General features: G+C 38.6%; 3 protein-coding genes, 3 long non-coding RNA genes, 1 other non-coding gene and 2 pseudogenes across 13 annotated transcripts; 3 read left to right on the forward strand and 6 right to left on the reverse strand.

Moving 5' to 3' along the window:
- Positions 1–40,725: 40,725 nt before the first annotated feature.
- Positions 40,726–40,829, reverse strand: LOC118530804 (U6 spliceosomal RNA). The gene has a single exon (XR_004914813.1). It is a non-coding gene; the product is annotated as a U6 spliceosomal RNA (small nuclear RNA).
- A 5,641-nt stretch (positions 40,830–46,470) lies between these two features.
- On the reverse strand, positions 46,471–46,579 carry LOC118530805 (U6 spliceosomal RNA; annotated as a pseudogene).
- A 45,304-nt stretch (positions 46,580–91,883) lies between these two features.
- LOC118530791 (uncharacterized) lies at positions 91,884–101,631 on the reverse strand. The gene is made up of 3 exons (XR_004914804.2): positions 101,283–101,631; positions 92,094–92,138; positions 91,884–91,994 (listed from the first exon to the last, which is right to left on the reverse strand). It is a non-coding gene; the product is annotated as an uncharacterized LOC118530791 (long non-coding RNA).
- A 30,517-nt stretch (positions 101,632–132,148) lies between these two features.
- LOC118530792 (uncharacterized) lies at positions 132,149–362,975 on the reverse strand. 3 transcript variants are annotated; one of them, XR_013445689.1, is made up of 7 exons: positions 362,403–362,975; positions 312,866–312,979; positions 286,673–286,829; positions 285,541–285,663; positions 238,410–238,505; positions 232,561–232,723; positions 132,149–132,813 (listed from the first exon to the last, which is right to left on the reverse strand). It is a non-coding gene; the product is annotated as an uncharacterized LOC118530792 (long non-coding RNA). The 3 variants fall into 3 exon arrangements; XR_013445690.1 differs by lacking the exons at positions 132,149–132,813; positions 238,410–238,505 and adding an exon at positions 178,499–178,710; XR_013445688.1 differs by lacking the exons at positions 238,410–238,505; positions 286,673–286,829 and having other exon boundaries at positions 362,403–362,969.
- On the forward strand, positions 362,107–433,760 carry ELL2 (elongation factor for RNA polymerase II 2). 3 transcript variants are annotated; one of them, XM_036084469.2, is made up of 12 exons: positions 362,107–362,414; positions 379,030–379,077; positions 404,198–404,319; positions 408,756–408,919; positions 416,018–416,277; positions 418,518–418,642; positions 418,778–418,865; positions 420,591–421,161; positions 423,739–423,805; positions 427,247–427,418; positions 429,657–429,701; positions 429,793–433,760. In XM_036084469.2, exons 1-12 carry the CDS (start codon positions 362,268–362,270, stop codon positions 429,907–429,909), a joined length of 1,926 nt encoding a protein of 641 aa, XP_035940362.2. In that variant the 5' UTR covers positions 362,107–362,267; the 3' UTR covers positions 429,910–433,760. The 3 variants fall into 3 exon arrangements, with proteins under 3 accessions (XP_035940362.2, XP_077923167.1, XP_077923166.1); XM_078067041.1 differs by lacking the exon at positions 362,107–362,414 and adding an exon at positions 381,966–382,065; XM_078067040.1 differs by lacking the exons at positions 362,107–362,414; positions 379,030–379,077 and adding an exon at positions 386,267–386,871.
- A 52,222-nt stretch (positions 433,761–485,982) lies between these two features.
- On the forward strand, positions 485,983–494,878 carry GLRX (glutaredoxin). Of its 2 annotated transcripts, none has more exons than XM_036084454.2 (3): positions 485,983–486,308; positions 491,954–492,073; positions 493,669–494,878. In XM_036084454.2, exons 1-2 carry the CDS (start codon positions 486,102–486,104, stop codon positions 492,065–492,067), a joined length of 321 nt encoding a protein of 106 aa, XP_035940347.1. In that variant the 5' UTR covers positions 485,983–486,101; the 3' UTR covers positions 492,068–492,073; positions 493,669–494,878. The 2 variants fall into 2 exon arrangements, with proteins under 2 accessions (XP_035940347.1, XP_035940346.1); XM_036084453.2 differs by having other exon boundaries at positions 485,984–486,308; positions 493,664–494,878.
- Positions 486,315–491,571, forward strand: LOC144381110 (uncharacterized). Its single transcript, XR_013445686.1, has 2 exons — positions 486,315–486,571; positions 488,542–491,571. It is a non-coding gene; the product is annotated as an uncharacterized LOC144381110 (long non-coding RNA).
- A 21,182-nt stretch (positions 494,879–516,060) lies between the features above and the next one.
- On the reverse strand, positions 516,061–571,440 carry RHOBTB3 (Rho related BTB domain containing 3). 2 transcript variants are annotated; one of them, XM_078067042.1, is made up of 12 exons: positions 570,708–571,440; positions 570,303–570,528; positions 565,543–565,729; positions 555,437–555,588; positions 551,795–551,906; positions 548,970–549,335; positions 540,495–540,607; positions 537,202–537,322; positions 532,157–532,330; positions 529,655–529,821; positions 524,264–524,360; positions 516,061–518,979 (listed from the first exon to the last, which is right to left on the reverse strand). In XM_078067042.1, coding segments are annotated over exons 1-12 (1,833 nt in total). In that variant the 5' UTR covers positions 570,710–571,440; the 3' UTR covers positions 516,061–518,863. The 2 variants fall into 2 exon arrangements, with proteins under 2 accessions (XP_077923168.1, XP_035940351.1); XM_036084458.2 differs by having other exon boundaries at positions 555,437–555,591; positions 570,708–571,111.
- LOC118530806 (small nucleolar RNA SNORA62/SNORA6 family) lies at positions 528,162–528,300 on the reverse strand (annotated as a pseudogene).
- Positions 571,441–576,716: the final 5,276 nt, after the last annotated feature.

A 576,716-nucleotide genomic window follows, 5' to 3' on the forward strand; every position in this document is an offset into this window, starting at 1 on the left:
TCTTTTTTTTTTTTTTTAAAGATTTTATTCATTTATTTTGACAGAGAGAGAGAGAGACAGGGAGAGAGGGAACACAAGCAGGGGGAGTGGGAGAGGGAGAAGCAGGCTTCCCGCTGAGGAGAGCCCAACGTGGGACTCGATCCCAGGACCCTGGGATCATGACCTGAGCCGAAGGCAGACACTTAACGACTGAGCCACCCAGGCGCCCCAGCTAATACCTAATTAAACGATCGTCATAGCAGATATTTCACAGAGTTTGAAGCAAGTCTTACATGCTTACTGGTTTGGAGATGTGACAGTTCTCATAAAGCCAGGTAAGTAATAATAGAAGGGGGTAGTAACATCCTCCTTGGAAGGGTGATGCTTCAGTGAGGGCAGAGGTTATGCCACTAGGGCTCTCCGGGCAACCAGAGAGGCTTTGACTGGATTCGTCTCTTCAGCTCTTTCTCCTACTGGGATCCAATAACCACCCAAGTAAATAAACACACCATGAATGTTACTGGATTTCAGAGCCTATTACGAGCCAACAAGCTGATTCAATCCTTACTAACAATCCACGCTTCCAGAGATTCAGAGCCAGGATCATTGAGTTACTAACTCATTAAAAATTAACAGAAATAAAAATTGAACCAGACTAGTGCAACCTCAGGACAACGATGAAAAACGTGTTCACCACCAGAGGGGGTGGAGGGCAGGAGCCCCCTGCTTTTAGCGTTAAGCTCCTTCTACAAAAAAGCCCTGAGCTGAAATGGAACTGTTTGCCAGAGGCTCCTAGAGATAAAGGCGGGCTCCTGCAGAAAACGTTCCACATTCTGGGAAGTAAAGAGCACAGATTAGATAATATTGTGTCCTCATTTAATTGTTGCCATTATGTGTTGCAAAATGCAACCCTGAGGCAAATAGCAAAGACTACCTTGCCTGAATTTCCTTCTTTCTCTTCACACTGCTTACAAGGCGCGATTATTGCTAATTGAAACAAAGTCTTGTCCAGTCATCTTTTAGTTCCATAACTGATGGCCATAAAGTCTTTCTGTGATGCTTTCCCAGTTAAAGGCCATGAGTTTGGGCAACACTGTTAGTGGTTGGGGGTTGAAGATCCCACCGCACAGAACCAGAAGTGTTTTGTCCCTTTCTACCTATGGCCTCCTTACCTGTCTTCATCAGGAACCTGGGGAGACTTCCCAGAGGGTCACCTGCTCACTGCACCTGCAAGTCAATCACAGGACCCACCTCAGCTCTCCTCCAAAGACAGAGTAGTGTGACTGCACCTGCACCGTTTACCAAGTGCAGCTGTATAATTTGTCTATGTGCCTGTGACTTCTGGTTCTATTTCAAGTGCTCTCATTACTTAAACTCTGGGGCTTTGCCCAAATATGGCTATGTTTCTTGAAATCTGGATTTCTCTCTACTTTGGGATTTTCCCCAGGTCACTGTGTGATTTTATCTTGTCATTCCACTCTTCCCTTTCCCATCTGTAGTATGCAATGTTACGACCAATAATTAGGAGCCATAAAATACTTCATGTGGACTAGCTGGTATCCTTCACAAAACCCCAGTGAGGAAGGTTTTGTTATACTGTTTTTACATTTTGGTTCCATTTTATAGATACAGACACCAAGGCACCAAGATGTTTGAAGGATTTCCCTAGGATAATGTGTTACCATATTCACTTGGCACTCTGTGTTCAAAAGCTTCTGATTGTGCTCTTCTCATATATACTATTCCATCCAAGATGTATAGCTAAAAGTACTTAGCAGTGGCATCTGGCAGTAGTCAAAAACTTTAATAACCACCATGAAAGCCAGAGACCTGGCCCTCATTGTTTTGGCAAGAATTGGGAAAGATGTTTTGTAATTCTTGCACAAGTCATAGTTTTCATTTCCAAGTTAAGTGCATATTCCGTTGCTGCTTATGACATTTAGTAGAGTGTCCATGGGCAAGTGCATGGCCAGGCAGCCCGAGCAGCCTGCACTGCCACACACACACAAAAGGAAACCTCTGAAAGAACCAGAACAGCCCATGGATGAAGACAGAAACAAAGAACTGGCCTTGCCGAAGTCCAAAGGTCTGGGCGAGGATACCAGGAGCCAAATCTCTAGGGCACAAACAACCAGGCAGAAGGTCTCCCAGGAACAGGATGTTCTGTTGCATTTCCAATTACCCTGGCCTCTGAGCAGGGCATCTGCTGCTCGTAATGCACCCTCCTCCCCAGGGCTCACCTCTAGGAAGAGCAACATATACCTCAGAAAGAGAAGCGAGACAATCCACCAAATCACATTTCTACATATTGAGAATTCAGTCTCTTTTGACTGAATCTCAGAGCAGTTTTCTTTGAGGGAGAAGTGATACGAACAACTTTGTCCCTTCCAGACTCAGTGTTCAATACTTTTCATTATCTAAGTATACTGTTAAGTCTCGTGAGTTACTTACATTGTGACCACACACAGTGGAATTTAAAGTTCTATTAATATATAGTATACCAAGATTATAAAGGAAAGGGGAAAGGGGATAAAGAATAATAAGTGAAGCAAACCCTAGAGAGGGCAAAGTAGCATGAGGTGGCATATGGCATTAAGTCAAAAATCAGAGAATCCCGTAGCAGTAAGCAAAGAGTCTTACCTTACCAATATTTGAAACCAAAATTTGAAATGCATTTGAGATATGAGAGCAGGATAAAACCAGGTCCTTGTTTTTTATTGATATTTATTTATTTATTTATTTTTTTTTTTACTTTTTTGATATTTTCAGCCTAACACTTGAAAGATGATACTGAGAATTTCTTTTTTTTTTTAAAGATTTATTTATTTATTTTGGGGGGTTGGGTAAAGGGAGAGGCAGAGAGAGAGAATCTTCAAGCAGACACCCTGCTGAGTACAGAGTCCAACTTGGGGCTCGATCCCTAAGGACCCTGAGATCATGACCTGAGCTGAAATCAAGAGTTGGTCACTCAATCGAATGAACTACCCAGATGCCCTGATGAGAATTTCTTAATGATTGTGGTCTAACACCTGTTGGGCCACAATTCGCAGGAATAAAAATATGGACACTGTTAGTAAAGTCTGTTCACTTCCTTCATTCCTCATTTTAAGACTGTGCCTCCAGCAAGGAATTATGAGAAGACTAGGCTGAGACCAACCCCCCCACACACATTTTTAAAGGGTTCCTTAGCTATGAAATCATAAGAAATAATGAGATGCCCTTCAACAGATGAATGGATAAAGAAGATATGGTCCATATATACAATGGAATATTACTTAGCCATCAGAAAGGATGCATACCCACCATTTGCATCAACATGGGTGGAACTGGAGAGGATTATGCTAAGTGAAGTAAGTCAAGCAGAAAAAGACAATTATCATATGGTTTCACTCACATGTGGGACATAAGGAATAGTGCAGAGGACCACAGGGAAGGGAGGGAAATCTGAAGGGGGCGATATCAGAGAGGGAGACAAACCATGAGAGACTCTGGACTCCGGGAAACAAACTGAGGGTTTCAGAGGGGAGAGGATAACAGGGTGGTGGGTATTGAGGAGGGCACGTGTTGTGATGAGCACTGGGTGTTATATGTAACTAATGAATCATTGAACACTACATCAGAAACTAATGACTTATTATACAGTGGCTAACTGAACATAATAAAAAAATAAATAAAGTGATTTTAATCCTTAAAAAAAAAAGAAAGAATTTCAGGTAATAATGTCTTGTCTGTGTTCAAAATGTTTGGGATAGTCTCTTAGGTACATCCCTCTGATAATGCCCACAGGACTTTGTAAAGTTATGGACAGTAACCTGATGAAGAGAGAGGTAAAGTGATTGGCTTGATGTCAGAAATCAGGTCCAAGACACTTAGATCTGTAACTGAAAAAGATTCTGTCTATTCAGGTTGCTGGTCTCCTAACACAGCAGGACAGCTCTGAACTTGGCAGTATCTTTCATCTAAGGAGATGGATGCCAAAGAAGGCATTAACATTCCACTGCATGGAAGCAGCACTATAAGCGTAGGATACAGATGTGGTTCCCCGCATGACAGGAGATTTGCCTGATGTCCCCAGATTCCTCCAAGTACAGATGGAGTCACAGGAATGTAGACCTCTTGTCTCCCAACTAGTGTGTTTCAGGCTTTGTGGCATCTTCCTCCCAGTGTTACTATGAACATAAACCATGTCCTAATTTCCTAATTATTCTTCCCCTTCTCTAACGTACTAAGAAATTCTAAGGAACCAACTGCCATTGTAAGATAATAAATATAATTTTACTTATCATCAATCATTATTATATAGATATATAGAGATCATAGTTGGCTGTTATCATTAAATGAAAGACTCTTTTTCTTCTCTTTGTTGAAAATAAGGGAAGGGAAATCAAGATAAAGGGGGTTTATACCAGAGCGTTATGGAAAATTAAAGTGTATCTGTGTGTGTGTGTGTGTGTGTGTGTGTGTGTGTGTGTGTGTATGATTCATTTCTGCTTTTATACTGGAATAGACTCTTAGAAACCCCAGAGTAAGTTTTACTTTTAGCTCAGTTTCATTTTCAGGTTTTCATGGTATCAGTGTTAATTTCTTCCATTTAAATTGAAACCCCAAATGTTTTCCAAATTTCTTTTCAAATACTTTTCATTTAACTTTCTAAAGATCAAATGTAAACGTAGAACTTCCGCAAAACAGCTCTGAGCCTAGTGCCTTGCATAGACTTAGTGTATGGTTAATACTTCCTGATACTTCTGTTCCAATATATTCCTAAAATATACTTTCTGATAATTCAGTTTTGTGGATGGGATCTTGCACAGCTTGATTAACAGATGAGAGATCTAAGTTTGCACATGTTAATGGGAGAAGCAGGACTAGAACTTGAGTCCCTTAACTCCAAATCAAGTGCTCTTTAAGGGGCATCGTGTATTTTCTCCCCAAACACTATTATTGAAGTTGACTGAAAATGTGTGAATCAGAATTAGTCATCTGGAAAAGCACATTTTTGACAAATGGCAGTAATAGTAAAGGTCTTATCATAAAATTTGCTTTACATGAGAAACTGCAGAATGGCTTTCATATTTTGGATTTGTTATGTTCCTTCCCTGGAAGCCACCTCTAGAGGGCAGTGCACTCTTCATAACAGATAGATTCTCTGGGGTTTAGAAGAACTCCCGGGAGTGAAAACCTAAAATGTTTGACATACTTATTAAGAGCTTTAAATCAAAGAGGGCACACAAATATCTCAGGTCCGGTACCCTTTTTGGCCTTGTAGGAGAGAAAGACATTGAAATAGGTATGTAGCTTTGGCCTTTTCTCTTCTTTCCTCCTTCCCCAAGTTCAAAGGCTCTAATATTTAATATAAAATAAACTTGAAGCTTCCTTTGTAAGACCAACCTAACACTCTGAAGTAAAACATTTAATTTTAAAAGCAGAAGCAAAAAAAAAAAAAAAGAGGGAGAACGGGATGTGTGCAGAGAACTACTGCTAGTTGAGTATTGCTGGAGTCTGAATGGTAGGAGCCAAGGCCTGAGAAGTAGGCAAGAGAAGGCCACAGAGGGCCGTGCATGCCAGGAAAGGAAGTTGTACTTCCTCATATAGAATCCAGAAAGCCATGGCATGGCTTATCCGGGAGGGACAGGGTCAGATTCGTGTTTTAAATGGATCATTTGGGTAGCTCTGGAAAGAGCAGAATGGAGGGGAACAAGGCTAGAAACCAGGAGACCAGTTAGGAGGCTACGGTATTGTCCACGCAAGAGAAAGTACATTTGACATAGGATAGCAGTGTTAATAAGGTGGCATGTAGAGGATGGATGTGAGAAACCCAAAGGGGAAGAAACCATGAGCTTGTAATGCTTAGTTGGATGAAAAGGGTGAGGAAGAGAGAAGTCAAGGCTCACATTTTTAAAAAAAATACTTACTTGAGAGAGCACGCACACAAGCAGGGAGCGGGTTGCAGAGGGACTAGCAGATTCCTTGCTGAATGGGGAGCCTGACATGAGGCTTGACCCCAGGACCCTGAGATCATGACCTGAGCCGAAGTCAGATGCTTAACTGACTGAGTCACCCAGGCACCCCAAGGCTCACATTTTAAAGGGGGTAAAGAGAGGTGAAACAGTAAATAAAGACTGAGGTTAGAGGGAAGTGCTACTTAGTTTTTGTGAGATGAAATCTGAAATATCTAAGGAGTACCCAAGTGAAGGTGCCTGAAAGGTAATGGAGTTGGTGAGTCTGAAGCTTCGGGGAAGAAATCTGAGTTGGAGATTAAATTAGAGAGTCATTAGCATACAGGTGGTAGTTGGACTCCTGAATACAGGTGGTAGTGGATAAATTCACCCAACAAGAGAGTCAATAGTGAGAAGAGCCGTGAGCTGAAAACAGACACCTGGGAACGCTAGCGTGGAAGGTGTGGATAGAAGAGCGCATGGTTGAGAAGGAACAGAAACAAATGAGACAAACTGGGAAAGTATATTACTTTCGGGGACAGTAGTGCCCATAATCAACATTGCCAAATGCCCCCCAAATGTATAGAAACACAAAGAAAAAAATGGCCATTGGATTTTGTAATTACAAAAATACTGGTGGCCTTAACAGGAAAAGAAGCAGGAGGTGCAGAGTGAATGCGTGGCCCATAAAGTGGTCACACTGAGTACAGGTTACTCCTTTAAGAAGTTTGGATAACAGGAAATAAGATAGGGGACATTTGCCGGGGACATGAGGCCAGAGGTAGATTTCTTTTCCAATGAACAGGAGGGAGCCAAATAAGTTTATATTCTGAAGGGAACACACTCCTACAAGGGGAAAGAATGAAGTTTTAAGAGGGAGGATGGCTGCAGAGCCTGATCTTGGCAAGTAAAACTGGGTGGGCCCAGAACCAAAGGGGGGGCACCACATCTTCTCAAACTGGAGAAAGATAATGAGGGGTGTGGGTGCAGTTCAATTTGTAGGTGTGGAGGAGGCAAGGAATTGAAGGAGCTCATGTTCAATTACCCCTGTAGCAGGATAATTTATTGAGTTTTTTTTTTATATTACTCCTATTACTTTAGTAGTCTCCAATGAATGAACAAGTCAGCCTTTGTGTTGTGTTTTCCTGGTCTTGCCTGGAAGGGCTAGGATGACTTGTCCTTCTGGGGCAGAAAGAAAGTTTCTGGGATACCAGGATGGCAGCTCCTATATAGGCTTTCCTTTGAAGCTGTTATTTAATTGGGATTCTACAAAGGGCCATTAAACTTCCATGTGACTATGTCCATCCCTAAAGAAGTGGAGGTAGAGCTGGTATTGAGGTTGAAGAGGGTGAGTGACAAGACCGTGGAGATGACTTTTTTGGAATAGAAAAAGGGGCCAGGGGCAGCAAGTTGTGCAAGTGGCTGAAGGCCCTTCCTTGAAGCATGGCAGGATCTCTGAAGAGGTGGCATATGGTTGTAAGGGCTCCTGAGTTCCCCAGTCATGAGACCCAGGCCACCAGAGCTGAGTTGGGCCACGGGTGGGGTGGGGTGGGTGAGCTTGGGGATTAGAGACTCCCACCATAGAATGGCCCATTCTGGTCCAGATAATAAACAACTCAGCAGTGACCATTATAGGCTGGAGAAGGAATGTCTATTCTCAAATTTTTTGGACTGAGCAACCCTCCTGGGATGCCTGACAGCCCCTGGAGAGAATAGGCTCCAATAATGAATGCTACTGAGCACTGCCACGCTTGAGAGAGAATTTTGAACTTAACTTTTTTATTTTTTTTTTAAGTGCGGTATGACATTTCTTGCACCAGAGGATTATGGAGAAACTTCATTCCAATATATGTCTATTTTCTTGATAAAACAGAGAGTTTGCTAATAGTAGGGAGACTATGGAATGAAGGTTGAATTGAGGGTTTGAGACACATAAAATCATTTTTTAAATGCAGAGTCTTTAGACTCACAGAAGCAAAGAATGTTGATATTGGAAGAGACCTACTGAACTCTCTAGTCTAGACTTTGCTGTGTCTCTTCCACACATAGATTTTGTAGAGAGAAAGCTCAGAGAAGCTAAGGGTTGTATCTAAGGCCACCCAGCATAGCAGAACTTCAGCCTGTTTCCCCTCATTCTATCCTCAGTTAAAGCAGTTGCCCTTCCCAGCACACATGTGGGGTGACCCCTGATACACACCCCCTTACCCACGCCTTGCACTCCAGGGGCTGCCCTGACTTCAGGTCTCACCACAAGAGGTAAGACCAGCTCTGGGGCAGTCCAGCTTCCTTCTCACAGCTGACCTCTGGCAGCAGCACAAAAGCTTTGGACCTGGTCCAGGCCCCACCTGACACCCTTGCCAGAACCAGGCAGATGCAGGTCCCAGCTGTGTACCAGGCAGAGAGGAAGGAGGGGACTGAAGAATCAGAGAGCAGAGAAGGCCTCTGGGTTTCCCATTCTTCTCCCGCAGTTCACTTACAGGAAGGTAACTGAGGCTTATGAGAAGCCCAGAAACTTGCACACAGACCTAGGGAGTCTGAATCCATAGGAAAAGCCTGATCATTCTGGGTTTTCTTTTTCAAGCTCCTTTTCCAAACATACAGTTCCTCATCTGACTGTGCAGAAAACAGCAAATGCCTCTCGGTATTAGAATCCCCACCAAGAATGCCCTGTACAGGTCAGTCTAACTCGGGCCCACACTGAGTCCTGGAAGTGCTGACAGGCAAAGGAACCCTGCATTCCTGCCTCCTGTGAACTGGCCTCGCCCTGCTTCGTGCTGAGGAAGGGGGAGGGAAAAGGAGCGCTCTGCACTTAGCCCATGGGACGTTAATGGAGTCAAGGCATGGCAAGGCGAGAAGCTGTAAAAAGACAAAGGATTCCCCTATAAAATGGGCAACCCAAGCCCCTGGTCTTTCAGGAGAGGAAGGGCAAACAACAGGGACCAAAGCAGAAATCCACACTGTGAGTGCTGGTGGCCAAAAGGAAACCACGTGACTGAGGCCGAAGGCACAGATGGGGTCCAAGCCAGGAGACCAAGTGAGGTGGGGAAGGAGAGAACAGGCTGGGTGGAGCCAGAGAAGGCCCTCATCAGTTTGCTGTGTGAGCTGGCTAAGTTTTTGATCATCCTCTCCCTGATTTGCACCTGGAAATAAAACCACTCCATCGCTTCGAATTCTTAGAGTTTCGTGTCCTTACTCCATCCTCAAGTCAGGACCTATAAGCTGGAATTCAGTTTCTAAGATCTCCAAGAGCAGGGCATCACAAAGAAGGGTAAACATATTCTGAATGCAAAACGATTTTAAAGGCACACAATAATTTTTATTTTCATAGTTATGTGTTTATTTTTACAGTCACTTAAGAGTTATAATAAAAGAGTTATAATAAGCAATACTAGTTTTCCCTTTACTTTTTTTTTTTTTTTAAAGATTTTATTTATTTATTTGACAGAGAGAGACACAGTGAGAGAGGGAACACAAGCAGGGGGAGTGGGAGAGGGAGAAGCAGGCTTCCCACCGAGCAGGGAGCCCGATGTGGGGCTTGATCCCAGGACCCTGAGATCACGACCTGAGCCGAAGGCAGACGCTTAACGGCTGAGCCACCCAGGCACCCCTTCCCTTTACTTTTTTAAAAGATTTTATTTATTTATTTGAGAGAGAGAGAAAGCATGGGGGGGGCGGTGGAGGGGGAAAGAGGCAGAGGGAGAAGCAGACTCCTCGCTGAGCAGAGAGCCCAACTTGGGTGATCCCAGGACCCTGAGATCATGACCTAAACCAAAGGCACACACTTAACTGATTGAGCCACCCAGGCGCCCCCTAATTTTCCCTTTATGACAAAAAAAATTTACTCAAGTAAAAAAAAAAAGTCTGAGTCAATTTAGAGAGAATTATTCTGACAAAAATAATGAAGGTGATATATAACAGCCTGGAATCTGGGAAATGCTGCCCAGGATCTTCCCAAATAAAGAGCAATGTCAGCTGCACTCAGCTGCATCTCACCGTAACCATGAAGCAAAAAGGCAAGGTTTGAAGCATCATGTTATCATAAACAGTGTGAATCTGCCTACCCTAGGTGGGTATCCCAGAAGTTTGTTTTTCTTTTGTTTTGTTTGTCTTTGGGGGGCTCTTTGGTGATCTCAAACTCCTCAGACAAGAGTACTTTTTTCCCCCCATTTTACAGGTGGGGGACTCTGAGGCCTCCTTTATCCCAGGTCACTTAGATAGAAAGTGATTAGGAGAGCCATGAAGGTCTTCTGGTTCCTAACAAAGGACTCCTACAAAAAAAATGGCAAAGTATAAGAAGGGGCTGTTGCACCTTCTTCCAAGGACATGTTGAATGCCAAAGAGGAAGGCCACATTAATTTGCATGTGTGATATAAGATAAACTTTGACCCACAAATGGTTATACCTGCATCTTTCCTCTTCATTTCTCTTTCATTTATGACTGGAAAAGCAAAACCAGTTAGAGGAGGATTTAATGCATAGTGATCTGTGCATTGAAAAGCATTCCAAATCTGTGACATTTCTGTCTATAAACCTAATCAGGCAGAGCTGGCAACTTGGTTCAGTGCTGGGATAAAGTTGACATTCAGAAAATGACATTGTCAATGCAATAATTTCCTTAAAGTACAGCCTTTGTTTTAGGTTGTTTCTTTCAGAAGAAAATTAATAAAAGAAGAATTAGACTATTTCAGGGCTGGTGAATATGCAGAAATAAAGAGAATAAGCTACAGTAGGGCATGAGCTGATCTAACAGAAAAGTAAAAACATGAATGATTTGGTATTTTGTCTAAAAAAATTGAATTTTTTTTCAACAAATTGACCAAGTTTAATAATGCTTTTGGTATAGTCTCTGCCCACCTTCCCTGGTTGCATGGTTTGGAAGTGGGGATCCCACAAAACTCCCCTCTGTCAATTTCTCCTACCCCCTCCTACAGTCTGGTTTTATGGGGTTCCACATGTAAGGAAGTGAATGACAATGAGGCAAATAACCTCAAAGAAAGAGAAGAGAACTAGAAGTGGAGCTACTAGAACTGAGTTTTAGTCACTCTCCAATTTGTGACTGAAAGTTTTATATTCTGGGGCAAGTCACTATATCATCCTGGTCCTCAGTTTCCCTATGTATAAAAAAGATGGTAGGATTCCCAAGTCATGGAATCTTCAGCAGACTCCCCAGGTTCTATGTAAGAGCTGCCTAAAACTTACTAAGATACAACTCAAAATATAATGATTCTATAATTTCAGTTTTCTGGGTAGACAATCCATTATTTTCATGTGATTTGCAAGAGTCAACAACCATGGTCTTAGGTGACTTTTAAGGTCCCTTCCTGATCTCGTATTTTATTACTGCAAGAGGCAGAGAATCACAGGAAGCAATAAGCAGGCATGGATCAGAGTGACAGAAGACAGGCATAGAGGTTATTTCTGTCCGTATTCCTCTACCAATGCTGAGCACCTCTGGGTTTTTCACCTATCCGCAAAGTCCCTCCAGAGTCCACACACCCATAAATAGTGGGCTACTTCCCCAGGAGAAGCGAACCCTATGCGCAGAATACAAGGTGTACCACATTTGTTGTTATTAAATAATAAAATAATTTTTGGACATTCACAAACCAGATTTGCACAACTCCTGCCACATATTATTTCCATTAACTTTGTCTGAAAGGACAATCCTTCATGACTATCAAGTGGAGCTTTGGAATGACTGAAGCCACATGCTGATTGTTAGAAGCTTCTTTTTTTTTTAAAGATTTTATTTATTTATTCATGAGAGAGAGCGAGAGAGAGAGAGAGAGAGAGGCAGAGGGAGAAGCAGGCTTCCCAAGGAGCAGGGAGCCCGATGCAGGACTCGATCCCAGGACCCGGGGATCATGACCTGAGCCGAAGGCAGATGCTTAGCCATCTGAGCCAGCCAGGCACCCTGTCAGAAGCTTCTTAAAAGCATGGTTTTGATTGCCTTCTCAAAGTACAGAGGCCAATAAACTGAAAGGGAACTAACTGGCGAGGAAAGGGGTGAGAAGGAACAATAATAAAATGATGAGCTATTGAAAAGATATGACAATTAAAAATCCCAAATTGGCACACTTGCCCATAAACTAAAGCCCCCTGGAGACACTACCACATTCACTCTGTATATACTAAGCTAAGTGAGAGAGACAAGCTGTCACTAACCCTCTCCACTTCCTTGTTGGCACAGAAATGGGGAGAAGCCAGAAGAGCTGCTCTTCTGTCCACATCTGAAAGCCCAGATAATGCTCACCGGACATGGGGAGAAAAGATGTCTTAGTGTGAATCATATAAAACTACCATCTTTTTTATTGTTATGTTAATCACCATACACTACATCATTAGTTTTTGATGTAGTGTTCCATGATTCATTGTTTGTGCATAACACCCAGTGCTCCATGCAGAACGTGACCTCTTTAATACCCATCACCAGGCTAACCCATCCTCCCACCCCCTCCCCTCTAGAACCCTCAGTTTGTTTTTCAGAGTCCATCGTCTCTCATGGTTCGTCTACCCCTCCAATTTTCCCCCCTTCATTCTTCCCCTCCTGCTATCATCTTTTTTTTTTTTCTTAACATATATTGCATTATTTTTTTCAGAGGTACAGATCTGTGATTCAACAGTCTTGCACAATTCACAGCGCTCACCATAGCACATACCCTCCCCAGTGTCTATCACCCAGCCACCCCATCCCTCCCACCCCCCACCACTCCAGCAACCCTCAGTTTGTTTCCTGAGATTAAGAATTCCTCATATCAGTGAGGTCATATGATACATGTCTTTCTCTGATTGACTTATTTCGCTCAGCATAACACCCTCCAGTTCCATCCACGTCGTTGCAAATGGCAAGATTTCATCCCTTTTGATGGCTGCATAATATTCCATTGTATATATATACCACTTCTTCTTTATCCATTCATCTGTCGATGGACATCTTGGCTCTTTCCACAGTTTGGCTATTGTGGACATTGCTGCTATAAACATTGGGGTGCACATACCCCTTCGGATCCCTACATTTGTATCTTTGGGGTAAATATCCAGTAGTGCAATTGCTGGATCATAGGGTAGCTCTATTTTCAACTTTTTGAGGAACCTCCATACTGTTTTCCAGAGTGGCTGCACCAGCTTGCATTCCCACCAATAGTGTAGGAGGGTTCCCCTTTCTCCACATCCCCGCCAGCATCTGTCGTTTCCTGACTTGTTAATTTTAGCCATTCTGACTGGTGTGAGGTGGTATCTCATTGAGGTTTTGATTTGGATTTCCCTGATGCCGAGCGACGTTGAGCACTTTTTCATGTGTCTGTTGGCCATTTGGATGTCTTCTTTGGAAAAATGTCTGTTCATGTCTTCTGCCCATTTCTTGATTGGATCATTTGTTCTTTGGGTGTTGAGTTTGATAAGTTCTTTACAGATTTTGGATACTAGCCCTTTATCTGATATGTCATTTGCAAATATCTTCTCCCATTCTGTGAGTTGTCTTTTGGTTTTGTTGACTGTAAAACTACCATCTTTGAAAGTAAAAAATATTGGCAATGTCATATGGTGCAGCCTACTATAGGGAATACCTCCAAAGCCAGGACATTCTAGCCATTTTGGCATTAACAAGGTGTTCCTGGCTCATCTCTTTGACAGAAATGATTAAGACTCTGGAGAAAAAGACAAGAGATGGGTAATTCACTATGAAATCAAGTTGGCTCATTCTTAATGATTATAATAATGTTTTAAAAAGAAAGAAATGTTAAAATTCCAAGATACATCTTAAACTAACTCAGGAAATAGAGTTATGCTTTTTACAGAATTTGATTTAACAAATCTGTCTAGAGCCTGTTTTGCACAAAGCACAGGTTGCTGACTATAGGGACATTTGCAAGGTTTCTTGGGATTCATCTGAAAGGAAAAGAGAAATTCTTCAATAAATAGGGAATAGCTAATGCCTCTGAATCATTTGTTAACAAAGAAAGGTTTCTGGATCATCAGCGTCATCTCTGAAATTGTTAGATCTTTTTAAATCTGGATATACCATAACTAATTCCCAATTTTCCCAATTGTTGGGTATGTAGGTTATTTCTAATCCTCTTATATTATCAATTTTTCTATAATTAATAATGTTCAATACTAAAAACAGTAGGGTTTTCCATAAGATTATTCTATGCAAAGGAAGTTTGACACCTATTAAAGTTTAAAAGTTAGTTTAAAATTTCCTGTAAGTTTAGGAATGGATGAAAGAAGCATTTGGCCAGGATGCTCAGCCTCTCCCAAGCATGGAGTTTCTTGGTTCCTCTCTAATAAGTATCATCCAAGAGGTGAGACCAGGGAAGGTCTTCATCTCCTACAAACCCATGGGAAAATGTGAATCAATTAGCTTTATCAACTTTTTATTCAAATTATTTTTTTAAATTTAAATTATTTTGTAACTCAAAGTTCCTAGGTTTTCCTTAGAGAATGTATCAATTAAAAAGATCATTTTTCAAATAGCAAAATTTAAAGCATTGGGTAGCTTCCCCTGCCCCAGTTTTATGCAGATATAACTAACATAGAACATTGTACTAGTCCAATGATCTGATATGTATATATACTATAAAATGACTACCACGGTAAGTTCAGTTAACATCCATCACCTTATGGAGCTTCGATGCTTTTCTTTTGTGATGAGAACTTTTAAGATTTACTCTCTTAACAACTTGCAAACATACAATGCAATATTCTTAACTATGGTCAGTGTGCTGTATATTACATCCCCAGGACTTATTTATCTTATAACTAGAAGTTTGTACCTTTTGACCTCCTTCACCCATTCTTCCCCCATCCCCTGCTGCCTCTGGCAACAACCAATCTTTTCTATCTATGAGTTTGGTTTTTTTAGATTCCACATATAAATGAGAGCATACAGTATTTGTCTTTTCCTGACTTATTTCACTTAGCATAATGCCCTCAAAATCCATCCTTGTTTTTGCAAATGGCAGGATTCCCTTTTTTTAATAACTGAATAATATACCATTATATATATATATGTGTGTGTGTGTGTATGTATGTATATGTATATGTATACATATATATCTTATTTGTACATTTATCTGTTGATGGACATTTAGGTTATTTCCATGTCTTAGCTATTATAAATAATGCTGCAACAAACATTGGGGTACATATATCTCCTTGAGACAGTGATTTCATTTCCTTTGGGTAAATACCCAGAAGTGGGGTTGCTGGATCTTATAGTAGTTCTATTTTTAATTTTTTGAGGAACCTCCATCCTGTTTTCCAGAGTGGTTATACCAATGTATATTCCCAGCAACAGTGCACAAGTTCCCTTTGCTCCATATCCTTCCTGGCAGTTGTTATCTCTTGTCTTTTTGATGATAGCCACTCTAACAGGTGTGAGGTGATATTTCATTTTGGTTTTGATTTGCATTTTCTGGATGATTAGTGACGTTGAGCACCTTATCATAACACATGTTGGTCACTTACATGTCTTCTTTGAAAGAATGTCTATTCAGTTCTTCTGCCCAGTTTTTAGCTGTTTGTTTGTTTGGTATTGAGTCATATGAGTTCTATGAGTTCTTTATATATTTATATATTAGGGATGTGAGTCCCTTCTCAGATACATGATTTGCAAATATTTTCTCCCATTCTGGAGGTTGCCTTTTCATTTTGTGATAGTTTCCTTTGCTGTGCAGAAGCTTTTTAGTTTGATGTAGTTGAAATTGTTAAAGCTTGACAGTAACCACTGCAGCTGTGTTGGGAGCAGAAAATTTTAGGGGCATGAAGAATAGACCTCAACTTCTAGTGTTAGCCTTGCTAGTTATTGGGCCTCTTAAAGAAAGGTACCAGTGCAATAAAGATAGGCTCTGGCTTTGTTATTTTTAGCTGCAGCTCCCCAGGGGAACTGGGCAGTGGAGCCTATGTTCTAGTGGGGTCACCGGTAAAATTTACAACCTCTGTCAGCAGAAGCAGGGCTCTTGTTGGTTGACATTCCAAGGAAGGCCCATCTGTTTGTTCAGCTTTTTCCTGAGGGAGCCAGAAAGGGACTGCTTCAGTTTCATAAGTTGAAGTCCCTAATAAGAGAAAGCTTTGTGGTTGAGTCAAAATATTAAGACATAATATGCTGACATGCATACAATTTTAAAATTCAGCTTTCACCAATTTAAACACACCCATGCTATCACATGGTTTTCTGAGCATTTCTCCATTAAGTGTAATGGTGAGGACAGTTGTACCCCCACATGTATAAGTGAGTTCAGGGACAACCCACAGTCTCCACTGGACCCTCCATTATTACCAGTGAATCCACAGGTATTAATAATAATAATATTAATAATATCTAGTAAATGGTAATAATAAACTTGTATAATAACTACAAGTCAGGTAAAATTCTGTACCAATAAAGAAAATTTAAGATGTTGTCCTTGCAATTTGGGTTGGAGAAAAAGAACTCATGAAGCTATTTTAAAAGTTACCAAATAAAATACAGATAGACTTTTATCAATAATTCCTAAAATGTATAATATGAATGAAGAAAGCATCAGGGGAAAGAGAAAAAGATCTCAAATGGGAACAGGAGGGGACAAGGAAGCATTAAGGAGGCAGAGTTTTAATTGATGGCTTCTTGTTTTGTTTCATCTTCCCACAGTGAGAGAGAAAAGATAGAGGGTATCAAGAGGAGAGCCACGATAACCAAAAATGAAGGAGCAGAACATGGCATGTTTGACAATTATTGAGTATAGAACAGTTTGACTGGAAATGAAGAACCAGATTATTTCTGGGTATAGGTTAACATCTAACTCTAGTCTTAAGTCAGAGGGTTTGAAATGCTATTGGAGGTAATGTAAATTTTTTTCCAGCAGTGGGTTAATGAGAAAGATTGATGATTTGTTAACTTGCTCTCCATTAAGATAGCTAGCCTGGAACCTACCTTGGTTTCTGATGCTCTGAATAGAGGGAGTACCCAAGTGTCCAGAAGGGAAATCTAGTAGAAAATACAGGCTCAATTTTTTAAAGTAGCTAGCTCACATCCAAAAAAGGAAATAATAGCTAAATTCACTCATGCTTCCAACCTGCAAAGACAAATCAAAAGATAACTCCATTCAGCACATTAAAAGACTCATCCGGGCTTTCTGGGCTATTTCCCATGGTCCTAGAGCTTGGTTAAGTGGCCTGACAGAGAGGACAGATGCTTTGAGTTTTTAACAATTTTCAGAAAAGCAGTTAGAAATAGCAACTGGTATCACATGAATACATCTTTCATAGTCAATGAAAAGGCCAAGGGAAGCCCAGCAGCACAAGAATGAAAGACAGGAAAAGAACAGATAAAAGTTGGGCAATTTTAACTAAAGCCACTCATTTCCTCATTTCTGAAACAGTCGAGTTGCTCTTAGACATCTAGGCTGATTAGTGTCATCTGGTAAAGGAAGCAGGAGGGCAGTCAAGCAGAATAATCATCTTCATAATAACTCAGAACTGTATAGCACTTTATAAATTGTGTAACACTTTCAAATATATGATGTGACTTAAAACACTCAAGAAAAAAAATAAAATAAATAAAAATAAAAATAAAACACTCAACAATTGGTACTGTCAACAGGATGGGTCTTACCCTCATTATAGGGGTGTTAGAAGCTCTCAACACCTATGTGAGTAGCCATCCTTAGTTTTTCCCAGAGTAAGCTGTTCAGTCAGTCTTCTAACTTCTAGTCCAGCAGTCTTTTGACCACAAAATTTTTCCCTATATCTTACAGGCACAAAACAGTTAAAAGGGTCTATATAAAGAAACCTTTCTTTTATTTTATATGTCCCTAAGTGTCATAAACTTCATTACTGATTCTAAAAATACATTTCCAGCGCACTAGCCCAATGAGTTTAGGCCAGAATGTGGGGGTCACTGTGCCATTCTCAAAGGGAGAGAATTAATGCCCTAGGGCATACTTTGCATAATGAATTAACATCTCTCCTAGGCAAAGAATGGCACCAGTTAGCGCCCATCCTTGGACAATTGCGAAAACAGTTACTGAAATAATTGCCTGTGTTCTATGGTTTGGATAAGCACCCTGGTAGTACACTTACCTTTGGAAAAGGAGTCCCTTGATGACAGGAAAGCAGTACCACACTTCTCCCTGCCTATCCTCTACAGAGGATTGTATAATAAAGGTGCTGATAATGATAACAACTGTCATTTACTGAGAATTTACTACACAACAAGGACTGTGGTTAAGTGCTTTACACATTTTAACTGATTTAATCTTCACAATGACTTTGGAAGGCAGCTGTTATTATTATTGCCATTTATAGATGACAACTTTGAGGCTCAGGAAAGTCAGTGAAACTTGTTCAAAGTCACACATGGAGTAAGGGGCAAACTGGAATTTAAACTGAAGTCAGTTTCACTCCAAAGCCATTCCCTACCCCACGACACTTAACCGAGGCGGGTGGCACACTCTTGTTGCACGGAGTGACTGCGTCTCCTCTACCTCACTCTTAGTCGTTTTAGACAAAGGGCAGGCTTGTAGGCAGGCTGACAAAAAACACTGGTTGGGCAACAAACTGGCCCTTGACATTTGGATCAAACCAAACATAAGTGATGGGGTTTTGGAATCTAGGTGAGGTTCAATGGGGTGGAGTCCAGGGCTGACGACCAAGAAAGAATTCTTGAGATGTCTTTGGTGCAAAATGGTGGTTTATTAAAGCAGGGGGCCAGGACCCGTGGGCAGAAAGAGCTGCTGCCCTGGGGTTGTGTGGGTGGCTGATTATATACTTGGGAGTTGGGGGAGGTAAAGAAAAGGGAGGTTTCGAGAGAACTTTCATATGCTAAGGAGGACCTACAAGATACCGGAGGCCTTGCCATTGTCAAGTTAAGGTTGTTTTTCCCCCTCCAGCAAGGCATTAACATTAAGATAGTTAGGAGATTACTGGAAGAATGTCACGTACGTCCCACCCAGGAGTTGGGGGGGGGGGGAGGTTGTGGGGTGTCAGCTTGTGCTTTGTCTTCAGTCAGCCTTCTGCTCCCTCATCATAAGAATGTAACTTGGAGGAATTTCAACAGATCCTAGATTCCTTCATTCATTTGAATAATACTCACTGGGAATCTATGGTGTGTGACATAATGAGCCAGATCCTGAAAGTGAAAAAAATTAAATACCATACTCCCTGCCTTTGAGGAAGTTACATTCTAAAAGGAAACATAGGCACACAAATGATTGCAGTACAATTAATAAATATATAATGGTGAGATCTGTACAAATTAAAAAAGATGCACAAAGAGAATGCTCAACTCTATCGGAATGCCACCATAGCTTTCCAGGAAAAAATGTTTGACCTGAATCTTAGAGTTTGATAGATAAAATTAGGTGGGAATGACATTCCAAGAAAAAAAGAGAACATGCAGAGGGATGGGATACAAAATCACATGGGAGGTTTGGGACCTGTGGATATGGCTAAACCTGGCAAAAGTATAGAATGAGAGGAAGGGCAGTAGAGGTATAAGACTAGTGAGGCTGGTCAAGGAGGGCCTTAAGTCATTCTGTGGAAGAGGGGATGCCTTTGAAATCAGATGCAATAGATTGAGAAAGAAAGGCTGAGGAGTGGAGCTGAAGCAGCAGCACCGCAAGAAATATGTTGAAGAGAATAAGAAGGCCAAATCAATGGAAGTGAACTTTACTGATTAGATGAAGCATCTTGGCAGGTGAGAAGGAGAGAGGAAGAGTCTAGAGGATGACATCCAGGTTGTTGGAATGGGTGGGATGAGTGAATGGGCAAGGCAGTGAAAAGATGAGTTCGGCTGGAAGTAGTTCAAGATGGTAGTATCTATAGAACCCCAGTGAATGTTCCGCAGGCGTGGAGATAACATGAAGAGACTCGGTCATGTAGATGATCAAACTGGGTGCTTGTACTCCCAGCAAAAACAAAATCTGCCCATTGGTGGCACCTGGGTGACCACTTTTCTCATTATGAACAACACTGGCATTTTTAATTTATCTTACTCTTTTTTTTCTGAGAGATGGGAGCTGACTTGCTGCCAACCACAAATAAACATGCATAGGAATTCTCTTTTTAAGATCTATTTTTTTTTCATAGGGATTCTAGTCTTCAGCTCTAATTTCCTACAGGTCAACCATTTCTAATGCAAATATAGAAAGGATTGTATGGAACAATGGCCAACTTATATATAAGAACCTGTTTACTCTTGTCACTTCATAAAAGTTGGGGTTAACAGAAGCATACCTTGTCATGAAAGGGAAAAAAGAGTTCTTAAATAGCACACATTAAGAAATTATCTTTGTATGTAAAAACTTGATTTAAAAAGTTGGTTTTAAATGCTTAATTGGGCATCAGGCCCTTAGGGTTCAGTGTTACAGTAAAAACTGTAAAACTAAAATACATTCATGTTTACTCACCATAATTGTCTTGAATTGCAAATAGAAGATTACTGCAAGATAATATGAGGGAGGAAATTCCTTCTATGTTAAAGATTAAAGAGCGCAGGTAGGGTAGAAATGAACTGATAAGTATCATGTATGTCTGAGTAAGCAAGAAAGGTGAGCAAGAAAGAATTGTTAAAGGACATTGTAATTATGATTAGGATAAAGGCCCATTCAGCTAAGCAGTCACATCTGGCTTCTAGTGATATCAGTCTGCCTAATGGAAATAATAAGGTAGTGAGACTGTTGAAGTCTCTTGTGAATATTAGACTTATTTCCTCAGTGACTCAGACTTAGAATGTCAGAGAGATCAATTTATGTGAATACAATTAATAAGGTAATTAAGAAATAGAGACAGCTCAAGAGGATATTGCCTGATAATTAATAACCAGCGGGAAAGGATGAGGATCCCGAGAAACAGTGAATTAAATAAAGATCAGCATGAAGAATTTCTATCAATAAGATATGGGCTGTTCTCTAAGTCAGCTAAAGGTTAGTATCCGAAGGCCATCTGCTAACAAATAAAACTTAAACAGGGTTTCTTGGAATTGTATATCCTATAATCTAATGCCCTAGAGAGCCTAGAGAAAGGGGGCTATCAATAAGCAGGGTCAAGGGAAAGGGGAACAACATCATGCACAGAAAAGAGCACCTGGTCTGGAGTGAGGGTCCTGGTTCTGTTCTCAACTCTACAAGAGATGAGTTGCCTAGAGTGCCTGGGTGGCTCACTTGGTTAAGTGTCTGCCTTTGGCTCAGGTCATGATCTCCGGTCCTGGGATGGAGCCCAGAATCAGGCTCTCCGCTCAGCAGGGAGCCTGCTTCTCCCTCTCCTTCTGCCCTTCACCTGTTCCTTCTCTCTCTCAAATAAATAAAATCTTTAAAAAAAAGAGAGATGAGCTGTATAAACTGGAAGGAAACACTTTACTGCTGAACCTCAATTTCTTCATTAGTCAAATGGGATGATTGAACTCTATGACCTCTATGGTTCTTTGCAACTCTAAAATTTGAATTATAAACACAGTTCCATTAACAAGGACAACCAAAAAAAGCTAAAACAATAAGTCTTTGAGCCAGAAAAAAGAGTGGTAATTGTTGGCTGTTGGTGTTGAATAGGTACCAACAGGCAATGAAGGCCCGGATTTTAAAGGAAAAAATTAAAAAGAAAAATATAAAAGAAATCATCTCATTCTCTCCAGTCCTGCATCTGAAAAACAAAAATGAAAAATGAAGTGTGAGACTGTGGTTTATTTCTCTTTGCAGCTCCTGGTACCTGTACCCAGATAATTTACTGGTTTTTTAAAGAAGATTTTTTTTATTTATTTGAGAGAGAGAGGAGAGAGAGCCAGCATGAGCAGGGGAGCGGTAGAGGGAGAGGGAGAAGCAGACTCCCCACTGAGCAGGGAGCTAGGCAGGGCTTGATCCCAGGGTCCTGGGATCATGACCTGAGCTGAAGGCTCATGCTTAACTGACTGAGCCACCCAGGTGCCCTGATCATTTACTGTTATAACCTACAACTATCAACAAAATACCCCTTGGTATAATAAACCACATAAAGCATTCACCACAAAGTTCAATCCCCTCAGTGACATTGCACTCTGGGAGCCAAAGTTTTAAAAATTGCTGGAACTTGTTCAACTAGAAAATGTCTTTGCTAACCCAACACTCTGTGATTGGGTGAACATTTCTTTGAAGATGGGCATCAAATATCTTATGTATGCAGAGGCAAGTGAGAAAACAAACAGCTGCCTGTCCCAACCTCAGTTTACCTCCCAATTCTCCAAAATGCTCCAAACCCTGAAAATCCATGGAAGTTTCTAGACTGAAGCTTGGTTACTCAACTTGGACTGAAGGGTGAGTGGAGGGACTGGGAGAAGCAGACCAACTATAAGTCAGTTTTCTTCAAACCAGGAAGTGAGGCTTCAGTGGGGGAGGGTGTCAAGCAGGAAGCGGATTAAAGCCCTCACACAAAATGATATATGAGAAGAATAGCAGAAGTAAACTGATGGTCTCTTTCTCCTTGTAAACCCACCCTTAGCCATTGAAGGGAGTCAACTCTGGGGCCTGATGTCATATATTTAGTAGTGGAGCTGGAGAAAGCTATACATTCTGCCCAATTTGGTGATTTTTTTTAAAGATTTTTTTTTTTTAATTTATTTATTTGACAGAGAGATAGCACAAGTAGGCAGAGCGAGAGGCAGAGGGAAAGGGAGAAGCAGGCTCTCTGCTGAGCAGGGAGCCCGCAATTTGGTGATTTTTGGGGCTCTGTTTGGGGCTGAGAGGGGTGAAGGGCAAGCTGTGAGGAGGGAAGGCTGCTTGTTGGTACCTCTGCAAATGACCACAGCAGCTTGGAGTAGTACCATCTGGCAAGAACACCTCCTCTCCCTTGACTCCCTGCATAGCCCAGCAGCCTCTGTAGCACCCTCAGGGCCAATCAGGGACCTCCCAAACTGCCACTGAAAAATCATAATTCCCAGCCCTGAGGTCCCACTTGCAACCTTCTTTCCCAAGCAGGGCACTGGGGCATGCTTGGAGTGGTGATGTAAATTCTAAGAGTAGAATTAAATGAGTTAACATATATAGAAAGCACTTAGGAAATGGCCTCACACAAAGTAAGCACTATAGAGTTAGCCATCAATACCATCATTTTCCACATAGGGAAACCAAACACAGAGAACCCAGACTGTCTGCCTACAGGGTGCAGGCTTGTAACCATTTCACTCTTGCTAAATGAAGAAACCGAGAAACCAAGCGCTGAGGAATATGTCAGACATCCGTCAAGCAAGGTGGAGACTAATTTCAAATCTGGGTCTCTTGACTCCAGATCTGGTATCTTTCCACCTCAGCCTGTGGCCCTTGCGTATCATAACAGGTGTGAGAGAACAAGTGACAAAGGTGAAGAAGTGTCCACAACACAGCAATCGGTCCCGTCTTCGACCAGAACCATGAATGTCACTATGAGCAGATTATGGCCCTCTGGAGCCAAGACAGGTAGGAGGAAGAATAGAGTCCATCAGTCCAGAAACACCGTTCCTAAAAATTCACTGAGCTATTACCACTAAGTTATCTCGGACAGGTGTGTTCTGACACATTAGCAAAGAAGCGCTCATTCCCCACGGGGAGTTCTTTGCGTTTAGCCAAACATACTAAGTTGTGCTTGAAGTCAAAATAATCGCCCACTCCTGCCCTGGAGAGTTTCAAATACACAGTGACTTGCTAGGTGTCCAGAAATTGATCACTTCATCATCAAACGAGCCAGCCAGGGGAGCAATTGCTCCAACAGGAAGGTTAACAGGCGAGAAAATGAATCGTCTCATGGTTACAAATGTTTCTGCTGCCATGACTAAAAATTGCTGTGATTTTTTTTTTTTTAAAGTTCAGATGCCTAGATATTTTACTGCTGAAAATGTCAAGCCACTGAGTTATTGTTATAATTACTGACCACTCCACGATAGCATTTCATGACTGTTTTTTTTTCTGTTGTCATGCAGTCAGCATTATAGATTCTGAATAAATTTGAGCCACTGCTGATCTGCTTTCCAGCACGCAGCATTATTGGCTCTGAAGGAAGCATTAGCTTTGTAGACTGTGAACATATATTATGAGTAATACCAGGGTACAAATATTACCAAACCTTTAAACGTGCTCTTTGTTTCCTAATAAAACTCTCGTAAGGTCCTCCAAGGGCCTTGTCTCAGCTAACCTCGGAATTCACTCAGCTTATTAAGTTAATACAGTAACGTGCCAACTCAGGGCTTCTCTGATTGTTGCTGCATGCAGTAGGATGTGATGGTTTTTAGAAGTGGCTTATTTAAAAGCTTTGCACTTCCTTGGAAGAAGGGTTCATGTAATGTGACTAAATTATTATAATCATCATACATATTCATTAAATCAAGTTATTTTTCAAGTATATACAGAATAAAATATGCTAGAGTTTAATTCTGAAACAGGACAACACCTTTCTAATGCAGGTATGCCTCACTTTAAATAAACCAGTGGTTTTCTGATCAGTTGAATGTGTGTGAAAGGGTTTTTGTTTTTGTTTTTCGGGTTTTTTTGGCAGTGTCCAAGCTGGGTGAGTCCCTCTTTGGGCATCTGTTCTCTTACTAGCATCTGTTATTCAGAGGCCTTGCTGATTCATTTCTGGTCCCTCCTTAGGCACCAAGAAGATAACTAGATGATCTTTTGAGACCACCCAGGTATGGGCACCTTTTACCCAGCAATATCTAAAAAGTGATCTTATGGGTAATATTTCAGAAAGCAAATGACCTTATTTGAGAAGAACCAAAGTAAAACTGGAAACAGATTTACTTGACAATTAAGTTAGATAAATATCACTTACAGCATATATAACCTAGGTGTGGTCTTATTTAAATCTTTCCTCACAGAGAAATTAGTAATTAGAAATTAGAAATTAGAAATTTGGCCCTGGGTGGCTTGGGTCGGAGTGTCAGTCCCTTTCTTGCATCATCCACTTTTGGGATTCCCAGTGACATTCCCCTATGGGGCTTCTCAGATTCTGTCTGCATTCTCTCAGCCTTCTTCTCTACCTGCAGAAAGTTTCCTTATTACAGTGAATGCTGCTGTGGGTAATTTCAGCCCAGATTTCTTGCTACCCCCTGCACATTTATACATGGCTTCATCTCATACTGATAGTGTTGCTCCCCTGTGGTGCTCTTCTCTGCAGCTAGTCCCAGATCTGCACATTTTCTCATTGTTAACCTGCCTCCTAGGTTAGGCCTCAGCTATATCTCACAATTCTTCTCAGCTGCACTGCAGAGCATCTCCTGGCTTCTGGGGAGTTGGGGACAAGAGATGGGCAGAGAAGCTATTACTCTAGACTCCTATCTATGCTTCAGCTAAGGCTGCTCGGCTTTGAGTTCTAATTACTTGTAGTGTTCTGTTGAGATTTCATTCCAAACAAGATCTCCTTGCAAACAAACAAACAGAGGCTTCCCACATTCAAAGGAAAAAATAGATCTCTCATGAGAAAAGTAGTATACAATATGAAGCCTTCTTTAATCTAGCATTGCTACAAACCTCTACATGACCCAAATGGCCACAAGTGTCAATGACTTTACTGCTTCTCCTTCTCTTTCTGGCGTCAGTTCTCTTCCTGGTCTTGCACCCTAGACTGGCCAAGATGATGATCCAGCTGAATTGACCCATACTGGCCAGTCTGGGGGAATGATAGCCTCACATTGTCCATTACATATTTCTGAAATGACTTCCAAGAGCACTGACTATTCCCTATCAGCCATTCTAGTATACAAGATGAAGAGGTTTTGCTTCGGCTAGGGTTGCCAGATAAAATATAGGACACCTAGTTAAATTTGAATTTTAGATAAACAAAAAACTTTTTTTAGTATAAGTATTTCCCAAATATTGCATGGGATATACTCATACCAAACAACTGTTTGTATAGTCTCACAGACTTAATATTTTGGTGACATGGTTAAAGCAATTACTTATATGCATATCAAAGTGCAATAGTGAAGATGAAAGTCACAGAATTCTTTTAATTCTTTGACTTTTCTTTCCCATTATAAGAGATTTATAATCTCATTGGGAGGATGAGGATGAGAGGAATCTAGTTCTATCTGAGACCAAACAAAGCTAACAACCACCACTTTGCAAACTATGTATGAATGGTTTTTACTAAACAAAAATTTCTGTCTAGCAGATGCTTTAATCATTCCTTTTCTAAGCTGAAGAAAATGTCTGCATTTAAATATAGTTACATGGCAAATGTACAGTCAGTCAAAAATGTTTATTGTGTACTAGGTGTTAACCATGATTAACATATGGTTCTTGCCTGGCAAGAGTTCAGAATCCAGGAGAGATACAGAGATATGAACAGATAATCACAAGGCAATGTGATAGGTTCTCAAACAAAACAAAAGCACAGTTCAGTGGGTGTGACTAACAGGACTCAAGGAGTTGGGGATCTTAGAGGAGGTTACATTTAATCTGGTGTTGAAGGACCAGTAAGAACTTCCCAGGCAGAGAAGGAGAGCAAAGGGATTCCCAGCAGGGATTAAAAAAAAAAAAAAAAAGAAAGAAAGTCATGAAGTCATGAAGGAGCTGCCATGCTTGTGAGGCAGAGAAGGTTCTGGTCTAGTCAAAACTCAGAGGAGGGACAAGAGCCCCACTCACTCAGTCTCACTCACACTACTACTACATAGGAAAGATGAGGATGGCCTCAGTCCAAGTCAAAACTCAGTAACAGCAAGAGGAAGTGTAATAAGAGCAAGTGATCACAGGGCCCAACAAATAATCAAAGGTAAAAGGAGAGATGCCTAACTTCTGTAAAGGTAAAAGTAAATTGCTGCTGTAGCTCTAACAACTTTTATTCCCATTTCACTGTGGCAAAAGCCAATTTTTCATGTGAGGCTGGTTTGGAGGGTTCCAGAAAGTAATTGGCTACTTTTCAATTTTGGAGATGATGAGCAGAAACATTTCCCAGGTAGGTATTACCCTGCCATATTGTGTGAAAAAAAAGGAGCAAAAAGCTTCTAATGATTCTGTTACAAATCCTGTGTTAGCAAGATTTCAATCTGGCTGGAAAGCAAAGATTCTGTGCCTGCTAGAGCTATGTATGCTCGAATACTGCATAGTCATACTTTATGATCAATGAGAGCCCAGTGGTGCAACATCAGTAGGAGAACATGGCGAAGAGCCAATGTCTAAGTTTAACAGAACAACAGAAACTGTCTTTCTGATGTCTGACATGCCTTCAATCATTTGATGTGTCTTTCATAACTGATCTTATAACCTTAACTATTAAAACTTGAAAGACAATGGGATACCACTACACACCTACTAGAATGGCTCTAATTAAATATATATAATACACATATTATATATATTTAAATGACAATAGCATGCTGATGAGGATACAAAGTGGCTAGAACACATATATTCTGGTGGGAATTCTACTTTGGAAAAAAGTTTGACCGTTTCTGGTAAAGGTAAACTTACATGTAGGTTACCCTAGAGACATGGAAACCTATATCCACACAAAGATATTTATATGAATGTTTACAACAACTTAATTCACAAATGCTAAAAGCCAAAAACGAACCAAAATGTTCATCAACCGGTGAATAGATAAATTATGTTATATCCACATGGCAACAAAAAAGAAAAAAACTACAGATACATGCACCAACATGGACACATCTCAAAAGCATTATGCTAAGAGAAAAAAGACTCAAGAGATTACATACTGAATGACTCAATTAATTTGTTACTAGAAAAGAGGAAAAAAAAACTATGGAAACAGAGATCAGATCAGTGGCTTTTAGTAGCTGGTCAGGGGAAGGGATTTAATAAAAAGGCTCATGAGAAATTATTCCATATCTTGATTTTGGTGGTAGTTACAAGACTACATAGATTTGTCAAAATTCATTGAGCTGTATTCCTAAAAAGTAGGAATTTTACTACGTGTAAATTATATCTCAAGAAAAAGCAAAATTAACTTGTATATTTAAGATAGAAAAAAGAAACGAGTTATGAGTGGGCATTATCTTGAATTTTCATTTGAGTATTGGTTTGACCATTTCCAGCTCTGAAGGCTTTTGACCATTAGTTAGACTTTTATTGACCATAACATATATCCTAAAGATCATATTTAATGGTAGATTTGAAAGTCTATCAGCCATTTGTAGCCAATTTTGAAAGAATTTATTCCTACTAACTATGGCATCCATTGTATGCAATAAACAAACTTCTCTCCTATGTGGCTAGGGAGGTCCTAGTTATGTACCATCTTTGAAGAGATTGAGGATATAGTCACTTAAATCATTTTCTGTGTTTTATGGTCTAGATGAGTAATTCCAATTTGATTGTATAGCTTATATAGATTAAAATAGCAAAAAAGAGACCACTTGGGAATATTAACACAGTGGTAGCCAAATAGGTTGTGTATCTTGAGCATTGCATTTTATGAAGAAGTCCTGAGTACTACAGAGGGAAATACGGAGGGGTTTCTTTAACTACTTTCTTTCGGCAACAGTTCTTTTGCTTTGTTAGAACATTGACAGAGACAGTCTCAAAATACAAAGCCAAGACTAATTCACCAGGGCAGCCAGCGTTTCCCTTTGAAAATAGGTTTCTTATCTTTCCTGTTTTGATAGTCCTGGTGTTGGGACGTAATATTCCTGAGGAGTTCCTTCAATAGATGAGGCAGTGCTTCTTTTATGAAAAGCTAATCTAAGTTAATTAATTGCTCATCAAGGGGACAGAAAATAAAATCAGTGGGTCTTGAGAAACACAACAAAGGAGTAACCAACCCTTGGACCAATTCTCTATGGTGACATCTGAGGCATGTCAGGAGACATCTGGCACTAGGTTTCCAAGCAAGTACTCATCAAGCGAGAGGCAGGGAGAAAATTAACCTTAAAATCCATGTCGCATTGGAATTATAAAGCACAGTCTTATGTAGGCAAGTTTTCCATTAAATTATGTGCTGTGAATGTACATGTGAACTGCTGGTTATAATAGGACTTCGTATCAGAGTCTTTCACCCAGTGTTCCTGGCAGTGGTGTTTTATGAAATGTGCGTGTGCCAACAAAGCAGTAACTAGCGGGCAGTGGAGCAGGGAGGATGCCCCAGGCCAACAGGCGCACGGGGACTGGGCAGGCATGAAGTACAACTTTACCACAGAGCAGAAAATTTTGATGTTTCCCAACATTGTGATTTGTTCTCCCAAGCATTTCAATATGCTACTGGGAGCCACGGCCAACCACTTTCAAGTGACTTTATTAGAATATTTGTCTTTTTACCCTGCCTTCCTTTTAAGTGCCTTGTTAATTTGATCCCAGATACTGAATCAGTTGGCAAATTAGTAGGCCTTACTATAAAAATGAGAATTCTCTATTCTGCCTTTCATTTTTGACACATACACACACATACACACACACATGCACATCCTTACCTTAGGGTCCCAAGAACTTTGCATTTTTCACAAAAATCTTCTCCCTGACTGAAATTATTTAAAGGAGCTAATACCTGGACACTTTGTTCAAGTATTTGGCATTAAAACTGTTATTTGTTTAAATTTCAATTTTAGAAGTCTTGCAAGTCTACTTCCAAAGTTTCTTATCATTCAACCCATAGCCAGTGGTTGCCAGAAGTCTGTATATTTGTCAGGTACAGTTTGGATTTGTCCTCAGACACCAGAAAATGATGTTAATATCCCTAAATGACATAATTAATAATAATAGCTAATCTTTACCGTGTGCCAGGCCCTGTCACTTCACTTGTATTAATTTATTTGAACTTCACAAAAAATCCACAGAAGTAGGTATAATTACTTTAACAATGAGAAATGAAGTCAAACATCCTTCCTGCATTCACAACCCTGTCTCCACCATTTGGCTGAGCAATCACACTTATCCTGTGTTAGACGATGAGAAACAAAGACTGCCAAATAGCAATTTGAGACATAGATGAATTTATAGGATTTCCTGGCAAGGAAGGTCTGCATTACTCAGGTACAAGCAGTTCTCTCACCAAGCAGCAAGTGAAAGGACCAGACTTAGAGCCAAAAAAGGAGGAAGGCAATATTCTGAGCCCAGGCTTCTGCATTGTGGATTGTTTCCATCCCTTCTCTGCAAATGGTCATTCGCTGGTTTTATCTCACTGATTCAGAGAAGCCAGGTTTCCGAACAAGTCTGAGATGAGTTGCGAAAGATGCCAGTGGGCCTAGGATCATCCAGCAAACATGCTGGATGCACGTGCTTAAGCTGTGGCTAGATTTCTATTTCACACCCAGCAGATAATATGCGACAACACAACATCTATATATTGGGGTAGGACTAGAGTCTAGGTGGAGTGAAATGGATGTGAACCAGATGCTTCTTCGTTTCTCTGTTCTCTGAGGACACAGGCACACTCACCACAGAAACGACCGTACAAGATCAACTCCGGTAATTTCTAACTTGCTTACAAGCTTTATATTTGGAAACTCTTATGCAAACAGTGCTCCCAAGACTTCTATGGGAGGCACAATAAACTGAGGAGAAATGTTTCCTTGTGCCTACTAGGATTTTAACAACTTGGAAGCCTGGCATGGCCATACCACAGCTCAAGAAAAAGGGGAAAAAGCACAAAACGAAACAAAAACAAGAGAGCTTATCTCGGACTACCTCAGCCTGGTCCATCCTTGGCTCTTCTGTCACTGGCACAGAACACCTTTCGAATTCCCACTGTTCTAGGTTATCTTCCTGCTCAGTTAACAGCAGGAGAGAGAGTGTAAGGATAGGCCAGCAGCTAGTGTAGCTCCTGTAAAATGTCATCCCAAGAACGATGTTGCACATCAAACATGAAGCTGGATGAGATAAACGTAGGCATTATTCCAGTCCTCTTCCTCGCTGCCAGCAGAATGCCGCAACAGCAGCAAATCCACGAGACACAAGCACAAGTCCATCTGGTTGGATGTGGAGAAAAACCTTACTCACAGAAGAGGTAAGAAATTGTCTATTAGGTAGCTTTCTACCTTACTCCCCCAATTTTTCCCTCAGATCGTTCTTTTGTATGGAGCAGTTGCTCCCCGAATCTCCCTTTCAAAAACAAATATTCCTGGAAAGAATAAGCATCTGGCCATATTAACTCCCTACCCTAAACTTTCTAATACTGACCCTTTGTCAAATGACACATTTCATAAAGGACTTACTGAAAAAGAAAGCTGCCTAAATATGTACAAACAGCAACAATAAGGACAAAACTAACTTTCAACCTGTGCATTTATAAAGACTTTCTAAGATTGTAAATAATTCTCTGGTTGCTATGACTTGTGTGATTTTAGAACCAACCCTGGAAGACATAAAAATAATTCAAAATTACACAACACCCAATTACCAAACACTATCCAATGTAAGGGAACAATAAAAAATTATCAGTTAGGTCTAAGAGAGTGGTCAGCAAGCTGCTAGGGAATCTGAAGTTGGGTCAACATCCTAGGGTTCCTGTCTCTGAAAACCAGTCAATAATGCAAAATGAGGAACAGATAGCAAAGACACATTTTCATCCACACCCACATTATTGAAATAGTTTGGATATAACCAGCATACCTGATCAGACACCATCAAGAGAGATTTGATTCAACCAGCAGCCAAGGGTTCAGAATTTTACCTAATTATCTCTGTTCATAATTTTTCTCGTAGGATTCTTGGTTCACTGTATATTTTCAGCTGCTTGATTAGTATAGATTCACTATTCCAGTTGTTCTGCAGGAAACAAACATAGCAAAGCTCTAGCCTCTGTATCCTGAGAATTTATCCTCTAGACACAGAAGAATGCTTCAACAGAAAGTAAATTACAAAGAATTTTATATAAAGCTACGTGACAACAACCATAAACTACTATCTTAAAAACAAATGCACATTAGCTGAAGATTTACATTAAAAAGCAATCAACCTAGGACATGTTTAATAAGAAAAGATTTCCTGAAGGGAGACAGTTTATGACACATTTTAAAAAGGACTTTATAGACATGGATTCTAAGAGAGAAGAGAAGGTACCAGCAAAGGCAGAGATACTGTACTGTTTCAAGTGGAAAAATTTTGTTATGGAGAAATAAAAGTGGATCTAACCAAACCAGAAAATGTAGCAAGCCCTGTAGAAGGAAATGCTATAATGTAGGCTCTGCAATTCAGTTAGAGTTTTTATGTTGGGTAGTTTTTACACTTAAAACAACATGGCTTCTCTTCAATAGGAAATACTATTCTAAAATTTCATGTAAAAAAATTAAAAAATTAAAAAAATTAACTTTTGTATAAAGCTTTAGACATTTTATAGCATTTATTTTCTCTCTAATTAAAAAGTAACAACTGGGGGCTCCTGGGTGGCTCAGTCGTTAAGCGTCTGCCTTCAGCTCAGGGTCCTGGGATCGTGCCCCACATTGGGCTCCCGGCTCCACAGGAAGCCTGCTTCTCCCTCTCCCACTCCCCCTGCTTGTGTTCCCTCTCTCGCTGTGTCTCTAATAAATAAATAAAATCTTTAAAAAAAAATAAAAAATAGAAAGTAACAACTGTTCTTGGTAGAAAATGTGAAAAATATAGTAAAATACAAAGAGGAGTTTTAAAATCTTCTATAATACCACTATTTAGACATAACCATTGTTAACACTTACAACCCTTCAATTGTTTTACTCTGTGTGTGTGTGGTTTATATGATATGCTTTATTATGCGCAAACTTTGGGTATATTACTGCAAATATAGTTTTATATTTTTTTTCCACTTTTAATATTTTAAAACTAGAATCTGCCTTATGTGACATTACTTCTGGGACTTTTTCTATTGCTCTGATTTCATTAATTTTTTTTCCCAGTTTCCATTATTTTTGACAAGTAGGAGCAATTGCAAATAAAGCCTCCAGTTACGTTGTCTGAAAGAAATAATCCTAAACTGAATGAATCTCTTAGCTTGATAGTATCATGCTTTGGTTTCCTAGACTAAAATATTCAGAGATGACTACATTAGTAAAGATTTCATACACCCTGATTCTGTGGAATGATAAGGGACTAACCCTTACTATTTGTTCCAAATTTCTTCTGGGCTTTTAGAGTATGTTCGTTCCTATTTCACTTTGGGAACCAGAAATCTTTTCTTCAAATTAATGACAAAATATTTTTCTTTACCATTGTCAATGTCATTATTAAATCATATTTATGAATGAATTGAGTGACACCAAAGGCATAACGTCCTCAGTGGGCCCACTGGTTCAGAATGTTATATTGTACTACTCTTCCATCACTCCCAAAGTCCAGCATGCCTCCCCTTCCAAAATCAGCTTATCCTACTCAGGCACAAAAGCAGTAGTTCATTATTACTACATCTCCATGGTGGTTGTTAAATTCAAAAGAGAGATATAAAAAGCACTATTATATTAAATATGGCTATTCAAGATGACAATTCTTTTTCTTCCTAAAAATAAAATTATCTATCATCTATCTATCTATCATCTATCTATCTATCATGTATCATCATCTATCTCTCCATTATGCATTTGAGTCTATTATTGGAAATTTCTATCTATAGTTTGCTTGCTTCAGTATTCATCATAGTAACAGACATCAGGAAGTATCTTTTCACTTAGTAGTGAATGTTCCACAAATAGAGAAACATAACATTGGGGAATGTTTCCCTATTAACTGATGAAGCTTTCTTCTGGGGATGCTCATGTGCCCAGCAGCTGTGGCCAGGTGTCATAAACAGATAAATATTTTATGCCTTGCTCTCCCTCTATTTCTGAAATCTTAAGGAAAATTATGGAAATGAAAAATTTCAACAGTTATGAAAATAAGTCCAGGCAAGAAGGTATCTATGCTGGCTGCTACCTAGAACTGTTTACCTTCCTCTGTCATACAGAGTAGGGTGACCCTTCCAAAGCCTGGTGGCTAGAAATGTTCAATGTAAAACTGACAATCTTGACTGATGACTTAATTTTTTTAAATGAGGAAGTGTATAAAACATATTACTTAGGTTTGGCCACTTGCAAAAATATTACAAGACAAAATATTTTCAACAAAAATGCTTGCACATTATTCTATTAGACACTGCAAAGGGAAATTTTCAGAGACTGGCCATTTCCTTTTGTACATAGCAACATGTGTTCCTTCTCTGCAGATAGGGAAAAACAAATCAGATTTTTCTCAACTTCCTGGGCATTGAGAACTGGTTCAGCTGGACCTATGCCAGTTGAACAAAAGGAGCCACTTAAATGCAAGAGAGCCACAGAATTTCAGGAGAAAACTAAAATAATCCCTGAGGTGAGACCTATTAAGGAAGCATACTGCTAAATTTTTAAAATGGGAAGAAGAGATCAGTTTTCTTCTCCATGCTATCTTCGTTGTATTTCTTCAAACCAGTAAGTGAGTGAGTGTACAAAGGACCTAGCTATACAAATGAAAAAAAAAAAAGGAAGAAAGATTCAATTCAAGTCAATGCATGGATATAGAACAAGAATTCCCCCAGTTTTTTTTTTTTAAGTTGTAACTACTTGAACATTTTATAGACCAATACATTATAAAGCCTGAGTCACCATAAGTTGATTCAGTAAAATGAGTACTTCAATAGAATAAAAGTTTTAATAAAAATAATAATTATTTATAAGTACATGATATTGAGGCCTAAGCTTAAGGACTACACATATTCTAAATACTATTTAGCACAGCCAAATTAAATGCTTCTGGCTTTCTCCTAATAGAAAAAAACTGGATGGAACTCCTGAAGAGTAATGGATCCGTAACACAAGGGAACATAGAGAACGTGGTCTGCCCACTTTTGGGAAATGGGACTCCAGGATATCAATGATGCAGCACTAAGAACCACAGATTCCCTCTCACTCCACAATCATCTTCCCTCAGGGCTGCCTTGTTGCCCACATCCTGGAGAGCACCATTAATATTATACTCCACGTAAATGGTGGCCACTGGAACTGTGCTACACAACAGAGATGTTTCTTACCCAAAGAAAAATGTCAGGAGGGGTTGGCTACTGTATACTTCTATCTTTCTCTCAAGCATATACTTAACAACCATTTGTGGGGAATTATTATCAGTGGAGATTCTTTTAGTTAATATGTCAGAAAACCCAGTTAAACCTAGCTTAATAAAAAAAAAGGGATTTATTGTTTCATGTAAATGAATAGTCCAGGGGTATACTGGCTTTAGGCAAATAGATGGTATCATCGTAATCCTATGTGTCTCTCTCCACTCCTTGGCTCCACTTCTTCTGTGTTGACTGTCCTTTGACAGTACTTTGTAAATTGTTTAGAGCTCTACAAGCTACTTAAAAAATTTTTTTCTGTTAATAATCATTTTCTCCTGCCTTTATTAATTCCAAAGGCAACAGAATTATCTTCTGAGAAAAATTAGCCTATTAGTCAATAAATGAATACATAACTTGAAGAATAAAAGTGACCACACCCTTAAATGAAATAGACAATTTGATCTGAATAAGAATTGCTGGTGCGGAGCTTGAGCGCCTGCATTTTTAACAGCTCTCTATGTAATATGTTGCATAAGACCACTGGTCTGCCCATTCAACAGATAACACCAAGAACTAGTTTGCCTACATTTGTAAAATGTCTAAAGGAATTCAATAGTTATTGTAATATTAAAATGTATCTAAATTATACTAATACTTTTTATTTGTGGCAGTCTTAAGAATGAATGTTTCAAGTTTTCTAAAACAGGCAGGACCCATAGAAGTATCTCAGCTTTTCTTAAACTTCATTCCCTCTGTTTACTCCCACCTTCAGATAACTTTTATTCACATATAATTTTAGGGCAAAATTCGGGTAAAACTTGAAACCCCAGTATGAATTGCTGTGTGTTAGCATATCTTTTTTTCAAGATTTATTTATTTATTTTAGAGAGAGAGAGAGAGAGTGTGTGCACATGCACGTGAGGGTGCACAAGTAGGGGGAGGGGCAGAGAGAGAGGGAGAGAAGCAGACTCCCCGCTGAGCATGGAGCGCCCCTCGGGACACGATCTCAAGACCCTGAGATCACGACCTGAGCTGAAACCAAGACTTGGACACTTAACCGACTGAGCCACCCAGGTGCCCCAATTGAAAGATATTCCTGAAAAGTAACTGGATAGTACTCTTCAAGTGCCAGGGTCATGAAAGACAAAGGAAATTGAGGAAACATGGAAACTAAATGAAATGTGGGATCCTAGGTTGGAGCCTGGACCAGAAAAAGAACATCAGTGGGATAAGTGGAGAAATTACAGCAAAGTGTGTAGTGTGGTGAATAGTATTATATCAATATTCATTTCCTGGTTTAGACCATTGTATTGTGGCTATGGTTATGTAGGATGTTAATATTAGGGAAAGCTGGGTGAAGGGTATATGGGAATTCTCTGGACGAATTTTTTTTTTTTAAAGATTTTGTTTATTTATTTGACAGAGAGAGACAGCGAGAGAGAGAACACAAGCAGGGGGAGTGGGAGAGGGAGAAGCAGGCTTCCCACGGAGCAGGGAGCCCGATGTGGGGCTCGATCCCAGGACCCTGGGACCATGACCTGAGCCGAAGGCAGACGCTTAACGACTGAGCCACCACCCAGGCACCCCTCTCTGGACGAATTTTTGAAACTAAAAGTCTAAAATTATTTCAGAATGGGCTTAGAAAAAGTAAAATAAAACAAGTTCTCTCCAATGACTGGTGTTGTTTTCTGTCTCCTGACTGGGCCCTGACTGACTGAGGAATAGATGGTACAGCTGAGGCTACTGTGCCCTAAATGCCACATCATCCAAACAGAGTCTCACCCAAACCTAAAGAGTCAAATTCATCTATACATGCTGTGCCTGCAGTTTCTTTTTTTTCTTTTTGCTTTTTTGAAATTTAAATTCAATTAATTAACATATAATATATTATTAGTTTCAGAGGTAGAGGTCAGTAATTCATCAGCCTTATATAATACCCAGTGCTCATTACATTCCGTGCCCTCCTTAATGTCCATCACCCAGTTACCCCAACCCCCAACCCCCTCCCCTCGAACAACCCTCAGTTTGTTTCCTATGATTAAGATTCTCCTATAGTTTGTCTCCCTCTCTGATTTCAACTTATTTTTTCCTCTCTTCCCCTATGATCCTCTATTTTGTTTCCTAAATCTCACATATGAGTGAGATCATATGATAATTGTCTTTCTCTGATTGACTTATTTCACTTAGCATAACACCCTCTAGTTCCATCCATGTCATTGCAAATGGCAAGATTTCATTTTTTTTTTTTTTTGATGGCTGAGTAGTATTCCTTTGTATATATATACCACATCTTCATCCATTCATCTGTCACTAGACATCTGCACTCTTTCCATAGTTTGGCTATTGTGTACATTGATGCTGTAAACACTGGGATGCAAGTGCCCCTTCGAATCACTACATTTGTGTCTTTGCAGTAAATCCCTAGTAGTGCAATTGCTGGGTCATAGGGTAGCTCTATTTTCAACTTTTTGAGGAACCTCCATATTGTTTTCCAGAGTGGCTCACCAGCTTGCATTCCCACCAACAGTGTAGGAGGGTTCCCCTTTCTCCGCATCCTCACCAACATCTGTCATTTCCTGACTTGTTAATTTTAGCCATTCTGACTGGTATGAGGGGGTATCTCATTGTGGTTTTGATTTGGATCACTGATGCCGAGTGATGTGGAACATTTTTTCATGTGTCTGTTGGCCATTTGGATGTCTTCTTTGCAGAAATGTCTGTTCATGTCTTCTGCCCATTTCTTGATTGAATTTTTTGTTCTTTGGGTGTTGACTTTGAGACGTTCTTTATAGATTTTGGATACTAGTACTTTATCTGATTTGTCATTTGCAAATATCTTTTCCCATTCTGTTGGTTGTCTTTTGGTTTTGTCGAACGTTTCCTTTGCTGTGCAGCAGCTTTTTATTTTGGTGAAGTCCCAATAGTTCATTTTTGCCTTTGTTTCCCTTGCCTTTGGAGACATGTCTAGCAAGAGATGCTGCAGTTGAGGACAAAGAGGATGCTACCTGTGTTCTCTTCTAGGATTCTGATGGGTTCCTGTCCCACATTTAGGTCGTTCACCCCTTTTGAGTCTATTTTTGTGTATGGTGTAAGGAAATGGTCCAGTTTCATTCTTCTGTCCAATTTTCCCAACACCATTTGTTGACGAGACTGTCTTTTTTCCATTGGATATTCTTTCCTGCTTTGCTGAAGATTAGTAGACCATAGAGTTGAGGGTCCATTTCTGGGTTCCATTGATCTGTTCCAATGATCTATGTGTCTGTTTTGTGCCAGTACCATACTGTCTTGATGACAGTATGTACAGCTTTGTAATAGAGATTGCAGTCTGAAGTCTGAAATTGTGATGCCACCAGCTTTGGTTTTCTTTTTCAACATTCCTTTGGCTATTCGGGGTCTTTTCTGGTTCCACACAAATTTAGGATTATTTGTTCTAGCTCTGTGAAAAAAGTTGATGGTATTTTGATAGGGACTGCATTGAATGTGTAGATTGCTCTAGGTAGCATAGACATTTTAACAATATTGGTTCTTCCAACCCATGAACATGGAACATTTTCCCATTTCTTTGTGTCTTCCACAATTCCTTTCATGAGTGTTCTAGAGTTTTCTGAGTACAGATCCTTTGCCTCTTTGGTTAGGTTTATTCCTAGGTATCTTATGGTTTTGGGTGTAATTGTAAATGGGATTGACTCCTTAATTTCTCTTTCTTCTGTCTCATTGTTGTTGTATAGAAATGCAACTGATTTCTGTGCATTGATTTTATATCCTGCCACTTTGCTGAATTCCTGTTTGAGTTCTAGCAATTTTGGGGTGGTCTTTTGAGTTTTCCACATAGAGTCTCATGTCATCTGTGAAGAGTGAGAGTCTGACTTTTCTTTGCTGATTTGGATGCCTTTTATTTCTTTTTGTTGTCTGACTGTTGAGGCTAGGACTTCTGGTATTATGTTGAACAACAGTGGTGAGAGTGGACATTCCTGCTGTGTTCCTGACCTTAGGGGAAGAGCTCTGTTTTTCACCATTGAGAATGATATTCACAGTGGGCTTTTGATAGATGGCTTTTATGATATTGAGGTATGTTCCCTCTATCCCTATAGTATGAAGAGTTTTAATCAAGAAAGGATAGTGTAGGGGCGCCTGGGTGGCTCAGATGGTTAAGCATCTGCCTTTGGCTCAGGTCATGATCTCCAGGTCCTGGGATCGAGCCCCACATTGGGCTCCCAGCTCAGTGGGGAGTCTGCTTCTCCGTCTCCCTCTGCCTCTCCCCCTGCTTGTGCTTTCTCTGTCTCTTTCAAATGAATAAATAAAATCTTTTTTTTCTTTTAAAGGATGGTGTACTTTGTCAAATGCTTTTTCTGCATCTATTGAGAGGATCATATGGTTCTTCTCCTTTCTTTAATGTAGTGTATCACATTGATTGATTTGCAGATGTTGAACCACACTTGCAGCCCAGGAATAAATCCCACTTGGTCATGGTGGGAATAATCCTTTTAATGTACTGTTGGATCCTATTGGCTAGTATCTTGGTAAGAATTTTTGCATCCATGTTCATCAGGGATATTGGTCTGTAATTCTTCTTTGTGGTGTGTTCTTTGTCTGATTTTGGGATCAAGGTAATTCTGGCCTCATAGAAAGAGTTTGGAAGTTTTCCTTCCATTTCTATTTTTTGAAAGAGCTTCTGAAGAATAGGTATTCATTCTTTATTAAGTGTTTGGTAGAATTCCCCTGGGAAGCCATCCAGCCCTGGGCTCTTGTTCATTGGGAGATTTCTGATTACTGCTTCAATTTCCTTGCTGGCTATGGGTCTGTTCAGGTTTTCTATTTCTTCCTGGTTCAGTTTTGGTAGTTTATACATCTCTAGGAATGCATCCATTTCTTCCAGGTTGCCTAATTTATTGGCATATAGTTGCTCAAAACATGTTCTTATAATTGTATTTCTTCAGTGTTGGTTGTGATCTCTCCTCTTTCATTCATGATTTTATTTATTTGGGTCATTTCTTTTTTTTTTTTTTTTTAAGATTTTATTTATTTATTTGACAGAGAGAGAGTTAGCAAGAGCAGGAACACAAGCAGGGGGAGTGGGAGAGGGAGAAGCAGGCTCCCTGCCGAGCAGGGAGCCCGATGTGGGGCTCGATCCCAGGACCCTGGGATCATGACCTGAGCCGAAGGCAGACGCTTAACGGCTGAGCCACCCAGGCGCCCCTATTTGGGTCATTTCTCTTTTCTTTTTGGTAAGTCTGGCCAGAGGTTTATCAAGTTCTATTAATTCTTTCAAAGAACCATCTCCTAGTTTCATTTTGTTTCTATTTCATTGATTTCTGCTCTAATCTTTATTAATTCTCTTCTCCTGCTGGGTTTAGGCTTTATTTGCTGTTCTTTCTCCAGCTCCTTTAGATGTAAGGTTAGGTTGTTTCTTCAGAAAGGCTTGTATTGCTATGTACTTCCCTTTGGGACTGCCTTTGCTGCATCCCAAAGACTTTGAACAGTTGTGTTTTCATTTTTCATTTGTTTCCATGAATTTTTTTTTAATTCTTCTTTAATTTCCTGGTTGACCCATTCATTCTTTAGCAGGATGCTCTTTAGCCTGTATTTGAGTTCTTTCCAAATTTCCTCTTGTGATTGAGTTCAAGTTTCAAAGCACTGTGGTCTGAAAATATGCAACGAATAATCCCAGTCCTTTGGTACTGGTTGAGACCTGATTTGTGACCCAGTATGTGATCTATTCTGGAAAGTGTATCATGTGCACTTGAGAAGAATGTGTAGACTGTTGCTTTAGGATTGAGTGCTCTGAATATATCTGTGAAGTCCATCTGGTCCAGTGTGTCATCAAAGCCCTTCTTTCCTTGTTGATTTTCTGCTTAGATGATCTGTCCATTGCAGTGAGGGGGGTGTTAAAGTCCCTTACTATTATAAAAATATGGAACACTTCATGAATTTGCATGTCATCCTTGCACAGGGGCCATGCTAATCTCTGTATCATTCCAATTTTAGTATATATGCTGCCAAAGCAAGCACAGCATCATATCTTTGAGATATTAACATATGTTCTTTTTTTCCCCTAGCATTTCCTCAATCCCTTCCCCTCATTCAAACAAAGAAGATGCCTGAGAGGAGGGGTAAAACAAGGCAAAAGCCAGAAAAGTCTAATAGTATTTCTGGCTATGGTTTTCAAGTGCCTAAGAACTTAAATGGACAATATCTGGGGTAGAGACAAAATACTCAGACAAATTAAGAAAGAAAGATTCCATATCTATCACCTTCACCTACCACCTCTACCACACACACATACAGACTAGAAATAGGTTCCTTAATTGGTGATAATAGAGATTTTTGGAAGGTCCTATACAGAAGACCTGATGGGGCCAGGACCCATAGAGAGAAGGTATAATTGTGGTGAATTTAAGCAGATGAGAATACAGAAAACCCAGAGTCTCTCATGCTTCCTTACTCCCAAAGTTTGACACAGAAACAGCAAAAATTTTCCTGTATCCCACCCACTCAACTCCACCAAGATTGGCACAGAAGTAAGAGAAAGAGATGGAGAAGCTAAGAGAGCCAGGTAGATACAAATAGGAGAATTTTAGACTATCTTGACTCAGCTGACTAAAACTCTTGGTCATTTGACATGCACTAAATCTTTCTTCTGGAGAAAAAAAATGAACTTGGCTAAGATGGACTGTCATTTGCAGAGTGCAGGACCACAAAACTTGAGCCATTTTATTCACAAAAGATAATCTGTATATATTACAAAAGGAGTAAAAAAAGCAAGGGATTATTGACAAAGCCTTTACATCTATTCATAAGAATTCTTGTACGCCTGTGTATCAGTTATCTATTGCTGCAATAACAAATTATTCCCAAACTTAATGGCTTAAAATTATAATAATTATTTATTATCTCACACAGTTTCTGTAGGTCAAGAATTTCAGAGTGGCTTAGCTATGTCATTTTGGCTCAGACTCTCTCATGAGTTAAAATGTCAACTAAGAATACACTCATCTGACACCTTGTAAGTCTGGAATATCTAACTTCCAAGGTGGCTCACTCACATGACTAGCAAGTTCACCTTGGCTATTGGCGATTGTCTTCAGTTCCTCTCCTCCACAGAGCTGCTTGAGAATTCTCAAAACATGGTGGCTGGCTTCCCTGGGGAGAGAGATTGAAGAGAAGACAAGGCAGAAGCCACAATATCTTTTATGACCAAGCTTCAGAAATTGTACATTGTTATTTCCCCCAAGATCCTATTGGTTACACAGGTCAAATCTACTGATTATGGGAGAAGATCATGTAAGATCAAGAATGCCAGAAGGAATAGCTCATGAGGCACCACACCTTGCTACTTCGTAATATTTCCACTACGGAATAGAGGAAGGTTGCCCCAAACAAAAAAGGGGCATTCTAACAAATGTCATCCTTGCCAATCAACTCAGATATAAAAGAGAAAGGCAGTACACCTCACTGTCAAAAGGAAGCAGTGTTTTTTGAACTTAACTCTGAATGAAATTTTTGTCCATTTCCTAAAGACAAGGCATAATAGGGATATGGAAAGATTCATCTTTGTTGCTTAGACCAAATAAATAAAACATGAAACCTCATTAGTAAAGCACTGGGAAACCAGTGTGTGGATATATCTGATTTTTATTTAATTTTATTTTCAACGGAAAATAAAAGAGGCATAGCTATAAAAACTCTTCCAATTAATGTCTGTTTCCTAAAATCCTAACCTACTCATTGCTTTATGAAAATAACCAACTAAATTAGAATCTGGCAAGGAGAATGGAGTTTTTCCTGATCTCTGTCCAAAGAATTATAAGCAGCAACTGGTGTGTACCAATTACTAAGGGAGAGTTTGTCCAGTCCCACCTCTGTCATTATGTAAGCCCCCAAAACCTGTGTATAACCCTGGAAAGGTAGGTAAAACCCAAATAGCACAATGAAGGCTTAAGCTAAATTAAGACACAGAAAGACAATGTAGGTTATATTTCTTTCACACATATCCAAAATACCCACTACCCACGGATTCTGATAAAAATCGAACCAATGCTTGAAGTAGAAGACAAAAATATCACTAATTTTATCTACATGAAACAAAACAATTTGGAAACTTAATCCATTTAGTCACTCCACTTAGTCAACTCAATTTATTTTTTTTTTAAAGATTTTACTTTATTTTATTTTATTTGAGAGAGAGAGAGAGAGAGTGCATGAACAGGGTGAAGGGCAGAGACAGAGGGAGAAGGACAAGTAGACTCCCCGTGGAGCAGGGAGCCTGATCCCAGGACCCTGAGATCATGACCTGAGCCAAAGTCAGATGCTTAACTGACTCAGCCACCCAGGTGCCCCTAGTCAACTCAAATAAAAAAAAATCTTCAAAGAAGGTTTTAAACAAAATTATATTGTATGGTCTTACTTCTATTAAGAATAATAACAATAATAAAATAAATCACTTGTATGTTAAACACTATACTAGGCATATTTTTTCATTTGTCTTGAAAAAAACTGAGAATTGTGCATTATTATTTATAATTTTCACATGTGAAATCTGAGAGTCAGAAAGGTTAAATAACTTACCCAAGAATATTTAGTAAAGCCAGGGTTGAAATTCCTGACTCCAAAACCTGTGTTCACTACACTCAGCTTATGATCACCAATAAAGTAGTCTCCCTTTTTAACACAAGGCAAATATAAAATATTTTGAGAAAAATATTGACTACAGAAATATCTTATATATAACACAGAAAGAGAAAAAAATTGACCATCATTATCAAGTCTAACAAGTACCCACTATGCCCAAAATACTCTAAGAATTTAAAAATAATAATAAAAACATATTTCCAAAATTGAGCAGTGTGGCATGATAATAGCAGTGAGATGGAACATGACACCTAAAATGAAAAATTTCTTACCACACAGTGGGCTCTGTAGTCCAGGGTATTGACTGCAAAACTGCTCAGACCAGACATAAGGGAAAAGGTCTACTAATTAGCTCTAAGAGAAAACCTTAGATGCCTTCATTTTATAAAATATTCTTCATCTACCATATTTCCTCATTCTCATCTATCAGAAGGAAAATTTAACTTTGAGACTTTTGAACACTTGTGATTGTTAGCCAAGGGTCTCTTTATCCATGTTTTTAGAGAAACCAAGTCACAAGAAGTCAACTCTGCCCAAGCCATTCAAATGGAGTAAGCCAAAGAATTTTGCCTCATGTCTTCAAGTATAGTATTTTACTTGTCCTTGTAACATAGTCATATACCCAAAGTTTCCTAGTCCTTTGGAAAAGGAGATAGTATATATATATATATATATATATATATATGAAGATTATAAAACAATGCAGAGGTTTATTATTTTAGTAGTACATAGAATTTGGAGTTAATATTAATCTACTCATGATTATATAGAATTACTATTTTATCACTTCATTCTGTGTAGCTATATCACTGCTCAGAATTTTTTTATTCAAGTATAATTAATATACAGTGTTATATTAGTTTCAGGTGTACAATGTAATGATTCAACAATTCTATCCATTGCTCAGTGCTCATCATGATAAATGTACTCTTAATCCCCCTATTTCACCCACACCCCCACTCACCTTCCCTCCCACCGTTTGTTCTGTATAGTAAAGGTCTGGTTTTTTTGTTTGTCTCCTTTTTTCTTTGTTCATTTGCTTTGTTTCTTAAATTCCACACACAGGTGAAATCACATGGTATTTGTCTTTCTCTGATTGACTTATTTCACTTAGCATTATACCCTCTAGGTCCGTCCATGTTTTTGCAAATGACAAGATTTCACTTTTTTATGGCTGAGTAATATTTCATTGTGTATATATACTACATCTTCCTTATCCTTCCATCTACTGATGGACACTTGGGCTGCTTCCATAGTTTGCTATAGTAAATAATGCTGGAATAAACATAGAGGTGCATATATCTTTTCAATTAGTGTTTTCATTTTCTTTGGGTAAATACCCAGTAGTGAAATTACTGGATCATATGGTAATTCTGTTTTTGATTTTTTGAGGAATCTTCATACTGTTTTCCACAGTGACTACACCAGCTAGCATTCCCACCAACAATGCAAAAGGATTCCTTTTTGTCCACATTCTCACCAACACTAATTATTTCTTGTTGGTTTTGATTTTAGCCATTCTGACAGGTGTATGGTAGTATCTCATTGTGGTTTTGATTTGCATTTCCCTGATGATGAGTGATGTTGATCATCTTTTCATGTTTCTGTTGACCATCTGTATGCCTTGTTTGGAAAAATGTCTATTCAGGTCCTCTGCCCCCCCTTTTTTTTTTTTTTTTAAGATTTATTTATTTATTTGAGAGAGAGAGAGCAGGGGGAGGAGCAGAGGGAGAAGGAGAGAGAATCTTCACATAGCTCCCTGCTGAATGCAGAGCCTGACACAGGGCTGGATCCCAGGACCCTGGGCTGAAATCAAGAGTCAGCCACTTAACCAACTAAGCCATCCAGGTGCCTTCTTCTGCCCATTTTTAATTGGATTATTTGGGTTTTTTTGCTGTTGAGTTGTATAAATTCTTTATATATTTTGGATATTAACCCCTTATTAGATACATTATTTGCAAACATCTTCTCCCATTTAGTAGGTTGTCTTTTTGTTTTGTTGATGCTTTCCTTCACTCTGCAAAAGCTTTCTATTTTGGTGTAGTCCCAATAGTTTATTTTTGCTTTTGTTTCCCTTGCTTGAGGAGACGTATCTAGAAAAATGTTGCTGATATCAAAGAGATTGCTGCCTATGTTTTCTTCTAGGAATTTTACATTTCAGGTCTCACATTTAGGTCCTTACACCTTTTTGAGTTTATTTTTATATATGGTATTAGAAAGTGGTCCAGTCTTCCCAACACCATTTGTTGAAGAGACTGTCTTTTCCCCATTGTATCTTCTTGCTTCCTTTGTGATAGATTAATTGACCATATAAGTGTGGGTTTATTTCTGGTCTCTCTATTCTATTCTATTGACTTATGTGTCTATTTTTGTGCCAGTACCATACTGTTTTGATTACTATAGCTTTGTAGTACATCTTAAAACCTGGGACTGTGATACCTCCAGCTTTGTTTTTCTTTTTCAAGATTGCTTTGGCTATTTGGTTGGGTTTTTTTGTTTTGCTTTGTTTTTTGTTTCCACATAAATTTTAGGATTATTTGTTCTAGTTCTGTGAAAAATACTGTTGGTATTTTGATAGGGATTGCATTAAATTTGTAGATTGCTTTGGCTAGAATGGACATTTTAATATATTTGTTTCTCCAACCCATGCACATGGAACATATTTCATTTGTTTATGCCATCTTTAATTTCTTTCATCAGTGTTTTATAGTTTTTAGAGTGCAGGTCTTTCACCTCCTTGGTTAGGTTTATTCCTAAGTATTTTGTTCTTTTTAGTGCAACTGTAAATGAGATTGTTTTATTATTTTCTCTTTCTGCTACTTCATTATTAGTACATAGAAATGCAACTAGTTTTTGTATATTAATTTTATATCTTATGACTTTCCTGAATTCATTTATTAGTACTAGTAGTTTTTTAGTGGAATTTTTAGGATTTTCTATATACGGTATCATATCATCTGCAAATAGTTAAAGTTTTACCTCTTCCTTACCAATTTGGATGCCTTTTATTGATTGATTTTTTTAAAATATGGAACACTTCACGTATTTGTATGTCTTCCATGCACAGGGGCCATGCTAATGTTCCCTGTATCATTCCAATTTTTTAGTATATGGGCTGTAGAAGCAAGCACTGTTTCTTCATCTTGTCTGATTGCTGTGGCTAGGACTTCCAGTACTATGTTGAATAAAAGGGGTAAGAGTAGACATCCTTGTCTTGTTCCTGATCTTAGAGGAAAAGCTCTCAGTTTTTCTGCATTGAGTATGATGTTAGCTGTGGGTTTTTCATCTTTGGCCTTTATTATGTTGAGGTATGTTCCCTCTAAATCTACTTTGTTGACAGTTTTTATCATGAATGGATGTTGTACTTTGTCAAATGCTTTTTCTGCATCCATTGAAATGATCATATGGTTTTTATCCTTTCTCTTCTTAATGTGATGTATGATGTAGCTTGATTTGTAAATATAGAAGCACTCTTGCATCTCTGGGATAAATCCCATTTGATTGAGGAGAATGATTTTTTTTTTTAATGTATTGTTGGATTGAGTTTGCTAGAATTTTGTGGACGATTTTTGCATCTACGTTCATCAGAGATATTGGTCTGTAGTTTACTTTTTTTAATAGTGTCACTGTTCAGAAATTTTTGAAATGGCTTTTTGCAAATTGGAAAGAAGAGGGGTGGCTGCAGGAAATATTTCTTAAGTTGTTAGAATTCCATTCTCAGATGACTTCTTTTTAGACTGCTGTACCTCACCAGCAGCAGGCTGGCTCTGATGAGAAAACAAAAATAATTATGCAATTATTATGAAACTCTATGTTCAAAGGTACTTTTTACTTCACAAATGGCAGGGGAGTAGGTAGGGAACCAGTCGCCTTGTCTCATGTAATTTCCTCCAAAGCATCTGAAGACATATAAGAAAGTTTATAGCATTGGTTCAATGTGCATCCAAGATTTTCTTGCTCTTAACGGTCAGATTCACTGTGCAGTTTAATAGCCAAAATCCTTCCCACAAAATAAGAAAAGGACTGAAATGCCACCAGAAACTCAAAACAGCTTTTGGAAAAGTGAAAAAATTTAAAGTTTAGCACATTTATGTCTTATTTCACTATCTTCAGTGTTTTGAAAAATACTAAAAGCAGAATTAATACTCAAAATCCCACCATGAAAAGGTTTCCTGTTTTTAAGTTTACTGAAAATACTGAAGTTCCTTTTGTAGGATGGCTTTCATCGGTATTAAAGAGACAACAGATATGACTGCATTTTAAATACTCATCATGCAAATTCCTCAATTATTTGAATTTTTTAATCTCTTGGAAGTGCCACTACCTATACAAATGTGATTTTATTTTATTAGATGTCCCTAGACTTTCAATAGAATCTAGAATAGAAGTAGATAGAGTTTCAATTTCCTCATTTAAAGTGCTTTCTCTAATTCTTACATTCAACAGAGGACTAATGCAAATAGAGCTGAGGGTTACAAGGAACCCTTAACAGGCCAGGAAAGAATCCCAGGGTGTGCTTATTGGTTTTTCCCAACCACTTTCTTTACGGGTTCATTTCACATCTGATCTTACACCTTGGAAAAAATACAGGTCTGAAGGGTCACTTGAATGAAAGATTTTCCTCCTTATAACACCAATAGAAATTGAGGGCTTTGATATTGTCATGGAAATGACTCTTTGTAAATAGGGCTCAAAGGCCTATTTCAAACCAGTATGAGCTGGAACAACGTTTTCTTTTTCTTTTCAGGTTATGAGATTGGAGTATGTGTAGAGAGAACCTCTGGTCAAGATAGTGGGAGGAAATGGGGGAAAAAGGTGTGCCTGAGAGAATTCCTCTCACTTAATGTTGGCAAGTTATATAGGACAGCTTTATTCAAAAAAAGATGTTTGTCTTTTCCTTCAGGTGCACAAAGACACAGCCTGTTGAGAACTGGAGAGGAAAGGTAGGAAAAATATGAAAGAAAAAATGGAACAGGTCATTAGTCTCTTATCCTCAGCTTTAAAAAGGCAAGTTTCATCCTGGAAATTATGACACACACAAACGTTAAAAATATTTCTACTTTTCAAAGCAAGTAATTGATTTTTTTTTTAAGTAGGATTTGAGAAAGAAATAATGTTTCAGCAAATATTTAAATACCTAATTAAATCAGTGTTTGCTTTGGTGTTTGTATCATGTAGAACCTTATTTTCTTTTAACAAAATGCAAAAAAATAAAACCTTTACTTCCCTTAAAAAAAAAAAAAAGAATAGACTGAAGACAGGGAAGTGATAATGAACTGTTGCTTTAAAAAATATTCACCCCCTTGGGCGCCTGGGTGGCTCAGTTGGTTAAGCAACTGCCTTCGGCTCAGGTCATGATCCTGGAGTCCCTGGATCAAGTCCCGCATTGGGCTCCCTGTTCGGCGGGGAATCTGCTTCTCCCTCTGACCATAACCCCTCTCATGTGCTCTCTCTCATTCTCTCTCTCTCAAATAAATAAATGAAATCTTTAAAAAAATATTCACCCTCATACCGAGACTATTAAATTGGATTTCAGATTTTAGGATCTCAATGTTATCTTAATTTCTAGCCTTCTTAGCAGTATTTAAAAATAAAAATGCAAGGTCTTCCCCACTTCATACAAATCAAAAATTTTTAGAGAAACAAACATAGAGAAAAGTCCCTGGATTTAAGCTTTGAGGACAATTTAAAGCTAATAATTTGATTACTGGTGCAAAGCATGGTATTTTCAAAGTCACAATATAGTTCGTATCCTGCCCCTCACTTTAAGGGCACATCCTTTTATAAAACACTCTATTGACTCTTTTAATATTTGTTCTTTGAGTCCAGGGAGCAAGTGAAGGAAGACTTCTCTAGTTGTTCACAGCATCGATGCATCCATCAACACCTCCTTGACCTTTGAAAAAAAGTTAATGTCTTGTCACTGCTAAATAAGCTTGGGAAATATTTCTGTTGGTCACCTACCGTGTGGCAACTAGAGACTGTCTAAAAAGCATTTAATAAAGCATCTTAGAATGAGAGATAATGAACAGTTACTACTGAATTTTAACATAGGGGAGTTCCATTTTAAAAGTAGCCCAGCTTAATGGAGTGAGTATCTAAATTAATTCAAATTACATTACCTTATGCCCAAAGGCAACTAACTCAGATCATATGGAAGCAACCCTTCCAGGTGGAGTTGGTAGTACTTGGACATTTAGGTGAGAGTACTCTGTTTCTGCAAGAAAATAAAATCTGCAACTGGCTTCTAGCTTCACTTTTAATTTATTTGCATCCACCCTGGTGAAAGAATAAGAGTGATTTGCTATTCTCTCTATTCAAAGACACGTCTTCTATTTAGAGGCACATTCATAAATGTTTGAGAAGTATGCTTTTAACATTAATCAAGAAATTACATAAAATGAACTGAGTGTAACCTCTATTGAAGATTAATATTCAATACATAGCACCTATAAAGATAATATTCTCTCTTCAACAGACATAAAAACAATATAAAGCACTGAGTAGGGCACCTGGGTGGCTCAGATGGTTAAGCACCCACCTTCCACTCAGGTCATGATCTCATGGTCCCTGCTCAGCGGTCCCTCTCCCTCTACTGTTGCCCCTGCTTGTCCTCTCTCGCTCTGTCAAATAAATAAATAAAATCTTGTGGGTTTTTTTTTTTTTTTAAATCTTTGAGTAGTTCACAAGAAAGAAAGAAAGGTTAAGAAAAGAAAAGAAAGAAAAAGAAAGATTGCTCCTATTTTCCAAAATGGGGATTAGGCAATATAAGAAAAATAACTTTCCAAAGACATAAAGATTAGAATTAAGATTCATGAAACTCTCAAATCCTAGATACTTCTGATGCTGAATTAAATTTCTCTCTCTTTGAAAGAGTATGAGTCATTTCCTAGAAGCCTCATGCCAATATAAGGACTTGGGAAAAGTTGGGAAAATGGGGCCTTTTAAAAAAAGCTGATCTTGTAATGAGCAATAACAGAAATTCCTCTTGTATGAAAGAGTCAAATACAGTCTCCAGTGTCAAAGACCTTGAGCTTAATCCTATTATTCAATCAAATCTAAATAGGGTAAAATCTTAATTTTGTGTAGTTCTTCATAGTTTAGAAAGTTTTCTCAGTAATTCTATCCCTTTAGCTATGTATTTTCTTCATAGCAATTGTCGATACCTGACATATTAGACATTTGCTTATTTCTTTATTATCTTTCTCCTACTGCTAAAATGTAAGCTCCATAAAAGCAGGGATGTTATCCTGCATTGTTGACTTCTATATCCCCCACACCCACAGCAATGCTTGGTGCATCGTAGACAATGGGTATTTGTTGAATGAATAAATGAGATAAATAAAATGGATAAACACTACTGCATTTGAGCCTTGAAACTCCCAGAGAAAAAGACATATATTTCTCACCCTCTTTACAGATGAGAAAACCAAGACTCAAAACAGTAAATTATTTATAATAGTATAAACAGTTAAGTGGGGGGAGTCAGAATCATAATTAGAAAGATCCAGGTCCATTATAGTACTACTTTTTGCTGACTTGTGGAAAGGGACAAGATTATGGGTAGTCAAAGATTACCACTTTTCATGAAGATTGATGCAAGAGAGAAAAAAATGAATAAGTTCACATCCTTCTCTAAAACCACAGCTGTCAACCTTTCTCAGCCTTCTTTCCTCTCTGATCACTTCCTAAATTAAATTCCCCTGCTGATATGTTTGTTGCCTCAGCACCCACTTTGTGCTTATGATTTCCCTCCTGGTATCTTCTCTTCCTACAGATATCATTTAATGAGCCCCTTTTACACAATGTTAGGCATTTTTCACTGCCCCCTCATAACCAGGAAACTGCAGATCTATCAGGCTTCAAAGCCAGACTCTTTCCCCACCAGACTGCCTCCATGGAAGACCCTAATCCTTAGAGGCAGCTCTTGGGAGGCCCACAACAGCACCCACCATCCCCCTTGACAAGGGAACTCAGCAAAAACTTGACCCTATACTGGTTAGCTGCAGGGGTGCTGTGGTATATGAGTACAACACAGGCAACAGGACCCTGATTATTAGCACATGCCCTGACAGGTTAGAGGTATCTGAACCCACCCAGCCCAGGATTTGATTTACAATTGTAACGAGAAAGAAGGTAATAATCCAGCCAGTGGTTATTTTGCAGGACTCAGTCCCTGATGTTAATGGTTGGATCAACTTTATCTTTCTCCTTCACCAGCTACACCAAAACATTTTTGTTAAAATATGCTATCCTTTATTTCCACCCCCTGCTCTTTCTTTCCTTTTCTTCTTAGTGAAACACTAAGTTCATTCCTTTTAGAGCTAGTAGTAAGCAGCTATAGCAGGTGACCCCTTGTGATTCTCATGTCCTTCCTAACAGCCAGTTCTGCCTCTAAACTGGTGCCTCACATTTTCATTAGAGTCAAATATGGTGCCTTCTAAACAATGGCTGAAGGGTGGAGAGACACAGATATTTCAGTAATCAGGTTTCTGTCATTGAAAATGCCTATCAGACCATAAGAATAAATTCTTTCTGAACCTGACTTTTAGTTACTAACATTTTGTGAAGTCATTTGAGAGAAGACCCAAGTTAAATAAACAGGTTCACTGGTGGACTTATGACACTGGGCAAGCACGATATACTTGCTTGGTATAAGGCCAAGTTCTGGGCTCTTGGGAGTTTTAGAAGAGTGTCCTAGGACAGGTCTGATCTCAGGATATTTCTTTCAATTGTTAAACAGTATGTGCTGCATTGAGCTTTAGTCTAGACAAGATGGAAATGATGCTAAGGCTATTCATCAGCAAAGATGAACCACAGGATTCAAACAACAGAATAAGCCCTGCCAGTCAAAGGGTCAGAGAGATGGGAAGGACAGGGAATTGGGATCCTTCTTGAGAATGAGTCCAAATACCCATGGCTAGGAAGATGCCTGGAATTCTTACATCTGCAGATGATGGAGACATTAGAGAACACCTATACCATGTTTGTGCCGGATACAAGGCAAAGAACCACTTTATATTTGAGTCATTGCTTTTTTCTTACTCCATTTTAGACAAATTTTGTTTAGGGAAGACCAATTAGTCCACATAGACTTCAATCAATATTAATTTTAGTTGCTTATGGAGGCCAGTGTGATGAAACCTACATTTATTTTTTTAAAGATTTATTTATTTATTTTAGAGAGAGAGATTGAGAGAGTGGGGTGGTGGATGGGGAAGGGAGGAGGAGAAAGAGTCTTAAGCAGACTCTGAACTAAGCACACAGCCCTATGTGGGGCTCAATCTCAAGACCCTGTGATCATGACCTGTGCCGAAACCAAGTTGGACACTTAACCGACTGCACCATCCAGGTGCCCCAATACCTATATTTAAACAAACAAACAAACAAACCAGGCCCCATTCCCTAGATATTCTGACTTAATTGGTCAACAATGGAATCTTGGAATCCATTTTTTTCTTAAGATCCTTCAGGTGATTCTAACGTGTAGCAGCCAAGGTTGAAAGCACTAACCTGATAAACATAGCAGTTTTCTAAATAGCAGATTTAGTAAATGTCCCTAAGGTTATAATAACCTCATAATGATTTTTAAAAAAAGACAACATGTGGTTAGGTTGTGGTGATGATGAATATTTACCTACAAGAGTCATGGAAAATAAAAACCCTTCCTAGTATTACACCAATAGGTGATTGAGAAATAGCCATTCAGAAAGTTTTAAGAATGGGTACCTGAAGATGTCATGGGACATAGTTGTCTTACCAGCCCTAAATTATTTACATCTAGACACATTAGTGAGAAAGAAATATCTCATTTAAATCATTTTTATTTTATTTTTTGTTACTTGCAGCAGTGATTAACTGCTAATAAATCCTGCTAATAAATTAACTGCTAATAAATCATTCATCAGCATGTCTATCTATCAAAGAGAGACTGCCTATGAGTGAAGACAACACAGAAAAAAGTAAAGCAAAAAGAAAAAGAATTCTGTTGATATAATCTGAATCAATAGATCTTGCCATGCCTGAAGTCATACTACCTTTCCATTTTTCAGTTACGTAAGTGAACCGATTTATTTTTTAAAGATATTTTGAGTTTCTGTCATTTGAAAAAAAAAAAAAAGGACCAGATCAATCTAGCAATCTTCAGGAAACCTGTTCTCAATAATGTATATGACATTATTTTGATCAATTATGGGCTACGGAATTGGGAGTAGGAACCAACTTGTTCAGACCTCCAGATTCTCAAGCGACAGTTAGATCTAAACTGACATCTAGATTACATTAGCATCCACATTATTCCTTTACCATGGCATCTTATTTTTATTATTTTAAAATACCACATGGGATTTGAGTGGCTTCTAAGAGTTAAGACATTTTGCTGGAAAATGGCAATTTAGGGAGATTTCAAATTACAGGAGAGATTGAAAAGATTTTGAAGTATGGGACTGGAGGTAGGAGACCAGTTTTGAGTAGGGATTGAGGGCCTCATGGCACAGGGCATAAATAGGAAGGTTTGACAAAGTTAAGAAAACCAACTTAATCTCTAGCTTTAACATATTTATGTCTTACTGGGATCTTATATTAGTAAAGTGCTTTGTAGTTCATGACATATTTTCACCTGTTATCTCATTTGATACCTAGCAATAATTATTTGGAGTAAGCAAAGTGCGTAACTAGTTTCAGCATTTTACACAAACGGAAACTGAAGCTCAGTGTGATTATGGGTCCTGTCCAAAATTACATGGGTGTCAGAGAGGGGTCAGACTCCAGATTTTCAGATTAGCAGTCCAGTATTGATATAGCAGGTCTCTCTGTACACAGAGATCCACATATAAACAAAGTTTTCTTTTCAGCAACTTCGTTTGTTAATTCTACTTCATTGCTCATTGTTTTCTTCTCACTTATGACCTCTCCTGAGTAGTGATATGGGCTAAAAGATAGAACTTCATCCTGAGATGAATCTTCTTTATAATGTAGTATTAGAACCAAGGTGTGTGTGTGTGTGTGTGTGTGTTTATTGAGGGAGGGAAGACAGGAATTACCAAACGATGACAAAAAAACCCAACCTTGAGTCCCACAGAATGAATTTATGTTAATTTTTCAAAACTTTTCTTCTGCTCAGTGCCTCCTACAAAATGAGATCACCTTTCATTCATTCTCGTACCATCTCAAGGAGCCATGGGAAAAGAAAGGAAGTTGCTTTTAGACAGTGTCTTATTCAAGCAAACGGAAATGGTTTCTGAACCACAGAAAACAAATAAACATGCCTCTCCCTGGAACTTCACTAGTGTTTGCCTGTTGTCTGGCACTAAGAAATGTACTTTAAAATAATGGTGCAGTGTGTGCCTGGAGATTCTGAATGCTAGTGGGGCTATCTGAACTCTAGAAGAAGAGGATGTTGACTATGTCTAGGACCACTGAGCTTGGACCAATTCCCAAGGGCTGGGTGTGAAACCACATGCTAAATGTCTTTCCATACAGCAAAATGAAATGCCAAGTCCTTAATGGTCATCTCAGCTTTCACAATTTCTAAAGAAGCATATTTTATTATTGCTCAAAATATAATGCTTACATACCATGTATATAGCCATGGTATATGACACCTATCATGATATTGATGCTTCACATTCTAGTGACATTGTAAAGCATTCTAAAGATTTATGCATTTTCTATTATCATGTCTGTTGATGTACCTTTCATCCATTGCTTATGAATTAAGAAATGTGTAGTTTGGAATTCTGTGGGATCCTGCTAAATTCCTTAGGACCATGGTCAAACACAGCTAAATGGTTATCCTTTTCCATAATATTATTCTTGGGCATGGAGAGGAGTATCTTTTTAATAAAGGAAAATTGGCAAAGAGACTTCTTGCAGTGCAGTCCTGGTTTGGCATAAAAATGTGAGGCACCAGGGATGCAAACATCTCATCTTCAGATCCTTACCTGGCAAAGATGCAAGAGGACATATTCCATGGTGTTGCTCAGCAATCTGCAGCACCATGGTAGGTCTTAGGTCTTTGGACTGACCTTCTCTCAGATGGTAGGTATCCAAAGTAAAGCAATGTGACCTGGCAAACGTAGGATCCTGGAGCAGAGCGTGTGATTTCTTCCATTCCTATGGAGATCCTCATTTGGCTGAAAGTCTATCCAGGGACAAAGTGTTTCCAGATATTTGGCAGAAAAAGAAGTGCCCTCTTTTCAACTTTCTTTATTTCAAACAAGTAGAATGCTAAAAAGAAAATATGACTATCATCTACAATTTTGCTATAGGAATAACAGCCATTTTGATCTTAATGCTTATATAATACTGATGTTAACAGTAGCTACTTATAAGATCATTATAAGAATATAATACTTTTTTCTAAGCTATAGAATATAAGATGAGACAACAGAGAAAATACCTATGTATACATATGTGTATATATGTGCAAACATGTATGTGTGACATGAAATGTGATGATGTGTATATATGCATAATATGTATATATGCATATACACATGTAGTATATCGAGCATGCAGAATTCATGAGATGTAATCAGAAAAAGCCACTTTAGTTTTGTTTTCTGTCTTGTGCTGTCCTTTTTAGTTGGAGGACATCTTCCTCTGCCTCTGGATAAAAACAAGCAATCTTCCACATGATGTGGAAAATCCTACAATGACTTTAAATTGTAAAATACAATCTTGATCCAGAAACTAGAATTTTCAGTTCAAAATATGAACTGAACTGAATATATGAATATGAACTTCTATGTAGTAGAAGCTAAGTTGTTCCTCTCTACACTGCCCTCATCCCATTTACTGGGCTTGTACACTCTCCTCTCAGCTGCTGTGAAGGTTGTCAATGAATAGCTCCCAGACAATTCTCTCAGGAGAAGTGCTCTCAGCTGACAGGTGCCAACTTTCTTGGGAAGTCATGGCACCACCACCACCACCACCCCCCATCACCACATATATATCAACAACTGATTTCAAATGTACAAGAGGCCAGTCCCTGACTCCAGGAGGGACAGTTCTGTAGTGTAACTTATTGTGGCATGTATCCTGAAATCATATCCTTGCCCCACTTTTCCACTTTTCTTATCCTTAACCTTAATGACTTTTTTTGAAGAATACTCCTCAAAAACATGTTTGCCCTGAATTCTACAGTCTCTGTTTCTAAAGAACCCAGTCTAAGACAAAACAAAACAAAACAAATCTTAATTTTCATTTAAAGTTAAGATTTTCCACCCTTAACTCAAGGTAGAGTTGTCTACAGTAAGTTCACCAGCCTTCAGAGAAGAGGAAGTGGGTCATTTCTTGTTACATTTCCAGCATACCACATCTGTACTCACAATCAGCTGCCTACTATTATCAAATAATTTTCCTGTATCTCTTGAAATGAATATATGATTTTTATTTTTAAGACTGTAAATATATTGTAATCCACTGATATTTTCTGACGTTGAATCATCCTTATACTTCTGGTGGGGAAAAAATCTTACATCATCATGATGTTCTGTAGATTTTGAGGCTGTGTTGTTAGAACACACTCTCATCCCTTTAGTCTTTACTTCTCTCGTCCCCATCCTAATATTATCTAGAATTTTAATTCTGGAATGGTAGAGGTTTTTGTTGGGTTTTGTTTGTTTGTTTTCCCTTTGGACCCTGATAATTTTTTGGACAAAAAAAACCACTTTAGTACATTTATCTAATTATCCTTATTTTCCATATCTTTGGTTGTGTCTCCTAGAATTACTTTTCTTCTTACTGGAATACTTCCTCCAAGAGTGTTTACAAAGTGGTACTTTGTGTGGCAAACTTGGTATGACTGAAAACATCTCCATTGAGCCCTCCATGATGCTGTTGAAATCTGGCTGTGAGTGTCCTCTGGGTGGCAAGCACCCAAATGTAAATTTGAGGGCCCTTTGAGGGCTGACCTCCCACCTTGGAGCCTCCACACTGCAACAGTGCACTTTCTAGTTGACCTCTTGTGCACCCCCAGATCTTGACTCAAAAAGTACACCCATACTCTTACTGCTGGGGTCTCCTAACCTATGAGGAAGCTCCTGGGGGAGATTCTTTGAAGACAACACAAACCTGACTATCTTCACTTGGCCCATAGGAAACTCATGTATCCTTAGGCTTCCAAAATGTTGGCTCCCCCCACTTATTGACTTCTCTCCTCACTGGGGCCTTATGGGTGTCCCCTGCCCACCTCTCCCAGGCAGGAAGACACTGAACACACATTAGTTTCTTTCAAATTCTAGCACTGAAGGACTCATGTTCTGCAGCTCAGGAAGACTTCTTCCTTACTTCCAGTCTTCTCTTACTGAAGATCAGGAATAAAATGGCTCTGACTTTTCAAGAGCATTACAAGAAAGTACGACAATGAAGTAATGTCTTCAAAATTCTGAGGGAAAATGTAATCTAAGGAAAATTTAATCTAAAAATCTATACCTTGCCAAGTTATATAGAGAATACTTTCAGACACAAAAGATCCCCAAAACTTTATCTAACATGTACTCTTTCTTAGGAAGCTACTAATGAATACATTCCACTGAATTAAGGGAATTAAGCCAAGAGAGGAAGAATGGGATCCAGAAAACAAGCAATCTAATCCAAGAGGGAAGCAAAGGGAATTCCCAGAATGATAACAGATCTCAAGACACCAGCCATTTACCTCCTAGAGAATAACTTTTCCAGATTGGAGAAAGTCAGAAGCTTCTGGGACAGACATCTTTAAAAAGATGATACACGCAAATCAAAACCACAATGAGATATTGCCTTATACATGTTAGAATGGCTATTATCAAAAAGACAAAAAAAAGCAAGTGTTGAAGAAGGTGTGGAGAAAAGGGAATGTTTGTGCACTATTGGTGGGAATGTAAATTAGTGTGGCTTCTATGGAAAACAGCATGGGGGTTCCTCAAAAAATTAAAAACAGAACTACTATATGATCCAGCATTTCCACTTCTGGATATTTATCCAAAGGAAATGAAAACACTAATTTGAAAAGATATATGTGCCCCCCCAAAGTTCACTGCAGTATTACTCACAATAGCCAAGATATGGAAACAATCTATATGTCCATCGATGGATAAATGGATAAGGAAAATGTATATATATACAATGGAATATTATTCAGCCATAAAAAAGAATGATATCTTGCCATTCACAGCAACATGGATGAATCTTGGGAGCACTAAGTGAAATAAGTCAGACAGAGAAAGACAAATACTACTTAATCTCATTTATATATAGGAGAATTGGGGGATGGGTGAAATGGGCAAAGGGAGTCAAAAGGTACAAACTTCCAGGTATAAAAAAAAATAAGTCATGAGGATATAATGTATAGCATGGTGACTATAGTGAATAATACCATATTATACATTTGAAAGTCGCTAAGAGAGTAGATGGTAGGTTAAAAATTTTCATCCCAAGGAAAAAAAATTGTAACTTATGTGAGGTGATAGATGTTAACTAGACTTAATGTAGTGATCATTTCTCAATATGTTCGAATATTAAATCATTATGATATACACCGGAAACTTATTTGTTATATGTCAATTATATCTCAATTAAAATAATTTTTAAAAGATGATATTGTCATAAAATGGAAGTGTTTGAATATGAGAGGAGATTTATATAAGAGAAAGTTTGAGGTTAATTATGAAAAGAACATAAAAAATAAATACATGAATAAAATAAGACCCTAACTCCAAGAAAAACAAACCAAAAAATGTGCAGGAAAGGTAATTAAACTATAGTACCTAGCTCATTTGTAAATAGTTTGCATAATGAAAATGATGTAAATCTGGAATATTTATTGAACCAAAATTACAGTAACACTATTTTAGGAGAACAGAAACAAACAAACAAACAAAAAAACACCCTCAACTTCCAGAGTTTAAACTTAAAGAGTAATGTCCCAATATGACAAATTAAGAACTGATATCATAAGCATATTATTAAGAGACAATTTTTTTCTTTTCTTTTCTCTCCTTTTTTTTTTTTTTTTACCTTATAAAGACTAAAAGAATAAAATAATGTTTATATCTGGGGTGCAGAAAATGGTAAGAGGTATAATAGCAGGGAACTTCTATTTTTCATTTCTAAAATAGACTGTAGAATTCTTGAGTATTTGTATTTTGTACATACATTTGATAGAAAATAAAAACTAAATTTAAAAAAATAAAAAGTTAATATGGATTATTCAATAAATGTCACTGGGATAACTGCTTATCCACAAGGGAAAAGTAAAAGTAGACTTCTACCCCTCACCATCCACAAAAATAAGTTCAAAATGATTATAAGATCTATAAAGCTTTAAGCCCTTAAAAAAAAAATAGGTGAGTATCTTTATGATGTCAGTCTAAAGCAGATTTCTTAAAAGGCAGAATACTAAAAATAGAAGGGAAAATATTAGTAAATCATATTACACATTGTAATAAAAATCTTTTGTACCACAAAAAAGTCACCATAAGCAAAGTTGAGACAAGTCACAGATTGGGAGGAGATAGAATTGCTAAAATATTCAGAATATATATGAAATTCCTATATATAATAAGATTACTGCAAAAATTTTAACAGAAGAAAAAGCAAATAGTATAATCAGGCAATTTGCTGAAGAAGAGATCTCAATGACCAATAAGTATAAGGAAAGACAGGTAAACATAAGGATCAAATTAAGACAAGGAGAAATCATTCTACACCAATGGAATTAGGGGAGTGGGGGAGAACAATATGAAAGCTGATAACAGCAACTGTGGGAAAGAATGTGGGGAAAGAGAATTTATATATTGCTCGTACAAACTGGTACAACTACCAATGCTAACACCTAGAAAACCTGAAAATGTGCATGTTAATTAAACTTCTAGGTATATCCTTCAGACCTAGAGAAATTAGTGTACCTTTGGCCAACGGGTAATGATATTCTTTTGCACAAAGGTATTCTTTACTGCACTGTTTGAAATAGGGGGAAATGGACAGTAACCTAAATGTCCATAAATAAAGAATGGAAGAATAAACATGGCTTATTCATACAATGGAATACTATGCACCTGTTGAAATGAATGAACTAGATTTACAGGAATAAATTTTGGGAACATAACTACTTAAGAGATAAGACCAAATTGAAGTTGCAAAATGGTACATATGATTCCACATATGTGAAATTTTAAAGCACAACACAGTATTCTATATGTTCATGGATATATACATATAGAGCCGAAGTCTGAAAATTTTCATGGGAATGCTTTCCAACAAATTCAGGATTATGGTGACCCTTAAGGGAGGACAGGAAGGATGGGAAAGAGATGGGGGAAGGACAGTATTAGATGCTTCACAATGCTTGATTTCAAATGCTCAAATAAAAATGATCTGAAGCAAGAAAATAGAAAGCTAACATTTATTAAATCTAAGGAGGTGGATATGTGGGTATCTGTTATATTTATTCTCTGTATGTTTAAAATCTTTATAGAGGGATATGTGCCAATTATCAGAAGGCCCAGCCTGCTTCTGGCCTCCACTAAATACAGATACATGCTCTTGGCCAAATCCCTTAGCATCTTTAAATGTCAGTTCCATTACTTGTAAATGGAGAGGAACAGCATTTGCCCAGCCAGCTTCAATGCTTGGAATATGACTAAAGGAAATAATATATGTAAAAAGATACCTTGAAAATTATTCAGAGCTAAATAATGAAAGAACTATTACTGTTTGCATGTTGACATCTAAAAAATGAATATCCATAAAAAATAATAATACTAGTTCAGGGGACCGATGTCAAAATCCGGTATTATCTATTCTATGGGTTTTATATCACTATTTTCACAGTGCAAAATTATACTTGTCATCTCATCCTGCTCTAGAGGCTTGACAAGGAGAGGGAGAAAACTGAATCCCATTATTACTCCCAACTTGATTCCCTAAATATTCTAAGGATTTGAAAGAGTTAAAGCATGAAGATCAGTCAGCAACTACTGGGAGAAAAACACCCTGCATGTAAAGACGATATTTTAGGAAATGTCAATTTAGTAGAAAAGACTGCTGGCAAAGGAACACAATACTTGCTTCTATCTAGAGCTTTAAAAAATTCATTTTAAATAATAGCATTGGAAAAAAATGTAAAGTGAAGAGAGAACAAAAGGAACTTTTTGCATATGTACTCTTCTCAGTTGTGTTCTTCTTAATAAATGAACTCTCCTCGAAAACATTTGTTAGATAGAAGCAATTAAGGCTGAGGCTCTAGCCTCTCCACTAATTAATTACAGCAAATGAGCTTGTAATGTGCATCATAACAACTTAATAAGCTGGGCCAAACTATTTTAGATTCTGCTATGCTAGTATTTCATCATTGCTGGGCTATTTAAATTAGGTAAGTAGTATCCGAACATAAATAGCTTTTGAATTACCTGTGTCCTTCAAAATAAAGTCTATGTCTTGAGCAGATGTGGTATTTATGTGGAAGGGGTGACAGCAAAAAATGACCTACAAGTGAGGACAGGGAAAGGAGGAAGAGATAGAGCAAACATGTGAGCTCACACAAACTATCACCACCAATAATCTATTATCCACCCAGCATCTCACATTGGCTGACTGGAAGCCATTCCAAGAGGTCCTATACATTTTTCAATATTTGTTGGACCTGAACAGTGGAGAATTCAATAGCTGCATTAGCCTCTCTTTTTTGACATCATTGGTTACGTTATCAATTCTTGCTTCAAAAGTCTAACTGAACATGGATCAAAGGGGACTAATACAAGGTCTTTAGCAATGTCTCTGCTTCTTTTTTTTTTTTTTTCCAATGTCTCTGCTTCTAATGAAACTTTAAAGGCAATTAATGACTCATTGAGTCAATGAATAGACTTTGTATATCTCGGGATGAGTTAAAATATGGCTTAGTGTCAGTGAAAGAGGCGAGGGCCCCAGACCAGCTGTGAATTATCTCAAACACAATTATCTGAAACTTTAAAGTGCTAGCTTCTTTCAAATCAAAGGTCATTGTATCTTCCAGGTAGTAACATCTGCTACTACCTCAAGGTGTTAATTGACTAACTTCAGCAAAAGTCAAACAGATCCTCTTCTCTCCCTCCTTAAAGCACAAAGAGTTCACTGCCCATTAGGGTATAATTCAGGCATTTCCAGAAACGATGGAGAAAACAGGGTATCACAGAGCACATGTGGAACTCAAGAGAGGTCTATCAGGTGGTCTTTTCTGTGGACCCTTCTTTACTCTTTATTATTCATACCAAGTTTCTCTAGAACGTATAGCCAGAGATTTTCACTATAGGATGGAAAACACAGTGGAACAATTCTCTCAGAATATTTTTGAAACATGAGCCATTTAGAGGCAGAGGGAAACATGCCAGTTTGAAAGGCCAGAAGAAATTTTAAAGGCAAAGACCAGTGACAAGGAGAAATAATTGTCACCCTTCCTCTTTGTTTGTTGTCACACCCATCATCTCGAGGAAGAAATGGGTGAAAATGAAGACACACACACACACACCCTATATTTGATCTAAGGACAAATTTAATAATGCAGAAGCTGTATTTGAACACATTTCTTGATGTCTGCTCCAAAATACATTTTACCCTCAAATTTGTGATACTCCTGGGATAAGAAGTGAATATATATATACCTTTCAGGAGTGATGCTTTCAGTAAATTTTTTGGACAGAATCAAGACTGGACTGTAAAACTGGGGTTCTAACTCATTTCTTCTCTCATAACTTCTCTCCCCTCTCCTCCTCTTCCCTTGAAGGACTTATTTTAGCAAGTCTTTGATAAGATGCCAAATGATAAAAATTTCAAGTATACATGTGTTTTTTAAAGCCCACTCCCAAATCCCAAATCCTCCAAAACATACAGGGGTACAGCAATAATGATAGAACGACAGGCACAGGGATGAGATGGTGGTCGGTCAAGCCACAGGGCCCTCTTAGTCCATCACTGATCCATTTCCTGCTGAGGCCAATCAGGAAGACACATGAGCAAGAACTTACAAGTGAGGAGAGATGTGCATTGTGTTCACTCTTGGTCAAGAAGTAGAACACGCAAAGACACTCAAGCCTTTGAAAAAACTGTTCCTTGAATTAGACACTTTCATAGAACTCTTTTCTGTGTAGAAAAATACCTAAGCAAGTAATTTGGAAAGATTTGGGGTCAGTTGAAATCCTACTGATGCCTCAAGGGGTAAGAAGCTTCCGTCAGCAATATATAACTAACTAAATTTTTTTCTCCAAAAAGGAGAGCCAGTACTTTTTATATACCTTTGTCACTCATTGTCAGGCAATAAATCCACTGTGTATTTGCTTAAAGCAGGAAAATGAGGACACAGCCAGACAACCTAGCTTCTGCATCTCCTACTATACTCTCGCGTTCTTTTCTTAGCTGTCACACTGCCCATGTGGTCTATAGCAAAGCTCAAAATGCTCCAGTCACTCTGTTAGTTTAATGAGTTTATCCAACTCACCTAAGCATGGAAGCCTTCTCTAAAGTTCCATGACTGTACTTCACAGAATAGCTTGGCAGCCTTCAATTCTAATAATATAAAATGGCCTTTTAAACAATAGCTCATTTGATTTAAATCAAATTTATCAATGTCCTATCAACTCTAGAACAGTATTCTCATTTAGAAAGCAAATTCTGTCAGGGTAAGTTCTTCTCTAGGCTTGTTCTCTCTCTCAGTATTAAGACTGACTGCCTTTTGAGAAGATATAGTTGATGTAAAATAATTTATCTCATCCAAAAACTTACATCAGCTATTTAAATTCCAAAATGACTATGCATCATTTTCCTTGAGTCTGTTCATATTTATTATACATCAAATTATTTCATTTTAAGGAAGTCTTCCTCTCTGTTTTAAGAAACAAAAATTGTTCCCTTTACTACTATAGGTAACTGAACAATGTAAGAAAACAACTGTATTAGATTAGCCTAAGAGGAGGGAATTTGATTTCTCTGTGACATTACACTGGTTAAAAGAAAAAAGAAAAAAGCTATGAAAAGTGCTAGAGAAAAAATGGGATAAGAAATTTGGCTATAGGGGCCCCTGGGTGGCTCAGTCGGTTAAGCGGCTGCCTTCGGCTCAGGTCATGATCTCAGGGTCCTGTGATCAAGCCCTGCATCGTTGGGCTCCCTGCTCAGCAGGGAGTCTGCTTCTCCCTTTCTCTCTGTCTGCCCCTCCCCCTGCTTGTGCTCTTGCATGCTCTCTCTCTCTCTCTCAAATAAATAAATAAAATCTTAAAAAAAAAATTTTAGCTATCTGTTATTAGAATAACCATGTTAGAACAAGCAGCAAAAATTATTTGTAGATGGCCAATAAACATGACAGGTGCTCAACTTCAATAGTTACCAAGAAAATGCAAATTAACCCCCGGTGTGATGCTGGACATATACCAGAATGCCTCAAATGAGAAGATGGAAAAGGACAAGCGGAGGCACCAGAACTCTCCTACACTGCTGATGGACAGGAGAATTGGTGCAACTACTTTGGAAATCTGTTTGGCACGTATCTATTTAAGCTGAATACTCACATATCCTATTACCTGATGACTCCACTTTTAGTTATATTCCCAATAGAAATATGTGTTTACATTCACTGGACTGCATGTATCAGATTGTTCATAGCAGCAACTGTAATAACCTCAAACTGAAAACTACCCAAACATCCCTCAACAGTTGAATGGATAAATATATTTGAGTTTACTCACACAGGGGAAAACACTACAGTTATGAAGGTAAACAATCTACCATTACACCCAATGATATGAATCAATCTCCCAAACATTGTGTTAAAGGAAAGAAGCCAGACGTAAAAGCCATGCACACTCTATGATACCAATTATATAAAGCACAAAGATGGATGGAACTAATTTATGCTGTGTTTATATTATTTGTTATGCTGGTGTCAAGAGGAAGTCAAATGCCCAGAGAATAGGAGTGCCTGTCATCCTCCAAGCTTCCACACTCTCCTGGTGAGAAGCCCTACCCCAAACACTACACACATGATAAAATTAAGACAGGTTTTCAAGTGAATGCTGATGCAGAAGCACATGATGAGCAGTCACAAAGCCATAGAGACATACTTGATGCTGCTTCCAGGGGACAGAAGGACTGTGGGCTGCTCCCCACACATAGACGCCCTGTGACCCTTACTACTAGAGAAGTTTTTCCTTAATTCTTCCATTTACATCCCATCAGAGCACAGAAAATACTTTGATTTAGGCTACGGTTAGAAATGGAAAAGTGTAAGATGTGATGTGGTGAAGGGGAAGGGGTGGCAAGGGGTGGACAAAATGACAAGACTTATTTAATGCACTTGCCAAAAACTATTATAGACATTAACTTCACACATACTGCTTATGGGAAGTTGCAGGTGGATTTTGCACTCAGGCTCCTTTCAGTTTGTTTAAACTGTTCACAAACAGACCACACGAAGGCTAAGAAGGTATACACAGAGGATACTGCTGCAAATGAACACAAGTTACAACAGAGATAACCCAACACCTACTTAGTGACATATATGACTTATAACGGCAAATGGTACGTGTTAAGGAGTTAAATAAGGATTACTCTTACTTGGTCAAGTTTTTCTGATTTTTCTCTTCTTTTTGTTAATTTTACACCCTGTAACTTTTTCCATGGCAGGGACCCTTCTTTTCTACCTTTGTGGCCCTATGGCAGGGGCTGGTGCAAAATGTTCTCAACAAATGATGTCAAATGGAAGAAATGTCGATACTGATTATTTATCCTGAAGCTCTTTCTCCCACCAGCGTTTCCTACACTGCACCCATCCACTATGTTTGTGACAAAAGCCTCCTTAGGGTGCTCACCTCAACTCTTTTGTCTTCTCTACCTTCAGGTTCCCTGAGCCACTTGTCCAACTGTTCATTACTTACCATCCACAACACCCGTTTCCACACACAATACTCACCTACCTGGTGCTCTGAGTTCAAAAAGTCTGGAATCAGCAAAACTCTCAGATACATGCAGATGGCAAATCAATAAGGGCTGTGCTTCTCAGCCCTGCCTGCATATTATAGTCCCCTGGGAAACTTTTAAAACATGCTGATAGCCAGACCCCACTCTCAGAAATTCAGAATTGGCTTGCTTGAGTGGATCTCTGGCAGCTGGATTTTTTTAAAGTGCACCGGTTACTTCTGATGCTTTCAGATCTGTACTGTCTAATATGGTAGCCATTAGCTATGCATAGCTATTTCAATTTAAATTCTAATTAATTAAAAGTATTTAAAATGAGAAATTCAATTCCTCAGTTTCCCTAACCATATTTCAAGTGCTCAATAACTACACACAGTTAGGGATATCTATCTATCTATAAAGTGTGTGTACATATACATACATACATATATATGTTATTGGACTGCACATTATACACCATTTCCATCACTGTAGAAGGTTCTAGTGAACAGCACAGCTACACTATCAGAGCCTGCTTAAATGCAGCTACAGTGAAGCTGGGAACCAACCATGGAATCCACTGGCCAGGCAGTGAGGTACAGGGCTAAAGCCTTCTTTCAGAATATTCCCTGAGTAACCTACCTGCCTTTTCTGGGTGTCTACTTTCATAAAGAAAGGGAAAAAAAACCAAAGATGCTGAGAAATTTGAAAATAAGCCTGGCTTACTTAGCAATTTTGTAGAGGCTGAGCAGGTTATGTTGGCCTTTAGGTTTGCAAAAGCAAATAAAGCCATCCAGGGTTGTCAAGCAAAGGCATATTTGCCATGAATTTTATTTATTATTCATGCACAGCTTCTCGACACTGTACTGGTCAATTTTGAATTTATTTCCCTGGCAACTGGGCTAAATTAAGCAACATGACAGAGTCATGAAGCAGGGAGCCTTTTGAGAACATCTTAACCTATCATCTCAGACTTTGAAGTTGCCTTTTATCTTAGATGCCATGCCTAAATCAGCCTGCCAATGTGTGTCATCTGAGGCCTATAGTCTCCAGGTCACTAGTTCAGGTCATGACTTGTTTAAACAAGAAAAACAAGAACATGATGGGTCACAGGGTGTGGTTGTGCAGGCTGGGCACTGCACAACTCCATGGAGTACCATTTACATAGTTATCATAGATTTGAATACTTATTCTGACAATTTGCCAGAAAATAGCAATAGTGTCTTAAACAAAGGGTGGCTTTTTCTAACTTTCATTAAAGTAATATATATATTAGCCACAGGGGTAACTGGGTGGGTTGCCTTACAGCAGAAATCAACTAAAAAGTAAAATTCCTTAATCTAGGTGTAATTCAGCATTGGGGCCCAAGAATGTTCTGGATTCTTTGTCTTTGTTCCAAAGCTGCTGGGAAAATTCTGCCTCATGATTTATGAAACTTGTCCAGCCTCAAAAATCTCTGGATTTAGAGATATTCAATGGTTCTGACCAGGTTTCAAAACTGACACAGTGGATCTCAAGCCTGGTTCTACAATCACACAGGGAATTAAAACAAACAAACGAACCAACAAAACAACAACAACAACAACAAAAGACCCAACACTGATTCTTAGAAACAAAACAAAAAATACAAAATAAAACCACAAACTCAGAGATACAGAGAATAGATTGGTGGTTGCCAGAGGCGAGTAGGGGGTGAGGAAAATTGGTGAAGGTGGTCAAAAGGTACAAATTTCTGGTTATAAAATAAATGTCATGGGGATATAATGCATGGTGAGTACAGTTAGTAATATTGTACTGTATACTTGAAAATTGCTAAGAGGTTACATCCTAAAAGATTTTATCACAAGAAAAAAAATTGTAACTGTGTATGGTGATGGATGTTAACTAGACTTATTGTGGTGGATTATTTCACAATGTATACAAACATCAAATCATTATGTTGTACATCTGATACTAAAATAATGTTACATGTCGATTTGTCTCAGAAAAAAAAAAAAAAAAAACCTGATTCTGAACCCCACCTCAAACCAATAAATCAGAATCTCCATGGGTGGGTTCTGGGCACCAGTATTTTGTTTGTTTGTTTGTTTGTTTTTAAAAGATTTTTTATTTATTTATTTGACAGAGAGACACCGTGAGAGAGGGAACACAAGCAGAGGGAGTGGGAGAGGGAGAAGCAGGATTCCCACAGAGCAGGGAGCCAGACGTGGGGCTCGATCCCAGGACCCTGGGATCATGACCTGAGCCGAAGGCAGATGCTTAACGACTGAGCCACCCAGGCGCCCCGAGCATCAGTATTTTGTAAAAGTATGTAAGGTGCAGCACAGTGGATGGATAACTGCTCCTCTAGCAGATGGAAAGAAAGGAAAGGATGGAAAAAAGAGGAATTGGATATCCCAAGCCTGGGGCAAGTTGTTAAAATAGAAGAAGGTCTCTTAAATGTATTTCACAGAAGTTTCAGTCATTAGAACCAAAGATAAACTGAAAAGAGACACTTTCTAAAAGTAAGCAATATGATCTGGTATTCATGATTGTGGAGTGGGTCTTCATCATTTAATTTTAAACTTTTAGAACCGTACTGCGAATGTAAAGAAGTAACATCACACTTTATGGATAAAGTGTTCTGGAACACTCAAATTGTGCCTTAAAGTGTTAGAAGAAGCAAGGAAGTAAATGACTGAGAAGGAGATGGGGCAGGCCCATTTGAGATTGAAAATGAGCCCTCCACTAAGTCCTACATGTAGCATAGCATCCCACAGCCCACACTTGAGAAGAAGGGGCTCACTGTGACTTGAAACATAAGTGGCATAACCGCCAGGGAAGCCAAGACTATCTTCCAAAACTATGACTTTTATTTAGAAGACCTCATAACTACCTGCTCAACAATCCAAGTATGGCCTAGACTAGCTTGTTTCAGATGAGAATGGGCTAGTCATTTTACCCAGTTCAAGAGTGCTCTCTGAGTCACACATCATACTCCCTTCATGTTCATGTCTAAGGTAGACAGTCCCTTGAAACCTCTCTGGAGTTAAATCTGCCCAGCCAGTCTTGTCTGTGCTGTCTCAAACATGAGCCAGGGCTTTGTGGTCTTCTTTTGCCAACCTAAGCTAGTGAAAAATGTTCAAAGCAGATATATTCCAACTGGTTCTTAGTGAAACAGTCAATCTTATGAATGTAGGCTGTATTTTCAAATGCATGTTTGGAGCCTAAAAATACACTCCACTTTCAATTCATCTATGGCTATGCCTATTGGACACTGATGTTTTAAAAAACAGGGAAGAAAACATATTTTTCCTCCCAGCTCCCAATTCCTCTATTCAAATCTTTTATTGCTTTCAAAAGCCGGTTCACTTCTCATATCTTCCATTAACTTTTCCCCGCCCAAAGTAACCTCTTCCCATTCAGGATTTATATTGATTGTCTGACTCTGTCATTTGGTATTATTCATATATTCTATTATTACACCTCTCATAGTCATTTAGCTTATCATATAACAGTGCCTTTTCTACCTGTTAGAATCTTCTAATATGCCCATGGGCATAGTGCACAGTAGAAGAACATATACTCCATAGCATTTACTGAATGTTAGCTGAATTCATTACAAACAGTCCAAATTCATGGACCAATTTTATCCCATATCTCTCTATGCTGTTGTTCCCTCTTTCACAATGATATGTCAAGATATAAGATAAGATTCTCACAACTCTAGGACCCAAACCCTGAATCCTTTAATGTGCCATTTACCAGAAACATGGGAGGGGGGTTTCTTCTATGCTTCCCCAGCAGAGGCTTGTATCATTAAAAAAGTTTTTTTTTAAGGATGAGGAGGAATGCCACCAACTAAATAACAGCATGCCAATGACTGGAGGACACATCCTGATAACAAAAATGTTAAAATGTGAAAAACGTGTGCCTTAAAATCAATGATAAATGGCAAGTGAATATGATCTTTTAAACACAGGTAATATGTAATAAAAGTTAGAAAGTTCCTTCGTTAAAATATTAAGATATTATCATGAATCAGAGAACAAATTGCCTTAAAGAGAGGCATATCTTAGACTTGCCACTGAAACACTGAGCACCAAACTAGACTCTCGACCACGCTAGAGGCTGGTGATGGCCTAGAATATACCAAGTACCCACTTACGTTCCCAGACGGTGAACTGTCCAAAAGGAACAAAAGCTATAGCGTTATGGCCTTTGCTTCAAGACTACATGGAAGTTGCAAAATGCATTCCTGAAAGAATTCAGTAATGTGAGTTTCAGGTTTATGAAATAGGAGGTTGCCATGATGTTGCCCAGGGCCCTGATGCAGCACATTTACAAACTAGTCCACACCGACCCATGCATGCCAGAATCTGCCTGCTAATGACCATATTCTACAAAGCTGTTACAACTTCCTTGACACCACTTTGTGTGGGATGTACACACACGTATTATGTGTAGTTGTGTACCTGTCAGTGGATGGCAGGGAACATGCCTTGTACACTGCTGTGTTTCTCCAGGTGGCTTGCACCGTGCCTTCCACGTGGTGAGAAACCTCTTAGAGCTTTGTGAAGAACAGATTCGCAAAGAACTGACCAAAGGAAAAGCAGTGTAATCATTTAGTTCTGGAGTCAGCAGTTACCCAACAGCATGAGACTGTTGCTTTGAAGAGTGCGGACAAAAGAAGGATGAGTGGGGGGGATCCTTAGGAGAAGACCTGGGAAGAGTGTCTTCCACCATCCACTATCTCTGTCTGGCTATAAATGGTAAGCAATCCTAAATAACCATTTAAGCAGCTAGGGCCAACGTCAACACTAAATTCAGTCATCTTGCCATGTATCTTTCCTATCAAAAGATATCCCAACTTTCTTTAACTGTGAAGTAGACCTGAACAGATATATTTAAATGGCCCAGATGAGAATCTTGCCCTTTTTTAATCCAAATAGGTGTTTAACTTGCTGACATTTCTGCATGTAATATACAATATATTTAATCAGAAGTCAATAGCTATAGGAATCTCTCTATCCTGGTAGTATCAAACTCGGAGTATAGTAAGCCATGAGCCAGGATCCTCATAAAATCAGAGAAAAGCACAAATTAATTTTTCTCTTGCCCTGGAATTTTCCTCTTCATCAAGCCCTGCACCTCAGCACAGGAAAGAACAGCTCACCAAGGGCAAAGATCCACACAACCGCTACAGGTGTGTTCCTCCTGACAGCGCTGCGCATGCTACCGCCATGTCCCTCTCCTGCCCCACGACCAGCCATCTGGGATGCCCACTCAGAGAAGGCACAATAGAAAAGAAGACAGCATCATACAGACCATGTCTCCCACATGGGAAAGAGGCCATCATCTTGTGACCAATCCAACAACCCACAAGTACATTCCCGGTGCCCCGTGTCTGTGCTAGCACAGGCTGCTGCTGGTTTCTCTGGGGGAACACTGAAGAACATTTAGACCAAATATAAGATCAAACAGGAACAGGAAAACAGCAAGGAGGTCATGGATATATTTCAATCACTCATACTGGCTTTCGAAACAAAGCAGCTCATTTTACATCCGAACGGTATCTCATGAAACAAGCAAGGACAACCAAATTGCTTGAGAACCAAAAAGATCTCTTACTCCTGCTTGTATCCCCATAGCCTAACATGGTGTTCAGTTCAATACATAACAGATTTCTAATACTGCTTGCTGAATAAATGAATGAATGAATGAGTATCTTACATGAAGATGGATGCCACCTAAGCAGAATAGTCCTTAAAACTTAACTACCTATCATAGCCTCCATGTAAGGAAAAACAAAACAGAACTCTGTGGTTTTGGCCATTTCATATTACTACCTTGGCCACAGCTAATTGGTCCAGGAATATGTGCTAAGACCAAAGGATTGTGTATAAAGGCCAAACTGCTCTGGGGCACCTTGGTTTAAGACCTATCAATAGAAGTGCTCCATATTGGAGAGTGGCCAATAGACTCCATTGGATCCTCTCTCTCAGTAAGTACAGACACACATAGCACAGAAAAGTGGGTCACAAAGGCTTGCTCTTGAATAGGGAAGGTATGGTGATGGGCTTCTGGAAGACCAGGGTCCAGAGGGGCTGACTGCCAGTTTATGAGGAACCCTATCACTCCAGGCAGCTTTTCCCTAACTGTGTTCTGAGAAACAGAATTCGGAGAGATGTAAATAGATACTGCTTGATAATAGTTTGGGAAATGCTCAATGCCATGTCCTTTCTTGATTAGTCACAATATCCACTTGCACATTTAAGTCTCTTAGAAATCTTGCTACAAAAAAGGAAGTTTAATCCTATTTAACAGAGGGCCCTGATGTCTCTATTTTGCAGCGCACTTAACTGCCAAAGTGTAGAATAGGATACCTGATTTGAAAAATGGTGCCCTAAAGTGACCCGGATATATCTTTCCTCACAATTTAAATAAGCCTAACTAAAGTATTGCCTTAATTATGGGGCTTTAAAATATTATCCCCAGAAAATGAGCCTCCAACTTGTAAGAATGAATCCACAGCCTCGGTCAAAATGAGACCAAGCACTTTTCTATAAAGCAAAGCAGTTACTCAAATTATAACATGAGTCAAAACTTTGGGTTCCAAAATTCTTAAGACTTCATGACTTCATTCAGGAATCCTAAAAACAACTGTGGTCATCATCTATTAAAAATGCAACTTTCACAGTGTTCCACAGACAGGGAGATAAAAGTCCTTCAGGCTGATTTATTTTCATTAGCGCCTTGCCAGTAAATATGTAAACAGTTTAAACCAGGCAAACACACATGCTGAGCATAATAAAACCCATCTTAATTGCTGCTCTACCATGGAAAAGAACTCTGAGTACCTTGTCCAGTAAAGAAATGATCTATGATTTTTCTTGTCACTTTTCTTCTCTTCAATAAATTTAATAAATAAAATCGATGGTTTTGGAAAGAGTGTTAGGTCAGCCCTTCCAATTGTAACATTCCTTCATTTAAATATCAGTTACCACAACATTCCAAACTTCGAAGCAAAAGCTGTTTCCTGCATTCATTTTAACACATATCATGAAGGAGCACTGATAAAGCTCAGCCCATCAGCCCTGGCTGGAGTTTTTCCTGATACATGTCTGCTTTTCACCTTTTACTTTTCTTCAGCTCCTTCCTTCCCCTCTCCAACCCTTACTCTGCCCCAGATTCTGATGCATTAAGCCCATGGTTAGGAAAATGAATTTTGTTTTTTAATCATTTGATGCCTGCCACATAAGCTATAAGGAAATACATTTTAACTCATCTAAAAATTCTAGTTAGGATCATGAAAAACTGAAAAGGCTTAGCAATGAGCAACATGCCTAATACAGGAGGAAAAAGGTGAGCATGAACTCCAATAGTTGCAGGAATATAAATTTCTTGGTCTGTTAGAGATCAAAAAATAATTGGTATTTTAATGGAGAATTCATAAGGACAGAAGTAAGAAAACCCAAAAAAACAAAAAAACAAGAACCCTCAATTCTCACCAGCTCCCAAAATAAAATAAGATGTTCCCGAAATTAGACACTCTTCTCTCATACATCAATCAATGCCTACTTTTTTAACTAACAGAATAACTCTGGATGAGGTTGTAATCACTGTCTCAGTAGTAAAATTCAAAGCAAATTTTATAAAATTATGTATGTACATATACATGGGTACGTGGGCAGCTTTCACCCTTAACAGCTGTGGAAGCAATGATTCTTGAATTCAGAAACTGTTATTTGAAGTGTAAACATGGAAGGAGGGTTTAAATAAGAGGAGAATATAGTAAAGATGACACAAGTTGTTATAACTTATTAGTATCAGTGAGGAGAGAGAAGTAAAAACTATTTAGAGGGAAGAAAGAAAAGGTAGGGAATTTCTTTTCCATTCCTACTCCGTGTAAATTGTTTTCATCTTTAGATTAAGCCCTTTATTGTTTCTGTTTGTATTTTGTCTCTTAAATGAGTGATAACATAAAGTCACCTAAATAATATTAGTTAAGGCATACTAAAAGAGGAGAAAATATGTACAGACGGTCCCCAACTTACAATGGTTGGACTTACAACTATTTGATTTCATGATGGTGGGAAAGCAATACACCTTCACTAGAAACCGCACTTTGAATTTTTATCTTTTCCCAGGCTACGATATGCTGTCCGATACTCTCATGATGCTGGGTGGGGGCAGCAAGCTGCAGCTCTGGCAGCCTAGCGATCCTGAGGATAAACAACCCAAACCCTTACAATCACTCTGTACCCATACAGCCTTTCTGCTTTGCACTTTCAGTACAGTCGTCAAAAAATTACAGGAGATACGCAACACTTTATTATAAAATAGGCTTTGTGTTACATGATTTCATCTAAGCGTAGGCTAATGTGAGTGTTCTGAGCACTTTAAGGCAGGCAAGGCTAGCTAAGATGTTTAATAGTTTAAGTGCATTCAATGCATTTTTGATTTATGACATTTTCAACTTACAATGGGTTTATTGGGATGTAACCCCATTGTAAGGTGAGGAAGATCCTATAGTAGTTTTGTGCTCTGGAGAAAGGAGACAGGGAGGGTCAGCACATGGACATTTCTGTAAAGTGACTGGAAGATCATAACTATCTGTACACTCTGTTCCCAAGTTTTCATCTCTCACCCTGAATTAGTTCACAGATAAATCTATCTACTAACATTCATATAAGGATTGGAGGCCATGTAAAAAAAAAAAAAAAAGAATTCGAGGGTATAGCAATACTTTCCTGATTCAGTCCCATCCCATCCCACCCCAACCCCACGGATTGCTGGGACTTGCCCGAAACTGCATTTCTCTCCTTCTTTCTAGTGGGTGCATATTTCCTAGCTTCTCCTATAAAGTGTTGGAGGCAGGTAAAATGACTTTGATAATCCATATAACAAAATAGATGAAATTTTATAGCATTTCTTTGAGATAAAATATGCTGTCATAGCTCTTGATTTGAGATTTCAGATAGTCAAATTATTACATTTCAAATACTTGCAAGAGGGACAAATGCAACTTTTTCCATTGAAAAATCCTTAATCTGTAAAGCAATTATTCATTTTCCTTCAACCTTGTTTTTTCTCCAAAGAATTGAATAGCAGTAGAAGCAATAAGGGTAATGATATTTAGTGCACAGCGGCATGGGCTTTACTTACATTGTCTTTTTCAAACTCCACAACAAGCTTAAGACATAGGAACTATTACCATTTCTGTTTCACAGATAAGAAAATTGAGGCTGGGAGAGGTTAATGATTTGCTTAAGATCACACAGCTAGTCAGGAAGTTAACGAAGAATGTGAGTTCTGCTCTTTGACTCCACTGCCCACACATCTTACACTGAAGAATCTGAGAAATGGAATAGGCATTGCCACCTACCCGTAAAAGAGTGTCCAGGCATTCCAATCACAAATGTATCAATGTTGAAGTTAGGACGGAGAAATGTAACAAATAGGAGAATACATTCTAAGTAACTAGAAAATCCAAGAAATATTTAGATAATTTGATACTCAACCCCTTCTATATTAGCCAAAAATACCTGAAAAAGCCAATGAGGCTTCAAATGTTCTAATGTCCCACTAATTGTTTTAGGGTGTCCGTTTTATTTTCCCTGAATAGGCATAGCTCTAATGATAAAGGGACAAAGATAGATGGACAATTAAGGCTCTGGGCAATCAAACATATTTACGTTCCTACCAATTTCAGTTTCAGGAAAAATCTACTCAACTATAGGCATCCGGTAAGTGTTTAACACATTTGACTTTAGGAAGCTGAATTAAATGCCAGGGCCACATAAGCAAAGCAGTTGTTTAAGCGAGGTAGGATAGTCATCTAAGTGGTGAAATTTAAGGAATACTTAGGCCTCTCCTGCTTGAAATATTTTCTGCCCTTACCTGAATGTCTTCATTATACTTTGTCACACTGACCAGACTCTCTGTTAGATACTGATTTTGGAAATTCAAATGACGCTATAAGCCATTCACTCTTTAGTGCCAATTAGCATAATTTGATTATTTTACTTTCCAACAGAAGTGGGAGTTTCTAGCTATTCTTGCACATTAAAATCACCTAGGAATATTTAAAACAATCCAATGTCTGGGCCCCACCCCCAGAGATTCCATGGTTCTGGGTAACGTAGGGACCAGGCTGCAGTATATTTTACCAGCTTTCCAGGTGGCCCCAGGCTTGAGAGTCACTAGTGTAGACACTCTGCCTCCTATAAAGAGAAATAACATTTACTGACCATGCCCATATTTTCTGTGTTTTTAGCACTAGATAGAAGACTTTCTTGCAGTAGGCCATATTAAAAGAGAGAGCAATCACCACAAAATCTACTTTGAAATGAGAAGTAAAAGTTGTGTGGAAAGAAGGTTAAAGGAAAACAAAAGTCTCTATATCCGGAAAATGTTATCTGACTTCTTTAGAATACAGGAGACATGATTTCATTTTCTTAAGTAATCCTTTAAATATGATTTGCTGCTTTGAAATACACATTTCCTATGTCTTTATGAGGTCCATAATAGCTTACATATGAAAGGAGTCAAACCTTAACTGTCAGACTCCAGTCATTTCTGATACTAACAGAAATAGGTTCAACAACAAACAAACTCAATTGCCATTTCTATTAACCCATTTAATCAATAGTTCAGATCTGCAATGCATGAATCAACCTGGATGAAATGCCTATATTTCAGTAATCTAGATCAGAACATTATTAATACTGAAAGATACTAAAAACAGACATCAAACTTCACCTAAGTTTCTATAATAAAATTTCACATACATATGGAATCTAAAAAACAAAATAAGTAAACAAACAAGAAGGAAAAAACAAAAAAGCAGACTCTTAAATACAGAGAATAAACTGATGGTTTTCAGAAGGGAGATGGGTAGGGAAACAGATGAAATAGATAAAGAGGATTAAGAGGTACGAATTTCCAGTTATGAAATAAATGAATAATAGAGATGTAAAGTATGGCATAGAGAATACAGTCAGTAATATTGTAATAATGTTGTTTGGCCACAGAGAGTAACTATATGTAGTGGTGAGCACTAAGTAATGCATAGAACTGGTGAACTAATATGCTGTACACTTAAAACAAATATAACATTGTATATTAATTATAGTTCAATTAAAAAAAGAAAAATTTGTTATAATACTTGTTCACAGGAAGAACTCTACGATACAAAGGCTAAGTTCTCAGTAGTCACTTAATCATAAGTTTTATAAGGACAGAAACAGTTTCTTACAGATTTTCATATTCTCAGAACTTAGCACAATTCCAAGCATATAGTAGGTACTAAGTAAACGAGTAATATTTATTAAGTATATGAATAAATGTAAGGACAGAAACAGTTTCTTACAGATTTTCATATTCTCAGAACTTAGCACAATTCCAAGCATATAGTAGGTACTAAGTAAACGAGTAATATTTATTAAGTATATGAATAAATGTATGAATGGATGATAGTAACTGGAACTCACAGAGAACACAGCCTAATGATTATAAGGCAAAAACAAAAGGCATTCTTGGGCTTTTTTCCTACATCCTGAAAGTTACCATTACCTTTATGAAATTAGTAAACATATTTTTAATTATATTTTTGCCACTTCTTCTTTGGGGCCAATGTAAAAAACTGCTTAAAAAAAGCCATCAGTAACTGTCAGGTAAAATTCTATTAGAGTCAAGTGAGAATATGGGAAGACCAGACACAACTTGCATTCATCTACCTATTCCTGGATTGTACTTTTAAATCTTTCGCCTTTTACATTCCATTCCTATTTCAGAAAGGTGGGTGCTTAGAAACTAGGTAGGTAACAGGCTGTAGGATTTCAACTCTAACCTGAAAATGAAGAAGTTAGCCTTGATGTTAATTGTCAGCATTCTTGGTGCTGAGGCCATTTTCTGTCTAAAGAGCCCAGATTCAACCAATGGAGGCTTTTCTCCAAGTTTTGGGGGATAAAGTCAGTTACTAATCACATTACCTGTACTCATGAAACATAGGCAAGAAGAAAGCCCTTGTTACTACCACCGTCATCTGGCTATGAACCATAGTTGAACTAGCTAAGTATGGGCTTCTCTGCAGCCTGAAAGGACGTATTGGCTGAAGTCTGTGATATACCAATTAATCTTCTTTTCTCAACTCCTTTCGCTTTCAGGGACCAGCTGCATTTTCCAGGACTCCTTATAGAGTAAGCATGTGTTTTCTTTGGTTTTACTTATAGTTTTTCTCAATGAGTACAACTATGCTTTTGTTTCCCCGTCCAGTAAAATCTGGAATCCTTTGGACAGAAAGAGAAGTTAACAGCAAGGTTGTTTAAATAAATTTTCTAGGTGCTATATATCCCAGCAAGACTCTGTACTTTAGAAGAATTTTTTAGAATATCTTGGCACTAATACACGTATCATAAAGAACTTCATTCGCTGACATATACCTTCCTAAAATGACTTTACTACTATGCCACTTACACATAGGCATTTTAGTAAAGCAAAGCCTTAGAGGTTGGTTTTTGGATCTACTACATGAGCATGTTGGTTATAGTGTAGAGCAGAAAACAGTCCAGGAAAGAGCAGGCTTTCAGTTCTCAATGGGTAGGAAGCCTTGGTAAACATTAAGATTACTGGCTCTGAGCTCAAATGAGTTGGATAAACACAATTCTGCCCAAGTTAGGACTGCTTTCTACCTTTTCTCTGATATTTTTAATTGGTACCATTTTCTAGAAGTCAGAATTTCACCGACGTAGTCCCATTCTACCCCATTCTACTCTCATCTCATATCTAGACTGTTGTTGAAGTGCGGAGACCACACTTCAGAAGGAGATTTTTCCAAGGACGTCCTGTTGCAGACTGCCAGTTGTCTACCTTACATGTAGTCTACCCTTTTTTCTTACTGAAAGGATCCTCCTTTTATTCACAGTAGCATTGAAATTGATGAGAATGCTTGCTTGAAAACTACATTTCTTTGCCTCCCTTACATTAGAGTTGAGCATGCGACACAGTTCAGGCCAAGAAGAAGTAGAAGTTGCTGTTCATGTATCCAAGAGAGGCAGATTCAGGAGGTATGCACCGTGTTTGCATTAGGCCATTCTAATTTTTCCTGCCTCTGGAATAGGAACACAACAGCTGTAGCTAAATGGTCACCTCCAAAACCTAAGGATGAGAATCACACCTTGGGGATGGCAGAGAAGAAATCCAGAAGGTCCTGGGACCCTGAAGAATTTGCTGTCACCATGTTGGCTCTGAGCTGTCTAGTGCAGGATTTCATTTATGTGAGAAGAAAATATAGCCCTTTCTGTTTTAAGCCTCTAGTCTGGTAGTCCCTGTTACTTGTGGCTAAATACAGTTTTTTAATGAAATGAGCTCAGTTCCAAAGTTCATAATTAATAACAATAGATAACTCAAAAATCATGTCATTTGAGAAAGGTTGAAGGTCCAGGGATTTATGTCTGCAAAATGAAGGGAATGGAGAATGTAGAAAATATATTCAAATATGGGAGGCACTGACACATGAAGAGTCATAAAGCCAAACTAGGAAGGACGATGGAAGCAAAAGACGCAGACTGTCAGCCCAGCCTAAATGATCTTTCCAATAATCAAAACTGGTTCCTCATGGATAGGTTGCCATCACTGAAGAAGCTCAAGTATTTGGATGAATGTCTACTCCAAGGGAATATGGTAGAGGAGATGAAAACACTGAATGAGGCAAGTAGAAAGGGTGTTATTTACTTAAGTTTCCACACCCAACCCAGAAAATCTACGAATCTATGGGTTCCTAATGCCTAATACCCAGTTTTCTTTAATACAACAAATAATTATTGAATGCCTATGAAATGGATTTTATTGCTTTGCTTTGTTTATTGTATTTAATCAGCCTAACTTTTATGCTTCATTTAGGCGTCTTCCAAAGATTACTGACTTATCAGTTAATTTGGGAGGTGTATCGTTTGTCAGAATTTGTACAGAGATTCATTTGCAGTTAGGACAGTCTAAGCAATAGTTATAGACAGTTGTTGCATTCTTACCACATGTTGGGCACTGAGCTATATGCTTCAAATTGATTACCTATAATTTCATAATAACCCTATGAGAAATGTACTATTATTATTTCCCCTCTAAAAAGGAGAAAAATAAGGCACAGAAAATTTAAAAAATTCTTCAAGATCATATAGCTAAGGGTGATGCCAGAATGTAACTCAGCAATTAGACTTCAGAATCCCTTGATGACATACGATACTCTCTCTGCCTCGTCTATATCTGGCTTCAAAAGGCAAATCCACCTAAGGATCATAATAAAACAAAATGAATTACAGGTACTATAAAATCAAACTGTGAATTATAAGGGCAAATGCCCTATGTATTTTGAATATTTCTCTAGCAATACTTTTTTTCTTTTACATTCAATGTCATTTTATCCTTATCTGTAAATATCACCCTGTGAAAAACAAATCTGGACTAATACACATTAAAATGGCATATGGCAGCTATGTGACAAAAGTCAATATTTAGTCCCTGGATAAAATGGTGAGGAGTTATGAGGCCAGCCTTTCTCTACAAACAGCTGAAATTGCCTTTACAAGGCAGAGAAGACCCAACAGGAATGTGAATCTTCTTCCACCAATAAGTGAATGGAGGTCCACACATTAGAAAATCTCAAAGTATAAGCAGGCAAGAGTTTTTCACAATAAACCAAATAACAAAATCAAAAAGCCACATATCCATTCCATACATGAAAAGCAAACATCGCCTTTGCAAAGGTTTCCAACTTTTATACTGCTAATACAAGAATATAAACATGTACCAGTTGGCACATTATAATTATTTCACTGTAAATAATTGTTAGGATTTACAATTTGTCCTTTAAAGGTAGAATAACTGCTTAATGATTTAAAACAAAAAAGTCACTGACATTACAACTAAACAAACATTAATTATTAAGCATCTTTTTATTCTAACCCATTTCTATCTAGTTTTATTTTTAAGTCTTTTTGGAGCTTTATCCCATTTTGCCACTTTCTCTGAAAAATTCTTATTCTATCTTATTATGATTCTTGTCTTGATCAGTAATGATAAACTCCGGACTGGAACTTTGAAATCGCTGACTGCCAGCATGGCCACATATATGACACATGTTTCATCTCCCCTTTGGCACAAAGGCCTGGTGCATTCTGCACCTCTCACCATGGATACCATTCCATTTAGCTCAGCCTGAACCGTGCTGACTACAGACACTGAAAGCTCAGTGAGCTGTTAAAGCAGTTTTCCCTCTCTGTACACTCAGCCAATGTGATCAAGTAGTTAAAAGAAATATATTTCACTTAGACTAAGTCCAAAAGGATAAGGAGCAAAGGGCGGGGGGGAAGAGAAGTAGATATTGAGAGAGATATTGAGAGAGAGGTAAGATTTGTCAAGAGATAAATAAAATAAAGGAGAACCTAAGAACACATGGTCATGTCTATCATTTTTGGCAGGTAAGTTTATGTTGTTAACGGCAAAGGGCAGAAAACCAGGAGGAAGCCCTTCTCACTGACCTCAAAGATATAAAGATAGATCACTTGCTTTGGTGAATTTGTCCCCCAGAATGAGCGGCCCTGCCTGTCGCCATCAAGGGGCTACTCTGGGCTGAGTCTGTAAGCCAAGAACACTGTTCCTCTTGGACCCAAGCAGTGTGTCTCTACACACAGTTGCTCTGTGGCACCAAACTACCTGCCCAGGAGAATAGCCAGGGAATTGGCGGCTTTCTTTGGAGATTGGGCATTAGCCCTTCTTTGCTCCCATAAGATAAACCAGCAGGTGCTTTTCTTTGCTCTTACTATCAGCAAACAGAAAAGGGTTGCATTTTCCTAAGCTACCAACAAGCCAAGGGTTTGTGTCGCTATGACAGCTGCCAAGTGATTTTCTGGGGGCAAAATAAAAGAACAGGAAGGAGAGAAGTTAAATCCCCTTCCTGGGGCAGCCCAGGATCCAGCATCGCTGATATCCTAAGAGGGAAGGAAAAAAAATCAATATTCTTACTGTGCTCCACATTCCAACCAGGCATTTTCAACTTTTCTCTCAACCACGATCAGGTTAAAAATGAATATGCTGGCATATGTGAACAAACGCTCACTCCAAGTTTTCCGCTATAGACAATAACTCTTCAGTTAGTCAGAACCAACCACTCCAACAACTCAGAGTCCTCTGAAACACAGCCATACACCAGTAAACCAAGTAAACGTGTAAACAAAACCTTCTGGGCAGCCAGAACATATGTCATGACATTCATCTCCCAAAGCTTAGACAGTTACTCCCAGGAGACACCGCCAAAACTCTGCCCAGAATCCAGCTCATTCTAATTAAGACCGAGTTCTAAGAGGTTCGGCCATTTGGTACCGCAGCCTGCAAAGATTAGAAACAAAAACGAAGGGACGTATACTGCCCAGGCAAACATACTGAGAGCAGCGCAGAGGCACCTGATTCTCAGAAAGCCAGAGTCCAGGGTACCACAGAAGCCAACTGAAACTAATGACAACACAAAATAAAAATTTCAGGAGAGACTGATCTATCTACTTCAACAGCTTCCTTAAAATAGTGCACTGCACAGTAAAAGAAATCCTATTTTAATGACAATTCTGAATCATCAAGAAAAATAGAAATGGTGGAATACTTTGTTTCTGAAAGCAGAAGGGTTTTAACACTTTAAAAAGGGGTGTTGGCACTTTGATGAGTAAAGTTCCATTTTCTGGAACCTCCACTAATTACTGACATGACTATATGTCAATATATATCTTTAAGGTACCCGGTCACTTTTCCAGCTGCCTAATATTTGGCCAAGGCAAAGCCAAGCCAGAAAATAGGAAAGTGGATGAAAATGTCAAATTCAGATTACTGCCCAGTAAAGCTGGCAGTTTGGTAGGGGAGAATGGAGTCTTTAAAAAGGTAGATGTACTGAGATCCCTGCCCCAAATATGGGTCTCACTCTTTTAAAACACACTGGTATCCGTTCTCTCACCATGCATGAAAGCAATCATGCTGGTGGAGTGGGGAGGGAGGGTCATTTCTTCTTCACAAAGGACTTGGAATTGTAGGCTTGGAATCCTAGCTGATCTTCAGATTATTTGTTAAGAAGGCAGATTTCCAGAATCCACTCTTGGATGTGCTCATTTGGGAAATTTAGCTAGGACCTTGGAGTCTGCAATTTTTAAAACTCAGCCAGGTTTAAAACCACTGACCTGGGATGCTGTGGTTTGGGGAGGTGCTTTGAGTGCTTGGGCTTCTAGTTCAGCCACCTTCTCCCTGAAGGATCTCTAATCCAAAGAGCAGTTGGTGCTGCTTCTGGGATATGCTCACATTCAGCCTGATTCCCACAGTGGACACAGAGAGCTCATTCTCCCATAGGAGCCTAGTGAGACTCCTAGCTAGCACCCTGAGGAGTTCAAAGAGATTAAGACAGAACAAGGAACATAAAACTAGACATAACCTGTTTTCCTATTCTAAGGCAACTGATCTCCACCCACCAGCACCACCAGAAAGTGTTTGAAAGGAAATAAAAAGGAGAGTGGATAATTTACTATATCTAAACCAGTTATGAGAAAAATAAAGTTTGTTGTTGTTGTTAAGTTTCTTCAGGAAGCTGACATTGATGGTCAGAATGTTCCAACTCTAACCACTTTCGAACCTTCTGCTACTCTGCTTAATAATAGCATCAGCTCACACTTAGGTACTGCTCTGCCTGTTTTGTCCTGAATCATTTATTTTGGTATTCATACTCTCTATCTGGCTTTGTTCTTTTCATCAGTTTAATTTTCCATCAGAAATACACAGTCCCCCTAACTGCACCGATTTTTCAAATATAATCTCACATAGACCAAGTCTTTAAAATAAACTGAATCATTAGTAATGAATTTGAATATACCAAACCCTTCAGCATGGGTAGAACCAAAGCCTGGTTATGCTTCTTGGCATTTTAGCTTCCAGGGTGTCTACTCATTACCTTTATGGTTTTTTTCCATTACATGGAAAGCAAACATTGATATCTCTGAGCACACAGAAAATGTCTTCTGCACAAACTAAGTAAGTTCTACTGTCAATGAGGCAACATGCTTAACCTCTTCCCTTCTGTTACTCAACAGGGATAGTAGTGTGAGAATGAGGGGAGGGAAAATATTTAACTGTACAGTTTTCTGCACAATTCTTATTATGAGTGCTAGAAAAGATAAGGATAATGTGGTTGTCAGATTTGGTCATAGATGCTACAAAAGTTTCTACCACGATCATTAGATTCTAGCCCCTTTGAGGCAGTGATTCTGGCTATTCATCTCTGGCATTATACAGGTATGCCTGAAACATTAATAGCAGCATTGGTATATTTGGGACTTTATCCATTTTCTAGAAGATTTCAGTGATACTCTTTATATTCTTACTGCATAGTAATACCCTAAAATTAAATTAAATGAACTAAAATTCTCTGGAACTTAGAAAGTTTCCCAAACATACCACAGTATGAATGTATGTTAGATGAGTAGGATAGATTGGGATTAGGGGAATAAGAAAAAATAAGAGTTTTCTGGAGTCATTTAAAATAAATTGTGAGTGGATTTTCTGAACAAAAATGAGAAATACTTATTATCCTTTCCCTTGACTGGTAGACATATTTTAGATATATTTGAAATAATCTACAAAAGAAAGAAGACCTTCCACATGCTATTTTGTCATCCTTACTTCTTAAAACATATGCCCCAAGGCTATATTTACATACATACATGGGGATCTTACCCACATAGTCACTCAATAAATATTTGATGAAAGAAGGATAAACATCATGTAAAAATTACAAGTTAATCTCCCAAGCACAGAAAAAAAGAATTTCACACTTAAAGAAACCAAAGTCTGTCATTGTACAGAGAGTGCAGGCTTTGTAGTGAGCAGAACTGAGCTAAAATTGTCATTAGCTGCTAACAAGCCTCAAACATTCAGCTTTCCCATCTATAAAATGGGGTTAACACTATTTGCAAACTTGCTATAAAGACTAGAAATAACATCTGTAACTCTCTAAGCATGGTGTCTGACATATGATTTTGATGGTGATAATAATGAGTTTTCTTTAAGAATACTACCATGAGCGGAGTTACTTATTTCCATCATTTTACATGTTCCAACTTGTTCTGTATCAAATAATCCTTCTATGGTTTTATTATTTTGCCTGACATAATTTCTCAAAACAACAGAGCACCATATTCAGAAGGAGTAAAAAAATATACTCCAAAGTAAAATACAAATAATTTTAAAAATTTTACAATATTACTTAATTCCAATGTTTGGAACTTTACTGAAATCTTGTCTCTCTATCCATCAGGATTTTTGGATCGCAAAGAATAGAAAGTTGAGTCAAAATAAATTTGTTAGAAAGATACAGGACAGTTCATAGACGTGAAGGATATGCTTTATAATCAGGCATTGGAGGACAGAACTATGTCATTCTAGGGATCAAGGTAGAGAAACTAAGGGACTATGTCTTATGGCAATATGGGCAGCATGGATTGAATCATGTTCCCATGCATTCGGTAAGGGGGCACCTCATTTGATAGCCCCACCAAGAGAAGATGGAATAGGAAAAAGTTAGAGTAATTTAATAATTTTAAAAAAAAGGTTTAATCTTTGAGGCTGAGCAGACAAAATCCGCAGATTTCTACATTTGGTAAAGACATATGCCTGGCTCTGAAGGTTGTATGTCTCTATTTCTAGTTGGCAAAATATTTTCTATTTGTGATATGTGCCAACTAGCATTTAGAAAGTTCAAAAATAAAATGCCTCTCCCCCAGAAACTGAAGTTATAGTTTGTCTTCTATTATATATGTGGATAGGAATATAGCAATACTTAAAATAAATATATGATTGTACACTGATTCCAGTTATTAATAAAATGAAAAATCTTATGTACTTAACAAAAAAAAAAATACTTAAAATAAAATGTACATTCAGTCAAGTTTAACTTTTCCTGACTCCACTAAGTCTAGGAACCATAAAAGAGAGGAAATTCTTCCTCCATTACCCCAGGATTAGTGAGATAAACATTCTCCCAATCTCTTGTTAAGCCCCTGGTAAAATAATTCCTTCATTGATTTACTCAAATAAACAAGACTTCCAGTGCCAGAGAGAAAAAGACATTTCATTATCCTGAGTACTTCCATTTTCAAAAAACAATTCTGATGTTTGACCTGGAAAAGAAAAAAAGCAGTTGCTGCCAGTAGATTATCATATTATAATGTGAGGTTCCTGTAGGAGGGTAGGAACCATATTTTATTCGTCCTTCTATCTGATGTGCCTAACACAGAGACAGCATATTGAAAGAATGCAGGCAAAATTTATTTTACAAATGAAGGAATAAATATTTGAACTTACTTCAAGAGCAGTCTGAATTTTCCAATCAGAACCTGATTGTCATTATTGCCATATGAAATATCTAGAAATGTGAAGAAACATAGTTTTCAACATATAGAAAAATAATACAAAAGTCACATAAAGGGGCGCCTGGGTGGCTCAGTCGGTTAAGTGTCTGCCTTCGGCTCAGGTCATTTTCCCAGGGTCCTAGGAAAGAGCCCCATGTCATGCTCCCTACTCAGCAGGGAGTCTGCTTCTCCCTCTCCCTCTGCCTCTCCCCCAGCTCATTGTCTCTCTCTCATATAAATAAATAAAACCTTTTAAAAAAAAGTAACATAAAGACAGTTAGTACCTCTTAAGCTCAAGATGGTATTCATTCTTTGTTCAGTCATTAGCCATTTTCTTGAACGTCTGTTATGTTCTAGTAAACAGGCGATAGTTAAAGAACTGGATATGTAAATCAGAACACGGGTGCTTCACACCCCCATTCTCAGATTTCCAGTCAAATGTTCAAAGGGTGATAAAAGACAAGAGAAAGTCCCCTTCAAATTAGAAACCAGGAAGATAATCACTCACAAAGGAGAAACTTAGAGGGGTTTCAGCTATAGATAAAGTAGTTCAGATAAAAAGCAAATATGACCAGTCACCAAGAAATAACTCAAATTCTCTGGGGCATAGTCACTTAGTTGGAGGGACAAGATCTGATGGCTGGGAGCATCTAAGACAGCAGGGAGTAAACCCCTTAGGCTTCAATTTGCTGAGGTGGAACATTGGCATTTGAATGTTTCTTCATGTCTTAAATTCTGACAGAGGCCATATCAAAGCAGTAAGACTGCAGCTGGGAGGGAACAGGTGCAGCTTATATAAAATAGAAGGCAAGTTGGCTAAGAAACAGAAAGGAAAGGAAAGCTGGGCCCATAAATCTGACACCTGTACAGCACCTTCACTAAATATGGAGGGAAAAGGACACAGTCAGCATCCCTCTGCTGGACTACCCAGTGTCCACCTCATTTCTTCCTCCTCATGGGCTGTGGGAGTTGGATCTGCGAACCAATAATATAACTGATATCAAGCTGTAGTCAAGCTTAAGAGCAGAAAGCTGGGGTCTAACCTACCAGTTCGTGAGCAAACACCAAACATGATAGTCCATTGCTCACACAAAAATGAGAAGCAGGGAGAAAAATTACTGAAATGGGATTATAAAAGTATTCTATGGCATAATAAATGGAAGACAACATTCAAGATGAAAAAAAGCAAAATTTAAAAGTAACCTACTATACAGGAAATAGAAGAAAATACTAGAAAGCATGTGCTTCGTGTCCCCAATAAAATTAAGAAAACATGAACTGTAAAAGGCAAAATGAGGTTAGATTACAAATTACAGAGAAGTTTACTTGGGTAAAAGGCAGCAAAAAGAAAATGAGGAGTGAAGGAGCCCAAAAGATGCAGTATCATAACTCTAATATAGAGAAAGCAATAAAGATTGAATCAACACTGCAGAAAATAAAATTAGTGATGTGAAGAATAAAATTAAAATGTTCTTGCAGAATGCAGGGAAAAAAAGGGCAGATCTAAAAGATGAGAGAAATAATGTTATAAATGAGTGATAAAAAACAAAATCCAATCTTACTAGTATTTCAGACAATATCAGGAAAAAATGAGACAGAAGCAATAATATAAGAAACTGAAACATGTTAAAACAAAAAAGATTCTCTAATATGGCAGATTAATGAAAGAAGGCTAACACCTCTTGAAATCTTAACATTTCAAGGGATAGAATGAATGAATACTACATGTATCCAGGCAGCGAAAAGCAAAGCTAGAAAAGTTAAGATAGAAATTTAATAAATTTCTAATTAATATTATTTATTTAATAAATAGATTTCCATACAGGGGGGAAAAACTCAAATGCCACTCTCTTCATTAACTCCAGGGTCCAAAGGAACTCAAAATTCCTGTTAAAAGACAACTTAAAAATAAATATCAATAGAAAATAAGCAAAAGATAATGACAGGCAATTTATAAAACAAAATTAAAAGTAATAATAAGATAGCAACTTATACAGCACCTGTTCTGTGCCAGGTCTATTTACATGGCTTAAACACATTACATATGTTCACATATATAAATCATATTTACATAGCTAATTGGTCAATAAGTTTATCAGAAATTCAACCTCACCAGTAATTAAAAAAATAGAAATTAAAGCAATAATAGGTTGTTTAAAAAATAAATTATTCTATTGGATTGGCAATGATTATAGCTATTGGTCCCAAAGCAAATATTCTCATTCATTTTTGTTAGTGGAAGAGTAAATGACACAACCAATCTGAAGGAAGTTTGGCAAAATTTATTAAAACATTGTAAACTCATATCCAGTGACTCCTCTCAAATAATTCTATATCTGGAAACCTACACTAAAGAAAGAATGCAGCTGCTCGAAAAGGTATGTACACCATGAGAGACTATGGACTCTGAGAAACAAACTGAAGGTTCTAGAGGGGAGGGGGGTGGGGGGATGGGTTAGTCCAGTGATGGGTATTAAGGAGGGCACGTACTGAATGGAGCACTGGGTGTTATACACAAACAATGAATCATGGATCACTACATCAAAAATTAATGATGTAATGTATGGTGATTAACATAACATAATAAAATAAAATTTAAAAAAATTATTAAAATCAATGGTGACTTACCTTTTGTAGGAGAGGGGAGAGTTTTTAACTCTTTAACTTTTTAATGAGTATCTACTATGTTATAAACACTCATTTGTAACTCATTGAAACACTCATTGAAAGACAGTGGATTTCCTGCTTCACATTAAATGTCAAGTGTAATAAGAGGATTTGAATTACAAATAATGAATCTGAAAAAAAAAAAGAAAAGGTATGTACAGTCATTCCCAATGCAAACTTTTTATAGGTTCCTAGCTTTATTAATTTCTCAGCCTTTATTATAAAAATATAAATGTTGAAAATAGGAAACAACTTTAATATTTATCAATAGTGGATAGCTTAAACAAATTATGGTATAGCCAAATTGTGGGAAGTTATGCAGCTATTACAAATGATGATATAGATTTGAATTTTATGATGTTAAAATATTACCTGAAAAGCAAAGAAATATAAAACTGCATATATAGCATGATACCATTTTTAAAAATACATATGTTCAGAAAGAAAGAGAGCAGAGGAAAAAGAACAATCTAAAAGGATATGCCTCAAAAGGTTAAAATTTGTTAAACCTGGGACGCCTGCGTGGCTCAGTTGGTTAATCATCTGCCTTTGGCTCAGGTCAAGATCCCAGGATCCTGGCTCCTTGCTCAGCGGGGATCCTGCTTCTCCCTCTCCCTCTGCCCCTCCCCCTGCTTGTGTTTTTTCTCTCTCTCTCTCTGACAAACAAATAAATAAAATCTTTAAAAGAGAAATTAAAAAATAAAATAAAATTTGTTAAACCTGCTAGTTGGATTATAGATGGCTTTCATTCTCTTGTTTTTACTTTTCTGAAGATCATTTGAAAAAATAACATTGTATTTAAATTTTTAAAATTATGACAGATGGCTTAAACTGCTTTTGGTAATATTCACATAATTTTACATTATCAAGAAATAGTGAAAACGAAACAAATAAACATATAATTTCAACAAATTAGAAGGTGAAGTAAAACTAAAGAACAAAAAAGAAATAATTAAAGGTAAAAATATAGTTTAATAAATTGGAAAATGAAAAAGGAACAGAATTAAAAAAAAGTCTGTGAGCAAGTTCTTTGGATAAAAACAAGCTTTAGGAAAAATTAAGAATGTGTAAGGATGGCGTACCTGGGTGATGGACATTAAGGAGGACACGTGATATAGTGAACACTGGATATTATATAAGACTGACGAATCACTGACCTTTACCTCTGAAACTAATAATACATTATACGTTAATTAATTGAATTTAAATAAAATTTTTTTCAAAAAAACATTAATATAATTTTTAGCACTTTACTGACAAGATTAGAAAAGATGACTTTAAGTTGTATTCTGAAGGTATATAATGATAAAATGTAAGTTTATCTGCATGTTCTCATTATATTAAGTAACATAAATATGAATGTTACTTTTGTGTTGCCTTGCAAATTATATTGTTATATTTAACATAAAGCTACTTGTCTCTATTAGGAAGTAAACTAAAGTTTTGAATTCCAACACAAATTGTTTTCAGCTATTTACGTATGTTCTTTTTTTTTTTAAGATTTTATTTGTTTATTTGACAGACAGACATAGGGAGAGAGGAAACACAAGCAGGGGGAGTGGGAGAGGGAGAAGCGGGCTTCCCGCTGAGCGGGGAGCCCGATGCGGGGCTCGATCCCAGGACCCTGGGATCATGACCCAAGCCAAAGGCAGACACTTAATGACTGAGCCACCCAGGTGCCCCTACATATGTTCTTTTTTAATTAAAAAAAAAAAAAAACATTAAAAGCTATGATTTTCTTTTTTTAAAAAAAAGAATGTGTAAGGAGACAAATCAACAAATATAGAGGGGATTTTTTTCAATTGTTAGAAATATTACAGGGGTGCCTGCATGCCTCAGTTGGTTAAGCGCCCGACTCTTGATTTTGGCTCAGGTCATGATCTCAGGGTCGTGAGACAGAGCCCTGTGTTGGGCTCCATGCTCAGCACAGAGTCTGCCAGAGATTGTCTTCCTCTCCCTCTCCTACTGTTCCCCCACCACTCTCACTCTTTCTCTCTCTCAAAAAAAAAAAAAAAAAAAGAAATATTATATATACTTTTATAGAAATAAACTTAAAGTGTGAATAAAAATGTTTACGGAAAAATTAAAATTTCTAAAATTGAATCAAGAAGATATAGACAACCCATGTACATCAATGATCATGAGAAGAATTTAAAATGTCGTCAAACCTTATTTTTAGAATATGGCTCTAGGCCCCTTTAGTTTTTATACACAAATTATAGAAAATTACCAAGGAATTGGCGATTTTTAAACTATTAGTAATTGCTTTCACAGGCTAGAAAAGAATGTAAAACTTCAGACACCATTTTAAAAAGCTAATAAATCTTATATTGCACAAAATTAGAACATATCCCTCCCCCACAAAAAGCTCAAACTCACATTTGAAAAAAGGTTCCTATATGTAAAATTCTAGCAGAGACAAACCGAGAATACTAACCCCAACAGGAAGGTTCTGAGGTGATTCACCATTCCAGAAACTCTCCTCTCAGAGCTGTACTTCTCTCTCCCTGCAAAATGAACCTCTTAAGGGCCACCTCAGCACATGATGCAGATAAATGAACTCCCACTGTGGACAGACCTCAAGCAGTTTTAGTTTCTTGTTGATCATCAACAAATTTTAATTTTTCTAAGGCAGACAAATTTCTAGGGTGATAACTTCACTTACCAGAAGCACTGGGTCTCAGTCCCTCTTTGAGAAATGCTTACACAACTAGAATTCAAACACACAAACAGAAAAAGAGATAGACCATAAAATTCAGAGGAAGAAGATACTACTTCTGATAGGAAGAATAGGGAACAGGAAAGACAACATTTGAGTTGGTTCTTTAAATACAGTATTTGGACTTATTTGCATCATCACACAAGGAGAGGAATTTAAAATAGTAAAAGAATAAGAACCCAGGTCCAGTCAGTCATGATCGTAATAAATACATTGTCCAACTTAGGGTAGCCAGATAAGATACAGGCCATCAGATAAATCTGAATTTTAGATTAACAAAAAAATTAAGTTTAATTATGTCTAAAACATGCAGTATTCGGGAGAAACCATCACGGGGCCAGAGGTGGAATATCAGAAAGTTCAGTAGAAATGTCTTTCACACGCTTTTTGGACATTCATGAAATGTTTTGTTTTGACTTTCTTCCATTTCTTACCCCTCAACTCACTTAAAAATTCAGAGGGCACACTGGAAGTGCCCACCCAAGCACATTTCAGATACAACTAACTCTGGGATGAAAAAACGGAAGGACTCTTCTTTAGAGGCAAGCGTATGTAGGGAGGCCAACTATAGTTTCTGACAGGGCAGAGTGCACAGCAAGCTCTCAGAACTGGCAACTGCACACAGGGCCAGGCCAGGGAGTAAACTGCCAGGCTCAAGGTGAAGAATCCAGGAGCTTGGCAAAGACAGCCACATTTCCTTAGACACATGGCTGAATTGTGAGTTTTAAAAGGGAAATAGAATTGACCATTAAGGTATTTGGGATTTCTACCAAACTGTGTCCATGGCTGTGATAAGTATTTCCCAAGAATAGGTAATTCCACAGTGTAGCATAGCAGCTAAAAAAAATGAGGCCTAAAGTCAGACAGAGCTGGGTGTGAATCCCAATTCCATCCACCATGGGTTAAATGACCTTGGGCATAGTGCTTGTCATCTCTGCAGACTTAGTTCCCTTTCTGTAAAATAAGAATAATTACAAGGTTATTAAATGAGATAATATATATAAAGTGCCCAGCTCATAGTAGTTACTCAATAAGAAGTAATTATTATAATATTCCATTATTTTTGATGATACCAAAAGGCAAAACAAATTGCAAGAAGGAGAACTGTTGATCTTTCTAGCATTTCTTCATTCCATTGGGAGAAATCAGGGATCTTGTGTCTAGAATCAAGGTCCCCATAATCTAGGATAAATCCTAGCTTCCCCAGGTGCTCTAATGTCTTTGGAGTGCTAGGATTATTCCCAGCTGGAAAAGGAAACCAGAGTTACCCACAGAGGGGTGAGCAGGGAGGGGTGGGAAAAATAAGCTCTAGTACTTGAATAGCTTCAAAATAGAAGGATTTTCAGAGGCAGGGGATTTCTGACATTCCAAGAAGATATTTGAGAACTATCTTTCCCCAGACGGAAGAAACTAGGTCATGTGCTCTTAACCCAATGAGGTTTAGGGTCACAGTTTAGTTGGCCTTAATTAGCTCCAAAAAAAGCCCAGAACTCCTGGGATTAATCCAAAATCAAGCAGAACTTCTAGTGGAGAGATCTAAGCTCCCAAATGTAAGTACAAGTTTCAGCACAATGAATGCAAATCTAGGACAGCTTCTGAACAATTACCATTTAACTAGCATTTACATGTCATAGGAACTAAATTTATCCTTACCACAACTCCTGTTTATAGAAAAGGCTCAGTTGCCACCAGAAAGTAAGCTTTGTGAAGGCATGGACGGTGCCCTTTACTGCCATATGCCCAAGGAATGACAGAATACCTGGTACATAGTTGGTGCTCAATAAATATTCACTGAACTAAATCACTCAAAGCCACACGATGAGTTAGTAAAGGGAGCTGGGATTTTAACCTTGGTCTGACTCTAAAAATCACATTCACCTCTAAGTCATACTACCAGCCAAGGCAGACTTAGGTCAGAAAATATCCCAAGGCAAGCTCCTGCCTTGGGTTCTCCCTATAAGCTCTCCTGGGGTCCACCAAGCTGAACTAGGAGGACTACTTGAGGGTTACCCTTGGGAGAACTTTTGAATCTAGAAATTCTGGCAGATACTTCTGGTTGCTTCTTGATACCTATTTTTCCATTTTTCTCTTGATAAAAGAATCTTGAGTTATTCAGGTGACAAATTTTCCATTTTAAAATATTCACCTCCTAGATATACTTGGTATCTTAATTATGGTAATGATTTCATAATGAATTGTACAATTTATATACATGTAGTTTATTGTAAATAAATTATACTTAGAAAATACACACACAAACACAAAACATATACAGCCCCAGACTTCTTGTGATCCACTTCTGGCCAATGAAATATAAGCCTAAGTCTATTAGATGGAACTTCCATCAAAGCCATTATATTACTGTTTAGTTAGAATAAACATTTTATCTTTTTAGTTTCCTTTTTCTTTCTGCCTAGAGGGGGAACAGCCATTCTGAGAGAATGAGGACAAAAGTCTCAAGCTAATGCTGGTGAAACAGGAAGCTAGAAGGAATCTGAGTTTTTGATGACTGTCTGGAGATCCTGCACCATTTTGGTCTCTCCACCTCCTGATTTTTCTCATTTTGTAAGCCAAATAATACTTGGTTGACCTGAAATTGTATGGTTTCTTCATATGCTGTTTGCCATTACTGAATGACAATATTCCCAAGCAAAGCATAATGAAGATAACATTGCACCATTCCTCAAAAATCTTCAATTGTTGCTGAGTAAAATCCAAAGCCTCCCCAGTCCCATTTCCTACTATTGCATTCCATAAACATGTCCTTCCAGCACCAGCAGGCTCTTTGCCATGTTCCAAACAAGCAATATATTTTAAGATTAATGCTGTTCTCTCAACCGGATATATCTTTCTTCCATAATCTATTACAGATCCTGGAAGATTTGAAAAATTGATATAGGCCACAGTCAGCCAATGGAAGACTTGAGAAGAAAATTTATGTCTCCTTAATACAATCCAGACGCTCTTTGTCCTAAATACCCATTTCTGGAGTAGGAAAACCAAATGTTCTGCTAAGAGACCTGATTTACTCTTGGCTTTTCTTTGACGTCAAAAGCTCTCACTTTAGAAAATAATAAATAGGGGCATCTGAGTGTTCAGTACATTCAGTGTCCGACTCTTGGTTTCAGCTCAGGTCATGATCTCAGGGCCGTGACATTGAGCCCTGCATTGGGCTCCATGGTCAGTGTGGAGTCTGCTTGAGATTTTCTCTCTCCCTCTGCCTCTGTCCCTTGCCCTGCTCACATGTTCTCTCTCTTTCAAAATAAATAAATTAAAATCTTTAAAAAAATGATAAATAATCATTTATTTGAAATATGTCAGAATGGAAAGGCTTATTTACAACAGCAGTCATGAGAAAAACTAGAATTTTAAGAATATATTTTCTTGTTCTAAAGTGTCTGATTATACCTGAAGGTATAGGGCTTCTGTTTTAGATATGTAATAGAACATATATGTGAATACGTTATTTTGTCTCATAGTAGAAACTCTAAAGGCTAAGCATTGTGTTCTCACATTCTCTGTGATGGCTAAACCCCAAAGTTATTGACCAAAATATTTCGTTTCCAGAGCTACTTATTATGTAACTAGGAGAAAGTAATTAAACCTCCCAGTTCATCCATCTGTCAAATAGAAGGAATATTATATTTGCCATCTGTCCAGCTTTTAGGTATGGCAAATATTGATGAGAGGATCTAAATTAAATATAGGGCATTATGTCAGTTCATTTAAAAGTTGATCAGCACTGAAAATTCTACAAATCAATTTTTGTTTATTGATTGTGTTTTTTGAAGTATTTCAAGTATAACAGAAACTAATTATTTGCTACCCATATCTAACAGATGTTAATATTAGTCCATCTTTGCTTCATATTTATTTATTCTTTATTCTTTTAATAAAGTATTCCAGATACAGCTAAAGTTCTAATTCCACTCACATGCCTTCCATTCCTCTTTCCCCAGAGGTGTGCTGAAGTTTTGAGGAATCAATTATATGCAAGACTGCATAATTTTACTACAAATGTATGCATGAGTTAATATATAGTGTTATTTTGGTTTTTAAGTCCCACATATTTTATATCATATATACATATCTTTTAGTAATTTGCTTTTTGCATTGAATATTTTGTTTTTCAAATCTATTCATATTGACACATGCAGATTGATGCAAGTGCTTCATTTTAACTGACCAATAATAATAACCTACAGTTAATTTATCTATTCAATGACCAGTGAACAATAGGTTGTTTTTCATTTTTTACTATTCTAAGCAATGAATACCCATGTACATACAAAGAAGTATTTCTCTAAAATACGTGACTGTACTTTGAAGTAGAATTGCTGTACACTTTTATAAAATTATTTTAAAAGCCCCCTAGGAATTTTGATTGGAACAGCATTGAATTTTTAGATAAATTGGAGACATTTAATATTTTTAGGAGTCTTTCCATCCATGAATATGGTATGTCTCTCCAAATGCTTATATCATGTCTTTTATGACTTTAAAAAAAGTTTCATAATTTCCTGTATGAAGAAAGGAAAAATTTTTGTGACTTTTTTTTCCTAGGCATCTTATACTTTCTCTTTCTCTCTCTGTACCCTATTCTGCACTCTCCTTTTCTTAGCTTGTTGCTTTTTTGAGTTATACCATTTTCTATATTACATTTATACAAGGTTGTGCTATTACATACAAACTCTACTGAGTTATGTTTTTTTTAAGGTTTTATTTATTTATTTGACAGAGAGACAGAGAGTACGAGCAGGGAGAGGGGCAAAAGGAGAGGGAGAAACACTCTCTGCTGAGCAGGGAGCCCAATGCAGGGTTCAATCCCTGGACCCTGAGATCATGACCTGAGCCAAAGGTGGATGCTTACCCAACTAAGCCACCTAGGCACCCCACTACCAAGGTTTTTTAATGTTGAATTTTTGTTAATTTTCTATTCATAAAATTAGCTGAATGCTATCTAAAAAGCCATTAAACCACAAGGAAAGAGAGCAAGAGAGGAAGAAAGGGAAAAAGAACTACAAAAACAACTGTAAAACAAATAACAAAATGGCAATAAGTATATACCTATCAATAACTACTTCAAATGTAAATGGACTAAATGCTCCAATCAAAAGACACAGGATGACTGAATGGATAAGAAAGCCAGATCCACCTACATGCTGCCTACAAGAGACTTACTTCAGACCTAAATACACATGCAGATTGAAAGTGAAGGGGTGGAAAAATATATACCATGCAAATAGAAGCAAAAAGAAAGCTAGGATAGCAATACTTATGTCAGACAAAACAGACTTTAAAACAAAGACTGTGACAAGAGACAAAAAAGGACACTACATAATGATAAAAGGAATAATCCAACAAGAGGATATAACAATTATAAAAATCTTGCACCTAACACGGGAGCACTTAAGTACACAGAGCACCTATTAACAGAGATAAAGGAAGAAACTGATGGTAATACAATAATAAGTGAACCTTAATACCCCACTTACAGCAATGGACAGATCATCCAGGCAGAAAATCAACAAGGAAACAGTGGATTTGAATGACACATTAGACCAGACGGACCTAACAGGTATATTCAGAACATTTCATCACAAAAACATCAGACTACACATTCTTTTCAGGTGCACATGGAACATGCTCCAGAACAGATCATGTGTTAGGTTACAAAACAAGTATCAATAAATTTAAAAAGATTGAAATCATACCATGCATCTTTTCTGACCACAACAGTATGAAACTAGGAATCAATCACGAGAAAAATTTGGAAAGTACAAAAATGCATGCAGGGTAAATAACATGCTACTAAACAATGAATGGATCAACCAAGAATTCAAAAAGGAAATAAAAAACACATGGAGACAAATGAAAATGAAAACACAATAGTCCAAAGTCTTTGGGATGCAGCAGAAGTGGTTCTAAGACAGAAGTTCATAGCAATATAGGCCTACCTCAAGAAATATAACCTTACACCTAAAGAAGCTAGAAAAAGAACAAAAAATCCCAAGGTCAATAGAAGGAAAGAAAAATAAAGATTAGAGAAGAAATAAGTGAAATAGACAGCAAAACAAAACAAAACAAAACAAAAAACAATAGAACAGTTCAATAAAATCAGGAGCTGATTCTTTGAAAGGATCAACAAAATTGATAAAACTTTAGCCAAACTCATCAAGAAAAAGAGAAGACTCAAATAAATAAAATCAGAAATTGGAGGAGAGGAGAAATAACAATCAACACCACAGAAATATAAAGCATTATAAGAGAATTATAATCTCTTATAAAATTACACGGCAATAAGTTGGACAACTTAGAAGAAATGGATAAATTCCTAGAAATATATAACCTTCAAAAACTGAATCAGGAAAAAATAGAAAATTTGAATAGACAAAGTACCAGCAATGAAATTGAGTCAGTAGTCAAAAAGCTCCCAACAAACTAGAGCCCAGGACCAGATGGTTTCATAGATGAAATCTACCAAAGATTTAAAGAGTTATTACCTATTCTTCTCAAACTATTCCAAAAAATAGAAGAGGAAGGAAAACTTCCGGATTCATTCTACAATGCCAGCATTACCCTGATATCAAAACCAGACAAAGACATTACCAAAAAAGAGAACTACAGGCCAATATCTCTGATGAACACAGATGCAAAAATCCTCAACAAAATAGTAGCCAAACAAATCCAAGGATACAATGAAAAAATCATGCACCACCATCAAGTGGGATTTATTCCTTGGATGCAAGGATGCTCAATCTTGCAAATTGATCAATGTGATATGTGACATCAATAAGAGAAAGAATAAAAACCATATGATCATTTTAATAAATGCAGAAAAAGCATTTGACCAAGTAAAACATCCATTCATGATGACTCTAAAGTAGGTTTAGAGGGAACATATCTCAACATAGTAAAGATAATATATGAAAACCGAAAGCTAACATACTCAATGGTGAAAAACAAAATTTTCCCTAAGATCAGGAAGAAAATAAGGATGTCCACTCTTACCACTTTTATTCAACATAGTAGTGGAAGCCCTAGTCACAGCAATCAGACAAGAAACAGAAATAAAAGGCATCTAAATTGGTAAGGAAGAAGTAAAACTTTCACTATTTGCAGATGACATGATATTCTATATAGAAAACCCTAAAGACTTCACCAAAAAACTACTAAAACTGGTAAATGAATTCAGTAAAGTGACAGGATACAAAATTAATATGTAGAAATCTGTTGCATTTCTATACACTAATAATGAAGTAGCAGAAAGAGAAATTAAGAAAACAAACCCATTTATAATTGCTAAAAAAAAAAACAAAACAAAACAACCTAGGAATAAATTTAACCAAGGAAGTAAAAGACCTATACCCCCAAACCTGTAAAACAGTGATGAAAGAAATTGAAGATGTCACAAATAAATGGAAAGATGGTCCATGCTCAAGGATTGGAAGAACCAATATTATTAAAATGTGCATACCACCTATAGCAATCTGCACATTTAATGCAATCTCCATCAAAATACCAATAGCATTTTCCACAGAACTAGAACAAATAATCCTAAAATTTGTATGGAACCACAAAGACCCTTAATAGCCAAAAACAATCTTGAAAAAGAATAACAAAGCTGGAGGTATCAGAATACCAGATTTCAAGATATACTACAAAGCTATAGTAATCAAAATAGTTTGGTACTAAAACAAAAATAGACACATAGATCACTGGAACAGAATAGAGAGCACAAAAATAAACCCATGCTTATTTGGTCAATTAATCTATGACAAAGGAGACAAGGAGATACAATGAGGAAAAGATGATCTCTTCAACAAATAGTGGTGGGAAAACTAGACAGCTATATGTAAAAGAATGAAACTGGACCACTTTCTTACATCATACACAAAAATAAACTCAAAATGAACTAAAGACCTAAATGGGAGACATGAAACCATAAAACTTCTAGAAGAAAACAGGCAGTAATTTCTTTGGTATCAGCTGTAGTAACATTTTTCTAGATATGTCTCCTCAGGCAAGGGAAACAAAAGCAAAAATAAACTATTGGGACTACACCAACATAAAAAGTTTCTGCATAGTGAAAGAAATCATCAACAAAATGACAAGGCAACCTATTGAATAGGAAAAGATATTTGTAAATGACATATCTGATAAGGGGTTAATATCTAAAATATAAAAGAACTCATACAACTCAACATCAAAAAAACCCCACAAATAATCCTATTTAAAAAATGGGCAGAGAGCCTGAATAGACATTTTTCCAAAGATGACATACAGAGGGCCAATAGACACAGGAAAAGATGATCAATATCACTTATCATCAGGGAAATACAAATCAAAACCAAAATAAAATATCATTTTACACCTGTCAGAATGGCTAGAATCAAAAAGATGAGAAATAACAAGTGTTGGCAAGGATGTGGGAAAAAAAGGTGCCCTTGTACACTGTCAATAGGAATGCAAATTGGTATAGCTACTGTGAAAACAGTATGGAGGTTCCTCAAAAAATTAAAAACAGAAATACCATATGATCCAGTAATTCCACTAGTGGACATTTACTCAAAGAAAATGAAAATACTAATTGGAAAAGATATATGCACTCCTATGTTTATTGCAGCATTATTTACAATAGCTAAGATATGGAAGTAACACAAGTGTCCATCCATAAACGAATGGATAAAGAATATGTGAGATACACACACACACACACACACACACACAGGAACATTACTCAGCCATAAAAAAGAATGAAATGTACCCATTGGTAATGACATGGATGGACCTAGAGGGTATAATGCTAAGCGAAATGAATCAGAGAAAGACAAACACCATGTGATTTCAGTCTATGTGGAATTGAAGAAACAACACAAACATACAAGAGTAAAAAAGAAACAAATGAAAAAACAGACTTTTAAATACAGAGAACATACTGGTAGTTGCTAGAAAGGAGGTCGTGGGAGGATGGGTGAAATAAAGAGGATTAAGAGTACACTTCTCATGAGCACTGAATAAGGTATAGCGTTGTTAAATTATATTATACACCCGAAATTAATATAACACTGTATGTTAATTATACTTCAGTAGAAAAAATAATAAGAAAAAGATAAATTCTAAAGGTTCTCTTACCTACGGATATTTTTGGATTTTCCAAATGTCCTTATCTACAGATTCCCATGGATTTTCTTTCAAGCAAACATATTAATTGTGGAGAAGTAAAAAATCACTTCTTTTTAGACATTTTTCAAACTTTTATTCTATATAATGCTGTAAATCCTAGCTGACAAAATAAAACAAGAAAATAAATAAATCATTAGTTTAAAAAATGAATTTCAACTATTAACAGGAACTTTAAACAATCATCTCCCTTGATGAGGCAGCACATAATGAATACCTACCATCTATTAGTACAATTAGCTGTTTCTGTAAGACCTGAGGCCAATAATCAAAATTAACTGTAAATACTTAAAGCAACTTTTTAAAGATGCAAATTCATGGTCATTTCCTAGTCTGCTGTTATTATTTGTTTATCTAATCCATTTGGGGTCATTTTACTAAAGACAGAGACAACCTCTTAACAGCTCCTTTCCCAAAATATCATCTTTTACTCATGAACAGTGTATATTTAATAAGATTATCATAAACATGAAAAACGTTTTCTAATGGAAACTTCCTTGTAAATGGTAAATTCCCACACTAATCCATAAAAAACTACTTAATCCATAATATACCAAAAGTAAGTACAAAACACTCTTTTAGCTATACAAACCATCCCATATAACCTATTTTTATAATGGTAATTTATAAGGTGACTTTTAAGGTCCTTATTACAAAGACAAAGATTTGTGCATTTGTTGAAAAAGAAAGGGAGATAATCTTGGGCCACAACCATTTGTCTACTGTTTAATTTAGACCTTTTAGATAAATTAAACTATTTTCATTTAAAATTATAATAGAAATGCTTTAAATTAAGTTTTGTTATTTTCTAGGGACTTTGTAGGACAGAAATCATAAATCCAATCAACAGGGGTTTTCTACTCTCAGTGTTCTCAAATTTAGTTACATAAGAATCACCTAGATAACTATAGGAGGTGATGGATATGTTAATTAGCTTGATTGTGGCAATTATTTCACAATGTATGTGTATATCAAAGTGTCAAATCCAAGTCATCATCCTTAAATATATACAATTTTTATTTGTCAATTATACTTCAATAAAATGGGTAGGGGGTAAGAATCAAATAGTGACATTATTAAAATCACAGATTCCTTCAATCTTTTATCACCCTCATCCTCAAAAGACATTGATTCACAGCTATTGTGTGGCACTGATACATTTTCATTTTTAATAAGTACTCTCCCCTCAAAATGCTGATGGGAATTGACCCCAGATCAAACTTTGAAAAGTACTTTTCTTGATAAAGTATGTACCCAAGGCTGTGGCCTATATCAAATCTCTGATTTTTCAATCCTTGTATCACCAAGATGTACCAGATTTTTCTTTAAAGCACAATGGCTTGATTGGTACCCCTTTCATCTCCCCATCCAATCCTGATCAATAAAAATAGCTTTGGCATCCACTTACAATAAAGATTGGCATGCTGCACCAGGTTCTTTTTTTACATAACCTCCTGGTAATCTCCTCTGTTCATACATTCAGTGCCTTAGTGGTCAGCACCTAAATCTGGGTAACTGCCAAAATTCAATATGCATTTTTTTAATGTTTTTATTTAAATCTATTCATTGTTGTTCCACAATGAATACGATAAATCATAAAGTTTTACCCAGTGTCATTGTTTTCATGTTAATATATCATAATTATTTTTAACAGCTTTATTGGGATATAATTTATGCCATAAAGTTTACCCACTTAAATGTGTTCAAGTAGGGGCACCTGGGTGGCTCAGTCATTAAGCATCTGCCTTTGGCTCAGGTCATGGTCCCAGGGTCCTGGGATCGAGCCCCGCATCAGGCTCCCTGCTCGGCAGGAAGCCTGCTTCTCCCTCTCCAACTCCTCCTGCTTGCATTCCCTCTCTCACTGTGTCTCTCTCTGTCAAATAAATAAATAAAATCTTTAAAATAAATAAATAAATAAATAAAATCTTTAAAAAAAATGTGTTCAAGTATACAATTCAATGGTATTTAGAATATTTACAGAATTGTGCAACCAAGACCATAATCTAATTTAAAAACATTTTTATCACCCCAAAAAGAAGTCCCACATCCATTAGCAGTCACTTCTCATCCGATACCCCACCTTTCCCACAAACCCTAGTCAACCATTAATCTATTTTCTGTCTCTAAAAGATTTACTTATTCTGTGTTTTTTATATAGGTGTAAACTTACAACATGTGGTCTCTTGTGACTGACTTCTTTCACTCAGCATAACATCTTTGAAGTTCATGCAAGTTGTAGCACATATCAGTAGTTCATTCTTTTTTATGGCCAAATAATATTCCATTGTATAGGTATGTAATATTGTGTCTATCCATCCATCACTTGAACATTTAGGCAGTTTATTTTTGGCTATTATGAATAATACTACTATAAACATTCATGTACAAGTTTTTCTTTAGACATACATTTTCAATTCTCTTGGGTATATACCTAGGAGTAGAATTGCTGGGTCGTTTGGTAACCTTATGTTTTAATATTTTGAGGAGCTGCCAAACTGGCTATACTATTTTACATTCCTACCAGCAATCAATGAGGGTTCCAATTTCTCCACATCTTTAATAGCACTTGTTACTGCCTTTTTTATTATAGCTATTCTAGTAAATGTGAAGTAGTATCTCATTGTGGTTTTGATTTGAATTTCCCTAATGGCTAATGATGTTGGACATTATTTCATATGCTTGTTGGTAATTTGTATCTTTTTTAAAGAAATGTCTATTTTTATCCTTTGCCCATTTTAAAATTGGATTGCCATTTTGTTTTGGAGTTGTAACAGTTCTTTATATAGTCTGGATTTATTTTCTTTCTTTTTTTTTTTAAAGATTTTATTTATTTATTTGACAGAGAGAGAGACAGTGAGAGAGGGAACACAAGCAGGGGGAGTGTGAGAGGGAGAAGCAGGCTTCCCGCTGAGCAGGGAGCCCGATGCGGGGCTCGATCCCAGGACCCTGGGATCATGACCTGAGCCGAAGGCAGACGCTTAACGACTGACTGAGCCACCCAGGTGCCCTGGATTTATTTTCAAATATATGATTTGCAAATATTTTTTCCCAGTCTACAGACCATCTTTGTACCTTCCTGATGGTGTCCTTTGAAGCAGAAAAGTTTTTAATTTTGATGAAGTTGAAGTTAACAGTCTTTTATTACTTGTGCTTTTCCTGTTGTATCTAAGAAATCATCACCTAACCCAGGATCATGGAGATTTACTTCTGCATTTTCTTCTAAGTTTTATTGCCATGATGATTTTTATAGATGCAACTGAATGGGAATTGAAATCTAAAGTGGTATGATTAGAGAGCTATCAAGAGAAAATATTTCAGTTACTTAACTTTAGAGATAATAATTACTAGGATTATAGGATAGTTCCTGGGTATTAACTCTATAGATATATTGATAAAAAGACAGTAATAATAAAGAGAGAACTGCAAAATCATGGCAGGCCTAAAAGGACTTCAGGAGTAGGTAGCAAACTTGGATTGGTGAGAAGTCATAGGAGGACTTTGTCCCTCTGCCCAGGGCAACTGTGGGGGACACTCCAAGGCAGTTCTTACAGTTGCCAACAATAGGCAAAAAATCAAGAAACCTAACTCCTGCTCTCATACTGCAGGACATTGGCTAGAGAGAATGGAGTCATTCCAGGCTGTACAAGAAGTACAGGCTTGGACCCATGCATACTTGATCATTCTTTGTCACTGTGAGAATGGGAGGTTTATTTTTCTTCAGATGATAGAGAGCTATGTCTGAGCAAAAGAAACTATCTGCTTTGTCACTGTCCCTGGCACTCTATTGATGCTGGCTACCTCTCAGGCCCAGTGGCCAAATACCAAAGATCATTGATCAACTATTCTCCATATACAGGTGGGAAGAAGGATCATAAAAATACTTTTTTTTTTTCATAATAGAAGGAACATAGGTAAGGATAAAAGAAGAATTTACTGATGACCTGTCAAAGTAACTATCAGAGAAATCATTTTGAATCCAGTTTTCCTCCTTCACATTTCCTACACTGTGCAAAGGAGAAATGTCTCTTAATTCAGTGAATGGATCATCTGAGTGAAAAACAGGCCACATTATGTTAAAACATTATTCCTTCCCTTCAAAACACAATACAAAATAATCATGCATAATGTTCACTATGAACTATTTTATACATTGCACTACACATTCAATACAGTTAGAATCCTCAATTATCCTATACTACTACCATGGTTACTGGACTCAGGAAGGTATCATGATTTAACATCTGAATCTCTTTGCTTCCTAAAGCTTCATTATCCTTATTCTGTTGCTACTGCCATGGAAATCACATCTCTTTTTCCAATGGACACTTCAGAAACTAAGTCACTGTACTATGAAGGTACTGTAGAAGGCATCATTCATGGAAATCAAACTCAATCACAATATAATGATGAAGTGTAAAAGGTCATTTGACAGACTAGTAGAAAACAAGATATCTTCTAAAGACCTGATGGAGAAAAGAACAAAGTAGACTTCGTATCTGGCATCCTTCATGTAATAAGCTAGAAGTAGTCTTAACACATGATTTGATATGTATTCATAGCACATGATCATTCTCTATTCTGGACAGAAAGAGAGAACATTTAGAAGAAAAGCCATTCTCACCTAAGTGGAATGGTTTGATAGCTCCTCTCTTAAAGCCAGGCAATGGATACCTTGAATTTTTGAGTATTTCAACTCTAAAATTCTATGGTGACATAAAATGGTTGTTTTAAAGATAGAGAAAACCAATCAGGTATGTTTTTTATTACACAAAAATAATTGGTAGATCCAGGAACAGAGCTAAAATTTCAAATCATTTTGGTCCAGAATTTCATATATTTTGAGATATTGTTACTTATATGTTGTATTCTTCTTTTTTCACTAAATATTTGCCTGTATTTTTCCCATTTTGATATAATTTTATCTACTTCTTCCTTAAAACAATCTCCAGGACAAGAATTTGAGGTTTTGAAATACAATCAGCTTTGCAAACATGTTGCAAATTCTCTTAGTATTAATGTGACTCAAAATAGTTACCTCTTCTTCTCAAATCAAGGCTTTTAATATAAAAACGAATCCTTCCATAATCCTGAACATACTTTGTCATGCTCTTCTGTGCAAAGATGGATTATAAAATTTGTGAAAGTTCCTTTAGCTAAATGGATTGTAAATACAGATACTAATCTAAAGGAAAAATAAAATTTATTGGAGCAACAACTTAAAAACAGATTTAATCAAGACAATAACTCATTTGTTCATGTGAAGACTAACCTGGTGATGGAACAGGGTAAAAGAAGTGAGGAAAGATTAAATAAGAAATTAGAAGACCTGAATTTCAATTAAGATTATGCTACTATATTCTTTTATGAACTTAAGCAGATTAATTAATTTCTCAGGGTGTAATAATTAGGAATGTGTGGAGAACTGAGTAACAGAAAAACTGACCAAAGTGGCTTAAGACATAAAGAATTAATTGTCTCACACAGGAGGAAGAGATATTGATACAGAAATACCAGTTTGGTATAGTGGCTGGCTCTAGGTATCAAAGATCGAAGCTCTTTCCATCCTCCTACTCTATTGTGTCTCCGTCCTTAGTCTTGCCATCTCACAGTCTCAAGATGGCTGCCAAGCTCCAGGCATCACACTCCCATTCAAAAACATGAAGCCAGGGAGGCTAAAAAAGACTTTTATTTATTGGCTTTGTCTTTTAAATACTGAATGGAATTTTTCCCTGAAACAATCCAGCAGATTATCCCTTATATATTGTTGGCTAAAAGTTGACCACATGGCCACCGTTACATACAAGAGAGTCTGGGAAAGTGACTATCTGGCTTATTCAGCCTCTATAGAGGGAGAAAGACAAGGGAGCCTCATGGCTCTGTCTATAAATGTGAGAGTTGGGTAAAATAATCACTCAGGTATAGCTCTACCCTAATGAGTAACTCTCAAAAATAAAAGTCATGAAAAATAAGTGACCTGAGTTCTACTCTATATAATTTTAAGAGGTTTGGTTTTTATCCAACTTTCCTGTGATAGCATTCTCTCCCATCTCTAAAACAAGGCAAAACAAACTTCCCCCATCCATGATTCCAAAGTTCTAAAGTGAACAGTCTCTCCCATTCCCTAACTAGAAAAAAAAAAAAAAAAAAAAAGAAAGAAAAAAAACCTTCTGAGTGGTCCAGACACTGAGTCATTCAATTTAACTTTGACAGGGCTGCATCTATTTTTGAGGTTTTGTCATCGTGGTTTACGAACATTAACTGTCTGCAGACACTTTGAATATTTTTCCTAGCACCTCTCAGAGTTTATGCTGCACTAAATTTAAAATGGAAAATTAACGATGTAAAAGACTAATAATTCTATTGTAAAAAGCATAAATGTTCATCTTCTTAAAAAAAATTCAAAGAATTAAAAATGTATTAGATTTGTCTAAATGAGATTCCATTTGTTGTATCTCACACTCCCATGTAATATTACATGTACCTGTGCTTCATTTTTATAGAGAATTACACAGCTACCCCTTATTCTTAAAAACACCCCATCACTGAATGTGCATTCTGAAATTAAAACAAGACACTACACGAGAAAACCTTGGAAGCCAGAATGTTGCCAGCTGTGAATGCCAGATGTGATTATAGAGTGACAACAAACAATGCTGCAATCAGCCTACTGGTTAGTCAGAAACTGAACACCCAGAAAAGGCTCTGTCTGAATACATACCCAATGGCATGTTTAAAACTATTGTGCAAAAATGCTTGTTTTACCCAGATACTCTATGGGAATATTTAGCTGTTACATTGTAAATGCTGTTATTTTGGTTTCTAAAAATGTCATGACAGGAAATGATTCCAGGGAGGGGTTGCCAAGATGGCTGTTGGGCAGAAGCAAGGGTGGGGGAAATGTTAAACCTAGAGAACAAGGGGCTGGAAAAGTTGAAAACACCACTTACTATTTGCAATAAAATAGATTCTTAAAATCCAAAATAAATTTGATTTTTTTCCCCTCCATCTGTCATGGCCAGAAGGATGATTATGTTTTGAAGAGTCCCTACTGCTTATTGTCACAAAGGTTATGATGTTCCTGCTCCTGGACAGTCAACCAAGTTGGTAAATTGGCCAAGAGAAGACTTCCAGTTAATATAGAGGAAAGAGATGACTCCTACTCTTCCCTATTTCCCAGATGGTACAGCAAATAGGCAGTTGAGGCCTTTTGGTAAGAATTTCTGAAAGTTCAGAAATGCCCATGCTCACGCTATTTTTATTCTCTCCCTCTCTGAGAAGTGCAAGGTGAGAATACCTGAGGACAGGTAAGAATAGAGGTTGGTCAGGAAGTAACTATAGCTAATGCCACATTAGGAGTTTGACCTTCCTCAAAGGACTGCTAAAGTAAGTAGTGTAGTAACTGAGGAGCTATAGAAATTCAAAGAAAAAGAAAGGGGAAAGGGAAGAGGAAGGAGGAGGGAGGGGAAATTAATTTTTTTTTTCTTTTCCCTGAATAGGTTCATGTTATAGAACAGCTCTCTTCAAGTAGAGAGTTCTTAGCTTAGCAAACTTATTTCTCATCAATATCTATCAATTATGTGCCTATCTTTTTCAAAAAAAAATTATTTATGTATTTATTTATTTATTTGAGAGAGAGAGAGAGAGAGGAGGGGCAGGGGCAGAGGGAGAGAGAGAATCCTCAAGCAGACTCCCCGCTGGGTATGGAGCCCCACGTGGGGCTCAATTCCAGGACCCCAAGATCATGACCTGAGCCAAAATCAAGAGTCAGAGGCCTAACTGACTGAGCCTTACAGGTGCCCCTGTGCCTATCTTTAAGTAATAGTTGTTCATTTCATTTTACTACTGTTTCTGTTAGATTTACAAATACTCAGAAATACAACAGAACCCTGAGAAAATCACTTTAGATAAAGAGAAAAAATAGCTATCTACATATACATTAGTAAGATGGTATGCCGTAACTCATCAGTAAAACTTTTTAGAAAAGTGCCAACTTACCTAATTTTACTTCACTGCTTTTCAAGTAAACTCAATGCTCTCCCCTCTTCTACACCAACATAAATGAACTTTTTCCACCTTTTATTTTTAGACTCATATGTAACTTTTTATTATCTAGTGTGTTCCCCATGTGTTGTAAAGTATAAGTGGTATACAATTTTATTACTCAAGTTGTTATCCCTATATCCCCCATATTACACACTGCTTTACACACAATAAGTACTAGTGTATATATATTATTAGAAGCTTCCATAAATCTTTTTTTTTAATCAAACAATATAGACAGAGAACAAGTAAGGAAGGAAGGAAGGAGGGAAGAAGAAAAAAAAGGAAGGAAAGCTAAATCAATAAATATTTATTAAACACCATTGTTGGGAAATAGCAGAAAGGCAATACAACTGCCTCATATATTCATGTTCATAAATAGAGTCATTTTAATTTTACCCCATGTATATAATATGATTTTAACACAAACGAGAGAGGAGAAATAACAGCCAACACCACAGAAATACAGTTATAAGAGAATATTATGAAAAACTATATGCCAACAAATTGGACAACCTGGAAGAAATGAATAAATTCCTAGAAACATATAAACTAACAAAACTGAAACAGGAAGAAATAGAAAACTTGAACAGGCCAATAACCAGAAATGAAATTGAATCAGTAATAAAAAAATCTCCCAATAAACAAAAGTCCAATGCCAGATGGCCTCACAGGCAAATTCTACCAAACATTTAAAGAAGAGTTAATACCTCTTCTTCTCAAGCTATTCCAAAAAATGGAAGGAAAACTTCCAAGTTCATTCTATGAGGCCAGCATTACCCTGATACCAAAACCAGATAAAGATGCCACTAAAAAAGAGAACTATAGGCCAATATCCCTGATGAACATGGATGCAAAAATCCTCAATATAATACTAGCAAATAGAATCCAACAGCACATTAAAGAATCATTTGCCACAATCAACTGGGATTTATTCCTGGATTGCAAGGGTGGTTTAATAATCACAAATCAATCAATGTGATACATCACAGGATACATCACATCAATAAGAGAATTGTAAGAACCACGTGATCATTTCGATGGATGCAGAAAAATCATTTCACAAAATACAACATCCATTCATGATAGAAACCCTCAACAACGTAGGGTTAGAGGGAACATACCTCAACATCATAAAGGCCATATACAAAAGACCCACAGCTAATATCATCCTCAATGGGGAAAAACTGAGGGCTTTTCCTCTATGGTCAAGAACAAGACAGTGATGTTCACTCTCACCACTGTTATTTAACATAGTATTGGAAGTCCTAGCCACAGTAATCAGACAATAAAGAAATAAAAGGGATCCAAATCAGTAAGGAAGAAGTTAAACTTTCACTATTTGCAGATGACATGTTACTCTATATAGAAAACCCAAAAGACTCTACCAAAAAATTGCCAGAACTGATACATGAGTTCAATAAAGTTGCAGGATACAAAATCAACATACAGAAATCTGTTGCATTCTGTATACCAATAATGAAGCAGTAGAAGGAGAAATCAAGGAATCAATCCCATTTACAACTGCACCAAAAACAATAGATACCTAGGAATAAACCTAACCAAAGAGGTGAAAGACCTGTACTCCAAAGACTATAAAACACTGATGAAAGAAATTAAAGATTACATAAACAAATGAAAGATGTTCCATGCTCATGTGTTGGAAGAACAAATATTATTAAAATATCCATTCTACCCAAAGCAGTCTACACATTTAATTCAATCCCTATCAAAATACCACAACCATTTTTCACAGAGCTAGAAGAAACAATCCCAAAATTTGTATGGAACCACAAAAGACCATGAATAGCCAAAGCAATCTTGAAAAAGAAAAGCAAAGCTGGAGGTATTGCAATTCCAGATTTCAAGTCATATTACAAAGCTGTTGTGATCAAGACAGTATGGTACTGGCACAAAAATAGACACACAGATCAATGGAACAGAATAGAAAACCCAGAAATGAACCCATAACTATATGGTCAATTAATCTTCAACACAGCAGGAAAGAATATCCAATGGAAAAAAAGACAATCTCTTCAACAAATGGTGTTGGGAAAACTGGACAGCAACATGCAAAAGAATGAAACTGGACCACTTTTTTACACCATACACAAAAATAAATTCAAAATGGACGGAAGACCTAAATGTGAGACAGGAAACCATTAAAATACTAGAGGAGAACACAGGCAGTAACCTCTTTGACATTGGCCATAGCAACTTCTTACTAGATATGTTTCCTGAGGCAAGGGAAATAAAAGCAAAAATAAACTATTGGGATCACATCAAAATAAAAAGCTTCTGCACAGAGAAGGAAACAATTAACAAAACCAAATGGCAACCTGTGAAATGGGAGAAGATATTTACAAATGACATATCTGATAAAGGGTTAGTGTCCAAAATATATAAAGAACTTAATCAAACTCAACACCCAAAAAACAAATAATCCAGTTAAAAAATGGGCAGAAGACATGAATAGACATTTTTTTTCCAAAGAAGACATACAGATGGCCAACAGACACATGAAAAGATGCTCAACATCACTCATCATCAGGGAAATACAAATCAAAACCACAATGAGATATCACCTCACACCAGTCAAAATAGCTGAAATTAACAACACATTAGGATGTGGAGAAAGGGGAACCCTCTTGCACTGTTGGTGCACAGACTGGTGCAGCCACTTTGGAAAACGGTATGGAGGTTCCTCAAAAAGTTAAAATTGAACTACCCTATGATCCAGGAATTGTGCTAATAGGTATTTACCCAAAGGGTACAAAAATACTAATTTGAAGGGATACGCGCCCCCTGACATTTATAGCAGCATTATCAATAGCCAAATTATGGAAAGAGCCCAAATATCCGCTGACTGATGAACAAATAAAGGCGAGGTAAATATATGTAATGGAATATTATTCAGCCAAAAAAAGAATGAAATATGCCATTTGCAAAAACATGGACGGAGCTAGAGAGTATTATGCTAAGCAAAGTAAGTCAGTCAGAGAAAAACAAATACCACATGATTTCACTCACATGTGGAATTTAAGAAACAAAACATATGAACATAGGAGGGGGAAAAAAAGAAAGGGAAAACCAAGAAAAAGACTCAACTAGAGAGAACAAACTGATGGTTACCAGAGGGGAGGTGGGGGGGATGGGTTAAATAGGGTTAAATAGGTGATAGGGATTAAGGAGTGCACTTGTGATGAGCACCAAGTGCTGTATATAAGTGTTGAATCACTAAATTCTACACCTGAAACTAATATTACACTGTATGTTAACTAACTAGAATTTAAATAAAAACTTGGAAGAAGAAAAAAAGCTGACTGGCTCAGTTAGAGAAAAATAAAGCACTCATGGTTACTAAATTTGGTGGGCACCTCACACTTTCATAACTGTGCCTATCTAATTATTTGTTTATGTATTCATATGTACAAATTAATTATATAAAAATATTTCAACAATTAAATAATCTCAAATATCAGGAAATTATACCAAATTATCCCTCATTATTACTCTGATATGTGATAGTTTTTAAATTTGGTTTTCTTTCTCCTACATATTTCAAAAGCATTACTTCTGGATAAGCAGGTTAACAGACAACTGGATTAAAATTTAAGAGCACAAAATAGCTAAAGGTCAACTAATGTGTTAAAAGAGAGTTTTTCTTATTTTCTTTTAATTAACTATTTAAAAAATTAAACTGTTAATGATATTGATTACTTGACTGTGTGAAAGAAAAGCCACATTTCACATTTTGTTTTACAGTGGATGAGAGAATATAATTCAAATAGATCTGGAACTTGATCTTCCATTTCTCCTCTGAGTTAGTCTTGAGTTTTTATTCTTTTTTAAGTCTATGTGATTCATCTAGTGTTGGTTTATTTTTTACATCTGAGGCATCCCTTATAGAAATGCATTCCCTGTTTTTCAGCCAACAATTTAGATAAATGTCAAGTTCACATATCTAGAGAGAAGAAAGGGGTTTCTAGCAGCCATCCCTTAACAATGAGGACAAGTTTGTTGTCATTTAAATGCTAGATAGCACTGATACAACTGCCTCAGAAGTCTTGAAAGATAAATTTATTTCCTGAGGCATCTATAACACAAACATTAGAGGTCAGAAACAGTAATAGGGACTACAAAGATATATGACCGCTTAGCTGCTATTGTTCAGAAATCAAGAATAACTTGAGGTATGGTAGGTAAATGAAAAGATAATTGGATGGAAGAAGTAGAAGAAAAAAAAATGTGTACTGTGAGTTGAATAGGTTACAGACAAAATATTTATAGAGCTGAGGTTATGTTGCACCAAATGGACCTGAATGTATTCTAGATGTATTCTTGGCTAATTTTGCTATTACAGTGAGATAATTTTCACTATAACACTATAATTTACTCTTTATTAATTTAATATTAAATTCAACAATTCCAACAAGAAAATATTGTGTACAATTGGGGCCACCAACTGAAAACATGCCACTAACCTGTAGGAATTTCTCTTCTTAGAAAAGATACCATATTAAAAAAAAAAAAAAGAACTAACTATAGTGTTGTATTTTGATTAAATGATCTGTAAACCAAGTACTAAGGACTGAAAAGAGGGTGGCATCATAACATGAAGGATCTCTGATGAAGATCTTATGGTGGATACTTGCTGGTTTGGGGCCAGAGCTGGCGAAATTCCTTTGGGGAACTAAGTTGTACCAACTCTCAGTCCATGTGCACCGGTAGGCCTTCACCCTTGAATACAGGGGTCAGAATGCACGACTCAGAATTAGAATACCTAGTTCCCAATTAGAATACCTAGTTCCCAATACCTATCAACTGACTCAGGTGTGGGCCTGTGAGACAACTTGGCCACTTAAGAGTGAATTTGGCTATGTGTATGGAAGCCACAATAATAAATCCTCTCTTCTTCAATCTACTTGAACCTTGAAGAAAGCTCTGGCAACTATCTTGTCATCATGTGTCATCTGAGAAGGTGAATTAGTATCCTGTTGCTGCCATAACAGATCACCACAAATTTGATGGCTTAAAACAACAAAAATTTATTCTCTCATAGTTCTGGAGGCTACAATTCCAAAGTCCAGAATCAAAGTGTCCGCAGACCCACGCCCCCTCTGAAGACTACGGAAAAAGCCTTCCTTGCCTTTTCCTAGCTTTTGGTGTACTTTGGCATGTAGAGATGCATTACTGCAATCTCTGCCTCTGTCTTGGAATTCCTCTTTTATCTTCTGTGTCTCTGTCCTTGTGTTCAAATCTATGTTTCCTTATAAGGACTTCAGTCATTGCATTTAGGGCCCACCCTAATCAAGAATGATCTCATCTTAACTTGATTACATCTGCAATGACGCTGTTTCCAAATAAGGTTAGGTTCGCAGGTACTGGAGGTTAGGATTTTGACATATTTTCTTGGGAATACAAATCAAATCACAAGAGGCTGGAGAGGACATGGTGCCCTTCATGTCATCCATAATGAGCCAATACCACCTAATTTAGCCCTGAAAATATATGCTATGAATGAAACTAATTGTAATTTCCTTTAGTGAAGCATGTGATTATAAACAATGGTACTAAGAAGTGACACACCTCTTCTTTCTCTAATAAATGATACTGAACAAGGGCATCAGACAAAGCATGTTGGGTTTCTCTGCTGCAGAGTAACTGAAATTGTAGTACTTTTATTTGAAATAATTTATTAAATTCAAGGAAGAATCTCAGAAAAAAAGAATGTCAGATGTTCTCATTTAATAACCAACTAAGCTCAGAACTATTTAGAAACAAAATGAACCAAACAAGTTGAATCATTTCAGATGGTCACTTACTAATCACAAATATTTTCAATGGCTTAGTTTTATCTAAGTTATGTCTTATTCATTAAGAAATATCTTATTAAATGAACATTGGAGAATCAAAAGACTTAGGTTTTAGTCCAGACTCTAACTAACCAACTCTATAACTTTGGGAAAGACCTCTAACTATTCTGGGTTTCTTTTTTTCGTAACATGGAGGATTGATAATCAAGACAATCTCAGAGGTCCCCCTTCCTCCTCAAAAATGTTTGCATCAAAATTTTTATTTTTTACCATGATCATTTTAACATTTACATACCGTGTTCACAGATCAGTAAAAGCAATTAATTATAGGAAAGTCCTACTATGTCTGAGGGTGGCTTTTACCATGTGAAAATAAAAAGCATGAGGAAATTCTATGGTCACAAGATGACTGCCACAGCTCCAAATATCACATCTTCACAAAGGAAAGTCCAAAGCAGTAAGGATAGTAAGGACAGAGATTTCTTTTATATATCTGTGTAATAAGGAGGCAAGCCCTTCCCAGAAGTCTTTGAGCAAACTTCTCTTCAGATCTCATTGGCCAGGAATGAGTCACACGCCCATGCCATAGCAACAAAGGAAAAAAGGAGGACCAGTATTTAGCAATTTTCAGCCTTTGCAGGAGAGATAGGCTCTAAAAGCACAAAACGAAGAGGAGAGAAAATTGTTCATTAGGCAACAAACAGAGTCAGCCAGAGACTAAAGTGACTTTAGAAACCTTTGTAACAGATTCTATCAGCCTTCTACCAAGATACAGAGCAGGGTCTTCAGTGGATTCAGTGAGAGATAAAGATTTTATTGATACCAATTTTTGTCAGTCATGCCAACAACTTTGGTGTGGCCTAGGCAATGTCACTTACTACCTATATGACCTTGGATAAATTATTTAGTATCTCTACTGTCCTTAGTTTCCTGATCTATAAAATAGGTATAGTACTTACCTCAAATGTTTGTTCTGAAGATTAAATAAGAGAACATGTATAAAGTGCCCGTTCAGCCCCTGACATGCAGTAGATACACAATAAATGTTTTCACTCTCTTTTCCCTCTTCTTAACTTACTCTTCCATGCCCCTCTTAGAAAGAAATCCCTTAATATAATTAAGGGATTATTAATTATATATATTATATATATTACTTACATATATATATTAATTATATATAATCTAATCTACCTACCTCCCCGCCTCTTGCTGCCTCCCCAAAACCTCCCCAACCCTCTCTGTTTCCTAACTACATACTTCTTGAAAAGGGACTGCAGGTAAACAATTCTTAAAAGTGGGTTATTAATGACCTGGCAGAGTATATATTGTGATGCCTATCTCCATTCTTTCAGGAATCAACTAAACATACATCTCTCTAGTGAGTTTCCTTAGGAAAGGCATTAGGGGACATGGTCATAGTGAGATGAGAAGATTCTCTGAGATTGGTCATCTGTTCATGTTGTCCAGAAACAATCATTAAGAGGGAACTGGATTAGTGATGAAGAATAACTAAAGGTGACAGGAGGACTTACAACCCTGGTTGATAGCCACCATTTATAAGAATTATCCCCCTTTCCCTCCTCCCATCCCATTAGGATAATAGACATTGGCACATGTAGCTAGAAGAAACTTGCCTCAATCAAGCAAAAACATTTAGAGAGCCTACTATGTACAATGACTAACCTAGGCAAGCCCCCATTTATCTCCCCCACTCAGTCCCAAATCATTCCCTACCCATCCAAAGGCTACTTTTGGGCCATGAGACAGGGACAGCATGGATGAGAAGCACCAAACAGTTTTGAATAGACTCTCAAAAAGAAAGGTATAGACCCAGCTCTTGAGTGTGCAATGCAAGTAGATAGGGGGAAAAAGAATAAAAGAGATTTTCTTAAGGAATGGGATTATATGCTAAGCCTTCCCCTTTATGAGTTCAAGAAATGCAATCTAAAATTTGTATTTAAATTGAGATTACATATTTGCTGTTGTGATATAGCTCAAACAATTCACCACATGGCCCATGACATTATATACACTTAAAATATAATAAATGTGATAATATCTCATTTTTACTGAGCACTTATCCTGTGCCAGCCATAAACTATGTGCTCTACACTCATTTCTTCATTTACTGCTTCATTTACAATGGCCCTAAGATTGGAACACCTATTATCTCTATCTTTCACTGGAACAAACTAAGATTTCAAGAGCAAGGCCTGCCACAGAGTCACTCTAAATTCCACCTGATACTGCCCCAACTGGTGCCTTGCCTGTGTTTTGCCCAGCCTCCTATGCTTATCTCTAGTGTCACACTTAGCAGGCTGTATTGAAATGAGCTTTTAACTGGTCTTTCTCATCAGCTGGTTTAAGCCATTTGTCTTTAGATCCTAAATCTAGTACAACAGAGGAGTTAGATAAATATACAAATATAGACTGAATCAATGACCAAATAAACTGGAAAACAGACAATATAAGGAGTGCTAAGTTCAGAAGAAGGGATGTAACCAGTAGTTGCAGAGGGTGGAAAAGGCTTTGTGGATGAGGCAGGGCCTGCGCCAAGCTTCGAAGAGGGAGAGGACTTAAATGTGTAGGGAAGATGGGAGAACGTTCTGGGAAGAGAATATTTTAGCAAGGCCAAATACCTTAAACGTTTTTAGGTACTAATTCTACCTCTCCAACAGAGTATTTTTAGTTGCATAGTTCATTATGCCATAGGACGAATAAGCGTATTACATTATTTCCATTTCAGCCAGCCCCTCCTGCTGGACCACAGGCATGAAATGTGGCTTCTGCTTCCGTAAGATCTTTTTCCAGATCAACAATCCATTGAAAGTACAAAACTGCATCGAAGTCAGAAACCCCATGGACAACTTCATCTAACCATATATATTGCATTAAAAAAAAATTTAATAGGGAAAAATGGTAAATATTTCGGGGCTAAGTAATCAAGTACAGTTTACTGTGCAAAAAAAGTGAATATGGAATGCCAAATGTAAAAAAAAAACCCTTAGTGTAAGTCAAATAGCGTCCCCAAATGATAGACTCAAATTTGAAACCCAGGCAAAATCTTTTAAAGAACTGAAAATACTAGTGTTTTAAAAAAGCAAGAAGTCACGCATTCTTGGTTTTTGTTACTCAGACTCAGAACCTTTAAGTAACTAGGGTAAGAAATAAAACATAAGAAAATAACTCTCGTTTAACTTTTGGAAATTTTTGTTATAAGATACATCAGAAAGTATGCATATTATAAGCATACCACTATCTGAACATATACATGTGACCAATGCCTAGCTCAAGAACAGAACATTTACAGCACTCCAGAGGCTTATTTCTTGACTCCTTTCACTCACCCCTCCCAAGGACAACCATCTTCCCATTTCTGATACCACAGGTAAGCTTTGCCTGTTTTTGTATTTTATAAATGAGAGGCCATAAATCTTGTATTATTTTTGGAGCTGGCTTCTTTTACTTGACATTATATTTCTGAGATTCAACCATTGTTGTGGGTAGCTATAGATCATTCATTGTCATTTTTGTCCAACAGTAATTCTCAAAGTGTGGTTCATAAGTGTAGTTCAAAGTATGGCCCAGAAGTAAGCAATTTCCATAAATATAGTAAGATATAATTTGTCTTTTTTGCTCTATTGATATTTGTACTGATGATACAAAAGCAAAAGTGGGTAAAATTGCTGGTACCTTAGCATAAATCAAGGCAATGGCGCCAAACTGTACCAGTCATCATTCTAACATTGTTCAACACCATGCACTACCAGTCAACAAAAACATCAAACAAAAAAAATGCCAATTTTATTTAATAATGTCCTTAGTAAACAAATTGTTAATTGCATTAGATTTCAACCCTTGAGTACATGTCTTTTTAATATTCTGTGTGATGTAAAGTATACATGAAATACTTCTACTGCATCCTAGAGTATAATGGATGAAAAAAACTCAGGAAAAGCAATATGAATTACAAGCTAAACTAGTCACTTTTGTCATGGCACACAAATTCACTTAAAAGACTGACAGGAAAACTATGGTTACTGAAATCTGGGGATTTGGCAGACATTTTCTCAAAAATAAATGAAAGGAGCCCTTAATTTCAGGGAAAACGATGGGCAGTAATTGATGTCAATGACAAAACTTCAACTTCCAAACAAAAATTAGAATTTTGTAAAGTATGTTCACTACCATGAATTTGACAGCTTCCTAACATTTAAAAACTTAACTATATGTGATTTTAAAATATTAGATTGCAAACCCTAAAATAACACCTCTGTTCTCATTAATATTTTGGGCAAAATAAAGTCATTCTTATAAAAAATAGTTATTTATGTTACCATGCAATGTGTTTAATGTTGTTATTTTTAGATGAATTTATAATAAATATTCTTTAAATTTCTCAGTTTTAAATCATAATGTGGTAAACTTGAATAGCTATAATCCACCTAATCAAAAGCTCTTTAAAGCCCTCAATAATTTTTAAGGGCATTAAGGGTCATCAGACCATAAAGTTTGAGAACCCCTGCTATACAGTATTCCATTATAAGCAGAGGTTTAATTTTAACAGTAATTTCTGGGAATATTCTTGAGATAGTATATATTTAGCTTAATTTCCTCTCCTGGCCTTTCTACTTGTGGTTTCTTCTTCTCTCCAACCCTTCTTGCACTGGGCCAATCAGATCATTCTTCAGTCCAGTACTTACAGTGTCTGTTAAATCAGGTGCACTTTCTTCCTCCTGGCAGGAATATCCCAGAAGGCCTTACCAAGAATGTAGGCCTGTGCTGTGGCTTTAAGGATTTAGCCAGAAGGAGGTCAGAGGAGGACAGAGCAAACTAGAGCAATGTAAGCAAAAGACTTTTTCTTGGATTATGGACATGGTTTCCTGGGCTTCTCAGTTTAACAGAATCTTCTAACACCAAATATGAAACAATCTCCCTGTGTCTCTGCAACATATAACCCAGTTTTATTCTCTTCTAAATGTCTATCACTACCTGGCTTTTTTCTTGGTTTTTATTTCTCTGTTTTCTTTCTTCCGCACTGCTTTTCCCAGAATGCGAGCTCCAAGACTGCAGAGACTTTTTCTGTTTTGTTTACTGACTACAACTGTGCCTGGAACACAGTATGTACCTAATATATATTTGTTGAATAGATTAGTCATTCTCTCTTCAGAAGTCTGTTTATTTTGCAATGCATAAAAGACAAAGGAAAATTCCAAGATCCAGAATTCTGTTTTATTTCATGGGATAGGTTTTCCCCCATTTGGGCATATAAGAAAATAATGGCATAAAATATTTTACAAAGTTTCCAGTAGCTATATTTTGACTTAAAATATTGTCTCTCCTTTTCTTAGTTTTATCCCATTATTCCTAGCCATATAGAGAGTTGCTGCCAAATAACTTCACAACTCCTTGGAAATATATGACTTATAAAGAATAGATTTCCATCACATTTATTCTAAAGTATATGTTACTTAAGCTCAATATATATAGTAATTTATATATTTCATTATAAATTATATTCTCCATTCTGATTGTTAAATGTTTTCAACTCATGAGGATTTTTACACATAATCTTGTATAAAAGAGCCACTTCCTGACATTGGTTTTTAAGACTTTTGAAACTAGAAGAAAAAAACTTTTCTTTTTTTTTTTTTAGAGAGACAGAGAGAGAATGAGAGAGAGAATGAGCAGAAGGTGGGGGGGGAGGGGCACAGAGAGAGAGAATCCCAAGCAGGCTCCAGGCCCAGCATGGAGCCTGACACTGGGCTTAATCTCACGACCCTGAGATCATGACCTCACCCAAAATCAAGAGTTGGATGCTTAACTGACTGAGCCATCCAGGTGCTCCTAGAAGAAAATATTTTTATTTAAATGTTGCCAGTATGCTCTATATGTACCAACATAGAAAGTTCTCCAGGGTATGCTATTAAGTCTATCTATAATGTAAGAGGTAGAATAGCATATACACTTTTTTATTTGTTTTTTTCTTTTTAAAGAAAAAATATATAGTCCTAGAAATATTTGCATGTGTGCAGATTGGCTCTGACAGAAGACAACAGAAAACTGGAGAACATGGTTGCCTCTTGGGAGGAGGATGGGAAGACTGGGGGAAAGGGTGGAAGGAGACCGACTCTTTAACATGTCCTTTTCTGTATCTTTCAAATTTTGTCTACTTGTGTGCATTTTTATTTAATTTTTAGGTAGTAAATTTTATAGATAAAAGAGTGTTTACATGTACCAATTAAAAGACAGAGATTGGCAAAGTAGATTAAAAAACATGACCCAACTATAAGCTGTCTACAAGAAACTCACTTCAAATTTAACACAGGGAGGTTGAAAGTACATGGATAGAAAAAGATATATTATGCAAATGTTAATCAAAAGAAAGCAGGAGTAGCCATATTAATATCAGATAAAGTAGACTTAAGAACAAAAATTTACCACAGACAGAGAATGACATGACATAATGATAAAATGGTCAATCCATCAGGAGGACAAGGCAATCCTGGATGTGTATGCACCAAACAACAGAGCTACAAAATATCTGAAGCAAAACTGGTGAAATTGAGAGGATAAATAGACAAACCTACAATTATAGAGATGTTAGCATTCCTCTTTCAACAACTGGCAGAAACCAGACAGAAAATCAGCAGTGATACAGAAAATTCTATAACACCAACAACGAACAGAGTCTAATCAACATTTATGGAACAGTCCACCCAACAACAGCAGAACTCACATTCTTTTCAAGAGCCATAGAACATACACTGAGATAGACCATATCATAGACCACAAAACAAATATCAACAAATTATAAAGAATTCAAATCCTAAGAGTGTGTTCTCTTACCATAATGAAAGCAAACTAGAAATCAACAACAGAAAAAAAAACAATACATTCTAAATAATCCACAGCTCAAGAAGATGCCTCAAGAGAAATAAAAAATTACATTGAACTGAGTGATAATGAAAGTACAACATATAAACATTTGTGGGACACAGCTAAAACAATGCTGAGAGGGAAAATTAGAGTACTAATGCTTACAATAGAAAAGAGGGAAAGTATCATATCAGTAATCTAAACTTCCACCTCAAGAACCCAGGAAAAGAAGGAAAAGTAAACCCAAAATAAATAGAAGAAGGAAATAATAAAAAACAGAAATCAATGAAACCAAAATTTGGTTCTCTTTAAAGATTAATAAAATTGACGAATCTCTAACAAGACTGCCAAAGGAATAAAAGAGAAGCCACAAATTACCAATACCAGAAATTTAAAAAGGGATATCATGACAGACTCTGCATAATACAGGAATACTGCAAATAAGTGTACACACATAAGTCTGATAATTTACATGCAATGGACCAACTCTTCGAAAAGCACAAAGCACCACAACTAACCCAGTATGAAACAGATAAATTGCATTGTCCAACAATTATTCAGGAAATGATTATTTCATAATTTAAAAATTCATAATTTAAAAGCTCAAAGAAAATCTCCAGCCCTAGATGGTTTCACTAGAGAATTCTTCCAAATGTTTATAGGAGAATTAAAAAACCAATTTTATACAATCTCCTCCAGAAAACAGAAGAGGAGAGAGCAATCTCAATTCATTTTATGAAGATAATATACCCTGATAGTACACAATGTGAGTATAAGAAAAGAAAACTACAGGCCAATATCACTCATAAAAATACATGTAAAAGTCCTTAAGAAAACATTAGCAAATAGTATTCAGCAATAAATAAAAAGAATTACATACCATGACCAAGTAGAATTTATTCCAGGGATGCAAGTTTAGTTCAATATTTGAAAATCAGTGTAATCTACCATATTAATAGTCTAAAGAAAAAAATATATGATCATATCATTTGATGAGAAAAAGCATTTGACAAAATTCAACACTCATTCATGATAAAAACTCTCAGAAAAGTAAGAATAGAGGGGAACTTCTTCAACTTAATAAAGCTGACATCATACATAATGATGAAACACTACATGCCCTTCCTCAAAGATCAGGAACAAAGCAAAGAAATATGTACTCTTATTCAACATACTACTGTAAGTTGTAGCCATTATAATAAAGCAAGAAAAGGAAATAAAAGGCATACTGATCAGAAAGAAAGAAGACTATCCTTATATACAGATGACATAATTGTCTACATAGAAAATTCCAAGAGCTCTACAAGAAAACTTCTAGAAATACTATGTGAATTCAGCAAGGCTGCAAGATACAAAATAAATATTCAAAAAATCAATTTCACTTCTTTGTACTAACAATGAACACCAAAATTAAAAATATACCAATTACAATCATTCAAAAAAATGAAATACTTATGTGTAAATCTAACACTATAGTACTATATTGTATTTGCATTTGTATGCCAAAAACTACAAAATGTTAATTAAAGAAATCAAAGAAGATCTAAATATATGGAGAGACATACTGTGTTCATGGACTGGAAGACACAACATAGTAAAGGTGTTGCTTCTTAAATTCATATACAGTTGAGGGGCGCCTGGGTGGCTCAGTTGGTTAAGCATCTGCCTTCGGCTCAGGTCATGATCTCAGGGTCCTGGGATCGAGCCCCGCATCGGGCTCCCTGCTCGGCAGGAAGCCTGCTTCTCCCTCTCCCACTCCCCCTGCTTGTGTTCCCTCTCTCGCTGTCTCTCTCTGTCAAATAAATAAAATCTTAAAAAAAAAAAATTCATATACAGTTGACCCTTGAACAACACAGGTGTTAGGGATGCTGACTCCTCACACTGTCAAAAATCCACATATGACTTTTGACTTTCCAAAAACTTAACCACTTAATAGCTTACTGTTGACTAGAAGCCTAACCTATAACAAAAACAGTCTATTAACACATATTTTCTATGCTACATGTATTATATACTATCGTTACAATACAGTAAGTTAGAGAAAAGAAAATGTTATTAAGAAAATCATAAAGAAAACAAAATACATTTAGAGCACTATACTATATTTATCCAAAAAAAATGTGTATAACTAGATGTGAGCTGTTCAAACCCATGTTGTTCAAGGGTCAACTGTATAGGTTTAAACTAATTTCCAGAAGCTTTGCAGTTACAGGCAAGATTATTCTTTATTTATGTGAAAAGGCAAAGGAACTACAATAGTTAAAAAAAACAATTTTCTAAAAGAATAATAATGGGGGAGAAATCAGTCTACCCAATTTCAAGACTTATTGTGTAGGTACAATAAACAAAACTGTGCGGTGTTGGTGGAGTGATAGACACACAGATTAACAGAACAGAGTAAAAAACCTAGAAAGAGACCCATACAAATTTGGCCAGCTGACTTTTGACAAAGGTGAAAAACAATTTTACAAGAAAGGATAGCCTTTCAACCCATGCTGCTGGAGCAATTGGACATCTATAGGAAAATAACTAAATAAGAACCTTGGCCTAAACCTCACATCTTATATAAAAATTAATCCAAAATGTATGATGGATTTAAATGTAAAATCTAAAACTATGCTACCTTTTCAATGTTAGGAAAAAAACAGGAGAAAATCTTTGGGATTGAGATCTAAGTAGAGTTCTTAGACGTGACACCAAAAATACAATCTATAAGAGGGAACATTGATAAACTGGGCTTCATCAAACTGAAAACTTTTGCCCTGCAAAAGACCATAAAGAGGATAAAAAGACAAGTTACCTACTGGAAGAAAATATTTGTAAATTACATGTTTGACAAAGGACTGGTAACAAGGGTATATTAAGAACTCTAAAAACTCAACAGTTAAAAAACAAGCCATTCAATTAGAAAATGGGTAAAAGACATGAAGATGTTTGTCTTTGACATAGTAGTCGTTTGCAGAAGACTTGAATTTAAAGACTATGAAAATGATATACAGATATGAACTTCACACGCTGGACAAGAAACTAAAAAAATAAACAGGCTGTACTTTGGAATTCCTAGTCATGATATTATTTAGGACTAAATAATTCAGAATGTTTAGGTGCTAAACTAATAAACTGTAGGTCAACTTCTGTGGGTAGAGCTGGGGTCTTTACCATATGGCATTCTCAATGTCAATCCCAGGAACGGTCTGAACTAGAAATGTGGGGGACTCTGGGGAATGAGACTTTTACTGGAGAGATGAAAACCTCTCTTCTCCTTGGAGGCCTCTTGGGAGTATTTAAACATTCCCAGACTGAGCTAGTGAGTAAGAAATGCCTTTAGCCACCCTTAGATATGGCTGTCCTAGAGCTATATTGTAGATACAAGTTATTCTGTGTGGTACTTCCCAATATCGCTCTGGTCCACTCCCATGTTGGATGAAATTTTGTGGGAATTTCAGCCTGGTCTCTGATGTGTAGAATTTGAAGAGGAACTGGTTTCTGCTTTGCCCTGAGTAGCTAAGGGTACAGAAAGGACCCCTGCCACCCAAAATCAGGTCAGAAAGATGGTTAAACATCTTTGAGTGTCAACTTCACAGGGTCACTGAAAACAGAGGCAACGGGCAGTGGCTTTGCCCAAATGAAAGAACATACAAGACCTGCTCCATCCTGCATATCCTTTGGAACACAGGGAAAGTTGGTGGAACATTTGAGAGAGGTGCTAATTTTGAGCAATCAGGCTGCTCTGTGAGACGAGCTCAGATCACTTGGGTATTTAGAGGAAATAAGATAATATTTTGTAGTCATTGGTTGTTGAGGCTGGTACATTTGGGTTTTACTAAGTTAGAGAAAAGCTCAATTTCCCCTTTTCAATAACACAATGTCTTTTCATTAGAAGCCTGAAATAGCAGGGTTTTTCTCTGCTCTTCCATTCCTTTGAAACCCTACTCATAATTAGCTTCCCACAATTCCTAGGTTTCTTCCACCATTACTCATCATCCTGGTCTATTTGTGTTACAGATTATGATTCTCAACCTCCATCGGCTTCACCAAGGTTAGTACCATTTTGTTATTTTAAGTCTATATTGCTAATCTTTGGGGAACATACCTACTTTTCCCTTATTACTATATTTAGTACCTTCAAATTAATCTGATATGTTCACAGAGGTTCTTAATCTGAGGTCTTGTGGCTATGGAGATGCATGGATAAAATTCAAGCTGTCTGTGAGTTTGGACAGGAAAAAAAGTCACATCTTTATTTTCATTAACCTCTAACCCTAGTTGAGCATTTCCTTCTTTTATTAATGTAAGCAACAAATTACAATGAAATAAATGGAACATAAAATCTACTTTTATATTGAATTCTAATTGTTTCAGGTATCTCAAAATTCACTTATGTTCATCACTAGTTAAAATTATGATTGTTATTAGATGTGCCACTAGATCTTGTTATTTAATATATATGAGTATAACACACAAAATATAAAACACATATATTACATCATAAATTTAAAAAATATTTTGATAACTCTTTCAATCAATATAATTGGTTTCTTCTTAACCCTATGTATTTATGTAAAAACAAACAAAGAAAATAAACCACCAACCTTATTCTGAGAAAGGATCCATAGGCTTAACTGTCCACTGCACTAGAATGATTTAAAATTCTTGGAAGAGCCAAATGTCTCTACAACACAATGGCAAAAAGATTAAAAGCAACCTAAATGCTCAATGACAGAAGATTGGTGAAATAAATTATGATGTATATTTAGAGTAGAATATTATGCAGTCACTCAACAATGCTATAGAACACTGTTTAATGGCATACATAGGTATATATCACAATGTTTTATAAAAGAAAAAGTTGTACATGATTATTTTTTGTAAATCAAACACACATACACATATACTTACAATACACATGTATAAAAAATGGGTGTCAAGATACAGAAAAATGCTAATGCTTATTTACAGATGGTGTGTAATAATTTTTACTCAACTCATTTCTGAAAATTTTCTATCAAATTTTCTATTTTTTGCAATAAAAATAAAAATTATTATCTTTAAAGAAATGAAGTCCTAAGAAATGATCCAAAGGAAATGTCATTCCTACCCCTGATCACCTATACATTCATTCATTCAACAAATAAACTTCAGCTCAGTGGTTAATGTTATAGGATGAAGTAATATTATCTACAAGACCCACTATCATTATGGAAAAACATTTACTGATTTTCATACAAATGATTTCGCAGCTGAAGCAGTAAAAAAGTTAATTAAGTATGATTTATCAATTTTCTAGGCTATGGGACCCAAAGTCAAATCTGTCTTTAGCACAAGTATCGGATATTCATTCCTTTCAAAATTGTGTCCCACCAACCAATAATAATTTTGTCTTCAGAAAGTCCTTTCCATCTTGTTTTATTTTTGCTGATTTGTGTTTTTGCTTTTTGAGTGTCCTGTAACAAATAAAATAAATTTAGGTTTCCATCATACAAATCCTATTAAAAAATAAGCATATTTTATAACAACATATGTTTCTGAATTCACATTCCCCACAACAAAAACTTCTATTCCCTCTATAACTGTGCCATACTTTACAATTTTTAATAATTCTGAATCTTATACTGGAAAAGATATTCACTGTTATTTTACTATATCTAGGTATTAGGAATTCCAAATGCTACTGAGATAAACATGACTATCATACTCCTTATATGCTAACCTTTTGCTAACATGTTATATGCTAACATTAGCTGGAAAAAATATACTAAGTTTTAAAAATGCTCCTAACTAAAGGTTTATGACTTTAAAATACAACTCTTCTAAAATTAGACATTCAGGTAATATGCAAGATGTGACTATAAAGTAATTGGCCTGATATTATTGTTTTTGTTCATAAAAACACCAGAAATTACATAAGACAGGATGTCATCCCCTCTGAGTAGTCACCTACAGGCTAACTTGAATGACACTTACCTTTGCACAGAACAGTATCAGGACCTTTCTTTTGGACTTGTCTTTAGTCTGTTCCTTTTTATTTTAAACATATGTCTTCATAGGCAGCCAAATTTTGTCCTTTTGAGTTGGATTTGATCTTCATTGATAGCTAAAAGTAATCTAGAATAGGATTGGGGCCTTGGATGTACCAGGTAGAATGAAGTAGATATGAAAGAAGGATTGAGGAAAATGCAGGATGACACTCCATGTGAGGGGTGATACTCAAAGTATTCAACAAAAGGTATGACAGGACAGAGACCAATCAAAACAGATGTCACTGGAGCAAGGTCCTGGAGGACACTGACCAAGATCCAGGTATTAATTTTTTAGTCGCTGGGTTGTGAGGTGTTCTAAAGAGTCCTAGAAGACAAACTGTAGCATTGGGGATAGGTGGGCATTTGGGGGTTTCTGAGCTGTGGCATTTACCAAACAATAAAGGAGATTTGAAGTATTTTAATCCACTATTAGTCCTTCCCAAAAGTGAAGAGGCCAGTGCTGTTTATGTGTAGCTCAGGCATTGACTCTGAAGGTATTGCCCAAGAGTTGTTTGAAGGTGTTGAGAGCAATAATATTGGGATAAATGTACAGGAAACCAGGGTAACTATTTTGAAGGGCATTGCTTATCTGAATATTTAGATTCTTTAAACTCATTTAGAACAGGCACCATGCCTTTTTCATTTTTCTCCCTAGCACCTAACAAAATGCTTGGCATATAGTGGTTGCTTAATAAATATTTGCTGAATGAATGGTATGTTTGTTAAAGAAAAAATAACTTCAAAGTAAAATCTCATATTTAGGGCCTTTTAAATTTTTTATTTTTTAAGCCTGTAAACTCTTCATTCTATTGGAGATAATTCTAAAAATCTCTTTAAAGAGAGAAATCTACCAATATTTATTTCTGACTCAAAATACTTTGGATAGCTGCCTACTTCTCTCTGGAAAGCAGTCCTTTTCAATGCTGTTTTCATTATCACGACTTAAAAAGCCACACGTAGATGAGAATCTAACTCCTTGAAGTTCCTATTATTTCTCTTCACAAAGAATCTTCCTTTTAGCAGGTAGGACTTGAGGCTTTCTCAAGGCTCGAGCTGCTATACAGTGACTGTCGTCAAATATTTATCAGGCTATGGGTGTCTCGTACTATGCATCATACATCATTTACTTCTCCTAACATCACAGATCAGAAAACTGTCCCAGAAGAGCTACGCAACTTCCCCAGATTTGCACAGCTAATAAGTGGTGAAAATATGTTCTGAATTCAGGCTCCAGAACTGAGCACCCTTAATCAACACAGTATAATAAGGAACAAGAGCTTGTTTATCTTATATCGACAGGATAGAAATTGAAGGATTTCCCATACCTAAGAAGTACCTGAGAACTCTCATTACATTGACTCTCAAAAACTAGGTTTCAGGGGCGCCTGGGTGGCTCAGTCGGTTAAGCGACTGCCTTCGGCTCAGGTCATGATCCCAGGGTCCTGGGATCGAGTCCCACATCAGGCGCCTTGCTTAGTGGGGAGCCTGCTTCTCCCTCCTGCTCTGCCTGCCACACCCCCTGCTTGTGGGTGCTCTCTCTTTCTGTCAAATAAGTAAATAAAATGTTAAAAACAAAACAAAACAAAAAAACATAAAACAAAAAACTAGGTTTCAGAGGGAGATTTCATTTTACATTCATTTTACAAGTGATACTGAACACATACGATGTTGAGGCACTGTTCTAGGTTCTGGGAGGACAGGTGAGAGATCCATGATCTCTTACTGTTTTGTAAACATAGTGCCTAGAAATTTACTCAAGTCTTCTATGGCTACTTTTTTCATTACTCCTAGTGAGAGGAAAAAAACTGAACCCCTGTGTTCAGTCTGAATTTTGGATCCTAAGCAGTCATCATCCTTGATGAATTGCATAATAGACATATCTCTAGAAGGGAGGACATCTACTGTTTTCTTCCTCTGGCTTCCCTGGGGAAATATCTGATCACCTTTGACATCCTGTCCTTATAAGGAGAACAACAGAGGCGGGGGAAGGCAGAGGTTACATGTGAAACATGTAAACTACTTGGAACACAGGTATCATCTAAACATTCCATTAATGTGGGCAGCATTTCTCTGTTACTGCAGGATTACCTGTATAATGCTGGTATTCAGAGCAGGCTAATGCTTTCATATACAAATTTTAGGCTTTAGGAGGCATTTCAAGTTATACAGTGGCTTCATGTATTATCATAATTTGGAAGAGTAGAAACATTAACTGAACTTTGTACATTAACTGAACTTGAATGATTAAGTTGTACTTTAAAGGGAGGTTAATAAATAACCAAAGAGAGGGATACTAAAGAACTAAACCTGGAATAGTAAACTGTACTAAATGCCCCAAGCAAGCTGAGAAATACAAGAAAATACTTTTTCACCATAAATCGTCTTAACACATGCCGAAAGACTGGTCTGCTGTAAGTGGAGTTGGTGACTTCACTCTGCCCTGTTAAGATTTCAAGGTAAAATAAGGGTTCCTGATAACAGCAATAACAAAACAACGAAGAATTTTTCCCTAAAACCCCAAATTCTCAATATTAGAGTCATCCTAATGTTCTCAATTATTTATTTTTATTTTTTTCTTCTTATTGTATGATACATGGCCTCAAATTTCCTTTTTAGAACAAAGTACAATATAAACTTTTAAAAAGAAGCAAACGAACAAATACATAGATAAATCATACTCAGGAGAGTCCTTTCTTTCACCTAAAGATTTGATCTGTGGTAAACTACAAATTTCTTTTGGAGAGATCATGTTTTAAACGATGTTATCAATATGATATGAAAGAGTACTTGAGTCTTAAGAGCAGATTTTGCGAGAAAATAAAAAGTGAGATCTGCCAACCTTTTCTGAGAGATAAATGTGTCAAAAGTTTCCCTTGTTCTAATTTTGGCCCAAGAACAAGCATGTGGGACGTTTCTGCATTTGGACTGAAAGTGCTTTCCACAAGTTAGACGATCTGTATGGCACTTGGCATAAGGCTGCCTCCCTCAAGAGTAACTACAACCTTCCCATGCATAAGATGCTTAATACAGACCTTAGCAGAATCTTGAAAAGTCCAGAGATCCAAAGAGCCCTCCGAGCACCATGCAAGAAGATTCATCTCAGAGTCCTGAAGAAGAATCCACTGAAGAACCTGAGAATCATGTTGAAGCTAAATCCATATGCAAAGACCATGAGCCAGAATACCATTCTTTGCCAGGCCAAGAATCACAAACTCCGAATGGATAAGGCAGCAGCAGCCTTAGAAGCCAAATCAGATGAGAAGGGGGTTCCAGACAAGAAGCCTGTGGTAGGGAAGAAAGGAAAAAAGGCTGTTGGTGTGAAGAAGCAGAAGAAACCTGTGGTGGGGAGAAAGGTTGCAGCTACCAAGAAACCAGCAGCTGACAAGAAACCTGCAGAAAAGAAACCCACTGCGGAGAAGCCTACTGCCTAAAAACTTATGTTTATTCTATAAAAGTCAAATCATTTTGGACAGCTAATTTTGAATAAAGACCTGTGAGACCAGTGAGAAAAAAAAAAAAAACAACTGAGCACCAAAATCTTTGTCTCCCAAAAGTAAAATGCTCAGGTATCTCCACCTTCTATGTTCTGGGAGATAAATCACATTTAAATCTCAAATTTAAAAGAAACTTCTCCCTTGCACTCTTTTATTATATTCCAAGGCAAATAATCAAGTTAACTATCCGGTAGTCACATAACCCATAAGAATAAAATGTTAAAGGATTTTTGTCAAAGGGATTACAGAAAACCAGTCCTTTTACCTCATGGATTGTTTCTGATTTTCTGGTCCTTTTAACTTTCTCCTCTCCTATGTTAAGTCAAATCATCAGATCAATAATACATGATGCTTGAACCTTGAGATTTCAGGCTCAGGAATGATAATGGCACAAGCAAAATAGGCATTACAACACAAAATTGTGCTTTGCGGAAACTATGGCGTAATATCCTGAAAAAATAGTTCAAGTCATAAAAATGTAGTGCACTGACCTCCCGGAGAGAATTGTGTCCATAGGTCCGGGAACGATGTCTGTTGTCCAACACCCTCACCCCACGTCTGAGCCCTTGTGCTCCGTGTGGTTTTTCTCTCAGGGGTCATTATTGGGTTTCATAATGATTAGTTTGTGTATGAAAAAGGAAAGCTCAAGACTATAATTTCATACATACTTAAAAAAAAAGCATATAAAGAAAATTCAGTAGCGAGACAAGTAATCTCCTGGAGCCTGCTGTGACCAAGAGTATACCTGTGAGAAGGCTGAGCTGATGAATGAGTGTCTCAGCATGTATGGGGACAAACCACAGAGGGGAAAGCTTTGTGTCCCTCTAGTTTAGGAATCCCTGCTCTCCCGGTTCCCCCTTCAGACACAGGGAGAGTACCCACAGAGAAATAGAGAGCAGCTGTTAAAGCCAATGAGTACTGGGGCTACCAGAGTCAGAAATTTAGTGACAAAAATAGGGGGGATATTTCTTTTCATTTTGGCAACCACATACTTACAGAGATATTTCTCAGTAAAGGCCTACGTGAAGGGTAGATTGAAGAAAAGTGGAGGTGAAAGCAAGGCCCAGAGGTAAAAAGTGCAGCAGGCAGAGAGGACTTGGAGGAGGAGTTAAAGCCACATGAGGAGTGAGGGAGGCAGTGCACATACCTGGGGAGCAGTTCTTCAGCCTCTCACCTGCAAAGTCTCCTTTCACTACAGATTCTCAAGTCCTCTCCCCTGAAGAGGAAGCCTAGCCTGGAGAAGAGAAAAATCTGGCTTGAAATCCTGGGTTAGCCCCTCACTGTCTGTGGGGCCCTGAGCCAGTGACTTCATAGCTCTGCGCCTTCATTTCCTCATCTGTGAAGAGGAATAACTAGAGGAGAACTGGTCCATGAAAACACCTGCAACATTGCGTGGCACATGGCTCAATAAATGTGAGATTTTATTACATTCTTATCAACAGTCATGTCAACATAACTTCCCTTTTAAAAAAAAAAGTGTTCAACACATGTCCCATCCCCTCCAGTTGTACTTAAGATTTAACAAAAAGATAGGTAACTTCCTCACTTTCCCTTCCTTTGGTGAAATAAATTAAGGAGTTTTCTATATTTCTATATTTTTATTTGTATTCATCTCTGTATTCCTCTACATACAAAAAGTAAATTCTTCAAAACAATAGCATGAGCTAATGCAACAGCCTTCTAACTAGTCTTCCTCATTCCACTCTTACCTGCCTGTGGTCCATTCTCTACACGGAGCCTGAGTTATCTTTGTAAAATACTTTGTAAAAGGATATCACTCCCTGATTAGAACCTATGACACTTAGAATAAACTCAGATTCCTACCTGTGAGATCCTGCCTTATCTGGCCCTTGCCTTATTTCTAACTGTCTTTTATACCCCCCCCCAAGTTTTCATTACAATACTAGTACACTGGCCTCTCAATTCCCCAGCTTATTCTGGCCTCAGGGCCTTTGCACTGGTTAGTGTCTCTCCTTAGAGCTCTCCTCTCACAGCTGCTCCCAGTGACCAAGTGTTATTTCAAATATTACCTCCTTCTCCAAACTATCCCATCTAAAGAAGGATGCCCCAACAATTCTCTAGTCCCATTTAATTTTCTTTACAGCACTTGTCACTAGATGAATTTTTTATGTATTTATATGCAAGTTTATCATCTCTTTCTCCTTATCAAAACATCGCATCATGAGAGCAGGGGTCTTGTTATACCTAGCATTGTACCTGGAGTAAATTGTTAGCTCCCACTAGGCTTTTGTTGAACATATGAATGAATAATATGCAAATAGGGCCTACATGCTAAAGAAGAAAAGGGAAATGTGTTTATGAGAATATATTTCTAACGGGTTGAATGGCTCAAAGGATATTAGGAAAATAATATATCAGGGATTAGACCTTCAAAAAATTTCGAGAAATGTTTATATATTCAGTTGATCAATGGCTTCAGTCTAGTTTCTTATGCCGGTAATTCAGGGCCTAGCCTCCTGTCAACAGTCAAAGCCTTTTAGATAATCTATACAGAGAAGTGTGGGATAGAAACTCAACAAAGACAACAGTCCAGATCAGAACTGCAGATTCTAAAAAAAAGTAAGAGGACCTTTGGGGTGTTCTGTAATTCTGCCTGATAATTCTATTGCTAAGATAGTCACTCAACCTATAACAGAATGAAACATTCATGAAAATAAAAAAATCATTTCAAAGTAACAAAAGGTCCAATGAAAGTCCTCTTTCACAGAAATAAACATATATTTAACATCATTTTAAGCTAACATGAGATTTGAGATTGGAAAGAGTCATTGATCTTATAAATAAAAAATTGTAGCACAAACATGGTATCTGTTTGGCATGTTTACTTATCCATATTTCATAATTAGGCCCATGACTTCTTTTCCTCATGTGAGGCTAATTTCTCTTGCAAGCTCAAAGCAAATCTTGTTTTAAAAACAGTTCAATGCTCTCAGTTTGTGTTGATGTTCAGATAACTGGTTGTTTCGGACATAACTTTTAAATAGACAGTAATAAAGCACATGATATTAAGTGGATATTCAAATATTGATGCCATAACAAAATGCTATCTCTTTACGATTTTTAGAGAATCCTTCATCACAGATCCCCTTGATAATCTGGACACCCAGCTCTGTTAATATAGCTCCACCTTCACTTTTACAGAGGCACCGGCACACTAATTGTTATTTGAGGTTTGGACCAATCCATGCTATCTGGTTTCACCTAAATTCAAAGAAGCAGTTCTCCTTCATTCAATACAACTGATGCTTACAAAACTTCCAGTGACATATTTATTCAGGTTAAACACTTCAAGTTATAAATTTTATCACATTTGCTTCAGTATCTTTTCAACAGATACCATTTTCATTCTAATATTTCCATCCAACATACTCCTTTTTCTAGAGAGTATCTTATGTAATGGGTCCTACGTTGTGTAAAGTTGAGAAATATAACATCTATGTTGTTATTCAAATAGCTGATAACTTATTTTTCAACAGTGATGGCAGAAAACACAGTGCTAGTGCTTCTTAATGATTCTGCTTAGAAATAGCTAAGGTCACCCCTCACTTTTCATTGGCCACAGCAAGACACATAGCCAAGACTGACACTGATGGGGTGGAAAGTTTTGAAAATTAGGGTCATATGTACCTTTCTCCATTCTTTTGAATTTTTTCCCTGTTCTCCAAAATTTCTCAAAGAATATGGTAGTACTATGATCATATCATTTAGATTGTGTACTGCCTAAAATGCAATTTGTCATGATCTGGGGTTTGAATTCATCTAAAATATTTGTTATCATGAGACTCCTCTCATTGTTTATATCAATGACCTCTTAATGTAATGATCTCTCAGTGTTGTCAGCTTAAAGATCATTCTTGGTATAGGCAGAAAGAAAAGCGGATGTGTAGTGTTTTCTTTTAATATGATACCATCATTCTCAAGCAATGGACATATAATTTTCATCTATCTATTGCTCTGAAAATAGCACTAAAAATTGCTGTTGCTGTCTCTAGTGGTTTTTGTGAGCCTCAGCTAATCTTTGCCGTTAACTCTCTTGAAATTCTTATCCTAGTCCTTTGTATTCCCCTTAGTTATAGTTTCTCTCATGCACAATTTACATAGATATCTTCCAGCTTTATTAGACAGCTTCTCTTACCTGCAAATATGCCAGGTTTTCTACCTGCTTCCCCGTTTTCTTTCCATTGAGAATATATTAAATTGTGTGACCAGAATTTCATAATTCAGCATTCTTCATCACCATAGAATTATATTAATTTTTTGAGTCTTTTTTTGAAAATGTCTTTATTTTTTAAGAAAATATTTCATCAGCTTTTATTTGATAGTCCAACTTTATTCTATCCTCACGGGTTTTTTTAAATTTTATTTTCATCATGATAAGTGTACTCTTTAATCCCCATCCCCTCTTTTCCCCATTCCCCTACCCACCTCTCCTCTGGTAACCATCAGTTTATTCTCTACAGTTAAGAGTCCGTTTCTGGGTTTCTCTCTCTCTCTCTCCCTTTTTCCTTTGCTCATCTGTTTTGTTTCTTAAATTCCACATATGAGTGAGATCTTATGGTATTTGTCTTTCTCTGACTGACTTATTTCACTTAACATTATACTCTCTAGCTCTATCTGTGTTGTTGCAAATGGTAAGATTTCATTCTTTTTCATGGCTGAGCAATATCCCTACTATATATATATATATATATATATATATATATATATATATATACCACTTGTTCTTTATCCATTCATCTATTGAGGGACACTTGGGCTGTTTCCGTAGTTTGACTAATGTGAATGATGCTGCAATAAACATAGGGGTGCATATATCCCTTTGAATTACTGTTTTTGTATTTTTTAGGTGCATTTCTGGATCATAGTGTAGTTCTATTTTTAATTTTTTTGAGGAGGTTTATTTTTTTTGATGGCATGATTATAAGAAGCAATATAGCATAAAGGTTAAGAATTCAGTCTCTGGAGATGAAATTTGAATCTTGGTTGGGTTTGAATTTTTTTTTTTTTTACTCATTTTTTTAAACTAAGATCAACAAATTCCTAGGTAGAAAGCAGACAAAACCCTATAGATAAGTGAAATGGAGCACAGGAGACTGCAGCATAGAACAGAAGGGGGCCACAGTGAAGGGCAGAGCCTAACTTCAATGGGACTTTGGGAAGGCTCCTAGCTCAGACTGAGCAGGTATACTGGGGGACAGTAGAAATAGGGGCTCATTGAAAGTCCTTCAATAAAATAGCTGCATTAGTTCTCTCTCTCTCTCTCTCTCACACACACACACACACACGTGCGCGCACACACACGTAACACACCCCAGGATCTCTGCATGCAGAATAAATGGAAATCCAGTGTTCGTTCCTCCAAGATAAAAACTGCGCAGGCACCTAAAGGAATTGAGTAAGCTTCCTGGGAAAAGTACAGGCTGCTAGTGTGAGCTCTGGTTTACCAGACCCACTCACCCTTAGGCAAATCCTCCAGATAATAAGCTCTACCTACATACAAAGAGCCTTTAATTCAGGGAAGAGACGTCTTGGGGAAAGAAACTGCCAAGAAAACCTGCAACCCTAACCTGGAATAATCAACCTAAACAAGAGTAAGAATAAGCCTAAATAAGAATAAGCCAGGACTACCAGACAGATGAGGAAGACTAACAGCATTAAAGAGGAAGATTAAGATAAAATCAGCTGTAGACTTCAGTAGAATATAGTGGAAGTGCAAGAAAATGAAGAAATTCATTTTTTTAAAATTCTAATTAGAATACTCAGAAGTTTTTTTTAAAGAGTTATTTATTTATTTTAGAGAGAGAGGGTTGGGGGGCAGAGGGAAAGAGAAAATCTCAAGCAGACTTCCCCACCAAGTGCAGAGCCTGACGCGGGGCTTGATCCCACGACCCTGAGATCATGACCTGAGCCAAAATCAAGAGTCCAAAGCTTAATCAACTGAGCCATTCAGGCACCCCAAAAATCCTCAAGAGTTTTTAAATGATGTTGTAACCTTAAAAACAAGAACAAGAATCTATAAAAACGGGATAGATCACAGTAAGAACCAGCTCTTAAAATTTTTTTAAATGCAAAACTCAAAAATTCATAAAAGAGCAGTAAAATTTTTAAAATATCATAACACAGAATGAAAAAATACAAAGAAGAAACACATGACAGAGAATATAAGAGTCACAAAGTATCAATCCACAAAGTTCAATGTTCAACCCATTGGGGGTCCAGAAGGAGAACAAAGAAAATAAAGGAAAGTAAATTAAAAAAAAAAAGGAATAAAATACAGAAAGACACAAGCCATAACATTGAAAGGACCCCTGAATATTTTCACCATCTTATATAATATTGATTCAATAGACAAACTTAAAGTTGAGGGAATAAGAAATAAAACATACTATTATTGTAGGTGAAAAAAGTTACAACAGAAAACCTGAGAGTAATAATATAATACCAAATATTGGGAGAAATAATGGAAGAAAAGTTGAGAACTGTTTCAATAAGTTAAATCTACAACATTGACAGCAGAAAATCATCAATAATAATTAAAATTGATTAATCAAGAAATAAGTTAATAGATTATATTCACCATACTAAATATAGTAATACACATATTACTACATTTATAGAAGAAAACATTAAGAAAGTTAAAAGTGATTTTAACTGAGAAGAATGAGATTTGCAAAAGAGAGAACAGTATATTTCGTGACTGAATCTCTATAGTAGATTTTTTTTTTTTTTTAGTGTCTCATTCTCTATTCAGGCTAGCACTTTTTTGTGCAACATAACGCCTTAGGCCTATATAGACAGCAAGTAATGAATCGTGTGATGAAACAGTATGATCCACGGCCAGGCTCTATGGAAGAATGCAGACAGCCCCAGGTGGGAGAGTGGACCACTGACTGGGCTGACCTAAGGTGAACGTCATCCCTTGGGTAACTACAAAGGCATTTGAGCCTCCTTCCAAAACCCCAGGCAAGACTGTTTTCAGCTTGACTGAGCTGCCAAGATTCCCATACCTAGGTAGAAATGAGACTTTTCATTGGATGCCATTCTGCCACTATCAAGCTCGGGTTTTCAGTACCTCTATTAAGCTCTGCCCTTGGGTTAGGACTTAAGAATATAAAACACGATTCTCTTGTAGTTGTTTTTGACTTCAGTAGTCCCAGCTACTGAGTTGAAATATTTATTTCAACAAAAATGAGCACCTACTTTGTGCAAGGCACCATGGGAAATACACATGTAAACCAGACAGATTGGGTTCTCTCAGGGAGTTTAGGAACCACCGAGTGAGAGAGTTGTACGCAACTAATTGTAATACAAGACCAAACGCAAGTGAATTGGAACATAAAGGAGGAAGAGAGGGCTTCCAGTTTAGGAAGGGATCAGGAAAGTCTAAGTAAGGGACTGTCAGAAGTGAGCGGGGATCCTGGGCCTTGAGTCAACAGGATGCCTTCCAGCTAGTGCTGTTCCACAGCTGCACCTTGGTCCATAACCTGCGAGGGATGTTATCTGAGCTGTACCTGCCCTGGCCCAAGACAATGCCACTATCTCTAGTTTGAAGTGGCTCTGAATTTCTGCTGAGTAAATGCTACAATCATCCCAAATGCCTTGTTTACCCACACATGTGCATTTTCCTTGGAAGATAGGAATTGGTAAAGTATAACAAGTACAGAAGTCAGTGTTGTAGTGTAAGCAAACCAGAACTCGTTTGTAACTCCAACTAAATCCAAACTTCTGGGTTGTTTCTATTTTTAATAGCATTTCTCAACATGTGTTCATGTCCCTGCGTCTACATTTTACCCTCAAATCCGGAAGATTAAAGAACCAGAGAATGTTAAAATTGGAAGGGATCTCGCCTATTATTCAATATAATCCTATCATTTTACAGATGAAGAAACTAGGCCAAGATACAGTAAATGTGACTTCCCAAGGTTACACAACCACTAAGAGGAAAGACTGGACTTAAACCAACTTTTTGAATGCAGGTCCAGAAGCTCTTTCTTCTGGATACTATGCTGAAAGAAAAATGGGGAGACAGAAAAAAATCAAAGATAATAAAGAAATAAAAAGTAATGCTTAATTCAGTTTTTGGCAATAGGTCTAGAATTATCAGTATTTCTGAAATAAATTCTAAATAACTTTAAAGGAGCCTAGTTTTACTGAGATTTTTTTCTACTTGGACAAAATGTACACATATTGGCTACCAAAATACAAAATATTTCTTTTCAAACTATTTTAATTAATTTTTAAATTATTTAAATTATTAAATAATTGTTTAAAAATATAAATATTTTTGTTCTATTAAAGTACAGGGAAATGGTAATTAGCTAATCACCTACTACGTATAATTTTTGTTTCATTGAAGCAAAAACAGGAACTAGTTTTAAAATAGGTACTCTCTTGTTATAATTAATATTATACATCCAGAGATATCATATTTTTAAAACAGACCATATTAGGATGAAGACTGTACTGTATTTGTTTATGACTATCAGCATATCATATCATAGTACCTGGCTTATAGAATATACTCAATAAATAGTTGAATAAGTAAATTAATACAATATTGCATTTGAATTTTCCACCAACCTTTGTAAAGCACACATTATGTCCAATATTTATATGGTAAAAATCTGACCTATAACACCATTATTTGGATGCATTCAAAACTTTGCCTACCCTTGATTTAAAATCAATCCATCCTTTCTCAAAATGGACCCCATGATTAAAGGCCTTCCTCTAGACCCAGCTGTAAGTAAATCCTAGGTGAGACTGTGCAGAATACTGCTACTGCTTTCCTCCCTACCTTACCCCAGCCTGAGGGAGGGTTCTAGAGGTGAAGCCCACACCTGGCCCCAGACCCTGCTCCCAAGCTCAAAAGAGGACCTCTTGGCTAGTCAAGAGTTCAAATCACCAGATGCCTTCTCAGTAGTGCTCTATAAACTACTAACAGGCTAACTAGGAGACACCCTAGGAATTGTGGATGGAACTTCTCACCCGGAGGGCTGTTTGCCAGGGCATAAGATACAGAAGTACACAACAGAAAGAGAACAGAGAGAAAACTCACAAAGTTTTACCAAGAATATTAAGAACCCCACTGAGGAAGTTAAAGATGGATACTAAATATAAAAGGCATTTATTTAAGAATGAAAACTTTTTTTAATGTTATGCATATAAACAAGAAGTTAACACAGCTCTTATTATCTTCCTCCATTTTATAGAAATAAGAAAAATGTTTTGAAAACTGATGTCACTGAGGTTTTCCAATTGTTTAAAAAACAACAAATGAAATGAGTACTTCTAATCTTTTTTGGTATGTTTATACAACAAAAAAAGGAATGTTATAATAGCCTCTAGCTTGTCTATTTTAATGTCTGCATATTTATACAACTAACTATAACAAAATATTACAAGTTTGGCTTTTTTTTTCCAATTATTTGTATGTAAAGTCACTTAAAGTATAGAATGGTATTTTCCCCTATTCTCCTAGTAAAGATACAACTAAGACCAAAATATTGAGAAAAATAAAAACACGGGATAAGAGTTAGGGAAGCCGGGTTCTTCCTACCCTGGCTTCTACCACTGAGTCACCAGTGATGTTCTAGCCATCTGCCCCCACCTCCCTTATCTCCAGCTGAGAAACAAAGGCCTGAAACACAGTTATGCACAGAGAAATGAGGAAAAGCTGCAAACAGTGGTTTGCAAGTCTTGATAACCTCCTTGTGAGCTTGACCGTGACTCTTCAAGACCATTTGATGCCCCATGTCTCAAGTCCACCTCAGAAGGGGGCAGCAGCCCCAGGAAGGAGGCAAAAGTCAAAGGCAGGCCTTGATGCACAGAATCTGGAAACTCATCAGGATTTGGCCACACCCCAGGAAGAAAAACTTTTGCACTAACTCCAGGGGGAGAAAAATCCTGATATATCAACTTTGCACTTTGCTAACAATATAGAGCCAAGGCCCAAACATAATCTGGAAAATTTCAGCCCAAATGAAGATTTTAAGAGACTCTATCAGGGAATGAAGAAATAACAGCTTGCTCATTTTATGAGCAATGTAGGCACTGCAAGCATGTTTCCTGTTGTGAATATTCTGAGAAACCCATGCATTCTTACCTGATGGCAAGAAGAGAAAACAACTACAAGAAGGGTATAAGAAAAAGAAAAAGGAAAGCAGGATATTCAGTCACAACTTTGTGTATAGACATACATTAGCATATAGAAAAATTATCTTGAATAAACGGATCATCTGTTTGGTGTTTTGGTTCTAGATGCAGCTTGGACTTTTCCAGTACTCTGGAGGTTGGATAGCTGAACTTTCCAGCAAGGTCAGGGGGATCTGTTTGCTCACTAGGTTGATCCAAGCTGGACTTACTTATTCCTGCATCCACTGTTTGCATGAAGAAATTGCACTGAAAATTTTCTTCAACTACAGTAATTAAATATTTCCATTGTGCTTGTGACCTATTTTACCTGAAATGTGAACATGCCTTATTTTATTTTTTTCTAAAATATTCTTCACCTCAGCAATTTTAATTTTTTCTAAACATTTTCTTTAATGTGCTCTTCCTTTTCTATTCTAATTTTTCAAATTTTTCCTTTTTTCATTTTAACTTTCTTTTCTTTTGTCATTTACTAAGTAGTTAAAAAGGAGAAAAAATGGAAATAAGCAGAGAAAGCTCACTGGAGTAAATGCTTTCAGCATGATTTTCCCACTGAAGTTTTCCACATGCAGGGCAGGTAAGAAGGAGATAAGGGACTGAGAGTTGTGAAAGGCCTCCTAGCTCATATATGACTCCCAGTTCATATTTGCAAAGTTAGACCTCTGATATTACCACCCAAGGAGGCTCTATATCATCCCAGAGATATGCCACAATATTAACAGAAGACATTTATCTCACTACGTTAGACGCATGTCCCATGGCTGATTGTACCTCTTACAGTCTGCTATGAACAAATATTCATTCATATATATATATATATCTTCATATTTGTATCCTATAATTTCTCATAAATAATAGAATTAAAGTATATTGTATTTTTTCTGTGTCAAATGGGCTTATTTGTTAAATATAAGTGTATAAGAATGTTACTTCGTATAATCTTGTTTGGACACCTCATTCTTAACTATACCTAAAGCTTCAAGAAAAGCAATAAAAAGCCTTTCCAAACTGGTCTTTATAATTTGTGACCAGCCTTTCTAAGCTGGTCACAGATTATAACAAATGTGTTATAACTCTGAACATGGCTCATGCTATAGAATTCTTTATCTCACCTTCTATTTTCCAGCAGCTCTAAACCACTTAATGCTCTCTATACATGGCAAGCTCTCTCATGCTCCTGCACATTACTCCTTCTGCCTCAACTATCAGTCCCTACTTCATTTTATTTCCCTCCCAAGAGTGATTCAGTTCAATTCCACCTTCTCTGTGTGACTTTCTCTGATAACCGCCTGCATCCATTCACCTGCCAGGCACTGTGCTAGATGTTAAGCCAGCAAAATGAAAACACTGCACCTGCCCTCTAGATGCACGTGTGACACAGTGGTCCAAAGGGGGTACTTCAGGAACATTTTGTGATAAGGGCCAGAAAGAGGGTCAGGGAAGGTTTCCTGGATGAGGTAACAGCTGAATCAAAATTTGAAAGGCATGTAGAAATTCCTTAACAGAAGAAAGAAGGAGGGGAGATCATTCAAGACAGAAACTATGATGAAGCAAGGGTGGGGAGAAAGAATGCTGATTGAGAGGTGAATATGCCATTTAAAGGAGTGCAGATTTCTTTTCTTTTTTTCCTTGAAGGCAACAGGGATCCTTTTAAGCAGAAGAATGAGATGATCAGATGTATCTTTTAGAAACTGTAGAGATCAGATCAGAGAGAACAAGACTAAGGCAGTTAGGACACTTATTTGTAAAGGAGATGATATGAGTACTTAGAATGGGAAGAAGGACATGAAAGAGAATTTGAGAATTTGAAAGAGATAACTGCGTTAGAAGTGAAAGGCCTTCGTGATAGATTGGGTGTGGTACACAAGGGATGGAAAGTAGTCAAGAGTGAATCCCTAGTTTCTCTGCCTTCTTCCTTGGGTGGACAGTGAGACCTTCACGGAGATCAGGAATACGGGAGGAGGAACAAGAGGTGATTGGCTGAGTTTTGAATTTGTTGAACAGGAGAGGCCCGTAGAACAACCATGTTGAGAGGCAAGTGTTCATTCCTCTGTGTGCCCACTACCTGTTGCATGACCTCATATTACCATGCTGGGATTGTCTATCTTCTACCTTTAACTTTCCCTAGACAGGAAGGACTGTCCAATCTAAAAACCATCCCCTCAGGGTACCTCAATGAGCCTGTGCTCCCCATGACAGACAAGTCTCTCCCATTCTCTCTCTTTCATTAGAGCAGTGCTAACTCAGAAGAAATATCCTGTACAGGCAGAAGTCCATTACCCCTTCCGGAGAAAGCAAAAACATGCACTGAAGAAAGAAAGGCTATTTTCCCCTCTATTTTAATTCAATTTTAAATTCTATTTCCCACCCATTTTCAAAGGGACCATTGTTTCAGAAGAACTGAGTACTTTCTAAGGTAAATAAATAGAGTGAATAACAATCTTGTTTAAGATTCCAACTTATTAACAGAAAACATGTGTAGACTTAAGCATTAAAAATAAATATGCCTTTAAAGATGACCTGGGAGGCTTCTTACCTGCCAAGAACAGAGTTCAAGACCTCAGAAAGTCTGTTTTCCCAGAAACGGTAGATTATATTGCTAATGATGGCAAGGGCATTAAACCATAAGTTTTTTTTTCTCCCTATAATTTTGGTACTATTTAGGTAAGTTTTGTAAGAGTCTGAAATAAGAGAAGTACTCTCAAGACTGATCTTGGGTTGTGAAAATTGGGTCTATGATTTCATCCTTTGGAAGAATGTTTTCAGTTCCTGCTTTTCTTTCCAGACATGTACATTTGGGATGAGCTCTTCTTATATTTGAATTATATTTTAGTGATCTTGGTTCTGTTGGTATACACAAATATAAATTCATTTTTAGAGCATTTTCTGTCATATATATTTTGGTTTAATTGAGCATTTTTTTAAGATTTTATTTTTATTTATTTTAGAGAAAAAGAGAGGGGAGGGGGGGCAGCGAGGAAGGGAGAGGGACAAGCAGACTCTGTGCTGAGCACCAAGCCCCACTTGGGACTAGATCTCATGTCCCTGAGATCACAACTGAGCCAAAACCAAGAGTTGGCTGTTTAACAAACCGAACCACCCAGGCTCCCCTAATTGAGCATTTTTAATAAAGAGTATAGTTCTTTTTTCAATTTATTTATTTATTATGAATATATTATTATTCCAAATTAGAGGATGATTTCTAAAGGTTGTTATGAATCAACATGACAATTACCAGCAGCAGAACGTCTCCAAATGGACCATAGGGAGTGGCAGACCCAGAGGCAGGTCAGCTTGTGGAAGAGAAATTGATGTTGTCTTCCATATTCATTGACTTGTCTGGTTTTCATACGATGAATAAACAGATGAGTCAGTTTCTCTTTTTCTAAGGGACTTTACATGATTAGGGTCAGAAACTCAGCAAAGAAAAATCTGCCCTGGTTTTATAATGGTGAGCTGATGAGATGCCATAGTGATTCATTTTAAAGGTGCTGGCTATTTTCAAACAACTGCTGAGAGACCTTGCTGTTCCCTGAACTTGGGAGGCTGGTTCTAGCACATGCACAAATTCTGCTTGCCATATGAGCAAAAGTGAGATCATACGGTTGGTGCTGGCAGAGTCTCTGAGAGTGCAGTAATTCATGCTGTCAGTTACTATCAACAGCAATTTGCTTCTGGATTGGTTCCTGTGAGCACTCATGTGAGTATTCTGCACAAAGGACCAGAGTGCAATATTCTCTTGGATTTCAGGGACTTAGTGCAGTTTCAACATATAATCAAAAGTGCCACGTAGTTCACCACCTCGCATTTTTTTTTAAAGAGACAGAGGCTTAAAATTGGATTCCTTTCTTCTCTCCAAAAGAGGAAGTTGATGGCGATGTGGATCTATCTTTAGAAATCTGTTGGTGCATTAAATGTCATTCCAGTATCTCTACAATAATAAAAATCAAAACTTTGCTTATTCACAAAACTTCACTTATTAGATTCAACTCACATATATGATCAACTCTTTTTTTTTTTTTTAAAGATTTTATTTATTTGACAGAGAGAGACACAGCGAGAGAGGGAACACAAGCAGGGGGAGAGGGAGAAGCAGGCTTCCCGCAGAGCAGGGAGCCTGATGCGGGGCTCGATCCCAGGACCCTGGGACCATGACCTGAGCCAAAGGCAGATGTTTAACTGACTGAGCCACCCAGGTGCCCTGATCAACTTTTTTTTTTTTTTAAGATTTTATTTTTATTTATTTATTTGTCAGAGAGAGAGAGAGAGAGCACAAGCAGAGGGAGAAGCAGGCAGAGGAAGAAGCAGGCTCCCTGGCGAGCAAGGAGCCCAATACGGGACTCGATCCCAGGACCCTAGGATCATGACCTGAGCCAAAGGCAGATGTTTAACTGACTGAGACACCCAGGCGTCCCTATGATCAACTTTTAATTACTATAGGGCAAATATATTGGGAAATGAAAAGTTCCCTCGAATTGTTTAGTATTGTAATAGTATATTCCGCCAAATTAAGTACAATTTCCACAAAATTCTATGTCAGAAACGTTTGGATGCTGCAGCCCTAGCTTAAAGGCACATTGTTAAAGAATCTCTGTGGGGACACCTGGGTGGCTCAGTCAGTTAAGCACCTGACTCTTGATTTCAGCTCAGGTCATGATCTCAGGGTCCTGGGATCGAGCTCTTGCGTCTAGCTCCATGCTCAGTGTGGTCTGCTTGAGATTCTCTCTCTCTACCTCTGCCCCTCCCCCCAAGCTTGCTCCCATTCTCTCTGAAATATGTAAATAAATAAAATCTTGAAAAGAAAATAAAGAATCTCTGCAAAACAATATAACATCACTGAGTTCCAAATAACTTTAAGATATTAATAGCATTCTTGTTACCAATGTAGCCACTAGTCTCTTTCTATTTAATTAATATTTACTATTGAGAACCCATAGGATTCAGGGTTATGGAGCAATCCTGATCAGAGGGGGTTTAGGAGGAAGGAAAAGACACTCCCTGTGCCTGAGAAATGGTAGTTTAGTTTCACTCAGAAAAGTGAAAAATATACCCAGTCGCAAGTGCCACTGTCAACACGTATATCTTCTTTTGTATTAATCTACATCTCTTGACTGTTTCCAGTTGAAAAATTACTTCCATATTGTATCAAGCTCAAAAATCCTCAAAACCTTGGCATCTTACTTGATTAACATTACTCAGCCATAAAAAAGGATGAGATCGTGCCATTTGCAACAATATGGATGGACCTAGAGGGTATTATGCTAAGTGAAGTCAGTCAGACTGAAAAAAACAAATACCATATGATTTCACTTATATAGGGAATCTAAAAAAAATGAATAAACAAATAAAAAGCAGAATGAGACCTATAAATACAGAGAACAGATTGATGGCTGCCAGTGGGGAGATGGGGGGGGGCTGGGCAGAATGGGTGAAGAGAAGTGGGAGATACAAGCTTCCAGTTATGGATGAATAAGTCACATGAATAAAAGGCACAGCATAAGGAATATAGTTAATGATACTGTAATAGCATTGTATAGTGACAGTAGCTACACTTGTGGTGCATAATGTATAAACCTATAGAATCACTATATTGTACACCTGAAACTAATGTAACATTGTGTGTCAACTATACTCAATAAATAAATAGATAAATAAATAAATAAAGTCTTTGTCAGATAACCAAAAAAAAAAGGATTTCTTATGTTTATTATCTACCTTCCTCTACCTCTAGAATATAGACTGAATGAGGGAAGGGATTTCTGTTTCTTCACTGATGTATTCCCAGGGCCTGGAACAGTACATGGTGCATGGGAGGCACTTAACAAAAATGTGTTGAATGAATGAATAGTGTCCTATTATTCAGCCTAAAGTCCTACCTCTTTAATAAGTCTTATCATTCCCTCTGTTATTGGCTTCTGCTCATTCTGCTGGCATCCTCTCTCTCATCACTTTACTTCTTGTGCTGTATAATTCAGTCAAATGCAGATTGTATGCAGTTTCTTAGATGTACCATGTACTGTCTCCCTGGAGGCCTTTGCACATGTTCCTCCATTTAGAAGACTTCTCTCCTACTCCCTTTCTCCCTTCTCTGGGAAACTTCTCTTTGTTCTTCAGTCTCTTATTTCAGAGACTGGTCTCCAAAACAGAGCTAGACGGGCTTTTAGTACCCTGTGATTTCCATAGTAGCACTTACAATATGGACGGTCATTGCTATACAGCAGTGACATGACTAGCGGCATAATGATATTTGTGAAATTATCCATCAGTATTTAGGCTTCAGAGGAGCTCATAAAGAAATTAACATTATCCTCTTAGAACTGGCATAAAAATATTTTTAAAAAATAATCAGGATACACTGGAATAAAGTCACAACAGTGTGAGAAAACCATCACATCTCTAAAACTATTGAGTGGAAGCATCACTCCAGACTAATGATTAAAACGTAAATAAGCAGCATCTGTGTGAAAGCTAATAGATTGTTCCATAGATAGTTGCTTCTTGCTATTTAAGTCTCAGCAAAATGTCACTTCCTCAGAGGGGACATCACTGACTATCCCATGGAAAGCTACCCTGGTCATTTTCTAACCCATTGCCCTGCTTATCACCTTCCTTGCAAGTCTCTCTCTTTGATATTGTCTTAATCATTTCTGTGTTTACTAGTTTATTTTCAGTTCTCCCCTCTAAATGATAGTCCATGAAAACAGGACCTTGTGTGTCTTGTTCAGTGCTTTTTATTCCTAGAAACTAGATGAGTGCTTGGCATTCTAGCAGATGTTCAATAAAAAAATTTTTTTAATGAATGTGCAACAAAGAACCTCAGAAGAAAAGCAATTACCATCTTGGCTAGTAGGATGGTTTCGGTGGCACTGGTTGCTCAGAAAAAAAGAAAACCCCTTGCATTTCACCAAAAATTTACATGTACCAGTACAAACTTACCAGTTTGCAATTAAATATTGTTCTGTCTCAGAGTAAAACTTCCTGTCCAGTAGGGCAATTTCATCCAGTTTTAGGAGAAACTATTCTTTTCATAATATGAAATTAATAAAGCAGTTTAAAAAGCAATCTTGGGGTGCCTGGCTGGCTTAGTCAGAAGAGCATGAGACTCTTGATCTCAGGGGTTGTGAGTTCAAGCCCCATGTTGGGTGTAGAGATTACTAAAAAAATAATAATAAATAAACTTTAAAAAAAATTCCTTATCAATACCATTATTCCAGTGATAATTCTTCTTGTACATTTTTGCAAATTGTGCAAGTTGTAGGTCATAGTACAGAACACATTTGACATTCATGCAGACTAATACCCCAGACCCTTTTTTTTTTTTTAAAGATTTTACTTATTAATTTGACAGAGAGAGACACAGCAAGAGAGGGAACACAAGCAGGGGGAGTGGGAGAGGGAGAAGCAGGCTTCCCGTGGAGCAGGGAGCCCAATGCGGGGCTCGATCCCAGCACCCCGGGATCAGGACCCAAGCCAAAGGCAGACGCTTAACGACTGAGCCACCCAGGCGCCGCCCCCCCAGACCCTTTTTAAATCCCACAACTGCAAATAACATAACACAGAATTTCTACCATTTTAGGTACTGCATTATATCCAGTATAACACCTCAATCTTATCAGTTCTGGTACAGTAGATCTTTGTCACTCTTTGTAACCACCCTGAATCTTTTGGACATTTTTCCTAAATATGAGGAATCTCAAGCTTTTTTGTCATACTTCCACAAAGTGGAAGCCAGAAACTCACTTTCCCAGACTCTAGCTGTCTATATCACCACTACTACCAATAAGAAACATCCATATGCAACTTGGATTCTTAAGAGAACACTGTGAATTCATAAGCAGAAACCATCTAAAAATTCATTTTCTGGTTAATGTAGTTGGATAGGTGCCCAGGTTTGGGGGCAGCATGGTAGAAATTCTGGCATCCACTGACCAGAATCAGCAAGGGAAGTTACGGTGTCTGTGTCCAGCAATGATGGTAGTGTGGCTTTTGCTGGAGAAATCAGTAGTGTTCTTTAGGCATTGTTCCTGAATGCATGGCCTCTAAGTCTGATTCTTTGGCTCTTCCAGAGAATCTATGAACCACACGATATCCTCTAATAAATTCCTCTTCTGCTTAAACTAACTAAAAAGAGATTTGTTATTTGCAACTTAAACAGATGAAAATATCTGACTGAATTATTATTCTCTCTGTGTTTTTTAATTTATTCTGAAATATTTAAGACATGCACAAAGGCCATTTCTTTTTTAGCCCTAGAACTTTTTCTTACACATCCATCACTGGAGGTAGCAGTTGGCCTTCTTCTTGCAGAAAGATGTTCATCACTTCACAAGCATAAAAGCCTATAAACTGAGATGGAAGGGCACTAGATTGGTGATGGTACTCATTCACTTGCTATGAGACTTGTTCCTACATCCCAGCTTCATGTTTGGAATTCATACTTTAGACACACTGGATTACTACAAACCAAGTGCATTTGGGATCACTAATGAATGATCTAGAATATTATGTTCAATAATCCCAGTGGTCTAGACTACAAATACAAAACTTATAATTATGTCTATTAATTTCCTAGAAATCTGAATTCATGAATGAGGATAAGAAATTTGGGCCTTGCATGATCTAGCTCTTGTCTACACTGTTCAAATCAACCCCATGATTTCCAATGCTACTCTTCAGTTAAGCTATCATTTTTTTAAGATTTATTTATTTATTTTAGAAAGAGAGTGCGCATGAGTGGGGGGGAGGGGCAGAGGGAAAGAGAGTGAGAGGGGAAGCAGACTCCCTACTGAGTGGGGAGTCTAATGCAGGGCTTGATCTCAGGACTCTGAGGTCATGACCTGAGCCGAAAACCAAGAGTTGGATACTTACATGACTGAGCCACCAATGTGCCCCTCTTCAGTTAAGCTACCTTGATTTAAATGTTCAACAAATTTTTCTCTAAGCTTTTTCAAAATAAATTCAATTATTTAAAAATACAACTCAGAAGCTTTCCCTTCTAAGAGAAGATATCTATATGGAACATTAAGTCATTTGCTTTGGTGGCCCCTGGTTAGCCTGTCAAAGTAGGAAGCTGCCTAGGACACAGAAATCAGGACATGACCTAGAGGACACACACTGCTGTAGGGATGGGCAGATGCACTGCTGTGCTAAAGCAGACTCATTCTGGCCCAAGAGAGCTGACTGTTAAATTTTCAGGAATTTTTCAAATTATTTGTGAAACACTGCCATTATTAAAAATTAAATTATAGAAATTTCCTTACATCATAAACAAAAATGGACTCAAAATGGATGAAAAACCTAAATGTGAGACAGGAATCCATCAAAATCCTAGAGGAGAACACAGACAGCAACCTTTTTGACCTCGGTCACAGCAATTTCTTACTAGACACATTGCCAGAGGCAAGGGAAACAAAAGCAAAAATGAACTATTGGGACTTCATCAAGGTAAAAACTTCTGCACAGCAAAGGAAACAATGAACAAAGCTAAAGGGCAACCCATGGAATGGGAAAAGATATTTGCAAATGACATATCAGACAAAGGGCTAGTATCCAAAATCTATAAAGAACTTATCAAACTTAACACCCCAAAAACAAAAAATCCAGTTAAGAAGTGGGCAGAAGACATGAACAGACATTTCTCCAAAGAAGACATACAAATGGTTAACAGACACATTAAAAAGTGCTCAACATCACTCATCATTGGGGAAATCCAAATCAAAACCACAATGAGATACCACCTCACACCAGTCAGAATGGCTAAAATTAACAAGTCAGGAAACGACAGAAGTTGGGGAGGATGCAGAGAAAGGGGAACTCTCTTACACTGGTGGGAATGCAAACTGGTGCAGCCACTCTGGAAAACAGTATGGAGGTTCCTCAAAAAGTTAAAAATAGAACTACCCTACAACCTAGCAATTGCACTACTAGGTATTTATCTAAAGGACACAAACATAGTGATTCTAAGGGGCATATGCACCCCAGAGCTTATAGCGGCAATGTCAACAATAACCAAACCATGGAAGGAGACCAGATGTCCATCGACAGACGAATGGATGACGAAGATGTGGCATATATATATATATATGTATATGTATATATGTATGTATACACACACACACACACACACACACACACACACACACACACAGCTTGGAATTTTACTCAGTCATCAAAAAGAATGAAATCTTGACATTTGCAATAATGTGGATGGAACTAGAGTGTATTATGCTAAGCGAAATAAGTCAGTCAGAAAAAAACAAATATCATATGATTTCACTGATATGTGGAATTCAAGAAACAAAACAGATGAACATAGGGAGAGAGAAGGAAAAATAAGATAAAAACAGAGAGGGAGAAAAACCATAAGAGACTCTTAATTACAGGGAATAAACTGAGGGTTGCTAGAGGGAAGGTGGGTGGGGAATAGGATAACTGGGTGAGGGTATTAAGGAGGGCACTTGATGTAATGAGCCCTGGGTGTTATATGCAAATGTTGAATCACTAAATTCTATCTCTGAAACCAATACTACACTACATGTTAACTAACTTGAATTTAAATAAAATCTTGAAAGAAAAGAAAAAAAAGAAAAAGAAAAGGGATGGAAGGAAGGGAGGGAAGCAAGACTGGAGGGCAGACTTGAGGCATAAATGGAAACAACCCATACAATTGATTCTTACATTATGTAACTCTTTAAAATTCTTTTAAAGATTTTATTTATTTATTTGACAGACAGAGAGAGGGCACAAGGAGTGAGAGCAGCAGAGGGAGAGGGAGAAACAGGCTCCCTACTGAGCAGGGAGCCCGATGTGGGGCTCAATGCAGGGCTCAATCCCAGGACCCTGGGATCACGACCTGAGCCGAAGGCAGATGCTTAACTGACTGAGCCACCCAGGTGCCCCTCTTTAATATTCTTAATAGTCCAGCTCTACCCACCCCTCCCCGCCGCCCCCCCCCCCCCCCCCACACACACATCTTCCCCAGGGAACAGGGCACTCAGCCCAGCTTGGCTCAGGTTTCTGCTCTATCCTCCTTCTCCATTTCATTTGTCTTCCCTTACCACCAACCCAAAGACAATGTCTCTTTAGCTGGAGGAAAAAAGACTGAGGAATCTGATGAGTTGTCAAGATTTCCACTAGCAGTTTATCCTCTCCTATCACCCACTTGCCTGAGCCCTCTCAGAGTCCTCCCTTTCTCCTCAACCACTTCCAATCTTCTCAAAATCAAAATATTTATAACCACTAAATGACAGCGACTTCAGTACAGAACCACCTCTACATCTCTTCCAAGAAATCCCAATTTTCATGTTCTAGCCACTACCAAGGCTCCATCAGCCTTCCTCATGCCAGTTCAGGACCATTCCAGGATCTATTTGCCAGTACAATACCTGATACTTCTGCCTAACTGACAGACTCAGTGCAAAAAGAGAAAGAAAAATGGAAAATATCAGATCCAGGCTTATGGCATTTGTTCACATTATTGGCCAACCCAAGGCATGACGATAACCAGGAACAGTTTCTTTCCTTCCTTCTTTCCTTCCTTCCTTCCTTCCTTCCTTCCTCCCTCCCTCCCTCCTTTCTTTCTTTTTCTTTCTTTCTTTTTTCTTTCTTTCTTTTTTCTTTCTTTCTTTCTTTCTTTCTTTTTCTTTCTTTCTTTCTCTTTCTTTCTATTTTCTCTGCACACCCTCTTTCTGCTTTCTGGTTGATCGTGCTCTTCCTTAAAACAACTTGCAGACTGTCAGAGACCATTTCTTTCTGTTCTCTTCTGTGTCCCCATTGCACAGAACAAAGCAGAACTCCGTAGGTCCATCAAATTCCTGATCTTACCTTGCAATGCCTCCTCCAGCAAATTTTACTCCTCATGGATTCTATTGTTTCAAATTCTGCTAGATGATGGGCTAGCCAGACCAATTATCCAGACTGGAGCCAAAATGAACTTGCATCCTGAATGTAGCTTCGTTTTAACCAATATAGGAAAGAGTATTTCGGCTCTTTCCTTTTGATATTCTCTACCTTATATTATATTTATATGTGACTATGTCTCATCTCCCACACATGTCTGTGAGCAAAGGACTCATATTTATTTTTCTATCTTCTACATACCTTGTATATAAATGTACTCAATATATTTTATCAAATGAGTACATTACACACACACACACATCTATATATCTATCCGTCTATCAAGCAACTGATAGATAAAAGTTTAATAAGTACATGGGTGCCTGGGTGGCTCAGTCAGTTGAGCATCCAACTCCTGATTTTGGCTCAGTCATGATCTCAGAGTTGTGGGATGGAGCCCTGCGTGGGGCTCCTTGCTCAGCATGGAGTCCGCTTGAGATTCTCTCTCTCCCCCTCCCGCTGCCCCTCCCCCCACTCTTGCACTCTCTCTCTCTCTCTCTAAAAATAAATAAAATCTTTTTAAAAAAAGTTTACAAAGGACAAATTAATAGAAGGAAATTAGCATTATAAAGAAAGCCAAAAAAAGAAGAAAGCCACCTACCCTCACCACAGGGGAGGTTAGCCCCTCCTACACTGGCCCTCCCAGGTAGGGAGAGAGGTATGTGCTGACCCCCACGGTCTCCCAAGTACCAAGACTGTAAAGAATAAGCATGGTCCACATCCTCTCTGCTGTTCAGCCCTGAACATTCCGTGCAGATTTCATTAGCATTTTTAAAAAATGACAGTATATTCACCACAGTGGAATCTCCTGATTTAATTTTTTTTCTTTTTAAGTTTAAAGGAAAGTCTACATCAGACTTCAGCTGGCTCCTAGACTTTTGCCAGTTTGAACACACCTGGCAAGCAAAACAGTCGGCTTGAACAACTGAGGGTCACAAAATGCAAAATTATTAGTGCTACTAAATCAAATTAAGCATTAATCATATAAACAGGGTAATTAACCTAACTTTCAACACACAAATTGAGGTATGAAATAAAAACAACTGGCATTTATTCTACATTCTCCTCACTAAGGTTAGCATTATCTACTTAAAGTAGTGCTGACAATCATTTTCATGATATACACATTTATCAGTTTTTCATAGGAAATCTTCCCTTGTGATTAACTGCAACATCTACTTCTGCTTACATATTAGATGTTGATGCTTATTGCACATTCATATGACAAATATAAAGCATCTTTTACATAAAATGTCAAATGTGCTATCACCAGTGTTCTCATAACAGTAACCCCAGGGGAGAGAGGGCCGCTGTGGCAGACCTGTAATTTATGGTCCTTACCTGGGACAGAAACATAAAATTCTTGATTTTTCATTTCCTGTATAATTACTGCCCACCCCCCTTAATCATATTATAATAGATCCTTGAACATAATGCGAGTAAAGATTTCTGGTCCTGAAAGCAAATGAAATGATAGTGAGGGTGGCATAGAAATACAGTTATTAAAAACTGGTTAAACAGGGATCCTCCTAGCATTTCAGATTGGCAAAAGAAGCAATCAAAGGCTGTTGCTGACAGGCACAGATTGTATGATAAAAACAATAAAAGGCACTGAAATAAAATTTGCTCTAAGTCTTCCCTGGATCAGTGTGTGCTTACAAATTAAAAATCCATGACTGACTCTTTTCATGGTCTCTCCTCTCTTTGGTTAGTCATAAGTCTTTCCAGGATACACACTGGATATGGGTGGCTGCAGCGGTGTGGTAAGATCTTATTTAAGTTTTAGTTTGCATTGTTAGCTAGTTTTTGTCTTGAGGTTTTATTTGTTTTTTGTTTGTTTGTTTTTTTTCCACTGGTGTTATATTTCAAGAGCCGTGGTTTGTTTCTTTTGTGCAGTTTTTGCCCTGGGAAAACCAACAGAGTAAAGATTATATATGGAACCAACTGGAGACTTCCTTGATCAAAATCTGTTCTTCAGATGAATGTTTATTATTACCGTCATGCCCTAAATCCACCTGCTTGAGTAAAGAAAACATTTAAAATAATCAGCTTATGTTATGTTTATAGGATACGACATTTTGATTTGTATTTTTCACCCATCTATTTCTCTAAACAACATGGCTAGCACACAAAGCCTCAGAAAATAAAGACCATTAACATAACGCAACCAAGAAAAGTGAGAAGGCCAACTGCTGGCATGTTGGGCTAAAAATGATTGAACTCAGCTCTCAGCTAAAGTTCTCTTTATGAACAAAGTTTTTGCTGGCAGTTTCATGATCCCCATGATTCCCTGCTGCTGTGATACTGTGAGTGTGGCATCCATGTGGCATCCCCAACCTGCTGTCTGAACAGTGTAACAGAAAGATGGCTTAGGACACCAAGCCTCTAGAGCCAGGAAGTATCCTCTTGTCTTTGGGGAGGTTTCTGAAAGAGATTTTTCCAAATTCATGATATCCATGGTCAAATTAGGACAGCCTTCTCAAACTCAGAGAATGTCCTTCTGGGAGATTTGCCAAATCAAATCCTGTCATCCAAATTATAAAGCTGGAGCAATCTTAGAAATCATCTAGTCCAAGCCCTTCCTTTACAGATGAGATAATCAGGACCCGTGGAAGTTAAGTGGCTTGATGCCGATCACACAGATAGGGCAAAACTAGACAAGATTCCAGGTCTTCCTGGTCCAAGAAACAGTTAAACAAAATGTTCTGTTATAAGTAGAGAATAATTTGTTTTAATTTTTTACCTTAACAATTTTTTTAAATCTATTCAGGGGAAAAATATATATATAAACCAATGAAAATATAAATCACAACTATTTAAAAAACAATTCAAGATACAATAGAAGATTTTTCACAAGGCAGTACATAAAAAATTTCCAAAGGAACTGCATAAATAGTTTTATAACACATATATTATTTTAGTAGTAAATGCATAAAATGTATTAAAAGACTTAGAGTATTCACATAATTTTTATGGATAGAGGAGTTTTAATAACAACAAAAAAAGTTTAGAGGCCTTTGCTATAGGCAATCAACCCAGGGACATGTAGTTTAAAGATACCACAGAAACTAGGTTTGAGGGGATTGTGCCCCCCTCCCCCAGGGGTGGGAAGCCTTGAAAAGAAGGTCTCTGAGAAATTCCAGTCAATTCATTAAGTAGCATAACTAGATGGTGAATAATAAGCTTCTTTATCTAGTCCGTTATGTTTAATTTTTGGACTTTGAAAAAAAGACACAACAAAGATCAGAGAGTGGTTTAAAATACTGTATTTCTTCAATGCCAGCATGCTTAATTATTTCTCCCTAACTGGAGCTCAAATTCAGAGAGTTATTTGAAGATTATTCATCATCCAAATTACATGTACCTTTTTCTTCTTCAGAAGTTTATACCATTTTCAAGACATCCACACATTTCTCTAAATTAGGTGGAAGAGACAGTATGCTAAAGAAATGAACATGATTATAGGCAATGAAATCATAGGCTGGAGAGAGATCAAGTGAAATCAATAGAAGAGAAATTCCCTGACCTGTGTTCCTTTGAAGGCCAAAGTAGGAAAAGATTCGCTACAGATACATTCCTGTCCCCTATTTTTAACAATTTTGATGCTGTGCAGGGCTCATAACATCTTGTGAGTTAGCCCTAAGACCATAATGACATAGGCTACTAGGCTTTAGTCGAAGAGCAGCATGTCAATATTTGGTTACACGGTTGCCCTAAATAAATGGATGCCTTTTTGGAGCTTCAATAAGCCATTCCACAATTTGGAAAGTCAACCCTGAAAGCATATAAGCAATATGTCAGTAATCAGTAAGTGGAGGCTAGGGCTTAATTCTGGAAGGCTCCAATGACCTATGTGATACAAAATATATTTAATAAGATTTACTTTCCCTGTATGTTCAAGTGTCAAAAGAGTCCTCTTCAGGTTGATAAATAGCTGCTACTCTCAGCCATTCCATATCCTCTCACACATCCTTCAGTAACTTCTCTCCCATTGGATCCTCTGTACCCAAAGAAGTAGTGCCTGGCACAAGGCCCAGACGCAGCTCTACATCATAGATTGTCAGGTATTCTGAATATTACTCCTGAGTAGAAGTTTCTAAAGCCATACAGAGACCACAGGGGACTTAGGTGTGAACAATAAAAGTCCTAAAAGGGTCTTACCCAGGTGAGAGGGAAGGTGGAAGAGAAGAGTTGAGGAGAAAGGGAATGTCACCTGAGACTATGAGGTATGGAAACCTGCCCGGGGGCGAGTATGGGTCATTTAATAGGGAGGTGGGAATGTAGGAGAGTGGAGTGGGTCCCTCACTGATTGTGGGAAGTGACCCAAGGCAAGAGCCACCTACATTTCCTTCTACACACATCTCTCCCAGCCTTGAATAATCCCAATTCAAGAGTTTCTATGAAAATTCATGTTAAAAAGGTCTGACAAATACATGAAAAGGAAAATTGGTCTTATTTTTTAAAACTTATACTCTTAACTTGGTCATCACCATATTTCCCATTATTTCCCTTCAAGTTGAATTTGTTATGAAGGTATGGAAACAACTAAACGTACTTCTTGTTTAAAACTGTACAGCCAATCATGTGGGATAGGTGGAGACTATCCATGGCTCTGGGAGACAGGCCACCGTTATCTCTTCCTATTAGTTTCTCTCATTCTTTCTTATGAGGAAACATCACTCTGGCTCTTCTGTCACCAAAGAGGTATAATGCATAGAAGAATGTTGTTAAGACATTAAATTTAGATATAACGTGGTTCTGGTCCATAATCCCTTATCCACAAAATTAAAAATTTAAAAGAAAATTTAAAAATGCTTTAACCCCTTTGGCAGCAAAATCTGACCTATGGGGGAGAAGAGTTCACTCTCGCATGTGGAAGAATTCTAAATAATTTTGATGCTCTACCCCTCTATGAGAGGAGCATAATTCCCCACTCCTTAGCTATGGGTCATGCATAGTGACTTTCTTCCAGAAAGTACAGAATGAAAAGGGAAGAAAAAAGTGTAACTTTATAGTGGGAAATCTAACAAACACTACCACAGGCAGGTGATCAAGGTCAACATTAACAGTGATAAGTCATGTTAATAGTATGTACCCTTCAGACGTGATGATAATGGCACTCTATTTCTGTGGTCTTTCTCCCTGAAACCCATAACCCCAGTCTCATCTTCAACCAACAGACAATCCCAATGGAAGTGCAGTCCACAAAATACCTAAGCAGTACTCCTCAAACTGTCAAGGCCATCAAAAACAAGAAAAGTCTGAGAAACTATCATAGCCAGCAAGAGCTAGTGAAGACATAACGGCTAAATGTAATGGAATGGCCTAGATGGAATCCAGGAACAGAAAAAGGACATTAGGTAAAAATTAAGAAAATCTGAATAAAGTATGAACTTGAGTTAATAATACTGTATAATAATAATAATGTTAATAATAATTGTAATGGTACATTATTATGAATTGACAAACATGCCAGAGTAAGGTAAGATGATAACAATATGGGAAACTGGCTACAGAACATAGGGGAACTCTGTACTATCTTTGCAATCTTTCTGTAAATCTAAAACTGTTCCAAAATATAGAAATTTATTTTTTTTGAAAACTGACCTGGATTAACATGAGGCTATGTATGGTCTTTACTTATCATACATATTGACTCAACAGGTTTTGCTAGGAAAATAGTAATGTATTCAATAGTATGGCCCTGCCTCAAATATTCCAGGTGTAATATGGAATATGGTTTATGTATATATATCTAAATATATGGTTTATGTATATATATCTAAAATCCAAAAAAGTTCTTAATTCCGGAAACATCAGGGCCAAAGTTTTCAGATAAGAGACCACATACTTGAAATACTATTTGTGTTAATAATATAATTAGTAATGCATTTCATTTGGGTAGTGGCTTTAGCAGACATTTTCAGGTTAGTCTGAAACTCTAGTCAAGATTTACATTAGTGATAAGAATTTATTGTTTATTTCATTTCAAACAATTATGTTTATATGATAATCTAATTGTAACCTGAAAAATGTAAGATAGGAATTCTTTTTTTTTTTTAGATTTTATTTATTTGACAGAGAGCGAAAGCAGGAACACAATTAGGGGGAGTGGTAGAGGGAGAAGCAGGCTTCCCGCCGAGCAGAGAGCCTGATGTGGGGCTCGATCCCAGGACCCTGAGATCATGACCTGAGCCGAAGGCAGACGCTTAACGACTGAGCCACCCAGGTGCCCGATAGGAATTCTTACACACATTTTTGAAGGAGGAAAATGAGCTCAGAAAGGTCAAATTGTTTGCAAGCAATATGACCAAGGGTCAGATATAAGGAACTCTCCCCTGACATTTTCAGGACTCAATGTAAGAGTACAACTGAAAGTTCCTCAGTCCACTGCCCCATCCTCTCTTTCCTCCCACTCTACACCCACCCCGGTCAGGCCCCATTCTATGAAAGGTGTGACTGCCCAGCCAGCTTGTCTCAGGCCCAGCAGTCCTTGGAAGTGTGTTCCCAGTTGCCTGGGCAGGGAATTCCAGAGTCCTGAGAGCAGGACTGAGGGATAGAGGTTTCAGGTGAGCATGTGTATTTGGCCACTCAGACCTCTCTCTCTAGGAGGAGGGCTGTGACTATCAGAGGGTCAGAGTGAAGCCTCCAAAATGGGAATCTAGGGCCTGGCCCCAAACTCCAGATCTAAGGGTTGTAAGGCTGGTTTTTAAACTCACATTTACCTGACTCAAACGTTCATGTTCTTGCTACTATAATGTGTTGTCAAGGAAAAAATATACCTAAGGACCATGATATCAACTTAACTGATTTTTGAAACATGTTATATTTATAAATTAAGGAGTATCAAAAAAGCATGTCTTAAGGTCTAATATCATGTATAATATAGTAAGACAGACTAGTTACAAGGTACTCTAATTCAAATTTCTAAAAAAAAAATGAAATTCTTAGATCTCTAAATCACAGGACTTTAATTTTTAAATACATTCATGGAGAACTTTCTGTATACCTGGCAGCCTGTTTGGAGAGTGGCTCCTAAGAGGCACAGGTTCTAATGGGGCAAATTATTCCTCCCTACCAATGGGTAGGGGAAAGACCACACAAACACTTTCATCCCAAATTCAGAAGTCCCTTCTCTATTTACAAAATATTCTTTAATAATGAAAACAGTTGATTTCTTACACTGCACTTGCCAGTTTCTTTGTTGAGTGTGTATTATCTGGATGGTGAAGAGCTATAATTAAAAGCTAGAGACATGGAAAACCCTGGCAATTTAGATTGCACTGTCCTTTCCCAGTATTCACAGGAAGCATATTTTACCTCTCTCTCTACCTCCTTGGGTTGGCTCTGTACTTGTGACATGTGTTGGCACCATAGATTCTGTCTCCCAACCAGATAGTTCCTTGAAAGCGGGGGCTGTCAGTTAGTCTTCATCTCTGGGAGTCCACACAAGCCCACAAGCCCAGGTGCATTGCTCCCTGCCCCGAAATACTCCATCGCCTGGTAGAGACTAAGTGCCAGCTGGAAGGCCAGCAAGACTGGGAAAGTGCCACCAGCACAGGCACCCACTGGGATTTAAGCTTTAAATGGTTGAGTCCACATTCCTGCAGAGACTCTCCCCAGGTCTTCCCTAGGCTGCCAGATCATCTTTCTGCTCTTTTTATTTCCTGAACAAACTTACACCAGCAAAGGCGAACCACATTTCCAATCGTTGTGTTCAACTGAGGAGGCATATCTGCCCCTACTGACTTGTTGACATCTTACCTCTATTATTTTGGATGGCATGCTTACAACAAGTAGTCTTTTCTAAGCCTTACACATAAACAAAGCCCTAGAACAAGTTAAAAGGCTTTCCCTCCCTCCTGGGACTGTCCGGGGAGCTCTGTGTTTCTTTACCCAGCTGTCCCTACACTTCATAAAAGGTCACCAGCACACTAAAAGAGGTTGCTTGTCATGGAAATTCTCAGAAAAGGAGAATGTTATCTAGGATCATCAAGAGTTTGAGGGCAGAGGATGGAAGTTTCTCCACTCTTTACCTCCTTTAGGCCTTTAGATCTTACCTTTTATCAGAGTGTTTTTTTTTTCCTAACGTTGATCAATTAAGCCTTAAACCTCAGTGAAGGAGGCATTTATCCTGCACAAAGAATGGCAATACCTTTGGCTGAAGACTAAATGTTTCCTGGATGCTGATCACAGGATTCCACATAAACCTTACACATGCTGTTCCCTCTGCCTGGAGTGTAAGGGAACCTCCCTCCCCAACTCCCACCAAACACAGCACAACTGACTCTTTCTCTTTAATTCTCATTTCCTGAAAGGTCATCTTTGTTGAGCTATCTAAATAGGCTCTTTACAACTGCCACCCTTCCCCACTATCCTTTAAGAACACAGTTTCAGAATTCTATATTTTATTCATTTACTAGCATAACCAGGTTAGAGGAACCTGAAGTGTATGGCATGAACCGAAAGCGATTTATCCTCTCCCACTTCTGCTCCTTTAGATCTGCTCAACTTCATATGTTCTTCCCCATCACTAAATGAAAATATCCCACCAGTCCCAAAACAATCTTAGTCACTTCCCAGTCATAAACAAATAGCCCCTTTTCTTGGGTGATTTCAATATCAAGACTCCAGACTTAAAATAATCCATAATATCTCCCCTCTGCCAGCTCAGATCTGCTTCAGTCTTGGAAACTTATCGGGGAGGCAGCCTAGTCAGCTTTCTCACTTCACCTCTTCCCCTCTTGGGCCCTTCCAGGTTGGAGAAGGGGATGGAGGAGAAGAGGGGAAGATAGATCTAACTTGTCAGATATGGCTGTAATATGGGGTTGGTGCCTCTGCACTTGGCAGACACCCAAGCTTCCCAAGCCCACTCTTTCAGGAGTTTTCAGAGACTTCCATCGTGGCAGATGTCTTACCCACAGCTGCCTCGCTAGGCAGGGCTCCTTCTGGTTGTTCCCTTAAGAATTTCCCCCTCATTCCCATTCAGCTGCCCCATTCCAGAGGCCCATCTTTTTTCCAGAGTCACCTCATCCCTGTGGTCCTCCTTGTCAAGTTAGGTTCGACAAGACCCAGTCTGCTCTTTTCTAAGTCAGTTCTTACCTAGTCAACTTTAAAAGTGCTGGCCAATCCCAATGCAGCCACCTGGTCTCTGCTGCCCTACCATGTCCCATTCCTACCCCCACTCTCTGGTCTCTGCCTTCAAATGCCTCAGATGTCAGTCCTGAAGTCCCCAAAGTCCAGGAAACACAAAATAGTGCTCTCTCTGAGTGGTTCCCTAGAAGCCTCATCCCAACTAGGTCTGAGTGAGGGGGATACACAGCCCCTTCCTGAAGTAAGGAGAACCACACAGCACAGTGACAACTCTCCTCAAAGAAAACCTACCAGCACTTGAACCTCCAAGCACACTAAGCCTTTTCTTCAATGCCCTGAAGGTGGATGATGGGTTCAGGCTGGCAAAACCAGTTCTGAGGTACCCTGTTTGCAAATCCTACAGAGGTAGTCTAGCACTTCAATTTAAAAAGCCAAGGAACTTGACACCTACTGCTTTGTTCTTTGGTGCCTCAGCCGAAACTGAGACAGAAATATCCTGTTACTCTTGTTTGTGGTCAGTCTTCCCCATTAAGCTATAAACTCCAGAGGGGCAGGGACCTTAGCTGTTTTATTCATCAATGTATCAGCACAGCCTAGCAGCATGCCTTGTGTAGCTTCCGGGTGGGTGTTTAATAAATGTTTCTTAAAATAATGAATATATAATAAAATGAAGATGGTGATGACGCAAATACCATTTTACTGAAAAATAAAAAAAAAGTTGAAGAGACTTTCATATTAATCAATAAAATAGCTGATCTTGAAATAAATTACCTTGTGATTCCTTACCTTGAAAGAACCTCCTGAAAGACCCAAGTCTAAATCTTAGACCTACAGTTTTCATTTTAAGCCAAAAAATGCCTGAGGCACAGACAACAAATGCTTACACAAGAGTTAACAGATTGGATGCTGGCTGATGATGCTAATATCAATTCTTTGTCTAGACATGCAATGCCAGTTCTGCTGACACATCTTCCAGAGCTTTTCTGCAGGATGTGAAACTGGCCTCTGGGTCAGTGATATTCAGAAATAAGCCTGAACTCTGCAGAGAAAACTCTTCAAAGGGACTCTGACCCCCCAGATTCTGTCCTTGATGAATCCTACCAAGCTCTCTTCCACAAGGGCAGGTGGAAAAATAGGAAGGCACCACTATATTTTATTGAGGCTGATACCACGTTCTTCTTGTCACTTGGCAGAAGGGTGGGAGGAGACAAAGAAGCTGAAAAAGCAAATTCCCCAAGATTCATTCCATGGTAAGCCAATCAAGTGCATGGGGGTGAGGGTGTATACAAGGGCTGCTAGCAAAATAGCCTAGCAAACACCCTCCCCATGCAACGATTTCTTCTATCCATCAGTAAGGTAGTGGTAATAAGATGGTTTAGAGTTTGGCCTCCAGCTGTGGGAAGAATGGAAAGCAGAGTTGTGGAGAGAAGAGAGCCTGGCCTTACAAGTTTGTGCCTGCTTTGCATACTCAGCCTCCTCTCAGCCAAGCTTCCTTCTGCAATTCCCTTCTGTGCTCTTCAGCAGAGCTGACGACAGACAGAAGAGTCCAGATGCCAAGTCAGAACCGAAAGAAACTGTCTCTCATAGAAAGTGCATTTAAAAATAAATCTTTAAAAGAATGGGAATTTTAGTTAAATTAAGACTCACCTAAGGAGGATTAGGAAGCTAACACAAATACAACAGTTTCAAAATTCTGCACTAAAAATTTCGACCTTAGGAAATATCTATGCTAATGCCTCACATTTTACAAGTGAAGATTCTGAGATTCCTGAGAGGTTAAGTGACATGACCAAGGTTACACAGCTCTCAAAGGAACCTGTTTCTTCCACCGTAGTGTCTTGCCCTTTCCAATACATTATGTAGCCTTCTGTGTATACCCAAGCCCTTTCTCACCCATCCCAGGTAGGGTAGGGGACTGCAACTACACTTCTGAAATGGATCAGATAATTTAAATAGTCTCCAATATAACTGCACATCATGCTATTGTGCTAGCAAATATTAAAATAAGATAGTGTCTCTGCCTCCAGAAATTTAACTTCAGAGTCACACAAGTTGCTTTGGCCTGAGCATTTACACTAAAGTTTAATCCTAACTCTGACACTGACTCACCAGGACGCTTTGGACTAGTCACAAAATTGTCTCAGTTTCTTCATCTGTTCAGTGGTAAGAGTAATGCTGATCTGTCACTTGTTAGTTTAAGGAAGCTGCCAGTCTAGTAGCTACTAAATAATTGTGTGTGTGTGTGTGGGGGGGATCCTATAAAGATTCTAAGTATAAACTGAGATCATATAACAAAGGCATCAAAGTACATAACTCAGATGCTTTCTAATAACCGTGATATATAGAATTTTAGTTTACCAAACTAAGACAGGAGACTGCTACCAGTCAAGCATGTTTCTACAAAGAACCACATCATCATCATATTGTTTCAACATATCAGAGATGTTAATTAAGCCTGTAGAATTTAAGAAACAAAATTGAAATGGAAATTTGCCTCAAAGCTACTGAGACTGAATGTATAGCATATTCCAAAGGTTTTATCTGCCAAATAAGGTCTTCCCATCAGCAGAGGAAAATAGGAATTACTTTCCCATGACAAAAGAGTCTCTATGTGCCTGGGAGTCCTGCTCACCAGTATCAATTTTTGTGAAGGCACCAGAAAAAATTCCAGACAAAGGTAGGCAACAGCAATACAAGGGAATCTGATGAATAAATTAAACCTAAATTGTGCCTTGTTTCTCACTGACAATATTCTGTACCATGTTATCTATCACTTAGCTAACAGTGGGACTTGTATGGATGGGTTAAAAATAAATTTCATTCCTTTATTTTCAAAAATGTCCACAAGATGATCTTCAAAGCCCTGATACTACCCTATTGCCAATGGACACAAGCTGTGTAGTCTCCAACAGCATAAATAATCACTTTAACAATTACCTAAAGAATTCCATGCTTGGCAAAATCAGCAAAGAAAAAGAGATGGTATCTTATTTAATCAATCCTTTTTAAAAAATATTTTATTTATTTATTTATTTGACAGAGAGAGAGAGAGCACAAGCAGGGGGAATGGCAGGCAGAGGGAGAGGGAGAAGCAGGCTCTCTGCCGAGTGGGAAGCCCAACGTGGGGCTCGATCCCAGGACCCTGGGCTCATGACCTGAGCCGAAGGCAGATGCTTAACAACTGAGCCACCCAGGTGCCCCTATTTAATCAGTCCTTAACAGAACAACCAAAATGGTTTGATAATAAGGGTTTACCAAATTATTTGTAACAGACAAAAAAAGTTTTCACAACAGATTTTTCTTTTGAGATAGTGATGTCATTAGGCACTCTGTTTAATGCCACCCAGAAAATGAGGACTAAAACAAAAAAATTACTCATAGAAGAAAATAAATATTTTGAAAGTAATAATAACATTTGAATAATTACAAGCAGAGGTATACACATGGGTTTGAGGGCTCATGGGATTCTTTCTACTTCTAGCTCTGCCTAATCACAGAATACGGGACACTGAAGTTAGTTGGGTGCTATAGCAGAGATAGTTAGGGCTTACTATCTATGTCCCCCCCTACATTTCCCAGGTTCCTTTGCACTTAGGTTGAGGTCATGCACCAAAGGGTGCATGTTCGGACCATTAGACTCTGAGAGGAGGTAACCTGTGTCACTTCTAGGCTGGGGCAGTTTAAGGACTGGTGTGCCTTTATTTCTCTCTTCTCCCTCCCCTGCCTCAGCAACAGGGAGGACCACATGTTCCAGATGCTGTAGCACATACGGAGGAATGCTACTGACTCATACTGTGCTTTACATAAGTAAGAATAAACTTTTGTTATGTTAATGTTAATGGGATTTCAGGGTTTGATGTTGCAGCACTAGGATTAATAACCCTGACAAACATAAAGGCCCTATGTTAACATGTTCATGATTGCCTGAAACTTAAATGTATACTATTGACACTAGGCTTTTAAAAACACCATCAGAGGAAAAACAATATATTTCCTTCTTTTTTTCTTTTTCTTATCACTCTTTCTGGCCCTGCACAGTCTAAGGCAGTGGTTCTGAAAGTGTGGTTCCCAAGACCATTAGCATCAGTATCATCTGGGAGTTTCTTAGAAATGCTAATTCCCAGGCCCTCCCCCAAGCCTGCTTAATCAGAACCTCTGGGGGTGCAGCCCAGCAATCTGGTTTTAACACACCCTCCTAGTAATTCCGATGAAGACTTAAGTTTGAGAGCCAATGGTCTAAGGTAACCTTTCCCTAAGTCCAACTGAATGTGATCAACATGCAGCTAATTTCCCCCTTTATAAAATATGCATTCAGGAGATACCTAATGCTGAACTTCCTAGGCTTTTTTACGCCCCTCTCTTTTTTTCAACCATCAGCTTTTATATTGGTTAGCTATAAACAGATTTACTATAGTAGATTAAAGATAACTGTAAAATCATTGTCACTGCCTCCACTGAAAAGTGGTCTTATTTCCTCACCCTGTTGAATATAAGTTGGACCTGTGACTGCTCTGACCAATAGAATGTAAGGGAAGTGAAGCTGTGCAACTTTCAGGCTAGCCTTTAAGGGGACTGGCAGTTTCTACTTCCTGCCTCTTGAAATCCAGCAGCCATGTTACAGGGAAGCCTAAGCAGCCATAGGAAGAAGCATAGGAGGCCTTGAGGAGAATCAAAACCCCCAGCAGACAGTCTCTGCTGAGTTAACTGAGGATGACCAACATCAGTGGTCTACTACCAAAGTATGCCATCTTAATACTCTGACCCAGGTAAGTTCCAAGATGGTTGCAGCCCTAAGTGACTTCACATGAAGCAGAAGAAGGACTCAACTGAACGCAATCAGCCCAGAGAATGAGGAGATATAATAAAATCATTGTTGTTTTAATCCACCAAGTTTGGGGGAAGAGGAAAGTTATGCAGCAATAAAGAATCAAAACATTCACTTTCAATATTTTTGAAATCAAAGTCAAATTTCAATAGGATCTGTTTAGCCAAAATTCTTTGTCTCAAACAAACCGACTTCTTGGTTCCTTATAATGCCATTTTCCTAATATTTCCTTCTCTTTTGGCTTAGCTACAATAATAGCCATAAATAGTTTCTTCATCCTCAATTCTGAAAACTTGCAATAATTTCTCTACTAACTACCCAAGAGGTTTCAAATGGAGATCTGAGTCTTTTGTCTCCCATATCCATAACTATCAAGGAGAAAGAAAAGGAAATAGAAGCAGTAAGTTTATAGCCTCATCAGAGGATTTCAGTAAAGTTTAGTTGGGGGAGAAGTCAGACTTTGTAACCTAAATAAAAATTTTCCTTTCCACATTCACCCCCAAATGTAGTAATCAAATAAGATTAGAACCTGGTTATCAGAAAGCATAAAGCTGCAAAAATCCTAGTTCTGAATTTCTTGTTGAAAGGGACACTTGCAAAATGAAAGAAAACTAATATTAAGTGTTTATATCCACCAACTGATGGCTAAAAACAGCTTCAACTGGTTGACTTTTATAGACACCTAACAGAATTTAGGAATGAATTATTTAAAGCTAAGAGTCAAAAACTAAGCATTCAAAGTATAAGTACATTCCCAGAGACTATAACTAGCAAAGGACCAATCTTGCAAAGAAATTGCACCCAAAAAATGATGCTGGGCAGTAAGCTCTTAGATAGTAAGCAGCATATCTTTAGTTCTCTATACTCATAATCAAACACAATGTTTGGCATATAGAAAATGCCCAGTATGTGTTTATGAATGAATAAATGAATGAAAGTCATGGCAAAGGAAGAAGCAAAAGAGAACAAAGTGAAGAGGAAGGAGTGATAGGAAAACATTTCAAATATAAATCCCTCCAGGAGCAGACATCACTGAATTTTTCAAAGGTGCTTCCTCAACTTCAGAGTTCTGATACATAAGCATTTGGGATATAAACCTTGGTCAGCACACGTAAAGAGCAGCAGCTAAACAGGCCATGCAGCTTTGAGCTCCTCAAGACAAGTTAGGCCTAGGCAAAGGAGTAACAAGCTTTTAGCACCTTAAAAGGACCAAAAGAAAGGGAAGGTCTCACACTCCTTCCTGGCTAGTCCCTCACATCTTTACAAGAAAGGAATTGGTAGTCATGTCATAATAAGAGAGGTCACCTGGAATTAAGAGGAATTCAATTCTATATACAGAAGCTTCTCTCTACCTGGAACTTTTAATACACCAAAACTCTTGATGGTAACTTTCAAACATTAAAATTTCCACTAGAGGGGGAGGAGCAAGATGGCAGAGGAGTAGGAGACCTAAATTTCATCTGGTCCTAGGAATTCAGCTAGATAGGGATCAAACCATTCTGAACACCTACGAACTCAACAGGAGATCAGAGAAAAGAATAGCAGCAATTCTCTGAACAGAAAAGCGACCACTTTCTGGAAGGTAGGACGTGCAGAGAAGTGAATCTGAGGCGATATTTGGGAAGATAGATGGCGGGAGAGGGGGGCCTCCGTTGGCCACTTCTGGCAAGTGATAGAGCCCTGGAGCACAAAATCGGAACTTTTAGAAGCCTGCTCTAATGAGGGACGTCGCTCCAGTGGCTAAGCGGGGGGTGGAACTCTCGCTGGGACAGTGTGGTCTCAGGACCCTCAGAGTCACAGAAAGACCGGGGGTGCCTGAGTGCGGCAGAGCTCGGTATCAGAGTGGGGAAACCAGCTGCAGAGATGGAGCTGAGAAATGGGCTCTCAGCTCGGGGTTGCCATAAACCATGAGTCGCGGCACAGTCAGGCCACTGCTCTTCCAGCAGGGACCCAAAAAGAGGCAGATCCAGGGAGACTCCCCTTCCTCCCCCGGGAGGAGTGGTGCAGGAGCGCACCACAGGGATCTGCTGGGTTTGGAGACTCCACACGGGGTCCTGTGCCAGAGATAGAAATGCTCGGTCACAGGCCGGGTGAGCACGGAGTGCGGCTGGAGACCGGGGAGATGGGAGTGACTGACTGCTTTTCTGTGGGGGCTCACTGAGGAGTGGGGCCCCGAGTTCTCGGCTCCTCCAGGGCAGAGATCTGGAGGCCACCATTTTCACTCTCATCCTCTAAAGCTGAACGGAAAGCTTGCAGGGAACAAAAGCTCCCAAGAACAAACCAGAGCAGATTACTTAGCCCGGCCCGGCCCCCGGCAAGAGCGGGGCAATTCTGCCTCTGGCAAAGACATTTGGGAACCATGGCAACAGGCCCCTGCCCCAGAAGATCAGCAAGAACAGCCAGCCAAGACCAAGTTTACTGATCAATGAGACCGGCAAAACCCCAGTGCTAGGGGAATACTGCACATAGAATTCATGGCTTTTTTCCCATGATTCTTTAGTTTTTCAAAGTTAATTTTTTTTTAACTTTTTCTTTTTTTGAATTTTTCTTTTTCCCTTTTTCAACCAACATCTTTTCAATCCCTTTTTTAAAAATCTTTTTTATTTTTCATTTTTAGAGTCATATTCTATCCCTTCATAGTAGTTAACCTTATTTTTGGTATATGTATATAAATTGTTCTCTCTTTAAAATTTTGGTAAACAGTTTCTTCTATCAGACCAAAATATACCCTAAATCTCTAGTGTATGGCTTTTTTGAGTCTACTGCCTGATCACATTCTCTCCCCCCCTTTTTTTTTAAATCCTCTTCTTTCTTTTTTCAACCAACTTCTTATCTTATCAATTCCTTTTATAAAATCTTTTATAATTTTCATCTTTACAGTCATATTCCATCCCTTCATCGTATTTACCCTTATTTTTGTACATATATAAGTTTTTCTTTCTTTAAAATTTTGGGAGGCACTTTCTTCTAACAGACCAAAATATGCCCAAAATCTAGTGCGTGGCACTGATCTATGCACCAGCCTGATCATGTTTGATCATATTCTGTTTTTGTTTGTTTGTTTGTTTGTTTTTATCTTTTTCTTTTTCTTTTTTTTTCTTTTTTTTTTCTTTCCCTTTCTCTTCCCCCGGTTTCAGGTCTCTTCTGATTTGTTTAGTGTATATTTTTCTGGGGTCGTTGTTACCCTGTTAGCATTTTGTTCTCTCATTAATCTAGTCTCCTCTGGACAAAATGACAAGATGGAAAAAATCACCTCAAAAAAAAGAACAAGTGGCAGTACCAACTGCCAGGGACCTAATCAATATGGACATTAGTAAGATGTCGGAACTAGAGTTCAGAAAGACGATTATAAAGATACTAGCTGGGCTTGAAAAAAGCATGGAATATACTAGAGAAACCCTTTCTGGAGAAATAAAAGAACTAAAATCTAACCAAGTCAAAATCAAAAAGGCTATTAATGAGGTGCAATAAAAAATGGAGGCTCTAACTGCTAGGATAAATGAGGCAGAAGAGAGAATCAGTGATATAGAAGACCAAATGATGGAAAATAAAGAAGCTGAGAAAAAGAGAGATAAAAACTACTGGATCATGAGGGCAGAATTTGAGAGATAAGTGATACCATAAGACGAAACAATATTAGAATAACTGGGATCCCAAAGGAGAAGAAAGAGAGAGGGGGGCAGAAGGTATATTGGAGCAAATTATAGCAGAGAACTTCCCTAATTTGGGGAAGGAAACAGGCATCAAAATCCAGGAGGCACAGAGAACCCCCCTCAAAATCAATAAAAATAGGTCAACACCCCGACATCTAATAGTAAAACTTACAAGTCTCCGAGACAAAGAGAAAATCCTGAAAGCAGCTCGGGATGAGAGATCTGTAACCTACAATGGTAGAAACATTAGATTGACAACAGACCACTCCACAGAGACCTGGCAGGCCAGAAAGGACTGGCATGATCTATTCAGAGCACTAAATGAGAAAAATATGCAGTCAAGAATACTATATCAAGCTAGGTTGTCATTGAAAATAGAAGGAGAGATAAAAAGCTTCCAGGACAAACAAAAACTAAAAGAATTTGCAAACATGAAACCAGCCCTACAAGAAATATTGAAAGGGGTCCTCTAAGCAAAAAGAGAGCCTAAAAGTAACATAGACCAGAAAGGAACACAGACAATATACAGTAACAGTCACCTTACAGGCAATACAATGGCACAAAATTCCTATCTTTCAATAGTTACCCTGAATGTAAATGGGCTAAATGCCCCAATCAAAAGACAGAGGGTACCACACTGGATAAAAAAAAAAAAGACCCATTGATATGCTGTCTGCAAGAGAATCATTTTAGACCCAAAGACACCCCCAGATTGAAAGTAAGGGGATGGAAAACCATTTACCATGCTAATGGACACCAAAAGAAAGCTGGGGTGGCAATCCTTATATCAGACAAATTAGATTTTTAAACCAAAGACTATAATAAGAGATGAGGAAGGACACTATATCCTACTTAAAGGGTCTATCCAACAAGAAGATCTAACAATTGTAAATATCTATGCCCCTAACATGGGAGCAGCCAATTATACAAGCCAATTAATAACAAAAGCAAAGAAACACATGGATAACAATGCAATAATAGTAGGGGACTTTAACACCCCCCTCATTGAAATGGACAGATCATCTAAGCAAAAGATCAACAAGGAAATAAAGACTTTAAATGACACACTGGACGAAATGGACTTCACAGATATATTCAGAACATTCCATCCCAAAGCAACAGAATACACATTCTTCTCTAGTGCCCATGGAACATTCTCCAGAATAGATCACATCCTAGGTCACAAATCAGGTCTCAACCAGTACCAAAAGATTAGGATCATTCCCTGCATATTTTCAGACCACAATGCTTTGAAATTAGAACTCAATCACAAGAGGAAATTTGGAAAGAACTCAAATACATGGAGGCTAAAGAGCATCCTACTAAAGAATGAATGGGTCAACCAGGAAATTAAAGAAGAATTTAAAAAATTCATGGAAACAAATGAAAATGAAAACACAACTGTTTAAAATCTTTGGGATGCAGGAAAAGCAGTCCTAAAAGGAAAGTATATAGCAATACAAGCCTTTCTCAAAAAACAAAAAAGGTCTCAAATACACAACCTAACCCTACACCTAAAGGAGCTAGAGAAAGAACAGCAAATAAAGCCTAAACCCAGCAGGAGAAGAGAAATAATAAAGATCAGAGCAGAAATCAATGAAATAGAAACCAAAAGAACAGTAGAACAGATCAACGAAACTAGGAGCTGGTTCTTTGAAAGAATTAACAAGATTGATAAAGCCCTGGCCAGACTTATCAAAAAGAAAAGAGAAATGACCCAAATCAACAAAATCATGAATGAAAGAGGAGAGATCACAACCAACACCAAAGAAATACAAACAATTATAAGAACATATTATGAGCAACTATATGCCAGCAAATTAGATAATCTGGAAGAAATGGATGCATTCCTAGAGATGTATCAACTACCAAAACTGAACGAGGAAGAAATAGAAAACCTGAACAGACCTATAACCACTAAGGAAATTGAAGCAGTCATCAAAAATCTCCCAACAAACAAGAGCACAGAGCCAGATGGCTTCCCAGGGGAATTCTGCCAAACATTTAAAGAAGAATTAATACCTATTCTTCTGAAACTGTTCCAAAAAATAGAAATGGAAGGGAAACTTCCAAACTCGTTTTATGAGGCCACCATTACCTTGATCCCCAAACCAGACAAAGACCCCATCAAAAAGGAGAATTACAGACCAATATCCCTGATGAACATGGATGCAAAAATTCTCACCAAAATACTAGCCAATAGGATCCAACAGTACATTAAAAGGATTATTCACCAGGACCAAGTGGGATTTATCCCTGGGCTGCAAGGTTGGTTCAACATCTGCAAATCAATCAATGTGATACAATACATTAATAAAAGAAAGAACAAGAACCATATGATCATCTCAATAGATGCAGAAAAAGCATTTGACAAAGTACAGCATCCTGTCTTGATTAAAACTCTTCAGAGTATAGGGATAGAGGGTACATACCTCAATATCATAAAAGCCATCTATGAAAAACCCACAGCGAATATCATTCTCAATGGGGAAAAACTGAGAGCTTTCCCCCTAAGGTCAGGAACACGGCAGGGATGTCCACTATCACCACTGCTATTCAACATGGTGTTAGAAGTCCTGGCCACAGCTATCAGACCACAAAAAGAAATAAAAGGCATCCAAATCGGCAAAGGAGTCAAACTCTCACTCTTTGCAGATGATATGATACTTTATGTGGAAAACCCGAAAGACTCCACCCCAAAACTGCTAGAACTCATACAGGCATTCAGTAAAGTGGAAGGATATAAAATCAATGCTCAGAAATCAGTGGCATTCCTATACACCAACAACAAGACAGAAGAAAGAGAAATTAAGGAGTCGAACCCATTTACAATTGCACCCAAAACCATAAGATACCTAGGAATAAATCTAACCAAAGAGGCAAAGAATCTGTACTCAGAAAACTATAAAATACTCATGAAAGAAACTGAGGAAGACACAAAGAAATGGAAAAACGTTCCATGCTCATGGATTGGAAGAACAAATATTGTGAAGATGTCACTGCTACCTAGAGCAATCTACACATTCAATGCAATCCCCATCAAAATACCATCCACTTTTTTCAAAGAAATGGAAAAAATAATCCTAAAATGTGTATGGAACCAGAAAAGACCCCGAATAGCCAGAGGAATGTTGAAAAAGAAAAGCAAAGCTGGCGGCATCACAATTTCGGACTTCAAGCTCTATTACAAAGCTGTAATCATCAAGACAATATGGTACTGGCACAAAAAACAGACACATAGATCAATGGAACAGAATAGAGAGCCCAGAAATGGACCCTCAATTCTATGGTCAACTAATCTTCGACAAAGCAGGAAAGAATGTCCAATGGAAAAAAGACAGTTTCTTCAACAAATGGTGTTGGGAAAATTGGACAGCCACATGCAGAAGAATGAAACTGGACCATTTCCTTACACCACACACAAAAATAGACTCAAAATGGTTGAAAGACCTAAATGTGAGACAGGAGTCCATCAAAATCCTAAAGGAGAACACAGGCAGCAACCTCTTCGACCTCAGCTGCAGCAGCTTCTTCCTAGAAACATTGCCAAAGGCAAGGGAAGCAAGGGCAAAAATGAGCTATTGGGACTTCATCAAGATAAAAAGCTTTTGCACAGCAAAAGAAACAGTCAACAAAACCAAAAGACAACCGACAGAATGGGAGAAGATATTTGCAAATGACATATCAGATAAAGGGCTAGTATCCAAAATCTATAAAGAACTTCTTAAACTCAACACCCAAAGAACAAATGATCCAATCAAGAAATGGGCAGAAGACATGAACAGACGTTTCTGCAAAGAAGACATCCAAATGGCCAACAGACACATGAAAAAGTGCTCAACATCACTCAGCATCAGGTAAATCCAAATCAAAACCTCAATGAGATACCACCTCACACCAGTCAGAATGGCTAAAATTAACAAGTCAGGAAATGACAGATGTTGGCAGGGATGCAGAGAAAGGGGACCCTCCTACACTGTTGGTGGGAATGCCAGCTGGTGCAGCCACTCTGGAAAACAGTATGAAGGTTCCTCAAAAAGTTGAAAACAGAGCTACCATACAACCGAGCAATTGCACTACTGGGTATTTACCCCAAAGATACAAATGTAGGGATCCGAAGGGGTACGTGCACCCCAATGTTTATAGCAGCAATGTCCACAATAGCCAAACTGTGGAAAGAGCCAAGATGTCCATTGACAGATGAATGGATAAAGAAGAAGTGGTATATATATACAATGGAATATTATGTAGCCATCAAAAGGAATGAAATCTTGCCATTTGCAACGACATGGATGGAACTGGAGGGTATTATGCTGAGTGAAATAAGTCAATCAGAGAAAGACATGTATCATATGACCTCACTGATACGAGGAATTCTTAATCTCAGGAAACAAACTGAGGGTTGCTGGAGTGGTGGGGGGTGAGAGGGATGGGGTGGCTGGGTGATAGACATTGGGGAGGGTATGTGCTATGGTGGGTGCTGTGAATTGTGTAAGACTGTTGAATCACAGACCTGTACCTCTGAAACAAATAATACATTATATGTTAAAAAAAAAAAAAAAAAAAAGATAGCAGGAAGGGAAAAATGAAGGGGGGGAAATTGGAGGAGAAGACGAACCATGAGAAACTATGGACTCTGAGAAACAAACTGAGGGTTCTAGAGGGGGGGGGGTAGGGGGATGGTTTAGCCTGGTGATGGGTATTAAAGAGGGCATGTACTCCATGGAGCACTGGGTGTTATACGCAAACAATGAATCATGGAACAGTACATCAAAAACTAATGATGTAATGTATGCTGATTAACATAACATAATAAAAAAAAATTTCCACTAGAAGGGACAAATTTTCACTTAGGACAATAGTCATATGCTAACAGTCATGGTTGATGTTTGCTGGCCATTAAAATACCAATTTATGTTTTGTTTTAATTTCTTTTCATTATTTAATTTTATACAAACATATTATTTAAGTCATTGCTCATTTTCTTACTCTAATCCTCAAAGACCATCCTATCAAGTATATGTATATAAATAAACAGCCCCCAATATGTTTGATCACCTAATATTTTCCTAATACTTTCAGAAATACAAATGAGTTTCAATTCACCAATAAGCAAAAATTTAAAAATAATCTTTCAATAAGTCAAACTCAAAATCTTTCTGTTTTCCTACAGTAACCAAACCAAGGCCCACAAACACTTCAGGTTATATATATTTGCCAAGTTTTACAATACATAAAATCATAGAGTCAAATTGTGGATCTGCAAGAAAATATTTCTTACTAGCTAGTCCAAATCATTTCACAGATAGAAAAGTCTAAGGTCTGCAAAGTTGAAGTAACTTAACCTTGTTAGAGTAAGTGGTTACCAAAGCACCACTGTTGATGGACAGATTCATCCATTCAGTAGTCACGCATTGAGCAGGCAGCTGGGGCTAGGCACTCTACGTCCCCTAGGAGTGTAAGGATGAAAATGAAGTCACTTTGTTATTCTCTTAAACATATTGCCTATGTATACATCCAATTATTTCCTATGGTATGCATTGAATTGTATTATTTTCGTTTACAGCAATTTACCTTTAAGTCACGATAATATCTTTATTTGGACATAGGGGCAAATCACATTATGTCTTTTATGGAAACTCAGACCTATAATGTTGATTGATATTCCCACAAGTGTCAGATTTCAGGGTCTGTACTTAATCCAACTGAATCACACCGTCTCTTAGAAATGGATCTCCTTTTGGATGTCTGATTGGATTGGAGTAGGTAATAACACAGTAACTAGCAAGCAGCAAGAGCTAATTAGTATGTGCCTCATGAAGGTGTTTTTGATGTGTTTCATTTTGAAAGAGGGATGAGAGGTTGCCAAATCTCAGACAAATCATATTTGTTCCTGTACTTGAACTGAATGATACAAAATTTTCTTGAGTAAATTTTTAATCTTTTCCTGGCTGCAACTCTACCACATCTCTTCCCATGTCAATGCATTAAAGGATATGCAGTTGAAAGCTCGCTCTGGGCTTCAGAAGAAGAAAATAAATTCAATGACAAGTAAAAACAGGAAGTACCATCCTAGTATAATTTAACATTCACAGTTTTCAAAGTCTGATAAGAAACTCAAATCCCACACTCTGCTCAGAGAAAAATACTATCTCTTTGCTTAATCTGGCTTTTATGCTGTATCTGTAAAACATGGAGTAAACTGATCTGGCAATTTTATGCTCAATTTAGTCAGTGTAAACAATAAAAAGTACACAATTCAAGTTTCAAAACATAATATGATATAGCCAACTGAGGTGTTTACATTGACCAAATTAACTAGATTATTGCTAAATCATTTCCCTTTGTTCTTCATAAGTATTCTCCTAAGCATGGGAATTTATGAGAGGTACCTGTAGTCACAGAGGGGACAAACATTTAATTATTCAAGTGGTTAAAATTTGAATGTACACCCCCCCCCCAAAAAAAACCCTCAGCTTATAAACTGGCCTGATGAACGTGTCAAATACTCTCCTACACAGCCTTCTAACATGAGTACACATGGCCCCATGGCCCTGCCACAATGTGGCCAAAACCACATGTACCTGGGTCACGGGGCTGTAAGAGAACAGGACTCGTCTAATACAAGCCACCGTCTCCATTAATAACTCGAATTCACCTGGACAAACTGTAGGGCCTCTCAGGAGGGCACAGAACAAAGCAATAATACCAAAATCAGCAAGACTATATATAGCTATAGAGATACAAGCTTTGCCAAGCTCAAACATATTTAAGAACATTTGGTTAGGCACTCTGCAATGTGGGTGGGTGGCTGCTATTGGTTCTTCAGGTAGATCAGTTTATACTCTACCTACCTGGGAATGGATAAAGAGCAGTACTCTTCCTATTTCGCATTAATCAAATAACCTTTCCTGGAGAAAAAGATGAACTCTATACTGGTGGCCACATAGACGCTATTGTGATGTGTCTATGTTATTTGGATGGAGAGTGGGTGTAATTGAAGAACCCCAACCATTTCTATGCAGCAATGGAGGTTCAGTTGCTAGATCTCCAACCTTTTCAAGAGAAGCCAGAAATTCAAATTTTTATTATAAATTCTCCTGATTTATTTTACCATCAAGAGACCAAACAAAACAGGTCTACACTTAGTTTGGCCCAATGATCACTGGTTCAAGATGTCTTATATACACAGGGATTTTCATTTATTTTATTATTAATATACTGAATATATACTTATCTGATCAATTCTTATGTATTTATGATTATCTCAAAATTAGTTTATTTTTTTATTTCATTTATTCTAAAGGGCAACACAGACAAAATGCCATATAGACACAAAGGAAGTGATGGGGCAAGGAGATGCCTTTGGATTTTGGATCTGAGGCTCAAAAGCAACACAACTCAGGTTCTGAGAACAAGGCACAAGGCAGGAGGGAGGCTGGCTGGAGGCTGAGTAGCTCTCTCTAAACCGTATGAAGCATGCCTGCATCTGCAAAGAAAGGAAACAAGCTCCATGGGGCTCATCAAAGTATAAAAGTTTATAATTTTACAGCAGTTGAAATACTGACATCAATATTAAAATAAAAGCAAGTTTTACATAACAATCAAAAATACACAAGACTGAAGGAAGAGACCCTATATGAAAAACCAGGCTACCCAGCAGTGGAGGACTGTGTCCCAGTGGCGGAGATGGAAAAGGGCACCCGCTCAACCCTCCCCAGGTGACTAGTAATTGTACAGGGCAATGTTAGATTTGTAAAAATGTTGTAAACAAGTTCTTGCCAAACCAATCCCTTCCTTCTTATGGTGCCACATGGTTGCTGCTTACAAAGGTGCAAATTTCTTGGCTCGTGCTCAAACCCGCTTCTCATAGTCCACTCTGTTTTGGCAGTAAATCGTGTGGGCCTCTGCTTGGGCTGGGTCCTGGATATTTGGTTAATTTAGAAGTTCCTGAATTTCTAACAAGATCTGCTTAATCATGATGGCTGGCCTCCAGTCCTTTTCCTCCTCAAGGATGGACAGGCCCACTGTACCCAAAGGGTACACATTTGGGTGAAACAGCGGTGGTTCAAATTTGCATTTTGAGGGTGAGGATGGATAGTGGTCTCTGAAAAGCATCCGTAGTTTAAACAAGCCTCTTTCCCATGGCATTTCTTTCTTGCTTGGAATGGCACACTCCTAATTCATGAAGTTCATCCTGCTGTTGGGATTTTTTGTCAGGACAGCCACCAAGCCAAACGGTGGTCCTTTCTCCAGGCAGAGTCTGCTGAGGAAGATCCCCAACAAATTCAAAGTCCCTGGGGTGGCTATGGCCAGGCAAGCAAGGTGAGTGAGGTGGACTAGGTTGATGAGGCTGATGAGGCTGGCAGCGGAGTCCCTGCTCCCATTGTCTTGGGACTTCCCTCTGGAGCCTGCCCCCTACATGGCCCTGATTATCCCAATATTAGTTTAATTCTACACAATTTTCTTGAGTCAACTGGCTACAGTTCCACTATGTGTTAACTAAAGAGAAGCCACCTATGAATAGGCTAACATTTCTTATATCAAAAAGACACAGCGGAGAAAAGTCAGGAAGGTATGTAATAATAGAGGAGTGTATTCAGGATAAATGGGGTGAATTTAGGGGGTTAATGATGGCAGATGAAGTTGAAAAAACCAGCTAGCAAAGGCCTTATATGCCATGGTAATATGGATACCAGCAGCTACTGTGTATTGAACACATAAAATGTACCAAACCCTGTGCTTGTACTGTATAAACATTACCCAGTTTAATTCTCATTCCATCCTTTAGGAGGAAGGGACTATTATTATCTGCATTTCATAGATGAGGAAACTAAAGCTTAGAACATTCAAGTAAACTGCCCAAGAACATGGCCCTATGTGGCAAAGTCAGAATCTGGGCTTACAACCTCTATCTAATTCCAAAACCTATGTTTTTAACCACTATGATATTGCTAAGGAATTTGGATTTCAGCCTGTAAGTGATGGAAAACAAATGAAGAATCTTAGGCCCACATTATCCTATTCTCTTCTAACATTCTGTGAGCTAAATAGTGGAAAATATGATTACTGTTTCATATCTGGAAAAATCAAAAAAGGATAAGCAATTTAAAACAAGGGAAACAATGGGCTCCCATCACACCAATGGCTCAACTTCTAGTCCACAACTAATCCTGGTTTTATATGGTTGGCAAATACTATTTTTCAAACATTTGGTATGTTTTCAGCAATCATACTTCTTCAAATTCAGAAATTCCAAGAGCACATTCCCAGTTAAATCCTCTCCCCAGCAGAATTTTAGTTATTTCTAGCCAAGTCGTTCCTAATTTGTGATGTAACTCTGAGATATACAAAATAACTACTATGACAAAGGACAGAAGTCATCAGCTTCTGACCCCTACCACCTGTGTGTGTAGGACACACAAGTCCCACTTGAATGCCGTAATGAAATAATAGTATACTAAGAATTTTACATACTAGTAACTTAATAACATTCCTTGCGTTGATTTATAATTGTTGTAAAGCATTTAAGCACTCAACTTTCCAGGTTATAACCCCAGCATTTTATTCATGTGTGTGAAAGTTTGTCTCCATCAAGTTTCCCTGCAACAAAAATTAACACCACTTTTATTATTCAGGTCAAGGTTAATCATTAAAAAGAGATTACTTATTTATAACAGTGATATAACATGGCTGGACCAAAAATATGACCAAGATATTTCTCTGCTCACAGAGGAAAGCAGCTGCATAAATGGAACTATATTCTGGTCACTTTTGTTCCTCAGATATGTCACACAGCTGGAGAGTGTGATGCCAATGCTTTCCAGAAAGAAAAAAATACAGTAACTTTTTCCATAAAAGAAAAAGATAGTAGCAACCACTTGTTCAGCACTTATAAATATGAGGAAGGAATAATACACCAACTTTTTTGGAAAAGGAAATTGAGGCTCAGAGAGGTAAAAGAACTTTTCCAGGTTCAAAAAACTAGGAAGTGGTAATCCCTAGAAATTTAGCCCAGAAAAATTCTAAGTCTATAAGCTTGACCATGTAGAAGTCTTACACATTAGAGAAAAAAATAAAGGAAGAATGGAAGAAGCAAGTGATACAAAGAAGCTCACGGTTTATCTGAGACTTCATATATGAAAATGTTGGCGAAACAAGTGTAAAATGTATATAAAAAGAGATAGAACAAAATGTAAAGACGAATTATAGAATGGTGATATTTGCAAAATCCATGACAAGCAGAAAACTAGAGATAGAAGGGAAATTCCTCAAACTGATAAATAACCTCTACAAAATACCTACAATTAACATCATACTTACTGGAAAGAAAATGGATTTTTTTCTCCTTTAAATCCAGAATAAGATGAGAATACCCCCTTTCACCACTCCTAGTCATCAGTGTACTAGAAGTCTTAACTAGTGCAATCAGACAAGCTAAAAAATGGGCAATTTTGAAAAGACACCTCACCCAAGATGGCAAATAAATGTATGAAATATACTCAACATCCTTTGTCATTAGGGAATTGCAAATTAACACAAAAATGAGATGCCTCTGCACACCTATCAGAATGGTTAAAATCCAAAAAAACTCAAGCTGAGTGTGAGGGGCACTCAAAAATGATGGAATCAGGCCAAAGGCTCTGCTGCCACAGCCATTCTTCCCAAAGGAAGCCAGATCTCATGGGATCCCAGAGTTCTACGAGAATCCAGCAGGGGAATCCTGGGATGACAAACACCTGGGTTCTTTTCCTTCTTCACCCTAACCCTTGGCAACCCATTGATCTTTCTCCCATCTCCATAGTTTTGTCTTCTCCAGACAAAATAATTGGAATTATATAGTGTGTAACTTTTTTATATAGCTTCTTTCAGTTAGTAATATTGCATTTAAGATTCTTCACTATGTCTCCTCATAGCTTGATAGCTCATTTCTTTTTATTCCTGAATAACATTCCATTGCCTGAATGTACCCCATTTTATGTATCTTTGTACCTATTGAAGGATATCTCAGGTGCTTCCACATTTGGACAGTTATGAATAAAGCTGCTGTTAGTATTAAAAAAAATCCAAAACACTGACAATACCACTTGCTGACAAGGATGCAAAGCAACACAATTCTCATTCAGTAGTGGTTATAGCAACTTTGGAAGACATTTTGGCACCTTCTTACAAAGCTAAGTCTAGTTTTACCATATGATCCAATAGTACTCCTAGGTTTAACTAAATGTAAACTTATATTCACACAAAGACCTGCACCTTAATGTTTATACAGCTGTATTCATAATCACCAAAAACTGGAAGTCACCAAGAAATTCTCCAATAAGTGCATGGATAAGTAAACTTATCATATAAGTAAACCATATAATGAAATATTAAGTGATTTTTAAAAAATATTATTTATAAAACTAAAACTATAACTATAAAACTATATGTATCAATCCTAAGTACATATTGCTAAAGAAATCAGTCTGAAAGGGCTGTGTTCAGTATCTAATTATATTCCAATTGTGTCACATTCTGTAAAACAAAAAACTAGTGAGATGGTAAAAAGATCAGTGGTTATGAAGGGAGAAAGGGTTAATAAGCGTTGAATAAGCACCAGAGATATTTTTGGCATTAAAACTATTCTATATGTTACTGTAATGGTGGACATATGACACTATGAATTTGTCAACACCCATAGCCTTTTATAGCAAAGAGTGAACCTCAATGTACACAAATTTTAAACATTATTTAGGAGGTCAGAGATCTTAGGATGGAATAGAGAACATAGCAAAACAATCTAACTAAATTACAAATATCTGAAACTACAGAAGAAAACAGAGGCAAAGGTGCTGACCTAAATAACTGGAAATTGGTAGATTCTATAAGACTAAAGGCAAAACAAAACAAAACAAACAAAAACTGGCATAAGTACTGAACTCATGCTGGCAAAGTTCTCTCCCCTGGGGTAAGTACATGTTAACAATTCTGATACTACAATATATAATGGTAAAATTTTTAAAACTGTATGGCAGTTGGTGGGAGCCAGGTTTCTCATTATTGGAGTAGGAGGTTACAAATAAACAAGAGGAGGAGACTGGAATGAGCCATGTGGTAATGGACTAGAATTGGAAACATCAGTATGAATTTACGTTTAGTATAATATAGACACAGATGGTTACATATAGAAAAAATTATTCATATACCTATATACACATACATTTCCTTGCTCTCTCAGCTGATCCCATAGCAACAGCATACCTAATGCCCAGATGTTATTTTCTAATATTACTGTCCTGTAAAAGGAACCAGGGTCCCTTAGAGAAGTGGCTGATTCTAGGACTGAGGCAGGAAATATACCAGATGAATCTGGAACATCTTGTAGTACCAGTAAAGAAGTACTAAAAATAAAAAAATTTTAAAAAGCACAATGACCGAGTATGAATAAATAAATAAATGGAAAGAGACAAATGCCTCTTGCAGAATTACAAATAATTTACATAGATACTGCACCCTCATACGAAGTGGAGCATAACTCTCCACTCCTTGAATGTTTGGGCTGCACACAGTAACTTCCTTCCCTAGTACAGTCGTATGGAAAATGGGGGTGGCAAGGGGAGAGTAACTTGATAGTGGAGAAACACAACACTACCGCAGCCAAGTGATTAAGGTGATCACCAATAACAAGTCATGTTGCTGGAATGTACCCGTGAAATGATGCAATGAACATGGCACTTTATTAACCATGGAGAACAAACTGATGGTTACCAAGGGGAGGTGGGTGGGAGGATGGGTGAAATAGGGGATGGGGATTAAGGCAGGCACTTGTTGTGATGAGCCCCAGGTGTTGTATGTAAATGATACATCACTAAACTCTACACCTGAAACTAATATTACGCTCTGTTAACTAACAGGGATTAAAACAAAAACTTGAAGAAAAATGGCACTTTACCTCTGTTATCGTCTTCTCAAATAGCATTAACTCCATCTAATCATGAGAAAAAGAGATAAACCCCCTGAGGGTCATTCTACAAAATACCTGAACAGTACTCCTCAAAAATGTCAAGGTCATTAAAAACTAGAACTGTCTGAGAAACTTTCACAGCACAGAAGAGCTTAAAGCGACATCACAATTAAATGTAATGTGTATCCTGGATGGTATCCTAGAATAGAAAAGGGACATTAGAAAAAATAACTAAGCATATCTGAATAAAATATGGGCTTCAGTTAATAACAAGGTATCGGTGTTGGTTCATTAACTGTAACAAATATACCATACTAATGTAGAATGTTAATAACAAGGGAAATGGGGCAGGAAGGATGAGGGTAATACAGGAAATTTCTGTACTATATTCACAATTGTTCTGCAAATCTAAAGCTGTTCTAAAATTAAAAGTTTATTTAAAAAAATACAAATATAAGATCGCTAGTTCTAAAATATAAAGAACTACAAATTGAAAAGAAAAAAACAAACAACTCAAAATAAGAATAAGCAAAGGCTATGAGCCGGATAATCTCAGGAAAGGAAATCCAAATGACCATAAAACTGAAACAAACAAACCAAAGCGGGGGGGAAAAGGAATTGACCTTATCAGTGAAAAAAAGGAATAGAAATTAAAACATGATACTCTTTCTTAACATGATACTCTTTTTTAAACATTAGTTTAACCTACATTTAAAAAAGTAAAAACATCCAGTGTTTACAAGGATGCAGGAAAATGGACATATTGCTGATGGAAGTGTGAATTGTTAAAACCTTTTGCAAAGTAATGTGGCAATATCCATTGCAATAAGCGCTGTGAATTGTGCAAGACTGTTGAATCTCAGATCTGTACCTCTGAAACAAATAATGCAATATATGTTAAGAAAGAAAAAAAGAAGAAGAAGAATGTAGCAGGAGGGGAAGAATGAAGGGGGGGAAATCGGAGGGGGAGAAGAACCATGAGAGACAATGGACTCTGAAAAACAAACTGAGGGTTCTAGAGGGGAGGGGGTTGGGAGGATGGGTTAGCCTGGTGATGGGTATTGAGGAGGGCACGTTCTGCATGGAGCACTGGGTGTTATGCACAAACAATGAATCATGGAACACTATATCTAAAACTAATGATGTAATGTATGGGGATTAACATAACAATAAAAAAATTAAAAAAAAAAAAAAAGTATATGAAAGCTCCTTAAAAAAAAAAAAAAAAAAAAAAAAGAAATGCATATACACCTTGACCCAGCAATTATACTTTGGGGAATCTATCCTACAGCAATAAAAGAACCAGACTGAAAAGATATATTCATAAGAGGTCTCATTACAAAATTGTAAATGTTGTAAAACAGGATTTTTAGTGGTGAAAAATTAGAAGCAACCTTAATGTCCATCAATAGGGTAATGATTAAATAAATTATAGTATATTCATACTGTAGAATATTATGCAGCTATTAAAGAATATGACATATAACTATTAACCGGAGAGATGATATGATGTAATTTTAAGTGGTAAAAGAAAATTTCAGAATAATATATACATCATGAAAGTATTTTTAAAACCCTCTGTATGTGCATCTATGTTTAAATATTTTTGGAAGACAACAACCCTGGCTGTTATCAGTTAGTACAGGACAGTGAAATGCAGCTTTAGATTTAACCTCTTTAATAACTAAAATTAAAATAAAATAAAACTTCAAACATGACTGTCATATGTTGCACTTAGCTGTACTGTGTTCAGAAAAAAAATGAATGCCAGAGCTTCAGAAAGGACTCACATGATCACTGTCTAGAAGCAACAATGTATCACAGTAAAATGAGAAGATATTCTCCATGGGACCACAGTAACCTATTTTCTGCCTCAAGAGAAAATTCACCAAGTTATTTATTTTTATCAGTGACCTACATGAGAGACATGAGCCCAATAAGTCTGTATTTGCCTCCATGTGGGTATAATTGTTAACTTTCTAGAAGTTAGGGAAAGGGTGCAAATTGACTGTGACAATTCAGAGAAACATTTTTGAAAATAAAATGAAGTCCAGTGTATATGAATATCAAATCATACACAGGAGAACCAAAAAGAATAATTTCAATTCAGGTGATATCAATAACCATGGGTGATGTCTGAAACTGGAAGTCTAGTCATCAAGATTTGGAAAACTTGAATAAATAGATGTAAACCCAAATAGGTAACTCTAGAAAGAAAAAGCCAGAAAAGAAAAAACCTAGCAGGACATTTATAAATGGCTCTGTTTCTTCTATACTCAATAGTCAAAGCTTCATTCAGCAAAAGAGACGAAAGATGGTATCTGAAGCTAAATTACAAATATCTGAAACTACAGAAGGAAACAGAGGCAAAGGTGCTGACCTAAATAACTGGAAATGGGTAGATTCTATAAGACTAAAGGCAAAACAAAACAAAACAAACAAAAACTGGCATAAGTACTGAACTCATGCTGGCAAAGTTCTCTCCCCTGGGGTAAGTACATGTTAACAATTCTGATACTACAATATATAATGGTAAAATTTTTAAAACTGTACGGCAGTTGGTGGGAGCCAGGTTTCTCATTATTGGAGTAGGAGGTTACAAATAAACAAGAGGAGGAGACTGGAATGAGCCATGTGGTAATGGACTAGAATTGGAAACATCAGTATGAATTTACGTTTAGTATAATATAGACACAGATGGTTACATACAGAAAAAATTATTCATATATCTAACCAGTAAACATTTGGCCATAGTTAAAATCATATACTGTTTGACACAAAGCAATGTCAATGAATGTTTTGAAGGAAGGAGGGGAAAAAAGGAGAGAGGAACAGAACAAGGCAATTAGAAGTAAATGATGAAAATTTTTGATACAGAAATAGCTAATCTTAAATTTGAAAGACTATAAAAAGGAAGAATTTCTAGAGTTTTTGTGAAGTGAAAGAACAAACAAAAATAAAACTATAGTTTTCTAGCCAACCTGGTTATCCCTGATCTTGGTCCCAGTCAGAGTAAAACTCCAAAATGTGAGTTTTATGAGAAAGCTTGAAGCACACCAACTGGACTCCATAATAACTTTTCTAGACAAGTGGATGAAAGAGAACATACTACAAGGAGCAAGGCACAGAGGACTGTACATATCAAATAAGGATATCAGTGTATTTCAGATTAGAGCTTGGGAAACATTATGAAGACAGCAAGGAAGTCAGGCTCCAGAAATAGCAAAATTATAGTGATTTCTTTGGAACAGTACCTGGCACATAAGTGGTACCTATTAACTCCAAAGGATCTCATGAAGGAACATAAGATGTTTTAAAAGCTTTACTTATACCCAAGGCATTTGCTTCAGCAAAAAGAAGAAAGAGTATTAAAGAATAAGCTGTGACCAAACAAAACTAATATTTAGAGATTTGCAAATATGTCTTCTCTGATTCAAAAGATACTTTGTTTCTTTTTTTAAAGATTTATTTATTTATTTGAGGGAGGGAGAAAGTGCAAGAGTGGGGCGATGGTCAGAGGGAGAGGAAGAGGGAGAGAATCTCAAGCAGACTCCCCGCTGAGCACAGAGCCCAATGTGGGGCTTGATCTCACAACCCTGAGATCATGACCTGAGCCAAAATCAAGAGTCGGTCCCTAACCAACTGAGCCACCCAGGCGCCCTAAGACATTTTGTTTCTTATCATAGATGCCTCGAAACTCTCCAGAAAAAAACATATTTTTCCTCCAGAAACTTTAAGTCTTCCTCAGCAAGATAATTTTGAGACAAAAGGGTGTGAGGAGGATGCAGATTAATGGAAAGAGTGCTGGAACCAGAATCAGGCATTTGGGTTCTAGTCTTGGCTCTGTCTCTGAATCACATGGGACCCTGGAGTCTTTGACAACATTCTCTGTAACATGAGAGAAATAAAGTATCCCATTGAAATACTTCATGTACTATAACTGAAATGTGTTTTGCTTCACTTTAAATGGAAACTTGCTTATACCTATGGTTCTGAGTTTGACCAGTTTCTCATATTTTGCTTCAGAAAATAAGGCTATAGTCAAACTTTAGCCAATTGTTTTTATTACACATTCTCATAATATTTTAAATTCTCATCTAGAACTGTAGTGGTCTAGGCCAGTGGATAAAAAACTTGTTTTGAGATAATGAACCCATTGGTCACCAAGCTTATTACAAAGGAGATTGATGTACAAAATAGAAAAGAAGAGCTGGTTTGTTGAAGACAAGGCAGGACATGGGGAATAAAGGGGAGGAAGGGCAGAGTTTCCCTCTGCTTCCCCAATGTACTTTTCCAAAGACCCCTGAGTACTGCCACTGAGACCCCAAGAAAGTCAGTGTCTGGAAGAGTTTATCTCAAAGGACTAATGTAGGCAATACATATTTGGAAACAAAGGTCAAGGAATACAACTCCATTTAAACTACGGCAAAACCTCTATTTCTACAGTAGGGAAACTAACATCATTTGGCTTTCACTTGGTGTGAATTAATCACAAACACAAATTTAAATGAGGGCACTGAAAGCTCACTACAGCATTCTGTGATAAAGTGGGTTTCCAGGGGATCCAAAATATGCTTAAGTGAATTTTCTCAGAATACTATCAAAATGAAAATACAAATAAAAAAAAAAAATCTGGATTTGAAGGATATTTAATAGTAACAGGAAAACATGGAAGGATAAAACTCACCAGTAAAGGTAAACATATATAGTTAAAATTAGAATATTGTAATATTAAAATGTTGGTAAATCATGTATAATTTTAGTATAAATGTTAAAAGATACAAGGGTTAAAAAGAGCTATAACAATCTGTTAATGAATACACAGTGTAAAAATGTAAATTGTAACATCGATAACATAAAATGTGTGCGGGAGCAGTGTAAAAACAGAGTTTTTATGTACATTTGAAGTTAAATTATTAGTTTAAAATAAACAGCTATAAATTAAGATGTTTTATATAAGGCTTACGGTAACCACAAAGCAAAAAACTATAGTAGATACACAAAAGAGAAAGGAATCAAATCACACCACTGTAGAAAAGAAAAGAAAATCATCAAATCACAGAAGAGAACAGAGATGAAAAAAAGGAACAAAGAATAATAAAACAACCAGAAAACAACTAACAAAACGGCAATAGTAAGTCCATACTTATCAATAATGACTTCAAATGCAAATGGACTAAATTCTTCAATCAAAAGACACAAGTCCCTAAATGGATAAAAAACAACTATATGCTACGTACAAGAGAATCACTTCAATTGTAAGAATACTACATAGACTAAAAATGAAGGTATAGAAAAAGACATTCATGTAAATGGAAATCAGAAGAATTCAGGGGTAGCTATACTAATAACAGGCAAAATAGACTCTAAGCCAAAGAATGTAACAAGAGACAAAGAAAGTCATTATATAACAAAAAAGGGGTCAATTCATCAAGAGGATATAACATTCATACATAATATATATGCATGCAAAATAGGAGCTCCTAAATATATAAAGCAAATATTAAAAGATTTGAAGAGAAATGACAATACAATAATAGAAGGAGAGTTTTTAAAAAGATTTTATTTATTGATTTGAGAGGGAAAGTGAGAGAGAGAGAGAGGGCATGAGTGGGGGGAGGGGCAGAGGGAGAGGGACAAGCAGACTCCCCACTGAGCAGGGAGCCCAATGCAGGACTCATGACCCAAGCTGAAGGCAGATGCTCAACCGACTAATCCACCCAGCAGGAGACTTTAATACCCACATTCAACATTGGATAGATCATCCAGGCAGAAAACCAATAAGGAAACATTAAACTTAAATTTTATGTTAGAACAGATGACCTAACAGACATATACAGATTATTCCAGGGGTGGCTGGGTGGCTCAGCTGGTTAAGTGACCACCTCTTAATTTTGGCTTAGGTCATGATCTCAAGGTTGTGAGATTGAGCCCTGCATCAGGCTTCATGCTGAGCGTGGAGCCTGCTTGAGATTCTCTCTATCCCTCTCCCCCTGGCTCTCCCCACTCTCTCTCTCTCTCTAAAGAAAAAGAAAGAAAGAAAGAAAGAAAGAAAGAAAGAAAGAAAGAAAGAAAGAAAGAAAGAAAGAAAGAAAGAAAGAAAGAAAGAAAGAAAGAAAGAAAGAAAGAAAGAAAGAAAGAAAGAAAGAAAGAAAGAAAGAAAAGAAAGAAAGAAAGGAAGGAAGGAAGAAAGGAAGAAAGAAAAAAGAAAAGAAAGAAAAAGAAAGAAAGAAAGAAAGAAAGAAAGAAAGAAAGAAAGAAAGAAAGAAAGAAAGAAAAAGAAAGAGAGGGAGGGAGGGAGGGAGGAAGGAAGGAAGGAAGGAAGGAAGGAAGGAAGGAAGAAAGAAAGAAAGAAAGGAAGGAAGGAAAGGAAAGGAAAGGAAAGGAAAGAAAGGAAAGAAAGGAAAGGAAGAAGGAAGGAAGGAAGGAAGGAAGAAGGAAGGAATATTTCATTCACTTCCATTCAATTCCAATACACCTTCTTCTCAAGTACATATGAAGCATTCTCCAGAATAGATCATATGTTAGACCACAAAACAAGTCATAATAAATTTAAGGTTGAAGTCATATCAAGCATCTTTTCCAACCACAATGGTGTGAAACCATCAATCAGTTATAAGGCTAAAACTGGAAAATTCACAAACATGGGGGTTTAACAACATGCTCCTGATAACCAATGGGTCAAAGAAAAAATCAAAAGAGAGATCAAAAAATGTTTGAAACAAATGAAATGGAAATACAACATACCTAAGTTTACGGGATGCATAAAAAAAATTTTTTTTGAAAGATTTTATTTATTTATTTGACAGAGAGAGAGATAGCAAGAGCAGGAACACAAGCAGGGGGAGTGGGAGACGGAGAAGCAGGCTTCCCACAGAGCAGGGAGCCTGATGCGGGACTCGATCCCAGGACCCTGGGATCATGACCTGAGCCAAAGGCAGACACTTAACGACAGCCCAGGCGCCCCAAAATTTTTTTAAATGATAAACAAATAGACAAAATTTTAGCTAGACTAAGCAAGAAAAAAAAGGACTCAAATAAATAAAATTATAAATCAAAGTGAAAACATTACAACTAATACCAGAAAAATACAAAGAATCATAAGACACTACTATAAACAATTATACACCAACAAACTGGACAACCTAGAAGAAGTGGATATATCCTGAAAATGATACAACCTACCGATACTGAAACATGAAGAAATAGAAAATCTGAATAGACCAATTACTAGTAAGGAGATTGAATCAGTAGTCAAAAAACTCCCAACAAAGAAAAATCCAGAACCAATGACTTCACTGGTGAATTCTACCAAACATTTTAAAAAGAATTAATACCAATACTTCTGGAACTCTTCCAAAAAAATAGAAAACTTCCAAGCTCATTATATGAGGCCAACATTACCCTGATACCAAAGCCAGACAAGGAATGTACAAGAAAAGAACACTGTAGACCAACATCCCTGATGAATATAGATGCAATAATTCAGCCAAAATAAACCTAGAGGGTATTATGTTAAGTAAAAAAGTCAGATAAAGACAAATACCATATGATATCATTTATATGTGGAATCTAAAAAACAAAACAAAGAAACAAAGAAACAGAATCATAAATACAGGGAACAACTGGTAGTTGCAGAGGGGAGGGGGCTATGGGAGGGGCAAAATAGGTAAAGGGGATTAAAAGGTACAAACTTCCAGTTACGAAATAAATAAGTCATGGGGATAAAAAGTACCACATAGAGAATATAGTCAATAATATTGTAATAATGTTGTATGGTAATGGATGGTAACTACATTTATCATGCTGAGTATAGTGTAACATATAGAACTGTCTAATTGCTATGTTGTACACTGAAACTAATGTAATACTGTATGTCAATTATACTTCAACTAAAAAAAAAGAGGGAGAGTGGGACAAGATGAGGATAGAAAGGCAGATAAAAAAATCTTCAGCAAAATATTAGCAAACAAATTCAACAGTACATTAAAAAGATCATACACCATGATCAAGTGGGATTTATTCCAGGGATGCAAGGATGGCTCAACATCTGTAAATCAATTATATGATGTAGTGCATTAACAAAGTGAACGATAAAAATCATATGATCATCTCAATAGCTGAAGAAAAGCATTTGACAACATTCAATATCAATTTATGATAAACAAATACTATCAACAAAGTGGGTATAAAGAACATAATTCAACACAGTAAAGGTTATATAGAACAAGCCCATGGCTAATACTATACCCACTGATGAAAAGCTGAACACTTTTCCTCTAAGATCAGAAACAAAACAGGAATGCCTACTCTTGCCATTTTCATTCAACATAGTACTAGAAGTCCTAGGCAGAGCAGTTATGCAAGGAAAAGAAAAGGCATCCAAGCGGAAAGAAAGCAGTAAAGCTGTCTCTATTTGTAGGTGATATATATAGAAAACCCTGAAGACTCCAAAACAAAACAAAACAAAACAAAACCTGTTAGAACTAATTAATGAATTCAGTAACATTGCAGGCCACAAAAGCAATACAAAAACCAATTGTGTTTTTATACACCAACATTGAACAGAAGGAGAAATTAAGAAAACATTCCAATTTACAACTGCATCAAGAAAAATAAAATACATAGGAATAAATTTAACTATGAGGAGAAAGACCTATATACTTAAAAGTATAACACATTGATGAAAGAAATTAAAGAAGAAACAAATAAATGGAAATATATCTCATGCTCATGAATTGGAAGAATTAATATTGTTAAAATGTCTCTACTACCCAAAGCAATCTACAGAATCAATGCAATCTCTATCAAAATTTCAAAGACATTTTTCACAGAAATGGAAACAATAGTCCTAAAATTTGTATGGAACCACAAAAGACCCCAAATAGCCAAAGCAATCTTAAGAAAGAAAAACAAGCTGGAGGCATCACACTTCCTGATTTCAAACTATATTACAAAACTATAGTAATCAAAATTGTGTGGTATTGGCATAAAAACAGACACATAGATCAATAGAACAGAATAGAGAGCCCAGAAATAGGTCAATTAATTTAGAACAAAGGGATCAAGAATATACAATGGAAAATGGATAGCCTCTTCAAAAACTGGTGTTGGGAAAATTGGATAGCCACATGCAAAAGAATCAAGCTGGACCTCTATCTTATACCATACACAAAAATTTACTCAAGACTTGAGCATAAGATCTGAAATCATAAAACACATAGAAGAAAACATTGAGGGTAAACTCCTTGACATGGGTCTTAGCAATGATTTTTTTGGATTTGATACCATAAGCAAAGGAAGCAAAACCACAAATAAACAAGTTGGACTACATTTAACTAAAAAGTTTCTGTACAGCAAAAGAAACCAGCAACAAAATAAAAAGGCTACCTATGGAATGGGAAAAAGTATTTGCAAATCACATATCTGATAATAGGCTAATATCCAAAATATAACAGGAACTTACACAACTCGATAGCAACAAAACATACAACCCAATTAAAAAATGTACAAAGAACCTGAATAGATATTTTTCTTAAAAAAAATACAGACGGCCAACAGGTAATGAAAAGGTGCTCAACATCAATAATAATCAGGGAAATGTAAATCAAACTGCAATGAGATATCAGCTCATACCTGTTAGAATGGCTATCATCAAAAAGACAAGAAATAACAAATGCTAGGGAGGATGTGGAGAAAAGTGGAACTTTGTACACTGTTAATGGGAATGTAAATTGGTATGGCCACTATGGAAAACACTATGGAGGTTCCTCAAGAAGGAAAAATAGACCTACCACATAATCCAGCAATCCCACTTCTAGGTATATAACCAAAGGTAATGAAACCATTATCTCAAAGAGATCATAAGTACTGCCTTATTCATTGCAGCATTATTTACAATAACCAAGCCATAGAAACAACCTATGTTTCTGGCCATGGGTGAATGGATAAAGAAAATGTAGTATATACATATGATGGAATATTATGCAGCCTTTAAAAAGAAGAAAATCCTACCATGTGCTGAAACATGGATGGACTTTGAGGGCATTGTGCTAAGTTAAATAAGCCAGACAGACAAAGAAAAATACTTCATGGTATCACTTACAATGAAATCTCAAAAAAAACAAAAAAAGTCAAACTCATAGAAACAGAGAGTAGAGAAGAACTTGCCAGGGGCTAGAGGCTGGGGGAAATAAGGAAAGGTTGGTAGAAGAGTAATACAAACTTTCAGTTATTAGATGAATAAAATATAAGTATCTAACATATAACACAGTGATTGTAATTGATAACACTGTATTGTATAATTGGATGTGGTAAGAGTAGAACTTCACACACCCACACACACACACAGGTCAATATATGAGGTAATGGATGTGTTAATTAACTTGATGGAGGGCATCCTTTTACAATGTATACACATCAAATGATCAAGAGGTGCAATTTCAGTATCTTACTATTTTATATTTTTCAACTATACCTCAATAAAAAGAAGAGTAGAAAAAACTATTAGAATTGCTGATCTACAAGAATAAGCCTTTCACCCTCTAGAGTTCTTCTAACTTCTCTCGGATTAAAACTGATTTCAGGAAGGGCAATACAGTCTTAGTTTTCCTTCTCAGAACTCTCTAAGTTATGTATCATATCTTTGAAAATCACTTAACTTTTGAGGTGAAGAATGAATAACTGGCACTGACTTTAAGGACAAATACATCAAGAGCCCATTTCTGCCCAATCTGTGTGCCTACTGGGATTCAGCCATGGCTGGACCCTTATGGCAACCAGAGGGATTTTTCCTTCCCTATCAGAGGCCTATTTACATGACTCAATTTTTAGGGGGTTTGTTTGATGAGAAGCAGAAAAGACCTAAATGAAAGTCGAAATACGGGATAGGCCCATGGATTTCTCTGAACCATAGGAAGGGATGGGTGGTAAGCCAGTGGTCCCCAAAACCACAGGAGGACATCTAAATAAAGGATTTTTTTTTCACTCAACCAATATTTATGGAGTGTTTACTATAAAATGGCAATGGGAATACAACAGTGAAAAAGCCACAGGTTCCTGCCTCTGGTAGGAAGAGAAATAGCACATAAATAAACTATAGATCTTAACAAGTGCTATGAAAGTAATAAAGCAATGTGGTAAATGGGGGCAATTTTCAATAGAATAGAAAGGGAAGACCTCCACAAGGAGTGATATTTGAACCAACATGGAAGGATGACAAGATGGGGATGGAATGAGAAGGAGAAATACATGTGCAGAAGTAGCAAGAACAAAAACCCTAAGGCAGGAGAAATCTTGGCACCTGTTGGGCATAGGCAGGCACTGTTGTGGGAGCCTACTGAGAGCAGGTGGTACTGGGTGAGGGGCCAGGTCCTCCCCAGCACTGCAGGGGTATGGATTCTATCCTCAGAGATATGGGAACTCACTAGAGGATTTTTAACAAAGAAGAGACTTGATTTTATTTACTATTTTCATGTATCACTCTGCTATGGAAGGAGAAGAGCATGGCAAGAGTGGGGAAAAGGTGGTTAGAATGGAGATTACAATTCTTTTGCACTTGTCCAGGAAGGAGTTGATGGTGTCCTAGGACCAGAAGTAGTAGTGATATAGTAAACAAGTAAATAGTTTCAAAGTTTATTTTAGGAAAACTACAGGGGTGCCTGGGTGGCTCAGTTGGTTAGGCTTCTGCCTTCGGCTCAGCTCATGAACTTGGGGTCCTGGGATTTCGAGCCCTGCATTGTGCTCTCTGCTCAGGGGTGAGTCTGTTTCTCCCTCTCCCTCTGTGATCTCTCTTGATTTCACTCCCTCTCAAATAAATAAATAAAATCTTAAAAAAAAAAAAAAAAAGAAACAGAACTACAGAATTGCTTTTGGGATGGTTATGGAAGGTAAGAGGAAAAGCACAGTTAAGAATAACTCCTAGGCTGGGGCACCTGGGTGGCTCAGTCAGTTAAGCATCCTCTTGATTTCAGCTCACGTCATGATCTCAGGGTCATGGGACTGAGCCCCGCACGGGGCTCCCCGCTGAGGATTCTCTCCCTCTCTTTCTGCCCCTCCCCCTGCTCACACATGCTCTCTCCCTCTCAAATAAATCTTTAAAAAAAATAATAACTCCTGGGCTTTGGTATAAGTGATTGGATGTATAGTGGAATTTGAATGGTGAATGAGAGAGAAGTTGGTACAACATTGGGCGCATAACTTGAGATGCTGACTAATGTCACCCAGACATCAACAAGAGGTTCCCTAATTCCTGAGATCTAGGTAATATATCCTTCAGCCCTCAGTTCTATTACATAAGGAGAACTATAACTCAAGATTTTTTTTTTCCCTGAGGGCTTAGAATTTCACCATTATCCTGTGTTTCTGCCTCCTGTATTCTCACCTCCTACCTCCATTCACCCCTGTCAACACTTCAGTTTCTTTCCTTTTTCTTTCATTTTCAAAATATATGTTTGTTTTCTTGTTTGGTATATTTATTCATAACAAAACTGATAGCATTGTATGTAATGTAAGAGGGTTGGCATACTGATTTCAACAAAGCACAATTAATTGTAAGTGACGTCATACAATACCACATTCTGGGGAAAAAAACAAAGGTAATTAGGACAATACTATTATACTTAATACTTTTTAGAAACAGCTGTGTAGTTGGAATTGTATAAATTTTTATGCTTGTCAAAGCGATAGTACATTTTCTAAATGATTCAGGTTTTCACCAGAGTCTCTGTCATTGAAGTCACATTGTTCTTAGAACATAATGTAGAAAAACATCTCTGATGTCATTCTAAACCTAATTATATTCAAATGGCACTAGAAAGGTACCAAGTTCTTTATTTCATGCATTCCAGTGCCAGTGACGATCACTCTTGCATCAAGGTCTTCATATTACTGTGAACAGTTTTTCCCGGTAAAAGGAGTGACTCATGACAGCTCCTGATAGGGAGCATGTCCTGTTATAATTCCTGCTTCATCTCATCTGCTGCAGAATCAGCCAGAGGCCTGGGAACCAGGACACCCCAGACCTATGGCAAACAACATGTGCTCCTGTTGATAGTTGCCTCTCTGACTCATAAATTCAAATTCACAAAACAAATCCACTCACATCCACTCCATTCAGTGTTCTCTGGATCTTTACTCACTTCAGTGAAGATCTGAGGGATCAGCGAGATCATAACAAGACTCATAACCTGTTTAAAATCTCTACAAATTTTAAGTGAAAGTATGTAAAACTATCTTAAAGGGGATTAAAAATCATTAGATTACATTATACTTTTACTGAAAAATATTTATTGTACACCTATAATAAGTTAGAAACTCTAGGTTCCTTAGGATAAAAAACAATACAAATGGACACAATTGTTATATTAGGCAGCCCAAGGGTCTCAGGGTCTCTGAAGTTCATTTTGTTTTGGCTTTTGGTTTTTACATTTTTAAATTGTGGTATAATCAACATAAAATATTATATTAGTTTCAGGTGTACAACATAATAATTCAATATTTGTATACACAGTGAAATGATCACCACAAAAGAAGTCTAGCTATCATCTGTTACCTTACTAAGTTACCAAAAAAAGTTTTTTTCTTGCGATGGTAAAGAAAGATTTTAAGATTTACTCTCTTGGAAATTTCAAATATGCACTACAATATTATTGACTATAGACATCATGCTGTACATGATATACCCATGACTTATTTAACTTTATAGCTGGAAATTTGTAACATTCGATGCCCCCTTCACCCATTTCACTCACCCCCCAGCAGTCCTTCCCCCTGGCAACCACCATTCTGTTTTCTGTATCTATGAGTTTTGTTTTGTTTGTTATGTTTTGTTTTTTAATTATTTTATTTGAGTATAGTTGACACACAATGTTACATTAGTTTCAGGTGTACAATATAGTGATTCTATAGGTTTATACATTATGCACCACAAGTGTAGCTACTGTCACTATACAATGCTATTACAGTATCATTAACTATATTCCTTATGCTGTGCCTTTTATTCATGTGACTTATTCATCCATAACTGGAAGCTTGTATCTCCCACTTCTCTTCACCCATTCTGCCCAGCCCCGCCCCCATCTCCCCACTGGCAGCCATCAATCTGTTCTCTGTATTTATAGGTCTCATTCTGCTTTTTATTTGTTTATTCATTTTTTTTTAGATTCCCTATATAAGTGAAATCATATGGTATTTGTCTTTTTCACTTCACTTATTATAATACCATCTAGGTCCATCCATATTGTTGCAAATGGCATGATCTCATCCTTTTTTATGGCTGAGTAATGTTAATCCAGTAAGATGCCAAGGTTTTGAGGATTTTTTTTTTACAGATTTTATTTATTTATTTGACAGAGAGAGACACAATGAGAGAGGGAGGACAAGCAGTGGGAGTGGGACAAGCAGGGGGAGTGGGAGAAGCAGGCTTCCCGATGTGGGGCTCGATCCCAGGACCTTGGGATCATGACCTGAGCTGAAGGCAGATGCTTAACGACTGAGCCACCCAGGCGCCCCTATTTTGAGGATTTTTGAGCTTGATACAATATGGAAGTAATTTTTCAACTGGAAACAGTCAAGAGATTATAGATTAATACAAAAGAAGATATATGTTGTTGACAGTGGCACTTGCAACTGGGTGTATTTTTCACTTTTCTGAGTGAAACTAAACTACCATTTCTCAGACACAGGGAGTGTCCTTCCCTTCCTCCTAAACCCTTTCTGATCAGGATTACTCCATAATCCTGAATCCCATGGATTCTCAATAGTAAGCATTAATTAAACAGAAAGAGACTAGTGGCTACATTGGTAACAAGAATGCTATTAATGTCTTAAAATTGTTTGGAACTCGATGAAGTTATATTGTTTTGCAGAGATTCTTTAATAATGTGCCTTTAAGCTAGGGCTGCAGTATTCAACTTCTCTGACATAGAATTTTGTGGAAATTGTACTTAATTTGGAAAAATATATTATTATAATACTAACCAATTCAAGGGAACTTTTCATTTCCCAATGTATTTGCCCTATAGTAATTAAGAGTTGATCATATATGTGAGTTGAATCTACTATGTGAAGTTTTGTGAATAAGCAAAGTTTTGATTTTTTATTATTGTGGAGAAAGTGGAATGATATTTAGTTAAAAAAAAACAAAAAAACTACTCTACACTTTACCAACAGGGTAGATTCTGCTAAAGCACCAACAGATTGCTCTAAAGATAACTCCATATTGCCATAAACTTCCTTTTTTGGAGAGAAGAAAGGAATCCAATTTTAAGCCTCTGTCTTTTTAAAATAAAATAAGAGGTGATGAACTACATGACACTTGATTATATGTTGAAACTGCACTAAGTCTCTGAAATCCAAAAGAATATTGCACTGTTTTCGATAGTGGCTGCACCAAATTACATTTCCATATATCCACTATATTACCAAGCTATAGTAATTAACAGACTATTTTGATTACTATAGCTTGGTAATATAGTTTGAAACCAGAAAATGTGATGCCTCCAGCTTCGTTCTTCTTTCTCAAGATTGCTTTGGCTATTTGGAGTCTTTTGTGGTTCCACACAAATTTTAAGAAAGTTTGTTCTATTTCTCTGAAAAATGCCCCCAGGATTTTTATAGGAATTGCACTGAATCTGTGGATTGCTTTGAATAGTATGGACATCTTAACAGTATTAATTCTTCCAACCCATAAGCATGAACTATCTTTCCATTTATTTGTGTATTCTTTAACTTCTTTCATTAATGTATTAATGTTTCTAGAAAAATATCCATTTCTTCTAGTTGTCCAATTTGTTGGCATATAATTATTCACAGTAGTCTTATAATCCTTTGTATTTCTGTGGTATCAGTTGTAACTTCTCCTTTCTCCTTTAGTGTTTTATTTATTTGAGCCCTCCCTTTTTCCTTGGCACAGCTAGCCAAAAGTTTTTCAATTTTGTTTAACTTTTCAAAGAACTAGTTCTTAATTTCATTGATCTTTTGATATTGTCTTTTAATCCCTATTTCATTTATTTCCACTCTGATCTTTGCTATTTCCTTCCTTCTACTAACTTTGGGCTTTGTTTTGTCTTCTTTTTCTAGTTCCATGAAGTATAAAGTTACATTGTTTACTTGAGATTGCTCTTGTTTCTTGAGCTAGGCCTGTATTGCTATGAACTTCCCTCACAGAACTGCTTTTGCTGCATCCCATAGATTTTGGTAAGTTGTATTTCCATTTTCATGTGTCTTAAAGTATTTTTTTATTTCTTTGTTCACCCATTGGTTGTTCAGTATAGCATGTTGTTTAATCTCCACATATTTGTGATTATTCCAGTTTTCTTTTTGTAACTAATTTCTAGTTTCATATCATTGTGAAAAGATGCTTGATATGACTTAAGTCTTCCTAAATGTAATGAGGCTTGTTTTGTGGCCTAATATATGATCTATCCTGGAGAATGTTCCATGTGGACTTGAGAAGAATGTGTATTTTGTTGCTTTTGGATAGAATGTTCTGTATGCATCTATTAAGTCCATCTGGTCTAATGTTCATTTAAGGCTGATATTTTCTGTCTAGATGATTTATCCACTGATATAACTGGGGTATTAAAGTTACCAGGATCTTTGTTTTATCAGTCCAGCTGCAAGAGAAACCAAACATACTCAAATTAGCCTGGGTCTCCCATAAGCCTTTTTTTTTTTTTCTTTTAAAGATTAGGAAAGGCCTAATAGAAGCATTATCAGTGGTCCAGCTTTTCAAGTCAAGTCTCATATTAAATGAGAGAATATTTTTAAAAGTCCTTATGCATTACCTCCTGCAATGTAGGTACTGAAAGAATGTCAGTCATCCTGCCCCTTCATTTGTTTGGTGTATATTCAAAGCAAATCTTAGTGTCCTTCTACACTGGGGTCCTGCAAGTGAATTAAGCCCTAATGACCAAAGGCATCCTTTGGATTAAATGAATTAATTTCTCTCTTATGCATCCAGGAAGGTATTACCTAAGTATCACTTTTGGGAGACTTGGGAAAACAACCACTCAAATCATTATCAGAAAGGCTTACTTCTCTCTCACAAACCTAAACTGAAGTTAAGAGAGATTGGAGGACAGTATTACTTTTACCTTCTATTTTTAAAAGCAAGGTTAAATTGGGGGAAAGATCTAATTTGGTAAAGGCACAGACCCCAGAACAACAAAAACTAAACCAGTTCTCTGGAGAACTAAGGACTCAAAAGAGAAAAGTTAGACTCATTAAAGGTGAGTGTTCTAAGGAAAACAGAACTGTGTAGAGGCCAGAGCCAATGAAACACCAGTTAGACTAAAATCAAATACAGTGCAGCTGAAACCAAAACAAATGCACCCATTCCAGGAAAAAGACAAACCAGAAAAGCTTAGAAAATATTGTGCTTCTCTGTACTCCTCAGAGGGCCCCAAAACATCTAGGGTAAACTGCTACATGCTCACATATCCTACAAACAGTGTTCTAATCACACAAAGGGAATAAAGTGTGCCACAAAAAAATCTCAAGGCTGTGAAGTCACCCAGATGGGAAAAATTTATGTCAGAAGTTAATTTAAAATTCTAAAAAGGGCTTAAAATCATTTATTCTAATTGCTCAGTGAATCTTTCCCAGACAGGAAACTACCCAACTCAAGGACATAGAAACTCATCATGGCCTTTTTCAAAGCTGACAAAGACATGACAAAAATTAAGTTGTAGAGACACATTAACATTTCTTAAGTAAACATATTATTGTTTACCTCCATATAGTTCAAGTGCATGGACTGAACATGCACTAATTCATAATATACACCTATCATTACCAGCAAAGTTTTATCAAAAGTCAATTTTATGCAAGTGATGTAAAATGAAACTTATATTTAATATGCTATTGTAAATTGCTCCAATTGCCAGTGTTAACACTGGCAGCATCAGATGCCAAAAAAGCTTTTAAATGCCTGGAAGGAGCATGCTTTCCAAAACTGTTAGGAAAAAAATCAATAAATAAAAGGAATTGGGAATAGAAAGATAAAAACGACCTTCTTGTCACTTAATATTCTGTAGGAAGACCATAAAGGGTACTTGAAAATTAAAACAAACAAACAAACAAAACAGATATTTGGACTTCTCAGTCAAGGGCAGAAGAAAAGCAGGCTGCCCTTCTCTCCTCTCCTTTAAATCATTCCAGCTTTCAGGTACAGCAAGCGGCAACACTCAAGTATATTATCTCATTTTTAGATGAATTTGCAATTCACTCTTAAAACAAACAACAACAATAAAAGTTGACCTGTTAGAGTACCTGTCTTCACACAAGCAATTATTGAATTTCACAATTTTACAAAAATCATAATTATAGTAATGCAGCTAATGATTTCCTCTGACCACTCTCCACAAATTTTAAATCAGCTCAAGTATAATTATCTTGGAGGTGATTGCAAATAAAAATGTCTACTATGCCTTCCTTAATCTGTAACTTGACATTTGATAAAAATGCTAAATTATTTCACCATATTTTAAGGCCCAGGACATTGAATTGTTCAAGTGCCACTGCCAATAAAGATTTGGATAGCCACATATCTAGTCCCCTAACATAAATCTGTAAGTTTTCAAAACATGGAGGACCAACTCACCTTCTTCAATTAGATATAACAGGGAGTAGGTGCAAGTTTTGTATCCAACTGAGTTCAAAACCTGACTTCTTAATTTACTAATTTTATGATTTTAACTTCTCTGTAGTTTTCTCACCTATAAAAGGGGAAAAAAAAAAATCCTCTACATAGCACTGCTATGCGAATTAAAAGAGTTGATTTACAAAGTGTTTGGCACAGTTTGTAGAACATAGAGATGAACAAACGATAACTGTAATTATTGTGGGGAAATAAAGGATGTTTAGAATGCCATAGTTTGAATACTTAACAAACATATCAGCTTTTACACACTACCTTGGTTTCAGGAAATCTTTAAGGTGGCTTACAACGATCTTTAAAATACAAAGTCACTAAATCAAATTGTAAACACAAAAAAGAAAAAAGAAGATGAGGTTAATTTTTAAAAGATAAAATGTCATAAAAGATGAGCTTTATCAGTTACATATAGACAATTTTAAGATACACAGAATGATTATTTAGGAAAATAGATCAACAACTGATTAATTTAACTGACACTAAAGTAAGGTAGAAATTTTTTCTAAGAGTTTTTCAAAAGAGGGCAACAAATGGAATGAAAAGTATCCTCAACAATATCCTTACAAAAGATAAATTTCACAGACTTTCTCAATATAGACATCCCATCAAATTGCAGTGACACATTTTTAAATAAAATCAGAAATCCCATACTAACAACCAAAACCACTTTTTAAAAATTTTTTTACTATGTTATGTTAGTCACCATAAAGCACTTAATTAGTTTTTGATGTAGTGTTCCATGAGTCATTGTTTGCGTATAACACCCAGTGCTAATCTCATTCTCAAATCAATCAACGTGATAGAGCACATTAATAAAAGAAGAGACAAGAGCCATATGATCCTCTCAATTGATGCAGAAAAAGCATTTGACAAAATACAGCATCCTTTCCTGATTAAAACTCTCCAAAATGTAGGGATAGATGGAACATTCCTCAAATTCATAAAAACCCTCTATGAAAAGCCCACACCAAATATCATTCTCAATGGGGAAAAGCTGAGAGCTTTTCCCTTAAGATCAGGAATAGGACAAGGATGCCCACTCTCGCCACTATTGTTCAACATAGTACTAGAAGTCCTAGCATCAGCAATCAGACAACAAAAAGAAATAAAAGGTATTCAAATTGGCAAAGAAGTCAAACTCTCTCTCTTCACAGATGTCATGATACTTTATGTGGAAAACCCAAAGGACTCCACCCCCAAATTACTAGAACTCATACAGCAATTCAGTAATGTGGCATGATACAAAATCAATGCATAGAAATCAGTTGCTTTTCTATACACTAAGAATATAACTGTAGAAAGAGAAATTAGGGAATCGATTCCATTGACAATAGCACCTAAAACCATAAGATACCTTGGAATAAACCTAACCAGAGAGGTAAAGGATGTATAATCTAGAAACTACAGAACCCTTATGAAAGAAATTGAAGAAGACACAAAAAGATGGAAAAACATTCCATGCTCATGGGTTGGAAGAATAAACATTGTTAAAATGTCTATGCTGCCCAGAGCAATCTATACTTTCAACGCCATCATGATCAAAGTACCAACGGCATTTTTCAAAGAACTGGAACAAACAATCCTAAAATTTGTATGGAACCAGAAAAGATCCCAAATCGCCAAGGAAATGTTGAAAAAAAACAAAGCTGGGGGCATCACGTTGCCTGATTTCAAGCTATATTACAAAGCTGTGATCACCAAGACAGCATGGTTCTGGCACAAAAACAGACATATAGATCAATGGAACAGAATAGAGAGCCCAGATATGGACCCTCAACTCTATGGTCAACTAATCTTCAACAAAGCAGGAAAAAATATCCAATGGAAAAAAGATAGTCTCCTCAATAAATGGTGCTGGGAAAATTGGACAGCTAGATACAAAAGAATGAAACTCTACCATTTTCTTATACCATACACAAAGATAAACTCTAAATGGATGAAAGACCTCAATGTGAGACAGAAATCCATCAACATCCTAGAGGAGAACATAGGCAGTAACCTCTTCCACATCAGCCACAGCAACTTCTTTCAAGACACCTCTCCAAAGGTAAGGGAAACAAAAGCGAAAATGAACTTTTGAGACTTCATCAAGATAAAAAGTTTCTGCACAGCAAAGGAAACAGTCAACAAAACTAAGAGGCAACCCACAGAATGGGAGAAGATATTTGCAAATGACACTACAGATAAAGGGCTGGTATCCAAGATCTATAAAGAACTTCTCAAACTCAACACCCAAGAAACAAATAATCAAGTCAAAAAATGGGCAGAAGACATGAATAGACACTTCTCCAAAGAAGACATACGAATGGCTAACAGACACATGAAAAGATGTGCAACATTTAGCCATCAGGGAAATTCAAATCAAAACCACATTGAGTTACCACCTTATACCAGTTAGAATGGCAAAATTAACAAGGCAAGAAACAACAAACATTGGAGAGGATGTGCAGAAAGGGGAACCTTCTTACACTGTTGGTGGGAATACAAGTTGGTACAGCCACTTTGGAAAACAGTATGGAGGTTCCTCAAAAAGTTAAAAATAGAGTTACCCTATGACCCAGCAATTGCAGTACTGGGTATTTACCCCAAAGATACAGATGTAGTGAAAAGAAGGGGCACATGCACCCCAATGTTAAAAAACACTCTTTGAATTTGAGAAAGTAATAATATAATAGACTTGGTGCTGGGTTTGCAAAGAATTCCCCAAAGGCACCATTCCTGCATGAAGGAGAAATCTATAATACACAAATTTCATTTCATCAAACAAGCTCACTGATCTTTATACTAGTCCATGTGGAAAAGGGTTTTCACAGAAGAAGAAAGCAGGTACCTTTTGCCTTTAAATAATTAGAATGAGGGATGTCTGGGTGGCTCAGTTAAGGATCCGACTCTTGGTTTTGACTCAGGTCATGACCTCAAGGTCATGGGATGGAGCCCCGTGTGGGCCTCTGTGCTCAGCACAGAGCCTGCTTGTCCCTCTCCCTCTGTCCCTCCCTCCACTCTCTCCTTCTCTTTCTCTATCTCTAAAATAAGTAATTAAATAAATCTTAAATAATTTGAAGGAATAGAGAACATCTCCATAAGGGAGGCAAGAATTATACTGGAACTCATAACTGTAAGAACTTGGTACAATTTAAGCTTTATCACCCCACCCCCATGTTTGTTAAACTCTGTATTCTCTTAGGCCGTATCATCAAAACTCTGAAAATGAAAGGAGCAACAAATTAGGAAGACTGCATTCCACATCACTGCCAGTCTGGAAGGGAGGAAAGGGAACAAGAGGAAGAGAGGGAAAGAGGAAGTCTCTGAAATGGTCCTCAGGGTCAGGACTTTCTTGGCTAAAGTCATGTAGATGGAAAAAAAAGTAGAGATAGATCATAGAAAGAGAATAATAATAATAATATCTGATCTTTATTAAGTGCTAACTGAGCAATTTAAGTATCTAATTTCAAGCTCATAACAATCTTCTTAGAGAAGTACTATCATTATTCCCTTTCTGCCAATAAGGAAACATACAAAAAGGTCAAATCATTTGGTAGCACTTCCACATGGTTTGAGAATGGCAGAGACAGGATTCAAAGGCAAGCAGTCTAACTCCAAAACTCACTCACAAAGCCCCATACCAGATAAAAACTCCACTCACACAACTGATCCAGTATCTTACCATCTAAGTTAGCTTTGAACTTTAAAGAGCTAAACTTTAGATGCCTGCCCAACCACTGGGGGAAATCACTGAGGTCACTGTCAATAAGAAGTTGCAGTTATTCATACCTATTCATGAAATATGACATTTATAGGTAGACATTTATAGAGTTCTTAATCACTGGGCTAGCAACTCAAAAGTTCACTTTTTAAATTTAAGGGCACTTTAGATACCATGCAAAATGTTAAGCAAAACGTATCATCAACTTTGGAGCATACATATCCAATAATTGCTTTGCTGTTAAAGGCTGCAAAATCCTCCTAGTCAAATAACAGGCTCAGAATGATCTGCACAGAATCTAAACTTGATTTGGTAACATATGGGCAGTTTAGGATACACATGTCCCTATCATGACATTTTGTTCTAAGAATGGGGATAGTCTTTTAAAAAATTAATCAAGGGAAAAAAGAAGATAACTGCAATACAAGTCATTAAAGTCAATTGATGTCCTATTCAAACATCAAAGGACAGGGTAAACAAGGTGATAGGCCATAAAATAAAATGAGATTGAGATAACCTTATCAATATCTTCAGTACACATTATGCATTAATAGCTGCTGTAATCCTCATTTCTGTAAAACAATTTGCATTGTTCTGTTACCATTCTTACTAATTTGTCTAACATTTATAATGAGATCAATGTTAAAAGTGTTTATTGTTGCTATTAAGAATACAGATATGGACTATTATCGATTTCTCATTAAGCAAATAACCATGTATGATGTTCCTCTTTTGAAGGTACCAAGCTAACTTGGAAAAAATGTGATAGGAAAAAAAAGAGGAATACAGAAAAAAATAAGATCTCTGCCTTGAAGGAGTTTGCACATTTAGATGAAAAAAGTGAAACTTATAGTGAATTGCATTTCAACCTGAGGCAACCATATAGCTAGTGTACGCTTGAAGGTATTTAGAATTAGAGGGTATTAAAAAGGAAGAAGAATAAAAAATGTTTAAAGATTTGAGATTAGATTATTTAGAGAAAAACAAAAGGTACAATTGACCTACCTTAACAATTTCTGGCAGCATTAATAAGCTCTAGCTCTACAAAAAAATTTAGGAAATGGGAAAATTTTTGTCTAAGCAAACATAAGGACAATGTTGATGATCGGGACAATTAAATTTTGGTAAGAAAACAATATTTTTTCATATCTAAAATTCTGAAAAATTAATCAGTCAACCAAGTAAATACTGCCTGCCTTATTGACAAACCAATTGGAGAAAGTATTTATGGAAAGAAGAGGAAACTGCATAGAATCTCAGGCCTTGGGGCTCATAAAATAGGCAAAGCAGAGGGAAAAAAAGATGAAGTAGACAATTTTAAGAAAAGACAAGCCATTTTTTTCTAATATGTTTGTAAACCTTAATTAAGACTTCTTATGTACAAGTATTTATAAAACCATCTCTCAATTCCTCCAACTGGGGAGGTGAACAATAAGTACATTAATCTAATAATTCAGAAGACATTTCCATTATGTTGAATTTGCTATTAAAACTATTTTGTGACCTGTCGACACATATCAACCTTCAGGGATCCCCACCTAGAAGCCAACCTTGGAATAAACCAACAACTGTCTTATTAATCCACTAAGTAAACAATCCTCAAGCAGATAGCCCAGAGCCGATTTTTCCTTCATGCTGAGCTTCAGTCTGGAAAATAGCTATTTGAAATAAAACTCTAAAATTCATGCCAACAATATAAAGATATCAGAAGCTTGATTTCTGAATTCCCCATCATTATTTTAACACTCAACCAATGAGTCTTCAGGAAGGAAATTTTTTAAAAGATTTATTTTTATTTTAGAGAGACAGAGCACATGCTGGGATGGGGGGGGTAAGGACAGAGGGCTAGGGAGAGGGAAAGAATCTCAAGCAGACTCCCCACTGAACACAGACCCCAAAGTGGGGCTTGCTCTCACAACCCTGAGATCATGACCTGAGCTGAAATCAAGAGTTGGAAGCTTAACCAACTGAGCCATCCAGACACCCCAGGAAGGAAATTTTTTTATTGGAAGTTAATAATGTGTTCATTATGCCTACCATATGGTTAGCAAAAGAGAGAGAACTGGCCTGGGGTTAGAATAAAGAATGATAAACAATCTCTTAAACTCTGGGCTTCCATGCCTCCTGACTTAATAGAGATGTAGTGGGAACATACTGAAATAATGGATATAAGTATTTCTCAGTTATTCAAATTCAAGGAATTACTATTATGAGCCCAATATGTGATTCTAAGAACTTCTAAATGGCATAGTAATAATAGAACATATCAAAGAGATAATTGATGCCACATTTATAGGTCAAAAAACTAGATCACAGTAATAAACCATCCCATTAGCTCAGTTGGTTCACATTAAGCAAGTGTAGAGGACCTATTATGTGCTGGGCACTGTGCTAAGCTCTGGGGATAGAAAAATTAATAGGAATGGCCCCTGCCATCTGGAATTTATAATTGCTCCACTGATTACAAATGCACATTATCTTATAAATAATGAATACGATAATGCTGTCTGAGCTGAACAGTTACTTTATTTGGCGTCACATGTACAAGAACAGCATTTACTGAAGAAGACACAAAATAAAATAAAAACCCACACAAAAAATCCCACTGCCATTAATATGTAAGCTTGACTAAAACAAAACAAAACAAACAAACAAAGAAAACAAACAACTGCCCCTCCCTGCAAAAAACTCTAATGAAATCTTACATGAAGGTTTTTAGACAATTGTCTTATTTCTTCAATTGATATGTACACATAAAGTATGAGAGTCAGCTCTCAATCCCCAGTAAGATTTCCTCAAGTACTTGGGTGCAACAGAACCACTCCAGCTCCAGGCAGCTATGATTTGAATTGCAGGTCTCAAAAAGGTGAACTTAACCTTAGCTGGGATTTATCTAACTCAAATATTTCAGGTGCCATTTATTATATTTATGAAAAAGAAAAGAAATTCAAAATTCTCTTGGGGTGTGGGAATTCACGATCCAAGGAAGAAATTCTGGATTCCAGAGTTGAGTTAAAAGGAAAAATGAGACTATCTTGACATTTCAAAATTGCTGAAACTCAGGAAGGAAAAAAATCTCATCACATTATAAAGAAGTTAATAAGCAGTATTCTCCCAAGTTTGCAGCAAAATCTTTCCTCCACTTCTGGTAAGAAGAATGCACGCTAGTGTTTGTAGCTAAAAAGGGTAGTTTCTCAAACTTATATTTTTGTCTTTATGATTTTTTCCTAACTAAATTGAAACTGACCAATGAGATTTTGAAAGGACCCCATTATTCAGCAGTAACCTATAATCATAGACATTCTTTTCAATCATTGAAATAGCTTAAATAATTAGAAATAATGATTAATACCATTTGAATCCCTGCCAACCTAAAAGACAAAATTTTGGAGACGGAAAAGAAAATTAGAATGCTGAATTGCAAAAGGAAGACAAGAAATATTCTGACTGAAAAAAACGACTAAACTTAGATTAGAATTATATTTATCTTTTTATCATAATACCACAACCATTTGGTCTAACTTGGTGTGTGCTGGGGACAGGAGAGTGTGGAGAAGAGGATGGAAAGATCAAAACATTTTGCTTAGTAATAGTCTCTCCTTATGTCCTTTTGTTCCCTCCAAGGAGTGTCCCTGGGAACACTGCATTGACAGCCCATGGCTGACTGACCAGGCAGGCACAGACACACTTTCCTATCCTGGAAATCTGTGCCTCTAAGAGAACTAATAACATGATCCCATTCCACTTACACTTCAATTGAACTTACAAATGAAATTTGCAGACTAGGATGATCAATTGTATTTCTTGGCTTGATTCAACCTCAGAGCTTCACTTCCAAAATGCTGACGACGTAAGCTTGCTGAAGCTAATCTGAGTCTTTCTTTAAGCAAGTTCTATCCTGATCAAGTTGTCATTTTTTTGTTTTGTTTTCATTAAAATGAATATGAGCTCAAATACTGGGTGGAGTTAGTCCCTCTGATTATTACAAAGTACTTATCCAAAAGAGTGAAACCATGGAAGGATTAGATCCTGATGACTCTGTCCTATTTAACAATTATAACAGCTAGGGACAAATACAAAAACAAATATTTATTATATGCCCATCCTGTGCCTTGCACTGTGCTAGATATTAAGGACACAATTCAAATAAAACATAACTGCTCCGGAGTGCCTGGATGGCACAGTCAGTTAAGTGTCCGACTCTTGGTTTCAGCTCAGGTCATGATCTCATGGTCATGAGATCGAGCCCTGCATTGGGCTTTGCACTCAGTATCAAGTCCACTTAAGACTTTTTCTCCCTCTCCCTTTGCTCCTCCCTGTGCCTCTCTCTCTCTCTAAAATAAATAAATAAATCTTAAAAAAAAAAAAAAAAACAACTGTTCCTCCAAGGTGCACATCATTTATACAATGAACTGACATGCCAAGCACTATTCTATATGTTAAAGATACAGAAGTGAACATTATATGACCTTTTGAAGCTTATGTTCCAGGAGCATAGACAGGCAATTTTTAGAAAACCACATGGTTATTTTAGATGGTGAGAAAGAAAGTTCTATAACATAAAATTTAAAAATAAGCTGGCACTTCCAGGGAAGATGGCAGAATAGAAATACCCTAAACTCACCTCATCTCATGGATACAACTAGGTAACACCCACATCAAAGTAAATAACCCAGAAAATGACCCAAAGACTGGCAGAATAGACTCTCCACAGCTAAATGTAGGGAAGAGGCCACAGTAAAGAGGGAAGGGAGACATGCTTGGGAGCTAAACAAACCTGTGGAACTGTCCACAGGAGGGAGGAAAACTGGGATATGGAGAGAGGAGGGAACCTGCATGGGGAAGATAAATGCCCATAACATTTGGCTTTGAAACCAGAGAGGCCCAACAATGAGTGGGGCTTACCACCTGGAACTTTAAAAATCAGCAGGCTCCACTCTGGGACAGCCAGAAGGGTGAAAGGAAACTGAGTTCCCACCCTTAAAGAGGCAGCACAACAAATAGCCCCATGGAGATACAGCATAGAAGCAGCAGTTTGAAAAATGCCTGGGATATACAGGAGGGAGATTCATTTACTGATCTCAGAGTGTGGCTGGAAGGGCAGGGATCTTTGGGAGACTTACCCAAGAGCAAAAGAGCTGGCGGGCTCCATTTCCCTTCCCCATGCCCCAGCCTAGACACATATACCTGCAAGAACCATATAGCACCAAAACTTGCTACCTAACTTGCTAACAGCACACCCCACTTCTGCATTCTCCTGCAGACCTGATACTCCCTCCAATACACCTGTGGTAGGAGCCCATCCAAAATGATGTCACAAGCCTGGCAGTGTGCAAGCAGTCCTAATAGGCATCTGCCCATTCCAAAGTGACTCCTGCCCAGGAAAGGGCAAGATAACCATATACACCAGTCCCACTGTAGTATCAGCAGTAAAATGAGGACAGACATCAGGTCTGACTACAGACCTTGCCCACCAATAAAAGCTTCTCAGGGGACAACATAGGGAAAGCGCCCTACAGTTTGGTGATACCACATCTCTGGCAAATACCTGGTATGACTCAAGACCAAGGCAACCCCAGACTGTCCCACTAACAACATAGGAAACAAACCCTACCCACAACAGGCAAAGAGAGCCATTTCAGACAACTGAACTGAAGGCAAAAGCAGCTCAGTGACAATAGTAGGGCACATGCAACACACACAGGAGATACCCCTGAAGCACAAGCTTCCAGTGAACAGCAAACACTGCACTGCAGGGCACCACAGGACCTCTTCTTCATAAGGCCACCACTTTCAAGAACAGGAGACATAGCTGAGTTTCTTAAGATATAAATATGGACACAGAGAGTTAGACAAAATGAGGAGATAGAGAAATATGTTCCAAATGAAAGAACAGGACAACAGACTTAAACAAAACAGAGATAAGTAATGTGCCTGGTAGACAATTGTTGGTAATAAAGATACTTACTGGACTTGAGGAAAGAGTGGAGGACATCAGTGAAACTCTTAACAATAAGATTAAAAAACATAAAAAAGAACCTATCAGAGATGAAAAACTCAAGAACTGAAATTAAAAATATACTAAATATACTAAAGAGAATAAAGAGTACACCAGAGGAAGCAGAACAGATCAGCGACCTGGAGGACAGAGTCATGGAAAGCAATCAAGCTGAACAGGAGACAGAAAAAAAATACAAAATGAAAATAGACTTAGGAAACTCAGCAACATTATCAGTTGTAACAACAACCACATTATAGGGATTTCACAAGAAGAGAGAAAAAAGGGGGTAGGAAATTTATTTGAAGAAATAATAGTTGAAAACTTCCCAAATCTTGGGAAGGAAACAGAAATCCAGATCCGGGAGGCACAGAGAGCCCCCAATAAAATCAACCCAAGGAGGTCCACACCAAGACACATAGTAATTAAAATAGCAAAAAGTCGTTATAAAGAGAGAATTTCAAAAGCAGCAAGAGAAAAGTTACATACAAGGGAAACCCCATAAGTCTATCAGCTGATTTTTCAGCAGAAACTAGAGGCCAGAAGGCATTGGCATGATATATTCAAAGTGAGGAAAGAAAACAAACAAACAAACAAAAACATGTAGCCAAGAATACTCTATCTAGCAAGGCTAACATTCAGAATAGAAGAAGAGATCAAGAGTTTCCCAGACAGTGTTAAAGGAATTCATGAACACTAGATCAGCCCCACAAGAAATGTTAAAAGGGATTCCTTGAGTAGAAAGGAAATACTGTCGGTAAAGGTGTGAAAAGTAGGAAGCACAAAAGCAGTGAATTAAGTATCTCTATAAAAATCAGTTGGGGTGGGGGGTGCCTGGGCAGCTCAGTGAGTTAAGTGTCCAACTCTTGATTTCGTCTCAGGTCATGATCTCAGTGTTGTGAGATCAAGCCCCACGTCAGGGTCTGCACGGGGCATGGAGCCTACTTAAGATTCTTTCTCTCCCTCTCCCTTTGCTCCTCCCCCCACTATCTCTCACCTTCTTTAGAAAAAAAAAAAATCAGTGAAGGGATTATAAAATAAAAGGAGGGATGCCTGGGTAGCTCAATCAGTTAAGCATCTGACTCTTGGTTTCAGGTTAGGTCATGATCTCAGGGTCCTGGAATTGAGTTCCGCATCAGGCTCTTTGCTCAGCAGGGAATCTGCTTGTCTCCATCTCCCTCTGCCCCTCCCCCTGCTCTCTCTCTCTAAAGTAAATAAATAAATCTTTTTAAAAATAAATAAATAAATAAATGTAAAATAAGACAACGTATATGTAAAACATGGGGGGTGGGTGGGTAAAGAATGGGTTCAAACTTAAGCAACCATCAACTTAATATGGACTACAATACAAATAAGATGTTATATATAAACCTAATGGTAACCACAAATCAAAAACCAGTAACAGATATACAAAAATAAACAACAAGGAATCCAAGTATATCATTAAAGAAAGCCAGCAAAGTGGGATAGAAGAGGGCAAGAGAAGAAAGAAACAAAAAAGAACTACAGAAAACCATAAAACAAGTAACATAATGGCAATAAGTACAGACTTATCAATAATTACTTTGAATATAAATGGACTAAATGTGCCAATCAAAAGACATAAGGTGATGGAATGAGTAAAAAAGCAAGACTCTTTTTATATGCTGCCTAGAAGAGACTCATTTCAGACATAAAGACACATGCATATTGAAAGTGAAAAGATGGAAAAGCATTTATCATGGAAATGGAAGTAAAAAGAAAGCTGGAGTAGCAATGCTTATATCAGACGAAATAAACTTTAAAACAAAGACTGTAACCAAAGACAAAGAAGGACACTATATGATCATAAAGGAAAACAATCTAACAAGAAGATATAATAATTATAAGTATTTATGCACCCAACATGGGAGCACCCAAATACATAAAGCAACTAATAACAAACATAAAGGAAATAATCGATTAAAATTCAATAATACTGTATGTAGAGGACTTTAACACCCCACTTATATCAATAGATAGATCACTCAAACAGAAAATCAACAAGGAAACAGTGGTTTTGAATGACACACTGGACCAGATGGATTGAACAGATATATTCAGAACATCCCATCCTAAAACAGAAGAATACACATTCTCCAGAATAGATCACATGTTAGGCCACAAACAATTCTCAACAAATTCAGAAAGATTAAAGTCATACCATGCATCTTTTCTGACCACAACATTATGAAGTTAGAAATCAACCACAAGAAAAAAATCTGGAAAAAACACAAATACATGTTACTATACAATGAATGGGTCAACAAAGAAATCAAAGAGGAAATTAAAAAAATACCTGGAGCCAAATGAAAATGAAAACACCGCAATCTTTGGAGTGCAGCAAAAGCTTTTTTAAAAGGGAAGTTTATAGCAATACAGTCCCACCTCAAGAAACAAGAAAAATCTCAAATAAACAATGTACCTTACACTTAAAGGAGCTAGAAAAAGAAGAACAAGCAAATCCAAAGACAAGAGAAGAAAGGAAATAATAAAGATTAGAGCAGAGATAAACAAAATAGGAACTAAAAACACAATAGAACAGACCAATGAAACAAGGAGCTGGTTCTTTGAAAAAATCAACAAATTTGATAAACCTTGGCCAGACTCATAAAAAGATTTTTTAATTAAAAAAGGAGAGAAAAAGAGAAGACTCAATTAAACAAAATCAAAAATGAAAGAGGAGAAATAACAACTGACACCACAGAAATACAAAGGATTGTAAGAAAATATTATGAAAATTTATATGCCAGCAAATTGGACAACTTAGAAGAAATGGGTAAATTCCTAGAAATATAAAATCTACTAAAACTGAAACAGGAAGAAATAGAAAATTTGAATAGACCAATTTCCAGCAATAAAATCGCATCAGTAATCAAGAAACTCCCAAAGAATAAAAGTCCAGGACCAGAGGGCTTCACAGGTGAATTCTACCAAACATTTAAAGAAGAGTTAATACCTATTCTTCTCAAACTATTCCAAAAAACCAAAAGAGGATGGAAAGCTTCAAATTCATTTTATGAGGCTAACATTACCCTGATACCAAAACCAAATAAAAATACTACAAAAAAAGAGAACTGCAGGCCAATATCTCTAATGAACATAGACGCAAAAATCCCCCACAAAATATCAGCAAACTGAATCCAACAATACATTTAAAAAATCATTTACCATGATCATATGGGATGTATTCCTGGGATGCAATGGTGGTTTAATATTCACAAATCAATCAATGTGATATATCACATCAATAGGAGAAATGATAAAAGCCATATGATCGTTTCAAGAGATGCAAAAAAAGCATTTGAAAAAGTGCAACATCTACTGATAATAAATGTCAACAAAGTAGAGTTGCAGAAAACATACCTCAACATAAGAAAGGCCTTATATGAAAAACCCACAGCAAACATCATATTCAATGTAGAAAAACTGAGAGCTTTTCCCATAAGGTCAGTGACAGGACAAGGATGTCCACTCTCACCACTTTTACTCAACACTGTACTGGAAGTCCTAGCCATAGCAATCAGAAAACAAAAAGAAATAAAGGCATCCATTCATTGGTAAGAAAGAAGTAAAACTTTCAGTATTTGCAGATGACATGAAATAATATACAGAAAATCCTAAAGATTCCACCAAAAAACTACTAGAACTGATAAGTGAATTCAATAAAGTCACAAGATACAAAATTAATATTTAGAAATCCATTGTATTTCTTTTTTTTTTATTTAAAGATTTTATTTATTTATTTGTGAGAGAGAGAATGAGAGAGAGAGAACACATGAGAGGGGATAGGGTCAGAGGGCGAAGCAGACTCCCTGCTGAGCAGGGAGCCCAATGCGGGACTCGATCCAGGGACTCCAGGATCATGACCTGAGCCGAAGGCAGTCGCTTAACCAACTGAGCCACCCACGCACCCTAGAAATCCATTGTATTTCTATACACTAATAATGAAGTAGCAGAAAGAGAAATTAAGAAAACAGTCCCAATTACAATTATACCAAAAAATAATAAAAATACTTAGCAATAAACCAAGCAGGTGAAAGACCTATACTCTGAAAACTATAAAACACTGATGAAAGAAACTCAAGATGACACAAATAAATGGAAAGATGTACTATGCTCATGGACTGAGAGAACAAATATTATTAAAATGTCCATACTATCCAAAGCCATCTACAGATTTATGCAATCCCTATTAAAATACCAACAACATTGTTCTCAGAACTATAATAATCCTAAAATTTGTATGGAACCACAAAATAAAACCAAATAGCCAAAGCAATCTTGAGAAAGAAGAACAAAGCTGGAGGTATTATGATTCCAGATTTCAAGGTATACTACAAAGCTATAGCAATCAAAACAGTATGGTACTGGCAAGAAAATAGACACATAGATCAATAGAACAGTATAGAGAGCTCAGAAATAAACTCACGATTATATGGCCAATTAATCTTTGACAAAGGAAGCAAGGATATGCAATGGGAAAAAGACAGTCTCTTCAACAAATGGTGTTGGGAAAACTTGACAGCTATGTGCAAAAAAATAAAACTGGACCACTTTCTTACACCATACACAAAAATTAACTCAAAATGGATTAAGGACCTGAATCTGAGACCTGAAACCATAAAAATCCCAAAAGAGAGCATAGGCAGTTATTTCTCAACATCAGCTGTAGCAACATTTTCCTAGATATGTCTCCTAAAGGCGAGGGAAACAAAAGCCAAAATAAACTAAGGAGTCTACACCAATATAAAAATCTTGTGCACAGTGAAGGAAATCATCAACAAAATGGCAAGGCAACCTATTGAATGAGAGAATAAACTTGCAAATGATAGATCTGATAAGGGGTTAATATCCAAAATATGTAAGGAACTTACACAACTCAACACCAAAAAACCCCCAAATAATCCTATTAAAAATGGGTAGAAGACCTAAATAGATATTTTTCCATAGAAAACATACAGATAGCCAACAGACATAGGAAAAGATGCTCAACATCACTTATCATCAGGGAAATGCAAATCAAAACTACAATGAGATATCACCTTACACCTGTCAGAGTGCCTAGAATCAAAAAGACAAGAAATAACAAATATTGGCAAGGATGTGGAGAAAAAGGCTCCCGTATGCACTGTTACTGGGAATGCTACACTGTTAGTATAGCCACTATGGAAAACAGTATGGAGGTTCCTCAAAAACTTAAAAATAGAATTACCATATGATCTAGTAATTCCAGTAATATTGAATATTTACCCAAAGAAAATGAAAACACGAATTTGAAAATATATATGTACCCCTATGTTTATTGCAGCATTATTTATAATAGCCAAGATATGGAAGGAACCTAAGTGTCCCATCCATTGATGAATGGATAAGGAAGATGTATATATATATATATATATATATATATATATATATATATATATATATTACTCAGCCATAAAAAAAGAATGAAATCTTGCATTTGCAACAAGATGGATGGATCTAGACAGTATAATGCTAAGTAAAATAAGTCAGTCAGAGAAAGACAAATACCATATGATTTCACTCATATGCAGAATTTAAGAAACAAAACAAACAAAAAGAGACAAAAAAAGAGTATACAGAACAAGCTGATGGTTACCAGACAGGAGATGAGTGGGGGGTTGGGGGGAGAATGGGTGAAATAGGTTAAAGGGATTAAGAGTACACTTATCATGATGAGCATTAAGCAATGTATAGAACTGTTGAATCATTATATTGTATACCTGAAACTAATATAATACTGTCTGTTAACTACACCGGAATTAAAATTTAAAAATTAAAAAAAAGCTGAGAAATGGGTAGGAAATGCCAATGGTGGGAGAGTCTTCACATTGTAAATACAGTGGTCAGGGAAGGTCTCACCACATAGGTGATATTTGAACAAAATCCCAAAGTGAGAGAATGAGCTAAAGTGGCTGTCTGGAGAAAAAGTATTCAAGGTAGAAGGAAGAGCAAGTGAAGAATGCTTGGGACTGGATTATGCCTGACATTAGAGGACCAGCAATGGGGCCAGTGTAGCAAGGAGGGAAAGAGTAGTAGGAAATGACGTCGCAAAGGCATTAGGGGTCAGATCATGGTGAACCTTCTTAAACATGTAAAGATTTTGTCCTTAACTCAGAGTGAATTGGGAAGCCACTTGAAGATTTTGAGCAGAGAAGTGACTTGAATTGACTCATAAAATGTTTTAGCAGATATATATAAATTTATCTGTTTTGAGTGGCAAGAAGTCTACTTTGGTATTCCCAGGCAAGAGATGGTGGAGAATGGACTAAGGCAGTAGCAGGGCAAGTGGCAAGACAGTCAGGGCTTAGATATATCAGTTAGAGCTGTCTGATTTTATGCAAGAAAAAAAGAAAGAAAGAAAAGAAAATTAAACAGAATATTGGGAAATTTCATGAAGTCAAGAGGGAGCCTGGAGAAACCAGACTTTAGAACAGGACAGGAACAAGACAAGGAACCAAATGACCATCAGAGCAACATCCCTGCAATGCCTGAGCTTTAACTATTGCTTTTGACTTTGTACCACTCTGTTCAAGATTCAAATAACCAAAAGAGTCCCCCTTTCAAAACTTGAGTCACAAGCCTATACCCAGCAGTAAGGGTAAGAACCAAGGGCTTCTCTAATGGGAATCCAAGGTGGCTTGATTTACTACTACCACCCTTCAGCCTCCTGGGACTGCAATAGATGGGAGAGAGATAACACCCCAGAAGAAAATCAGGATGCTATTAGGAAGAAAGGATGAATATCTATGAAGCAATTTATGTCTAGTGGAAAAAGGCAGAATTATAAACAAAATATATCTTAGAATAAATGTGGTCTCAGAAATTCACCCATACTTTTCAGTAAAGAGGTACTGGTGTCTGATTGTTATTTTACCTCTCTTTAGATATAAATATAATTCTGGTGGTAGTCACTAGACTACAGTGGAGATTAGTTTGTTTGCTGTCAAGTGGTCACACTAGCAAAGTTTTTGCTTAAAAAGGCCCTAAATATCAGATAAACCATTTTGAAAAATATTTAATTTTCTTTTTAAGACTACATAATTCATAACACATACACATCTTCCCCCCACAAAAATCCGAGGAAGTATATTTGAATCAGTATATTTAAATTTGAGTTATTTGGATAACCTTGTGAAGTATTGCCTATAAACAGCTGAATAAAGGTCCAAATATATCCTCTTAAAACACTCTTTTCACTCTCTATAGCTCCTGTCCTTTGAACAGGAAATAGACATGGGAAAGCATGATAAAGAGTCATTCATTCTCTTATCATGCTTTCCCATGTCTATTTCCTGTTCAAAGGATAGGAATTATTAAGAGAGAGTGAAAAGAATGACTTAAGAGGATATATTTGGACCTTTATTCTGAGCATGTAAACCCTGTAGATCATATTTCCAGGGAACAAGCTGGTAATATGAGCCTTCAGATGTTCCAAGGGGCAGCTGATGCTCCATCTAATCAGTTTTGTCAAATCTGAAAGCAAGATCCAGAAACACCAGATCTCCCAATTTTTCAAAAAAACAGCTGGGATTCCAGATTTTCATGTGAAACCTCTAAATTTTAAGTGCTGAAAACTTTGTTTGGGGGGGGTTGTTTATTTGTCTGTTTAGTTTTTAACACTATGCTGGAAACTGTTGTCTTTTGTTTCAGTTTTTGAACACTAAAAATGACCTCTGTTCTCCATTCCAGACACCTTCAAGGTATGATCAGACCTCAAAAGAGGCAATTCTTTTTACTGTTTCCAGTAACAACAACACAACATTTATCTTCCCTTCATGGAAATCAGATGACGTCTATGGCATGTGATTCCCTGAGAATTCCCTTCATACTTGAAGTGCAACCAAAATGATTAGTGATTTTAGAACAATTTCAAAATGGCCTTTTCCAGTGAAGATATGAACATGCCCTGGCTTGCTGCTTCCTGTGCAATGTCAGAACCACAAAAGGAGAGTTCTGGAACTGCTTAGGGCGAGACAGCCTTGGTGACTGGTGCAGTTGCTGAGGGATGCAGGAACTCATCTAAAAGAGGAAGTCAAGCAACAAAGCAACTGAATGTAAGCAAAAACTATGCTAAAATAGTACATCAGAAAAAAAAAAAAAAAAGCCACCATAGAAAAGAGGCCCTTCCCAATTCCTCCACCCCAACTTTCTTCCTCAGCTTATCTCCCTAGTTTTTTGAGACGCATGGATTAATTTTTTTAAGTTAACTGAGCACTATGTAAACACCAGGCCCCATGCAAGACACAGTGGGTGGGGGGAACTCACCAAATGTATGAATTTTCAAAAGAAATTACTTGAGAAGAAATTTTTATGAAATGTGCTGCAGAGAAATGGTTAGTCAATGGAGATTTATGTAAATATTTTTAAAGGTATTTATAAGTGACCTAATCCAGACAACTAGGTTTCCTTTTACATTTTTTTCCTTAGAACAGTGGAAGCTTTATTCACAAGCTCCACGTGAAAGAAACATCTTTTTCCAACTCACAGTTAAGGATCTGTAGAATCATTTCCTTTCTACAATGCAAACTTGGCACATGACTTACCCACTTACTTCAGGTGAGTGGCAAACCATAATCATGATAGGGAACAATAGGGCACTGCCCTGAAAAAGTGCTTTTCATCCTCTCAAAACATTCACAAATATTAACGAATTAATTAGTAGGTGAGGTCAGCCTCTTTTTAAAAAAACAAATGAAAAAACTGAAGATATTTAAAAGCTTTCCCCACAAAGGGATTCAGTGTCTGACTCTGAATTAGAATTTGGACCTTCCTAACATTAGCATTTCAGAGATTCAACTCATGTAAACATTTGAAAGGTCAGCTGTTCATCAAATACTTTTCCAACTACAGCAAACGTATCCTTATTAAGTTTCTTTTGCAAAAGTTCCAAGGTGCTGAACACTCATCCATTGCCACCAATAATTAACAATCCAAAACAACCTAAATACAGAGAATTTTTTGTTGGCATTTTGAAACTTCAGACTATCTTAGGAACAGGGCATGTGGGAGTGGTTATGGGCAAAAGGCAGGCTAGGAAAAAAGACATTAGGCTGAAAATTTTTCCCAAGATTGGTCCTTCCCTGTTTCAGACAGGTTTGCAGCAATGAGCAAAGTGTTCATTCTCTCCAAATAAGAAGTCTATGCTTCCTGGAAATGGGCATAAAATTAAAAACCAAGAAAAATAATATCACTTGGTTTCACATTTAGAAGATTCGACAAAACTTGGAGTCATTAATACCTTATTTAGTTAACTTTGATTTGAACATATCCATCTCCCCAAGGCTTAAAGATTTAAAAAAATTACTCGAACTCTATATCTATCATGAGATATTTCCCTCTCATTATTTCTACATACCCCACAAAAAATCACAAGCCTAATTTAAACAATTTATTTATTGTGGAACTTAAGAATTGAACAGCTACCAGCTTTAAAGGTTTCCCTGAGTCTCACACCCACACACTCTTATATACTAGTTTCTACATGGTCATGTGTAACCTGGCAGGGTTACATGATGAGCTACATGGCAAGAAGAGAGAACTCCAATAAAAGCAGGATTTAACTGTCTATGTGAAACTCAAAATTTACGTGAAATTAAGGTAGACCTAAATGTAAAAAACTATTGAACTTCTAGAAGAATATCTTTGTGACATTGTTAGGCAAAGATTTCTTAAGCAAGAAACAAAAAGCACAAAAAAGAAAAAATAGATAAATTAATCAAAATTTTAAATGTTTGCTCTTCAAAAGACACAATTAGGAAAATGAAAATGCAAGCTACAGACTGTGACAATGTATTTGCAACTACCTTTGACAAAAAATTTATATTCAGAGCATTTTTTTTAGAAAACATACATACAACTCAATAAGAAAAAGACAAACAACCCAATTTTTTAAATGAACAAGATTTGGATATACAATGACTGAAGAAGATATGCAAACGGCTAATAGGTCCAGGAAAGATAGTCAACACCATTAGTCATCAAGAAAATGCAAGTTAAAATCACAATGAGCTACCACTAAACATTCACTAAAATAGGTAAAGTTAAAAGACTGACAATATCAAGTGTCATCAAAAATAGAAGTTACCAGAACTCTAGTACAATGTGCCAGTATCTTATAAAGTTAAACAGAGATTTACCATGCCCAACAAACTCATTCCTAGATATTCACCTGAGAGAAATGAAAGCATATTTTTACACAAAGACTTTCACAGCAGCATTATTCATAATAACAAAAAAACTGAGAATAATACAAATGCCCATCAACTAGTAAATGGATAAATAAATCACGGTATTTCTACAATATGTAATACTACTTATCAATAAGAAAAACTACTGATTAAAAACAACACAAACTACACAAAAATAAAAACTTCTGCACAGCAAAGAAAACCACCAACAAAACAAGGTAACCTACTGAAAGGGAGAAAATATTTTTAAATGATATATTCAATAAGAGGTTAATATCCAAAATATATAAAGAACTTATACATCTCAACACCAAAAAAAACCAAATAATCCTATTAAAAAATGGACAGAGGGCCTAAATAGACATTTTTCCATAGAAAACATAAAATGGCCAACAGACACAGGAAAAGATGTTCAACATCACTTATCATCAGGGAAATGCAAATCAAAATCACAATGAGTTATCACCTTACATTTGTCAGAATGACTAGAATCAAAAAGACAAGAAATAACAAGTTTTATCAAGGAGGTGGAGAAAAGAAACCCTCATGCACTGTTGGTGGGAATGCAAATCGGTACAGCCACTATGGAAAACAGCATGGAGTTTCCTCAAAAACTTAAAAATAGAATTACCATATGATCCAGTAATTCCACTACTGGATGTTTACCCAAAAAAACCTGAAAACACTAATTTGAAAAGATATATGCACCCTTATGTCTATTGCAGCATTATTTATAATAGCAAAGCTATGGAAGCAACCCAAGTGTCCATCCATAGATGAATGGATAAGGAACATGTGGTATGTATACATATATAAATGGAATAGTACTCAGCCATGAAAAAAGAATGCCATCTTGTCATTTGCAACAACATGGATGGGCCTAGAGGGTATAACACTAAATGAAATACATAAGTCAGAGAAAGACAAATACCATATTATTTCACTCATATGTGGAATTTATGAAACAAAACAAATGAACACACAAAGAAAACAAGAGACAAAAAAACAGACTCTTAAATACATAGAACAAACTGGTAGTTGCCAGAGAGGAGGTGGGTTGAAGGATAGGTAAAATAGATAAAGGGGATTAAAAGTACAATTATCAAGATAAGCAATAAGTAATGTATAGAATTTTTGAGTCATTATGTTATACACCTGAAACTAATATAGCCCAATGTTAATTATACTTCATTTTTTTTAATTAAATAAAAATAAAACTCCAACAACAACACAGATAAATTTCAAAACCTTTATTCTAAGCAAAACAATCCAGACACAAAAGACTACCATAAGTGTCATATAAGTGGAATATTGTATAATTCCACTTATATGACACTCTGGAAAAGATAAAACTGTAGTGACAAAAAGCAGATCGATGGTTGCCTGAAGACAGGGGTCAGAGTTGAGGATTAACTGCAAGGGGCACATGTATACTTTCTAGGGTGATGGAATTTTTATGTATCTTGATTGTTCTGGAGATTATGCAGCTATACATAATTACTAAAATTCTCAAATTGTACACTTAGATGAGCAAGTTTATTATATGTAAATTATACCTCAATAAAGCTAAAAAAATGAATGTCAATGTCAGGAAGTCTTTACTCCTGCTATTCTACAAAATCTTGCTCCTTGAAATAAGTTAAACACTTGTCATCACAATTTTGTAATAGATTTGAGGTTTCCTTTAAGAAGGAACACACTAAATATTTTATATCTGTGATTTGTTTTGGTATTGTTTCAATTTAATAAGATATTATCAGGAAACTGAACAATGATCTAACTTCCTCCTTTGTTAACTTCAGAACCCCATTTTCTGAAGAGGAAGGACGTCACCTGATGTCGATGCATTCACAATGTAATACAATTCAATGGAGCATTTACTGAGGGTCTGCTAAGGTTTTATTCCTGGAACCAGACTGCCTCAGTTCATATTACAGGTCTGCTGCTTAGCAGTGTGCCCTTGGACAAGTTCCTTAACCTCACCGTGTTTCAGTTTTCCACCTAGAAAATGGAGATAATGGCAATACCTACCTAATGGGGTTGTTTTAAGGATTAAATGAGTAAATATATTAAAAGTGCTTAGAACAGTGCCAAACACATAAACAAACACCTTGCCTTAACTAAATTTATGTGTAAGGTGCTAAAACCACAGAAGGGGAAAAGACAGGGTTTGTTTTTGTTGTTGTTTGTTTTGATGAGTTTATAGTTCACTTGAGAGGGAACAAACTAAAAACACATGTCAAAAAGGGACACAAAGAGAAATGTTTAAGTACACATGAGAGTGCAGATGGGTGAATAATTCATGATGGCAATAAGGAAGGCACGCTCATCAAGGAATGCTACAAAGAGTAACTAAGTCTTGGGAAGAAAAAGGGAGTGCTCCAGTTCCCCACCCAAAAAAAGAGTAACAACAGTAGTTGTGATAATGTACTAAACGTCTGCTAAATTCTGTCCACTGTGCTATATATTTTACACAGGCCATTTCTCTTGTAATTGTCACAATAACCCTAGAAGACAGGTACTACATTACCCCTTATACACATGAGGACACTGAGTGTCAGAGATTGTGAATCACTTGCCTGAGGTCACCAAGCTAGTATATGCCTGAAGCTAGAATCTAAACACAGCCTTTCAGACTCTGAAGCCCGTGCAGAGAAAAAGAGCATAGCAAAGACTGAAGTGGTTAAGTGCACAGTGAGTTTTGGGAAAAAACAAGAAGCTCAGTATGATTAGAACACAGATAAAGCTATTAAGATGAGGGCTTGGGTCCTACAACCAGTCATGTCTCCGGCAGGGAACTCCCTTCCACTAGTCCCAAACAGGAAGCCTTTCATGACCCACTGCTTCAATAGATTTTTTTTAATTCAGTTAATTAATATATAGTGTATTATTAGTTTCAGAGGTACAGTTTAGTGATTCATCACTTGTATATAACACCCAGTGCTCATTACATCAAGTGCTCTTCTTAATGCCTATCACCCAGTTACCCCATCCCCCCACCCAACTCCCCTCCAGCAACCCTCAGTTTATTCCCTATAGTAAAGAGTCTCTTTTGGTATATCTCCCTCTCTGTTTTTATCTTATTTTATCTTTCCTTCCCTTTCCATATGCTTCAATAGATATTATTCAGTAAGCAGAGCCTTCCTTTTCCACATCTTGTATCAGTGGCAGAGGTGCCTGAAAGTGTGATCCAGTGACTACCTGTGCTGGAATCCCTGGGAGATTTGTTAGAAATACAGATTTTCTAGGTACCACACAAGCCTACAGAATTAGAACCTCTTTGATCTTCTGAACTTGCCTTTTTAACAACTTCATTTCTAACAACAACTTTAACAATCTCATAAATACAAAAGTTGGAGAACCCTAGCAATTGTAGAAATACTCAGAACCCAGACTCTCAGGACTCCTAGAACTGAGCTCTCAAACTTCACTATGCATATAAATCACCTTGGGGATCCTTTTAACAATGAGATTCTGATTCAGTCTGTCAGGGGTAGGGGTGACCAGGGTTCTGCCAGATGTTGCAGATGTCCCTGGTCCACAGACTATGCTTGGAGTCACAGGGTTGGAGGATATCCCAACCAGAAAGACGTTCTCCTCCCTTTCTACCATCCCTCCCGCTCTTGCATTTATCTCGACTGTCTCCTTGCCTAGGTTTACTGCTCCTTAAAACAACCTTCTATTTATTCACTGTCTAAAAATGTTGTACCTTTGCCACCAAGAGGTGACGGTCAAACTGCTTTTATTTTCATATGCTCGCTATTAAAAAGTAGTACCTGTATAAAAAAATGTTTCTTGGATGTCTAGAATTGTTCACTGAAATTCTAGGAGGGCCTAAGAAGTCTGACTAGCAGTATTATATGAAATAGACTGATGATGACCAAGAGTGAGAAAAACTGACCTTATCTTGCGGCATAATGTGTGTAGTCAGTCATGGCGGTCCTATTAACATTTTCTTCAGTACATTCTCTTAAACCACATAATGAAACCAATAGGGCTGCTGTCTCTAGAGTCATCAAGGATTGACTAAGAAGGAATCTTAGTCAGAATCAATTTCCTTATTTAGACCTTAGAACCTGAGTTTTCTGGTCGCCTGTGCAGACATGCTCTGCAAGCTTCTCCCTGCTGGCACTCCTGAAGGAAAGGAGCTGTGTGGAGCTGGCTGCCAATGCTACAGCAACCTGGCACCGGACAATCGTAAAAGCCATTCCAGCTTAAAGGTGTCTTTTTTTTTTTTTTTTTAATTTTATTTAAGAGAGAGAGTGAGCACAAGCAGAGTGAGGGGCAGAGGGAGAAGCAGACTCCCCTCTGAGCAGGGAGCCCAATGAGGGGCTCAATCCCAGGACCCTGGGATCATGACCTGAGCCAAAGGCAGATGCTCAACCGACTGAGCCACCCAGGTGCCCCTGAAAGGTGTCTTTTGCACTCTGGGTGAGAATGGCTGCTTTAGAAAATGCTTTCTTTCTTTCTTTTTTTTTTTTTTTTCAGTTCCTAATGCTATTTTTCTGTGTGCTATCATATTTTCAAAGCACTAATCTTTAATCCTTATGGAGAAGATTCTTTACAGAATCTCACTTTGTATTTTTGCAGTTGCCTGTTCTAATGGGCTCTCCTAAGCCTTTCCTAATGCAAATCCATTAACTTGCACTCATTCTTGGCTTTGCAATTCAGTTACTTTATCTCTGTGGTTAAAACTCCTCTGTTTGTTGTTCTCACTTAATTCAGGTGAATTAAATAGGCAATTTTATAAAGGGGCTACATTACCCACTCTCTATAAAATAGATGGGCCTGAATGTCAAGGATTTCCTGAAGACAACAGTCTTATTTGATTTGGTGCATTTGAGGTGACAGAAAATATATTTTGGTAGGAGATCTCATATAATGGCACTGAAGTCTTAATTCTAAGACTGCAAAGAATCTACAAAATTACTACCATTGTTGTTAAGAAATCTGCTCTCAATGGAAAGACAAATCTACACTTTGAAAACTAAAATTAAGATTCTCTTTGGTACCTAATAAGCCCTTTTATTTATTTATTTATTTTTAAGATTTTATTTATTTATTTGACAGAGAGAAACACAGTGAGAGAGGGAACACAAGCAGGGGGAGTGGGAGAGAGAGAAGCAGGCCTCCCGCTGAACAGAGAGCCCATGCGGGGCTCGATCCCAGGACCCTGAGATCATGACCTGAGCCGTAGGCAGTCGCTTAACCGACTGAGCCACCCAGGTGCCCCATAATAAGCCCTTTTAGATGAAGTAAACCATCTATAGCTCATAGGAAAAGCCAAGGAGGATTCTAGGCAAATTTGGAAGACAAATTCAGTTCAATTTTGAGATCCTCATACACCCCTTTTTGGCTTCCCTCCTCACTCCTCATCCTAGTTTCTAATTCATTTCATAATTTTCCTCAAATACCAACTATGCATCCCATACTTTTGAGCTCCAGAGATTCAATGGTAAGTCAAATACAGTCCCTACACTCAAAAAATTTATGACCAAATAGGAGTAAGCGATGACAATGTAGTATGCTCCACTCTTGATTTAAAGTGGTTGCCAGCCAATCCCTGCCATGCTATCTACCATTACTCAGTAGGTTTGGATTTACAAGGCTGGTTAACTCTTCTTGGGCAGGATTGCTATGCTTGCAATTTGTGTCATTGACACTAGGAGACACAATGGAGTCCTCAGTTATGTTATGAATTCCACCTAGTTTTCACCAGACAAGTCTCTCAGATTATTTAGCATACAAGTCGGTTTTTCTTTTTTGTATAAAAGAAGCTTTTACTAATGTAACAATACAAATAGAAAACTACTCATTAACATTGCTAATTATAAACAATACAAAATATAGTTTTAAAACTACATAAAATAAGATTTAAAGAAATGCAAACCCATGCAAATAAAGTGGGGCCTTCCATCATATGACTAATTCCTGTCACTACTTGTTTAATTTAATGCAGTATTGCTTCTCGGGCCCAAACAAAATTTCTCCCTATCTTGACTTTTAGAATTGGAAACATTCAGGCTATACTCATCTGATTGTATTTTGGAGCTACTGAGTGAAAGCTTAGGATCTCTTCAACCTGCTCCCTGGGATCAGACACAGGATCAAAGGTTTTAACCATCTTCTTCCTAATAACCTAGGCAGCCCCCATTTCTCCCCTCCTATAATCCCCCAGAACTAGAATTTTGCCAGTCTTCCCATATGGAGAATCCTCCTTCTTTATAGTTTCCCTCTCTTCCCAATCCTGACCAGATTCTTTGTGATCCTTTACTCAACTAGAGTAAAAAGAACAGGAGACTGCTGAATGTAAGGAAATCCGACCAACCCCCCCCCCCCGCCGCAACCCCCCCCCCCCCCCCCCCCCCGCCCTGTGATAATCTCTTTGAATCAGGAAACAACATGACCTTTGACTAGCCCTCCAGCAAATTCACTCTGAGATTTTTTTCGGAACAGCCTATTTGTTTTTGAGGGGTGTTTTATACGTAATGGTTTAAGATTACTCTAACTTTGATCTCTTGTCTGATTTTTGTATCCAAATTTTACTTTATCAGAGGATTATCTTTACTGATTGATTGTTTAAGGACATTTTTTACTTCTCAAAAGGATTTGCGATGATTTGCATACAAAGCCACACTTATGATTAAACCATAAAACACAAGGATAAAAAGAGAAAAAAAACTTGGTAATAAAACTTCCCAGAACCAGCCCACCCTCCTCCCACAGTAATTTGAGGGGATCTAGTCTGATAGACCATCTACAACAATGAATAGTGTTCATTCGGTGTTGCATGTGTCACCCTCACCCTCTACTATATTGAGTTCTTTGAGAACTAGAGAAATGTCTTAGCCAACTATTGCATTCCCAGGACCTTGAAAAAACGCTGAATACAGGCTGGATTTTCAAATACAGTTTGTTGAATTAGCTCCAAATTTCTAAATTTCCACTCTAATTCTTTTAAGAGATTTGCTTTATTTTTTAAAATATTTTAACATGTAATTTAAATATACTAAAATATCAGAACCATTTTAAAACACAGTTTTATGTAATTTTCTTTTCCATGATATTGAAATGTTAGTTTATAAAGAATTAAGATGTGACTGTTCCCCATGTGATTTCTATTTTTAAAGGCTGGGGGGAAACTACCCTCCCTTTTCTGTATCTTCTGTCAGTTTTGCTGCCCCCAGAATGTCCTGAAATAACCCTTACACCCACCAGACAGCCTCACATAGACATGTGGAGAACATGATCTTTAAGCCACCAACACGCCTGCCTTCTCACCACTCTCACTGCCAGCACCCTTACCTCTCCCCAGACAGGGACATCACCCCTGCTACTACTCAGAAAATCCTAATAAATGAAGATCTGATTTTTTTAATCCAGAAGACTGCCAATCCCTCTTAGAGGACAACTGATCACTGCCAAACAGTATTTGTAAATTTTGCCACCCACAATTTACCTTAGAGCCTCACAGCCTCATCAATACTTTCTAGAAGATTCTAAATCACCAGGATAAAATTGCATGCCTTTCATTATTCAGTTTAGCTTTTGAAAATGTGAAAAATATCAAGATAAAGGCTGATTACATTTGTTATTTATTATATTTATTGTTTACTAATTTAAATATTACTAATAATATCTGTATTTTGCTAAGCATGTAATAAAATGTTGTAATTCCTAAACTTTGATGATCTGCTTAAACTCTAATACATCCCTCTAAATTTTAATCAAAATGTTTTTTATTAAAATACAACTATTGATTTTGTGTCCACCTTTGATGGAAAATTTCTATGACATAGATCTGTGTCTGTTTTATTCATTCATATTCTCCTAAGCGCCTAGACCAACGCCTGGCACAAAATAGGTACTAATTAAATATTTACTGAATAAATAGCAATATTCTTTCTCTTCTTGTCCCATCATTATTTCCTTATCTTCACCACTTCAAAAGAGGCAGTCCACCGCTAAGCCCTCCATGATAATAGATCAGCAGTTTCTTGAGATCTTATTAATTTTTGCAAAATAGTATAACAAGACACAGAAAATTTTCAGTGTGAGTGAGAGCATGTCAGCAGCCAAAGAACAGCTGCATTCTGAGGTTCAACACTTTAGCATGATCCTGAATGGAGAATCAGGGACAGCATATAGGGACCCCAAGATAATCTTTGAATCCTCAGCCTAGTTTGTAAGCCTTTGTAAACCACATTTGGTTTAAGCAATTAAGTGAGAAAAGAATTTGGAAAAGGTTTAAAGTGGAGGCAGGAAGATGACCAAGTGATTGGAAATTAAAGTCTATGAAGTTGAAGGAACTTGGTTAATCCAGTTAAAGAAAAAAAAGGCAAGAAAATTGAAGAGAATGAATTGTCATAAATGAGGCTGGTTGGACAAGCTTTGCACAGGATCCCCAGAAACACCACTGACACTGTAAGGGGCTGGGGAGAGATAAGCAGCTGGGAACTCATGTAGTGGGCAGCACAATAGGCAATGTCCAAAGGATGTGGTGAACTAAACTCCATTTAGCAGACAAAATTTATAATCAAGCAGGCAATGGTTTCATGGCCCCCAGTAAGCCAGTAATAATCATGAGAGTAGCTTCCACTTATTAAATACTTTCTAAGTATTTTACATGTGTTGCCTCATTTAATTCTTACAATTCTGTGAGGTAGATACTATTATTTCTCTGTTTTACAGATGAAGAAACTAAGAGAATAAAGATGAAAGAAAGTAAGGTAAAGAAACTAAGTAGTTGGTATTTGTGCAAACTCACCCAGCTAGAAGGTGCTAGAGCCAGCTTCCAACGAAGGCAGTTTAAGTCTGGGGAGCCACCGTTGGCCCCACAGGATACTCCACTCTATGCACTGTAGGATTAGTCAGTAGGGTTCAGAGAACAGACCACAGGATAAAAGAGGCAAGAGGCAGGCAGTAAGGCAGGGGGCTGGAGTAGTGGGCTAAGACTCAAGGTCAGCTATAGATCAAGTGAAGAACTGGAAAGTTACACTGGTAAACTGAGGCAGAAGTCAGCAATGTAAGGAGAAGAGGAGGTTCCAATAGAGAGGTAACACAGCACTCACATCTAGCACACCAGATACAACCTGTGTGTGGTAGGACTCATGCCAGGCCCAGGAGAATAAAGAGTAAGCCAATGATCTACTTCCAGGCCAGGGCAGGACTTCGGGGGGAAAAAAAATGGCTGATCCTGCAGTGGGGGGCCTGGGAAGATGGGCTAATCAGGCTCTTTAACCCCTCACACAGACCACCAGCTCACATCTCAGAAACTAAGGGTGATTTAAGAAGAGCCTGTCCTACTTGGAAATCCTGATAAAGACCTGGGTGTCCTCCCTGAACTTTGCTGCAGATATAACTAATTCAGTAAGGGCTAATAATAGAACTAAATCAGAGCTGTCCAAAGCCCTATAAAATATTACATTTTTAGATAGGTGAGCAAACTGTTAAAGCTCAAAGAGTTTCCCCCATTCACTCAAGATAAATGATTCCTTTGGAAAAGCTCAATTACTTAAAGGAAAGTCTCCAAGAATCATCTACAAAGCTTATAAAACATTGTCAGGGGTCCTATCTCAAACTAACAAGATCAGAATATCGGATAATAGGGAGGAAATTGTATTTTTTTTTAAGTGTCCTGGATAATTTTGGTAAACTGTATGATTCATGTGCTTGAAAACAGGTAAAAGACTGCCAAAGGAGTCCACTGTTGGGAATGTATCCCAAGAGCTGCATCCTTTTGCCAGTTCTAATGGGGATCAATGCCACTGCCCTGCTCAGAGTGCTAGCGTGGGGTTCTCACCTCATTTCATCTGATTAGATACTTTAGGCATCTGTTGGCCCCAACAAGGCATAGTCCTTCACTCAGATGGCAGAGGCATTCTGATTCAGACACTTCTGCTTCAGATGGTAATGGAGTAGGATCTTCAGCCAGCCACAAGAGGATTTGAGAATGACAAGGTCAACTGTGGATAAATAGGAAACAGATTAGTAGGTGTTTAAATGAAATGGAAGCAATACTGCTGTATTGCACAGAGGTATGTTTGGGTAGTGACTGAGAATGTCTCTTCCCTAAAGTTATGAAAATTGTTCAGCAGAAATGATCAGGCCAACAGCTTGGTTCTGCTCCTATCACCTTGGTCTTGTCTATTACCTTCCTTTGTCCTCCTCTGTGTGGAAGGCTCATTTTAAACCCTGGCACTGCTTTCTCTAAATAATAGTTAATTTTTACCAAATTCTTAGAACTGTTAGGTTTTGTCCTAAATTGTTTATAAGCAATTTCATATTTAGTGAGCAACTTCAGGTTCCTAGGATGACTTGAGCAGCAAAAAATTCTCTGATGATTTATTCTAAGAGTCCAAAGTTTCTTTCTCTTATTTTCCAGTACATATGTATGTTTCTTACACAGCAAATGGCAAGAAGCTATTTCCACCTCCATTCATGGCAGTTTCAGAGGAGGTTTACTTGAATTGTATCCTCAGTGATTGAAATTAGGTAAAGGATGAATTCGCTGATGATAAGGTTAGGTCTTTCACCTGAGTATCACATAATCCAGTCCGTATTTTCTTCCATGTTCATAGCTGATGTTTACATAGTCAATTTAACTGGCTACGTATTGGGCCAAAACAAACAGGAAGAGGACTGCAGAGTTGGTCAAACTTGTCATCATCTGCTTTTTTTCGTGTTATTTAAACATAGTCTAAAGTGATAAACACTAGAATTAATAATAAAAAGAAGTTGGACTCTCTTCAGGGGTTTAATAAAATGTGATGTCTTTTTTGAGGATGTTTTTAATGGATCCATGTCAAGAAGATGAGGACAAGGTAGAAAGAACAAGCTGACCTCTCAAAATCTCTCCCAGTCAGGGAATACAATGATTACATCACAAGCAGAAGAAATGCTAGCCAATTTTTCCTTGGTGCCTAGCATATCTTCTTGGAATTTAAAAAGAGGAGCAATGTTGATGATTTGCCACAGGTTTAAGCACAGAACAAGCCACCTTTCATAGAACTCTATTTTACAGCAGCAAGTATCCAAAAGACAAGGTGATAAAGACAGCCTAATGGGGAGATAATGAGTAAAATCATAGCAAACCACACTTTTGTATGTTTGCAACCCAACACTTCTTCCAGCCATGTGGCAACATTCTTCTCAAAATACTGCCCTTAAAAAATGGCTGACACAAAATACAACCTCAATCCAGCCACTTTACCCTTCCCTTGTGTAACCACATTGGCTTTGAGCCAAAGTCCCAAAGTGCAGGTAGAAGTTACCATTCCAGGCAGCTAAATATAGTGAGAGAAATGGAACACCCATTTTTTCCAAGTCAAGCAGGACTTGTAAGAAGCAAAACAAGAATTTGGATTGGTTGGATAATTTAAACAGCTGTAAGGATGACTTTATGTAGCATAATTAGTTCACAGGAGCAAATAGCCAATGGAAAAAAATATACAACTCTCTGAATTATTTATTATAATAGACAAGTCCAAATAATACAAAAAGAACCAATGTCACATAATTGAAAAATAAAACATGTAAACAAGTTGGCAGGTTCTGGGAGCCTGACTTCTTGCCCATGCTCTCCACATTACTGTGAGAAAAATTCAGGATTTAAAGTCAGATAGCTGGTTTAACACCCAATTCATTTTACCTCTCTCAGACTTTCTCAGTGACATTATCTGCAAAATGAGGATGATAATTAAATCTACCTCATAAGATCAAGCCCTGAATACGGCTCCACTTTGGGCATGGAGGCTGCTTAAAATTCTCTCTCTCAGGGTCTGAATCCAAGATGGTGGAGGAGTAGGAGACCGTAATTTCATCTGGTCCTGGGAATTCAGCTGGATAGCTATCAAATCATGCTGAATACCTGCAACTCAACTGGAGATCTAAGAAAAGAATAGCTGAAATTGTACAAACAGAAAAGTGTCCACTTTCTGCAAAGTAGAAAGTGAAGAGAAGTGAATCCAAGGCAATATATTGGAAGACAAACGATGGGCGGTGGGAGCCTCTGTAAGCCGGCTACCAGAAAGTGATATAGCAGCTCAGAACTTTCAGAAGTCGGCTCCGGTGAGGAACGCCCCTGCCTAAAAGGCACTCAGGTGGCAAAGCAGGGCAAAATCCTGGGTGGGACAATGTGGTCTCAGGATCCTCAGGGTCACAGGAAGACCAGGGGTGCCTGAGTGCAGCAGAGTTCCCAGGCATCAGAGTGGGGAAGCCAGCTGCAATCAGCGAACCCAGGAGTGGGCTTTCAGCTCAGGGTTGCCATATACCCTGAACCAGGGCTTGGTCAAGCAACCACTCTCCAAGCAGGGGCCCAGCAAGCGACAGAACTGGTGAGACCCCCTTCCTCCCCTTGCGGTTGCAGAGCTGGTGTGAGCCACATGAATCTGCAGGGTTTGGAGACTCAAGGTGGGTTCATGAGGCTGAGATAGAAACAGTCAGTCACAGGCTGGGTGAGCACAGAGTATGGCTGGAGACCAGGGAGATAGGAGTAACTGACTGCTTTTCCCTGAGGGCAGACTGAAGAGTGGGGCCCCAAGCTCTCAGCTCTGGGGCTGGAGATTGGGAGGCTGCCATTTCCATTCTCATCCTTTAAGCCGCACAGAAAGCTTTCAGGGAATGAAAGCCATATAGAGCAAGGCAGAGCCACTTGAACGTAGGCTGGTCCCCTGACAAGGGGAGTGCAACTCCGCCTGGGGCAAATATACTTGAGAGTCAATGCAACAGGCCCTTCCCTGAGAAGATCAGCAAGAACATCCGGCTAAGACAAGACCTCTGGACAAGAGGTATGGCTAAGACCAAGTTTACTGATCATAGAGAACTGTCAAACTCCAGTACTAGGGGAAAATAATATATAGAATTCACAGATTTTTTCCCCACAATTCCTTAGGCTTTCCACTTTAATTTTCTTTCTCTTCCTTTTTCAACCAATTTCTTATTTTATCAATTCTTTTTTTAAATTCTTAATTCCTTACAATTTTGGAATGCAGTTACTTCTAACAGACCAAAACAGACCTGGACTCTAATGTATCCTTTGTTCTCCTCACCTGTCTAATCATATTCACTCTTTCTTCTTCTTTCTTCTCCTTCTTCTTCTTCTACTTCTTCTTCTTCTTCTTCTTCATCTTTTTTTTCTTAAAGCCTTTTTAAAATTTCATCTTTAAAGTTACATTCTATCCTTTCAATGTATTTAATTATATATATATATATATATATATATATATATATATATATATATATATGTTTTTCTTTCTTTACAATTTTAAGATTTAGTTTCTTCTAAAAAAGTGACCAAAATACATTCAGAATATAGTGTATTGTTCTCTTCTGTTCACCTGTTTATATTCCTTCTTTTTTTTCTTTTACTCTTTCTTTTCTCTTTTAATTTTCATCTTTACAGTTACATTCTGTCCTTTCATTGTATTTAATTTTATTTTTGTAAATAAGTTTTTCTTTCTTTACAATTTTGGGATCCACTTTTCTAACAAACAGACCAAAATACACACAGGCTCCAGTGTATTGCTGTGTTCTGTTCAACTGTCTTATTATATTCTCTCTTTTTTTAAATTTTAATTATTTTTTTTCAGTTTCAGATCTCTTCTGATTTGTTTAGTGTATATTTCTCTGGGGTCATTTTTAGCATTTTAGTATTTTGTTCTCTTGTTCATCTATTCTAATCTGGACAGAATGACAAGAAGGAAAAACTCATCTCAAAAAAGAGAACAAAAGGCAGTACTGACTGCCAGGGATCTAATCAGTATGGATATAAGTAAGATGTTGGAACTAGAGTTCAGAATAATGATTATAAAGATACTAACTGGGCTTGAAAAAAGCATAGAAGACACTATAGAATCCCATTATGGAGAAATAAAAGAACTAAAATCTAATCTATTTGAAATCAAAAAGGCTATTAATGAGATGCAATAAAAAATGGAGGCTCTAACGGCTAGGTTGAATGAAGCAGAAGAGAGATTTAGTGATATAGAAGACAAAATGATGGAGAATAAAGAAGATGAGAAAAAGAACACAACTACTGGATCACAAGGGGAGAATTCAAGAGATAAATGATACCATAAAGCGAAACAATATTAGAATAATTGGGTCCTAAAAGAAGAGGAAAAAGAGAGAGGGGGGGCAGAAGGTATATTGGAGCTAATTATAGCGGAGAACTTCCCTAATCTGGAAAAGGAAACAGGCATTTAAGTCCAGGAGGCAGAGAAGGAAACATAGACATTCAAGTCCAGGAGGCACAGAGAACCGCCCCCCCACAATCAATAAAAATAGGTCAACACCTTGACATATAATAGTGAAGCTTGCATATATCAGAGACAAAGAGAAAATCCTGAAAGCAGCTCTGCAAGAGGTCCTTAACTTACAAGGATAGAAACATTAGACTGGCAGAAGACCTATCCACAGAGACCTAGCAGGCCAGAAAGGACTGGCATGATATATTCAGGGTGCTAGATGAAAAAAATATGCACCAAGAAAATTTTATCCAGCAATGCTGCAGGAGAGATAAAAAGGTTCCAGGACAAACAGAAACTAAAAGAATTTGTGATCACTAAACCAGCCTTGCAAGAAATATTAAAGGGGATCCTTTAGCAAAGAGAAAGCCCAAAAGTAACATAGAACAGAAAGGAACAGAGACAATATACAGAAACAGTGACTTTACAGGTAATACAATGGCACTAAATTCATATTTTCAGTAGTTACTCTGAATGTAAATGGGCTAAATGCCCCAATCAAAACACACAGGATATCAGATTGGATAAAATAGCAAGACCCATTGATATGCTGTCTGCAAGAGACTCATTTTAGACCCAAAGACTCCTCCAAATTTAACATGAGGGGGTGGAAAACAATTTATCATGTTAATAGACATCAAAAGAAAGCTGGGGTGGTCCTAAGAGGGAAGTATGTAGCAATACAAGCTTTTCTCAAGAAACAAGAAAGGTCTCAAATACACAACCTAACCTGACACTGAAAGGAGCTGGAGAAAGAACAGCAAATAAAACCTAAATCCTGCAGGAGAAGAGAATTAATAAAGATTAGAACAGATATCAATGAAATAGAAACAAAAAGAACAGTAGAACAGATCAATGAAACTAGGAGGTGGTTCTTTGAAAGAATTAATAAGATTGAAAAAACCCTGGCCAGATTTATCAAAAAGAAAAGAGAAAGGACCCAAATAAATAAAATCATGAATGAAAGAGGAGAGATCACAACCAACACTGAAGAAATAAAAATAGTTATAAGAACATATTATGAACAACCGTATGCCAACAAATTAGGCAACCTGGAAGAAATGGATGCATTCCCAGAGATGTATAAACTACCAAAACTGAACCAGGAAGAAATAGAAAACCTTAACAGACCCATAGCCAGCAAGGAAATTGAAGCAGTAATCAAAAATCTCCCAACAAAGAGCCCGGGGCCAGATGGCTTCCCGGGGGAATTCTACCGAACATTGAAAGAAGAATGAATACCTATTCTTTAGAAGCTATTTCAAAACATATAAAGGGAAGGAAAACTTCCAAACTCCTTCTATGAGGCCAGCATTACCTTGATCCCAAAACCAGACAAAAGCCCCACCACAAAGGAGAATTACAGACCAATATCCCTGATGACCATGAGTGCAAAAATTCTCACCAAGATATTAGCCAATAGGATCCAACAATACATTAAAAGGATTATTCACCACGATCAAGTGGGATTTATTCCTGGGCTGCAAGCGTGGTTCAACATCTGCAAATCAAACAATATGATACACTACATTAATAAGAGAAAGGACAAGAACCATACGATCCTCTCAATAGATGCAGAAAAAGTATTTGACAAAGTATACCATACTTTCTTGATTAAAACTCTTCACACCGTAGGGATAGCAGGTATATACCTCAATATCATAAAAGCCAGCTATGAAAAGCCCACAGCAATTATCATTCTCAATGGGGAAAAACTCAGAGCTTTTCCCCTAAGGTCAGGAACAGGGCAGGGATATCGACTCTGACCACTGGTGTTCAACATAGTACTATAAGTCCTAGCCTCAACAATCAGACAACAAAAAGAAATAAAAGGCATCCAAATTGGCAAAGAAGTTAGACTCTCACTCTTCACAGATGACATGATACTCTATGTGGAAAGCCCAAAAGACTCCATCCCAAAATTGCTAGAACTCATACAGCAATTCAGTGAAGTGGCAGGATATAAAATAAAGGCACAGAAATCAGCTGCATTTCTATACACCAACAATGAGACAGAAGAAAGAGAAATTAAGGGGCGCCTGGGTGGCTCAGTCGTTAAGTGTCTGCCTTCGGCTCAGGTCATGATCCCAGGGTCCTGGGATCGAGTCCCACATCAGGCTCCCTCCTCAAGGGGAAGCCTGCTTCTTCCTCTCCCACTCCCGCTGCTTGTGTTCCTGCTCCCGCTATCTCTGTCTCTGTCAAATAAATAAATAAAATCTTTAAAAAAAAAAAAAAGAGAAATTGAGGAGTTGATCCCATTTACAATTGCACCCAAAACCATAAGATACCTAGGAATAAACCTCACCAAAGAGGCAAAGGATCTGTACTCAGAAAACTTTAGAACACTCGTGAAAGAAACTGAGGAAGACACAAAGAAATGGGAAAATGTTCCATGCTCATGGATTGGAAGAACAAATATTGTTAAAATATCTAGGCTACCTAGAGAAATCTATACATTCAATGCAATCCCTATCAAAATACCATCAACTTTTTTCACAGAGCTGAAACAAATAATCCTAAAATTTATATGGAACTAGAAAAGACCCCAAATAGCCAAAGGAATATTGAAAAAGAAAACCAAAACTGGTGGCATCACAATCCCAGACTTCAAGCTTTATTACAAAACTGTGATCATCAAGAAAGTATGGTATTGGCACAAAAACAGACATATGGATCAATGGATCCAATCAATGGAACCCAGAAATGGACCCTCAACTCTATGGTCAACTAATCTTCGACAAAGCAGGAAAGAATATCCCATGGAAAAAAAGACAGTCTCTTCAACAAATGGTGTTGGGAAAATTGGACAGCCACATGCAGAGGAATGAAACTGGACCATTTCCTTACAAGATACACAAAAATAGACTCAATATGGGTGAACGACCTAAATGTGGGACAGGAACCCATCAAAATCCTAAAAGAGAACACAGGTAGCAACCTCTGTGTCCTCAGCTGCAGCACCTCTCGCTAGTCATGTCTCCAAAGGCAAGGGAAACAAAGGCAAAAATGAACTATTGGGACTTCACCAAAATAAAAAGCTGCTGCACAGCAAAGGAAACGTTCGACAAAACCAAAAGACAACCAACAGAATGGGAGAAGATATTTGCAAATGACAAATCAGATAAAGTACTAGTATCCAAAATCTATAAAGAACGTCTCAAACTCAACACCCAAAGAAGAAAAAATCCAATCAAGAAATGGACAGAAGTCATGAACAGATCTTTCTTCAAAGAAGACATCCAAATGGCCAACAGACACATGAAAAAATACTCCACATCACTCGGCGTCAGGGAAATCCAAATCCAAATCACAATGAGATACCACCTCACACCAGTCAGAGTGGCTAAAATTAACAAGTCAGGAAACGACAGATGTTGGTGAGGATGCAGAGAAAGGGGAACCCTCTTACACTGTTGGTGGGAATGCAAGCTGGTGAGCCACTCTGGAAAACGGTATGGAGGTTCCTCAAAAAGTTGAAAATAGAGATACCCTATAACCCAGCAATTGCAGTCCTGGGTATTTACCCCAAAGATACAAATGTAGCAATCCAAAGGGGCACCTGCACCCCAGTGTTTATAGCAGCAATGTCCACAATAGCCAAACTATGGAGAGAGCCCAGATGTCCATGGACAGATGAATGGATAAAGAAGATGTGGTATATATATATACAATGGAATACTACCTAGCCATCAAAAAAAGAAATCTTGCCATTTGCAACAATGTAGATGGAACTAGAGGGTATTATGCTAAGTGAAAAAAGTCAATCACAGAAAGACAGTTTTCATATGATCTCACTCATATATGGAATTTAAGAAACAAAACAGAGGATCATAGAGGAAGAGAGGAAAAATAAAACAAGACGAAATCAGAGAGGGAGACAAACCATAAGAGATTCTTAACTCTAGGAAACAAACTGATGGTTGCTAGAGGGGGGGATGGAGTAACTGGGTGATGGACATGAAGGAGGGCACGTGATGTAATGAGCACTGGGTATTATATAAGACTGATAAATCACTTACCTCTACATCTGAAACTAATAATACATTATATGTTAATGTATTGAATTTAAATTTTAAAAATTAAAAAAAAAGATTCCTTCTCCCTCTGCCCCTCCCCTGCTCATTTGCATGCATATGCACGAGCTCTCTAAATCAATCAATCAATCAATCAATCTACTTCACAAGACTACTGTGAAGATTAAGTAATAATAATGATAACTATAACATTTTACTACATAAATGTTTGCTGGCATTAAGAAAACTTGCAGCACAGTGCTCTTCTAGCTCACCCTCTTTTCAGCCTCTCTTAAGATGAAGGAGACATGGCAGTGAGAGAATGGAATGTCCCTTGAACAAGAAACAAATGTCACTCTCTGTACAAATCTGCAGGCTTCTGTACCCTACAATCTTTTAAAATTTAATCAGTCACCTACTAAGTGTATCCAAGGTCCCCTACTGGCTCCCCTAGTTATATATGGAAATTAAACCATTTCTAATGCCTCCCCCCATACAAAAGCCTTTGAGAATTCATTTGGCATAGAGGGTGGATCAGTGTGATTACACTATTAGTCAGAGAACAAACTGTCTAGGTAAGCAATTTTGTTTTCTCCCGTCGATTAAATGCATTCTCACCTGCAGAGACGAATAGGCTCCAGGGATCTTTCTCTATATATTTAACAATGAGACAACTAAGTGGCAAAGTCAACAATAATCAGAAGGCAGGTGCAAGAAACCAAACAACTTTTTTACAAATATTGTTTTTCCTGAAGGGAAATAAGACACACCTTTAATAAAAGAACCCTGTAACCTAAAACAAGAAGACAACAGATGTGGGGAGAGAAAGATTGCTGACTAGGAATAGGTTCTATCAGAACAATCAGCTCAAATACTAATCTTGGCAGGAAATGAAGTTCAGACAAATTTCTTTGGAAGTTTGGAACCATTTCTTTTCTTGATCTACCAAATCTAACCAGTTAGCCCAGTGATTATTCCTTCAAATGTCTTTATATTTTCTTCTTCTTTTCCATCTCCACTTGTCACTGCCATCTTAGCATCTCCAGCCTAGATACCGAAATGCCTCATAACTAGCCATCCAGATTCTCCAAACCAAACTGCCCAAGTAACAGTCTCAAAAAGCCACTACAGAGTCATGCTTAGCTCAAAATGCCAAGTAAGTTCACTGTGGTCTACAAGTCTGACCTTTTCTACCTGACTTTCAAAGTCCTTCATAATATGACTCCACCCTACCGGCCTATCCTTATTTCCCAGTCAGACTGGCTTCCTCACCATTCTCTCATGAATACACAAGACACACACCCACACTGCTCCATTGCCCCTTCCACTGCTTCACACATGGTTCTTGCTCTTCATGCTCTTGCTCTTATGTGGAATGCCCTGCTTCTTCAGGTGTAAATCCAAATCCTGCTCGTTCTTCAGGGCCTAGATTTAGTCTTATTTCCTCCATGAAGCCTTCTCGCACTCCTGCAGTCTTCAATAAACATTTTCTCTGTACCATATAATCTATCACTTCATAAAACATCTGTATATCACTTATTTCATGTGCACTAGACTCATCTCCATGACTAGGTAATAAATTAAGTCACAAAATACTGGTTTTTGTGACAAATATGATCCCAAATACATTCTGTTTGATATCTCATTTTTGTTTTCTCTCATTTGAATAATTAGGCACACCCTTAACTGCCTACAGAATTTCCTCAAGGAAATCAATCTTCTGCCATCATTCCTCAAATTATTTAAATTAAGAGTAACAATATTAGAATATGCATCACTAAAACCTCTAAATCGTGAGTGTAGGAGAAAAGGCATTAGGTGGAGTAGAAAAATCATTGAACAATGATTTAGGAGATCTGGCTTCTAAGTACCACCCTACTATTTACTAGCCCTGCGATCTTGGTTAAGCTATGCAGTGTCTCTGCAAAATGAAGGGGTTGGACTGGGTGACCTCTATGTTCTTCTAGCTCTTTCATTCTATGACTGTAAACCTGACAACAAAGGCATCAGAGCCTAGTTGGTCATATCTGAAAGGCAGAAGTGAAGAGGTTTCTCTCCAGGAAATAGAAAAGCTCCAGTGCCTTCTCTTTTATAAACACAATATTAATATTTTGGGGGAAAGTTGGTATCAAACTTTGTGCTCATTTATTACATAGTATGTTATAATAATCTTCTATGTCAAATACAAAAGAGGCAGCTGATTAGTTTTCACTTTTTGAAAGTCATCATATATATTTTGAACCAACTCAGTAGTGGCTTATCTTGAATTTGGTTATCATGAAGTTACATCATGAAGCTGCATGAAAATTTAAAAGAGGCCCAACTCAAATTTGGATGGGAAAGAGTCTAAAGATCCACACTGAATGCCACGGTATAGACCTAAGAGAATTGTACGCAAAATTCTGAAAAGTAATTACCTTTCCTACTTTCTAGCGAAATATTTAAGTAACAAGAAATACTAACAAAATTTGCTGTAAATCTCTGAAATTTTTTCTTTTTTTTTCTATTGGACTTGATGAGAGAATTTCTTTAAGACAGAAAAAAAGAGAGAGAAGACAAGTTATAATAAGGCACCTGTGAAAGATAATTTATAAAACAATACATAGAAGGAGAAGAGTTTGCCAAGGGCAGAGGAATAGTCAAGAAAAAAATGATGTTAAAAGGGGGTCTTCCAAGGATGCCAGTCAAACAAAAATGGTAAATGTGTCACAAAATCAGTCACATTGTGATGCTGTTCTGGGGATCTCACTTATTCATCAAGTGCTTAAGCAACGTGCTGGGCACTTGAGATAAAATAAAGGGAAAGACACAGTGTCTGCCCTGCAAGAACTCACTATCAAGCAGAGAAACAGCCAGGGTCTGAGTTAGCATTGCCCCTGACTGAAGGCTCGCTGTGTGCCAAGCACTGTGCTAGGCACACCAGCCCCATGAGGCAGGTACCATTATTATTCCTGTATCACTGATGAAGAAACTAAAGCTTTGGGAGATTTAATAATTTACCCAAACCCTATGATCTGAATGTTTGTGTCCCTGCCCCTGGCCCGACCCAAAATTTATATGTTGAAATCCTAACCCCCAATGTGATGATATTTGAAGTGGGGCCTGTGATTGGCTCATGAGGGCAGATTAGTGCCCTTATAAAAAGGTCCCAGAGAAATCCTTCATCCCTTCCTCGGCCATGTGAGGTTACATGCAAGAAGGCACTTTTTCTATGAAGAAGAGGGCTCCACCAGATGTTGAATCTGCGGATGCCTTGATCTTGGACTTCCCAAACTCCCAAATTGTGAAAAATAAATCTGTATTGTTTAAAAACCACCCAAGTTATCCTTTTCTAGCAGCTGTAACAAACTAAGACATGAAGTCTCCCCAGACAGAAAGTAGCAAGGCTTGCTTTCACACCCAGACCTGACTGGCTCCAGGGCTATCACCCTCCACTTCAACCCTACACTACAAACCTGATGTAGGCAGTGCAATGTGGTAAATGGTGATGGAGACAGGTGCCCAGTACTAGGGTCTCTGCAGCTCTCCCCGGAGCTCAAAAGAACTCAGGCCTTCTCCGTGAATTCGAGTCCATGACCCCTGGCTTCAGCGGCATCTGCAGTTGGTGTGTGTAAAACTACCTAGGATGTGGTATACTACAACTACATCAAGGCCACAGGGGGAACCAAAGCAAAACATTTCAGTTGCTTCAGATTCTCTGCTGATCTCTGAATAGAAGGGTGTACGTGCACACATACAGGCACAAACACTCCATTGCCACAGAAGTTCTCCTTGAGACTAAGTAGTTTATTCAAAAGTACCCTCTTTCCCCATCAAAACGGAAACAATTTTTTATACATGTTTAAAAACTAAGTGAAAAAAAAAAAAAAAAAACCAACTTCTTTCTGAAAGTGAAGTCCCCAGGAGACTGGGGAGAAATGACTCTGGGTAGCTCAGAGGCTGTTTTGTCCTCCTGGGTTGAGCAGCTGCCAGAACTAAGAGGACTCCAGAGGGGCCTAAAGGTCACAGCAGCAAAGAACCTTAAAGCTTTGGGGCCCTGGGGAGGACGGTGCAAGCTCAGGGGGATGACGGCTCCAGCTGCTCTAATGCCAGCCTGTGGCCCTCATCGGAGACCTGCTCCGAATTATAACACCGGTGGAGAAGAAGTTTTGTTTATTTGTGTTATGGTACCTTCTTGTCTTTTTGTTTGTTTTAACCTAGTAGGCCATAAAACCTTCAGTGGGCTATGAGGGGAAGACTTGCCTTCAAAGAAGGGTAAAGGAAACATTTTTGGATGCAGCAAGGTGCTAGAAATGTCCATCCTGCCAGCATACCTCCTGAAGGGGGAGGGAATTAGCTTTTATCAAGGTCCCATTAAGGATTTTGGCCTAGGCATTATGCAAGGGACCTTGTCTTATTTAGGTCTCCCAGTAAGTCTTAAGATATTAATCTCATTTCCAGGGAAAAAAACAAGTGAGGCTCTGGACAATTCTAAATCATTTGCTGAGTATCACACAGCTAGTCAGTGGGGGCCAGAACTAAAGGTCTATCTGACCCCAAGGACCAGGAAGAGAATCCTTTTTGTGGAAAGCAAATAGTAAGAAGAAATCCTAATGGGAAGATGAAAAATTAACATCTTTATTTACTGTTTGTTTAATTACCTGCTTATATGAGTAGGAATTAAATACACAAAGAAAACATTTTAAGCTTTATAAAAAGGCATACGGTGAAAATAAGACTCTTTCCACCCTTCTCTCTCAGCTCCCCAGTTCCCTTCAACAGAAGCAACTACTGATAATAGTATGTCAAGATAGGCTAGACATACACAAACGTACACATGTATACATAAAGCCCCCCTTTTTTTAAGATTCTATTTATTTATTTGAGAGACAGAGCACAAGCTGGGGGGGCAGGGCAGAGGGAGAGGGAGAAGCGGACTGCCTGCTGGGCGGGCAGCCCAACAGACACAGGGCTTGATCACAGGACCAGGAGATTATGACCTGAGCAGAGGGCAGACACCTAACTGACTGAGCCACGCAGGCGCCCATAAAGCCCCTTTATTTACATAAATGGCAGCATTGCTGTCCCTTCTTTGATACCTGGTATATCTTGGAAATTTTTTGTATCGGTACCTATAGATCTGCTTCATTCTTTTAACAATTTTTACAATTGTTTTTTTACAATTGTTAAAGAATCTATTGTATGGCTGTCTGATAATTTATTTAACTAGTCCCCTATTAAATGGACCTTTAGATTGCTTCTAACCTTTGCTATTGTAAACAGTGTCATATAAATATCCTCATACAGTCTTCCTTGAACACATATGGTAGTATAGTTGGGAGATACAATGGTTAAAAGTGAAATTCTTTGGTCAAGAGTATGTGCATTTAAAACTTGATAGAATTAAATTGCCTCCAGGAAAGTGTGCACCAAATTACAATCCTTAAAATATATACTCATGTCTGCTTCCCCCACTGTCTCCAAAATATTCTGTCTCCAGACAGTTGCATTCTCTACTGAAAAGAAAAGCAGCCATATGTTCACCTGCTCCTTTAAAAGTTGCATACTTCCTTCAGAGTGAGTAGGGGGAACCAATTTATTCAAGACTGGGCATTAGATTCCTGGAGTAGAGGAAGATTTTTAGAGCTCCTTGAACTGCAGAAGATGTTGACTAAAAGCATCTGGTCCTTAATTAGGTGATACTGGCAAAATAGGAAAATAGAATAAGTCCCTGAAAATAAGCAGTTGGCTTTGACTAATCAGCTTAATCCACCAGGGTACTGTCAAAGCCACAGAAGTCACTTCTTGGTATCCTGGTAACTCCACCAGCCTGCTGCATAACAAGGCCAGAGCAGGCTATGAGCTAGGAAAGGGATGCCTGCCACAAACGGAAACATCAAACCCTACTATCTGCCTCTGCTCGTTGGGGAAAAAGAGTGTGTGGGAGGAATTTCAGAAACAAGACTAAAAAGAGACTGTGGAGTATGGAATACTGTTTCCTAACTGTAATGAAATGAGGGGAAAATGAATCTAGCCAAAAATAAAAACACCCTTGTAGTTACACTTTCCAATATAAAACCTTTCTAGAGTGAATAAATCCCTATTGGATTTGCAACACTCATATCTTCATCCAGTGGTGCAGTCCAATCAAAACCATAGGATCCGGGCAGGAATCCTGGGCTTCGAAGGCTGAGAGAATTTGAAGCACACACTTTCTCTTTGTCTTGGTTTTGTTTACTTGAATCTGCTAAACGTCTGCATTTGACATTCTTTCAGGATGCATTACAAAATGTTCCTCTTCTGCTTGGCAATCACTTTGCTTGAAGGGTTGACTGTCAACCCCTTGGGAAAAGAGCCTGCTGGCACCATGGCCTGGAGAGGACTGGGAGGAAGGGCAGTGGCTTAGGTAGGCGTTGAGGTGAATTGACGTGAGAGGGACTTTGTCTCTAAAGGGGGTGAGGAGGGCCCAGCAGTGGTCATATTAATAACCATTTGTAGCATGGCCTGATTTTTAAGCTGGTGCACAAACATTGCGTTACTAAAAAAAAAAGTAAATATGCATTGCTAACACCACCTGCCAAATATTTAAACCAGGTAGTTGCCCTATAGAGCTGAATATCTTAAACATTTAGGGGAGGAGCCCCCCAGCAAGCAACAGAATACCTTTTAATTACAACTTGTGCTTTTTTTCCAATTAACAACCAACAGCATATTGTTGTGGAGGCATTGTTGGGAATTGTTTGCCTCTGTGTGGATGTATTCAGGTGTTTAAATGTAGGTTTCTAGGCTTGATACATATCATTACAAAAATTACAGGGCTGAAAAAATGATTTCAGATGGACTTGTTTCAATCCATCAGATCTGAGACAGCCTCTAGGTCAACCTCACAGGCAGTTGGAGGCTGTTGGATAGAATTTGCTGTTGCCCAGCCCACATCCTGTCAGCAATATATACAAGTTAACCTAATTTGCCATTGTTAGCTCTACTCCTGAAATCTCTCCAAATCAATCACTAATTCACTTTCAAGTACCATCCATCAGCACTCAGATGAGCTTTGCTCCCTTCTTATTGATTGAATTTGATTGACTGATTGACTGATTCTCTTATTAGTCTGTCATCTGAACAGAGAAAAATAATTTGGAACACTCATCTTCAAATTGTATTCCAGGGGCCATTTAGCTCAATGTGAGTTTCTATCATTATCTCTCTTCCTCTATTCCACTGAGCCCTTCCTCTATTATGTACTTCTGGTATAGAAAAAGGTTTCATGAGCAAGAACGAACAAAGATCTACAAAAAAAATAGAAAGATGAAGAAAATTTATAATCTTTAAAAAAGGAAATAATTAAATTGAAGTTCAAATTTTACCTAAGAAACTTGTGTTCCAAGTTTTAGGTGGAATATGTTTATAAATACATACATACCTACATACATACATAGTTGTATACTCTTAGCTCTTCTGTGTTATATACCTTGAGATGACTGGAAAAATGCAAAAGAAATCTCTGATAATAAAATAATCTAATACATAAATCAACTCTATTGAAATGTTATGCTTAAGGAGAGGTTTTAACCAAAACAGATAATAGGAATGTTTACTAAAATGAAAACTTGTCTATATGAATATCTCACACATTATATGGTTTGGACTGATTTACCTTAAGTAATGGTAGCACTTGAGGTAAATTGGTAAGTAACTTGAAGGGATTTCAGAAGGGGAGGGCTAACATTTCATGCAGACATTTCCTCAGAGTTCAATTAATCCATTGGGACGACCATCCTAGTATTTTACCTGGGCTCACACAGGTAGATAGGAGCCGAGCCAAGGCACAACTCGGGTCTTCTAACTCGTGGTTTATTTTTGGGAAACTAATAGGGCCAACAGAAGCATTTTATGGGACTCTGGACAGTTTTCATTAACTCAAATTAGATAATTAATGCAATTTTTAAGTAGACCTTATTTTTTAGAGCTTATTTATTCATTTATTGATTCAATTCTTCTTTGCTTTCCCACCTTGATCTAAAAGGTGATCTGAGGTAGTTTACGAAGATCAGTGCCATGAAATAAGGTAAAGCATGCATATCAACATAAGAGGAAAAAATATTTTCTAACACTTCAGATATACTCATTTGCTACAGGAAAATACACTCCCATTATAAGAAATTCTGACAATATTTTTACTAATTGAGAATAATCTGCTAATTGGTGAGGCTTTGTCATCCTATTTTGTGATGAGATTCTTTTGGTCCATACTAATTTTGAGTTCTTTGTTACCACTATATTCCTAACTCTCATTTTATAGTTTTTCAACAAGATTGAGATCCAGACCCAAAGGCATACTAGAAATGAGTTCTAGCCAAGATATGAATGTTAAATGCATAAATAGTCCCTGTACTAAAAAGTCAGTAGCTGACCCAAGACCCTTGCAGAGAGGCTCTGACCCTCAAGCTGCCTAGCCAATGAGTGACACCTGCTGAGGGGTTCCAGAAGTCCCAGAGGGATATGGCACATTTCACATCTAGTTAAGTTCCTGAAACTAGTTATTAAGAATGGGGCTTTGTTTACAAATAGTTGTAATTTAGGAATGCAACAGTGTATTTGTTTTTCAGTTTTTGACTTTCAAGGCATTATTTATGAGCTCATTTCTTAGCCTTAGAAGACCGAAGAACAATATTTATGCTGCCAGTAGATGAAATTGTTGCCACTGACAGACGTGTGAATAATGCTTATAATTTGGGGTCACAATTTTGTTTTTATACTAAATGTCTCAATTTAAAAATTATAAATGCTCATTCAGTTTCCAAGACTTAGTTGAAATACCACCTCCACTGAAATCCCTAGGCAGATTTAACTGTACCTTATTTTATTTCTCTACCATACTACTCTCCACACTACCTCATAATCATGTCATATATGTTTATATGTCTGTTTTACTTTCTTAACTATAAATTTCTGAAAGACAGGAGACAGGGCTTGTCTCTTACTGATACATAGTAGACATCCAATAAGTATATAATGGAAGAATATCACCATTTTCATAAAAATCTATGTAGTGTTTTGAGCTGTTTAAATCAGACTGTGGTAGGATCGGAAGAAAATTCCATCAGGGTATGAGGATTCCTTCTGGTATAAATCCAGGCTTTGGGGAATCTAGCTTCAAGGTCAGAGGAAAAGGCAACCAGGGAGAAAATTAAAAATCAAAGTTTTCAGGGTCTCCTTAATTCCTCATGCCTTTTGTCTTCCTTATTGGTTGCTTGAAGCAATATAGAGTAGTGGACATTTGTTGTTTTTGCCCATTCTGCTTCCTTTCTTCCTTCTTCTGGTAATGGCACCCTGATTTTGTTTTGGAGAAACACTCCCATCTGATATGGTCAGGTGTGGTTGCCAGTTTAGATGCCCTGCCCTCTTCTAGCCAAGGCATGGGCACCTGACCCAAGCTAGGCTGATCAGATTCCTCTTTCTGGAATATGAACAAGAGACAAGAGGCTGACTGACCCTGAAATGAACATCCTGCAGTCCCTGCTTCCCAGCTCCCCAGGGGTTCTACTTCTTAATCATTCTACACCTTTTGCCTTGCCTTTCTGCTTGGTTGTTTGAGCTTCCAATAAATTACTTCTCTGATTCAATTAGCCAAAAGTGGTTTATGTACTAGCAACCAACAAAATAACAGGAACAGTGAATAGTAGATTAAAACTCTATCTGATTTATCCAAAAGCCTAGCAAGAAGGAATAATTCTGGATATCTTCAACCTATTCATAGGCTCAGTTTACTTCTTTTAACAAACTCACTCAGTCTAGGTAAGTATCTGAGAAATCCTAATCCCCCTTTAAATATCCCACCTGTTTGTAAAATAACCCAGTTTTCACATTCATTCCCCAGAAAAGCCCCAACATACCGCGCCTAGTAAAGCAACCCACTGAGCTTAAAGGCCCTTGCAGTATTCAGCCCTAACCTCCCTGTTACTTGCTTAACCACCCACCCACTCCCACCCACTCTGTGACATTGGCACTTTCTCATTATTATAAGATTTCCAAGTCAGCCATATATCATTAGCCCACTCCCAATTAGTTATTTACCTCTGGTTCACCAGCAAACACAAAGGAAGAACCTAATTCTTCTTATTTAACACCTTTATAGTTCTTACTCTGCAGCAGGCATTATTTGAGGTGCTTTACATATGCTAACTCACTCAATCCTTTATAAAACCCCCTGAGATAAGAACATATGAAAAAAATGAGGCATAAAGATTTTTAATAGTTTGCCCAAAGTCTCAAAGCCCATAAAGAGCAGAATCAGGATTCAAAAGCAAGTAGTGTGGCTCCAAGTCTGTGCTTTGAACCACAAGCCATGGTTTTGAGATGATGGGTTTATTACATGGCCAATTAGAGGGAAGGACTAATCATATTTTAATCTGCAGCAGCTAATAGGGTACGTTGACATGGAAACAAGATTAGTCCCCACATGTCAAAAACCTAAAAACATCAAGTCAATTTAGAGTGCCCTCCAGGCCTCCTTACTTAAACATCATGGAAACAAGCCAGAACAATTCCACCGTGGTTTCCATTCCCATTGAGAAGATTCTAATACTTTGGATGGGAGGTGCCTTTCTTTTTTAATTGGCCTGAAACAGACATGTTAATTTTCTAGAAAGTTTGAAAGGTAAATCTAGTGCTAACCTCTTACTCCTTGTTGTAGCCCAGAGTTTACCACCTCTGCAGTGGGAGGGAGGATGTTGCTATGCTTGCTCGATCACTGTTGTGCTTCTGGCTGACTTCCTAACCTCTCTCTCTTTAGTTTAAGAAAACAGATGAAGTGACAAATCTGTCCACGTATATAAACGGTACACTAGGGTCATGTAGTCAAATCCCCCCTGGACATGAGGCTCCTCCTCTCTCCAGCAGGATTGTTTGGCCATTCACAAACCAAGCTTAAGGTGATTTTTATTGTCTTCTTGGAATTTCAAACTGCAATTAAAGTATGATAGTCTTGTTGGATTCTATACGCATTTTTACTTTCCTTAAATCTTTAAAAGTTTTCTGGAAGACTATTTAAAGCAAGAATTTGGATATTGAATGTCTCACTTTACCTCTGAAGTCTTAACTCCAGTAACTTCCCCCAGTGAACACTATGATCTACATAGATTTGGTTCCATGAACACTAAACACCCTATACTAGACAGAATATTCATGATATAATGACATATGAACAAAGTATTAATATCAATTTTCTAATTTTCTTTAAGGGTGAAATACAACTGAGAGTTAATAGTGGATATCTGTAGGAAGAGGAATTATAAGTGAATTTTAACTCTTTATACTTTCTGATTTTATGTATTTTCTACAAAGAAGATATGCTTCTTTTATAAATAAACAAGGCAGTATTAGCAAGAATATTAAGCTTTACAGAGATCTTGTGGTATCACAGTCATACTATACCAGGTACTTTTTCCTAATTTGTAATTAATAATAAAGGTAAAATAAGCACAGCATCCTGCTCTTTATTTTGAAAGTAGTAAAGCAAGAAATTTGTAAACAGTAAGAGAAAAGAATCACTTTTACTTATGAAGACAGTCTGGTGTCAGAGGACCTAGAGTGTGGATGCAGATCTGCCTCCTACTGCCCACGAATGGGTTCTATTTGTTCCCTGTGCTTTATTAAATCTCAACTGCAAAATGGCAATAATAGTGCCTAGTTCACAGGGCTACGAAAGCACCTGGGATAGGCTGTGGCACAGAAGAGCCATCAAATAAATGTCCATCTACTCATTCAGAAAGCTTACTGCACCCCTCCTCTGTGTGAGTGTTTATAAGGTACAGGAACAAATAAAATAGAAAGGAAAGATATAGTACTTTCCCTCAAAGAGCTTGTGATCAAGAGAAGCAGATAAGGAATCAAATATTTATGATGCAGTAGAGAAATATTAGAAGTGCTGAAAATCCTTCTGCATTTAAGTTTTTAGTTTTTAAGAAGTCTAACAAACTTAAGTTCTATCATGGAGTTCCTATTTCTCCAGGCTCTGGAAACTGGATCTCAGTTGAATTGGGATCCGTGCATTTATCTGGGGCAGGCTGGGAGTGGGTAGCTAAGATGTCCTCCATCTGGCCTTCAGTAGTTGGTCCCTGTGGATCTCTGCTGATTCTGTTGATGTTCCCTATTAACAGTACCTTGGAGCCCAACTCTCTTTAACTCCCTTGCCCCTTTAGGGTACAGGGGTCCATTCTGTGGTTCCCACAGTACACTGGGCCCCAGGAAAATCAGCAGGACCATCCTCAGTCTTTTATCATTTCCATGCTCCTCTCAGAGCATGGGAATATTGTCCCTGCCTCCATGCAATGGCAGGCTCTGTGAAACCTGTGCAAGTTTCCTCAGGCCTGTCCACCTGGGTGCTCTGTGCAGCCATTTGTACTCTGGCTTCTTCTCACTTCTCTGGACTCTACACAGGAAAGAAAACCTAGGCTCCCTCTGTGCTCAGATTCTGCATACCTCTGGGGGATTTCTGTCACTCTCCTTATCCCTGTGTTGAGCTCAGAAAAAGACCAGGGAGTCTCACCCCTTTGACGGAGGCCCACCTTGTCTACTCACCCCTTGTGTTCTCTCAGGTACTTTCTTTCTTCTGCAGCATGGAAACTCTACTTGCTTAGCATGTCTTTTCCTGGCAATTGGTTTATTTATGCACCTTGCCTTTTTCATTCTCTGAAGGGCCCAGACTTCTGAGACTTAAAATGCAAGAAAAGACTATGTCATCCCTCCCTCAATGCAACAAAAAAGTACAATACCAAAGCTGAGTCTGGGGTGACAAATAAAAGCTATCAGTTAATATTTGAAAACTCTTCTCTCACCACAGAACACAGAGGTGAGGTGGAGGACATCTCATTTGGGTATCCTCCCAAATACCTCCTTTGGCCAAAATTAAGCATCAAGTATATCAATACTTGTAACAAGCTTAGCAGTGAGGTCTTCATCAAGGATGGAAAAAAAAGTTACTCTCTAATAAGTCTCTAATAATGCTGTACTTGTATTAGCTCCCTTAATATTTACATCTCCAAGGTATGTACTATCATTTACACTTCTTTTACAAATGAGGAAACCAATGCAAAGAAAGTTAAGTAACTTGTCCTTAGGTTTTATGTCTACTAAGTGGTAGGCAGGTAGTAGATATTGAACTCTAATATCCATGCTTTTAACCCCTATAATACCACATTTTTCTTCATGCTGTTATTTAGCCTACAAATATATTACAAATATACTGGCACAAATGCACAAATACATATATACAAGGCTTCTCACTGAGTGGGCTTTGTTTTTTGAAAGACTAGAAATAACCTAAACACCTACTAATATGGGGCTAAATTAATAAATTATCACATATCTTCATCATACAGTCAATAAAAAGAATGGGATAAAGCTATATATGCTGATATGGACCAGTCTCTAAGAAACAAGACACAGTTAAATTAAAAGTAAAAATAATAATAATAATAAAAACAAAGTGTATGTAGTATTTCATATTTGGGTTTTTTACAAGGGGGTTGTATAAATAGTATTTAAGTTTGATTAGCTAAGGAGTGTTTCTACAGGGCACTAGCAAGAAATAGTAGTGACTGCCCCTGAGGAAAGAGAAACAAAAGACCTGGGAATGTGGGGAGGGAAAGAAATTTATTTTTCACTGCACACCTTTTTGTGATGTTTGCATTTTTTAACATGTACGAATAAGACTTACTCAGATTCTACAAAGTGGTTAAGTTTTTTAAATTATCAACTGATGGGATTTATTTAAATCCTAAGATAAATAGTCAAGCTTAAGAACCATATAATTAAAGAACATAGTTACTTAAACATGTTTTTAAACACTCAAGTTATCTTATTTGTATTTACCTACAAAATGCTCTTTGAAGAAACCAGCCTTTTTAACTCCTTGCCAGGATATTGATTCATTTGTGAGTCACAAAAGAAAATAAAGAACCAGCCAGATACGTAACTAGCCTGATGCTAGTTGGTATGTAGGAGCTTAGGTAGAGAGATGTGGGTAGGGAATGAAAGGAAGGGAAGGGCGGGTGGGGGAGGGGGCAGGGAAGGTACCAAATTGGTAATTCCCAGGGTTGCTAAAATCCCTGCCTTAAGAAGCTCCATCCCTATCGTTCAAGACAGGGACTCAAAATTCAGAATTCATGAGTTACAAGACATAAAAATACTTTTCCAAATGGCTTCTTAAATCTCAATGCATACCACATGCCACCATAAATACCCACAAGATAAATCATAGTGAATGGCCCTGACATAAACTGTACAACTACTTTCTTTCCATACTTTCTTTGTTTCATTGTGTTCCTTATCTACTGATTCGATTTTTTAAAAGCTCAATCAGGTGTTCATGAAATTTTACCTCTGTCTTTAACACTCACCAAGCTCCTCTTAATTAGGAGGGTGTATACTTGGATAGAAGCTGGAGTGACCTGAGGGAGAAGGGCAGTTTTAAGGGCTGAATTTTTGTGTACCCCCCAAAATTCATATGTTAAAGCCCTAACCTCCAGTGTGCTGGTATTTGGAGATGGGGCCTCTGGGAGGTTATGAGGGTTAGAAGAGTTCAAAAGGGTAGTGCCCTATGATGGGATTAATGCCCTTACAAGAAGAGACATCAGAGAGCTCCCTTGATCTCTCTCTGCCATGTGAGGACACAGTGGCAAGGTGGGATAGTCTCCTCATGGTACAAATAGTTATTTTAACTAAAATGTAGTGAGTTGGTTTCACACAAATATCACCTAAGAAAAAACTATACTAATGTTCTTGGCCGAAAGATCACTTTAGAATAGATGGTCAAGTGTCCAGAAGTCAAAGTGTACTGTTCCTCAGAGAAATTATTAAACAGAAAAAAATAAGTTGTTAAACTGTCATAGACAATTAATATCCAAATAAACACAACTAGTAAAATAAATAAAACAAAGTCCACAATGGAAATGCTCATTCCAGTTATATTCAAAGAAATGCAAATTAAAACAAGCAAATGATACTACAATGCAGAAGAAGTCATATGATCATATTACATAAACACTTCAGAAAGCGACATGTAGATATACAGCAAGAACCATAAAGATGTCTATAATCTTTAACCTTTATACCATTTGGTGGAATTTAATTATGAGAAAATGATTCAACTGAATACTAATAAAATAAAGTTACAGACATGAAGATGCTCAATACAATGTTATCTATAATATACATCTACATCTCTATAATATAATTTAATAAAAGTTGAAATCTAAGTGGCCAATAGTAGAAGTTAGCATATTAAGATAAATAATATAAAATGTTATGCAATCATTTAAAATAGCAATTGTTAATACAATATAAAAACATGGGATATTTTGGGGCTCCTGGGTGGCTCAGTCAGTTAAGCATCTGACTCTTGGTTTTGGCTCAGGTCATGAACTCAGGATCATGAAAACAAGCCCCATGCCCCACGTCAGGCTCCATTCTCAGCAGGGAGTCTGCTTGGGATTTTCTCCCTCTCCCTCTGCTCCTCACTCACTCTTTCTCATTCTAAGATAAATAAATAAATCTTTAAAAAACAAACAAACAAAAACATGGGAATTTTTAATGTTGACAGACATGTAGAATGTTTCATGAAGAAAAGAAGTGTAATCTAAAATACTATGATTATAAATATTATAGAACACATAGACCTATGAAAAGAATTAGAAATTACTATGCAAAAATATGTATCATTGTATGGGAAATAGGATTATGAATTAATTGTTTTTAAATGTTTATTTATATTGTTGTTGACCTTTATTAAAAATCACAGGAATTTAGGATTTAGAGGTTTATAAGTGCAATCTAAATACAAGAGAAAAAATAGCCAACTTTATGAAATACAAATTTTAATTATTGAACGTGATATTTATTACTTTCTTTTTTCTTTGTTTCAAAGAATTCAGTGAATATTCTTGTGACATAACAAATTCTTATGACATGGCATATGCTTTCAGCTACAGAGACTAACTTCCTAAAACTCTGCTTTAAATTCTGTAGCTACTTATTACTCAACTTCAGTAGCCCATTATGGTAAGGTTGGCTCTCAAGTTGTCTGCCTCACTAAAATGTCTGCTTTGATCATTGCCTTTTATTTATACACAGAGGGACTTGGGAGTCCAGGCCCAGAACCTAAGCCCTTAGTGTTATCAAGAAATACTTCTTTATTCAGGTGGAAAATTATAAATTTCACTGTTCTAGCCTTAGTATTTGCTTTTGTTGCCTAGAGGAAAGAAGAGGGGTATGTTTTCACTTAATATTGATGACTTGTCATCATATGTTCTTTAGAGCAATATGTCTAGAGCAGGGATACTAGAGAACACTAAAGACAGATTTGGTTCCAAACAGAAAGTCAACAATCTGACAAAATGTTATTTGACCTTTTTGTTTACATTTTTATTCTCAGCCTCTTGCCTCAAGGTCCAGCCTGGAGGTTTCCAACCCTGAAAAAGTAATCCTGGAACAGCTGGCCCTATCCTGAAAACAAACTATCCTGACCTAGGGCGTGGTTGTCCCAAAAGAGACAAACTACCAAGCAGACACTGGATATTCACTCTAGAGCTGAAAAAGGAGAGGGGTATCCAAACAACACTCAATTCTCACATGACAGGAAGGCACAGAAGCCAATTAGAAAAATAAGATGAAGTCCCAGTTCCCCTAGTCTGTTTTCGACATAGATGCACAAACCAAGTGGATTTAATGTGACAAATTCCCATGGGAAAAAAATTCTTTTAAAAACTTAAATTCACAAAGAAATGAGACAGTGTTTAATTCACCTTAAAGGAATCATTTAACCTGTGGAAATAAACATGCAGACACTTGCCCAGAGAATAAAGCAATTTGATAGTAGGCTTAAAAACAATCCTTCCTAAAAGCACTACTTCTCTGCCTCTTTCTTCCACATGGCTCAAAATCTTCCCCCTTTGCTCAGTGAAATTCAATACTCCGAAAACTTTCTATTTTTTTTCTTTTCCACATTTTTCTTTAGTTCAGGTTAAATGGGAATTGTTTTTATTATCTTCGGTTAGTCAATTAGTTGGCAGTTTATGGAAGTAGAATGCACGGTGAACTGGGAATCTGAAAAAGTGTGTTCAAGTCCCTATTCGGTTACTAATTACATAATCATTGACAAGCCAGTTACTTCTATAGGCCTCTGTTTCCTCATCTGTAAGATAAGAAGGGTGAACTGCATGATTGCTAAGATGCCATCAAACTCAAAATGCTCTGTAACTGATAGGAAAAAATATAGATGGTGCCAAGAAATACTGGTGGAAAGGTATATATCCTTAAAAGCAGATGAAAAGTATTGCAAAGGTAGTAAAACCTTATATTTTATCTTTACCTGGCTTGATTTCTCAGAACTGAATCATCTCATGGAATGCACTATTCAGAGCCAAAAGACATATAGATCAAAACAAAGCTCTAAAAATAAAAGATGAACCTATGTTAGGAAGAGGTGACTGGGAGCCAGTGAATAAATTCCTGAAGTAAGAATTTCTTACATTCTTTAAGACCAAAGCAAATAAAAATTAGGTGCCCATTTTAGTGCAGCTTTTCTTCCTGGCAGACCAGTTTCTAGGGATTAGCTTTCATTACACCAGTTCTGCAACCTGAAAGAGAAGTTATCCAGGACCAATTTACTTTCTAACTCAGCACTGGCTTATCACAATGTAGACCTAAATCACGATCAAGTTAGGAATGAGGAATATGCAAACAAGGTATTAGGAAAGTCAGAATAAGTATCATCCATAAATAATTCCCAAATCCCACTCTATGAAATAGTTTCAACTTCCTCCTTATTCACAAAATTTTTCCCCAAGAGATGATAGTAAGTCACTAAACTTGTTTGTTTGACCTTTGTCCTTCTTTCTTCCTCCTGTCAGAACCAAGATACTAAAAGCTAAAATATGTGTTCTTACTAATCATCTTGTACAGTAGTCAATTCTTTAGTAGAAGGCAACAAAAACTATTTGTATTTGTCAGCTCAGACTGTCATAACAAAATACCATAGACTCTGTGGCTTCAACAACAGGAATTTTTCTCTCACAGTTCTGGAGTCTGGGAAGTCCAAGATCAAGGTGCTAGTTCCTTTCTAAGAAACTCAGTGACCCTTAGCCCTCACACACATTTCTCTGCAGCATTTCACTGTCTTGATCACCATCTCTTCACATTCTACCTTCAATTTGTTCCCCTCTAAATCCTTACGTTGTTCATTCTTCTCTTCTATCTGCCCTTCCAAGGCAACATTCATCAGGGTTACATATATCCTGATCAATCTTATCTATTCTCATCTCTATACTGGTTCCCAAGTCTACGTCTCTAGCCCTATCTGCCATCTTGAGCCTGGGATACAAATTTCTTTTTTTTTTTTTTTTAAGATTTTATTTATTTATTTGACACAGAGAGAGAAAAAGAGAGAGAGAAAGATCACAACCGGGGGGGGGGGCAGAGAGAGAGAGGGAAAAGCAGGCTCCTGGCCGAGCAGGGAGCCTGATATGCGGCTCGAACCCAGGACCCCAGGATCATGACCTGAGACGAACGCAGAAGCTTAACCAACTGAGCCACCTAGGCGCCCCAGGATACAAATTTCTAACTGTATTGTACAACTGACTTCACACTGGTGTGCTGCAGATATCTTAAATCCAATGTATTCAGAAACAAACTAATTTTTTTAGCCCCACAAATCTATTCATCCTCCCATTTTCCTTATCTTGGTTGTAACATCTCCAATCATCCATTTGCTAAATGAGAAACCTTGGAATCAGTTTTGATTACTCCTTCTCCTTCACCACCTGGAGTAGGCATGTTTGTGGTCACCAGCATTCTTGTGAATGTCTATTCTGTTTGAGAAATTCCTCAAACTGTCCAAAATGGAAGCTAGGACCTCTCTTTCCTATCTTCCCTTGCAGCTAGGGTATAGTGAGGAAGCCAGAGCTGTATGCACTTTCATGAGGTCAGACGTAGAGGTGTGCAGTTTGGGGCAAGCACTGGTGGAGGTTCTGGTATTCCATGTCCAGTATCAGTGGTCACCTGTGGTATGATATGCAGTGTCCAGTGGTGCCAACAGTGGACTTTTCACCATAGAAGCCCCAGGGTATGGTGTGAACATAGTTCCTGGCTGCATGGCTCCCAGGCCTAACTCTACAGATTTCCTGGAAATCTGTGACCTGGGAAATACCCTTCCATAATCCTTTTTCTACTTCATTAGCTGAGGGTGTTTCTTTTCTAGCAACTAGCACCTTGGCACCTAAGTTGCCCCAGTTTCCTATAATCAGTTACTAAATTTTGTTTTCTGGATATACAGAAATATTCTAATGTTAAGTCTCTCCTTTCCATTCCCATTGCATCCATCTTGGTTCTAGCTGCATCATCTGCCTAGGCTCCCAGGCCCACTTGCTTCAGCACATCTTGCAATGTATATACCTTTGATCATATCTCCCATGGAACTCATCACTCCATTAACTGTGCCTTAAACATACCACAATTATAGCACTGACCCCACTTCTTTGGAGTCATTTGCTAAAATTACTATCTTAGTCTGTCAGGCTGATGCTTAAAAAAAAAAAAAATCACAGATTGGGTAGTTTATAAATAGTAGAAATTAATTTCTCATAGTTTTGGAGGCTAAAAGTCTGAGATCAGGGTGTCAGCATGGTTGGGTGTGGGCCTTCTTCCAGGTTGCAGACTTTTTGTTGTGTCCTCAAATGGTGGGAGGGCTGAGGGAACTCTGTGGAGTCTCTTTTATAACAGCACTAATTCCATTCAAGAAAGGCTCCACCCTCATGACCTAATTACCTCCCAAAAGCCTCATCTCCTACTAACACATCATATTGGGTATTAGGACTTCAACATATGAATTTGGGGGTGGGGGAACACAAACACTCAAACCATAGCAATCACCATTTGTGCATTAGCCTAGGAATTAAAGCAGTGTGGGCTTAGTAGAAAGAACACAAGTTCTGACGTCAAGCAGTGAAAAAAATTCCCTTAACCTCTCTAATTCTCAGTTTCCTGGGGATAATGAGAATGACTACTTTGGTAAAAGCAAATTTAGCAAAGAATCAAAGACACAATTATTATAGATTTCATTCTCCTAGGTACTGTCACACAAGCTTCCATCTATACCAGAACAGCTACAGAATCATCTATGGTGTGAGCTAATGCTGGGCTTAAGTCTTGCCTTCTCCAGGTCCAGCCTAGCAATGAACAAGCTGTGTCTTTCAGCCCCAATCTCCCTGCCTGACCAACTTCCTGGTCCTTCCTATGCCCCAGGAGTGTGCTCATTAGACCCTTCACAGTCCACTGATAGCATACTGTACTGGTTGAGCTTCACCACTGGGAACTTTCCCACAGGGTGGTAAAACAATAATTGAGATGATGAGTGTAAACACCTGGCAATGTACCCAGCCTGGCAAGCAGCACTCAACAAATAGTGACCATTATCATTATTCCTTCTGAGCAGAGATACATCCTCCTTGCATTCCATCAGCACCCAGAACAGTAAAGCATGGAAATTGCACTTGATAAAATTTTAAAGAATATATAAGCTCATGACTAAATCCTGCTTTTACTGGAATAGGATGTTTTCCTCTTCCCCAGCCCTTACCTTTTTCATTTAGAAAAATTCTACGAAGCTTTCAACATCCACTACAAATTGCACCCCTGTTACAAAGCCTTTCTCACTACCCCCAGTCAGATTACTCATTATTTCCTCTAGATTCCCCAACCTCTTTGTTTATAGGTGATACAGAACCCATCACAAGGCTTGTGACTCAATGTATAGTTATTGACTGATTGATGGATTGATGTATCTCTCTAATTAAACATATATTGATTGAGGACAATATATTACTCTCCTTTGTAAGATTCATAGTACCTGTAACAGTTGATTCTATGTGTCAATGGCTAGACCATAGTACCAAGGCATTTGGTCAAACACTAGTCTGGGCATTGCTGTGAAGATATGCTTTAGATGAGACTAACATTTAAATTGGGATATTTTGAGCAAAGCAGATTACTCTTCACAATGTGAATGTGTCTCATCCAATTAGCTGAAGGCCTTAACAGAAAAAGGAGTGACCTCCCCACAAGCAAGAGGGAAGGCAGCCTACAGACCACCTTCAGACTCAAGCTGCAACATCAACTCTTCCCTGGGTCTCCAGCCAACCTGAATATTTTGGATTTGCCACCCTCCACAATCTAATTCTATTTTTAATTAATTAATTATTTTTTTAAGAGAGGGAGAGAGTGGGGAAGGGCAGAGGGAGAGGAAGAGAGAGAATCTTAAGCAGGCTCCACACCCACCACAGAGCGAGCGCAGTGCGGGGCTCTATCTCCCAACTCTGAGATCATGACTTGAGCCAAAATCAAGAGTTAGACACTTAAACAACTGAGCCACCCAGGCACCCTCACAATCTAATTTCTTAAAATAAATCTAGATAGATGATAGGTAGATGATAGATAGATAGATAGACTGATCAATCTTAAAGCTGGTGGGTGGGAATGTGTATAGATGTACATATCTACATATTATATATATATATATATATATATATATATCCCATTGATTCTGTTTCCTCTGAGAACCCTAGCTAATACAGTATCTCTCCAGTATGTGCTCTCCCATGGAAGAAGTTCAGTAACTACTTAATGGGTGGATGGAGCTGGAAGTGAATGAATAGATAAAATGAATAGGAGATGAAACTGCTGAAGAATGTGAGGCAATTGAGCACAGGGACAAGAAGAGCAAGGACAGGCTTGGTGGGGTGGACAGTATCCTGAGGGTAAGGCCTCAGGAGTCCCACCTCTTATCCAGTTTTCCTAGACAAGGCCCAGGGCAGACAGCGCCTTTTTGGTAATAAAGACAGTATGTGAGGCCAGAAGTCCTTTTGGCTGAATCTTTAAGAGACCAGGAGTCAGACGGGGTAGTGGTGAAGAAACTCCCAAGCAGTGACTAAGTGCCCAGTAAATGCTACAGCCTGCCTAAAATAATCACATGATTGTCATCTAGTTGTGCACTTAAGTTCAGTAGCGTAAGCCAGCCCCAACCATCTCTCCTTCCCATACTGTGCTCCCCTTTCGGCTCATCAAACCTATTGTGTTGCCTACATCTTCCTTCACACTCTCCCTGACACCTTAATACCCAGAGCCCCTTACCTCTCATCACCGTACACCAACTTCGGTGGCCTATCAGCTGCTTTGGGCTTCCCAGCATTGCCCAGACTGGACCACATTTAAAAGCCATATCACTCTCTAGTTTCTGCAAATACAGTAACTATATAAGCAAGTTTTTTAAAAGGAAAAGTATAAAATGTGGACAGTAAATTACATTGCTGCTTTCCCCTCCCATTGAAGAATGGCAGGCTGCTAAGTGGTTTGGAGCTCAGTCAGTGTCTCAGATTAAAGGGAGTTGAATGTAAACCTCACATTACTTCTAGAGCATGAAAAAGATAGAACCTTAAATAGTCCCCATAACTGTCAGAGGGAAAGGGGGGTGACTGTCGGTCGTTAATGCTATTTTTGTATTTGTATATAGATGGAAGGTCTCTGGAGCTTTTTAAAGTGCAAGTATGCCCATTTTAAAGCAAGCCAATTTAAGAAAATCCAGTCTAGCAAAACAGATGAATTAACAAGTGGTTCTCCATACTGTGAAAGAATTCTCCTTTCCAAAAGCAATTAAGATAGTCTCTATGATTATTAATGGTTTAAAAGTCTACCACAAATGTGTTTCTAATGATCCATCAAAAAAAGTATTTCCCTTATTAAAGGGACCCGGTAATTATTTAGAGACTATAATGAGCTGTATCCATATTGCATTATTTAAAACCTGTATTTACTGGAAGCCTATTTTGGGCAAAAGATTTCCTATATATACACAAATGGCCCTTCTTGTCAGATTGAATTATAAAAGGAAAATTAAAAGCAAATAAAAAATATAATTTAGGAATGAGATTATTTGAGATTCAAAATAATATTCCTATGTACCCATTTTCACACAGCATTGACTTTAAACAAAAATTGAGTGCTTGATATTACAGAAGCCTTGAATACAGAATTTGTTCATTCCTCAGGTATATTTTGATTCCCTAGTATCTCGAAAGCACTGTGCTATCCTCTAAAGTGGATACGAGATGAAGGTGATGTTATCCCTCCAAGAAAGTTGGAGAAGTAAACCATTCGTATGAACCACTTAAGAAATGAGGTCAGAAATCATACAGTGCTACATAGAGAGTTACAGATGGCAAGTACAACAGGAAAGGGGAGACCAGGATGGGCTGAAGTGGTGAGAGATATGAAACTTGAGCTTGCTATTGAAGGAGAGACAGATGAGAGGAAGAATAGCAAGAATTTGCATCTAAGCAGGCTTAGAACAAATCCAAGGAAACACTTAAAAATGGGAGGAAAAAGGGGGAAAGTGCAGAGACAGAAGAAAAGAAATGGAACTAGCTAGAGAAGGTATCATCAAATAGTAAGCAATGGAAACAAATGGAACAGTACAGAGTCAGAGGGATCATAATCATAAGAGATCAAATGCCACAATAGCCAAAGGCAGCCAGGTTGGCTCTCAGGGCCCTATTGTCAGGCTGATTCTATCCACAAGATTCATGCTAAAAGAATATACAGTTGACCCTTCAACAACTTGGAGGTTAGGAATGCTGACCCCCATGCAGTCAAAAATTCATGTATAACTTTTGACTCCCCAAAAACTTAACTACTAATAGCCTGCTGTTGACTGGAAGCCTTACAGAAAACATAAATAGTCAATTATCACATATTTTGTATGTGATATGTCTTATATACTGTATTCTTATAATAAAGAAAATGTTAATAAGAAAATCATAAGAGAAAATACATTTACATACTGTGCTGTATTTATTTTTAAAAATTTGTGTAAGTGGACCTATGCAGTTCAAACCCGTGTTCAAAGGTCAACTGTACTGTACCTTAACAGTGTCCAAGTAACACTTAAGCCTTTTCATGATGGACCTTGTTTGAAACTCTAAACAGTTTTTCTTCTCTATTAATTTGCCAGCACTAACAGTTCTATCACAAAATGCTTAACAACAATGTAAATGATCTATCCTGTTCTCATGCTCATTACACTCATGACGTGTTCTCTCTGCCTCTAGGATAGATTTCCTTAATGCAGCCCCTGACTCCATTGGATTCCCCTCCAACTGTTAGAAACTTTGTCCATGATCATCCGACGGATAATATGTGCTATTTCACTAAGTCATAGTAAGGTGGCAGATTTTGAGCAAGATCTGTAGGTTTATTGCCCTAAAAATAAACTTTTAGTTTCTACAGCAGGGTCAGAGGTAAGAGTTATCTCGTCACCAAAAGAACTCTCTCTGGCACCTGGCTGAGGGACTGAAGCAAAGTTTAAAAGATCCAGGACTAGAGGGTGGAAGACAATCCACTCTGCATACCAAATATCCCAGTTGTATTTCCAGATCGTGGTATCTTTCAGTTGCATAACACTTCACACTCTAAAAATTCTTTCCCTTATCTCATCTCATGTTCTAAATGCTTTAAAATAAAATACCCTTAAAAACTAGAAAATACTAATTTGCTTTATTGTGGTATAACATATATACAGTATAAAGCACAAATCATAAGCATACAACTCAATGAATTTTTACATACACACACACACACACACACACACACACACACACACACACACGTCCTATGTAAGCACTACTCCAAATCAGGATATAAAGAATTTCCAGCACCCCAAAGACTCTCTTGTACTCCTTAATTTTTTTCCTCATAGCACTGAAACTTTTTTAAAATAAAAATTAAAGTTAGAGGCAATAACTCAATCCACTGATGTTTGGGGAAGCTTATTTCAAAATTTCAAAGTTTTAAGGAGTAGTGATATGCTTTCAAATTTCAAGAGGTAGTGGAAAAAAGCAAGAAAAAAAAAAATTACCTGTGTTCATGGTTTCCCCAGGAAAAAATGTACTACCCCTTTCATCAAACCCCGCCTTTTGAGTTCACTCATTAGGAATTTCTTTTAAATACTTTTAGAAGAAAATCATATCTAAGAAATTTTGATAACAGGAAAGACAAGTACCAGAATACAATTATTAGCTTTTTAAAAAATTTAACCCAGGAATATACCCCACAATATAGCTATTACCAACATATGAGGTCAACAGAAAGAGGATAAAGGGAAATGAGCAATGGGGATAGCTGGCCCGGCTATTTTTTCCTTTTTTTTTTTTTTTGTTAATTTTTATGCTTTTAACTTTTGTCTTGTCTAGCACGGAAATAGGATACCTGCATAGATGTCACTGAGGGTAAGAATCAGAAGCAAAAAACAATTCCCAGAAAAGGGAATTTCACACTTTCCTGAGAAAGTTAGACTGGGTTATTTCAGGAAATTATAGACTTATGACTATTTAAATAGTTAAGCAAATGGCTTTTTTTTTTCCCCCTGTAGGCCACATAACACAAACCACAGACAATAAATATCACTTGTGAAAATCAAGCAGAATAAAGAGAAGTTTCACAAATGCAACAAACTATAGACGGATAGCACTGAGAGACCTCACCACAGTAACTACCTCTATGGTCAGGGTTTGGAGCACATTCTGCAATTAGCAAAGGCTGAAGTCCTTAAATTTAGTCATCATCAATTTACTGAAAATACAAAGATGAAATCTTTATGAGAATTGCAATTACATACTTTTTGCCCATCACTCAACAGCTGTCTACGGTACTGTAATGGCAATGTTATTTGCAACATGCACAATATGACCAAAGCTAGCTTTGAGCAAAGCAACTTAGATAAAAGCTTGAGACCCTGGGTTTAGGAGGGTTTCTAACTTTCTCCACTCCCTGACATAATCTCTATTCAATGTTCACTATTGCCTATGGCAACAAGAGGTAAGAGAACTAAACCTAGCTTCGACGTACCACCTAACCAATAGCATTAAGAAATACTGGAGTCAAAACAGAAAAAAACTACTGTCCCTTTGATATCATTCTCTTTCCCATTCTCATGGCCAATAGGACATGTCAGATTGAATTATAAAAGGAAAATTAGAATTAAACAAAAAATATAATCTTAATGAGATTACTTGAGATTAAAAATAATATTCTTATGTACCCATTTTCACACAGCATTAACTTAAAACAAAAAAAATTGAGTGTTTGATATTTTCTCCTCTGTTAGCTAGTCATAAGGACCCTTTGTCCCAGCAGCCCTGTGTGAACTGAGAAAGAAGCCTCAGTGCAACTATGGTGAATGACATAGGCTTCATTAATATACAACTTATTTTGACAATTCCTGGGCTCACCAGATTTTAGACTTGGTTGTGTGATCCAACCCAGTTAATGATAGGCAATTCTGACTGCATGGTCATTTGTTATCTCATAGTCTAGGGCCTGGTAGCACCCCAGGAGCTATTCACTGAATGGTGTACAATTCTCTAGATGGCATGTGCTAGGGATCTGCATTGTGATTCTCCTTAGGTGGTTGTTAAAGACTGAATGTTTGTGTCCCTCAAAATTTATATGTTGAGGTCCTAACCCCCAGTGGGACTATATTTGGAGATGGGTCCTTTAAGAAAGTAATTAAAGTTAAATGAGGTTATGAGGTTGGATCCCCAATCTAATAAGATTAATGTCCTCATAAGAAGAGACACCAGAGAGCTTGCTCACTCTCTATCTATCTTGATCTCTCTCTGCCCTTGCACTGAAGGGAGACTTTACAGGGTGAGAAGGCAGGTATCTGACCTCTCATGAGACCTCTCATGAGAAACCAATTCTGCTGGTCCTCGATCTGGAAATCCTAGCCTTCAGAACTATGAGAAAATAAATTTCTGTTAAGTCACCCAGTCTCTGGTATTTTGCTATGGCAGCCCGAGAAGACTAACACAGGCGGATTTCCACAAAATGCACACAGTCTTTTCTCACCACCAATACTACTCCTATCATAAAGTCCGCTTGGTCATATAGCCTAAGAAGGAAGGCAAGGCCACCTGCACTACAACCTAGAAATAGTGCAGAGCACTTTCTTACTGTGGGCCCTACTCAAGGATGGCAGTCTTTTGTATCATGCAGAAAATATGTTAAAGAAATGTTCCCAAGTATAGAATATATTTCCTCTATAACTTAAGAGGCCTAGCAAATGTTGTACTTACTTCTTAGTGCTAGGAGCTTTGAAACGCAACACTTTGTTCTTTCTTTTGGACAGATATTCCAGTGTGACCCAAATCAATGTACTCTAAGAAATTCGCTATTGTGGTAAGCACCTGAATCTTTATAGGGTTTATCTTCAACCATCTAAAGCACATTTATCTACCAACACTTCCAATATGCTTGCCATGTTTTGTTCACCCAGTCTGATAAATATGGTGTTACTAATATTCAGGATGAAGGTGATATACTACAGAATGTCCAGACAGTGTATATCCCTTTGGACTATATTACGTTAGAGGGTGAGAAAATTAACATAATCCTAGAACTATTATCATGCTAGTGAATGCAAACTGTTTCTGATCTCTCTTCCTGTTAGGAACGGAAAAGAACACAAACACGAGACTAAAGCTTATATACCATGTACCAGAGGTTGTGTTAATCTGTTCTAACAGATACCACATCTGGCAGAGCAGCTGCAAATGGGCTATTTCCTGGAGGATTTTGCAATAGTCTTCTCTAATCCTCCAGGATCTGTGTTTTTTGAAGAGACCTAGTAAGACTGGTAAATGAAATGTGGGTATGACAAGAACCTCCTGTATCCTTTAGGTCTTTAATGGTGGCACTAATCTCTAACCATTGCCTCCAGGATATGATATTGTTATTGATTTACTCTCTTGGCTAGAGCTGAAGTGTAACTTCAGAGGCTTCCACTGGGCCTTCCTCAATATGATAATTCTTACCCCCTAGGCCAAAGAACCAAAGTGGAAGTTCTGCCAACTACCTATATACACATTCCAATTACACATTCTGAGCCCAGTAAAGTGACCACAGAGTGGATCTGTGGACCCACTAGACTCACTGTGAGCCAGATCTGAGTTAGAATTCCATTTATTACTGGCCTTCATACACCTTACCACAGAAGGAGACCATAGGTCCCTAGGCATCAATGTCAACTTGGACCCTGTCTCCAACAGTTCTCAAAATGTTTAAGTATTCCCCTTTTCCTGGTATACAGTTATCTAAGTAAATGGCCTTAATTCCTTTGGGGAAGCACTGGAAGAACCATCACCATATACATTTGACATGCTGTTGGAGGGTGCTTCTTCCTAAAAACCTACCTTTCCTTCAATTTATGGCTTCTAAGTCTAAAAACTGGCTCAGGTCTAAGACCTGGGCAAAGAATTGTAGCTTTTTATTAAGGCAATTGCCCTCAGCTTCCTGAGTACCCATCCTGCTAGGTTCTGCATCTCTTTTTGGGTTTAGTTCCTTTTTTCCTTCCTTAGCAAGCTCAGCACTTCCCTGGCCACATTAAATTTGACTTGAAACTAGCTATTTATTGGTCAGGATGTGATGGGGTGGCCTATGTGGTTTTGCAAAGGCTGTGTTGTCTTCAGGTAGGAGGTGGAGTCTTTAACAAAGAAAAGACTACTTTTGCAAGCCTAAAAAGTTCGGGGAGAGTTAATTAAGTTCCTTGACATAGATGTTCCCATCTCAAGTTTTAGGGTCTTTTTTTTTTTTTAGATTATTTATTTATTTATTTGACAGAGAGAGAGATAGCGAGAGCAGGAACACAAGCAGGGGGGGTGGGAGAGGGAGAAGCAGGCTTCCCGTGGAGCAGGGAGCCTGATGCAGGGCTCAATGTGGGGCTCAATCTCAGGACCCTGGGATCATGACCTGAGCCAAAGGCAGACACTTAACGACTGAGCCATTCAGGTGCCCCGCAAGTTTTAGGGTCTTATTTTTTTCCAAAACTAGGAAAATTTGACTTAACAAAATTTGTCATATGGCCTTGGCAGAGCAAATTTGCTGGGGCTGAAAATTTAAACTTTTCTGTGAACGTGTTATTCTTTTTTTTTTTTTTTTTAAGATTTATTTATTTTAGAGAAAGAGAAAGAGAGAGAGCATGAGTGGGAGGGGCAGAGGGAGAGGAAAAGAATCTCAAGTAGACACCACGCTGAGCACAGAGCCCAGCTTGGGGCTCAATTTCACAACCCTGAGATCACCACCTGAGCCAAAACCAAGAGTCTGACACTTAACGTGACTGTACCACCCAGGGGCCTCAAAATGTGCTGTTCTTAAAATTAAATCTTGATTGTGGCCCTCAGTGCTTTCTGCCTTCAAGCTGCAGGAGATGAGCCTCTTTATTTGCGGTTAACGAGATCCCAACTTCCATAATTCTTCTTTGATTGTTAATTAATCATTGTCTTTTTCTTATGCATTAAAGACACTCAGCATAGGCACAGAATTCCATTATCCTTATAATTAGTACTCTCAGCTCTCAAAAATCTGATATGTTGCACCATCCAGTTCATTCTCTTCCATGGGTACCCCATCCAGTTCATCACCAATGACAAGTGTAAACAAATAAATGACTATTTCATGATAGGGATTAAATGCCGTTGCCAGCCAACTGCAGTAACCCAGCTCCAAAATCCTATTTTAGAGTCAGCTTCCTTAGAGCTCTTCTGGTACCAAATTACTTAGGTCAATTTCCCTAGGAAATACTCTAAAGGAGTTCTGAGTGCAGAAAGTTTATTGAGGAGACTAGTAAGACAACCCTTTGGCTGGGGACAATTCCCAGAGAGGGACTTAGCTTAGGGCCCTCAGTCTCCAAACTTTTCAGTTACTGGGAAAATTAGTGACTTGGTTCAAAAGGGGAGATATGGATAGTAGTCTACAGTATCCACTAGGTAGTATAAACTCACACTATACACACACATACACACACACACATTTTTTTTTTTTTTTTGTAATGACACCTAGGATAAAGTCTGGAAACAATGCTTCTTTTGATAGATTTTTCTAAGAAAAATAAGGCACCCCATCCTTCATAATACTGAAAACTGTTCTTCTACCACAAGAAAAATACACAATGATTTTGATCAAGAACAAGATCAAGAATTTAAATATTCTTGCCACAGTGAAACCAAAATATAACATCTAATACAGATAAATGTCAGTTCAAATTATTTAATTGCACATAGACTAGAAGAGACCTGATAAAACATTTCATGAGAAAATATCCAGGGGAGGTGGTTGTTTCCAAGCTTAATAGGTGTCAAGAGTATAAAGGCAACTACCAAGAAAGCAAGTGCATTTAGTCTCTATTAATAGAAATATAGTATTGCCAGCAGATGTTATGGTTCTGCCATATATCCCATAATGGACAACCACATCTGGAGAAATACTCAGCTCTCAGTTTCATGTTTTAAAAGACACCATTCAAAACCAGACTGAGTCCCCACAGTAGCAATCAGAGGTCTGAAAATAATGCCCTGTGGAGAAAAGCTGAAGGGTGGTTACTCCAGAAAGGAAAGGCCTTCATGGGGAGGAAGGGAGTCAATTGGATATATTGGGTCTGGGTTTCTCCAGAGAAAAGGACTAGGATTTGTGGATAGAAATTACAGGGAACAGACCTTAACTCAACATAATGAAAAACTTCCAAACAATTAGAGCTGTCTGACAATGGAGCTAGTAGTAATGGCTCTGCCCTCAAAGTGCCTAAGCCAAAGCTCTTCTCAAGGATGCTGGGGGTCTCCCCCCTACCTTGACACATACTTTAAAATTTTATTTTTCTAAGACCGGGGTTTGAGAACTAAGACCACACCAGGCCAGAGAAGGAGTACATTTCAAAAAGAGGCCATTTTTTTCCTTTACTTTTCCTTGAACATCTCTACTATATATAAAACTCTACCGAGCTCAGCAATATGGCAGGAACCCTGCTTCTATTATTTCACCTTCCCAAGAAAACAGAAGCATGGATGAATAAATGACTGAACGCATGCATAAAGGATAAAATGACAAATAGCTCATTAATAAACCAATACAAATAAGATATTTCTTATCTCATACCTAGATATGCCCATCCATATTCTTTCTCAAGAACTCCACAATAAAGTGAGTTATCTGTGTGAACTCAAGTAAATTGTTACCTCCTTGGGGCCCAGTTCCCACATCTGGGAATAAATGCAGAAGCTGGAGCAAAATAATCCCTCAGTCTCTTTCAGCCCAAACAGTCTCATAGCCCAAGGAAAGAAGGTATTATTTTTTTTAAGAATGCCTTAGAAGTCATTAGTTATCCAGGAGAAGCAACTTCTTTTTTTTGGCTATACAAAAATAGTTGTGGAAGATTTGTTGTTGAAATTTATGACTTAGTAAAACACCTGGAAGAAAGCAAGAGATAAAGAACTCACAAGAAGAAAAATCTCTAGGATAATCAGAAATGTTTATTTGGTTTGGTTTTTCACTTTTTATTTGTTCCTGTGAGTTCACAGAAATATTTCAAAAATCCACTACTCAATGTTAGTTATTGATGACTAGCGGAAAGTCAGTTGATTTTAGGAACTCTATACTTAGAAGAATATCCTCCTTAGAAATGATGCTTTTTTTAAAAAAAAGAAGATATTGGGAATTTTTTTCTTTTTGGAAGAATATATTGTGCAATACTATTAAAATCAGAACATAACTGACTGAGGCTTTCTTTTTAAAGACAGGGATTCCATGTTATAAATGTACTCAGTATTTGTGTAATATTTTAAAAGTTTATCATCTTGTATTTGAATCAAAGTTCAACAATAGAATTACATATAGATTATAATATGATGTTATTAAAATTGTTTAAAATATAGTGAAGATATTATTAAATAACTTTTCATCTGAATCCAAAAGAAGGAAAAAGAAGTGTGATTTTTTTCCCCATCTAAGAGCAGCACTATAGTTTAATACAGTGAGGAGCTGACTAAAAGGTGTATTTTGAATGGTAACAAAAGGCACATTTTTCCTTAAACATTTACTTCAAATCTAACACAGACCTGAAATGCATACATTTGTTATTACTGTGGGTTCTGGTACTCTGGTTACTGCTAAAATACAATATACTCTCTGAAGGAACAACACTATCTAATCATTTATTTTGGATTAATTCAACAGATTAACTATTCACTTAAAATGCTAGCCACAAGCAGCTGTAAATCAGCTGTTGAAAACTAGTGTAATCTGGGCACCTGGGTGGCTCAGATGGTTAAGCATCTGCCTTCGGCTGGTCATGATCCCAGGGACCTGGGATCGAGTCCCGCATCAGGCTCCCTGCTCCTTGGGAGCCTGCTTCTCTCTCTCTGTCTCTCATGAATAAATAAATAAAATCTTAAAAAAAAAAAAAAAACCCTAGTGTAATCTTCATCTATATGAAGAGAAGTGTAATTTCATAATAAAGAAAATATAAGCGAGGGAAGGAAAATGTCAATATAATTTGGGAGAGGGCTGGGAGTAGAGAAGGTAAAAGAAAGAAAAGAAAAGAAAAGAAAACAAGGAAGAAAGAAAAGAAAGAAATGTCAGAAGGTAGAGATTTCCACATGGGAGCACCTAGTAAAGGAGCATCAAAATGGGAGAGAGTGGGAGTTCTGGAAGTAGCACTGAGATTCTGCAACTTGGGGGCTGACTTGAAGGATAAATCTTAATGACTCCAAGAATGGGTCGTGCACCCAAACTTAAAGAATTAGCTAATGTTTGTGAGGTGCTTTCTTATTTACAAAGTACTTTCATATTCTTGATAACATTTAATCTATCCACCCTCTCAGATGGTGTCTATCTAGTACCCTCATTTTTAAAGATGGAAACTAAGGCTGAGATGAAATGATTTGCCCTGATTCACACCAGGCCTTCGATCTCTAATCTTACATACTCAGCATACACCACAGTGCAGCTTCAAGATGGTTTTTTGGTCTATTTTACTGACTTGGCAGATATTCAGGGGAAAATAGACTAGTTAAAAATAAATCATACTGAACTACACTACACTTTATATATTTCAAGTGCTTTCACACAAGTCTATTGTTTGTTCCTCAAGAACTATTATCTCCATTTTATAGATTAAGGAAAATATGGCATAGAATAACTCAAAATTCTATAGGAAATTACTGAGGTGGAATTAAAAGCAAAGTCTACCAACTCTGGCTTTTCCCATGCCACCAGACTGGGTCCTTTTTCTGGTGCATGGTTTTTGCAAAGCTGATCTTAGGACTAGGCCATGATGAATGAGACTTATAGAAAAGAAGACTGGAAAGAGAAGGGAAAATCTCCCAGTTTACACAGAAATCGAATAGGATCCTACAGTCAGAGCTACATTAAACTGGTCTGAAAAAGCCTACAAGTTAAGATATTAACAATAATAATAAGTGCTTTGGAAAGGAAAGAACAAGGCCTCTGCTAGAATCACCACATGGCTCTCCTATGACTGCTGCCTGCACCACAAAGAAATGCAATACCAAAGATCAGCATAAAGTAAGAATGAACCACAACAGGCTTCCAATCATGGGATGAATAAGTCATGGGGATGAAGGGCACAGGATAGAGAATATAGTCAGTGGTATTGTAGTGGTGTTGTACGGTGACAGATGGGAGTTATACCTGCGGTGAATGTAGCACAATGTACAGAGCTGTGGCATCGCTATGTTGTACACCTGAAACTAATGCAACACTGTGTGTTAACTACACTTCAATTAAAATAATAAGCCACAACAAATGAATGAGTAAGAGGCATTATGAGCCCCATTTGAGCTGCCAAAATAATGATGCCAGTTTTTCTAAAGCTGCATTGAAGGTTGGGGAAGGCATCTTGATATCATAGATGGGGAAAATGTTTTTACCAACTAAGCTCATCATGTGTATGTGGAAAACAATCAGAAGGTATTTTACTTTTATAGGACAGTGAGTAAATATTCCCAGAAAAACTGATTAAAATTTGAATAAGATTTAATTTATTGCAGATGACATTATTTCCTTTTTTGAGATCCCTGACCTGCCCTTTTTGATGTTCAGTAACAGATTAAAATGTATTTGCGAAAAGTCGTAAGTGATACTAATATTTTGCTGATACTCTTCTTCAAGAAGAAGATTGCTTATGTCATGGTGCAGTTGGTTTACTGATTTTAAAAACTGCAAAATAAAGGTCTGAGAAATAATTAGCTCAGCAATTCCTGACCTCAATTTAGTAATGCAGTCTTTCTACTCATCTCGCACCAGGATAGCTGCAATTACTCCAAAGTCTATCATGGAATTTTTCCAAAGTCTCAAAATAAACCAAAGAAAAAAGTTGCAAAACTTTTAGGAGATAAGGTGGCAAGAGAGTGTCACAAAATCAAATTATAGGTAATGCAAGTCTAAAAAGAAATCTGGAGATCACTGAATTAGACCAGTGGCTCTCAACCTTGGCTGAAAGGAGAATCTCTGTGAGTTTTTTTAAAATCCTAATGTCCAGGCTACACCTCAGGCCAATTACATCAGACTCTCCAGGAGTAGGACCTAGGCATGAATATTTTTTGAAATAAGATAAAGAGAGCCATAAATGGATTAAATCCCAGGAGATTTCAGTGTACGGCCAAGGTTGAGAACCACTGGAATAGAACCATTAAAAGACTAGATCCTTAAAATGGTGCTATTTTCTGTTAGGCTTAAGGGAAGAAAAGTATGAAAAGTAAAGTGAGAGCTAGCTGAATCACTTCCTAACTGTATGACTAAGGCAAGTCTTCACTTCTCTGAGACTCTAGACTTTCTCAGAGGGCTGCCATGAAGATGACATTAAATTAGAGAACATGAAAAAGCCCCTATCCCACTACTTGATACATAAAGCACCAAATAAATCTCCCTTTCCACCCCTTCCATCCCCACAAGTGTTTCAGGTAAGTACTACTTCCTGCCCAAATGGATTAGAGAGTAATAGATCTAATCACAGGTCAAAACTCTTCCCAAAGAATTTTTAGGCAAATACAACTACAGCCATTCTTTCACCAATAATGGAACAAAAATATGCACAGTCTTCAATTCACTAATAACACCCACACCAAAAGCTCACCTAAAAATTAGTTGTTTGAGACAAAAATGAGATATCATATTTTTCCAGTTGGCTAAGCCAGAAGATTGAGAATCATCAATAATTGCCAGCATTGGCAAAGATAAAAAAAAAAAAAAGGTTTGGTAATGTAAATTAGCAAATTTTTTGGAGAGAAATTTGGCAGTATCTATCAAAAATTTAAATGTACATACTCTTCCATTCAATTAACCTATTTCTGGGTACCTATCCTAGAGACATTCCTATATATACCAACTCAAAGAGATATTGCTATGTTTTTGTTTTCATGGTACTTAACAACTTTCTGAAATCCTTAATTTGCTGTCCACCAAGATTAGAAGGTAAACCCATGCAGGAGGAGTCTCTTGAGTCTTGCTTACCAGGTGAAAAGGGCTGCGCTTGCCAACAGGGCCCATGTTATGGACATATTTTCTGCTCACAATGTCATACTGCTTGAAATGTATACTTATTTGGTTTCTCATGCACTATTTCCATTAATCCATTTATGGCTCTCTTTATCTTATTTCAAATAATATATAAATACCTATGAATAGACCATTTAACCCAAACAATGATATTAACAATAACTTATATCTATTTATATGCTTTTCCCATGCCGTCCTCTGTCTGCCCTCCACCCTCACCACCTCAGAAGTAACCACTATCCCAAACTTTGTGTTTATTTTTCCTTTGCTTGTTTTTGAATGTTACAAAAATGGTATTGTACTATATATAGTTTTCTGGGATTTTCTTTTTCACTCAGCATTTCACTCAGCATCTTTTTCACACAGATTCATCTTGCTGTTATCTGTACTTTCACTCATTGCAAGTAAATATTCCATCATGAGAATTAGCCATAATTATTTACCTTTTTCTCCCATGGTCAGCATTTTTGTGTTTCCATTTTGGGGCTATTAAGAACACTGGTACTATGAACACTTCCTGACATTTTCATAGCACCAAGGCGACTTCTGGCAGGAAATCTGGCTGCCATTCACACTAACCCCATTACCCACAAGAGTCATCGATGGGCTCCCCTACAAGGTTTAATTTCTCTCCTCACTACCTCCCCCAACCAGACTAATTCAAGGCAATGTAGGGAGGGAACCTATAAAAAGGGCAAGCACACCTTTAAAAAGGCAGCACTTGGGAGCAAGCATTTATTGGCATAACTGGCCCCTTCCAGAACTATCTTGCTATCTCCAACCCCAGACTGACTGCTTCCTTGCCCATTTCCTGTCAGAATTTTAAAGACACTTTTACTTGAAAGACAAATTCTTTAACAGTTTGATTTCAATACTTTATTCCTATCATTTAAAAAAATTAACTGCAAAGAGAATTTTAGCTACTGATAATAACTCCCACAGGTATTCTTGATTAGCACTCATACTTGACATCTAATAACACAAAATGCAAAGAGGACTCCTTCACACACACACACACACACACACACACACACACAGGCCTGAATGAAGAATGCAGTATCAACAGCTACTTATAACCCATTTTATTTCCTCTTACTAAGGTTAAGACATAAAAGATTTAGGACAATTTAGTGAAGAAAGAAAGAAAGAAAAGAAAGAAAGAAAGAAAGAAAGAAAGAAAGAAAGAAAGAAAGAAAGAAAGGAAGAAAGAAAGAAAGAAGGAAAGAAAGAAAGAAAGAAAGAAAGAAAGAAAGAAAGAAAGAAAAAGAAAGAAAGAAAGAGAGAAAGAAAGAAAGAGAGAGAGAGAAAGAAAGAAAGAGAAAGAAAGAAAGAAAGAAAGGAAGGAAGGAAGGAAGGAAGGAAGGAAGAAGGAAAGGAAGAAGGGGGGAGGGAGGGAGGAAGGAAGAAAAATAATAAATGCATTGTCTTTTTTTTTTAAAGATTTTATTATTTGTCAGAAAGAGACAGAGAGAGCACAAGCAGGGGAGTGGCAGGCAGAGGGAGAAGCGGACTCCCCGCTAAGCAGGGAGACCAGATGTAGGGCTCGATCCCAGAACCCTGGGATCATGCCCTGAGCCAAGCCAGACAATCAACTGACTGAGTGACCCAGGCATCCCCCATGCATTGACTTGTAATGATTTTTTTCACTTAATTAAGAATAGGGCTTGTAGTTATTTGTAAATACTGTAAATACCGCTTTTGTCTCGCCAGTGTTTGAAATCTTTGCTGTGTTCCCATTGTCTAAAGACTTCAAATTACATAAATCGCTTCCTGTAAATTCGGTTTTTAAAAGTTGCTGCCTCCTCCCAAGAAAGAGAAAACAACAGGAACCACCAACTAGGGACCAACTAAAAATAGCCTTGTAGATAACCCAGTGCCCCACTTTGTGCTTTTCTATTCAGATTACAGGTGTTTAGGAGGAGGAGGAAGAGAGGCCACTGGACCTCTCTATTCCTAAACACACACTCACCAGTCTGACTATCCACCACAGCCTACATCCTCGGGATCCAGGAGCTCCCTTCAACTCTCACCTCCCAGTCAGCACCTCCATACACTGAGTACTGCCCCGTTGCTTCGGTCAGCCCCTTCCTGAGTCTTGCTGGTACAATGCAGAGCACTGGTGGAGGATGCCCAGCCAGTGAACTACTTTCAGCTCCAACAGATTCTAGAGCACTACTCAACAAATCCTTCCAGAGCCCACGTGTGAGCAACTGTTACTGGCCCCCCAAACAGCTTAATAAAACCAAGTCTTTCTTCCTAATCCTCATGCCTTGTGACTGGTGCCATTCTCTCCACACACCTCTTCACAAAGACTATTGAGATCATCAGCATGAATTTCCTCAATATCTCACACCTCCCCAACCCACACTTTTATCTATTTCTATCTATACCCATTGATGCCTGCTTTCCCCTCATCCTAGAGGAAGTAACCTCCCTTTTCTGGTTTCTGGCTAACTCCTTCACCTGTGCCAACAAATTCCACCCCCTCCCACATAATTCAGAATCACCCTTATTCTTTCTCTCCCTAGTTTGGCTGCTTCACACACCCAAGCATTCACTTCCTAAAACCAACAAACAAAACACCACCATCCCAATTTTTCTCTTTCCCCTCATAGAAAGAACAGAGGACAGTTCCATCCCATGCCCACTTCTTACCTCCTGTTCACTCATCCACAGACTGCAATCTGGATTGCAGCCCTAGCACTCTATACAAGAATCTCTAGCAAAACTGTGACACCAGCCTCACCCCCCACCCCCAGTTGCTAAATCCAATGCATTTTTGTCAGTGTCAATCTTAGCTGACCTCTCTGTGCCAGTTGACAATAATAATCACTACCTCCCTCTTGAAATGTTCTTCTCTCTTGGTTTATAAACTACCGTTTCCCTTTTTAACATATATGACCATTTTCTTTTCTTTCATCCCCCCGCCCCTGCTCTTTTTGCCTCCTGTTCTATTGCCTTCCTCTTAAAACACTCATGCTCCCTATGGCCTACTCTACTCATTACTCTGAGCACATTTTCATTAGAAAGTACCAGCTCCCCAATATCCATCATGGAGCCCCAGCTCTCTGAGCTCCCAGAGAGCTATAGACCCAAAGAGCCAACTGACTTCAGAGCATCTCAAGTGTAACAAGTCCCACACTGAGTTCGTAATTCCCCTCATTCCCAACTTTGCCCCACCCCTTCAACCAAAAACCCTGACCTTCTTCCTATTTTCTCTAAGTAAATGGAATCACCATCTGCCTAATCCCATCCAAGTGGGATTCCCAGGAAGTACAGCAGCTCCCCAACATGATTCCATCAGTCCCTGAGGCTTGTACAATCTACCTCCTTAACATCACTGCCATCTATTCCCCCTCTCCATTCCCATTACTTGTGTCTTAATTCATACTCTTCACACTGTTAAAATTAGAACTACATTTACTGACAGTACTATATGCTAGAACTTAACATACATAATTCTCACAAAAGAGAATAATGTAAGGAGGTATTGTTCCCTATATTTTTACAGATGAAAAAACTAAGACCTAGGGAAGAAAAATAGTTGTCCAAGATCACACAATCCAGAAGTGGCAAAGCCAGGGTCCATCCAAATTTAAGTCTTCCTGGCTCCAAAGGTTACATTCTTTCCTCCATTTCAGCAACCTCCTGTTGCAATAGCTTCCTAATTGGTCTCTCTGCATCTCAACTCACATTCCAAGTCTTATCCAATCTACACCACAGACAAAATCAGCTTTCTTTTTTAAAAAAATTATTTTATTATGAAAACAGCACATATTCAGAAAAAGAACATACAATAAGAGCAGTTTAAATTATTATAAAGTCACCATGTAACCTTGTTCCTGACATTTTCCTGACCTTTTCAAAGTCCACCCCCCACTGCCCTTCGGGTGAAGTCAAACCTTAGCAAAGCACAGAGAGCCCTCTGGGAAGTCACCTCAGCCCACTCCTTCACCCTAATCTCCCACCAGGACAGAAGGCCCACCCCATACTCTAGCCTCACAAACTGTATCTCCCAGCTCTGGGCTTTGATCTTACCAGGCTCCCAACTGAGAATCTGGGGTGTGTCCTCCCCTCCTTGATCTACCTCCTCCATCACATTCTCACTTTGCCCTTAGGGAATGCGGTCTTACTGCTCCTTTCAGAAGATGCTGTGTCTAAAGCAAAAAAGAGGCTCTTGGCAACATGCATGGCCAAAGTAGTATAGTTCTTGAAAGGCTTCACTGTTCACATGGAGCATCAGAACCAGTGAAGTTCTAACACACGTAGAACATGTCTACTCTGTCCAAAACAAAAACAAAAACAACACCAAAAAAGTAGAGATTTGAGATAATCATTTTTGGTTATTTACAATGATTTGGAGGAAGGACTCTACTCTGATTAAAGACTATACCTCAGTAATTCTCACCCACAGTCCCTCACCACTCCAAAACTCAGGTCAAAGTGGCTGATGATATTATCACTGTTATTTTAGCTAACCCATCCAGCTGTGTAAGCTAGAATCCTCAGACACATCCTTGCCTTTTCTTCCCTGCCCCTCAACCTACTACATACAATGTCCTATTTTGCTTCCTAAATTATCTCTTGAAGCCACCCATTTTTAGGCATCTCCAGCATCACTCTCCTCATCCAAGCTGTTATTGTCTCCTAGCTAGACTACTGTAACAGCCCCTTCACTGATCCACACAATCCACTCTGGCCTCTTCTCACCCATTCTCCATATTGGAGCTAGTTATCTCGGCAAAACACAAATATGATCATATCAACATCCCACCCTCAGCCCCGCATGGTTAAAACTTTTTAATGTCCTGTCTTTACTTTTGTGACAAAGTCAACACTAATGTTTTCAACACCTACAACAAGATTTGGCACACAGTAAGCACATAATAAATTTGGATTACATGAATAAATGAGTATAACTTTCATCTATACTCCTTTCTCTGAGAATTCTAGCCCTCTTGACTTTCTTTCAGTTCTACATTCCCTCTAATTACTTGGCTTTTCCCTCTGTTTTGTACCTTGTTCCTTCAACAAGTTAATTCCTACCTTCTTTCTTCAGGTCAGAATGTAATTATCATGTTTCCAGAACAGCTTTCTCTAACCAACATCAATAGTCTAAAGTCTTCCTTACAGGCTCTCACTATATCATGAGCCTCTTCTCCACAGTGCTTGTCACACTTAGAGTTTTACGTGCTTGTGTGATTAGTGATGTCCTTTGCCCTGTTAGCCTGTAGCACTGTGAAGGCAGGACTGTGTCTCTTTTCCCTCATCAATATATCTCAGGTACTTAGCACAGGGTTTGACGTTCACGAGACATTCAATAAATAGTGAACAGACTAACGAATGCATTATAAATTAATATACTGAGTGCCTATCTTTTTACATTTCCATTTTAATAGAGGCCTGAAACCTAGAAGTTCATTTGAGAGTCAAATCACAGAATATGGTTCTCTTTCTACTCTTCTTTTTTCTTTGAAAGTTCTTGATGAAGTCTAAAGCATAATTTCTGAACTACTAAAATGCAATGCTTTTAAATACTATTTCATCTGAATTGTTACAGGACAATTGTCCTTCTTTAGAAGATACTTTTCTGGATTTTGAAAACCCAAAACTAAAGAAGGAGACAGAATTTGCAATAATAAGCCCTGAATAAAATCAAAAGCTTTCTAACCTAAAGCGAGATCTCATACTACCAATAAAGTGCATACTTTTTCTCTGGCAAAAACTAAACTAATTTTAAATACAAATAATAAGGCTTGATGCTTCTTGGGGTATATTGGTATCCATGCAGGATGTTTTGAAGAAATCACTATGTTTTAAACATCAATGCATGTAGTTGGTCAACCTGCCTGACATTCCCAGAAAAAAACCAAACCATAAGTTATATACTTTTTAAAGGACTGATTTTAATTTTTTTAAGAAGTATGTCTTGTCACTATTTTGGTAAGATTCTTTGTTAAAATGAAAAGAGGATTCTTGCCACACTGCAGGCCAGAAGCAGTGCCATCCACTGTAGATACTGCCACCCATGTGAGTAATAAAGAAGTCCTAACACACATAGGGCATACCTTTCTTCTGTGAAATGGAAATTTGATGCAATCATTTTAATTTTTGGATAATTTATGGTGGTATGGAGATGGGAGTATAGAGTCTTCTTTGGTTAAAGACTATGCCATAGTTGTTTCCACCTCTACCCCACAATTCAGATATATAGTATGGAGGTTCCTCTAAAAGTTAAAAATAGAACTACCCTACAATCAAGCAATGACACTACAGGGTATTTATCCAAAGAATACAAAGTTACTAATTCAAAGGGATACATGCACCCCTTGTTTATAGCAGCAGTATTTATAGTAGCCAAATTATGAAAGTAGCCTAAGTGTCCATTGATTAGTCAATGGATAAAGATGTGGTATATAAAGATGTGGTATATATATATATACAATGAACATTATTCAGTCATAAAAAAGAATGAAATCTTGACATTTGCAATGACATGGATGGAGCTAGAGAGTATAATGCTAAGTGACATAAGTCAGAGAAAGCAAATACCATATGATTTTACTCATATGTGAAATTTAAGAAACAAAACAAATGAGCAAAGGGAGAGAGAGAGGGTGAGAAAGAAATCAAGAAACAGACTCTTAATTATAGGGAACAAACCAATGGTTTACCAGAGGGGAGGTGGATGGGGGGGGACAGGAGAAAGAGGGGGTGTTGTGATGAGCATCAGATGATGTATGGAATTGTTGTATCATTATATTGTATACCCGAAACTAATACAACACTGTGTAAAAAAGAAAGAAGTTCTAAAAAATAAAAATAAAAAAATAAAACTGAGTTAATAATACTAATGACAGTTTAGCCTAATAGGTTGGTACTAACTCTTTTATTCAAGATCCTCTCACCCATTCCCTATGGTGAGCATTCACTCTAATAAGTACTATACCTGTCACTGGACATGTATATATCCTTATAAGGAACAAGCACTGGCCTACAAGGCCATGCATGATCTGGTGCCCATTAGATCCTCTCTTCCCACTTCCGTCCATCTCATTCTACTTTAGCCATTATGGTCTCCTGGCTATTTCTTGAACTTACTAAGCACACCTCAGGGCCTTGCTGTTTCTTCTGCCTGAAACACTTACTGCTCAGCTATCCAATGGTTCACTCACTTTCTTCATGTCTGTTTTCAAATGTCACTTTATTTTTTAAAAACCTTCCCTAATCATCCTTTTTAAAACAGCAATCCCCTTGTCACTTTCTGCACTATACCGTGGTTTTTCTCAGTTGCAGTTGTCACTTTCTGCACTATACCATGGTTTTTCTCAGTTGCAGTATTTGCCACCTGTGATTCTTTTCATATCTACCTTTGTTTTTTGTCTATCTCCCCTCACTAGAATGAGAGGCAATATGGCATCCTGGTTAAAAGACAGACTCCAGAGTTTGAGTTATTAGGCTTGCATTTTCACTCTACCACTCACTCTGTGATCTTCAGCAGGTAGCTTTGTGCCTCAGTTTCCTCAGCTCTAAAATGGGGATGATGACAGTATCTACCTCAAACTGTCACAATTTTATCCAGCAAATAATCTATACTATTTAAGTATTATCTGCTGTTGTCATTATTACATTTATTTTTATTACTAGGATTAAACTCCATGAAGGCAGAGACTGAGTTCTCTTTGTATTCTCAGTGCCCAGACACTGACTAGCAAAAGTCACTGAATATTAATTACACGAATGCTATTTTGAGATCTTTTTCCTTTTTTTTTTTTAAGACTTATTTATTTATTTGAGAGGGAGAGAGAGAGTGCGTGCTTGGTGGGAGGAGGTGCAGAGGGAGAGAGAATCTTGAGATTTGGTACTAAGTGCAGAGCCCGACATGGGGCTCAATCCCACGACCCTAGATCACGACCTGAGCCAAGAACAAGAGCCAGACATTCAACCAACTGTGCCACCCAGGTGCCCCAAATGAGTCTTATTTTGTATGTGCATGATTTTTTAAGGAAAAAATTTTAAGTATAGCATATATATAGAAAAATGCCCATCCTAACTGTACAGCTCAGTGAATTTTCACAAATAAATCCATGAGACCACCACACACGTAAAGAAATAAAATATTATCAGCCCACCAGGAGTTCTCTCCCAATAGCTATGACCCTCTCCGAACAGGTATTTACTATCTTGACTCCTATTGTTATAGATTAATTTTACCTATTTTTGAAATATATATAAGTGGAATCATACTGACTCACTTCACTAGTTGCAGTATGTAATGGTAGTTCATCCACTCTCATCACAGTATAGTACTCCAATGAATACTGTATTCCATTACAGTATTCCAGTGTGGAATTACACCACCATGGATTTATCCATTCTCTGGTTCATGGACACTTGGATGGCTGGTTTCCAGTTTGTGACTGCTATGAATGGTGCTGCTCTGAATATTTCCAGACATATCTGGTGCACATAGACACGCACATGTATACACCTAGAAGACCAATTTACTGGAAAGTAGGGCATGCTTTTGTTTACCATTAGAAGATCCTGCCTGACAGTTTTCCCAAGTGGCTCTACCAGTTTATGCCCCTGACATTAATATGTGAAAGTTTCAGTGTTCATGTATTTTGAAGCACTATATTTTGAACGATAGATTTTGTTCTCTCTCCCACTGTTTTCACTGAATACTATGCTTTTATGATCTACATATATTGTTGTACACATATTCCCTCGAACCACTGCATAGTATTTAATAACATGCTTTCATCAGTTGAATTCTTTTTTTTCCAATTTTTTGGAATGGTGCTTGTCAGTGTAATAGGGTCTTTGTCTTCTCAACACCCATTCCCCTCTTTTTCCATCCTGACAATTACCTGTGTTCATCCAATTGGCCAAGTGCTCTAGCCCCACCCCCCAGAAGTGATATTTATGTCATCCACACCTATCATGGTACTTTCACTTCCATTATGACCCTATTATGGCCAATAAAACTTGAAGAGAAGTCTGAGTAGGATGGAACAGTGGGGATGTGGCTTCTGAAAAGGTTTCTTAGCTTTTCTACAGAAACACAAGAAAGAGGTCATCTTTTCTTACCTCTGGACATTGGTCTGAGATCATGATAGCTAGAACTGCTGCGGCCATCTTTTGACCAGGGAGGGAGCTGGATGAAAGATAAAAAGCGATAGCATGAAGCCACCAGCCACCCTACCTCTGGACCTGTTAAATAAGAAAATTATTTTAGTTGGATTTTCTCTCTTGCAACCAAAAGGATCTCAGTATAATAATTAAAACATTAGCATTGGCTTATTCTTTAAAATCTACTATATTTAAATGGATTCATATAACACTATTTCTCAGTTCCTTTACTTTATTTTAAATAATATGAATTTGATGCCCTTTATTGACTTTGAGGTTAATTTTATGACACTGATCCTCTAACAAATAGGTATCTCTTTTAACTTACTGCTCAGCATTGGGCAATTTGTTGGTTTGTAATTTTAGAAGAACATAGTTGACTTTGAACAAATATGATCTGCTAACTAAAGGATGTCATAATATATTTTGAGTTAGTGTTTTAATCTTGGACCTTAGAAAAAGTATACATACAAGTAAATATACAAGTAATCATGTCTTCTATAATAAACATATTTCATAAATTTTTAGAGCAATTTTGTTTTCTTAATTTTAATTTTTGGATAGGAATACATACATTGATACAAAATACATTGTCATTTACATGGATTCTTGATTTATTTGACCAGTCTTTTATGGGCTAATTGAATTACCACACAGCATAAAATAATATAATCACACTTGATGGAACACCTATCTTGTGTTAGGCATTGAATCTGGGCTTTTGCAAGCATTATTTAATTTTATTCCTACAAGCTACTTTTAGTCTAATTTTTAGGAGGATAAAATGAAGCTCAGAGAGGTTAAGTAACTTGCAGGTTACACAGCAAGTGAGGAGCAGGGCTGGAATTTGAACCCAGACCTAACAGATTATAAAACACATTCTTAGCCACTTTGCCACATGACCACTCTCATTTTTACTATGATAACTACATGTACATTTAAGGCCAGATAAGAGGTTTCATACAAAGGTTTAGCCCTTTAATGTAAGCAAAAATAACAATATATAAGTAACATTTAACATTTTTGGGCACTTTCTGTGTGCTATGCAATCGTTCTAAATGTTTTAAGAAAATTAAATAATTTGGGGCACCTGGGTGGCTCAGTCGGTTAAGTGGCTGCCTTCGGCTCAGGTCATGATCCCAGGGTCCTGGGATCGAGCCCCGCATCGGGCTCCCAGCTCTGCGGGAAGCCTGCTTCTCCCTCTCCCACTCGCCCTGCTTGTGTTCCCTCTCTCGCTGTCTCTCTCTCTGTCAAATAAATAAATAAAATCTTTAAAAAAAAAAAGAAAATTAAATAATTTACTCTTGGTTAAAAATATTAACCACATTTCTCTTCAGATAAATCATAAATTATTTAGGAATAAACAAAGCAGCCTCAAAAAAAGCAGCAGTCTTAAAAATCAAGTAGTATTTTGATTATATTTAACATAGAAATAAATTGGAGGAGAATTCATTATTTCATTTTATCATTTGGGAACTGCATCCATTGTAATGAACCAAAAAAAAAAAAAAAAAATCCCAAACCAAACTGACTTAAGCCAAAAAGAGACTAATGCCTTGAGTAACTGAGATCTCTAGAAGCAGAGCTCCTCAGAGCAGGGATGGATTCTAGGCTCCATAATGTCCTATAGCTTGTTTTTTCCCATCTTTGAGTCTATCCCCTACCAGCTACCCCTATTCTGTTGCTCTCTTGCTCAGACTCTAGATGGTATCTGGTACCTTCAAGTTCTCCCCTCCTGACAGCAAGATAAGAGTCAGCAGCTCCCACCTCACATATACTGGCTCCTGCCAGGGTCTCTTGAACCCTTACTCTGGGGGAAACAGCCCCCATGTAAGAACTCTAACCCTAAGACTGTAATGCTGTGAGGAATTTCAAACTAGCCATGTGAAAAGAGAAAGATAAATACCAGCTTCTAACTCTTTCAGCCATTCTAACTGAGACACCAAATATGTGAGTCAAGGAGCCATCTTAGATGTCCAGCCCAGCCAAGCCTTCAGATTATTCTAGCCTCAGCCACCATCTCACTGCAACCATATGAGAGGCCCCAAGCAAGAACCCCAAGCTCAATTGAGCCCAGTCAACCTACAGAACCATGAGTGATTGCAATGATTTGCTCTTTTAAGCCACTAAATCTTGGGGTATAAAAATCTGGTATGGTATTAACTCTCAAACTAGAATAAATTTTATTAAACCACATATTGTGATGGCTTTCTTGTTTTATCACCCAGAAGAAATAATTTATTCAAATCAAATTATTTACATGACAAAATGTTAATGAATCTTTTTCTTCTCAAATAAAGTCATTTAACCTCTGGGGATCTCAAGGTAACACTGTGATCAGAAACATTGCTCCATACAGATAGTTAGGCTTTCTAAAGACATTAATGTCAGTTCAAAGCCAGTAATATTTGTCATGAGTAACTCTTCTGTCTGCCTAACAATCAGTCATAACAAAATAAGCTTCTGAATAGGACTTTCAGGCAGCAGAATCTTTAAGAATCCAGGAACCTGAAATGTCTTCCACTGTCATGATGGGAAATAGATTTCTACATTTGAGCCAATCTAAACTTTTATTGCCTTTTTACAAGAGCTTGGGGAACGTAAGACTCCATTCTACCAGAAGGCAAACATGTTGCTTTTCTACATAAACTGCACATTTCCAAGAGTTTATAGGGGTGGGGAGGGTGAGGTGGGGAAAAAAGCCAAAACACACCTCCAGAAGAGATAAGATTATTAGCATCAAGATTAGATTAACAGATTCAAGGAGTCACATCTATTATTTTTTCTACAAAGGAAGATAGATTGCACTTCTATTTTACTCCTGGTTCCCCCTTGTTTCCTTATTCATATTTCTTGTCTCTCACTGAAACAGTTTGCTCCCAGAAATTTTATTTGCAAATAGATTTAAGTTTCATTAATATATATTCATTTTATCTAGAATTTGAAATAATTTACTTGGCTTGACTTTAAGTTTATCTTGAGATATTTGCCTAGTAAATTAACAGAATAAAAAAGGCTAAGAGAATTTATTTCAAAATAGTTAAGATCAAAATACTTTTATGGTCTTAAACATTAACTGTGGGTATATGAACATGTAATTGCTAGTCTGCAAGCAAGTCTTACCTATTTACTGGAGATTCAATTTGGAAACATTTATTAATTAAAGTTGTCAAAACAAAACAAAGATATTTCTTTTTAAATATTCACCAAGAGGGGCCACTAGAGTCTAGAGATAGAAGGTTCCTTGAGGTTAGAGATAGGGCTCTGGCCCCTGAACATGAAGACTGGACTTTAGGAGGCATTCAATAAATGTTTGCTGAATGAATGAGTCAATGATTTAGACTTCAGTGATTTAAGTTTAGGGATTTGTTTAATATGGAGGTTCCAAATGGCAATTCATGGGCCAGATTTAGTCCACAGTCTTATCTGGTATAGCCTGTATATATTATATTTTGTTTTCTTTTGTTAAAAAGGGTAGTAAATTCATTTGGTTCAAAAAAAATTTTTAAATAGTATATAGGGGCACCCGGGTGGCTCAGTTGGTTAAGCGTGTATCTTACACAAAGTGGACACAACCTACATACTAGTTACACTGAATGAATTGCAAATACAGCATCCACAGATGGTTAGCTGTCCCACTCCACACCTTACACACACACACACACACACACACACACACACACACACACACACACACACACAGACCTGAAAATGCTAAATCAGTGACAATGTCAGATTTCCTATGTGAGAAAATCTCACAATTTCTTTCCCTTTCCTCTAGGTGCTCAACCCCTCCCACCCCAACTCCCTTACACTTTCCAGAGGTGAATTCACCAGATAAAGCATTTCCTAGACTTGCGTAATCTCAAGAATTTTAAGAGTTCTTGTTAAAACTTCAGATTCCCAGCCCCATTCCTTGGACATTCACATCTAGGTCTGAATCTCTCCTTTAGGATCAGGAAAGTTTAGGTAGACTGTTATAAGATGTTGCTAAATACATTCTCATGCCTGTGTTGAAACAGTTCTTTTTGGGATCAGTCATTATAATTAAATCCTCAGTACCTTATTAGATGTCCTTTCTAATAGCTATTTTTAAAAAATCCTCTTTTAGAGAAGTGCTTCCCCGAGTTTTTCACAATGATAAACATATAAAATATTAATACACATTCAGCACACTGGAGGAGGCCACTGTCAACAAGAGGCAACAAACCCAGGGACTTTGGAAGGATGGCAAGGTAAAAAGTGATAGTTCATAACACAGTGCTTGAGAAATTCTGCTTTAGAGTATCTTGAAGAGAAGGAGAAAGGAAACTAGCATTTGTTTAGCTCTTATACGCCTAATGCTATACTAAGAACTAAGGCTTTTATCTTGGACATAATCTACTAAGCATAGACAGCTGTGTATTAATTCCTCCATTTCAAAGAAAAACAAACTGAGACAGATTTATATCAAACTTCTTCCAAAGGTAGAATCAAGAGCTAGAATTTGAACTGACATTTCTGGCTGCCACATCCAACATTTTTTCTTTTTTTTTTTTTTACCGTTGCCTTAAAAGGTAGCCAATACATTATCTCAAAAATTTAGTAATATTCAAGCAGGACTCAAATGACAAAACTTTTCCAGGATGCATTTTGGCTTCAACTAAACACAACCCTGAGTGCTGAGTGCTCTGAACACAACCCTGTTTGTAGTAGCCAGTCTCCAAGCTGGTCCCTGGTGACACTGCCTCTTGGTATTCATGCTCTGATAGTCTTCCTTCCACATTGTATCAGGATTGGTCTGTATGACCAACAAAATACAGTGGACATAATGATGTGTGACTTTCAAAACTAAGCCACTCACTCTGGGAGAATCTGGCTACCATGTGATGAGGATACTTGAACAGCCCTATGGAGAGACCTATGTAGTGATAATTGCCAACTGTCATGGGAATGGCCATTTCAGGAGGAGTTCCTTTAGCACCAGTCAAGCCTTCAGATGACTACAGTTCTAGCTGATTTCTTGATTACAATTTCATGAGACACCCTGAGTCAGAGCCCCCCCAGCTAATCTGCTCCCAAATTCCTGACTCACAGAAACTGTGAGATAATACATGTTTGTTGTTTTAACCAACTAACTGTTGTAGTAATCTATTACGCATCAGTATATAACCAGCACAGGTTTCTATTATATGGACAGGAATAACAAAACATAGTAGATAATTGCCTCTGTTGTGATCTACATTGGTATACACCATAGTCACTTGAGGGAAGAAAAAAAAAGCAAGATTTACGTTTCAATTTAAAAAATTAAATAAATAAAATCACTTTAAGATATATATAGATATATAGACACATTAAGATTTTTGTTACACCTTCCAAACATTTTTAATTTTTTTACTTTGTTTTATCAAGGACTGGTAGTGAAAGTAGAACAAAACTATCAAGGCAAGGTCACTTCAACTAAAGAGTAAGGGAAAGTATCTACATGAACTTGATGCTTGAACCAGTATGACTGAAAAATCAAATAATTTACCAAGTGGGTAGGAGAAGTTATTTTGTAAATCCAGCTCAGTGCTATGCCAGACTCTGAAAATACATGGAACTGAATTTTCCTCTGTCCAAGGTAGATTTTTTTTTTCTTTTTCCTTTCCTTTCCTTCCCTTCCTTTTCCTTCCCTTCCCTTCCCTTTTCTTTTTCCTTTCTTTTGTTTTTGTTTTCTTTTTGGTCATGCTCTGGGAAAAGAAGCCTATAATTGTAATTAGGTCTGAAGAAAGTTCATTTAACCTCTGATAATTTTTTGATCATTCATATAAAAACATTGCCAAGCAAGTAATTAACAACTAAGCAAAAATATAGCAAATGAGCTATAACAACATGATAAATAAGTTTTCAATGTATTATAGGGATGGCATATATTATCATGGCACACTCATTTTGGCTTTATTTTTGCCAAGTATTTTATAATTATTTTTACCTCCTAACCATCAAAGTAATATGGTATAATAAGTTAATACTCTAACTCAAAATTATTAAATGAGGAAACTCGGACAGGCTAGACTAAGTGCACAAGAGGTTTTTGTAAGCATTAGAAATAAGCTCAGGTAATATCATCTAGACCTTGGACACTTGCATTTAGTGTAGCAAATCCCAGAAGTGGGGTGGAGGATGAAGGGGAGAATAATTGGCAAAGAGTACTACTTAAAAATAACCTCCTTCCTCTTACCCTCATCCCCAGGCATCTGGGATTCTTAAGCTCTTTCCTTCCTGCTCTAAATCTTTCATGGGATAGCAATTAGTATTGCTTATTGTCTATCCATATGGCCTACCTCTAAGCTGTTCACAATCCCATCCTACCAATGATTAACCAAAGAAGGCTGACCAAACATGGGCCTCCAGGCTACTGTCCAACAGGCAGGTGCATTGCCTTCTATCTAGAAAATCTTATACATGTGAGAAAAGCAGTTCATCCAGTTATACCTCTAACATTTGAAGGATCAGGGCAAGAATACAAATGAAGGCCCATACTTAAAAGTTATAAATCAGGCTAACAAAATTGTTAGCTACAATATGTCTTCTCTTCCTATCTTGACAACTTCATAACAACAAAATTTTTTAAATATGTGCAAAGCTATGGGTTTTATACCACTAAAAGTCAGCAAAATAACAAAGACTACTGAACTCAATTATTACTGCACCTGTCTGAGTAATATTTGGATGAGCAATCAAGACGTCCATAATTCATAAAATAATATATATTTATTCTATGAAATATATATTTTTTTGCCTTTGGTTCACCAAGATTACTAATGATCTTGTTAAATCAAGATTTTCACATAATTTGAGTTCTACGGACAGGAAATACCAAACTGGACAACCTTCCTTGGGTCAAATTTATTACATAGTTTTTATTAATTCCATTTGGAAAAACTTAGCTCTGCTGAGATAGTTACAAATGGAATTGTCAATAACATTTTTAAAACGATACTCAGTTCAGAAGTGAATATTTATTTCACATATGCTCAAACATTATAGTGAATTTGCACATGATACATTGTTATTGCAAGTATTTGAATTTCACCATACAGGTTGCTATCACATCATGATTTTTCAGGATCTCTTAAAACAATATCTAGATTCATACAGTTTTTCCTAATTCTTCTGCTTTTACATTAATTTTAATTCTGGAATATTAAAAAAATCAAAAGCAGCAGCATGTTGCTCAATTTGTTCAAATTGTTTTTTGGTCTCTAAGAGCCTAAAAATAGCCTTTATAGAAATTAGTTCGGGAATTTTTTGTGTATGTGAATCTTCTCCTTTGTAGTTATTTGACCATTTTTATTTCTTCATTTTAATTTTATTTTTTTCCAAATTGTCACTTTTGTTGCATATTGCACTTGCAGTTTCTATTTATTAAAAACTACTTTCTTTAAATTTTAAGTGTTTTTTTAAACTTTTTAAAAGTAGCCAAACTTAGATCTGCTTTTTTCTAAGCTTTTGCTAATATTAATAGCTAGTAAACATTGCTAATCCACATGTATTACAGTCAAATTCGATGTTTATCTCAAGATGTTCCACCTTTGGACAGATCCTGAAAATACTCTATCCAATTTAAGCTGTTCCAAAATATGTCAACAACATCAGCAACACTGAGGCAATCTCTCTCAGGAATAAGTTCAAACTATGTACCATAAATTGCATAAAGAATTGTTCTGAATTTTTCACCAAAATCACCTTTGTTGTTATCAACCACGTTAGCACCACTATCACAGTTTTGCCCTCAACAACCTTTTATTTTTTTAATGTAATGTTTTTATTAGTCTCTGATAAGATTCCTTTTTTTTTGGGGGGGGGGGTAGAGCTGACACACAATGTTACATTACTTTCAGGTGTGCAACATAGCAATTCAGCTTCTCTATTCATTATGCTATGCTCCCCACAAGTGTAGCTACCATCTGTCACCATACAACACTATTACAGTATCATTGACTGAATTCCCTATGCTGTGCCCTTTATTCCCACAATTTATTCATCCCATAAATGGAAGCCTGTATCTCCCACTCCTCTTCATCCATTTTGCTCATTCCCCGACCGCTCTCCCCTCAGTTTGTTCTCTTTATTTACAGGTCTGTTTCTGCTTTTTTTTTTTTTAATTCATTTGTTTTCTAATACACCATACCAGAGAGTCATCATTTGTTTCATTATTTTTTATCCATCTTAAATTTTTGGTCATTCTTTCTTCAAATTTCAAGATCATTTCTACCAATCCTAGATATCTGCCATTAAGTTCTATAAATATTGTGCTGTTATGCCATGAAAGGTATCATTAAGCTTAGATGAATATTGAATATACAACATTATTCTGTAAAGAACATTATGCCCATGTACTAGCTTGACATATATTTTTATTTCTGGAATATTATTGGTTGTTTGCTGTTATTTGGCACTTTTTTTTTCAGTTCTAGTAATTACATCTGAGCCTGTGTGCAAATGACATTTCATGGCATTTTAATTGAAAATTTAAGTGTTTCTTATCACAAATACATTCACTGGCTGAAGCCAATCGTGAAGATTGGTTGTGAAACATATTAACAAATGACAACAAAGTAGTTTCTAAGTAGAGAATATAAAAGCCAGTTTCTACAATCTCCTCTTTGAAAGAATTTTGGAATAAAATTAAATATTAAAAATTCTGCCATGTTCATGCAATGGAAAATTCTAATCATTAATTTGAACCTGAATGTGTTTTACTAGGAATATTGTCAGAAGGACATGGCATTGCCATTTTTTTTTAAGGTTTTATTTATTTATTTAATTGACAGAGAGAGAGAGAGACAGCTAGAGAGGGAACACAAGCAGGGCAAGTGGGCGAGGGAGAAGCAGGCTTCCTGCCAAGCAGGGGCCCGATGCGGGGCTCAATCCACAGACCCTGGAACCATGACCTGAGCCAAAGGCAGTCGCTTAACCAACTGAGCCACCCAGGCACCCCTGGCATTGCCATTTCTAAGATCATCATCCAGTCAGACGCTCTGGAGTAGTCTTCCTCTATTTGCTAATATCAAGACCATCCATTTCTCCATCTTCCAATTGGCAGGCCAGAATTGCTTTCGTTTTTTCTGGATTATGAAACTGATATAAAATTGATCCTCTTTTTCATTCTCATTGTTTTAATTAATAATTAAATCTTCATTTAATAAAGAATGTAAAGTTGAGAGAGGTTTTTATCTGACCCATTTAAGTTGTGGATTAATGAGAATAATGTTCTTCTTAATTTGCATTGTTTTGATCAGTGGTTACATTTCCATTAAAAAAGAATTTGTAATCTCTTGTTTGCAAACTCTTTTAGGGCCGTGCTCAGTAGAAGTCTGTTCACTTTCATTATTCCCATATTTTTATTTTTAACTTAAGTAGACCTTCACTCTGAAAATTCTGTATTTCTTTTTCCTTTATAGCTTTTTTTCTTTTCTAATCTGTACTTTTGAATTCCCCATTTCTATCAAAATTCTTTATTTTTTCACTGGCCCTCATTCTCAAGGATCTAAAAGATTAAAAAGTAAAATGTAGTTGTATAAAGGGTATAAAAATTTAAATATATTTTAATCAGAAATGTAAATTTAAAATGCAGAAAAATGAAAACTCTTCATGTGTTAATAGCTCTTTCTCTTCTAAAATATACAAAATTATTAAAATTAAAAGATAAAATATAAACTAGAATGAATATCAAATTATAAAGCAAAACTAAATGCTGAATTTTCATTTTAATTTTTGGAAAATTTAAATACTCTCATTAAGCATTTAATAAAACTACTTGCATTTCTAGCATTCAATGTCCATCTAGTTGCTAATGTTTAAGAGTTGGTTATCACACTTTAAGCATATTACATCTAGACATAGATGCACACAAATATAAGAGAGTAATATGAATATTGTTTAATATTGCAAAATACTCTTCGGCCATCATTTACAATAATTGCAAATACTGAGGATATCTGGAGTAAGTCCAGAACCATAAATTGCTTTATATGGAGGGAAACAAGAAAAGGGATGCTCAGCACTAGTGGAAAATAAAACTTCATTATGCAGATACCTAATGTATTCATGCTGTGAGAAGAAGGATGTGACAAGTTAATTAGTTTGTCTTTTCTCTTATTTAAGTGTTTCTGCCATTCAAATCCTCCCTGAACTCTGAAGCATTCTCCTTTTCTCATGTTGGAGGTAGCATAACCCACAATATGTCACAGCATTCAGATGTAATTGTTTTTTATTTCTAGGAGGTAGTTAAAAGATGTGGGAAAGCATTTTGCTGTAGCCTGATGGGTGTTAGTCCACAAACATGAATGTTTAGTGAAAGAGCCTATGGTTTTTAAATAATTTATTGTTTATATGTTGTATATATTCGGACTTGAGAGCCCTCTGAAGCACAGAGCCAGAGCCTCTTTTTCTGAGATCTAAGTATGGTATGAGCTCATCATTCCATATTTCCTCTATTCCTTTCTTAGTCCACTGCCTCAGTGTACATCAAAACCCCCTGGCCCCCCCATAGCCCAGTTTAAGACCCTGATTAATTTATTCTTTCAGCCACTCTGAATTTATTTAGAATTTGAACAGAAAAAGTTCAGACTTTCACATGTTGTAAAGCATTATTTGTGAGGAAAACAGAAGTCCCTGTAGTAAGGATGAGCAGTCAAACTTTTATACATGCTTCTCCCTCTGCCTGAAACACTGTGCTCTCCTCTCTTCAGCTATTTAACTCTTATTTAGATCTCTGCTCAGTTGTAACTTCCATAGAAAAGCCTTCCTTGGCAGCCACAATTAGTTCACATTTCCTTTGTATATGTTCCCCTAGCGTCTTGGTCTATTTAACAGAATTTATTTCTGCAATTTGACTAGTGTTTGTCTCCCTCCATAGAGAGGAACTAACATGAGGACTGTGTCTGAGTGTGTCCTGATTCACTATTATATCCCCAGAGCTTAGGCTATGTTTTGCACAAAGAAGACACTCAAGATTTAATTAATTGGGAGCCAGTCAGCTGTATCTTACACTCTGTTTTCTTCCTTGCTTTTAGGCCTTCATCAAAGCATGTGACTAAAGAAAATCTATTTGCCTTTTAGATCTCAGCTTAATAGTGTCTTGTTAGGAAAGCTTTCTCAGACGTCTCTGACAAATTCAAGTCCCCTTCTTTTTTTTATGTTTGAAAAAATTGAAAACTTCATTTGGCCTCCTAATGTGATTTCAAATCATGTGTTTACACCTGAGCACCCATGCTCCATGAATTCTCCCCAAAGTTGTGGAAAACAGTATATTGAAAAGACTGTCTTCATGGAGGGCATGTGCATTACAGCAATCTTAGAAATATTTCCACTGGCTTAGCAAAATCTAAGTGCGGCCACAGAGCATGGTCCATTTTGGCAATATGTGTATTTTCTCAAAATCAATTCTTTGAACACTGACATGGGAATGGGAAGTACATTTTCTAATATGATCACACTATTTTGAAGTAGTTCAGGATTTATCCTTAGCATTCAGATTTACCTGGACACTAAGCAGCTGGGGAAACACAAACAAATATTTCCGGGAAGTTTCTTGACTCCTTTTTGTAAGTTTTAACTCCATTACCATGAAATCATTTGTTCATTATAGAATGACTTTCATCCTGGTTCTGCTGAGAACTTGAAAAACTAGAAGAACCAACAAATGACGATAAAGTGTCTCTATACATTTTCCCATTACTCTCAATATCTGGTGGACACGGACCAAACTTTAATTTCGCTTCCTGCCTGTTGAGCTTTCTCATACACATTTGCAGGATATCTGGTCTCTGCCTCTTTGCACAATTTTCCTTGTATTTTAAAAGAAAAGACAGCAAAATTGGACTATAATAGACATTGACATCACAACCCACAAAATAACTGTTGTTAAGTTGAATCAGCAGTGAAAGTTTTTCAGTAGATAATTTTTTTTCTCTCATTTGAGTCTTCATCTATTTTAAGAAATGGCATACTTAATCGGAAGTGGCGAGTCAAGTTGGAGACAGTCAAGCAGGGCACCTCATTCTCATGAGTTACTGAGGGCCCATGTGGCCTGGGGGTACTGGCTGGCTCTGTCTCAAACAACTGAACTTTATACCTAAATGTCCCATGAGCAGAGAAGGATTTTATTAAACTCAGTTGGGGGAAATGTGAAAAAGCATCAGACTAATTCCACTCAAACTCAAATGATCAAACACTAGTTCTTTGGCTGAATCCACCAGAGAAGCTTTACTAAGTGAGACTCAGAAGCAGAAAAAATAATTTTTAATGTGTTAAGAAATTAGCAAAAATATGACCTGGAATATGACATTTAACCATGCCAAAAGGCCCAGCCTCTATTTGGAATCAATGAGAAAATCCTGGCAAAAAAAGTGTACCATCAAGTTCTGAGAAAGTGAGCACTGGACACCCTGACTCTGTGGACTTAGAAAGAGATGGGGAAAATATACATTTTTTTTCTACTCGTATGAAAACAATGTTAAAATTGCTTTGAGGTCTTTACTTCACACAAAATAGCATTAATCTGTTTTAATCAAGGTAATATGTTATAAGTAGAGAGCCTAATTCATCTGTTTTTATCAGATAATAAAATGGAAGTGAGGTCCTAATAAATGTCTATTATCTTGCTTCTAGCTGTAAAAGACATACCTCAGGAGTTTTATCTGCTGTAAAACAGCAGATGTTTCTGCTGAGATTCTGTGTAAATTCTCTTTGGAGCAGACAAAGCACTTTTCTTTGTGGTTGACAGGAGCCAAACAAGGAGTCCTACTGAAGTTTTGTCCAATCCCTACGGATTCTAAACAGCACTGCCACCCTGCTTCCTCTCAGCCTCAACTGGGAAGTGAAACATTATTACAATTTTTCAATTATTTTCCAGTGCAGACATGTTTTAACTTTTTGCCTTTACAAAGCATCATGTAAGTAAGCTTTTCTTTCTTCCCCCCACTCCCACCTTTGGATTGTTTGTTTTTCGGTTATTTTTTAACCATAGGTAAATTTTAAAAATGACTGAACTTGCTAAGTGCTGCTCCTGACACAATATGAGTAAATCAGAATCTTTTCCCTCACAATAATAAAATAAACTTGGATGATGTTCTAGAGGTAGAGACTGCTAAAAAGTCACTTGGGGCAAATACCGTGCAATATTTCTGCACTATTTTCAGTTTGTATCAATTTGAGGGATTATGGTTTTAGTAAGTGCTTTGCCTGCACTGGATGATAATAACTCTGTGGCTTTTGTTAGCTATTTCATTTCTTGGCTGAAATTAGTCTGAAATAAAGGAAAGTCTGTGTTTATTTTGTAACTCTTTCATTAGTAGGTTATAAGTTACATTTTCTCACTGGTGAGATGTAATTTCTACAGGATTTTATTAGCTATCCATGTTTCCAAAGGTAAAGTTGGAATCAAAATTTCATCCCCTTATCATATTGTGTAAGTCTTTTTATTTCTACCCTTCATTATTTAACTGGCCTGTTATACAAAACAGGACTATTTAAGAATGTCTCATAACATTGCTATGTCCTAAAATTTTCCATGACCCATATTTTGGATTATACCTTCAAGACTTTTAAATAGTGAATAATTTTATGCGTATCCAGGATCCAATCTTTCCATTACTATTCCTGTTCTCTGTGTCCCAGTTCACAGGTTTTTTAGCATAAAGCAGCCATAAGAAGAAAACGTATTTCAGAGGTTCTGAAAGCAAGAGAGATTTGGAAACCTCGAATCCCTCACTAGTCTTGAGCCTAGCTGCTCATCTAACAGTATTAATTTATTATCGAATATTACAATTTTGTGCCAAGATAGAAGAGAGGCCCAAACAGCTTCCATAAGTGGCATTTCAAAGTAAAATCTTATTTAGACTCTCATCAGCAAAGTGAAACCAAGACTATCATTTTCACCAGGATATGATGCCCTTCACCCTAACCCCACAAGAGTTATTTGTCAAAAGCCATCCTATAATCACCTACATCTTGACCTCTTACACCCAGGTTTCCCAGAAATGATGAAACCATCATTTCCTAGCTTATCTAGAGTAAAGCAACCCTTCTGCTCCACTATCATGACTGCACAATCACTGGGGAAGTGGTGTGGGCAATGTCTTGAGGGAAGAAGGGGAAAGAGGTGACACCTGTTCTACCTCCTTTTCCCAGCCACCCTTGAGCGAGGTTGGGCTATGTCTGAAAATTTTCCAGAGACTTCCTTCCACCAGCATGGTTGCCACATAGAGACTGAGGGATGATTAGTGTGTGTGTCAACTTGGCTATGCTATAGTACCCAGTTATTTAATCAAACACTGATCTAGGTGTTGCTGTGAAAGTATTTTTGTAAATGTGCTTAATATCTACAATCAGTTGACTTTAAGTAAAGGAGATTACCCTCAATAAAGGTGAATGGGCCTCATCAATCAACTGAAGGACTTAAGAGCAGAAACAGGTTTCCTGGAGAGGAAGGAATTTCAGCTCCTATCTGAGTGTCCAGCCTGCAGATCTGCCTGCCCCACAGATTTCACACTTGTCAGTCCCCACAATCTCATAAGCCAATGCCTGAAAACAAATTTAGTTAGTTAGTTACTTAGTTAGTTACTTAGTTAGTTATTATACGTACTGGTTCTGTTTCTCTGCAGAGCCTAATTCCATTCCTGCTCCTTTCTAATGAAATTATATATAATGAATTAAGAGGAGGAGTTATGAATAGATACACCTGTTCATGTTGGAGAAGTAGAGTTCTAAGAACGACCCTTAAACTTGGGAGGATTCCTGGAGAAAACCAGAACATAGCTATCTCCCATGTTTGGCCATGTATACATGGGGACCACTGCATTAGACGCCTTTTCTATACCTTTTTTTTGCCTCATTTTAAATATGTAATTGTATTTGTACTTCAGGCAAGGTCTCACAATTCTACCTCAATGTTTTCACAAATATATATTTATGGTATAAGATTTTTTGTTCTATGAATCCATAATCTTTGACAATATGACATACATCTTGGCACTTAGGCATTTCGTTTCAACAGTTTAGGTTTGGACGTATTGATATAATTATACTTAGTTAGACCACTCAAGGTAATTGAAAATCAGTAATCCTTTTAAGATGAAGAAAACGTTTCCTAGAAAATTTTGCACAAACTTTAAAAACTTTTGAATTGTGAAAAATGGAAAATGTTGACCAACAAGGACCTTGTAAACAATACTAGCTTGAAACAACTGAACAAGAGGGCTTTTTAGGCACAAAGCTGGTTTCTTGTGGCATGCTTTTAGAATCCTAAATACTGAGAGGCATCTATAATTTTTTAAATTATTCTTTTGTGTAGAAAAAGTTCCATCATGTCAACTAATTTTTCATCATAGAGTGTTTAGAAATTTCAGAAAGCATGCAGTTATACTGATCAAGCTCTCTCCATTCATTCTATGAGAATAAAGTTAATAATGATTCTTAGTTGAACAGTCTCACTTCCCTGCTCTGTAGTAGATTACACACTTTCTAGATTTGCATTAGTTTATATTTTTAAAAAAAACAGGAAAAATACTAGATTATAACAAAATAGGCAATAAAATTCTAATTCAATTAAAATCTATATCACAAATTTTTAAATATAAACTTCTGACTAAGCTTAGTATTATCTATGGTAATTGAATTAAATCTCTCTCTCTTTTTTTTAAGATTTTATTTATTTATTTATTTGACAGAGAGAGAGAGAGAGAGCACACCCACAGCAGAGGGAGAGGGAGAAGCCGAGTCCCCGCTGAGCAGGGAACCCAATACGGGACTCGATCCCAGGACCCTGGGATCATGACCTAAGTGGAAGGCAGACACTTAACCAACTGAGCCACCCAGGCGCCCTAAATATCTCTCTTTTGAAAACACAATTTGAAACAAATGTAGTAATGGTACTGGACTAGAGGACTGATATTTACAACCATTTTCACTTCAGAGATGTGTTATAAATCTGCTGCTTATTTTTATTAACATTCATTCTGCTATGTTCTCAGAACCCTAGTAAAAAAGAGGACATACCTAATTTCCAAGCAGGTACTAGCTTATAACTGAATCCAAAAAATAACATTATTTCTGATATGGGAAACAATATATCATAGTGGTTAAGTCAACCAGATCTGGTTATAAATCCTACCTCCACAACTTTCCAGCTGTGTGACTGCCAAATTAACCATTCTAGGCTTCAGTTTTTCCATTTATAAAACAGGGATAGTAAGCTTACTCACTAAGTCATTGTAATGACAAAGTTTTATACATATATATTTTTAAATAACTGTACACACACACACAGGCACTTAGCATGACATTTGACAAGTAGCACATGCTCTATAAATGGTACATAATATCCTATTTTAGAAATTGCCTTTACTCAAAATCATTAAAATTCTATTCTTAAAAAATATATCTTCTTGTTCAATATATTTAAAAATAACTAGCATTTAAAATGTCTTTTTACATTAATGCTCACTGTGAAACATAAAACACAAAAGTTTATTGTGTAGTTTTTTAGTGATAAGCAACGGAAATGGACTAAAGGAGAAAATGAATTTCTAGGTATGAGATAGCCCCAGAAGCCTTGAAAAAGATCAGGAGTCAGGCAGTTCTGGGGGTTTAAATAGCAGAAGCTAATGACTTCCCCCCTCCTTCAGGATTTTGCTGCTACAATGATTCCATTCCAATTGTTTCAGTCATTTTGTCACTCAAGATTCAAATTCCAAGAGATAACATCTAATTGGTCTAGATCTGTTGAGAAAAAGTAGATCTCCAGCTACAGTCTCAGCTGTGCTTTGCCTGCCAAAGCAAAGTCCAAAGGCTGTTACAGAGGAAGGAGAAACCAATGGGAATGAGGAAACAGATACCCTATATGTACAGAGGTATTGTCTTTTATTGTTCTTCAGAAATCATATGCCCTGATAACTCACCATAATCACATATATTGGATAAATTACAATGGTCAGGAACTATGTTATTTCTTTAATGCCCCAAATACACACACACACACACACACACACACACACACACACACTAACAATAATAATAGAGAACTTAGGATTGTGAGTAACCATGCAATACTCCCAAATAAGCTGACATCACCTGGAAGTGGTAATGACAAATTTCCATTTCCACTTGGATACATTAGGAGTGCATTGGGAAAATCTGCTCTCCTTCCTTACCCCCTTTTTCTACCTTTACTGGTCTTTGCCACTTCGGTTTCTGAGAGTGGCAGGAATGGTAGCAGTATCTTCCAGTACCAAGATAGTCACAAGATGGGGTTTCGAGGTAAGGAATAATGAGTGAGAGGCACCCTGAACCTCCACAGGCACCCAAGTTTATCTGTTGACACTGGAAGTATACTAGTGATGCTAATCTACTTTATACTTCTGATGGATGGTAAAAGTGATGGAATACAAATGCTATCCAATTTAGACTCTGCTTAACTTCTCAATTACAGTGAGGTAGAAACTTTTCCAGCAGCAACAGATGATTAGATGGAATTCTTTCTTCTTTGAAAAAACACCAGTAGGCTACTACAAGTAATTATAGCAATGTATACTTACCAAATGGTGATTTACTTCAGGCTAATTTCTTTTAACTTATGTATAATTCTTAAAAAACTGGTTAACATCTTCCCAAAATTTGCAGCAGAATGAAAGCAGTATATTAGGTCAATGAGATTATTATTTTTTTAAAGATTTTATTTATTCATTTGAGACAGAGAGATACAGAGAGAGAGAGAGCATGAGCAGGGGAGAGGCAGAGGGAGAGGGAGAAGCAGACTCCCCGCTGAGCCGGTAGCCTGATATGGGGCTCCATCCCAGGACCTGGAGATCATGACCTGAGCTGAAGATAGATGCTTAACCATCTGAGCCACCCAGGCGCCCCTCAATGAGATTTTTTAAAAAAAAATAATTGTCAAAGGTACACTGAGAACAGCAAAGAAGTGACAAAGAACAAAAACTGCTATAAAAATACACTGAAAATCAGAGCAGATGCCCTGCACACTTCAAAGTGTCCTCCTGAACCATATTACATTACAGTATAATAACTGACATTTATAATAATGACCCTAAGTCCTTAAGAATTCTATTTAAGGTAAAAAGGATGTGATACATTTTAGAAAGATGTGCAAGAAAAAAAAATTCTTTGAAAAAGGTTGGATATAAAGTGGGTAAACTTGGGGAATTTTTAAAATATTTTTAAAGATTTTATTTATTTATTTGACAGAGAGAGAGACAGTGAGAGAGGGAACAAAAGCAGGGGAAGTGGGAGAGGGAGAAACAGGCTTCCCGCCAAACAGGGAGCCCGATGCAGGGCTCAATCCCAGGACCCTGGGATCATGACCCGAGCTGAAAGCAGATGTTTAATGACTGAGCCACCCAAGTGCCCCTAAAATATATATTTTTAGAAAATAAAAAATATATATATAATATTTAGCCCCCAAGATTCTGGATAATGATGGTAACAATAGCAGCCAACACTAATTGAGGATGTATCATGTGCCAGACATTGTACTAAGTGCTTTAGCTGGATAATCTCATTTAGTCCTCACACCAGCCCAAGGTAGTTACTATTAATATCCCTATTTTACACATAAGAAAACTAACAGAGTTATGTACTTATTCAAGGCCACTTTGTTAGTAAGGGTAGGTGAGATTATAATAATACAATCCCAAAATCTCAGTGGTTTAAGGCAACAGCTTTGTTTTTCATTCATGCTCCCTGTCTATTGTGGCTTGGTTAGGACTCTGCTCTTGTTAGAACGATGGAGCATCTGTTGTCTGATATGAAGCTGGTTGCCATGCAGGGGGAAGATAAAGATGGTGATTTATGCCCTGACTTCTTCCTAGAGGTCATGTGGCCATGACCTATTTCAAGGAGAAGTACAAACCTACCATGTGCTAAAAGGAGGAAACCAAAATATTAGTGAACAGCCCTAATGACTGTTAGGCAGAATCACGTAACTAGAAAGTAGAGGAGAGTTCAAACTCAGGCATCCTAAAAACAATGAGTTTAGAGACTAGAGTGGTCTCTAAGTTATGTGTACCTACCAAGGAGAGTGATTAGGGGGAGATATCCTTTAGAGAGTTTTTTCTCTCCTTGCAAAAGTGTTCTTTAACAGATCTTGCTTAAATGTTGTCATGTTGGGGAAATCATAGTTTCAAGGCAAACTTGCCCTTTGTTCAAGTCATGGGATTAACAAATATGTTTAATACCAATGGAGGTGGGTGCCTGGGTGACTCAGTCAATTAAGCATCCGTCTTCAGCTCAGGTCATGATCCCAGGGTCCTGGGATCAAGTCCTACATTGGGCTCCCTGCTCATGGCGGAGTCTGTTCCTCCCTCTCCCTCTGCCCCTCCCCCGGCTTGTGCTCTCTCTCATTCACTCTCACTCTCAAATAATAAAATTAAAAAAAAAAAAAACCAATGGGAGCAATGTAGAATAGTCATTTTTATTTACTTTCCAGGGGTCAAATGACCCTTTTGCATTGTCCAGGGATAACACAAATAGAACTCCTTTAAGACCAGAATTGTATGTTCAACAGTAATAACCACTATCTCTGGCACATATCTATGCTTACTTAATCTAAGCAAGCTCGTTATCAACTAATTTGTACCTGGAAGTAAACAAATGAAGGTTGATTCCTACTTTGTTCTTTTGATAGTTTGCATTGGACTTTACTGGTTTATATCTCAAAATAGTATTTCTGCACATTTTCCTTGGTAGCCTGAATTGGGAAATGTTGAATGTTCTCAACTTTATACTTTACAGATTTGCAAAAGTGTGTTGGATGTTTACATATTTTCTGCATGACTTCAATGTAGGGAATTATTCCTGATAAAATTCTTGCAGAAGAGAAGAAGGAAGAAGAAATAACAAGGAGATTATTTTCACCAGACAAAGTAAGCAACACAACACAGTACCAGCAGCTAAATCACCTGGAGTAAATTTAAATAACTATCTTAGCTTTTATATTGGCCTTAGGATTTTTCAAAATAAGATGCATGTGGTTTTACTTTCCATATAAAATAAACGTATCCTATATAAACCTTAATATAAATTTTTGTAACCTTAGGAAAGTGAGACACATTCCACATTTTGTGGCTTAGCTCACATAGTCTATGACCCATCTAAATAAAATTTCTCAATCTCTAACCAGAGTCAAAAAATTTAAGTTCTAGTCTTAATCCTGATTGTGACTGAAGTAAAGGCTTAAAGGGAGCCTACTATTTTTACATCTTGTTTTCTTAGTCTTTACAATGGCAATAGGCATACACTGGTGGCCCAAATCAAAGACTTATGATATTAAAAGATTTATGATACTAATACCAAATATTACATAACCACTAATTGTTACTGTTTTAAATATGAGTCACATATTTAAGAACTATGAAAGAAATGTTATCATAGTACATAAAAGTTAAGCTGGAATTTACTACAACTGAAAATGGGCCTGCTAAGTTATAAGAAAGTCTGAGGAGAACCTCTTATTCTCTGAGCAAGGGATGTATCATGTACTTTGAGCCTAACTGACATGAGATGAGAAAATGTTAAAGAGAAATCTTACTTAAGAAACAAAATACAGGATGCCTGGGTGCTCAGTCGATTAAGTGTCTGTCTTTGGGTCAGGTCATGATCTGGGAGTCCCAGGAATGAGTCCCACATCAGGCTCCCTGCTCATTGGGGAGTCTGCTTCTCTCTCTGCCCTTCACCCCAATCTCTCTCATTCCCTCTCGCTCGCTCTCTCTCAAATAAATAAAATCCTTAAAAAAAAGAAACAAAATACAAATATACAGCAACAGTCACTTTACAGGCAATACAATGGCACTAAATTCATATCTTTCAACAGTTACTCTGAATGTAAATGGGCTAAACGCTCCAATCGAAATACACAGGGTATCAGATTGGATAAAAAACCAAGACCCATCCATCCATATGTTGTGTGCAAGAGACTCATTTTAGACCCAAAGACACCTCCAGATTGAAAGCGAGGGGGTGGAAAACCATTTATCATACTAATGGACATTGCTGGAGTGGCAATCCTTATATCAGAAAAATTAGATTTTTAAACCAAAGACTGTAATAAGAGATGAGGAAGGACACTATATCATAATTAAAGGGTCTATCCAACAAGAAGATCTAACAATTATAAATATTTAGGTCCCTAACATGGGAGCAGCCAATTAAATAAGCCAATTAATAACAAAATCAAAGAAACACATCCATAATAATACAATCATAGTAGGGGACTTTAACACCCCCTCACTGCAATGGACAGATCATCTCAGCAAAAGATCAACAAGGAAATAAGGGCTTTGAATGACACACTGGACCAGATGGACTTCACAGATATATTCAGAACATTCCATCCCAAAGCAACAGAATACACATTCTTCTCTAGTGCACCTGAAACATTCTCCAGAATAGATCACATACTGGTTAAAAATCAGGTCTCAACCAGTATCAAAAGATTGGGATCATTCCCTGCATATTTTCGGACCACAATGCTTTGAAACTTAAACTCAATCACAAGAGGAGAGTTGGAAAGAACTCAAATACATGGAGTCTAAAGAGCATCCTACTAAAGAATGGATGGATCAACCAGGAAATTAAAGAAGAATTTAAAAATTCATGGAAACAAATGCAAATGAAAACACAAATGTTCAAAATCTTTGGGATGCAGCAAAGGCAGTCTTAAGAGGGAAGTACATAGCAATACTAGCCTTTATCAAGAAACAAGAAAGGTCTCAAATACACAACCTAACCTTACAACTAAAGGAGCTGGGTAAAGAACAGCAAATAAAGCCTAAACCCAGCAGGAGAAGAGAAATAATAAAGATTAGATCAGAAATCAATGAAATAGAAACCAAAAGAACAGTAGAACAGATCAACGAAACTAGGAGCTGGTTCTTTGAAAGAATTAATAAGATTGATAAACCCTTGGCCAGACTTATCAAAAGAAAAGAGAAAGGACCCAAATAAATAAAATCATGACTGAAAGAGGACAGTTCACAACCAACACTGAAGAAATATAAACAGTTATAAGAACATATTATGAGCAACTATATGCCAACAAATAAGGCAATCTGGAAGAAATGGATGCATTCCCAGAGATGTATAAACTACCAAAACTGAACCAGGAAGAAATAGAAAACCTGAACAGACCCATAGCCAGCAAGGAAATTGAAGCAGTCATCAAAAATCTACCAACAAACAAGAGCCCAGGGCCCGATGGCTTCCCAGGGGAATTCTACCAAACATTGAAAGAAGAATGAATACCTATTCTTCTGAAGCTGTTTCAAAAATAGAAAGGGAAGGAAAACTTCCAAACTCTTTCTATTAGGTGAGCATTACCTTGATCCCCATACCTGACAAATACCCACCACAAAGGAGAATTACAGACCAATATCCCTGATGAACATGGGTGCAAAAATTCTCACCAAGGTACTAGCCAATAGGATCCAACAGTACATTAAAAGGATTATTCACCACGACCAAGTGGGATTTATTCCTGGGCTGCAAAGGTGGTTCAACATCTGCAAATCAAAAATGTCATACACTACATAAATAAAAGAAAGGACAAGAACCATATGATCCTCTCAATAGATGGAGAAAAAGCATCTGACAAAGTACACCATCCTTTCTTGATTAAAACTCTTCATAGTGTGAATATCATAAAAGCCATCTATGAAAAGCCATATCAATATGAAGAAAGGCCATAATCATAATTCATAAAACAATATCATAAAAGCCATCTATGAAAATCCCACAGCAAATATCATTCTCAGTGGGGAAAAACTGAGAGCTTTTCCCCTAGGGTCAGGAACATGGAAGGGATGTCCATTATTACCACGGCTGTTCAGCATAGTACTAGAAGTTCTAGCTTCAGCAATCAGACAACAAAAAGAAATAAAAGGCATCTGAATTGGCAAAGAAGAAGTCAAATTCTCACTCTGCAGATGACACTAGACTCTATGTGGAAAACCCAAAAGACTACACCCCAAAATTGTTAGAACTCATACAGGAATTCAGTAAAGTGGCAGGATATAAAATCAATGCACAGAAATCAGTTGCATTTCTATACACCAACAATGAGACAGAAGAAAGAGAAATTAAGGAGTCGATCCCATTAACAATTGCACCCAAAACCATAAGATACCTAGGAATAAACCTAACCAAAGAGGCAAAGGATCTGTACTCAGAAAACTCTAGAACACTCATGAAGGAAATTGAGGAAGACACAAAGAAATGGGAAAATGTTCCATGCTCATGGATTGGAAGAACAAATATTGTTAAAATGTCTAGGCTACCTAGAGTAATCTGTACATTCAATGCAATCCCTATCAAAATACCATCCACTTTTTTCACAGAGCTGGAACAAATAATCCTAAAATTTGTATGGAACCAGAAAAGACCCCGAATAGCCAAAGGAATATTGAAAAAGAAAACCAAACGGGTGGCATCAAATTCCAGACTTCAAGCTTAATTACAAAGCTGTGATCATCAAGACAGTATGGTACTGGCACAAAAACAGACACACAGATCAATGGAACAGAATAGAGAACCCAGAAATGGACCCTGAACTTACGGTCAACTAATCTTTCACAAAGCAAGAAAGAACATGCAATGCAAAAAAGACAGTCTCTTTAACAAATGGTGCTGGGAAAATTGGACAGCCACATGCAGAAGAATGAAACTGGACCATTTCCTTACACCATAAACAAAAATGACTCAAAATGGATGAAAAACCTAAATGTGAGACAGGAATCCATCAAAATCCTAGAGGTTCGACCTCGACTGCAGCACCTTCTTGCTAGACATGTCTCCAAAGCAAGGGAAACAAAGGCAAAAATGACCTACTGGGACTTCATCAAGATAAAAAGCTTTTGCACAGCAAAGGAAACAGTCGACAAAACCTAAAGACAACCGACAGAATGGGAGAAGATATTTGCAAATGTCTTATCAGCTAAAGGGCTAGTATCCAAAATCTATAAAGAATTTCTCAAATTCAACACCCAAAGAACAAATAATCCAATCGAGAAATGGGCAGAAGTCATGAACCGTCCTTTCTTCAAAGAAGACATACATATGGTCAACAGAATCATGAAAAAATGCTCCACATCACTCGGCATCAGGGAAATCAAAATCAAAATCACAATGAGATGCCACCTCACACCAGTCAGAGTGGCTAAAATTAACCATTCAGGATATGACAGATGTTGGTGAGGATGCGGAGAAAGGGGAACTCTCTTACACTGTTGGTGCGAATGCAAGCTGGTGAGCCACTCTGGATAACAGTATGGAGGTTCCTCAAAAAGTTGAAAATAGAGCTACCCTATGACCCAGCAATTGCACTACTGGGAATTTACCCCAAAGATACAAATGTAGTGATCTGAAGGGGCACCTCCACCCCAGAGTTTATAGCAGCAATGTCCACAATAGCTAAACTATGGAAAGAGCCCAGATGTCCATGGACAGATGAATGGATAAAGAAGATGTGGTATATATATATATATATATACAAAGGAATACCACTCAGCCATCAAAAAATGAAATATTGCCATTCGCAACAACATGGATGGAACTAAAGGGTATTATGCTACGTGAAATAAGTCAGTCAGAGAAAGACAATTACCATATGATGTCACTGAGAAGTGGAATTTAAGAAACAAGGCAGAGGATCATAGAGGAAGAGAAGAAAAAATGAAATAAGATGAAACCAGAGAGGGAGACAAACCATAAGAGACTCTTAACTCTAGGAAACAAACTAAGGGTTGCTGGAGGGGAGTGGGGTGGAGGGATGGGGTAACTAGGTGATGGACATTGGGGAGGGTATGTGTTGTAATGAGCACTGGTATTATATCAGACTGATGAATCACAGACCTGTACCCTGAAACAAATAAGACATTATATGTTAATTAATTGAATTTAAATTTAAAAAAATAAACAGAATACAAATAGAGAAGGATAAAAGTATCTTTTGGGACCAATCACTTAAGTCCTAGGATCTGCTCTTCAATAACATTTTGACCTTAGATTTAGAGCTTATCTATAGTAAGGAACAAGTTCCTTCTATTCCAACTATACTCATTGGGGAACTGAAAATTTTTTTAATTTTTCTTGTCAGTATCTGTCAGAGGTCCAGCCCGAGAAGGACTGCAGCACAGGTTAAACAGCTAAGCCAAATCATCACCCAACACTCTGACAGACTATCACCTCTTTCTTCCACTAAGGTTTTACATACTCATGACAAACCCTAATAATTGGATAAGACAGGGGACAGCAACATTGACTAAAATTCTAAGCTCCTAAAAGCTTGTAAGTTAAGAATTAAAACAGAAAAGTTAAAGAAAAGTTAGGGAAAAAAAAATAACGATGGCCTCCAAATTGAGAGTACAAAAGCAAGAAGGCAAATGCCACGTGCCTGTGTGCAAGTGTGACAGAATCATTTTGACAATAGAGCTGTGCGTCCTGTGTGCATGATATATAGTACAGGAAAAATAAGATAAGTTAAATCTGGTGTCTGCCTTCAAAATGCTTATCAAGTTGGAGGGTACAAAATATAAAAGCTCATTACTTCATTATACTGAGGCAGTGAATAATTAAGTGTAATGTGTGGTTCCGATGTATATGCAGCACAGAGCTCTGGACTTGGTTTCAAATTTCTAATTTGCTGTATACAAAGAATGAGTATAGCATTCTGGCAAGTGCTTCAGCTTTGGATTTAGACAAACGTATCAGGGTTCAACCAGAGAAAGAGAACTAGTAGGAGATTTTATTTCTCCTGAGTGGTATTGATGGCTGAGTGGTATTCCTTTGTATATTTCTTAAATATTAAGAAATTTATTGTAAAGAATTGGTTTGTGTGATTATGAGGGATAGCTAGGCAAGTCTGAAATCCATAGGACAGACCATCAGGAAGAGCAGGCTGCAACTCTCAGGCAGCTGAAGCTGCAGTCCTCAGGCAGGATTTCTTCTTCAGGGAAGCTTCAGCTCCGCTCTTCGGACCTTTCAAATGACTGAGTTAGGTCCATGTAGATTATCTAGGATAATCTCCCTTACTTAAAGTCATCTGATTAGGGGCTTTAATCACACCTTTAAAATACCTTCACAGCAACACCTAGACTAGTGTTTCACTGGATGTTACAGTGGGAACTGAAGCCTACCCAAGTCGACACATCAAAATTACCCTCATAACAAACCTGGATTAAGTGCCCAACACTGTCACTTCCTAGCTATATGGCCTTAAGAAAGTTTCTAAATTTCTTTAAATCCTATTTTATCATCTGTAAAGCTGTAAGAGCAAATGCTCATAGAATTGTTGTGAAGATTAAATAGGTCCATGTAAAGTGGGCCCAGCAATGGTGCCTGGTATGTAGGAAGTACTCAGTAAATATTACTCATTATCATCATCATCCTTACTATCTGGGTGATACTGAGCAAGTCAACCCCTTTCTCTGAGCTTCAGTTTCCTCATCTGTAATATCAGAATATTAATACCTATAATTTACAGGAGTGATATGAATATTAAATGAATATATATTAGAGGTGATATTTTTAATTGTGCCAAAGGTATGTTATCTGCTTAGCAAATTATAGATACTTACACATATTTTCCAAAACCCATTTTCTAAAAATTCAACCAACAATTATAACCACAGAAGTTTGAAAGTGAGTCAAGTTCATAATGGTTTCTTATATATCTTTTTTTAAAAATATTTTTTATTTATTTGAGAGAGAGCACAAGCAGGGGAGTGGGGGGAGGAGCAGAGGGAGAAGGAGAAGCAGGCTCCCTGCTAAGCAGGACCCTGAGATCATGACCTGAGCCAAAAGCAGATGCTTAACTGACTGAGCCACCCAGGTGTCCCAGTTTCTTATATATCTTAATACATCTTCAGGTTGATAAGTGGAAATTCACCAGATTCCCATAGGTACAGTCAAATGCACACCCCCCACCCCACCCCCCACACACAATTTATAGATTATTTTTTATGAAAGCTATCAAAACAGGGCATGTCAGGAAAAATATTTTAGGATATTATACTAATATTAGTTTAATTATACCTATATTTTAAAAGTAATTTTAGAGAAGTTATGGTTTAGTGGTCTTAGCCTGGAGTAAGTCTACTTAAGTTAGAATCCCAACTCCACTGCTTTCTAGCTGAATGAGATGAGGCAAGTCACTCAGCTTCCCTCCACATCAATCTCCTCATCTTTAAGATGAGGGTAGTAACAGTACCTCACAGGATGTTGTGAGGATTTAAGAAGCTGATACCTATAAAGCGCTGGGAACTTCCTGGTATAGAGGCGTCAGCTCTCTGAAAATATCACTTCATGTCCTCCTGGAATGTCAGTAGGATGGCTTCCTGTGTGAAATATTACACTGGCCCTGCAGATTAAAGGAAAATGCTGTTAGATATTTACAATATCTCTTACCAATTAAAACTCATGTGTTCCCCTATGAAAGACACTTTGGCAGTAGCTATTCCATCTGTATACATCTTCTTTTTCTTGAGAATGTATCCCACAGATATACTTACATTGCAGCAAAAGGTAGAAAACAAGTGACCATCAATAGGAGACTGTATTCTCTTTTATTATGGTATGAAATACAGCTGTGAAAAGGAATAAAGAAGCTTTCTATATAGTGATACACAAATATATCTAAGATAGCAGATGAAAAAGCAAAGCATAAAACTGTGTAAAATGGTGGAAATGGGAGCCAAGATTATATATTCTTGTCTGTTTGCATTTACATAAGAAACTCTAGAAGGATACAAAAGAAACCAATCAAGTAGGTAACTTTTTTTTAAATTAAATATTTAATTTATTTATCTGTCAGAGTGAAAGAGAGAGAGCACAAGCTGGGGGAGAGGGGGTGAGAGGGAGAGGGAGAAGCAGGCTCCCCAGTGAGCAGGGAGCCTGACATGGGGCTCCATCCCAGCAACCCCAGAATCATAACCTGAGCTGAAGGCAGATGTTTAACCAACTAAGCCATCCAGGCATCCCTCAAGTGGGTACTTTGTGGTGGTAGGACATTGGATAGGAACCAGGTGAACAAGTAACAGGGCATGGAGCAAAACATTTCACTATATGCCTTTTTATATTTTTATTTTTGAACCATGTGAATGTGTTTCCTATTTAAAAATACATTTTGATAAAAGTCAATTGTACCTATTGTATCACAAAAATGCTGTGTCACAGACAACACCAAGACTTAATAATTATTTATTATTGAAGATCCACAGGTCAGCTGAGACAGCTGATCCAAGCTGGGCTCTATGGACAGCCTCTGCTTCTAATTCAGATCTGTAGTTCTGCTCCCCATGTCTCTCATTCTCCTTGAGCCAGCAGAAACAGAAGCACAAGATGACTAGTGGAAGCATACAAGCCCTCTTAAGTCTTAGGCTGAAAAATGACACAATTGCTGCTCATATGTCATTAGCCAGAGCAAATGAAGAACTGAGGAAGTACCCTATGCCCACAAGGAAGCCAGGGCAGGAGTGCAGATGCAGGGAGGGGTCCATGATTCAATCTATCACACCTGTTAGTAACTACAGACATCCTGAATATTCTAAAACTAGAACTGTGAATCACAGGTCTAAGGAGTAGCAAAAAGCAGGCATAACTTTCCTGAAGCTTGAATACTCTATGAATGTCATATCTTGTCTCGACGATTATGTCATCCCCGTTCATCTGGATCATGAATGGAATCGAATGAAATGAAATGGAAGACAAACTTACGAACTCACAGGACCAGAAGAGACTTTGGACCACACTTTAGCCAACACATTTTACAGATTAAGCAACTGAGGCCTGGATAAATTAAGTACAGTCAAGATACACAAGAAACTGTAAATTAAGTTGAGCAAAAACAAGAAGCACTAAAAAAGAACTATAAGCCCTAACATATATTTATTATTTATTTGGGGGTAAAGAACAATCATAAAAATCTTAAGAGGTACATCAAAGAATTTGTTAAATGCAGAATCTACTAGATTGATTAAAGCTCCTTAGAATCCACATGATGGGCTGAGCCAGGAAATAAAGAGGGAAAACTGCAGTGACATTAACTATAAACAGAACCCACAATCATAAATCAGAACAGATTTCATGCATACAAGGGAATTATGATTTAGAGATAGATATCAAACATACATGAATAATGAAAGTGTATACTACATTTTTATTTTGAAAAATTTTATTAGCTTTTTTAACTTAAAAGATTTCAAGGGTACACAAAAAAATCTCTGTCCTTTACCAGATACCCAATCCACCTGCCCGCCGGAGCAAAATACTGTTAGTAGTTTCTTATGTATTTCTCCACAAATATACTATGTTTATAAAGATAAAAATACACGGCCTTTTCATCTTCAGTATGTATTTCTGAAGACCTGGCATAATTCAGTATCTATTTTCCCAAAGGACTGTTAAAGTATAATGAGTATTATTTTTTTAACCAGTTCAAGTGACAATGGCATTAAAAATGATTTATAATTCCCTAGTCCTACTAGCTTGAAAAATTATACAATTCTTAACTAATTCTTTTTAATTTGGGGAAACTCACAATATTTTATTTATATAGAAATGCAAAGGACATAGAATAGCCAACAGTCTAGAAGAACAAAGTTGGCAGAGTCACACTACCTAATTTTTGAGACTTACAGTATAGCTATAGCCATTAAGACAACAGGGTACACTGTGGCATGGGCATAAGGATAGGTGAATAGGGGGCACCTGGGTGGCTTAGTCGTTAAGTGTCTGCCTTCGGCTCAGGTCATGATCCCAGGGTCCTGGGATCGAGCCCCACATCGGGTTCCCTGCTCAGTCGGTAGCCTGCTTCTCCCTCTCCCACTCCCCCTGCTTGTGTTCCCTCTCTGGCTGTCTCCCTCTGCCAAATAAATAAATAGAATCTTTAAAAAAAAAAAAAGGATAGGTAAATAGATTAATGGAATAGAACACACATATTTTTGATGGTTTTCTCATACTAATAATGGTGACTGAGCTGACAATTCACTAAAATGACTAAATCTTTTTCGTATTTATCCATGTCAGCCTCACCCTCATTCTGCTCAGCTGATGATCTGGAGCAAATATAGGACTTTATATTTATCACTACTACATTGTATCTTACTAGGTTGCTACTCTTCTTTTTAGCTAAGATCTTTCTGGATTTTCACTCTGTAATATATTCTAATATATTCTCTATTTCTTCATGCTTCTTACTGTCTGTGAATTTGGTAATCATGTTATTTAGCACTCTTTTGGTTATAATTAGTAAAGATTCAATTAAAACTGACTAAGCCAAAGAGGAAAGTATTGGCTTACACGATCAAAAAGTCCAGGGTAGATTCAGATACAACAGAGTCCAGGTAATCAAATGATACCACCTGGGTACTCTTCCTCTCTCAGCATCATTTTCCTCTTTATGGACTTCAGCCTTTGTCCCAATGTTTCAGCAAAAGACTTAAACCTATCTCTCATTGGCTTGAAATGAATCATATGTCCATATCAGAACCAATCAGTGTGGTCAGGAGATGTAGTTCTCTGATTTTCCTCACCTGAATATCACATTCACTCCTGGAGCCATGGATGAAGTAAGCCTCCCTTCAATCCCATGGACTGGGGAGTAAAAATGGGGAAAGGTGATTTCCCAAGGAAAACAAGGCACTATAATCAGGTTGTAGGGGGATGGACACTGTAGAAAGGAAAAATAAGATATTTACATTGCAGTACTCATCTAGATTGCTGACAAAAAAAAAAAAAAATGCTCGACATGGCCAAATGAAAGGATAAATAAAATGCTTACAAACATAAAGATATTGTCTCCAAAAATAATCTATTTTTATATTTGATTTTAAAGTATGATTCCAGGAGAATTAAGGAAGTAGAATTATTATCACCTCCATATGCTCAATACTGGTTAAGTTTTAATTGCCCTCTTCTATTTGTATTGAATCCAAAACCTGGAAAAGGCCTATGTCTTAGACAGCCAGGTTGCTGCTATAACAAAATGCCATAAACTGATCTGTGGCTTAAACAACAGATATTTATTTCTCACAGTTCTGGAAACTGGGAAGCCCAAGATCAAGGTGCTAGCAGAGTTGATTCTTCCTGAGTGCTCTCTTCCTGGCTTGTAGACAGCAGCCTGAGAAGTGTGCCCACAATGGCCTTTCCTTACTGTGTGCTCATGGAGAGAGAGATAGCTCTCATGTCTTTTCCTCTTTTTATAAGGGTATCAATTCCATCATGGGAGTACCACACTTATAACCTCATCTATTCTCCCAAAAGCCCCACCTCCAAATACAATCACATTGGTGGGGGTAGCACTTCAATGTAAGAATCTTGACAAGTCACATTCAGTCTCAAACAGTCCACAAAAGAGCTGTAACCAAGTTCAAAAGTCAACGGAATGGCCAAAGAAAATAAGTTTATCTAGCCATTATTCACACAATGAAAATAAGCAGAACCAAGGTAGTCAATCCAATCTTGCACTCAGAAATAGCATTACTTTTAGGGAAGCTTAAGCTGCAAGTACACAGAATATTCTTTGTACTGCCTCTGGCATTTCTCACTTGGACCAGGAACTAGTATTAAATTCAACAAATCAGGAAAAAAGCCTCCAAAGGTTCTACTAAACTCAAATGTCCCATAGGCAGGAAGTCAAAGCACAAGAGATTACACTTAATGCAAGCAAACTGGTCAATTAATTGAAGAATATGACACCAAAACCACCTCTTAAAATCCACAAGAATATCAGATAATTATGTGATTGAGGGAAACTGGAAATGCAAGATACGAAATGTGTGATGCCAAAAAAGAAAAGAAAATTACTGGTTATTATACCAATTAGAGCTTTTAAAATATGTTTTAGCTTAGATATTTAGCTATTGCAGGGCTGTCATTTTCATTTGCTGGATCTCCTGAGAGAAAACAAGGTACGAGGAGTTTCCTACAATGTCAGTTCTTGGAATATAAAAAGGGATTTTAAAAGTATAGAAAGTAATAAGTAAATTAGTAAACCTGACCTAAAACATGCTACCAACCTCAGTCCAAGCACTATATGCCCATCTTGGTTTTGCTTCAGGGTCAATATCACCATCCTGGAGTTTACACTTTCAACTCTAGGCGCCTATTATGATGACAGCAACAGGAGATACCACCATCTTTGGTGCCCCAGGATAGTTATACCCCTACCCCTGGCAACAGAGGGCTTGATTTCTAAGACTCAGTCTACCACTAGATCAGCAAATAAATACTTAATCCCTATGAAACTGAACTACCATTTAGCCAAACTGATGGAGAGGAAAAAGGGAGCAATAATGCCTGACAATAGATAGCGCATCATTTTGAAGAAGTGGTCTAGTCAGATATGCTCTTTCATTACACGAACCCCAACTAGTCCTGCACAACTTCTAATGTGGTCTGCCCTTACTGGTTTGGGATGCTTAAGTGGGGGTGAAGAGGTTAACTTGAATAATCATAATCCAAAACTAATTAGTCCACTGATTGAAAAAATACATCAACCACTTAATCTTTTTTTTTTAAGATTTTATTTATTTATTTGACAGAGAGAGATACAACAAGAGAGGGAACACAAGCAGGGGGAGTGGGAGAGGGAGAAGTAGGCTTCCAGCTGAGCAGGGAGCCCGAGATGCGGGGCTCGATCCCAGGACCCTGAGATCATGACCTGAGCTGAAGGCAGCTGCTTAACCGACTGAGCCACCCAGGCACCCCTCAACCACTTACACTTAAACAGAGATATTCATTCACTATATAAAAAAATCACAAGTTTCCATGAAAAAGAATAAATTGACTGGTAATACTGAATAATTCAAAATGTAAGACAAATATGTATAGACAAGATTTATTAACAATAATGCAATATTTTATTTTTCATAACTTGTTTTGAAAATTAGTAATGAAATAAATTTTATTTTTTGTATATTTTGATGTTCATTAATTTCATTGTACTATACTTAATATATGATATATTATGCATTATAGTGTACTCTTTTCTTTCCTTCATCTTTCATGTTTCTGCAGTTCAATTTTTAAGACTATCTTTTAGAATAACAGTTTTAGATTCATAGAAAAATTGTGAAGAAGAGTTCCCATATGCCATACACCCAGTTTCCCCTATTATTAACAGCTATACATGGTTTATTTTAGTTTGAACTACTTTTATTTCCACTTGATTCTTATTTTTAATCAACATAACTGATATACTTGATAATATGATCAAATAGTACTAAAAAGCTGATAATCAATTTCATCAGATCTAGTTGCATTCTTCCCCATCAATAACCACTTTTATCCCTGTAACTATTTCTTCTAGTTATTTAACTTCTGTGTTTCTAAATAATATATTATATAATAATATATTTATACCTAAATTCCTTAAATTATCAATATTAGAAATTTTGATAATTTTTTCCAAATGCTCCAACATATCGACCACAGACCCATCAAAATTAACTGCTGAGCAGTCTAGTGTAATCCAATATTCCATCCGTTTCATTTCTTCCCATTTCCATTATGAAACTTGCACCCTCTTGCTACAGTAGCTGGTAGCCCCCTAGGTTCAATGTAAAGCTGAAGCTTCCTTCGCCAATCGCCTACGTTGGATACCCTGTTTCTTGGGCCTTGGGACTTCTTTGTCTTTCTTGGGTTGCACCCTCAATTTGTTGGAATAGATCTTCCAGTCACTTCCTAAGAAAAGACTCCAAGGAGGTAATTTTTTAAAAACTGGCTTATCAAACTTTCTGTTTTACCATCACAATTGACTGATCGGCTGAATATAGAATTCTAGGTTGAAAAGCAGTTTTTCTCAGAATTTTAGTGGCATTACTTTGTTGTCTTCTACCTTCCAAAATTTCTGCTGAGATGTATTATGCCATTCTATTAGCTATTGTACATGACATGGTCTCCCAGCATTTCCTCTTTAATCCTACAATGCTGAAATTTTATGAAGACTTGCTTTACAAGTGTCCCTTTTCATTCACTGTGCTAGGCACAGTGCTAGGCACTCAGTGGGCCCTTTCAAACTGGAGACTCATGTTCTAGCATCTTAGTCTTTGCTTTCTATCTGCTAAAATGGTGTTGAATCTCTAATCTACTCATAACTCCATTCCCACATTTTACCAGAAATCCTTTGAAGTAATATTTTGAATGTATAGTCAACTCAATTATTAATTCTAATGGCATGTATATTGACTTTGGAACATGGTCTAAAACTTTGGAATGTATAGCATTTCAGGCCAAATAATAAAACTACTTAAAGAAAACCCAATTGCCTGAGTTGAAGTTATCCAGTTTTCTCCTCCACATACAATTACCAAGATAGGACTGACTGAATAAATAATAAAATATTTATATAATAGAACATCATGTGATTATTATTGTTGTTCTAAACCATTTGAGAATAAGTGGGAGACATTATTCCCTTTACCACTAAATATTCCAGTATGTATTTCCCAGGAACAAGTCATTTACATAATGCTTCTAATTTTATGAGCAGTAGATTGAAAGAACAAGATATGTTCTTGCTAAAATTAAGCATATACATAGAAATTCTGTATATAATATATCTACACTGGACATAGTCTGAAAAGGTTTAATGATAACAATACAGTAGGGCCTTTTGGTAATCTTCTTTCATCCTGTGATGCAGACCCCATAAAGCTCTAGAGCATGGCAACACGGCCAACATCCAGAACGTTTTCTAAAACCAAAATCAACTTACATTTTATAACTCATCTTTGATATGCAAAGAATTCTAATGTGCTATATTTAAATGTTGGTTTGCTCTGTATGTGTGCCACCCCTTCTTACTCTATTTTAAAAGCTGGAGCTGTCCTAATTTGTGAGTATGAAAAAGAAAAGACTACTGTATTTGGACGTGCTATTTAAAACGTCTCAATGTAATTCTCTCCTTCATGTGTGTTTTGGAATTTTCCCCTATCAGAAAGCTTATCAGGGTCAAGATCTGAGAATTAAAAGGAAAGGAAATGTGGTTTACTGGAAGCTTATAACTGTGGTCCCTTAAAAACTCTTTTCTAGTCTTTAAGTAAAGATTTGAAATAAATTCCACCCAAATTTTTTTTTTAAACTCTAAGTAACCAAACACCATCAACACACCCAAATTATCTAAGAGGAACTACCTTTTAAATAATCTCTCTCAAATAAAATGCCTGTGATTTTTATTGGAAATAAACATAGTTTGTGCAAGTAATCACAATGAGAATATTTATAAAAATTTGATAAGATTTGAAAATTAATTTTAAGAATTGACACTGAATATCAAGTCAGTATAAAGGTATTTTATTACTGTAAGTAAAATCAAGTTCTCTCTAGTTAAATAGATCTCTAAAGTATTTGAGATGGTTTCAAAGATAAATACATATTGCAACAAGACTAGTAGCAGCTTTGGGTTTTTGTGGCAAATGAAACCCAGTGCTCCTTGCACTTAAAGTGTTTAGTAACACTTTACCAAATGTAGTGGACATCTGTTGTTTGTGTCTTCCTGGCATCCACTAGGGACTTGCTCTTCTTTTACCCCATGTGGCTCTGGAGAATTTGTCAATCAGAGGGCCTTACTCTGACCTGACTTCATGAGCTGGGACAGCTCCTGGGCTAGTCAATCTTTATACCTTCTGCTGTTCACAGATTGGTACATGGGGATGAACACATGACCCAAGCAGAACCAATCAGAGTTCCCTGATGAGAGGCAGTATATGGACCCCAAAGAGTCTCTCTTCCTCTGACCTTGACTTATAAAAGACCAGAGGAGTCTGGAGGTGCCAGTGTCAGTGGCCATCACTGCCTACCACACACAGAAAATCTGCTAGAGAATGATGTCAGGAATACTGAATTGAGTGACAGAAGTCCAGAGAGCCCAGAAATCTGTTGAGTCCCTGGATTCAGCTGTGGTAAGGCCACTTCCACACTGGGATTTTCTAGTTAAAAGAGCTAATAAATTCTCTTTTTGCTTGAGTTAGAGTTGAATTTCTTTCTGTTGCAACCAGCCAGCATCCTGACTGATAGACAAAGGCAAGGTCTTTTCAAAACACAATGCATAGTTAAGGCATATCTAAGTACACTTGAACTATGGTTGTCCCTAAATGGTACATCTGCCAAGTAAAGATTATAAAGTTATATGAATGGAATGGAACATTAGCTTATTTTTTTTATAATTTTGCAAATAGTTCCACTATTCACATACAAGCGGCCCCAGCCTATCTACTGTCAAAAAGAGAAAACATGCATGTGTGTGGTGGTAAACAGGGGAGAATAGGGAATAGGATGATAAACTCAAGCCAAAGGAGCACAGACATCCCTAATCTGAAAAATTTTTCAAAAGTCAGAGGTTTCATGTCTGTACATTACACAAAAAAGACTATTAGATAATTTAGGTTCAAGTCTGAAGGTACTGTAGTTATAAAAGGAAGTTCAGAAAATGTACTGAAGAATGTAACTCAGAAGCTGAAAGACAAGTCTTGAAAACAGGGGCATGAAGTTGATTTATATCACATTCATATTCTTGTACTACATTAAAATACTTCTTAACAAAATGTCTCATACTATAGGTTTGCTTTTTAGGAACACCTGAAGTATAAGAAATCTCCATTATAATCTTCAATACAATAAAGAGAATTATATACCCAATAGCTACCAAGTTCTTTATATAGTCCCAAGTGTTATATACCTTCCCTTTCACTTCTCTTAGCGAAATAAATACACTTTTTTACCACAATGTGAAGAAATATCATTGTCCGAAGGTAGGTTGCAATTATATAGGCTGGAACTCCTCTGTCACATGTCTAACATGTAAATTCTCTCCGACAGAGCACATTCTGTAAGCTGATCTTTGGAGTCATTTTCCTTCTTGTTTTATCTTCCCCAGTTAACTCACAGATCAGAAGAGATACGTATTTCTAGACCAGGGAAATCATAGAAATAACATAAAATGTGCAGCATTATTTTCTAATGATTTGTTTTCTCATTTCTCTCTATAAAAGCATCTGGCTTCTTCGTCTTACCTTACCTTCATCTACCTGTGCCTGGCACAAAGTGAGTACTCAATAAACGTTAACTAAATGAACAAATAGAACATTCCAAGGTAAAGAGCTTGAAAATGAACTGCTGCTTTAAATTGGGAGAAAACTGAAGGTCTCAGAAGTTAAGTGATGATCCAGTAACACAAAGCCATTAGTGTTAGTCCCAGAATAACTCTCTTGATTCCTAATCTAATGTTCATCCAATAAACCGGAATTTTTGAACATTTTTTAAAATAATGTCCACATGGGAAACATGTTCTCAGAGTATAACCTGAGATGTGATGAATTCTAACATATCACTCCCTATAGCCCCCACTCTAAGAATATCAAGTGCTTTTTAAAGAAATAATTAGCAAACACATCTGTATTTGAACTCTTCATTAATCATAAATTTTTGGAGATACACCTTAAAATAGATAGTGACAAACCAGTGTGTTAAGAGACCAAAGAAGCTGAAATCATTACACTAGACTGGCCTAATATGTATAGGTCTTTTCCCTGAGGACACCGAAGCCACCTCCTTCATTTTACCTCAGAGTCATTCTTCTTGAAATCCCCAGATCTTGAGTTGATGTTTTCCTCTGTTCTATACTCCTTGGTTATGTTATATTCCTCCCTAGACTATACTTGGAATTGGAAATCATATTATTCATTTTTGTATCACCAATGCTTACCCTAAAGCCAAGCACTCAATAGATGTCAGTTTATAAGACAAGTAAGGACAACTAGATATCCACATGCCCAATGATGAACTTAGACCCTTACCTCACATCATATACAAAAATTAACTCAAATGGATCACAGACTTAAATGTAAGAGCTACATAGAAAAAATATAGGAGGAAATCTCTGAGACCTTAAGTAAGGGAAAAATTTTTTAGATATGACACCAAAAGCATATTCCACAAAAGAAAAAATTAATAAATTGGACCTTAACAAACTTTAAAACTTCTGCACTACAAAAGACAGCTTTAAGAAAATAAAAACGACAAGGAACAGACTATGAGAAAATATTTACAAAACACGTATCTAATGCAGATTTATATCCAAAAATATACAAATAACTCTTACAACTCAATAATAAAAAGACAACCCAAATTTTTTTGAGAGAAAGAGTGTGTACACATGAGTGGGGTGGGGAAGGGGCAGAGGGAGAAGGGAGAGAGAATTTCCCAGCAGGCTCCACTCTCATCATGGAGCCCTAAGCAGGGCTCAATCTGATGACCTCTAGATCATGGCCTGAGCCGAAACCAGGAGTTGGACACTTAACCAACTGAGCCACCCAGAAGCCCCAAAAGACAGCCCAGTTTAAAACTGGGTAAGATATATGAGTTGATATTTCACTATAAAGAAGATATACAAATGGTTAATGGCTAATAAAGTCATGAAAAGATGTTCAACATCTGTAGTGATTAGGAAAATGTAAACTTAAATAAGAATGAGATACCATTTCACACCTATTAGAATGGTTGTAATAAATAAGGCAGACAGTAACAAATGTTGGTTAGGATGTGGAGAAATGGGACCCCTCACACATTGCTAGTGACAATATAAAATGCTGCAGACACTTTGAAAAACAGTTTGGAAGTTTCTCAAAAAACTAAACATAAAACTACCAAATAACCCAGCGATTCCACTCCTAGATATAGACATAAGAAAAATTTAAACATATGTCTAAACCATGACTGGTATGGAAATTTTCATTGCAGAATAGAGAAATGTTGATAATAGTTCCAAACTGGAAACAACTTGAATGTCAATCAACCAGTAAATGGATACACTAAGTGTGATACATCCATATAATGGAATACTATTTTGACAATAAAAAGGAAGAACTAAAAACACATGCTACATCACACATAAACCTCAAAAACATTATGCAAAGAGAAAGAAGCCAGACACAAGAGACCACATATTACATGCTTACAAGCAGGGGGAGCAGCAGGCAGAGGGAGGAACAGACTCCCCGCCAAGCAGGGAGCCCAATGTGGGACTGGATCCCAGGACCCTGGGACCCTGGTGGGACCTGAGCCACCCAGGCGTCCCTCTACTCCACTATTTTTAAGATTCTTACTTTCCTCCCCTCCTCCAATCTCCAACAAAAACTCTCCCAAAAGCCCTTAGTACATTTTAGCATATTTGTCCCAGCCCTTCCATTCACAGCAGGAAAATATGGGCCCTTTGCAAGCAGCTCATTCATATTTTTATGGAGTGCTTATTCAGTTCAGTTACCTTGCCCTCAGGATGCTAACAGTTTGACCGAAGAGACAGGATTCATAGAAATAACTATGAAATAGAAGTTCCTTTTTTAAAAAAGATTTTATTTATTTATTTGAGAGAGAGAGAGAATGAGAGAGAGCATGAGAGGGGGAAGGAAAATCAATTAATCTTGGGGCACCTAGGTGGCTCATTCAGTTAAACATCTGCCTTTGGCTCAGGTCATGATCCCAGGGTCCTGGGATCAAGCCCCACATCGAGCTCCCCACTCAGCAAGGAGCCTACTTCTCCCTCTCCCTCTACGCATCCCCCCTACTTATGCTCACTTTCTTTCTTTCTCTCTCTCTCGCTGTCTCTCTCTCTCAAATAAATAAAATCTTTAAAATAAGCTTGTCAGTTCTTATTTTCTTTAATAAACTTTTTATTTTTGAATAATTTTAGATTTGCAGAAAATGTGCAAAGATAGTATGGAGAGTTCCCATATACTGCTCACCCAGTTTCTGTTTCCCAATGTTACCATCTTACATTACTGTGCTACATCTGTCAAAACTAGGAGACCAACATTGGTACATTGCTATTAACTGACAGCCTAATTTGGATTTCCCCAGTTTTTAAATGAGTGTCCTTTTTCTGTTCCAGGATCCAATCTAGAATACCACATTGCATTTAATCATATTTTCCCTCTCTTCTCTAGTCTGTGACAGTTTTCAACCTTTCCTTGTTTTTCATGCATGACTTTAATGGTCTTGAGGAATACTAGTCAGGTATTTTGTAAAATGTCCCCTAATTTGGTTTATGTGATATTTTTCTCATGATTAGACTGTACTCATGGGTTTTCAGAAAGAATGCCACAGAGGTTCGGTATACTTCTCACCACATAATGTCAGGAGATATCTGCTATCCACATGGCATCACTAATAAGGTTAACCATGAAGTCAATTTTCTTTTTTAAAAGGCAGCTAGTATTTTCATTGGGATCGTAATGACTCTATATATCAATTCAAAAGAATTGCCATCTTAATAACTTAGTTTTCCAATCCGTAAATATGGTTTATCTCTCTACTTATTTAAATAAGTCTTTAATTTCCCTCGCCTCCTCCAGGCATGAATTTCTCACCAGGATCTGTCCACTCTCCTAGACCTTCAAGTAGCTGCTTTTTATTGTTATTATTATTTACATATTCCAGAGTCTATAGTTATAACCTGGAAAATGTCAGCTCAGTAAGATCTAATTCAGCCACTGAAAGCAAAATCTAACATTGCCTCAGATATTTTTTTAAGGTATAAAGGGAAAAATAATTTATATTGTTATCCTTCAAATACCCTTAGACTAGAAACTTAATCACAATCTGTGTTAAACCAATCTGCAATCTTAAAGTTCACCACCAATTAGCAGACCTACAGTCTATGATCATGAAAGAGAGCTTTTCTCTGTGTCAGATGAATTTGACTATGTGAAATTATGACTTCATACTTAGTTAAAATTCCAAACTCTTAAGAGATCAAACACAAGAGAATCATATTAAAATCTTAGTAAAATCATTCAGTGTTATCCACGATGTTGTAAAATGGGCATAATTCTATAGAGTAATTAATATATTTTTAATGGTAATATAGTTTTAACTAACTCTTTTGGAAAGCAAATGCATATGAGCCTTAAAATTATTCATAACTTCGACCGAGTAATCCCACTTCTAAGACTCTGCCCTATGGAAATAATGCTAAATAGAGTCAGAGGGAAGAGTGACCCTTATGTACAAAGATTTCCACCAAAGTGTTATTTATAATATGAAAAAAACTGATACTACTTAAATGTCCAATAAGAAATTCTTATATTCACACAACCACAAGCTTTAGTAATCCTATAATATTAAGCAAATGTACATGCTGTGTGAGCTCAACTCTAATATTTTTTTAAGTATAGAAGAAAAGCCTAGAAATTAATATACCATATTCTTAATGATGGCTAGTAGAACTATAGATATTTTCTTTTTCTTCTGCCTGCTTGCTGTTTTTTCAAAAGTGAGCCAAGAAAACAATAAGATCTTTTTTAATCTTATAAAAATTTACCTTATTTTTGAATTTCTGAGCTGGAAAATTTAGAAAACTGGTTCACCCTCTGTACTTCATTGGTAAGGAAATTTATATTATTTCTAAGGCTAAGGAAATAGGCATGGGTCACATCAGCAATATTTAATTAAAATACTTTTTAAATTATTAGCCTCAAATAAGCTTAATTTTGATATGAATGCTCTAGAACCTGGAAAATGAATTTTAGAGTTGTGTTTCCAATGAATGCTGAATAAAAGTGGAGTTTTATTCTAAAAACCTTTCCAGATATGAGATTTAAGATGCCTAGTTAAAAAGCTCCTTGTTCCCTTGTTACAGTTACTAATGTTTGTTTGTAATTGTCCAAACAGAAATGACAAAGTACAATGTGATCTTCTGCATCAGGACTTTCTATTATAACTAGTCCACCTTTACTGTTCAACTCTCATGAGCTAATGATAGAGTACTAGCATTGCTGATTAATTATCTACTAAATCATACACTGAACATAATGACTTTTAACTTGGTTTTAAAATCCCAAACAATTTTTCCTGATGTCTTTCTAAATAGAAAAAAAAAAGTTTTTAGTTTAACATTTCATATCACGGGAAGATAATCTAGAGGTAATGTTAAAGGTTAGTAGAGTGTTTATCTTATCAAAAGTGGTCTGGTCTGTTTGGGTTACTGTTTGGATTCCAGCTAATCAGGCCTATTTACTAGTTTAAGAACTTTCAACAATTAACAGTGTTCAAACAGCACCAATCTGCTATGTTATTTCAGCTGGGAAAACAGCTATATGAACCAATACAGCTTCCTTACTAAAAATAAATGATAGCACTTTCCACTCACTGGGGAGTGAGTTTTTAGGTATGTCACACTGTCACACTGCATAACAAAACAAAAGAGTGTGAAACATCTAAATAATAAAATACCCAAAAGACATGCCATGTTTTTGGATTTAAAAAAATAATAAAGTAACTTTGCTAACAAAAACATTATTGCAGGAAGACAAAACAAATATAAAGTGAGTTTAAGAGGTAGGTTGCAGTCCTTTTCCATCAAGAACCATGACTTTCCTTGTTTTTAAGACCGCTTAGTTATATTAGCAATTTTTAACACATGGTACCTCAAATCAACAATACATTTGCTTTTCAGACTTTGACACTTCCCAAGCTGCTAGGCCTATGCTTAACCAAACAAGTACAGTAGCACAAGTGGAACATTTATGTAACACAGAAACTATAAATGTTCTGCTCATTCTAAAAGATATGACAAAGGGATAAGAACATTAAATTTTAAAACAGATTTAAAACTCCTGAGAAGAATGTACTTAGCTTATACTTGTAATTAAAAGTATCACATCACTTGTTTACTGAAAATAAAATAATATATTCTTTCTTTTCTCTAATTTTTTTAAATTCATTGATCATTTATCTGGTGTTATGCTCTATACTAAGGACTTTACATACATTCTCTCATTGAATCCTTGTGATAATACTATGAGGTGTAAATACTAACATTTATCTTCATTTTGCAGATGGAAAAACAGCCTTAGATTAAGTAATCTGCCCAAGGTCACTCAGCTAGTTCATACTGGAATATGGTTTGAACAGAGAAGAGGGAGGTCTGATTTCAGAGCCTGTGCTCTTACCTACTATGGATAAATAAAAATGACACTAAAGAATTTTTAGAAGAGATATCAAAATACCTGAAATAAACATTCCTGATAATAAAGTCATAAAACACATCCTATCTGTGGCCTTTGTTTTCCCACTGACAGATATTCCCTTACCAATGTCTGCTCTTTCTTCCCTGCTACTGTCCCTTCTTCTTCCACCTTCCAGCAAACACACACACACACACACACACACACACACACACACACACACAAGCAGCTTTGCTGATACTGCCTGTGGTACTAAAAAATAGGGCAGGAAAAAGTTAATATTCTACTTCAAAAGTGGACTAAATGCTTAAGTGTGGCCTCAGAACTGGAGGGGGTAAGTAGGGGAGGAGACATCATTATTTGAACAATCGATTGGATGTTCCCACTTGTTTGTTTACTTGAGGTAAACTCATTTACAGGTATATAGGAACATGAGAAAAGTCTCCAAAGAAGAGGTGGTTCCTGGATTTCCTTCACTTCTCTGCTCAAGCCAAAAGCCCTGCTATTTATCTAACAGAAACAAATATAGAAGGTTTTCCATGACAGTTTAAATGGACATTTCTCTGCATAAAGTTAGGTCTTACTGAAGCAGATCTTACAAACGAGTGTTTTCCAGTCTACAGAACTTTCTGCAATGAAGGAAATGTTTGACATTTTTGCTACCCAATATGGTAGCTACCAGTCATATGTGGCTGTTGAACACTTGAAATATGGCTAATGGGACTTAGGGACACATTTTTAACTTTATCTAATTTTAATTTAAATACTCACATATGGCTAATGCCTATCGTATCAGACAGAATACCCATAGCCTTATCTCAATAACTACTATTCGTTGAGGATCTACTATCTGCTACATAGCTACCCTTGAAGAAGGTAAAATTTTGTCCCCATTTTACAGGTAAGTAAACTAAGGCACAGAGAGGCTCATGGATTTACAACTATTAAGTGGTAAATTCTGGTTTTTACACCTACATCTGTCCCTCTCAAGGCCTGATACTTTCATTACCATTGGTTTTTAATACCAGCAGCATATTAGGTGGCGAGCTTTTCAAAAATACTTATTCTCAAGTTCCACTCCCATAATTTATTTAATTGGTCAGGGGCAGGGCCCAGATACATACATATCACTGAAACCGTCACTGTGTAACAACTGGTGTGACTGGGGGCCCCCTGTTATTGGACAGCTGTTTCCAAAAGGGAGCTACAAAGAAGTTCTACCTCTACTTCTTCTCTTAAGCATGGTTAACACTAGTACTAAAGAGTCCCTCTCCTTTTTGCATCAGAGTAAATGACCAAGAGCAACTCCTAGCCAGGATGAGGTCACATAGCTAGTTGATAGAGCTGAGACCAGGGCCCAGGTATGGGTTATATGTAAATGCTCCAGCTTCTGGAGCTGTGGAGACCCCAAATGAGCAAAGGTTAAGAAAGCTCAGCCCAGGGATTTAAAGATTTTATTTATTTATTTGACAGAGAGAGACACAGCGAGAGAGGGAACACAAGCAGGGGGAGTGAGAGAGGGAGAAGCAGGCTTCCCGTGGAGCAGGGAGCCCAATGTGGGGCTCAATCCCAGGACCCTGGGATCATGACCTGAGCTGAAGGCAGACACTTAATGCCTGAGCCACCCAGGCGTCCCTCAGCCCAGGGATTTAAAGCCCCATGCAGCAACCCAGAGGCTGGAAGGCAGACAAGAGGCTGCAGGGGCTATTTGACTGTTTTTAGAGGTGGGAACATTCAGCAATCCCAGGCTTGTCGACTTTGTCCTCTCCACCCCCTTTTTGCCACGTCAAAGGTCCTGAGGAGTGGTCCAAGGGCCTCTGTGCAGTATTTTTCACTCTGCCAAGGTTATTTCTAACAGATATAACCCTACCCTGTCACGCAGTATGTACCTAAAATTGTAACTGTGAAATGAATGAATGCAGATTTTGGAATTCAAGAGGCTGGGACAAATCAGCTTCTAGATGGGTTCAGATATCTGAGTATGTGTTTGGTAAATAACTTCCTAAAAATCAAATCAAAAAGTCCCTTCAAACTGACAGTTACCAGAGAACAAGGGGGTGGGGGGATGGGCAAAATGGGTGAGGGGAGTGGGAGATACAAGCTTTCAGTTATGGAATGAGTAAGTCACGGGAATAAAAGGCATAGCATAGGGAATATAGTCCATAGATACTGTAATAGTGTTGTATGGTGAGAGATGGTAGCTACACTCGTGGTGAACCTAACATAACGTATAGAGATGTTAAATCACTATGTTGCACATCTGAAACTAATGTAACAGTGTGTGTCAACTATACTCAAAAATACTCATAAAAATAATTTTTTTATTTTTAAAAAAAGAAATTTAGCATCCAATATAAATAGAAAAGACATCTGAAATAAAATATCAAATACAATTAAAATAATTAATCAATATAATTATCAAAAAAGATGGGTCACCAATGAGTACCTTTTTCTACAGTTAAAAAAAAGTTCCTTCAAAACCTTTGCACTTGCCTCAGAAAAGTGGGTAGAGAAGATGACATCAGTCTCCAAGACAGGATTATTTTTTGTTTCAGAGGCTAAAAGCCTGAAAGGAATGAAATAAGAAGAGGAAATGAGAATATTGACAAAAAGTTAAACAGGAATTTATGCCATATCCATACATACTCCAAGAGTCCTGTTAAGCACAGGCAACCTTGCTTGGTCTAGGAGACCACTAAATCAAGTTCTGGGGTGAGAAATAAAGTCAACAAAGCAAGGGCCTGAAGGAAACTGCCACAAAAATAGAAAACGCTGCTGTAAACATTACCCCTCAGACTAGCTAAGTATGTCTTTCTCTCCTACAATAAAGGAGTAAAAATAAAAATAATCTGTGTTTGAGGCTATGCTCAGGAATGGTGTGTGGCTATAAAATACACTGTGGAAATCATCTCTCCATTCAGAAACTCAGCACAGCTGCTCCAATAAGGAGGCTGTGTATGTTCTGAAGCTAAATGAACTTGTGTTCTAAGAATCTCTTTAGAGGTAATAGCTCTGAATGTCATGAGCAAAAATCTCAAGGATGATTGTAGCAAATGGCTTCAAACAGAAACATCTAGTCTGTTGTAAGTTCCCTTTAGAAGGGAGGACTTGAATTCTCCAGAAACAAAATCACCAATCATTCTTGCCAACCTACTGCTTATAAAAGTAGGGAAAACATAGGTTTCTCAAGCTACAGCTGTGGATTCAAAAATTAGTTTGTACCAGTTGATTTTGCTTTAGTAATGTAAAAAGTAAATCGCCCAAAGAGAGCAGAAATAATTAACCAAGGGCATCTAGAGATGTGAAAGAAGATTATGGTAGAAAAAGCCACTTCAAGTATCTCTAAACTTGAATTTCAAACCTTGGTTTCTTTTGAACGTTATCTGTCTGCTTCACCCACCATCCCAGCCTTTTTTTTTTCTTTCTTTCTTAATAATAATACATGCCCAAGTTTTAAAAACCACACAGAGGTATTTATAACTAAACGTTACAGTCTTCTAACCTATGTCTATTCTCAATCATATTCCAAATCCCTAGAAATGGTTTTGTTTTGTTTTGTTTTAATCATTGTCTAGCTCTTAAAATGTTAAAGAAACATGATGTCCCAGGTGTAAGTGTCCTAAGGAAGTTTGTTTGGCTTCAAAGTTTCCATCAGGAGCCAGCAGTGTAAGGATACAGAGAATCAAAAGATGGAAGCTCTACTCCTCACTTCTTCCCAACTGTGTTTGTGCCTTTGAGGAAAGCACTTTCCTCTATGGAATTGTTTTCCCTGTCTGGAATTGAAAATGCTGACTGTTGGTGCACTTCTAATTCAAACCATCTATACCAGCACTTTCTAACACAGGTAAGCTATAAGGTGAGCTATCAGTGAGCCATACTGATAATTTAAAATTTTTTAATAACTACATTAAAAAATAAATAGGTAAAACTAATTTTAATACTTTTTATTTACCCTAATATATCCAAATTATTAACATTTCAACAGGTAATCAATATTAAAACATTATCAATATTTTAATATTATTATTAACAGTTTACAATCCCAAACTAAGTTTTCAAATCTGGTATGTATTTGACACAAGACATCTTAACTGAGACTATCCACATTTCAAGGGCTCAATAACCACATGTTAATTAGTTGCTACTGTCTTGGGCAGCACAGTTTTATACCAGTGTTGGGACATCATTCCAAAAAAAGCTCTATTTCAGTGAGTAACTCACTTCTGCATCTCTCTTTTGATTGCCTCTGTTACCAGCAAAACATTATTATTGATTACCATTTGTGGCAATATCTAATTATCAGTAAGAAATTGTTGAATCTACTTAGATCACTCACTAGGTTCACTATCAGAGCTTTGATTAATATCAGTGCTGTTTCTCTATAATACCTTTAGTCTTTTAGTGAATTTTTCTTGTCTGGCCGAGTCATTCTACTGAATTTTAGACACTTACCCTGGGCTTCATAACAATTAGGATATAATATCACTATTAATTAACAATTTTTTTATATTTAAATTCAATAAAGTAACATATAGTATATTATTATTTTCAGAGGTAGAGTTCAGTGATTCATCATTCTTACATAACACCCAGTGCTCATTACATCACATGCCCTCCTTAATGTCCATCACCCAGTTAATCCCATCCTCCCACCTCCCTCCCCTCTGGCAACCCTCAGTTTATTTCCTCTGATTAAGAGTCTCTTACGATTTGTCTCGCTCTCTGATTTCATCTTGTTTTATTTTTCCCTCCCTTCCCCCATGATTTGTTTGTTTCTTAAATTCCACATTTAAGAATCTCACATGAGTGACATCATATGGTGACTCTCTTTCTCTGATTTATTTCACTTAGCATAATACCCCATAGTTCCATCTCTGTCATTGCAAATGGCAATATTTCGTTTCTTTATGACTGAGTAGTATTCCATTGTGTGTATATAGATAGATAGGTAGATATATCTACATATATACCACATCTTCTTTATCCATTCATCTGTCCATGGACATCTCAGGTCTTTCCATAGTTCGACTATTGTGGACATTGCTGCTATAAACATTGGGGTGCAGGCGCCCCTTCAGATCACTACATTTGTATCTTTGGGGTAAATTCCCAGTAGTGCAATTGCTGGGTCATAGGGTAGCTCTATTTTCAACTTTTTGAGGAACCTCCATACTGTTATCCAGAGTGGCTCACCAGCTTGCATTCGCACCAACAGTGTAAGAGAGTTCCCCTTTCTCCGCATCCTCACCAACATCTGTCATATCCTGAATGGTTAATTTTAGCCACTCTGACTGGTGTGAGGTGGCATCTCATTGTGATTTTGATTTTGATTTCCCTGATGCCGAGTGATGTGGAGCATTTTTTCATGATTCTGTTGACCATATGTATGTCTTCTTTGAAGAAAGGACGGTTCATGACTTCTGCCCATTTCTCGATTGGATTATTTGTTCTTTGGGTGTTGAATTTGAGAAATTCTTTATAGATTTTGGATACTAGCCCTTTAGCTGATAAGACATTTGCAAATATCTTCTCCCATTCTGTCGGTTGTCTTTAGGTTTTGTCGACTGTTTCCTTTGCTGTGCAAAAGCTTTTTATCTTGATGAAGTCCCAGTAGGTCATTTTTGCCTTTGTTTCCCTTGCTTTGGAGACATGTCTAGCAAGAAGGTGCTGCAGTCGAGGTCGAACCTCTAGGATTTTGATGGATTCCTGTCTCACATTTAGGTTTTTCATCCATTTTGAGTCATTTTTGTTTATGGTGTAAGGAAATGGTCCAGTTTCATTCTTCTGCATGTGGCTGTCCAATTTTCCCAGCACCATTTGTTAAAGAGACTGTCTTTTTTGCATTGCATGTTCTTTCTTGCTTTGTGAAAGATTAGTTGACCGTAAGTTCAGGGTCCATTTCTGGGTTCTCTATTCTGTTCCATTGATCTGTGTGTCTGTTTTTGTGCCAGTACCATACTGTCTTGATGAACACAGCTTTGTAATTAAGCTTGAAGTCTGGAATTTGATGCCACCCGTTTGGTTTTCTTTTTCAATATTCCTTTGGCTATTCGGGGTCTTTTCTGGTTCCATACAAATTTTAGGATTATTTGTTCTGTGAAAAAAGTGGATGGTATTTTGATAGGGATTGCATTGAATGTACAGATTACTCTAGGTAGCCTAGACATTTTAACAATATTTGTTCTTTCAAATCCATGAGCATGGAACATTTTCCCATTTCTTTGTGTATTCCTCAATTTCTTTCAAGAGTGTTCTAGAGTTTTCTGAGTACAGATCCTTTGCCTCTTTGGTTAGGTTTATTCCTAGGTATCTTATGGTTTTGGGTGCAATTGTTAATGGGATCGACTCCTTAATTTCTCTTTCTTCTATTTCATTGTTAGTGTATAGAAATGCAACTGTGCACTGATTTTATATCCTGCCACTTTACTGAATTCCTGTATGAGTTCTAGCAATTTTGGGATGGAGTCTTTTGGGTTTTCCACATAGAGTCTTATGTCATCTGCAAAGAGTGAGAGTTTGATTCTTTGCCGATTCAGAGGCCTTTTATTACTTTTCGTTGTATGATTGCTGAGGCTAGGACTTCTAGTATATGTTGAATAGCAGTGGTCAGAGTCAATATCCCTGCCCTGTTCCTGACCTTAGGGGAAAAGCTCTCACTTTTTCCCCATTAAGAATGATATTTTCAGTGGGCTTTTCATATATGGCTTTTATGATATTGAGGTATGTTCCCTCTCTCCCTACACTGTGAAGAGTTTTAATCAAGAAAGGATGGTATACTTTGTCAAATGCTTTTTCTGCATCTATTGAGAGGATCATATGGCTCTTGTACTTTCTTTTATTAATGTAGTGTATTACACTGTTTGATATGTGGATGTTGAACCACCATTGCAGCTCAGGAATAAATCCCACTTGGTCGTGGTGAATAATCCTTTTAATGTACTGTTGGATCCTATTGGCTAATACCTTGGTGAGAATTTTTGCACCCACGTTCATCAGGGATATTGGTCTGTAATTCTCCTTTGTGGTGGGATCTTTGTCAGGTATAGGGATCAAGGTAATGCTTGCCTCATAGAAAGAGTTTGGAAGTTTTTCTTCACTTTCTATTTTTTGAAACAGCTTCAGAAGAATAGGTATTCATTCTTCTTTCAACGTTTGGTAGAATTCCCCTGGGAAGCCATCCAGCCCTGGACTCTTGTTTGTTGGGAGACTTTTGATTACTGCTTCAATTTCCTTGCTGGCTATGGGTCTGTTCAGGTTTTTTATTTCTTTCTGGTTCAGTTTTGGTAGTTTATATGTCTCTAGGAATGCATCCATTTCTTCCAGGTTGCCTAATTTGTTGGCATACAGTTGCTCATAATATGTTCTTATAACTATATTTCTTCAGTATTGGTTGTGATCTCTCCTCTTTCATTCATGATTTTATTTATTTAGGTCCTTTCTATTTTCTTTTTGATAAGTCTGGCCAGGGTTTTTTCGATCTTATTAATTCTTTTAAAGAACCAGCTCCTATGGGGCGCCTGGGTGGCTCAGTCGTTGAGCGTCTGCCTTCAGCTTGGGTCATGATCCCAGGGTCCTGGGATCGAGTCCCACATCAGGCTCCCTGCTCCGCGGGAAGCCTGCTTCTCCCTCTCCCACTCCCCCTTCTTATGTTCCCTCTCTCACTGTCTCTCTCTGCCAAATAAATAAATAAAATCTTTAAAAAATAAAAATAAAAATAAAGAACCAGCTCCTAGTTTCATTGATCTGTTCTACTGTTCTTTTGGTTTCTATTTAATTGATTTCTGTTCTAATCTTTATTATTTCTCTTCTCCTGCTGGGTTTAGGCTTTATTTGCTGTTCTTTCTCCAGCTCCTTTAGGTGTAGGGTTAGGTTGTGTATTTGAGACCTTTCTTGTTTCTTGAGAAAGGCTGGTATTGCTATATATTTTCCTCTTAAGACTGCCTTTGCTGCATCCCAAAGATTTTGAACAGTTGCATTTTCATTTTCTTTAATTCTTTAATTTCCTGGTTGACCCATTCATTCTTAGTAGAATGCTCTTCAGTCTCCATGTGTTTGAGTTCTTTCCAAATTTCCTCTTGTGATTGAGTTCAAGTTTCAAAGCACTGTGGTCTGAAAATACGCAAGGAATGATCCCAATCTTTTGGTACCAGTTGAGACCTGATTTGTGACTCAGGATGTGATCTAATCTGGAGAATGTTCCATGTCACTAGAGAAGACTGTATTCTGTTGCTTCAGGACGGAATGATCTGAATGTATCTATGAAGTCCATCTGGTCCAGTGTGTCTTTGAAAGCCCTTGTTTCCTTGTTGATCTTCTGCTGAGGTGATCTGTCCATTGCAGTGAGGGGGTGTTAAAGTCCCCTACTATGATTGTATTATTATGGATGTGTTTCTTTAATTTTGTTATTAATTGGTTTATATAATTGGCTGCTTTCATTGTAGGGGCCTAAATATTTATAATTGTTAGATCTTCTTGTTGGATAGACCCTTTAATTATAATATAGTGTCCTTCCTCGTCTCTTATTACAGTCTTTGGTTTAAAATCTAATTCGTCTGATACAAGGATTGTCACCCCAGCCTTCTTTTGATATCCATTAGCATATAAATGGTTTTCCACCCACTCACTTTCAATCTAGAGGAGTCTTCGGGTCTAAAATGGGTCTCTTGCAGACAGCATATCGATAGGTCTTGCTTTTTTATCCAATCTCATACCCTGTGTGTTTTGATTGGGGCATTTAGCCCATTTACATTCAGAGTAAGTATCTAAAGATATGAATTTAGTGCCATTGTATTACCTGTAAAGTCATTGTTTCTGTATACTGTCTCTGCTCCTTTCTGGTCTATGAAACTTTTGGGCTCTCTCTTTGCTTAAAGGATCCCCTTTAATATTTCTTGCAGGGCTGGTTTAGTGATCACAAATTCTTTTAGTTTCTGTTTGTCTTGGAAGCTTTTTATCTCTCCTTCTATTTTGACTGATAGCATTGCTGGATAAAGTATTCTTGGCTGCATATTTTTCTCATCTAGCACCCTGAATATAACACGCCAGTCCTTTCTGGCCTGCCAGGTCTCTGTGGATAGGTCTGCTGCCAGTCTAATATTTCTACTCTTGTAGGTTAAGAACATTTTGTCCCGAGCTGCTTTCAGGATTTTCTCTTTGTCTCTGACATCTGTAAGCTCCACTATTATATGTCAAGGTGTTGACCTATTTTTATTGATTTTGAGGGGGGTTCTCTGTGCCTCCTTGACTTGAATGCCTGTTTCCTTCTCCAGCTTAGGGAAGTTCTCCACCATAATTAGCTCCAATATACCTTCTGCCCCCCTCTATCTTTTTCCTCTTCTTCTAGGATCCCAATTATTCTAGTATTATTTGGCTTTATGGTATAACTTATCTCTCGAATTCTCCCCTCCTGATCCACTAGTTGTGTATCTCTCTTTTTCTCAGTTTCTTTATTCTCCATCATTTTGTCTTCTATATCACTGATTATCTCTTCTGCCTCATTTATCCTAGCAGCTAGAGCCTCCATTTTTATTGCATGTACTGATAGCCTTTTTGATTTTGCCTTGATTAGTTTTTAGTTATTTTATTTCTCAGAAAGGGATTCTCTACTGTCTTGTATGCTTTTTTTTAAAACCAGCTGGTATCTTTATAATTGTTATTCTGAACTCTACTTCCAAATCTTACTTATATCCATACTGGTTAGCTCCCTGGATTCAGTATTGCCTCTTGTTCTCCTTTTTGAGGTGAGTTTTTCCATCTTGTCATTCTGTCCAGAGAAGAATAGATGGACGAGAGAACAAAATACTAAAATGGCAACAATGACCCCAGAGAAATATATACTAAACAAATCAGAAGGGACCCAAAACATTAAAAAAAAATTAAAAAAGAAAAGAATAATCAGACAGCTGAACAGAACAGAGCAATACACTGGATCCTGTGTGTATTTTGGTCTGTTAGAAAAGATCCCAAAATTGTAAAGAAAGAAAAACATATATGTACAAAAATAAAATTAAACACAATGAAAGGAAAGAATGTAACTGTAAAAGTGAAAATAAAAAGACCAAAAAAAAAAAAAAAAAAGAATATAAACAGACAGGTGAACAGAACAGAGCAATACACTATATCCTGGGTGTATTTTGGTTTCTTTGTTAGAAGAAACTAAATCCTAAAATTGTAAATAAAGAAAAACTTATATATATACAAAAATGAAATGCAATGAACAGATAGGGTATAAGTGTAAAACTGAAAATTAAAAAAGACTTAAAGAAAGAGTTGATAAAATAAGAAAATGGTTAAAAAGGAAAAAGAGAAAAAAAATTAAAATTGAAAGACTAAAGAATCATGAGAAAAAAATCATGCATTCTATATAGTACTTTCCCCTACCACTGGAGTTCTACAGTTCTGTGTGATCCAGAAATTTGGTCTTAGCAGGATGTTCCCACTGATCTCCTGTGGGAGGGGCCTGTTACACTGATTCTCAGGTGTCTTTGCCCCATGCAGAGTTGTACCACTCTTGCCAAAGGGCCAGGCTAAGTAATCTGCTCCCAATTGCTCGATGTGGCTTTTGTTCCCTGAAGGCTTCCTGCAATGCTTTAGAGGTTAAGAATAAAAATGGCAGCCTCCCAATCTCCAGCCCTGGACCCAAAACCTTGTGCCCCCCATTCCTCAGTGTGCCCTCAGAGAAAAGTAGTCAATCACTCGTCTCCCTTGTTTCTGTCCGCACTCTGTGCTCACCCAGTGTGTGATGGAGTGTTTCTATCTCAGGCTCGTGACCTCACCTCAAGTCCCCAAACTGTGCAGACTCCTATGGTACGCACCTGCCCTGCTCCTCCCCTGGGAGGGAGGGAGGGTCTCGTGGTGGTTCTGCCACTTGCTGGGCCCCTGCTCAGAGAGAGGTCACCTGACTGTGCCAGGGTTCATGATTTATGGCAACAAGGAGCTAAAAGCCCACTCCTGGGCTCGCTGATTGCAGCTGGCTTACCCACTCTGATGTCTGGGAAATCTGCCACATTCATTCAGGCACCCCCATTCTTTCTGTGACCCCGGGTATCCTGAGACCACACTGTCCCACCTAGGATTCTGCCCCGCTTCACCACCTGAGTGCCTTTCAGGCAAGGTTGTCCCTCTCCAGAGCAGACTTTTACAAGTTTTGATTTTGCACTCCGCTGCTATATCCCCCCATGGTTTATCTTCTGATATATTGCCTTGGATTCACTTTGCACTTCCTACCTCACAGAAAGTGGTCGCTTTTCTATTTGTAGAATTGCAGCAATTCTTTTCTTAGAGCTAGGGTGAGTTAACAGGTGTTCAGAATGATTTGATAGCTATCTAGCTGAATTCCTGGGACCAGACAAAACTAAGGTCTCCTACTCCTTCATCATCTTGGAAACTGTTAATTAACAATTTTAAAAGTGTCCTATGCTTTTAAAAACCAGACTAAAATACTAGCTGACCTAAACGCTACTATTTTTTTCCCAGAAACCACCCATTTGCATCTCATCAATCATGTTCTGCACCTCTCAATCCTCTCACTAAAAAAAACCTAACATGTTATAAAACATAAAGTATCAACAAGTAGTGAAAGTTTAGTGGATGAAATATCATTTAAAAACTGCATTGTTCACAAATAAATTCAACAAATAACTATTGAATACTTTCGATAGGTCAGGAGTCATGCTTGGCTTTAAGGAATCCTATCTTCATGATTTAATTTCAAAGATTACATCAGATTAGCCTATTATCAGAGGCTCTGGCATAAGTGTGATGGGGCAAGGGTTTAGGTTTGCATTCTAGCATATCTTTTCCTATAGATGAATCTTCTCCCCAAATTGGACACATTTTTAAGTAGACTCTACCTGTCTAAGTCCATTCTATGTAAAAAACAAAATATGCTGGAATATGCTATATACCACCTTTGTTGTGTGCTATACATTTAACATTTTATTTTAATTAAAAAAAATTTTTAACAAAATCCTCTTGATCCAGCTATTTTTCCACTTCATTATTTTATTTATTTTTTTAAAGTAGTCTCCACACCCACCATGGGGCTTGAACTCACGATCCCAAGATCAAGAGTCACATACTCTACCAACTGAGCCAGCCAGGCACCCTTATTTTTTTAAGGTTTTATTTTTTTTATTATGTACACTGTAAATTTAAAAGTAGCACATGTTCATTGTAAAAGAAAATATTCAAACAAACCAGAAGTATATAAAGTAAAAAGTGAAAGTTCTCCTCTCTCTGAATTATCCCCAGGTTCATCCCTCAGAGGTGACCACTGTTAAGAGTTTCATGAGAATCATCCCATTATTCTCCAAGTATATATTAGTATGTACATACAATATACACATATGTATACACATGCAAATTTGGAGAAAGAAGTTTTAAAGTAGCATGATTATAAACAAAATTCAAATAGTACAGAAGCATGTAAAATAAAATGATCTAGGGGCACCTGGGTTACTCAGTCAGTTAACTGTCCAACTCTTGATTTTGGCTCAGGTCATGATCTCAGGGTCCTGGGATCGAGCTGGCATTGGGCTCCACACTGGGCATGGAGACTGTTTAGAATTCTCTCTCTCTCTCTCTCCCTCTGCCTCTCCCCTGCTTGCGCTCTCTCTCTCTCTAAAATAAATAAATATTTTAAAAATAAATAAATAAAATAAAATTATCTATATTCACATACAATATTTGAGGGATTATTTTAAAATAAAGCAACAAATTATAAGAAAATGTAAATTATAAATAAATGCAAATTGTAAAATGCAAAGTAAAATGTTCCCTACCCCACATTTCCACTACCCAAAGGTAGTAACAAATGCCCACAACTGTTTCTTTTGTGTGTGTGTGTGTGTATCCTTTGTGAGATTTTCTGTGAGTACACAGGAATACAAACACACATATAACATAAATATATATGAAGATATAGAGAATATATATATGCCTAATGTAGTTATGAAATATGTTTTCAGTGGTTTTTATTGTGAAATCTAATATACACATAGATCAGTGTGCAAAATAACAAAGTGAACCTCCTTGCAATCACCACCCAGACTGAAAAGTAAAACACTGCCAGCCCCTTAGAAGCTCTCCTCATGACTCCTCCTAATTACTACCCTTTTTCACCCTCCTTCTCAAAGGTTTCCACTATCCTGACTTTCACAGTAACCAATTCCTTATTTTTTCTTTTAATTTTACTGCCTAAGCACACAACATTAAGCACTATAACTTCTACTGTTTTCAGATTTTAAATAAATGGAGTCATACAAAATGTATTCTTTTGTGTCTGGCTTATGTTTTTTTGCAATATTTATTTGTTAATTTTTAGCTTAATACATCTTGGGTATCTTAATCAGATATATAGAATTACCTCATCCTTGTAATTCCATGGTATAGAAGTGAACAAATAGCCTGATGACCAAAGTATTTTCACTCTTTCGGTCATTATAAAAAATAACATTGTAAAGAACACCTTAGGCATTCATTTTAATAAGCCTATTTTTTTTAACTTAAAATGTAATCATAGTGCTACTGTAAAATGAGGTGGCATGTTAATTATTTCGGAATTCTTGAACAAATTTCAGTTCAAATACAATAAAATTTTAACAAAAGGTGTTCCTATCTTCTAAATTCTAGACTCCTTTCCAAAACTTCTATTTTACGTAGAGATAAGGAGACATCTTTGGAGCACATTAGTGTTATGTTTTTCAAAGTATAGTCCCTGGATTGCTGGCATTATAGTTCCTGGGGGATCTTATTAAAATGCATCTTTTCCAGCATTCAACTTCTTTAGAGATAGGCCTCATGAATTAGTTAAGATACATCTAAAGTGCTGTAACCAAGAGACTCCAAAATACAGTAGCACCAACAAGACAGAGGTGACTTCTTTCTCATTTAATAGACCTGTACTACAATTTACTCCATAAAGTGGTCCAAGGAACCAAATTCATGTTGCCTTGTGGCTCTGTCAAACTCTGGGTGCGGCCTTGCTTGCATGGTAGAAGCTGGTCCTCTACCTTGTCCATGGACTATCACACTCTCAGCAGAGGAAAAGGGAACACATGGAAGTAGGGAGTAATCGCTAAGGAAGTACAGAAATTGTACACACTCCCACTGGCAGAAAACCTGGCCACATATAGTTACAATGCAGGCCGGGGAAATGTGGTTTCTGGCTCAGTTGGCCATTTGCCCTCCTAAAACTGGCAAGGGGCAGGGTTCAATTATTAAAAGAAAGAAGAGGATGGATATCGGGGGATAGTTAGTACTCTCTGTGGCACTGGGGAATCTACATTCTTAGGAGCTCCAACTTCTCTGAACTCAAGGCGTGACTGACCAGTCACTGAGCTGAAACAATGTTCTTTTATATTCGGTTTTACATCACTTCTCCCAAGTACCCCTGGAAGTCTGTGAGCTATGTACACTTACTGGGAAAACCAGAAATGTATATTAAAAAAAAGATAACAGCAAATATCAATAAAGTGCTAATTACATGCCAAATGCTTTACATGAATTGTTTTATTTAATCCTTACAAGTTTATGGGGTAAATACTGTTACTATACCCCTGTTTATAGATAAGGAAACTACAGTTTAGGGAATTTCCTTGCCCAAGCCCCACAATTAGTCTGCAGTTAGTAAGGGCTGGAACTTGAACCCAGAGCCTATGTGCTTTAGTCCGTGCAATGAATGGTTACATTTAAAAGAAACTCTAACCTTAAAAATCTGTATATGTTCAATATAAAAAAGTTGTTGGGGCCAATAGTTTGGATATAAAGAAGCAAAACCTGGGGCAATTGTTAATAGAAGGCACCCAAGGCTGGCCTAGTCCTAATATTAATGATACCATTAACTGACCCAGTTTACACTCTGCAAGGCAGTGTTGTATGTGATTTACCTATGCAACAACCCTATGTGTTAATTCTTAAACTCATTTCCAACTTACAGATAAGAAAACTGGGGCATAGAGATGTTAAGTTACTTGGCCAAGGTCACATAGCTGATAAGAATAATGTGTTTGTTTAACCACTATGGTATAACACCAAAACACAAAGAGTAGTTGATAATTATGAGTCATATTTACCAAATCTGATATACTTTGCCATTACAAGGCATGTCATAGCTAAGAAGTCTTATTTTCAGTGGCATTATAAAATAGGCTTATTATCATAAAATGAGTGAAGTTTAAAGGCTGTCTAATGCACAGATAAAGCAATTAGCAAGTCCACCCAACAGTATGATGATGAACATCTTACTTCATCATTATCAATTAATATTTACCAATTTCCATACTGAGTCCTGGAGATCTACTGTGTATATCTGGTTCTTATTTTCCTTATGTCTCTTTTAAGTAAAGATTCCCCCAAATTGGCATTCGACTTTGGTCATACAAAGTACACTCCAGGATGAGCACAAGGCACTAGGACAATGTTATACTTCCCTCCAATGACCAATGTTATTTTTGCCCCCAAAGCTTCATCTTACATTATTGCTTCATTGCACGTACAACTGCCAAGCTCATGGTTTGCTGGATTCTGGGGACAATTCTCACTATGAGAAAGAATAGGAATTGTTATTGTATGAATTATTGAGACTTCCCAAAATATTATATCCATCCTCTGGGGGACACAAATTAATTCTCTTTGGTAATACAACAGTTCCATATCTTGATTGCGGTGGTAGTTACATAAATCTATACATGGGATGAAATTACATATAACTATACAGACACACACACACACACACAAATATATCCAAGTAAAAAAATGATGAAAATGGAACCAGGTCTGTAGTCTAGATAACAATACTGTACTGATAAGGTTAATCTGTATATCAGGACCCATAAAATGGAGGACACCCCAGTGGCCCAGCCCATGTCACAAACGTACACCTAAGTCAGCCTACATTCATAGGAAACACCTATCAAAGAAACCTAACATACACTAATGATAATCCTCTAACTCTGCTTTAGCTAGCTAAACTTACCCTAGAAAATAGGACCTGCTTGCCTTACAAGGAAATCCTCAACATCCTAGCCAACCATGCCCTGCTTCCATGTTGCCTCTTGTAACATTCTATAAAACTTGCTCTTAACCAAAATGTCTCAGGATAAAGTCCCATTTGTGAGGCACTGTACTCCTCCAATCCATGAATTGTTTTCCCTTGAATGAAAGACATTAAACTTGTTGCTAAATTGTATTATTTTTGTTACTTGACAGTACCAATGTCAATTTCTTGGTTTTGATAGTATATTACAGTCATATCATATATTGTATTTCCATTACATGTAAGATGTCACCATTGGGAGTTAAGAGAGGAGTCTACTATTTTTGCAACGTCTTGTGAGTCTCTAATCATTTCCAAATAAAATATTTTTAAGGGAGGCAGGTGTGGAAGGGTGGTTCTCAGACCAGCCATGGCATCCACTGGGAACTTGTTAGAAATGCAGGATCTCAGGCCCCAGACCTACTAAATTAGAATCCCCATTTTAACAAGAACCTCATATATGATTCTTAAGCACATTAAAGTTTAGAAGCACTGTTATATAAGAAATAAAAGTGATATTCAAGTATTTCTCATTCTATTAAAAAAATAGTTTCTTCATTTCAGTGTCAGATAGGTTATTCCAGAAGCTCAGGGTCTGCTTCACTGGTATGCAGCCAGTTCAGCTCCATAAGTATTGGCTTAGAAGACCTTCTTCCAACATGAGGTTTAATACTCTATCTTGAAATTCTTAATAATTTTATCTTTGAGTTTTGTAAGTGAAGTCCTATGAGACCAGAGATCATGCTCTGGGAGCATGGAGCCTCAGCTTACCAATCAGCATACTTCTCTACCTTGCTGGGATGTGTTCTCAGCTGCCCTGGCACTTTGGGATCCTTTTCCTCCATGTCCTTATCCAGCAATTGTTGCTGACTCCCAGCCCCAGCAGAGGTCTGGGCACAGACAAAAGGGCTCCCTTGCTCCCTGAGACATCCCAGACTGGCAGCACCATGAGATGTGTACTAGTGACTGGTGGGCAGAAGACAGCCTCTCACCTACTGCTGATCCAGGTACCCAGCACGTTCCAGCATGGAGGCTGCACTACCCTCAGAGGTTTCCCCATCCACCATGGGTTCCCACAGGTGGCAGGCCTAGGGGAAGGGGAGATACCTGGCACGACTTCCCCACCTCCTGCCAGGACATGCGCCAGTCCAGTGGCTGATGGGAGAGGAAACCAAGCAGCCAGTGGGTGGTATGTGTGCTTAGTCACAGAATAGGACCCTATGAGAATCTGCATTCCCTGGGCAAGTGTCCCCATGCCTGAGGACATGAAACATTAAATAGTAAAGAAAAACACCATTATAGATAGAGAAAAAGACAGTGGAAGAAAGGAAAAACCTTTATGTTTTAATTTTCTTGCTTTTTGAACAGGGGGCTCCATATTTTTACTTTGCACTAGGCCTGGCAAAGCATGTAGTCAGTGCTGCAGAGGTCATTGGGAATCAAAAGATGAACTTCCAGCACCTGCACAGCAGGTGCCCGGGCCCAGTGGTGAACTCTAATGGGTACCAAAAGCAGTCTTCATTACAAGATGGCTCCAGGAATCCTTTAGCAATATAAGCTTTGCCTGTCTCTCTCTTTAAAGGAGACTTTCCACTATGGAACATAAGCCAAGACTAAGATTTGTAAGCATATATCTCCTAAATCTTTGTGTTTATACCTACTACCACCCAGGTATGCTTCCATATTTTCTACATTTTAAAAAGGAAGATATGACCAAGAGTAATACTTCCTATATTTTTAAAAATTAAAATTTCTAAATGGCAGAATAGGAAAAAAAAGTGGGGCTTTGGAATAAGTCTGGGGAGGGAGAAAGAGAAACAATTTAAGCTTTTAAGGACTGTATTTATATTTAGTTCTTCCTTAATTCATTCATACAATTATTACTTATTGAGCCACTCCCTAAAAGATCACTAGTGAACTTAAACCACTTCCCTCTGAAGCACTTTTTCCATAAATAATTTATTAATGAATAAAAGTGATATTCAGAAATAAAACACATTCTTCTTCACTGTCTTGTTTTTCTACCCTGCGCAGGATCAACCTTCCTTTTACTTACATCCTTTATCTTGAACTAATAATATTATTGAGTATATCTCATATATAACTAAGGAGAAAGCAAAATTTAAAAATTATTTTGTCTGGCAAGATGCTCTCAGTGAGTATATTTAATGGAATAATTTCAAAATTGTATCTGTAGTATAATCCTACTTTGAATCTTATAAATATATATAATTGTGGCTAGGAAAAGATGGCATATAAAATTCTTAGTAATGGTTGTTTTAGGGTATGGGCTTGCTGGTGGTTTTAATTTTCTTCTTTCTATTTCTCTATATTTTCCCCAGTTTGTCTGTAGTGAATATTATAGGGGACATTAGCACCATTACATGATAGGGCCCCAATGCCTCTGATACTCACTATTTTTTAATAGGAACCACTTGGATTTTTTTTCAGAAATGCACCTTGATCTTTTGGAGACTGCCACCAGTTCAGTGACAGAAGTGAGAAAGCTGAGTGTGAACATCCCACATTTATGGGGTGTTAATTCATTCAATAGCCTAATTAAGTCACCACCTGATAACCCAATTCATTATAACATATCAGACTCTAAACACCCAATTAATTTATTCTTCTACTCTACATAAGCATACATATCTTGACTTTGTTAACTGAATCATGAAGTTTGTGTTTTTTTTAAAGCAGTGATTTCCATATTACATTGTTGTAGGACGGTGAGTTGAAGCAGCCTAAAAACTCCTTATTACAGTTTCTATTGAAAAACTGCTTGACTCAGAATCATAAGGAATTTACCATAATAAAGTGTATCCAGTATGTACATGCTAAATAATTGTAAAACTCTTAATTTGTTATACTTTCAACAGCCTTCAAGTAACTTCTGTCTTCCCACAGTATTTTCTAGACAGAACTTAAACTATGAAATGAAAGGACAGGAAGCATAAACATGTAAGCCTGTACGACTGCTAATTGGGCTAGACTGTGAAAATCATCTAGTCCAGTGGTTCTCAGTCCCCACTGCACATTAGAGTCCCCTATAGAGTTTTTAAATATACACATGCCACCCCAGATCAATTTAATCAGAATCTCAGGATGGAGCGTGGGCATGGTATCTGTTTTATGTAGTCATCATTCTGAGTGCTTTTACATATGTTAAATCATTTAATGTTACACCTCATGCCAAGTGTACTATTATCATCTCCATTTTACCTTTAAGGAATTGAGGCTTGTGAGAAAAAGTGAAGTAAGTGGCAGATCTAGGATCACAACAGGCTGCATCACAGCCTATGTTATGTTACACAATCTCACAACCTTTTAAGCCATCTTCCCAGAGCCTGGAGCACTGCCATACAATTCCTCATATTGCAGAATTCTACTAGACAAAATATAGCCAGAAATGAATAAATGCAGAAAATTCAGACTGATTTTAGGGTTAGCTAAAGGTACCAGTGCAAATAGAAGAGATGACAGAAATCTGAAATGATTAAAATTCAGACAGCAAGGTCTGCTAGTAGTGATCAGGATCACACTAACATTTTTTGAGTGCCATTTTACAGCAAAAAAAAAACTGAAGGCACAGAGAGGTTAAGCAACTTGCCCAAAGTCATACACCTGGCAGGACACAGGGCAAGGATCTGAACTGAGCCAATGTGGCAACCAAACTTGTGCAACAGCAAAATAGGGAATGAAAAAAGCCATCTGCCAACTTATTGATCAAATACACAAAAATTTATTTAGGCCAACTGTGCAAAATGAAACCTTCTTCCTCAAGAAGCTGAACCTGATTATTAATACAATCTCATGGAGATTAAAAATGCATATGAGTAGGAAACTTCTCCTTATGAAGCTAACAATTTAGTGGGAGAGTTAAAACAGAAGCAAGAGGAGATTCAAAAATTAGTTAAGAGATGGAATTGGATGTTCTTTAATGTACCTTCCAACTCTGGAAGATTCTCTGAAACTCTTTGCCTTACCAAAATTTTGCTTTGAAAAGTTAAAAAAGTTTCATATAAGCCAGATGCATTTATAAACCACAAGCTCAGGGCTTCAAAGGAAGGAGAAATAAGCTCTGGCTTAGGTGTTTTAATTCTGCAAACTGCAGTACTTTGTCTGAATTTGAATACCAAGTTAGCAAATTTGATTCCCTTCTTATGTACAGAAAGAACCAATTTACATCACATTGTATTCACCATTTGTGCAGTTGCTTTGAGTCCAGAAACTAGAAATGCTCTGTTTTACCTAAGTATCAACAAAGGAAGGGAAAAACCCTGTCCAAACTATATTTACGCTGTTGGTATGAGCAGATAGAAACGATGTCATGCTAGGTTTATAGAATACCTGGTAGAGAATCTGGAGTTTGTTTGCTTATGTTTGATGGGATTTTCAAATTACTTTTAAAAGTAGGTCATAAGTGCCTGTCTGAATTAGGGGAGGATTCTCTAAGGATTCCTGCTGTATTTTAAAAAATTTCCTTTGGCCCACAGGTGCCTTGTCCCAAGAAAGAAACATACCCTTACAAAGGCAAGAATTTCTATCTTGTCTCCAACATGACCAGAATGGGGTGGAGGGACAGGATTTGACACCCCCTAGCTATTGTCAAGGGACCAATTAGTATATTCACGGCTAATTTAATGGGATCCTGAGTAACATCATTAAGGGCACAGTAGGCAATAAATGATTATAAAGAACCTTGTGAAATTCCCTAGGTATCTATGCTTGGCCTACCTCCCCTATCTAATACCATCTGTGGAGGCACAGATGACCTGGAAATGGAAATTGTGTAACTAATAATTTCTAATTGAAAGAAATCTAACTCAAGTCTATGTATACTGCTCATTGCATGTTATATCTTACTTAGTTTACACCTGGGGAATCTAAACTAGTTATTGCTAACCTCTTTGGAACTCTGAAGCTCAATGATTAAGTTTCGTAACGCCTACTGTGCTAAGTGAAATAGCATTTTAAAAATTCAGTTGAGGGGACACCTGAATGGCTCAGTAAGTTAAGCGTCTGAGTCTTGATCTCAGCTCAAGTCTTGATCTCAGGGTCCTGAGTTCAAGCTACTTAAAAAAAAAATCAGTTGAGGAACAATTGTTTTTCCTAGGAGAATTTTGCAACTTCTTGAGAGATAACTCAGGATGCCAAACAGAGTGAGGTTGTTGTTAAAATGCAGATTCTCAGCCAATACCCAGACCTAATAATTCACACCTTGGAGGGCTAGAGCCCAGGGACCTAAATTTTAATAAGTTCCCCAGGGGATTCTTATGGACACTAAAGTTTGAGAACTTCTGCCCTAGGGTATCACCAATCCAAAGCTAAAAATCACTTGTTACTACCAAATATTATAAAATGTTGAACTTCTAGGAAAACAGCACTTGTTAGCATTAGAAAAATTCCAGCCACAATTTGAGTTTCTCATATTTAGGGGCATGATTCAGCATGTAGCCCAGATGCTATACAGCACTGCTATAGAAATCTGCGCATCCTGTACAAGGCTGCAGTAACAGGCTCTCCTTCCCACCCCTTGCACAGGACTGGTACAACAACTGGTATGGCCCCAAATTAATCACTGTCATTTTCCTTCATCACGATGCTCTCTCATATTCCTGGAAGGAAGGATGATGTTAATTTTGGGTAACTCATAAAACCCAGTGCACTTTTCCCCTATCGATATTTCGCAACGTATTTTTCTTATATTGTTCTTTTCAGTGTATTAACTGACTGACTAGCACAAAAACTGGTCCCTATGCTTGCAGATTTCTTCAACCTCCTAACAAATATTCTGCTTTTAAATAATATTCATAAAAGCTAACAAAATGACCAAAAAAAGTGAGGAGGGATGAAATTGGCTTCAGCACTCCAAGAGAAAAGCCATGTCATGTCCTCATGGTATGTGAGGTTATCCCCTTAGACACCTGAGAATTCTTTTACCAAATCCAAAATGTAACAAGCAAGACCTTGGGCAGAGAATTTTTTGCCTTTTGGAGAATATAAGAAATCTAAAAGCTTGTAAAACTATTAAAGAATTGGTAATACAAGAACCTTTTTTACAGAAGTTTCCATATCTGTTTGTTTTTCGGGAAGAAATAACAGCCAGTACAAACACTTGATGAAAACAACATTTATCTATATAACTAAGCTCATACATACTCTGGAGCCTGGAACGTACCTGTTAAAAAATAAAAAGTTCAATTGCTGAGTCACTAGAAATCAAACTCTTTCATAAAATTCTCCCAATCAGACACCATTCAGCCTGGCTCTATTAGTGTCACTTCTCAAAAAGCAGAAATCTTAAATGGGATGAATCATAACAGCTGGTTTCCCCCAACTGCCACTCCACCAGACAGGAAGCTGGTTGTCACTGGGTGTTAGTCCAGGCAGCTCAGGCTGGGTAGTGGGGCCTGTAAAAGAAGGGGAAGCCCATCAGGGAACTTCTTCAGATGGAGAGCTTAGAAAATGATGCTTTTGAAAATTTTTGCTTTATTTATTTATTTATTTTAGAGAGAGAGAGAGAAGGTGGGGAGGGGCAGGAGATGGAGAGAAAGAATCTTAATGTGGGGCTTGATCTTTGGACCCTGAGATCCTGACCTGAGCTGAAATCAAGAGTCGGACACTTAACTGACTGAGCCACCCAGGCGCCCCAAATTTTTGTGTTTTGATTGTGATGTGGAGAAAGCCCTAACTGAATGCCATAGTCCACAGGGGTCTTTTCTATCCAGGGAAGGGATATAAGAAGTATGACTATAGCCTATTCTGAATTTATAATCAATATATAAACTGAATAAAGATAGAAAACATTAAAATTGTTGAGAAGTGATTCATTTGCTTGGAAGAAAATCGCAAAGACATTTGACTAGTGTGCTGCAGAGAACTTGTTTCTCTCTAGCAGAGATGTCTGAAAGTTAATTCTACTATAAAGCTACAATAATGACATCATATGATATCTGCGAAAGGATAGACATATAGATCAATAAAGAATAGAGAGTCCAGAAATATAATCACATAAATATTACGATCAATTAATTTTGAAATAGATGCAAAGGCAATGGAGAAAAGACCATATTTTGCACACATCTATATGCAAAAAAAAAAGGACCTAGACATATACCTCACATCTTGCACCAAGATTAACTCAAAATGGGCCACAGACTTGAATGGAAATGTAAAACTGTAAAACATTTAGGGAAAACATATGCAAACATTTTTGTGACTTTTAGCTAGGCAGAGTTCTTAGATATAACCCTAAAAGCACTATCCGTAAGAAATTGATAAATTGGACTTCGTCAATATTAAACATATTTTTTTGCCCTATAAAAAGACAAATTTTTCTCTGCATAAGACACTATAACAGAATTTAAAATATGCCACAGAGTAGAGCAAAATATTTGCAAATCACATATCTGACAAAGAACTTATATCCAGATTATATAAGGAATTTTCAACCTCAACAATATGAAAACAAACAGATTTTAAAAATGGACCAAAAATCTGAAAAGACAATTCAGCAAAGAAGATATGAAGATGGCAAACAAGCACATGAGAAGATACTCTACGTCATTAGTTATTAGGGAAATTCAAATTAAACTGCAATGTGATATTAATATGCACCCTGTAGAATGACTAAAATTAAAAACAAAAAGACTAACAATATGAAGTGCTGGTTAGTATGCAGAGAAACCTGAACTCTCAAATGCAAAATGGTACTGACACTTTGGGAAGATAGTCTGGCAGTTTATTATGACATAAAATGTACACTCCCTATAGGCAGTTAATTTCACTCTTAGGTATTTGCCCAAAAGAAATAAGACATATGTTGATATAAAAACCATTTGTGAATGTTTATAGCAGCTTTAGTCAGAAACACCAAAAACTGGATACAATACAAGTGTTCTTCAATTGGTGGCTAAACATACTGTGGAGCATCCATACAATGAAATATCATTCAGCAATAAAAAGGAACAAACTACAGATATATGCAACAACATGGATGAATCTCAAATGCATTATGCTAAGTGAAAGAAGCCACAGTGAAAAGGTTGCATCTGTATGATTCCATGTATATGACATTCTAGAGAAGCAAAACCCATAGGGATAGAGAACATATCAGTGGTTGTTAGAAGTTAAGAATCAAGGAGAGGGATGCCTGGGTGGCTCAGTAGGTTAAGCGTCTGCCTTCAGCTCAGGTCATGATCCCAGGGTCCTGGGATTGAGTCCTCTTTGGGTTCCTCACTCAGCGGGGAGTCTGCTTCTCCTTCTGCCTGCCTCTCCCCCGCCTGCGCTCTCTCCCTCTCTGACAAATAAATAAAATCTTTAAAAAAATTTTTTTTAATTAAAAAATAAAATTAAAAAAAAAGAGTCAAGGAGAAAGGTATGAGGAGGGAGTTTTCTGGGGGTGACAGAACTGTCCTATTTGTCAAATGTATAAAAAAAAAGAATAAATTTTACTGTATGTAAATTAAAATAAATTTTAAAGAGTTTATTCTGAGCTAACACTTGAATTTTTTACAGTAAACTTTCAGGAATAATTGTCATTGCAAACCAAAAAGACCGGCAAATTTTCCATTTTTTTGAAGATTTTTTTTTTTTTTAATTTGGGAGAGAGGGAGAGAGAGCAGAGTTGAGAGGGAGAAAGAAGAGCAGACTCCCCACTGAGTAGAGAGCCTGATGTGGGGCTCCATCCCAGGTCCCTGAGATCATGACCTGAGTTGAAGGCAGACACGACCAACTGAGCCACTCAGATGCCCCCCAATTTTTTTTTAAAGTAAATTTCCAATGGCATGTTTCTGTTTGGGCAAATACTCAAAAATAACATCAATCGATCTGTTCAAACCTATATGCTTACAGCAAGTATGTAAAAAAAAAAAAAAGGTTAACTTTAAAATCACAAAATAAAAACTTTTTTTTTTTTTTAAGATTCAGGAACCTAAAAAAAATTCAGGCAAAGATACTGATCAAATCAAGATTACATAGGACAGATGTCTTCCTCTGTGCACAATTTGTCAACATTTGACAAAGCTAAATCATGCTGCTTGGCTTTCTATACTATTGAAGTTTCATAGAATCCGCTGACTCCAGTACTGGTATTTTCACCAGGAGTCAGAGTTATAACAAATCATTAACATTCTGGACAGTTCTTGTTTTTAAGAAATATGAATATCTGTTAGAGACTAATACTCTTTGGCAGGTAAATCATATTATACCTTATACTTTTTACATTTTTTTTATGTTGGCTCAATTGAGAAATATTGAAGAGAAATCACAATTCAAATACAGAGCAATTAAATCACCTAAAATCATTTTACACATAAGAGAAGTGATTTACTCAAGCTAAAGATTAGAAGGACAGAATCAGAAACAGAGAGCAACTCACCTTATTCTCAGTTTTAATGGCCCTGCTTTCAAGATCACAAACACAAACCAAAAACATTTCTGTTAATAAATTATCATTAAAATTAATTTGCTACGACAACTTAAAGGGGGGCATTATCACTTTAAGTACCAATGTACACCCAGTGAAATTTATTCAATGAGTATGTGGCTACTACCAACAGCAATGATCTCTTACTAAATTCTTTTCACACATTATCACTTTAGCTTCACACTGTTCATTATTTCCACTGATGGTACCCTATTTCAAACTTCCAAATGATATAGAGTCACCTCTGATCATTGGTCTCCCTGCTTATTCTCTCCCCAATTATCTTGTGTTTCCTGTACATTTCAGATCAAAGTGTCTTCAGGCTCCCCCATTACTGCCTGCAACACCTACTCTCTGTCATAACATATCCAACGAAAAAAGTGTGCAAGGTCAACACATCTTCATGGGTGTACACTGAATAAATGCAATGCCTAAGAAACAACTATTAATTTTCTACCCCCTTTTTCTCCCACTCCAAAATACATTTAAAGGGAAGTGACTGAGAATGATGTTACTATTGGGAAAATCTTGGAAATATATATAGGGATACATACATAGCTCAGGTATAAAATACTTTTGTCAGTAACAGTGGCCCACCATAGCCACGATTCTCAATGGGAAAGAGGTGTACAACCCTTATGATGGGTGTGGTTTGGGTAAACTCCCTAGTTCTTTCGCTTCTCCTCCGCTTTCCTCAAAACCTCCCTCAGAAAACTTGTCCAGTTCTGTGACTCCTACAATTATTTCAATGGGATTGATTCTGAGGCCTAAAGCCCACATTTCCAAATGCCTGAACATTTTCACTCATATATTGTACCACCACCTCTAACCTAAACCAGCTCCTCGTTTTGGTTTCCTTATGTCTTTTTATATCAATACTATCTTGGAGCAAACAAACTTGAAGCTAGTACTTATTTTTGGTTCCTCATGCTCACTCACCTCTCATACCCAAATAAAGCTGTCAGATCAGTCAATTCTGCCTTCAGAGGGTCTTTCATATCCTTCTCCTCTTCTCTGTTCCCATTATCAATATGCTAGCACAGGCCTCATTACCTTTCACCTCCTAATTCAGCTTCCTCTTTCTGGTATTCCCCCATTCTAATCCATTACCCATACTGCTATCATCTAGACAATCCTAACATGAGGATTAGTGTATGTCACTTCCTGGTCAGAAGCCTCCAATGGTTCCCATTGCTCACAGATAAAAGGCCATATTCCTTAATCCAACATTGAAAGATCTCTTCACAATCTGTCTTCAAGCTATCTTTCTCTGTTACAACCACCTTCACGTGTCCCATATGCCAGTTAAACCAGATTATAGTCTTTTGCCAAAATACCTTGTGATAGCAAACCAGTGCTCTTAGGATCCCTAAATTTAGAATGTTTCAATACTCTCATTATCACAGCTACAAACCTTTGATGTCCCAGAGCTAACTCTCCCATGAAGTTTTTCCCAGCACCCTGAGCTGAATATGTTCTAGCAATCCAGAACTTCCTACACCACTGAATTAGTGCCTGTATGGTACTTCTCATCTAATATCCCTTATCCTCATATCTTGCATTCTATATTAGACTATCCTATTTTGTTTCTAATGTTATAAATGTTTTAACCTATAAGGGTCATGTTGACTCTTAAATTTCCAAAATCCAACACAACAGTGAAAGCTCCCAAAATAGTAGGCCATAAAGGATCAAAAGATCAAAGATGATAAATATGATACTTGATTGAAAACAAAATGGAATCAAGGCAGCTGCAATTCTAATTCTGTAAGTAGACACACAAAAGTCTTCTGTGTTCACATGTGTGATACATTTATTCTGCACTTTTTGCCATAATATGTTCTAGAAACTGGGTCATAAAGTATCATTTTCCCATGGGAACAGTGATGTTATTGGGGATTGTGCTTTTCAACAACGACTCATTATCAAATAAATCATAGATAGGAACAATATGCAATAAAAGCAAAGATAACAACTGTAAATCCTTATAATTTAAAATTATAATATGAGCATTTTCAAATGGGCATCCACACACTATGCATATTTGTTATGCCAAGGGTTCCAGTATATCACAAATTATCTATGCTTACATAAAATAGCTTTCATAAATCTCAGTAAAGTCAATATGCTAGCTATAATAAACCAAAGATGAATTGATCACTTTATTTGCCGTCTTACTATTTAATAGGATGTATGATGTTTGTTTTTTTGGGGGGTGGTAGGGGATTCAAATGACTTAGTCTTACTTTCAAGATCAACAACAAAACCAACCCCCAAGCAGCTCAAAATGGTAGAACCAATCATTTTCTCTTTATTTTTTTTTTAATTTTTTAAGATTTTATTTATTTATTTTAGAGACACAGAGAGCGCACAAGTGGGGGTAGGGCAGAGGGGGAGGGAGAAAGAGAATCTCAAGCAGACTCCAAAATGAGCATGGAGCTGGTGTGGCACTCAATCTCATGACCCTGAGGCTCAAAAGACAGAGCCACCCAGATGTCCTCCATTTTCTCTTCATTAATTTTATTGTATAATTCCTCAGACATTAGAGCTATGTTCAAAGATAGAAGTGCTAGATTTGGAAAAGGAAATCTTAGGTTCTGACCAAGCTCTGTCACTTACCAACTGGGTGATACACAGTCTCTGTGAGTCTCAGTTACCTCAAAGGTAAAATGAATATAAAACAATGGCTACCTCACAGAGTAGGAAGAAAAATCAAAGAGACAATGTAGCTTTGTTGCTTTTAAGCTGCAAAGCTTCATCAAGAATAAGTTATTATTGGGGTGCCTGGCTGGCTCAGTCAGTGGAGGGTGCAGCTCTTAATCTCGGGGTTGTGAACTTAAGCTCTACCTTGGGTGTAGAGATTACTTAAAAATAAAATCTTTAAAAAAAAGAATAAGCTATTATTAGCAATATCATTCTTAATGTTGATGGAATTTGGCTGACTATTAGCATGTTTAAAAGTGGAAAGGTGAAGAGGTGTTTTGTCTCCTCTGGTCTTCCCTCCTCCTCAGTTTATTCAGATATACATGTGTTCTTTTTTAGTACAAAACAACACAGAGGTCACCATTAGTACCCTTCCCCCTCTCAGATCTTATTTGACACCTTTCAGGGCACCTTGCATTACACTGAAAAGCTATAAAAATAATTATTATGTGCAAGAAAGGGACACTTTGGTCACTATTGTATGCAATTCTATGGACAGGACATGTTTCTCAATCAGTTTGGAAGGAGAGAACTTTCTTGGTGTACAGAATTCAAACCTGAGTCTTTCCCTTCTAAAGAATATACAACTTTCTCGAGATTGCTCTTCAAGTAGGGAAAGGCAAGCAACAAAGAGGGAAAGAAGGCCAAAGAGGTGTTAGTGAATACTGAATATTGCCATCTTCGGAAGCCAGAGTTGTGTTTTTGATACATCTGAAAGAATGAGTGAAAACTCTGCCCACCTAGCCTTCTCTACTCAGCTCTACACCAAGAGTAAAGAAGGTATGTGAACTGGAGGGGAGGATAAAAGTGTGGGTGGGGGATACTTTCCTTACTCCCCCATCACAATTTTTGAAAAGAACCAGACTGTCCTCAGAGGAAGAAAAGACTTCAGAGACTAAGAGGGTGTAGAGGTAGAAGTCTAGAGCCGGTATGGTTTCCTCCAGGATTAGGAAGGGCAGAGGCTGCCAATTCCAGGAAGAGTGCAAATTAAGCCCACTGTCCTTACAGCTCCCCTAGAAAGTACACACCTGGAGAGGGAGGCTATACTTGGTACCCAAAGCTGCCAGTCTCAGCAGAGTTCCCAGACGTGCTATACCTTCCAGGAAATCATGTGGACTATCACCATATATGTTTTGTGCCAAGCAGTACTTAGGGAGTTTCAACCTCCCTTCTCATAATCCCCATCAGTGCCACTGTCAACCACACTGCCAAACAAACACACAATCTAAATAAAACCAGTATGTTTTTTACATAAGCCCAGCTTCAAATCAGGTCATCTGGTTCCTTCCATCTAGATTACACCCAATCACAAACTGTTTCTAAAGGGAAATTCTTGAGCTTCCAATGGATTATCCAGCAGTGATGGACACTGAACAGACCATCTTCACCATATATTCTGGGGCCTTTGTAACACCTGTGGATTTATTGTTCTACCACCCAGTGAGATGGGGAGCTCAGAGCCAGATTTAGCAATAATGATGATTACCATGATAAGTCACACAATGAGATATTTCTTACACTTAAATGGAGTGGGTAAAAATCACATGTGATACAATAATTGTTTAGCTTAAAATCTGTGTTTAGGCAACAACAATTTATGTCCTTCTTGTAGGTATTTCACTTTTATTCTCTATAAATATTTAGTGAATTTCTTTTAAAACCATGAAGCTCCCACTTCACTTGTGTCTAAGGAGAGGAGAAGATTTTTTTTGTACAGAACTAGAAGTATAATGGTACAAGGTCAAACCCAGTGGGGACAGGAGGCGTCAGGGAGAGAGAATTCCAAGAAGAAAGAATTTCCATATGGAAAAAGAATTTCCAGAGAGCTCCTCTGCTGTAACTTTGTAAGGTTCTGTGCTCTCTTTTCCTAACAGAAGCCAATGCATTGAGACATTAGTACAAATTTTTTATAGGCAGCTTTAAGAAAAACTCACAAAACTACTAAGACAGGTATAAGACAGAATGGCTTCGTGCACTGGAAGTCACTAAAGCAGAGGCTAAAAACTAGAAATCTGTGGGTTAACTCAGGCCCAAAGAATTTTTTTAATGTCCACAAAATGTTTATGGCAAATTTCAGGTAGGTGCCAAAAAGTGAAAATCAGAAAGCTCACATAAAAATCTGTGCTTTCCAGCTTTCTTTAAAAATTAGAAGACTGGACAACATTGGGCCCCTGCATGTTCACCTTGCAACAATCAGATGGACCAGAAACTGCTAAACACTTTATAGACACCCCCAGTTTACCACAGTCTAGCACCTTCAGTCCCTGTGGCCCACTCCATTTATTTTGGGTACCTAATAGCCCCTAAAGGCATCTGAACTAGAGAGCTCAGCTTCAAAGGAGAAGTGAAAAGTAGTCATTAAATACATGGCAACCAGGAATGAGGGGTGGAACGGCCTTTGAAAACCAGCAAAGACTTTGATGTTCACAGTCCTTTGCCCATTTTGTACAGTAGATATCACAAATGGAGCAGGCCCTACATCAGTTTACTTCTATTTTGCCTTTTCCTTGAGCTGAATTATCATGTAAGACATATTTCTTCTCAGTTATTAATTCCAAAGAGCTATTTAATGTATATAGTGACTAGAAGGCTGATTGAGACCTACCACTCCTGGTTGTAATAGGTTAGGCAGGTTGCTTTTGAATGAACAATGTCTCAGTTTATTCACTCATAAAATGGATAGGTTCAGCTAGAATGATCATTAAGATCATTTTCAGTTGGCCTCTCCCCATCTATACCATCTCTACTTATCTAGAATCTACTCAGCCCTCCAGAGATGTTCAAGTTCCACCACCTCTTCAAAACCTCTCCAGACCTCCTTTCTTTAAATTTTTGAGCTAATCACCACCACCACCCAAACTAGCGTTTTCTAATTCTCTAATTGCTTTGCTTGGAGTGCATCGGTTCATTTGCCATATTTAAACAGAAAATTCCTTTAAATAAGAAACGATACACTTTAATTTTTAAATCCTCCACAGCATTTCACACTTGATCGGCATTCAATAATTATTTGTTAATTATTTACTCTGAAGGACACAGAAAATATCTATAAACTGGAAAACTTCCCAAAGAGCAACTTTCATCAGATCCCTCCAAACAAATCACCCCTATCAGCATCACAACTTGCCCATCTGATTCAGGTAGGCATAATGTGTACTATGCAATGAAGAGACACAATACTAAATTACTATATTACTTTGTACATGATTATTGCTTCCTTTCTTAGTTGAAAAGCTCAAAACGGGAAAAATATAAACAAACAATAAGTCACTATAAGATATTGCCCAGTGAAAGATGATGTTACCCATTAAAATAGGACATGAGAAAAATTTTCCTACCACAATTGAGAAAAGAAAATCAATTACTACTAAGATGCTGCAGGTCAGACATATGAAAAGTACAGTGAAAACCACCCTTGATCCTCTCTCACCCCTTGAACCTCTCTCACCCCGTGTCATCAGAAGTTCTGAGTAACAGGAGAGCAACATGACATGTGGGCGGGAATTTACCCACTTTCACAAGAAAAGTAGTGAGATACAGGCTCTACTTGTTTGGGTCAGACTCCCCCTCCCCGCAAACAATTAAGGTTTTAGATATGTGGTCAGTCCTTCTCTATTAAAGCAACATGAGAAAAGAATAATTCACGTACAAAATTATTTTTTGTGATTACCTTAATTTCTCTATTCAAAGAATTCAAGATAATTTACACTTTAGTAAACTGAATTAACAAGTGTTAATCATGTCTTAACAACTAGCAAATTCTAGTGGATTAAAATTAAGTCAATTTTAAAAATGCTCTCCTGTGATGTAACCAACAGTTAATACAGATGTTTTCACTTAACCCATACTCTATGGAAAGAGAAGTAGCTCTATAATTCATATCAGATACTTCCAGCGCTTGCGGGTCTGAATCAAGAGGCAGTGTACCCTGTAGGCTGGGGAAGGGATTAATTCGGGTGATGGGGTGGGATGAATCATGAAAAACTCCCACTTGGATCTTTCGGGAAAATCACAGCCTTATCCAATTTGAAAGGATGGGAAATACTGTTTAAATGCCTTTCAATTTCTCCAGGGAATCCCTATAAAACGCAACAAGGTTTTCAATCTGAGGGAAATAACAAGCGTCTCAATTTTTTTAAGTAGATTTTTTACACTGCCTTTTAACGGTTTCAATCCTTTCAATGGTTTGTTTTTATCTGGTGTTTTGGATCACCCTGTTAATTCATCCTCTCTGACAGGAAGCCTGTCAGTCTACCCAAACACAGCCTGAAGAGGGCTCTTGATTAGGCTCCCTACTTTAGCCACGCCTACACACGGAGCCTTGCGAGGAATGGAAAGTATGCCCGGCCTCCGCACACCCTCACACCCTCATCTCCTCTACTTAGCCTCCAATAGCTTAAGCCCTAGCTAGGTTTTCCCACATCCATGTCAAATAAAATGAGCAGAGCTCAAACAGAACCGAAGAATGACAGGTGTGGATGTTTAATTTAGGTCAATTCCAGTTCTACTCTTAAATGGTCCTTTGAAAGGAGATACTCCAAATTCCGTAAAAGGCACAACCCTTTCCCAGTGGCGAGCTCCAGAGAGACGGGACGTGTTCCCCTAGGATCAGAACCGGGCATAAAGAGGGAAAGACCTAGAAGCTCAATTTTCTAAAGTACTGTGCCCACCACAGCAAAAGCACGTAAGCTTTAGGTATGGTGTTGTACCTAAGGTTCTCCACATATTCCAGCACAACTCCTAAAGCCTAGGGTCGACTCACTAATTTCAAGGTTAGGGTGAAATGACGAAGAAGGGCGTTTTCCCCAATTTCACCTGTTCACCAGCGCTAAACTGAGTTTTGAGAGGATGCTCTCCAGTGACTCCACCTACTTCTCCCTCCCTCACACGCACACCCAAGTCCCACAAGCTTCCGCAACCGTCGGGGGACGAAGTCCTTACTTGGTCACACTTTGGGGGTGGGGGGTCCTCCTCTTCAAGGACCACCGGGGCAGGAAGAGATTCCCCTACTCTCCCGTCTCTGCACTACTATCCCCCAAGGGGCGGGGCTCCGACTCTAGGTAACCCGGCCAGGCAACCTGGACACCCAATTAGCAAGGGATCCCCCAAGCCAGCCTGACCAATCGCGGCCGCCGAGCCAAGACGACCAAACGTGACGTAAGATGTGATTAAATTGGCGCGTCACCTCTACGTCAGCCTCTCACCTCGGACGTCCCGTCCCGGGAGCAAAACTCCAGCGACTTTGGGCCCCGCCCCCGTGAGAGTGTAGGGCGGCCAATGAAGGCCGTCCCGAGGGGAACGAGGCCAATGAGACGAGTCCGGGGCGGGGCGCGGGGCCAGAGGGTGGGGCGGGTGGCGGCGGTGGCAGCCCGAGGTCTGGCTGCGCGCAGTATATGACAGTACGTCAGCAGCGGGATGGCCGTAGCTGTGGCGGCGGCTGCAGAAGCCCAAGCAGCCGCGGCCGCAGTGGAGGCTAGAGCCCGAGCGGCGTCGGCGTCGGCACCCCGGGGAGTTTAAGATGGCGGCAGGGGGGGCGGCGGGCCTGCGGGAGGAGCAGCGCTACGGGCTGTCGTGCGGGCGGCTGGGACAAGACAACATCACCGTACTGCATGTGAAGCTCACCGAGACGGCGATCCGGGCGCTCGAGACCTACCAGAGCCACAAGGTGAGCGGGCCAGCCGGCCAACCGGCAGGGCTGCGAGAGGGAGAGGGCGCTCGTCGCCTCCCGGTGGCGCCACCCGGGGCTCCGGACAACCGGCGCGGGGCCGCGGAGCAGTGGCTCGCCTCAGCTGCCGTCAGCGCCCGCGGCAGCTAGGCTGGGCAGGGCCGGGCAGGGTCGCTGACGCTGCCGTCCCGGGTCGGCCGGGCGCCGGGGCGTTGGGAGGCGGGCAGGCGGGCGGCCCCTGGTGGCAGGGCCGAGGCAGCCGCAGCCTTGGGTGGGCTGCGCCGCCGCTGCGGGACTTTCCGACGGCGCCCGCGGGTTTCCTGGCGTTTTCTGTCCCAGGGAGGGAGGGGAGCACTAGAGAGAAAACTGAGATGACTACGCTGTCCGTGACGGGGGAGGGGGAGCGGGTGCAGCGTACCAGTAACGAACTCGGAGTACCGAGGGCATGAACCGTCCGCGTTTGGGAGGTAACACATAGGCACCGCGGATCCGCAGAGACTCGGACACAGCAGCTCCGCGTGTAGAGGTGGGACACACCTTGTACTCGCAGGGACTCGGGGACACAGGTACACCGCTTGGGGGGGCACACCATGTACTCGCAAAGGCTGGGACACGACGCTCCGCGTACGTAAAGTAGGGGGACACCTTGCATTCCCAGAAATTCAGGGACACTGGCGCTTCGCCTTCCCGGAGAGGGACCAACACCGTGTACCGTGCACACACCCAACGCTCACCCGGGAGCAGGAGAAAGGTTCGCAAAGGCTCCCTTGTATCCAAAAGACGCGCTGTGTCTCGGGCTAACTCCCGGCGATAGGGACGTGGATCCAGGGTGAGGATGGGGGAAGATACACGCGTCCAGGGCAGAGACCCCCGTCCCGCACCCAGCACCCCGTTCCGAAGAGACACCCGTGTATACACACACACAACTCAAGTACAGCTAAGAGTCATATAGACGCACACATGCCGCAGTTGGAGTACAAACCCAGAAACGCATTTTCTCGTTGGGGGAATAAAATAAAAATAAAAAAGCGGAGGGTGGGGAGACAGAGAAAACACGCCATAACCCAGGGTGCATGGGAAAGCTGTTTACCAACATGCAGTGTATGGATGTATAAAGAGAGGGATATACCATATGAGAGACAAGTAACATTTACTCTGAGAGGAGGGACAGTAGGAAAGAAATAAAACCGACAGGGCGTACTGACAAACAGCCCAGTCCAGTCCATAGCAATGAAACATGCTTCAATTAACTGAAACAGGCACAGAGGGCCAGAGGGACACCCAGACGCAGACTCACATAGTTATTCAGATAAAAGTGGAGAACAGAATTAACATCTGTTGAGCTCCCACTAGTGCCAGGTACTTTAAATGCATAGAAGGAAGTCGGATTTGGAAGCAGAGCTGTGAGAGAGGTGTGAAACCTGGTTCAGTGGGAGCTTATGAAGCTGGGTGAGGGGAGACTCATCTTCAGAGAAGCCCCCTACATAAAGGTGCACACAGAGGGAGGCACACAGTTGTGCACTGCTTGGGAAGTACATTAATTCAATATAGGTGTAAATAGCAGGAGAGACTCACAGAGGTCAGCTTGCTCGGAAGGGCACTCACAGAATCGAGTGGCTATGTAGATGTACACTTCAGGGCACATGTGTTATCCATCAGAGACGTGTATGGTGGAAAACACACAGATTTAGGAGGGGAGGGGGGAGTGTATGTACATGGGGGGGTGGGGGGGGAATGCCTTCCTACACAACTGTGAAATCCTAGGGAAAAAAGAGTCTCATTTGTGGCTGGAAAGTCGGTGTGCACCCAGTAATAAGAATGCAAGAAGATATAAGAAATACAAAACTGCATATGTCAGTAGCTGCTCCTAGACAGGTACACCTGCGGGGAAGAGACCAGCACCAGCATGGAGTAGGAGACCCATATGGGGGAAGTCAGATAGGCAAGCAGAAGGACAGAGGCAGACGGTGGAGAGTAACTTCAGCCCTGCAAGATGGAGAGATAAGCTTGCCAGTTCCAAAGGGAGGGCATGGGAAGGAATGACACTGGCAAGAAGGTAGGTCAGGGGTGTGAAGAGAAAAACACACAGGCTGAAGAGGAAGAAGCCAGCAGGAGAAGGCCAGCTTTCCATCAGAGAAAGACTGACACGTAGAGGATAGGTAGATTCATCTCTGGGGACAGTAGGTCACTAACCACCTGGGGGGGAACAAGAGGCAAACTGTACAGTTGATTACAGCAAAATTGACAGACATCTATACACTTGGCAGGGAAGAGGTGGGTGAGGAGACCCACAATGGGAAGGGATGATGCCCAGGGAGAGTGAGGTGCCAGAGGCCTCCAGTGCTCAATGGGCTTCTGGGCTAGGGCCCACAAAGGGAATATTTGTTTTTCTACCTTCACTTCTGCCTCCTACATCTTAGTGTGACATACTTGGGATTAAGGTTGGAGTACTTTGACTCCAAAAGTCCTCACATTTATAAACCAGTATCTTCCAAGAAACAGGAGATCAAAAATTCTCTCCCAACCCTCCACTTGGTTCTTGATTTTTTTTTTTTTTTTTTTTTTTTACTTTTTATAGTCAAAGGTACTGAAGTCACTGGATTTTTTTGCTAACTACTTCTGTTGCCAGTTAATGTCATTACTATATTTTTCCATCTCTGTGCATGCAAATTAATGAGCCTGGTCATTCTCTACAGAAGCAGAGAAGAGAAAGGGAGAAGACTTTTCCAAGTCCTTCCATCTTTCTGAGGGTGGACCCAGGTAGATTGAGTTAGTCCTGGTACTCCTTTTCTCCTGAAAAGCTGGTGGTAGAAGCAGTGGCATGCAAAGAGAGGAAGAAGAAATAAGCTGACTTGGCCTTTGCAATTGGACACTGCCTTGTTTCTGACTTAACCAGCTTCTGACCCCAGGCCTCACTGTCATTTCAGCTACAAAATACTTTTTAAGGGGCTTGGAAAAGCAGGAATTGGGGTGAGAATGTTAATCCAGGTGGTTGAGAAGTGGAAAGAGGCTGTGGAAAAAGAAATGAGGGACCTTTCGGGTGACTATACTGTTGGTACTTACTGTACTTAGTCTGGTGTGTTCAGCTAAGTCTCCTACAAATGTGTTCTCAGTGACCTTCCTCCTGGCTCAGGCCAGACCAGGGCTCCCCCATCAGGGAGTTGCTAGCAGTAGACATCTGGCTGAGCTTTTATCTTCCAGTTGGAAGGTAACTTATTTGGTCTCTTATACCTTACGCCCTTATCAGAAGGAGGGCTCATGACTTGAAATTGTAGCAGCTGTTTGGAAATATGTTGACACATGTTGGCTAAATGGGAAGAAGTTTCTGGTGGTCAAGCCTATTCCCTCTTGGGGAAGAATGGCATTAATTTTCATATAAGACTGCCCCCACCATTCCTGTGCTCAGATAGGAAGGTTGATGCTTGACAGATGGCCTCCAAGTGGCTTTGGCCTGTGCAAGGTTATGACTATTATTCCTCCTCTTCTAATGACTTTCTAAGAGCCAGAAATTTCAACAGTTTCCTAAATTAAGCATCAGAAAGCTGTTTTTATCCAGATTACTTTGCCCACTAGATTTACTCTTCTAAATTAATCCACTTGACGTAAGATTTCAGGGAGGTACATTCAGGGATTTTAGTAAACTAAAATGATTTAAGCAGAAAAAGAAGTTCTTTAGATAGAATTGAACAAGTATATGGAATTGTTACAGTTCATGGAAACAGAATCTTCAATTGGAAACAATTCTTCACTGTTTCAGAAGACAATCAAATCTAATTGACCATCATTATTCAAGTTTTCTATTTTTAGAGAAACGAAAAATGCTAACTTGAGAACCTTCCAAAATAGGGACTGGGTTGGGGGAGAGAGGAGACTTATGGGTCCAGAAGTGGGAGTTATAGTTGGAGTAAATACCTCCTAAAAGTTGTTTTCCATTCAGTGTGAATACAGAAACAGTTTCAAATTGATTTTTATTAAAAAGTGTTAAATGGAAAGTAAATTTAGGCATACTAATGCAGATATCTAGGATATATTGCAAAGCTACTTTTTTGTTAACTATAGATGATTTTAAATGAGAGGAAAGTTACTAAATAAAGTTACAAATTACAACTTTATATTCATTCTAAATTGATGTTTGTGATTGTGTGGTCTATATAAGCGCTACATACTTTAAGTGAACATATATTACTGTAATTACATATTTCTCCCAAATGTATCCTAAAGCTGTATTTAAAATTAAAACCCCAAATTCTACAATATATTTTAGCTAATTCAGTAATGTGTAGCTGGCTTATTCTGACATTTTTAGTAAGAAAATCTTATCAATATTTTAGCAGATTCTGTCAATGCTGAGCCTGTCAACTTATTTTTTAAAAATGTTTAGTCAAAGTTTCAAAGATGGTGGCTCAAATAATACCATCATGTTTACCTATTACATAAAAAGCCATTGCATTAATATGTTTGGGGGCAGGGTCTTTTCATTCTCTGTGCCTAAAGATTAGAAAGCAGATGTGTTTAAGAAGGATTCTGTTAACACATTCTCTTGTCAACTCTAATTATTGGCTTTAAATGAATTTTCCTTCTTTGATAAGTGTCTTCTAGGAAAATGATAGTGTTTTGAAAATTTGTACAAATAAACTTACATTTAATTTTGCATGAGGAACTGAGTTTCTCTCAGTATACCAGATATAATTATTTCCAATCAAAACATAAATCTTCACAAAGTTACCGTCCTTCACAATAGCTCCTTTTGTGTGTTACTTGGTCTTTTAAAATCACTGATTCCACAGGTCATGAGGTAGGTAATTTCCGCTCAGCCGGTCTCTCTATCAGGTGAACTTTTTAGCATTTGATGCATTGTGGTTTAAGGCATGAAAAGACTCCTACCTTACTTTTTCCTTATCTCCATTTTTCCGCCTGTCGTCAAACAATTTCAAGTGTGTGTGTGTGTGTGTGTATGTATGTGTGTGTTCGTTCAGTAATCTGCCTTATAAATACAGAAGACCCTGTTCTTAAGGCATCACTCAAACATCCAGACCTGCCAGCACAGAATTGCCACTGCCGTAGAACATGTTTATTAACTAAAACAAAGAGGTTTGCATTGTCAGATTCTTTTTATTAAGTTCAATTTATGAATCATTGAACACTACATCAAAAACTAATGATGTACCGTATGTTGGCTAACTGAACTGCATTGTCAGATTCTTTTTCTTGAACATTTTAAATGTTGCCAGGTTTAATTTTAAAAACAATCTTACTGACTTTTAACTTAGACCCATCTTCAGGCTGAACTTGATTTTAAATGCTTTTTATCAAGTAAAGTCAAATTTGTACCTCATGTTGCAAGTGTTTGAAACTTTTATTAAAATGATCAGGCACTCAGTGCAAAGAAGGGTGCCCTTCCTGGTGAAAAGCAGTAGCCAGATTGCCTAAAAAGATAGACAGGGAACTTTGGCACCCGAATTGGAAGGAGAAAGAAAGAACATATGTGAAGGATTGGAACATGTTCAAGAAAAGAGTTTAAAAGGAAAGGGGCGTAGAATTCTTGGAATGATTTACAGGAAAGCTTATGGAAGACAATCACCAGATCCAGTCTTTCCATTTGCTCTATTTGCACTTGTAAAAAAAAAAAAAACAAAAAAAAACAAAAAAAAAAACCATGAAGGCAGTGCTCATAGTGCTTACTAAGTAATTTGTGATAAAGCCAGCAGAGGGAGGAAAATTAGAATTTCAGCCAACCAATCCTGGGTCATTTAACAATTTGCAGTGACCACAAGAGAGGCTCAGGAGCCTTGTACCAGAGTCCAGCCCATGTATTTGCCCAATGGGCCAAATGTATTTGGAGTATTTGAGAAGATGTTCCTAAAATGTGATGATACGGGCATTTCTATTTAAGATCAGTTAAGTTTTATAATAAAACAGTGTATATAACCCCACATCTGACTGTCTTGCATACCTCACTCCTCACTTCCATACTACATTTTCCATGACTTAATGCAAAAATGTAGAGAAGCAGTTCTGAAGTAGAATACAGTAAATTAATGGCCATATTTCCACAGTCAAATTGAAGCTTAAAAAAAAAAAAAGGCATAACTCAGGTCAAATGTATCAAGGAGAATTGCTCTTTCTTTTCTTTGGCTCCCTCCCTCCCTTCCAGTTTATCTACCTATCTATAATTTCTGTCACGGCATTATGGCCCTTGAAAGCCATGTTAAGTGTTTAGGAAAAACTGGTTTAAGAGCCTCCACTAATACTTTGCCACTGAAGGCCAAACCTAGTATTTCCATGGCTGGCAGTTTAATATAGGATATAAGAAGAGAGAATTTTATTAGTTAGCCTATATGCTCCTTAAAGATTCATGAGTCAAATTTGCACCTGGAATTGAACTCTACAGTCAGAGCATTTGGCTACTAGTTTTATAGTAACTAGATTGTTAGACAAATGATGTAACTTCCTTTTCTTATTGGGGATCTTATATATTATTGGTTTTAAAAAAAAATCCTCAGGTCTTAAAGGATTTTTGCAAGATTTTAGCAGGCAAGGACTAGATGGGGGACCACATCTCCAGCAGAGGGAAGGACAGCAGTAGAAAAGTTAGGGCAGGGTCTGAGAATCCCAGGGAATACCATGTTCTACTTAACCTGAAGTTAATATAGGAGAAAAATATAGTTGGATTTAAGAGAGGAAAGGGAGATTAGAGCAGGTTAAATTTTATTCTGTCAACACTGGGAAGACACTGAGTAGAAATATAAAGTGATTTGAGCTGTGTTTTAGGATTATCCTGGCCTCCGTGTTACATGATGAATGTAAGTTGAATCTGGAAGGAAGTAGACAAGTTAGGAGGAAGTATGTGGTCCAGGCTAGAGATGCTTGGAGTCTAAATTAGGATGCTTGTGGGAGACATTAAAGATGAATACAATCTATAGACTTTAACAGGTTTTGAAAGAAAGAGGATTGAATTGAGATTTCTAGCCATCGGCACTAGAGGTATTCTTAGTTAAAAAAAAGGGGGGGAGGGGAATCAGAGGCAGTTGGGAGGGTGGGGTGGGCACAGGGGAGATAAAGATGATAGGTACCATTTTAGTGAACATTCAGTCTTTTGTTTGGTGACCAAGAGACTTAGATTTGATTAAGTGTTTTTATATTTAAGAAGTATATTTGGAGATTTGAGGCTAGACTAGAACAGTGCTGTATTGTTTACATGTGTCCTATTAACTCTGACATTTGGATGGAAATTTGGGGTATTGGTGATATTTGGGAGGAAGCTGAAATTAAGTGGAAGAAATTTTTGGTTTGCGTAGGGATTTTTTGTATTTTTATAGACTTTAATAACCTCTATAAATTGCACTAAGACCATCATCAAGCACAGATAATATGAAAATATAATTTGATTATAACATGGAGATTAGACCTTCTGTGGTTTCTGTCCCTAGTGATCATTGAAACATTAAGTAACTCTATATAAAGCCTGGATTTACATTTCAAGCATCATTTTGAAATGATTCCGGAGGCCTTGAAAGAGTCAATGTCTTCACTTCCAATTACCTCCATTTCTGTTTTGGTGTTTTGATTCTCCTCTTTTTGTTGTTGTTAGTTTCATTGGGGAAAAACAAAACAAAAAATAATGTAACTACATAAAGCTTTTGTTATACATATACATTGTAATGGACTAGGTATGATGCTGAGTTCATGGTCCTTGGAGATAATCTTGTCTGAGGAATTTCCACTCAACAGTAAGCTTATTCAAAGGTGAAGCCAGGCTTAAACTTACTGATAAGATTCACTGAGATATTTGAGGATCTAGATATGCTTATCTGGATATGCTACCTTAAGTGTTAGCATATTTTAAAATAACTTTTAATATCATTGCTTTTGATTTCCATTATCAGAAATCATGATGCCTCAGAGGACCAGGAAACATATGTAGTAGAAACTTAGCGGAGTATCTTAAGATTTTTTTTTTTAAGAGATTAAGAGGTAGGAGTCAGAATTATAACCTCCAAATACTCATTTATTCATTTAGCAAACACTTATTAATTTTCTGACATGTGCCAGGCATAGAACTACACACTGGAGATACTCATGTCTGAGTAAGTCCTGGATGGTCCCTGCCATCAAGAAAGTGCTTGTGCTTTATAGAAACAGGCAGACGTGTGAACAAATAATTGCAATAAAGTCTTTGTTCAAGGGGACACCTAAAGAGAGAAGGAGTATGTTTAAGGATGTGTCTGAAAAACAGTGTCTGCTTCTTTACCTCCCATCCTCTGCTCAGCTCACTCTGGTTGGGTTGTCTTCATTGGTCATCTCTCTGCCAAGTTTGTTGGTCATCTCTCTGTTCCTCCCTTACCTGACCTTAGCAGCATTCCATCCTGTTAACCAGTCCTTCCTGTTAATGAAATCACTTTACTGATTTTCCTCCTACCTCCCTGCCCATTCTTAGTCTCCTCTGCTGACCATCCTGTTTGGTCTTTGAATGTTGGAGATCGCCGCTCCCTTCTCTTTATCTATTCATTCTCTCTAGGTGAGCTCATTTAGTCTTATGGATTTAAATGTCATCTATATGTTAATGACTTGCAAATATTGATCTCCAGCTCTGACCTCCCTCCAACTCCAGGCATTTATTTACAATACTTCATCTCCTTATCAAAGTTTAACAGGCATCTCAGTCTTAACAAATCCAAACTGAATTCTTGATTTCACTCCTCAAACCTACATCTTTAGAAGTATTCCTCATCTCAGTTGGTGGCAGTACTGTCACCAGTTGCTTAGTAATTGACTAGTATTTCTTGATTTGTCTTCTCATTTCTTGACTTACTAGATCCGTCAGCAAGTCCTGTGAATCTCCAAACATCCAAAATCTAACCCCATCCATCCTTCACGACTACTCCAGTCCCACGCATGTGTCAAGGATTTCCATGGACTTCCAACTAGCTTCCAAGCTTCCAGTCTTACCCCCATAGTCCATGCTTCTCCACACAGCAGCCAGTGATCTTTTAAAAACATTTAGTATATTCACGTAGTTTCCTGGTTTCAAGCCTTCTTATGTCTCCCTTTGTAAAAATGTTTTAAATGGTTTATTTTGTAAATTTCTTGTACTTTAAAAATAATCTCAATCTTCCATTCCACGTTCATTTTACTGCTTCTCCTTATGTTCTAGAGATTTTGATCCCAAGGAAGAAATCATTTGCATTTATAGTCAGCTTTGACACATAAGCTTTTTATATAATCACAAAGCCTTCTCAGAAAAAAAAAAAAAAATGATGGGATCTTATGCTTCAAGTATTGTTGTTTTAAAGCCTGGTTCACAGTAACTAACTTTTTAGCTAGTTCTTCAATTTAGATTTTGCCTTCCATGTTTCTTTAAGAACTATTTGAAATAGTAAGATATAAAGGGTGTGTGTGTGTGTATAGTATTTTAATTTGGCCTGCATCAGATAGCTAGTTTTCCAGAAGCTATCTTTCACAACAAGGATTATGTTAAATAAATTAGCTTTTTGACCTCTTCTCACTACTGTTTTGGCAATCCTTTTATATTTCATTCTTTCCTATGCTATAATGATAGAAATACATTATTCTTTATTGCACATGCACTTTAATCTGGTTCTTCCAGATTTGTAGAGAAGTTTCTCATATGTGTGAGTTTGGATTGACTCACAAAGCAAAATACTAGATTTTGTGAAACCTGGTGACTCTTTATTACCATCTAATAAAATGTTGGGGCAAGAAGGAGACACTGTTTAAGGTAGCTGTGGATTATCAGTTATCAATAAATTTTACATTCATGCTATCATTCTAAACGTTACCAGCTTTTGACAAGAGCTAAATATATTTGATTTATTCAGAATCAAGTGCCTGATTTCCTGCACTATTTCCTGCTTTAGCTCCAATTTTCTTTCTGCGTCTTCTCTCCCTGCCTAGATATTTTTTTATTACAGTGGTTAAAATATAATTATTAAGTGTTCTTTGGTTTCTCTATCAGGTAATGTTTTTAAGAACAGAATAAAATGACTTTCTAAATTAAAAAACACAACCACAACTTCTTAAAATGGTATAGTACTTCTTTTAAGAAAGATGATCTTTTATAGAAATTGTATCCCAAGAAAAATCATAAATACTTTTTATTATTTACTTGTGTAAATGACAACAAATTCAAGTACCTGATATTTTCCTTAAGCTATAGTGCAGAACCAAAAAAGCTATCAATGCTTACCAGTTCTTATCAATTCTTAATTTTCTAACTTTTAGATGTTTCACATTTTATATAACCATTGTTAAGGAGTGGCAGGAGAGGCCAGCTGTGTAAAGTGGTGGGTAAGACCACATTTCTTAAATTGAGACCGGGTTTGAGTCCCAAGCTACTTCCTAGCTATGTAACCTTTGGTAATTCATAGGACTTACCTGAGAATTGGAAATAATAATATCTACCCCACAAAGGTGTTCTCAGAATTCCTGGAGGTGATAGTAAAAATGATTATAGTGTCTAACATGTTTTAGGCTCACTCAATAAATAGTAACTAAGTAGCTATAAGCAATTCCACTTAAAGCAATGACTTGACCCATCACCATTTCTAGAAAGGTTTCTGGTTTTGGCAAAGTTCCAAAATTATATTTGACTTTGGAAATTTTTTTTTGCACTATCTTTATCATGACTTATAATGCAACTTAGGCACTCAGATAAATGTCAAGTATTTAATAAATGCCTGTTGATTGATTAAATAGTTGAAGTTAATTTTGAGTTAAGTCAGAGTTCCATGATGGGTTCAGAAGGAAAGCTGAAGATGTTTCAAGAATATATCTAATCTGAGGAAATAAAGTTAGACCTCTGTAATGTGTTTCTTAGAGAAATCACTCTTTTCTAGGCCCAAAATCCTACTTGTTACCTTTGTATATTCATAAAACCAATGGTTGTTGATAAAGTAAAAGTAACCATAGATTTAATTTGTCTACATAGATAAGCAGTATGTAAATAATCAAGAGATAGTTATAACTTTTATAGGATAAATAACTTTCTTTTATTCAACCCCAGAAAACCATAGCTTTGCTCCTTCTCTCCCACCCTCTAAGTATCATGTCAGAAATTAATATTACTCAGCAAAATTAAGATTACTTAATAACATTACTTAGTAAATTATGTATTACTTTATAGTCCTGATATATTGTGAGGAATAGTTTCTGGAAATAAATGGACATAGATTTCTTTGGTCATAGAGCAATTTTTTTGCAGTAGAATTATCTTGTAATGGCAAATGTCAAGAGTGTAATGAAACTTTTGAACATTTTTTTTTTTAAGATTTTTTTATTTATCTATGTGACAGAGAGAGACATAGCGAGAGCAGGAACACAAGCAGGGGGAGTGGGAGAGGGAGAAGCAGGCTTCCCGCAGAGCAAGGAGCCCGATGCGGGGCTCGATCCCAGGACCCTGGGATCATGACCTGAGCCGAAGGCAGATGCTTAACGACTGAGCCACCCAGATGCCCAACTTTTGAGCACTTTAGTATTGCCTACATATCTGTGCTTAAGAATGTCTTACATTTCCCAAGAGATACAGAGGGTTAATTCAAGGAGCTCTAAAAACAGTGAAACAACTAAGTTTAACAGAACCTTTTGACTACAAAACACCACCATTATGAGGTTGTTGAAGCATTTGTCAAAGGAGTTTCCCTAGCCAGTTTCAGTCTGTGTTGTGTTTCTTGGCTGGATGAAGATATCATATCAGTCTTACTTATAGCTCAGCTACTGTTCAGTTAAACTCCAGAGTTACTTGATTTTCAAAAGAGCTACTTGGTGCAAATATTTAATTAAAGCTAAAAATCAAAAGTTGAAGCCCTTGTTGAAACTCATTTGTAATGGGAATGTACTTAGTTAAACATTTTAAAACATGCCTTATCACCTGTAATTATGTTATCTTTCAAAATTGAATTAAAAATATATATACAATGAGTTGAGGTCATGTTTGTGCATTAAACTTAGGCTAAAGAACATTTAGACAACTAGCTAACATGCATGAAACATTTACTTATATGGTATTGACTTTTAGAATTTATTCCTGGTAGCTACACCATTAACACAGTGGTCAGATGCACAATAAGTGGTATAGAGTTCTAGCTGTCCTCTTGTTGCATTTTTAAAGCATTCTAGAACTAATAACATCTGGTAATTTACTAACATCTGCTTGTCTAAAATTGGGATTAAAATCAATAAAGCATTGGAGTTTCTTAAATGTATTTTTCTCTTGTGGGTTGTCAGATAATCTTAAAGGAGTTTTTTAGTAACAGTGATCTTAGTTTGTCCTATTTGGCTAAGCACCCGTAACTATTCCATACATGAGGGTTTTATTACTTTTTAAATGAGGAATGATAACACATATTTATATATGTTCCTTTGTTATACGTGGTCCTTAGAGCAAAAAAAAAAAGAAAGTTATTGTTTAGTTTTTATTTAATCAGAAACTGAAGTCTAGAAATTGTAATGATTTTATGAAATTCATTTTCCTTGGAAACAAAATGCCACAAAAAGAAAATAAAAAAAGAAAAAGAAGAGAAAAGAAAGAAAAGAAAAAACAAAATACCAGAACTGAATGAGCAGTTAAGGACTTTTAAATGCTCAGCACTGGGAGGTAACCTGTTAAAGAGGCAAGAGGAGGAAAGTGTTCTGTATTTAGGATTCAGAGGGCTGGCTTTGAAGTCCAGCTTTGCTAATCACTAGCTTGGTGTTCCTGACCAATACCCTTTACCTGTTAGAGACCCATTTATCTCCGTCTGAAATGGGAGATAATGCTGCCTTCCTACCACCCAGGGCTGGTTTTAGGAGGCTCACTTGAGATAATGGATATAAAAATGCCCTGTACATTAGAAAACTATGTAAAAAAAAATTATCATTTCTGTTGAGGAATCAAGCAATACAGATAGAATTGTAAGCATATCAGGAGGTTAGGTTTAAATTCAAGTCCTGAAACAAAAAAACTGATTAAAGTCAAAATTACTCTTGGAAGTTACTAAACTAATGTAAAATGTGGTTGTATTATTTTGCCTATACAACAATGAATAGTAATCTGTAAAGCAGATGTCTATAGTAATATACTGCTATAAAGTAGTATGAAGAAAACACGGCCAAAATGATTTTACAATAGATTTTTTCTTTAGCTGAGCATAATGTAAATACTTTTAAGTTAAATATATGTTAGACCCTATCCTAACAACTAGGAGTAAGACAACCTATGAAAATAATACCCACCCCGCCAATGTAGTGGAACCCTAGACACAGACATCTGGAAAAACAACAGCTAACGAGAGTTAACTCAAAGTGGGCTCCAAGTTAGGAAAATGGTGGCATCAGTGTTTGGTTTGGCTGGGAAAGGTTTAACATTTTAAAAATTTGAATCCTTTCTCAGTTGGGCATTTATTCTCCAGGTACTTGACACTCCTTGTTGCTTTACATCAGTCTCTTTCACATTTATCTGCCTTGGGTCCTTAAACCCATTGAGTCTTTGATTCCTGATTTATCCAAAGAAAGGCCTACCTGATGAAACTAATCTTAAAATTGAATGTTAAGTAAGTTATTAGTATGGATTGACAAAATAGTGTTTGGGAAGGCAAGCCAGCTTGAAGGAAGGGAAGGAAGTAGAAATAGGAAGGAGTGCCTGGGTGGTTCTGTCAGTGGAACATGTGACTCTTGATCTTGGGGTTGTGAGCTCGAGCCCCACATTGGATGTAGAAAGTACTTAAAAATAAAATCTTAAAAAAAAAGGAAAATGTTTACAGAACAAAAAGGGTTAACACAGCTGAAGCACCGTTGAGAGAAAGTGGAAGATGAAATTGGTTGGTCCTGTAAATGGAAGGTCTCTTTTCCATGTGAAGGAGTTTGCTTTGCTCTGATAGAACCCACTGGGAAGGAACCCACCACAGCCTGTGTGACATGCTGAGATGGTATCTGAGAGAGTTTCTGTTCTTTGAATGATGGGCAGTATTTGGAAGGAATTGAAGGGAAGAAAGAAGGCCTTAATCTCAGTGCTCAATGATAGGGGCCTGAAACAGTCCAGAGGTTTTCAAAGTAGAGACTAAGAGCCTAGTTTGAGGGAATCTGGGGCTGATTGGCCAAAGATGAAGATTCAGAGCTGTGAAGCCACCTTTGCTTCACTTTTCTTTGGTGCCTGATATTCAAGGTTTCAGGACATTTATCATTCTTTCTCAGGAAAGTCTGCTCATTCCATCATCTCCTGTTTGCTCTGGATGAAGTCATACTAATTTAGGCCTTATCACTAGAGTATTTCTAAATAAAGAATCCTCTGGAGCTGATGTCTAATCCTTTTCCCTAGCCCCAATCCATCTCTCTCCCTCATTCTTACACATGACCAATAGAGCTGCTTTCCCTGAAACAGTTCTTTCAGCAACTCACTTTGTTATTCCAAAAATTAGAAGCCCTTTCAATTGTTTATCATGTCAAAGGCAGGACTTAAAGGCCATCCCCGAGGGGGTAATAGAAGAGATTAGGGCAGTTATTCCACAGGGTGATAAACCTTTTGAAATCCTGAGATCTAAAATTTAAATTACTGTCCTATTTATTCTGTAGTGTATAGCAGCTAAAACTGAAGACAAATTTTGAGGTCAAGGAAAGATTAGGCAGGGATCGCCAGGTCCAATTCTCATCCTTAGTGTTGTGTTTCAAGTGTGAAAGAACTCTGTACACACACACAGACCTGCCCTTTGCTCACAAATATTCATTCCTGTCTCCTTGCTTTTCTGCTCAGGGCATTCCCTTTCATTTGTCTTTTCAAAATTGCTACTAAGATCCACTTTTCCATAAGCCCTTTGGCTTTTCTAATTATTTCTTCTAACCCATATTCTTCTCTGCTTTTTGAGAATTCTTACTGCACCTCCCCATAGTACTTAGCCTAGTATTTAATCATTCTCACATGTTCCCCAAGTAACATGTGAACTCTGGCATGAAGGAGTAGCCCCACCCCCCCATCATACTCTTGAGTCTCCCATAGCAGATGTTTGTGGAGAACAAGGTAGTAGAAGAGCAGCATGGAAGAATAGGAGGATTGCGTCCTGGGTCCTGGTCCCAGCTTAGTTATTAATGGTACACATGGCCTATGGGGAATAGGCCTTGACTGTATTTTCTGTGATTCAGAATTCTGTAATTCTAGCAGTGTATAAAGGCCTAATAGAATGGGATTAGGGGGGCGCCTGGGTGGCTCAGTTGGTTAAGTGACTGCCTTCGGCTCAGGTCATGATCCTGGAGTCCCTGGATCGAGTCCCGCATCGGGCTCCCTGCTCGGCAGGGAGCCTGCTTCACCCTCTGACCCTCCCCCCTCTCATGTGCTCTCTCTCTCTCTCTCTCTCATTCTCTCTGTCTTAAATAAGTAAATAAAATCTTTAAAAAAAAAAAAAAAAAAAAAAAAAAGAATGGGATTAGGGGTAAGGGAAAAGAGACTGTAAATTAAGGTTGTGAGCCCAGAAAACCAAACTCCAGAAAAGTAGGAAAGACGTGCCATTTTGGTTGAGGAAGGAGTAGGGAAGGGAAGTTAGTATAGTGTTTGCCAGTTTCACTGTCATTGAGTTTCTAATGCAAAATGTCCCTAGACAATGATAAGTAGTAGGCTATGGAGAGAAGGGAGTTGACCAATAGAGAAGAGATTCAAAGTCATCACCAAACAGGCGAAATGAGCCTCCAGGAGGGAGTGGATGCGAAAGAGCAAAGTGAAGGGCACTAGTTTTTGAAATGAAAGGCATGATAAAAGAGCTAAGAGGACTGGTGTCTCTGAGTGTAAGGAAGCTGTGATATCCAGGGAGAAGTGAGCAGTTTGACAATTGAGAAAAGGTAGCATTTGTTTGACCAAGAAGAATTGATGAAATTGATAGAGATGATGAGCTGAAGACAGTGTCTGAGTTGCAAAGAGTCAGGGAGGAAATTATAACCAGCCTCAAAGGAGTTTGAAAAAGTATTCCCATAGAGAAACATACTGGTGACTTTAGATATAGGAAATTATGCCTCAGACTATGGTAGATACCTATAGCATTTCTTCTTCTAAATACACAATTCTATGACAAAATATTAAAGTTATGAGGAGGACAAAGCTTGTTCTAGAAATTATATTCTCCTGGTGAAAATCTTATAAGAAAACTGGTAACCTGTTTGACCCTCAACTAGAAACTAACCTATGGTAAAGTGTGAGAAACTGGAAACCACAGTTCATTATCAAATATTTTAATTTTCTATTTATAGTATCCTGTTAGAGTTCTGTAAAGTTCCTCTAATTATCTCTTCCTTCCCCCCCCAGCCTTTTAAAAACATATCAAGAAACTAAGCAAAAATGTTTTTTTGATGTGAAATTGAGTTAGTATACTAATCATTTTTTGCCAAATTGCATCATTTAAAAAAACCTGACTACACTGCCACAATATACCTGTGGTTGTGTGATTCAGAGAAATGTCAGCAGTATGATCTTGCTCATTAAGGCATCTTAATATGATGATATATAAACCTAGTTATATAATGAAAAGATATTTTCACAGACTATAGCATTGACCAGATGAACAGATTTAAAGTTTAAACATTTAGTTCTGTGACACAGTAACGAAGTTGACCTGTTTGTTTCTTATGTTTCTTTTAATAGAATTTAATTCCTTTTCGACCTTCTATTCAGTTCCAAGGGCTCCAAGGGGTGAGTACTCTTGTTGATTCAGCAAGAAAATCTAATATTCTTCTTACATACTATTATATTTAAACTCTTAAAATTTGTATTCACTTGTGCCTCAATATAAGGTCACTCATATTTTGTGAACTTTATGACTTAAATGTAAATTTTGGACACCTTAATACACTTGAATTATCTTTTCCTGATTTATTTTAAAAAATAATTCAGATATACTTATTGAAGAGTAGTTTTTTGCCCTAATCATGAATAATTGCATTTTTTACCTTTTTTTGACGCATAATATATGTCACAGTATTATGAGAATTTTTTTACTGCAATTGAGCAACCATAAGGAATTGTTAATTTCAGTCAAGTTATGATTATGTGATTGTTGTTACTATTGATGAACTTTTGCTCTCTGTAGACCTAATTTCGATTGTACATACTAAGAAATGTGTAAATAGAAAATTGAGTTTTGCCAGTACACAGAATATTGTATATTTTATTGCTGCATTTAAAAGCATAATAAATGATAACTCCTAATAAAATATACCTATGAATTTTGTGTTTATAATAGATGATAAACTTTACAGTAGTGTATTATTTTTTAATTATTACTATTAATATTTAATATTAATAAAAAGTCTTAATCATCCTTCCTTTAATATGCATTTCTGAATTTGTGTCTATATATTGACTGTAGTATGGAGATTTGGAATATCTGTAAATGGATTTTAGAGCTCTAGAAAAAAAAGGCAAGCTGAGAGAGGAAGATCATATTCCTGCTTATTATAAATATACATTTGTGAATCTTTATTATGTCACAAAGTGCAAAAATTCAATGTAAATCAATACAGTCTTTCTAAACTTTATAACTTGAAAACATTTCAAGAGTCAAGAGTTTAATTATATCATTCAGTACCAGCTAAGAGTACTTCTAAATAATGCTAACGTGAAGGAGATGTTTGTGTGTGGTTGTCAGAGCTCTGCTTCTACATGATAGCTTTACAATGAAGTTCTTTTTTTTTTCCTCCCCCAGTAACTGAGTGTTTATGAATGGGATCCTAATTGCAGCAAGCATCTTCTGCGTTTTGTTTTATCGCTTTTTAGGTCCTTAGCACCTCCTGGCACTATTTTTGAGGTATTAGTTTTGGTTATTTATGTAAGGCTTCTTAAGTTTTGTCACAAAATTTAATGGCATCAATAATCTCTGAAAGCATGTTCCAGAGGCAAGCCTGAGTCTGTGAACGCTGGAGGGCTCCAGGGATTTTCAGTAAAGGGTTATCTGAGATGAGAGTTCAAGACCCAGGAGTGGAGAGTAAGGTTTGAACTGCTTTTCCGTCAGTAGCAGCTGTTACCTTGTTTGGGATCTGCCTCTTCCCTTAATTCTCTTTTCCCAGTTAGGACATAAAGGCTAGGGAAATGCAAAAGAAGAACATTTTCTTAGGAGGCACCAAGTTAGACTGAATAATGAGAAACTGACACGTGCAGCCTTCCAAACTCTTGATTCAGACACATGCAGCTTTTAGCAGGCTTAGAAAGAATATGGTTTTCTCTGGCACGCCATTTGCCCACAAAAGGCCCCAGGCACCATTGCAAAGCTGGCAGTTGATATTTGAGACTTTGGATGTCCTTTTCTCAATTCTACCTCCCCCAGGCTTTCCTGTCTCATGTGTCCTTGCTTCCTCAGTTTATCTTTGCAAGCATCGTTCTCTTCCTACACCATTCCTTGCCTGGGTGTGCTTCTGATAAAGATAACTTAGATGTAAATGACTGATAGGTTTAAATCTTAATGGGTGTTTGAATTTTAACAGATAAGTTTTTTAACCCAAATGAATGGTTATTGGATTTAGTAGAGTGGGGGGAGGGGCAGGAGGCTGTAGCCTGAGAGCAATGGAATACTTAGCCCTACCTTGCTTGCTTAGCTTTCTGTCTCCTCTACCCCTCCACTCCCACCCCCACCCGAAGCCCCCTTTTTATTATTCTAACTGGGAACAAAATATATGGACTCAGCATTGTTTCTGAGCCTGCAGCTGCATTCCATCCACCCTTCCCCCCCTTCTCTTTGCAGAGCTCTCACCAGCCCTTTGGGACTTAGTAAAAACAAAGAGTCACTACAGGGGAGAGAGTGGGTTGGCACAGCCTACAGGGAATACGCAGAGCCACAAATGTGAGGGTCTTCTGTACAGTGCTCCTCTGTTATTCTCGAGAGCCATGATAGTTTAACATTGCCTGTGCTGATTGCTTTAAAAGCCCTGAAGAAGTATGCTTATAGTTTTCCTGTGTGGAAAATGTTCAGGACTTTTAAGAAGGCTTTAAAGGCTTAAATTTAGATTTCCCACAAAAGATCATTTTTCTTAATGTATTAAAATGAAAATTTTTAATACACTTTCAGAAATTTTGAAAGTTTTTCTGGAAAGGATTTGGCAAATCTAACAAATTTACAGTCTTTTTACGTCAAATGTGATCAAAAATATACATTAACTATCATGATAGTGTCATATATAGGCATATTTGAAACCTAGCTGAAGTACTGTTAAAATATCATTTCAAAAGTGACCATTGAGAGACCGTTAAGAGTATTTCGTTTCCGTGATGCTAAGCACTGCATGGTTATTGCTGTTCCTTTTTACTAATTATAGGATTTTTCTTGCTTCAGTAATGTCTTTAGAAGATCAGAATTTGGGTCTTGGCAGGTTAGCTTTTAAGCTTATTTACTTTTATGCCTGAACATGTTCTCTTAGGTTGAAGTTTTCCTCTAAATAAATGCGGCCTGGAACATTAAACAAACTAGAGCAGTATGCTGTTAACAGTGAAATTGCTGAGAACCATTGACTACCTAGATTTTTATCATTGCAGTTGACCTGCAGCTTTTATAGCATAAAAAAATGTAAATTGTGTCTTTCACGTTCCAGCTCACCCCTTTCCCTTAGTGGAAGATGGTACTCAGTAAACTGAGCGGTCATTGAAGGCATTTTCTGGATTCAGAAAGATGAGGAAATATCTATGGGAGCAGTTGAGTATGATTTCTAAATTCATGAATATTAGGAGCTGAATAAATTAGCCAAAAATGCCTTGTGGATTCTGAAGGGTATGGGTCAACCAGTTATCCTCACAGTTCTAATCACATCTAGGATACTCATAACTAAAGGTTTATTGGGATTATAAATTTTCTATGGATCATTCTAATTGACTGAAAAGGTAGCTGGTCAGATTCACATGGGCTAGAGTAATGAGGTGTTTGAATTACAATGTTCAGAGGGGTGTACTGGTATAATGCACCTGGTTTCCAAAAGCTGTATCTTGATTGTCAGGTAATCATATATAGAAATATAGTTGTGCCTCTTGTATTTTAACTGGATACTGAAAATGTAGCAGGTGAAAATTTTCCCAAAGTATGTGTTCCGGTAAAATTTTAAAAACTACACTCTGTATTTTTATGTTTGTTGAGGGCTTCTTGTCTAAAGACACAGTAGAGACAGAGCTATAATTACAGTCTAAACTTTCATACTACCAGGGGAAAGTTCTCCTCAGTATACTGTACAGCTTGGAAAGGAGAGGTATTAGAAGCAACTGAACTCATTGTTTTCAAGTAATAGCAGTTGTTACTGATACAGTTATCTACTGACCTAATTATTCTTCACAATTAATTCTAAACAGGTGCCTAAGCAATGGTTGTGCTAATAGGTTTGTTGTTGTATTTGTTTCTTATTTATTGCACATTGTTTTAGTCCTTACTGTTGCCAAGTACTTTGCTAAGTGCTTAGTGTGCAGATACAGGGATGTGTAAGACATGGGTCCGGTCCTTAGGGAACTCAGAGTCTCAGTCCAAACGCATATAGACTAATACTCAGGAAAGAATTAATAATGTAGGACTTATCCAGAACTCGCCACTCATAACTTCTATGTAAATGGCACTGTCAGGAGCAAGGCTCATGTGTGTATTTCTGATTGGTATGAATCAGCATTTTTTTTTTAACTTTATTTTTTGGGGAGACAGAGCACAAGCAGGGGGAGTGGCAGGCAGAGGGAGAGGGAGGTTCCCCGTTGAGCAAGGAGCCCGATGCAGGACTGGATCCCCGCACCGTAGCAGACACTTAACCACCTGAGCCACCCAGGTGTCCTATTATCAGCATTTTATTTTATTTATTTATTTTTTAAGATTTTATTTATTTGTCTGAGAGAGAGAGAGCACAAGCAGGGGAAGCTGCAAGCAGAGGGAGAAGCAGGGAGCCTGCTGTGAGGCTCAATCCCAGGACTCTGAGATCATGACCTGAGCCAAAGGCAGGTGCTTAACTGACTGAGCCACTCAAGTGTCCCTGAATCAGCATTTTAAACAAAGATTTCAGGGGATGCAAAATATATCCTGGTGATAGATAAGTAAAATTCCTGAAGGCCTATTAAAATCTGTATACACATACTCAAAAAGGTAAATTTGTGGTATCACTCAGATAAAAACTGAAATGGCAAGGTTTTCAACAGCAAATAATGGCCACATCTGCAGGCCTTTGGTGGCCTTGGAGTGCACTTGCCTGCAGCCTCAGGGACTCATGTCCAGGGAATGAGTATCCCAGGGCAGTGAGAAATAATGTTAACTTTGTCACAGTAAATGCGATTCCAGACCTCAGTATTTATGAGAATGTTGTTCCAAAATTTTCTAATTGCCTTCTTCAGACTCAGCAATCCCAGAGGCTTTAAGAAAGTAGAAGTTTAGTTTGGCATATATAATTTAGAAATTATTTTTAAAAAGAGGACTGAAAGTAGCAAATATTTTCTATAAGTACCATGTAGTGTCTCCTGTAAGATAGTGAGTCACACGTGCGTTTCCAGGAATAAACAAGGAATAACCAGCCAAACAAGTTTTAAATGTATGTCTTCCAAAAGGCACTGTGACCTTCTGAAGATTAAATCAGCATTTAATTGCTAACTTTAATGGCTCGAATAATGCTATAAAACTCTTACAGTGAGTCATTAACTAAAAAGAACAGAGGGTTGCATTTTTCTTGTAAGCATTCAGAAATATTTTGTCAATTGCTTATTTTCCTTTGCAGGTTGGGGAGAAGATCGGGTCTGAAATACTAAATTATATAGTATTGGAAATTAGTAGGCAATTTCAACCCACCTACAGATGCTTTCTGCAAACTACCCTTCTCTAACCTACTTGATACCTGGGAAGCAAAGATAACTATTCGTCTGAAACAGCAGCAGAGATAAAAATAAATCCCCAACACTGCCATTCCTTCGCAGATGATATGCCTGTACTCGGACTGCTTTCCCCTGCTGTTTTTGGTTTGGCTAGCCCATTGATTTTGCCAATGGTTGTGTTTAGTCAGTCTGCTCAAAGGTTGCTGACTAACAGCTACCTTTATACACTCAGCTCTGAATGTAATTAATACTAGAAAGATGTTAGAATTACATCTCTTTGTAATGGCAGTTCTGTTTTAATTTTTTTAATATTACAGTGGTTGACATGTATAGATAACATTTCAGTATTTGCATTGAATCGTAACTCTTTAACCATGTGTTAATGTACTAAGGTATCATTACAGTAATGGCCTAATACAATAAATGGCCTAATCTGAAAAAAAAAAATTTAACTTCAATATATATCCAATATTATATTATACATAACATATTATAATTTCATATATCATATAATATATAACATATAATTTATATTTATATATATATATATAAAGCTCATTCGGCCAGGAGTATGGGCTGACATTGTAGAAACTCATTTTATCTCAAATAATAATTGAATCATAGTTTGAAGCTATTGTAAGTTAACCAGTTGGTCTATTTTATGCTGCCATACACCTCTGCCCTCCTTTTCTTCTGGGTAAGAACTAGCAGTGGGGTTTCTAAAGAAAGAGAGCAATGAACTAAATTCACCATCCATTGTTTCACACCCTGACTAGGTAACATGACAGGCACCAGGGGACCGGGCCCCTCTCCTGCCCTGGAAGAGTGCAAAAGGGCAGAGGGTGGGAGGATAACTTTGCCTTTGTGTTTGTGGTACCTGCAGAAACTGTCTCAAAGTACTTGCTGACCACACCTTCACACAGATTCAGTGTGGGCTACAAAGGACTAGCCTCCCAAAATATGATCACAAACAGGAACTGATGGCGTTCTGCTCTGTCCTTCACCACACTGCAGTCACTTTGGAAGGCAGCAGTTGGAACTCTGATTGAAATCCGAAGCAGCCACAAATGCCATAAATTGCCTTCTTAGCAGTGAGTTAGGCTTCCTGTCTACATTCAACAAGCATTTATGAAAAGTCATTGTGTACCATGCACCATGGTTGACACTGTATAGACAAAGGTAAATAGGACTTTGAAATGCCAGCTCTTGTTCCTAACTGACAGTATCTATTTGTCAATAAAATCTGCCACTGATGGTTTTGCCTTTTTGTTTCCCACCAAAAACTGAAACTTGAAAGATTGAGTCACCTGTGTTACAGAAATTGTCACTTTAATAGCACTCGCTTATTTAAGCTTGGAAAATAATATTTTACCATTTTATAATACCTTACCATGAGCATTACTTAAGTATCTTTTGACCTCTTAATATGTCAAGACGCTATTCTAGGCACATAAGATGAGCTTATAAAGAGCTTTATTAAAAAGAAAAGTCAAAATTTAAATAAGCAGGAAAAACAATTTAGCAGAATGTGTCCAAGCCCTAGATCTTATTTCAAACGATATTTTGGAAATTTTCCTTTTAACATTTAACATCTTTGGAATTGGAATGCATCTCATTATAAATGGCATCTTCGTACTGTGTCATAGTTGGTCAGCATTTTCTATCATGCAGTGGTACATAAAATCATAGCCTTAACAATTGCTAGCATCGTAGATTCAATGAATTACAGCAGTGCAGTGGAGGTATTTAGACAGTCTGTGTGTTCTGTGATAAGATTTTATCTGAATAAAATCTTTTCAGAAGTTTTCTTTCCTGACCCCACCCTTGACTAGCTTGCTTGGTTAGCTCCATATGTTAGATAATCTGGGGGGATTTACAGGGAAGGTATATTTTTATAACCATTCTTGAATTGTGATCTAACTGGAAGGAACAAAAGTATGAAATTATAATGTTCTCAAATTTGTTTTTAAGCTAAAACCTTCACTTATAAAAGTAACTTGTTTTGAAAACAAGTTTAGAAGAGTTTTATGGGTTTAAAGACTTCAAAAAGTCCACAGACATGCCTTAAGGCTAATGAATTTGCCCTTATCAGGCCAAGAATTCTCAAATCTCTCTACATGGTCTTATAATTTATACTGTATTTTGCATAAATGTACAGTTATCTATTCAATTATTTTGTTGATAGATTCCAGTTATTTTTCAATGATTACAGCTAAAATTAATTGAATATTTATTACATGCTAAGAACTCTGTACTAAGCACTTTACACATTCATTCTCATTTAATCCTCACAGGAATGCTGTGAAGCACATACTCCCCTTTTGTTCATATGTATACATACCATGACTCTGAATTTGGTTTTTGAAACTAACACAATCAGTGAGTAAAGGAGCCTACAATCCACTCTACCATCTGATTTCAGAGCCTGTTCTCATCACTACAGTGATCCCCACCTGCCTATAATAAATGTTCAATAAGCATCTTACTTATTCTCACATTCATGTAAACATCTGTTGAGTACCTCTCCAACGAGCAAGAGGAAGAGCAACAGTCAGGAAGGTCTCAGAGAAGTAATGTTTGAACTGGGCTTTGAAGTATTACCAAGAGTTGGCTGATCAAAAGAGGAAAAAAATGCTTTTCAGTCCCATAGTTCAGCATGAGCAAAGTGTTAAACAGGTTTGTCAAATGTTCCCACCTTATTAAGGAATTTCAATTTCACCTTGGAGATCAGTACTTCTTACTTATAAAATGTTCCTGGGAGTCTGTGATGAGGTCTGGAAAGCATGACTTTAAAATATTTTCCCCTAGGCTTTCTTATGATAGCTAGGTTCACTATAATTAAGAACATTATAAGAATATGCAGATGTATAGGTATGTGTACATTCTGTTCTCAGGAGAAGGTTCACAACTTTCATTATTTTCTGGGTGGTACCTATTGCAGTAGGTGCTTTCAAACATATTTAGAAATAATGCATGGTAAGAAAAAACATTTCACATTGTGACCCTTTACACTATAGGTATACACATTCACCCAGCTTAAAACAGAAGTTTCACAGCACCGTATTGTTTCTTCATCAGTATAACCTGATATATTCTATTTCATTTTAAAGAATCCTGGTCATAATCCACTAAATTAATGTCATGACCTTCCAGTGGATAACAGTCTGGTTTAAAAAAGCACTGCAGGAAATTATCATCTATTTAAAAAATTTTAGCCAGGGAGTCATGTGGTCAGATTTGCATTTTAACATTTAACATTTATCCAGTAGCTCCCCTAACTTAGTCATTCCTTTTATATTGGAAGGAAGGAAAGAAAGGAGTCAAGGATGGCTCCATATTTATGATGAGTATTTGTTGGATGGTGGGGCTATTATACAAATCCGAGATAGATGAAAAAACACATTGAGGCAGGAGGCATGGGGTGTGTTTTGTTTGGGACATGCTATACATGAGATGCGTAGGTAATACTCCATACCTCGTTCTGTCAAGATGGAGCTGTCCGGGAGGCTGTGGCGTCTGGGAGTTTGGATCAAAGGGATTTTCAAGAAACAACTCCAAAGGACATTTCATAGGATTTAATTATACATGGAAGTTCAGTAGTAAGGAAAAAAAAGTGTGTTTACAGATGGAATTCTAGTATAAATCTATATTTAAGGAGTTACTTTTTTTTCAACTGCTAAAATTACTGGTTGATTTATGAATACTTAACTTATGAGTGTTAGTACTTTTAATTTTTTTTTTTTTTAAGATTTTTTATTTATTTATTTGAGAGAGAGAGAATGAGAGAGAGAGCACATGAGAGGGGGGAGGGTCAGAGGGAGGAGCAGACTCCCCGCAGAGCAGGGAGCCCAATGCGGGACTCGATCCCGGGACTCCAGGATCATGACCTGAGCCGAAGGCAGTCGCTTAACCAACTGAGCCACCCAGGCGCCCAGTACTTTTAATTATTAACATTTAGGGAATTTAAAGCTCCTTTTGCCAAATTTTGTTCACACTGATTTAGAATAATGGCACATAAAGCTAAACTGCATACTGATTCAGTGGAAGAATACTCAACAGTGAAAACTCAGGTGGGCAGAAGACTGCATATGGCATCACACCGTTTTTATAAAGTTGAATAATAAGCAAAATTAATATGTGGTAGGTATATACACATGCGATAAAATTATGGAAAACAAAAGGAATGATCACAGAAGTTGGAGTAGTTGTTATGTTTGGTAGAAAAAGGCAGGCATAAGGGATTGGAGTGGAGCACATGGTTAGATTATTGCTAATGTTCTATTTTTTAAGTTGGGCAGTGAGTTCATAGGTGTTCATTAAATCATCAAGCTTCATAACTCTCAAGCTGTATTTTGTAGAAATAAATATCACATAAAGATTGTTCTCATTATCATTAACTTTAAATATGATCTGTCACCTTATCTTCATGGATTAAATGACAAAAGCCAGGACATATTTCAACAGATGCCAAAAAGGCATTTGATAAAAATTCAGTATTAAATCTGAATAAAAACTTAAGGAAATAAGTAAGTAGGGAATAGAAGAATTCTTCCTTAGCATGTTAAAAAAAAAAAATCTCTATGAAACTAATAGCCAGTTACATACTTAGTGATAAGACCATAGAAATATCTTTATTAATGTTAGCAATAAAGTACACATGCCCACTATCATCTCTGTAGTTTAACATTGTTCTGAGAATGCTCAGTAATGGAAAAGAAAATGAAATAAAAGCTATAGATAATAGATAAGTTTGCCAGTATCTGCAGATAATCCAAGTACACCAAGTGAAAAACCTAAGGATTTCTTTCAGTTAAGGTAGTCACTTCAGAAAGAACTTTTAAAATCACTGGCTTAATATTGGGTGGCTGGTGTGAAAAGACATTTCTTTCAAAATGAAAGCAAGAGCAGGATTTTTTTTTTTTTTTTTTTTTTAAGATTTAAGAGAGAGAGTGCAAGCAGGGGGAAGGGGAGAGGGAGAGAGAGAATCTCAAGCAGACTCCCCGCCAAGTCCAGAGCCCCACACAGGACTTGAACTCACGATTGACCTGAGATCATGACCTGAGCCGAAATCAAAAGTCAGACATTTAACCAACTGAGCCACCCAGTTGCCCCAAAAAAGCAGGGTATTTGTTAACTGATGTTATTTTTATGTATTTGTTAACCCAGTAGAAAGCAAAAGTTGATAATGTAGGAGAGAGGGAAAGATTTGCTGGAGCAATGTCCCTGAGTAGGTTGAAGAAATGGTATCTCAGATATGAAATTGGCTTTAGATAGGAGCAAAGAAAGTTCATCTGTGGTAACTAGTAAGAAGGCATGTATATGAGTGCAGATTTTGAAATTACTGGTTGTTTGTTATAAACCATTTCTTTAGCTATATTATCTTCAATCTAAAGTCAAAACACATAGGCCAAAGTCTTAAAATGTTAGAGCTTGGCAATGTGTTGGCATATGGAACATGCCCAATAAATGGTAAGTATAATTTTTTAAAAATCACTGGCCTCCCTAAGCACCAGCAATTAGTGTTTCAGTGTAAAAATGATCTCATTTATGGTAGCAATGAAAAATTACCAAAATGAAATACCAAAAATTAAGTATAGGTCATGTTATTCTAGACCTGTCTAAAGAGCTATATTACTTTCCTGGTGGGTATAAGAGAATATGTAAGTGGTAAATGGCAAGACTGTCCATTTAGGTAAGAAACTTTTTAAGTTGTCATTTCATCTCCCTAATGAATCAATAGGTAATAAGACATCATATATACCATTATACTAATTTAAAAAAATAAAAAAATCCAGAAACACAAATATAAACCTACAAAGTAAATATGAAATGCTCTAAACCAAAATGTCATTGCTGGTAATCTATATGAGATTTTTTTACATATATATTTGTTTGTCTCCATTTCCTAATTGTTCTATATACATAAATGTTTTGTGATGCCAAGTTTAAATATGTAAAGAATCTAGGAGAAAGGCTAAATATTAAAGGTTGAAAAGAAATAGGTTGACAGTGCAAATAGAGAAGGCAGGTCTTAAGAAGTTATCTAGAGCTGGACACCAGCTAAATATCTTGCTAGTCTACTACTTGATAGAGCTGCTTTGTCATCTATCAATGGAGAAAGAAAGTTTTCTCCCCATCTGTGATCTTTCTCCCCATTGGAAGGAAGGTTCAAGCAGAGTTACTGGTGTTAACAGGGATATGAGAAAAAAGGCCACTTTTCTTTTTGAGTTAACAGTTGACATTTTGGAGCAGTGGTATTGTGATGTGCCCTAGGAATGGGTCTTGTCTAGAAAGGACAAATTACAGGAATGAAAGTAGTAGTCAGCTGAATTTAAAAAGATAAAATTCTTAGGGATTTTTAGGTAATAAAACTCAGAATGCATAAAACTGATTAAGGATAACTAAGTTGGGCCCACAGTGTAAGGGTTGGTACTTAATTAGCCATAGAAAAGGGGCAATCTTTTTCTGTACTTAGACAGCTTAGTGTTTAATAATAATTCATTAAGTTATATTGGGGATGTCTTATTTTAGACTGAGAATATAAGGCATAGACATATTTATGAATGTGGTAATACTCTATCAATCAATACCAAGAAATTCTTTGACTAATCTGAATGCTTTTTAGTCTTCCCTTATTCTAATTGTGCTAGTAATTCACTGAAGTCAGTCTTCACAGATTAGGAATGAGGGATGGTGCTTGAGTGTGTTGCATTTCCACTGAACAGTAAGATGATGCTGACTCTATTTCCACAGCTATTTAAAAGTCTTGTATTTGGCTAAAAAGAAGAACTTTGCCCTAGGGATGCTTGGTATTTTTTCTTTGTGTTTCTTTTTTTAGGATAGTGTTTAACTTTGAATAGTCTTATGTTTCACAATTTCTGATTCTGTAAAAAACCAAACAAAAAAAAAAAACCTTTTTTTTTTTTTTTAAATATTTAAGGTGATTGAGTCATGAAAGGCCAATGTCATTGTGTAACCATTTTTTAAAGCTATTGTTTTTCATTGAAAAACTAATGAATGTACATTTTAGAATTGTATATAAGGTACAGATAAGGACAAAGATGAATAAATGTCTTAACAATGAAATGAAAACCAGCTAGTGTTGTTGGATTTCTCCTAGTCTTTTTTTTTTTTCATGTTCACACATACATTTTTAAAATTGTAGTCACAGTGTATTTACTGCTTTTTTATATCCTGCTTTTTCCATTTAACATATGAGCATTTTCCCATGTCATTAAATAGTAAAAGTTACTTCTAAATAGCTACCTAACATTTCATTTTATAGATAAACTAACATTTCTTTAGCAATCCTCCTATTACTTATATAGTTTCCATATAACAGTTATCCAAATATAGTCATTAATTGTCCATATATAAGTCTTTGCCCTTTCTTTGCTAACATATATTCCTTTATTTGAAGGCAGGTTTGATGGCTTTGCCAATAGCTCAAGCATACTGTCCTTAAAAATGAATCTTTTAGTCCTGTATTTCTTACAATTATAAATCAATTTATCTAAGAGACTTGACAGGTCCTCTTATTTACATTAGACCTGCTAAGTCTCTTAGAAATTAGAACTGCAGTTTCTAATTTAGCTCTTGTATATATCAGTAGTGTATCAATAGCTTTATACATGTTAAATCAAATAATTTTACTTCCTTTATAGTCCTGAAGAAAATTAGCACATGAATTTGACTTAAGAAAATTGAATAGAACTAAATTTTATGAAATGGACCCCATCTCAGGAATGTATTTTCGGGGTGGGTGTTTGGAAAGAGATCCATAAAAATTAAAACCCTGTATAGGCTTTATTCATTTTTAGGGCTACCTATAGATTTGACACTAAAAATCCCCACAAACTTTAAAATACTGTTCACATTTATGAAGATTGTAAGTAACAAAGCACTTTATGTTCATGAGAACTCTTAATTCTGTTTTCTTTGTTTCTTTGTTGTGCTGTATAGCATGACTTCTGTTCTCACTCACATTTGGCAGCGGTTCCTCCTAGGGCTCTGAAGGCAGCATATTTTTTGTGGCTCGCGCACTTGGGAAGCAGTGTTTGCTCCCCTTCTACAGTAGCAGCTGGCATCTGTGATTGTTCAGCCTTCCGTAGACACTTGTTGTGGCCAATTTGTTCTTGGACCTAATTTCTCTGTACTTTGGGTTGGAAACATTTAGAAATATTGCTGGTCTTTTTGGTTGTTTGTTTTCCCAGATAGTTTCTTTGACTTCTATTTAAGCTAACACTGAAATTGGAAACCTTGAAGGTTTCTACTCTCTTCCTTTTGTAAATACCGAGGATTCAAAATAAGTATTGTCAGTTTTTTTTTTTCCTCTCAATATTGTCAGCTTTTGATGATCCACAGGACACTTATTATCTGTCCTTTGCCATTTGAAAACTACTTCAAAAATCAAATACCTCATTACGTATGTGTTTGAATCAAACAAGCTAAAATCAGAGTGGGAGTTCCCCAGTAGTGTCTTTACATCACCAGAGCAAGCATTTTGGGGCACATACTACACGCCAGACATTGTGCCAAGCACCTTTAGAAGGGTTATTTCTTTAAATTTCACAGCAGTCCTATTCAGTGAATAATATCATTATCCTCATTTTGCTGATGAGGAAACTAGGGATTAATAAGGTTAAGTTATTTGTCCACAGATGGTAGAATCCAGAGCCAAGTCGGAAACTGGGCAGCGTGCTCCAGAACTCATTATGTAGCACACTAGGTATCATCTGTTTGCACTGTTCCCTTTTCCTCTGAGTGTAAAAGAGTCACTTTTCTCAAACGATTGAGGAAACCCAGCTTAGAACTGGAAATACAAAGGGATCCAGTAATAAAGAAAACATTTTAAAAAGCAAAGAGAACAAAGAAGCAGAACACCATTTTTTATCTTTGGTATCCTCCAAATATTTGGCAGTAATTCTCATCAAAAAAGTGGCACATAAGAGTTTATATTTTGTACACTCTTTTGTAATTGTCATTTAAGATGTGACTAAAATTTATAGCCCCCAGCTGTTCTACATCTTGTTGCTGTTTTTCTTTCCTTAGCATAGAGCCTTGGTTTTGTGTCTTGGGTCCCCAGAGTCTGGGGATTCTGTGATGTAACCACAGTGGCTGCCTCAGCAGTCCCAGTCCCTCATCATCCCTTTCTTCAACCAGAGCAATGCTGACTCTGTTTGTAATACATGGTGGGTTTCCCCATAAGATTTATTCTGAAAAAGATTTAGCTTTAAAAAAAAAGTATGATTATTGTTGGTGTTGAAAAACAGAGAATTAAGAGCTGAATATACTTCCAAATCTATATGAAAATATTCCTCAGACTTTGATATTGTTTATGTTATTGAACTTAATGAGCTTTCATGGTAACATTGATTGGTTTGGGATAAAACCATGTGTTCTGTGAAATCCAAGGCCTTGGCCACCTTTAGCAATTTATGTTGATCTTGAGGATTCACATCTGTTAAGTACCAGTCTCCCCTAGATTTACACAACTGTTGCTGCTGATGGCCATGCATGAATTCTATTCTCACTCACATTTTGGCAGCAGTTCCTCCTGGCATTTGCAAAAAGTGCTTTCCTCAAGACTCCAGGAGAGCAAAAAGGGGAGAAGATCCTTCATCAAAAGGAGTGAATTTGGAAATTGACATTTATCTTTAAGAATGTTTTTTTTTTCTTGTAGAATTCAAGTTTGGGCTTTGTTTCTGAGAAACATCTTTTTTTTTTTTTTTTTTTTTTTTTTTTAAACAAAATTCTGCTTTCTACTTGACCAAGAGAATTACTAAACTTAGAATTATTTAGTGTGGTCTCCCTAAGTTCTTTAAAATGCAAAACGGTCTTAAAGACACTCATTTTCTTTTTTTTTTTTTTTAAAGATTTTATTTATTTATTTGAGAGAGAGAATGAGAGAGAGCACATGAGAGGGGCGAGGGTCAGAGGGAGAAGCAGACTCCCTGCTCAGCAGGGAGCCTGATGTGGGACTCGATCCCTGGACTCCAGGATCATGACCTGAGCCGAAGGCAGTCGCTTAACCAACTGAGCCACCCAGGCGCCCAAGACACTCATTTTCAAATGGAATTTGGTGAGGACAGAGTATTCTGTGAGTATTTTAATAAAGATGAAGATACTTTTTAAAAAGAAAAATGTATAATGTAAATTTAAGTTCCACAGATCTCGGCAGCCACTTGGCCTGGGTTTCAGGGCTAAACATAGCACAAGAGAGGTCAGAAATTTTCTCATCCTGACGTTTGTACCACACAGCATGCAGCTGTGTGGGACTTTTTTTTTTTTTTCCTCCTCCTTTCATTTTGTTATTTATTTTTGCCTGCTCTGGGGAGCCCTGGTTTTCCACAGACTCTTAAGTGATCTATTTCAGATACATCTCTAATTTTTTAGTCTCCCTGGCATAAGGCTTCATCCAAATGAATATAATCTAGTACCAAGTCAGAAGGATCCAACAAATACTTATTAGGTATCTGTTCTGTTCCAGATACATACAGAAGTAAGACCATGGTCCTTGCCCCCAACTAACTGGTGGGGAAGAAGACACATAAGCAAGTACTTTAGCATGCAGTGTAGTAAAGGCAGCACTAAAGGGGAGCGCAAGGGGTTATGGAGACAGAAAAGGAGCTTTAAACTCCCCTCACTGGAGAGGGAAAGGCTCCCTGAGAGAACAGCTCCTGAGCTGAGTCTTAAATAAAGGATAAGTTAGCATAAGCCAAGGCAAGAAGTGGGGACATCAAATACAAGGTGGAGAGTGAGGGCCAGGTCTGTTGGGAAGGAACCTCATATGTCCTATTAAGGAGCTTAGACTGGCTGGTAGATAAATGGTAGTAGAGTCATGAAGAAATAAATGATGCTTGGAAATGACATGATCAGATTGGCATTTTATGAAACCAGTTTTGGCAGCCAAATGGTTAAAGAAGGAGCTTGAGAACAGACAAAAGTAGAGGCTGAAAGACAAGTTGTCCAAGCAAAAGGTGATATTGAGCCAAAGCAGAGGAGAGAGATGAGGACATATATTTGAGAGATCATTCAGGAAGTGAAAGCAGTATGACTTGTGATTATCTGGATGTTGAGGGGCATGGGGTGGTGTGAGAGAGGGAAGATTGAAGGTTGACTCCCCAGGCTGCCAGTAACCTCAGTAACTAGATAAATGGTGGTTTATTAACTGGGAGATAAACAATATGAGAGGGTGGGCAGATTTAGGGATAAGATAAAAATTTTTTTTTCTATATAAGCGTTGATTCTATGGGATATATATAAATATTAGAAGGGACTGGTTAATAAAAGGAAAATGAAAAGCAGTTTTATAATGGGAGACTTTAGTTTTTGCTGCCAAAAAAAGACTTCTGGATTAGCCCAGCCATGAAGTTTGAAAAAACTTAAGATTCTCTCACTTTTCTTCTAAAAGCTTCTTTGGCATTTCTCATTTTTGTAGTCATTTTTAAATCTAAATTTTCTCTTCTGTTATGCTCCATAGTCTGTATACCTTTTCCTTGATACAGTATCTCTAGTACCTGCCGTTTGTATCTTTCCCCTGCCAATAACTGTCATCCCCCCTTTTCTCTTGGAAATACCCAGCTACTACCCACTGTACCCAGCCACCTGGTCTCTGCTAAATTTTTAACCATGAAGCTACAAAATGAGTCATAACAAAACTCACTTTGAAGCCTCTTTTTAGCTGGTGAAACCAGCATTGGTCAATTGTATTTTAGTGCACCTAGATAGTATGAACTGGGTTATATTAAAGTACTCATCATCATATCAAAGATACTATATATATATATATATATATATATATATATATATTTGTGTGTGTGTGTATAAATACATGAATATACGTGTACATGTATATATGTATATGTGTACACACATATACACAGACACATGCACACTCACACTCTAAAATAATTCTAGTTTTCCAGGGAGAAACACCTTGGTGTCATCCTTGATTTCTCTTTTTTTTATACCTAGGAATCTTGCTGTATCTATCTGCAAAATATATCCTGAATCCCTCCACTTCTCCCCATCTCCTGATTGTTCCTGGATTTCTATACATATGTGCCATAATGGCAAGGATCTTTGTAGTTTTTGTTCATTATTGTGTCACAGAAATGTAGACACATTAGGCACTCAATTAATATGTTGTTCCTTACTTGTAACCAATTAAAATTAGTTTTGAAATGTTGCTATTGATGATGTTTTCCCCAAGATGGCCATAAATTTAAAAGAATACATTAGAGATGAGAATGCAATTCTCAGGAAAGATTTAAGACTGTATCCCACAGGGGCTTCTGGGTGGCTCAGTCGGTTAAGCATCTGCCTTCAGCTCAGGTCATGATTCCAGGGTTCTGGGATGAGTCCTGCATCGGGTTCCCTGCTCAGCTGGGAGCCTGCTTCTCCCTCATCCTCTGCCCCTCCCCCTGCGTGTGCTCTCTCACTCTTTCTCAAATAAATAAATAAAATCTTAAGGAAAAAAAAAGACTGTAGCCCACAGAAGTAGTAGAACCAAGGAAGCTCAATACTGGTCTACTCTACCCTTTCATCAAGAACTTTTTAAGAAATTCTAATACTGGATCTAAAGCTATATGAAGAATAATTAAGGAAAGCTATTCTACTTTTTTTCTGTAATAACATCTTGATAAAGAGGAAGAATGCAGGAAATAAATGGATTTATTTTGTACTGAATTATTCATATTAATTGTTACATGGCCTGAATTTTTTTAGATAACTGCCAGTATTTCTCTTTGTGCTAGATAAATTTAACATTTTGCACTACTCTCCTCAGTACAGTATCTATCGTGGGTATTTCAGATGTTACCTAGTATGCGTGGGATCCTCTCTAACCCCTGCTATTCCTTGTCCGTAGGAATAGTTAGTTGTTACTGATGTCCCTAATACTTTTTCTATTGCTGGAGAAAGATACTCTCCCCTCTCTCCTCCCCAGGCATTGGTTTTCACATCTGGGTTGATCTGACAGGCTTTTTTTTCCTTCCCTAAGCCCATAATGTTAGGCCTAAAGTCATAACTGCTGCTCTGGTTTGAAAAATAGGACTTGTGGCTTTCAGGTTGAGGTTTCTATTTTCTGTTCTGATTCTAGATTATTCATTCTGCCCCTTAACTCTGGAACAGTACATGCAAATATACTTCTCTAGCTAAACTGAATTTTCTAGATTTTTAGGAAATCACAGAATCATTAAGAGTCTAGAAAGGGTTTGAGAACAACAGAGAATTCTAATGTTAAATGTTTATTGCAATTTTTTTTATCTAAGCTAAGGCATATAGTTTATATATAGGAAAATAATAAACTTATTAGTAATAAAGTATTAAAAGACCAGCTATTCTCCTAAGATACTAGAGAAATGGAGGAGGTAGGTTCTGAGGTTTTATAAAATGGGAAACTATTATTCAGTATGAAAGAACCTACAGCAAAGAAAGTCATTATTTTAACCTGGCATTTCCCAAATTTATTTCAGGATAGAACCTTTTTCATGTAAGGAAACTTTTCAGCATACTTTGGAAATATTGGTGGAAAAAAAAGCAGATACTTTAGTTCTAGTCCTGGCTCAGGCATTAATCAACATTTTCATTCATTCAACAAACATGTATGGAGTGACTATTTCGTGGCAGACACTATTTGAGATGTGGGTGATATATTCAGGGAACAAACCAGACAGAAGCCTCTGTCCTTCCAAGGATTATATTCTGGTCAGGGGAGAAAGACAGTAAACATAATCTGTACATAGTACAGTTACTAAGTGTTTTAGACAAACATGGAGCAGGGTCAGGGGGTCAGGAGTACAGGGGTTGCAATTTAAATAGTCATAATGTTGAGCAATCATCGAGTGTCTTCTGTTTTCCTAATCTATAAAATGAAGAAATTCAAGTAATTTGATCTTAAAGGGCCTGCCAGAACTATGGGTTTGCTTTAATCACCCAAGAGTTGTATCCAGCTGTGTTACTGCTGGGCCATGAGCATCTTACTGAGCATTTATAATCATCAGGGTTGGATATTAAAATTCAAAGAAAAGTCTGTAAGTTTAAATCATTTGTTAATACCCACAAAGGAGCAAAGCGTTAATTTTAAATAAATGCAAAAAAAAAAAAAAAAATTGATGGTCCTCCTGTTTTCAATCTAGCATGTACCTCAATCCAATATTGAGTAGAAAGTACTTAAGGGTAAGAAACCTCTGCTGTAAAGGTACCAATGGCTTTTAAGCAGATGTTAGCATGTCTGTATGAAAATTTGCAGCAGTGTGCACATTGTGTTACTGCCCTACATCTTTATGTAAATCGGAGGTCTGTGACTTGATGTTGAAGTGACATTCTAGACAGTGTTCCATTGCTGTATGCCTGAGCTTGTATCTCAGAATAATTAGAAGTTTTGACTTAAACATCTTGGTATACAGTGTTTATGTTAATTATAAATGTCTGAAGGTTTCCTGAAACTTTTTTTTGTAGCTTTTTATCAGAGACAGACTGGTGTTTGGAAGGAGGGCTATGGATTGTGGTCCCAAGCCTTTGATTTTCAGCCCCCCATTTTTGGAATGAAAATTAAAATCTACTTTTCCAACTTCCCAGAACATGGTGGCATATATTTATATTCTTTGTCTTGAATAAGAAACTGTTGGGAATCATAGTCTTTGAAACTTTTTTTTAAGTAATATTTCATTCTTAAGGCATTTAGCTAAAAATTTCAAGTAGACCATGTGTCCCTAAATATAATGGCATTCCACTGACTTGCAGGAGAAGCCTAAAATACTATAATTAAAACAGAGAAGTTCCTATTACACAAAGGGATGGTCTTCCAAGATTGTTTCTAAATCAGACCTCAGTATTTCTTTTCCTATGGTGGTAGCCCATTCCCCGGAAGCTGACCCTAGGGCTCCCAGTAACAGTCATTTCATAGTCATCCCCCACCCCTTCATATTCCATAAATTTAAAGTCCAGTTTATAAGAAAATGCTTTGTAACCATTCGGGAATAAAGGACTGCCTACTGCTTCACTATCTAGACAAGCTGTGGAGTAGGCTCCTGTATATCAGAAAGGGGAGTGATGAGTATCTCCAAGTTTCCCCGAAAGTCTAGTCTCTCAAATGGCTCTAGATTTGACAAGGTCTTGAATCCCACTTTAGCTGTGGCCTTCAATAGTCCCAGAGGCTCTGGTCCACTCAGAGGTCCCTATAGTTTAGTTCTGAAGTTCCCACTCATCCACCCCCACCTGCCCTAATTGTCATACACAACCTGCTCTTTTCATTAGGACTCTTGCTTTACTGCCCATGGGGGCCAAACTGTTATGCAGATTTACCAGCTATGAACATAAGAGCTCCTTCCTACATCCTTTTCATTCTTAAGAGCATAGTTATTGATACAAATAAAATTTGTATCTAATTTATACTGCCTTCAGAAAATGAGATATACTAAATCTATAGACAGTGTAATTTAAGCTTTTGAGATTTTAAAGATGTAAAAGTTGCTTGGCAACACCTTGCTCTCAGATCTTTTACAGGAAAATCCTGAGATTAAGTCAGGCTGTACCATCTACATCGCTGCTGCTCTGAAAACCACTGAGGAAAGGTGACATAGAAACTCAGAACTCTGTTTTGTCATCATTCCTTAACCTCCAGCCACCCCAGCTCCATAGCTGGACAAAATACTATGATATACATCAAGATTCACCTTTGGGTCCCAAAATGACTCTGAGGCCTGTTCCTGCCCCCATCTGCACAGTGCTCACTTATACACACATTCACAGAGTGGAACAGAGGTTAGGAGAGGAGAGATTGTTGAGAAGTCCTGCTCGCATTCTCCATCATGCTCCCTTTCTTCCAAAGACTTGAGGACAAAGCTTGTTTGTCGCTGGTAGTTAGCAGCCTGAGAACCTTACCTGCATGTGAGGTATATATAAGAATGGGGGGGGGGGAGGGGCGCCTGGGTGCTTCGCCCTTTGCCTGCCACTACCCCTGCTTGTGCTCGCTCTCTCTCTCTCTCTCTGACAAATAAACAATCTTTAAAAAAAAAAAATGAGGGGGAATAGTAAGGACTACAAATAGTCTCCAGATACGTGTTACTTTGTTTTGTTTTTAAGTTGAAAACTATACAAGTCTCTTCTAATTGTTACTGCAGGTGAGGGTTTTGGAATTCACAGGGGAACTGAATTCTCGGAGACCATCACTACAAAGGTTTACTTTCTTTATCCTGAACCAATCCTTTCTCATTTTGAGAGTTCTTAGTAAATTATTATCTCTTTCTAAGAGCTATTTTTTAATTGATATCTAAAGTAGGCATTCCAAAAGAAGTACTTTTTTATAACTCCCATTAAGACTTTTGCTTGTTTGCTGACTTCATGATATTTAGAAGTTTCAGAAATTCATTTGCAGTAGGTACTTAAATCTTCATTCTCTCTATGACTAAAATACACTTTAAATATGCTTCAGGTACACTTATTTGCCTTTCATTGTTTTCTGATCAGAAGTTTTAAAAATGGAATAGTGTTGCAAATAAGTTAAAATGGTTCCTTCCATTTGATACTAATTGGGAACTTTTATTTTTTTAAGATACTATTTTTCCTTCTACTTTATTAATATTCAAAAGTCACTGAAGTCAGAATTCCGACTTCTAAGAGACTGACCTGCCTCTATTTGTAATCCATAATTTCTCACCCTTGGCCCTACTGACATTTTAGAATCTCATGGTAATTCTTCATTGTGGGGGCTATCCTGTGCACTATAGGGTGTTGGACAATATCTCTCCCCTCCAGGATGTGCCCGTAGCACCCACCCAGATCAAACGTCCCCAGGGGCAGAATTGCCCCTTGTTGAGAGCAGCTGTTCTGATCTATGTGTAACACATGCTTCCAAACACTTCAGTGGGGATATAGCATGGGTTGTATGTGCTTTTCTTTTTAACTTTATTTCTTTTTAACCTGATTCTTTCCTATTTGGTTTGTGATACTTTTTTAAAAGACCGCAGATTTGTTTTTTGTTGTTGTTGTTTGTTTCTTTTCTATTCAAGACACTTTTAAAGAAGGAGAATATTAAAACCTTCTGTGTCCACCACCAGGCCAGACCCTATTATTTTGAGGAGTGTGTACAGTAATTCATACCAGATATTTTTGTTGTTGAATCTTCCAGGTTTATACAAGACACTGTGTGTACATGTTTAAATTTTTTTTAATGTATAGGAAGATAATTTTTCACCTTAAAAAGTGTAAGCATTACTTCAGAACAATCAGTTCAGAGGCTGAGAAAGGAAAAATCTACATTTAATTATTACAAAGGTTTGATAAGAGCTTTCATGAAATGCTGTTTATTATATGTCTGAGCTTAAGAACTCCTGTAATTAAGTTACAAGTTTTTAGTGAAAGAATACTGAACATTTATAGAATTTGAATAAATAGTCTAGTCACTCTTGAAAAATATAGAAAAAACTCTATGATTCTACTTTTTAAAAATGCAATTTAGAATCTCCCCAAAGGGACAGTCTTCCATATTTTGCTGGGTGAAGTGCTTCTGCATTTCCAGACCTGAGCTGCACAGGAATGAAGACCTTAGACCTCAAGAGAAACCAGAGCCCGGCCTGCAGATGAGCCTGCAACCACTGTGAAAATGTCCCCACCCAGGCTCTGCAGATCTGTGTGAGGGTTAAGGGCAGAAGGAGAATGGAAATGAGTTAGAGCGGGAGAAAGGATTCCATTTAGGTGTTCACACCTTCTTTACCTGTTCACTTTCTCTCCTAGGCCTTTAAGGAGGCTTTAACTACAGGGCACATTCCTTCTCTATCAGCAGAATCCTGCTATTCTTTAAAATATAAAAGCAGGGCGCCTGGGTGGCTCAGTTGGTTAAGCGACTGCCTTCGGCTCAGGTCATGATCCTGGAGTCCCTGGATCGAGTCCCGCATCGGGCTCCCTGCTCGGCAGGGAGCCTGCTTCTCCCTCTGACCCTCCCCCCTCTCATGTGCTTGCTCTCTCTCATTCTCTCTCTCTCAAATAAATAAATTAAAAAAAAAAAAAAAAAATCTTTAAAAAAAAAATAAAATATAAAAGCAGACAGATGTCAGTTGAGTGCTGTTACACTCAGTGCCTGAGGATGGACTTTTTGTTCCCTTGTATCTCAACACAGCATTCCTTTGGCTCCTGCTCTCCCATACCTCTGTAGAATTAAGAAGTAAAACATAGCATTGTTTCACCAGTGTATGTGTGCTAACTAGGCATTCACTTTGCACACCCAGTAATACAGCCTAATGAGTCCTTCCAGAGTAAATTAAGACTTGCTCACAAAGTTCCAGCACTTTAGAACTAGGGGAAAATCTGAGAAATAAAATAACTTTAGGGACCAAAAGAGGTATAATTTATAAAGTAGATAATAAATGTAGAAACTTATCACCCTAGCAATTGGAACTAATTTAAAAGAAGGAGTCAAAGTTTAAATTTCAAGGATGATGGAGGCTCTATGGAGTATATTATGTAATACTCAACATCTTTGGTGAAATTTGCCCTCTCAAGCTTGACATGAGTTTTCTGAATCTCCTCTGAAAAGATGTTTTTCTTTGACTTATTTCTACCCCTTGTTCATTCATTCCCTCAACAAACATTTATTGCATGTCTGCTATGCACTAGACATTGCAAATTATCTCACTTCTTACTTTCTTTACGTTTTGGTGTTGGTTTTGGTGGGGTGGCAGGGAGCTGTGGAATTGGTAGCTTGGTAGCTTCAAACAAATTCTTTTCCTTAGGTCAAAAGTTAGGTGTCTTTTAGAGTGAGCAAGTCACAGTCGCTTGCAGGGTGTCCTGCCTGGCCAAGCAGAAGTTATACATGTTTATGCTTACTAGCACATTCATGAATATCTGTCTGGCAACCAGTTAGTTCTGAATCTTCATCTTACCATAATGAAAAGGGCAGATTTGGTAGGAAAGAATGAGAACTGGAGAACATCCGCCCCCCCCCCTCCCGCCACCTCTCCACCCGCCCTGCTCCCTACTCATCTCCTCAATTGCTAAGACTCTGTGTATTTGGAGGCTGGAAAGCAGGAAGTCATATTTTTTATTCTTGCCAATGAATCCTTTTCATAATTATCACCTAACATCATGGTAGCCCCTGCAAACCCAAGGGAAGAAAGGTATTAGGAGCTGGAAAGGGTGGAGCCATTGAAAGACAGAAGTTTTCAGTTCATTTGTTCACAGATGTTTACTGAGGTCCTACTATGTACCAGAAAATGTGCCTAATACAGGGGCTCAGTGATCTAGAGCAACCCCATCCTTTCACTTTTGGGGCTTCCCATCTAATAGAGAAACTAGACCTTGAGTAAGAGCATAAAAAACATTTGCCTTTTCCACAGTGTTGTTTGGGGCTCGGCCTTGGAGTCCACAGAATCCTCTCTCCGGGCTCCTGACCCTATTCTGTAAACATGAGGGTAAGAGAATCTTAAGGCAGGGAGAAATACCCCTCTGCATTTTGGTGTGAATGTAACTATGGCATTGACCTTATGCTGCTAGTTATTCTTCAAAAATATTACTCAAAGAAGGAAGAATTAAAATGAAATGTGCATATAATAAGAGAGTAAAGATTGGGATATAAACTCTGTCCCAGAGATCATTTAAATATCTAGAAGCTATTCAGCAAGGGGCAGCATGCCAGCCAAAGACAACCTTGTAGCTCAAAAGAGGAAAAGCTTTTTACTTTTTAGCAAATTCACTAATAACTTTTTCATGTGAACTATAATCATTTGCTAGTTTGAAACGAAGAGGTTTCCTCTTTATAAACTATTGATCAGAAGTGATTATTGACACTTAAGGGTAGAAAATGGAAATAAGAGTGGTGTGATTTTTAGGCATACTTGCTTGATTCCTTCAATGATTTGGTAATTTAAATGCTGTAAATTTAAATGCTCAAGAGGGCTTACATATAAAATGAATGTCACTTGAAAAACAGTTAAGTCAGTCATCAGATCATTGTTTGTCAAATTTATAATTTGAGATGTTTCTCTCTTTTCCCTCCCTTTAGCTTGTCAAAATTCCTAAAAATGATCCCCCCAATGAAGCGCACACCTTTAACTTCTATTTGTCAAATGTGGGTAAAGACAACCCTCAGGGCAGCTTTGACTGCATCCAGCAAACATTCTCCAGGTAAGTATGTTTGAAGATATGCTGAAGGGAGAATAATTTTTCTTTGAGAGTTTTTTGTTTTTACTTAAACAATAAAATATATAGTAGTCATTCCATAAATGTTTATTGAATTGAATTATAGAGCTCTTTTATTAAGAAATATTGAGTACCTACTATGTACTGTTATATTTGTCACTGTGGGATACAATCATAAAAATTTTAAGGTTCTTGCCCTCAGGAATTTTTAAGGTATAGATTTTTTATCTATAAAACGGGTTTTTTTTTTAATTAAAGACAAGTTAAAGAATTTTTTTTAAGTTTTTATTCACTGTATTTAAATAAGAGTGCCTTATTGTATACTCAAGGTTCACACTCCAGAGTAAAGGAGTAAAAAAAATATGTATATCTTGTATATCCCTTTCTTTCTTCCCTGTGCAAGCCTTGTTTTAAGATTTTCAGAAATTTTTATGCTGCAGCATAATGGAAACTAGAAATTAATCCCAGTAGAGCAGTCACCTCTAATTTTAAAGGAAAAAAAAAAGAGGGAGGAAGACAAGAATACACACCCACATCCCAGGGTACCATGGAACCCTTATCTCACTTAGGTCCTCTGTAAACAATAAGCTACTTGTTTGACTTGTCTTTGCTCTGGTTGTTTCTGATTAAAGAATGGGCCCCTTGAGTAGGGGGAGTTTGTTCTGCCCATGGATAAAGACAAGGCCTTAGAACCCCCAACATCCCGAGAACATTGAAATTGGCCCAAACTGTCTCAGGCTATCCATTCCTATCTCTCATCTGTGCAGTACTTGAAACTGTGTAAGCATTTGCTGTATGTGGGAGAAAGGAAAGGAAAGCTATATTGCAAGGGAGCATGGGTAGAGATACCAAATAAGACACTTCACTGAGAGTTCTGAATTTCTACTCCCATTTAGGGTGACTAAATAACTTTCTGTTTATCTTAATATGCCATTTTCCTGAGTAAATGTTAATTTTGCTCTTTAAAAGTTGCCCACTCCCAAACTTACATTTTTTGGTATAAATTGTGTATGTTGTAGATTATATAGACTTTTCTGTACTATCCACTGTGATAGCTACTGGCCATATGTGGCTATTTACATTTCAATTGATAAAAATGAAATAAAATTTAAAATTTAGTTCTTCACTCACATTTACCACATATTATGTATGGGCTCAATAGCCACATGGCTAGTGGCTATCATTAATGGACAGTACAGATACAAAACATTTTCACAATTGCAGAAAGTGCTGTAGGACAGCACTGCAGAAGATTACAGAAGCATCAAGTATGAGGGTCTTTAGTGATTGTATAGTTCAACCCCTTCATTGCACAGATGATGTATTTATAGTTACACAGCTGGTTAGTTGGTGACAAGGCTGAATAAAAACTGGGTCCTCCTAACTCCCAGACCAGTGTTCTTTACACACCAAAGGGCACACCGATTTCAAATTGTAGTGCTATCACTTATAATGCTTGCCTTTAGAGAATTATTTTATTATAGTGAGAACACTTTGACCTCAAATTGAACTATGTCCCATTAGGAATTTTATTGAGAAACAATCCCCTCTTCAAAGCCAGTGATAGCATCATAGGTAATATGATTTCTCCCTTAGATCATAAACACCCTTGCTTGTTTGGAGAAGGATTTAAAGTCACTTACAAAATGCTACATGATGCAGCAAGAGAAATGAAACAACTATTGTGAGAAAATTGGGGCAAATACATTAGTATGATCTAGTGCGTTTTATAAAAGTATGATCCAACTATAAAAGTATGATCATAAAATGGTCTTGTATGGGTATAAATTGAAATTGCCACTATGAAAACAAAAGCCCTGAAACTTCAGTTCTCAACCTGGCAAGTTTTTTTTTTTTTTTTTATAATTTCATTCCACCTCTTCTGTTCAATTGAATTTTTATTTTTCCCATGGTTCTTGTCTCTGCTGTAGTTCAGGTTCTCTTTTATGTCACTTTTATCATATCTAAAATGGAGGAAATCCCAAAGTTAAAATTACCTTTCAAAAATTCCTTAAATCTGTCCATTCACAGGCCTCTTGGAAATACATAGTTCAGGGCATATAGCCCCATACAGTAATGCACAGTCTATTGTAGGAAACTGAGCTAGGCTAGAGAAAGATTCTAGGAATGCTTACATGTTAAATGTCAGATGCTTATATGTCAAAGTATTTAAGGTACTCTTAAGGTACTTTTAAGGTAACTCTGAAAAGGGATGAGTGGACAATTCTGGAGAGTACCTTCTTGCCTACAGGGTTTAGCTCTATTTTGTTTAATGGAAAGATCTGTTTCTTGACTTTGAGTGGTATAAGCTGTAACTTCATTGTGATTGACAAAAGGTTCAGCTTATTCTCACTATTGAAATTACTTAATAAATAATTTCTGGGGGGAGATGCTGAAATTCAAACTTCCTCCCACCAGAACTTCAAATTGTAGTCTCTTCTTCCCACTTTTCCTCCTCCATCCTGCTTCCCCTATGGGTTAAGCCTTCCTCCCTCCTTCCCTTCACTGGTTTTTCAGCATTCATACAAGTACACCTAGTAGCCTGGGTATGATCTTCAACTTGTCTCTGTCTCCACCTGTGGCTAATCACTTACCAAATCCTGTCAATTCTGCCTCCTCACTATGTCTGGAACCTGTTTACTATTCTGCATTCACACTGCCCCGTACTAGTTCAAACTCTCACTCCTTGCCAGTAGTCCTTCAGTAGCCTCCTAAGTGGTCTCCTCCTGCTTTCACTTTTGTGCCCCCTACCTCCCAATCTGTTCTTTATCCAGATTGATCTTTTTACAGTACAAATAAGATATTTTCTCACCCCTGTTTTTAGCCTTTTTCTTGGGATAAATCTAAAATCCTCCAAAGCCCTGTATGAGTACTTCTCCTGCCCTCTTCAGTCTCAGCTCTAATTGTCTTTTCCAACTTTCTTTGGTCAAACTGAAAACTTCCTCCTTGCTTCCCCTGGGCCCACACAGGTTGGTTCTCCTCCCAGAAAACGTCTGTCCTCCCCGTCCACACACACACCCCCTGTAGACATCCCTGTAGATCAGCTTCGGCTTCACTTCCTCCAGGAAGCTTTTGCCTTGCCTACAATCCAGGTGAAGTACCTTCCTGGGGTTTCCCTGCCTCCCTGCCATTTGTCACACTGTGTCATAATTTCCAGTGTGCTCATCCTTGTCACCCAGTAGACAGCTTCTTGAATGAGGGGCCACATCTGTCTTAGTCCTTGTCTCAGTCTGACCCTCACATATTGCCTGGTGTGCAGTCTCTGCCTAATAAATATTTATGAGATGAATGAACTGGTTTTTTTCTTAAATAGCATTTGTACAGTTATTAGGAATTTACAGAAATTTTATCAACCCTATTTCTTAGCCTCATAACAAAGCTAGTTTGGAAATAGAGTATCAGAGCTGTAGTGACATTTTCATTACTTCTATATTCCAGTCTGTTTTAAGGCCATAGTAATTTCTTTTTAAAATACCAGTGTAGGGGCACCTGGGTGGCTCAGTCAGTTAAGCGTCTACCTTCGACTTAGGTCATGATCCCGGGGTCCTGGAATTGAACCCTGCGTCAGGCTCCCTGTTCAGCAGGGAGTCTGCTTCTCCCTCTCCCTCTGCCCCTGCTCTCTCTTTCACTCAATCTCTCTCTCTCATAAATAAATAAAATCTTCAAAATAAATAAATATATAAATAAAATACCAGTGTAGCTGCTACCATGATCCCCTAATATTAGCATAATACTTTGAAACAGAGCCATCTTCCAGGCCAATGTTAATTTTCATGTTTTTTTTTAAATAAAAGTTTTTCAAAAAATATTTACGAAAATCTTTGTCCAGTATTTTCTTCAATATTTGCCACACAAATAGGTTATCTTATGTAGAGATTTAACAAAATGGTAAATACAGAGTCTACAAATTTTAGGATATTTGGGCTAATAATAAATCCTAATGTTTGGCAATATTTTGGCCTTAAAATGAATTATCTTATTAAAAATAAAAAGCATTACAGTGGGTCTATTTCTTCTAGTCATTTCTAAAGCATGCATATTATGGTTCCTCCAAAAGTAAACTTTAAACATTTTTCATATCAGTGGTAGATAATTTTTTATAAAATGAAAGTAGAACTACAGTGCTCATTGAGATTCTGGTCTTTAATATAAATACTAATTATTTTCAGAATTTTACAGATTTGGCCTCTGAGAGTTCATTTTACCCATTCTATTCAAAATATGAAAAAAAAATGTGATGTGAAATGAAGGAGAGGAATTTAAATATTTTAAATTTCAACATTTCAAATTATTAATATTAGTTATTTCCAGATTGCAAGGCTGTTGTTTGGGCTGCTGATTTTAGAATTATACAATTCTCTCTTACCATTATTGTGCAAAATGAGGGACATTTCTAACAAAGCCACCGTCTTACTTGACAGCTCTGGAGCCTCCCAGCTCAATTGCCTGGGATTTATACAAGATAAAATTACAGTGTGTGCAACAAACGACTCGTATCAGATGACACGAGAAAGAATGACCCAGGCAGAGGAGGAATCCCGCAACCGAAGCACAAAAGTTATCAAACCCGGTGGACCATATGTAGGTTTGTATAGATATCGTTTTCCTTCTCACTGATTGATTGGAATAATTCAAGACCACTGTAGGTAAATACTGGTAATATTAACTTAATGTTAACACAGAATTAGTTTCCAGAACATTTTGAATAACATGGTCAAAAATCATCTGTTCTCTTTATACTGATAATAAATTGAACAGATAGAAAAGTTTTACTTCTTTCATAAATCCCGAATCCTTTAAATCCATAACATTTGTTATGTTACAGTACTGGGATCTGGGCATGTTACTTTACTATGTGAGGTTGTCGTAGTGGTACTGTTGTGTGTTCTTTGACACTGGATGATGTAATTTCAATGATGGACAGTATAGGTCTTGTTTGGCATTTTTGCAGGGTTATTTTTACAGTAAAATCTTTTGGTAGAATTTATGAGTTTTCCATTAGTAGAATTTCAGAGGATCTTTGCACACAGAATTTTTATTTTAAAATATAAAATATGCTTATAACAAAGTATGAGGGTAATGCCTTTTTGGTACCTCAACTGTGATGTCGTTCATGGATTCTCATCCTCTTCTATACATTAATTAAGAGGCTGCCCCACCCCCATCATCTTTATGGTCAGCTCACTCAAATATCCATCAGACTGAAGGGAAGTAAGACCAGACAAGCAAGATGAGTCTCTCCTTTATGAGCAGTGACCCTACCAATTTTTAAAGAGTTGATTGGCAGTGACTATTAACAGTAATAGGAACAATTATCAAGAGTAAAGATGAGCTCTTTGAGGCTTTTGGTCATGATAACATAAGTCATCATAAGTAAATGATGAAAAGATAGAAATTTGGAAATGTAAATGCACACAAAAACAGTCTCATGAATAACCAGATTCTTTAATCAACATCTTTCCATGGTTTGGTGTAATTTTACTTCTGTATTTTCCCATTGCTGACCCACCTACAGTACATTCAGCTTTGAGAAGCTCCACTGGTGTCTTTAATAAGTATTTCTTTGGAACAAAGCCAGTGCTCCTGGGACTTGGTGCTTAGCTTAGATACATTTAGTTTGGTTTAACAACAATTCATGGCTTCTCCAGGTATCTGTACCCATGGGGCCTAGTCCCAACCCAGTAAGTTACCAGCAGTGAGATTTTTCACCTTCCCTTCCTGCTGAGTGAGGTAGCAACTTCCAACCTCCTTTCTTTCTCTTTATTTTCACAAGTAACTTCACTTTCTCTGTAGTAGGCTAAATCTCAAATTGTTTTTAAAATGTACAAGATCTGCCGCACTTAAATTTTAAGTACGAACAGTGAATTTGCTGTCCCTATTGCTTTGAAAGTATTTTTTACTCTGTCCAGTACCATCGTTTTATAAACAGTGAGGCAAGTTGGTGTGTTTGACAAAGGACTAGAAGACTAAAACCACCAAAATGATTTTTTTTTTTTTTTGGCCTCTCAGTAGAACTAGCTGAAAAACTTTACCTTGATTTATTCCAAAGTTTGCAAATCAACAGTGATCACTGTACCTTTCCATTGAATGATCCTTGGGTGTCCCCTCCGTTCATGTGTTTGTTTTGATAGGGTCAGGTACAGTTTATCTGCACAGCATGTTACACGGCAGACTTTTCAACACCCAGAGTCACGTAACTCATACTGTTCCTAACGGTACAGGAATTTTCGAACTTGCAGGGTTTCTTATAGGCACTGTAGATAACTCATGTAAAATTTGAGGTCATCTAAAGTTTAAATTGCGCCAGATTACATCCGTGCCATTCTCAGACAGGCTGGCCTCCCTCTGCACACATACGTTTGCCCCCACAGAGCTCTGCAGTGACCCTGCCAGCCTGCGCGCCCCACTCTGCTGGGTCCTCTGTGCCCTGGCCGCTCCCCGGCACAGTACAGTGTTCTCTGGTCTTCAGTCTTGTCGTTAACCTCTTCAGCCTTTTATTCTCTTGGTCGCATAACCCCAGCTTCTTTTAACTTTTCTTAAAATGGCCTGTATCCCAACCCTTTAATTATTTTTATTGCTCTCTTTTGGACTGCATCCATTTCTTCAGCTCAGAATTCAAAACTTAAGTTTTTGATTTTTTTACTGTGCTTTGTTATGGTATGTTTTGACCTTTCTCTTTTAATCTTATCCACTGCTAGTCCTTTACCATATTTCTTTCCTTTTAGGTGGCTCAGTTTGTATCTTCCTGCCTTTTTTAGTAACTCAAAACTATCTGACTCATTCATTTCTTTCAAATGCTAGTCATTCACCCTTCAGTACTAATATTACCCGACACTTATGGCATGCTTGCTGTGCACAAGATGCTGGTTAGCACTTTATACATAGTTACTCATCTAGATCTCAAAACCACCCCATAAGGGGGGTTATGATTACCTCTCCATTTTCCATATCACATAGTTGGTATCAACAAATAGCAAATGATATGGATTTGGCCCCATAACAAGTTGTGTTATTTTCTTAAGACAATAGGAGATACCTCTTTAGTTCATAATTGAATATATCATATAAAATGATACCAGAAGCACACTTTCGCCACCTTCAAAGTACCTGCATAGCAAGGCTTCTCTCAACAGCATCAGCCTGGGTGGAGGACAAATGGGAATAATGCTGGTCTCGCTGAGGGGTTGTGGTGGCATAATGCCAGGCGAGGCCTCTGGCAGCTGAATTAGGGCACAAACCCTGTTTAAGGGGATGAAGACTATATTCCTAAGGGTCACCTGGCCTAGTCATTCAGGAATATGAGCTTTTGAGACCCTCTTGTAGACTGAAAACAAAAACAAAAACAAAAACAAAATCTATTTTGCCTGGAGAGGAACAGGAGAGTCTTTAACCTCGGAAACATCATTATTATTTCTTCAGAATATTTCTGCTTCTAGTCGTGAAATTTGTATCAGTGGTGAGCACTGTTGTGTTAGAATCCTTTCACTTTGTTTGTTTGAAAAAAAAAAAAAAAACTCAAGAATCGCTAATTACCACTGCTTCCATTTTACCAATATGTCTGCTCCCTGATTTCTACCTAAATTCTGGAATTTTATTGAATTGTACATTTTTAATACATGCTAATATTTATTTAGATGGATAAAATAACCCAACCTGTGTAATTTTTAGAATTCTTTTTCTAATTTTCCCAACTTCTGCCCCATCTTATTTATAATGAGCTGATACATTTTGAATGACCTTGGACAAATCATTTAACATCTGTGGACCTTAATTTTCTCAATTATTAGATAAGGGATATTTGAACTGGGTAGCATCAAAGGCCCTTTGCAGTTCTAACATTCTGTGGCGTGTGTGTGTGTGTGTGTGTGTGTGTGTGTGTGTGTGTATTTGGATAATAAACCTTTTGCAAAAAAAAAAAGAGCAAAAATGCCAAGTGGTGGAGATGGTTTCCATTGCAGTGGATTATGTATTTAACCATGACAGTCACCCCATCATCAAGGTCCTGCCAGTGTTTTTTAAAGCATTGGGTTGGTGTTGCCAGGGCTTCTGGCCAGGTTCCACAGAATAGAAAAACCACCGCAGAAGACGTCTACAGCCCCTGCTGTCTTTCTGATGTACTGTTTTAACACCTGCCTTTCAGATTGTTTACTCAGAGCCACTAGACAGAGGGATAAATACTTTTACCATCTCATATTAAATGGAGACGCTAGAAGTGGACTCCTTGTTATGAAACAGCAGTTCAGATACAGTCCCAGATTACCCAACTCTGTCAGACCCACTGCTGCTGTTTATATAAGGAGCCCAGGGAATTGATTAGCAGTTGGGTCTGGGAAGAGAATTAGGTTCTCCCACAGGCTTTATTAAAAGGGCTTTTCTGAGGCAAATGTGAAAAAATAAAAATAAAGCCTTCTGCCCACTTTGAACCTCACATTTTCTTGCTTTACTTTTTTTTTCTTTCTTTCTTTTTTTCTTCAGTATCTCAGTTCCATAACTACTTAGAGCACTGAGGTTTTCTTCATCTGTAGCTGGTCTTACCTTAAACCAGAGGACTCCTTCCTGGATGAATAGGCACAGACCGATGGGGAGGCAACAAGCAAGTGATCTTGGCATAAAACTCAGTGGCCCAGTGTGTCTGGATTGCTCTATCAGCATTTAAAAGAAGTGGGTTACCCCACAACTGGCTGTTTAAAGGAAAAATGAGAGTGGAGCATCCGGGTGGCTCAGTCAGTAGGGCATGCAACTCTTGGTCTTGGGGTCCTGAGTTTAAGTCTCAAGTTGGGTAGAGCTTACATTAAAAAAAATACAATAAGTAAAAAAAATAAGTAAAGGAAAATGAGATAAAGGTGAAGTGAGTGTACTGGGGGTAGGAGATTCATGTACCAGTAACAGCCTAGCATTAGGCCCCAGCTAAGACCTCACTGCTGTCATATCCCTGGCCAGATTCTAATTTCTTGTCAAACATCGTACTTACACACCTTTTAGGGGCAAAATGAGCCTCCCTTATTTGTCCACCCTATGCTTACTTCAGGGAGGGGTGGGGGTAAACTCAGGAGACCTTGGGGCTCTCCTGAGACTGAGGATCAGAGGTGGGTCAGATGTACAGAGGAGGTAGGGCGGCCTGGAACACACTGGTACTGCTGTCACTTTTTATTTTTATTTGCCTTCCTTGCTGGCTTGAATTCATTCTAAATGATCAATCATGGTATGTGTGAGCTTAGCTAGCTAAAAAACATTACGCTGTCCACTCCCCTCCCTAGGGAAGAGTGGTAGGGAGGGCTCCATAGTCAGCTTTTTGGGGGAAATGTAAGCTAAACAGGTTTCAAGGGGGAGGACAGTGTGGAATTTATAGCATTTCCTAAACTTTTGTGACCCTGGCTTTATGTTTTTTTCCGCACAAATTCCTATTAAGATTTCAAGGAACAGTACTGTTTGTTAATACTGTTCCAACTGAGAAGTGGTAGATTGGAAGGTTTGCATTTGCCATATTAGAAATTCCAGTGTTTCCTCAGACGCTGGCATCCTGGCAATATGGGAAAATACAGACCACATTGATTCTGGCTCCTCTGCTGTCTGCTTGTTCTCTCGCTGTCACTCACTTTGACACTTCGCTAGTCATCAAATGCTGATTCAAAGTCTGCTAGTGAACAAAGCAGCCACAGCCCTGCCCGTATGGAGCTTACAACCTAACACGAAGCTGGCAGACATGAGGCATCTGTTCATAAAACCTTTCCTACAAAGAAGTTCATGTAGGAAAACTTGGGTACTAATAACAGAACCTTCCAAATGCTAAGTGAGCACTTTATACCATTTGAGCTTATCCCATTGAAAGCCTCAGTTTTCTCATCTGTGACATGTGACCATGCCTGTTTCGTCATGCTGCTATGAGACTTAATATGTGTAAAGGTCTTAGCACAGTGTCCCCACCACCACCACTTACTTGGTTCATGGTAAATATTAGTTCCCTGCCCATCTGACACTGATCTAGCTATCTCTAAGAAAAATACAGAAACCAGATCTAAGTCTATCTCCAAAACTCTAATCGTACCTTAATAGCTTTTCTTACTACTGGGCAGTGTTCCTTTAATGTTGAGTTCCTTTGTTGTGCAATATTTTGATCTGATATTTATAATTCGTTATGTCCAGACAGTAGAGAAATATAAGAGCCAGTGAGATATTTGTCCTTTCTCCTTTATTCTAGGCAGGATTGTGTCAGACAAATAGCCCCTCTGGCTAGGCCTCAGGACCCCAGCATGGACAGAATTACTATTAAAGCTCCTGCCCGGTTAAGCTGTTTTCACACCAGACCAGACCAGATCAGACCATAGCACTTAGGAGACTACTTTTACTTATCCATTGTTTCTAGTTGCTAGTCTTGTTCCTAAGGCACTTGCCCCACATTGTATGTCATTACCAGTTCTCTCCACTCTTTAACCAGAGGACACAGAGTTGGAGGTTTAGGGTATTCTAAAGGTGCTAAAAGATTCCACTTCAGAAATGATAAAATGAGGGTCTTCTACAGTTTCATTCTAATTTTTTCTTCAGGGAAGAAGGTTTACCAGGTTTTGTCAGGGATCAGCTATGTCCTCATGGCTCTGGACATCCACGTGGTATCCAGATTACTTCAGCCCACAGATACTTTCTAGAAGTAGCCACTTGCCAATTACCAATGTTAAGTTTAAGGGGAAAGTCGGTTAATTACCAAATGGCACTTGCCTGGCAGGAATGATGTGAGGGCCTCCTTTTTACCATTTTCCATTCCTCTAATTCACCGGTATAGCCTCAGCCCTGCAGTGCAGATGTCTGCTTGTCTAGCTCTCTGAGAGTGTTTTTTGGTTGGTTAGTTTTGATTTTGGTTTTGACTCCTAAAATGTGTTACGGCCTGTTGAAAAGGAATATGTCTAGTGGATGTCCTGCTGAATGTTGACCCCAAATTATGCCTGACTCCCTTCTTTGAGGTTTTGAATCTGTGATATTAAGATAATTCCCCAGCTCAGCCAAAAGTATGGTCTTAGATACAAGTATTTCTCATGTTTCACATGTGCTACATTCTGTCTGCCAAAGAAATGACATATAATAATGTAGATTTAAGTTCTGTAAATGGCACAGGTAAACATGGAAATTTATTTCCACTTGACATGAACTACCTATGAACTTAAAATTTCTAGTCTGTTGGGGTGCCTGGGTGGCTCAGTCATTAAGCGTCTGCCTTCAGCTCAGGTCATGATCCCGGGGTCCTGGGATGGAGCCCCGCATCGGGTTCCTTGCTCAGCAGGAAGCCTGCTTCTCCCTGTCCCACTCCCCCTGCTTGTGTTCCCTCTCTCGCTGTGTCTCTCTCTGTCAAATAAATAAATAAAATCTTTAAAAAAAAAAAATTTTTTTTCCAGTCTGTTGCTACATGTACCATGTCACTAATGTACCATATGTAGCTAAGTGACCAGAATAATTCTGTATATGTATTTAGTCCAATAAACGTTTCTATCAAAACAATTTCAAATCCGTAATTTTAGGCCATTTATTAGAAATGCTTTCTGTCTGTATATCTCTTTAAAGTAAAAACTGAAATAAAGTGGCCTTAATTCCCTCTAGAAATGAAGAAGTACCTATATCAGAGTTGAGGAAACTGAGATGCTCATTATGTTCTTACCTGCAAATGTGTAACAATGTCATTTCCACTGGACTTTAGGGAAAAGAGTGCAAATTCGGAAAGCACCTCAAGCTGTTTCAGATGCAGTACCTGAGAGGAAACGGTCAACCCCCATGAATCCTGCAAATACGATTCGGAAGACACATGGCAGCAGCAGTGTTTCTCAGCGGCCGTACAGGGACAGAGTGATTCACCTACTGGCACTGAAGGCCTATAAGAAACCTGAGCTGCTGGCTCGACTGCAGAAAGATGGTGTCAATCAAAAAGACAAGAACTCCCTCGGAGCAATTCTACAACAGGTGAGACATGTGGAGAGAGCTCCTTCCTTGTACTTTCTTGTTGAGAAGCTCATTTAAGAAGGCTTCGTGTTGTTGCTATTTGAGGTAGAGAAATTTCAGGATCATCTTCATCGATGGTATATGAATTATAACTCTTGAATATTAAGTCATCTTGTTTTAAACATTTAATTAAAAAACTAATTGAACTATAGGCATTTATAGTAGGTTTTATAAGTTAGAGGCTACTGAATTGTTAATTTAAAAAAGTAAATTTCAAGTCATTATCTTCATTTGGATTAAACAAATTTTGCTCTGAAATTCCATAAAAAAAGTAAGAAGTTTTTGATGTCTCTTTTTTGGTCTTGAATCACCTAAACCATTGCTGTTGTATTTATTCATTTATATGGGTGAAGTTGTACAATTTATTTTTATCAGTCTTTGGTTGGTATAAGCTAGAATTTTTTTAACTATGAGTTTCAATTGTGTCTTGCCGTGCATGCTCTTTACTCTGCCTTTTTCTACCAGTGAGTATGCTGAGATCATTCACTTGTCTTCATTAAGGGATTTGAATGTGTATTAGCTTTGATCAATTACCTTGTAATCACAAGCTTAAGTATAAATGTTGGAGCTGGAGTTATAAATTAGGAGATAGCAGTGTATAGATTAGCTAGTGAAAGCTTTAGAACTGGGACACCTGGCTGGCTCAATTGAAGGAACATGCGACTCTTGATCTCAGGAGCATGAGTTCGAGCCCCATGTTGGGTGCAGAGATTACTTAAAGAAAAAAAGAAAAAGAAAGAAAGCCGTAGGGCTGAATGAAATAGTCTTAGGAGAAGATGATGACAATGAAGAAAATAGGGCAGAGGATAGGTCCTAAGCACTCTAGCATATAGAAGAGTGCACAAAAAAGACAAGAAAAAAAGAGGGAGGAGGAGAAAAACAGGAGAAGCCCATTATGAAGCCTAGAGAAGAGATGGGGTATTAAGTCTACATAGTCCCGAGGATAATAGGAAAGCTAAGCATTGTTGGTATTTTTTCCACTTTGAGAAATCGGGTTGTCTCATCCTAATGTATTTGCAAATTTGAATCTTAAGGCTACCATTTTCTTTTTTTTTTTTTTTTTAAAGATTTTATTTATTTATTTGACAGAGAGAGAGCACAAGTAGGCAGAGTGGTAGACAGAGGGAGAAGGAGAAGCAGACTCCCCGCTGAGCAGGGAGCCCGATGCGGGGCTCGATCCCAGGACTCTGGGATCATGACCTGAGCTGAAGGCAGACACTTAACGACTGAGCCACCCAGGCGCCCCAAGGCTACCATTTTCTACTTTATAACATTAACATTAATGTTAAGCTGTAAGAAAAGCATAAACTATCATAATACGTTTGATAGTACTTTAAAAGGACACAGAAAGAAGTGAAGATATTGAAAAAGACCATTCCAGTAGAAAATGACAGGAGGAATACCTTTCTGCCAGCCTTAAAAATGACTCTTGGTTTGGCACTTGAATCCATACATTTGTATTATTAATGGAATCTAGGCCTGGACACTCTAGGAATTGCCATTATACGATAAGAAAAGATTACACTTAAGAATAAACTGGCTGACTAATAACAGTAATTTGGGGGTTATTTTGCTGTATGTTTCCTTTTATTGGTTTTCGGGAATTTCAAGGACTTTGAATAAGTGGTTCTTCAGGAGAACTGGCAGCCACAAGAAGCAGGCTTAGCAAGCCAAGAAAATGACAGACAAGGGCATCAGAATTGATACTATTTATGGAGATAATTTCTGCTGATTGCTCAAGGGAAAGTTTATAACCTAGCATTTAGGCAGTGTTTGGTTTCTACTTAATACAAATGATCAAGGATTTTTACTGTGGTTCAAAACTAATGGCGTTAATGACCAGAAGTAAATACTGAAGCTGTTAAACCTCACTCCTTAGACTAGAAAAACTTGATTTAAAAAAGTAAAAAAAAAAAAAAAAAAAAAAAAACTTCCCTCCACTTTTTGCCTAATGTAGGCTGTTTGAATAGAAATATGACATACAGTGGATGTTCAGGGAAAAAATATTTAGCTACTTTTATAAAGTTTTTATTTCCCAAATAAAGTCAAACAGCATTTATTGAGATCTGGCATATGCAAAACTAGCAGTGCCTTTGGGGCCAGTTGGTACAGTTACTTTCAGTGTAAATGCAAAATGTTGCCTGTTCCGGGTTAGGAAGTAGCAAAAAGATCTAATGCTCTGTTTTCACACCATGTACCAGGTAGCCAATCTGAATCCAAAGGACCTCTCATATACCCTAAAGGATTATGTTTTTAAAGAACTTCAGAGAGACTGGCCTGGATACAATGAAGTAGACAGACGGTCATTAGAGTCAGTGCTCTCAAGGTAAATTTTTTTTTCCTTTAAAAAAAATTTTAGTCATTGTTATTTTAGTGTTGAGAAGGAAGAAACAAGGGTAAGCTTTTTATCACGAACATTTGACAATTCTCTCCATAACTGGAACGTGTGTATCCTTTACAGAAAACTAAATCCATCTCAGAACGCTGCCAGCACCAGCCGTTCAGAATCTCCCGTATGTTCTAATAGAGATGCTGCATCTTCTCCTCAGGTATTCATAAAATTATATAATCATAGCCCTGAAGTGAACCTCAGGGGCCACCTAATTCAGGTGGTCTACTTATGGATGAGAGAAATGAGGCCCAGAAGCTGCACAGCTTGCCTGCCCAAAGTCACATAGCTAGTTAGTTCAGGGCAGAGCTCCCAGCTCCCAGCCCAGACCTCTTTTTCTCTACATAGCTTTGCTTGTCAAAGTGCTTAATATCTACTTTGTTTGTCCATATTTAAAGTTTACATTGTATTATAAGATTATCTACTTTTCCATTAGATCACTAACTAGAAGACTTACCTAGTCCCATATCCAGTCTCAAATTATACAGAAAATTGAAGATATTTAATATTATCTGAACCATGTTCGAAAAAACTTTTCTTAGGGAAAAATGTTTCTAAAATAAGCAAATAAAAAATTCTGTCAATTTCAGACATGTCTCCTTAATGTACTTTTTTCATTTAGATCCCAATCAGAATTCTCCATTTAAACCTCACTCCTTCCAGCTTAAAGTTTCCCCCAAGAGATTCCTTGGTTCCGTGGTTTGGAGGCTGACACTGGGACAGACGTATCTACCCCAGTGCTACTGACAAAGTGCTCTGCTCTCTGGACCCTCCTCCCAAGGATTAGGGAGATGGGACAGATGTGTGGAGAACAGTAAGCATGCTATGGGCACAAGGCTATTCATATATCAAAAAATGTTAGAAACCTGTTGTGAGGAACAGAGGAAGAAAAAATAAAAGCAATTCTGTCCTTGTATGTACATTGTCTATAGAAGCCTCACTTTTAATGCCAACCAACTTCCATGAAGTTATTTATACTCTGATCTAATTATATAATGGCTGCCAAATCAATGATGCTAAACTGAAAACAGAATAAATTAATGGGATGATTAACTGTTATTTTCTTCCAAGCTGAAGTTTAGGCCACATCATTACATTGGATATATGCTTTGTACTTTTCAACTATCTGAATTTTCTTTTTAATTTAAATATTGTTGCTGGATTGGGCTAGTATTAGCATAATTTTTAAATTTTTTGAAACATTAATTCCATATCATTTTTGTGGACTTGTCATTAAGACTTACTTTCCAATCCACTGAAGAGATATATTTACAGGGAAGAAATTGAATAGCATTTCAGCACTGATGGAGATACCTAGAGAAATTACTTTGAAGGTGCTGGCTGTTCCCATTTTAAGACAGGTGAAATAATAAATGACAGCCAAAATATTCATAACTGGAACATCTTAGCACATTAGAGGAGATTAAGTAAGTGTAGGCTTTTATTGCCCTTTACCTACCCTTCTTAGTTCTGACAGCGTGAAATGGTACAAACTGCTTTCTCCTCTCTCTTAATATAACTAGGTCAGCTGTGGCCCACAGAGGAAGGAGGTTACCTCTATTTAATACTCTCCGAAGTGGTATAGCCCACATAAATTGGCTCTTGAAGAACTTAGGGTGCGGCTATATGATCAGAAAGTACAAGTACTCCAAGAAACATATATTTGCCAGATTCTCCTTTTTTATGTTAGGCATGAGAATTTATTTCCCTTTTGTTTTTGTGGATTGTTTGTTCCTGCTTAAGCTTGCAGAATGGTTAACATAATGCCGGTGATAAACTTAAGAATGAGTAAAATTATTCAGTTGTTCATATGGTAACCAGTGATGCATGTGTTGAGTTTTCATACAAACTGGCTCATTTTTTTTCTCCTTCTTCCCCCCCCCAGAAACGGCTTTTAGATTCAGATTTCATTGATCCCTTAATGAATAAAAAAGCTCGAATATCTCACCTGACAAACCGAGTGCCACCAACATTAAATGGCCATTTGAATCCCCCCAGTGAGAAATCTGCCGCTGGCCTCCTGCCGCCCCCTGCAGCCGCTGCCATCCCTACCCCTCCACCGCTTCCTCCAACCCACCTGCCCGTCTCCAATCCTCCTCAGACTGTAAACTCTAACTCCAATTCCCCCAGCACTCCAGAAGGCCGGGGGACTCAAGACCTACCTGTTGACAGTTTTAGTCAAAACAGTAGTATCTATGAGGACCAGCAAGATAAATATACCTCTAGGACTTCTCTGGAAACCTTACCCCCTGGTTCAGTTCTACTAAAGTGTCCAAAGCCTATGGAAGAAAACCATTCAGTGTCTCACAAAAAGTCCAAAAAGAAGTCTAAAAAACACAAGGAGAAGGACCAAATTAAAAAGCACGACATTGAGATGACAGAAGAAAAGGAAGAGGACCTTAAAAGAGAAGAGGAAATTGCCAAGCTGAGCAACTCCAGTCCAGATTCCAATGAAGGTATATTTTACATTTGTAAAACCAACGACATGTGTTCAGTGAATGAGCAGAGCAAACTCATCATGAGTGTGAGATTATGCTGTTTGTAATTAGTAGTGCTTTTTTTATCCATTGACCTTCTGTTATTAATCTTAGTGTTGTGGTATTGAGCAGATTTTTTTCTTGTATTTAACAGCAGTCGTTTTCAGTCTTTTTAGCCAACTATTAAACATAGTTTCTATATTTGAGAATAAGATGGTAACATTTGAAAATGACTTTATTATCCTCTAGAGACCCCCTTCTAGAAGGTAGACTGTGTTGCTCTTTCCCTTAACTGCCAGGGTACAGCGCAACCTCAACGTGACCTATTATATGCCAGTCTTGAACTAATTTAACCAGACACACAATTAGCGATAAAAATAATTCTTTTCCTTCTTTGCCAAAGAAACAGGGTCACCCCTGCCTTAATTAATATTAACACAGGAGAAATGTCAAATTCTTTATAAAACAGGCAAGGTAAGATTGCATATGCAGATCCATCACATCATCGTTATTCAGAGTGAAAGTTTGTCTTATGTAAGGCTATTGGCAATTTGCTTGATAGAGCTTAAGAAATTCTTTTTCAGTTTTAAGAACCCTGTTTTAGTAAACTAGTATTAATTGTTATTAGTAAAATTTAACCATTTCAAGCTTTTGGAAACTTTAAACGCCAGCTATGTAGAGATGCAAAGAAGCTTATAAAGCTAATCAGTAGAAAAGACCACTTACCTGAGGTATAATGATCTTTAACACCTAGGGACAAAATTCTATTTTTCTTATTTTAAAAAAGTTGTCCTCTAAAACTTAATGTCCCCCATGCCAGCACATCGAAGATTCAAGCCCATCATTTAGCATTGCCGCCAGTTTTAAACCCAGCTTACCTAAAGCAAAATTCTCTAGGAAAATACAACCTTAGAAAAGTTATTCATTTAATGAATAGAGTTTAAGGAGTGTTGTCTTTCTGTAATTTGCCCATAATACTGGAAGTCTGTAATCCTTAGATTTAACTGACCATTTTTACCACATGAGAGGAACTTTGCAGATTAGTATGATGCAGTGCCTTCATTGACCTGGATTGAATATACTGCATATCAAAGCTTATCTGTTGAAACATTTAGATCAGTATGGTACTGTATAGTGGCCCAAAAGGTAGATGTAAGCTTTTCTCCCTCGAGTACTACTGTACTTGAATTTGCCAGGTCAGGAAAAGGCAAGAGGTAATAAAACCTTGTGTTCAGAGTTAGCAAGCCATGTTCCTGGTTATATCCCAGCCTCCACACTTCCCACCCTGAGATGGTGATCCTGAATCAGGCTGGTGTTGGGGGGATTGGGTCCCAGTATGTTGAGACCTACAGCACAGTTTGAGTGTTTCTCAGAGTTGGAGGCCTGGAGAAGCAGACCTAGTCTTTGAATCCTCCACTGAGGATGTAGTACCTCTCAAAGACAGTTGAGATTATCCCAAAATACTGAGGATAGATCCAGACCCACAGCCCCTGAATCTATTGGAATTTATCTGGTGTTTGTAGCAAAGCAGCAGCCAGGTGAGATGCACTTAATGCCTTTTCCTTTAAGACACAGGCTGTTGTGTAAAAAAGACTCAGGCTTGAGTCAAACACACACACACACACGCACGCACGCACGCGCACCCGACCATGAACAATAAGCCCACAGAGTCTGCATAATCTGTTTACTATACTTGGTCTTTTAAAATATTAAATCAAGAAATTACAGAATTTTCAGTTTATTTTATATTGAACATGTATGTTTTGCCACAGGCAGGATTAGGATTTGAGTTATTTAATTCTACTCTGAATGCTAAAAAATTACCCTATAAAAAAGTCTAAACATACCAATAGGAAAAGGTGGTGCATTCACACAAATAGAATACTGACTGAGGGATTTTACATACTTTCACAGCATAGCCCTGGCAGTCTATTTATTTGTCTATTTATTTATTTTGTCCTTTTAAAAACAAATCTGAAGTATTATGAGATGTAGAGATGGGAGGGGTGTAAATCGTGATTCAGTAATGACTTATTTTAAATTACTTTAAACTGACACGGGAAAACTTCTTGGCTGCTTCCACCGTCTGCATACAAAAAGGGTGGCAATAAAATACAGTGACCAGAGCAGTCTGCTACCTGACTTCATTGTCTCATCTGCCTTGTTTGAATCCTATGAAAAGTAGATGTTGATGTAAAATTTGTATCTTCTATTGTCTGGCTGCATCTGCCACCACAGTCTTTGAATTGCTAGGCAGATGCCACAACTGTTATGGAAAGAATAGAAGACTGACCTTGGGTTCAGATGGAATTCCTTTATTATGCACACACTGCAGCAGCCAGGGCACTCTCAATGCCTGCCCTCACTTCTGCTGGCCCTGGTCATGGGGCCTCCATTGTTCGGGTTCAGTTGTATGCCTTGCTCACTGTTGTTCATTGAGCTGGAAGAATAGATTTGGAGGAAGAGTGTTCCAGATGTTTCTGATCTATTTTAGAATTATAGGCATTTTATAACCATACTGTTTGGTGAAAGCCTGAATCTTTTTCTTCGTTGTAGGAGTTAAAGAGGGTTGCACGGCCTCCACGGAGCCTTCTTCAACAATTGAACTCCCAGATTATTTGATGTAAGTTCAGACGTCTGCCAATGGGAGAGAACTGTTTAATTTTAGAAAGTTTGCAATTTCTTTTCCCATAATTCGCAAATCAGAAAAGAAGTTCCAGAAATAGAGTCCTGGAGCCACCCCTGCATTTGAAAGGCTGCCATTAAGCCTGCTTGTCCCAGATCCACCCCTGTCTGCCTGAGCAGGTTGTGCCTCCCCCTGCTCTGAGCTCTGCTCCTTGGGCCTTTAAGTATAGAGAAGCCTGTCCTTTGTTCCGGGGCCAGGCCAGGCATTTGATTATGGAAGATTTCAGGGATCTGACTCTTCAAAGCTGACAGTCTATCAATGCACATTCACTTGTTCCCCCTGAAGAGAGAGTTTATTACTGATAAAGAGCTTAAACCTCCGCAGTTAATACAAAGTACAGATAGACTGATTTTCATTTAAATAAAGCTCTGCCATCGAATTAATTTTAAGAGGAGAAAATAGTAAAATTTGATCATTTCACTTTAGTATCGGTTACAATGTTTTTCTTGTTATGGCAACAAGTTGCTAAATGCTGAGCTGGAGACATTTTTGTAACTGGTTATCACAGAAATTATAACTTGTACACATAATTCTAGCTTTTTTATAGACTCAGAGGCTTCTGTAAGAAGAAATAATTAAGTTGCAAGAGCCTGGAAAAATGAAGAGTAGAAGAGCAAACAGATTTGACTGCAGGATAGCTTTGAAAATGAACAAATGGGCAAAATAATTTGAATGTAGATTGGAAAATGAACTCTGAGCTGTATAAACATTTTTTTCTCTCTTAGTAGCATCTCATGATGGACAAAGTTAAACTATGCTGTTTGGCACTCCATGTACAACGAAATGTTCATTTCTAAAGTAGAGAACATTTTATACTTAAAATGTGTTACCTTTGCTTAACAGTAGTGTGAAAGCTATACTTAATGGGGAACGATACAGCATGAAACCATAATGCTGGTTATCATCTCTTAACTAGAAAGAACTCAAGAAACCATGCTGAGTCCTCTCTCATATGAAGTGGTATGGTTTTAGACTTCTGAGGGAGCTTTGAAAAGCAACCACCACTGAATTGGCCCAGGAAGGCTTGGGTTGGGGGACAGCTCCTGGCTTCACTGATGAGAGAGTTCACCTCTCCTTTTGCAAACCCACTTCTCCTTAAAAGTCTTGTGAAAGTTGCCCCCCTCAAATGACAACTGCAGTACTGTGCTCTCATTCTCTTGTGATTTTGGATCTTTGGATTTTGAATTCCCCGTTTTTTTGTAATAGTGATACAGACTGGTTATATGTGACAAAATCATGTGGGGAGACTAAAAAATAATTCTAACCCTTTCCCCATGGATTCAGGATGTTGCTGTGTTTTGTCAGCTTAACCAATTCATTCTATATTATAAAACTTGTTTTTAACTCCCTAATCTGAGGATGGTTGCTGCATTTGCCTCATGTTTCTGGCTCTTAAAAATCATGAAAGTATATAACCTCTGTGATTATTTGCTTAAGTTATTTTATCCCAAAACTATCTGATATTAATACAGCAAATTTTCTTAAAATGGTGAGAAAGCTGGACTTTTCAAAAACACCAAAATTACAGAACTTAAAAGACTTTGGTTGTTTCATAAGAAAACCAAAAAGACATACAATAAAACCTTAATGATCAGCCTCTGAATAAGTCATACTTAAACCACAATATTCCTAATTTTTATATAATAAGAATACTTTTACTTGTGGTTGTGAAATAGCCAAGCCCCTGAAAATTTTATTCCATCCCTGCATTAGGAACCAACTAGAGAACCATAACAGTTTTGTTTTGTTTTTTAAATAGTGAAATGCTTTTCGTTAAAATGCCGGTATAACCAAATAATCTTCTATAATAGCAACACAACTGTTGCCAGTTTGGTATTTTTCCTAAGGAAATTATTAAATAAAATACTGAGGGTGTAGCCTCGGTTGTGATTTTGAGAAAGCAGGGTATTTTATATAACAAATTAAGCCTGAGTTTCATGAGCAGTTTAGCCATTTTGGTTACATACACTTATCCCCAGGAACCTCTTTTCCCCACCCTGGGCTTCCTCTGGTGTGCAGTCAGGACAGCCCTGTCTAGGAGAGGACTGCTTCTCTGCTTGGCTGGCCCCGTTCCTTTTACAGCAAAGACACCAGCAGGGCGCTTTAAATCAGCATACTACTGCTGTCTCAATTACACTTAGAAAAATAAACCTCCACAGTGTCTAACTCAGCATGAATAAAAATATTAATGAGGACATTAAGGTTGCACAGTTGCATCACTTTTCTCACATTTCCAACTGGACATTTTGCTCTCTCATTTGAATAAAACTGGCAAGATTATCTGAAACCATTTTTGAAGAGGACTGAACTTCAAGGTTTTCCCACAGTCAAGAATATATGCACGTGCCTGGGGCATGCTGAAGCACCTGCTACCTGCCTGAAATTGCTTTGAAATCTCAATTTTTATCTCAAAAAGTAAGGGAATTTTGCATTCCATGACAGGAACACAGAGTACAGAGACCCAGGACAGACCCTGGTGTGATCCCACTTCCTGGAGCCACAAACAAATAATACTTTGTTTTTAATATTAGAATGCTGTTTTAATTTGCTTACCACTGACTAAACTGACACTCTGGGAAAATGGCCTTCCCTCACCCGTTTCCTAAAGTTATTCACAACCCAAAGTAAAACAGATTTATGGCATTTTTATTAAAAAAGTAAATTAGAATAATAGTATACGCTGATGTTCAGTTACACAGACTATGATATTTTAGTGTTGAAAAGAACTAGAGAAATATGCCTTCCCCTTCACCCCCCCGCCTTTTTTTTCTGGTCTCTCATTTCAAAAGAAAACAATTACTCTTGTATTTTATACATTTGCCTAGTCAAACGTGGGAGGAAAGAGGTAGAGAGAACAAGCCGGAGGCACCTTGCTGGCAGCAGGTGTAAACAGCCAAAAGACAGACCTCCTCTCATAAAGCAGCAGATCTAGAGAGAGCTTTGACTTCAGCATTCAGTGACTATGTAACACTCTCCTGGTTTCATGTTACCCACCGAGGCCTTCCGTTTCCATGTGACTCATAACAGATGGGTTGGCCTCTGCCACTAGTGTGGTAGTGAATTACTTTGGATAGAGAAAGGTTTGGGAAGCTAAATGTGTGAAAGTGTTGTTTTCTAGTCACACTTCAGTCCCATCGCCACCATGTTTTTTTCACATTTACTTTCCTTCACTGAAGGTCTTAAGCTCTCGTGTGGGGTAATTTCACCTGGAAGTCGTCCGAAGGAGTGACATGGGAGCAAACAGTGGCAGGGGCAGCATTCAGTCTAAGGATACATGCTTGGATACGGTTTCTGAGTTTTTGGTTTAAATGTCAGGCTTATGCATCATGTTGATTCTATAGTCTCTCTCCATTTATCTTATTTCTTTTTTCTTATTAGAAAATATATTGCTATTGTCTCCTATGAGCAACGCCAAAATTACAAGGATGACTTCAATGCTGAGTATGATGAGTACAGGGCCTTGCATGCCAGGATGGAGACTGTAGCTAGAAGATTTATCAAACTAGATGCACAACGAAAACGGCTTTCTCCAGGCTCAAAAGAGTATCAGGTAAACATGTTTGCTCCTAGATAGGCTGACTTCCATATTTTACCCTCTTTGTTCTCTGCCTGGCCCATCCCCAGGCACCCTACTGGCCTTCAGAGCAGGTCTTCTGGCAAACCAGCCTCTCTGCAGCTTTTGGTCTTCATTTAAAATTAGCTAGGAGGGGCGCCTGGGTGGCTCAGTCGTTAAGCATCTGCCTTCGGCTCAGGTCATGATCCCGGGGTCCTGGGATCGAGCCCCACATCGGGCTCTCCGCTCAGCGGGAAGCCTGCTTCTCCCTCTCCCACTCCCCCTGCTTGTGTTCCTTCTCTCGCTGTGTCTCTGTCAAATAAATAAATAAAATCTTTTAAAAAATAAATAAAAAATAAAAAAATAAAATTAGCTAGGAAACTAAATATTGAAATAGTTCTCAAACATAAGTAAATACAATGAACTGTTTTTCTGTCAGTGGAAAAAAATAATGTTTTATATAGCATAGTATGTATAAAATATGTAATATATGCTTTAACTTTACGATTAACATAATAAAGAGAGTATCAAGAAAAAAGCAAACACAACTATTAGGAAAAAAAGTTGGATTTGGGATTCACTGAAATATTTGATTGCACTGCCAACTCAGACTATAGCTGCTAGTTCTGGTGCTGTTCCCCAAAATTGCTATTTCAAGTACATTAAAAAAAAAAAAAACACAAAACTCAATCTGACACAAGGTAGGGAAGATATAGACATAAAATATAAACAGGGTTTAGTGCCACAGAGATTTGGGGTTTAAGTGAAGAAAAGTTTGGTATTTCCAGCTCTTCCAAAGACTGACATTTGTTAACACATACTAATCTGTTTTCACTTCCCGACTTTAAGTAGTGGTATTACCACAGCTGACAAACCAGAAGCCAGACCCACGTACTGGTTGTTCGCATAGTTAACAGGCAAAAGGATTAATATAAATGAATGTTTCCCTCCTTGTGTCGGCCACAGAAGTTGTCACACTTCACACCCATAGATGGTGCCTTCATTCTGGCCTACTACTGTTGTTCTGACAGGAATCTATGTAAGAGAATGAATGGGTTTCCCACAGTGGGGAAAACAGCCTGAGAGCATCTGCGCCTTAAAGACTCATGTGTCTTTCATTAGTGGGCCTTAACCTTTAAACAGGCTGACTAGAGTTACAGATTTTGCCAGAGGAATTCGTGTTTGAGGGTGCAAGAGGTCTTGATATATGGTGGTTTGGGGTTTGTTTTTTTAGATCTAGTTATTTACCCGTGTACCATGATTATATTTAAACTAAAATGTAACTCCAAAGACTGCTTAGTGGTTAGGAGGAGGCTCTAGAGCTAGACTGCCTGGGTTTGATTCCCAGCTGTACCATTTAATATTTGTGCGACTTGGGCAAGTTATCGAACTTTCCTCAAAATCTCCCTCCATAAAATAAGGTGATTATAGAGTTGTGCAAAATAAATGTAAGCATTTGGAAACAGCTTAAATCCATAGTACATAAGGTTACATAAGTATTAGCCATTTTCTCCAGCCTAGAGGTAATCAATAGTACTGGTTTCCAGTGTATTCTTTCAGAGGTCTGTGCATATATACACAAATTCATGTATGTGCCATATGTAATTGAATTTAAGATGTCATCGATTACAATATGCACCACGGTCTTCTGTTCCAGTAAGTTAAACTGTGATACATTATTTATCTGATCTCATTAAAATGATAAGAAATGTGCCTCTTAGAAGTCATGAAATTCTGATAAGAAATGTGCATCTTAGAAGTAATGAAATTCTTAGAATATCATTCTATTTCCCCTTTTAAACAAATAATATCAAACTGTATAAATCATTCTGTACTTTTTTCATTAAACAATATAATGCACCTTAGAGAACTTTATGTAAGTGCATGAAACATTTCCCCCTTTTTAATGGCCTCTTAGTATCCCTTTTTATGTATTAATGGACATTGAAATTTTGTGTACTGTCTTTTGCTTTACAACCGATACTGCAGCAAGTAACCTTGTACACACAGCATTTCACTCAGGCACAAGCAAATCTGAAAGAGAAGTATAGGAGTGCTGAGTCAGTTCTGCATTTGCTATTTTGATAGCAGTTGCCAAATTGCCTTCTTTAAAGATTGTACCAATTTACATTCCCATCATCAGTATTTCCGACACCCTTACTGAATGGGTCTTAGCTGTTTATATTGTCAAAAAGAAAAGTTGTTCCCTTCTGATTTTAATTTTTAATTTTGTAGAATGTTCACGAAGAAGTCTTACAGGAATATCAGAAGATCAAGCAGGTAGGAATCATCACTGTGGGTTTTCTGACCCGTGCTTGGGAAGTATTACAAATTCTGCAACCTAATTCCTCCCTGTTTTTTTCCTCTGCAGTCCAGTCCCAATTATCATGAAGAAAAATATAGATGCGAGTATCTTCATAACAAGCTGGCTCACATCAAAAGACTAATAGGTGAATTTGACCAGCAGCAAGCAGAGTCATGGCACTAAATCTCTGCTTGGACCAGAAGATGTGAATAAACTTAAGCTTATTTATTTAAAATTCCAAATGAGTTGCTCTAAGATTCTAAAAAAAATGAAACTTTGCTTGTTGAAAGTTTCAGTATGAGTAAACTTGAGTTATTTACTTTTTTTTTTTTCTTTTCCCCATTTTACTTTGCTTCCCTGCATTTTTGAAGCTGCTTTTTTCTGGCCCTTCACCCCAGCCCCGCCCTACCCCCAAGACTTATGTTTGTCAATAGAAATAATTTTTTTTTTTTTTTTTAGATATTGGGGATCCAGTGTCTATACTTCAAATCAATTTTTTCTTTAAAAACTTATGTTTGTCATTGGAAATGATTTTTTTTTAGATATTGGGGATCCAATGTCCACACTTCAAAGTTATGTGTGTTTAAAAAAAAAAAACAGTAATGTGCAAGGTGAAATGCTTTTGGATAAACATAAGCCTATTTTCTGACCTTTCTTAATGCAAACTCTTTGCCTTAAATGGTAGAATATTTAGAAATTTGCACAAAATACAAAAAAAAAAATTTAAACATTGTTTTGGAGGGTTAAGAAATAGAAAGGCATATGTGTATGTGTATAGATATGCACACACATATGTACATACAGGCTGACTTGATCTAGACAGTATATCCGCCCTGCAAGTTAACCCCCCATTGCAATGGTTGCCTTAAGGTGTTTGCTAGTTGTGTACATTAGTGTGGTTAATCATTAGCTACACTGCTTCCCACTTGGTTAGAGCAGTGGGAAGCATACTGTGGCCTACCAGCGTCTGAAAGCGTGTGCTCGACCTGTATGTGTGCAGAGGTGGTGTGGATGTGAGCGTGCATGGAGGAAAAAAGCTGCTACTCTCAGTAGGCCAAACGCTCAGGTTAAACAACTGACGAGTGTTACTGTAGGGGTTGTTTGTTTTTTTTTTTTTCTGTCAAATTGCTACTTCTATTGTGGAAGACAAAAGCATTTCCATTTCAACAGTTTGTCAGCTTTATTAATGTTGGGCAAAATCAATATGTTATGAAAATGAAACAGATCTATAGTTTTGGGGCAAAATTATAAAATTAAACATGTAGGTAACCTATTTATATACTGCTATAAAGTATTTTTTGAAGAGAGATATGCAAAGAAGCTATTACCTACATGAAATGTATATTTAAAGATTTTTTTTTCATCCTGGGAGCCAGGACTATAAAAAAAGAGTGGATATATTTAACCATAACATACTGTGATTCATCAAACAGCACAAACTTGCATTTCATGGAGTTTATCTGTTGACGTTGATTTAAACTATCATTTGTTTTATCATGTGGGAACATAAGTTATGTGGTCAAAAATATAAGGATTTTGAACTAATGTTGATTCAAGTTGTGTTGTCTTATCGTATTGTCTTTTCAAAGTGCTGCCAGTTGAAAAGGGAAGCATTATGTTTACAAATCTGTTTTGAAATGTTTGCCAAAATTTTGGTAGTATCTTTAATAAAGATGTTTGTCTCCAGCATCCAAAAAATAAATAAATAAATAAATAACTTTGTTGTGTATCAGTGTAAACCAGAAAATGTTGGTATCTAGAAAACCTGAGAGAGCATATAGACGAACTTTCCTCTTTGCAGTTCTTCTAAAACATTAACTGGAAAGAGTAGATAATATAGAAGAGTATACAAAAGTAAAAAGACTATACAAAGACTGATAAAAGACCCTGTGCACTATAACTCTATAACATTACCACAGAAATAATTAGATTTCTATATAGCATGGACCTCTTAAGGAATTGGTTTCTTTTAGCATTGAGATCCCTGGTGCTCTTCCTTTTACCTCAGAATTGGTACAATCATTACTAAATGTTCATTGATTTTAAACTTTGAGTTGTAAAAAGATAGGAAACTTAATTGGTGATAACTTTGTTCCTCATATAAAGGTGGAGTCTCCTAAGAGATTTGTCTGTAGGTAATGACCTCACTCGTGTCATTTCTTGGACAACTTGGCCTTTTAATCAAAGATTTCTGCTGCTATTTGCTATGAGCAGTGTTTCTCAAAAGCAAGGTGCTTGGACCACTTGCATAACCCAAATTAGAATCTCTGGGTATAGGGCCCAGGTATCCACACTTTCATAAGTAGCCTCCAGGTGACTTTTGCAAGGGAAGGTGTGAGAACCATTGGCTTAGATATGGCGTTAAACCTTTGGGTCTCTAAATCTCAAAGTCTTGAACTGAAGTTGAACTATTGGCTTTTTTTTTAAGCCCATCCCTGTCAGCAGGCACAAATCACTCCGTCCCTCTACATGATCAACTGTTTCACTGCCAGCTCTTATTTCAGAACTTGTTTATGAACAAGCCTTCCAGTTGGCTCTTAGCCCTTGGAGCTCCCACCCACATACATCAGCACATCTTCTGGTTTACAAATTGGGTAATAATGGAAGCTGGAGATAGGTTATAAAAATCCAGCATTGCACATTCATAGACTTGACCACCTACCTATAAAAGCCTTAATTTAGATGTTTGTTGTATACATTGGGCACATCCTTGCAAAATGTTTATCTATCAGTTACAAATTTGAGTTATAAATCTGAATCTGCTATTACCTGAGGCTGCATCTCTTTTGAAGATGGGCATGAGCCTATTTAAATATTTATAATCATCCTTTATCTCCTACTGCAAGATTTTTAGATTCTCTCAAATAACTGCTGCAGGAATGAGTGGCCACTTAGTACCAGTTACTCCAGTGGAAGAATTTATTTAGTTGTTTTGAGAGACAAAGTAAGTATAAAACAGCATTATCAAGATGAGAGAAAGAGTTATGTTATTTTTGTATCACATTTCTTCTAAAATAATGTGAAGCACTTTTGAAAATTTTTACCAACAGATTGAATGAGCATCTGACTTAATACAAACCAAAAGGAACATTGAGTAGATGTGGTTTTGTTTTTTAAGTAGGGATTCTGTTTCCTATCTTGTCATTTATTTCCCATGGAATATTTGAGAGGGGGTAACTTCCAACCCTGAGTAGCAATGGATGTTCAGTACTTGCTCTCACAAAATGGTGTGATCAGTTTATATCATTGCTCTATGCACACTGATCATAAAAAATTCAGTATTAATTTCCTTTCATCTGATTGATCTTTTAAACTTTATAGTTTTCTTTTCCCTTAAAGTATTTCACCTTATTATGTAAAAGAAATGCATACTTGCATGTTGGAAGCAAGATGCTGAAATGAGGATTAGACACAAGTGGTCCATTAGTTCCGACACCCTCCTTGGTTGCCTTATCCCTTCCATTAGTGCATTCTTTGCTTCTGGAACTTGGCTGAAACTCCTCAGCCAGTTCATGGTGTTTCTGGCAGTGTGAGTGTTGAGTCACGTATGCTTGGTATCCACCCTTACTACTTTTGAAGTTCATACGGTTTATTACTTGCCTCAGTGTTCCTAAATCCTTTTCTTATGTGTACCGGATAGGGGAAAATTATAGCCAGCATTTTGAGGAACCTTTTATGAAAGGATATAAACTGATACTACTAAATGAAGGCAACAGAAGATGTTATCAGTGTTCTCTGTAACCTGAAACTAAACAAAGCTGTGAGGCTCATTTCAAAATATTTTGAAGTGTTAAAAAAAATAATTTTATATATATCTATCTATATATATAGATCTGTAGATCTATCTACAGATCTATATATATAGATAGATATAGATATATATCTACACTGTTTCTCAGTTCCACCCAAACCATGTTAGGACTCTCAAAGGTAAAATGTCACAGGGACTTTTCAGTTGTTACTAAGCTCAGCAGCTGTGGTGGTCCCTTTTGTTCTACACCAATTTCAGTTCAATAAAAATGTTAACTTTGCAATTCTGGTAAGTGTTTTTCCTTTGTCTCATTTCAAGGCTTTTAAATTTCTCTAAAAAAATAAATTAAAAACCCGCAACAAAGTGCTCTCTGATGCCCTAATGTAAATGATCCTCCTGGGACAGAGATACTTCTTGTTGGTGAAGTACGGGCCGGGTATTTGCTCCAGGATCCTGCCTGTTTTCTAAGTGTATGGCATGCCCTCCAGAGGCAACATCTACTTGGAGAACAATAATCACAGTTACCATGTAAGGGTTTCCTGTTGTTTACACACTTTGTGCATACATTGTCCCATTACTCCTCACCACAACCCTGTTATCCCCATTTTATAGGTGAGTGAACTGAGGCTTAGAGAAGTTAAGAGACTTGTCCATGACACAGCTGGTAAACAGTGGAAGCTGGGAAGCCTGACCCCAGCGTCTGTGTTCTTCACCCCTTCTCCATACTGCCCCTCATAATGCTGGCACCTTAGTGTGAGCTTCACGAAGTAACCATTCCAGTAACACCAGACAAGCTAGACAAACTCTTGATTCAAAGGAGACTAGAATGTGAGGGGTGGGGTAATATCTAGTAGATTATTTTCAACGAGTTGATTTTGTCAGAAATGATGGGTAAATGTGAAGGGAGGCCAAAATACTTCTTGAGAAAAAGTATGTTTCCTTTATTTTCGCATGTGTGCAGTGGTAACAAGCAGGCTCTTTGAGGGAGACCGGGGGCAGTGCAGGTAGAGGCCCCGGGTAGGGTACAGTCCTGGAATCACAACATCTCCTCTTCAGAGTAACAGGCCGTCTCAGTAACAGACTCCAGCTTAGGGGCTGTCCAGTCTGAATTAGACATAAGGATAGTTCTCCTAGCTGGGTCCTTAACCTCTAGTTTCTACGAGCTTTCTGAAGGAATAATAGAAAGGGAAAGGAAGAAGTCCTAGACTAAACACTGATACGGAAAACCTGGAACGATCAGATCGATCAGTGCCAGGAGTGATTCTGGTTAGGTTTACGAGGAGCCTCATGGATGAATGAATGAGGTTCCTAATGTTATCATTGTGTCCGCAGCCCTCCCCCACCGGACATTTAACAAACTCTTCTCCTCAGCTATAAAGAGAAAACATGCCTTCTTACTGGGGCATGGAAGAGGCTTCATCATTGTTTGTAAAGCACTGACGAGTTCCATGAAAAACTGCTATCTAGATTATGGATTGTCTGCTGACTGCCATAGGGAGAGTTTATTGGAGCATGAGTTTCCTGCTGGGAACAAGTCCTTTTTGACTGATTGCAGGGGCGGGGGGGGAAGGGCAGAGAGAGGCTGGAGGTTTCAAGGTGGAGTGTTTGGGGTTTGTTTTATCGAAAGCCGAGACCTACACAGACCTGCTCCACTGGTTTTACCTTTCTGAGATTGGGACAGGAGGCTGGCAGTGGCAGGAAGTAGCTCTGGTATTTTAGGATTGCTCAATTCTCAAGCTGGGGTCAGATGATTCTGGTACGATGTGTGACAGTAGAGATGTGTATTTACAACTCCTGCCTGCTGAATTCAGCTGGCCAGCCAGGCTGGTTTGTCTTACTGTAATGAGATCCTTGGTACAATATGGGCATTTATAGATGGGTGATAAGAATTCCATTTCTAGGGTTGTGAAATGTAAGAGAGTGCTTCCTAAAGATGAGCCCACATGACTAGCCCCCACACTTGAGTTCTACAGCTGGGACTTCTAGAGGAATGACCACCTGCCTTTCTGTATTTCATGGATTCCTAGGACTTACAGAAGTCCACTGTGGCGTAGATAGACAGCATGCTCTCCCTCACCAGTGTCATCACCTGCTGCACCCACTCTGCACACCAGTCACACAGACGCCTTCGGATTCTCCAATAACCCCGCTCCTCCCGTCCCAAGGTCTTACTCAGTACTTGCTGTCTCTTCTGTACGACCAGGTCTGTCCTCCACCCCTTCCTCACTTAGCTAAGTCCTCCTCACCCTCAAGATCTCCCCTAACGTCACCTCCTCCAGGAAGCTGTCCCTAACCTCTCAGACTAACTCAGGTCACGCTGGTATACACTCTGTTTCATCTTCTACTTCTCCTTTGTGGCATTTATCACAATTATAACTTAAATACTAGTTCTATTAAATTCCATGAGAGTGGAGACTATCTTGTTCTCTAGGGTGTTCCCAGCTCCTAGTCTAGTACCTGGCACAGAGAAGGTGCTCAATAATAATTTATTCAAAGAATGAATGAGGGAGGTTATTCATATTATGTCCTATTTAAAATTCATGTGGCCAGAGGATTTGGATTACTGCAAGAGTCTGCTGTGTCATTTAGGTTTATGTGCCTTGCCACATCTTTCCAAAGTCATGATTTCGAAATTAGTTTCTTTCTTTTTTTTTTTTTTTTCTCTGATGGCAGACTGACTTGCCTTTGGGAGTCCCTTTGCCATGATTAACCAACTGGACACCTTCAAAGGGGATGTCTCTTTCCAATTTGGCATTGATACCTCTAGTCACCTCTGGAACGTGAGCATCTCAATAGTCTATAATGGTTTGTAATATAAAATTAAATGATTTTAAAAGTTACTTTTATTTATCATAACTGATGGGTTCTGATTTCATTTCCTACTGTATTTTTTCTATAGCTTTTCTCCCACTTCTCCAAGACAGGGTAGAGGACAGCAGTCTAGAGATAATGTTGTATATCATGTTTCTATCTTCATTAAAGATAGATTAGCCTGACATTTCTTTAAATTCGATATGAGCTTTTGTTGACACTTATTTTATGCCTAGCATTTCTGTCATCTTCCAAGCATAGATATTTTGAGGACTACTGAAGGACTGTGGGATTCCTGTAATGATAGAACTATAGTGTAGCCCATCAACAGCATCCAGAACAACTCTCTGGATTCCATAGACGATGAAATGAAGATGTTTAAATGACGGCCACACACAGCAGGATGAGACCGTAGGAGCTTACAGACTCTCCCTAGAGAGGAGCTGAGAACAGCCCAGCAGCCACTGATGGCAAACAATACAAAGATGGGAGTCGTAAAGCGCCAAACAAGAAGTACCGTACACACGTGGTTCAAAGCAGTCAAGCCAGACAGCCTGGCTTAGAGTCCTGCTCTGCCACTCACCAACCACAGACCATAGGCAAGTTCATAAAGCCCTGCAGCTTCAGCTTCCCATCCATGAATGGGATACTACCTTCCTCAGAGCATTATGATAACGTATAGGTAGGATGGTGCATGGTACCCAGTAAGTTTTCCATATTTATATATATATATATAGTTTATTTTCTAATTATTTCTTTCCATCTTTTATTTGGATTTGGAGAGTTTTGTTACAATATACCTGACAAGCAGCCAGCCAGGACTAAGAAGTCTGTTGGGTTCATTTAGATTTTTGCATAGCAGTGATTGAGCCCCATTGTATGATAAACACAATCCAGAACATTTTTGAGGCTCTGCTCCTTGCGGCTTTGTGAAATAAGTTTTCTCTGTGAATCTTTCCAAGTATGGTATTAGCTTCTCTTAGCATCATGGCTACCAATAACAGTACTGATGCACTTGTCCCAAACTTGAGCTTAACTTTGAATATTCTATTAATCCTCTCTTCTACTTTGTCTTCATAGGAGAGTTTTAAAAAGAGCCTTGTGGTCTGTAAGCCTGAGTGCTTCTTGCCCATGCAGGTACTGGAGGGGGTTGGCACAGATCAATTCAGGTAAGATGCTTTGGGGAAAAGCCTGCTGTGGAAATGACTCTCGTACACCTGTAAGCTTTTCCTTCTCCTCTCAAGGATAGAGTTCACTTAAGTCAGCCCTGTCAAACCAGTGCCAAGAGGGTCTCCAGGGGTCTTGTGGCCACCTGAGCCACAGAGCTCTGCAGCTGAGAACAGGCTATAAGGGGACACTGGGGACTGTTGGCAGAGCCACCTCCTATCCTCCCTCATCCTCCCTCCCTCCCTCTGCCCCTGATGACAAGTCTGTATTGCTGTGGTAGCCAATTATCACCACCCCACCTGCTCCTCCCTTCTAACTCACCGCTCTCGCCTGAATGAACTATTATGACTCCTCCCTTCTGTTAAGGTGCGTATCCTATCATTTCTCCTGTCTTTGGGTACAGATGACTTGACTTACAATGAGAAGGCCAGTTCAAAACCAAGAACCTGTAAGCAAAACATGGAAAGTTTGGGAAGTAAAATTGAAAATGCTTTGGTATGTGGTACAGAGAGTAAAGAATATAGAACTACACCCTGGGTTTGAGTCCTAGTTCTGAGATTCACCAACCGGTTGACCCCAAGCAATTTGCCTAATCCCCTGGATCTTCCTTCCAACATCTCTGATGAATTAGGATAATACCTATATTCCATAGTTATGCAAGGATTAAACAGAGACTGTTGCATTTCATGAGAGGGACTGGGCGGTGCAATCATAAAGAACCCTATTATTTCACACGTGCCCCTCGGCAGATCTTAATTCTTCCAGGACAGTTGTTCTTGATAAGTCCTCTGGTCACTCTTAGCATAAGTTTCATTTCATAACTAGTAAGTCCAGCCTTCTCTAACAGCCAAAACTCTGAAATTCATTTAAAATTAAAGTCTCTCCCCTCTTCCAGCTTAGGCTTGCTGAAAGCCAAGTGATTCTTGCCACCCTCCCCATTGACCCACCATTCAGCCACCCATGGGTTGATGGAGAAGAGGGTGCAGAGGAGGGATTAGGGCTGCAGGGATCTTAGCACCCCTGGAATCTGGCCTTGGCTTCCTGCAGGCATCCTGGGTGCCTCAGAAGGTGCCACGCTGAGCTCCTCCAGCCTTGCAGGGTGTTGACAGGACCTCTCCTTTGGCCAGCCCTCCAACAGCGCACGTGCATACACACACACACACACACACACACACACACACACACACACACCCTATTCAGGTAGGAACTAGTAGCTTAGGGTCTCTTTCTAAAGGACCATGCCAACATGGCAGCTACACGTGTTCTTTCTGGTCACATCCACCCTTCCACCTCAGCCATGAACAAACATCCTCTACTCTACTGTAGGGGTGGTTTTGTTTTGTGTATTTTTCCAAGCAAATACCAGCCCTCTGTGTCCCCCAGGTTTGAGGAGTCACAAATCAGGGGTGTTTTGTTTATTTAACCCACTTTGTTAAAATATGACTGACATGTAAAAAGCTATACCTATTTAACATATACAACTCAGTGAGTTTGGAGGAAGGATACACCTATAAAACCATCACCACCATCAAGGCTACAAACGTACCCAACCACCTCCCAAAGCTTCCACTCACACCCTTTGTTAACATTATTATTTTTGTGTATGTGGTAAGAATATTTAACATAAGATCTCTTAGAGGAGATTTCAGGTACATACTACAGGCACTGTGCTGTGTAGCGAGTCTCCAGAACTTGCATAACTGACACTGGGTACCCTTTGACCATCACACCTCTTCATTTCCCCCTCCCCCTAGCCCCTATGATCACCATTCTACTGTGCTTCTACTGTGCTTCTATGAGTTTCGCTCTTTCAGATCACACATATAAGTGAGAAAATACAGTATCTGTCTTTCTCTGTCTGGCTTATTTCGTTTAACATAATGTTCTCCAGGTCTATTCATGTTTTTGCAAATGGCAGGACTTCATTTTAAGGCTGAAATATTCCATTGTGTGTGTATGTGTATGTACACAGCACATTTTCTGTATCCATTCATCTGTCGTCTGTGGACATTTATGTTGTTTTCATATCTTGGCTATTGTGAATAGTGTGGCAGTGAACAAAGGAGTGCAGACATCTCTTTGAGAACTTAATTTCTTTGGATAAATATCCAAAAGTAGGATTGCTGGATCATATGGCAGCTCTATTTCTAATTTTCAAAAGAACATCCATGCAGTTTTCCACAGTGGCTACACCAGCTTCCCCTCCCGCCAGCAATGCCCCAGGTTTACTTTACTCCACGTCCACACCGACATCTAAGTGGTCTTCTTGAAGCTGCTATCATTAGCCTGTGGTAAGGGGAAACACTCCCAACCCTCTGGAGAAACCCTCTGATTTCCCACATCAGCTGACTTCTCAACTAAAAGCCTTTATGCCAGTGAGAGGAGCCAGAAGCTAAGGGAGCAAAACTGGGTATTTTGACCCCCTCTGCAAGCCCTGTATGTGTGGTTCAGCGTCTTGCTTTACAGTTTTGGGTAAACAGCAATCTACTGCCTTGTGACATCAGCCAAAGCTGTCAGAGTCCTGTGTTAAACCCCACGATATATGTTTGGGGATTTTCAGTCCGAACACTGGTGCATTAATCCAACAAATACTGATGTGCACCTAGGTACTGTGCTAGGGGCTGGGAATCTATCACTGAACCAGACCCATGCAAATGACACAAATTGTTTGATTCCAATTGTGGTAAGTGCTGCAAAATGAAAGGGCAACTATGAGAATGAATAATAAGGGGACATAGGGCAGTTAGGGAATGGAGCAGGGGAAGTGGCATGGAAGCCAGCATCTGGGGGATGAGTAGGAGCTGGATGAGAGGAGACTGTACCAGAAAGAGCGAGCATGTGGGAGAGCCTTGAGAAGAAGGCCTTTAGCACTCACTGAATGTCTGTTTATCCCCATCACTTCTCCTTAACAAAAGGCATTTAGGGTCTGGCTTTTTTGTTGTCGAACTTGTTTTCTCAATTGCTGCTTTGCCCTAACTAAGCATTTCTGCCGATATGAAGCCCAGACAAGATTCCCCACTGAAGTCTAGGCACTTGAGGTTATTGCCTTATCACAGGCATTTTGGAACTTGGGGTTCTTATCTGGTGGCCTTCTCATGTTGCTAATAGTTCTGAGGAAAGTTTCCAAAATAGAGTGTTATCAGTTTAGGGGACAGTTGATCTCAGACAGGTCCAAGAGCCTTCACATTGGCAAAGTTTGAGCTGGGGAAGAAAGTGACGGCCTTGCCCAGAAATTAGCCAGCCCACCTTCTCCCCTGAAGTTGGAGGCTAGCGCAGAACGAATGCACAGAGAGCCACGCTGGCAAGTGCCCTGCGCTGGCGGAGGTTTCTGGAGTTACAGCAAGAAGTCTTGGCCACAGGGGTAGAGCCCTATCAGCCAGAGGCAGTTTCTCTGAGAAAAATAAGTAACACCTGGACGATTAATATTGCCAGCCTTCTCTCTCTGCTGCCAGCAGCCAGGCAGACCATCTGTGTGGTGTGACTCTAAGGAGGTAATGGTGGGCAGGGAGGAAACCCCAACAAGAGGGGTGGAGAAACATGCCAAAAGGTCAGAGAAGCTGAAAAGAAGAACTTCTGGGAATCAAAATGAGCAGAAGTTGGGAAGCAAGGTGGGTATTTTCTGAGAGACCACTTTATAGCATACAATGCTTTGTGCTTCTTCCATGCAATTTTTTTTTTTTGCACACATTCTCAATCCTCCCTTTAAACTCTTTTTATCATGAGGGGGAATATCCCACCAAGAAAAAAATAGGCTTAGAGGGGTCACATGGTATCAGTACTAGGACAAGAATACCAGTCTTGTCGCTCTACCATACCCCACTTCCAGCGTACCTCAGGAGCTTGCCCTCTAGGACTTGGTGCTGATCCCCAAGATCTACCTAGTTACTGAGGGGACCCAGCAAGGTCTCCTCCCAGCCAACTCATGTTCTTCCTCCTTGAAATTTAGTCTCTCCTGTAAGAGTGTTTACCCCTACTTACAGAAGGTAAATTTCTATCCCTATCTTGCTCTGAGCCAGGTATTCCTCAGTGCCTTGACTTCTTCAGCCAGGTAAACACCTAAATCTACTATGAAAATGCCTCATTCTGGAACACCACCCTTGAGTTCAGGCCATTCCACATCACGGGAATCCTTCCCAGGCTCCCATCCATGACTGTAACCATCCCTTCCTCCTGTTTTCTCCTGGGGGGTGGGATGCCCTCCGTCATAGCCAGACGAAGTCTCCCCCTGGCAGTGGGAACAGAACCTTAAAGGACACTCCTAAGCCAATCAGTTTCACCAGACCATTTTTCTAACTCCCCTACCATGACTGTTATGGTCATCCAATGAAAAATTAAAATTTGTCCTTTGTCTTTTTCTTAATCTGTGGTTTTAAAAAAAGTCCTTTCTACTCTTGACAACAATTTCCAATAGTACATAGTAAATAAAATAAATAGCAAACGCCCCCTGTTCATACTCATCTACCTCAGGTCCTGGAGGTAGCCACGAAACATGCACAGTATCATGCATAGTCTTCTCTTTGGTTCAAATAGGATATCAAACTATAGTCTGCAACTTAATTTTTTATTTAATAACACTGCTTGAACATCATTCCATGTTAATCCCTGTTGACTTATTTCATTCTTTTTAACAGCTGCATGATATTCCAGCACTTAGGTCATAATTTCATAATTTAATCACTCCTGAGATTCAGGATTATTCCTAATAGTGAAAAACTGAAATCACCAACAATGGCCATATAAATTCTCTTTAGAAAAAAAAAAAAAAAGATTTTATTTATTTATTTAGAGAGAGAGTGCACAGGAACAAGGAGAGGGGCAGAGGGAAAGAAAGAATCTCAAGCAGACTCCACACTGAGCATAGAACCTGATGCGGGGCTCGATCTCTTGACTCTGAGATCATGACCTGAGCTGAAACCAAGAGTTGGACGCTTAACCCACTGAGCCACCCAGGGAAAAAATTCTTTTTAAACTGAATGGTTTAACATTTTAGTCAGTAACCCTGCTGACAATCTCTACCTTACCTTGCCTTACTCACCAAATCCTCTTAAAGCATGAGAGAACCATAAAACTTAAAGACTGTTTAGAGGATGTTCAGAAATCATTTACAGATGCAAAAAATTTAAATATTATTCATCAGTTTCTAAAAGTGGTCAAGTACATTTTGTTTCTTAAGTTCAACAACCTTTGACGGTAGCTGTGGCTCCAAGCTATGAATGAGGAGAGAAGAGAAAAGCTAATTTCGCTACTGACCATTTTGGACTATTATATGTTTATATTGTACTTTTATGATGTTTAGGATTTACAATAGTTACATTCTGTTCTTTAACCATAATTTTGTGCATTTGGTTCAGTTCTATAATTCAGTGGATTCAAGACTCTACCTCAATTCTTTGACTCTAAGCCTTCCCCATTCTTGAGACTTTATTTTGATTCATCTCATAGTTAACCAGATGTTACTGTGTACTTTTTTCCCCTAATGAAATATCTCCAATGGGAAATTTGAGGTCCGTCTGTTCATTTCTCCTTTGTAAGAAACATGCTTTTTTCGCCTAGATGCCCATGTGGATTCTTATATTGTCCTTAAAGTTCAACTAACTTGACTATGTGTCTTTGTGTTGATGATTCTGTTACAAGTTTCTTCCCCCAAGATCTCTTTCAATGCACAGTCAGATCATATTTTGTTCCCATGGAGTTTTCTTTCATTTTATTTTTGATATTTTTATTTTCTGCTCCATTTGTCCTGTTACGTACTTTAGGAACACTATCATCCCATATGCTGACTGACTGTTGTCTGGCTGGCTGTCATCTTGTACTTAGTTTTTATTTATTTGGAGATCCGCCCCCCCATAAATGCTATTTTATTCTCTTTGGTCTGACCTCTGCATCACTGAATATGTTTTCAACATCTGTTCTAATGCGGTCTTCATTTCTAGGATAGTTATATTATCTTCAATTTCATTCATCACTCTTAGCTTACTTTGTCTTCTTTTGCCTATTCTTCTTTGATCATATATTTCACTTCAGAATTATTTCACAAAGACCTTCTGTATTTTTAAAATTGGGAGTGCAGACAAATACACATCTGAAAATCCTTGGTGTGCTAGAATGATTCTTCTTAAGAGTATTATGCTTCATTTGCCTTTTGGTTTTTGAGTTTCTTTGCACAGTTTTGTTTGTGATTTTTAATTGCTTTTGACATTAATGGACCTACATCAACTTGAAAACATACACCCTGCTCTAAAGGAAATGCGGTTCTTGCCTGACTTGCCATTTGTTTTAATTATGGAGAGGAGTCAAGGGGTAAGCTGGAGCAGTGGCAGGCTTCAAACTGGATTTTTATTGGGCTTCAGTAGTTTTTAACCATATTTGCCTTATTCTCTGACCTCTCAAGTGAGCAGATGGCCCCAGCAAAATGTAAGGACCATGGTGGAGACTCCCAGCTCTCCAATCTTTTATCGGGTTATTTATGTATATCTGTAGCTGCTTGTTTGAATCAATCAACCACCACTAAGCTGGCTGCCACTACCACCTTTTCATCCTCCCTGCCTCACCTCCTAAAGAGGAATTCTACTTTGGGAAATAAACATGCCTTGCCCAGTAATGTCCTTCCATCTGTCTGACCAACCTCTCTTCTCTGCAGTGTAGAGCAAAGACCCTCAGTTCTTGCTCTAAGTAAAAGAGCATCACCTGGACCCCTGATAACACTTACTTTCAGAAAACTCTGCATCTTAATTGGAACCCAAAAGGTGTGTTTCAACTCCTTCCAGCCTCCCTTGACTCAGTCCAGATGCACCATATTTGGAGGATAAAGTACTTTGAGATTTTAGCTACTTCCTAGTTTTACTGCAGATGGACCTTTCCTATCAAAACTTCATCCATTTTAACTTCATTCATTCTGTAGGTTTCATGGAAGGGATAAAGAAAACACAACTTTACACCACCATCTTTTAGCTTAATCACTTTTTGTTTCCTTGAAACTCTAGTTAATAGGCTTAAGGGATTATGAGCATTTTGCTTCGCTTAGTTTCTTTCAAAATCATTTATTAAACATTTATTATACTATTGAACACTCCCTGCCCCCAGCACAAATCATCAATAGTAGAATATAAAGTTGGCATGAATCATTTACTAAGTAACTTAAAATAAAAATTTATTGAGTAAATATTAGATGCAGAACAGTATGTAAGATGCTGCTTAAGATATAAAACTGAGTAAGACTCAAGACCTACTTTCAAGGAACACTATGGTAGAACATGGATAAGATGAGATATCTCTAAGTAACCATAATAAGATGCATTAAATGAGGTCAATGAATGATCACTATTATTATGATGTGATCATGGTGATGAAAGGAGATATGGAGAGTGTGATCACATTCAACTGAAGCAGTGATAAAAATCAAAAGGAAAGAAAAAATGATGAGCAACATTCACACTAAGTAACTTGAGGTACGGTGGCATGATGGCAAGACAATGGGCTTTGGAGGCATATGGACGGGGCTCACCTCTCAGATTGTACAATTACTGTGCTCTCTCAGTGAAACCATTCCTCTGTCGGTTTTGCCTTTGGTAAAATACCCAATACTATCAATCTGTTGTAAGGACCAAGTAGAATAATGCATGTCAAGATCCCTGCACAGTGCCAGGCTCACAGTAGGTATTTCATAAATGTTTATTTTCTTGCCAAATTAACTCTGTTCATGTTTCATCCCTTAGTTGCCATATCTGTTATATTAGCTATTTAACACATACAGAAGATTTTGTTCTTGTTTTTAAAGATTTTATTTATTTGTCACAGAGAGAGGGAGAGTGAGCGAGCACAAGCAGGGGGAGTGGCAGGCAGAGGGAGAAGCAGACTCCCCAGTGAGCAGGGACCCTGATGTGGGACTCGATCCCAGGACACTGGGATCATGACCTGAGCCAAAAGCAGACACTTAACCAACTGAGCTACCCAGACGTCCCACAAAGTTTTTTGTTTTGTTTAGTTTTAAGATGAGTGTTCTTACCCCTTGTTAATACTATCTGCTATATAATTGCATAATTCTTAACTATATCATTGCTCTCTTAACTCTATCTCTGAAAAATCCAAAGAGACAATCATGAAAGTGCTCCACAAACTGTTAAGTAATAGCCAGTGTAAGGAAATAGTATTACCGTCTACCTTATGTTCCGTCCTTTAAAATGAAATCCCAGCCCTCCTTTCAATGGGAGAAACCTTTAACAGATCTGAACTGGGTTTTATCCTGCTGCGCATTTAGACAATTTTTCTATTGATTGAAGGCTATTTCTCTGAGAATATTTAGAGTCGCTTGAAGCTGGCTTGGGACCTTGCCAGTGTTTTCTATGGATATGCAACATTATACACATAAAAAAAAGAAAGAAAAAGAAAATAGGTCAGAATCTCCTGTAGTTGTGCTGCCTCTTTCCTCAGCTAAAGGTCATTCTTAATCTTCCTCCAGCTCCCAGAACGCCGTGTGCAATGGTTTTTAAATGTTCTGGGAAGGAAATGGCTTCTATAAAGAAAAGCAGGGAACAAATTTTTCATGGGAGCAAGGGGCCCTACGTGTTTCTCAATTCCATTTAAAACACTGCAAAGATGAGTTCTAGGGAAACTTCATGTTGGTCTATTTCCTGTAGTTAAATTTTGAAATTCCATCCCTGGATAGAACCATGGCTGGAACTTTAACCGTGAGCCCTGTGTGACAGCGCATGGAAAATGAGGGGATTCCACGGGCCGGCATCACCACACCTGAGTGCAGAGGATGACACGTATTAACACAGCTGGAGAGTTTCCATTAAACCCAGTGACCACCACGCTGGGACCAGAGTGAGACTATAGCACTTCTCAGAAACCTAGAAATGAAAAATTCTGAGAATGCCACGGGGCACACTCAGACCACTACGTAACACTCGGGGTGTTGAACGAGGCACACATGACAGCGAGGCTAACCTGGAAAGCTGCATCCTTGCTCCTTAAAGCTCCCCGCTGCTCATGAGGAGCACCAGCTGCTCCCAGATCTCTGCTGGCAGCCGAGGCCAACCAAGTCCGTTTCCCAGAGACACTGGCAGTCCCTCCCTCACCCTGAGTCTTGGCCACTGGCTAGACCACACAGCATTCACCATTTTAGAAAAGCAGTTACTTTCACAATTTGTTGTTCCTTGTGTATGAGCTCCATTTCCACACTTCCTAAGCCTACCACACAACTTGAATTCCCTTTTTCTATTCATAGCAGTTCCCTCGTCTAGTTTTGACTCAACCATTATCAAAGCATGTGTCACTCTCTCAGACATTTGTCTGGAAATTCTGTGTATGTGACTCAGTAACAAACAAGTAAGCATGAGCACGCAGGTACCATCCCTTTGGGATGATGTCCCTTATTTTCTAAAAGTGATGCTTTTCCAGGTATCTGCTAATAACAAAAATAAAAACTAAACATATATACATGCATGCATGCATAATACATGTACATATTTATGTGCATATATAAAATTTGGTTGACGCTACCATAATCTGCAACAAACCATACACATTAAAAGAAAGCATGGTAGCAACATCTCCTAAAACAAAAATGATGAAATTTAAAACTATGTCACTGAAAAGATGAAATAGACCACATTATTTCTAGGATCTATTAAATTCTTTTGCTTCCTTGAGCACACACACTATATGGATATTGCTAAATTGTGGATATCAGTACATTTCTGCCTTTTAGCCACCCCCCCCCAAAAAAAAAAAATCCCAATTCTCGCAAACCAAGAAATGATAGGTTTTGTGTTTGCTTCCACTTATGTGGTATTTCCATTCATGCCGGGGAAGTGACTATGTATGTGTTCACTGTGAAACTGATAAAAATGCCTGTTTGGCTCACACTCTGTGGCTGCCCAAGCCTGGGGGCTGGAGTTCTAGGAGAATGCCCAGCCCAGGCTCATCTTGATGCCCGAGTTCAGACATTTCTTGCCTCTTCCAGCGCCCACTTTCATGTCACATTTTAATGTGGGCCTTCACTCACCTTTGTCTGGCTGTTAGCCCACCTTTGTACTAATCTCCTCAGCTTTCCTATGGGGCCTGGAAACCCTCAAATAAAGTCAAGATGACCCTAACAGTTTGTTTTGTCAAGTACCCTGAAACCTTGGCTCCCTGTTGTAGGAAGGGGTATCTGGTCACTGTAGCAAAAGCACAAAACAAGTATATATTGACTCTACTTCCCAAATGAATTTTACCTTCACTTCTCGCCATTAAACAGAGGTATGCCATTTGGGAATGCGCTGGGAAAGATGGGTTTCATAAGTAGATACAGCAAGAAGATATAGGTAATGCTGTTCTTAGGTCACGTGGCTGTCCTTTGAACCAAGAGCAAAGAAGCCACTCTGGCAGGCTGGCTCTTGGAGAGAATTTCAGAATTTCCCATAAATTTGGATGGGGGAAAAAAACCACTTATTTTCACTAACCTGTAACTGAAATTTAGCTTTCTTTTAATTATGAAGATAGGCAACAAACTACAATAGTTCCCTATGACTTTGTCACCATTAGTTGTTGCCAGTTCCTTGAAATATCATTAACATTCATCCCCACTTTGAAGGTGCAACGCTTACTAAACCCACCAGATCTTATTTAATGTACTAATAAAGAAGCACCTATATTACTATATCACATATTTTTAAAAAAATTTTCTTCACCATAATTGGTTTCCTTAGTATCCTATGTATTTTGTTTCGTACTTCCAAGAATCACTCTAAGAAGTGGTTCACAGGCTCCACCAGACTTCTAAATAGGGCCATGGCTCAAAATCAAAGACTGCGACTCCCTGGCACTAGGGTTTCACAGATGAACTTGAGTTGCTGGTTTACAAATACATCATCCCAATAGGAACATGGCAAATGATAATGACTAATGCTTGAGAAATGTGATTTAGGCATGCGCTTCTAACAAGTGTTCAACCCTCCTGGGTCAAGAAACTTCAATGAAAGGGTGGAGAGAAAGAGAACCTGCTGTCAGCAAGCTTTCAGAACTGCAAGGCAAGCCATTGCATAACCATAGGCTGGATTCGCTGGTTGGCCTTCTTTATTCAGCTTGCTGAGATTATCATATTCCTGTCTTCAAGAATGATTATAGGTTACGAGGCCTGCAGTTTCAAAACTGCCCTCTGCGGCTATTTGTAAGTTCCTCTGACTCTTCATTTATTGCCTATTGAGTTCCCTGGTTCTTCGCCCTAAAAGTTCTAGCTTATTCCTTTGACTCAGGGTTTCAATTAGACCTTTACAATGGAAGACAGTTCTTTGTCTTCAAGAGAAGCTGACTCCATAGTGTCAGGTCCTACTGGACTTGAGATGACTCTTCCTTTAATTTCAGTTGATTCATATTCTCAGTGGCTGACTCAGAGGCATGGCTCAATAATGACAACATCATTTTAAACTTATAAAATTTGAAGGGAGCCAGGGACAGAAATAGAAGGGAAAACATGTAGAATGAATGACAGGAATAAAAGGAAAACTGTATAACAAATGAATGACGACTGCCAGCGGCCCTTTGTCTTGGAATAAAATAAACTTTACTAATAATAGCACGTAATTTACATGTGAGTAGAGTTTATACAGTCATTATTCAGTTCGATGTCCTTAACAACCCAGCCAACAGTTACAAAAGCTGTATCTCAGAGAACATCAAGGACAGGACACAGGTCCCAGATTAGAAAGTGGGGCTTGAGCCAGGACTAGGCTCTCTACTCTTGGGGCAGGGCTTCTCCACGCAACACAAAATCTGAAAAGCCCAGAGTCCTCAGGGGTACTGCTTGAGAAAAAACAAACAAAACATAGAAGAACTGTGTACCGTCTGAAAACTAAATGAGACTCAGGAGCAAAACGGTAAACATCAGCACTTCCTAATGTTTATAACACTCACCAAAGATAGAAAAGGACAGAGAAGCATCGTTGCCATTTGAAGCAAAAAGAAAAAAAAAAAAAAGGATAATACATAGAGAAGACAGGATTTAGCAAAAGAAACTGGAGGTCAAAAACCATTGAGAGTCTACTTGAAGTATTATTTCAATTTTTAACAAGGTTATTGCGTATCTATTCATACGTTTGGTTCTTGTTCATATATATTGAAACATAATATATGCATATTTTATTACCAACAAGGCAAAAGTACCTATGATACAAATAATAATGTCTTCGATGGTTTTTAAGTACATTTCCTATATAGTTTTCTGAATAATATCCAACAAAAATTATGTAACATTCTTTGGCTTTATTCAAAAGTAAGTAAATAACTTCATCTTTTGGTTATTTTGTTTCTTATGATCTCTTACCCAACTACAGGGAAAGCTTGGTGCTCATAAAAGAGAAAACAAAACAAAACAAAAAGGAGAATGGAGGGCCCCACTGGTCTCTAAGCATTGTGCACGTGAGCGGTTGCTACACAGGTTTCTAGATCCTGATTTGAATCTCAGGGGCCAGAGCTGTGTGTGTTCCACAAAAGGCCCTTTGAAACTCTGTTCCCTTCCTGGTCTGACAAAGCCCTAGATGGCTGACCTTTGAGGGACAGACACGTTGGTTTGGCTTGGCCTCTGATCTCCGTGAAGGACTGTGAGCCATGCTCATCTGTCTGGGAGCTGCTACCTACTTCCTCCATTATATTTAGCTCTTCGGTTATTTTCCTAATGAGCTGTCTGTTTGCCTCCAGCCTTCCAGCCAGAAAATGAATGTGTGCAAATTATAAACTAAGTACCCAGTGCTTGAGCCCTACAAGGAGCAGCTCTGCACATTTTGAAATCCACCCACTCTAGAGTTCTTGCTGGGGCTGTGTCTTTATTCTGTTTGCCCCATGGCTGGGCAGGAGCACGACCCTCTAGCTCGAGCCCTACGTTTTCTCGAGTGACCAGCTCCATAGCTGCCCTTCCCCACACCTCCCCACCTTGCTAGTTTGCTAAGGTAGCTAAGAGGCAGATCAAGCACATGCTTACCGTGGCAGCAAGTCAAAGAGAAAGGAAAAATTAAATGTATTTTAATCAACCAGGTAATTACCACTGGAGAATTTTTTACAATTATGATGTGACTTTGAATAGGCTATTTTGAATTATGTGTGGTGGGGTTGGAGGAGAATGAATCTTAGTATTTTTTGATTCGTGAGGACTCTAAAGGTCATCATCAGCCTCTACTGCCTAGCATCCTCCAGACTGGTTTTTGCCCCGCCCCACTCTTCAATGAATCTTCCCCCCAGAGTTGATGTGACTCAGAGAATTCAGTCCTGCTGAAAATGTGGGACTTGGTGAGCCTCAATCTGCCTTAACATGAACTTCTCAGCTCCTGTCGTTTTACCCTTACACGGCCCCAAATAACTGGAAATTGTAGAAACTCACTACTTCCCATCTTTAAAGCCAAATGACATTTTGGTGGTGGTTTGGAATCTTTATTTTCATGAAGTTGATGAACACCAAAATATATACACGGTTATGTCTTCACAGACAGAATATCGCACAACCCCCACCTCTCATGTCTTATTTTTAATTTTAAGACCTAGGAGGTGCTGTGTAACCAAGCACTCTCTAAACCATGAGAAGCAGTTTGCACCTCATGGTGGAAAAGCCCATTATCAATACGTCCCTGAGAGTCAACATGGAGGGGCACACGGCTGCTACGCAGAAGTGGTTTTCTGCTCAAGGTGACACCAAAGGGTGAAACGACCTAGAGGAGATTTGGAGTTGGTTCAGCAACTGTTAGATATTGCCAAATACTGAGTACTTGGTTTTTAAAAACTTTATTAAATATATATATATACACATATATAAATTTGCACAAAAAATAAACTACATGGAGAGTACACATCTTTTAGAGGACTTAACAGCACTTCTTGGGGGGGGAACAAAAAAAAAAAAACATTACCCAGAGCATTTAAAATACAGTGTCGGTTTTAAATTTTCATTTATATATAGCTTTTAGGAATTGTTTTGGAAGAAATAAAATTACAGGCAGAAGATCTCACGACTTGATTTGCAGTGACAATTTTAAAATTATATATTCAGGGCTCAAACAACCAATACATCCCTTCACCCCATCTATCCCTATTTTTCCCCTGGTAACTTTGTGCTGGGCAGGAACAAAAGGACAGCAGTTGCAAGGTCTGCCTGACGTTCTGTGCCTACTTCTTTTCCAGCCCCGGCAGGAAGAAACCATGGGGCTCAGGATTTTATAAACGTGAATTTCTTACTCAGTGCTCTAGGGAAGATAAACTCCAAGCCCTGGCAGAGGGGAAAACGCCTCCCAGTTTCCAAAATTGGACAGTCAGGCCCAGTTTGAACCATGGGATCCAGCTGCACCAGAGTAAGCCTGGCTGGCCACAGTGGGGCCACATCAAAGCAAAACACACATGCAATTTGGGGACATTCGCCCTGCAAGTTCTGATGGGAATGTGAGTGGGAGGAGAGTCAGTGACAGCCCCTACCTCTTACTTCCAGGTCCCCCCTCCTCCTGGGACCTCCAGGATAAACTGCTCCCGCTCTGCGGTCTGGGACTCTCACTTGTTGAGACAAGGAGCTTGTTCAGCCTTACATATGAATGAAGAGCAGATGGAGAAGTAAGCCTCACTGACCACTGCTTCCCTGAATGATTCCTCTCCCACACTCTCCATGGAAAGCCCTCCACCAAAAAAAAAAAAAAAAAAAAAAAAAATCAATCTCCTGGCCTTTAAATCTGGCTTCTGTCCTAGTGAGAGGTTGCCAAGCACAAAGCATTATGGGGGCTCCTATCGCAAAGCTAACAGGGCCCTGAGCGACCGGAAGGAGAGAGCTGCTCTTTAAAAGCTTTTAAATGCTGTTATATTTTTACAACCACTTACTGAAGAGGTGAATTATTTTCTACCCCTCCTTCCCCAGAAGCATGGCCATTAAGGTTACCTGGAAACCTGTCCAGGAAGCATGTGGCAAATAGCAACCAAGCAGTAGAAACATCCGGATCTGTCATCGAAAAGGAGATGGTATCAACAAGGTCATATTTGGGTAGAGGTGGGTTGGAAACTTCATTAGTTTGCATGTCCTGGCTATTTTGGGGGGCTGTTTACACACGCATTTGGGAAGGGAGTTTGTTCTTAGCTTAGCTGGTGGGGGAGCTTGGTTGGGCTACGTTGGAAAAGAGGCTTGAGATTGGATGCTACTCATACTAAGGACTACTCCATGGAAGGAAGAAGCACAAGGAGAATAAAAAGGCATTGGAAGGCACTGCCTCTGATCTGGAAGGACTTCCAATCTGTTGGAGATGTGATGTACATAGAGAATGACCTGAGAACAATTTTTAAGTTTCAGAAGCACAATAACATACCATGGAACAGTATCTCCTAGGGAGACAAGATTTCATACTGAAGGTGATTTTGAATAAGGTCTTGAGAGACAGAACGGTAAAGAAGATGGGAGAAAAGATGGGGGGATGGCTGGCATGGTATGTTAGCCAGACGTTCGCACTGAGGACACGAAACAAAAAAATGAGAAGAGGGTTTGTCGAGAAATTTACAGAGTTGTTTATTTTGATGTTTTAATTTTCCTGATTGTATGGGTGAGAAGGAAATGACTCCTCTGTCTCTTCATGACCTTAGCTACTGGGGAAAAATTGTGAAAGCCGGGTTTTTCGCTTTTTTTTTTTTCTATTTCTGAAGAGTTTATTCCTAATGTGTATTTCATTTCCAACCAACACCCTTCCTATGTCAGATGAGGTGATAAAATTTGTAATTATAGAGAAGCAAAGCTGTGACTCAGCTGTTTCACCACGCAGCCTTGCCCACAGACGCGGGGCTTTGGGAACTCCAGCTGGCCGAAAAACAGCAGCGAGGAGAGGGGACACTAATGAATACTTGCCGCACCCACTCCCTTTTGCTTTACCCCAGGATACGTCCTTTTTCCGATTCAGCATTAAGGAAGCGAACTGACGAAACTGTAATTCTGAAAGCTAAGCTATCGGCAACCCTGTTCCAAAAAATCAGCTGGACCCCATAAGGCAAGCTGTGGGACAATCCCTGGGCTTCCACACTGAACTCTTTCCGCTCAGCAGCCATCCGTTTTCTCAGGGGCATCAGGGCATCTGCGTGAGTCAATGAAACATGGCCACGGATACTCGAGCAACCAGGGAGAATCAGACACTAACAACATAGACAGGAAATCTCCGCAACACAAACAATTCTCAGGAAGGGAAAGGGGCTGAGTGATAAAAGCCCGGCTGACATGCCACACACCTCTCAAATGACAATAAAACCAATGCTGTCAACCTGAGACTGCCGAACCATATTCTAGCCAGCCTCTCGGCTTGTGGGCTTCACAAATGGTGGCTTCACCAGGTACTATGACTCAGAGAAGGACACTCACCTGAGCATCGCGGGACGCGGCCATGGTCTCAGCAAGCCCTCTTGACTTGTAGATGCCTGACCTCGGCCCCTCTGAAAATGGAAGGAGGCACGTATCAGACCTGCACCTGGTCTTCCCCACTCACCTCACAAAGGGCAAGAGGTGTTTAAAGGCATGAACCAGAAGCTGGACTACTTGACTACACCTGTGATATACCATGGTCTTAAAAAATTCACATAAGCCCTCTATGAGTCTTGGTTTCACCATCTCCAAAATGGTGTGAGTTCACCTGACCTGTTTTATTCTACAAAGGTCACATATTAAAAACGCCAGACCAACGCATGGTTCTTTGGGTGAACAACTGTTATTTTCTGGCTTTGTTCGTATCTACTACCCCAATAAATCGGGATCGATCATAATCTTAGCAAAGTTTCTGTTTGCATTTGTTTCCTCCCTCACATAAAACACACACAACACGCATACTTATAAAGAATCCGAATTCTTTCATTTTCTCCAACTCCAGTACATTTCTCCGAGTGAGCAAGAACAGGAGAGAATTTACAGCACAAGCCAAGAATTACTCATAACATTGCATACATCCAGGAGAAAATATTACACACACAAGCATCATTCTTCCTGTGTGCCCTAAGGGGTGGGGATGGGGGTGAATTTATTTGGACTAAGCTAAACTCTGCTGGACTTGGTTTTCAAGGTGTTTATGCTTTTGTTTGCTCACTCACCTGAAACATCCGTGTCCCTGTGCCAGAAAAGTGCTCAGTGCTTGCACTCACACCCTTCCCGTGGGCCCCCACCCAATTCCACTAAAGCCAGAGAACCTGGGACAGCTGGAGACCCCCGCCCCCTCCCCCACCAGCGAGCCCTGCAAGGAAGAGGGAAATCAAGAGAAACTATGGATTCCCTACCTTCTCCAGTCCCCAAAGATCATTTTTCAGTAAAAACCTACAAGAACCAAACACCAAAAACCAGAAACAAAACCTAAATAAAAGCACGAAAAATTTAACGAAGCATAGAGATTTCTGTAGGAGAACTTTTAGGGAACAATGAGATTTGAGATCACACAAGGTGGGAAAGGGAATTGGACACCGGTAGGAAAAATCCCAGAGGAACAACTAGCCAAAACTAGGAATGAGGATGTGGGGAACTTCTCCGGAATCTATTTCCCTCTAAATGTGGGAGAAGAGTCAGAGCAACGTGCTGGTGAGAGTCAGGTAAGAGAGTCACCTTTGCGTGGCCCGGACCTTCGGACCTTCATACCTTTGTGTCCAGCTGCTCCCGCCCCCCTCCTGCAGGTGAAAAGCTTTCCCGTGCCCCCTCCTCCTGAGTTAAATCAAGTTCTCTTCAGGTGCTTCTCCTGATGTAAATCCACGGTATCATTCAGGCTCCCTGTTCACTGGCTCAAACCCTTTCAGACCTTCCCAGATCTGTTTTCTCTCCAGTTCTAACCCCATGTTGTGTCACTTCCTCAATACCAAAATTCTGCATAATCCTCAGAACAGATCAACTCCAGTCATCTACATTTTTTTCTAGGTGCAGAAAACAAAAAAAAAAAAAACTGGGCGGGTCCCCTCAGTTCACTCCCTCCTCACCCACATTTCCTGCTCCTCTGACCAAGTCACCGTCTCCAAGAACAAGCGTCTCCTGGGCTTCCTGCCAGAGTAGTATTTTACAGCTTTCACTTGAATTTCTAAAAGGCATACTTTTGAACACGTAAATTAACAGACAAGGCAAAACTATGTTTGGAACTAAGAGTGGCAAAATTCTCAAAAATACAAATCTGCCCCAAGTTAGTTTTAAAAAATAAAAGTGCCCTTGAAAAAACAGAAGTGCTTATGAAATACTCAAATTTATCTTCAGTGAGCACAAATACAATTGGTCCCCTAAAAGTCTGAGTAATGATCCAAGGTGAGGGGGAAGGGTCAGTGCTGAGTGGTTTACAGAAAGTGAATCTGAGTCATGGCAAGGTCCTGAAATTTCACATGAACTCATTCTGCCTGTAAATGCCCCAGAATCGATGGCGAGCAAAGCGAACTCTGGCCAGGCAGGCAGAAGCACTTTGTTTTCCATTGTGCGGTGACGCCAGATCCCCCGTGCCTCTGACAAAGGCCCTCGTCGAGCCGGTGTGTCATCGTTTGCGTTTGCCACGGCTGCAGCTCGGCGTCCGCGAAAACCCACTTCCAGACTTGCCAGGGCCTCGGGTCCCTCCTCGGGAGCGTGGGCCGACGGGCCGGGGCCGCGCGGGGTGCAGCGCCACCTGCTGGAAGCCGCTCGGGAGAGCAGCAGACGAGCTGACCGCGGACCCCCCTGCGTCCTACCGGCGCCCTGTTTGCTTTGAGGCAACGACCAGGCCTGACCGGAAGGAGAACAAAAACACTAGCAGAAATACGCACTCTTGATCCCAACCCATCCTCAGGGTGCACACGCGATCCTTTCTCCACTATAGAATGGGGTGTGGTGTGTGCGCACACGCGTATGTGTCAAGGTGCAGTGTGGTTGTGCATTTGGGTGGGTCCAGAGGTGATCTCTTAAAGGTAGGGAAAGTGGTATTATCGTCATCCTCCTTGCTGGACCCGCAAGGAGTTCTACAGCTGGCAGCTACTCTCACATAAATTATCCCACTGAATCTCCTACTACTCTGTACAGGGAGATAAAACCGTCTCACCCAAATGAGCGGCCAGCACCCTGGCTGTGCTAGCAGAATTACTCATGACCTCACCACGTTTGAGGATGACGGCAAACGAATGAGTTTTCCCCCCCTTCAAACGACTGCACCCCCATGGAAGCAAAGACTCACAGCCCCTCAGCCGGGCGGCCCCGGCCGTCGGCGCGGAGGAGATCCAGGGCAGGCTCTGACCGGAAGTACACTCCAGCCCGCTGAGCGAAGAAACCCGAAGTCCAAGCCCAGCCAGCTCCCCCAGGCGGTAAGGGGTACGTCGGAAACTCGGCGAACCCGCGCCTGTGGCTCTTTGTCAGAGATATGCTCCCATGGGTCACAATTATGAGGCGACTTTCCCTACCAGAGAGGTTCCTGACCTAAAGCCATTGGACATTTGTTGAAGCAGGAGGCCTGAAAGACAAAAGCAGAGGTGTTTCATGAAGAAAACTGCTGTTAGCAATGTGGCGGTGTCTGCTGACGCTCCCAGAAACACCGGCGAGTGACCCAACAGACTGAGTCTTCTGGGTTTTCCTGGTAACTGAGTAATAAAAACAACAGCACTGTGAGGGCTGACTTAGGCCAGGCAGTAGGCTAAGTACTTTACCTTTTCTTTTCTCATGTAATCCTCACAACTGCTCTAGAAGATCAGCACTATGCTTAGCCCTGCTTTACACGTGTGGAAACTGAGGCCCACAGAATTTAAGTGGCCTAAGGTTACCCAGCTCAGAGGTGTAAAGATAGGACTCAAGCCCAGGTGTGTCTGGCCCGAAGACCATGCTCCCAGTGTTTACTGCTTCCCAGCTGTTGGTGCCCTATGAGGCCATGAACTATATAGTATATTTTACTTGTTATTTCAAGGCCAAAACGACTCATCAGCCACATGACCACACCACTCATTTTCACTGACCCCTCGAGTATGCAAGCAGGGCCTGAAGAAAGAGCTTTCGTTCACCTTGTTTGGAGCCAGGATGACAGACCAGGAATGGTTGGAACGAACAGTTCTAGGTCAGAGGTCAGGGGACAGAACCGGACTTCCAGGGCAAAAACAAACAAGGCTCTCGGTGCCATGTGGGGGCCCGCAGGCGGGGGCTGGCCACCGTGTCTTGGGATGGGATGACGGGGTGTGAAAAGTGGCCTGCCCCATTCTTAGGCAGCTGGGGTGGATGAGGAAAACACTGCATTCAGCTTCCTGTTCTGCCACATACCGCGGGGAAGCTGTACGCCGGACTGGAAGGGCGGCCTTTGGCAGCGTCGTCTCTGACGACTTCACATAGGCCAAAGCTTCTCGCTCTAAAGTGGCGGTAATGACATCCATGCTAAACTGTTGTCAGGTAACGCGACCCTGTGTGTGAGAAAGTGCTGGTAGACTCCAGGGTTCTGCAGATACAGTGCGTGTATGGTTATCAGTTCCACAGGAAAACAAGTATTTTATTAATTCTGACATGCGCTTGTCTGAGGGGTGGTAAAGAGATACTATCTGTGCAGTCTTTTGCCCTGTGGCAAAAACTTCGGGCCAGAGTTATATATATAGTTCCAGGTTTCTGTGAGGCAGTTTGACCTGCCCGGCTAACCCGAGTGGCATGTTCGTCAAAGCCGTCCTGTGCGGCCCAAGTTCACTTCTACCAATAGCAGTGCTGTCCTCCCCCATTGAGCCAGCCAGTCCTAAGAGCAAACGAAAATAGTGCCAGGTTTACAGAAAGGCTCTGAGGAGAGCTGGAGAGACGAAAGTGAGAAGGGAGGGGATGCCCGAGCCCAGGGCCTCCCTGTGGAAGCAGGCGCTAAGCCCCAGCTAGTCTCTCTCTCTCCTGGCCTCCTAGGAAGGCCCAAGCTCCCCCACCAGTGCACGGCAAAGGGACACTGGCAGGCCCGGCAGCACAGGCCTCAAGCCTCCAGACAAAAGCCTTTTGTCTAGGAGGTGTTGGGAGACGCCACGCAACATATTTCTTTCTAAATTGATTTTTTTTTTCTTTTCTAAATGTTACCTAAATCCTGGAAAGCTATTTCCATGAGCTGATTTTAAAATACCTTATGATATGTGCAAAACCGTCAGCAGCATGAATGTCTACCATGAGGGGAATGGTGAAGTAGAGGCTGGTGTATTCTCTAACGTTTATGAGAGTTTATCAACACACAAAGAAGTGCCATAAGGTAAAGGGGGGTTTGTGTCAGGCTCTAACGGAAAAGCAGAGAGAAAAGCTGCCTGCGGAACTATCTCATGGCGGCATCCAATAGTACAAAGATAAACGATGAAGCTGACCAGTACGATACAGTAATGGATGCACGATCTTGTGCATTTGTCAAAACCCACAGAACTATATAACGCAAAGATAAACCTTAATGTGAAGAAGGGATTTCAGTTAATAATAGTGTTTCAATATTGGTTCATCAATTATAACAGCTGTGCACCTCATGCAGGATAGTAATAACAGGACAAGCTGTGTGCAGGGAAGGAGTATATATGGGAAGTATTTGTAATATTGGTTCAATGTTTCTATAAACCTAAAACTGTTCTAAAGAATGAATTCTTTTACTTTTATTAACAAAACTAAAAACAGGGGCGCCTGGGTGGCTTAGTCATTAAGCATCTGCCATCGGCTCAGGTCATGGTCCCAGGGTCCTGGGATCAAGCCCCACATCGGGCTCCTGGCTCGGCGGGAAGCCTGCTTCTCCCTCTCCCACTCCCCCTGCTTGTGTTCCCTCTCTCGCTGTCTCTCTCTCTGTCAAATAAATAAAGAAAATCTTTTAAAAAAACACAAAAAACTAAAAACAAATAAATGAAAAACCAGAAGGAAATAAAATGCTAACAGTAATGTTTTTTGGATGATGAGATTATGACTAATTTCTTTTTTTTGTTTGTTTGTTTTTACTCTTCAAATTTTCTACATTCTAATTTTGCCTGTTTTTACCTATGTATATTACTTTGCCAACCAGGAAAAACAAATGTACAGTTTTACAATCTTGTCTGGGTGGCCGGTCTCTGCAACAGAAAATGTATTTGCTCCAAGTGGTTGGTTGTCCAGTTCTTTATACACGGTAGGAACTTAATAAATTTTGCTTATAAAACATAAGCACCTTTAAATATGTCGTCACTCTGTCAGCCTTGGCGCCTGAGAATTTGTTGCCTCGTGGCTCAGGAGAGGACAGCAGATTAAAATAAAAATTGTGAGAGGAAGGAATCAGAGCCTTGAAGGATGAGCTGGATGTGTCACTCTGAATTGAAAATCTCTTCTTGAATAGCCAGGGGCCTCTTTGGGCATCTTGAGAAGCATTCAGTAAATGGCATTGACGGGCAGGAGAGTGATGGGTGCTGATATAAGACAAGATCCCAAGATGTTGTGTAATTAAGCAAGAAGCATTGTGTAGAAGTTACAGTCATAGTGCTGGTTTGAGAACTGGGGAAGGTTATGCCAGGAAAAGTCTTCGCTAAGTTCCTGATTCCTGGCAAACCAGTCAAAAAATGGTAACAGATATTTGAGAGCATCAGAGGAGTTTGTTATATTCTAGTTTTAGAGCAAATCTTCATAGTAGAGGTGTTTTGCAGTTTACAATGAATCTTTGCATTGATCTCATTTACTGCTTTCATTTGTTTGTTTGCCATGTGACCTTACGTGACTATGAGCTTCTTGAAGACAGAGCCATGTATTGTTTATTTTTGTGCGGCCTATGTATGCCTGGCCCATAGTTTGATTAAAGGTGGCTGCAGATTCTTTGACACCTCCCACTAAGAGATGCAATGTATTTCTCCTTCTTTTGAACCTGGGCTGGCCTGGGACTGCTTTGAACACCTGAATATAGTGGAAGTGACATTATGCCAGTTCCAAGCCTAGTCTTAAAGAAAACTTGGTATCTTCAAGCCATGAGCTTTCACATACAAAATCCAGCTACCCTACTGGAGAGTCCATGTGGGGATCACATGGAGAGGGAGATGAGCCCAACTGAGCCTAGCCTTCCAGCCGCCCCTGCCAAAACATCAGACAAATACATGGAGCCATTTTGAACCATGCAGGTCAGATCAGCCACCATCTGCCTGTCCCAAAGGACCCCCGTTGACTCCACATAGAGAAGAATAATCACTTAGCTAAGCCCTGCCTAAATTCCCAACTCACAAAATCATGAGATATAATAAAATGGTTGATTCAGTCACTAAGCTTTGGGGTAGTTTATCATGAAATAATAGATAACTAGAATAGCTCTCAATAAATGTTTGCTGCTGGATAGATGGATGGATGGATGGATAGATGGATGGATGGATATATGGATGGATGGATATATGGATGGATGGATGGATGGATGGATGGATGGATGGATGGATGACATCGAAGGGCCATTGTCTTTCTCAGAGAAATGATGCTCAGAGAGCTAAAGAAACTTGCCAAAGCTACCATAGTGCACATTTGTCATTCACTCTCCTCCTCCAGGATCTGAACCTCCTCCTTCTTTTGGAGAATCCCCTCCCATTTGAATGTGGCTGGAATACAAGAGTCTAAGTTGGAAGTGGGTTACTCCGTTTCTTAACTACATCCAGTCCTGCTGTGAGAAGTCAGCTTTCATCTGAGCCTTGCTCCTTTACAAGATGGTTTCTTTCTCTCTAGCAGCTTTTAGACTTTTCTTTTGTTCATGAAACTTTTAATTGCTCTAAAATTTGTCTAGGTATGGGTTTTTCTTTATCTCTCTGTGTGGTACGCCACAAGTCTAGTCAATCTGAGAACTTTTCAAGTTCTTTAATTCTGGGAAATGTACCTCCATCATTTCCCCCAAATATTTCCTGTATTTGGTTTTTAGATTTCTCTTTCTCTGGGACTCCTGTGATCTGGATGTTAGCATCTCTACTTCTTTCCTCCTTATATCTTAGCTTTCTTTTCATACTATTGTCTCTTTCTCCTTTCTTGCTCCCTTCTGGGAAAGTTCCCTTAACCTTATCTAATTCATTCTTCAACTATATTTATCCTACTATTTATGTTATATATTGTGGTCTTTATTTCAACTATTTTAATACTTAATATTTCCACTTAATTCTTCTCATGATCTCCTATGCTTGTTTCAAATTGCTAATATATCCTCATTTTCTTCAGGATATTTATATCAAGCTCATTTTATATCCTCCTTCTGTCCATTCTAATATTTTTGCTTGCATAGTATGTATTGGGGGACTTTCCGTATTGGGGGACTTTCCAAATTGGGGTACTTTCTGTCCTTTGAGCTTATATTGAAAGGGGGAATCAGCTACCCTCTGATACTGCACATCAGGAAAAGAGTTTAAGGAAAGGGAGGTGATGCACCCAAGCACTAGAACCATTGCCCCTATTCCCATTTGCACCTCCTTTACGGAGAAGCACCACGGAGGTGGGTGGTTTGTTCGTAATTTTTAAAATCTATGCTTCTTTCTTGCTTCTGTACTTTCTTCAGTGTTGATCTGGGGAAAGGAGTTGCAGCTGCAGTCAGTTGGGCAACTGTCAGGAAGTACAGATTCCAAATAAGTAATTAATTAATTTCAACTAAAAGGACAATTAAAAGAGGAAGAACTCCCATGTGAAGCAAAGCTGGTTCCCAGCTTGTGGGGACCTGGACTGCTGGCTCTGAGTGTCCCTACTGTCGTCTTTGCCGTACAGTCTCCCAACGGTCCTACACCTGCCCTGCAGAGGCAGGGGATCTGATCACACAGCAATGGCATCCAGAGTCCCGGCCTCGGTGACCCTGTCCACATCTGTGTCTGAAGTTTCTGCAGCACTCGGAGACTGATGCAAAATTGCCGAAGAGCTTTCTTCACGGGTCATTTCAAACACGTGCCACAATTGCCCAAGCAAGTAGGAAGGGAAGGCGAATTGTCAGCTATGGGCTGGACTTCACCAAGGAAGCCGCATTGGCTGCTACCACTGTGGCAGCGATGGGCCGGGTGGGCGGGGAGGACACAGAGCTTCAGGCTACCCAGAACAGCAGGTCTAAGAAACAACAGGGCCTTGTTCTGTATCGCTTACTGAGAAGCGTCCTCAACATCTCTTTGCTCTGAGAAAGTCATTTCCTTGGTAACAAAGCCATGTCCTTGTGTGCTGTGCAGGGAGTCTACAGCAAAAGGCCAAGGCTCCGGCGTGTGCGTGCGCGCCGATGCTGAGCTTTGAAACGGATTTTTTGGCAGATGCTCATATACCAACAAAGTACCTTTTAACCCTGTTTCCTTAAAGAGTTCAGAGTTATAATTTTCAAAGTTCCATAAGTTAGAAAGAATCAGAATGACAAATCTTTTGAATGTCAGTGTTTGACCCTGAACTTAGACCTGAATGTTTCAACCTCATCCCCACCGGTCAGGCTCAAAATCTTACTAGCCATTCCTCTCGATGCTAAAGGAGGTTCCTGTTCCTGCTCCTGAATACCACATCATACTCTCAATTTCTTTTTTAGAGGGAGAGAGCACACAAGGGTGTGTGTGTGCATGCACAGGGTTGGGGGGCTAGGAACAGGGGGAGGGAGAGGGAGAGAGAGAATCTTAAGCAGGCTCCATGCCCAGTGTGGAGCCCGACACAGGGCTCAATCCCAAGACCCTGGGATCATGACCTGAGCTGAAATCAAGAGTTGTATGCTTAATAGGTTAAGCCACCCAAGCACCCCATACTTAAGAATTTGAGTTAGAAACATTCTATCATCTAAAGTCTATGTATTATTATTCATGTATACTTTTACAGAGATATAATTAAAATATCTCAGTGACATGTTGTTATTATACACAAAATACCAGTGAGTGAATAAGATAATAATAGTTGTCACATATCAGTGCTTTATATACACTAATTTATTTGTGCCTGTCAACAAGTAAAACAAAAGACCATCAAAGGTAAGGGGCACCTGACTGGCTCAGTAAGCATGTGACTCTTTTTTTTTTTTTTAAGATTTGTTTATGTATTTGAGAGAGAGAGCATGTGCGCACGTGCTTGCACGCACCCACAGCTGAGCAGGGAGGGGCAGAGGGAGAGGGAGAGAGAGAGAGTCTCAAGTGGACTCCCTGCCAAGCGTGGATCCCATGACCCTGAGATCATGACCTGAGCTGAAATCAAGCGTTGGACACTCAACCGAGTGAGCCACCCAGGGGCCCCAAGCATGCGACTCGATTTTGGGGTTGTAAGTTAAAGCCCCACATTGGGTATAGAGATGAGAGATTACTTAAAAATAAAATCTTTAAAAAAATTTTAAAAAAGAAGACCATCAGAAGTAATAAATAAGTGGAGAAGAGATGGATAGATGGATGGATGAATAGATAAAAATAAAAACAAAGTCTATTGATTTGCCAGACAAAGGAGAACAGGCTAGTGAAAAAAAGTAAGTAAAAGTTCACTGAGAGGGAAAAATCAGTTTTTAAAGTCCTGGGGTTAGGGAGGTGTTCATGTGGTTATTGCTAACTAAGGACTGAAATCCACTACTCTGGAGAGGACAGAAGGAGTCCACGGGGTTTAAAAACAGTTGGCTGAAACAAACCATACTGCTCATTACTTAGGAAAGTCTTCAGTTAAGACCACTGAGTCTGGGGTCTCGGGGTCAATACAAGGTCCTGGTCCTTTATCAGCTCCAGCCGGTCAGAGCCAGCTGTGAGAAAAACATCGAAACCGTCAGCTGTGAGAAAGACACCGTCAGTTGTGATCTCTTCTTCGCAAGCACCGCTATAAGCAGAACATTTTCCTTTACATTCTTCACCACAGCCTTTAAGAGAGTGCAGGTTTTATTATCCCCACTTTACAGAGCAGTAGATGAAGGCACAGGAAATGTCAAGTTCTTTGCCCAAGGTCAAGATAGAATTTGAACCTGAGCGGGGGAGTTCAGAGCCCACACTCTTAACCCCTCAACAGCTGTTCACAGATCTAAAATCAATATGGATGTATGTTGCTTATGTAAAATAATTCAAATTATTTAAATTACATTTACCAAACTTATTTCCCCATCTCACCTAAACTAAATGAACAAATATTAATTCAAAGAGTACCATGATTAGTACTATGACTACATGCTAGGTTTAACTTGAGATCTGCCTGTAACCTTGGCAAATTGTTGAATATTTTATGAAGACAAGAAAGGATATATTGGCCTTTTAATTTTTGCAACTTCTGTTGCCATAGGAACCAAGTCTGTCTCTCTACAATCCTACACATTATACCAAAACCATCCTGAAGGAGCAGGATTCCCCTTTTTAAAGACTTTCTCACTGGCATCCCCTCCACCCATCCCAGACTTACCCACTCCACTATTTTAAAACCTCACACGAGGAACATTTTCTAAGTGAAAATTATTTGCAATTGTTTGCTCATTTATCCCTTTCCTTGCATCTTAAACTCCATCAAAAGTGAAGCATCTCTTGGATTTAGAGGAACAGTTAACATTGTCTTCTCATCTGGGGAGATTTAATTTTTAGAAATAGACAATCTCTGATAAATTTGACAACTAAGAAAGTTGGCTAAGCTGCTTAATGGAATTTTTAGCTCCAAAGGAGTGTCACCCCAAATAATGTAATGTGACTTTCACCTCACCAGTGAAAACTGATAATAAGGCATTTCCAAAAGAGAAGTCCCCAAATTTTAAAGACCAATGATATGCCATTGGAATAAATGAACTGCCTCCTGAGACGATTATTTTAACGATAATTATTAGGTGTACACATGTCAGTGTGTTTGTTGGAAAACTCCGTATGATGCAGCATAAGTTATACCTCCTATGTATATTGGATTCAAACTTACACACAACTGTATGGCTTCCCTTCTTGCCAAGTCTATGGGTTACAAACAGAAATATACAGTAAGATTTTATTGGAAGAAAGAGTTCCGTGGCCAAGAAAACACTAAGTAAAGGACTGCAGTATCTTTGAGGCCTTTTACAACACAAAGATTCTAAGATTCAATATTTCAGAAGAGCTTCTGGCAACTTGAATTATTTTTCAGCAATGAGTTCCCACTGAATCAGTTATATTCTTTCTCCAAATTTCTCTTGTAAATGATGAGGTTCATTTATAGGCTGGTATTAAGAATCTTGTCACTGAGAACTCTTTCCTTAGACTTAGCACTGAGCTCCAGGCAACTGAATTAATTAGCTTGGAAAGTACCTTCAACTCCCACTTCTCCAGGATGCAAATAACCAGAGAGCTCAAAAAACCAGATTTATTTTCTGCACACAGCTTTTCTAGAAGGAAGTGAAAAATGTCAATATTATGACTATTGCTAATACTGCTACTACCAATAATCATAATGATGGCTACTATTTATTGATAAGTACTATTAAAGACTTAATATTTAAATTTTTTCTTTATTTGGATATGTAACATATTACTTGCCAGAATGCAAAGGGCATAAAAGAAACACAGCATCAACAAATTAAATGTGTGTGTGTGTGTTTTCTTTTAATTCCTTTCCCCAGTCCCTTGGTTCCTCTCCCCAGAGACCACCACAAAGATTAGTTTATTAGGTATCCTTCCAGGATGACAAAACAAGTATGTATCGCTATATTGTAAATCATATATATACACATAAAAATATATATGTATACAGTATATATATACATATACGTATACATGTATAAGGTATATATAGTATACATGTATGTATATATGTATTTCCGTACATACATATTTTTTCTGTTTCCCCTGTGAAATACAGCATTCCAGTGATACCATTCGACATCTTCTTTCTTTTAATATCTCTTAGCCCGTTCTTTTTTTGTAAGATTTATTTATTTATTTGAGAAAGAGAGAGAGCGCGCAAGCAAGCAAGCAAGAGTGCAAGTGGGGGAAGGGGCAGAAGAGAATATCCAAGCAGACTCCTCGCTGAGCAAAGAGCCCGACATGGGGGCTGTCAACCCCAGGACCCATGAGATCAGGACCTGAGCTGAAACCAAGAGTCGTATGCTTAACCGGCTGAGCCAGCCAGGTGCCCCTCTTAACCAGATCTTTATATAAGCCTCTTTCTTTTAATGGTTACATGGTATATTATTTCTGGATGTACACATTTTTAAAAAATAGAAACTTAGATGAGATAAAAAAATTTTTATAGATTTTTTCCAAGCTGTTACATTTATGGCACTCTATAATAATAACTAGTGTTCATTATGATGACACTCATCTGTTTTTAGAATCATTAAGATAAAACTAAAATTATGTTTATGTTTAGCATAATTACCACATACCTATAATCTAGTATGTTTATTATAATTTTGCTTAAAATCATATTCTCAGTAGAATTGTTTTTGGACATCAAAGATCCCTGAATACTATTTATCTCACTATCCACCCATAGGAAAGATTTCTCATATTCATTCATCACACACACTATTCTTCACTACCACTAGATGGTGCTCACACATTAATGTCTACCTGAGCCTCAGGGACAGTCCTAGGTTAGGCCCCACACTGGACAAGGCCAGACCTGACTGAAATTGCACCACATGAAGTATGTTTTAAGCCCCATAAAATTTGTCCGGATCCCCAGAGTGAGGAGGAGAGTGGTTAGCTCTAGTCAGAAAAGCAGAAGTCTCCTCACAGTGGTGAGGAAATGACTAAGGCGGGTGGGGGTACAAGTGGCTGGCCCAGTCTTTTCCGCCTGGTGATGCTTCCAATAGCAACTTCATCTCCCACTCCAGGAACTGGCGCGGTGACGCTGAAAGGTGAGGCCGGCACCCCGCTCGCAAGGACAACTTCCGTGACCTTCCATCTACCACAGCCTGGCCGGCATGTGCCCTGGGGAGAAAAGGTCTAGACAAAGCACCGATGTGGGGCCCTCCCGTGTGCTGGCCCTGCTCCGCCCTGGGGGGGCTCTGGAGCAGCAACGCAGCTTCTGTCAGCACAGGCCACTCGCCACAGGGGCAAACATCCAGATTCCCCCAGGCTATGAACAAAGCTTCTCTCCGCATTTCCTGCGGTTCTTTCCATTACATTCAGTTTCTGAAGTAACTCTTGAGCCACTCCCCAAAAGAAACACGAGGATACACTGACTCCACCAGAAGACAAACCCCACATCTAGGTCAGTTTGCAAACACGGGCCAGGGCGTGCGCAGCGTGCTCGCTAACGCTAGCGGGGCGCAGGGAAAGATGCGATCGGCACGGGCCGGGGAACTGAAAGAGCTTCACGAGAGGTGGCTCCTGGACTGAGAGAAGCGTCATGTGTGGAGCGGGAAAGGCCGTGGCAAACATCTACGGGGGGGGGGGGGGGGGGGGCGGGCCTTCCGAACAGTCCCTCAGAGTCCCAGGGCTTCCAGGACGTCCGTCAGGAGCCCCCTGCGAGGCTGCGTTCTGCACAAGCCCTGTTTGGACCGAGGACCCTGACACTCGATTCTGTTTTGTTTAAAGCTGGAACCACTGGTCTAATCCAAACTGCTCAGTTTACAAATGAGAACACTGAAGCAAGCTGAGGACTTGCCCTAAGTCATACACGGTGGAGACCATTTTGGATATGATACGGAAGGGAGAACGAGGAACAAGGAAGAATCACATTTCATCTGACACGTGCGTTAGAAAGGAATATTTGTCAAGCCATATGAACCTAAAGGCAGTTTATACTTGCCTCTCAGGTTCCGTTAAGAGATACATTTCCTCTTACCAGAGACACAGACGTGGAGCAAGACATATTTCATACTTACTAAACCCCAAGCCCACACCCTTAGAACTTGAAAAATATCAGAATACTCGTATCCATTGTCCAGATGCATTTTTTTTTTCTTTTCCACCTTTTCAATTGCTCTTTTAAAGCCCTTTCCTACTCTTTGTCAAAATACAGTCAAGGAAAGGGCAACCGTCCCTCCTCCGAGCCTGATCCAAGCCCACTCAAGCCCCTGGTCCAGACAGGCAGTGGCTACACTGGTTAATGTTGGCGAAAAATCCTATCTCATTATAAAATATTTTCTCTTTCTCACCAACTTGTTTCCCCTTATTTCACAAATGTGAAATTCATTTCAGACTAGCTTCAAGAACTTGAGTTAACAGGTGAGTTGGGAAAACCAAAAGAGAGCACAAAAAGATTAACCCTTAAAAAGTGGTGGGAGATCTATGATCCAGGTCACAAGGAAAAGGACCCTGTTGCTTTTCTACTCTCCTGGTGAAGAGAAAACAGAGGGTGCCCCTCAGTTTCCTGCCGTATTTAGGTGAAGAAAGGCCACCTCAAACCAACTTAAGCAAAAAAGGGCATCGATTAGCCCAGGCAATGGTAAAGTCCAGGGATGGAGCATGCTTAACCAGAGGCAGGTGTTCAAATACCTGTCATCAGGCATCTATTTCTCCCTCCCTTGTCCCCACTCTATTCTTGTCTCCGCCTCATCCTAACTCAGACTTTCCTAAAGGGAAGGCAAATTTCAACAGTTGCAGGCATACAAGCGTAAAGCCTCCCAAGAAGAGAACACCCGTGTCCCAATGGCTCCAGGTATCGGGAGTTGCAGCTCATTGGCTTGGATGGTACCATGTGCCTCTCTTTGAACAAAGTGATTTGGTTCTGATGGGCCAGCCTGTGTCACATGCCCACTCCTGGCATTGGGATTTGAGAACTAACCAGAGGTCATGTCCTACCAGAATGGAGTCTTAAAGGATAGAACCCAAACCAAGGGCCAAGCGTTAAGAGTGGGGTAGTTCTCCAAAGGGGAAAGATAGGTTCTGGCGCTGGAAGAAGGGATGTGAAGCAGGCAAAAACCCTTCATCTGCCCAGCTCTGCTGCTCTCAGTGATGATGGGATAAGGCACACGTGGTACCCTTGGCCATCTCGAGATCAGCTAGCTAACAGCAACTGTCAGCTAAGCTACCCCGCCCATTCAGTGATGTGCTCGCCCAACAAATGTTTATTTGTAGTAAGTTCTGAACTCGGACTGAGCTCACGCAGGGAGTGTTGTTGGGTAAACTGGCTTCCAGGAGCCACTGTGTCAGGAAGCGCTGCAGGCTGATCAAATCCCCAGGGCCGCATGTGGAGCCTCGGCTGACTGTCAGCTACTTTTTTCTTCCTTCCTGCAGACCCCGGGCTACCAGCCGTTTTGTTTTTCTGTCTACTCGGTTTCCTGGTAGTTTTTTCTTCTCCTAAGTTTGAAGAGGCCTAGGACACATCCTTCCAGCTACCTTTGACACTCCTGAAAACGAGGAGCAAGATTTTCTTCTTCATTAGAACTAGAGGCTCACGGAGGACTGGGGACAGTTCAAAGATAAAGAAGCCTTATAGTTTCTTTATGCTCATTATTCCTGATCATCACCCTTTTCAGGTTCCTAACCTTAAGGAGTTCCTGAACCTTCATGACATCTCTGTCTCCTCCTACATGCATGAAGTGGAACCTCCAGAATCTCTCTCGCTCTCCCCGGTAGATGAGCAGTCCCGGCTACCACTTCCTGAGCACTCCCTCATCATGTCATGTAATCCTCACCTCTCCTCTGAGGGAGGTTCCTGTCTTGCACAATCTAATATTGCCCATCAAAGAGGACACTGGGGGCTGGAGAGATGAAGTCACTTGCCTGAATTTATATGACCGGTCAGTGACAGCAAGGGACCAAACCTAGGTCTGCCTGACACTGAAGCCCAGCTCTTGACCATTACACACTGTCCTCTGTGGCCCTCTGCTTCAGAAAGCCCTCTCACAGCCTGGAAGCCTGAAGGCACAGAATGACAAGACCGAACAAGGGCGTACTGGAAGGCCACTCAGGAGCCCCCAGACTCAGGAGCGCCATTTGCAGCTCCAGTGGTACAGGGATTTCAATCTCCATGTCTGAGGATGCACCCCCTCCCCACAACCAGCATACACAGAAGACGTTAGCATAACGGGTTTTCTCCCTGAGTTACCCCAGCTGGTGCCCAACAAGAATCACCTGTTTTATGTAGTTGAGTGTTTCTCTACCTTATTCCATCCATGTGCCCTTCTGATAAGTGCCAAGTTCTTACTACCACTGTCCCAACGTCTGGAATGGTCGGTCCCCGGTGGTTTCTTCCCTTCCATTCTGTCTTTTGCATTACTCCATCTCACCAGCCAAAGCATTTCACTGAACTTCACCTCCTGTAGTTTGAATTACAAGAGAAATCCCCTTTTATAGTCTCCATGTATAAAACTATTGTGCGATAGTGAATATTATTTTCAGAATATGCCCAGCCACACCTAAAATATTTAACAGCTCAGATGGCATGAGCCCCAGCCTATCAGAGCTGCGGCTGGCCCTTCCACCACACTGGGGACGACCACCAGAACTTCAGCCCGCCCAGCCTGGAGTCCCCGCAGCTCTTCCTGAGGGCACCTCTCCCACCATCACAAATGAGAAAAACTGAAGTAGGTCCTAGTGTTTCTGCGAATGTTGCCACAGAACTCCACCAGGTGAGGAAGAAATAAAAAACGGAGATTGTATAACTCTCTTTCTCCTTTCTTTTACGTAAAACTTCCTTCCTAACTAATTTCTTCTTGTACAAGGGAAGAGAATTTTCAACCATGAGTAACAACAGCCCAGTGGGCTACTGTGTGTCAGAATGTGGACCTATAGTCCATCAGGTGGCATCGCCCTGCTACTCATCTCAAAATGCAACTCTTAGGAAACAGCAGGTCCCTATCCAGCAGCCACCCACTTAGTCCTCCCAAAGGAAGCTTGTGAAGTAATGAGGGTGTGAGGCACTTGGTTTCATAATCCATGAGCACTGGCCCAGTTCTGGAAGAAGAAGCCAACACCCAAACCTAAATACTTTTGCTCTTGCTTTTAGTAGGTGAGGAGTGTGGTGACACGGCAGGGAACTTGGAGGACCCGTGCCCCTCCTGTGAACAGGGCTCCCAGCATAGAGCCTCAGGTCATGTCAAAAGTGAGGATTACTGCTGGGCCCAGCAACACAGCAGGAGGGCCCCAAAGAGAGAGGGCCAGAGTCAGAAGGAAAGTAAAAAGTTTCACAGATATACTGCAGTTGCTGAAAGGATTTATTATTAAGTGCATGATTCCCAGAAATAATTGGAAGCTCTTTGCAAGGACCACTTCTCCACTGGAAGATTCAGAGGGGAAAAAAAAAAACACACGAATAAAAACATTTCACAAAAAATAAGGCATATTTAATTCGATATTAGATTCAGTCAAACTGTATGGAGAGCCTGTGAGTAAGCATTGCCAGGAATGTAAAGGTGGGCTTCCATCCTCGAGGTCCTACTGCAAGCTCACTAGAAGTAAGTTAAGGTATGTCTGGGATTCTGAAGAAGCAGAAAACTGAACGATCAGCTCTTGAGAGTTCTTGAGGATCACCTCAAATCTCCAATACCTGGGCTGAAAAAGCCCCAAAGTTCCCCAATATTAACAATTTCTGGAATTAATCTCTCTTGGTCCTCTGCCAGCTGCCAAGTGCCCGTCAGCCACACCTGCCACACACCGCCTCCCTCTCAGTTCTGGGAGAGAACACACTCACAGCACACAGAAATACACTGTAACAGTACAGGTGGACTGAAACCCAAAACTCCGACTATAGGACGCTGGTTACGTGTGTGATGGTACATTCATTAAATGGAATACTAAGTAACATTTATAAAGCTGAGTCCGAGGGGCAGAGGTAAATTGTCGCCAGACCAAGGCAAGGGTAGGACATTGAGCATACAGGTGACTGTTTAAGAAAAAATACATGAACAACTATCTCCAGAAACGTGGTTGCATTTGAGAGAGGAACATGAGGTCAGGGGTCAAGATTAAGAGGAAGCAATGATTTTGGGTAGCAATGATCCAGAGCTACTTTGAAACATTTCCAATGAGGAAGAAGGGAGAGAAGCTGCCCACACAAAAGCATTAGGGAGCGAGTTTCAACTTCACTGACAATGTCCTGGAGAAGGCAGAGGAGGGCTTTATATCCACAACCCACGGAAAACTGCAGATTTCTGGTCCCATAGTCCCTCTTGGAACACCTGCTACCAGGAGCTTCTCTGCTGGCCTCTCCCAATCACACAGTTAACTCTCAGGCTCTGTTCATGCGTTCTCCTTTCTCCACACACCGAACTTCAATTTTTCCCCCTCCTTTAAAGCCACTAGATGGAAACTTTCTTCTTCAATGACCTCTCGCTAAACCAATAAATTTCTGTGTGTGGTGGGAATCATTCCACTACCGTAGAATGTAAGAATTCCCACCCTGCTTAGTTTCTCCAAAGAAAGTGAAATCTGGCTGTCCCCGGCCACCCTGTTCCTGTCCCTCCTTTGTGATCATCAAAGAACTCCAGTTCTAAAGTTTTTAGGATCCAGGAACATGGAGCAGGGGCCCTGGATGCATCAGGGTAGCCGTCCCCATCTCCCGGCCCATGGTCCAGCTCCCCAGCTCCTCTGCAGGCCCCTCTGGTGGTCTCACCACCTCCAGGCCACGTGAGGCCCAGGGCATTCCCCCTGGGCCCCCAGGTCCTGAGACTCAATGCTCACCCCCAGGTCTCCACCAATTCCTCTGCTTGATTCACGCTGGGTGTATCACAGCTCAGGATGCTGGACATGAGAGGCACACAGGCCCCCGATACTCAAGACCGGCCACCTCTCTCTGCCCTCTGAGCCAGGCCACTCCCTTCCCTTCAAAGCCTACCCCCCATCCCCTCCTTTTCCAGCCTCTCCTTATGCTTCAAAACTAACACTTCCATCATAAAACGTGATGAAGCATAACACTGACCCCTTCCCTATCCAGAACAAGACAATACAGAGCTCAGAACACCAAGGCCTGTTTGTCCTGCCTGCAAGGGGGAAAGAGAAGTTACCCACACCACAAAACCCTCCCCATGGTAACTATCGACCCAATACTCTGTTGTACCTTCCTCTCAATAAATCTTTGTGCTTTATAAAGGGGAAATACTTTCCATAAATAAATAGGGATACTTTCAAAGGGAGGTAAGGGCACTTCTTAGCCAGGGTAGCTGAAACCCATTTTCCTACATTTAACATCAATTTACTATTGATTTACGGAGAGTAATTTTCATAGTAAAACAGCACCTCACAGCGTAGACAAGCTTCCCAAGGTTTGGCAGGTGAGCCTGGGCACAAAGAGGATTTTCTCTCCTCCTGGCCAGGATATATCTCCTACTGGGTCTTCCTCTGTGGAAGGAAGGTCTTTGGTGGGAGCATAACCCCGAGGGGTTCTGATTCAATTAATCCAGAGTGGGACCCAGGCAGGTATTTTTTTAAAGCTCCCCAGTTGCATCTCATGTGCAGATAGGACTGAAAGCTGATTACATACGGGCCTAAGGTTGTAAATTTCATCGGTGCTATGAATTGCGTGTCCTCAAATAATCATTCTCTGTGTGTTCTCTAAGTATTCATGCTCCACGCAGTCCCCAAAACAACAGGTGTAGATGTCAACGTCCCCTTTTAGGGCTAGGGCCCTTCCTCCTCCTGGGTCTCCCTTGCGGTAACAGGTGTTGGAAGTGGAGCCCCCAGGCACCCTCTTTAGGGATGGAGAGAGAGGAGAGTGGAGACCCTTTGGCCTCGGTAGCCAGATAGAGTGTGGCAGGGCAGGGCAGACAGGATATGCTGTGGCAGGCCTTGGGAATGCTGCACTTGGGCGACCCCGGGTTTCGGCAGCGGAGTGGCACAGCCTCAGCTCTCTAGCTGGCAAGGCCCGGACGCCCACTTCTGTGCCGCTCTGCCCGCGTCTGTGGAGGGAGACCAGCACTCCAGCTCGCTCCCCTTCTTTCACCAGTTCCGCTAGCTGTGAGCTCCACCACTGCTTTCCTGCCATTGACGCAAGGTGACCACTGACTCTTGAAGCAGTGAAGACCTAGGAAGGGCTTGAAGCCAATCAGGCTGGTGGAGAATGGCGATGTCACTCAAAGTGTCCCTCTAGGTCCTACTGCAAATGGACGGGCCTGGTTGCACAGCTGGCCCCTCACCTCCCCTAATGAGGATGCTCTGCACCAATATTTCTAACCTACGTGCTTTAAAAAGCACATTTCCCCAGATTTAGGGAGGGGATTCAGGAGACTAACATGTAGCCCCCCCCGCTCTCAGCTTCCCATGTGTCTGGGGGGGGTGGTCTCAGGATGTAGTCGGTGTCAGGTGATGCTCACTGGAGCACGAGAAAGGCCTTGAAGGCTGGGTCTGTAAGACATTTCATCAGCACAGACCCTGGCCACCAGCCACTCACGCAGCATCTCAGTTTGAGCCAAGATTCTGATGTTCCCTCCTCCGGGATGAGATGTTCATTCTCAGAAAATACCCTCCATTTCTGAGCACCCTCTGTTGCTCTCACATGCAGACTGGCCTTCGTGGCCACGTGTCCCGACACACTGGCCCACCTCGCTGGGCCACACGGCGGCCTCACGGTCTGGCTCAGGCATCGCCAGCCACGGGGTGACCATCTGCCTTCTCCAGAAATAGTTCGAGTTTTTAGTAATTCAGAGTTCAAAAGAGAATCTTTAAAATTCCACATCCTGAAAATTGTAGAGAAATGACTGTCCCACGGCCCTGAGAAGGCTGTGGTTGTTTTCTCTCCCCTCCCCACTGCCCACCAGCAGCCCAGGGGTTCCCACTGCTCGACACGGACTTTCTCGCTCAGGCTCCTTGCAGCTCCCTGGTAGCCCCATGGCAGCGGAAGTAAGGGACTTGGGCCTGGGACATTCCCTCTCTCTTTTATGACCCTCTGTTGGTCAGCTCCCAGCATAGGCGTGATTTACTAAATGTGGGATGTGTCCCCTCATGTCTGTAGCTTCCGGTCCTCTAGGTTCCCAGGATGGTACCAAGAGTGATCACACTGCTTTCATTTTTGGCCCTTATTGTTTCTTTTTTTTTCTTACATAAGTAAGACATGAACACATCCTTACTGTACAAGTTTCAAATAATATAGAAGTCTACAGAGCAACGCTGAAAACCTGCACCATCCCTCCCATGGCCACTTTACCTCTCAGAGGCCACAATGCCCACCATTTGCAATGCATGCTTCTAGCCCCCTTTCTAGGCATTGACATCATATGTAGTCCATGGATCTATGCACCTATGTCATTTTTTATTTCTCACTATTTTACATATAGATATGATTTTGCTACTTTTAAAACTTGATAGGTTTTTCACTTGGGAATCTTTCATGTCAGGATACATAGATATAGCTCATTCATATACCCATGTATATATATCATACACACACACACATAGAATACTCTCATAGCCTACATTTTTATCTTTGTACAAAAGACAGTCTGCATACATGATTCTGCTGTTTGATTTTCAGACCCTAGAAAACTCAGCTCATGTGCCTGAGGGGTCTCAGGCACTGTTCGTATTAACAGCTGCATCCTGTTGAATCATTTGGATGTGCCAAAATGTTTTAACCAGGAGCCCACTGAGGAGCATTCTTATTACGAACATACTTGTCATCCATCTTCAGTCGAGCCTCACATTCTGTGGAGGAATCATGAAACCAGCGGGTTGCTGTGTGCGACAGGATGCAGGGCTGAAGGGGGTGGGAAGAGGGCCCCTGGGGAGCTGTTTCCTCTTGATTCACCTCGTAACACTCCTGGAGATTTTGTTCTATAGTTACCGTCAGCTCGGATCTTTATTCTCCAGTTTCAGCTTCTTCCAGGTTTCCCTCAAACACTCTGCACCAGTCACTCCCAATGGCAGCTCCACACATTTGTGCCCAGCGACTGTCTCGGGTGGGACCTGCTGTCCTTTCCACCACAGACACTCTGTCCCTGTGATTCACTGCCTTTGAGCATCTCACCTCAGGTGTAAGGAATGGTTTTCACAACCGGCTGCACCTGGAGGTAGCTTCTACTTTTACAGAAGGCAGGTGCTGTGCAACTGATAATCTGGAAACACGAATTTAAGCTTTGGGTGCGCTGGTAACGACTTGACCTAGGTGGTTTGCTTTCCTCTAGTGCTGCCTTCCGGGGCAAACAGACCTTCGACCTCAGTTAGTTGTAGGGTCACTGTAGCCAAAGTAAAGTTGCGTTTCCCAAGAAGGGTTTGAAACTGCTTTTTAAAAAAGATTTTATTTACTTGAGAGAGAGAGAGAGAGAATAAGTGGGAGAAGGGGCAGAGAGAGAGGGAGGAGCAGGCTCCCCACTGAGCAGGGAGACCGAAGTGGGACTCGATCCCAGAGCCCTGGGATTTTCTACAACCTGAGTCAAAGGCAGATGCTTGACCAACTGAGCCACCCAGGCGTCCTGCTTTTTTTTTTTTTTTTAACTTTATTGTTTTGTTTCTGCAGGTCCTATTTGGTCACGCAATCAAGTATCCACCAAGTGCTTGCCTAGGATCCAGAATTTCCTGTCATTGAGCATAACTTCTTTTATATATAGGATTTTTTAATCCCTGCTACTGACCCAATTTTTCATCTTCATGTGGCCATCAATTTCTCCCATTCTTCTCTTTCATGATCTTCTCCTGGCTTCACCTGCCTCCTCTCCAGCCTGGAGCCCCGGCCTGGCTGACTCAGCCATGTGTCAGAGTCTACAGTCCCCTGTCCCTTGGGCTCTCACTATGCCTCCTTGACTTGCCCATCCTCAGCCCCAGAAGCACTCCCCCTGAAGGTGTGCCCCTCCTTCTTGCCAAGGTTAACCCTACTGCCTGCCCTCTGTCCCCTACCCTCACTTCTGGTCTGTGACCTGGCGCCATCAACCACCCTCTTTACCACTTATATTTTCCTCCTTCAACTGGTTGCTTCCTCTGCCAAAACAGATTTAAAAAATGTACTCAATGCTCCCTCATACTAAAGACTTTTCTCAACCCTGCTATTTCCTTAAAAGATTGCCCTATTGTCGCTTCTCCTTCCGCCAAAATTCTTTAGAGGTTACTCTGCACTGGTTTTCTCCACTTCCTTACTGCCAATCACTACTTTACATAAGTAAAAAATTAAGCACAAAAGCAAGTACAGATTCAGTGAAGAAGGTATGAAGGGGAAAATAAACCCTCTGCCCAGGAGGGAGAGATGAACAAGCAGACCATAGAGGATTCTGAGGGCAAGGAAACTACTCTGCATGGTGGATACAAGTGATTATACATCTGTTCAAACCCATAGAATGTACAACACCAAGAGAGAACCCTAATGTAAACTATGAGCTTTGGGTGATGATGATGTGTTTACGTAGGTTCATCAGTTAAAACTGCTCTAAAAAGTAAAATCTAGTTTAAAAAGACATACACCTGAAACTTATATAATGTTATATGTCAGTTATACCAAAAAAAAAAAAAAGAGAGAGAGAGAGAAACCCTGAGGAAATATCATAAAGTAGGGTTCATAGTCGCCCTGGAGGCAGAAGGCAGAGCAAACAGGCCTTTTTTTCCCTTATAGAGGGTACAAGGAAACAACACGGATTCACATACCCACATTCATACACTCCACATGTCTGTTAACACACAAACACACTCTCATATGGCCCCATCCCTTCCCAGCTGTATGCTCTGAGGATCTTTAAGCTGAAGGCTGACCATACCCTAAGTTGATCCCAAGTGAGCAGCTTAGCAGAAGTCTTATCTTGACCTGAAAATGATGCTAGAGTGGTTGACTCTCAAGCCCTGCTCTGGTATGTGGGGTGAGGTCCAAGGTACCTAGGCCTTTGTGTTAGCTCTTCATTGCAGTGAAAAAAATCACCCCCAAACATATACACCTAAAATAACAGGCATTTTTTTATTTCATACAGTTTTTGAGAGTCAGAAAGCCTGAAACAACTGGGTGGTTCTGGTCCAGGGTCTGTCATGAGATTGCAGTTAAGATGTTGGCTGAATTGCAGTCATCAGAAGGCTTGACAAGGGCTGGAGGATCTCCTTTCAAGATGGCCTACTTAATGGCTATTGACTAGAGACCTTAACTCTTTACCACATGGTCCTCTACATGGGGCTACTTGAGTGCCCTCACAATATAGCAGCCGGCTTCCCCTAAAGTAAGAGATCTAAGAAAGAGCAAGTCTTTATATATATATATATATTTTTTTTCTATTTTCCAGGGTGGGGGGGAGAGAACCCGGTGGGGGGGGGCAGAGGGAGAGGGACAAGCAGACTGCACACTGAGCACAGAGCCCCATGTGGGGCTCAATCCCACAACATTGAGATCATGACCTGAGCCGAAATCAAGAGCCAGATGCTTAACCAACTGAGCCCCCCGGGTGCCCCCACAATGTCTTTTATGACCTGCTCTCAGAAGTCATATGCATCATTTCCAAAACATCCTGTTGGTTAATAAATGCCTGCTCTATTCAATGCAAGAGGGATCCACACAGGATACAAATCCCAGATCAGTAGCACCGAAGGCCAGCTTGGACACTGGCTCCCTCAGCTTTACAACAGTACTTCTGCCTGGTTCCTAGTGTCCTGCCGGTCCTTGCTGATTCTTGGGTGGCATTTTGTTCTGTTTGGTAGACCTCAAACTGCCAACTCAACAGTGGTCACTTGTGACTTTAAATAGTCTCCAAATCTCCCTGAGTCTGCTCTCCTATCTGCAAATGGCAGGTACCTACTCTAGGGGGATATTTATTTATTAAATTATTTAGAGAACCTGCCTTGGGAAAGGAGTAATTGAAACTGCTAAAAACATTTAGGCCTGGAAGGCACTACACTCGGTCAAAGAAGTAGATAAAACAACCTGCGGAACAGCAGAAGTGGCCATCTTTTATTTCAGTGTTTTCAACTTGGTTTGACTAAGCAAGATAAAGTTCCTATTGGTGGCTTACCACTTCTAAGAAGTCTGCCCTGAGAGTTGGCCATGAAGACTGCTAGTTGCCTCCCTAACATCCATTTCTCCTTTCTTCTTCCTACAGACCTCCAGCTGTGCTCAGGAATCCACTCCTCCCCAACATAGCTCGTCCCCTCAGGACAAGCTAAAACCATCTCCACTCCAGGTGGTGGGCCCGATCGTCTCCAAAAGTAGAGTCATTCCATGCCTTTTGCTAATCTTTGGGCCAGGAATGAGCCTGTGAAACAATCTGGATCAGTAATACAAGGTGAGGTTTACTGTGGGAAAACCTCCTAAGTGACCCTTCCTAGCTTCCTCAAGACATTTTTGTTCACAGAAATGAGGCATCCCACCATCAGGCTGAGGGTGAACCCATCACATGGACAAGGGCAGGGAGATGGAGGTAAGGCCACTGAATTATGCCAGCCATAAAGCTGGCCTTATTTCTAAAGGGTCTTACGTATATATAAAATATATATATAATTGTTTAAGCCAGTTTGAGTTGGGGTTTCTGTTCCTTATAGCCAAAGTCATCTTAAGAAACACAAGAATAATTACCCAGTACAGAAAACCCTCTGGCTTCCGATGCAGCTACCTTGAGAAGGATCACAGAGAAGCAGACCCGCTCTTGATGGTGAAAGGGGGTGGTAGACAATAAACTCAGAATACCGCACGCGGTGCAGAAGGCTGACTGATTACCTGTCTCCTCTCGCTGGCCCCGAGAACTCGGGTAGCAAGCATACAGCGATGTGCTCAGGGAAGAGAGACCCTGACTTTGGGGTGGGCATGTGAACCAGTTCCAGCCCAGACTTCCCAAGGGAAGTCTGCTGGGGAAAAAGCATGGAAGGAGGAATGCCCTCCCTGCCTGTGCCACCCTCTACCTCCCACCTTTGAACACAGCCGTGTAAAGGTGATGCTTGGGCCAGCTGTAGCCAGCTGCCATCCTGAGGGAAGGACCAAGAAAATCGCAGAGACCCTTGCCCAGAGCCCCGGATCACTGAGCCTCCGAGCCACCTTCCTACCTCTGAACTTCCTGAGAGCCAAGAAAAATAAACCCCTAATCAAAACTGATTTTAATTGGGTCTTCTGCTAATTTACACCTAAAATATCCAAACTGATAAATCTGGTTGGAGGCTAGGGCTATTAAAAAAAACCTGGGGTATTATATTCTGCTTGTTCACATGATGCTCTGAAATCTAAATCTACGTGTTTTCCCTCAAAGTACCCTAGAAGCCCTTAAAGGAAATCCAAGTCGCAGCCCAGGGGGAGTCCTTAACTTTCCATCTCTCTCCAGCCACATCTGATACTTGAGTTGGGGTTTCTTTGGCTGTTCCTTATAGCCAAAGGACATAGGTATAATGCCCTGTGGGCTATCCTACCTGCACCAATGGTGGGGAAAGATAGAGACCTAATGGCACTTCCTTACTGAGGCCCCTAATAAAGAGATTCCTAATAAAGGGCTTAGTGTGCTTTGGCATGATTAGGTTAAGGAGATGAAAGCAGTAGGGCTTACTCCCTCCCATGAAGCCAATAGCAAAAGTAAGACCTACCTGTAGTAAAACACCTAGAAAGGTCAAGGATACAGTCTTGAACTTAAATGACAGCAATAGACCTCAGTGGAATCCAGGGACTTGTCAGTCCCCTATATTAGTAGGTGATACACTAGACCGAGACTGAGCCTGGATCTTGGAAAAGGTGGCAACAAGGGAGACTTTCCAAATATATGGTGGAGCCTGTTGGGACATAGCCTAGACTTCTGACCTTGGTTGAACTTCAAGTCCTCCAAGTCATCTTATTCCTCTTGTCATCTGGGATCCTCTCCTTATTCCTCTTGTCATCTGGGATCCAAAGTATCCAAAGTATCTCCCTTTCAAGGTTGCTATGAGGATTAGAGATGATGTATGTAAAGCCCCGAGCCCCGAGCCTGGCACACAGTAGGGACAAAGTAAGCGGTAGCTATCGGTGCTACTGAGTTCAGCGCTGAGAAACCCTGCGTAGAGGTGGAGGGTGAGGAAACAATCCAACCAAAGGGACGACAGTTAGAATCAAAGTCACTGGCCCTCTGTGGTCAAATCTAGAGAGGTCCAGAGAGAGAGAGAGCACCAAACAGTCTCAGACTCTGAAAAAGGGCACAGCCTCACACCAGAATTTTGATGCGTCTGAGGTTGGAAAGGGCTTCTGGTAACGCGGCTCATTCACCTGGACTGCTACAGCCGCACATTGCAAGGGCTGAGAGCGGCCATGATTAGTCTAGGAAGTCTTGACAGCAGCTCAGAACCACGGCAGCCTGCCACCCGCTGAGCTGCCCCTTCCACCACCATGTCAAGCCTTGTGGAAGCCAGGAGTGGTCCCAGAGCAGCCAGATCCTCAAAGGTTGGCCTGCTTCAAAGCATTCCTTAGAGACTTTCTATGATCAAACTGCATTTAGGTATGCATTGTGTTACTTGGGAGATGTGTCACAGTCATTAACTGATCATTTAACTGCAAATCTATCCACTCTTAAAATACACCTAGTACGGCTCCTCAATGCCATGTATAAAGTCCTCAATATTTAGCTTGGTAAAGGATGCCCATCTGCCTGCTCTGCGGCTGTCTCTCTCCCCTGTCCCCCGACCTCATACCCCTTATGCTCTATCCACACGCAGCTACATCCAATACCAAATGCCATTTATGTCCTTCCTGCTGCTTCTTCCTCCTTCCTCTGCTCGCTGTGCTCTTCCCTACCTTGTAGACCCACAAACATCTCATCTCTCAAGATTCAGCCCCGCTCACCCTTGTCAACCTTTCCCTCAGCACACTGTAGGCAGGAATAACCACTCTCTCGGTCACCCTAGTGCCAATACATACTTCTGTTAGACCACTTAGAATATTCTATAACACCTGTGTCCATTTCCTGTGTCTGTATTCCCTGCTGGACCATAAACTCCTAAGGGCTGGGTCTGTACGAAACGGATGTTCGTGTCTGGCTCAGAGCAGTTGATTTAAAATATTTGTTGGATGGAGGCATGCGTGAATGGATAAGGACCAAGGTGTCTCTGTTCATCTTCTGGGTTCTGGTAATACAGGGATGAAGGCCCTCTCCCTGCCCTCCAAGAGCTCAATGCAGATGACAGAAAACGAGTAACAAAGGATGATGAGCTAGAATAAGTCAGGCCACAGCATGTGAGCCCAGCCATGGGCATGTGAGCTCAGCTGAGTGTCACCCATTCCGGTGGAGAAAAGAGGCGTGTGCCCAAGGATACCTCCTACAGGAGTCAACACATGATCTGGATCTGGATCCTGTTGGACCAGAGGAGTCAGCCACAGAGGAAGGGGAGGGAGCGGCACATTAGGCAGAGGGATGAGCAGGTCCCAAGCAATGAAGGTGTGAGTAGCAGCAGGGTGGAAATGGCTCAGACTCCACCGAGCTGGAATAAAAGGAGAAATGTGGGGGAAGGGCGGCGACACAGATCAAGAGGCAAGGGAGGACCCATCACGCAGGGCCACAACCTCACTAGGGAATCTGGAGTTTTTCCTTAAAAAAAAAAAGGAACACTTCTAAGAAAAAGAGAGAACATGGTAGGATTTGCAAATATAGACACCCCCCAGGAGCAGTGTGGGGCCAGGCCGTGAGGCCAAGATGGAGATTCTAACAAAATCTAGCAGAGAACTGATGAGGACGGGTTGAAGGCAGGGCAGTCAGATTGAGAAGGGTGTTCAGACCGGAGGGGTCCAAGGGAGGCCAAATTGTTAGAGTCTGGTCACTCTGTATAAAGAAAGCGGGGCCAGGGGGGAAGTGGGCATACAGATGCCACCCCCCCAGGTCAACAGGGCAGATGCTGGTGCTCATGGGAGCATGCGTACCTGTGGAAGAGAGGAGAGTGGCTTCAGTTTTGTTCATACTGAGGCTAACACGCCTCAGGAACCCCCAGGGGGTCTTCTCAGTAGGCAACGGGCTGTCCATTCCTGAGGCTTAGGAGAGAAATCTAGACAAGAAAAATAGACGTGGTACTCCTCAGCAACCAGGTGCTAGCTGGAGCTACGTGGGCAGATGAAATCTTTCAAGGAGGGTGTATGCCCAGTGAGAAGAGGATCAAGCCCCAGGATATACCACATGTGTGGGCAAAATTCTCAAGAAAGAGTCTGAAACAGAATACCCAGAGATACAGGAAGAATAAAAAAAAAAAAAGCCGCAAATGACCTTTTGAAGAAGAGAGCTTCAAGAGGGGACGGTGACCTGCGTGGTCAAGTCCTGCAAAATGGCAAGTCAGGAAAAAGCCTGAAACATGTTCATGTGTGGCCAAATTTTCCCAGTCCTCATCAGCCTGTGGGTCCACATGGGGTCACATGAATAGTACCAACCACCGTTTCACCCACATCGCTGGCTTGCTGCCAACCATCTGCAGAGCAGGACCGCCACTCCCTGAAGAGAAGTCCTCCATCTCCCATTATTTCTCTGAGTGCCTGGGAGGACAGTGCACAGGCCCAAGAAGAGTGCCCGAGTGCTCCTCCACACACACTGGCATCTGATGTCCACAGCACTTGGGGACAGGGCCTCCCCACAGCCCCCCTGAGATGCCCCCGAGGTTAATGGGTTCCATCTCTGGAAATGCCAAAGCGACACACCATGATGCTGAAGCAGCAGAGTATTCTACACTCTGACTTCTTCCCTGAGCTGAAGCCACAACATTTTCTGAGAAATGAAGAGGACACCTCCTGTTTGTCATCTGTTTGTGCTCCATGTCTCACAGAGTTCCTCCTGAAAATGCCTTCTTTAGCCATATGGCCGTCTGTCTTAAGGCCCCAAACTCCAGTCCCTGGGGCTGAGATGTGGAGCGGACTACAGAGTCTCCCCATATCCCAGGCTCTGCCCCAGGGACCCAAACCCCCAGGGGACCCTGTGTACACAGATCTTTGGGCAAGTTCACTCCACCAGTTTACCAAAAACTCCACACCCACACTTGTGAATTAGTCTGTTAGGACACCTGGCCACACAATGACTTAGCAAAGGAGTTGCAGCAGAACAGCTGATAAGGAGGTCAGATTGCAATGAGGTGAGGAAAGAGTGGGAGGTGGGGAAACTACAGATAGCAAACAGAACAGCAAGTTTCCTGACATTTGACTGTGGGGAAAGGTTGAAGGAGATGAAAGGTGGTGGTGGTTTTCAACCAGGAGGGACTTGAACAGAGTTGCATGCTGGCTAAAAAGAGCCGCAGAGAAGGACAGGTGACCCCCAGACACTGGGAAGACAAAGGCTCTGAGGGAATAGCCAGGTACAAGGCCTGCCGATGAACCTGGGGCCCAGGGAAGAGAAGGTGGCACCCCTGAGGTCCCTGAAGAGACCCTGGGCCCCGGGGAGGAGGCTGGCCACAGGAGCGCCCACAAAAGGAAGGAAGTGAGTGGAAGAGGTGAGAGAATCTGCCCTGTGCTTAGGCAGGAAGAGAGTGAGGCCAGGGGCTGGGCAGGACAAGCTGCCTCAGGCCCACCCCACCCCCCACCCTCGTCCCTAAGCACATTCTTCTTGTTGACAGAGATCTCAGTAGCTCCCTCTCTGTGACACAAATTCTGGGTTTCTCATTTTGCCATTTAATTTTAATAATAATTAGAGCTGCTTCTGGGAGTCCATCTTCTTGCCTCTGTCAATTACATGACGCTGGGGACTCCACAGACATGCTGATCACGGAAGGGTCCCTCGCTGGCCCCAGCCCCACCCCTCCTGAAGGAGTTTCAGTGTAAAACTTCCTGCAGAAAAGAACAAAATTTTACTTTAAAAAAAAAAGTGGTGTTTCCCGGATTGATTGATTTAACTTACTGCACACAGAGGGGTCAGAACTGACCCTAGAACAGAAGACTCTGCCCCCCCACTAGGGACTGTGGGCTGGCCACGCAGGGGACGACATCCCAGTCCCCGGTGCTACAGCGCCTGCTTGAGGTGAACGTGGTAGCCCAGTTATTACACCACTTCATTCCCAAACACTGAAAACAAAGGGGCACAAACGGAGGGTTAAACAGAAAAATACCCTCCTTGAACCTGCAGTTTGAAAGCCAGGTGTGTGCTGGAATTTGCTTTCATGGTAAACTGATGTTCAAGGGTCCCAAAGTCAAATGCTGATGGCCATAAAGAAGCAGATGCCTCCAAGACAGGAGCTAGCCTGTGGCCTCCAGCAAACAGGAGTCACCGTCCGCCCTGCCGAGAGGGACAGCAGCTCCTCAGGCCCAGCTGCTGCCACAAATCCATGCGACCTGACTTTTCAGACAGAGATTGCAAGACCAGATTCTCCTGTGAAATCTCTGGATTTTTAAGGGTTGGGAACTAATTCCATTAAAGCAATCACAACCGCAAACACCCATCAACCGTGTCAAGTCAAATGCCTTCAGAGCCACGTCAAGATCGCATGCAAAGTCCCAATTTCAGTTTCATTTCCTCTAAGGTGATTTCCATGTTTCGTGAGAGATTCTGTTTCTGCGTGAGTGTTGGCGGCTCTGAGAGGTAAAACAAAGATTGCACTCCTAAGAAGTCACTGCTGGCTCAGCGCCCTCCCTGGTGCTGGTCTGCATCCTTGATGCTTCCCCAAAGGGTAATTTGACTCTGCTCTCTGCCAAAGGGCAGGTGCTCCTGAAAAAGCTGAGGACAACACCAACACCCTGGACGTAGCTATTGATGAAATACAAGTATGCAGGGGCGCCTGGGTGGCTCAGTCGTTGAGCATCTGCCTTCGGCTCAGGTCGTGATCCCAGGGTCCTGGGATCGAGTCCTGCATCAGGCTCCCTGCTCGGCGGGAAGCCTGCTTCTGCTTCTCCCTCTCCCACTCCCCCTGCTTGTGTTCCCTCTCTCGCTGTCTCTCTCTGTGTCAAATAAATAAATAAAATCTTTTAAAAAAAAAAGGAAATACAAGTATGCAGTCCTCGTCTCTAGCTGGTGACTCATACCAGACTGAAATGACACTGGAGCTGTCTCTTTAAAACTCGAGCACGCTACTGGGCAAACTCCTCCTCCGGGGAGGTTCCTTTAACTGAGGGCCAGCTGGCCGGGCCACCGGTTTACACCCGAGCAATACCGGCAATTGAGGATTCCTCCCCAGGAGGCAGCTGCCTGTCAGCATGGCTCAAGAGTTTGTGAACAGCAAAATCCAGCCCAGGAAGGTGGTTGTGTTCATCAAGCCCGCCTGCCCCTACTGCAGAAGGACCCAAGAGCTCCTCAGCGAACTGCCCTTCAAACAAGGGGCTTTGGAATTTGTCGATATCACGGCCACCAGTGACACAAGCAAGATTCAAGACTACTTGGCAACGCTCACAGGAGCCAGGACGGTGAGTTCTCAAAGGCTAGGCAAAAGGTTCTCAGATTCCCTTTTCTTGTGGGGGCTGTGCAGGGGATCCGCCTGTGCCTTTCTCTAGGACACCGCTAGGGCTCCGGCACTCAAGGCGCCGCCGGAGGGCTCTGCGGGGTGGGGGAGGGCGACGAAGAGAAGACACCGCTCCAGGGAACGGGCCGCTGGGCTGCAGCCAGAGGTCCTTGCAGACCCTGTGCCCGTGCGTCCCGGTCAGCGGGCCCAGCCGCTGTCCCGGCGTCGGTGAGCTATCCGGAGTCTTTGTTTCAAGCACTGCCAGGAAATGACAGTTTGCAGCTTGCAGGGCTGGGGTTGGAAGGTGGGGTGCAGGGGCCAGGGTGACCTGTGCGTTTCTGTTACTGCATGTGGGAATCATATGCACTCTTTCTTCTGTGTTCACTTGGCCAAGCGGGATTTGCTGTCCTTCAATCTTTTCTCTAAGCTTTCTTTAACCATAAACCCAATTAGCCCATTCTTCCCTATCTTACCTAACTCCTCCCACTGGAAGAATCTAAAGGCTCATGATTTGCCCCTTCTTCTCTGAGATGCTTCCAGGCCTGTGCTAGTAGGGAGTTCAGGGGCCAGAGTTCCAGCCTGGCTCTCACAATGGCTTGCAGTGTGATCCTAGGCAAGACACCACCTCGGCGATCCTCTAGGACCTCCCCGGCTGCAAGACCAGACCAGAGCAAGGGACCACCAAGTCCCCTTTGCTCTCAATAGACCGTGAGCCCCTCTAAGAACTACTTTTCTCTACCTAAAAAGGCTTCCTCTGCCTCAGCACCCCTGGCTTCTGGCGGCATGGCCAGGCAGCCAGCTTGCCTGAGTCCGTTCTGGCGCTGGGTGGGGTAGGGGCCGGCCCACCAGCTCACCCCAGTCCCCCTCAGGAGGCACATTCTCGGACACAGTGTTTGCAGAAGCACATATCCGGCTTCGGTTTGAGTTTGACTCACGGGCTTCTGTCTAGGTTCTGAGCATAAAGCATTGGAGGCTGTTCCTCCTTGCCTCTCCAGTCAGAGATCAGTATTCTGGCACAGAGGGAGGTTAAACCTGTTACCCTCTTGCTTCCAGGGCCCCAGCTGTGAGCTGAGGACTCTTGTGTCTGAGGGCGGTCCTGCAGCGGAGGACACAGTGGTCAGAGATTCCTGCTGCCCGGGGCCTGAGAGCCAAAGGGCAGGGCAGTCCCTGCCAAGGACCCCGCTGTGACGGCTGGATCCGTCTCAGCCAGTGGCTCCCAAACCTTGCTGCACATTGGCATCACACGGGGAGCTTTTTAAAAAATCTGGATGCCCAAGTCATTCTCCATATCAGTTAAGTCATTTATCGGAGGTGGGAGCCAGGCATCAGTAGTTTTAAAGATCCCCAGATCAAAGGGTACAAACTCTCAGTCATAAGATGGGGAAGTTCTGAGGATCTAGGGGACAGCAAGATGACTGTAGTTAATAATACTGCATTGTATGCTTGAAGTTTGCTCTGCAGGAGATCTTAAGTGTCCTCACCACACATAGACAAAAGTTAACTATGTAAGGTGATGGACATGTTAATTAACCTGATTGTGGTGATCATTTCAAATGTGTATGTATATCAAATCATAATATTGCAGATCCTCCATATACACAAATTTATTGTCAATTATACGTCAATAAGGCTGGGGAAAAAAGTTTATTTCCTACCAAAAAAAAAAAAAAGATCCCCAGGTAATTCCAATGTGCAACAAATTTTGAGAGCTCCTTGTCAGCCTGGCGGCCTCTCTTTAGCTGGAGAAACCTCTTCATGCATTCATTCGACACATTTTTTTCCCCTATCTCTTCATATAGCGGCAATTTTTTAAGTTTGTTTTTGAATTCTTAAAAAGACCTTTCACAGGTTCTTGAGCCCTGAATGCATTCCTCCAAGGGGAAGAACAGATCCTTTTACCAGGTTGCCTTCAGGTTCCCTTCCAAGGAAGGGTTTACATCTGAAGAGACGAGAGACTTGGAAGTCACTCTTATTTACCCTGTAATGACCTGTGGTGATGGGCACATAGCAGGAGCCCAGCAGGACCTGACTGGTTCCAGAAACTTGTGTCTTCAATCAGGCCGTGTACTTGGAGAAATTGTTTGGGTTTTGCTATGGCCAAAACTCTTCTATAAGTACCTTCATTTATTCTTTCTCTCATGCTCTTCCTTTATGTAGATCCAAGTTTCTGACCCTTATCATTTTCCTTCTCTCTAAAGAACTTCTTTGAACATTTCCTGCAAGGCAGCTCTGTTGGCAACAAATTTCCTCAATTCTTGCTTGTGTGAGAAAGTAATTTCTCCTTCACCTTTAAAGGATAATTTTTTTGGGTGCAGCAATTTTTTAAAGCACCTACTACATATCAAGACACTTTTAACCGCCATGAACAGAACAAAAACTCCCGCCTTTGTGGAACTTACATTCTAGTAAACACAGTAAGTAAAACAGTTTGCTGGAAGGTGGTCAGTGATAAGTGCTGTAGAGAACAACTAGGTAGGAAAGGGAGGTGGACAGTAGGCAGCAAGGTCCAGTTTTAAACGGAGCCATCAGAGCCTCACTGATCTTAGATCTCTAAAGGAGGTAAGAGAGCAATGCAGGCAGAAATTTAGCGGTAGAATGTTCCAGGCAGTGGGAACAGCGAGTGCAGAGGTCCTGTGGTAGAAGCATGCCTGGCAAGGAGGCCTGTGTGGCTGGAACGTCGTGAATTAGTAGGAAAGTAGGAGGAGGTGAGGTTGAAGAGGTAATGGGGTAAAGGCTGGGAAGGCTTTTCAAGCTGTTATAAGGACTGTGGCTTGTGAAGTGCAATGAGATTCCACTGAAGAGTCTAGAGCAGGGGAGTAACCCAAACTGAGTTTTTGGAAAGGGTGGTGGCTGTGGGGAAAAGTGAGTGTAGGAAGGCCAGCCTGAGGGCTGAAGCTGGGAGACATCTGGAGGCTACAGCAGTTACTCAGATGAAAAATGATGGTGGTCTGTACCAGGGACATAGCCAGGGAGGGGGTGAAGAGTTTGTGAAGTAGCTGAGTCGCTGGCTCAGAGCGAGCCCCCTGGAGCACAGAAGAAGCTGCCTAGCTGGGGCCGGGGCCAGAGAAAAGTACACCAGGACAGTCCAGGCCCCACTATCATAAAGCTTGCTTTTACAATGGCAGTTCTCTTTCTGCTTCTTGACAGTTAGAGACTCTCAGGTTCCTGGAAGAGGGTGCTGGGGCCAGGAGGGGAGGACACGGAGCACGTGTTCCTTCATCCTTCACCCTCTCAGCAGAATCAACAGATAGCCTCTGGGTCACCGCAGCTCCCCACACTGCCCTGGGTGGCCTGTAGTCCCACCCCTTTCGGAGGTTCCAGGAACCGCTCTGCTGTAAGTGGTTTGGCCGTTGCCTAGCCTAGAGGGTGGGCATAAGGGCAGAGGGGCCTTCCAGCTTTCGGGCAAACCAGCCCCTTTGCCAGGTGGGGTCTAAGGAGAGACTCCTTGCTCCTCGGTGCACTGTCTCCAACTAATTCAAACCCTCTCAGCCAACACCCCAGTCAAAGGTGGGGATGTGGCAAGCAGTAGGAGCCGTGACCATTGCTCAGTTCTTTTTGAAAATATAGACGTTCAAGAGTGAATACATCTCCTCCTTGTTTAAAGCTCAGATGGTTTCGGGGCACCTGGGTGGCTCAGTCAGTTAAGCGTCTGACTCTTGGTTTCAGCTCAGGTCAAGATCTCAGGGTCATGAGATCCAGCCCTGCTCAAGCTCCATGCTCAGCAGGGAGTCTGCTTGAGATTCTTTGCCCCTTCCTCTCCCTCCCCTCTGCTCCTCCCCCCACTTACATGTTCGCTCTCTCTGTCAGATAAATAAATAAAGCTCAGATGATTTCTATTTCATTAGGTAGTGCCTTTAACAGAAGGAGCTTTGCAGTATAATTATATTAAAATTACACTGGGATTAGGTTCTAGTTACTGCTACACTGACCACAGCCAAGTGTTCCTGGGGTGATAAAAGCCAAAAGACCCCCAATAATTTGGAGGAGTGGGAGCTTTGTTCTAAAATAATGGAAGGACCCAAGGGAAAACTTAGGTTTCTGACCTCCTCTTTCCACAGCTATTCTGTCAGCTGATAAAAATAATGTTGCCCTGATGATGTTCCCCATTTACGAAGTCCCCACACAGCCACGGGGCAAGTGGGGCAGGCAGCGCTGTCTGTGACTGAAGAGGACATTCGTGCACTTTCTCACTGACGTGCAGTTTTGTGTGCTCTTTCCCAGTCTCCGGGCACAGGAAATAGCCATGGAAATGGGGTGCAGATTCGTTTAATATCTGGATAATTAATATCTTAATTTTTAAAGCTCACTCCCACCGAGAATACCTTCTTAACAAAAACACTGTAAGAACTTATCTGAAGTAATTCTGCCCTCTTTCTCATCTCTCTCGTGCTTTAAAAAATTCACTTGAATCTTTATGCCTTCTGAGGAAAATCAAACGCTTTGAAAATATTTGTACTGCCTTCTGTCTTTCATCTCTCCTGCCCCTTGTGGTAGGTTCTTAGGGTTCAGGAAGAGGGCCTGCTTGCTTCTCAGTCAGGTGACCTGTATGGTTTGTTTCTTCATTGCAAGTCAGCGTTTCTGTACAAGTTGGCCTAGAAGTCCTAGAAGTTGTCTGGGCCACAGTGAGAGGACTTCCTCCTCCTTTCAGGACTCTAAAAACCCTTGGGAAGCTAGCAGCACGGAGGGAGCCTGAGTGTGACCAGAGAGGATCGCATTCAGCAGGGGTAGTCACTCTGTCAGCCTGCCTTGCCTTGGGTGACCCACACATGCCCGAGAGTGAAACAAAGCAGCTCTTACTCCCAGAGCGACAGCACTTGAACATCTGATGATAGGCCAGGGATGAAAAAAGGAGTCACATACCACCACCCCTTCCCCAGCTGAGGACAGAGCTCACAGCAGAGAGAGATGACGAATATACCGTGAATCTAACAATCAGGGACCAAGACCTAATGCCAGTACTCTTCTAGCTGTGTTTAGAAACCAACTCCTTGAGAGCTGATGGACTCTGAGAAAGAGACTGAGGGTTCTAGAGGGGAGGAGGTTGGGAGGATGGGTTAGCCTGGTGATGGGTATTAAAGAGGGCACGTATTGAATGGAGCACTGAGTGTTATATGCAAACAGTAAATCATGGAACACTACATCAAAAACTAATGATGTAATCTATGGTGATTAACATAACATAATAAAATAAAATTAAAAAAAAAAAAGAAACCAACTCCTTCCTGGTTGTCGTGACTCAGCCTCAGGGCTCAGGTGTGGTCCCAGTTGCAGAGACACCAGAATTCAACCAGGGTGGTCTGGCTGCAGCCAACCGAAATTCTTTCCCTGAAATGTGTTTCTCGAGAGTGAGATTTTTAAGTTATTTTTACAAATTAGACAATCTCACGCACTGCCCTCTCCATATGATAAACATCTTGGCTTACAAACATTCTTTGATGAATAATTTTACGCTTGTAACAAAGTTCTGACCTGAAAGAACATACATGAGGAGGTTGTAAAGTGATTCTAAAAGCTTTGGATCATGGGAAATTTTTAAAGGAAGGAAAAATGTCATTCTTTCTAACCTGGTAATGAAGCTCCTTACCTACCTTAGCTTGTTTGCTTTTTTAGGTACCTCGGGTCTTTATCGGTAAAGATTGTATAGGCGGATGCAGTGATCTGATCAATATGTATCAGAGTGGGGAACTATTGAAGCGGCTAAATCAGATTGGAGCTCTACAGTAATTCTAGGTGAGTGAAGGGTGGGGTGCCCGGCTAGAACACTGGGAGATGGCGGAATTCTGCTGGATTTTATTATACTCCAGAAAGGCAGTTCAGTTAGAGGAAGAGTGATGCGGAGTGATTTAAAGATGTCATTTAGGAGTTTACAAAGAGGTTGTGTGGATAGGAGGAAATCCTTTTAGTTGACCTTCATTTAACAAAAATGTATTGAGCACTTACTATGTGCAGACATTGTACAAGGCACTGGGAATAGGGAGAGGAACAAAAAGATAACAGGGAACCTCTCTTCTAGAGTGGCAGCCCAACCAAAAACAAGTAAGTAAATAATTCCTGAAACAAATTAATAAAATAATGTGATAGAACGAGGCAGGGGGTGGGGAGCAAATTTAGAGCTAATATGGCGAAGGAAGGTCCTTCTCAGCTGGTGGAGCTGAGACCTGGTTGACAAGAAAGAGAGAGCCATGTAAAGATAAAGCTAAAGAGCTTTTCGGGCAGAGGAAATAGCAAGGACAAAGGCCCAGAGCTGACAACAAGTCTGGAACATTCAAGGAACAGAAAGCAAGCAAGAAGAGATTGAGTGAAGCGCAAGGAGAAGGAAGAGTAGCAAGAAGTATGGGCGGGGAGCCAGGGTGCAGAGGCCATGGTAAGCAATTTGGATTATTCTCCATGCAATGTTGAAATCAAAGTAATTTTTGCATTACCTGTGTTCACACTGTAAATCAATTTAATCTAATTGGATTCCCAAATGTCAAAACAAAGTTTTCTGCAGTTGTCACCCAAAGGAGACCCTTGGCTGACTGGAAAGCCATAGGGTGATGAACTCTTCAAAAAAGGAACCAGGGTACTTTTTGGGGTCTGATGAGCTCTTCTTTCCCCTAGCTCTCGTCATAGTTAGCTAGTTGCTAGTAGGCCGGTTCCACTGACTGACGAGCAGAGAGACTCAGTGGGTTTCTTCAGTCAAAGGAGATTTTGACTAATGTATGGTTCTCAGACCAAAATATTTTTTGAGGGATATTTATTGCCCATTAATTAATAACTTACCCTTAAGCAATGGGTATATGTAATTTGTGGTGGTTAACTCAAAATAGCAACAGAAGTTAAAAAAGACTTTCTGAAAAAGTATAATTGAATACCTTGAAATGAGTAGTCAATACTATAAAGCTCCTAATCACAATTCTTACAACATCATTGCACCAAGTGAACACTAAGTCTGTTTGTGGCCTCACCCCATGTATCAAAGCACTCAAAACCCAATTAACTGTGGTGCCAAATGTTTTCTATTCTGGAACACTTCTGAGCAATTTAGACTTAGATTAAAAATGGAAAAAAACCAATACCTTTGTTGGGAAGATGTGAAAGACCATTTCCCCAACTACCTCTGTCAGGGTGGGCGTTAGAGTCCCCCTTATTCACAAGGTCTATTCGCACTGTCCTTCAGCATTCTGTGATCTCAGTATTTTGCTGCCAACTGTATCTAAAGGCCATCTGTAACAGAGTGTGCTCAAATAGCAAGAGTAAGTATTCTGGTAATGGAAAAAAAATGAGGGGACTTTATATTTCCGCGAAAATCCACTTCTTTGTATTTTGTTTTTCTGGCAGAGCAGATCCCAGGATGATATCCCCCTGAGAGCTGGATGGCACTTCAGTGATAACCACACTTCCTGGTGGATGGATCCGCGACTAAAATCCACAGCAACTGTTTATTTAAAATTCTGAAATATATTAACAAAAAAAGGGGGGGATTTTTTTGGCAAAAAGAGCTTCTTCTTCTTTTGACTCAGTATTAAAAGTGGACCAACTTGCCCCAACCCACAGGTCTGAGAAGGTTGATGGATATCTTGGGTTTCTTCTCGATTGGCCCTTTGGGTTCCAAAAGACCATGACAAGTGATGGCTTAGGATTCACTCAATGACCCAAAAGGTCGTCTTTCTCTTTGGCACATGTCTGTTCCTAACTGTCCCATATGCTAGGACACCTCTACCTCCAAGCCAGTGTTTCTCAACCAAGTTTATCCCAGGCCCCCAGGATGAATCTGTAATTGGTTTTCTGCTACTGCCTGGAAAGTACTTCGTTGAGTTTGACTTTATAGAGTTTGCATTACAAAAACAATAGGTCTTTTGAATGTGCTTTTCCAAGCTACATGGGTCTCCCCAGTCATGATCCCCATCCCACCCCATCTTATCTTGAGAATCACTGCTCGGAATCAGTGTTCTTAACCTTGACAAGTCACAGCTTCTCCTAGGAAGTGTTCAACAATTCCTTGAAGGGTCTTAAGGACCTAATTTGAGAAACACCACATGAAAACTTAAGCATGGTTGGTCTTCACTTGAAGCCACAGAGATCACAGCTGCTGCAATCATGGGCACCTCTGTTATGTAAGATGGTCGTCCAGGTAATCTGGAATAAGTGTGTATTAACTTGTTTAGATTATGAACAGAAGTAAAATACAACATTTAAAATGTTATCACAGAAAACTTGCAAACCCCTCCCCCAAGAATAGGTCTGTGAAAGTGGCCATATTTGAGAAACACGGTCCTAAACGATTTTTTCTCTCTCCTTTTTCCCTCCACTCTATGAAAACTTGAGTCCCTTATTGTAAAGTTTGTTCTAGAATTGCGATTTTAAGTTAATTTTCTTCTGCAGTTTCTAGTGTGAATGGTTAATTGAGAGTGATTTTTGTCTAATTCTTTTCTATGTTCTCAATACCTTGAGGAATAATATTAATGTGAACTATACCATATTAAAACTTTATTCATGTTTGTCCCCTACCATTATAAATAAAGGCACATGCTATTGTCCTTCACTGAGTACAAATGGTTGATGTGATTTTTAAATTTCGTATTAAAATGACAAATAATGTGAATATGTCAACACTAACCTATTGAATAATGTTTAGAATCCTATAATAGTTTCATTTCACATTCTATTTTTTCCATTTCTTACCTAATACCCTTCAACCAAATGGCTGTGGATGATTGTGCAGGTTATATCCTGCACAACACTGTGAATGCCCCCCTGGGGGTTGTGCGGTGTGCAAAATCCCCTCCAGACCATTTGCCCATACTTGCTTTCACACTTTATCCTCAAACACCCCTTCTTCACCTTTGATTTACTTTCAAACTTCTCCTTCGAGGCCTGATTTACAGATTATCTCCCCTGTACCTACCCTCTCCTCTCACTGCCTTTGGACGATAAAACGCCACTGCTCTCTCTTCTGTATCCTAAAGCATCTGCATACTGGTACTTCAAAACTCTCATAGGGTTGAACTGCAGTTAATCCTCTGTACTGGTCTCTTGCCAGATTCAGAAATACTCAAAGGCAAGAGTCTCGACTTAAACTTCATTGTATGCCCAGTTTCTAGCACAGATCTTTTTTTATCAAAGCAATACATGCATGAGATTAAAAATGTCAAACAATACTGAAAGTTCTTCCTATTCCACCCATCTGCAAACCCTGTTTTGACCACACATTTATCAGTTTCATTTAAACTTCTTAAGAAATGTAAGATAGGGGCGGCCTGGGTGGCTCAGTTGGTTAAGCGTCTGCCTTCGGCTCAGGTCATGATCCCGGAGTCTTGGGATCGAGTCCCACATCGGGCTCCCGGCTCAGCGGGGAGCCTGCTTCTCCCAATGACCCTCTCCCCTCTCATGCTGTTTCTCTTGAAGCCACAGAGATCACAGCTGCTGCAATCATGGGCACCTCTGTTATGAGAAACAGAATTGCTCGCTCTCTAATAAATAAATAAGTAAAATCTTAAAAAAAAAAAGAAAAAAAGAAATGTAAGATAGGTGCCTGGGTGGCTCAGTCGCTTGAGTGTCTGCTTTCCACTCAGGTCATGATCCCACGGTCCTGGGATCGAGTCCTGCATCGGGCTCCCTGCTCATCGGGGAGCCTGCTTCTCCCTCTCCCTCTGCCCCTTCCCCCAACTTGTGTTCTTACTCGCTCTGCACTCTCTCTCTCTCAAATGAATAAATAATCTTAAAAAAAAATGTAAGATCTATTAGACCTATATAAGAGTGTGTAGAATGCATAGTTCTGTGTAAATGACCAGCCATATATCTGCCTCCTAGGTTAAGAAATGAAACCCCTCTCTAACAGAGCCCTTCTAAGGTACTGATAAAGCACCAGAGAGGCCCATGTGCCCCTTCCCAACATATCCCCTTCCTCCCTCCACAGAAGTAACCACTAGCTCATTTTTGTTGTAATCATCATATGCTTCTCTATAGCCTTACTCCCTAAATATCCCTAAGCAACACATTTTAGTTTTGGAAAAGCAGTAACAAACACCAACCCAGCTGTGTAAGGCAAGGGCAATATTATCACCATCAGGTGAATGGCCCCAGGAGAAGATAAGCTGAACAGAGGCTCAGAGTCTTCCACTGGCTTCGGTTTCCCTGGGAGTTTACCAGAGGGGTGGCCCTGAATGAGTCCTTGGGCACCCCAGGTACCCCCTGGTGGGAAAGCTAGTGTGGGAACAAGTCCTGGGCATCGCCCAGAAAGAGAGTCCATGGACGTGGGCTGCTATGCGTTTTCTCCGTCCGCAGCCGCCCGCCAGCCATCAGCAGCGGGTCAAAGCGCAGCACTCGTGCGGCAATATGGCACGCCTGGACCCTCAGCGAGCGCAACGCGTGGTGCGAAGAATGGAAACGTCATCAGCACAGGGCAAGCTAAGTACAGGTAAGAGTCTGCTTCAGGCTCATCTGGGCACTCTCTGCTCAAGTTAGAAAAAAAAAAAGATGCAAACTAGAGAGCCATCAACGGCTGCAGTCTGGGCTGGTTGCCCTCTATGTCCGGGCACGGCTCTCTGCCTGGGATCTCGCTTCACTGCCATTCTGACTACTCTGTTTCTCTCCTGGGCTGGCTCTCCTACTTCCCTCTGTCCGTATACATTTGTTACAGCTAAACTGCTTTAACAAAGGCATACTCTCTTTCGACAGTCCAGAGGCAGGCAGGAGGCTTTGCTCCACGAAGTCACAGTCAGCCCAAAGGTTGTACGCACCACTTCCGCTTACGCCCCATTGGCCAGAACTGGGTCTACAGGGTCCCCCAGTTAGCTGCAGGGGAGGCCAGGTCATGCTGTCCCACTGGGAAACCCCTTGCCCAGCTAAACTCCGAGAGGTCTACGCCAAAAGAAAGAAGGAAAGTTGGCAGATTGTGTCTTTCTCTTTTTTAGTCTTCTTTTTTATTTTGGAAGACCTATATCCTCCATGGTTTTTAAGAAAGCAAGGAAGGTAAATTTTTTGAAACCTTGCATGTCTAAAAATGCTTTTATTGTATGTACCCTCCTATTTGACTGATAGTTCATCTGACTATAGCTTCTAGTTGGAAGTCATTTTCCTCCAGAAGTTTGGAGACACGGCTCTTGGTCTACTGTTTGCAGTGCTGCTGCTAAGTCTGAAGCCATTCTCATTCTTGGTCTTTTGTAGATGACCTGTTTGGTTTTCTTACTTGTTTTATACTCCAGAAGCATATAAAATCTTCCCTTTAAGCCCCATGTTCTGAAATACCATGGTGATATGCCGTGAGGAGGGTCTATTTATTTTCATACATTCTGGGGACTAAATGGAGGCTTGGAGGGTCCATAGGCAGTTTTATTGAATTATTTGATACTTTCCTCCCTCCCATTTTCTCTGTGGTCTCTGTGTGGAACTCCTAGTAGTCAAACATTGGCTTTCCTGGACTTGTCCTTTAATTCTTGTTCTATTTTTCTCTTATTTTTTCCCCTGAGGGATCTACTCATCTTTATCTTCTTATTTTTCTGGTGAGTTTTTAATTTCTGACATCAGGTTCTTAGTTGCCAACAGGTCTTCAGTATTATTTGAATGTCCTATTTTTATAAGATTGTCTTTGTTTCATGAATGCAGTATCTTATCTCTCTGAGGTTATTGTGATTTTTTAAAACTTCTTTACTGAATTTTTTCCAACTGTGATTTGTGTTATTTCCCAGAGTTCTTTCTTGTTCTTAGTTGTTTTTTTTCTTTTTCCTCTTGTTCTTGTATTATGAATGCAAACACTTTTTTTTTTTTTTAATCTCTCAAAGATACTAATTATACTTGGGGCTTTCTAAAAGCTGTCTTCTGATTCCTGCATTCTCTCTTTTCCCACTGAGTCCCTATTTTCTATTTCTGCTGTATATTTGAAGGCCAGTCAATGTTCTGCCCTGAACATTTGAGATCTGGCTATCTGCACCTATTTAAGAATGAGGCACCAAAAACTGGTTAGAAGATCTGTGTGCACAGATTGGGTTTATCCACTGGTGACCTTCACCACAGTCTTTGTGCTAATGTCACCTTCTCAACAGGCTTCCCACATTACCCTCTTTAAAGTTTCACCTGACATTCCCTATCCCTCTTCCTTGTTTTATTTTTCTTTATAGCATTCATTACCTAATATAGCATGCCGTTTATTTTGTTTGCTGTCTGTCTTCACTAAAATGTAAGCCCCTTGAGGCCAGGAATCTGTGTCTGTTTATTTACTGCTCTATCTGCAGCATTGAGAAGACTGGTTGCCCATAGTAGGCATTTGATAATATCTGTTAGATGTTTGGATGGATGAATGAATGAATGATCAGGTGAGGATCCCCCAACGGTTAGTTCTGGATGTTTTTCTTTTAAGCCGTTGGGTTTCCCCACTTTCACAGCTGAGGGATTGGGTCTGGGCGCCAGGTTCTGGCTGCCAAGCAGGGGAAAGGGATTTGGCAGCCCCCAGGCCAGTGTGCAGTCTCTCCCGTAATCTCCTGTTACCCATCAGCTCCTTGCTGAGTAATTCTGTGTGATATGCAGGAAGAGAAAGGAATATCATCTGAAGGGCACCAAGAGGTTGGCACAAGGGGTTGGCAGAAAGAGCAACAAGAATAACCAGGCAAACAATTCAGAGCCAAAGCTCTACTCCTTCTGTTTACTTTAAAAAGAAAGTGATTCAGTCTCCTGCACATGTCCCATTTTAATAACGGCTGTAGATCTGCCGCTTCCAGCCTGGCCCTTGGAATGGGACAGCCATCCTTCCAAGTTCAAGGCTGTCCAAAGATGGCCCTTAAGGGGAAATAACACCTAGGGTGATAAATGGGTCTGTGTGGCCCAGATCACACTATTTATATCCCCAGTGAGTATTATTAGGCCATTATCTTAACATTTGGTTGTAAGAGAAAGCCACGCTCCCTAACTCACTGTACCACAGCTGTTGTTAGCAGGTTCTGGGAAATATGTTAAAGAACCGGCCTCCTGAAATATTTTAAGTCAAATTTCTTTCTTATATTAATAGCAGTCTTTTCTTATTAAATACATTCAACATTTGAATGGGTAAAATTTACTCCTACAAATTAATGGAAGAGAATTCTAGCCTGGTCCATTTAAACACTGGTGATATTTAAACACAGGTCTAGATTTACACACAGGTTTATATTTGCTGTCCCCAGGTGACTTCTGGTGAGCTGTGCAAAGCTGAAGGGGGGAGAAGAGAGGAAGGGGAATTAGGAGAGCCAATGAAAGTACAGAACTTTGTGTCACCTTTCTGGGGTTGCACCCGGCACAACTGGGGTTTGGTTCTTTCTTGCTCTTCCTGCCCAGTCAAGGTCCTCCCTCCTTGCCAACAGGGCTGGAGCCTCTGGGTGCCCACGGCCGAGCTTTCTCAGGAAAGAGCAAAACCACTGCCTTCTCGATTTTCTCTTGGGTGCCTTGTGAAACTTGGCATACTTTATAAGTAAAATTACAAGTTGTTTTTAAGGTGGGGATTTTCTACGGCCTTTCCTTATTATTCTTCCAAGTCATCCTGAGGATCAGGTATGAATGTTCTATAACACAATCTGCCCTGACTTCTAACCAAAGGTGTCGAACAGAGACCAAAGGATCCACTCTGGGAATGAAGAGCCGACAACTCCTGGGATGTCAGAGAATTCAGCCGGAAGCTGTGGCCACGAGGAGGGCTGTCCCCTCGCATCTAGGATGCAACCCCCATGTGTGGCAAGAGCTGACTCGGACTGCCTTGAACCAGCCACTTGCTTGGAAGATGTCACTCACAAACCCAGTCACCGGATGACTGGAGAGTGCCACAGAGTGCAAGGGAAGAAAAGGATGGATTACGGGCTGCCTCCCAAAAGGGCAGAATGTGGGTATAAACTGAGACAGACAAAATGCACACTAACCAGAAGGGAGCTGTGCTTCTTTCCCCAACCCGGGAAACCTGAGGCAGGCAGAACCGCTGGAGGGGATAAATGTGGCTCTGGGCCACTTTTGAGGACAACTTACCCCACCCAGGTATGGCCCAATGGCTGACAGACTGTCCCTAATATAACCAGAAAAATTCCCCTTGTCCAAATGAAGGATGGAGCAATGAAAGCAAAGTGCCCCTTCAAACACACCCTGAGCTGGCAAGAGAAGAGAAATCCCCCTTTATAGGAATTTGAGGAGTGAGGGATATGTGTTCCCCACTAATGAGATCATCTTCAGCATATTCTCTCCACTGGTTATTCTCTGACTTCCGGAGAGTGGGCCCTGTGAGCTGTAGAGCCCTGGCATGGTCTCAGGGCTATTGAGAGGGTCCGAGAATATACACAGATATTCCCATTTTCCACAGGTATATATAAAGAGGTGCCTTTCCATGTATCTTTTACTGCATCTGTTTTTTTCTAATGTTTCAATAAAGGTGAACAATTGGTTTACCCAGTTAGAAGTTTTTCTTGGTTTATTTTCTTGTATGGCAGCCGCAGCAGGGAAGAAAATATAAATTCATTTAAAGAATCACTGCATGTACATATAATTACTCAAAATACTTAGTTTACCTAATTAATTTATATTATTATTTTTCTACATGGGGCTTGAACTCACAACCCTGAGATCGAGACATGAGTTGAGATCAAGAGTCGGACACTTGATAGGCTGAGCCACCAGGCGCCCCAATACTTAATTTACTCTTTAAAAAAAAAGCATCCCAGCATTTACAGTAGCTTTTGACCATTACTGTTTTCTCAGTCAATGGTTAAAGCACAACCACTACATGTGGAGAGGCCGTGGTCTGCCCCATCTTTTAATACTGAAAACATGGGGAGGGGGGTGGTCCACAAGTTTGGAAATATTAGAAACTCTTGCCCTGTAGCAAAGAGATGGCCAACACCACTGGTCCTCAGTCTTTCTACTTAGATAGATCAGAATCTAGAAAACAGCTACAGTGTAAAAGTAGTATCAGGTAATGGTTAACTCACCCAAAAGTCAGTATATAATGAATTTTCTCCCACATTTCCTAGGTATTTTTGAAGGGCTACAGGATCTACCTATTAGCTGAAATAGAATGTAAAAGTCTGCATGCTATGACAAAAGGAGCTTAGAAAGACCCAGCTGCTCTCACCAGGTGCCAAGCTCATTCTAAGTTTTGAACACGTTTCACTCATGTGATCCTCACAGCAGCCCTATAAGCCAAATACTATCACCATCATTCTCCATTCTAAAGATATAAAACACCAAGACACAGAGAGGTTAAGTAAGTTGCCCAGGGTCTCTCAGCAAAGCCAGGATTTGAGCCCAGCCAGCTTCCAGGGACACATAATGATAACCATGCTGCCCTTCACTGGGCCTTTCATTGTGAGGAAGACCTACCTGTGTTTCCTGGTCCAAAGGAAGGGTTGAAGGGCCTTCGCAGGCCTCTGGGCACTGAGCCATAAGACATGCTCTGATTCTTCTCCATCACAGACTGTCTCTTAGCTCAGAGTTTCCCAGAGCAGGTTCTTAAGAACACTGGCTCCGTGCCACATTACTAAATGTTACGTGACAAAAGGGGTTTGATGGTCAAATGAGTTGGGAGAGGCTGGGCTACGCTACGTGCTGCCTGTGGGACTTGCACGCATTTGGAGAGTCTAAGCGTTTTATCTGACAGGCTTTAAAAACATGCACTTGAGGACCTCCAGTGTCCAATTCAATATGTACGAAGCTTGGAAGTTGACATTCCATCTCAACAGCCCGTAAAATGCTGAATAAACTGAAACATTAACAGTGTTCCTTAGGTCCATAAGAGGAACGAAGTCACAGGATAAACCACTGCCCCCCAAATTGGAAAGGCCGACAGGCCGATACAGAGAATCGCAAGTGACCAGAGCCGAGAGCTCCATGAGAATTAGAGCCGGGAGAGGGAAACCTGAACTGTAGCTGGTGAATTGCTGGACTCTCAGTGTGGACTACAGAGGACCCTGTCATCAGGGGGCCCCCACACTTGGGCAAGGTTTACTTCCTGGTGTTCTAACAAGGATCTCACAGTGAATACTGGAGAAAAGTCCCCTTGTGCTTCCAGCAGGGGAAGGGGGGTAAAAAACAACTTTGAAATATTCCAGAACACTCTGTTTGTATTAACAAGGTCTATTCTCAGGAGTGAACTCTAATTGGGGCCTAAGCTGCTGGGCTTTTATCAGAAATGAACTGACCTGGGGGGAGGGGAAAGCCCAATTTTGACTTCTGTAATCTTCCACAAGGGAAAACGGAAATACCCAACTCAATTCTAGCCATCCTATTGTGCTTGGCTGGGGGCGGGGGGGGGGGGGGGGGTGACATGTGAAGCTTACAGTCCAGAAGCACAAGCTCACTAAAACCTGACATCCACTCAAGGGACTATGGAAGGCTTCCCTCCCTCCACACATCCTACCACCACATTACTGAAGTTTTGTCTGTCACAGTTACCCAGTATATCGTGAAAAAACGATAAGGCCTATTAAAAGGCAAAAAACACAATTGGAAAAGAGAGAGAGAAAACATCAGAACCAGATATAGATAGGGCAGGGATGTTGGGATTATCAGACTGGGAATTTAAAACAACTATAATTAATATGCTAAGGTTTTTAGTGGATAAAATAGCACACAAGAACAAATGGGCAATGTACGCAGAGGGTTGCAAATTCCAAGAAGGAACCAAAAAGAAATGCTAGAGATCAAAAATACCATAACAAAAATAAAGAACGCTTTTGATGGGCTCATTAGTAGACTGACGTGTGCTATGGTCTAAATGCACCCCCCACCCCAGCAAATTCCCAGGTAGGAATTCTTATGCCCAGTGTGAAGGTGTGAGAAAGTGGGGCTTTTCAGAAGTGATTAGGTCATTAGAATAGAGTCCTCCTGAATAGGATTAGTGCTGCTCTTATAAAAGAACCCCCAGAGCTCACTAACCCCTTGCACTATGTAAGGACACAGTGAGAAGTCACCAGCTACCAGGAAGAAAGTCCTCACCTGACCATGCTAGCATCTTGATCTTGGACTTTCTAGCCTCCAGACCTGTGAGATATAAATTTCTGTTGATTATAAAATACCCAGTCTACGGTAATTTGTGAAGCAGCCCAAATGGACTAAGACTGAAGAAAGAATCTCTAAACCTGAGGATATCTCAATAGAAACTTCCAAAACTGAAAAGCAAAGAAAAAAAAAAAAGATGGGAAAAAAAATACAGAGCAGGATATCCAAAAACTATGGAACAACTACAAAAGATGGAACATATGCATAATGGGAATACCAGAAAGAGAAGAAAAAGGAAAGGAATAAAAGAAATATTTGAAACAATAATGACTAAGAATTTTCCCAAATTAATATCAGCCACCAAACCATAGATCCAGGAAGCTCAGAGAACATCAAGCAGGATAAATGCCAAAAAACTATATCTAGGCATATCATTTTCAAACTACAGAAAATATAAGAGAAAGAGAAAATCCTGAAAGAAAACAGGAAAAACCATCTTACCTATAGATGAACAAACATGAAAATTACATCTGACTTCTCTTCATAAACCGTGCAAGCAAGAAGAGAGCAGACTAAAATATTTAAAACATTGAGAGGAAAAAGCCCATCAAACTAAAATTCTCTGCCCTGTAAAATTACCCTGCGAAAGTGAAGGAGAAATAGAATTTCCCTAGACACACAAAAAATTGAAGGAATTTGTTGCCAGTATTTATAATTGATCTAAGAGATAGCAGTTTATTCAAAACAATAACAGCAACAATATATTTGATCACATATGCTTAGGTACATATATGGACATATGTATGCTTATCTATAAGTGAAATGAGTAACAAAAATGATACAAGGAATGGGAGGGAGAAATTAAGATTAGTTTGTTAGTTACCTGTGAAGCAATACAGTGTTGTTTGAAAGTGGACTTGGATTACTTGTAAACATATATTGCAAACTCTAAAGCAACCACCAAAAAAAGTAAGAAAAAAAGAACTGATATGCTATGAAAGGAGAAAAAACTAAATCTCATAAAATGCTCAATTAAAACTACAAAAGGCAAAAGAAGAATGGAAGACAAAAATAGGAACAAAGAACAGGGCAAAAAAATAAAAAGTAGTAACAAATATGGTAGATATTAATCCAAGTGTATCAGTAATCACTGAATGTCAATGGTCAAAATGTACCAATTTAAAGACAGGGATTGTCAGAGTGGATCAAAAAACAAGGCACATAACTTTAAATATAAAACATAAATTAAATTAAAACTAAGAGGATGGAGAAAGATGTATCATGTTAACACTAATCAAAAGAAAACAGATAAAAGCTATATTAATTTTAGGCAGAGCAGACTTTAAAGGCACAAAAGTTACCAGGGATACGAAAGGGCATTACATAAATATAAAGGGGTCAATTCTTCAAGAAGACACAACAGTCTTTAACATGTATGTGCCCAACAGTTGACTGTCAAAATACATGAGGTACAAACTGATAGTACAACAAAGAATAGATAAATCTATTATAATTGGAGAATTCAATACCCCTCTATCAGAAATGGACAGATCCAGCTGGCAAAAAAATCAGTAAGGACATAGTTGATCTCAACAACACCTTCAAGTAACTGGATATAATCAGTATGGATAGACTACATTCAAAAATAGCAGAATACATATTCTTCTCAAACTTATGTGAAACATTCACCAAGGTAAATCATAAAACACACCTTAACAAATTTAAAAGAATAGAAATCATATAATATCTGCTCTCAGACCAAAATGTAATTAAACTAGAAATTAATAACAGAAAGATACTTAGAAAATCCCAAAATACATGGGAATTAAACAACACACTTCTAAATAACACATGGTTCAAAGAAGAAGTCTCAAGAGAAGTTTAAAATATTTTTGACATAAAAATGAAAAGGAAAAATGACTTATCAAAATTTGTGGGATGTAGCAAAAACAGTGTTTAGAGGGAAATTTATAGCATTGAATGTATATATTTAAAAAGGAGAAAGATCTAAAATCAGTCATCTAAGCTTCTACCTTAGGAAACTAGGAAAAGAGCAAATTAAAGCTAAACTGAGCAGAAGATAAGAAATAAACAAGAGCAGAAACCAATGAAATTGAAAAAAGCAAATCAATAGAGAAAATCAACAAAACCAAAAGCTCGTTCTTTGTAAAGATCAGTAAAATCAATAAGCCTCTAACCAACCTACCTAAGAAAAAGAGAGAGAGGACACAAATTACTAACATCAGAAATGAAAGAGGGTACATTACTAAAGATCCCATGGGCATTTAAAGGATAATAAAGGAATACAATGAACAACCCTCTATGACTGCATCTATGATAATTAGATGAAATGGGCCAACTCCTTAAAAGAGACAATTTGCCAAAATTCACACAAGAAGAAATAGACAAACTGAATAAGCCTATATCTGTTACAGAAACTGAATCAATAATTAATAACCTTCAAAACAGAAAGCATCAGGCCCAGATGGGTTCACTGGTGAATTCTACCAAACAAGTCTTTACAATTTCCTTCAGAGCATAGAAACAGAGGGAATATACTTCCTAACTCATTCTATGAGGCCAGCATTACCCTAATAATAACAAATACGTCATAAGAAAAGAAAACTACAGATCAATATCATTCAGGAACCCAAATGCAAAAGTGCTCAACAGATTATTAGCAAATCAAATCCAACAACGTACAAAAATAATTACACACTTTGACCAAGTGGATTTATCTGCCCCAGGTATGCACAGCTGATTCAACATCTGAAAATCAATTAACAAAATCAATCATATTTACAGGCTAAAAAAGAGAAATCACATGATCGTATCAATAAATTCAGAAAAAGCATTTCACAAAATCCAGCACCAATTCATGATAAAAACTCTCAGTAAACTAAGAATAGAGAGGAACTTCCTCAACTCGATAAAGAATATCCACAAAAAGCCCACAGCTAACATCATACTTAACCATGACAAACTTGAAACTTCCACAGTAAGATCAAGTACAAGGCAGGAATGTCCCCTCTCACTACTCCTTTTCAACATCTTCCTGGAAATTCTAGCTAATTCAATAAGAAAAAGAAATAGAAGGTATACAGATTGGGAAGAAAGAAATACAACTGCTTTTGTTCACAGATGACATGATCATCTATGTAGAAAATCTAAAAAAACATACCAAAAAACTCCTGAAACTAATACGCAATTACAGCAGTTTCATGATACAAGAGTAATATACAGAAGTCAATCACTTTTCTATATACCTATATCTGAATAAGCCTATATCTGTTACAGAAGAACAAAAGGAATTTGAAATTAAAAACACAACACCATTTATACTAGCACCCCCCAAAAGAAATACTTATGTATAAGTCTAACAAAACATGTAAAAATCTATACAAGGAAAACTACAAAAGTCTGATTAAAAACAAAATCCAAGAAGAACTAAATAAATGGAGTGATATTCTATGTTCATGGATAGATAGATTCAATATTGTCAAGATGTCAATTCTTCCCAACCTGATATATATATTCAATACAATCCCAGTTAAAATCCTGGAGATTTTATTCTTGGATATAGACAAACTCACTCTAAAATTTATATAGAGAGGCAAAAGACTCAGAATACTGAATACAATATTGAAGAAGAACAAAGCTGGAGGACTGACACCACCTGACTTCAAGACTTAATTATAAAACTATAGTAATCAAGATGTGGTATTAGGTGTCTATAAAAATAGACAGATAAATGGAACACAACAGAGAGCCCAGAAATAGACCCATATAAATACAGTCAACTGATCTTTGACAAAGGAGCAAAGACAACGCAACGGAGCAAAAACAGTCTTTTCAGCAAATGGTGATGGAACAACTGAGCATTGTTTTGCATGTGCAAAACCAAGAATCTAGATAGAAACCTTACAACCGTCACAAAACTTAACTCAAAATGGAGCACAGGCCTAGACGTAAAATGCAAAATTATAAAACTCCTAGAAGATACCATGGTAGAAAACTGGGTGATCCTGGGTTCAGGGATGACTTCTTAGATACAACACCCAAGGCACAGCCCACAAGGAAAAAACTGATAAGCAGGACTTAATTAAAGTTAAATATTCTGCTTTGTGAAAGACACTGTCAAAAGAATGCAAAAGCAAGCCACAGACTGGGACAAAATATTAGAGCAAGATATATCTGATAAAGATTGTTAACCCAAATATGCAAAGAACTCTTAAAATTCAATATTCAGAAAAAAATCTGATTTGATTTTATTTTAAAGATTTTATTTATTTATTTGACAGAGAGAGACACAGTGAGAGAGGGAACACAAGCAGGGGGAGTGGGAGAGGGAGAAGCAGGCTTCCCGCCGAGCAGGGAGCCCGATGCGGGGCTCGATCCCAGGACCCTGGGATCATGACCTGAGCCAAAGGCAGACACCTAACCACTGAGCCACCCAGGTGCACCAACAATCTGATTTTAAAACGTGCCAGAGAACTTAACAAATACCTCACCAAAGAAAATGTACAAATGGTAAATATGCCTATGAAAAGATGCTTCCCATCATATTTTATGCAAATTAAAATTAGATACAACTACACAACCATTAGAATTGCCAAAATCCAAAACACTTGACACCACCAAATGCTGGTAAGGATGTAGAGCAAGAATTCTCCTTCACGCTGGTGGGAATGCAAAATGGCCCAGGTACTTTGGAAGACAGTTTGGTAGAGTCTGACAAAACGAAACATACTCGTAATATATAATCCAGTAATTGCACTCCTTGGTATTTACCCAAAGGAGATGAAAACTGATGTCCACACAAAACATGGATGTTTATGGCAGCTTTCTTCATAACTGCCCAGTTAGAAGCAATCAAGATATCTTTCAGTAGGTGGTACTGAAAATAAACTGTAGTACATCAAGACACGGAATAGAACTAAAAATAAATGAGCCATCAAGCCATGAAAAGACATGGAGGAACTTTAGAAGCATATTACTAAGTAAAAGAAGCCAACATGAAAAGGTTACATACTATAGGATTCCAACTATATGACTTTCTGGAAAAGATAAAACTATGGAGACAGTAAAAATCTCAGTAGTTGCCAGGGGTTGCAGAAAAGGGATGAACAGGCAAGATATTTAGAGCAGTGAAACAATTCTGTACGGTACTATAATAATGGATACATATTATTATATATTTGTACAAACCCACAGCAAGTACAATACCAAGAGTGAACTCTAACATAAGCTATGGACTTTGAGTGATAATGATGTATCAGTGTGTCCATCAATTGTAACAAATACACCACTCTGGTAGGGGATGTTGATAATGGGGGAAGCTATGCATATGTGGAAGCAGGGGTATAGGCAAAATCTCTGTACCTTCTGCCCAATTTTACTGTGAACCTTAAACTACTCTAAAAAATAAAGTTTATTTAAAAAAAAAAAAAAAACTTACGCTCGTAGCCTCACCAAAGCCCACATACAAACTTACAACCTGTCTCCCTTTGCTGAGATACAGGAAGAAGACAACAAAGGATCAATGGTAGGTAAACAGCCTCCCTGAGAGGCATCTCCAGTGTGGAGGGATGAAATAGGGGAGGTCACTTTAGGGTCAAAACTAGGTGGGCTCAACCATGCTCTAACCCCATTTACCCAGAAACAAATTTTTTTTTTCCAGTTTTGCTGGTCTTCACTGAACTCATGTCATACAATGGTTATTGGACCAGTTAGAAAACATTTTTCTAGCTACTCATGTTTTATTTTCCTTCTTTCCTTCCTTCCTTCTTCCTCCCCTCTCTCACTCCCCCACTTACTTCCTTGCCGTCTTTTCCTTTCTTTCTTCCTTTCTTTTTGTAATAACTTTATTTAGTTTTTTTTTTTTTAAGATTATTTATTTATTTGACAGAGAGAGACACAGTGAGAGAGGGAACACAAGCAGGGGGAGTGAGAGAGGGAGAAGCAGGCTTCCCGCTGAGCAGGGAGACCGATGAGGGGCTGGATCCCAGGATCATGACCTGAGCTGAAGGCAGACGCCTAAGGACTGAGCCACCCAGGCGCCTCTATTTAGGTATGTTTTATAGTCCATGTAATTTACCCACTTCATCTGTACAGTTCAATGAAACAATGTTCCTCAAAGCTATAAACCTCCTGTAAGAACTGGCCCAAGACCTGAAATTGCTACTCCAAGGACAGATTTTTTTTTTTTAATGGTTTAGGAGCAACATGTACTGAATTCGAATTCTGCAGGCTATTTCCTAGCTGTATGCTTGTGGCTAAGCAAATCTCCTCAACTTGGGTTCTGACTACGAGAATTACAATGAACCAATCAAAATTAATTAAAACGCAAGAGGATGAACAGAGAAACCTCACTACCTGGCTGCTGGCATTGAATGTGCCCTGCAACCAGTTACCTTTCACTCTTATCACTCCCTACCAGGTTATGTGGATTGTTTTCCAGTCTTCAGCCTTGGGTTATTTACTTCAAATATTAACCGCAAGGGTCCTATGTTAATCAGTCATAGCATTTGAAGAATCGTGATCAGATTAGACCTTGGAATAGTTTCCTGGGAGAGGGGTGGTGATGCTGTTTGCTACTTGGTAGAGCATTTGGGCTTTGGAGTAAGGTTTCGGTTCTTCCTACTCTGCCACTTATTAATAATGTGACCCACCTTAGGCTCTTACTCCCTGTGCTCATTTTAGAATGGACACACTGATAGCATGTGGCCCACAGAATTGCTGGGATGATAAGATAATAAGAACAGTTAAAATTTAAGAGTGCTAACTCTGTGCAAGTCAGCATTTTTATGTGTATGACCAAACTGACTCTCCCACGAAACTATGAAGTTGCTGCATCCATTAGCTCCATTTTATAAATGAACAATGTCCAGGGAGAAGGCCTTTCTCATGTTTGAGGTCACACAGTAAGAGGCAGAGCTGGGATCTGAATCAACCTAGAGAGTCTGGCTTCACCACCCACATGCTCAGTCAGCCCACCAGACTACCTTCCTCTGTTACAGTGTCTCTTCTAAAGGAAAGAATGTATGCAAAATGCCGGACACTCCGTAAAAGTGCGGTAAGTAGAAATGGGGCATGATAAATGGCGCTTCAATCCGCCCAGGCCTCACCAGCCTATGGAATTCACACAAACGGCAATCACAGAAATTTCACTCTGTTATACGTTTGCCTATAGGACATGGACCCCAGGGTCTCCCCAAGTTATTCCTGGGTGTCTCCTGGCCTTCCACACTGGCCCCTCACTGAAGGCCCTGCCCTCACCCTGCTTCTGTTGTGGGTATCTCTTGTGCCCTTCCCAGGGCCAAGACCCCTGGTCCCTAAGCAGAAAGGGGACACCTGGGCCATAAGAGTCAACACGGTAGACTAGGACCCGGTATGTCTGCTGGGCTCTCCATCAACTGTGTCCTCTTACACTCAACAGATGTTTCTTTAGCAGCTGTTATGCTTCTGAAATGGTGTTCAAAGATAAAAATATGAAGTAAGAAACAAGCAGTCAGTATGTCCACCGTGGTACCTTATAGCAGTTCTGGGACCCCTGGTGCCTACTAATACTAAGATCCCACACAAGATCAGCCTTTCTTAACATAAAGTAGTGAGGGTTATAAAAGTCAAAGTTTTCTTGCTGGTGGTGATGTGCAGCTTAGGAAAACATCCTGGCAATTCTTTACGATAAATTCCACTTCACTTTATCTAAATGATCTGCTTTACATTTGGATTCTTGCCAAGGAAATGTCTTAACTTTTGTTTTCCATCTATTCAAGGAAATCATTCAAGCTTCACCTGGGCTCTGCTACACTCTAATCAGCCTTCCTACCCATTACCAGGGGTTCTATCTGTGGCCTCTCAGGGAGTTTGGTCTGTAGTTAACTCTACACAAAATGTCCTAGTTTACTCTGAGGCAATTCATTCCTCAGAGGAAGTCACTACAAATTTAGAATACCAACCCTACTCTTCTTCCAACCAAGGGGACATAAGACCCAAGAACAATTATGTGTCCAGTTACCACGGTGACACATGAGAATATTAGACAAGAGATTTCTAGGAAAATAAAAATGCCCAAATAAATTTTATGAAAACTGAAACAGGAAACTGTAGTTACTTTTCTCCAGCTTTAAACTTACTAAAGTAAAGGCAAAAAGCAAGACTTCCAATCAGGAGGAGGAAAGGAAAAGCACTCAGAAGTTGGAAGCAAGCCTGGGTGAGGGGGACACTGGTTACTCAGTAACACCCTGCCACCTGTGGGAAGAATTCCTGGGACCCACAAAACCGGTTTAACCAAACTTTGATCTTCTAGGACCTTCCGTTAAAAAATATGATTATGCTCCAATGTTGCTTCCAATTCTTACAGCAGCTGAATATTTTTTAAAAAATCAGAGAAGACAACAAAGAGGTGGACAATTTTTCAGGAAAAAAAATGTATACTGTGAGACAGTAGCAAAATCTGTCATTATAAACAAAAAAGATTGAAGGACTCACATTTCCTGTTGAAACTCTTTCAAGAGTAATATATAGGACTGTGTCTAAGTCCTTTTGGAAGTTAATTTTACTTTCATTCATTGAGAGTTCAGAGCCCTGCATCATCTCTTGGCCAAGAAGTTCAAAGACCCAGCACACAGCACAAGCACAGGGAGACTGGGAGCTCCAGAGGAGACTGAAGGTCAACAGTGATGTGAGGTGAGGCCTTTGGGAGGCTCAGTGTGTGATCTTGAGTATCTGAGTCCAGCCCCTCTCCCCTGACTCACCACCCTCCCCCCGCTCAACCCCCAATAAAGAGAAATCATCCTGGGCGGCTCTGCTCTGACTGGAGATCCCACAGGCCTAGGCCTCATGGGAGACTCTTGGCTTTGAGTCAAACTCTTATGAAACAGAATCAGAAAAATGAAGAGAGGGTACCAGAGCTAGAAAAACTATCAAGGAGACAGGAGGGGCCTGGGTCTAGAGGTCAAAGTTCAAACAGAGAGAGGAGGGGGAGGGCCTGGAGTAGTCAGATGCTTCAGACCCAAGAGAAATGGAATTGTTTGATGGGTTCTCAAAGCGTGTTCTGTGGACCAGCAGCATGGGCATCCCCTGGGAACTTGCTTCAGATGCGAATGCTCACGCTCCAACCAAGGCCTGCAAAGTCAGAACTTTGGGGCTAGGGCCCAGCACTCAGCTTTTAAAAGCCCCTGCAGCTAATTCTGATGACTGCTACCATTTGAGAGCAACTGGCTTAATGAATCACTGAGTTAAAGGTATTGAGACCCCACTCAGCCCCCCTTAAATGGTACTGAGAACAAAGGATGTAATTCCTGTCACTTCTGTGTGAAGGAAAAGGGTATATTCGTTTCCTATTGCTGCTGTAATAAATGATCACAGACTTAGTGGCTTACAACAACACACATTTGTTTTCTAATAGTTCTGGAAGTCTGAAGTCCAAAATCAGTCTGACTGAGCTAAAGTTGTCATCAGGACTGGTTCCTTCTGAAGGCTCAGGCGTGAATCCATTTCCTTGCTGAAGAGCTTCTGGAGACTGTCCTTCCTTGGCTCATGACCCCTTTCTCATCTTCAAATCTCCCCTCCCCACATTGCCTCCTGTCTTCACTCTTATTCTACTGCATCCCTCTCATAAGGGCACTTGGGGTTACCAGGGACCCATTCAGGAGAATCTCAAGATCCTTAACTTAAACACACCTGCAAAAAATTCCTTTTGCCATAAAAGGTAACATTCACAGGTTCTGGGGATTAGAATGTGGATATTTTGGGGGGCCATTATTCTGTCTACCACAGGAGGAAGATGAAAATATGCATTTTCATTGCTCATTTTCACATAAGTCAACACTGTAACTGTGCCTAAAAAAATGAATGCAAGTGATTACTATGGGGAATGTGGGAAACGGGGTGAAGGGAAACAGGTGGGAGCAAGGACTCTTTTCCCAAAGTATACTTTTTATATTGTTTTGAGCTTTCAGCCTCCCAAATACATTACCTATTAGAAAATGTGAACACTAAAAAATAACAAGAATGAGAAGCCTTTTTAATAACTTCTGGCTGTGGCTTGAACATGGCATGTCAAACCACTGATGATTCTGGAGTCGGAGAAGTTATACGTATTCAAAGAGTTCTGGGTGGTGATGTGGTTACTACAGGAAGAAGAAATAAGATAAAAAGACACCCATTCTTGTGAACAAAATAAGACAGGCACCAAGTCAAGATGAGGGGCTAAGCTCAGCCTTTAAGAACATTAAGCTCTGACAGGTAAGCAGGACAACTAAGAATTTGAGAATTAGCTTCATATGCCAGGGAAATCACTTTCATGCAGTTAAAGGATCATTTGCATACAAACATTATGAGTAACACTGTTCCCCTTCGTTATTCACAACTGAAACTCTTCTGTCCCCCCAGCTCATCTTTCTGCTGACCTTCAGTGGCAACTCCCAGGCAGGTGTCTCCAAGGATCACTTGGTACATGTTCTGCACCCCCCCAATGGTCAGGAACTTATCACTCTTCCATTCTGTTCATCAGTCCCCCAGAGAGCCAGCCACCATGGTCACTCCAGGTCCCCCATGCCAGCTGATTCTGGCAACTCCGGACACAGGGCAAACGAAGCTTCAAGTGTGCATATGCTACTCACTTGCAGGAACAAGTTTTTGATCATTGTTCCAACGGAAGCACTCGGGCCTTTTTAGTGCCATTTATTATACACGGTCTATGTCAGTCCCATGTTTCTCAGAGGGTTAGGTTATAGCCAAGTAGAAACCACCAATATATAAATACCTAAATTGCAGGAGGTGCCATAAGAAAGGTATGAATAAAGAGCTAAGGAAAGACACATGCAGAAGGAATTAATTCTTATTCACATGCAGAAGTGACTCTTAAGTCCTAGAGAGCAAAAGAGATATGATGTTTAAGTGGGGTTTTACAGGATATGCAGGAGTTTGCAAAGTAGACAGGGAATGACAACCCAACCCAAGGCACAGGAAGACTATGAAGTGTGCAAGTGCACAGCCAATATCCCACACGTCAAGGCAGAACAGACAGGGCTAGTTATGAAAGGCCGTGATGGCAATGAGGACTGTGGAGGTTCCTATAGGTAATCGGGGTCCTCTAGAAGAGTGTGTCGCCAGGTCAGATTTATGTTTGCAACATAATTCCAGGGGAACCGTGGAGGCCTTTATGGATTTAGTAGACTTTACTACCAATTGGGTAACCTGGGGAGGAATTGTATTACATACTGCACACTCCACTTTCATATTATGATTGCTTTGTCTTTCTCCCTCTTCTATCTGGCCTCCTTAGCCCTGGAAAGTTCCAAATTCTTTTTTTTTTTAAACTGAGATGTAGCTGACATGTAACATTAGTTTCAGGTATACAAATAATGATTCACCTTCTGTAGATACTGCAAAATGATCACCACATTCTAGTTACCATCCATTACCACAGAGTCACAAATTTTTTTTTCTTGTGATGAGTACTTTTAGATCTATTCTCTTAGCAACTTTCAAATAGACAATAATACAGTATTAACTAGTCACCATACTGTATATTACATCCAATGATAACATATTATAACTAGAAGTTTATACCTTTCGACCTCCCTTTACCCATTTCACCCATCCCCAATCCCCAACCTCCACCTCTGGCAAACACCAATCTGTTCTCTGTATGAGCCTGGTGGTTTTTGTTGTTGCTGTTGTTTTAAGATTCCACATATAAGTGAGCTCACATGGTATTTGTCCTTCTCAGTTGGACTTATTTCACTTAACGTAACGCCCTCAAGGTCCATCCATGTCACAAATGGCAAGATTTCATAGTTTTTTATACCTGAATAATACTCCATTGTAGATATACACCACATTTGCCTTATCCCTTCTTCATCCAATGATTGAGACTTAGGTTGTTTCCATGTCTTGGCTATTGTAAATAATGCTGCAATGAACATGGAGGTGCAGATAACTTTTCAAGTTAGTTTTTTCTTTTTTTTTTCAGATGAATACCCAAATGTGGAACTGCTAGATCATATCATAGTTTCATTTTTAATTTTTTGAGGAACCTCTTCACTGTTTTCCATAGTGGCTGCACCAATCTGTTTCCACCAGCATTCCACAAGGGTTCCTTTTTCTCCACATCCTCGCCAACACGTTATCTCATCTTTTTGATAATAGCCATTCTAACAGGTGTAAGGTGATACTTCATTGTGGTTTTGATTTGCATGTCTGTCTCTGCTAAGCATCTTTTCATGTGCCTGTTGACCATGTCTATGTCTTCTTTAGAAAAATATCTCTGTTCAGATTCTCTGCCCATGTTTCAATTACATTGTATTGCTTTGTTGCTAAGAGATGTATGAGTTCTTTACATATTTTGGATATTAACCCATTATAAGATAAATGATTTTGCAAGAACTTTCTCCCCTTCAGTAGCTTGTCTTTCCATTTTGTTGGAAAGTTCCAACTTCTTAACCCTTTATTATGCAGAGCGGCTTCCCTACTTCTCAAAAGTCTTGGCCTCAGCCAACACTCAAGCCCACGGGGCTCACTTCCATGGTAAATAATTATCAAAACATTTTTCTAAATAAAGGCAGTTATTTTGTTAAGAGAACTTCTGGTACCAGCTGGTCAAGGTAATATAAATGTCTTTATCTCATCACAGGCATCTACAACATCAACAATATTCTACATACCCTACATGTAATGGAAATTATCTGTGAAACATAGTTATGCTTGAGAAACACAGGCAGTATTCCCAAATTTATTCCAGCATTTCCACATCCGAGGTAAAATAATTGCAGGACACTGTGTTTAACTTGTTTTAAAAAAGGTTTATTTGTTACAAAATGTTAAATACTAAAACTAAAAACATATAAATTCAGGTCAGGCTATATTAAAATACACACATACCCTTCTTAGCAAAATTATTAAAGATTGAATTAAACAGATGCTTTAAATAAAATAAAGTACTCTTGAGGAAATTTTTTTTTCTAATTATGTCAGTGTAGTGTAGTTTTTAAAATTGCAATTGAAAAGTTTAGCTGTCTTGGAAGTTCAATTTATCCAACTGTTCGGTTTTCTGCCACTGCCCAATGTGAAGCTGCCATGCCGGCCGGACAAGGTGAATTTCAGTTATGTTACTGAAACTTCTATTTTATAAGCCTACTCTCTTATAATAGGAACAGAGAGCAGTCAGAAGTATACAAAGGGCTATATAAGGTGAAAACCTGGCCCAAAAAGAAAAGGCCTTAGTTCTATCACACAGTATCTTCTCTAATTAAAATGATTGGTAAATATACTGAAGCAGAGATGAACTCAAAGCATACATTCATCTAGAAATAATCTTTCAATTAAAAAAAAAAAACTCAAAAAGAGCACTCATTTCTCCAAGATAGTTTATAAGTATTTTTAAATTTGTTATTTTAAATTGAGTTAATTCAAAGGTACTGAAGAGTCTAGGTTTAAAAACTAATTTGATTACTGTTCTGACTAGCTCTGAAGAGCCACAACATCTGTGTGCTCGAGTTACTCACACAGGTGGTAAAGGACTTTCGTAATAAAATCTACATGCTCAACACCCACAGAGCACCAGCTTCCAAACTCAACTTCCACTCATGTCAAACAACCTCAAAAGTATCTATGGTCTATGTAAATGTGAAATAGTATTTTCAAGAAAATATTTTGCTTTAGAACTTAATGTTTTTTTCAATTTCCTAGATCAAAAGTTACTGATTTAGAATTTTAAGTGCTGTAATTCACATAGGGGAAAGACTACCTTAGGAAGAACATAAGGCTATTACTGTGTTTTAAAAGATCTTATATGTGATGAATTTCTAGAGATCTACTATAGTATTTATTTTTTACAATGCTTATCCTTATCAAATGGGATTTGCCAAGAGTTAACTCAAGTGATTAAAATACAAAAAACATAAAATGCATTCCAGTAATCTTCATCGATATAATCTAATTAAAATCAGGTTTCTTGGAAGATATATATAGGGCATTTTTACTGTTTTACTCTAACAGTGTTGATATACATCCAAGGACTAACTGTATAGTATTATGTCTAATACTGTGGTATAAAACTGTTTAATCAAACCTTTGAATAGTTGAAAAAACTTGGTGTCCTTGAAGTCATTAGAAATTAAAAGAAAAATATATCCCAATACTGAATTACAGATGAAAATGATGTTATCGATAAATAGTAATCTCGTTTTCCATCTCTCGGCTTGTGAGCTCCTAATTATTTCTGTTGACATGTGATACAAGAGAAACTATAATTCTATGCTAGTACCATTTTCTATGTACTGAGTCTTTAACCTTTCTCTTAACTTACTGGGTTATCTTGAAGGACAAGATTCATGCTACTCCTCATTAAATAACATCATGGTCTTTAGAATTCAAACAATTCAAGCCGCAGGTCTCCTAACCTTAGTAAGAGTATGAAACAAAAAACTCTTAAGCCACTGATTGCAATTTCTCTAGAAAGCATCTCTTCCTACGAGCATTTTTATAAATGCGTTTTAAATTCACACCGGTCAGTCGCTTTTACCAACACCCCGGTCTTAGAATGAGCAAGAAAGCATTTGTTCAACTGTGATAGAGCCAGAACTGTGAGCGTTTTAAAGCTGAGTAAACACAAGGCGTATCTCCCTTGCCCGCCAAGGGGCAGCAGAGCCCCCTCCACCCCCCGTGGTACAGACGTCCCCAAGAATGGGAAACCCCACGTGATCTCTTCGCTCCAGCAAGCCTCCTTCTCTTCCCTCCATGTCAGTGCCTCTTTTTTGCTTTCAGAGAGAATGATGTTTGAGCAAGAAAATACAGTACATATCCTGTTAGGAGACACACATACTTTGGGGGGCCCAGTACAAAGTGAAAATGCAGGGCCTTTCTTTAAACATTATTAAGAATTTCAAGATGGCAACAGCAGAGCATTGAACCAAGCATGGGGCCCTGTGTGGTGAGACAGGTGCCACGGCTGTGAAGCCAGCCCTGTTCAGGTTTCCTGCCCAATCAGAATCCCACAGAAGAGACAAAGTGGCTCAGTTGGGTTGTCCACATAAAAAACAAAGCTTTTTCATGATGGTCCAAACACTGTCACTGATTTGAAACCAAGCGGCGTTTCACTCTCAAAATCTCATGCAAATTTCTATTCCTAAAATTTCAGATTGATCAGCTTTACCCTAGATTTTTCATTATTGAAATAGTCATACTGGGTCTTTAAAATGCCCTTATTTTAATAGAGCAATTAATCAGACATAATGAAAATTTTTAATTAATACTACATGATTTTTTTTTTTAACTTAAACATTACTTAACTGGGAGGTGTATTAATATCACTAAAGCAACTGGGCATTTTAAAGGGAAAAAGAAGCTGTATGACAGCTTTACATACTAGGATGGTGAAGCCTTGGTTTTAGCCTATGGTATATTTTGTTCCCTTTTAAGATCACAATAGTAGTTTTTTTCAGAGAACTAACAAACACACTAAGCTGTATGGTAGTTTTTTAAACGCCCATATTGGTTTCAGTCACAGAATTTTACTGGAACACAGAGGTATCCCATTCTTCTTCATAATAATAATAAAAAGCGTATGCATATAAAAGCTCTGGGTTACATTACTAAGCAACGACATTTCCGGGAGTGAATATACTTCCTGTATTCCGCAAGCTGCTTCAAGTACATATTCGATGGCCATCTGTGCTTTTCAACAAAACTGCGTTCTTCCACTAAAATTTTTAGAAAAAGAATGTTAATTGCATATATTTTATTTTGGATCAAGTTTAGATATTAACTACTGATTTCCTATTTAATAGAGGATATGTGAGTTCGGCTACATATCCCCTACCTTTCTCTCAATGCGTCCACAACTGTTTAACACACTTTCAGTGAAATCAGTCATCAGGATTTAAATTATTATGTGATTTGCAACAATATACGTCTTGTCCACTGCTTCATCAAGTACTACGTATATTCTTTTGTTTTTCCTTATGAATGAGACTTTTCTTGGAGATAACAGACTTGTTTTTCACTTAGTTTTCTTTGTAGCTACCTCAGCCTCCCAAACTCTTTAAGGCCCTCTCAAGTCTATTCTCTCAAGTCTCCACCCAGCCACAGTCACCAGACAAGCTAACCACTCTGGTGGCAGCTGCTGGCCCCTTCTCCTCACAGCCCTGCACCCTCCTGCTTTCTAGGCCTGCTTCCTGCTTCTGTGTTGGATCCCTCCACTCTTGCACTCCAGGCCCTTCACTCAGTTTATTTTCCATTTTTGGTGAAGCACAAACTTTATTAGCTCTCTGAAAAAGAGGGTACCGTCTGAATCATTTTTGAGACCTTGCTTGTGATGAAACATCTTTATCCTCTTCACACATAATTGATAATTTGGTTTAGTACAGAATTCTAGGTGAAAAACTTCCCTCAGAATGTTGAAGACAGAATTCCACTGCATTCTAGTTTCCAAGGTTATTAAACACTCCTCTACCATTCAGATTTATAGCTCTTGGCAAGTAATCTGTGTTCTTTTAAAACTTTCATATTTTTCTATTTATAGTCGGTGTTCTTGTACGTCCCAGGGATGGACTTTGTTCACTCATAACGCTGAGCGCCTAGCAGGTCCTTTCAGTCTTAAGACTCGGGTCCTTCAGGACTAGGATAATTTCTTGTATTACTTCCTTGATAATTTCCTCTCCACTGTTTTATTCTGTATTAGCTTCTTTTACTCAGATACTTCATCTCCTGGATTGAGCCCCAAACTTTTTAAAAAAACTTTCTCTCCTCTTTCTTTATCTTTTTGTCTTACTTTTTAGAAGATGTCCTCATCTTTATCTTTCAACTTTTATGTAGTTGTTTCAACTCTTATTTAGGGTTTTGTTTTTTGTTGTTATTGTTTTGTTTTTGTTTTTTGCTATCATATTTGTAATTTCCAAGAACTCCTTGTTTTTGTATTGTTTTCTAGACTATGATAAAGCATACATAACATAAAATTTACTATCTTAACGATTTTTAAGTATATAGTTCAGTATCGTCATGTACATTCACATTGTGGTGCAATCAATTTCCAGAACTCTTCTCATCTTGCAAAATTAAAACTCTATACCCATTAACAATTCCCTATTTCCCTGTCCCCCCCAGTCCCTGGCAACCATCATTCTATTTTCTCTTTGTGAATATTGTTTCTTTTTAAATAACATTCTCTCCTGCTTTATGAATTTATATCTCTTATTCTCTGAGGATATTAATTTTACGATTTTTAAAGGTTTTTTTCTATTCTTTCTCTTCTGTTTTTATTTTGGTTTTGGTATCTGTCTTTCATGTTAGATATTGCCTAAAATATCTGAAGATCCTCAGTTATACCCTTATATTTAAGAGTGAGATAGTAGATAGCTGTTTGGATATCGTGTGGTCATGGGTAGGACTTACTGACTGGTGGAATAATTGAGCAGATATCTGTTGGGTTCACTGACAGAATTTCCAAATGATTGCATCTATATATTTTTTCTCCAGGGCCAGAGAAAGATGCTTCAATCTCATGCCCAGAGTATGGGAGTCAAGGCAGCGATGCCCGGTGCCAGAATTCTAGAATCTGGACACAGGAAGGAGCTGGTAGCTTACCACACAACGTGTACACTTTCACGTGATCCTCATGTTTTCAGTTCAGCTTTTTTTTTTGATAAGATTTTACTTATTTGACAGAGAGAGAGATAGTGAGAGAGGGAACACAAGCAGGAGGAGTGGGAGAGGGAGAAGCAGGCTCCCCATGGAGCAGGGAGCCCGATGTGGGGCTGGATCCCAGGACCCTGGGATCATGACCTGAGCTGAAGGCAGATGCTTAACCGACTGAGCCACCCAGGCACCCCTTCAGTTCAGCTCCTTAACCCAACCAATCTCAGCTATACCTGGAGTTTGTGATTCTATCACTTTTTTGGTTTAATTTCGCCAGGAATAAACCTCCCATCTCCTACGATGATGAAGAAGGAGTTGCCTGCCTGGGTGGGATGGAGTGCAGCAAAAGCTTTTTCATAACTTTCTTTTTTTTTTTTTTTAAAGATTTTATTTATTTATTTATTTATTTTAGAGAGTGCACGTGAGCCGGGGGAGAGGGAGAGAATCTCAAGCAGACCCCCTGCTGTGCGCAGAGCCGATGTAGGGCTCCACCCCAAGACCAAGGCCCAAGCCAAACCCCAGAGTCAGATGCTCAACTGAGTGAGCCACCCAGGCGCCCCCTTCTTCATAACTTTTAACTAATTCTACTGCTTTCAGCCCCTAGCCTCATTCTGCTTTCTGAAATACCTGGTCCCTCAGATTTCTAAGGCTTCTTGGTTTTCTGCTGGGTGACTCAGCTTGCTTCTCATCAGCATTCCCTTCTGCGGGTACTTAGATTTCCTTCTGCAAAGTCAGTTCCCACTTCCCCATCTACTATTTGACCTCATATATTACAATTCGGATTAATAAGGTTATGATCCAGGCTGCAGGACGTGCACAAAAAGAAACAACCTAGCAGCTCAGGGAAGTTAGTTGTAGGGTTCATTAGTACACAAACATGACATAAGACTACTCCCTTGGTTAAGATTTAAAAAAAGAGAGAGAAAAGTTATCACAGATGAGCTCTGGCAGCCAGCAAAAACCAAAACAGGACAAAAAATTCCACAATATATAATATGTAACATAATATTGAGCTAAATCAAACTGTGAGAATAATGAATCCATAAATGCCAAGGGTAACTTATTTTCCTATGCATTGCTATTTGTGTTTAAAAGAGTCCAACATATAAAATATACCTAACATTGAATGAGCTATTTAACTGACTTCTGCTGTATCAATGCCAGCATTAACGTGACATCTTGTCTAGTCTCACTTTTCCGTTTCTAAACACCCCTAAAGAAGAAGAATTCTCAGGCAAGAGAAAACGCTTCACAGAATTCCAATGATTACTTGATAATGTTTGAAACTGAAAATGGGAAATTATTTAAGGGAGCTGTAAACTGTGACAAGAACCCTTCCAACTTCAAGTGGCCATGTGAGGCAGTTCAAGTGTGAGACAACAGAGAGGAGAGGTGACTAGGACATTCTGAAGGAGACATGCTACTGTAAATGGGCTGAGCTACTGCTCAGCTCCAGGTTGCTGCCATGTGGGAAGATGGGCCCAGGGCAGCCAGATCTTCCAACTTTTCAAAAGAAGCCAGAAATTTGGATTTTTAAGATGTGACATGTTACAATTTTTAAATGGTGACACTAAAAGAAAGTAATACCGTGTGGTCCAAAGAAAACCCCTTGGCAGACTGTATTCAGCTACTTTCGACCCACAGATTCCCAGTTTGTGACCACTCAATTAGACTATCTAATTCTCCTTTATCCACCAGGGGCTTTTTTCTCTGCCCCCAAGGACACATGACAGCAGGTCCTGAACATAAACAGGTCCCATTGAATTGGAACATTCATGATACCTTTTTAGTTCCCATCAAAGGAACAGAAGACAATCGAGGACACAGCCTCATCTTCTTACCTGCCTTCTCAAATTACATCCTGGAGTCCTGCTTCTCACTATGCCAGTTGGTCATAACATACTTTATAGTCAATTGTATAAGTAATAAAATAAAATAAAAATTTATAACTCGAAGGATTTATAGAGCACCTTTCTCCTAAGGTTGTACTAGTGCTCCATGTGTGGCATTCATCTATACAAGACAGTAAATGGAAAATACGAATGAAGGGGACCTAAGGCAGCATCACAAAGGTAGTTCTAGAATCACAATGTTCACTCATTTCATTTTGAATTGATTTCTTAAAGAATGACTGTATTAGAATGTCCCTACTAACAGCAAGAAGCATGCCTTCTCTTTATGAATGGAATTAGTTTCCTTCTTGCACAAAGTAGATGGTTAGGAAATACCTATATTCTGCATTACTACGACTGCACTAATAATTCACCTCTATGTAAGAAGGCTCCCAATAGGCATACGATGTTTGTCAACTAACTGAATCTATCTGCCAGAAATAGACTGTTTCCTGGTTTCCTTATCTGTGCAAGTAGCTGAAAGAAACCAGAGATCTTCAAATATTTTAGCAGCAGATTATCTTTTAGAAGTCAAATTTTATGGAGAACAGCAGATAAAACAGATAAAAGTGGAACTACTCTGGTTAAAGGGCTGGGCATCCAAGATCTACAAACTCCAGCCTCCCCTTCTCCCTTCCCTCCTCTTCCTCAGCCGCTCCCCGCTCTCCGCCCACACCTCAGAAAAGCTGCAGGTATCTCCAAGGACACCTCCCTGCTTAGAGTTTAAAACCACTTAACTGGATTATTCCCTGCACCTAGTCTAGGTAACATGAGCAAACCATCGTATCTAAACTGACCATCTACTCTGATGACTCTTCTGTTTTCATTTTCTTTCTTCTTATGCAGCACTCAGGAGCTCACACTTTGATTGGTTTTAATCTTGACAATTTACCTTAAAGATCACATTAGGTATACTCTCTATTCAGTACGTTTTGCAACATTCTTTGACCAATTAAAAAACTGTTAATTCCCAAGTAATATAATGGATTCCTATACAGATAGACTTAAATAGATGTGGATATCAGAACTACATATTATAAATAATAAAGGATAGTTACAATTCCTTCATAAGAAAAAATGTTTAAATCTGTACTGTTTAAATTTTGCTTCTGACTTAGGTGGTTAAAAACCAAGATATCATTTATCACAATCAAATGCTATCTGAGGCCACCTTATCTCTCTACTTCAGAGAAAAGGTGCACTTAAAAATGGATGGGAGCTATAAAACAATCATTAGAAAGCTTCTTGTGTAACACTGGTCAAGCTGTTTTTACAACCAGGTGACTGTAAGTTAAAGTATCCTCCATTACCACACTGTGTAGTTAAGAAGAATGTATTACACTGACTTTTTTTTTTTTTTACTTTTTGTTTTTTAACAACCACTATTCCTACAAACTATGTCTTAAACCTAAGAACAAAGAACGAAGTTTTCTTTTCAAAACAGTAATTGGCAATCTACCTGAAAGATCCTGAAATTCAGGCTTTTGGCTGAAGATGAGGTAGTTAGTGGCAATGAAATGAAGTAGCCAGGTTGAAAGGCAATCGGAGTGGTGAAACTGCAAGAAAAGTGGAAAGTGAAACAATGTTGTATATAATAACCATCGAGATGATGAATAGGTGGAGAGAATGGTCTGGGACAAGTCGTGGAGAGCCCGACTCCATGTTGACGGCGTCCATGTATGATGCAGCCTTCTGCCTATTCTGAGAGCAGAAAGGAAAAGGGAGAATTCTTTACATGTAATAAAAAAATTACATCAGTGAAGAAACCAAATCAAATGAGTAACAAGCCACCGGTGCTGGAGTGGCTAAGTGTCTTGGAGAGCGGCCTGCCGCATCAGCGGTTAACAGAGACTCTTGGAGGTTCTTAAGGATTTCCTTTAAGCTTTTAATCTAAGGTCACGGCCTTTACTAATTGCACTTCTATCTATGCAGCAGAGATAAGATTATGGCTAGCAAAGGTACACACTTGGCCATATCTAAACAAGTTCACCTGAGGAGCAAACCGAAAAATATTTTGTGGAGGAAATGTCATCAGTCTGAGGGGACGGGTTTCAATGTGTACGTATTTCTATGAGAAGGTTATGTCTGAACAGTTGCTTTTAACTAGGATGTAGTAATCCTACTCACTATAACTTCCAGGACGTTTCTCATTCTGAATTTCAAAAGCTAATGGAAGGGAAACTCAGAGCACCCGGCCATGACATCCTCACCTTGGTGCCAGGCCAGTGATGCTCACCGATCCACCTAACCACTCAATTCAGACTACAGTAATGTGCTGGCAGGCCACTTTGATACATGAGTATAGTTCTTTTTGTTATTATTGTGGTTAAAATACACATAACATAAAATTTACCATTTTAACCTTCTTTAAGGGTACTAGTGGCATTAAGTACATTCACATTATTATGCAACCACCCCCACTATTTCCAGAATGTTCTTATCATCCCAAACTGAAACTCTATATTCATTAAACAATAACTCCCCTTTTGCCCCTCCCCCTAGTCCCTGGTAACCACTATTCTGTTTCTCTCTATGAATTTGACTATTCCAGGTACCTGGAATAGACACTGACATATACAATAGGTATCCTTTCTCTGTCTGGTTTATTGTACTTAGTATAATGTCCTCAAGTATCATCCATGTTGCAGCATATATTACAATGCCATTCCTTTTTAGGACTGAGTAATATTCCACTGCATGTATATACCATATTTTATTTATTCATTCATCTGTTGATGGATATTTAGGCTATTCACCTTTAAGCTAAATATAGCTCTTTTAAGGAAACTCAAAAATATTATATAAGCAATAAGTAATGCTAAATCAAAGAAAGATTTATAATCTCACATCTTAAGGAAGAAACTCAAGCATTCCTCTTTTAAAAAGTTATAATGTGGGAATATTTTCACATGTAAATCCACAGGTTCCTTGATTTTCATCATACAAAATCAGAATTTTTGAATTGTAAGACACTTTATGGTTCATCAAATCCCACATCACATTTTACCAATTTTCATTCACCTTAACTTTCAGCATATAGATGTGAGCGATCTCAAAGAGACAGAACAAGAATGTGTAGCTATTTTGGGGCGCCTGGGTGGCTCAGTCGTTAAGCGTCTGCCTTCGGCTCAGGTCATGATCCCAGCGTCCTGGGATCGAGCCCCACATCGGGCTCTCTGCTCCGCGGGAAGCCTGCTTCTCCTTCTCCCACTCCCCCTGCTTGTGTTCCCTCTCTCGCTGTGTCTCTCTCTGTCAAATAAATAAATAAAATCTTTAAAAAAAAAAAAAAAAAAAAAAAAAAAAAAAAAAAAAGAATGTGTAGCTATTTTAACAGAAGCCAGCAGCACTATCAGATGACTAACCCAAAGCAGATAACCTACAAACAAAAGTTCAAAACATCGCCTAAGGGCTGTGACTTTTTAGAGAAGGAAGATCAAAGAAATGAATAGCTGGCTACAAAAACGTGGTAAAATGCAGAATTTTATTTTTGACCAAGATTTAAGATATCATAACTGTAGGCTCTTAGCGAAGATAAAGAGCAGTTCACTGTAAGAACTACTTTTTTGGAAGAATATGTGCTAACCTGAGAAAGCAGGTTTATTTATTTGTTTGTTTTATGATTAAGTTATTTATTTCAGAGAGAGAGAGAGAGAGAGAGAGAGAGCATGCGCATGTGCACACATGAGTAGGAGGGGCAGAGGGAGAGGGAGAGAACCTTAAGCAGACTCCCCGCTGAGCATGGAGCCTGATGCGACTCAGGGCTCAGTCCCACAACCCCGAGATTACAACCTGAGCAGAAACCAAGAATTGGATGCTTATCTGACTGTGCCACCCAGGCACCCGAGACAAAGCAGGTTGAAGCTGAAATAAACAACAGAATAAAAAAGAAAGGCTTTAAAAATACCACAAACAAAATGTTATAGCATTTAATAGCTCTGTGAAGAATAATAATGGTGGAGAAAACACCCAGAAATTCACAAGGAGATGATCAGAAACAAAACTGGTGGCCTGAAGCAGCCAAATAAATATTAATGCACAGATTATAAGTAAGATATTGAGTTTTTATAAGTAAGATATTGAGTTTGAAACTTTAAATATGGTTAACAGGACTTCAGAGGAATCACCAAAGTTCGGCTAGTTAGGGTATAAAAGGGAGCAGAGACAAGAAGATGTCTACCAGAGTTCAAAGAACTTAATCTGATTAAGGGAAAAAAGCTTCTCTTGCAAGATAGAAGTCCAACTTGATGGAAACAGATGAACTTGAAGGAGAAACGTTAGGGGAAGGAGGAAGCAGAAGTGAGAGAATACCAAACTGCTTAACTGTATCAAAGGTATGAAGGATGCTTTCCTGATAAACAATGCAAAGCTACCAGAGATGACAACAGAGCGTTTGGAAATTCTGATCATTCAAAAAGCTACTCAAAGTTTAATTCTGCTAAAAGACAATTTCACCTCCCAGAAGTCAGAGAAACAATGAAGGAAAGGTTAACTAAATTTTGACCAACAGTATGAACTGGCTGGTGAACTAAAGCCTCAAACTAGAAACTTCCAAGAGAACTGGCGAAGAAAATGATCCTGTTATCTTGGATTTGTAATTGCCAAATTAGGGACCACCAGGAATAGAATAAAGGAAAACTGGTAAATGGAGACTTAATCCTAGAAAATAGAAAAGTCTTCAGAAACAAAAAGTAAAATTCAAAAAGGGCTGGTGTCTTAAACTTTTAAAGTTAAAGAGAAATAAACAAGGATAATTACATAATCAGAAAGCACAGAGTCAGGGAAAACAGGTCAGGAAGAACCGCTGACGACGCAACCATAAAAGACATGCACGTGTGCACACGTCCATGCGTGCGACCTAAAACATCAATGCAACCGGACAGGAGATTCTCGGATGCAGGAACTAAAAGGATACGACAAGATAAGGAAAGAAAAGCTTGTGACTATTTTTTTTTTTTTATTAAAGATTTTATTTATTTGACAGAGAGACAGCGAGAGAGGGAACACAAGCAGGGGGAGTGGGAGAGAGAGAGAAGCAGGCTTCCCGCTGAGCAGGGAGCCTGATGCGGGGCTCGATCCCAGGACTCTGGGATCATGACCTGAGCTGGAGGCAGACGCTTAATGACTGAGCCACCCAGGCGCCACATTGTGACCATTTTTTTAAAGTATGACAGACTTGGTAGAAGAGTATGAAAATGATACATCAAAAATGAACAGAGGTTGTGAAAAATACCAGAATGAATGAAAAAGAAATTTTAAACTAAATCTAGAGGTTAGCTATTTATCCCAAGCTCAATGTAAATACATTAGAGAGATCGAGGTTACTCAGGTTCTGGGGGGGGTTGGTTTGGTTTGGTTTTACCTGTAGCAAGAATTACTATCACACTGCTCTCATTGGGCCAGAGACCCTTGTGGTGTTAGCAAAGGACTTAGCCCTCGTGTGCACACTGCCTACACTTGTGAGAGCGGCTTCAGCTCTGAGCTCCAACACTGTGCAGAAGGTTACTCAGTTTTCTAAATTAAATTTTATCCTTAAAATTTAATATATATGGTCTTAACACTTGATTATGAAAGAAATGAACTCCAAAATAGTTAAGGAGACAGTAAGAGAAGACCTAGATGCTTCAAATGAATTCTTGAATCTTAAGCCCAGAAATATACATTATTGCTTTATGAATTCATCTCAACATGGAGGCAAGCTTTTAGTGGTCTTTCCTTTGCCCCATTATGTGGCTCCATTTTAGCAACTTGAAGACAAAGTTGTCCTCTTTTTCTAATTTTGGATGTCAAAGGTGATAGGGATAGCCAAATGTTGTATGCCAGATAACATTTTACAGTGTCCTGATGGTTACCAATGATGGATCAGATATATTCCTGTAAAAAAGACCTAGAAGTTTCAGCTTACGGCAAGTTCAATATAGACCATTATATTCCATGACTGCCACAAGCCTTAAAACTGTCATAGGGCAGAGGATGGAACAGTAGAATAGCCAAGGGTAAGATGACATGTCTGGATAAACTTCCTGTTCCTCTTAGGGGGAATGAGGAAATAACAGATTTTTGACTGGGACAACATCAGCAAGCAGGTTCCAGAAGACTTCAAGACCGCAAACCTAGTTTATAGATCAGCCCGGTCCTTTGTGAGATTCAGATTCTAGGGTCTCTGTGACTGCAGTTATTCATAATTAGCTTAACCGTGTAAACTCTGTTCCCTACAATGTGTAGCAATGCAATTCTTAAAAAACAAAAAGGCCCTAAGCTTAAGAAGCCAGAAAGTATGGTGTACTGTAGTAATTCTCAACTCAAATGTTTATACTGGACATACATGAGACATCAACAAAAGGCACTCTGAAAGGATTAATGAAGTTCCAATACCTCCTACAAACAACCGGGAAACTTCAAAACGTGTCCATGACGTGAAAGGATGAATGAATGACCAAATAAATGAGTTTAGCCTAACCATCTCTGTCAGCACGCATGGACCAATTCTTCTTGAACCCTAAGATGTGACTGCTTTGGGGAAATTCAACCTAAGTTCTATTTCCTATAATGCCGACACGGCATAATAAAGCACCATACTCAGATGACTCCAATAAAGGCCACCATTCAGGTGAAAACTTTCCTATCCGCAAATTCTACCTCTCTGGAAAAAAACTGCTCAAAAATCTGATGCTTCAAAATGATCTAGCCACAGAAATTGCGGTGAGGGCACTTTACCCTCATTTGGCCAAACTTCCAAACTGAGACAAACACTAATGTATCTCTCAACAAAGAGAAATTTTTTAAAAGTAGTATAATTTTTAGAAGAATTTCTTTTTTTTAATCAAACAACCAGATACACAGGGGCAAGTACCTTGGCTTTTTTGAGCAGGTCAACTATATCCAGGTTCATAGATGCCAACTCCCTGCTCGGCATGCTCTGCAGCTGCGTGATGATGAATAGCTCACAGATGTGCTGCAGTCTGGACACCTGATACATCTCAGCACAGATCAGAAGACACATAGCCTGGAAAATGCCCGCTGAGGCAGGAAGGGAAATAAGAGAAAATGGACAATAAAGCCGTTTCTTTTATGATCTAAAACAAAACAACAACAAAAAGCAAACCAACAACAATAAAACAAGGCTGACTATATCACCCAGTGTACAAGAGAATGCAGAGAAAAAGCCTAGAAGGAGTGAGTCTGCACTCTACACTAGTATGCCATTTTATTTATTTACTTATTTTTAAAGGTTTTATTTTTAAGAAATTTCTACACCCAACACGCAGCACGAACTCACCACCCTGAGATCAAGAGTTGCACGCTCCACCGACGGAGCCCCTATAAATAGGCACCCCTATTATGCCATTTTAAAAAGAATTAATTTAAGCCGTCACACTCTAAGTGAATATTTTCATTGTTGTTTTTTTTAGTTCTTCAGAGAAGGCAATTCTACAATTGCCCTTAAATAATCAGTTCTAAGGCTGTTATGTAATTCTTTAGGCTAGCTAAACTAAATCCTTGTAATTTTTCTTCTCTTTAGTCCCCAGGTTTGTTTGTTGTTTTTATTGTGGCAAAACAAGCATAACATAAAATTTATCACTAACTACTTTAAAGTGTACGGTTCGGTGGCATTAAGGTACATTCACATTGTGGTGCAACCATCACCATCATCCATTTCCAGAACTTTTTTCTTCTTCCCAAACTGAAACTCTATACCCATTAAGCAATAACTCCCCATTTCCACCTTCCCTTAACCCCTGGCAATCACTCAGGTTGTTTGTGTGTGTGTGTGTGTGTTTTTTTTTAAACTTCCCTAGATGTGATTTTTCAGGTTATTCTCTTTCTAAGTTCTCCTTAAATTTCTTGCATTGTTTTGTAGCTAGGAACCAAGAACACTGTGTATGATCCATACTTAACACAATGAATAGATCATCTTTCTTTCTGCGATTTCCCAATACAAACATTCTAGTACTGATCTACTTTCTGATTATTAATTTTGACTCATTTTCTCCCCACACCTTTTACCAAGTTTTAAAGTGCTTTGTCCTATAGTTATTAAGTGCTTCTCTGAGCATTTTTTCTAATTAGCAAGAGAAGACCTAAAATTTGAAGCTTCAATTTATTAGTGGGAGGATGACTGAGAAACTCAATTTTCTTATTATTCTAAATCTGGGTCAAAATTTTTATTTAACATACAAATTTGCCAATATTAAAATAATAAAATAAACAATAACACACATTCTGATGAGAATCTATGCTTTCCTTTTTATTAAGGAAATATAATAAGCCCGTCTTTAACATTGACAGTAGCAACTGTAACTGGCTTCAAAATACTCTACAGCTGGCTGCAAGACCAGAATTAATTCAGTTAAAAAAGGAATTTTCTTTTTTTGAACTTCTAAAACCTTTCACTAGAGGGCTCATGACTTGTTTAAAACTTAAGAGATTTTAATAACAAAGGTTGAAAAAGTTCTTAATCTAAAAGTGAAAGCAATAAATCTGAAGAGAGCGATGGTCTGAAATGTGTGTTTTCTTTTTATATTTGCTAGAATACCTGGCCAGGTCCTGTAATCAAGGTCTCGGCCTCCTTGACTAAGTAAGTAAACCGCCAGGGATTTATTCTAGCTGTGTTTGTGGTAGTTGTGTTTGTGGTGGGAGCCATCTAGTGGCCAGAGGAAGAAGATGAATTAAGGGGGCTTCCGTGCCGGCATCCCAAAGCTCTAGGACTGTAGAAAGGATTTTGCAATTTCTCCAAGGAGACCCCCAGCTAGAAAAAAAACCTGCAAGGTCTGTTCCAACCTATAGCTGCCAAAGATGATTAGTTTTTAGTCAAAGACAGTCCTAAGTCAGTAAATAGGGATATAAATCCTCCAGTCTGCTGGGTATCCTAAACATCTCAGGAAAGGTTTTTGGAGAAGTTAGTTTAAGGAGAGTATGACTTTAGGGGTATTCAGAAGAAGGCTTTAAAAAAAACCCTCACATTCTCTGAGCCACAGAGATGACCAAGGGGTCTCAGAATATTCAAAGTCCTTAAAAGTGCCTCAATCACAAGTTAGAGCCATAAAAGCAGCTGCCCTAACCTCTTCTCTTTATAGAAGGGATGTTCCAATCTGTAGAATTAGTCACTGGGTACCACAAAACACCTCCATTTCTAGGTGTCCACATAATCACCACACTGTTGGGGCTGCCTGGGATGTGAGAACTGACTGAAAATTCATGGTTGTCCCAATACCACCTCACCTGACTAGTACATTCCATGATATCAACTCTGATCAATCTTAAGGAAAAACAAATTTCATAGAAAGCACTTTATCAAAATGAGTGACAAGGAAATAAAAGTTGTAAGATATTATCTAATATTTAGACTGCTCACCTGGGCAACAGGAGTCTGTGTATAGGTATTCTAAGAATGACAAGAAAGTCTCTTTGGAAACACCATAAACTGGAATCAGAACACTCTTTGCTTCCATGTAATTCCCATTAAACATGGCTGCCATCACTTCACAACGGGCCACCAGGATGGCCCTGTGGGCTGGCACCGTTGTACCTGCAAGGTTTAAAAGCAAAAAGCTAAGTTACATAAACTTGCAGAGTTGTTATTCTAGCAATCTCCCTGTCAGTTAGAGTGGTATTGTGTTAGGCACAGCTAAGCTGATGTCAGAAAGCAAAGTTTGGGGAGATAACCAGCATTAATCAGAAACTTCTTAGTTTTTAACTGAAAAACAGAGTTCAAAAGTTGATTTTGAAACTGACAATTTATAAGACAGGCAATTATCTGTTACTCAGTTTATATTTTCTGTAGAAACACTGAAATGAAATATTTTGCTTCCTGTTTTTATAATGAAACATGCATCCTCTGCAATTGGCTTGAAATACCATCACCCATTCTTACCCATGTGCCTCCCAAAAAAACACTGCCATTATCCTTGGACACACTCAAAGAACAGGTCCTGGCCACGCTCCCCCTTACAAGAGGAAACTGTAGAAAGTGAACTATCCCTTGGCCTAAGCAATCCATATGTTACCACAAGTATGGCAAGGGACTCCTGTGTGGAGCCAAGGGGAGCATTTCAGAAGTTATGGAAAATTTGGGAGGGGACAACCTAGTCTCTGGATGTCTCTCCAGTGTACTACCTCCTCAGGGAACAGTGCTGCTTCCGGAAGAGCCAGAGCTACTTTAAATTTTAAAGGTCCCTCAGCCCGTACCCTTCTCTGAAGCCCATTAAACTAAACTGACTCTCTAGCGAAAGCCCGCTAAGCTCCCCAGCTACTGGGCCGTCCCACCAAGGCAGCACCAGATGGCACATGGGTGGGGAAGCAGTTCTCAACACTCCCAGCACCTTAGGAAACCACGAATCCACAGCTAGCCTTCAGTTCAGTCTACATCAGTTTGACGCATCGTTACTGAGCACCCACCATGTGCTAATCGCTATGTTACATATCAAAGATACAAAGATGAAAAAGACGAAACTACCCTGCTTGGGAGCAGTCAAGCTTTTAGTTTGGTGGAAGACAACACAGCCAATGTGAATGATGAAGCCTTCCAAAAAGTAACTCTATGAGCCAAACCACTCTGCTCTGCTCAAGAGTCTTCACCTATACATCCCTAAAATCTCAGACCTCTCAGGAGCACATATTCTATGCTATGTCAAATATTCTAAGATATTTTACGATGAGGGGCACCTGGGTGGCACAGTCAGTTAAGCATCCAACTCTCGGTTTCAGCTCAGGTCGTGATCTGTGTCTTGAGATCGAGCCCTCCATCAGGTTCTGCGCTCAGCATGGAGTCTGCTTAAAAGACTCTCTCTCCCTCTGTCCCCCTCTCCCTCTCTCCCAAATAAATCAATAAGTCTTTAAAAAAATTTTTTTAAATATTTACAATGATTGGATTCTTCAGCTTCTTTAAATCCAAGCAAAACATCTTCTGATTCAGAAAAGAAGAGTTCCACCTAAGCCCAGTGACTTCCTCCAAAGCCACGAATCCCTTAGGATTCACAAACAACGCCCAACATTGCCAGCTCTGAGCTCAACGCTTAGAGCTATGATTTGCACAAATGCATCTCCCAGAGGAGCAGGGAGGGGAGGCTACATACTGTGAGTCATCACACACCTGCTAGCAGGCATCATCCCCTCCCTGCCCCTTTGCCGGTGGGCCGCCGGCTCTCACTGGAACGATGTCCACTGAGGGGGACAGCCAGTTTCCATGATTAAACATGCTCGTTACCTTTGTACACATCAATTCACAAAGAATCCAAACAGGTAATGCAGTTGGGCTTGTAATTCTAAGGTTTTAAAATCTGAAGTAGGACTATTGAAAAAAAGAAAAGGAAAAGCAGAAGCATGGCTTAAACAAACTAGACAGCCTCTCATTTGGGTTGATTGACCCCAAATACTAAATGGACAGGAGATGGGGAAGGAATTTGATAAGTAACCTTAGAATTCTTTTTTACATTTTTAAAAATTTTTTAATTGTTATGTTAATCACCATACATTACATCATTCGTTTTAGATGTAGTGTTCCATGATTCATTGTTTGTGCATAACACCCAATGCTCCATGCAGAACATACCCTCTTTAATACCCATCACCAGGCTAACCCATCCTCCCACCCCCTCCCCTCTAGAACCCTCAGTTTGTTTTTCAGAGTCCATCGTCTCTCATAGTAACCTTAGAATTTTAACAGAAATTTTCCATTGATAATGTAGTTACAACAGAGTTATAAGACCAGCAAAGAAAACACCCAGTACCTGAAAGTACTGTCAAACCCGTTTCAAGCTTTGAATTTGATTTGGAAAACCATTATACCGCCAGTTCGGAAAATCATCACTTCTGTTTCTCACCTTTTTCCAACTACTGTTTGGTATTGTGAACTGTTCGATTGTGAAACCATAATGCAATACACCTCAGTACAGTCACATTTTTCAACATAGTATATAAACTATATAAATAGATAAACACTGTATCAAATATGCCAAATGAACACAATCCAGTGTTTGTTTTTTTAAAGATTTTATTTATTTATTTGACAGAGAGATAGAGAGAGCACAAGCAGGGGAAGCGGCAGGCAGAGGGAGAAGCAGGCTCCCCACTGAGCAGGGAGCCCGATGCGGGGCTCGATCCCAGGATCCTGGGATCAGGACCTGAGGGGAAGGCAGACCGACTGAGCCACCCAGGCGCCCCAACAATCCAGTGTTCTTATACCAACCAGCAATAAGATAAAGCTGAAGAATGAAAGGGGGGGGGAAGCATCAATTTTCTAGTGAAAAGATAAACATGTTCTTTGAAAATGTCAAGGCCTAAAGTATCTTTCCTTTGTAGAATTCAACTGCTGTTACAGTTTTAGAACTTTTTTTTAAAGGAAAATGCTTAAGAGTGAAATAAAATTTGAAAGCCCAAGTTTTCTAATAACCTTAACATAAATTATCAAAGATCTTTGTTTTTATTATACACTAAAAAAAATCCTACATTTGTCATACCTTCTTCGCATTACTCTCCAAGTTTCAAAAATGAAATTTTTAGAATTTTTTTTGTTTTACTCTGAAAACAGGAAACTTGCCTAATTCAAGAGAGATTTAGAATATGTACCATCAAGCCTTTATATATACCCTTACATGCACCGCCCCGATCCTCATGACCACTCTACCAGGTAGAAATCAGTATCCCCATGTGACAGGCAAGGAAACAAAGGATCAGAAAGGTAAAGCACCACCACACCAGTACGGTAAATATGCACCCACACAAGATCCCAACCAGGTCTTTCCAGTCCTGGTCACTACCTCCTCAACAAGCTTAACACGAAAAATGACCTTTTAGAAGCTATCTGGTTCACCTTCTTCACTCTGGAAATGAGAAGACTTCATAAAGCAAGACACATTAAGTGACTGTCCTAGGGATACGTGCTGGTTGGAATGCAAAGCTGAGGCTAAATAAACTAGGGTTGCAGACGAGCCTGCCTCCAGAGGAGACAACACTGCTCCCTTCTGCACACTAGAGCTCCCTCCCCAAACTCCAGAAGCTAGGCTTGCCTCTCCTCCCACACATGGCAGAGAAGCTGTTGCTAGAGCCCGCTTCCACCCATGCCTGCTTGTCTCAGCTCCCGACCTCAGGAGGCCTTGGTTTTTGAGCTGAGGAGGCTACAAAGAGCAGCAGAGCAGCTGAGCCTCAGCAAAGGTCCACAACTAGCCCGCCCACACCCAGCCTCTGCACAGCGCGGGGCACGGGCAGGTGCCTGCAAAAGAGTTGGCAGGTGGAATTGTGAGACAAAAGCAAGAGATTCTAAGGAGAAATAATTCTCCACATCACTCTTTATTTCTTTTCTCTTAACATATATTTTCATGTGTTTCGTACGCCTTTTGAAAAACTTTTCAGTAGGTTACACTAACATGATGTTTGGGGGGAAGGCCTCCTATGCAAATTATAAGCAAATACAGTCTCTTGTTAGCTTTTTTCCCCCCCAAATCATTTTTTATGTATTTCGAAGTCACTCTTATTGTCCCATTCTCAGTGTCTCATGCGCACATTTCAAACAGTGCTGACTGGAGCTTATCAGAGGGCACTTGGGAAGTTTCCAATAAACTGTTTGTCTTGGCAAGTGGCCAAAGTTAAAGTGACTCTTTCTGAGGAAAAATTTTAAAAAGCAAATGACTGTTAGCTGCCATACATTTCTATCATAAAATGATAATTTTTTCTTCTAGTAATAGTCTACTTGAAGTTCTTTTTTATACATGTGGAAACAACTCCTAACCTTCTTGCATAATTGAAGGTACCTGACAATTCACTTGCAAGATTATGCTTTTAATCTACTGAAGTGGCAAAATTACCCAAGCGAATAATCAATAATGGGCATTAAAACAGCTTATCATTATTAAAATTAGGTAGCATTACTTTCCTACAGAGATAAAAAGCAACTCTCAGTTGCTCTGGTGATAATTCTCAGAGTGCTGTGAGGAATAAACGTAGCAATACCTACCCAGGCCTAATGTGAGCCAGGCATGACCCTCAACGCCTGCTTAGTTCCTTTGCTCAAATAGAAAGGAAGAGAACTGGATAAATTTCAGGTAATATAATGTGAAGGGGGCTGGTTTCAGATGATTCAACAACTAGTATCTCAAAGAAATACAGGGACAAAAATATACAATGAGGTGATATTACAGATCATTCCATTCCACACTGGTTCCTAAAAACTAATGAAGCCTATGGTAAGGGGGAAAAAAAACTAGGAAAACATAAATTTCTTTCCTTGTTTTAACAAAATACTTCATTTCCCTAGATTTTGCTGAAATTCAGCCAGTATTAATCTATATCCTGCATTGAGAATAGTCATTTCTTCACCCAAAATATTCAAAGCTGAAATAGAAAGTTAGGTAAGAAAATAAGAAATAAAAACGAGTACTGAACTTTGTAAAAATTGAACCCTACCTTGTATTTCGAAGACAACATCAGCAAGCATTGGTTTATTAAGGAAAAACTTGAGGGAAGTGTTATAAAACCACAGAGGTTTTCTGGCTTGATAAGTTTTGCAATTCCTTAGACAATTAATCTATAAGGGAAAACAAAAATACAAGTGGAAATGTTGTACAACATGCTCTGTTAATAAATATATAAGTTGGTTAGAGACTTTGGAAAACGGTACTAAATGTCTGAAGAAATGACGATTCCCTCCTCCATGGCACCTGTGCTCCTAGCTGCCATGGGAACTTGCCCTCAAGAATGACATGCACTCCAGAAGAGGGAGCAGCACGGCTCTGTGTAACATTCTCAGCAGTGAGCGAACTGGCTAAGGGAAAACACAGCTCTCTGGCTGAGAAACGTGGGGTCCTGAATCCACCCACATCCCCTTTAGCTGGGAAACAGACAATGCTCAACCTCATATGAATGCCTGGTAAAATATGTTCACATAAAAAACCTGTTTGCTTGTTCCCTAACTAAAAAGGTACACACACAAAAATTTAATTTGTCATTTTAAAAAACACATATTTTCTCCCATCATGTCATGTCCTACTACTTACTAGATCAACATTAAAATACCTGAAAGTAATGAACTGATTCATCTCTGTCTTAATGACAGTCTTATAATCCTACCCACAGCTGGGATTCCTGGAATCTATCAAAGCTTGCCTGGATCTCCGCTCCGGAGCTCCAGAGCACCAATTCCATGACTACACCTATCTGTGCTCGCACACCTGCTCACTCTGGGTGGTGGCCTCCCGTAATAGTGCCGCTGTCTGACGCAGCAGTCTCCAGCCCCCCACTACACCCCACTTAGGCTTTGGTGCTTTGTTTATCCTTCCTGTCATCTTCAGACATTCCTTTGTTCCAACCTCAGAATTCAAGAGCCAGCCCCTCTTCCCTCCCCCTCCCACCGTTTCCCTAGCTGAATCTCAGGACCTCTGCCTGGGTCAGAACTCAGGCCTCTGCTTGGTTCTCCAGGGAATATGGAAAGCTTCATCCCTAAGAAATAATCAAGCATACAACTGCAGCAGTAAGAATAAATGGCACCTACTCTCCACTCTGGATTAATCCACTATGGTGGGAAATTAAAATCTTTGGTAAGAGGAAAACAAAATATTATCCTTCCTCAAAAGGAGGAAGAAAACACACTCCAGAATGATTTCCATGAGCAAGGCAGAGAAACAAAACAGGATCATACAAATCCTGCTCCTATAAAGCATGTTCTCAGATCCTGTACACAACCTACCTTAATACACAGCAAAGGAACTGGTGGAGAGGATTCAGGTGAATGCCACACACAAAGCAGAGCAAGTCAAAAAGCAGCACAGAATTTGAGAATCAGCAAGGGCTTTAGAAATCATCATCTATTCCTCTTCTTACAGAAAGTCCTGAGAAGACTTGCTCAAAGCCAGAAATAATTCATGCCAACTCACAATTTGAATGTACATTTCCTGATTTCTAACTCAGGGTTATAGCTCTGTGTTGTACTCAGTGAATGAGAGAGACCTTTGCCCCAGGAAAGCACAGGAAGAAAGCACAGAACTCATCTCTCCTCCTGTACAAAGGAGGGAATTTAGTTCAATATCACGGAATTATATAGCCTCCAGCCTCTTTCCCAACAAGAATTCATTTTTTTCTCAGTACTCAAAGGAATGACTGTTTAAAATCACACTCAAGGAAAGGCTCAGGTTTAGAACACGAGGCAACACTTCTGTCTTCACCATTCATATAAAGGTTATGAATTTGTATGTCATGAATACTACGTAGATGTATATCATGTATGAATAGATATATCACTCAATCATGAATCTGTATCAACAGATCCCTTCGTCACCCATGGCTTGAATTTGAAGGTAAAAAAGATAGGAAGATAGTAGTTTGGACAGAGCACTGATATACATGGTGCACACTTCCACCAGTCTATAAACAAGTAATAGAGAGAGCTTTCGGAAAACAGAATGCAGGTTTATGTGCACAATTCTACGAAAGCATTACTTAGTTGAATTAGATTGCAGGAGAGCTAGCGCTCTCCCATCCCCTGGAAAACCGTACAGCTTCTGCATACCTGCTTCTGTGTGTGACAGAAATAAGAAAAGGCTTGCCCTTAATTCCATGTTACTTTGTTCACAGTTTTGTTTTTTTTTCTCAAATAAGTCAGGAATCTTCATTAAAAGCTAGTACAGTTTTAAAATATTAACTTAAAATGTCATTAACTTAGGTTGTAGAATTGACAAAGTCATCTGTATTAAAAAAAACTCAAGGAATGATCATTTCTCTTACATTTAACATAAGTCTATATTCTGCTGAGCACTGCACATAGCTTACCTTTTTATCTACTGTAGCCAATTTGTTTGGCACATAATCTGAAATAAGAATACACTGGCTCAAGTGTATAATGTAGTTGTCTCTAAAATGAACAAATTTATTTTTAAAGCCCTTACAGACTGGACAGTCTAAGGGACTGGAGTTTGAACATGCACACATTTAGGACTGTATACAAAGTCTGTATTTTATAACCTTTGACCTGGTTTATAATTTTATTTTATTTATTTTTTTTTTTAAAGATTTTATTTATTTATTTAACAGAGAGAGAGACAGCGAGAGAGGGAACACAAGCAGGGGGAGTGGGAGAGGGAGAAGCAGGCTCTCCGCTGAGCAGGGAGCCCGATGCGGGGCTCGATCCCAGGACCCCAGGACCATGACCTGAGCCGAAGGCAGACGCTTAACGACTGAGCCACCCAGGCGCCCCATGACCTGGTTTATAATTTTAAACCTATACAAGATGAGAAACAAATCCTTAACTGTCTAGCTGATCAAACAGATTTCTCAGAACTCTTGAAAAAGGCACACAGAGAAACTGCCTTGCTCCTGAAAACTACTTGGACTTAAATTCGGAGAAGTGAGAAAGCATCCCCTTTAACAAGCTTAACTGGAACTGGATAGATTCAACAGCCCTTCATTCTTGACATAGACTGCATATTCCTGGAGCTCTAGGGGAATGTTTCAGAGGATGGAATTCACAAATCAACATTTTAAAGACATGACTCACACATATTTTAATTCTTACATGAATTAAAACCTGAGATAGTAAGAAGTACATGTTTGTGTTTAAAATATTCAAATGGCAAAAACAGACTCAAGAAAAACATATTTCTACACTGTTGACTCTTCCCATGACTCAATATTATTCATTTATCATCGTATATATGTTAAAATTCAGAGAATATCAAGGTAAACTGATTTTCAATAAAGTAATTTACCTTTCCTGGTGTTTTTAAAATGCATTTAACTTTCTCAATTACACTTGAAACATCCCCAGAATCTTTCACTTTCTTCCTGATGTCTTCTTCCAATTCTTCCCACTGAAAAGCACCTGTAAACAAATTAATATATATTAGATTTTTATGTTAAAACAGGAAGTACAAAAGTAAATCTCTCATTAGATAGCACTGCTCCTTCTTTTAGTATTTTCTTTTTTCTTTACCAAATATATATCCTCGTAATTACACTAAATCATTTAAACAGTTCTCACATTTTTAAAAAATCAGTTTGCCTTCCCCTAATGTGTTTCTCAAAAACTGAAGTCTGCCTTCCTAGACAGCTGTCACCTCTTTATAATAGATGGTCACCTAAAAATGACAGCAACAGCCAGAATATTAGTTGCCATCACAAGTAGTCCTTCCTACACTCAATTATTTACTTGCCTGGGTTAAGAAGGCAGATGTGTTTTTTTTTCCAAATTACCTTAAATCATACTAATCCTGGAGGGCAGTGACTACATCAGGTAGAAGAATGAGCAGTAGGAACAGAATGCATTCAGAAAGTCTCATGCATGGTCAGGGTCAGAGAAGGATGTTCAACAGCCATCTCTACAGACCCAACCCGAAGAAGGGACGTAGATACTGTCCTGAGGAGCTATCTGACCGCTGCACTGGAGCGAGATCACTGCACCTGGTCCCTCCCTCCCCTGGTCCTCACCCCACCCAACTTCCAAGCTATCTCTTCCCAGGCTCATTTCACGTCTGTCTACACTGACAGCCCCTTTCCTCTGGGTCTTTTTTTTTTTTTTTTTTTTTTTTTTTAAGATTTAACTTATTTGACAGAGAGAGAGACACAGCGAGACAGGAAACACAAGCAGGGAGAGTGGGAGAGGGAGAAGCAGGCCTCCCACGGAGCAAGGAGCCCGATGTGGGGCTTGATCCCAGGACCTGGGATCATGACCTGAGCTGAAGGCAGATGCTTAACAACTGGGCCACCCAGGCGCCCCACCTTTCCTGTGTGTCTTACAAAACTGTTTGATGGTCAGCAGAAGTTCTCCCTTCTCCAAGCACTTCTCTCGCTTGGCTTACCACAGCCTCCCATAGGGCCTACCTGCTCCTCAGTGGCCCTCTCCTCATTGAATCAATCCCAATACCTCAGTGCTGATACGTTTCCAAAAGTACAATTCTGATGATGATATTTGAAGAGATGACCCCTATCTATCCCATGGCTTACAGAAAGTCCTAAAGCCTAAAAATATAATTAACCAAGGTGTAGTGTGGGTGGGCATAATTGGGAGACCTAGGCTCCGGTTCTACCTCTGCCATTAATTACTGGTGTGACATGAAGCAAGGCCTCTCACCTCTGCATAACTCAAAATCCTTTTCGATCTATCTTTTTCTTCTGATATTCCCCTTTCTGTATCCAGAACTTTGCCAGATGCCTTCATGGACATCAGGGATGGGGAGAGCACATAATAAACATGACTGAACCAATGAGATCAGGCAATTTCAGCCAGGCTGAGCCAACCAGATCCAAAGCTACTCTGGAGAGTCAAGTGATAGCCCAGCGGCTCTCAGGCGTCATTACAGCTGAGCCCTGTAGCACTGGGCGCTCTAGAGTATCTTTAAACTTCCCCTCACCTAACCTTCATCATTGCTACAGTGTATCCTGAGGAGAGGGGGCAGGGGAGGGAGAGCCCTGATCTGGGCCATTTGCTCCCTCTGTGGTGCAAATACTCGCACCATGGCCACCTTCAAGCCACCGACAGGACACGACATCACAGAGCACAGAGCTGGGAAGAGAGAAACCCAACAGGCTCTCACAAGCTGGCGCCAGCCAGCTCCAGCAACACCACTGTTTCTTCCTACCCTTGATGCTCTTTTCCTGACTTCACTGTCGGCTCCCCTCCCTTCTCAAATTCCCAAAGGTTTGCAGTCAAGAAACATCCGGGTTTGTTGTTTTCATTTTTTGGCACTAAAGATTTCTAACTTTAAAGGCACATACTCTTTTCACTATCTGATAAATTCTTTGCATTGTCTCTCCAGAAAATTTCCCATACACACACAGACATTACGGTCTACATTAAAATGTCATAAGTAAAAGAACCACTGAGAAACCAACAGAACCCAGATCAAAAGAATTTTTGCCAGTGATTCCCAACTATAGCTGTGCATTACATTTACCTGTAGATCTTTCATAAAATACCATCAAGGAGGTATCAGTCCCAGACCAATTAAATTAGGATTTCTGGGGCTGGAGCCCAGACATCATTTTAAAAGCCTTCCAGGGGACTTTAAGGTGCACTGAGTGCTGATCATCACTGCTCTTCCTTCAGACATTTCACCCATGATCCAAACCCAGGATCAGTGGTATGCAGCCAACAGGTATTTTTTCATTGTCTACACTCACACATGTTAAAGGAGAAAAGATATTAGCTCTTAAAAATAAATTGTATTAATTAACGAATACCTACACAATATCTCCATTCAGAATATTATCTGAGAGAAAGCAAGAATTAAGTTGAAATACATGGGATTAACAGCAGGTAAATGCCTACAGGCCACTCATTTGTCTCAGAATAGACACAAAAGGATCCAATAACTAAAGATGAAAGACCAGTTCACAGAGCACTCTAAGGATTGGGCTGTTCTTATAATTAGAAATGCTAACCAAATCATCTTTGACAGGTTTTGTTCCAAATAAAATAATAACCCTTATACTGGAATTTTCTTTTCCTTTTTTTAATTGTGGTAAAAACATTTAGCATGTGGGGTGCCTGGGTGGCTCAGTCGACTAAGTGTCCAACTCTTGCTTTCGGCTCAGGTCATGATCTCAGGGACTTGGGATCGAGCCCCTGTCAGGCTCTGCACTCAGCAGGGAGTCTGCTTGAGGATTTTCTCTCTCTCTCTCCCTCTAAAATAAATCTTAAAAAAAAAAAAAAAGAACATCTAACACGTGATCTATCTTTTTGAGAGAATTTTAGGTGTACGTTAGTGTTTTTAACAATAGCCATGATACTGTACAGCCGATCTCTAGAACTTACTCATCTTGCATAACTGACTGGGATTTTCTATTTAGTTAACTTCTCAGAGCGCTGATTGAATTGACTGAGGTTCTTAGGGAGCATGTTATACTCATGCATACAAGCTGAACTTTTAGGTAGCGCAGAAAAGAGCATACCACAGAATAATTCCAAGAGCTGGAAGATACTAGGCAAGCTGAAGATGAAAGCTCCTTTCCACATGTTCATTTACTCTGGAGGCATTTCAATAAGGGATGTGAAATTCTAAGGGCCATCTGTGGTATGAAAAGCTCAAAGCAAAATTCTTGAGGCTCTGACATACATTTCAATTCCTAACCATCTGAAATTGTGTGCATCAGGAATTTGCAAGCATAAAGACTATCAAGTATTGTGAGAATGTCACAACTATATGCCAATAAAGGATGACTCAATGAAGACCCACAAACTGCTGGCCTCACTCCTTCTCTTTGAGTAATAGTCTTTCAGTACTTACACAGTATACAGTGTTAGCTATAACCCAGTAGAAAATTAACATACACAAAACACATACTTTTACTGTGTCTATTTATTTAGGAATTTTCATAGGAGAATACGCTGAAACCTTATGTTAACCAGACCATTAAACAGACCCTTCCTAAATAGAGGACCCAAACATCCCTGGTGACACATATATACAAAATTTCAAATTCCTAAAGATTAAAAAGAAGTATGTTATTTAGAGGAAATTAAGACATTCTTTGTAATTTGGTTTAAAAAAAAAAAAAGCAGGAGATAGACTGAAGTTGGTTTTTCAGTCCATGTTTACTCAGAGCAAATATTCCTGAGCATGCTGTGTCGTGGAGTTCTACCTCTGTGTTACTGACCCAACAGACATGAGTACAAACAGCTCCTGTCTTCACTGCCCCCCTAACATAACCTGTGGGTAGGCCAGGGCTTCTGTGAAGAAACCACTGCGTAACTGAGTCTTAAAACTTATGCTCAGTTCAAAAGTTTTAAAATGCTCAACAACAGCAGGAAGAAAAAAAGCAAAACAAAAATCCCTTAAGACTGTCGTCTTTATTGAAGTCTCTAAAAAAATATATATATATACATATATATTTAAAACTTTAATTTGATGAAAAATATTTCCTTTTTTTATTTATTGAGAGAGAGAGAGAGAGCATGAGCAAGGGTGAGAGGTAGAGAGAGAGGAAGAAGCAGACTCCCTGCTGAGCAGGGAGCCCGACATGGCGTTCCATCCCAGGACCCCAGACCATGACCTGAACCAAACGCAGATGCTTAACCGAGTGAGACATCCAGACACCCGTGATAAAAAAATATTTTCTAAATAAATGGTAACCTATGCACAAAGACTAGAGGATAAAACAAAACATCAATAAGTGTTTTGACATTTGAGAGTAGGAATTGCATTGATTTTTTTTCTCTTAACAAATTTTCTCCATTTTTTCACAATTGTCTTTACTGTACAAGTACAGCTTTAATATCTTTTTAAACATAATTTGAACACAATGTGGGACGCCTGGGTAGCTCAGTCATTAAGCATCTGCCTCCGGCTCAGGTCAAGATCCCAGGGTCCTGGGATTGAGCCCCGCATTGGTCTCCCTGCTCCATGGGAAGCCTGCTTCTCCCTCTCCCAATCCCCCTGCTTGTGTTCCCTCTCTCGTTGTGTCTCTCTATCAAATAAATAAATAGAAACCTTAAAAAAAAAAGAATAACTAAACACAATGTAACTTTTGTTTGAGTCTGAGGTTATACTCTATAAATACAGAATAAGTAATAGGTACCTGCTAAAGCATTTATTTTTCCTTTTCCTCAAAGCATCGGGGTCTCCCTGCAGCCCCAGGTCAATGGCCTGTGGCCCAGCTCTTACCTGACACCACCTCTTCTCTGGGTCTTGACATACAAGGAGAGAATGAACAGAGCAGAAATGCAACAGCTCAGTGTCAGGTTAGGAAGCCTGTGCTCTGAACTGGTCAAGGGCTTGTAGCAAGCTCTCCATGCTATGATGTTCCTCTGCCTCTAACTGCTCTTCCCGGGCTCACTTAGTTTCCACCCGGCCACAAAGCAGCCACTTGCCCCACCCTCGGGCAGCGGCTACCACAGGGCAGCGACAGCTCCAGCTCCGAAGAGCTCACATCAATCAGACTTGCAGCTGACCCCATTTTGACTCTGTGCCCTGAGACTGATAGGCCGGGTCCCTCCCCTGGGCCTCTAGACTGAACGCCAGGCTCTTATCCCCCCCGTCTGTGGCCGGTACGTGGTTCTTCCCAGAGAAGGTGATGCGTGTAGTCCAGAGCACCAGCATTACCTGGGAGACTGCGTGAAATGCAGAATCTCATGCCTCAGCCCGCCCCCCGGGGGCCCACTGAATCAGAATCTGCACATGAGGGGCACCTGGATGGCTCAGTCAGTTAAGCGTCTGCCTTCAGCTCAGGTCATGACCCTAGGGGCCTGGGATGGAGCCTGGCATTGGGATCCCTGCTCAGCGGGGAGCCTGCTTCTCCCCCTGCCCCTCCCCCTGCTCATGCTCCTTCTCCCTCCCTCTCTCTCAAATAAATAAATAAAATCTTTAAAAAAAAAAATCTGCACATGAACAAGATCCCCAGTTGACTCGCATGCACATTAAGTTTGAAAAGCCCTGGTCCAAATGATGGACAAGCTGTAGCACGAACCACCTGTTGTCAGAATAATGGCCTTCCTGAGGTTGATCTCCAGAGTAATGGAGCTTCCTTATTAAACTCCTATTTTGCCTGCTCTATTCCATCCCCCTACTATCACCAGAGATGAGCATGCCAAAGCCCAGTCTGATCATGCTTAACATTCCAGAACAGCTTCGATGAACAGCTTCCATCTGGCCTGCCAGCCTCATCTCCTGCAAGCCTTCACCTCCCACTCTGTGCTCCAGCCAGAGGAAAACAGCTCTTACTATAGATACATTTTCCTTAATGTATGTTTCCCAATAAATTAACTTCTTTCAAATAGCATTAGAGTTAACACATAAGGGGACTGAGGAAAACTTTTTTTCTTTCCCCTTTGCTTTCATCTGCATGTATTAATTTTGCAATTTAAAAAAGTCATTCCCTACAAGAAAGACAAGTAGGTTCTGTCACTGGAGATACAACTAGCTCTTTTATTGCTACCTTATTAAAGAGGATGTAACTGACTGCAAAGCGCTCATGTGCCTTCGAAAGTATTCAATAGATATTGTAGTAAACTTGCTGAACAACTCAATTTCAACAGTAACATCTCTGAAAAGAAAAGCCAAACACTTCCTTCACAGTTCTCTAAACATCACTAAAGACTTTTTTTCATTTAACATGTAAACATTTTTGTTTTTCAGAATTAGCCTTAAATTCTAAACTGTGAGACTCAAAGTTTAAACATGAAAATCTATTAGTAAATGAAGTGTTTAACTAGTCTGCTTTATTCATATGATGATTCACAGCTACTAGAGTCTACTCATTAATTCAACCGACATAAAACCTGCCATGTTGAAGGCGCTGTGTTGGTGTGCTCTATAGGAGTGGTTATTTATGCCTTTTCCAAGCCAATATTCACTGAATAATGGGTTTAAGACCCATCACTACCATTCTACTCCTATGTAGGTATATGTATGTACATATATAGAGATTTTTTGAAGTTCTTTTAAAAGTAATTTCTACGCCCAATGTGGGGCTTGAATTCATGACCCTGAGATCAAGAGGCACATGCTCTACTGACTGAGCCAGCCAGGTGCCCCCATATATATACATTTTAATCCACTTAAATCTTCATACTGCAACTGCACTTTTCAAAACCATTAATTTTTATTTTAACTTATAGTAAAATTATATAACCACAGCCCAAATGAAAAAAGTAAAATCTTATATTAACATCAATTATTTCAACTGAAGACTATCCAAAAGTTTCTTACAAATATGAAACAGCACTTTTATTTGCAAACCTTTATAAACTTATCTGTCCCCCATTTTGAAGTCTAGAAACAGATTATAAATGTTTCTCCACAGCCATATTCCAGAGGAGTGACCTTAACTTAATATTTCATCAGAACATGATTCCAGGTGAAAAATTAAAGAAGAGAGAAGTTCTCGGAAAATTTTTACTTAGATGCTTACTTTAAAAATCATTTTACATCAATTCTTTTCCATTCTTATATGGGACACTTAGATTTGACACCCTCAATACATTAGCTAAAATGACTCAGATAAAACTTCTATTTTTTAAAATATAGTAGCTACAATCATTTAAAAGGACAAGGAGAAAAATAATTGATAAGCTCTATCTTTTTTAAAAAAGACTTTATTTATTTGAGAGAGTGAGCGAGAGAGAGAGAGCATGCAAGCAGGGGCAGAGGGAGAGGGAGAAGCAGGCTTCTCGCTGAGCAAGGAGCCCGATGCGGGGTTCGATCACAGAACTCTGGGATCATGACCTGAGCCGAAGGCAGATGCTTAACCAACTGAATCACCCAGGCACCCGATAAGTTCTATCTTAAAAAGATAAGTGCACGGTAAGAAAAAAAAGTAAAATCTAAAATAGTCAAAGTCAGGGTACCTGGCTGACAGTGGAGTGTGTGACTCTTGATCTTGGGGTTGTGGGTTCAAGCCCCACACTGAGTGTAGAGATTACTTAAAAATAAAATCTTAAAAAAATTAATTAAACAGTCGAAAATTAATTAAATCAGTCTTAAAAAAATTAATTAAACAGATCTCAGTCTAAACTAACTTCAGATACTCTTTCCAGTTCCTAAACTGAATGCAAGGACCCTGCTAATTTCTCTCAAATCCCTCCAAAATCTAAGAGTAAAATAGAAAAGTGAATAAATGGCCATCTTTTAAGATGCAGATACTGGGGCACCTAGGTGGCTCAGTCGGATAAGCATCTGACTCTTGGTTTCGGCTCAGGTCATGATCTCTGGGTCATGATCTCAGAGTCCTGAGACCGAGCCCCACATTGGGCTCCCTGCTCATCTGGCAGTCAGCTTCCTCTCTCCCTCTGCCCCTCCCTCCACTCACGCTCTCTCTAGCACGTGCTCATGCTCTCTCTCACTCTCTTTCTCTCAAATAAATAAATCTTTTAAAAAAAGATGCAGATACTTATTTTCATTCACACTTTGAAAATTTTGTTTCTTTAGAGTTAGACTGGACAAATTCTCGTATTTTCACATTTTGGATATTTTTGTTTAAATAAAATACTAACTAATATCTGCTCAGTAGGAAAAGAAATTATTATTTTCACAAGTAGATTTAAAACCAAGGCAAGTAAACTTATAAGGAAGATGGAAAGCTTGGACCAATTCCTGTATATAAAGTAAAGACTATTTCATGTATAATCCTTACCTCAGGTGGTAGAAAGAAAATAAACGTGAAACTAGACAATACACCTGAGGACCACAGGCGTAGTTCCTTTCAAAAGCTTAATTAAGAGAATGTACCAGAACCATTTAACAAGATACCTGAATAAATGAAGCGCAGAATGTCCGGCAAACAAGAGCAGAAGAGGGCGTCTTTGACGATGACGCGTAAGGGCGGGTTGCCTGGAGAATCCTGGCGAGCACCGGGAAATGCAGTGTCTCTGCTGATAGTGAAGAGGTCTTGGGTAGTTCGAATGATACTGGAATCCTGAATGTCAGCGGGACTCTTCACATTGAAAAGTAGCATGAAAACGTGGCTTACGGCACACAGGACAATCTTGTGGGCCTCGGCAACTTCCTTCAAATCTGGGTTGTAAAATACCACATCCACACACTGGCAGCAGAACAACAAATTATTCAAATCAGAGTTATAATGCGATGCTTCAGCCTTTAAGACAGGCATTTTTTCTGTTTCAAAGAAGAAAATAAAAGTGACAAATTTTTCTTTAGGTCTATAGACCCAATCATTTCCGGTTTCTTTTAAACACAACAAAAGAATATTTTCTTAATATTATTAAGTTGAGCCACATGAAATTGCCAACATTTGGCCATTTGTGACCCTATGAAAACAGCAATTCTGTGTAACTTAATCTAATTATAAACACACATAAATTAATTATCCTGAGATAACAGTCACAGAAATACACAGTATTTTTTAAGTGCAAATGAAAATTGTACTAATGCCATTAACAGCAATAAAATAGTACTTCTCACTATTTGTGTGTCCCCAAATAAAATATCTCTCCAAATACTACATTTCAGTATGTTGGTGGTTATCATTCCTTACTTTCACCTGATAAAAAATGCAAACAAATTACTGAACAAGTTCTGAAGAACCTAACCTCACATTTGAAGTCATTTTCCTCCTGGGTTTGGAAATGGAGGGGGGAGGAAATTGTTAAAATTAAATTGTTAAAACTGTAACCCCTCAAAGCCAGGGCTCAGAGTCTTGGGACTCCATTGTTTGAAACCATCTTGATCATTTTATTTTGATCCTAAAATTAATATTTTTTTTCCTCCTAGTAAAACAAGAACCAGCCTTTCCGCCTCGGCACATGTCAGGTAGAGTATTGGTTAGAGTCCTTAATTTCCAAAAAAAAGGATGTAACCTTCAATTTCCTAGTTTGATCACTAACAAAGGTAAATTAGTCCTCAGTCGATTCAGAATATCCCCACAGAGGATCACACTCTAAGCCCTCATCATAGACCCTAACTGTAAAATATCTGCTGGCTAGATTCATCCCAAGCTGAGCCAAGGAAAGTTATCTGTAAAGGGTTGCTTGAAAGATACACAATCCTCTAAATCAGTAGAATTCAAACTTCTTTAGGAATGAAATTTCTTTACTCTAAAGCAAAACTCCAGTCTCTAAAACCGATAAAAACAAGGAACTTTGGTGGCTAGGCTTTTCCTGAACAACACCCCACTCATCCTTCCCTCCACTGCCTAAGGCACCTCACAGACCCTGAATGGTTTACAGACAATGTGAAAGCCTCAGGTCCCGGAGCTCAGGATCTATCCTTAGAACAAATGAGCACCAGAACCAATGTTCAGTGTGACACCTCACAGAGGGGCACAAAGTTCCACCTGTGAGAACGGAGACTGCATTTGCCGACCGGACCCTTTGGAAAGCCCTGTCCGCTAGGTCACCGAGCACCCCAGGCGGAGACCCACGTGAGAAATTTCTCCTTCTGCTAAATCCATGAACGGCTTTGCTTTCTCAGAGGAATTGTGGTGTTTTCTCTTCTTGAATTAATAAGAACCAAGAAATTATCTATCTCCACTGTTTATCTGGCTATTCCCCACCCATCTTCTCATCCAGAAAGCATTTAAAGCAGCAGGTTTGCTCCATAACAGACCACGTCTCCCCTCTTACTTTGCACACCAGGAAGTTCAAAGCCAAACTGTGTATCACTTAGGATCTATCTGCATTTAAAAACAAAAACAAAAAAACCTGGAATTGACTTCCCATACTAATTTATGTTTTCCGGATTTTTAGTGTATATTGATTTATTTAACAAGTACTTATCAAGTACCTACATTTTAAAACAACTTCCATAACAAATTGGTCTGCATAGTGTACTACTACTCTACTTCTATGACATAATTATTCAAAATTTTTGATAAAAGTTAATTTTGATAAAAATTGTATTTATGTATCTTTATTTTCCTCTAACCTTGTGTTATGAACATTTTCAAACATTTGAAAAAGTTGAAAGAATGATACAATAAGCACACACATATCCTTCACCTGCATTTTGCAATTAACATTTTGTCATGTTTGCCTTATCTCTAGCAAGATACACACTTACACACACACTCACACTGCTGACCACTTAAAAGTAACTCGGAATCAAGATACTTCAGCTCTAAATAATGTCATATTCATTTCCAAAAAATAAGGACATTCTTCCATTAATCACAGAACCATTACCATACATACAAAAATTAACAATCCCTTCATGTCATCTAATTTCCAGTCCATATTAAAATTTTACCCAACCGCCCTAGGTCTTTGAGATGTTTTTACTGAACTGGTACCCAATCAAGCTTCATGTATTGCACTTGGTTGTTATTTCTCTTAGACTTTAATCTAGGATAGCTCTTCACCACACACTCTATTTTTTAAAGAAGCTACAGACTCAAGTTTAAGACAGTATTCCTCAAAATGGGTCCAAATACCACCTGCTTCAGAATCACCTGGAAACTTATTTTAAAAGCAGATTCCACACCCCACCCCAGATTTACTGAAAAAGAATGCCAGGTGAGTCCTCAACATACTCAAATTTGGGAACAATTGCTCCACGACTTGTGAAGTGATCTATAATAAATATCAATTGAATGTCTAAACATTGGTTAATAAATGCACCTGGTTGTTCAAGCTGAGGTGGTCTAATTCCATGAAATGAGTTGCTCATTTTCCTTTTCTTCATTTTTTCACTTGTCTTCTGATTTAAGGCTTGAATCATAAAATACTCCAACTAAAACATGAATCAAATTTTGATTAAAGCTTCAACAAAATTATGTATCTGACATGATTATTGGTACCCCAAATCACATTTGCCAAATGTTTTTAATGCCAGTACCATCTCCATGTAAGCTTTAGCAAACACTTTAAACAATTTTTTATTTAAAAAAAAATGTATCAAGTAGAACAGACTGTGCCTTGTCTAAGCATAAATAAACTACCCATTCAAGAAGGAACTGTTTATTCTCTTCAATAATAGCCCAGCAGGACGACTGTGTGACTGTCAATAACCATCTCGTGGGCAACCACAGCAGTTAATACTAGAGAAACTCAAGGCAGGACAGATCTGGCTCTATGTCCCAGATGCTCATATCAACTAGGGATATTTACACGTGCTCTATTTTTTGCTTGAATAAATTACACATTGAAATACATCCTTTATGTTATAAATTAAAAATCTTGGGGTGCCTGGCTGGCTCAGTCAGTAGAGCACAGCAACTCTTGATCTTGGGGTTGTAAGTTTGAGCCCCATGTTAGGTGTAAAGATTACTTTAAAAGCTGAGGGGCACCTGGGTGGCTCAGTGGGTTAAGCATCTGCCTTTGACTCAGGTCAGGATCTCAGGTTCCTGGGATGGAGTCCTGCATCAGGCTTCCTGCTCAGGGGGGGAGCCTGCTTCTCCCTCTCCTTGCCCCCCTCCATGCTCTCTTTTGCTATCTCTCTCTCTCTCTCTCTCTCTCAAGTAAATAAATAAAATCTTTTAAAAAAATAAAATTAAATTAAAAAAATCCTTGCACGGCACCAGACCTATGCCTTACACTGTGAGGCCTGGGGCAAAAGAACAAATAGACCATGTACCACATACACAAATATTTAAACTAAGTAAATCAAGAAAACAAACTATTATGTAAAAGATATTCTATCCTCTTGCTTTGACATTGGATTTAAATTCTCAGACTTCTCAGAGTTTCGTGTAGCACAGGGAGAACTGGCCCCTAACTCCTGGGCCCCAAGACTGCCCCTTCTCTTCTCATGCCCTGCTCCATCCCATGCCTCAAGGAGCTTTATGCGTATAAGTAGACATCCATGCCTACGTATCCAAACTCTACTCTCCCCTCCCCCATTCCTCATATGTAGTCATCCTTTGGCCACCTTTCAGACCTAGGGACACACACACTAGTAATGCAATCCACCTTCAGGAGGACTGACGCAGGAAAAAGGCCTGCACAAGCCTGAGAAACAGACTGAGTGCCACTGGTCAGAGAATTCTGGGGTCCTGGGTTTTGGAACATGGTTGGAGCACTGTACAATAGAACCCTCTGTTCTGTGTTGATGGAAATGGTCTATAATATCTGTGCTATTCAATAGAGTAGCCACAGGCCACATGTAGCTATTAAGCATCTGAGATGTGGGTAGTGCATCTGAGGAACTGAATTTTCTTTAGTTAATTTAAACACAAATAGCCCCCTGTGGCTAGTGGCTACCATAATGGATGGTGCACGTCTAGAAGGGCTTCTAGCTCCAGGTGGGCACACCCCCTTGGCTCCATCAACTTGTGCCATGGGGGTGCAACTGGAGGAGGGCCAGATGGGGCTCTCTAAAGCTACAGGGCACACACCCCTCTTGCCCAGGTCTTCATCCCTGACCCTTAAACACAAGATTTTAAATGCTCCTTTCACTCTGACATTATCATCTCCATCTATATTCCTGCAAATGCCACTATTTCTTACACTCACGACCGAAGCTGTACTTTACTATTCAATAATCTCAAAAGGGATCATTCTGATCTTATTTCCATATTCTTACCAAGTCTTAAGGAAAAAAAAAAACTGCCCTTTCTTCCAACCTTGACCACATCTTCAATCCTTATCATGCGTCCAACCCTAACTGCAACACCAGGTGTTAGGAACAAAGAGAAACAAGGAGGAGGAAGCAGAAGTGAGCAGATAAAAGTGGGAGTTGGCAGGTCGGTTGGAAGAGTGACCCTGAGATTTCAGGTTCAGGAAGTGGAGCAGGGAACAAGGAGAGCTCCATACCCCAAGAGAATCAGCCCCCTCCTCTCCAACAAATGAAACCAAACTATCATTTTTCCCCAGTTTCCTAAATATTTCAGGGAAATGCAAGATTCTTAGACTAAATTAAGATTTTTTTTTTAATCCACTACAATATAGTATCTTTGACAGGAAAATTAGATTTCAGTCCTCTCTACCTTCCTACCCTTTCTACTTTTTATTTATCACTGTAAAAAAAAAAAAGACAAAAGTTTCTCACAGTCATTAGGATATCAATCTTGTGAGTATATCTTTCTTAATGCTATATTTTTATTAATGTTTCTTCACATTAGTGGGCTAAATAATAGCCACTTATACATGATAGAAATCAGAACCATTTATATTTGGTGCTTATTTTATCTTTGGTTCTTATTTGGAGTTTGGTAACTGTCCAGAACAAATGAAATTTTCTACAGTCATCTGTGGAGACCTCAACATTTTGACATGAATCTACATAATGAATATACTGGTATATTAGAAAGAGTACTTGACAAAGAGCCAAGGAACTAATGGAGAAGTTCAAAGTACCCCTGCTTAATGCAGGGTTTACTTTGGTTTAAACCTCTTATCCATGTTTACCAAATTTGTCTGTTGAGTGGAGTCACTTCTTAGAGGGTTGAAACGATAGTTCCAAAGTCAGTTCATACTTACATGATACAACTCCATGGTATTCTCCAAGTACCATGCAGTCCTAACAGTGTAGGGTAGGTGCTATGTGCCAAGACGGGTCTCAAAATGCCTATAGGGCCCAGTAAATGCCATAGCTACAGAGCGAGCAAATCCCAAACGTATTTTTTTTAAGATTTATTTATTTGAGAGACAGAGAGAGAGAGAGAGAGAGCATGTGAACGCAAGCAGGGAAAGGGGCAGAGGGAGAGGACAGAAGCAGACTCCTCAACAGGCGTGGACTCTGAGGGCTCGATCTCATGACCCTGAGATCATAACCCGAGCAGAAATCAATAGTCTGATACTTAACCGACTGCACCATCCAGGCGCCCCAACAAGCTATTTGTATAAGCAGTTTCTATGGATATTTTTGAGCTGAATAATTTAGGAGTATACAAAATCTTGCCGAAGCACACATAGGGGAAGAAAAATCTTTCTTTTCAAGTAGTAGATAGGAATGAAGGAGAACTTTCAGGGCCCAATGGTTCAGGTTGCAAGGCTCATTGAACAATATAAAGATTACGAATACAACTGACATCACAGGTTTGTGTAAGTAAATACGCTTTTGATATGTACAATAAAAAACAACAGTGTCACCAAATGGAAAATTCCAAAATATCCCATCAGACAATAGAAAATGCTTCATTTGAAGAGAAAAATAAAATTATAATTTTACTCTGACAAAACCTTACTCTACTCTCAGTTTGTTTCTCAAAGTTAAAACCAATCATGCTTTTAAAACTGAAGTTCTAATCGAGGTTCTAGAAAATAGCTACAGAGCGAACCTGACAAATGACTTGACTTTATGTAACAGGGATTACCACTTACCACTCCTCCAAAATATTTTCCTATGTAGAAGTCATCAAGGCTGTGTAGTTCAAGATAGGTAGCTCCCAGTTCTTTAGCGAGTTGGATCCCTTCGGTTGTACTGACACAGCTCCCTCTGTCGGAGGTACACAGTGGGCATGTACAAGGTAATTCTTCTGAGAAAAGAAATATGAGTAACAAAGAGCCTTGAAATTAAACAGGAAAAGAAATTTACACAGGCAACCTGAACACTGAACAACAAATTAACAGCTCATACCAGAACCATAGTTCAGGGGCATGTGGTACGTCCATTATCCACCAGGCTCTGAATAAAAAGCATCAGCGTTATAGAAAGGTCCCTAAAGTAAACAAGCTTTGTGTGCAATTAGAATAAACAGTATTTTAGAAAATAGAAAAACTTTAAAATAAGTGAATATATATCACCAAGGCTTTTATAGTAATTAAAGCAATCAGCTATAATGGAGGACATGTTTCCCTTTATACAACCCTGACATCCTGAGTATCAATACAAATTAACAACTTAATTGCCCATAAAACCATGGAAAACAGTGGGTTGGGTTAGCTCTCTTTTCTTTCTTTCTTTCTTTTTTTTTTTTTTTGGTAATAAACTTGAAATATATTCACCGAGTTGACTAGATCTGAATCCTCAAGGCTGCAAAATTTTGTAGATTTCACATAAAGTGCATTCTTATTAATCCAAACATTTCAATTATTAGACTCTAAAGTATTCAACTGCAGAAACCAAATTCAATCACTTATCTTTCTCTTCAAGATTAAAAAATTTTTTATAAAGGAATAAAAAGTATTTTCAAAATGTGAACTATCATAAGTGTCATGGTTGTACCACGTACAGATGTATGGCTGGGCAGGTGGTAGATCCACATATCTATTAGGACATTCCTTAATAAAGCTAAAAATGTCATCAGCAAGGTTTGTTTTGTTTCATGACATCAGATATGTCATTGTTTAAATGGCAGCCAAATCAAAGAGGGATAAATCCATTTCTAGAAATGCATGTTGTTATAGATTAGTTTCCCTGGGAAGCAGACTCTGAGATGGAGACTGGTGTGCAGGAGGTTTATTGTGGGAATGATCTTGGGAACAAATGTACTCAGGGGTGAGGGAAGTGGGACTGGGCAGAGAAAAAATTCAAACTGCAATATAGCTAGAACAAAGATCTCAGCAGATCCTACTGGAGGGGGCTGGAGCTTAGATGGCCCTTTAGAATGGTTCCCAATTTGGGGGAAGGCAGCTGGGCCTTTGTGTCCCTAAATCAATCAAGATAATCAGTGACTAGATGAGGGCTGCCATGGAGGGGGCAGAACCTTGAGTAAGCAGCTTCTATCAGCACAAGGTAACACCCGGGAAGGGACTCAGCAGTGCGCCATCAGCAGCCAGCAGTCTGGTAACTGAGGGAGTAAGTACAGTGGCCCCAAAGGGCATTTGGGGGGCACCTGCATGGCTCAGTCGGTTAAGCATCTGACTTGATTTCGGCTCAGGTCATGATCTCAGGGTCGTGAGATCAAGCCCCACATTGGGCTCTGCACTCAGCATGCAGTCTGCTTGAGATTCTTGCCCCCTCCCTCTCCGTCCCTCTCTACTTCCCCCCCTGCTTGCTCTCTCTCTCTAAAATAAACAAATAAAAATCTTAAAAAAAAAAAAAAAGTTAAAAAAAGGACATTTGGGCAACTTCCCACAGCCTACACAACAACTTCCTTACCAGTGAACTGCATATAGGTGAACCATATATATGTACACAAAGGATATCTAGTGTATGTGAGTGCTACGTATATAACTATGTAGGTAATTTTAGCTTCATTGAAAGCATTTTAGAGCTCAGAAACCAGGAATTTACATCCTCCTTTTGCAGAGGAGGAAACTGGGGCTCAGGGAAGATAAGTGACTTGTCCAAGTCTCTTTGTGTGTCAGAGATGGAAAAACAATGATAACACTGTTACTTGCTCTATCTGATAAGTAAAGTGATATCAAAAGATAAGATAAAAATTTAGTTTGAGTAAAGACACAGTGATTTAAAAGTTAAGCATGGGTTCTCAAAATTAAGCCCTGAATTCTGAGTTTTTGCTTTACTTCTTCCAGGATCATCTTGGGTTTGGAGCACATAAAGTTTTTATACAGAATTTAGCCAATCTTGAAAAATAACACATTGGTATTTCACATTCTTTACAAAGATTCATAAACAGTGCCTTTGATTTTCTGAAGACAGAGGCCTTCTTATGTCTACAAAGCTCTCCTTATGTTGATGGAATGGGGTGAGTAGGCAGCCCATCTTATTAAACTGTATTTCTAAACAAAAATAAAGCAACGTGTTTCAAGTGGAAAATTAAGTGAACATAATGTAAAATAATTTTTAACAAATAATCTTGATTTGAAGGAAAATCCAGCTAATTTCAGATTTAACCCAGCTGAGCAGGGTTTTCCGCTGTGTATAGCCATGGCCCTTTACTGACATACACGCCTAGAAAATTCCTCTTCACATCTAGTCTTCCTATCTCCTCTGCAGCACAGAAGACATTGGTTTTTGTTCACATGCACCCAAAAGGAAAAAAACGTCTCGTCATTATGTGGTGGGTATAGCACGAAAACCAACAAAACATTTATAAAATAAATAAACCTACATTATGCATTTCAGCAGGAACCATAAGAGGACCCAAAATAATTTTAAATTGCGGTGCCTTCTTCAGGAGATCACTCCTGTGAGCCTACCTCAGGGTCACAGGGACTCTGGACATCAGTGTTACACTTCTAGTTAACACTGTAGTCTTTGTTCCTTCTCTTATGTGACATCTTTTAAGGTGTTATCACAAATGTCTATTTTTTTTTTTTTAAAGCAAACACATTGTAACTCTGGAATTCAAATGAATGGCATCTCTTTCAAAGCAGGGGTTTTCAGAATCTGTAGGGTGATTCTTACAATGTTGCCAAGTGCTTGAAAGTTTTAGAAATCTTTTTAAGAATTCTAGCCTAGCAATGTACTCGACTCTATCAGAACTTCAAAAAGAAAAGAAGACACGATGCCCATTTTGGGGAGCTTAAGGCTATGAATACCCCTAGGCATGTTCAGAAAAAAAAAAATTCTCTTTTAAAGACAGGTTCAATATTTAGTAAAAGCCAAAAATTTGTTCAAAGCCAAATGTGATGAAGAAGACATACAAGTCAAGCTTGTCAAAACATGTGTAACAAAGGAAAATGATGAGACTGTGTTTGCTGAACTAATTCTAAAAAGAGCTCAAGAGAGGAACTATCAGGAGAACACACAGCACAGCTCCATGTATTGCAAGGGACTGGGGGAGGGAAGCAATAAAAATCCTCGGGTTGAATATCAGATTTAGCTTGGTAATTACTTTGCAATCACATCTATATGTGAAATTAATTTCATCTTGTTTAAAACCATTCATCCACTAACTGAACAAATGTTTATTGAGTACCTACCATATATCAAACAAGAAATATACACAGATAAAAGCTCATAGTCAACTGAGCCAACATAGACGTGACTGCAAATTATAATATAATACATATAATAAATACTAAAATAAAGTATGCAAAATCACCATGGGAACAGAAGGGAAGAAACTGACTCTGCCTGGGGATTATGGAAGGCTTCACAGAAGAGGTAGTGATTTACTGGATAAGTATGAATTGGCCGTGTAGATATGACAGGAGTTGTGCAGAGGGGCACTCCCATTAGAGGGTATAGCATATGCAGGGATCTGGATGTAAGAAAAAAACAACACATTAGCTTCCAGTTACAAAATGGCAAGCTAAGCCCACAACTCCTCTCCCTGTCAAATCACAGAAACGATTAAACAAAGAGGGGAGAGGGAGGGGAGGAGAAAGGAGAGGGAAACGGAGGGAAGGAAGAAAGGGAGGCGTGGGAGAAGGAGGAAGGGAAGTGTGCATATATAGAAACACTCAAAAATTAAGAGGAGAGAAACTCATCAGCCCAGAAAGGAGGAGTGCCTAATGGCTGAAGGCAGATAGCATAGGACCAAAGAGGGAAGCTGAAGCTCAGAGGACAGGTGGGAAGTCACACACTGGGCAACATCAAGAATACTCACTGCTCAATCATGGAGGAGCAACAAGGAGGCCCATGGACAACTGAGTGGAGATCAGCTGGACACCCCACTGGTAGCAGCGAGGCCTGCAAATCTCATATGAGCTCTCACTCCCACCCCAACCTCAGAGAGCAGTTGGGCAGAGGAGGAGAAAGGCGTTAATCCAACAGAGAATCTAAACTGCAAAACTAGGCAAATTAAGAATTATCCAACATTTAAGAAGCCTCCATACTATGAAATAAAATCTCATCAAATGAAAAGATTTAGATTGTCCTCCTTAAAACAACTCAGTAGACCAATCAAAACAGAATCTTAAATTAAGTATAATTAACTGAGAGAGGTTTTCTTCTTAAAGTATTTACATTCTTAAAACAGGTAGAAGAAATTATGAAAAACAACCAATTAGAGATCTTGGATATGAAAAGCTGTGAAAATTTTTAAAAATGTAATAATGCAAAAGAGCAGGATAGACCCTGCAGAAGTAATTTGTGAGTTCGGGAAAAAGACCAAAGAATTCTCCTATAACACAACACAGAGAAATAAAGGTTTGGAAATATAAAAGAAAAATAGGAGAAACAAAGGAGAGATCCAAAAGTTTCAACATCAGTCTAATAAGAGTCCAAAAAGGAGAGAATAGAGAAAATAGAGGGAAGGTGATATCTGAAGAAATCAAGAATCTGAAGATCAAGAAATCAATATCTGAAGTTGAGACTTTCCCAGATCTAAAAAAAGACATTAAATTCAAGTAGTTCAGTGTGTCAGGTACATAAGACACAAAAGATCATGCCTACAAGGCTGCAGAAGTAGTCAGGAGATAGATCGTGAAGGATCATGTCTTTTAGGTAAGATGTTACAAGAGAAAATTGTTGAAGTGAGATACAAATACTGGATTGGAAAAAGAGTATCAATGGGAACTCATGATTAAAAGATATATATTTGGACTCTGAAAAACAAACTGAGGGTTCTAGAGGGGAGGGGGGTGGGGGGATCAGTTAGCATGGTGATGGCTATTAAGGAGGGCACGTACTGAATGGAGCACTGGGTGTTATACGCAAACAATGAATCATGGAACACTACATCAAAAACCAATGATGTAATATATGGTGATTAACATAACATAATAAAAATTTTTTAAAAAATTAAAATAAAAAATCAAGGAAATTTTTTTAAAAAGATATATATTTAAAAAAATATATATATATCCAATGAAAGGGCCTTGAAGCAATGACACTTAAGGTTATGAGCACCCCTAAAGCCCCGATCTTGGTTTCTAAATATCATTGCTCACTAAATGGAACCAGGGCTCCCTTGAAGAAATGACTGATTGATTCCAGGTGAGCCTGGGACATCTGATGCCAGAAAATTAGGAAGCACTCAAAAATTAATTGGAACTAGCTTGAAAAGACTCCCTCCATGCAAATTTGGAGTAATACGAGCAACAGAAAGAATAATGAGAAGAACAGATTATAAAATATTGAATTTAAAAAACAAATCCATGAATTATAATGATTCTAAAAGAAAGATGTGGGAGCAGAGAGAAGGGAAAGCTCTATTTACAGAATAATACCAACTAATAAGTGTAGGTGGAATGATAGAAAATCACTATTTTGCAACCACAGTTATCATAACTAAAGGAATTATGCAAAATAATGGGCTTAGATTCTTTAAAAATGTCAATGTCATGAAAGACTAAAAACAAAACACACACACACAAAAACAGGCTGGGGAACTGTTCTGGATTAAAAGAGACCAGAGAGACATTAGAGACACATAACAATTAAATGCAGTATGTAGTCCTTAATTTTATCCTGGATTAAAAAAATAGCTTTGGAACAACTGAGAAAATCTGAATGCGGATTATGTTTAAAATAATAGTATAATAGATAATAGTATCTCACATTTCTTGAATGATGACTGGATTATGGCTGATAGGAAAATGGCTCTGTCTTAGACAATACATGCTTAAGTAATTAGGATTGAAGGAAAAAAAAAAGAAATCCCATAATTTTATAATTCCCTCCCAAATGAAAAAAGAGAGAGAGAGAGAGTCTGTGTGTATGTGTTTGTAATCTCTGGGGTTCACTGTTCTATTCTGCTCAAATTTCTTGGGTTTGAAATTTTGCAAATAAAAGGGAAAAAGAAGAAAGTTTCTAAAGAATTTAAAGTATTGACTATCATGATCTGACTTGTATTCTAGGATGATTATTCTGAGAGGATTTACTTCAGAAAGGAGCAAAGCAGGAATAGGAGACCACAGGTCAATTCACCATTAAGCTGATAAAGCCTAAGTGTGAGGGCTCTTGTCTTATGGGTCCTTTCCAAAGCCTTGGGAGAAACCTGGGCAATAGATTCTTTCACATAGTCATATGCTTTTGTAAAATTTGCAAAATAAGATATTCTAACTACATTTGGTTAAGACCACTGTCTCCTTCCACTCCAACTCACTTGTATGTCAGGCAGCTTGGGAATAATGACAGGCATCTTCGGGATCCTGCTAATGGGAATTTAAATTTAGGTTTAGTGAGATACTATTTGTGGTTTGCAGTCACTTCCTTGTACAGTTAAATGTCTGAGAACTGTCCTGGTACACAAATAGCCCTGAGGGATGCTTCTGCCACCCGCTGAGCAGACTTGTTTGGTGTCCTGAAACAAAGATGCCCAGCTGAAAGAGGAGCACAACACAAACCATAGTGCCCAGCTCCAAATCATGTGAAGAGCGAACAAACACGCTGGGAAAAAAACTAACTATAATTGTCTTCTCTATATAGAAAATATCAAAAGTGGTTATCATATGAAGAAGTAATCAAAGACTATGCAGCCAACAAATATAAGAAAACTTAAAGAAATGTCAAGCTGTTAAATAACGGAAATATTTTTAAATGTTTGTGGTATTTGACAGCTTTCTATTTTTTTTAATTTTTTATTTAAATTCTATTAGCCAACATAGAGTACTTCATTAGTTTCAGATGTAGTGTTCAGTGATTCATCAGTTGCGTATAACACCCAGTACTCATCACATCACATGCCCTCCTAATGCCCATCACCAATTACCCCATCCCCCCACCCACCTCCCCTCCAGGAACCCTCAGTGTGTTTCCTAGAGTTAAGAGTCTCTCATGGTTTTTCTCACTCTCTGATGACTTCCCATTCAGTTTTCCCTCCCTTCCCCTATGATGCTCTGCATTCTTTCTTATATTCCACATATAAGTGAAACCATATGATAATCGTCTTTCTCTGATTAACTTTTTCACTCAGTGTAATCCCCTCCAGTTTCAGCCACGTCAATGTAAATGGTAAGTATTCATTCTTTCTGATGGCCAAGTAATATTCCATTGTATACATATACCACATCTTCCTTATCCATTCATCTGTGGATGGACATCTCGGCTCTTTCCATAGTCTGGCTATTGTGGACATTGCTGCTATTAACATTGGGGCGCAGGTGCCCCTTTGGATCACTACATTTGTATCTTTAGGGTAAATACCTAATAGTGCAATTGCTGGGTCATAGGGTAGCTCTATTTTTAACTTCTTGAGGAACCTCTATACCGTTTTCCAAAGTAGCTGCCCCAGCTTGCATTCCCACCAACAGTGTAAGAGGGTTTCCCTTTCTCAGCATCCTCGCCAACATTTGTTGTTTCCTGTCTTGTTAATTATAGCCATTCTGACCGGTGTGAGGTGGCATTTCGTGGTTTTATTTGATGGCTTTTTAGATTTGCAACTTGTCATGCTTCCTTTTCTCATTCTAAATATTCATGTGGTGTGTGTGTGTTATCTATAATATTGTCATTTTTTTCCTTACAAAGGACCTCTAGAACTGTATAAGTTTCAGGTCCTACAAGATCAGGAACTGCCCCTTTAGGCCAAAAAGAAGACAGATAAGTAAATGACTAGGATCTGAAATCCAATGAAGACAAAGAGAAAGCAATGAATTTGAGGTTTATTTGAAATGTGAAAACAAAAGAGCTTCCTAGTCCACTGGATTTGGGGGATGGGAGGAAAGTTGGGTTGGATGGTTCTAGTTTGGGTGAATGGATAGTTTTGGCATCATTCACCAAGACAGGGAATTCAGCAGAAAGAGGAAGATTCTGTGGTGATACAGATTGGAAGAGAAACCAGAGTGGGAGAAAGAGACTGGGTAGTCATCAGTGTCTATACATGGGAAGGGAGAGCAACAGATTAACAGCTTCAAGGTTAGAGCAAATAGCAAGAAGAGGTGAAGCCAAAGGATGGAACCCTGGCAACAAGGAAGGACGTGTTGGTTCAATATGTGTAGGTGTGTGTGGGGGGTCTTGACCAGTAAGAAGACAGAGAATTGAAACAACCAAGAAAGAAAGAGTAGCTTTTTTAAATGGAGGGAGAGATGTGTTTGAATAATCTCAAAGGGTGAATTGTTATTAAAATATAAATTAAAGTGTAAATTAAATGGAAATCAAATTTGGCAATAAGCATTTAACTGGTAACCCTGAGTGAGAACAAACCCAATGTAATTGTGAAAGTCAAAGTCAGACTGTAGTGGACTAAAGAATAAATGGGAGGTCAGGAAGTGGACTCAGGAAGTGTGGGTGACTCTTTCAAGAATCGAGGCCAGCAATAAAAAGAAACATAGGGAAGTAGAGGGGATGTGGGGTCAAGGAAGGGTCAGGCCTGCTTTATTTGTGTCTTCTAATGCTAAACCATATACCTACCCTATGACTATGACCCAAAATCCTACTTCTAGGAAGCAACTTAAACATCATGAAAAGGAGAATGAATAAATACGTTACAGCACATTCACACTGCTGAAAAATACACAGCAAAATAACAAATTATAGATAAGAGCAACATGGATGAATATCAGTATTTTGCTAACTGAAATTAGACACAAGATACTACATGCAGTATAATTCCATGAATATGAAGTTCCAGAATAGGTAAAACTATTCTATACTGTTAGAAGTCAGAAGAGTGGTCATCCCTGGGGAGGGGGCTAGTAACTGGGAAGAAGCATGAGAGCCTTCCAAAGTGAAGCAAATGTTCTCTATCTTGACCTGTGAGATGCTGCATGGATGTATATATATGTAAAAACACATTAAGCTGCACCATGGTACCTAGTGAACTTTATGTCCCTTACTTCGCTATACCTTAATGAAAAGAAAAAAAAAAAAAAGATAATAGGAAGGGAAAAAATGAAGGGGGGAAATCTGAGGGGGAGACAAACCATGAGAGACTATGGACTCTGAGAAACAAACTGAGGGTTCTAGAGGGGAGGGGGGTGGGGGATGGGTTGGCCTGGTGATGGGTATTAAAGAGGGCACGTTCTGCATGGAGCACTGGGTGTTATACACAAACAATGAATCGTGGAACACTACCTCAAAAACTAATGATGTAATGTATGGTGACTAACATAACATAATAAAATAAAATTTTTTTAAAAAAGGAAAAAATAAACGAATAAAATTTTAAAGACAGCTTCACTGAGGAAATACCACTCAAAAGACTATCGGAATACCACAAAACCAAAGCGAATTCTGAGTTGGCCCTCGGATATCTGACAATGACATGCCCAGCAGCAGCTGCCGGAACGGACTGAACCAACGGAATCCATCATCCGTGGCATAAATGATCCTCTCTCAGGCGGTACCATCAGCGTCTCCAGCTCACTCGTTCCCAGCTACCTAAAAATCCTGCTCCCAAGACCAATCCTTCTGCAGACAATCTATCCTTCCCACTGGACGGACCAGAGCTCAGCGCCAGCCTCATACCTCTCCTGTACCAAAAGAATACAATCACCGACTTCCTTCACTTCTGCAGAAGAGCAATTTAGAAGACAGATTTGTACGCATCAGAATCCCAGCAGTCGTCTGTGACACTTTCTTTTGATGTCTCACTATCATATCCAGTGATGAAGAGAGAAGAGCTGGCATTTGAAGTCATTTTTTTTCCAAAAAAAAAAACCCAGAACCATATGAATTATTAATAAACTGAACACTATTTAAAATTAACATGGTACCTGCACTCTTATCATAAGAAGAAAAATTAAATACTTACCATTTTGTCTGGTACCAACAGCAGCAATGATTACTGGAACTGAATTTAATGCCCTTTTTATCACCGGAATATAATTATCCTTTACTTCGTGGAATGAGAACTTGTCATTTACGTTGTATTTGATGACAATGATGTCGGCACTCCCGATTAGGTTTCTAGAGGTATACCAATCACTGTCAAAAATGTCCTAAACCAAAATGCAAAGAGCACTCCTTAGTCTACTTGTCTTCAAATCAGTCATGAAATAAAATGGGACACATACCGTTTTTTGCTATAGTTTAATTTTTGGAATTCATAAAAAGAATTTTTTTTCAAATAAGTAACTACCTAAAATTAAAAATGTTTGAAGCCTACCAACTCTTCTATTTTTATGTATTCATTTAGCCTAGACAGCAGTGTAGTTGTTGTACTGTAAAGCAGATCTAGAGAATTACTGAGAGTCTGATGAAATAAGCAAGCCCTTTCAGTATTTGTACTTAAAAATAAGCACTTTGTTTTAAAATTATGCCATACTTTTATCACCTAAAAACTTTGAAAATGTTAGCACTATGCATTAGATGCCAGAACATCAGTATGAGTAAGGAAGCTTCAAAGGATTTTCTGTGACCCAATTAGACACTGCAGGATTGCTCACTGTTTTAAACTGCAATACACTGTGAATTCTGTGGAGTTCCATATATTGTATACATATTTTAAAAATCTATATATACTTTCCAACTTTATCCATCCTTTGGACAGTACTGTATATGTATAATGTACATGTATGTGTAGGGACGTATGTTTCATAAAAAGATACTGTGTATTATAAGGTGTCAATGTGGTAAGGAACAGATTTTCAATTCATGTATTTAGCTTATATAAGTTAAAAATTCAGGAGAAACTTTTCAATTTTGAAATTTTCACTTCTGGACTATAGTTAATAATATTTATAATTAGAATCAGGGCCAAAAGTAATTTATTATGAAGCCTACTCCTTAAAAGCTTTGGTATTTTTTAAAAGTATTTTTTCAAAGTTTTTATGTGAATAGTAGCATAAGAAAAATATATATCTTAATACCACTGCTAAATATGCATTAGTAGGTTTCTTCTCATATTCTAGTTAACTATTAATCATTATTTGTCCTTTCATGCGGCCTTTGGCATATATCTCCAGAATATATTAAAGCTAGATTAAGAAAACAGTTAGATGTGGTTAACAGCTCCAAAAACTGTTGGGCTATGAAAGTTTGCACTTTGAAATATGAGTCCAAAACAGGGTAATAATGCTGGAATCAGTCAATCAAGATCCATGTGACAGAGCTTCTACCGTATGATGGAAAATTCTAGAGAAGTGTTACACAGCAATGCCCTTTTGCAAAGAGAGCTGCTTCTCACCAGTACCTCCACGGTGTCCGGCAAAGCCTCTCCCAATTCCCTATATCCAGCCCAACCCACCCACTTCCTACAAGTACACTCAGAGTAACAAGAACTGCAGAATTTTTAGATATAAATACCCTACTGAAAACAGGAGCATTTAAAAAGGAAGATTAAAAGGACCAAAAAAGAAAAATAGGCAAACTATGGGAATATAAACATCAAAGGCAAAGTCTTGAACTTGAACTAAGAGGGGGGAGAAATGAAGTGGGACACAGATCAAGAAAATGTGAAAGCTTCCCAGCAGAGCTCTACGCTAATTTCCAAATCCCAAACCACAAACCCATTCAGTTCCAATTGTATCTGTTATAGTATCCAAGCTCGAAGTATGCAAGCATAACAAGGGTACACAAGTATAACAAAGAAAGAGAACAAAGTCAGATGAATGGAATAAAAAACAACAACAAAAACTAAACATAGGTGGGACCAACATTAAACAGCCATTTAACTGAGAGAACAAATCAAAAGTAACTGCTCTTTGCATTCCAAACAGTTTAAAATTCCAGAGTTACTGGAGAGGTGTACTGGGAGAAAAGGAGACTTTTAGAGGAAAATGTCATGAGAAAATGCGTTTTGGCATCAGTATCACTGTTGTATCGAGGATATAAAAACTACAAATAATTTTATTTTTAACACAAATCAGAATTTCAAACCCTGCACAAGAAAATTGTACATGTATTACCTCACTGCTTTTTGTGGAATATTTTTGGTAAACAGGAAAAGATCTAGAAATAAAATAACAACTGCACAAAAAAAGGAGGGTGGGTCTGAGAGAGACATACCAAATAATGAACTACATAAAATGAATCTGAAGCACATTTATATTGAAAGTGCCAAGTATATACAGCAAGGATCCAGAGTGATCTACAGAAGAAACTAGAAAAGAGAAGCACAAACTATCTCATTCCGATTCCAAGGAAACAACACCACATTTCTAATCAAGCTATGTCAAAGAGAAAATGCTCCCCTGGTTTCTAGAAATACGAAGGAAATCAAATTCTCCCTCCCCTTGTAAATCAGTTCCAGGATTTCCTCTAGGAGGTTATGCAACACAAGAGTTGGAGCCACATTGAGAGAATGGAACTCATCTTTTTAAAAATAATCCAAAATTTTACAGCAAAACAACAACTTTATTCTACTTGACGGCGGGGCTGCAAATACAGCACCTACTAAGTACCAGCACTGCTGCCTCAATGTACTGTATTTGTGTAAGTCTTGAATGATGTGTAGGAAAACTTTACTTTTGCTTAGTATAAGTGATACATGGTTATACTAACATTGCAATAAACACTGTATTACTATAGCAGCTACCACCTCGAGTACCTACTACATGTCAGCTTCTATCCTAAGAACTTTACATGTATTATCTCATTTACTCTTCCGCACAGCCCCAGAGGGGCAGGGAGTCTTTAGGAGGCAGGCAGTCTTTTTATTTTATACATAGGGAAAAATAGGGCTAAGAGAAGATAGTTGACTCACCAAGGAAAACCACTAAATAGCAATGTGGGGATCTGAAATCAGGTCCTTTTGCTATCAAAACCTGTGCTCTATCTGCTTTGCTATACTGAATATTCTGTTCCAGTACATGTCAAGTATCAGCTGATAAATACAATCAACTTGAATATCTCTGATGGACTTTTACTTACCACCAAGAAAAGAAAAGCACCTTATAAAGAGAAGCTCTACAAATATATTCCCTTATGCTTGAAGATCATTATAACCCAAAAAAGTGTACCCATACTCAATGCCTTTAACAGGACCAGAGTCTAAACAAACAAAAGGTGATTAGCACAATAAAGCACAACAATCAGTATACAGCAAAAATCTAGACTACAAAAGGTTATTTTAACCCTTTTGGAAGATTTCATTTACTACAATACCTGGGATCACAAGTATTATTTTTTGCCAAGTTAACAACATAAACAGGAAAGAGTTAACAGCTCGAAGAAAAAACAGGAAAAGTAATCCTAACATCCTAATTCAGCTTATTTTATTTTCCCTATGTTTATTTACTCTATTCACTCAACATTTGTTCAACTGGGTGTAAAACCATTAAGTTTTTAAACTGTACGATCTTTCACAATGAAACGGCCAAATAAGTGTTTCATTTGCTTGCACGGACTAGCCAGTGGGTTCCTTCTTATGACTGGCATCATCACTGTGATAAATGGGAGTTTAATATCATCCTGGTTATTGAAAAAACCTGTTTTTCATTTATTTTAGCCCATTAACATAAATATCCTTTAACTGAAAATTTATTTGAGCTAGTGATCTCTTCATCCCGTAATTTGCGTAAGTAATTTTTCTAGGTACATTCCATACATTCTTTTAGAAAGGTGTATTAATTCCCTATAGCACATAATACAGTTTTTTTTAAATTGATCTTTAAACGTAAAATCTCACATAATGATAATTTGTATTATTTTTCAGACACCAAACTTTCTTCTGTTACAAAATATAATCTTTAGCTTTAGTTATCATATTATAACTCCAATACCAGTAAAGAATCAGAGATTTCCAAATAAGATCAGATGAAAACATTTAAATAATTACTGTTATTGCATATTACATTATTATATTATTGCGTACTGAAAATACTTATGTGTCAGAGAGTGGATTCCTTTCTCCTTTTATCAAGCACTCAAGAATCAGACTAGAATTTTATCGACTTCATTACAATTTCTTTTAATTATTGCAAATTTTAAAGCTTTTTGAAAATTCCAAGCAGTATTATTTCTGATTTATGTGTCACTGAAAATAAACGGCTAATATATCAAGAGTATCTGCATTATTAAAATTAAAAACACTAATTAAAATTTTCAAAGGTGGATAGTGTTATAAATGAGTGGTTTAAAATTAATTCTCAGTCCCTGTCTCTTCGTCTCCTCTCCAGGGGTCCTATTCCTGAACTGTTCCAGTGAAATTTATTTTTGCTTGTGTTGAGCTTTCAGAGGACTTTATTCTTAGAACACTAATATTACACTATCACCCACAGGGTAGGCATGAAAAAACATTGCTCTCTGCTGGTGAAACTTAGTGACCCCGTCCCTTGGGGTTGTCACATTCAACTGCCAGCTACCAAGGGACAACCTACAGTCGTGAAGTGTGCGAGTAAGTGCTCCATGTTGCCACTGGGGCTTTTTGCCTTCTAAGAGAGTTCTCTGACCGGGCTGCCCCCTGCCTAATGAAACAAAGGAAAACAAAGATTTCCCCCCAAATGTTTAAAAACTCCACCCAGGTGACCCGGACGGTCCACATTCATGAAAGGGGGAAAAGGAAGAGGAGGGAAAAAAACAATGAAAGGAAAGCTCCGTTATCCTCGGCACAGAGCAGCTGCCACCCCTTACCCAGACGGGACAGTCGTGGACCACCAGCTTGACATTGCCAAACGCGCTGGCCTGATACTCGGTGAACACCGGCCGTGCGACCGTGCTGGTCGCATTCAGCAACAAGCTGCTTTCGTCCCCCGAGACCAGCGGGCTTCTCCCCAGGTAAGTGCGGATGAGCCCCGACGGCCGATTGTCCTGGTGAAACGCGTCCCCCTCGTTCCCCAGCGCCACGATGTGAATGGACCTACACGACAGAGAGGGGGCCAGGGGGAGAAGAGGCGCGTGGTCAGCGCGAGGATCACTTTAATCCGAACAGGAAGGGCGGGGGGCAGCGCGCGGCGAGGATGAGCAAGAGCCCCTCGCGCTGGGGCGCACGACACGCGCTGGAGTAGAGACAATGGCAGGACCGCGACGTGTACGTACATGATCTCAAATCCAAGGGCAGGGCGGCGACTCGGAGAAAAGCGGCTCCTCGCGGCCTCTCGGGGCCAGGCGGCGGCGTATTTACCCGCAATCAGCTCATCCCCGGCCGCGTCCCCCTCGCGCGCCTCCACCGCGGCGCGGCCGACGCAGAGCGGGCCCGCGCGAGCGAGCGAGCGAGCGAGCGACAAGGGGGCCGGGGACGTGCGAGTCGGGCCGTGTGCGCGCTGCCAACCAGTCAGGAAGTGCCCGGGAACATCCCGAGCGGCCCGCCGCTCCCCGCCTCCCCGGCCGCCGCCGCCGCCGCCAAGAGTGGCCAGGCGCCCGGGCGCTGCAGCCCCCTCTCTGCCGCGCTCCCTGGGCAGGGCAGCTGTCGCCTCCTGCTGCTGCTGCTCCTCCTTCTGGCCGAGAGTGGCTTAGGAGAAAAGCCGGGGCCTCCGCCCCCTTGGCTGGCCTGGCGGGCGGGCGCAGCACGTGCTGGCCTTGGGGGTCGAGCGGACGCCGGGGGCGCGCTCCCCGCTGGGGCCCCCGGGCCTGGCGGCGGCGGCCAAATACAAAGGAGCAGCCCGCACAGGGCCTCGCGGAATATAAATTAATAAATGCAGCGCCCAAGCCTGAGAGCTCCTGATCGCCAATCCGCCTACAGCAAGTTTGTTCAACTCGAAAGGCTGTAACCAGAGCCAGGGAAAGGGGGGTGGGGCGGTGAGGCCCCCGCTCCCTAAAGACTGGGGAAAAAGGAGGTTAGGGAAGCTAGGCATTCAGGCCCGTGGGCCGCTCCGGCAGCCCAATTTTTTTCCCCCCTTGGCCTTGACGGGAAGTGTTTTACCACGTCTGCCGCTTTGTCATTTGTCAACATGCACTACAGCTGTTTTCTAAAATCATACTTGTGAGAAAAAAAAATAAAGGCAACATTCATGCTGGTGCAGAAAGGGTTCTTTGTTCACACACCAACTAATTTGCTAATATCGCTTTTGAGGGATTATTTACTATTTCAAGCTATATTTGGCATATTTTACCAAAAACTGCAGGTTTTTTTTTTTTTAAGTGCTGGGGTTCTTATTGTCATAGTTGTAAAAAGAAGTTGCGTGTGAGGTGTTTAACGTGTTTACAAGCTAGATGCTAGTTTACTTGGAGATTTTCAGTACACATAATGGCTACATATTTAATAATAGCTCCTTAGACCAACTGAAATAATCACGATCATGCTAATGCAAGGATACTTCAGATTCTTTCATGAAAACGCACTGAAGTAAAGGTTATGAAGGTCTCTAAAGGGCCTCAGACTACCTTAATGCAAATGAACACTGGAATCCACTAACACCAAGAAGGGCCAGAGGTTACTGTGGGACTCAGCTTCTCCATAAACATAAAAATTCTCACAAGTGCTCTGTGTTGAAAGCGTTCTTATTTATCCCTTTCCTTATTTATTTTGCTCTACTTTAAAATTTCTTTTTTCAAAAGAGCTATTTTGAGGGCATGAGGTACTGAAGAGGTACTGAGGTACTGAGTAGGGCAGTGAGAAGACTAGGGTAAGAGGCCTTTGGAATGTGAACAGCTTTTTATTATGGGCCCTTGCTGCTCAGTTGGAAGCAGTATAATACAGTTTCTCATGCTCATAGGGTGTGACAAGAGGCATCATTCTGTAGTCACTGATTTTTTTTAAAAAATCTAGTTTCCCTTGCACTAAGTATAATTTCTCTTTTAGTCTCTAGAACATAAGCCATCCTGAAATATTTAAGAGTTTAGGATCACCTTTTCTCTTGGGTCAATAGAAAATATATTTTCTTGTCAGTGCCCTCTAGTAACCACAGGTCAAAAACAAAGACACTAACCATGAATGGATAAAGAAAATGTGGTATGTACCTACAATGAAACATTTGGACTTGAAAAGGAAGGAAATCCTGTCATCTGTTACAACATGAATGAATCTTGAGGGCATTATGCTAAGTGAAATAAGTCAGTCACGAAAAGACAAATACTGCATTATTCCACTTACATCAGGTATTTAAGCTAGTCAAACTCTTAGAAAGAATGGTGGTTACCAGGGACTGCGGGTGGGAAGAAATGGAGAGTTGTTCAATGGGTAGAGTTTCAGTTTTGCAAGATAAAGAAGTTCCAGAAATCTATTGAAACAAGATACATATAGTTAACACTACTGTAATGTACACTTAAAAATGGTGAAGATGATACATTTTATATGTTTTTGCCACAATATGAAAAAGGGGGATGGGAATTGGGAACTGGCAGGAAGAGAGACAGCATTCATTTTTTTCTCCTCTGTTATTGAGTAAGTGAGCCAGGCCTGTGCTAGGCAGGCATGGGAGATACTAAGATATATAAGACTCAAGTGTTACCCTTGAGAAACTTAGTCTATAATTAATGGTCACTATATTGTAAATATTAATCACCCAATCCTTTGAAAACATACTGGTTCCTTAAATAATTATAATACAGGCTCACACATTCAGTAACAGAGGTAGGTACAAAGTACAAGGATAAAAGTGAACATTAAGAAGAGATCTGTGCCTGTGTGTCATCAGAGAGGAGTTCATAGAAGAAGTAAACATTGTCTTGGGTCTTAAAGGATGAGGAGGAATTGTTAGATATGGAAGAAGAGGAGGGAGGAGGAAAGGGAAAGAGTTTTAGAAAGAATGGACAGACATCATGCAAATCACATGTAAAGTTATAGAGACATGGAAGATCATGGCTTGTTCAGGGAAAGGCAAGAGCTGAAATTCGTGCTAGAGTGCAGATGCCTCCTTATTACAACAAGCAAAAAAGAGACTGACTTCCCAAGAGATTTCCAAAATCAGACCTGATGATACTCAATTATAGATTAGGAATTCCTCTGTATATATGATGGAGCTCAGCTAGATGCTCACCAAACCCACCTTCTCTTCCAGGACCCATAGCTAAACTACATTTCCCAAAGTTTTTACATGTAGATAGACCCATATGATTAGTTTTTAGCAGTAGAATATAATCCCTGCTGAGCAGTTAAGAAAAGTATGCTTTCTCCACTCTCTTTTATCCCTCTTTCTCGTAATTGTATAAGCCAGGTCAATGTTGAAGCCATGTGTTTGAGATTGTTGGTCTGCCGCATCAAGGAGGCCTGGGTCCCTGAAGGACTGGTTATAGCAGAGCTGCCTCACAGCGTGCATTGTACTGGGACATGAGTGAGGAAATGGACCCTTATTGAGTTAAGCCAGACATTTTGTGGTCAATTATTACAGTAGCTAGTGTTACTGATCTTGGCTAATCCACCTGTGATCTTGGACCACAGATCACAGATGGTCCATTTCCTGATATCTTAAAGATTCTTTTCAGAATTATCTTAAGACTACTTTTTTATAATTATTTTCCTTTTATTTACAATGTTTATTTGGTTTATATATTTGTGGTTTCCCTCAGTAGCATTTAATAAAAAATTTACTTTTACCAGGGTGTAACAAATTCAATTATCATTATGTCCTCCAATCTCAAGGTCACTGGGGAAAACAAAAGCAAGTTCCTCTAGCCCAAACAATAGTTTTCCTATTTTCACAGCTGAAATGCCACTATTTTATATTCATTCTAATAGATGTTCTCATCCCCAGATAAAATGTAGCCACATATGCGTATCAGATATGTATGAGGTAACTCAATGAGTTATTACTGATCCCCAGATCATGAATATTAATATACCAGCCTTTTAAAAATATGCTGATTTCTTAATGACTAGAGAGGAAGCAAGTGTTACTAAGGGTAGATCTGAAGAATTAAGGTTGGCATAAGATTTTTCCAACTGTGTTTCAAGGAAACTAGTTTTCCACCTGAGGAGGTCGGGGAGAAAGATGGATGCCTAGAGAGATCTGAGCACCACCTTCTCCCATCTCAATCAGACCAGTGTTATTGTCATCTAATTTTTAAAAAATATATTAGAGTTTCAAGTTTATTTTCAGTAAAAAAGAGGGGATTTCTAACATTAAAAAAAACAACCACAAAATTTTAAAACACTTATCTAGAGCAAAGGTCTCCAAAGTGGGATACAGAATGTGACCCCTGAAATTTTAGAATAAAGTATTTGAATTTCTATGTACAAACACATATATTTTTTTACCAAAAAAGAGGGGAAGAAATTAAGCTTTACTCATATTGAATGTGAGGACTGGCACCAGCACCCCACTTGATTCATAAGTGGGCAAGCACCTGGGGTGCTCTGGGAGGGAGGGAGCACAGCAGCACATAATAGAGGAAGGGAGGGCTCTCTCTTTTGTTCGCTTTCAACATATTGCCACATGGTGCAATTTCTGTATCTAACTAAGTGGATTTATGTATGATATTTAAACTAATTGTTACAGCATGGACCAATGGAGATAGTGTTCATAATGCAAGAACAGGCAAACACAATTGGCTGAGCTGACATTTCTGATGCCCTTTGGAATCTACATTGCAAAGTAAAAAACTAATGACTAATCAGATCTGACAAGGTGGCCATAATCATTGAAACTAGAAAGAACATTGTTTTAAATATGAATTTACACCTACTTGTACTGACTTTACCCTAAGTGTGTATCAGAGTTAATAGATGATGATATTCTGAACTGATTACAATTAGCTAACCATTTTAAACTAGGTATCCCAGCATGAAGGCAAAACTCCACGATATCTCCAGCATATTTAGTAATGTACTATTTAAGCCAATACTTTAAAGAAAATTCATATATTACAAATGCTAAAAAGCCTCTTTGAGCTTTCTTAACACTGAAAGTCAAAAAGCAGCATACGATTGGGAAAACAGTTTTCTTCTTGCCAAGATGAAAATGTCTAAAATTATACATGGAACACAAATGGAAAAAAACAACTGCATTCCTTTGACAGTGAATACCTTGAGAATATGCACATAAAACACTGCTAAAGACCCCAAGACATGAGTATTGGAACAAGTTACACAATGTGGGAAGTTTACCATAAAGTCAAACTGAAAGCACAGATGTTTTTAATACGTCTCACTTTATGGTAGATAGATTCTGTTATGGTAGATTCTGTTTCAATGTGGTATTTACTAGACTGTGTTTCAATAATGAAATACATTTTAAAAGGACATTTTTTTGTAAGCCACTAAAGGAAAGCTATAGTAGAGAAGATAATCTTTCTCTGCTACTTCTTTAAATGGTATTTTAAGTAATACCTGAATTTTTAAAAATAAAAACTATGTTTTATGCAAAACTTGTGTAAGTGTAATCACTGATTGGTTAGTTGTTTTAACAAAAACTTTTTATTAAAGAAAAAATAAAAGGGAGGATTCCAAGCTAAGGTTACAGTGAGCACAACCACGTGAAACTCATTCATGGTACATCTTACAGACAGTTATTCCAGCAAAGAAGTTGGGGCCAGAATACATAGTACTATAAGATGTTAACAATGCAGTTAATTTTGTGCAAACAAGACTTGTGTAGAGTTTTTAAAAATTTCTTCATTGTGAAATATAACACATATACACAGAAAAGTGCATAAAACTTATCATAAGTTAGTAATTGTAAAGTAAACATTCCTAAACAGCTCCCAAATCAGAAAATAAGGTACCATCAGCATTCATGCAGGGTGCAGGCACCCGTGCTCACACGCACGCACACACACGCATGCGCGTGCAAACCCCTGGTGCCCCTCCTCAGTTACAGTCCTCTTCTTTTTTTAAGAGAGAATTATGAGCCTGACTTTTGTGATGATTATATATTTTCTATATAATTTTACTATCTGTGCATTCTTAAGCAAACATTTTTGTTTTGCTTCTTTTTGAACTTTTTATAAGTGGCATCACACTATATATACATTTTTATATCTTTGTTCTTATGTTCATCATTTGTCAAATTCATTCATGTGAATGTAGCTGTGGTTTATTCTTCTCGTTCATTTTTACTGCTGAATAGCATCCAGTGGATATATACAAAGCCATTTACTTATTCATCCCATTGTAGATGAACATGTGGGTTATTTGTAGTTTTTGCCTATTACAAACAAAGCCTCGAGGAC

The sequence above is a fragment of the Halichoerus grypus genome, chromosome 2 (genome assembly GCF_964656455.1).
Source record: "Halichoerus grypus chromosome 2, mHalGry1.hap1.1, whole genome shotgun sequence".
Taxonomy (NCBI): domain Eukaryota; kingdom Metazoa; phylum Chordata; class Mammalia; order Carnivora; family Phocidae; genus Halichoerus; species Halichoerus grypus.

Excerpts from the sequence above, each read along its gene's own strand:
- ELL2 (XM_036084469.2), top strand. The coding sequence starts at position 362,268 with ATGGCGGCAGGGGGGGCGGCGGGCCTGCGGGAGGAGCAGCGCTACGGG. Across the intron at positions 416,278-418,517 it reads TCGGAGCAATTCTACAACAG|GTAGCCAATCTGAATCCAAA; the intron begins GTGAGACATGTG and ends ACCATGTACCAG. Across the intron at positions 429,702-429,792 it reads AATATCAGAAGATCAAGCAG|TCCAGTCCCAATTATCATGA; the intron begins GTAGGAATCATC and ends TTTCCTCTGCAG.
- GLRX (XM_036084454.2), top strand. The coding sequence starts at position 486,102 with ATGGCTCAAGAGTTTGTGAACAGCAAAATCCAGCCCAGGAAGGTGGTT. Across the intron at positions 486,309-491,953 it reads CGCTCACAGGAGCCAGGACG|GTACCTCGGGTCTTTATCGG; the intron begins GTGAGTTCTCAA and ends TTGCTTTTTTAG.
- RHOBTB3 (XM_036084458.2), bottom strand. Across the intron at positions 532,331-537,201 it reads TGTTGTCTTCGAAATACAAG|GTACAACGGTGCCAGCCCAC; the intron begins GTAGGGTTCAAT and ends TAAACCTTGCAG. Across the intron at positions 524,361-529,654 it reads ACCTGCTCAAAAAAGCCAAG|TTTCACCACTCCGATTGCCT; the intron begins GTACTTGCCCCT and ends CTTTTCTTGCAG.